The sequence below is a fragment of the Lissotriton helveticus genome, chromosome 2_1, assembly GCF_964261635.1.
Source record: "Lissotriton helveticus chromosome 2_1, aLisHel1.1, whole genome shotgun sequence".
NCBI lineage: Eukaryota > Metazoa > Chordata > Amphibia > Caudata > Salamandridae > Lissotriton > Lissotriton helveticus.
The window spans coordinates 1,544,090,434-1,544,667,149 of record NC_136059.1 but is presented as its reverse complement, the minus strand read 5'-3'; the positions used below and the strand labels follow the sequence as shown (position 1 = coordinate 1,544,667,149).

At 46.5% G+C, this 576,716-nt stretch overlaps 1 protein-coding gene across 2 annotated transcripts; it reads right to left on the bottom strand.

Annotated features, from left to right (window-relative positions):
• Positions 1 to 256,688: 256,688 nt before the first annotated feature.
• On the bottom strand, positions 256,689 to 534,863 carry SRP72 (signal recognition particle 72). 2 transcript variants are annotated; one of them, XM_078676511.1, is made up of 19 exons: positions 534,687 to 534,863; positions 487,798 to 487,918; positions 479,030 to 479,156; positions 466,823 to 466,966; positions 454,864 to 454,975; positions 454,649 to 454,680; positions 432,589 to 432,713; positions 432,438 to 432,495; positions 421,232 to 421,363; positions 393,720 to 393,848; positions 372,419 to 372,491; positions 330,682 to 330,746; positions 326,715 to 326,810; positions 319,061 to 319,164; positions 302,269 to 302,346; positions 300,075 to 300,212; positions 293,017 to 293,054; positions 266,183 to 266,342; positions 256,689 to 256,965 (listed from the first exon to the last, which is right to left on the bottom strand). In XM_078676511.1, the coding sequence occupies exons 1-19, from the start codon at positions 534,778 to 534,780 to the stop codon at positions 256,782 to 256,784; spliced, it is 2,010 nt and encodes a 669-aa protein (XP_078532637.1). In that variant the 5' UTR covers positions 534,781 to 534,863; the 3' UTR covers positions 256,689 to 256,781. The 2 variants fall into 2 exon arrangements, with proteins under 2 accessions (XP_078532637.1, XP_078532638.1); XM_078676512.1 differs by having other exon boundaries at positions 479,030 to 479,153.
• Positions 534,864 to 576,716: the final 41,853 nt, after the last annotated feature.

Below are 576,716 nucleotides of genomic sequence, written 5' to 3'. Positions count from 1 at the left end.
AGAGATTCACTCACCCAAACAACTGTTTCCACTTACAGTCTTAACCTCATATCCTACTAAATCAACTATTTACACATCTTTGGACAGTCACACACCTCTCACCCAATCACACAAACATTCACTATCCCATACAAATACTCACTTAACTAATTAATAACTAATATAGACTTTCACATAGCTAGTAAACAATTTATGAAGTATTTTACACAACAAGAGATAGAGTGATACAGATATTCATACAGTTTAATCACTATCATATATTTAGTGAGACACTTTAAATTAGTCACTTAGACAGTAAATCAACTGCTACTAAATCCTCCTCCATCCAGACACTTATACATCCACTCAGTCTTCAATGCAGATTGCTATATATATATATATATATATATATATATATATATATATATATATATACTTATTTAAATATCGAATCAAACCACATTCACTGGATGATGTCATCAGTGATGTGATTTGAGATATCATCAGTGATGTCACTGACCATGTCATGAATGATGTAATATGTGGCATCATCAGCATTGGATTGCGGGTGCACGAGTTATAGTTAGTACAACTAACTATAACAGAGGAATTTCAATGGTTTTGTACGAGTAAAATGTCCAGCTAACTAGAACACCCCTAAAACCTATGTTTTTTTCAGTGAATTTCTAAGGTTTTTTAAATGCTAATTCCTAACTATAACATGTCTGAAACCTATGGTTTTTTCAGTGTATATATATATATATTCACTGAAAAAACCATAGGTTATAGACCATATATAGTTAGGAATTAGCATTTAAAAAACCTTATTTTACTCACACAAAACCATTGAAATTCCATATATAGTTAGTTGCACTAACTATATATCGCGCACCCGCAATCCACTGCTGATCATGTCACATATTACATCATTCATGACATGGTCAGTGACATCACTGATGACATCACTGATGACATCTCAAATGACATCACTGATGACATCACTGATGACAACATCCAGTGACTGTATGTTTCTGTAAAGTTAAAATATGTCTTACATATTGAAGAATGAGTGGATGTATAAGTGTCTGGATGAAGAATTTAGTAGGTGCGTGACTGACTGTATGAGTGAGTGATTAAATGTGTCTCACTGAATGCATGGGTTAGTGACTAAACTGTCTTAATTTGTGAATCATTATGTCTGTTATTCTGTAAACTGCTGCATGTGTTGATCATTAGCTATACGAGAGGCTATATGTGTTATTAATTGGTTGCCCAAGTATTTCTATGGGAGATTGAGTTTGTGTGGGGGTGGCTGGAAGGTGTGTGACTCTGTGCATAGATGTGTGAGCAGTTTATTCACTAGGTGTATGAGTTCAAGAGTGCATGTGGAAACAGCTACATGGGCAGTTGACTGTGTGCATGAGTGTATTGATGAGTGAATGGATATCTCAATGCTACATGTCATAGTAAGTACATATGTAAAACACAGTACATGTGAGAGTTGGCATATATAAATAACTATGCATGAGAGCCACTGAATGAGTGAGTGGTTGTATCGATCATTGTGAACTTGTATCAGGGATTGTATAAGAGAGTAAATATGTGTTAGTATATGTTTCAATAAGTAAGGTGTGTTTAACTGTATAGTTGAAGAAATGGAGGTGAGATTGTTTCTTTGCATGACTGACTGGGTGTGTGAGTAACTCCATGGATGAGTGTCTGTATACACTGAGTGTATCTAAGGTTATATTAGAGTCTGAAGAGGTTTATCGTATTAGCACAAGAATGATGTCAAATGAGATGTCATCAGTGATGTCATCAGTGATGTCACTGACCATGTCATGAATGATGTAATATGTGACATGATCAGCAGTGGATTGCGGGTGCGCGATATATAGTTAGTGCAACTAACTATATATGGAATTTCAATGGTTTTGTGTGAGTAAAATAAGGTTTTTTAAATGCTAATTCCTAACTATATATGGTCTATAACCTATGGTTTTTTCAGTGAATTTCAATGGTTTTTTAATAGCAAATATCATAAGCTGTCGAATGTCAAGTACGTGGTAAGTAAAAACATTTTCGTGTTTATGCACACTGATCTGCTTTGAATGCTGCCCCCCACCCCTCATTTCTATTAGGAGTACTCTCTCTTTGCAGATAGTGAAGGGTAGTTAACGCAGGCCTTTGCCCCCGTTGTAATCCGTCGTGCCTGCTTCTCTCTCCATTTGATTGATTGTTCTCTTTGGTTCATTCTCTATTTACAAACAAGCACAGAGTCGCAATACTCTGTTTAGTCTTTGCAGATAGCTAAAAATCGTGTAAAAAAACAAAAGGAATCGAGCAAAATCAGTAGGCCACTAATGGGATCTCTTTTTGACCTCCCTAAAATAGAAACATTAGGAACAACCTGTTGATAATACCAATGTTTATGTACATAAGCGGCGTTCATTTGTGTTCACAGTACCCCTTGTTGATTGTTTGAATCCAGCATTGAATTGTTCGAAGTTGGTTCTCTTAAGAATCTTCTCTGCCTGCAAACGAGGAAGAATAGGAATATTCTCTCTCCCTTTGCAGATAGTGAAGGGTAGGTAACGCAAACCTTTAACACGTCATGCCTATTTCGTTCCTCATTGATTGATTGTTTCCCCAAACATTGACTGTTTGGGAATTGGTTCTTTTTGGAGGTATTCCCTGTTTGCAAATATACGTAGGAAAATCTTTGCAAATAGTGAAAGGGTACGTAATGCGGACCTTTCTCCCCCGTTGTAATCTGTCATGCCTATCTACTCCCCACTGATTGATGCACCTGTTTCACCCGGACCATTTACTAGAGATACGTCATCTGGCCCGACCAGAGAGCACCCCTAGTGAAAAGGACATATGCAATAATAACGAAGTGATCACTGTATCCTGTTAACAGAAACTTTAGCATGAAACAACCTGGAAAGAAAAGAATAGGAAAACGAAAATCAGTAGGCCACTGATGAACATGAACTTTTATTAAACAACGAACAAAGAAACGATAACATAACGTAATGATAAAACCTATAAATGTCCTAGAAACAAGAAAACGTTAAAATATGCCAGTGGTGAGAGACCAGAAAAACAGTAAGAGAAACCAAATCACCCCTCGCTGTCCCACCGCCTGCCACGCCCAAAAAATCGATAGACTAGGGAAAATGCAAGTCAGTAGAACATCCGCCCCCACTCTGGAAACTTCCAAGGTGGGGCAGGGTTGCGGCTACGCCCAGCCGGGAGCAGCCCATATAAGGCGGGTCCTGCTGCCACGCCTCGGCCAGGAGATCCTAACGTAGGGTGTAGCCGGAGGAGAGGCCGAGGCCAGCGGGACCCGGCCAGGGGATTGCCTTTACAACGCTGAAGAGTTGCAGGGGGGGAATGTCTCCTCGACCCTCCCCTCTCTCTCCCAGTCCGGCCGCGGTGGCCCTTGACAGTTTCAGGTAGTCCCGCCACATGCTCTTCCGGTCCGGCCACAAACGGTCGGGGGGCAGAGGCCGACGGGATCCGGCTGCAGCCGATAAACCAAGGAACCCGTTCATGGGGCCAGAGCCAGGGGCGTCCGGCCGACATCCACCGGAAGCCCGGCCCGAAGACGGACGGGACACTTCTTCTTTCTTGAATAATGGCTGCGACAACACTGGGGGGGGGATGTCTTGCACATGCCTCCGACCCCCTCGTCCTCATCGCCTGGTCCGGCCATAACAAATCTCAAGCGAGACGCCGTGGGGTGCACTGGGAGGGAGAGACGGTGCGAACAGGCCTCTCCCACCTCCCCAGGTGGAGGCTTCCCAGCTGCACCCTCAGCGCTCCAGGCGCCCGGAAAAGGGTTCTTCCACTGTGGCCATGCTGCAACGTCTCGCCCGGCAGGGTGGAGCCCGTCCGCTCATTTGACCCCGCGATCGCCAGTAGCTACCGAACTCTCAAAATGGCGGTCGACCTGGCAAGAGCAGGCCCAGCATAAAGAAATGGCCCGGTCACTGGTTGACTCCACCACCGTAGTCCACGACCTTGAAGATTCTAGAGGAGCCGCGGGAGTCTCCGACCCCCGATGGGGAATGACTGCCATGATCGCCCGTGGAGTGACGAAACTGTATCCGCGGGACGTCGCCGCTCCCATGCTGGCGCCAGCCTCACTTTGAATTACTAGAATCCTGCAGACCTCAGTTCCGGTGAAAGCACAGTGTGACCCGGTAGGAAAAATTGTTGCACCCCCTCCCCTTTTTGACTGATAGTTCAAACCACCGATCCTTTCCTTTGCCCTTTTAACGGAACTTTGGACTGCCTCCCCCTCTTTTACATTTTCTAGAGAAAACAAAACATTAACCACTACATTAGCATAGCAGTTGACACCAGAACTGTTTTCAAATTGAAAACCAACAACATCTTCAACAGAATCCTTTTTGTTTCTGCTGTGACCCTGCTACAGCACAGGCATTGTCCCCAGCAGTAATTCTGCAATGCCGGTAAGAATAGCTGTGGTGCCTACTGGACTCACTCACCCCCGCGGCGCCCCACGCCGTTATTTGCTGGGCGGCAACTTACTAGACATCACTTTCGTGCCATCTAGATTTCAGCGCGTTCTGCTGCCTTGGAACTATTCGCACAACAGACTGCTACTGACGACCCACCCCCAGGCAACATCTTCTGAATTTTCATAATTTGAAAGAACTAGTAACATGTCCTCATCAGGAATTCAAAAGAAATTGCCACGGTCTCTTCGTTGTTTAAATGTTTTTACTGTTTTTGTTTTGTTGTATATATTTATATGTTATTAAAGTTTTATATTCCTACTACTTTGTTGGAGTGCTATATATTTTTAATGTGACACATAATTGTAAAAACTTTGATGTACAAAGAGTCATTCCTGGAATCTTCCGCTTCAGGCTCGGTCCCCTCCCCAATCACAATACAGGATGGTTTTCAGATAGTAGGAACACGTGTGGTGTGACGGATCTCATCGGGTGTGGGCCTTGATCTACTATAACTCCTTTGAAGAGGGGTGATTCTTTACAGCTGGAGCCATAAACTACATCTGCAGGGCTAGCTGATAGCCTGGACAATCGGACACAGAGGAAGAGGAGTGTCAGAGGGTGCGGTAGTGAATAGGGCGAAAGGGAGGTGTCGGGCGGGCACAGAGTGTGATTCTCAGGGAAGAGCAGCGCAGATGGGGGGAGGTTTATTGCCCATGCATAAGACAGAGAGCGGGGGTGACCAGTGCCTGGGGAAGATGCTTGCGAGGGTGGGGAGCCATGCTACGAATCGACAGCGTGCAGAGAGTGGGTCTGGTCAAGGCATCTAAAATGGCTGCCGTGCACGACAAAAGTGTGGCATTTCAAAAAAGGCAAGATGGCGCAAACAATGTTTTTCAACACTTCCTCATTTCCTTCGAATCGAACGTTAACAGACGTTGGTGCATATTACCAAAGTTAAGCGATATTTATCGCTAACGATGCTTACCAACGAATTTTTTACCGCTAAGCATCGTCAGAAATTATCGAAGATAAACCTTGCTATTATCAAGGTTTATCGCAAATGCGATAATAAACGGCCGCAATGCATGAATATCGCTAAAAAGTCAGCGATATTCATGCATTACCGAGCTAATGCTCTTAGCCATTTTATCCACCTCCCATTGGATAACATGGCTAAGAACTGCTCAGGGCAGGTGTTACTTTTTGGAGATATTCGCGCTTAGCGCGAATATCTCCAAAAGTTGGTAATAGGAGATAGATATCTTGCATGTTGTAATGCAAATTATTGTGGTATATGGAACTCATACCATAATCTCTCAGGAAAGCAGAAACTGATCCTTTTGGGACCGCCTGAAAAGGCCTAGGGGGTGAGGGGTACTCTACTTTGCCCCCTTTTCACGTTCCGAACTATTTTATTTTACTCTCTTCTGTAATTACACAAAATAGCAGCGATAAGATGCATCGGAGACACAGTGAGAGAAAGGAGGCCGGAGATGAAGAAGAGATGTCAAATACACATTGGAGATAATATAGTGGCAGAAGGGAAGTAAATATGAGTAAACTTACCATGTAACATAAAAATGTTGCACTCTATACTATAAGTCTCATTTTATACTACAATCACTTCGCTACAACCTCATAAATTAAAAATAAAAATGAATAATGTCTCAAACAATTTTTGATTTCTAAATATAAATGTATTCTTCAGAATTTTCTAAATTTGAAAGAACTAGTAACATGTCCTCATCAGCAATTTCCTCATGAAAAGTCTGCAATGATGATTCTTGTAACTCTATGGTCTCCAAACATTCGATAAATTCGCCATCAACAGATTGATCAAAAAAATCATTCAAGTCATCTCCTCCTTGTGACAATATTTCATTATTGGTGCTGTCAATTTCAATCAATGTAGTGGAATCATTCAAGTCATCTCCTCCTTGTGACAATATTTCATTATTGGTGCTGTCAATTTCAATCAATGTAGTGGAATCATTCAAGTCATCTCCTCGTGACAATATTTCATTATTGGTGCTCTCAATTTCAATCAATGTAGTGGAATCATTCAAGTCATCTCCTCGTGACAATATTTCATTATTGGTGCTCTCAATTTCAATCAATGTAGTGGAATCATTGAAGTCATCTCCTCCTTGTGACAATATTTCATTATTGGTGCTGTCAATTTCAATCAATCTAATGAAATCATACACGTCATCTCCTCCTTGTGACAATATTTCATTATTGGTGCTCTCAATTTCAATCAATGTAGTGGACAATTCAAAAGAAATTGCCACGGTCTCTTCATTGTGAGCCATTTTATTTTGAAATTGCTTGCTGTAAATTGCAGAAAAAAATAATCACTTTCATTTATCGTTTTTAGTAATACATAATATAAAACTAACTTTATCAAGTATTTAGTATAACAGAAGGACTGCAAATAAATAACAGAAAACATTTTTCAAATTATCTTCAAGTGTACAACATAGTTCCCCTTACAAATTAACAACTCACCTTTTTAAAAGTAGGAGAAGTGTTAGTACTGTGTAAATCAAACACCAGAAATTCACCAACAAAAATTCCTCACAAATGTACCTCAGACAGTAGTATCACAAAATGGCTGTGGTTTCCTCTCATTTGACATATATACATAACCAATTAACTTTCATCACACACAAATACAAAACCAAAGTAACATTTTAATTGGTTCTAAATTTCAACACTTTCAAATGTGTTTTCCCCATGCAATTTTCCATAGGACATTTACATACGTCTACAGCCTGAATGGCTGAACGGAATTACACCAAACTTGGCAAAATGGTACATCAAACCTAAGAGGTCAGGAAGGATCTACTATGCCCCCTTATGGTCATTTGCCCCTTCGCTTTGGCCTCCTCTTGTCTCTCGATCCTACCGAGAGACAAGATGGCGGCCGCTACGGACTGTTTGGAATGTTGACAGACGCCGGAGAACCAATCAGCTTCGCAAAGCTCCGTAACGCGAAAAGTACGCGAAGCGGAGCGCTGTTACAGATATATATCTTTTTTTGAACGTTAATTTCTCAAAATCCGCTGGAGCACATATATTGAGACCTAGCAAAGGCACATCGGGCTACCAGTCCCTAATATTTTGCCAAGTTTCGTGCAAATCCATTCAGCCGTTCGATTATTGACATTTAGATACGTCTACAGCCTGAATGGCTGAACGGAATTACACCAAACTTGGCAAAATGGTACATCAAACCTAAGAGGTCAGGGAGGATCTACTATGCCCCCTTATGGTCATTTGCCCCTTCGCTTTCGCCTCCTCTTGTCTCTCGATCCTACCGAGAGACAAGATGGCGGCCGCTACGGACTGTTTGGAATGTTGACAGACGCCGGAGAACCAATCAGCTTCGCTTCACAAAGCTCCGTTGCGCGAAAAGTCCGCGAACCGGAGCGCTGCCCGGTCCGCTGTTACAGATATATATCTTTTTTTAAACGTTAATTTCTCAAAATCCACTGGAGCACATATATTGAGACCTACAAAAGGCACATCGGGCTACCAGTCCCTACAATTTTGCCAAGTTTCGTGCAAATCCATTCAGCCGTTCGGGCTAAAAGTGAGGCCAACCGCCCTATGGAAAACTCAATGTTAAAAACACGTTTTGGGACCCCCCTTTTTTCTCGACCCCCCCCTGGACGAACCCCCCCCCAATTTTCAGGGGCTGCTCAGAAACAAAATGTGCCATTTTCCTGAAAATTTCAGCCAATTCCGTCCACAAACGCCAAAGTTATTCGACATAGAATTTTCAAAAATCCCATAGAGAAAAAATCCTAACTATATATACCTACTGGCGACCGCCAGTAGGTAATATATATATATATATATATGCATACACACATTTTCTCAGTTTCCCTTGGCTTGAATATTTATTCAAAAGTACAAGGAAGAGGCGGCACAACAAGAAACTGGGTAAGCCATAAATTATTTATTCAATTTTCATTCCAGCCAGGAAAAAGTACAGTGTGGAAGAAGAATGCAGAAGCATTTTGACGATTTGCCTTCCACTAGACCAATAACTCCATTTCTCTGTACTCTCCGTTTGAAGTGGCATGCGCAAATAGTCCAGCTACCTCTTCGAAAATTAGCTAGAATGCAAAAGATTGATTTAAACAATCCATGCTGGCCACCATTTTCAAAATGTTAGATTCTTTCCTAGGAAAACTTTTTTGAATAAATCTTCTCAATATCAAACGAGTCCACAATATTTAATCATTTTGCCAAGTATTTGAGGAATCAAACCCAATACACAAACATTTAGAACCCCTTCAATTATTTGACATTGTTCACAACTCTAATCATCCTTAATAGTTCCCAAGGGTGGCATTATATCCCTAGCTCAATTGAAAAGTATAACACTGATCAGCAGGAAAAACGCTACTGTAAAGTACATGAATGAAACCCTTTCATTTTGGGAAGTATAGCGATTCATGCTAAATATTTTTTTTAATTCTTTTTATTATCCCATAAAACAACAATACAGACAGCACACTAAACAGTTTTAGATCACATTGATTATGTAGTGGGGCTTGAGGCAGACTTCGATAGATATTGTCTCTCTAGATTAGATCAATCTTTCTCGCTACGAATCTAAGTCGTCTTGGGACGCGTCTTTTAGCAAGCTGGGTGGAGTAGATATATTTCCTCTTTAATCATTCCGCTTGCTCCATATTTGTACCCACTTCTTCGGGCACCCCCTGGATACATGTACTGTCTTCTCCCGAAACATGCACCAATCCATGTTTTTTCCCCACTCCCGCATTGTTGGGGCCTCTCTTACTCCCCACTTCCTAGCTATACTCTTGACCACCATCTGACCCAACGACACCCATGTTATCTCTATGCCCACCGAATCCGTTGGTTCCCATATATTCAATAGATATCTTTTGGCCTCTGGTATTAATTTCGCCCCAGGACCTCCCCCATACATTTGAGAACTGTATTCCAATATCTACTCATGTGTGGGCACTCCCAGATAATGTGGAAGAAAGTACCTTCCTGGCCGCACTGCGTCCTGCAACTAGGGTCTTCCTTGTATCCCAGTCTAACCAACATTGGCCCGGTGACATATTCTATGCAATATTTTCAACTGCACTAGTCTGTTTCGAGAAAATCGCCACCTCTTTTGGTGAAGCCATTGCCTCCATCCAGTCCGCTTCCTCTAGTCCAGTCAAGTCCTTTTCCCATTTTGAAAGGATTTGTAATAAGGAGTCAGATGTATGATTAATTTGTTTCAGGTACGTCAGAGGGATTGCTTTTTTAGGCATATACCCATCCAAAAGCCTATCTTCGAAAGGAGAGGCCTCAGGAAGAGCCCCCCCTCCCCCCAGCACTGCCTGCAATGTAGGATGTATCTGTACGTACCTGAATCTTTCAGTCTCCGCCATCTTATATTATTGTTGTAACATTTCGAATGACACCACCTCTCCCTTTTTCCAGAGTAAGCCCACCCTAGTGATCCCGATAATATCCCACTTGTCGAACCCTTTAGGTTGCCATAATGAGCTGAGTTGCTCCGTTTCCCATAATGGAGTGGCTAATGTTATTTTGTGCGTCCAACCCATACTCTAGTGTGCCATATGCCACACCTGAATCGAATCGTTTGTGGAACCCGTCATGTTCATGTTTTTTGGGCTTCGAATAGGTTCACACTCATTATTGAATTGGTGCAGTGCCTGGCCCGAGTCGGGCCTGGCTCAGTATGGGCAGGGAGTTGGCATTTTATTGAGTCAATATTTGTGAAGATGGCTGTTAGTGACACAGTCACTAAGTGGATCTATCTTTAAGCTTTTTATCTTGACTTTGAACCCCATCTTCTCATGGACATACATTGGGATCCACTAATTTGCTTGCCTTATCAACTGGTTTAAATGTATCAATGTCCCTGTGTTAAATGGTTTACATTCCGCTTTTGATTTTGAACATCGGTAAAAATACTACCCTTAATTGGGTTTCGGTGGAGGAATATTTGCATTACGAAATGTCAATGGTTATTTGAGTAGTAATGTTTAATTGATCTGATACTGTTATAGTATTTTTCTATGTTCATTGAGGGTTTGTACTTATTTCAGGTGATGGTGGTGCTTGTCACCTTGATAAAAGCTTTATAGCCGAAATGGGTTGGAACTGACATCCCTCTGCTCAATAAAAGAATTGGCATTTTACGCCACCCTGGAGTGCCCTTATTTTTGTTGTGGATATAAATAAATCAAAAAATATACAGATATATTCTACACAAGGCAGCAGTGGCTGCTGAAACGCGTTGATGTTTATCCTCGTTTAATAAAAGCCCAAGTGTGTCCATAAATCTTGCCTGGAGTGCCGGATGATTATTTGTTGAAGCTGTTGCGGATAATCTTATATACGATATATATATATATATATTCGAAATAGGATTTCTTTTGTTGTATCAAAGAAGTCATCCGGCACTCGGACATGGAAATCTTCAAATTAGGCTTTTATTAATAATATTGTAACATACATCAACGCGTTTCGGGAGTCAAGCTCCCTTGATCACGATGTTTGTGCAGCCATTCAATGCTTTTCATAAATACACATGTAAGGTAATAAACATAGTAAAAGGACCACATAGAACTACACACGTTGCCTGTTAATAACGCGGCCATTTTAACACTTGCAAGTTAAAAGGAACTCTTGTGCAATTTTCAATGTATGATTAATATCTGTTTTGGCGCAAACCTTAAAAAACAGGGTATTAAATATAAATATTCCATCTTTAAAAATTGTAAGTACAATACTAACATCATTGACAGTTATTCAGGCAATAAAAATTCAATATTTTTCTCGGCCAGTGCCTTTAATCCATTGTAGCCTAAGCGATTTTTATAAAAGAGGAATATTTACCACTTTTTTGTCTTTTTACACAAACTGCGTTCTCTATTCATTGTCAAAATTTTGGCCTCAGACAACAAATTCTCTCGTCCATCATAGTTTTTTTTGTGGCTAGATTAAATAAATTCCATTGGAATGTAAAAACAGTTACTGCTAACGCTTTTCTATTAGAACCACCTCACTGATTCATCATACAGTGCAAGTGCTTGATTGCAGACAATAATAGTCCCTTATTACAAACGACTCTTCTATAGAATACATTTGGCCCACAATTATAGTGCTAGTGCTTAAGTATGTTAAAACCATAATAAACTTTCTTTTATATGTAAACAGTCCACTCTATATATATATATATATTCTCAGTTTCCCATAACTTGAATATACATTCAAGAGCAAAAGGAAGAGGCGGCACAACAAACTGGCTGAGCCATAAATTATTTATTCAATTTTTATTCTATCCAAGAAAAAGTACAGGGTGCAAGAAGGATGAAAAAGCATTACGGAAATTTGCCTACCACTGGACCAATGAATCCTCCTCTATAAATTCTCCATTTAAATTTGCATGTGCAGATTGTACTACTACCATTTCCAAAAGGAGCTAGAATGCAAAATATTGATTTAAGCCCATGCTGGCTGCCATTTAAGATTTTAGATTCTTTCCTAGGAAAAACATTTTTTGCATAAAGCTTTTCAATATTGAAAGAGTCCACAATATTCAATCATTTTACCAATTATTTGAGGAATCAAACCCAATACACAAACATTTAGCACCCCTTCAAGTATTTGACATCGTTCACATCTCTACTCATCCTCAACAGTACCCAAGGATGGCTATATACCCCTTGCTCAATTGAAATTTATAACATTGAGCATCAGGAAAAAACAGTTACTGTAAAATACATTGAATTAAACTGTTTAATTTCGGGAACGATAGCCACTTCCCTGGTGACTCCCATTCTACCTTCTCTAGTTAATATATTGATTTCCTCTATATTGTGGAAGTTCTATTCATTTGAAATGGAGCAAAGTGCTCTCTCTCAAGTAATGGCCCAGTATGGACAAAGACGCGGATAAAGCTTCAAATTTAGGTATGCCAATTCCTTCTTCCTTCAGTCCCAGTGAACCTAAATATATTAATCTAAACATCCTCTTATATCTTCTGTTAATAACAAATTGGAGACTAATGCTAATCAAGGGTACTCAATTTGTGAAGAATAAAATTGATCACAAATACCCTTAATATGGAAAAAGGGGAACTATGGGCCAGATGTACGACCTATTTTTGCATGCACAAAGGGGTTTGCAAACCTGTTTGCACGTGCAAAAACATATTGGGACATGTACATAGCCTATTTAGTGAGTTGCAATTTTTTGTGACACTCTATTTAGAAGGGGCATTCCCTTCCAATAGCGAGTTTCAAAACAATTTACTAATGTTTTGCAACCATAATTGCGGTCGTAAAACACTTGCAATTACCACCTACTTCAAGTAGGTGGTAATGCATTTGCAAATGGTGAGGGGTCCCCAGGGGACCTCTTGCCCTTTGCAAATGCATGAGAAATAATTTTGTAAGGAAAACTGTCTGCCTTTAAAAAATAAAAAATAAAGATGCATCATTAAAAAGCAGTCCCAGACATGGTGCTCTGCTGAGCCCAGCAGGCCTCCATCCCTGGGAGGGCTGGCATTCACAAAGGGCTTGCAAATTGTGAGAGGCTCATTAATATTAATGAGCAGCACAAATTGCGACCCTATTGGGAATCGCAAAACAGTGTAAACACACTGTTGTAAATTTCATTTAGTGCCTCGCAATTTGCGACTCGCAATGTGTGGCAAATTGCGAGGTGCTAAATGAAAGGGTTGTACTTATCCAGTATTGGGGTATCTTTCCTAGATTCACCTGCCTAAATCATCCCCCTTCGCCGAGGCGGGAGTCCCACTGTAATAAAATATACAAAAGCAGTGCCTTAGAATAAATTTGTAGTAGGCTGACAAGACTATAGGCCCTAAAAGGCCCAACACTTAGAAGCCTATCTACCTCATTATATGAAAAGAACTGAAAATAGTCTCAGCCAATCAGCTGACAGCACCCTCTAGAACCTTCCCATCAGAGGCAGTTCTCCTCAGATTTTCACCGCACATCGTGTGGAAGGGCGTCTCCCTGAGTGCCTACTCAGTTTTCAACCTTTTTCTTCAGAATGTCTGAGAAGAAAGCTCTTTTCAAGGCCTGCAGGACCTGTGATAAGAAGAGGGTCCATGTAGATGATCAGCACAAGGACTGCATCTACTGCCTGCATCCCTCTCACATTGTGAAGGATTGCAGGATTTGCCACACCTTCCCTGCCAAAACCATCAGGGACAGGGAGGCAAGGGTTCTACTTTGGCTCAAATCATCTTCCACAGATGATGAGGACAAAGCTTCATCATCCAGCAAAAGAGCCAGATCTAGAGATAGCTCTTCTCCTGAGAGGAAAAAACAATACAAATCCTCTCACGGAGTGTCTGAACCCTCAAGGAGGTTGTCCTCTCCTCCTATGGAATCTCCAGCTTCTCCAGGATCTTCATCTAAAACTGAGTAAAGCCCAGACTAAGACTGTCTCTCTGGTGTCTTCTCACACAGTCTCTGTGACTTCTGCCATTTCAAGCTCTTCTGTGACGATATCTACATCTGCCATTACCTCACCTATTGTTTCAGCTAAGATTTCCTCTAAGAAATCTTCAGGGGCTAAGGACGCAAAATCATCGACAACGACACCTTCGTCGACTAAGTCATCGACTATAAAAGCCCCGTCGACGTCAAAATCATCGTCGATGAAGAGCCCATCGACGACGAAGAGCCCGTCGCCGAAGAGCCCGTCGACGACGGCAGCGTCGACGACAGCCACGTCGACGACAGCCCCCTCGACGAAGACCCCATCGACGACGGCCTCGTCGACAAAGACCCCATCGACGACGGCCCCGTCGATGACGACCCCGTCGACGAAGAGTCCATCTACAGTACCACCGTCGACGACGACCCCATCGACGATCCCGTTGACGACAAGCTCGTCGCCGGCACTTCCACCAATAAGCCAGCCGTCTTCTGCGCAGCTTGTTAAAATGCCTAAATCCACAAGGAGTTCAGCTATCACCAAGACTCCGCCAACAAGACCCTGGCCTGTTCCACCTTAGGTGTCTCATGTCTCACCTGTGGCCTATACACATTTTCAGCTCAAGACCTATCATAGGCAGGACTACTCTAATATTTCCCCACTGCTACCATCGCAGATCTTAGAGTCATATGTGGAGGAAGAGGATTCTGAGGAGGGTGACAGAGATAATGAAGGTCCCTTTGGGATTGCTCGCCATCCATCCGAATTGCACATAAAATGCCAGGATGAAGAGGACGAAGAGGATATGCAAGAACATTACTACCAAGAGGAGTTGTCTACACCTTTCTATAGACAGCCATACAGACCTCCACGTTCGGAGGAGACAAGTCATCTCCCTTCTTCTTTGATACAGGATTTGCAAGCAATGTTGGCAGACTATCGCCAGAGGTTCCCACCGACACCATCCACGCCAAGTGTACCTCCGGTACCAGCGGACGTACCTGCACCTCCTCCACCGCAGCCTCCAGTGTCACCAAGACACACTACAGAACCCGCGCCACAAGAGGATCGGGATACTTCCTCTTCGGATGAAGATGGAAGAGAGGAAGGTGAGCTGCCTCAATACAACACACCTACGGATCCATGGGATGATTACGTAATACCCATGCCTTCCCCTCCTTTGCCACAGCCCTCTGATTCTCTGCCGGAGGACATTGGAGGCTTTCATTATATCATGCAAAGGGCTGCTACAAGGTTTGAACTGCCAGTTACCATTGAGCAGTCGGACTGCTTTTTACATGATTTTAAAGAGGGGTATAGGAGGCCAGGGCCATACCCATTATAGACTTTATTTGGCAGGAAGGTCTAAAGATTATGAAGACACCCGCGTCTATCCCTGCAGTGATTCCTCGTATTGAGAAAAAGTACAGAGCACCCCCAGAAACTCCATCCTATTTGGTGGGTCACCCTCGTCCGGACTCTGTGATATCTCAAGCCGCTCAACAGAGGTCCAAGAATCTGTTCACTCCAATCTTGATGCCGCCGGACAAAGAGGGCAGAAGATTGGACCTAATAGGCAAGAAGTTTTCCATCAATGCTGCATTATCTATCAAGGCAGCAAATTCTCTTGCGATTCTTACCCGCTACGACCGACAGATGTGGTCGGAGCTGTCTGAATTCCTTGAGTTGATACCGAAGGATTGTCAACAAGAGGCGCGTAAGATACTACTTGAAGGAGAAAGAGCAGCTTTAGAAATAATAGATTGTGCCCTGGACATTGCAAATACTAATTTCCGTCAGTTAGCGGGTGCTGTGGAGCTCAGACGCCAAGGCTGGCTCAGAGCAACCTCCTTCAGACCTGAGGTTCAAACAAAAATCCTTGATATGGCTTACGACGGGTACTCGCTCTCCGGTAAGCACATAGATGACGCCTTGCTTACCATCAAAACTGATACTGATACCGCAAAATCGCTTGGTACCCTACAATACAAGAGAGGTTCTTTTAGAGGAGCAAGAGGCTGTGGTTTTTCTTCTAGAGGAAATTACCATAACCAACAGAACAGGCAATACCAATCGCACTACAAGCAACCGTATTACCAGTCATCATACCGTCAGTCTACCTCCAGTAATTTCTCTCGTCAGGGAGGGAGACGGAGAGCAAACAATCAAGGACGAGATTCAAACAAGCCTCAATGAGTTTTGCCGGACGCCAGTCCAACATCCTTTCCTCCCTGTGGGCGCGAAGATCTCTGCATTTTACCATCAATGACGTAACATCACATCGGACCGGTGGGTCCTCGATTTAGTGGAAAAAGGACACACTCTGGAGTTCCTAAAGAAACCACCTACGACTCCCCCCAAGGGTCCCCCTTACCCTCATCTTCACTTACTGTTCAAGGAGGCCTTAACATGTTTCGCAAGAATGGGATAGAGAAGGTTCCAACCCCGCAGAAAGGAAGAGGTTTCTACTCTCGCTTCTTCCTAATAATGAAAAAATCGGGGGAGTGGAGCCCGATTCTGGATCTGCGCAAGCTCAACAAATTCTTGAAGAAATAGAGTTTTTGCATGGTGACATTGGCAGATATGCTCAATTGTCTGAACGAAGGCGATTTTATGGCTTCTCTGGACTTGCATATCCCTATATACCCCAAACATCGAAAATACCTTCGATTCACAGTGGCTGGCGTCCACTTTCAATTCAAGGTGCTTCCATTCGAGCTAAAGTCGGCACCAAGAATATTCACAAAATGCTTGGCCCCAGTTTCTGCAGCGTTGAGGTCCCAGGGGATACAGGTCTTCCCGTACCTCGACGATTGGCTGCTCAAAGGACCATCGAAACAGATCACAAGACAAGCGGTCAGAAGCACCCTTGGTCTATTCTCAAGTCTATTTACAACAAGGGGTGGTGATGGACAGAGTCTCTGAATTAAGCAGAGTACTCTCACCTAGTCAAGAGATCAGGGCTAGATCCAACACCGTTTTTTAGCTCATTGCACCATCCCAGTTTCAGAACCTGGCTGTATGCAAATTAGTCTGTCCCTGGCCCAGTGCATCATGGGAACAGGGCAGACCAGACTACAAAAGCCAATTCTTACACTGGGAAGGAAACAAGCTTCCGGGGACCGGTTTCTGCCATTTCAGGCGTCTTCGGCCCGGCTTGCTTGAATCCTGATGGTGCAATGAGCAAGGGACTCACATCTGAGTATACCCTTCCACGCTTAGGGTGGACAAAATTATTTACAACAAGGGGTGGTGATGGACAGAGTCTCTGAATTAAGCAGAGTACTCTCACCTAGTCAAGAGATCAGGGCTAGATCCAACACCGTTTTTTAGCTCATTGCACCATCCCAGTTTCAGAACCTGGCTGTATGCAAATTAGTCTGTCCCTGGCCCAGTGCATCATGGGAACAGGGCAGACCAGACTACAAAAGCCAATTCTTACACTGGGAAGGAAACAAGCTTCCGGGGACCGGTTTCTGCCATTTCAGGCGTCTTCGGCCCGGCTTGCTTGAATCCTGATGGTGCAATGAGCAAGGGACTCACATCTGAGTATACCCTTCCACGCTTAGGGTGGACAAAATTATTTACAACAAGGGGTGGTGATGGACAGAGTCTCTGAATTAAGCAGAGTACTCTCACCTAGTCAAGAGATCAGGGCTAGATCCAACACCGTTTTTTAGCTCATTGCACCATCCCAGTTTCAGAACCTGGCTGTATGCAAATTAGTCTGTCCCTGGCCCAGTGCATCATGGGAACAGGGCAGACCAGACTACAAAAGCCAATTCTTACACTGGGAAGGAAACAAGCTTCCGGGGACCGGTTTCTGCCATTTCAGGCGTCTTCGGCCCGGCTTGCTTGAATCCTGATGGTGCAATGAGCAAGGGACTCACATCTGAGTATACCCTTCCACGCTTAGGGTGGACAAAATTATTTACAACAAGGGGTGGTGATGGACAGAGTCTCTGAATTAAGCAGAGTACTCTCACCTAGTCAAGAGATCAGGGCTAGATCCAACACCGTTTTTTAGCTCATTGCACCATCCCAGTTTCAGAACCTGGCTGTATGCAAATTAGTCTGTCCCTGGCCCAGTGCATCATGGGAACAGGGCAGACCAGACTACAAAAGCCAATTCTTACACTGGGAAGGAAACAAGCTTCCGGGGACCGGTTTCTGCCATTTCAGGCGTCTTCGGCCCGGCTTGCTTGAATCCTGATGGTGCAATGAGCAAGGGACTCACATCTGAGTATACCCTTCCACGCTTAGGGTGGACAAAATTATTTACAACAAGGGGTGGTGATGGACAGAGTCTCTGAATTAAGCAGAGTACTCTCACCTAGTCAAGAGATCAGGGCTAGATCCAACACCGTTTTTTAGCTCATTGCACCATCCCAGTTTCAGAACCTGGCTGTATGCAAATTAGTCTGTCCCTGGCCCAGTGCATCATGGGAACAGGGCAGACCAGACTACAAAAGCCAATTCTTACACTGGGAAGGAAACAAGCTTCCGGGGACCGGTTTCTGCCATTTCAGGCGTCTTCGGCCCGGCTTGCTTGAATCCTGATGGTGCAATGAGCAAGGGACTCACATCTGAGTATACCCTTCCACGCTTAGGGTGGACAAAATTATTTACAACAAGGGGTGGTGATGGACAGAGTCTCTGAATTAAGCAGAGTACTCTCACCTAGTCAAGAGATCAGGGCTAGATCCAACACCGTTTTTTAGCTCATTGCACCATCCCAGTTTCAGAACCTGGCTGTATGCAAATTAGTCTGTCCCTGGCCCAGTGCATCATGGGAACAGGGCAGACCAGACTACAAAAGCCAATTCTTACACTGGGAAGGAAACAAGCTTCCGGGGACCGGTTTCTGCCATTTCAGGCGTCTTCGGCCCGGCTTGCTTGAATCCTGATGGTGCAATGAGCAAGGGACTCACATCTGAGTATACCCTTCCACGCTTAGGGTGGACAAAATTATTTACAACAAGGGGTGGTGATGGACAGAGTCTCTGAATTAAGCAGAGTACTCTCACCTAGTCAAGAGATCAGGGCTAGATCCAACACCGTTTTTTAGCTCATTGCACCATCCCAGTTTCAGAACCTGGCTGTATGCAAATTAGTCTGTCCCTGGCCCAGTGCATCATGGGAACAGGGCAGACCAGACTACAAAAGCCAATTCTTACACTGGGAAGGAAACAAGCTTCCGGGGACCGGTTTCTGCCATTTCAGGCGTCTTCGGCCCGGCTTGCTTGAATCCTGATGGTGCAATGAGCAAGGGACTCACATCTGAGTATACCCTTCCACGCTTAGGGTGGACAAAATTATTTACAACAAGGGGTGGTGATGGACAGAGTCTCTGAATTAAGCAGAGTACTCTCACCTAGTCAAGAGATCAGGGCTAGATCCAACACCGTTTTTTAGCTCATTGCACCATCCCAGTTTCAGAACCTGGCTGTATGCAAATTAGTCTGTCCCTGGCCCAGTGCATCATGGGAACAGGGCAGACCAGACTACAAAAGCCAATTCTTACACTGGGAAGGAAACAAGCTTCCGGGGACCGGTTTCTGCCATTTCAGGCGTCTTCGGCCCGGCTTGCTTGAATCCTGATGGTGCAATGAGCAAGGGACTCACATCTGAGTATACCCTTCCACGCTTAGGGTGGACAAGATTATTTACAACAAGGGGTGGTGATGGACAGAGTCTCTGAATTAAGCAGAGTACTCTCACCTAGTCAAGAGATCAGGGCTAGATCCAACACCGTTTTTTAGCTCATTGCACCATCCCAGTTTCAGAACCTGGCTGTATGCAAATTAGTCTGTCCCTGGCCCAGTGCATCATGGGAACAGGGCAGACCAGACTACAAAAGCCAATTCTTACACTGGGAAGGAAACAAGCTTCCGGGGACCGGTTTCTGCCATTTCAGGCGTCTTCGGCCCGGCTTGCTTGAATCCTGATGGTGCAATGAGCAAGGGACTCACATCTGAGTATACCCTTCCACGCTTAGGGTGGACAAAATTATTTACAACAAGGGGTGGTGATGGACAGAGTCTCTGAATTAAGCAGAGTACTCTCACCTAGTCAAGAGATCAGGGCTAGATCCAACACCGTTTTTTAGCTCATTGCACCATCCCAGTTTCAGAACCTGGCTGTATGCAAATTAGTCTGTCCCTGGCCCAGTGCATCATGGGAACAGGGCAGACCAGACTACAAAAGCCAATTCTTACACTGGGAAGGAAACAAGCTTCCGGGGACCGGTTTCTGCCATTTCAGGCGTCTTCGGCCCGGCTTGCTTGAATCCTGATGGTGCAATGAGCAAGGGACTCACATCTGAGTATACCCTTCCACGCTTAGGGTGGACAAAATTATTTACAACAAGGGGTGGTGATGGACAGAGTCTCTGAATTAAGCAGAGTACTCTCACCTAGTCAAGAGATCAGGGCTAGATCCAACACCGTTTTTTAGCTCATTGCACCATCCCAGTTTCAGAACCTGGCTGTATGCAAATTAGTCTGTCCCTGGCCCAGTGCATCATGGGAACAGGGCAGACCAGACTACAAAAGCCAATTCTTACACTGGGAAGGAAACAAGCTTCCGGGGACCGGTTTCTGCCATTTCAGGCGTCTTCGGCCCGGCTTGCTTGAATCCTGATGGTGCAATGAGCAAGGGACTCACATCTGAGTATACCCTTCCACGCTTAGGGTGGACAAAATTATTTACAACAAGGGGTGGTGATGGACAGAGTCTCTGAATTAAGCAGAGTACTCTCACCTAGTCAAGAGATCAGGGCTAGATCCAACACCGTTTTTTAGCTCATTGCACCATCCCAGTTTCAGAACCTGGCTGTATGCAAATTAGTCTGTCCCTGGCCCAGTGCATCATGGGAACAGGGCAGACCAGACTACAAAAGCCAATTCTTACACTGGGAAGGAAACAAGCTTCCGGGGACCGGTTTCTGCCATTTCAGGCGTCTTCGGCCCGGCTTGCTTGAATCCTGATGGTGCAATGAGCAAGGGACTCACATCTGAGTATACCCTTCCACGCTTAGGGTGGACAAAATTATTTACAACAAGGGGTGGTGATGGACAGAGTCTCTGAATTAAGCAGAGTACTCTCACCTAGTCAAGAGATCAGGGCTAGATCCAACACCGTTTTTTAGCTCATTGCACCATCCCAGTTTCAGAACCTGGCTGTATGCAAATTAGTCTGTCCCTGGCCCAGTGCATCATGGGAACAGGGCAGACCAGACTACAAATGCCAATTCTTACACTGGGAAGGAAACAAGCTTCCGGGGACCGGTTTCTGCCATTTCAGGCGTCTTCGGCCCGGCTTGCTTGAATCCTGATGGTGCAATGAGCAAGGGACTCACATCTGAGTATACCCTTCCACGCTTAGGGTGGACAAAATTATTTACAACAAGGGGTGGTGATGGACAGAGTCTCTGAATTAAGCAGAGTACTCTCACCTAGTCAAGAGATCAGGGCTAGATCCAACACCGTTTTTTAGCTCATTGCACCATCCCAGTTTCAGAACCTGGCTGTATGCAAATTAGTCTGTCCCTGGCCCAGTGCATCATGGGAACAGGGCAGACCAGACTACAAAAGCCAATTCTTACACTGGGAAGGAAACAAGCTTCCGGGGACCAGTTTCTGCCATTTCAGGCGTCTTCGGCCCGGCTTGCTTGAATCCTGATGGTGCAATGAGCAAGGGACTCACATCTGAGTATACCCTTCCACGCTTAGGGTGGACAAAATTATTTACAACAAGGGGTGGTGATGGACAGAGTCTCTGAATTAAGCAGAGTACTCTCACCTAGTCAAGAGATCAGGGCTAGATCCAACACCGTTTTTTAGCTCATTGCACCATCCCAGTTTCAGAACCTGGCTGTATGCAAATTAGTCTGTCCCTGGCCCAGTGCATCATGGGAACAGGGCAGACCAGACTACAAAAGCCAATTCTTACACTGGGAAGGAAACAAGCTTCCGGGGACCGGTTTCTGCCATTTCAGGCGTCTTCGGCCCGGCTTGCTTGAATCCTGATGGTGCAATGAGCAAGGGACTCACATCTGAGTATACCCTTCCACGCTTAGGGTGGACAAAATTATTTACAACAAGGGGTGGTGATGGACAGAGTCTCTGAATTAAGCAGAGTACTCTCACCTAGTCAAGAGATCAGGGCTAGATCCAACACCGTTTTTTAGCTCATTGCACCATCCCAGTTTCAGAACCTGGCTGTATGCAAATTAGTCTGTCCCTGGCCCAGTGCATCATGGGAACAGGGCAGACCAGACTACAAAAGCCAATTCTTACACTGGGAAGGAAACAAGCTTCCGGGGACCGGTTTCTGCCATTTCAGGCGTCTTCGGCCCGGCTTGCTTGAATCCTGATGGTGCAATGAGCAAGGGACTCACATCTGAGTATACCCTTCCACGCTTAGGGTGGACAAAATTATTTACAACAAGGGGTGGTGATGGACAGAGTCTCTGAATTAAGCAGAGTACTCTCACCTAGTCAAGAGATCAGGGCTAGATCCAACACCGTTTTTTAGCTCATTGCACCATCCCAGTTTCAGAACCTGGCTGTATGCAAATTAGTCTGTCCCTGGCCCAGTGCATCATGGGAACAGGGCAGACCAGACTACAAAAGCCAATTCTTACACTGGGAAGGAAACAAGCTTCCGGGGACCGGTTTCTGCCATTTCAGGCGTCTTCGGCCCGGCTTGCTTGAATCCTGATGGTGCAATGAGCAAGGGACTCACATCTGAGTATACCCTTCCACGCTTAGGGTGGACAAAATTATTTACAACAAGGGGTGGTGATGGACAGAGTCTCTGAATTAAGCAGAGTACTCTCACCTAGTCAAGAGATCAGGGCTAGATCCAACACCGTTTTTTAGCTCATTGCACCATCCCAGTTTCAGAACCTGGCTGTATGCAAATTAGTCTGTCCCTGGCCCAGTGCATCATGGGAACAGGGCAGACCAGACTACAAAAGCCAATTCTTACACTGGGAAGGAAACAAGCTTCCGGGGACCGGTTTCTGCCATTTCAGGCGTCTTCGGCCCGGCTTGCTTGAATCCTGATGGTGCAATGAGCAAGGGACTCACATCTGAGTATACCCTTCCACGCTTAGGGTGGACAAAATTATTTACAACAAGGGGTGGTGATGGACAGAGTCTCTGAATTAAGCAGAGTACTCTCACCTAGTCAAGAGATCAGGGCTAGATCCAACACCGTTTTTTAGCTCATTGCACCATCCCAGTTTCAGAACCTGGCTGTATGCAAATTAGTCTGTCCCTGGCCCAGTGCATCATGGGAACAGGGCAGACCAGACTACAAAAGCCAATTCTTACACTGGGAAGGAAACAAGCTTCCGGGGACCGGTTTCTGCCATTTCAGGCGTCTTCGGCCCGGCTTGCTTGAATCCTGATGGTGCAATGAGCAAGGGACTCACATCTGAGTATACCCTTCCACGCTTAGGGTGGACAAAATTATTTACAACAAGGGGTGGTGATGGACAGAGTCTCTGAATTAAGCAGAGTACTCTCACCTAGTCAAGAGATCAGGGCTAGATCCAACACCGTTTTTTAGCTCATTGCACCATCCCAGTTTCAGAACCTGGCTGTATGCAAATTAGTCTGTCCCTGGCCCAGTGCATCATGGGAACAGGGCAGACCAGACTACAAAAGCCAATTCTTACACTGGGAAGGAAACAAGCTTCCGGGGACCGGTTTCTGCCATTTCAGGCGTCTTCGGCCCGGCTTGCTTGAATCCTGATGGTGCAATGAGCAAGGGACTCACATCTGAGTATACCCTTCCACGCTTAGGGTGGACAAAATTATTTACAACAAGGGGTGGTGATGGACAGAGTCTCTGAATTAAGCAGAGTACTCTCACCTAGTCAAGAGATCAGGGCTAGATCCAACACCGTTTTTTAGCTCATTGCACCATCCCAGTTTCAGAACCTGGCTGTATGCAAATTAGTCTGTCCCTGGCCCAGTGCATCATGGGAACAGGGCAGACCAGACTACAAAAGCCAATTCTTACACTGGGAAGGAAACAAGCTTCCGGGGACCGGTTTCTGCCATTTCAGGCGTCTTCGGCCCGGCTTGCTTGAATCCTGATGGTGCAATGAGCAAGGGACTCACATCTGAGTATACCCTTCCACGCTTAGGGTGGACAAAATTATTTACAACAAGGGGTGGTGATGGACAGAGTCTCTGAATTAAGCAGAGTACTCTCACCTAGTCAAGAGATCAGGGCTAGATCCAACACCGTTTTTTAGCTCATTGCACCATCCCAGTTTCAGAACCTGGCTGTATGCAAATTAGTCTGTCCCTGGCCCAGTGCATCATGGGAACAGGGCAGACCAGACTACAAAAGCCAATTCTTACACTGGGAAGGAAACAAGCTTCCGGGGACCGGTTTCTGCCATTTCAGGCGTCTTCGGCCCGGCTTGCTTGAATCCTGATGGTGCAATGAGCAAGGGACTCACATCTGAGTATACCCTTCCACGCTTAGGGTGGACAAAATTATTTACAACAAGGGGTGGTGATGGACAGAGTCTCTGAATTAAGCAGAGTACTCTCACCTAGTCAAGAGATCAGGGCTAGATCCAACACCGTTTTTTAGCTCATTGCACCATCCCAGTTTCAGAACCTGGCTGTATGCAAATTAGTCTGTCCCTGGCCCAGTGCATCATGGGAACAGGGCAGACCAGACTACAAAAGCCAATTCTTACACTGGGAAGGAAACAAGCTTCCGGGGACCGGTTTCTGCCATTTCAGGCGTCTTTTCTGCTTAATTCAGAGACTCTGTCCATCACCACCCCTTGTTGTTAATTATTTTGTCCACCCTAAGCGTGGAAGGGTATGCTCAGACATGAGTCCCTTGCTCACTGCACCATCAGGATTCAAGCAAGCCGGGCCGAAGAGGCTGAAATGCCAGAAACCGGTCCTCGGTAGCTTGTTTCCTTTCCAGTGTAAGAATTGGCTTTGTAGTTTGGTTTGCTCTGTTCCCATCATGCACTGGGACAGGAACAGACTAATTTGCATACAGCCAGGTTCTGAAACTGGGATGATGCAGTGAGCTAAAAAACGGTGTTGGATCTAGCCCTGATCTCTTGACTGGGTGAGAGTTTTCTGCTTAATTCAGAGACTCTGTCCATCACCACCCCTTGTTGTTAATTATTTTGTCCACCCTAAGCGTGGAAGGGTATGCTCAGACATGAGTCCCTTGCTCACTGCACCATCAGGATTCAAGCAAGCCGGGCCGAAGAGGCTGAAATGCCAGAAACCGGTCCCCGGTAGCTTGTTTCCTTTCCAGTGTAAGAATTGGCTTTGTAGTTTGGTTTGCTCTGTTCCCATCATGCACTGGGACAGGAACAGACTAATTTGCATACAGCCAGGTTCTGAAACTGGGATGATGCAGTGAGCTAAAAAACGGTGTTGGATCTAGCCCTGATCTCTTGACTGGGTGAGAGTTTTCTGCTTAATTCAGAGACTCTGTCCATCACCACCCCTTGTTGTTAATTATTTTGTCCACCCTAAGCGTGGAAGGGTATGCTCAGACATGAGTCCCTTGCTCACTGCACCATCAGGATTCAAGCAAGCCGGGCCGAAGAGGCTGAAATGCCAGAAACCGGTCCCCGGTAGCTTGTTTCCTTTCCAGTGTAAGAATTGGCTTTGTAGTTTGGTTTGCTCTGTTCCCATCATGCACTGGGACAGGAACAGACTAATTTGCATACAGCCAGGTTCTGAAACTGGGATGATGCAGTGAGCTAAAAAACGGTGTTGGATCTAGCCCTGATCTCTTGACTGGGTGAGAGTTTTCTGCTTAATTCAGAGACTCTGTCCATCACCACCCCTTGTTGTTAATTATTTTGTCCACCCTAAGCGTGGAAGGGTATGCTCAGACATGAGTCCCTTGCTCACTGCACCATCAGGATTCAAGCAAGCCGGGCCGAAGAGGCTGAAATGCCAGAAACCGGTCCCCGGTAGCTTGTTTCCTTTCCAGTGTAAGAATTGGCTTTGTAGTTTGGTTTGCTCTGTTCCCATCATGCACTGGGACAGGAACAGACTAATTTGCATACAGCCAGGTTCTGAAACTGGGATGATGCAGTGAGCTAAAAAACGGTGTTGGATCTAGCCCTGATCTCTTGACTGGGTGAGAGTTTTCTGCTTAATTCAGAGACTCTGTCCATCACCACCCCTTGTTGTTAATTATTTTGTCCACCCTAAGCGTGGAAGGGTATGCTCAGACATGAGTCCCTTGCTCACTGCACCATCAGGATTCAAGCAAGCCGGGCCGAAGAGGCTGAAATGCCAGAAACCGGTCCCCGGTAGCTTGTTTCCTTTCCAGTGTAAGAATTGGCTTTGTAGTTTGGTTTGCTCTGTTCCCATCATGCACTGGGACAGGAACAGACTAATTTGCATACAGCCAGGTTCTGAAACTGGGATGATGCAGTGAGCTAAAAAACGGTGTTGGATCTAGCCCTGATCTCTTGACTGGGTGAGAGTTTTCTGCTTAATTCAGAGACTCTGTCCATCACCACCCCTTGTTGTTAATTATTTTGTCCACCCTAAGCGTGGAAGGGTATGCTCAGACATGAGTCCCTTGCTCACTGCACCATCAGGATTCAAGCAAGCCGGGCCGAAGAGGCTGAAATGCCAGAAACCGGTCCCCGGTAGCTTGTTTCCTTTCCAGTGTAAGAATTGGCTTTGTAGTTTGGTTTGCTCTGTTCCCATCATGCACTGGGACAGGAACAGACTAATTTGCATACAGCCAGGTTCTGAAACTGGGATGATGCAGTGAGCTAAAAAACGGTGTTGGATCTAGCCCTGATCTCTTGACTGGGTGAGAGTTTTCTGCTTAATTCAGAGACTCTGTCCATCACCACCCCTTGTTGTTAACTATTCTCAAGTCTAGGCCTCACTTTAAATGCTAAGAAGTCACAACTGCAGCCCCTACAGGTGTTAACCTTTCTGGGAGCCTTACTGGACATTCAATACAAAGGAGGGAACCAACTCTGGACAATATTTAGCGGGGTCCAGTGTACATGTCCAGTCAACCACATACAACAAAGGTACAAAGTTCCCCGGGGGATAGATAAGTAAGTATGAGTGTATAGGAAGGAGGAGAGCATAGGCAGGGAACAGGTTGTTCCCTTGTCGGAACTAGAAGGCCTCACACCCCCAGTGAGCCTTACTGGACACCCAAGAGTGCAAAGCATTCTTGTCTCAGGAACGTCAGGACAAACTCCGAAGACTAGCAAAACAAATTTCAGCAAAAAAGCCACTTTCTGCCCGGACATATGCGTCTCTTCTAGGGATGTGCTCTTCAGCGATCAACCTAGTGCCCTTTGCAAGACTCTGGATGAGGGCACTGCAAGAGGAATTGCAACAACAATGGCATCAAATAGGAGGATATTTCGACGATTGCATAAAGGTGACACCCAGGATGAGGCAAGCTCTTCAATGGTGGTCGAAAGAAAGCAATCTGTCTCCGGGCCTCACGTTTCTTCAAACTATCCCGGAATTCATTCGGACCACGGATGCATCAATGGAGGGATGAGGAGGCCATCTTCAGGATCTCCAGAGTCAAGGCCGATGGTCTCACCAGTATCGGCAGAAACACATCAACAGTCGCGAATTAAGAGCCATTTTCCTTTCTCTGCAAGCGTTCCTTCAGAGAATTGCAAATTCTTCAGTGCTGGTGCGTACGGACATTACCACTAGCATGTTTTACATCAACAAACAAGGGGGAACGAGATCTCTATCTTTATTGAAGGAAGCTCAAGAGATGTGGGAGTGGATTATAGAACACGGCATAACACTCAGAGCGGAGCATGTAAAGGGGGTTCAAAATTCTTTAGCCGACAACCTCAGCAGATCCCTCGCAGGTTGCCACGAATGGGAGCTGGAACAGGAACAGGTGAACAGGATCTTCCAAAGTTGGGGCACATCAAATCTGGATCTGTTTGCGACACAGCAGAACAGCAAATGCCTGTACTTCACCAGCAGATTTCTTCAACGGGGGTCAAGAGGGAATGCCCTGTCCATGAGATGGTCAGGAATCTATGCGTACGCTTTTCCCCCGATACCGTTAATACCATGGATTTCGCAGAAGATGAAGAGAGAACATTGCACTCTTCTCCTCGCTGGCTGAGGCAGTATTGGTTCCAGGAACTACTCCTGCTATCTCAACAACCTCCAATTCGTCTCGAACCTACACTTGCCATGCCGTCAAGGGAAGGAGGTCAGATTCTGCACCCGGACCCACATTCGCTGCACTTGCACGCCTGGCTCCTGACTTCTTAGAGATTAAAGATCTCCAAATCTCTGAGGACTGTAGAGCAATTCTGTCTCAAGCCCGTGCTCAGAGTACTATTCGAACGTATCGTTTTAAATGGAAACGTTTCTGTTGTTGGTGCGAGGCTAATAATATCCATCCTCTTAAAGCTCCACCTGAGGATATCCTACCTTACTTGCTCTCGCTGGCCAAGGCGGGTCTAGTATTCTCTTCTATAAAGGTACATCTTGCCGCCATATCCCGATTCAGGAGAAGTTCGAACAAACCTTCACTATGTTCCTCTTCACTAATAAAGCAATTTCTTAAGGGATTGTTTAGAGCCTTTCCTCCAATACGACTTCCACCTCCCGAATGGGATCTCAATATTGTGTTATTCCAATTAATGAGAAGACCTTTCGAGCCTATTCATAGAGCTAATTTGAAATTCCTAACCTGGAAAGTGGCTATTTTACTAGCTCTCACTTCAGCCCGGAGGGTTAGTGAAATTCAGGCTTTCACCATTTCAGAACCTTTCCTTCATTTCTCGAAAGACTATGTCACATTGAGAACAAATCCAAGATTCATTCCTAAAGTACCGTCTCAATTTCATTTAAATCAGCCGGTAAAATGAAAGACTTTTGTCCCGGATCCTGTCACACCGGCAGAAAAGGCCCTGCATTCCCTGGATGTGAAACGTTGTCTAAAGTTTTATCTACAGAAAACTAAGGACATAAGAAAGTCTAATCAGTTGTTTATTGCTTATGGCCAAGTTGCGCTGGGACACGCTGGGACGAAAGCATCGATAGCCAGGTGGTTATCTTCAGTAATACACGTCTGTCACGAAAAGGCTAACAAGCCTTTAACCAGAAAGGTAAAAACGCATTCTACCAGAATTATGTCGGCGTCGACAGCCTTTTTTGCTGGGGTCACGCTGGAAGAGATTTGCCGAGCTGCTACGTGAAGAGTGTCCATACCTTCACGAAGCATTATTGCTTGCAGTCGGCATCACAAGCTCATACAGCAGTGGGACAAGCGGTGCTGCAGCATCTTCTTCATTAAGGTTAGACTTTTAAGGTCTCTCGCATTAGATTCATAACATAAGAGTATGCATAAAATACTGCAATGTGTTGCTTGTCAAATGCTACTTTTTGATATGTAATGTGTTATGTGAATATAATTATTTCTTTTTAGAAGGTTTCTGCATTGATGTATATTTACATTTCTAGTGCTCTATAACCTTCCGGATGAGTAGGGGATATATGGAATTACGCTTTGCCTCCCACCTTCCGCAAACGACTGTTATAAGTTTACTGCTTGCTATTCTGATTCAGGCATGTGAATCTATGAAAGATACCCCAATACTGTATAAGAAAACAAGTTACTTACCTGAAACTATGGTTATCCAGTATTGGTATCTTTCATAGATTCACATGCACCCACCCTCCTCCCCAGCAGAACAGTTCTATATTAGGGATACGTACTTCTCACTTGTGCTGGGAAAATCTGAGGAGAACTACCTCTGCTGGGAAGGTTCTAGAGGGTGCTGTCAGCTGATTGGCTGAGACTATTTTCAGTTCTTTTCATATAATGAGGTAGATAGGCTTCTAAGTTTTGGGCCTTTTAGGGCCTATAGTCTTGTCAGCCTACTACAAATTTATTCTAAGGCACTGCTTTTGTATATTTTATTACCGTGGGACTCCCGCCTCGGCGACAGGGAATGATTCAGGCATGTGAATCTATGAAAGATACCAATACTGGATAACCATCGTTACAGGTAAGTAACTCGTTTTCATCTGGCCCATTACTCTTTAAAGGATCTTTTAGGAGCACTGTACCTGAAAAACTGGTCACCTATATGATGTCACAGTTTACAAAGCTCCAATTTTCATCACAGGGAGATGTTCTTTAGCAAAGTGCAACTGCAGGTAACTTCGAGATCGCCCATGAAAGTGCCTGTGCTAAAGAGTCTAAGCTGAAATTACTTGAATGCATTCTCACAACTGTAACAGTACCACTATCAAAAGTTCTTCAACCATAATCTTAAAGAGCCTGATCTTAAAGTGCATCAGTATTAACCTTCCACTTATTACTAACATACATTCATATAAAAACAGCATTTCTAAAATGATATTGCAGCAGTTATGTACATCAATCAATTTAATAATAACCTGCATAGGAATACGTTTCCTCAATTTTTTTTTTCGGTTGCCTCCCCTTTGATTTTGAATATGCTGAATTAAGTAGTATTTCAATTTATTTATGTTCCCCTCATGCTTCTCCTGGAAGTGTATATTGTAAATTTTGGGGTTGAACCCATATAGTCAGTGGGACCTGGGTAATTGCTCGGTATAGAAAGAAAGGGTCCCAGACAGTACACAACAATTTACTAAATTCAAAGTTTGATGCGTTGAATTATTTCAAAAAAGATCGAATCAAGGTGCAAAGTGTTTTAATTTTCACCACACCTGTCCTAAACATTCATTAGCTCATTACTCAAAACATGAATATATACACATTATACACAATTTCAATAAGCCCAAAGGGGAGAGGGGAAAGTGCAGGGGAGAGAAATATGCATTTCTTGATAGTTCAACATCACTATTCAAAAATTTCAATTGCGTATGACCATATTTTAGAATCACAAGAAAACATTACACAGATCCCCGGGCGTGGGGTCAACAACAGCGTGTGAACATCACCATCATATTTTTGTACAGAATCTCCTATTTAGCTATATACATTAAACTGTTCTGTAGGAGTTCAGGTTAGTAGAGAAAGTCTACGTTTCGACCCATAGAATGTAGGACAGTATATCCTTACTACGCGGGTCTTCGTCAGGACGTGAGGGAAGGGAGGGAGGGGCTGTTCCTAAAAGTAAGACAATAAGAAAAGACTTTAAAAAGGTCTCCAAACGGAGTCCCTAAAAGATAAGTCAAAACAGAAAAATTATAATAAATAAATACAGAAATTTCAAAAACGTAGTGACTGACAAGGAGGTATGTAAACCATGTTACCTGCTCAGGAGTCAGATAATGGCCTGGTAACAAATAGTTCTGGCCGTAGCCGAGCGGAATAGTAGAATTAGCTGTACCTAAGGGCCAATTAGTAAAAGGGCCAATCAATAAATGTGTTCGCCAAACACGTTTGTATTATAAGTATGGAAAACACTTAGCCAATAATCCTACCTCTACAGTGGTGCTGTGTAGGATCATGGAATGGGTGTCATTGTAGCAGTTTGTAAATTAGGTCCATACAGCGTCAAAGTTCATCAGTGAATCTGTGGGTTTATAGGGATTAGTGTTAGCGTCATAGCAGGTCAGGAAAAACGGGTTCTTTTTATTATTCTATTTCCTTTACCACAGGCGTCCAAACAAAGGTGCCACCTAATTTCAACTCACCCGGGATGAAATTGTATGAAGGAACAAGCGAGCCGGCGTCTATCACGGTCAAAGCACAGTCACAAAGTGCTGATAAAACGTGTAGAGATGCAGTATCTAAGGGCCAAATAGTGGAAGCGCCAATCAGTGGATATGAGCGCCAGACATACCGTTTGTACATTAAAAAAGACATTTAGCCCGATATCATACCTCTGTTTTAGTATGGAATCCTTCAATGCGCTGTCATTGTGGTCGGAGGGTTTTTTTAAACGTTAAATAGGTCCATGCTCCAACACTTAATCTGTAGATTGATATAGACCAGATTTAGTGAAAGCGTTAAACTAACGACTAAGCCACAAGAGAGAAAACAGTCAAAAAGCGCTGCTCGATTTAAAACAGACGCCGCGCAATTCTAAACTCACCCGAAGTAATTTCATGTAGGCGCGCGTGCGAGGCAGCGTCTAGCCCAAGCCCGGAAAACATCAGGAAGTGCTGCCTTGGAAACAGAGGGCAATTTGTAACCTCGCACGAAGCGAGACTGGTGTTACCAGGGTAACACAGGACACCAGCAAGCGTCAGGACGAGCGTCCATTTAATTAGATGGAGCGTATCCGAGGAACACGAAAGTTAAAAGAAGGCTAATGTTAATGATATTGCTGATGGGGCGGTTAGCTATTACGGTGGCAAAATTTCTTTCTTTATGACGACTTGTCTACAACAAAGTGGTTTACATAGATAATGCGCGGACCTGCCGTTAACATGGTAGTCAAGGCGCATATTTGAAGCACTGAAACAGTAGTGATCACAATATTCGCACAGATCATAAAATTGGTAAACACATCTCAAAACAGGGGACTAAACCCGGTTCCTGTATTGGGGCAGTTCACTATACATTCATCAAAGCAGCTTTTACCAAACCATGCTTTTACCCACGTAATACACGGGCACAAGCGTACATAGTGGTTCAAGACATTTTTTGTGACATTTTTTGTGCGGACCTACCGTGCAAGGTGGTCAAGGGCACAGTTTCTTAACACATTGGTATGTCCAATAGGGCACAGTTTCTTAACACATTAATCAATAGAGATTGACCAAATGGGATATAATTCTCAGTACTGGGCGTGAACCTACCTCATGGTGGTTAAGACGCACAATTGATTTATAGAGTGGCCATCTGAGAAAAACTGCTTTCTGATTCATTCAGACCCATGCGTACTGAATCAAAAAACCTGATCCATTTTATCTCTCTAATGTTGAGAATTGGCTCTAGACTACCACCCCTGAGGCCCAGTCTCACTTGTTCCAGGATGGTCCACTTAAGACTTTCGGGGGGGTGAGCAAGGTTTTTGCAATGGTCTACCAAAGGGGCTCCCTCAACCTTACACCTTACACGGCTGCAGTGTTGCAAGAAACGCACTTTTGCTCGTTGCTGAGTCTGGCCAATATATATTAAATTACAGGGGCACACTATGCAATAAACTACATTGGATGAGTTACAATTGGTATGTGACTTTAATGTCACTTGATGTTGTCCATGGGCAAAGACTTTGGTCTGGATTGTGGCTGGGCAGGCTTTACAAGAGCCACAGCGGTAGTGACCCACGATGGGAGGTAAACTCCACATCGATGTTAGGGATTGTTCCTTAGCGGTATTCAAAAAGGAGGACACCACGTGGTCTCGAATATTCTTCGCTTTTTTGAAAGCGTGAAGTGGTGGGTGGCTACAGTTGAGGTCCTCAGTGATCAAATGCCAGTACTTATTTATAGTTTTCTTTATCGCATTACTTTTTGTGGAGAAGGTGGTCACACAAATAATGCGTTGGTCATCGTTGTTCCGTTGGGGTCCCGGCTGGAGTAGAATTTCCCTTGCCCATGGACAACATCAAGTGACATTAAAGTCACATACCAATTGTAACTCATCCAATGTAGTTTATTGCATAGTGTGCCCCTGTAATTTAATATACATTGGCCAGACTCAGCAACGAGCAAAAGTGCGTTTCTTGCAACACTGCAGCCGTGTAAGGTGTAAGGTTGAGGGAGCCCCTTTGGTAGACCATTGCAAAAACCTTGCTCACCCCCCGGAAAGTCTTAAGTGGACCATCCTGGAACAAGTGAGACTGGGCCCCAGGGGTGGTAGTCTAGAGCCAATTCTCAACATTAGAGAGATAAAATGGATCAGGTTTTTTGATTCAGTACGCATGGGTCTGAATGAATCAGAAAGCAGTTTTTCTCAGATGGCCACTCTATAAATCAATTGTGCGTCTTAACCACCATGAGGTAGGTTCACGCCCAGTACTGAGAATTATATCCCATTTGGTCAATCTCTATTGATTAATGTGTTAAGAAACTGTGCCCTATTGGACATACCAATGTGTTAAGAAACTGTGCCCTTGACCACCTTGCACGGTAGGTCCGCACAAAAAATGTCACAAAAAATGTCTTGAACCACTATGTACGCTTGTGCCCGTGTATTACGTGGGTAAAAGCATGGTTTGGTAAAAGCTGCTTTGATGAATGTATAGTGAACTGCCCCAATACAGGAACCGGGTTTAGTCCCCTGTTTTGAGATGTGTTTACCAATTTTATGATCTGTGCGAATATTGTGATCACTACTGTTTCAGTGCTTCAAATATGCGCCTTGACTACCATGTTAACGGCAGGTCCGCGCATTATCTATGTAAACCACTTTGTTGTAGACAAGTCGTCATAAAGAAAGAAATTTTGCCACCGTAATAGCTAACCGCCCCATCAGCAATATCATTAACATTAGCCTTCTTTTAACTTTCGTGTTCCTCGGATACGCTCCATCTAATTAAATGGACGCTCGTCCTGACGCTTGCTGGCGTCCTGTGTTACCCTGGTAACACCAGTCTCGCTTCGTGCGAGGTTACAAATTGGCCTCTGTTTCCAAGGCAGCACTTCCTGAGGTTTTCCGGGCTTGGGCTAGACGCTGCCTCGCACGCGCGCCTACATGAAATTACTTCGGGTGAGTTTAGAATTGCGCGGCGTCTGTTTTAAATCGAGCAGCGCTTTTTGACTGTTTTCTCTCTTGTGGCTTAGTCGTTAGTTTAACGCTTTCACTAAATCTGGTCTATATCAATCTACAGATTAAGTGTTGGAGCATGGACCTATTTAACGTTTAAAAAAAACCTCCGACCACAATGACAGCGCATTGAAGGATTCCATACTAAAACAGAGGTATGATATCGGGCTAAATGTCTTTTTTAATGTACAAACGGTATGTCTGGCGCTCATATCCACTGATTGGCGCTTCCACTATTTGGCCCTTAGATACTGCATTTCTACACGTTTTATCAGCACTTTGTGACTGTGCTTTGACCGTGATAGACGCCAGCTCGCTTGTTCCTTCATACAATTTCATCCCGGGTGAGTTGAAATTAGGTGGCACCTTTGTTTGGACGCCTGTGGTAAAGGAAATAGAATAATAAAAAGAACCCGTTTTTCCTGACCTGCTATGACGCTAACACTAATCCCTATAAACCCACAGATTCACTGATGAACTTTGACGCTGTATGGACCTAATTTACAAACTGCTACAATGACACCCATTCCATGATCCTACACAGCACCACTGTAGAGGTAGGATTATTGGCTAAGTGTCTTCCATACTTATAATACAAACGTGTTTGGCGAACACATTTATTGATTGGCCCTTTTACTAATTGGCCCTTAGGTACAGCTAATTCTACTATTCCGCTCGGCTACGGCCAGAACTATTTGTTACCAGGCCATTATCTGACTCCTGAGCAGGTAACATGGTTTACATACCTCCTTGTCAGTCACTACGTTTTTGAAATTTCTGTATTTATTTATTATAATTTTTCTGTTTTGACTTATCTTTTAGGGACTCCGTTTGGAGACCTTTTTAAAGTCTTTTCTTATTGTCTTACTTTTAGGAACAGCCCCTCCCTCCCTTCCCTCACGTCCTGACGAAGACCCGCGTAGTAAGGATATACTGTCCTACATTCTATGGGTCGAAACGTAGACTTTCTCTACTAACCTGAACTCCTACAGAACAGTTTAATGTATATAGCTAAATAGGAGATTCTGTACAAAAATATGATGGTGATGTTCACACGCTGTTGTTGACCCCACGCCCGGGGATCTGTGTAATGTTTTCTTGTGATTCTAAAATATGGTCATACGCAATTGAAATTTTTGAATAGTGATGTTGAACTATCAAGAAATGCATATTTCTCTCCCCTGCACTTTCCCCTCTCCCCTTTGGGCTTATTGAAATTGTGTATAATGTGTATATATTCATGTTTTGAGTAATGAGCTAATGAATGTTTAGGACAGGTCTCCTGGAAGTGGTCAGCTATAGGGTATACCAAACCCTTAATTTTTATTGCACGTGTTAAAGAATCTAAAAGTTGTGCTCCCAACACAGATTTTTTTGCAAGCGCACTGTAGAACAGAAACAACATGATCTGTTTCACATGTGATGAATTCCTTTTTCTTTTTTTTATTATTATATAGTACATGGATATGTTCATTCCAAGTAAACAAGCTTTACACTTCAAGAACTTCCAAAAGCTTGACCTTTGTTTGTGGAGCCCACTTGATTTGATACATTTTTTGCTCCTTGTCAATAAATTCCCAAGGGAGTCCGTCCATGTTTCTATATGTAATTTGGGGAAAATCTTTTATACACCTTGTAGATGCTCATCTCAAACTCCCTCCCTTCCTCTCCGAACCCACAGAGATCAACTGCGGAGTACCCCAAGTATCATCGCTCAGCCCCACGCTCTTCAACATCTACATGACCCCCTTTCCGGCATCGTCAGACAACACGGGCTGAGCATAGTATCATATGCCGACGACACCCAGCTCATCCTATCCCTCATGAAGAACCCGAAGACACCAGACTCAGCTTCCAGGAAGGAATGAAAGACTTCACAGGGATGAGCAACAGCTGCCTAAAGCTTAACTCACAGAAGAAAGAGGTCCTCGTACCCTCCCTCACCGCTTGGGACAACACCTGGTGGCCCTCGGAAAGCCACCCACCTCGACTGACAACGCCAGGAACCTTGACATCATTCTCCTCCCTCACCATGACTCGCCTGACCAACATTGTCGCCTCCACCTTTTCCAACTCCCTCAGCAAGACCTTCAAGTGGATCCCCCCGAAGCCAGAAATACTGTCACCCACGCACTCATAACGAGCAGACTGGACTACAGAAACACCCTCTATGCTGGAATCAACAAATCCCTACTACACAAACTCCAGACCATCCAGAACTCCGCAGCCAGACTCATCCTTGGTACCCCATGACATGAGCACATGACCCAATATCTGCATGACCTCCACTGACACCCCGTCGAGAACAAAGTAACTTTCAAGCTACTCACCCATGCCTACAAATCCCTCCACAACACCGGACCCAAATACCTTAACGAAAGAGTCCCTTTCCACGCACCAAAAGAAACCTCTGCTCTGCCGACCTCGCCCTAGCAGAAACCCAGCACATCCGCAGAAACAGAGCAGGTGGAAGAGCCTTCACCTACATCCCTGCCAAGGCCTAGAACGAGCTCCCAGTTAACATCAGACGCTCCCCTACCCACCTTCAGGAAGAGACTCAAGACCTGGCTTTTCGGCTGACCTGGAGCCCCCACCCCCCACCCCCAGTGGCTTGAGACCATCACAGGTGAGTAGGGCGCTTTAGAAGGCCCCTGATTGAATCTTCCAGTTCTTTTTAGTAATTCTTTTGAGTTCGGCACGTAAGGTATTAAAATCCATTTTGAACCGGATCTCCATTTCAACATAATGGAAGAGAAAGATGTCAATAATTCTAGAAGTATTTTTCAGAAGGGAACCTATTGAGTTCACAATTGGATGTCCAGAGGGATTCTTTATGCTCTTTTCCATCTATTCAAACAATTTCAGATGGTATTTTGTGGTAACGTCCTTAATCTGTTTTCAATCTCACATAGTTTTCTTTCATTTGCAATTGTCTCTCAGCTTCCTGTATATATGACGTGTGGTTCTGGCTCACTCACTGCTACCACATTTATCGGAGGCTTTGACCGGTCCTGTTCCCTGTAGGTAGGAGGGCAAAAAGATGAGCATGGCTTACGTACACTTTGGCCAGCTTTGTCAGTGCAAGACCCATTGTCTCACAGATCTGCTAAACTGACTTAGCTTTAGAGGTTTCATCATCTGAATTCCCCATTGTATCTTTTTCCAAATATCGTAATTCTTTTAGTTTTTGTAAATCATTTGATGCCAAACTAGATGTTGATGTTCTATCCTTGAGCATTGAGCTTCTAGTGTGAGTAGCAAAGTATTTTCTTTTTATTTTAATTTCCTTGTGGATTTATAGAAATTAGTTCTAATATTGGCCAGTTATAAGTCTCCTGAGGGGCAGAAGGAAACATTCTTGTTGAGTACTTTGTACTGTGTTTCAGTGAGAATGTATGTGGAAATATTGTTGACTAATTTCCCATACTTCCAATATTCATTCTTATCAATCAAACAAAGCTTGTTTTCGATTGTGATATAACAATCATAAAAAGCACAGATAAAATACAAGAATTTTCATCAAACGAATTAGATACAATATCCAGATAAAAGTATTTTGTCTTAAAATATAATTCATGTATATTTACATAACTTAAAACTGGTAAGAATTAAAGGAGAATGCATCCAAAATGGGCCACCTCCTCAATCCTAGATAACAATACTCTTTCTCTGATAAAGATTTTTTTTTTTAAACATAGATATCCTCCAAGCTAAATGTTCGTTTTCTAAGAGCTGGAGCTTAATAAAAGCAGGGTGGCATTGACTCAGTCCCCATTTCTTTAAAATCAGAACTATCCAGATCTTTCTTAGGTCCGTATAAAATTTGCAAACTAAAACTGTGTGTAATGAGGCTTGTGTTGACGCGTTATCACATGGACATGATTGTAACTCACTTGCCCAGTCATTAATGTTGGGGAAAGAGACCAGTCTGTGTATTGTCCCCAATCTAAATCTTGTTAATAAAAACCTATCAAAGCCACCAGTTGCAAATATAAAATATGGCTGCAAACTAAAAGTTGTGAAAAATGTGTGGTGCTGCAGAACGCTAGGCTTATGATTTCCCCCGATAGTCTTAGGCTATCCAGGAACGAAAGGGCCTCTTTTCTAAGATTTTTCCTGGAAATCAGGGTGATACTGCTAGGGTTAGTAAAATATTCCAGGTTGCCCATGTCTTTAGTCAAATCTTGGATAAACTTAACCCATGGTATTTTTTGCGCACCATCCAGCCTGAGACTGTCCTGTAATAAGTCCCTGTTAAATTTAGTCTCGTCCCTTGACCAAATCCTGTGTCAAAGAAGAATTAGCTCCAATTTTATGAGGTCAGATATATATGGGAGACCCAACATGACAGACATAGGTGGAGGTACTAGAGGATGCTGACAAAATATATTTTAAAAAAGAATTCTCAACTAATTGAATTGAATTTGTGTTGGTGAAACCCCAAATGCCAGCTCCATAAATAACAGTTAAAACACATTTTGCTTTGTAAATTTTCAGAAGTTCCAATGGTGGTTTTCGTCCCAATTTTTTTGCAAACCTGGCAAGAGCAGTCATTGTTCTAATTAATGCCAGCTTTTTAGCTGCAACTGCTTGTGCCCAAGTGTTATTATGGCTAAACAATATGCCTAAATATGAAAAGCTGTTAGTCGGGGCTATTGAATGTATTACAAAAATATCCCTGCACTTCTGGTTCCCACGACCACATCTCATTATAAAGTTTTTGAGATATTAATTCTGAGATCCAGATCGTTCATAAAATTAAGAAAATAGTTTAGGGTCTTTTGTAGGCCAATCTGAGTATGAGACATAATCCCAGCATCGTCCACATATAGCAATGCTGGAATGGGACGGGAATGGGACGATTACCTATTTGCGGGAAATCTTGGGCATCTTTAAGGAGTGCCTGTACTAACCCATTAATATAAAGGTTAAAAAGGAAGGCGGCCTGGACACAACCTTGCCTAAACCCCCCCTCCTAATAGGGAAAGAGGCAGTGCACGATCCTCCCAAGCCAAATCGCACGCGTGATTTTGCTCCATTGTAAAGGCGGCGGATAAAATGTATAATATTTTTATCGACCCCCAGTGATTCTAAAATCTCCCAAAGCTTTGAGTGCCTCACACAATCAAAAGCAGCCGTGAGATCGACAAAAACTAGATACAAATTTCCCTTTTTGGCCCTAATATACTTCTCCATAGAAATCACTAGATTTTTGCTTTGCTCCACAGTCCCTAGTCCTTCACGAAAACCGTATTGGATATCAGATAAAATTTGTTTTTCCTCTGCCCAAAGCTGTAGGCGTTCCAAGATGATGCAACCCACAACCTTGGCCATGGAATCTAATAAAGAAATGGTCCTGTAGCAGGTGGAGTCCTGACGGTCCCCCGTTTTAAAGATGGGGACTATAATGGATTCCACCCAAGTTAGTGGGAAAGCAACCTCACAACTTGCATTGATTATTTCTGTAATTATGGGTACCCACAAGGTGACATTGGACTTGTACAAATCCACTAGAATCCTATCAGGACCTGAGGCTTTCCCGCCTGCACTTAGGGAGAGTGCCCTGCTTACTTCGTAAAAACTAAAGTATAAATCTAGTGACTGATTAATGATTCCGGGGTTGTCACTATCAAGGCCATTAGTGGTGCATTGATAATTATATATCCTGGAAAAATGTCCGATCCTTTGACCCTCTGTAATGGCTACTTCAATAGTTGGAACCCCACCCGAAGACAGAAATGGCGTTTTAACCGCTTTCCAGAAGGCGGCACTGTCTTTCGTTTGTGAGGCCGTAGTAAGCAGCTCCCAGGCTTCTTTTCTGATGGCATTCTTCCTTTCTAAAAGGGCCAATTTGTAGTTTTTTCTGGCCTGTCTGATTTTAGTGATATTGTGCAACTCATGTTTCAGGGAAGAATGTGCACTGGTGCAATTTAAATCAAACCACCGCTGGGGGACAAACTTTATTCCACCTTGTTTAAACATTACATCCCGTACCGCGACTACTACATCTTGAAATAAAGATAAGATACTCTCAGGGGATGCTAATTCATTCAGGCAAGTGTCAAAAGCCGATCTACACCTTGTAATTAGTTGTTTATTTACTGCGTCAGGATCCATCATGTTCCAACGAAGGATATACCCATTGACTTTGGCAAGTTTTAAATTAGCTAAGGCCTTGTCTACCGCCTATTCGTCTCTTCCATGTCTACTCACAGGGAGTGTAACCGTAATACTTAGAGGAAAATGATCACTCACTGAGTTCATATCGACTGAAAAGGTGAGCAGTCTAGAAGCAAACATGTTTGATAACAAAATATAATCTATAGTGGAACAAAGGCCTCTGCCATTAAAAGGCTGCAGCATCAAAACAGGTCTAATGCATAAATCATTGGCAAAACCTAGATCTAAGTTAAACACAAGTTTGTGGAAGGGTTCCCCTGGGCTTCAGTGCCGAAATTAATATTACTTATGCCTTCTTCCACATTAAAACCACATATCCTATCATCCTCATGGAGACACAGGGCACAGTTAAAATTCCCACACATAATGAGCATTTTCTCAGTACCATTTACATTACATATAGTTCTTAATTCATTACACAGTGTTTTCCCACCTTTTAGATGCTGCCAGGTGGAATATTATTATAAAAATTGACCAATATAGAGTGAGAAACAGCTAAATACAGAACTAGCAATTGGTAATAGGGAGACTCAAGGTGAGACTAAATCTTAACAAAATTTAACTTATTAGATACATATATACAAAGCCCACCTTTGGCTCTGCCATGAGAACCCTCTATCGCTTCAGTGTTAAATGTTCTACAGCCATTCATGTGAATTGAGTCCTTCAGCCATTTATTTATTTATTTATGAGATTTGTAGAGCGCGTGACTACCCTTGGGCATCTCAGCGCTAAGGGAGCAGTATAGCAGGAAAAAGGAGACTAGTCCTGTGGAAAGAGCCTGGTCTTGAGTTTTTTTCTGAACTGAGTTTCTTCTTGGATAGATCGGATGTTGGGATCTAGACTGTTCCGGATCATAGGTATTAGATGGGAAAAAGACCTCCCCCCATCTGGCTCTTTTGATTACAGTACTCTTCATAAGAAACTTTGAGCTGGACCGGAGTTGTCATTGAGGAGTGTAGTGGGTGACCAGGTTTTGAATGAGTGCCGGACCCCTTCCGTGCATAGCACGATGAGCCAGGTTGAGGGATTTGAATTATATTCTGGCTTGAACGGGGAGCCAGTGTAGTTTCTTCAGTCTGGGTTTAATTGATTGACGTCTGGGTATGTTTAATAGTAGCCGTGCTGCAGCGTTTTGGACGACTTGAAGACGGTTGACTACATATTTCGGGGAACCCAAAAAGAGGGAGTTACCGTAGTCCAGCCTTGAGACCACCAGGGCCTGGACCACTGTTTTCTTACCATCTTCTGGGAGTAGGGACATGATCTTTCTTAGCAGAGGTAGTATCCCAAAGCAGGTACAGGATAGCTTTTTGGCCTGTATCTCCATTGTGAGATTTTTATCAAGCCACATGCCAAGGTTTTTTATGGCCGGTTTGGGTGAGGGTGGTGATCCCCAGCTGGCAGGCCATGGGATGTCCATGTGGGGATTAGGGTTGTTACCCAGAATCATCAGCTCTGTTTTGTCACTGTTTAACTTAAGTTTACAGTCTGCCATCCAAGATCCGATTTTCTCGAGGCAGGGGACAAGCTGTCGGAGGTCAGAATTCATAGAGTCTGAGATTGAAAAAACTAGTTGTGTATCATCCGCGTATGACACAACAGAGATACCAAATTCTTGAATAATCAGGGCTAGTGGACTGAGGTAAATGTTAAAAAGGGTAGGGCTCAGGGATGAGCCCAGAGTCACTCCCCAAGGTGCTGGGAAGGGATCAGACTTGAACCCACCCTCAACACATTGGAAGGACCTATCGCTCAGAAAGGAGGCCACCCATTCTTTTTCTGTCCCTTTTATGCCCACCTCTTCCATTCTCTGTATTAACATTGTGTGGTCAACCGTATCAAATGCGGCGCTAAGATCGAGGAGCACCACAGCGGCCATTTTTCCCTGATCTAAGATGGCTTTAAGTTTTTCAGTGACCACTAGCAGTGCTGACTTGGTGCTATGCTTGGGTCTGAACCCCATTTGTGTTTGGTGGATGACTTTATTGTTTTCGAGGAAGGTGGAGATTGCAGAGTTCACGTGTTTTTCTGCCATTTTTCCCACTATTGGCAGGAGAGATATTGGATAATAATTAGATAGTTCAGCTGAGTCCAGATGTGGCTTTTTCAGCAGGGGTTTGATAATGGCGTGTTTCCATTCCTTTGGAACCACGCCCTGTTCAAACGAAAGATTGATAAGGTTCCTCAGTTGAGTAGTGACGGATTCCCCACCTTGGGCGAGAATGTTGGGAGGTGCTGGGTCTGAGGGAGTGCCTGATTTAATTTTTTTTAGTAGTGCGGATACCTGATCTGATTATTGGGGGGGATAGTCATGAGGACTGGTCCGTCCCACGGAACTAAGGTCTGAGATTCGGGTTAAAAAGGGGGTTGGTTTCCCAAAGGCCCTGGGGATTTGGGCTGGAAAGAATTATAAATAGTTTCAATTTTGTTTGTAAAGAAGGTTGCCAACCCATTGCACCTCTCTTTGGAGTGTTCTGGGCTGTTGGTCTCTTGAACTGAGCTAGTGAGGGTTTTTACAATCTTAAAAAGTTCCCTCGAAGAATTAGAGGGTTTGGCAATTCTTTCTTCATAGAAGGCGGCCTGTGCTTTCCGGACACTTGTTTGATAGCGCCGTATGGCGACCCTATAAGTTGTTTTTAGTTTGGGGTCATAGGACTTCCTCCAGTCTTGTTCTAGTTTTTTACAGTCCTTTTTCTGCTGAACTAGTGTAGGAGAGAACCAGGAGGATTGGTTGGTGTTTTTATGAGATAAGGGGCCTGGCTTCCTGAAGTTTCTGTTGATGGAGCTGTTTATCCATGTATGCCAGTTACTGTGTGCCTCATACAGAGCTTTGGTTTCGGGGGGTGTAGAGGATTCCAGATCACAGATCCAGGCCTCCGGTACACTTTTGGGCCATTTCCGTCCTATAACTATACGTGTTTTGTTTGGTACTGTAATGGGGATCTGGAGTTGAAATGGAATCAAGGCATGATCTGTCCATGGCATCCAGATTGGGTCTGATACTTTTAGTATTTGGTCATTTGAAAAAATGGGGTCTAAAAGGTGTCCTTTCTCATGTGTGGCGGAGGGAACCAATTGTGGGAGCTGTAAGGCTTCCGTATCGGTTAGGCACCTCTTAGCACAGGAGTCATGGAGATCATCCAAGTGGAGGTTGAAATCACCTAGCCGTTTTTCTCCATGAGCATACTGGCCAGTTGGTCTGGGGCTGAGTCCAGGAACCCAGTAGAGGGGCCCGGGGGCCTATAGATTAGCCCTCCCCTGAAGGAGCTTGTTGCATAGAAGGATAATCTGAAGCCGCAGGCTTCGGAGTTGTTGATATTAAGGGGGGATATTGTGCATTCCAGTTGTGCCTGGTGTATAATAGCCAGTCCTCCTCCCATCGCTCCTGCCCTGTCGAGGCGGGCAATTTTATAGCCCGGGGGTAATGCTTCTACAATATCTGGGGCTGAGCTATCTCTAAGCCAGCCAGCTTTCAGTAATGAAGAGAGCCTCTAGGCGCTCTTCTTCCAGTAGTAGCTTGATTTACAGCGCGTGTTTGGGTGGGAAGGCTGTGAGAATTTATAAAGTGGGCGGATTGTGAAGGGATTTTCCGACTGCAGAGGGCTCAGAGAACCAATAATGACAAATTGTTGGATGCGGCTAGGGCATGGGTAGCGATGGTGGACTTGCTCAAGAGTCCGATCGTCGACGACGACTGACCTTCTGAAGGGGAGAACCTATTTTCCCAATCTGGCACATTACCTTGTTAAGTAGGGGGCAGGGTAGGGTAAGGCTACCTTACTGACACAATGATTCCATTTGGATGGTAGGAGTCAATGCGGCGTGACATAGAAGACACGAAGGAGAGCGACATGTCTGACGGGGGAGGGGAGTTTCTGGGAAGAGACGAGGGAGGGGGGATTGTTAATTAGTTGTTGTATTGGATGTGGAGATGACACAGCCCGTGGTCCAGCATAGGGCAGCATAGGATCGACGCCCCAGATAGAATTGAAGGTAGCAACATCTCAGCAAAGTAAGCTGAGTGGACAATTCTGCTGAGGTAGTCGGTGAGGAAGAACTGGATGGGGTGGAAGAAAATCTGATCAGGGCATGAAGGTTAACTAATATGTTAAACAATGTATTCTTGAATGTACTATGCAAGATGACTGTTATCACATGAATGAATGAATGAATTTATTTATAAAGCGCTACGTTCACTCCAAGGAGCATCTTGGCGCTGTAAAACAAAGTATCGAAAACAAACAGGAATGAAAGTGGGCAAAGGAAGAGATTGGCCGAGAGCTCCTATCTAGTGTGATATAAGGGAAAACACGGTACTACTTGGGGCAGCGAACATCCAAGTTTTTAGGAGCTTCCTGAAGAGGGGTTCAGATTTTGCTAGTCTCAGATGTAATGGTAGACTGTTCCAGGCTCTTGTTCCTAGAACGGATAAGGTGTTGCCTCCTTTTGTTTTCAGTCTGTAGCTGGGAACAGCCAGATAGTTGCCCGATGAGGATCGCAGACAGCGTTGTGTTATGTATGGCCTGATTCTGGACCTGAGATAAGTCGGACCTAATAATTTTGGTGCTTTGTAAATGATCGTTAATACTTTAAACAGAATTATTTTATGAATCGGTAGCCAGTGTAATCTTTGGAGTGCTTTTCTAGCGGAAGATCCTCTTGGTAACCTAAGTACCAGCCTGGCCGCTGTGTTCTGTACTACCTGTAGCCTTTTTAACGTCTGTCTATTTGCTCCTGCATACAGGCTGTTGCAGTAGTCTAATCTTGAAAGAATTAAGGTGACTGCAACAGTTTTTCTGGCATTTAAGGGTAAGAGGTCCAGAAACTTCCTCAGGATTCTTATCGTATGGAAGCACATGCCAGCTACTGTTAGTGCTTGGCTGTGAAATGATAGGGAATGATCGAACTTAATCCCTAAGTTACATGCAGTGTCTGCAGTATTCGGCGGAGGGACCATGTTTTCAGGTCATAATGAGCTAGGCACAAAGAGGTTTGTTTTAAAAAAAAAAAAGCATGATTTTGGTTTTTTGGCTGTTACATTTTAGATGGTTAAGATTCATCCAATTCATGACAGCTGTCAAGCAGTGATAACATTTTTCTTCGGATGATGAGGAGTTTTTATCAAGGGTAAGGATGATCTGGGTGTCATCGACATAGTTAATAGCTTCGACCTGAAATTAATCAATCAGGCCGAGTAGTGGGGTCATGTAAAGATTAAAAAGCGTTGGGCTTAGAGAAGAGCCCTGGAGGACCCCTGATAGAAGTTGTTTTTCTATGGACTTATGTTGATCAAGGGTGACTATATTGCGTCTATTTAAAAAAAAAAAAAGAGGAAAACCAGGCTAACGCCTTATTGGTGACACCACTGGTAAGAAGTCTTTTAAGTAAGATGGCGTGAGAGATCGTGTTAAATGCGGCTGACAAATCCAACAGAACCACTACTGCATCCTTGCCCTGATCTAAGGCTAGCTGTACATGCAAATGGAAATATTGAATAAAGTCTGTTTAAAAAAAGTCAAATGGGGTAGTCAGTCAATATCGTCCAGCGTGTTAAAGATATCAAAATGATTGCTAATTGGGACTGTATATCTTGACTGGCTACCATGGGTGTACCCCTTCTTCCTAGACACATGCCTTGGATAAATAGATGGAGGATAGAAATACCCCAGGGGTAATATGGCTAGCTCATCTGATCTAACTGGCCCTTTTCCCGCCCTGTCCAATATTAAGTGGACAAAGTCCGGGGACCTAAATGATAAGACAATACAATCCCCTTTAAGTGACTTTCTGGATTGACCCACCCAACCAATTCTACGTGCCATCTTATATTCCGAGAATACAGAATTGATATTGATCCCAGTCCTAGCACTAAGAAAATGGAGAGATTTATTCTGCAGAGTTTACCAGTGCTTGTTATTACTAGTTGGCACCATAGGGACATTTGCTAACATCAGGGTATACAGGGTTACTTCTGGGGGTAGATGTAAGTTTGAAACTGGATTCTGGGTGACCACATGAACAGGAGACTTTCTCCTCGTCGGTGTCAGGTTTGAACCCTTTGCTGACCGCTCTTTGCTTGTATCTTCCATTTCCCCTTCCACCAACTGGACTCAGCTTGTTGCTACGTATCGCTTGCACAGAGCAGGCGTTTCCCTGTTGCCAGAGTAAGCTATGCCAGTTAGCGTTCTAGTGTTCATTTAGAACGCTGGCTCTGGTACTTGGAGCGCGAGCGTTTTTCAAACGCCGCACTTCAACTGAAGATTTTCCCGAGAGGCGAACGTTTCATTCGCGCTCTTCCTCAGTTAGCTATTTTCCTGATATTATTGTTGTAGTCAGTCAGGCTTCGACTTCCTTTCTGTTCCCTGCAGTAAGTTTAATTCCCGAGGCTCCGGCGGCAGTGCTCAGCCGCGTTAGTCTCCTCTGAGATTCCGCTTGCCTTACGGACAGTTTCCATTCTGTCCCTTTCCCGTTCATTTCTTTTCCCTTTCACGTCGGACACCAATATTTCTATTCCCAAGTACTTGTCTGACGAGAACGGAATATCTCTTCTACTCACTATCGGCTCCTCCTGGGTCACAGAGCGGCTGTAAGCGGCAGTCAGGGGCAGTCAGCGGCTCGCTTCTCAGCCAGCATTTCTTCAGCGGCTGCCAGCGGCAGTCAGAGGCAGTCAGCGGTTCACTTCACAGACAGCTCATCGACCTGTGGCAGAAACTACGAAGAAGTTGGTGAGCTCGAACCAGTTATCTTTGCATTGGAAAAAACTGTACTGTTGCTCATCCAAATAGTATATCCTCTGCCAGTAATTTACTTTAAACCTTTCACGTTTGGAACTGAACTTTTGGCAGTCCTCTGTTGGTGTAGTGAACTGGAACTTCTAAACTCCAAGCTTTGGTACAGAGAATTCATGTAGATAACAATATATATATATATATATTCTTGTGTACCACCAATACATCATTCTACGAACTTGTGTCAGCCCTGCTACAAGGTCAATCCTACACAGCTGATACTTTGAGACCTACTAGAGAGCAGCTAAACCTCACACATACACAGGTAATTGGGAAAAAAGGTTTTAGAGAGAGTAGTTTAGGAATTACCATCTTGTAGGCCTGAACTTAGTAATGTTGTTGTTGTGTTTTGCAGACTAAATCTTCACTATCCAAGAGCAGAAGAAGATGTCTGTGTGAGCAGTCTCTCTGTTTGTCTTATCCACTTCCCCTTTCCCCGTTGTCACTGTAGCAAGAGAAATCCGGCACAGTGGTAAAGGGGAATTGGGAGCTAGCTTCACCTTCGGTGTGGTACCCCCGCGGAGCTCTGAAACTTCAGGTACTTTCTGACAGATTGAAGTGCCCGCTGTTGCTATCCGCTTGGGTATCATGGCTGAAGGATTAGATTTAAAGGCCCTGGGATCCATCCTGGAAGGTTTACAAAAGCAATTGATAGAAACCAGAGAGGAGGTTAGGAAATCTAATCAGGAGACTAACTATCTTCGACAGAAGATAAATGAACTCACAACTAGCCCAAGTCTAGATTTCGGGGGTCAGAAGTCCCAAACTTTTAATCCATCTCCAGCCACCAGTGAGTTTTCCACCCAGGTAGTGCATGCTATGTCTCCCACAATTCCACTTGCCCCTCCCGAAAGATTTCTGGGTGATCCCAACAAGGCTCAGGTTTTTGTTACTCAGTGTTCGTTACATTTTCTTTGTAAACCAATTATTTTCAAGGAGGATCAATCCAAAGTGGCGTTCATGCTGTCGTACCTGAGTGGAGATGCCGCGTCTTGGTCTTTGCCTCTGGTGTCTACAAATGATCCAGTGCTGTACAACTTTCGGGAATTTAAGACAGAATTTTTACGAATTTTTGATCGGAGAGCAATCTCTCAAACCACCGACAATGAGCTTCTAGATCTAAAACAAGGAAATAGAGAGTTGGTGGCGTACTTAGCTCAGTACAACAAGCTTATAGTTGAGACTAATTGGCCAACAGAAAAAAGAGCAGCAATTTTCTACAGAGGTCTGCGAGATGAATTGAAGGATGGTCTTTCGCAGATTTCTAAGAGACCCACAGACGTTTCAGAACTCATCGACCTGGTTCTTCAAATTGATCAGAGACAATCTGAGAGGCGACAGGAGCGGCGAAAGGAAACTCGACCTATTCCTCCAAGATTTGACCGAATGCGTTCAGAGAGTATAAAGTCCAAGGAAGAAGCCTCAGTAGAAGAACCTATGCAAATAGGAACGGTCCGTGGACCTCTTAGTACAGAGGAACGAGAAAAGAGAAGACAAGGCAAATTGTGTATGTACTGTGGAGGCTCTGGACATTTTGTCAAGGAATGTCCTCGTAAACCTAAGACATCGTCATGGGTAAAAGACAAGCTCCACCAGTAAACGGAGTTGCTCTGGTGGAAGCCGATTCTAAGTCAACTCCATTAATTCAGTCTTTGTCAAACACCATGCAGTTTTCTGCTCCTCATCTCATACTTTCCTGTCAAATTATTTTTGGGAAAGATCTAAGCGCAAATGTGGCAATCATGATAGACTCTGGAGCTACAGGAAATTTTTGCGATATTTTATTTGCGAAAAGATTGGGAATAAACTTTGTGAGGAAGGACAAACCTGAGCCAGTTCGAGCTGTCGATGGAACTCCATTATCTTCCGGACCGATAGCCTTTGATACTGAGACAATCTCGGTGATCGGACCTGGAGAACATTATAGTTACCTTCAATTCAGCTTAATTGACGCTCCTCAATTCCAACTTATTTTGGGCCTACCTTGGTTAACTGAACACAATCCGAAGATCGATTGGGCAAGGAGAACTGTAGACTTGACATCAGAATTTTGTTTGGAACACTGTTTCCATCCTTCCTCACAGAAGACTGAGTCAAGAGAAACTTACTGTTTGGCTAATCAACCGCAAGTAATTTGTTTGGTGGAACTTCCGGAAATTCCTGCGCCGTATCAAGATTTGAAATCAGTTTTTGATGAGCAAGAGGCGCAAAGACTTCCCCCCCCATCGGGAATATGATTGTACTATTGAATTGGAACCTGGGGCCTCGCTGCCTTGTAGTCGTATATATGCTCTTTCAGAATCAGAAAATTTGCATTTAAAAGAATACCTTGACAGGCATTTGGCTAATGGATTTATCAGGCCTTCCCAGTCCCCAGTTTCCTCTCCTCTTTTTTTTGTTCCGAAGAAAGACAAAAGCCTGAGGACTTGCATTGACTACAGGGCCTTGAATTTGGTGACCAGAAAGAACCGTTACCCGTTGCCACTTATCTCTGAACTTTTGGACCAGGTGAAGGAGGCTCAGATCTACACCAAATTGGATCTAAGGGGTGCTTACCACTTGGTCCGGATGGCAGAAGGAGACGAGTGGAAAACGGCTTTTAGAACACGTTATGGTCTTTTTGAATATCAGGTCATGCCCTTTGGGTTGTGCAATGCTCCTGCGGCATTTCAACATTTTGTAAATGACATACTACGCGAATTTCTGGATCGTTTCGCAGTAGTATATATTGATGACATTCTTATTTTCTCCAAAAATACAGAGGAGCATATTCTGCATGTTCGAACCATTTTGGAATGTCTTTTGAAGAATCAACTTTTTGTGAAATTGGAGAAATGTGTATTTCACGCAACCAAGGTAGAGTTTTTGGGGTTCATACTGTCCCCCCAAGGAGTTTCCATGGATGAATCTAAACTCAAGGCAATCCGAGACTGGCCAGCTCCTTGCTCTGTAAAAGAAATCCAAAGTTTTTTAGGTTTCGCTAATTTTTATCGGCGATTCATTCAAAAATTTTCAGAAAAGGTGAGCCCCATTACTCGTTTGTTGCGGAAGAACGAAAAGTTTGTGTGGAGTTCTGAGGCTGAAGTCGCTTTTCAATTCCTCAAAGAATCCTTCGTCACAGCCCCCATCTTGCAACACCCGGATCCTTTGGAACCATTTTTTGTAGAGGCAGACGCTTCCAACCTAGCAATTGGAGGAGTTTTGTCCCAACGCCATAAGAAAACTGGACAACTTAACCCCGTTGCCTTTTATTCACGAAAACTTTCCCCAGCAGAAATAAACTATGCCATAGCGGACAAGGAGTTGCTGGCAGTCAAGGTAGCGTTCCTCGAATGGCGTCATTACTTGCTGGGAGCCCGACATGTGGTAACCGTGTTTACGGATCACAGAAATCTGCAATTCCTTAAGTCAGCACGAACTTTGACTCCACGACAGCTCAGGTGGTCATTATTCTTTGCGGATTATGATTTTGTTCTTGCGTATAAACCTGGAGTAACCAATGGAAAAGCTGATGCCCTCTCTCGATTAAATGTGGGGGAAAGTCCTGAAGCAAAGACAGAAGAATTTCTCATTCCCACGGAAAAAATTGTGGCTGTCACAGTAGTGGATGAGTTGGAAGAAAAAATTGTCTTGGAATTCAAAAGTAAGGATTACTCTAACTGGGAGAATGAAGGTCCTGATCGTTCCGTGGAAGATGGGAAACCTTATTTTCAAGAAAAGATGTTTGTTCCCGGAGAAAAACTTCAAGAGGAAACCATACGAAGGTTCCATGATCAGCCCTTGGCCGGCCACAAAGGAGTCTTGAAGACTTTGGAGTTGGTAAAGCGAAATTTTCTTTGGCCTGGTATGGAAGCTCAGGTTCGACAGTATGTTGCCACTTGTGAACAATGTTTAAAAGGAAAAAGTCTCAGACAGTCCCCACAAGGTCTTTTAATGCCCTTACCAGTACCACCTTATCCCTGGCACACTGTATCCATGGACTTTATTGTCGAGTTACCATCGAGTCAAGGAAAGTCAGTCATTTGGGTGGTGGTAGACCAATTTTCTAAAATGAGTCATTTTATTCCCCTCAAAAGCCTTCCAAATGCCACTGAGTTAGCCACCTTGTTTGTTCAGCACATAGTTAAATTGCATGGGATTCCGAAGGTGGTGATTTCAGATAGGGGTCCCCAGTTTGTATCCCGATTTTGGAGATCCTTTCTAAGAGGGCTGGGGGTGGACTCTCGTTTGTCCACCGGTTATCACCCCGAGACCGATGGACAGACTGAGAGGGTTAATCAAGATTTAGAGCAGTACTTGCGTTTGTATCTTATGGATCAGGAGGGAGATTGGCCATCTTTACTAGCTCCAGCTGAATTTGCTTATAATAACTCTGTGCATTCCGCCACTGGATTTTCTCCTTTCTTCTTGAATTCTGGCAGGCATCCCAACATGTTGGTGGGCAGAGTTGAAGGGGATGTCCCGGCTGCTGAGGAGATCATTCAAAAGTTACAGTTAGCATTTCAGTTAGCTACTGCAAATTTGGTTAAGGCAAAGGCTGCATTCAAGAAACAAGCTGACAAGGGTCGTAAGGCGAATCCTGTTTATCTTCCTGGGGATCAAGTTTGGGTTTCCACGCGCCATATGCGCTTGCGGGGAAATCGAAAGTTTCAACCCAGGTTTGTGGGACCTTATTCAGTGGACAGAATGATAAATCCTGTGAGTGTAAGACTTCAATTACCAAAAACCTTGAGAATCCACCCAACCTTTCATGTATCCTTGATTCGGAAAAACCCACCTAATCTTCGTAAAGTCCTTCCACCAGTTTCAGTGCAGGTAGATTCGGCGGAAGAATATGAAGTTAAAAGAATTCTGGATTCTAAGATCAGGAAGGGACAACTTTTCTATTTAGTGGACTGGAAGGGTTTCGGTCCAGAAGAACAATCTTGGGAACCCAGTTCTAATGTTCACGCTGCTAGATTGGTGAGGGAGTTTCACAAGACTTATCCACACAAACCTAGGAAGGGGGTTTTGGTGGGGGATACTGTCAGGTTTGAACCCTTTGCTGACCGCTCTTTGCTTGTATCTTCCATTTCCCCTTCCACCAACTGGACTCAGCTTGTTGCTACGTATCGCTTGCACAGAGCAGGCGTTTCCCTGTTGCCAGAGTAAGCTATGCCAGTTAGCGTTCTAGTGTTCATTTAGAACGCTGGCTCTGGTACTTGGAGCGCGAGCGTTTTTCAAACGCCGCACTTCAACTGAAGATTTTCCCGAGAGGCGAACGTTTCATTCGCGCTCTTCCTCAGTTAGCTATTTTCCTGATATTATTGTTGTAGTCAGTCAGGCTTCGACTTCCTTTCTGTTCCCTGCAGTAAGTTTAATTCCCGAGGCTCCGGCGGCAGTGCTCAGCCGCGTTAGTCTCCTCTGAGATTCCGCTTGCCTTACGGACAGTTTCCATTCTGTCCCTTTCCCGTTCATTTCTTTTCCCTTTCACGTCGGACACCAATATTTCTATTCCCAAGTACTTGTCTGACGAGAACGGAATATCTCTTCTACTCACTATCGGCTCCTCCTGGGTCACAGAGCGGCTGTAAGCGGCAGTCAGCGGCTCGCTTCTCAGCCAGCATTTCTTCAGCGGCTGCCAGCGGCAGTCAGAGGCAGTCAGCGGTTCACTTCACAGACAGCTCATCGACCTGTGGCAGAAACTACGAAGAAGTTGGTGAGCTCGAACCAGTTATCTTTGCATTGGAAAAAACTGTACTGTTGCTCATCCAAATAGTATATCCTCTGCCAGTAATTTACTTTAAACCTTTCACGTTTGGAACTGAACTTTTGGCAGTCCTCTGTTGGTGTAGTGAACTGGAACTTCTAAACTCCAAGCTTTGGTACAGAGAATTCATGTAGATAACAATATATATATTCTTGTGTACCACCAATACATCATTCTACGAACTTGTGTCAGCCCTGCTACAAGGTCAATCCTACACAGCTGATACTTTGAGACCTACTAGAGAGCAGCTAAACCTCACACATACACAGGTAATTGGGAAAAAAGGTTTTAGAGAGAGTAGTTTAGGAATTACCATCTTGTAGGCCTGAACTTAGTAATGTTGTTGTTGTGTTTTGCAGACTAAATCTTCACTATCCAAGAGCAGAAGAAGATGTCTGTGTGAGCAGTCTCTCTGTTTGTCTTATCCACTTCCCCTTTCCCCGTTGTCACTGTAGCAAGAGAAATCCGGCACAGTGGTAAAGGGGAATTGGGAGCTAGCTTCACCTTCGGTGTGGTACCTCCGCGGAGCTCTGAAACTTCAGGTACTTTCTGACAGTCGGGTCTAAGAGCAGGCCTCTCCCAGATTGAGTACAATTATCCCTGCTTACATTATCGCTAGATGGTTTCTGTAAGGATAAGACATGTCCCTGTGCTGCACCACCCATGGACGAAGAGGACACTGCACTTCCATTCTCCGTGTTACTAAGACCTATAACGGGACTATTGGGCCCAGAAGATCTGAGAGAGAAGCCTAGATTAGAAATTGGTTGGCCCTTATTGAATCCACTACTCCCTGGGTTCTCCAATGATAGTTGTGAGGGAGTCGATATAATTTGTTTGTGGCTAGCTAACCTGGCTTCAATATGGGTGAGTTTTTGGACTACGGGATCTAAAAGAACAGATAACATTAGTTCCTGCTTACATAGAAGATCCTCTTTCATCGGATTATGTGAGGATTCCACGCTGGCCCCCTCATTCAAAGTCGGTATTTTGCCTTGGGTCTGCTCACTATTGGATTGGCAGGGTTTCCGACCTGTGTGTTTCAGCGTGGACTGAGCTGGTTTATAACTACCCTGCCCTTTCCTTTTCTTGGGTGGGGCGCCAGAGTATGACCCTGCGCAGTCATTACCTTCTGACCCCCAGTTGTAACTGGAGACCTATGCATTGTCTCGCTGATTACCGGTACCGTCACAACCACTGGCCCGAGCCCATAACATCAAGTTCATTTGTGATGAGCGGAATCTCCTCAATTTCCTCCACACTGGATGATGTCAAAGTGGTGGGAAGGGCATTTTGCATGAGTGAGCACTGGGGATCAAGAGATATTCTCTTTTCAGTAAGTTCGATCTCATGAATTAGGACAGATTCAGCCCTTAAGAGGAAAGCATCCAGGGTCCCCGCAACCCCCTGCCCTGTTATTACCAGGCCTCAGGGCAACTCTTACAATAGTACCTTATCAATAGGACCCAGCAGTGAATCTCCAGTCACCTTGATCAATGGTGTAGCCCTGCCCATCCTCTTTCGGTCTTTGACGGCCTCAGACGCGTCCCGCGCTGCGGTATCCGCGGCCCCTTTTTATGCGCCCATGCGCGCAAGATTGTTATGAGTGCACCTCCTGATGCTTGGTCTGATGGGATTTGGAGTCCAGGAAGAAGAACAGTGAGCAATGTAACTGTGCTCACAGCTGAACCCTTGTTCGTGACAGTAAATGCAGCCTTGGCCCCCGGAAAAATGCTAGGTGCCTTGAAAGAGTTTCACAGACTGTTCTCCTGAACAGAAGCGCGTCAATATCTCTGACCTGATGGAAAAAGAGCAATGGAAAATGCTTCTCCTTTCCAGACTTGCAACATCCTGTCAAGCCTCCAGAGCCCGTGGTAAAGTAACTGCCTGATGCTCCAGGTGATGCGGTGAGCCAAGCAGCCAAACAGTGACCCACCGCCGATGGCTCCAGCCGTCCTCTATGTGGAGTCTACCTCCACATCCAGCCGACCAGCTCCTGTTATGGCTACGACGACCGAGCCAGCCGCCTCCTGAAACTGCGCTGAGCCCAGTGCCTCCGTGGCAGAAATCCTGAGCTGCTCTCCCCTCACCAGCGTGTCTGCCGCTGGAAACTAATGCCGTCAGCCACCCAGCCCGCCTCGCCTTCAGTCGCGCAGCATGACGGGAACTCCTGCGACTCCTTGCCTAGTCAATTGGTCAATTTTCTTAATTTTTCTTTCTTCGTCCTTGCTTTGTTTTACCAGTCTTCTCTTAGTCCTCTGCCATTTTTGGCATGCATCCTTTCGTCTTCTGTCTGGTACATATCTGGCTAAAACTCATTTACTTGGAAAAACCCAGATTCAAAGAGGAAGGTCCTTCGTCCCTAGAACTGATCTCAGAGCTCTCCTTAATGTCGGTCAATTTTCTTAATTTTTCTTAATTTTTCTTTCTTCTTCCTTTTCTTTGTTTTACCAGTCTTCTCTTACTCCTCTGCCTTTTTTGACATGCCTCCTCTCATCTTCTGTCTGGTACATATCTGGCTAAGACTCATTTACTTGGAAAAATCCAGATTCAAAGAGGAAGGTCCTTCGTCCCTAGAACTGACCTCAGAGCTCTCCTCAATGTCGGTCTCTTTCTACTCCAAAGCTTTATCCATAAACTCTCTAGTATGGATTTTCTGGAAATTGTGCAAATTCTTCCATGCCCGTAATCAAGGTAATCCCTATTGAAATTTTTTTGCCTTCCTTGTTTGAACCCGTTTCAGATTTCTTGATCTTCTCCATAGGCTCTAAGGCACTTATAATACTGTAATTCCTTTGTGCTTTTCCAATTCTTATCGAAATTCCCATATTTTCTTTACCACTGTTCAAATTTTCTTTCCACATGTTCAGTCAATGTTTGCATTAATTCAAGGGAGATTTCAGTTGTCTCCTTTTGCTAACTCTTCAATAAATTATCTAAATCATTCAATGTTGGCGTTATCAAATACGTAGTCCCCTAGTTATTCTTTTACTTTCAGTGTATTTTTGTAGAGTTGTCATTTCCCACCATCAGTTTGGAACCATAATGCTAACATTTTCTAACTCCTACTATTTTTGATGATTTTTTTGTTGTGATTCCACTCATTGATCATTTATAGCCTGATTCATCAAGCAGAAATCGGCTCGCAAAGGGCCAGATTCTGAGAATCTGGCCCTTTGCGAGCGCTATTTTTGCATTTGGGATTCATCATCCCAAATGCAAAAATCGGTAATAGCGATTTCGCTATTTTGCGAGGAATTACATTTAAGGAATCTCTATTTGAGATTCCTTAAATGCAATTCATCATCCATTTAAAAATTGCGAATTCGCAATTTCAGCCCGCTATTTACCGCGAGGTCAAACCTCGTGGTAAATAGCGAAAACTTAGAAAAATGCTTTTAAAAGCATTTTTCTAAGTTGCATGTTGCACACACACATGTCCTTTGGACATGTGTGTGCGCAACACCTGTTTCAATTTGCATTTAAGGGGTGCTACAGGGTGTCCTTTGGACACCCCTGGCACCCTTTAAATCGCTATCTTATTTGCGATTAGCTAATTGCTAATCGCAAATAAGGAATACTCTCCATTCATTCCTATGGGCCTTTTGGCCCATAGGAATGAATGGGGAGTTATTCCTTATTTGCGATTAGCAATTTGCTAATCGCAAATAAGGAATGTGTACGAATCGCATTTCTTTATGCTATTTCTACATGAATCCTGGTTTGCAAGTCCTTAATAGCGATTCCTAATGAATCGCTATTAGGGGCTCGCAAAACGGGAGATTGATGAATCAGGCTGTTAATCACCTAAATGTTTTTTTTTTATTTTATTTTTCTTCAAAACCTTTATTTGCTTGTACAAGTAATACACTGCTATTCAGCCAACAACCCGGAGGCAGGCAGCTTAACAAGGAGTATCTGGACCGCGATGTGCGATTACGCATTCACATACTTGTACATTGCTTTCGTATTTAAATTTGGGGATTAACTAAAGAACCAAACTAGAAGCGTTTCACATGACAAATTGGTTTATCCTGGGTCTGATGTGTACCTTTACGACAACACTGATGTCGTGAATTTCCTATCCCAGGGGTTCGGGATCCAGTCAACACCCACATTATTTACAGCACAATCAATCCTTTGCACCCAATCTCACGACTCATGCCCAGTCCCGCACACTTTTTCACTGCTCCGTCTCCACCCCGCCCACTTACCCCCCCCCCCAAATCAGGGTCTACATCCTGCACTACGTACAGTATATCCCAATTCATCCTTCCCACATATCCATGTCATCACATCCCCACCTCCGCCCCATTCAACCAGGTTGTCAATGGCTGCCAGATATCTGCCGGCCTGGATCGCTGCGGCATGAGTTCCCAATATGCTGTCAATTGGTCCCTACAGTACATGGCCGAATTTAACCATCCCTTAACCACCGTGGGGCCTTTTGCTTTCAGTGTAGTGCGATCTGTCTCTTTGCTAGCAGAAGTAGAAGGGCAACCAATTTCCTAGAAGCACACGGTATGTTCATGACGCAACCAAGGAGGGCCACAAGGGGGTCTGGTCCCATGTCCTCTCCCACTATCTGTCCTATCTTTGCAAAGACTTCCACCCAGTAGTTATTCACAGTTTCGCATTCCCACGTTAAGTGGTAAAAAGTAGCGTCTTTGGTTCCACACCTCCAGCAGTTATCATCGGCTAATAGGCCCATCCTAAATAATTGTGTAGGCGTTCGGTATGTTCTATGCAGGAAATTAAAATGGATTAATCTCAGCCTGTAGTTAGGCGACAGGTGTTCAAGCTGAGTACAGCAGAACGTCCATTGTTTTTCCGTTATGTTGATACCTGCCTCCGCCTCCCATTGCCATCTCGAATCAGGTTGTATCACAGGAGCCGTTTCCTGCGTGATTCTGTAGATTCGTGTAATCAGTTTGCTTGGTGAACTGTTCGCTAATATGTCTTCCAGCGCCGACAACGTCGGTGGCGCAGCAGGAAACATCGGGTATCTAGCCTTACATGCCGCTCTTAATTGATAATAAAGGAGTAGTTCAGATGCTGTAGGCACCTCAGACTCACACATTTCCCTTAGAGACACGAATTTGTCATCCGGGTAGAGATCACTCGCCTCCGACAATCCGTATTTGCTTGCCCTTTCCGATATCGATTTGTCCATTAATGGCTCCAAGAGCGGGTTACCACCCAGCGGCATGGATGGGTCGTATAACTCAGCCAGCCCTGCACGTTTCGCTATACTCAGCCAGGCCCACCGTACCGTTTCTACCATGTCTATGTCTGTCGGTGATCGTTTGTATTTGTGATATAGAGTAGTCGCTAATGGGGTGGGTGCTGACACGTCTTTCTCAATTGCCACATGTGGCTGATACGGTATCGGATGTTGCCAATAGTGTAAGTATTGGGCTTGTGCACTATATGCATATAGTTCAAAATCTGGGGCTGCGAGCCCACCCTGTCGGAAGGGAAGCTTCAGCAATTTCCAGGTCACTCTGGGTTGTTTTCCCGCCCAAACTAGCTCCAGGATCGCGGAGCGAATACGTCGGAAGAGGGAAAGGGTAAGCAGCAGAGGTATGGTCACGAAGAGGTACAGAAATTTCTGTAGTATTACCATTTTTGTGATGGCTATGCGACCCGTCAGGGACAGTGGTATGGTCTTCCATTTTTTTACTTTGTACTCAAGCCACTCCACCACCACTCCGTAGTTTGATAGCCATAAATCCTGTATTGAGCGACTAATTCTGACACCTAGATATTTAACCTCGTCCGTCACCCACTCTATAGGGAATTCGGTCTGGCATTTGGTTGTGCCATCAGTTAGAGGCAGCATAGTTGATTTGGACCAGTTTATGTTTATGCCGGTTAGGCCGCTATATCTCACTAGTTCGCGCATCAGAGGGTCAAAGTTCTCTGCCGGGTTTTGCATATATATTGTTATGCCGTCTGCGTACATGGACACAAGCAGCCCCCTCGACGTAAAGCCAATACTATGATGTGTATGATGTTGCGGCAGACGTGCTGCGAGCGGTTCTGTGGCAATGGCGACAGGGGACAACCTTGCCTGGTCCCCCTCGTAATTTTGATGGGATTTGAAATTTGTCCATTCTCCTTTACTCTCGCTGTCGGGCCATTATATAGGATGCTAATTTTCTGGGTAAATGACCGGCTGAAGCCCATGCGGGTGAATAGAGACAGTAGGACCTTCCATTCGAGGGAATCAAATGCCTTTGTGGCGTCTAACAGGGCAGCGGTGGCTTGTACCCTGGGGTCTAAATAGTGTAGTAGGCCAAATAGTGTTCGCAAGTTATGCGAAGTTGATCTCCCCGCTACAAATCCCGACTGATCCGACAGTGCTATCTGGGGCAACATCGGTTTTAGTCTGTCGGCCAGTAGCTTCGCATAGATCTTAGCGTCCAAATTTATTAGTGAAAGCGGACGGTATGAGTCCGGGCTGGTCGGGTCTTTATCGGGTTTGAGCAGTGTGATTATCATGGCTTCTCTGAGCGATGGCGGTAATGTCCCCGTCTCAATCGCTTCCGTATACATCTTGTGTAGTCTGGGCACGAGTAGGTCGGCATATTCCTTATAGAATGCCGCAGTGAGGCCATCCGGGCCCGGTGCTTTGCCCAATGGCAAGCCTGCTATGGCCACCTTTGTCTTCTGTCGTGATCGGCAGATCCATATACTCCCGTGCCCCATTATTGCACCATGCCAGAGCTATCGTGTCAAGATAATCAGTTATTGCCTGGTCCTCTGGCCTCACTTTGGAGGTGTACAATGTTTCATAATATTCTGTCATTGTATGCAATATGTCTGGTGGTGTTCTGACTAGGCTCCCAGTCTCGTGTCTCAGCTCCATGATATACTCCGTACCTCTAGGTTTACGTAGCATGTTGGCTAAAGTCCTTCCCGCGCGGTCTCCCTCTCCATATCGTCTAGCCTGAACATATTTATTAAGGAACTTCACTTCTCGGTCTGCTTCCTCCTGATATTGGGTGAGCCTCGTTCTGAAGTTGGCGCGGGCCCTGTCAGTGGGTGCCGTAGTTAGAGTGGCTTCTAAGGCTGCAAGCTCTTTTTCCAATCTATCTAGTGTGTTCCTAATAGATCGCAATACGCCCGTTTTGAGCGCCATGCAGTGACCTCTAGTGACTACCTTGCAGGCCTTCCAAAGTGTACCCGGCGATTCCACAGACCCTTCATTTAGCTCAAAGTATTCTGATATCTTGTCTCTTAACTCCTCTCTGAATACCTGATCTAGCAGTGCATGTGAGGGGAATCTCCAGCTGAACGGTTGTACATATTGTGTCGGGGTGGCAAGTGTCACCCCCACTGACGCATGGTCAGATATGGATCTCGGCAGGTGTGTTACCTCCAATACAGAGGTATGAAGGTCTCTAGACATCAACCAATAGTCCAGTCGTGACCAAGCGGCTCTATGTGCTGTAATACATGTGCCTGCGCGCGTCCCCGGGTGCAGTAGCCTCCAGGAGTCTACCAGTGCCGCTTCAGCAATAATGTCACCCAGTTTTTCAGCTGCCTTCGGGTGGTGTTCTCGGGCTGTACCCTGCCTGTCCAGAGTGTCAGAAAGAACCACATTGTAATCGCCCCCCCCCACAGTATCGCGGTTGAGCCAAGTGCCTGTATTTTGTGCCACAGCCCGCCGAAAAATTCAGGATTATCATCATTCGGACCGTATACATTTACCAGCAATACCTGCATTCCACACAACATCCCCAGAATCAATATATATCTCCCATCAGGATCTGTTATTTCCTTATGTGTTTTCCAATGTACCCCTCTCCGGATCAAGATCGCTACCCCTCTTGCATAGTTCGAGTAGGGAGCATGAACTATCTCCCCCCATCTAGTATGTTTGAGCAGTGATGCGCCTGTGTTAGTTAAATGAGTTTCCTGCAACAGGCAGATATCAACGTGCTTCCGTATCAGATAGGAGTGTATTAGTCTCGCTTTTCTTTTATCATTCATGCCTCTTACATTCCAAGATAAGCACTGTATAGATGTCATAGCTGCATCTGCGTGTATGTATGTCTGCTCACCCTTAGCATATTGCCATCCGGGAGCCCCTCTGGCATCACTCCAAGGTGATCGTGCAACACGTGGATCACTGGGCTGCACATTGTGTGTGACTGTTTGGGCAAGGCCTTCTTCATTCTAATCGTGAGTAGATCCTCCCCCAACCATCCCCAGAGCAGGGACCCCACATTTCGGTCGCACACAGTAACCATTGTAGTATTCTCATTCCAATCACGTAATAGTGACCAATTCAGCGAAACGCCTCTGCAAAGTAACATTGACAAACAAAAGACCCAGATCCCATTCCCTCCCCTCCCTCCCGCTCCAACCCCCCAATCAGGTTGTGCATATTCCCCCCCTCTTCCTTTCCAACCAACTCCAGTTAACATCAACAGTAGTCTAATTATCCAGGTTGTGGGACTCATCCCATGGGGTACGCAGGAAGGCACCATCCAACCCCGTACTTGTGACAGGGTGTTCGAGCGCTGGCCTGACAGTGCCTGCTCTAGGACCCCCCGCAACCCGTATCTGAATGGAGTAGCGTATGCATGTATTAAAGCTTGGGGAGATTAGTCACACTTAGTACGGACAGTAAAGTCCCAGGTCTTATTAGGAGCCATTGCCCATGCAATTTACCCAACTGTTACCAGTAGCACACAGTGTCATTAAACGTCCCTTAGCTGCTCAGTCGCATCCTGCTCTCCTGGTTCCGTCTGTCTTTTCTGCTCCTTGGCAAGTTGTTTGGCATACTTCAATGCCGCTTTCGCATCGACAAAAAAGGTGGGTCTGTCTGGACCCTGTACTCTTAGCTTTGCCGGGTATATTAAGGAGTATTTCGTGCCGGTCTGTTGGAACACCTTCTTTGCTGGTAGGAATTCACGTCGAGCTGCCTGTACCTGGAGGGTGAAATCAGGGTACATGGCGATCCGGTTCCCTTTATATTGCAAATCTTCCATGCTGCGTGCCATGTGCAAGATCGTGTTGCGATCTCTGTAATTGAAGATACGTGCCAATATGGGCCTCGGCGGTGCTCCTGGTTTGGGCTTGGGCCCCTGAGTTCTATGCGCTCTCTCCACGAGGAACATCGGCGAGAGTCCTTCCCCAAAAATTTCTTTCATCATTTGTTCAATGTAGCGTTCCATGTTCGCTATGTCTGTGGATTCCGCAACGCCCCTGATGCGGACGTTGTTTCGACGCGACCTGGCTTCCAAGTCCTCATTCTTCTGTTGAATCAGGGCTAGCACTTGATCCATGCCCCGTATTTTTTTGTCTAGGTCTGTTTGGCTTTCTTCCGTTTCGGTCACGTGTGTCTCCAGCACTCCAACTCTACCCTCCTGTTTGTCCATCCTCTGTGTCATGCTGTCCATACGCGCGGCCAGGGCATCCATTTTAGTATCTATTCCCTGCAGACTCGTTTTTAGATCCTGGAACATGGATCTGATGTCTTCCGCCAGTAATCTATTCTGATCCTCTCCCGATGGCTCCTGTTCCGGCTGGTCCGGGTTTGGCGTTTTCTGTTTCGATTTGTCGAATGTGATTTTAGGTTGCCTTGTGTCAGGTTTTCCCATGGCGATTCTCGGCCACGTTGCGTATGGGAAACCGTTTCACGCACCTGGTTCTCCGTGTGGGCGCTGCGTGACCAAGTGCCTTGAAGTCACTCTGCTCAGTAGTATTCCCAAGGACCTGATTCTACGTCCTCTCGTGTTATTATGTGCCAACAGTCCCTTGGGCAAGAAAGCAGAGCCCCCTCGTGTCTGTGTTTGTTTGGGACCGCAATGGACAGGGGCCCAGGATCCGCCAAATTGAAGGAGCACAGTTACGCTTTATATGAATGGTCTTCTTCGGTGTTATTTATGCGTTCAGATGGGGGTAGATTGGTGACAGTGTGGGCCTATGGCGCTGTCCGCATGTCTTCCGTTATCACGATCTTTCCGCTACCCCCAATCCCAATCCAAAATGGCGGTTCGTGCTTTTTTCTTTTCTTTTCTACTCTTTGTTGTTTTGTTTTGTTTTTTGTTTGTTTTTTATCTTCGTCGGTGCTCACCGCGGTTTATAATGTCTAACCCAGGCCGTCCTGGCAAAGTTTAGGGTCTTTATAGCGTTAACAGGGTCTTACTTTCATCACTCTATCAGAGGTGTAGCGACCACCTCGCGTCTGCTGTGTTTTGATGCCAGCGACCGACCGTCTCCTCACTCGCTCGCTGTTCTCCCAGTGGTTGCTCCGTTGAGAATTGGCAGTTGTGGAAACGTTGCCGCTTTGACACTCCAGGTGAGCTGTGTGGCGCCTCCGATAGTGTGTCCGCAGCCGTTCACTGACACAGAGAGCCACCACGTCCCGAGTCTGCTGCTTTCAATGTAGCTGATGCGCCTTTCCGGACGGCTCGTCCCAACTCGAGCTCCCGGCTTCCAGCAATGCACCAGGCCCCTTCGCGGCTGCAGACCCGGCCGTCGTGCACCTCAGAACGTCGGATGTTTTTTGTCACGAAGTTCACACAGGGCCAGGCGGGTGTTCTCCGCAGTCTTTAGGGTCCGTGGGGTCCGAGCCTCCGCGTCAGGTTAGACGGATAAATATCGGATTAATGTGCCCGATCGGCGGAGCTGCGGAGTCAGGCAGCCATTCCGCTCGGCAGCCAAGCCACGCCCCCTTAATCACCTAAATGTTAGCCCTTTACCACTGAATATTTCACTGGGAATCTGTATCCTCCTGAAATCCTCTTTCTACCATAATTATTGGATTCACACGTGCATAGAATTCATAATATACTGTTGGCCAACAAGTATTTCCCTATATTCTTCTATCACCTCAGTTACGTTTTATTTTTCATGCTGGAAATATAAGTTAAATTATAGTGCTTTCCTCCCTTTCATCGGCTCAGTACTCAGAGACCTCATGTACTTCAATAAATCAGGATTCAGAAATAATACAACAAAGCGTCAGGGATCAGATTGCCTATCTGTGATCCTAGTGCTCTTCCAGGGGAGTCTTCATCACAGTCCTAAGCATTGAATAGTTCTGCCCATGTGCGGGAACCTCCGAGCACATAATAAACACTATATATATATATATATATATATATATATATATAAAAACTCCTTCCTCCTTATCAAGAGAGAAGCCTGCACTCCATTCTTTTGGAAATTCCATTTTATTAAGAGACAGACTACAGCATAAAGAAACGGGTTTTGGCTGTATTCACAGCGTTTGTATGAGGAACCAATCTGGGAAGATGAACGTTGGAACACGTTCTTCTCTCTGCTGGACACGCAGAGGCAGCTGGACCCCAGCAATCCTTAGAAATCATCCGACGAACACTGAACCTGAGACACCAGTGCTCATCCAATAATCTCAAGGGAAGGGGGTTTGGGAACAAACAATAAACTAAAATAAATAATTAAAACAAAAAGTTAAAATAAAGAAAGAAACAACTGGTGCGCGTTCGTGCCGGTCGAGAAGCAAACTCTGGGTCACAGAACTATCTGGGACATCTGACCTAAAGCTAGGAATAAATATGGAGATCAGCTACTGCAGCAGTAGTAAAACACATCAATAAGAACACAAACAATCAATGACATATATCATGCATAAACTTCTGCATTGGCTCACGATAAAAGAGGTTTTTTAGAATGATTAGAATAAATCAGACCTGCCCTCAAACCATATGGCACCAAAGATAAATACACACTCACACAATATTGTGCCAAAGATAAATACACACTCGCACAATATTGCACCAACGAAGATTATACATAAGCACACCATACATTCTTATTTCAATGAGATAAGACATAATCTGTATTCTTCAGCTGGAGTATGTCCAAGGCTTGAGAGCGTTACCAAGACCTTCTTTCAGTGAGAAAAAAACACAGACATAACAGTATACCAATAAACACTGCAATAATAATATACACTGCTATTGGCAAGAACTATGCACAAATTACATAAATGATATGAGGAGGAAATTACCAAAATCCAGGCAAGTAGAGTAAAGTAAGCTAAGTGGGAACAAGAGGGAACTATGATATAGGAAACTAAGGGCCAGATGTAGGTAGCCAAATACCGGTCGGTAACGGCCGAAATTCGGTAATTTCGGCCGTTACCGACCGGTATTTGGAAATTGAGATGTAGGAGGCAAAAACATTCCGATTCGGTAAATATGAGTCAGTAATCTACCGATTCTTTATGTACCGAATCCCTATTTACAGAGTTCTTATTTACCGAATCAGTAAATAAGAAACGATAAAAAATGTCCATCGAGATGTAGGAAACTCAAAAAATACCGAATAACGAAATTTGGTATTTAAGAGTCGGTATTTACCATGGATTGAAAGCAGGTGGTAACCAGGTGCAGGCTATAAAAGAAGGTCCCAAAATGCAACAGTGCAACCAGAATGGCGGCATTCTACGTCATAGCAAGGCGGCTACAGGCAGCAGGAGAGAGGGTATGGAGAAGGAAGGAGCAGGTCTACAGGCAGAGGATAACACTCTTCCAACTGACTAGGCCAGAGATACTGCAGAGGTACAGGCTACACCCCAGAACCATCCTGGACTTGAATGGGGACCTCCACCCACACCTGGATAACCCAACACCAAGGGCGCACGCCATCCCACCCCATGTGCAGGTGCTGTGTAGCCTACACCTGCTTGCCTCTGGGAGCTACCAGAGTGTGATAGCTGTAGTTGGTGGTGTGTCCCACAGCTGCCTGTCCCGTTTTTTCAGGAAGTTCCTTGAGGCCATGATGCAAAGAATGCATCATTACATCCGGTTCCCTGACACACCTGCGGAACTTGCCAAGACCAAAACTGATTTTTATCAACTGGCACACTTCCCTCACGTGATAGGCTGAATAGATGGCACCCACATTCCACTCTGTCCACCTGCAGCCACTGAACACATATACAGGAACCGTAAGTCAACGCACTCCATCAATGTGCAGGTGATATGCAATGCTGGCAACATCATTACAGACATTGTGACTAAATTCCCTGGGAGAACCCACGACTCGTACATATTCCAGAACAGTGGGATATACACACGCCTTGTTGCTGGAGAGTTTGGGGACGGATACCTGCTAGGTAAATAACTGGGACACACCCTGATAGTCATAGCAGATTAATGTATCATGAGTATGTAACTAATGGACCTCTCATTGAAACCTAGGCGACAGTGCATATGCCCTGCGGTCCTTTGTGCTCACACCCTACCTCAATCCAACTACCAGGAGTGAGAGGCGTTATAATGTGGCTCACAGGTCTACTCGGAACGTAGTGGAGCGCACATTTGGACTCCTCAAGAGCAGGTTCCGCTGCCTCCACAAGAGTGGAGGTGCCCGCCAGTATACTCCCATCCTGTGCTGCAAGATGATAGCGACCTGTGCCATGTTGCACAATCTTGCCACCAAGGAAGGCACAGAGGTGGAGCTCACATATCACGAGGATATTGATGATGACCAAGAACAGGCAGAGCCCCATGCATCAGGAGCAGCAGCAACAGATGGGAGATTGAGACGGGCAGAGATCACACGTCGATATTTCTAAGTAACTAAGGAGACACAGACAGGCGTAGTATGTGAAGTATGTAGTTTAATTGTCACTACAGCATGTAAAAGATTCATCACCATGGTCCTACAATGTCTATGTCCATGTGTGGAAAAGTAAATTTTGCCATGTTCTGTGTCCCTACGCGTCCTCCATCATATGTTATCTGTGCATGATTAATATGCATTTGTATTCCCCATGTTCGATTAAAAGACGCAATTATAGTTGTGTCCATCTCTAGTATGCCAGTTTCCAGTTCTCGTGAATACTACGAATATCAGGCCTATTTAAAGTTACGTTGCCACGTTTCTCAGTGTGCACGTTATTCCATTGTAAAGTCCCCGTTTCTAGGCCTCAAAAGGGCCCGGACACCAGATTCAGCTCCTGTCTCCTGAAGCCCTCGCTGAGGAGCGATACAGCCCCCACCTGTGCCTGTGTTCCTGACCCTTCACTTACTTCCTGTCTCACAGTGCCCGGTTCAGCCTGGCTCTGCCTCTGAGTCTGCCAAGAGTATGTTATGATTCTAGTTATCAGTCCAGCCCTCCTTCTCTGCATTCCTAAGTTACTGAATCGCATCAATAGTTTCCGTCATAGTCTAGCCTTTACGTCTCCATGTAAGAGAAATACTGTATTTATGGTCATTTAATATTCTTCATCACGCACTACATGTAGAATAATGCATGCTCCAGTCTTAGAGTCTGTTAGCCTTTACCCCGATAACTTTTGGATTCTATCAACATGTTCTCTAAACATCAGATACTAGATACTGTTTAGGTACATGTCGCCCTGACTCTCCAGACTTCAGTCTCTGCTCCTAGCACAGAGTTCGTAGCCCCCAGCTTCTCCTAGTAACACGTCATTGCCAGCTTGCGCGCACCATCAGGTTAGAGGTCCCGGCTCCTTAGGTAGCCCCCTCCATGTTTCCGCCCCATTCATGACATATTCTGTTACGTTTGCATCACATGTCTATGTATACGCCCTGTTACACCCACTTTCACCCTTATCTTTCGCGACTGCTACGCGTCACGCCTACTGCTCCACCCACTGCTCCGCCTATCATATGTACTGTAATGCAACTGTTTTACTATATATGCTTGTGTATTGTTATTAAATGTTACGCCAGTCCTTTCCCCAGGCAGCTGCCATCCTATTCCCGTGCAGGTTGTTCTGTTCCTGTCCTTTATGCTGTAATAAACCTGCAAACTCCTACTACCTCGAATCTTGACTCTTATTTTATTGAGCTATCTGTTATTGCTATGCCTAGTCAAACCTAGATCCGGTATTATTTATTTATATACCACATAATGGCGCCCGAACAGGGACTTGCCCTTTCCCCACGCGTCGGTGAAGCCACGCCGGCCCCCCTGACCCTCTGCAGTCGTGACGGAACTCTTCTGCGCACCGGCAGATATTTCTGCTTCAAGTATCCCTCAGGCCCACGGAGGAGGCGGTCCAGCATCCAGACGAGACGGTGGAGGAACGCGGCGAGTCCCGACCAGAGCCCAAGCCGAGAGTCCAAGGTCCGAGGTATCCGGAGGCCCACCCGTAACAGAAGTCCGAAGTTCGTCGTCCGTCGTCGTAGCAGTCCAGTCCAGTTCGAGGCCTTCCGTTCTTGCTGCCCGGTGAGTACCATTACTGGGGTAGTATCTAGACAGGGTCAATCTAATTGACTCTGGTCCGTGGGTTGGTGGTACACAGACCCACAAAACGAAGTGTCCACTTCGGTGGATGCGGGTCCTGACGTGTCTCTTTATGAGACCGGTGAGTTTCGTACTGTTCCAGCAGTGCATCTAGTTTCTGTTCTAGTCAGTTCTGTTCTCGAGAAAATTCATGTATTCTGTTTTCCGTATTCCAGGTAGTATTCTGTTCGAACTGTTATTGTAAATGTTCTTCATGTATTTTAATGTCGTGGTATGAATGTGGAGTAATTATCGTGTTCATTGTGTATTGTAATTACGTATTGTGTCTAAGTTACAGTTCAGTCATGCCGTTATTATCTAAATTACGTCAGTTAAAAACCAGAAAAGGTCTGCTAGAAGCAGCAGTTCCTGTCCCGCCTAGGGACAGTCCAGGTCATTTTATGTATCAGAAGCATGGCATAAGCGCCATATTGTATCTAGATTTATGGGTAGAGTATACCAAACAGTTAGAGGAAAAGTATAGATGGCCCGTATCAGGTACGTGGGATGCCGAGTGCATCATGAGAGTAGAAGAAGCATTATGGAAAAAGAAAGCCAGACAGTCACAGAAAGATGCCATCGAGTTATGGCGCAAAGAATCTCATAAAAGAACCGAAAAAGAAATCAGAAAGTCAGAAATAAGTCGAGAATCCTTAGAACGAGCCCAGGAAAAGGAATTAATCGAGATAGGTGAACGAGTTAAAACCGAACAGTCAGACAGACAGAGGAATGCCCTCATTAAGGGTATGTACCCTCTTCTTGCCGAGGGCTTGCCAAAAGCGACCCCGGAGGCATCCAGTAACTTTCCGCCACCATTAGTTCCGACCAAGCTACGTCACAAACCGACCGCAGCTGATATTTTCATTTCGTCCTATTTGGACGACACAGTCCCGGAATATGCAAATCCCGCTCCGCCAGTCCCTGTAAATCAGGCACTTCCTGCTCCTCCAGACACCGGGGCACCCCTTGCAGTACCTGCTACGGTACCCCAGGTTCAGCCCGCCATACAAGTTCAGCCCGCATTTCAATTTCCCGCCGCGCTAGTACGAAGAGCATCAGTCGATGATTCCGGTTTAGGGGCCGCAGGAGGAGGTCCTCCTGGTACCCTGCCACCGCACCAACGTAAAACGTTGGCCGAGTTACATGAATGTGCGTCACAGCGTACGCCCAAATATCAGTCCGCTGCAGATATCCGACGAGTCCTTACAGAATGTCGCTATGACCCAGTCACAGGTGATGATAGTATGATTTTATATTCCATACGTGTAAGACGGGTGCTCGGGTTTTTAGACACCCTACCAGATATGAAAGAAGATCTAGACAGAATATATCGTTTCATCCGTACAGGGAATGATCCAGAAAGTATTAGTGACGCCATGTCTCAAAGGAAAGCTGAAATTCAGCTCATGATATTAAAGTTTCTGATTAATTGTCTAATAAGAGAACAAGATTATCCGACCAAAGATCAAGCCGAAATGAGAACCCTGACAAGGTGGAGTGATAATATAGCCGACGGTAAGCATAGAACTATCGGTAGTATAGAGAGTATGTACAAGAAAATTCGTAAGGAAATAATAAGGTTACATGATCAACGTAAGGCAGCACAAGTAAGCGAGAAAGAAAATGACTCTGCGGAAGAGGTAGAGGACGAGAATCCCGCCAGAATAGCGTATGTAGGAAAATCTAGATTTCCAGATCGCCATTTACGCCTAGAACACAAGTCAACTTTCCATCGTCCAACACCAGAACAAGGTTCTCTAGAACAAGTATTTCAAGCTACCGACCACATTCTGAAATCACGAATCGGTTATAGCGAGTTAAGTACTATGCATGAACAAGAACTAGTCCGATCAGCAGTCCGATGGATTACTGATTCTACCACTTTTCCAGACGAAATAGTGGCACAAATGTTTCTGAAATTGCCCCCAGCCGAGCAACGACTGGCGGGTATGTATATGATTCAACACCTCATTACTTTGTATGAGGGTCAACATTCTGATCCAGGTCCGTTACACGATGTCCTGAACGAGTTACTCCAGTATAAATGGAAAGGTTTAGGTACCGATTTAATTAGTGTTATTCTAGAACAGCGCCACAAATATAGTATGTTTCTGAACCCGCATTTTGTTCATGTCTCACCCCCAGAAAGTAAACCCTTTTACATAGACAGACAGAATCCGTTACGAGAAGTGCATCTAGTTAAGACAGAGGGTGGTGAAATGCAACGAGTGTTTGTTTACACCCCGATCACAAAGATGGAACTCTTAGAGATGAAAAAGTTAATTCCCTGTCATGATAAAGATCCAGCAGGGTTCCACCGAGAATTAAAAGACATGCTCCGTATGGGAGAATACACGTATCCAGATATTATTAAAATGCTAAAGGTTCTGTTGCCCGCAGGGGTATATGAGAAACTCAAGGAAAAAGATTGGGAGGGGGGAGAGAAAAAGATCGATTGGACAGTTCTAGAAGCTGAAGACAAGGCACGAGTACCAGGTACCGGTCTTGGAGACAAATGTAAAGAATTACCAGAATTATTAATACAAGTTTTGCCCAGATTATTAGCAACTAGAAAAGAAGACTGGGATGCAATCTCAGCCTGTAAACAGAAACAAGATGAAGATATTAGTGATTTTTATTCTAGATTTGAGAAATGTTTTAGCATCAACAGTGGCCTCAAGACAAGTAGCGAGTCATACCCTCACCTTTTTGTTACTAAATTAGTCGAGAATTCAAGTCCACCAATTAAGAATCGAGTTTTGAAAGTCGAAAGTACCTGGCAAGCTAATACCCCGTCCCAGATGTTACAGATGCTTCAATATCACCAGAATAGAATCAGAGAAGAGCAAGAGCACGAGAGAAAGCGTATGAAAGACACGAAAATGAAAGTGCTAGTTGCACAATCTGTTCCTCAAGACAGTCAGAAGAGGGGTCCGAATCAAGCCAGTCATCCCGCAGCTCCCGTTAAAGGAAACTGCAATTATTGTAAACAGCCAGGTCATTTTATAAACGAGTGTGCAGTTCTGAAACACAACATAGCTACCGGTAAGACTAAAGAAAGACCACGTCCGCCCAGACAAGAGCAAGTTTCACAGACTCCTCAGCCACAGAATGCACAACAGACAGTTACTGTACCGCAGCCCATCGCTGCAACACAGCATGTTACACAGCAGATGTACCAGTATGCTCAGTCAGAGTATCAACCGTATTCATGAAACAGCCTAGAGAGGGAGGTAGGCTTGCCTCTCATCGAGATACCTGTAGATCAAGAAGGTCCCTATGTTCACAGTCAAGTACTAGGGAAAGACAGAAAGTTTCTGATTGATACAGGGGCAAGTAGGACCACTATAAGTCACGCCGAAGTTCCAGGGGCTCCGCTCTCAGGCTCTAGAAATGTTTCCCTTGGATTTTCAGGAAAGCCTATTGTAAATGAAATATCAAAGCCAGTTACCCTAGAAGTAGGTCCACTGTCCCGCACTACTGATCTGTTACTTACGAAGTCGTGTCCAGAAAATTTATTAGGCATTAAAACACTGAAAGAATTAGGTGCAGTTATTTGCTGCTCCCCAGAGGGAATACGATTGTTCCTACGTGACTTCAAGGGTCACTATGTATTACGAGATTTTGATCCCAGATTGTCTAATGTTCCGCAGCATCTATGGGCGCGAGGTCCAACTGATGTTGGCTATATGCAAATCACACCCCATCGTGTGACTCTCAAGCCAGGTGTAGTGTTACCACGAATCAGACAGTACAGATTGCCACCTGAGGCTGTAGCAGCCTTATCCAAAATTATTGACGAGCTCATGGCTCAGGGAGTAATTGTAGAGACCGACTCCAATGTATGTAATTCTCCGATCATTCCAGTCATGAAACGTACTGATCCAAATGCACCTCCAGTATATCGATTAGTGATTGACCTTCGAGAACTCAATAAATGTATTATTCCCCAGTACCCAGTTGTCCCAGATATCTCTTCCCTATTGACGGCCATTGATTCCGAAGCTTCATTTTTTACAGTCATAGATCTCAAGAACGCGTTTTTCAGTGTCCCCATTCATCCAGACAGCCAGTTTCTTTTCGGATTTTGTTTAAATGGAAGGAGCTATATGTTCACACGCGCTCCTCAAGGTTTCACAGAAAGTCCTAGTATTTACAGTCAAGCACTTAAGAGACAACTAGACAACATTCACATGCCAACTGACACTGCCCTGCTCCAATATGTCGATGATCTACTGATCACAGCCCGTTCTGAACGTGCTTGCGAGCAAGCATCACTTACAGTCTTGTATTTCCTTGCCGAGATGGGGCACAAGGTGTCCCCTTCTAAGCTTCAATTCTGTGTCCAGCAAGTGATCTACTTAGGCCACTTGCTGTCCAAGAGGGGTAGGCAGTTGACACCTGACCGTATTCAGTTAATAGCGAGTCTTCCTCAGCCCAAGACCCAGAAGGAGGTACGTGCTTTTATCGGCCTTACTTCTTATTGTAGACAATGGATTCCTCAGTATGCATTTCTAGCTAAACCACTGATACAGTTAACGACACAGGAGGAAGCCGTATCGACTGTCCTCCCTTGGACATCTGAACATACACTTAGTTTCAATGAGTTAAAGAAAGCCCTATGTCAAGCTCCAGTTCTAGCTACACCGAACTACAGTAAGCCTTTTACACTTTTCGTCACTGAACGTGAAGGTACAGCATTATCTGTTCTCACACAAGATCAAGCAGGACAATACAAGCCCTGTGCTTATTTTTCGAGCACATTAGATCCTGTAGCCCAGGCTCTGCCTGCGTGTCTCAAGTCAGTTGCAGCCACAGCACTAGCTATCAGACAAAGTGATTCCATAGTATTAGGACACTCTCTGACAGTACAAGTTCCACACTCCGTGGAAGTTCTTTTAAACCGAACACAAACTCAGCACTTGACAATTGCACGTTTAACAGGTTATGAATTGACACTGTTCCAGCCACACATAGAAATCAGACGCTGCAACGTTCTAAATCCTGCTACACTGTTACCATCAGTTACTTTGAATCCTGCCACACACGACTGTGTGGAAGTAGTTAACATTATGACAAAGCCAAGACAAGATCTGACAGATATTCCATTACCAGATCCCGACCTGACACTTTATGTGGATGGTTCATGCATGAGAACAAGTACAGGTGAACTAGTAGCCGCGTATGCAGTGACTACTGACACTGAAGTTATTGAAACACACCGTATTGACACCCTGTCTGCTCAAGCAGCAGAGCTAGTTGCTCTCACTCAAGCCTGCATACACGCCAAGAACCTGAAAGTTAATATTTACACAGATTCACGTTACGCATTTGGAGTCGTACACGACTTTGGAGTGCTCTGGCAGGAGAGAGGTTTCATGACTTCTCATGGAACCAAGATTCAGCATGGTCTCCTTATCCAGGCTCTGTTAGATGCAATACATTTACCGACATCCATTGCTATCATGAAATGCAAAGCACATACGAAAGTTACTGACATTATTTCCCAGGGTAATGATCTAGCAGATCGCACAGCCAAGCTTACAGCTCAGACTCCAGACATTCCAGTTAATAAGACACCGACACACACTCCAGATCCGACTACATGTATGACAGTTAAGGACCCTACTCAAGATGTCATAGATATCCAGTTACATGCTACTCCCGATGAAATCAAGAAATGGTCCGAACAAGGAGGGGTCCAGACAGATCAAGGATGGTTAACGAAGGGTAGAGCCACATGGTTTCTCCCCGACTCTATGGTTCAAGTCATTGTTAATACCGCACATAGTCCAGCACATTTAGGAGAAAAAGCTATGTTAGATAGTATCCAGAACGTTTGGTTCAACAAGCATTTACGAGCTGCAGCCAAGCAGAAAGTCCGTACCTGTATGATATGTTGTCAGTTTAATCCAGGTAAAAGTGTCCCGGTGGAACAAGGTGGATTCCAGCCCCCTGACCACCCTTTTGAAGTCCTCCAGATGGATTACATTCAGATGGAGCGATGTCGAGGTTTCAAGTATGTCCTTGTAGTTGTATGCGCTTTGTCCAGGTGGACAGAGGCATATCCAGTCCCTGATTACACAGCCACGACCACTGCCAAGCAGTTGGTTCGTGAGTTCTTCCCCCGTTACGGACTCCCTAGAGTCGTATATTCTGATAACGGCCAGCCATTCTCATCTGAGTTGATGAAACACGTGTCCCTTTTGTTAGGGTACCAGTGGAAGTTCCATTGTGTACGCCATCCTGAAGCAGCTGGTCTCGTAGAGAGACATAATCAGACCCTGAAAATTCGAATTGCAAAAGTTTGTCAAGAGAAAGGTGTGGACTGGCCAATAGCTCTGCCAGTCGCCCTGTTCTATATGCGCATGGTCGCACATTCCAGATCAGGTCTGTCCCCGTATGAGGTCGTTTTCGGCCGCCCCCCTAACATGTGGGGTACTCCTAGACCTCGAAGTATTACCGATGTTTCAAGTAATATGCTGACAGATTACCTAGCTTCCTTGATGTCTGCCCTCAACTCTTGTCGTTCACAGGTTGCCGCCGCATTTCCAGACAATACCGAGGTGGCACCGCATGAAATCGTTCCCGGATCCATGGTCCTAGTGCGAAATTTTGATCGTTCAAGTCCGCTGGAGCCTCGCTGGAAGGAGCCCCGACAGGTCCTCCTGGCCACCCGTACAGCCGTGAAGTTGGAGGGACGCAAAGGCTGGGTGCATCTTTCGCATATCAAAAAGTTTTATGGATTGAAACCAGTTTCAAAGAACATTTCCGAGGATTTAAAGGACTGCCAAAGTATTATTCTTAAGGACTGTCCCGCAAAAGACACTGTTACTGAACCCTCCCTGTTAGAGAAAACTCCGCAACAGGAGTATAAATTAAAACTAAGGTCTAGTAAAATAAGTCAGCCAGTTTGATTGTCTAAGTCCTCCCCTAGGTGAAACGGTTAGACCGGTTTCTGACATGTATAAAATAGACCCCCATAGTGAGAGAGTTAGTCAAAACTCAATCCGATGTATCGTTTTTCTAAGTTTCATATTATTTCTCAGCATTATGATTTCCTGCACCAGTTATGCATTTTACTTGTATTTTTCAGTTTCTCATGTAAATAAGTCTTCTAATGTTACAGTAGAGCACACGTTTAGTGATCTGCCTCCTCATGAACTCTCTTACCGCCTCGTTATGCGTAACAATTCTTTTATCCGCATGTTACATTACTCACACCAGACCAGCAATGCCACTAATTGTTGGGTGTGTGGTCGACTCCCCCCTTTCCAGACACCGAAGGGAGTTCTGCCACTCTTTCCTTATCCATTTTCACATAATGGTTCGTGTGGAGCATGGTCCACGTTAACGTCATCCTCAACAGATATGTCTTTTCTTAACAGTACATGTTTTCCAGACAAGCAAGGTCTTCCCCACAGAACCGGGTTAGATCTAGAAAATGAAGTTTACAATTTAGGTAATTATTCTTCGAATTTCATGGTCCTGAATGTTCAGTCTGATTCCACTCCAGACTTACCTGCTATTTCCGTATTACCAGTCAAAGGCGAATTATGTGTCCGAAATAATGGTTCCGTACATGTAGGACATAGTGATTGTACTACTATTGTCAAGTATAGTGACAGTGGGAAATCTATTTTCAAAGCTTCACGTCATTCTTATTTTATTTGTGGTCAAACCGCATATGTTCGTCTGCCCCTCGATTGGGAGGGAACCTGTTACATTGCCTTCCTACTGCCACCAGTTTTTCTAGCCCCATCTGATTATCACAGAAATACACATCTAGTACACATTAGACATAAAAGGGAGATCGAGTCCCCAATTGTCGATTATACTGAAACTGCTCTAGAACAGTATACAGATTTCAATAGAGGTTTCTTCTTTTTTATAGGACCTATCCAGAATAGTAAGCTAATCCGTAGATTAACCAGAACCCTTGAAGCTGTAGTAAATGAGACTGCCTCTGCCCTAGGTAACTTAACCGAAGAGCAATCTGCTATGAGATTTGTCGTTTTGCAAAATCGTCTCGTCCTTGACGTCATACTGGCCGATAGGGGCGGGGCCTGTAGAGTCATCGGATCTAGTTGCTGCATTTTCATTCCTAATAACGCGCCGTCTGTTTATTCAGCTATAACCAGACTCCATAAAATTGCCCATCTGTTACACCAAGATCCAGGCACCTGGACATGGTCCGGTTGGTTCTGGAATATAATTTCCGCCTGGGGATGGAAAGTATTGTCCTTTCTAGGTATCGCAGTAGCGATCATATTCAGCTGCTGCCTCTGTATACAATGTGGCCCTGCGATTTGCGGCATTTGTGCTACCTCTTGTATTCCTAGTCCCAAGCCCCGTTCTAAATCCCGTTCCAAGAAAATTCGAGATGAGCAAATGATACTGTATGAAATGATAGATGGTATCATGAATATTGATGTTTCCTGATGGAAACGTAGTGACAAGGAGGGAATGTGGAAAAGTAAATTTTGCCATGTTCTGTGTCCCTACGCGTCCTCCATCATATGTTATCTGTGCATGATTAATATGCATTTGTATTCCCCATGTTCGATTAAAAGACGCAATTATAGTTGTGTCCATCTCTAGTATGCCAGTTTCCAGTTCTCGTGAATACTACGAATATCAGGCCTATTTAAAGTTACGTTGCCACGTTTCTCAGTGTGCACGTTATTCCATTGTAAAGTCCCCGTTTCTAGGCCTCAAAAGGGCCCGGACACCAGATTCAGCTCCTGTCTCCTGAAGCCCTCGCTGAGGAGCGATACAGCCCCCACCTGTGTTCCTGACCCTTCACTTACTTCCTGTCTCACAGTGCCCGGTTCAGCCTGGCTCTGCCTCTGAGTCTGCCAAGAGTATGTTATGATTCTAGTTATCAGTCCAGCCCTCCTTCTCTGCATTCCTAAGTTACTGAATCGCATCAATAGTTTCCGTCATAGTCTAGCCTTTACGTCTCCATGTAAGAGAAATACTGTATTTATGGTCATTTAATATTTTTCATCACGCACTACATGTAGAATAATGCATGCTCCAGTCTTAGAGTCTGTTAGCCTTTACCCCGATAACTTTTGGATTCTATCAACATGTTCTCTAAACATCAGATACTAGATACTGTTTAGGTACATGTCGCCCTGACTCTCCAGACTTCAGTCTCTGCTCCTAGCACAGAGTTCGTAGCCCCCAGCTTCTCCTAGTAACACGTCATTGCCAGCTTGCGCGCACCATCAGGTTAGAGGTCCCGGCTCCTTAGGTAGCCCCCTCCATGTTTCCGCCCCATTCATGACATATTCTGTTACGTTTGCATCACATGTCTATGTATACGCCCTGTTACACCCACTTTCACCCTTATCTTTCGCGACTGCTACGCGTCACGCCTACTGCTCCACCCACTGCTCCGCCTATCATATGTACTGTAATGCAACTGTTTTACTATATATGCTTGTGTATTGTTATTAAATGTTACGCCAGTCCTTTCCCCAGGCAGCTGCCATCCTATTCCCGTGCAGGTTGTCCTGTTCCTGTCCTTTATGCTGTAATAAACCTGCAAACTCCTACTACCTCGAATCTTGACTCTTATTTTATTGAGCTATCTGTTATTGCTATGCCTAGTCAAACCTAGATCCGGTATTATTTATTTATATACCACATGACTGGGTGGTCGCAGTTCTCCTCACTGTGACCTGTCCTGAGGGTCGAGGGCATTTTTAACGTTTGCGCCCACGCACTACAGTGCGGGATGTACGAGGCTGTGTCTCAACACTTTCGGTGGTGCCTGGTTCAGAAATTTGGCGTCTGCCGCTCCTACGCATCTCGGTGACAGGAGTGCTGTAGCCACTCCTGCTGGTGGACCCTTCAGTTTCATCGACACCTGTGTCTCCAGCAGTGCCTGCCTGGTTTGTGAGCATCTGCTCCATGGCAGAGGTGACTCTCCCCATACTCCTTGACAAATCTGTGCAGCAGTGCACAATTGCATCCTGCATGGCGATAGAACTCCGGCACAGCAGTGAGGTTGCTGTGGCAAAGCGGTTCAGGGCTTTTGACTGCTGCCCCATACACTGGCGCTCCCTGCGCCGCTCAGAGTGGTCTCTATCCAATTTGTCACAGAGAGCACTCGTGTACTGTGTGATGTCTGACATCCCCTTTGCAATTAACTGCATGCTCTCAGACATGTTGCCAATTCCATGGTCAGTGTTAGATATTTTGCAATTGATACTGCGCACCTGCCTGTGCACTGGCAACATTGCCTTTGCCTGCAGGCGCTGCACCTTTACCATGGTGGCCTCTAGTCCACAAAAGACCCCCTCTCCTTCCTGGCCTTCATCTCTCTCCCGTGCCCTTCAGCCAAGGACACTGGCCTGCACAGCGCCTGCAGTACTCTGCTGCCTAGACTTGTCAGCCACAGGTGGATTACTTTGCATTTCACCCTCCTCATCCTCCTCATCTCAGGTTTTCAGGATCCTCAGAGGGGGCACAGCATGCCTCCTTGCCCTTTCCTGCACAGATGACTGTGTTGTTGGTGTTGGGGAAAGTGCTGCTGGCTCCAACTCTTGTGTCCCAAACAACAGAGGTGACTGAGGCTGTGGTGTTGTGGGTCGCTCAGGTGTTGTGGCTTCCTACGTTGTGGTGTTGTCTTTCTCAACAGCAATGTGACCTGCTCTTTCTTTCTTCTTTTCTCTCCTCTGTTGTTGGAGCCCTCTCCTCCCTTTCTGGTGCTTGTCTGCGTGAGGACTCTCCTGTGGACAGATATGGACATTGGGTCAGTGGTGCCGTTCACCTGTGTGTTATGATTAAATTACATTTCTATCACACAATTGCCTAGTCTACATCAGCTTCTCAAAGTTGTGTGTGGCATGCCTTGCTGAATTCTATGGTGACTGCATTGAATGTATGTACCTATGACTACGTCTCCCATGATGCATTGCTGGACATCAGTGTAACCTGTTCAGGAGTGTTATGCTTACACACACAGTGGGGAAGGGGGACAGGGAAATGGTGGGGTTTACTGTTCATGCATCTTACCTTGCTTCTTTGCAGCTCTGGCAGAGCTATCCGCGTCGCCAATTCCATGGATGCTTTCTGGCTCCAGGGTGGATTCCACCAGCTCCTCGAGGTCTGTTAGTCTTGGTGCTCTGTTTTTTCCTCCACCAGTGGCTCCAGCTTCCTTTCTTTGTACAGCAAGTTTTTTCTTTGTGATGATACGTAGATCGTACCATCTTTTCTTGAGGTCATCAATCTCCCTGTGCGTCACCCCAATGGCATTGACCTTTGTCTGGATGTCAAGCCATGTATTACATTTCACAGACTCTGCAACATGCAGAGACTGTTTACCGAAAATTTGGGTGTGGTGCTTGACCACCTCTTCAACAAGCACCTGCAGTTCTGCTGGGCTGAATGCTATTTTCCTCCTGCACTCTGCTGCATCCTTCTGCCCATCCTGGGACTCCATTCTGGTGATCAGGTATGTTCAGGGAAGCCTGCTCCTCTCTGTTTCCTCCTGCTCTGCAAAAAGTTCAGTTGCTCTGCACCTGCATGGGTGTGGCCACTCCCAGGTACAGGGGAGGGGTGGTTGCATCTGATTGGTTGGATCCTCTGTAGTTTTGTTGTGGGGTGTGGTAGGTGTTCCTGATTGGTTCGCAGGCTCACATGGGTTCTTTTTCAAATTTCCGATTCGGTATTTACCGAATCGGTATTTAGCGAATCAGTAAATACCGATTCAGTAATTTCCATTCATTCCTATGGGCAAGGGGGTAATTTTTACAGATTTTTTTTTTTTACCTACATCCCGTTTTCCGAATTTTAAATACCGATTCATTATGAGTCGGTATTTATGAGTTGGTAATCAGGATTTACCTACATCTGGCCCTTAGTCAGGAAGTCTTTGACTGCGAAAAATTTTGTGCGCAGTTCCCCAAGATCTCCCCGATAACCAGAAATGTGCCGGGAGCCAAAACAATAGAATTCCACTCAGCACAAGAGTTAAATGTAGCCCAAAAAGGATTTAGACTTATCTGCAAGTAGCAGAAGCAAGGATGGAACAGAACTCGTCCGACCAGCACCTGTAGAGGAGAGCTGTCACACCGCAGGATCTTCAACAGGAAACTCAATGCGAAGCACTGAAGATGAGCGTGGGTGAGAGTTAAGTACCTTTTTCCAGGCTGATGAGTCATTCAGGTTGCTGAGTCATGGAGGCTTGTTGAGTCACGGAGGCTGCTGTGTCATGGAGGTTGGTGCCTCACGGAGGCTTCTGATTCACGGAGGCTGCTAAGTCATGGAGGCTGCTCAGTCATGGGGGTTGCTAAGTCAGGGGGGTTGCTGAGTCACGGAGGAGGCTGAGTCATGGAGGCTGCTGAGTCGATCTCTGGCGTGGCCTGGAAATAAAGATGAGGAAAACACCACCACATACCGGAGCAGAGAATTAAAGAAATGTAAGTCAGCTTTTCTTCCTCAGGGAACACGGGGAGTAAAAGAGGGGACGAGCCGAGGGCGAGAGGCATGTGTTGAGAACCTGCTAGGAGCCCCCACCCAACATGCAGTCTTCCTAGGTAGGATGTAAGTGAGTGAAATGCACCTATCACCCTGGTTCACCCTGAATAGTTCCTCCACTACTGCTGGAGTGCGGAAGGTGGTGGGCAGTCCGATGGATCCTGACACTTTGTCAGCCTAAGAAGTGTGCTATTTCCTTCTGTATTTAAACCTTCTCAACGGGTGCTTTCAATCATATAAACATAAAAAAGTTACAATTGTTTCAGTATCTCTTTTTAAGTTTTTTGTCATATTTACATTTCACTGTCATTGTTGAAATAAAATAAGTTTAAAAATATTTGTGCATAAGAAGGTTACTGCAGTTAATATACTGTCAATTTAAAAAGGTTCTTCGTTATCATTATCATGAGAGCATTCATCCTCTCTAGCTTCAATAATTGTTTATTATTGCATCCATGCAGTCTTTTACATATATATGCTTCCGATGGCTGACAGCATTATTGAATTACTCCTCACTGAATCTGTATCACTTCCCACTCCACATTCGTAAGTTCAACAGTTGCCATGTTTCTTAACCCCTTTACTGCGCCGAACGTTCTGCGCATGTGCGGAACGTTCTATTGTGCGGGCGGGGCCGTGAAGGCCAACGGACGTGCGCAGCACTCCAAAGGTAGTGCACGCGATGGCCGTTGGCCGTCGCCACCAGCAATGAGGTTAAAAGCACTGTAGTGAAATATGCCACAGCGCACACTTTGTTGATTACCTTTCATATAGTCAATTAAAATCCAGTTTCTTCATAACGTGTGCGCTGACCATTTCATAATATTATCCATACTATCACCGTCTTTTCAACCCTTCAGTTATAACTGTTTTCAAAGCTGGCAGCCTTTCCTGTATGTCCCATTAAAAAGAATATTGCTGTGCACTCCGTTATTTAATAATGCCACCCAGCACATTCATAGTCTTAGCATGAGAGGTCATAATAAATCTCTTCTATGAGATCACCTTGGATGCTAATGACAAGGGTAACTCGTCATGCACTGCCCATTCATTTCAATGGAAATTAGTGAATAAGAAGAATATTGCCTTAGCACTAAAGGGGTTAATCAGTCAATCTGTAACTGCAAAACTTTCACTTTCAGTATGCATTCGCTGGCCACTAATTCAATGGTCCTCCGGAGTTCACTGCCTGGCCAATGGCCTTCAACAGTGCCCGACTCTGAGCACTTTCATAAAACAAATGTCAGGGTTTTCTGCTAAGCACAAGTCGCCACAATGGCAGCTCTTCAACTCCTAGCACCGAAAACGTGCTGTAACTTCATTGTCCTCCATTTGCAGTTGCTCCGAGGAGGTGCTCGGGATATATATATATATATATATATATATATATATATATATATATATATATATATATACACCTCCTGGTATAGCGTGATGATTTGTTTCACAAAAAAACAGTACCGGAGCCCAAATAGTGCTCAATGCGATGTTTATTAGGCACACGAACAATACACCCTACGCGTTTCGAAGTAAAACTTCTTGCTCACGGGTAATTTTGCTTCTAGCGGCCATTCTAAATAAAGTGCTCAATTTTCAAAACAACTTGCTCGGGATCACTAGACACAGTAAAGTTACTATGTTGCAATGTCAGTCCAATTGCGGAAACATTAAAGTTACATTGAAGAAATGTGAACATAATTTTTTGTGAATAATTCAATAGCACATTACATTTGCCTTTAAGTATTATAAACCACATTATGGTAATCGAAGTTATCAAAGGCCCAAGTGGGCTAGTTCGTAATGCTGAACCAAATACTCATGCTATGTTCAGCTCTTTGTAAACACAAAAATGTCCAAATGCTTTTGATCACACATAAAGTCACAAGGACTAAATGGACTCGTCTTAGGCAAAAATCATGCTTTCACGGCGTGTTGCCCAAGTGGGCCTGGAGAATCCAACAACGGGACACATCTTCAAGATTAATCTGTAAATTAAAAGGACAACATGCAAAATATTTGTTGTTATAAATCAATGGATCACGGTCACCTTAAAAAACATTTGTAAAAGGATTCACAGAATGGAAATAAAATAGACAGCTTATAACTTGTATTAAATTTGCAAATGGACAGCTAACTCTTCCCCCAGATTGTGCCCTGCTGGGTATGTGGTGTTGGACCGTATGATGCAACGGGATTCTAATTTGCGTAGTTCCAACAACCTGTTACCACCTCTCTCTTTGTGGTCAACACAGTCAATCACTACGAATTTCAATAAATCAGGATTCTGATTATGTGATGCCGCAAAATGCCTAGCTACAGGGTATTGTGGGTTGACATTCTTAATTGCCCTCAAATGCTCCAACAGTCTTAGCTTGGCTTTTTTTGTAGTCATGCCAATGTAAAGTTTATCACATGGGCATTGTAGTGCGTACACTGCATACTCCGTGTTGCACCCCAGTTGCTTAGTTATTTTGTGCTCGGCTTGATCCTTCGAGATTTTTAGACTTTTACATTTGTGGCTATTTCTGCAAGCTTTGCATTTTGTGCACGGAAAAAATCCAACAATTTGATGGGTTTTGGGTCGTTCCTGTATCAGGGCATTACTTAGTGTATCTTTCAAAGATTTCGCCTTTCTGAAGGTCACTGAAGGATTATCACTAATCACCTCATTCAGATCCTCATCAAGTTTTAGAATGTCCTAGTATTTACCCAGGCTCCTTCTCAATTCCCAAGATTGACTGTCAAAATTGGTAATGAATCTGATTTGCTCAGAATTCACTCGGAGTTTAGGAACAAGGAGATCCCGCCTTTCCATTTGTTCCACTTTAGTTTCTGCTTGTTTAATTACCATGCCACTGTATCCCCTCTCACTGAACCTTTTGCACATGGTATTTTTTTCCGCAACATAGCTTGCCTGTGAGCTGCAATTCCGCTTCGCCCTGATTAGTTCCCCTAAGGGGATACTGCGTATTAAATTAGGCGGATGGCAGCTCCCTGCATGCAATAGGCTATTGCCCGCCGTGGGCTTGCGGAAAAGGGAACTAGTCAACACCCCATCATTTACTACTAGATTGACATCTAAGAATTCTAGTTGTTTCTGATTCATGTGACTAGTAAACTGTAAGTTTAATGAATTATCATTAAGGATGACCTCAAACTCTTGTGCTTCTTCCAGAGTACCTTTCCACACACAGAAGATGTCGTCAATGTAGCGGACCCAGAGAACTACGTGGTCAGTAAAGTGGGAGATGTTATTCACCACCTGCTCCTCCCACCAGCCCATGTAAAGACCTGCAAAACTGGGGGCGAAGCAACTGCCCATCAAAGTTCCCCGGGTCTGCTTGTACATTTGCTTATTGAAGATGAAGAAATTATTCCTCAAACAAATACCGATCATGTCTAATAACATGTGTGTGTGTAGTAAATGGGAGATAGATCTCTCTCTCAAAAAGTGCGTACATGCATTGATGCCCAGATCCTGTGGTATACTTGTATACAGGCTGGTAACATCGAAGCTAATGAGCCAATACTCTGCTTTCCATGCTAGTTCATTGATTACCCTCAAGAAGTCAGATGTATCCCTAATGTAAGATGGAAGAGCCCGAATTTAAAGTTGCAAAAAATGGTCAATATAAATCGAGGTATTCTCTAACAGACTCCCATTTGATGAAACAATAGGTCTGCCAGGAGGTACCTCTACGTTTTTATGCACTTTGGGGAGTAAATAAAGTGCAGGAATCTGTGGATGTCGACAAAGGAGATAATTGTACTCCTCATCTTCAATGATCCCTTTATCTCTCCAATCAACTAGTTTTTCAAAGTACATCTTTTTGGACTCATTGTATTCCTGTCTGTTGGAAATTCTGTAATTGTCATGGTTACTCAATTGCAATAAACCCTCTTTTAAATACATGTCCGATGGCCATATAACCACATTTCCCCCCTTATCGGAGTTCTTAATCACGACATCTGTCCATTCCTGAATCTCCTGTAAAGCCAAATGTTGTTTTTTATTCAAATTCAAATTCAGTTTGGGTTTACGCCTTTCAATGCTCCTCATTTCCTTAATCATGCCCAGCTCAAAACTTTCAATGTTACTGTTGTTGATCTGCGGCACAAAAAGAGATTTGGGCTTAAAACTGCTTTTACTGCTCGCCCCAATGTCAATGTCAGTATTCAAGAGATTGAGGAGTGGATCCTCTAAAACATTTTCACAACCCGCTAGTTCATGCACCACCTGCAGTGTCTCAGCATCATTAATGGATAAAGTGCTAGCCTTAGCTTTATCACAATCACCCTTGGGGCGTGATCTAGTAGCGAACCACTTCCTCAGTTTTAGTTTTCTCGTAAATCTAAATAAGTCATTTCGTGCATTGGTAAAATTGAATTTGGCTGTCGGACAGAAGGACAAACCTCGTGACAAAATTTCAAGTTGTTCAGATGTTAAAATGTGATTAGAAAGATTTACCACAGTTTTGTTGTCTTTTTCTTTCATTTCTGCGCCTTTTTGCTCCTTGTCAAAACTCCCACTGGGCTTGCTGATCTGGTTGTAGTGGATGATCCTCCTCTTGCTCCTTTGCCTCCTCTGCCGCCTCTTCCACGACCTCTTGGTGGAGTACTGGTTTGACGACCTCGGGCCAAAAGGACAACTTCGTTTAAAATTCGATCTTTTGCGTTTTGTGGTTCTACAATTTCAGATATATCACTTTCCGAACGTTCACCCTCTGATTGTGCCTGTGAGGCTGCCCCTTCACTTCCGGTCACATCCTGCACAACCTCTTTGTTACTTGTAATTTTCGTTTTTTTGGGTGTCATAGTAGAATCACGTAATGCTTGGAATTTTTTCGCAAAAGTGAGGATCTGGCCTTTTTTATAATCGACCTCGTCTGTAGAATTTCCTTTGTTTTTTAGCTTTTATTTCTTCTTCCACTTTCTCCAGCTTTTTTCCATTTTACTCATCTCCGCGGAAAAATCATTGTCAGTGTATTTCTCTTTTAATTTAGCTATGAGAGCTTCACTCTCTGCATTCAATTTGACACATTCATTATCCGCGTACTTGATGAGAATATGCAGCATGTTAATTGAACAAGCATGGTTGTTCGTCATCCATTCATTAATCAGTTCAGGGTCAGGTTCTTGAAATGTTGGAATGATGAAGATTCGGAGACCTCGTGGAATCCGACTACATTCTACATACACACAGCAAGGATTAGTCCTCACCTTCAGTCTCTTCAGCTGTAGTAGTAGTAGTTTCAATCCTTTTCAGTCTTCATCAATCCATTCCATTCCAATGTTAGGGGCTTCAGCTCTCATAGTTATTCCCCTAAATGTCTTTGAAGTCTTTGTGTTCAGGGGGCTCTGACCCCTGTCCATACCAGTTCCGGGTGTCTCCCTGCCAGTGATACCTTCTTCCTTTGATTAGTGGGGGTCTGAATCCTCAATTACTCAGCAGGAGACAGAGCCATTGTTTTATGGCGGCAGCCCAGGCCTCTTCACCTCCAGGGGCTACTCCTCCCCCCTATACTCCAGATGCAGGTCAGTCTGTTGCTGTCTCACCGCCTCCCCTGGATCAAGATATTCCCCAGATCCTATCCCAATTAAATCCAGGCTGTCAATCCACAACCAGGCAGAAACACACAGAAATGTTAGAACACAAAAAAACAGCCCCTTCTAAAAGTGTGGTCTCAAAACACACAATGCACGGGGAAGTTTAGTATGCTTGAACTCACAATTTAATAACACATCTTTTTGTGAAGGTGGTTTTTGCCCATACAGGGCCCAATTTTGTAAAATGAAACATGATCCATGACCGGATGTTTTGTCATAGAAACAAACGAATTACTGTGACATATTCTGATGTTTTTCGTATATTTAAAGTATAAATCATGCAAAGCCAAGCAATGTATCATAATATATTCAATGAGCATATTTAAAGATGGTGCCTCTGTTAAATTTATTATTTGCGGAGTAGTCCGCTCTCTATGTTAATGATTGATGCACCGGAAACACTACGAGTATACCGGATATAATGGCGTTTAATTTGTTATGCACTTTACACACAGCCGGAAAAAGGGCGCAAATGCGTCCTGTGTTTGCCTTAGTTGAAAAATAAATCACTGAGAAATGACCTTGTGAGTGCGGCCCATTCATTTCTTTGCCGAGAGATGAAGCTTGGAGCGTGAGATATATATCCCAAGCGCCGCTTAGAAAACTCGGATGCCAAAAGCTCTTCTTCAGCAATTATATATATATATATATGTATATTTACCACACCCAACTTGGCGTGCTTAAGCCTCTTGTGACGGCGGGCTCCCGGCAGAATCGCCACTTCCTCCAAATATACCTCTCCTGGTATACCGTGATGATTTGTTTCACAAAAAAACAGTACCGGGGCCCAAATAGTGCTCAATGCGATGTTTATTAGGCACAAGAACAATACACCCTTCGCGTTTCGAAGTAAAATTTCTTGCTCACGGGTAACTTTGCTTCTAGCGGCCATTCTATATAAAGTGCTCAATTTTCCAAACAACGTGCACATGATCAATAGACACAGTAAAGTTACTATGTTGCAATGTCAGTCCAATTGCGGAAACATTAAAGTTACATTGAAGAAATGTGAACACAATTTTTTGTGAATAATTCAATAGCACATTACATTTGCCTTTAAGTATTATAAACCACATTATGGTAATCGAAGTTATCAAAGGCCCAAGTGGGCTAGTTCGTAATGCTGAACCAAATACTCATGCTATGTTCAGCTCTTTGTAAACACAAAAATGTCCAAATGCTTTTGATCACACAAAGTCACAAGGACTAAATGGACTCGTCTTGAGACGAGTCCATTTAGTCCTTGTGACTTTGTGTGATCAAAAGCATTTGGACATTTTTAATGTTTCCGCAATTGGACTGACATTGCAACATAGTAACTTTACTGTGTCTATTGATCACGTGCACGTTGTTTTAAAAATTGAGCACTTTCTAGAGAATGGCCGCTAGAAGCAAAATTACCCGTGAGCAAGAAGTTTTACTTCAAAACGCGTAGGGTGTATTGTTCGTGTGCCTAATAAACATCGCATTGAGCACTATTTGGGCCCCGGTACAGTTTTTTTGTGAAACAAATCATCACGCTATACCAGGAGAGGTATATTTGGAGGAAGTGGCGATTCCGCCGGGAGCCCGCCGTCACAAGAGGCTTAAGCACGCCAAGTCGGGTGTGGTTTATTTTCAAGTAACGCTTTTGCCCGCCAGAAAACAACTGCATTCGATGAAGATACACGAAGGATTTCCGTGCGGGCACTGCAGTGGCAGGCCTGAGTTCTCTCTTTAAGGCTACTGGTACGGGTGGCACAATTAGTGCTGCAGGCCCACTAGTAGCATTTGCATTACCAGCCCTGGCACAGATAGTGCACTTTACTAGGGACTTTACTAGTAAGACAAATATACCAATTATGGACAACCAATTACCATTACACTTTATACAGAGAGCACTTGCACTTTGACACTGATCAGCAGTGGCATAGTGCCTAAAGTATCTAAGTTGGCAACACCGTGTCACAAAAAAAGGTCTAGGGGGAAGGCAAAAAGTTTAGGGAACTTTAGCTAAAATAGGCCAAGTCCAACACCCCCTATTGGAGTCCTGGGGGCTTCTGGCAGATTGCTGCCTCTTACGCCCTGTTGGGTCTTGAATAAGATTGAGCAGCATTGGATCTGAAAGTTTAGTTGTATGATTAGTAGGTATTCTGCAGATAATTACTGCCCCAGAACACTACTTTGAAAGGACTGAATGCGGCATTGTTGGAGACCGCCTAGTGACTTAACTGTGTCTGATTTTATGGACTGTACTATTTCGTCTATGTGCTTACCAAACAAGTACTCTCCATCAAACGGTATATCAAGTATCTTGACTTGTACTTCTGGACAGAAGGTAGTTGCACTCAGCCAACCCAGACGACATAGCACCGCTGCTCCTGCCATCTGGCAAAAAGAGGTAGATGACATTTCCATGGCAATCTCAATGAGCTCTGAAGATGCTCTTTTTCCATTCCGACAGATTGTCCTTAGCCTCCTTTTCGTCTTCCAGAAGATACTTCAACAGCCTCGAAATGTCCGACCACATCTGTTGGCCATATATACCTAAGATGGCCATAGCATTGGAGGCTCTAATGGAGGTGGCCGCCAGAGCCTCTTCCCTATGTTGTTGAGAAGGTATCTTTCCTTGTCAGGTGGAGCTATACATAAGGATGATGGATTTCTGGCTCTCCGCTGTGCTGCCTGCATGATGACCAAGTCCAGCCTAAAATGAGCAATGAGGCATGTGGGAGAGTTGGGAGGGGCCTTGTAATTTTTGTCCAGTTGTGGAATGACTGGTTTTACTGGAGGGTGTGAGGCCAACTGCCTCTGTAGACGCTCAAGGCAGTGTGGACAATTTTAGCATAACCCGGTCTATAGGCTGGCAGGGACAATTGAGACTCTCATGCTTCAGATGTGGACAGAATGGGCCTGGGACACTATATGTTAAAACTAGACCCTGCTTCACCGGTGGAATGAAAGCAGGTGTTTTCATGAGTTTCACGCCCTCTTGTCACAAAAAAATCCAGTATAGGGATTATTCTGATGGAACGCGGAGTGCATGGCTTAAAGTGATACAAAAAGTATTCAGTCTTGCTTAGCCGGCATTGGTAGATCGAAACACTTTTAGGCACGCTCTTAAAGATTGTGAAATCGACGGATATCTGCAGGTGGAGAATACGCAGAAAGCAGGATAGAAGATGGCCGCACCGGGGAGGAGAGCACTACTAGGTGATATCACGGAGGGCGCACCTTGATGCAGGTTTGACTACAGAGGCTTTCCCTTTATTCCCCCTCCCATGGAGCAATTAGATTGAAGTTCTTGGGGCGACAGAGCGCCCCCGGAAGTGGAGAGTGGCAAGGGTCACCCCGCCAAGTGGTTTTCTCACCACAGAATTTGGTAAGAACAGAGCCCTTTATAGTATAGGTCCTGATGAATGCCATGAATGCATGTACCATTTTAGGACACTTGGCAGAAACATGTTGACCCGATTGAATACGGTGAGGGGATAATACATTTACCCATAACACCGTCCACTGTTTTTTAATACCTTACTGTTACCTTCTCCATTAAAAATATAATTTGACAACTGTAATGGTTTTTCAATTTCACTTACTCACTTTGGGCCCCCACTTAGTTTAGAAGTGCATCCCTGTCGTCAGGTGAATGCCCACCCTCTACCAAACCAAGTTTTTAGAGGGCTAGGACGGCCAATGATGAAGCATGACACCAGCCAGTGCGTGAGGCCAGTCCTTGACTTTTTGTGAGATGTCCACATTCACACTCACAATTGAACCTTGAGCAATACCGGGAGCTGCCCCATTTGTGTTTAACAAGCTATATAATTATTCCATTCATCACGGACATCCACATCAGTATGAATCTCACCTTCTTCCATTTGTTGCAGATCCGCATTCTGGGTGTCCTCCTTGATGATTATCGGTGGAGGCAATACCCTTTCCCTGCTGGATTTAGGAGTACTTTGACCAGCCAGGAAAGAAGCCCCTTGAGGAGCCTACACTACCCACAGGTCTTGTGAGCCTGCACAGTCCTTTTTCAGGTCTGGCATCTTAAAAAGAAGGTGAGGCAAAGACCTAGTTCAGAAATATGTAGCAGAAGCTGTAAACTAGAGGTCAGAAGTCGAAGAGAGAACACTGTTACGGAGAAGAGCTCAGAAAGACTATCACATGATGTGCTGTAAGAAATCTGATGTATGGTAGCTCTGTAGGGGAATGGTACTCTGAGGTCGCTGCTGTGATTGGCTGAACTTTTGATATGAAATGAGGTTGAAAGCCTACTAAATTTGTGATTTCTTTTCTATGGAGGTCTATGGTAAAGTTTTTAGCACTGATTTTTTTACAGTTACCGTGGGACTCCCACCATGACAACAGGGAAGATTCAAGCACGTGAATCTATACTGGAGAAATTCAAAACCCTAGCTGTCAATCTCAGAGAGGGAAAGTAGAGATGGAAAATCTGTCCCTAAACTTGTACAGGAGATTCTGTCTGCATGACAACCTTTTGTGTGGCCTCTCCAGCAGGTAAACAAGTCAGTGAACCAACACTGGTGAGGCCATTCCAGTGCTATGAGGATCATTCTGGTCCTGGACTTGTACCATATGTTGATCAATGTTCGAATCAGCGGAGTTGGCAGAAACGCATAAAGAAATTACCCTCACCAACTTATCAGACCCTGGTTGGGCAAACTTGGATGAATAGTAAGCACATTTTTAGTGTTTTTTTTTTTGTAGAAACAATTTTTATTGGCTGTCAAGTTCGAAAATAGTTCAGTACAAATGGATAAAACGATGCAGTAATAACCAACATTCTAGGATAACAATGCATTTCTGACAAGATGACTTTTATATATAACAATCCTCCAAACCGTTCCCTCCTTGTGTCCCACCCCCCTTGTCAGTGTGCCGTTGTCCTCTCTCTCAAGCAGCTGTGAACCAACAGTAAGTCACCTCCCTGATGAGAACAATAGTAAAAGGTAAGTAGTGCGTATCAATGGGGGATCCGATCTCTCAGAACCTCTGTCTTTACTTGTTGTTATTGTGTGCCTCGTTGGAAGTGGGGTACCCCTTAAGATAATATCCCTACGGTGTCGCTACTCCCTCATCTTCGCTCAGTTCGCTCTCAGGCAACTGGAGCGCAATCACTAGGGCCTCCAATGCTCTAGCCACCTCTAAGGCCTTGTCATTGTCTAGGCGCCTGGCCTGTTGCAGCCGCAACGCGCTCTCCGCCTTTGCCCATCGCACCAGGGTGGTCCTCCAACGCAAGTAGCTGGGTCCCTGGCTAGATTTCCAGTGCATGGTGATCTCTCGTTTGGACAGTATCAAGCCCAAATCGTAAAACTTACTGGTAACGCGAGTACGGGGGGTGTGAGGGAACCATAACAATAAGTAAGCGCCCATATCCGCGTCTATCTGCCGGTCCGTGACAGCATTCAGGCAGGCCATCACCGCTTCCCAGTAACCAGTTAGCTCACAACAGGACCAAAACGTGTGCGAAGTCCGCTTCCGCTGTCCCGCATCTAGGACAGAGCGAAGATGCACCTTCAAAATATTGCGAGATCTTAACTGGCGTTAGGTACGCTCGGTGTAGAGTAAAACTGGATCAACTGGAACCTGGCATTCGTAGTGCCCTTCCACGCCCGCCGCATTAGCTGCGGCCACGTCGACTCAGGGATCGGTCGCCCGATATCACCTTCCCAATTGGCTCTCAGCCCATCCATGGGCTGCAGGGCTTCAGTCGACAGCCTCCGGTAAAGGCAGGTGACGGCCTTGTAAGTACCAGCTGCCATGACCACATATTGACAGCACACTGATGTCGGTGGTTCGGTGAGCCCTCTCTTCCAGTGTCTCCGAATACAGGCCACCAGCGAGGCGTGCAGCAGATAGTCACCTCTTGGGAGGTCGTAAGCGTCTCGCAGCTCTTGGAATGTGAGCAGCGATCCATCTTTGTAAAGATCACTGAGCATTTGCAAACCAAGCTCCTCCCAGGTCACCAGCGCAGACCAGTCGCCTCCGTGCGGAAAGGCCGTGCACATCCCTAGCGGGATCTCAGGGGCATATGGGCGAGTGGTGCCGGAGCGCCTATGGCAACGAAGCCAACAGCTACGAATGGTACATTCCTCCAGTGTGAGCTGGGTAAGGTCCAATTTCTGGCCTAGGATTATAAAGGAGATGACATGTCTTGGAAATAGCCTGCCCACTACCCCCTCAGGACCCCGGAATTCTAAAGCCACTGCCTGGGTAAGCCACTGCAGCTGCGCCGCCAAGTAATACCACTCGAAATCCGGGACCGCAAGTCCCCCGTCTGCCCTGGGGCGCATCAACGTGGCCAGCGCAATGCGCCGTCTGCCCGACCCCCAGATGAACCCGGAGAGTAGGGAGCGGAGTCTGTTAAAAACCGACGCCGGGATCCAGATCGGCAGAGTGCGAAACAGATATAATCAACGGGGAAGTGCCACCATTTTCAGTAACGCCACTCGTCCCGCGACCGATAGCGGCAGTGTCCGCCAGAATCCCATGCAGCTTCGCAGATTCCGGATCGCTCTGTCAAAGTTACCCTCCAGGAGGGCCAACGATGAATGATAGATGTGCGTACCTAGATAAGGGAGGCAATGGTATTCCCATCGCAGTTCGCCCTCCGGTTGGGAGTCATCCGTCCCTGGTGCCAGCGGGAAGAGGCAAGATTTCCCCCAGTTGACTCTCAGTCCTGAAAGGTGGCCAAAATCTGAGAGCAAGCGCTCAGCCCCATGCAGGGAATCGTCAGTGTCTGCTAAAAACAGCAAACAGTCGTCTGCATAGAGAGAGATGTAATGGGTGTCGCCTCTCAGTGGAAGGCCTTCATACGCTCGGCCCATACGGGCGTGAGCGGCCAGAGGCTCTATAGCGAGGGCGAATAGTAGAGGGGACAAGGAGCATCCCTGTCGAGTCCCCCGTCCAACCCTGTACGGGGCAGAGTTGGTGGCACCCGTCTTGACCCGGGCAGTGGCCGCGGCATAAAGCAAGGCAGTCCACTTCACAAATCGTTCCCCCAGTCCAAAGGCCCCCAGTACCCGGAGCAGGTATGGCCACTCAACGCTGTCAAATGCTTTCTCGATGTCAATCGAAAGGACAGCGGCACCTGGGAGGCCAGCAACATTGCCCCCCACGACCCGAAGCAGCCGACTCACACAGGTGGCGGTGGTGCGCTGGGGAATAAAGCCCGCCTGGTCTGAGTGCACCAAAGCGCGCATGTGGGCCAGAAGCCGCGTCGCGAGAACCTTGCTCAGAATCTTATAATCCGTCGTGAGCATGGATAGTGGGTGGTAGGCCGAAAGGGAGCCAGCATCACCGCCACGCTTCAGTAAGGGTACCACCAAAGCCTCGCGAGTAGTCGCAGGTAAGGCCCCGGCATCCCAGGCCTCCCGGTAGACCGCCCGTAATCGCGGTATCAGCACATCCGCGTAGGCTGCGTAAAATTCAATCGGTAGCCCATCTGTGCCAGGGGTCTTGCGGCGAGCCATGTGTTTAATGGCCACACGGATCTCTCCTTCGGAGATATCCCCGCCCAAGCGGTCCACGTGTTCCGGGTCGAGCCGGGGAAGCCGCGCCGCTAATAGGAACTCATCTAGCTCCACAGGCGCACTTGGCATCTCGCTCCTACAAAGGTGTGCATAATACATCAAGAATTGATCGTTGATCTCCGATTGAGTATAAACCATGCGTCCCTCTGGGGTAGCCAAAGCTACAATCGGAGTGCCTCGGGTCCCAGGATTGGCCAGCCAGGCCAGCAGCGAGCCCACCTTGTCTCGTTCAGCATGAGCTCTAACAAGAAACTCCTTATAGTCAAAGCAGCGTAGTTTCTCCATTGCTGACGCCAATTCCTCCCGCGCGGTCGAAACCGCTCCGTGAGCCTCAGGAGTCATGTGACTACGTCGTTCCTCCTCGCGTAAGCGATCCTCGCTTTGTTCGACATCCTGCAGGAGGGTCTTACGGACTCCCGCGGCAGCCAAAATACAGACGCCCCGAACCACCGCCTTAAAGGCGTCCCACTCTAGCGCCCTACTTGAAGCTGTGCCCACATTAGCATCGAAATAGCCTTCCACCCCAGTGCGTACCCCAGCCTTAAATGCCGCATCCTCCAGCGCCAATGGGTTCAACCGCCACGTCGGGATAGCATGGCGTTGCCGCGTCCATTGGACCACTACCAAGCAAGGGTTATGATCGGATATCGTTTTAGCCAGGTATTCGCTGTGGCGGACCAAGCATTGAGCGTCCGGCGAGCAGAGAATGCTGTCAAGGCGAACATGCAGAGCGTGTGGGGGGGGAGTAAAAGGAAAAATCCCTCTCCGTAGGGTGTTGAGTTCGCCATGCATCAACCAGGCCCCAGCTACTTTGCCACTCTCCCCTACTCTTCGCTAGCCTGTGAGCTGCCGCCTGCGCCAGTGGTGGGTGAGATCTATCTAATTCCACATCCAATACAGAGTTAAAATCCCCCCCTAGTAGGACCGTATTGGCTAGGACTGTCGCCAGTTTCCCGGACAATCGCGCAAAAAAGGCAGGCAGTTCCACATTTGGGGCGTAGACGCTGCAGAGCATCACGTCCCTCCCATCCAGGCGGCCCTGTACAGCCACAAACCTCCCCTCAGGGTCGACCACTGTCACCAAGGGTTGGAAGGGAACCCCCGCCCGCACCCAAATCAAAACTCCCCTTGCAAAGGCCGAGTATACAGTGTAAAACAGCTGTCCCCGCCACCTGCGCTGCAGAGCCTGCCCCTCTGTCTGTTCAATATGTGTTTCCTGCAGGAAGTCTACCTGAATCCCCCTACGAACAAGATAGGCATGCACCTTGTGACGTTTCAGCATGGAATTCAGTCCCCGCACATTCCAGGTCACACACTTCAGCTCAGGTAAGGTCCCCATTCACAATAGCAAGTACAGTTCTAAGTAAAGAAAAAATCCTAGCACACTGACAACACCCCAAAACCAGAACCCTAAGACCACCCAACAGTCCCGCATCCCACCCATCCCCAGAATAGGCCCCAAACTGTAGAAACCCATCCAAAAGTCAAAATCCCAAGAAAAACAGTCTCTGGTAACTACCAGAGTCTCACAATAGGTGTGAGATAGGGGGGGGGGGTGGCCTGTCGCTATTTCCAACAGACCGCGAGCTACATATGCCTCCCGACCGGCCCTCCCCAGTGTGTCCTAGGTGCCCCACATCCCCACCCCGTCGAAAGTGTGCAAGGCAGCCGCCCAACAACAGTTCCCTGCCCGCCCGGGTTACATGTCTCCACCCCAAACACAGATCAGGAACACAGCAGCATATACAATACCACTTCGGGGGGGGCATTAGGATCATTCATCTAGTAAGTCATCTGCAGTTCCAGGTGTGACATGGGGCGGCCCGGGGCCGCCCCCGCCCGAGTCCTCCGATGCCGCTTCCTCAGATCCCCCACGGGAGCCCGACTCCATCGCCGACGTCGATCCCACTGTCTTGGAAATGGTAGAGACCGCCCGGAGGGCCTCTTTGCGTTCCAGCTCAGTCTGTGAGACGGAGGGGGTCCGAGCATTCGGTGGTCGTCTCCTGGGCCTCCTGTTCCGCCTAGGTCTCGGTGCTGCCCTCCGCGGCTCCCCAGATGTCAGATGAGCATCCGCACCGGTCCTGTATAATTCCAGACAGTCCCATACCTCGTCAGGAGAATTGTAGAAGGAGGATTTACCTTCCATCATGATCCGCAGGCGGGCTGGGAACAAGACAGAGTAACGGATACCCTCCTCCCGAAGAGCCTTCTTGACTGCCAGGAAGGTTGAGCGCTGCCTCTGAACCTCAAGAGAATAGTCCGGGTAGATGGAAACTTGGGCATTGTCCACTTTATAGGGCCCCAGTGCCCGCGCCTTTTGCAGAATAAGATCTCGGTCCCTGTAGTGCAACAAGCGCGCCACCACCGGCCGAGGAGGCCGACCCTCAGCTGGGGGCCAGCCGGCACCCGGTGGGCGCGCTCCAAAGTGTAGAACGGCATCAGACCCTCCGGGACCACCACGTCACGCAGCCAGGCCTCCAGATAGCTCAACATGTCCGACCCTTCAATTTTTTCAGGCCGGCCAACCACGCGTACATTATTGCGGTGGTTGCGTCCCTCTGCATCCTCCGCCCTCTGTTCCAGCAGGTGCACCCGTTGTTGCAGCTCCCCCAGAGAAGCCTCAGATGCCTTGACCGTGGGTTCCAGTACGTCCATCCGAATCTCGGCCTGCTTGACCCGGTCTGCTAGTTTGCCATGGTCCGCCCGCAGGAGCCCCAAACCCGTGGATACCTGACCGATGTCGTGGTGCAAGGCCTCTCTGGTGTCGGCGATGGCCTTCAAGATCTGCTCCAGCTGGTCCTGCGGTAGGCCCGTCGTCGATCCATGGGCCATTGTGGAGTCCTGACTGCTCGCCGTTCCCCCCGCATCGTCCGGAGGAGGCTTCAGGCGCTTTCCCATGGTGGCAGCCGGTCTCTGTTCTCCCCGACAGCAGGTGTTGGGCGTCCCCCCAATCAGATCCGCCGAGAGTTCACGCTGCGCTGGCGGGCCAGCACACAAGCCTGCAATCCCAAGGGACACTCCCCGTGTTACGCATGTGTCGGCGCCGAGGGTTTCCAAGTCCAGCACCCCACTTCACTTCCAGCACCGGGCTGACGTGCCCTGCGGCCCAGGACAGATGCCGCGAGGAGGCCCCAAGGTTGAGCCGCCCCTCCGGCTCGAGGAGCAGGGCACCTGGTAGGTGGCAGTCAGTGCGTCCTCCGTGGTGTGGTGGTGTCAGTGGTGGGCGGCCCCGGTCCCAGCCATGGGAAGGTCGATGGTATGCACGCCAGGAGAGAGCCGCCCCCCGGGTTCAGGCCTCGCTATGTTCTTAGGCCCCCCGTCCGGGCCTCAGCTCCCCACGCCAGCAGCAACCGGTAGGGCACCACAGGATTAGGCCACTTCGGGGGCCCACAGTGCTGACCCTTCAGGCCTCCCGCCGTCGGCAGGGCACTCCAGCTCCGCAGGACAATTATCCAGTGCTAGCAAAGCACTCTCTGCGAGGCATTGCAGGATCGGGCCCGCCCCGATCCCGCGTCCAGCACCCAGCAGGCCCCCGCAGCGACAGGAGACTTCCAGCCCTCTCACCTGCGGGCGCTTCCGATCAAATCCCGCTGCTGCTCCACTTCGAGACGGCCCATCCACCGCCGCCGCTGACCGGCCGTGAATCCGCGGCTCCGACTCCCGTGGCGGACGGCCAGCCCCCACCGCAGGTCGGCCTCCTGCGTAATCGACGCCGGGGATGCAGCAGGGTGCACAGGCCGCAAAAAGATGGCCGGCGCTGTCCGCGAGATCTCGGGTGCGGCGCGGCTCCACACCGCCTTCGGGTCATCCTCTCCGCCCCCGATCAGGCCTCACTGTCCGCGGGTGGGGATGCGGTCAAATCCAGGTCAGTAGGGTCATCAGGATAAGGGATAGCAGGATAATCGGGGAAGGCCACCTCGGAGCTCAGAGCTCACGCGTCCATTTTCTTCGGCGGCCAAGCCACGCCCCCCGCACATTTTTAGTGTTAGCGTTTGTAAACAGGTCAATTTGTGGAAGCCCCTATTCTTGAAAAATGTCTTGCACATAGCCTTGTAGAATCCAGGCGTGGTTATTGCTGAAATTGCAACTGAGAGAATCTGCTTAAATGTGCTGAACTCCTGGCAAGTGAATGGCAGCTATTGTCAAATTCCTGGCTAGGAGTCACTTACAAATGCACTACGCCTCCAGGGACAGAGGACGAAAATGTGTTCCTCCTTGCTTGCTTAAGTAGTACATGGTGGTCGTGTTATTGGTTTGGACAAAAATAGAGCACGTTGTTATTGATGAGAAAAAAAGGTTTTAGGGCTAGATTAACTGCTTTGATTTCTAGCATGTTGATATGAAACTTCTCCTTGCCTGACCACACTCTCAGAATCTGAAGGGAACCCATGTGAGCACTCCATCCCTGGAGAGAGGCATCTGTGATCAGTGTCTGTGGAAGAATCCTGGTGAAAAGGAACTCCTACCAGTAAGTTCTTTCTCTAAGACCACAATAGCAGTTTGTGACAGGATCAGTTTGTCTTCCCAGTGATCCCAAAACTGAGTCCACTGATCCTCTAGACATTGTTGTAGTAGTCTTGTGCAATCTTGTGTGGGGGGACTATGAGAATGCAAGAGGCCGTGATCTTAGTAGAGATGCAATATGTCTGGGAGTTGGGTGAGCATGTGCAGGACATTGCGATATTTCAGACTGACCGAGGATAGTCACTTTTGCAGCTACTGTGTCTATAGTAGCCTCCCAAGTCATGAACGATTTGGACTGGACGCTGTATAGATTTTAAAAAATTGATCTGGAGACCTCAATACAAATTTGCTAATACTCTTATGCTTGGGACAGGGAGGAAGTTTTTATAAGCTAGTCATCTAAGTAGGGGTAGACAAATATTTTTTTCTCCTTAAGGGTGCTGCGGCCACAGCCATACATTTGGAAAATGTTAGAGGAGCTGATTTCAGGCCGGACGGTAGCACTTTGTACTGATAGGGTCTCGATGCTACTTTGAAGCGTAGGAACTTCCAGTGTTTTGAGGTAATCGGGATGTAGAAATATGCATCCTGGAGATCTATAGAGCACATCCAGCCCCCCTGATGTAGCTGTGGGTAGATCTGGGGAAGAGCTAGCATTCTGAACCTTTTCTTGTGTATACATTTTTCAGTACTCTCACGTCTAGAATGGGTCTCAATTCTTGTTCGGGCCTTTTTTCCTTACCAGGAAACAGTGAGAGTAAATTCCTAATCCCTTTGGGGATGAGGGGCTTCCTCTATTGCCTATTTTTGTAGCAAGCTGATGACTTCTTTTTGTAAGAGGCCTAGCTGATGACATGATGTTTTTTTAAGTGGGACAGCGGGAAGAGGAGATCTGAAACAAAGTGAGTAATCATTTTGAACAATATTTAAGACCCACTTGTCTCTTGTGATTGAGTCATTCTTCCAGGTGCTTGGTAATACTCCCCCCCCTCCCCCGGCTGGAGCGGGTAACAGAGAAGGGGAAAGTAAGGACTCAGTGCTTGGTAGGTGGTTTGGTAAAAGATGCAGGTTGACGTTGAGATCCTCTTCCTCTGGCTGGCCTGTGAGAATGGTTGGGACCGGGCTTGTTGTTAAGCCCAGTGTGGGGGTTGAACTCTCTGCTGATAAAACCCCCTGTCATAAGGCCTGTATCTCCTTCTGAATTCCTTTTTAGCCCCCAGACGCACAGCTTTGAGAGTGTCCAGTTCCGATTTCATCTTGCACATTTCCTTATCTGCATGAGTAACAAACAGTGAATTTCCCTTAAACGGAAAATGGACTTCCTCAAAATCTTGCCTGCCTTCCTTGGGTAGCTATTATGTGAATCTACTGAGAGAGCCCACAATGACTTCTCATATATTCCCAGTAAGGCAGAAACACTCACCACTTTCATGAAAGAAACAAATGTTCCACACATAATCTGGTCTATGGAGTCTACTTGCTTGCTGTACTTATCTGGAGGGACTGATGAAGAAGAGACCACAGAATGAGTCTTGCATGCAGCAGCATTTATGACTAAATCTGGCGGAAGAGCAGTCCTCTGGAACAAAGGGTCCTGTTCTCGAGCCTTATATTTTTTGACAACTTGCGATGGAGCTGCACTTAGAGACGCCAGAGTCAGACAAAGTTGCACTGCTGGCTCCAAAAGTTCTGGAATCAAAGGTTAAAGTGGTCTTGACATCGCTCTATGATGTAGAGTTTCGAAGATGACTGATGACGAGGTTGTAGGCTCAGGAATATCAATATTCAGTTTTGATGCGCATCTTATCAGAACTTCATTAAATGTTGTAATGCCATCAATCAAGGACACTCTTGCTGGTGGTGTGTCCATTAAGGCAGGAGAGAAATCCCTCACTGAGGGCCGTGCGATGGTGAATCATGAGGGTGTTCTACGTCTCCTGTGCTGCAGACTTTGACCTTGATCTACTCCTTTGAGGAGTCCTGGATCCTTGCGGGGACCTCAGCGCAGACACACTTGTTTGAGAGTCCGGTGAGAATGCAGGTAGAGGAGTATGTTTAGGTGATGGTGTATGCAAAGTAGCCGAGAATGGGGATTGCGTTTGTGAGTAGTACGGACTAAGAGGTTCAGGATCTCGCCATTTACACATGCTTTCCGGACAACGTGGAAATTCAGTGGTGTCTCGGGAGGAGCTGGTGAACAAGACCCTGGTTTTGCTGATTCAGAAGTTAATAGCTGTACCTCTGACGACGAAAGTCCTAGAAGTCGATGGTACTCGAGATGTAGATTGTACTTTGAACTTCAACAGATTTTCTAGCTGTTTCGATGTCGACCGGTGTGCCTTTTACGTCTATGACCTCCGTGTTTTAGACTGTGTAACATTCTTCGATGGCAATGTGGACATTTTAGCTGTTGAACGGTGATCTTGCAGCCGACTACCACTAAGAAGGCAATGTAGATTTTTTTTCAGAACAAGATTTTATTGTGTGTTGAAAAATTGCATGACAAGCACAGCGCCCCAGGAACCGGAGGAGCTGTGAGCATTAGAGTAATAATCACATTTAGGCAATTCAAACAACAGTTTAAGATAGAATAATTTTCCTACGTCCCCCCTCCCCTCTCCCTCCTACCCCCCCACCCGGAACCCCCCTCCCGCCCCCTGCACAGCGTCTAAGTAGTCTATAAACAAAAAGCATATCAAGAAACATTCAGTGTGTGTTCCTCATCTCCCGGGATCAGTGTCCCAATGACTTTCTTCAGGTTCATCATGTGCTGGCGGTTCCAGCCACAGTCCTCTATAATCTGCCCATCTCTTCCAAATCTTATAATGCTTCAGAGGGCAGCCCCTGGCTTCAAAGATCGGGCGCTCCAGTCCCATGTAGAAGTCCAGTCCCCTTTTCCACACTCCCACCAGGGGGGCCCTGGGGTCCTTCCAGGCTCGGGCCACATCTCTCTTGGCCACAGTGAGGCCCAACAGCAGCAAATGTCATTTATAGATATTTCCCCCCACTTGTTCCAGAACATGGAGAAGACCCAACTGTGGCGAACGGGGGAGCTCCCAGCCCAACACCTCAGACAGGCAGTCCCACACCCCTGACCAAAACCTCCGTAGCCCGTCACACGACCATACTGTATGTATAAAGGTGCCCACCTCTCTGCCTCATCTCAAACAATCAGGGGACGCAATCAAGCCTACCCTTCACAATCGTTCCCTTGTATAATAGGCTCTATGTAAATATTTGAACTGAATAAATCGTAGGCGTACCGCAATGGCCGCTCCTCTTGGGGCCTCAAGCGCTTCCCCACAGTCTTCCTCCTCAAATGCACCCACATCACTCTCCCATTTAGTCCGCAGACCGTCTAGGGGAGAGGAACAATATGTAACTAGCGTTTGGTAGATGGTAGATATCTTTTTACTTTCCAATTCCCCCATAGATACCATAGCCTCCAGTGGGCTAAACTCGGGCAATGAGTCCAGTCCTTTCAGGGTGGGTGCAATAGCATGTCGGAGCTGCAAATATCTAAAGAACTGGGTCTGGGGCATATCATACTCCCCACGTAGCTCCTGGAACAACTTGAGGGTCGTGCCCCTGACAACGTGGCCTAAGGCTGATATGCCAATCGCGTCCCAGCCACGGAACCCCTGTAGGGACGTCAGCGTCGGCAGTAGCCCATTCTGCCACAAAGGGGTTTCCCTCGTTAGCCTGTTCCACCACCCCATGCGGCGGAGTGCTCCGCGCCATATATAAAACACTATTTGAGTGACCACTGGGAGCCTCTTTCAGGCAATGTAGCTTTTGATGTTGAGTGGCTATGTAGCTTGAACGACAATAGAATCCTTGAGGGTAATGTGCACCTCGACGTCGAGTGGCCAGCATGTTCCGACACCACTTTTGACATCGACCAAACAGTTATTTTCTCAGATTTCGACGTCCTACCTCTCTTCGTCATTCAGGTTTGTCTGTAAGAGACATTAGTTAGTGATAGATACCTTACCTTAGAATATCCCCAGGCGTCAGACTGGTTCCGGAAAGTTTTGCTTAGCAGTACCCCTGCACGTCAGTGGGTGGCATCCTGTGGCTCCGCGTCCGTCACTGGCGTCATCAGCACCGAGATGACGTCAAGGAGGGTACTTAGGCACCACCTATGCACGCTGAAGTCAGTTGTGTACATGACTTTCCGCACCAGAAACGCAGAGCCATGCAAGATACTGACCATTGGTAATAGAGTAATAGAGTAATGTGTTTATTGTACAGTTAATTAAAACCTTTACAAAAGTTGGCTGTCTCTTATAAACAGTGAAACAACCATTTAAAAGGCTGATAGCCACAGTTAAGAACACACATTAAAATTACAGAAGAGATTCACTCCCCCGGCCTTGGTGATCCATAGTCCTGTTTCTTCATATTTGTTTGCGGAGATTAGCAGCAGTTCATGAGATAGAGTTACCCCCCTTGTCAGAGTCTTGGCTACAGAAGAGAGCAGGCAAATAGGTACAAGTTTAAAGTGCATGGTGCCGCATCAACATTAATTGCTTTGTACAAAAATGTCCGAAGGTTAGCCTGTTGATGCTTTTCCTTGAGGCCTGAGTGTGCAAAAATGCTTAATGCTTTCGGAAATCAGCAGCAGTTAAAATTTTTACCAGGCAGCAGCTTAGTTGAATATCTTCACCAGAGAAGCTTGCACGCACCGCTTGTCTGCACGACCATATTTGTTTCCTGTTAAATATAGGTCTAAGTAGTGACCGGTGCTCCTGCTTCAGTTCCCGGCATATGGTTATAATATGGACTATGTCCTCCTCTCCTTCCCCGCAAATATGGCAAATTGCTGGCTTTGGAGGGCGTAGCCATGGGGGAAGGTGGTATGCAGATGGTAATAAAACTAACCGGAGTTTCAGAAACTTCTCTTTGGTGGTTTTGGAGAAGTTGGAAAGGAGGTATGCTTGAGGAGTCGCTTTACTGTAGGATTGTACAGTGAGCCAGCCATGTGTGCGTTCTGTCAAGTCTTCTTTGTCTTGTAAGATAGATTCTTTTTTAACAATGTTATTTACAATTTTTTTGAAGCTTGCCATGGTCCCGGACAATGCCCAGAGTTGCCATAACCCCAGCTGGTCTAATGCAGTGTCCAAGAAATGCCTAGCTAGGCATGTTTCAGAGGCTTCTAGTTCCCTCTACAAGTCTGAATTTAAGGTTTCTGGCTGCCCTTTTTTGATTTTGTACCAGGTTTTTACGAAAGCTTCTTTTCGGGCTAGCTCTTGTCTTTGCATCCCAAATTCAAGCCTCATTTGCACCGGCGATGTATATCCAGGCAACCCATATATTATTCTCAGGGCTCTTGCAATGGTACCATTCAATGTTTCAATGTTTCCGCATCTCTCCCTCTCATGGCTTCACTTTCATAAGTGATTGATGGAATAAGTTTAGCCTTTATCACGCTGATCAGAGGGAAAAGGTGTAGTCCCGCTGTCATATTTTTCAGGTTTCTTAATGCCACAGCTGTCGTTAGTCCCCTCTTTTTTATTGCCTCGCATTGTGCTTTATAATTGCCTTTGTTGTCAATCATAACTCCCAGGTATTTGTAATCTTGTACAACTTCTGACCATTGGTGCATCGAACTAGGGCCCTAGTAAGCAGTTCACAGAACAGGGAGGATGGGTGGGGCAGTAAGGAATCTATCACTAACTAATGTCTCTTACAGATATATTGTTACACAAGTAGTAACTTGTGCATCTGAAAAAGACACGTTAGTGATAGATTCCTTACCTTAGAATAGATACCCCAGCAATGGTGGTGGGTCTGCGAACAAGATTACACCAGAAAGTCATGGAGGCAAGATGGCCGACGCGGGATTGCGGTGAGAAGTCGCATTCATCCCCTCTCCAGCCTTAAGGATTTTAGACGCATGATTTTGAGATGCTGAATACCCTTGAATGGCTCCTGAATGGACATTGAATGCTGGTTATAAGCTGCTAGGCCTAATTGGTGTAAGGACCCACGAATACGCCATAAATTATACTGAGAGGTGTTTGCTGTCTATAATTCGGTTCAAGAGAGGAGCTAGGGTCCTGATGAGTGCGTTTGGCTCAAGAAGAAACCGCAGGCACAAGTGATTAAAATGCCCGCACGGATCACGAAGCAAGAAAGGGAAAAGGAAAAAACGATGCCGGGAGTAGTGACTGCAGGCACTGAGGATACGAACAGACCCCCACGGAATCTTGGCGCTATTCCGAAGACGGGAGTCCCAGCAGGGGGAAAAAAGAAAACTGAGCAAAAGGCCAAAGCGGCCCCTAATGTGCAAGATACTCCCGCAGCATTACGGGCGGCGGTAACAAGTAAAGCGGGAAGAAACAGCGAGAAGCCGAAGGGAAAAGAGACGACATTGCGTCAGCCTACCGTAACAGAGGCTTTCTCGCCGAAATTAGTCCCACAGCACATCGAGGACACGGCAGGCAGCAGAGGCAGACGAGACAGCGGCATCAGCGGTGGTGGCAAAGACGGCGGAAACCAAGATCTCCGGGAGGGCGTCCTCGAGGACGCTGTGGACGCAGAGTCTGAGGTCGTTAGGCAACACCGCAGATCCGATCTGGAACATGAGAACGAGCCTGAGTCACCCGCGGAGGTCTCTGCTACAGGTCTGGCAGAACAGGCAAAACAGGCAGAACGGATAGAAGACAGGGAGCTCAATCCTACTTCCACGGTGAGATGCAGAGACAAAACTGGTGGGGGCTCGGGCCAAGTAGAATTTGAATTTGGGAATGCTGATATGATGGGAGCCTTAATGCTGGTAGAAGAGGAGATGAATTCAGCAAAGGGGGGGAAACCCCTAATACATGGGGTAGTACCCTTAGCCTCATAAGTAAGGACGGAGTGGGAGAAGGAGCGGAAAAGGCTGAAGGAGGGTCTGCTGAGGGAGATTGTTTCTATTCCCTTAACGAGGAATCTGAGCTAGAGCAAACAAGTGTGGGGAGCTCAGAGGGGACTTCCGGCTCTGAGGCTAGCACGGATAAAGACACTATCCAGAAAAGGAAATCACTAAAATTAACCAGACAGCTCTCTGGGGGAATGGAGGGGACTCAAAGAAGGTTAGTCTGGGACTACTCGGCAACCTCACAGTCGTACCGGGAAGAGGATGGCAACAACTCGGAAATACCGCCTGGGGGCTCAACGCAACAGATCCCTGTGGAGCTTTTGTTTAATACCCTTAAACAAATGCAAACGGAGGCTAGGGCTGAAAGCCGGAGAGCAAGGCAAGATGCCAAAAAGATCCAGAACACAATGAGGAAAATGAATAAACTATATGATGAACTGGCAGAAAGGGTAACTGAAGTGGAATAACGAACTGGCAAGCTAGAAGACGACGCGGGGAGCTTCAAGACCTTCAAGACCGACCAGGAAAAACTCTCAGAAGATTTCCAATGGAAACTGGAAGATTTTGAGAATCGGCAGCGAAGAAATAACATTAGACTCCTGGGTGTGGCAGAGGGGATTGAAGGGCAGGATACGAGACGATTTGTAGTGAATATGTTGAAGGGGGCATTTCCTGAGTCAGAATGGCAATGGGAGAAAGAGATTCAACGGGCACACAGATATCCATTCACAGTGAAGCAGGGGGCAAGAAAGGATGGGCAGGGCTCCTTTCCCAGAGCGATCCTAGTAAATGTGGGGAACTTCTTGCTAAGGGAGGAATTTATTGCCAAAGCAAGACCTGATAGTAAAAGAACATTTGAAGGTATTACATTCTTCGCTAGGCCTGATTTTTGTCATGTAACGGTAGAGAGAAGATGGAGGCTCAGGCAGCTGATCGCACCGTTACAGTCATTAGGGTCAGAAGCGTACCTACTCTTCCCTGCTAAACTAAAAGTGGTAACAAAAGGGAAAATAAGAATGTTTAATTCAGAAATTAAGGCTCAGCAGTTTCTCGAAGAACTTAGAAACAGGAAAGGGGGTTAAAATGTTGCACATGGTGGATTGAAACTCATGTGTAGAACTGTTTGATGTAAATGGTTGAGTTCAGGGAGTATTTCAGTTTGTGATTATGTAGGCTGAGGGGGGATGCGATTGGCGCAATTCATAAGCGGCCACACATAGGTCATTCTGACCTATTTGCCAGTAAGGGGGGGAGGGTGATGCTGGGAGGGGAGGGTAGGGAGTCGAGGGGGGGTGGGTGGGGGGGAAAAGGTACCAATCTATTCATTGTTTGATTCAGCACATTGTCACAGGGTGTAGGTTTAGGGATATATGGTACACAAAAACAGTCGGTTTTCACATAAGAAGTTTGTGGTATTATGATGACATGTAAAATTGCTTCTATTAATATTTGCGGGCTTAATGAGGTTAATAAGAGAGTGAGAGTTGCGGCATTGTTAAAATCTTTAAAGTTGGACTTGGTATGTCTACAAGAGACACATATAGAAGGAACAAGAGCATATCTATTGGAACAGCTGGGGTTTAAAGTTTTAGCTAATACTAGACAAGGGACAAAAACAAGAGGAGTTGCAGTATTGGGCAGAAATAGAGATATAGCAGTAAGAAGAAAGAAGGAGGATCAATGGGGTAGGTGGGTGATTCTTGAAATCTGCTTTAAAGGGGAAACTTTAACGGTGGTCACAATTTACGGCTCCACTGAGGATGATCCAGATGTCCTGCAATTCCTGGATGTTGAATTGGCCCAATGGCCAGAGCCTATTGTATGTTGTGGGGATTTAAATATCCATGTGCCGGATAGTTCTTTTTTGCAGCTGGGAGGAAAATACGTGGGGAGGAAAAAGAAAGTGTATAAGGCTCTGGTAGATTTGGTCTTTCACAACTCTTTGGTGGACCCATGGGTCAAGTTACACCCACAATTAGATGGCAGTACATTTTTTTCAGCCCCACATAAGACCCTTGTCAGGTTAGATTATTTTTTAATTTCTAATTCACTAATTCAGGGCTCGCAAATAGAGAAGCAACCTCGGATAGTGGCAGATCATAGCCCTTTGGTATTAACCTTGAAAATGGGACAGGTACAAAATAGTAGAACGCAGTGGACATTTGAAAGAGCTTTATTAAAAGATTCTACCTATAGGGGACATATGGAGGAGTGGATTAAATTTTTTGGGGAGATCAATAGAGAAACTGCACCACCAGGGGTAGTGTGGGATGCCTTTAAGGCTGGGATACGGGGGGAGACTATAAGCTTTGTTTTAGCAAGGCAGAAGAAAGAGAGAGCAAGGTTGGAGGAAGTAAGGTTGAAGTTGATAAAAGAGGAAGAAGAATTGACCTCTGCTATACTACAGAATCGCTCTTTAGAAACATACTTATTTAGAATTATAGCACTAAAAGCGGAAGCCATAGAAGGCATTGCCGGGAAAGCTGCAAAGAATTACCTGACTAAGAAAGAGAACGCGTATGAACTGAGCGAAAGGGTAGGGCATATTCTGGCTGTACGCACCAGACAGAGATTAGCTACATCAGACATCAAAGAGATTAAGGATTCACAGGGTAATTTAGTGGGAGAGGTCGATTTAGTTAGAGAAGTATTTAGGAATTACTACACTGTCTTGTATACTCCCGAAAAGGAAAGAAATAGTGAGGGTATTGCCAGCTACCTTAGGGAAATTCTCCCCCCAACCTTGTCTGACAAAGGAAGTGAAGTTTTAGAAGCAGCACTACAGATGGACGAACTTAATGATGCATTGAGCAGCTTATCATCGGGTAAGGCAGCGGGGCCGGATCAGATTCCTGCAGTTTTATAAAGTATTTAAAGGCTCACTGCTGGGGGATATGTTTAACATCATGGGTAAGGCACAAAAGGGGGAGTCGATCCCCGAGTCATGGGGGGGGCTGACATTATTGTAATTCTGAAAAAGGGGAAGGATCCAACAGTCCCGGGGTCATATAGGCCGATAACATTGATGAACGCCGATGTTAAATTATATTCTAAAATATTAGCTATGAGGTTGTCGGGGATTATTGAGAATTTGGTAAGTCCAGCACAACACGGATTTATTCCCGGTAAAGGGACAACACAGCATATTAGGACGGTGGTTACAATGTTCGATGCGGCAGGTGTCCTGGGAGACCCCATGGCAGCGCTTTTTCTAGATGCTGAAAAGGCGTTCGACAGGGTCTCCTGGGATTACCTATGGCAGACTACGAGGTGGTGTGGTATTGGTGAAGAATTTATTAGGGCTATACAGGCTTTATATAACGAACCTACGGCTAAAATTAGAGTTAACAGAGGGCATTCGGCAGTAGTTAAAATTGGGAGAGGGACGAGGCAAGGGTGACCCTCATCCCCATTGTTGTTTGCACTGTATTTAGAGCCTCTCCTACGTAGGTTCGAATCCAATCCACTTATTTCTCCTATGAGTGTAAATGGCTGTACGGTTAAAACACTTGCATACGCCGATGACGTGGCAATACTCACCCCAGCTCCTCTATTGACAATCAGAGAGGTGGAAGTCGAAGCTGAGATGTTTGGACAGGTTTCCGGATATAGTCTTAATAGATCTAAGACGCAGATTGTAGAAAATGCCTACTCTAGCTGCAATGACTTACGGGTGGTTACCTCTGCAGTTTATCTAGGGGTGGCAATCTCATCAGATTTAGATAAAGTTGTAGAAAATAAATAACATCTCCCCCCTAATATTTAGGGTAAAGTCCGATCTGGAAAGACTGAATAATCTACATCTGTCCTTGGTAGGCACCACTAATATTATTAAAATGTTAATCCTCCCCAAGTTTCTCTATCTTTTTAGATCTATCCCACTTTTCTTTGAAATTAAATGGTTTAACTCACTTGAGATTATTTTGAATAGATTTATCTGGGCTCAGGGTAAGACCAGGAGGGCTTATAGATTTATGTCTTTACCGAGAGAGAGAGGGGGGTGGGGGGTACCGGATTTTAGAATGTATTATTTTGCCGCTGCTATGCAATATATGCAGGGGTTAATAGGTGGGGGTGGTAATGAGCAAAAAGAGACAACTATGTCCACAGAAGTGTATGCAGCTGTTTTAGGAGAGGAAGCACAAAACTGCTTCTTAAACTGCACGGAGTATGGTTATTATAAGAGGACCAGATTTAAAACGCTTAATGCAGCAGTTAGGATTTGGAATGCATTTTTGAAAAAAACAGGACTTGGAAGATATAACAGATATACCAGGTTGTATAAGAATAGGTCATTCCCCGCGGCAGTCTTCGCTGATGGTACAATGGCCAGATGGGCCGAAAAGGGAATATTACAGATCGGCGATCTGAGGGATTTGGGAGGGATAGCACAGTTTACAGATCTTATGGTGAAATATGGCATTGATAGGAGGTCTTTTTTTAAATACCTGCAGATTAGGAGTTTCCTGAGTAACAAACAAGGAGGGCCTGCAGGGTATGATAGAAATGAAATTATGGAGAAAATACAGGTATGCGTGGATTGCACAACTAGATCTTTTTATGCATGTTTGATGAAGGGGAAAATAGATGATTTGGAGAGGTATGGTAATAAATGGGTAGAGAAGCTGGGCATTCCATCTGGAATATTTCAGGAATCACTTGAATTGGGTCGTACTGTATTGTGCTCTGCTCCCCTTCAATCCCAGCATTATAAAACCTTGTATGCATTATATTTTACCCCAGCGAGAATAGCTAAATGGGGAGGTACTACAGGTATTACCTGCCCGCGCTGTAACTCTCTTGAGGCAGATATTATACATGTATTTGCTACATGTCCCCAATTGCATACCCTGATTAGAAATATAGAAGGCTTTTTAGATAGGTCATTAGATATTCAAATAACTCTAACCCCCTCATGGCTATTGTTGGGGATAGGCCTAGATGGGGGAAATACACAGAGAGAATTTATTTTTATGGCTGTTGCAGTATATAGATTAACTATAGCCAGGGCATGGCTTGCTAGAAATCCACCAGCTATGCAAAATTGGTTGGCTAATTTATTAGCGGCTTATAATCTGGAGAAACCTATATATGCTCGGAAAGGTATGAGGGGTAAGATGCGAGGATTAAGAATCTGGGAACCTATAGCCAAGTGGAAAGACAATATGGGGCCACATTAAGACCTTGTTTTTTGTTTATATTAATGTATAGTTAAAAACTGTACTGTATATATATAATTTTTTTTTTAATGAATAATATGAAATGTCTAAATGTACAATGTGCACAATTTTGGAAAAATAAAAAGATATAAAAAAAAAAAGAAAGTCACGGAGCACAGAACGGCCAAACAAGCTGTCTCTCCGGACCTGACAGTCAAGGCAGTAGTGCTTGGTAAACGTGTGCAGCGAGGCCCACGTAGCTGCCTGACAAATGTCCTGCAAGTGAACGCCACGTCCCAAGGCAGTATTGGCCTCCGTAGCCCTGGTCGAATGGGCATGCAGTCCCACAGGAGGCCCCTTCTTGGCTAAGGAGTAACATGCTTTCCTGCACAGAACAACCCACCGGGAGATGGTCCGTTTGTGCATGGCCAGACCTTTTTTGGTGCCCACATAGCCAACAAAGAGCTGACCATCCACCCGGAACTGCTGTGTACGCTGCAGATAGAATGCGAGCGCACGTTTTGGGTCCAGACAGTGGAGCCTCTCCTCTTCCCTTGAAGGATGTGGAGGCGGAAAGAAGGTGGGCAAAGTTATGGTCCACCTAATGTGGAAGGGTGTGACAACCTTTGGCAGAAGGAAGGACGGGTCCTTAAAACCACCTTGTCCGGATGAACAGAGAGAAAGGAGGTTTGGAAGAAAGAGTCTGGAGCTCACTCACTCTTCTGGCAGAGGTGATAGCCACCAGGAAAGCAGTCTTTAAAGTGAGAAGACGAAAGGGACAGTTATGAAGGGGCTCAAAGGGAGCACACATCAGAAAAGTCAGGACAAGATTTATGTCCCACTGAGGCATTATGAAGGGTATGGGTGGAAATGTATGCGTAATGCCTTTAAGAAAACGTTTAACAACCAGGGACTTAAAAAGAGAAGGCTGATCTGTAAGCCGTAGAAAGGGGGAGATGGCCGAAAGATAACCTTTGAAAGTGCCCAGAGCAGAGCGCTGCTGTGCCAAAGAGGGAAGGAACAGAAGAACCTCAGATAGAGGGGCAGAAAGGGGATCCACAGCCTTTGCTGTGCACCATGCCACAAATTTGTTCCATTGGCAGGCGTATACCGTTTTGGTGGAGGGACGCCTGGCTGCCAGAATGACATCACAGACTTCGGTAGGAAGATCGAAAGGTGTCAACTGTCGCCGCTAAATCTCCACGCATGGAGGTGGAGACTGGACAGGTTCGGGTGGAGGATTGTTCCCTGCTGCTGCGACAGAAGATCCTCCCGAAGAGGCAGAAGGATCGGAGGGGTCAATGCTCATACTGAGTAGGTCGGGATACCAGACTCTCAGAGCCCAGTCCGTAGCCACATGAATGACTTGGGCCCGGTCGCGCCTGATCTTCTTCAGCACTCTGGGCGGAAGTGGTATAGGCGGAAAGGCGTACAACAGACCGCAACTCAAATCAAATCAAAACAAGCTTTATTCGATTTCAAGTAGTAAAATCATAAAAGCGTACATACAGAAAAAAAAAATTCATCATCAAGGTCACATTAAAAACAACTATAAATAACGATCCAATAAATTATACTAACAAATTCATAAAAGGAGGTTATAAACATATAATGTTCCTTAAAAGTTTTCAAGTGGGCTCTTCCCCAAATTCACGGATTAATAGCTTTTCTAGTCCTTATTACACTCTTTAGAAATCCCACCATTGAACCAATAGAGTAGGAACTATCCAACATCTGCAAGTAGATAAAAGCAGGACGACATTGCCTCCAACCTCCCTGTTTAAGTAACGGCTTTAACCATCTTGACCTTTCAATAGAATACAGCTTGCAGAATAAAATCACGTGTATCGTGCTTTGTTGTGATACGCCATCGCAAGGGCATTGGGGTAATACCCTTGACCAGTCGTTAATATTCGGGTACGAGGTTAAATGATGGAAAATCCCAAATCTAAATCTGGTCAGGAGAAATCTATCGTATCTATTCAGAACATAATGCAGGTAGGGTTGGATGTTACACGTAATTGTTATTATTTGGCGATGGATCATCGTAGGTTTATTCATGACAAGTCCTAATCTGATTTTTTCTAGGTGGTTCATAATAACTCCTTTAAACTCCTTACGTTTAATCGCATTCAGGTTGTCGGGGAAGTTAAAATATTCTGGATGACCAATGTCCTGCATAAAATGCTCCACATATTTCAGCCATTGGATTTTGCGGACATTATCTAGTTTCATGGCATCCCTCATTATGTCCCTATTAAGGGCAGCACTCTCAGTGGTCCAAATTCTGTGCAGGACTGGTTGGGCCCTGATCAAGTCTGAAATGTGTATGACTCCTAACTCAGAGTGGCAATTGAAAATTGATGTACTATTGGGAACACTTAAGAGGAACGTTAAGAAGACATTTCCCGTGCACTGAATTTTCGTACAATCTTGGAATCCCCAGATTCCCGCCCCAGATTCCCGCCCCATAAAGAGCTGTGCTTACGCATTATGCGCGGTATATCTTTAGCATGATTTCTAAAGGCCTCTTCCCCAATTTTTTAGAAAAGTTCAAAAGAGCCGGTATAGAGTTTAAAAATAATAGATACCTAGTCTTGACCGCTGGTGCCCAAGAACCTGTCCTATCAAAGAGCACACCCAAATAGCTGAATGAGTCAGTGGTTTCAACATTACTTCCCCCGCCTGAAAATATCTTATTTTATTTTTTGTTGACCCACAAGACATCACTAAGCTTTTTTTAGCATTCAATCCCAGACCAAGCCTATCCATAAAAATTGAATAAAAAGAAAGGGTCCTCTGTAGACCAACTAGAGTACGGGCCATAAGAACAGCATCATCGGCGTAGAGAAGTGATGCGATCGGGTGGGAATTAACATGAGGCGGATCCCTGGTGTGTGTCACCAACTCCTGTTCCAAGGCAGTTGTATATAAAGAGAACAGAAGTGGTGCCAACACACAGCCCTGCCTTACGCCTTGTTCTATTTTAAATGGGGCAGTGCACTCACCCTTGGTTCCATAACGGATCTTTGCAGTGGCCCCGGTATATAAATATCTTAAAAAGTGTATTAAAACGGGGTCAACTTTTAGTTCCTTCAGGACCCCCCATAGCTTTTCATGAACTACACAATCAAAGGACGGGGAGAGGTCCACAAAGGCCAAGTAAAACTGTCTTCGAATATTTACCAATTAAAATACTTAAATTTAAAATCTGCCCGTTTGTGCCTAAACCGGCCCTAAAACCGTATTGGACGTCACTTAAAACCCCATATTCTTCGGTCCATCCCTGCAATCGATCCAGGACAATTCTGCATGCCACCTTCATCAAAGAATCCAACAAGGATATCAGGCGATAGCAAGCAGGATTGTCCCGATCGCCCTTTTTGAAGATGGGGACAATGATAGATTCAGACCAAGTTTTAATGAATCCTGTCTCACAGCATCCCTGTAGAACCCTAGTTAAAATTGGACCCCACATCTCCAGGTTATACTTATATAGGTCGATTGGAATCCCATCAGGACCAGCCGCCTTTCCACACTTACTGGCAACGACTGCGGCATTTACTTCCTTTCGTGAAATATCTAAATTAATGGGAATAATATGTTTTTCAGAATTCGAAGATTCTTGCCTCCCCTGGGTACCCTCCTTGGGCTGCTGTATTGCATATACCCTGGAAAAAAAGTGAATCCAGGTCTCTTCACTTATTGCTACCTCGATGGCTGGTACAAAGGAAAGGTGCATTTACTGCTGCCCAGAATTTCGAACTATCGTTGGATTCAGCAGATACGCTAAGATCCTTCCAGGCCTTATCCTTCAGTTCAGAGATCCTATGTTTCCTTGCTTTGTTGTATGTTTTCCTGCATGCCCTTATCTTAGACACGTCTCTCCCCTCGCACTGCAAGGCAGTTTTTAAGTTTGTATAACTTTGTGTACATTTTTTATCAGACCAGCCTTTCTTAGCTTTAGGTGAGCCTTTAGATTCCTTAAAAAAAATATTTCTCACAGTTTTCGCTATACTATTAAAAGCAGTTAGAACCTCATTGTGCGAAGGGCTGTCGCCTAGACATATTAGAATGGGGTCTAATGCCTTTACAACGATGTCGGTGCTCAGTTTCTTAGGGTCCCTACTTCCCCAGCGAACAGCATAACCATTCTTCCTTCTCAATTCAATGTCCTGGAGCCATGGTAATTTATTACCATTTCTCTTTGAGCTCTCGCCTGGATCTATTAAGTTCACACTGAGCGCCAAGTGGGCACTCATAACGTTGGAATGAATATCATAGGCTTTCATGTGACTGGCAAAACGATTTGGGATGATGATAAAGTCGATGGTAGTATTAGCACCTCTCCCTATAAACGTGTGACCAAAATCCATTGGGGGCGTGCACAAACGATCTGAAAATCCCAGATCGAGCTTAAACATGACTTCATTGAGCAACTCACCCTTGATAGTATGTTGGAAGTGGGAGGATGGGTCATCCACATCCAAGGACAAGCCACACTTCCCAATTCCTACCGCTGGGCACAAGTTTGTATTAAAGTCCCCACCTCAGATAGTTAGAATTTCCAGGTTTGACCTTGCATCTAAGTAGGAAAAATCTCCACTTAGTTTGTCCAGTATAGTGCCCAGATGCCCAATTTCAATATTATTATAAAAATTAACAAGGAGCATTGCATGGTGACGATCCATCTGTATAAAAACCGTCTGGAAAAAGGTTTCTGAAGTAACCAAATTACGCTTATGTATAGTCAATAAATTTGAGATATACACACACAACCCTCCTGTGGGCCTGCCACTAGAAGATTGAATAGCAGGGGTATGAAATGTATTGAACCCATTTATGTGTATACTCTCTATCGCCCAAGTCTCTTGGAGACAGATAACATCTAAATCATTAATAAAAGACAACCAGGCTGGGTCATTGATCTTGTTCTTTAGACCTGCCACATTCCAAAAAATAATTCTATATGATCCTATTTGGTGTTCCATTTGGGTCATATTACCGTCTCCTAGGTTGTTAGAGTAGCTGGGAGGGTCCACAATGTTTTCCCTCGGTGCCTCTAGGGCTATTTGCTGCAGAGAAATAACGTGCACTGTATCCATGTTAGGGGTATTGTCATGCCCATTTTGACCCCTATCCATTGGATGTCAATCATTTTCGTCCAGAGAGGCAAGAGAGGCAAAACTATTTGACAAACCATTCCGTAACGTGGCCTGTCTTGTCTCCATCCTGGTTCCTCAAAGTACATTTGATTGTTAACAGTGTGTGGTTGGTAGAAAAACCCTAGCGGGCGTACTTGTATGCCAGAGTTTAATGCTTTTAAATTATGCATTCTTAATACAACTTCCCTAATAATGGTAAGCCCAATGAGAAAACTATACAATCTCCTTCGTAGGTTTTTATACCATTTCCCACCCATGCCACCCTCCTAACCATCTTGAATTCTTTGAAAAGATCATTTGTCAGACCAGTCTTGTTACCCAGCCAATTTATGGCCTTGTTTCTTAAGGTGGACCAATTTTACACGGTCACGGTGGAAAGTGGGGGGGCATCAACTAGGATAACTGTTTATGGTGTCGCCGCTGGGGGGAGATTTAAAATTTGTAGGTTATGCTTTCCCCCATGGTTATTAGGGACCCCCTTGTTGGTGTTTGTAAGAGCCCTTGGTTCCGTTCTAACCTTCTTATGCTCTTTGCCCAGTACGTTAGGCCTTAGATGTGCATCTCTCTGGTTACGGCTGTTTTAAAGGGGATTAACTGTGTTAAGGCGCTGTACCTGTCACTCATCCCGCCCACCTCTCATCTGGATTGTACTAATCGTTGCTGCAGTGGTTTCTATATTCGACCTGGCTAGGTACGTAGATCCATCTAAGGGATATAAAGTTTGTACGTCATTACATAAAGTGTTGATTGGATTTGCCCCCAGAAGTGTGCCTAGCTAGATTCTATTTTGTCTAGTCTGAGACCAAGGGTATTAATGGAAGTCGTCACAAACTCTTTTAACTCTCTAATGGCACTGGCAACCTCTGATAGTTCCCAATGCGTGTCAGTAACCGATTTCTTCTCCCCCAGATGGGACTGATCCCTATATGCTTTGCTCCTGTCCCGCTGTCCAGTCCCATTTGTTTTTTTTGTCTGTGTCCTGGAGGGTCTAGGGGTATGGGCAGGGGCCTGGTGGACTAATGCAGTGACTCCGGTGGAATTTCCAATTATCAGCGATTTTGGAGCACTGCAACTTATTTTCTGAGTGGGTATTTGATTACTTTCTGGGCAGTCGTTAAGAATACTATCATGAGTTGCCCGTACACAACCATTTTTAGGCTGTGCGCAGGCCAACTATTGATGCCTCTTTTCCTCCCGCTATTATACCATTATCATCACTATTCAAATTGATCCCTTGAACGCAACTCCACTCATGACAAAAAGCATCTCCGAGCGAGCACCGCCTTCGAAATGCCAACGCGCAGAACTGATGACATTGCGCTTTCTCTTCTATTGCGAACAGATCTAACCAAGGCTCTCCCCATTGCAGAAAGAGACCTTGCGCCACGTCCGAGTTCAGACGCCATCCTTGATCCATCATGCACCGGCAGCTGAGTTCATCCACCCTGGCATTCAGAGAACCTGCCAGGTGTTGAACCCCTAAGGTAATACTTTGAAGTTCCAGCCTCTTGACACAGGGTCCAGGACCCCACCCCGCCCTGCTTGTTGTAATACCACAAGGCAGTGGTGTTGTCCGTGAACACCTGCACTACACTGCCCCGGACAGATGGAAGGAATGCCTTCAGCGCAAGACAGATCGCCTGCAGTTCCAGGAGGTTGATATGTAGCCGGGACTCCGCCGGAGACCAGAGGCCTCTGATCTCCGCCTCTCCCAAGTGGCCTCCCCATCCCAGGAGAGACGCATCCGTCACCACTGTGTGCTCCGGTTGGGGAAGGGAGAGGGATCTGCCACTGACCCAATCGAGATTCGTGAGCCACCACTGCAACTGTCGTGCAGTGCCCTCCAAGATCTGAACATGGTTGGAGAGGTTGCCCTGATGTTGCACCCACTGGAACTTCAAGTCCCACTGCAGAGCCTGCATATGCCATCTGGCATGTGTCACCAGCAGGATGCAGGAGGCCATCAGGCCCAGAAGCCGGAGGGTCATCCTGATGAAACCGGGGTTAGAGGCTGAAAGATCGGAATCATAGCCTGAATATCCCGGACTCGCTGCTCGGGAGGATAAACCCAAAACAGCGTTGAATCCAGAACCGCTCCGATGAAGGGGAGCTTCTGAGAGGGACTCAGGTGCAACTTCGGCACATTGATGGAGACCCCCAGCAAATGCAGGAGGTCGACTGTGGTCTGGAGGTGATTGATAAATGCCTGGGGTGATCCCGCCTTCAACAGCCAGTCGTCGAGGTAGGGGAAGACTGTCACCCCTGACCTGTGCAGATGAGCCGCGACCACTGCCATCACCTTCGTGAACACACGAGGGGCACTGGTAAGGCTGAAGGGGAGCACGGCAAACTGAAAATGCTCCTGGCCTACCATGAACCACAGGTAGCACCGGTGGGCCAGCAGGACGGGGATGTGAAAATAAGCGCCCTGTAAGTCTAATGCCACCATCCAGTCTCCAGGGTCCAGGGCAGCCAGGACCTGAGCCAGAGTCAGCATCTTGAACTTCTCCTTCCGGAGGAAGCAATTGATGTCCCTGAGGTCCAAGAGGGGGCGCAGGCCCCCATTGTCCTTCTTGGAGACCAGATAGTAGTGGGAATAACAACCACTCCCTACTTCTTGACCGGGTACGCACTCGATGGCCCCCTTTCCCAAGAGGGGCCGCGACTTCCTGACGGAGAAGAGCCAAATGATCCCCCGACATGCGGTGGTACCGAGGTGGCATCGCTGGAGGGGAGGACAGAAAGGAGAGCAAGTAACCTTGGCAGATTATCTGCAGCACCCACTTGTCTGATGTGATATTGCGCCAGTGGTGGAGGTGGTGGCGGACCCTGCCACCCACCAGCGCTGGGTGCTCCCTGAGGCTCGGATTAGTAAGGCTTGGAGGCGGAAGCAGCGGGGGTGGAGGTGGACTGACCCGCACACTGGTTCCCAGACCCACCGCTGCGGAATCCACGGCAGAGCTGAGGCTGGTTCTGCATAGGCTTGTTGGACGAGCGTGCTTGGGTGCCCCTGCCCTGGTCACGAAAGGAACGAAACCCAGGAGTAGCAGAGTTTTTCGTAGAAAGACCCAAGGACTTGGCCGTGGCCCGAGAGATCTTAAAGTGCTCCAGGGCACTGTCTGCCTTGTCGCCAAAGAGGCGGGAGCCACCAAAGGGCATGTCCATGAGCAAGCCCTGGACATCGGGCAAGAACCCAGTCGAACACAACCAGGCATGGTGCCGCAATGCCACACTCATGGAAATCGCCCTGCCCAACGATTCAGCTGTGTCCAAACCACACCTGATGGCAAATTTAGCCACATCCACACCCTCTGCAATCACCTCCTCAGAACACTGAGGCAAGACCTCAGCATCGGAATCCCACACTGCGTGGAGTAACGGCCCAACAAGCAGGCGGTGTTGACCGATCGCAGCCGTAAGCTGGCCGATTAGAACAACCTTTTGCCATATTGTTCCAGCCTTTTCGAGTTCTTATCCGGCGGAGCCGTGGGAAAGGCACTCTACAACGTCGAGGCCTGAATGACCATGCTCTCAGGCGTAGGGTGAGTGGTCAGAAAGTCGGGCTCCCCTAATGCGCCGGGCGATGACGCCTGGTGACGTTTTTATCCACCGGCGCCCCGTGGCCGGCCGCAACCAAGTGCCCAAGAGGACTTCGGTAAGGGCTTCATTAAAAGGGAACAGCGGCTCCAATGATGCAGACGCTGTCTGGAACACCTCCGTAAGGAGGTTGATCTTGAGGGCCACTGTAGAGATGTTGAGATTGAGAGCCTCCGCAGCCCGACAGAGCACCACCGTGTAGGAAGCGCCCTCCTCCATAGTAGGCGGAGGAGAGGCAAACCCAGGGTCAGAAGAAACATCAAGTTCGCCTGCGTCTTCCAGGTTGTCCACCCAATCTTGCTCGGAGTCACATTGCCGGGCAAGGGGGGCCCTCCGACCCGTCCCAGTCGTCGTGTGCCTCCGGCTTAGAGGGGGCTGGTCGCGGCAGCAGAAGGACGGAGCCGAAAATGGCGCTGGCCGGGACCGCTTTCCAATTCGGATCCCAGGCCGGAACAAAATGGTCCGGGAACTGGGGCAAGGGTGGGTTAAACGGCACCCAGTGCAGCGCCGAGGTGGAGCAGGGTCTGGACACGGGGCCTGAAGGTGCGCCGGCGGGAGCGCGGGGCCTAAAAAGGTGGTCCATGGCAGCAAGAAATTCTTGCATCTGTTCGGGAGTTGCCAACAGACCCAGGTATAATGGGTAGGCCGCGGGACTCCCTGGCTCCAGAGGAGCCGCAGGGGTTGAGCCCCTCTCCCCCTCGTCCACCGACTGGGAGCAACGAGGGGACATTGGAAAGTGAACACGCTTCTTCGACTTCTTATGGTGTCGCTTACCGGAATCCGACGGTGAAGACTTGGAGCCCGAGGAGGGACAGCTCCGGTCCTGGGAGCGTTCTCGGGAACGGCCCCTAGACCTGGAGCAGTGGTGAGAGGAATGCAGAGACCTCCAGCAACTTCCAGCACCGCTCCTGCAAGGCCTTGGGGGCCATGGCTCGACAGTCTCGGGAGTCGTGGTCGGTCTCCAGGCAGTAGAGACTCACATCATGGGGGTCCGCCACCGACACTTTACGGCGGCACGACCCACAAGACTTAAAGCCGGGCATCCCTACGTGCACCAGGAGAAAAAAGGGGGAGATAAAAGTCCCAAAATAGTAGTCAAAAAGTGACTGAGGTACGTGCTCAAGCCGGATCTGCGCTTGCTGGCGCGGAAAAACAAAGAACTGACGTCAGCGTGCATGGGTGGCGCCTAAGTACCCTCCGTGACGTCATCTCGGCGCTGACGACGCCAGTGACAGATGCGGAGCTGCAGGACGCCGCCTACTGATGCGCAGGGGTACTGCTAAGCAAAACTTTCCAGATCCAGTCTGACTCCTGGGGATATTCTAAGGTAAGGAATCTATCACTAACGTGTCTCTTTCAGATTCTGTGGTCTCTTATGAGATCTCCCTCTGTGGGCTGTTTTCGGATGAGAGAAGTGCTCACTGGAGGAAAATTGAGACTCCCCAGCCCTCCTGAAGATCCTGTAATTCTTCTCTCCTGGAGTCCTTGCAGCCTTATTTACCCTTCATGGTTCTCCTGGACTGCTTATGGCAATGAGAACAAGAGTCTGGACGATGGGACTCTCAAAGACAAGTGATACAAACTGAGTGAGGATCAGTCTCTGCCTTCTTTTTTCGACAAGAGGGCACTTCAGAAAAAGTGAAGGCATGACTGACAGAAAAAATATATATTTCCTGTTAGAAAACAGTCCTCTGTACTCGAAGTACTGAGATCTTTGAGATAAAAATGAACACTGGAGTTTTTGAAGACATTTCTTTGACAACATGCGAAAAAATAGCAGAGCTCATTGCTCCAGGATCCTAACAGTAGGAGCTGGAAAATAGAACTGACCTTTCACCTGTGAGGCATGATGGGATACAGGGGGTCGGTGAGGTCTTAAAGGCATGATGCCAGTTTTTCTCTGTTATGTTCTGAATGCAGCCTATGGGCTAAGAATGTCTCATATTCCCTTTCATTTTCCTTTATAAATAAAGATTGTGAAATCATTTTATAGGCTTTTTTTCTGTTTAGGACAGCAATATCTTGGTAATTGTTGATGATTTAAATTGAAAACTCAATGTAATTTGGACATTTTAGCCTTTGTTATAGGTTGCAGATATACATACACATATATATATATATATGATGAAGAGATCCCAATGCCACGGTGGACACTCCGACGTAACACAAGGGCACAGACTCTAAAAGCTGGTGTGAAAGTGATGGAAGTTTATTCACACATCAAAAGGTCCAAGATGGCGCGTTTCGGCTGCCAAACATGCGCATCACACATGTATATATACACACACATATACTCACACACACACACACACATATATACACACATACGCACACACATATATACATACGCATATTACCTACTGGCGGTCGCCAGTAGGTATATATAGTTAGGATTTTTTCTCTATGGGATTTTTGAAAATTCTATGTCTAATAACTTTGGCGTTTGTGGACGGAATTGGCTGAAATTTTCAGGAAAATGGCACATTTTGTTTCTGAGCAGCCCCTGAAAATTTTGGGGGGGTTCGTCAAGGGGGGGCCGAGAAAAAAGGGGGGTCCCAAAACGCGTTTTTCCCATGTTAATTTCCATAGGGCGGTTGGCCTCACTTTTAGCCCGAACGGCTGAATGGATTTCCACGAAACTTGGCAAAATTGTAGGGACTGGTAGCCCGATGTGCCTTTTGTAGGTCTCAATATATGTGCTACAGTGGATTTTGAGAAATTAACGTTCAAAAAAAGATATATATCTAGAGCCGCGCCTGGAGCGCTCCCCGGTACGCGTACCGGGGAGCGCTCCAGGCGCGCCACGCGACTTGCGCACGGCAAGCTGATTGGTTCTCGGGTGTCTATAAACATTCGAAACAGTCCGCAGCGGCCGTCATCTTGTGTCTCGGTAGGATTGAGACACAAGAGGTGGCAAAAATCAAATGGGGAAATGAGCAAGAGGGGGCAGGGTACACACCCCCTGACCCCCTAGGTTTCATGTGGGGGCCATAAAAGGCTCCCGCGGGTGAAAAAAAAAATGTAAAAAAAATTCGATTTTCGCGGGGGTGAGCGCCCGGTACGCGCACCGGGGAGCGTACGGGGGAGCGTACCATGGAGATTAAAAATGACAGACTTTTAAAAAAATAAAGCTTCTTTTTAAAAATTGGAGGTAGTTCTGAAAAGAACTTTTTTTTTTCATTTTGTTGTTTTATATATATTTTTTTGTTTTTGTTGTTTTATATTTTTTTAGACTTTTTAAAACAATTTTATATTTTTTTTGGATTTTTTTCAAGGGAAAAACAAAAACAAGGATTCCAAAACTGCTCAACAGGAGCAAAAAAAATTGAAAATTTAGGGACTGGAAGAGCAGCGGTGTTGCTGTTTCTTTAGGGCAATCAGTTCAACACTCTGCTCCCCATAGCAGAGCAGTTCGTCACACTCTGCGCACAAAAATTTGATGCCCGCAAACACCGGCTGAATGTTATGGATCATTCTTCCACGAGGTGGTCCCGAAGGTGTTGCTCCACCAGTGGAGGTGCTGCCGCCATCTGTGGGTACATTCCGTGCCAGCTCTCTGACACTCTCCCTGGCAAAGTTGTTAGGGTGTCTTCTTTTCACATGCCGGATCAAATTAGCATTCCCAAAACTATATTTTTTCAGAGGATTGCCTCTGGATAAACTACTCCCACATATTTTGCATGTTACTTTGGGAGCGTTGACTTTTTTCTGTCCTTCTGGGATTTCGTAAAATTTCCAGATGAAATGGGTTTTTTTCTTTTGCTGAGGAGGGTCCTCATCTAAAAATCCCTCTGAATCACTGCTGGATGACTCTCTTGCAGCCATTGCTGGAGATCAGAAAAGTAGGAGATAGAGTAGACACAACAGCTCTTGCTCTCTCCAAGTACAAAGCAATAGTGAGAGAAATGGGTGGGTTTCACACAATTTGGAAAATAAAAAGTTCTGAACCAATGAAAAGTGTTATTTTAAAGTCACATGGTTTGACGCGCTTACGCTACGCGCCCCGGGGCGCGCCCCGGGCGTGTATCGTAAGCGCATCGGGGCGCTTACGTTGCGCGATCGTATGCGCTTCCGGGTGCGCTTACGCGGTGCGTCATAAGACGCATCTCGCGGCTACGCGATACGTGTCTTATGACGCAAGGCGTGGCGGCTACGCGATACGTCACGATGTTGTTTTCGTTCTCGGCAATAGCGCTTCCGGGACGCGCATTAGTACGCGCCCCGGGGCGCGCCGCAAGATTGCGCTTACCCGTGCGTTCACCTGTCCGCGCCCCGGGAGCGCACTAAAAATAATATTAAAAAAAAATAAAAAAATTATAAAATATAAAATTAGATTTAAAATGTATTATTTTTATAAAGATTTGCTATTAAAAAACCTATGAAATTCCCTGAAAAAACCATAGGTTATAGACCATATATAGTTAGGAATTAGCATTTACAAAACCTTGAAAATTCACTGAAAAAACCATAGGTTATAGACCATATATAGTTAGGAATTAGCATTTAAAAAACCTTATTTTACTCACACAAAACCATTGAAATTCCATATATAGTTAGTTGCACTAACTATATATCGCGCACCCGCAATCCACTGCTGATGATGTCACATATTACATCATTCATGACATGGTCAGTGACATCACTGATGACATCACTGATGACATCTCAAATGACATCACTGATGACATCACTGATGACATCTCAAATAACATCACTGATGACATCATGACACAGCAATACCAGTTACTACATACGCACTCACTGATTCCTACGTCTACACACACATTCACTCATTCACCCATACAATCACTCATACATACAGTCACTCATTATTACAACACTATCATATGCACTCATACACCTATGCAGACACTCACACACTGCCACTCATCCATGGAGTTACTCACACACCTAGTCAGTCCTGTAAAGAATCAATCACACTTCCATTTCCTCATCTATACAGTTAAACACAGAACACCATACTTCAGTGACATCACTGATGACATCACTGATGACATCTCAAATGACATCACTGATGACATCTCAAATGACATCACTGATGACATCATGACACACCAATACCAGTTACTACATACGCACTCACTGATTCCTACGTCTACACACACATTCACTCATTCACCCATACAATCACTCATTCACCCATACAATCACTCATTATTACAACACTATCATATGCACTCATACACCTAGTCAGTCCTGTGAAGAATCAATCACACTTCGATTTCCTCACAGAACACCATACTTTTCACACATATACTAACACATACTTACTCTCTTATACAATCACTGATACAAGTACACATTGATATGCACAGAGTCACACACCTCCCAGCCAGCCACACACACACTCAGTCTTCCATACATCCACTCATTCTTCAATATGTAAAACATATTTAAACTTTACAAAAACACACAGACACTAGATGATGTCATCAGTGATGTCATTTGAGATGTCATCAGTGATGTCATCAGTGATGTCATTTGAGATGTCATCAGTGATGTCACTGACCATGTCATGAATGATGTAATATGTGACATCATCAGCAGTGGATTGCGGGTGCGCGATATATAGTTAGTGCAACTAACTATATATGGAATTTCAATGGTTTTGTGTGAGTAAAATAAGGTTTTTTAAATGCTAATTCCTAACTATATATGGTCTATAACCTATGGTTTTTTCAGTGAATATACACATATATATACACACATATACACACATATATACACACAAATATACACACAAATATACACATACATATATATATACACACACACACACACATATATATATATATATACACACACATTCATATATAGATATACACACACACATATATAGATATACACACACACACACATATATATATATATATATATATATATATATATATATATACATACATATATACACACACACATAACACACACACACATATATATATATATATATATATATATATACATACCCACACATATATATACACACATACATACACACACACACACACACACACACACACACACATGTTAGAACTGGGGGGTCTCTAGTTGGCAGAGTTAGACACCTTTGACCAAATTGGGACTCTTGTTTCTAAGTCAGGGAAAGGGGATTACACTACTGGATAACCCCTGCTCACACCCTTGATAGCTTGGCACGAGCAGACAGGCTTGTCTCAGAGGCAGTGTGTTAAGCATTTGTGAACACATACAGTAATACTGTGAAAACACTACAGATGGGCACCACACAGGTGTTATAAAAATAAGAATTCTTTATATTGGCTTAACACAAGACCACAAATGACATAAATCCACAATACTGTACTCAAAATAAACTTAAAGATGGTAGAAGTCACTTAGTTTAAGTTGATGATAAATGCGACACAGTTCTCACAAAAGTATCTGGATGCGTAACGCAAAACAAACAAAAGGTTCGCAGGGATGGAGATGCGTTGGTTCCTTGCTACGGGGGAGACGATGTGTCGCGCCTCAATGCTTGCACAGAGTAGGGAATGCGTCTTGGTCCTTACCGGAGAAGAGGTGATGCGTTGATTCTCGTACTGCGTTCCGGATGCGATGGAACAATCCGGTGCGATGCAATAAGATGGTGCCCTTGATGCCCTGACGTGAAGACAATGCATGCACGCTCAGCGGCCGTGCGGCGACCTCTGTAACTTTAGAGCCATGACAGGCCCTGCAACACGCTTCTCCGGTTGTGCGTCGGGTAACAGCTTTAACTAAGGCAAGCTTCTCTGGTGATGCAGCGGAAACAGCTGTGACTGCGACACTCTTCTTCTCGTTCAGTCGCGCTTCTGCCTCCTAGCGACACGCAGGCTTCTGCAGACAGAATTCCCAGCAAGGAAATTCAGCGTGGAGCTGGTGGTGAAGTCTTTTGTCCCCAAGACTTCAGCAGGAGGCAAGCACAAGTTCAAGCCCTTGAAGTAATATTCTGCTAGATGATGAAAGTTCTTTAAAAGTTCCTTCTCCTCTCCTTGGCACTGAAGACACCACTGTAGGCCAACCCAGTAACACAGCACAATGGCAGGGGGGCAGTCCAACTCCTACTGCTTACTTGGTTCTTCTCCTTGGCAGAGGTTTGTCTTGTTGTTCCAGAAGTGATCTAAATTCTTGGGGTCTGGGTCCCCATATTTATACTGTAAAATCCTTTTGTCCTCTGAAGGCAGACGGTCCTGTACCTAGTCCAAACCAGTTCTGTGCAGTCCTGGAGCACTTTGTTTACATGACTCCTTCTTTCCTTTGGCAGGGTGGGCCAGGGTCATCAGACACACAACAGGAGGTGGAGCCAGCATTGTGGAAGGCAGGCACAGTCCTATTCAGGCCCAGGTGCTACTCCTCCCACCAATTTACATGCAGATGGATCCATTCAGCCCTGTGCTGACTCACCCTGTCTACTGGAATCCCCCAGCCCCTGTCACTCACAATACCAGACACACAATACACAAGCTAGCAGAGGCAGGCTGGATGGTTAGGTAAGAAAATACCTACTTTCTAAAAGAGTTCAGGCATACTAAACTCAAATTTCTACCATGTTCCCTGTGTCAGTTAGGATTAAAAGATGGTATAATCAAACTGCCCATTCTGGCCCATGGGGACAGGTAGCCTTGCAATAGTGAAAAACAAAAATGTCTGTAATTCACTATTAGGACATGCCATACACACCAGGCTATGTCCTACCTTATACTTACAATGCACCCTGCCATTGGGCCTACCTTAGGGGTGTCTGATATGTAGAAAAGGGAAGGTTTAGGGACTGGCAAGGGGTTGCACTTACCAAGTCGACATGGCAGTACTACACTGCTCATAGGTTCACTTTACAAGCTGCTTCTGTGGGTGGCACAACCAGTGCTGCAAGCCCACCAGCAGCATTTGCTTTACAAGCTCTGGGCACGCATGCTGCACTGTACTAGGGTCTGACAAGTAAATCAAATAACCCAATCATGAAGTCGCTAATCAATACATCAATTTAACACAGGGAGCACTTGCACTGTGGCACTAAATAGCAGTGGCACAGTGCCCAAAGCATCTAAACCAGCAAAACATATAAAAAACCGAGGAGGCAATCAGTAAAAATGGAAGGGAGATTCACGCTAATGATACCAGGTTTACACATGTCCCCTCCAGCTGAAATGTGGGGCGAACTACCCTCGCCCCTTGGGAGTTCTCTTCACCAAGGCGGAAAAATCTGGACTGACCATCAGCATTGGCGTGTTCTGTTCTGCACCAGGGCTGTGTTCCACTGTAAAGTACATCCCCTGTAGGGAAATGGACCACCTCAACAACTTTGGGTTCTCACCCCTCATCTGCATTAACCAACTGAGGGGCCTGTGTTGTGTCTGAACCCGGATGTAAGTCCCAAACAGGTATGGTCTCAACTTCTTCAGTGCCCATACCACAGCAAATGCCTCACGCTCAATTGCACTCTACCTCTGTTCCCGTGGAAGTAACCTCCTACTGATAAAGGCTACAGGTTGGTCTAGGCCTCCTCATTATTCTGTGAAAGAACAGGTCCCACACCATGCTCTGAAGCATCTGAATTCATTTGACAAGTTGGACGCCTGAAGCATGTGCACATGGCAGTCTTCAGGGCATCAAAAGCCTTCTGACAGGTGTCAGTTCACTTTCTTGGGCTGCTTCCTGGAAGTCAGCTCAGTCAAGGGTGCAACAATGTTGCCATATCCCTTGACAAACCTCCTGTAGTACCCCATGAGTCCTAAAAAGGCTCTCTCCTGCGTCTGATTCTTAGGGGGTTCCCATGCCAGGATGGTATCATTCTTGGGTTGTAGGGGCGCCACCTGGCGGCCCCCTACCTGGTGCCCCAAGTACACCATGGAACCCTGCCCGATCTGGCACTTACTTGCCTTGATCATGAGAACTGCCGTTCGCAGTGCCATCAACACTTCCCGGAGGTGGCGCAGATGTTCTTCCCAACTAGTGCTGAACACTGCAATGTCATCCAGGTAGGCGGCACTGAAATCCTCCAGTCCAGCCAACACCTGGTTGACCAGCCTCTGAAAGGTGGCAGGGGCATTCTTCATCCCAAAGGGCATAACCCAGAATTGGTAGTGCCTATTTGGTGTGGAGAATGCTGACCTCTCTTTGGCCCCATCAGTCAAGGCAATCTGCCAATACCCAGACGTCAAATCAAACGCGCTGAGGTACAGTGTTGCCCCTAACCGATCAATGAGCTCATCAGCCCTGGGGATGCCGTACGCGCCAGTCTTGGTGACTGAATTTAATCCTCGGTAGTCCACACAGAACCGGAGTTTAGGTGTGGCACCAGGCGCGGCAGCCTTTGGGACCAAAACCACTGGGCTCGCCCAAGGACTGTTAGAGGACTCAATCACCCTTAAGGCAAACATCTTGGAGACCTCCTCCTTGATGTAAGCTCTGACCCTGTCAATCACTCTGTAAGCCTTGTACTTCACAGGAGGACTGTCCCCAGTGTCCACATCATGGACGCACCACTCAGTGACACGAAGAACCAGGGAAAACAAATCAAGGAATTGTCCCAACAGGTGGCGACAATCTTGCTGCTGTTCAGGGGTCAGTGTGGTAGAGAGGTTGACACCATCAATTGACCCATCTTGCTCTGTTGCAGACAGGAGGCCAGGAAGAGGCTCAGTCTCCTCTTCTATTCCATCATCTGTCGCTAAGAGCATGCCCACTTCGGACCTTTCTAAGTGGGGCATCAGGCGGTTAAATACAAGACCCGGAAAGGGTTCCTAGGAGACCGCAAGTTCACCAAATAGGTGACATCACTCTTGCGCTCCACCCCCTCAAATGGTCCGTTCCACCTGTCCTGGAGCGCACAAGCCTGAACAGGGGCCATGACCCAAACTTTCTGTCCAGGTTGAAGCTCAATCAGAGTGGCAATATGATCGTACCACCGCTTCATTTTCTCCTAGCTGGCTTCCAGGTTCGCCTGAGCGAGTTGTCTGAATCGCCGACTCTGGTTCCTGAAGGCCAGCATGTAACTGTATACATCCTGGGGAGGTTTCCTGGGAGATTGCTCCCAGCCTTCCTTGACCAGACTCACAGGTCCTCTTACCGGGTGTCCATGCAGCAGTTCAAAGGGACTGAACCCTAGGGTCTTCTGTGGCACATCACGGTAAGCAAAAAGAAGGCATAGCAAGAGGATGTCGCACTTGTGCCTCATAGGTTCCTCAAGACCCATAATCATGCCATTAAGGGTCCGGTTGAATCTCTCAACCAGCCCATTACCTTGGGGGTGGTAAGGAGTGGTAAACTTGTACGTAACACCGCACTCCTGCCACAGGGACTTCATATAATTATATATGAAGTTGGTACCATGGTCTGACACCACCTCTCTGGGGAACCCCAAAAGGGAGAAAATCCCCATCAGTGCACATCCCATCACGACCGCCATCACTGTCTGGATAGGGGTGGCTTCGGGGTACCGGGTAGACTGGTCCACCAAGACCAGAATAAACCTGTTGCCCATGGCTGTCTTGGGGTCCAGTGGCCCCACAATGTCAATGTCCACCCCTTTAAAGGGGGTACTGACTACAGGGAAAGGTTGGAGAGGAGCCTTTTGCTTCCTTCCACTTTTCCCACTTGCCTGGCAAGCGTGACATGTCCAACAAGGAGTGTCTGAACTTGTCGCGTCTGGGGCCAATAAAAGTGGGTGATAAGCCTTTCAGAGGGCTTATCCTGCCCCAGATGTCCAGCTAAAGGCACATCATGAGCCAACCCCAGTAGGAAGGCTCTGAAGCACTGGGGTACCACCAGCACACAGGCTGACCCAGGCTCAGCAACCTTAGGCTCGCTATACAGGAGGTCGTTCCCCCAGTAGATCCAATGTGATCCAGACTGATCACCCTCTGCCCGTTTGTGGCCTGTTGCAGCAAACCCTTAAGAGAAGGGCACTTCCTCTGCTTTGCACAAAAGTCTTCCCTGGAGGGTCCTCCCTTCTTGCTGCCAATGGGTCAGCTCATTATAAAGAAACAATGGTCCTAGACCAATTATTCAAGGAAGAGTTAAATTAACAGAATGATCAACTTATTTGAGCTTACATTAATTAGCTCACAAACATCTGTAAATCGTGAAAAAAATTCAAACAAACAGATGTGCAGAAAAAGCACCAAGTATTATTACAATATATTTATTTAGTCATTTGAAGGAACAATCATTAGAGGGTCAAGAAGGTAGGAGAATGTTCTAGGGAACGTGTAAGAAAGAGTGCTCAAGTGTGTATATATAGGAGTCAAGAGAGCTCAAAGTGTGTAGAAAAGTAAAGGGCATATATTTACAAAACTGATATCCAATAGACAGTTAGATGTAACCTGGCCACATGCAAATGATTCATTTGAATTATATTTTCTAAAGTTGTAAGGAAAGTTTCCTTAAAGCTGTAAACAGGGGTAATAGGAAATTGGTTCAGGTGTGGTAGGGGCTAGCGTTGACGTTTCGATCCGGCTTATCAGCAACCCAGGGACTTTAATACCTCAGCCATGCTGATCTTCTTCAGGACAAGGGGACAGGTAAAGTGACCCTTCAGAATACAAGCATTTGCAATGCAATAGGTCTCGCATTAGGAAAGTGTGAGATATTGGTATTGTAAATGACACATTTTTTTAATATGTGATGGCTTTGAAAATATATACATTAATAGCATCGTTATTCACAAAGCCAATAGCTTACACTTCCCTAATGCGAGTCCTATCGGCTATGGCAATGCTTGTTGGTAGCAAGCAAGAACAGTGCTGTTGTGGTGCTGAGTGATGATGTGGTTCGGCTGAGTGATGTGGTGGTGTCCCCGAGTGATGTGGTGGTGTCCCCGAGTGATGGAGGGTGGAGTTGGAGGGTGGAGTTGGAGTGTGGAGTTGGAGGGTAGAGATGGAGTTGGAGGGTGGAGTTGGAGGGTGGAGTTGGAGGGTGGAGTTGGAGGGTGGAGTTGGAGGGTGGAGTTGGAGTTGGAGGGTGGAGCTGGAGTTGGAGGGTAGAGTTGGAGTTGGAGGGTAGAGTTGGAGGGTGGAGTTGGAGGGTGGAGTTGGAGTTGGAGGGTGGAGTTGGAGGTTGGAGTTGGAGGGTGGAGTTGGAGAGTGGAGTTGGAGGGTGGAGTTGGAGTTGGAGAGTGGAGTTGGAGTTGGAGGGTGGAGTTGGAGGGTGGAGTTGGAGTTGGAGGGTGGAGTTGGAGGGTGGAGTTGGAGGGTGGAGTTGGAGGGTGGAGTTGGAGGGTGGAGTTGGAGGGTGGAGTTGGAGGGTGGAGTTGGAGGGTGGAGTTGGAGGGTAAAGTTGGAGGGTGAAGTTGGAGGGTGAAGTTGGAGGGTAGAGTTGGAGGGTGGAGTTGGAGGGTGGAGTTGGAGGGTGGAGTTGGAGGGTGGAGTTGGAGGGTGGAGTTGGAGGGTGGAGTTGGAGTTGGAGGGTGGAGTTGGAGGGTGGAGTTGGAGGGTGGAGTTGGAGTTGGAGGGTGGAGTTGGAGTTGGAGGGTGGAGTTGGAGGGTGGAGTTGGAGTTGGAGGGTGGAGTTGGAGAGTGGAGTTGGAGTTGGAGGGTGGAGTTGGAGGGTGGAGTTGAAGGGTGGAGTTGGAGGGTGGAGTTGGAGGGTGGAGTGGGAGGGTGGAGTTGGAGGGTGGAGTGGGAGGGTGGAGTGGGAGGGTGGAGTGGGAATTGGAGGGTGGAGTTGGAGGGTGGAGGTGGAGTTGGAGGTGAATTTTTTAAAAAGATTTTCTCTGACATTTATAATATAATTTCGTATATTTTGGAGGGTGGAGGTGGAGTTGGAGGGGGAGGGTGGAGTTGGAGGGTGGAGTTGGAGGGTGGAGTTGGAGGGTGGAGTTGGAGGGTGGAGTTGGAGGGCAGAGTTGGAGTTGGAGCCAATAGCCAAAGCCAATAGCTTACACTTCCCTAATGCGAGTCCTATCGGCTATGGCAATGCTTGTTGGTAGCAAGCAAGAACAGTGCTGTTGTGGTGCTGAGTGATGATGTGGTTCGGCTGAGTGATGTGGTGGTGTCCCCGAGTGATGTGGTGGTGTCCCCGAGTGATGGAGGGTGGAGTTGGAGGGTGGAGTTGGAGTGTGGAGTTGGAGGGTGGAGATGGAGTTGGAGGGTGGAGTTGGAGGGTGGAGTTGGAGGGTGGAGTTGGAGGGTGGAGTTGAAGGGTGGAGTTGAAGGGTGGAGTTGAAGGGGGGAGTTGGAGGGGGGAGTTGGAGGGTGGAGTTGGAGTTGGAGGTGGAGGGTGGAGTTGGAGGTGGAGGGTGGAGTTGGAGGTGGAGGGTGGAGCTGGAGTTGGAGGGTAGAGTTGGAGGGTGGAGTTGGAGGGTAGAGTTGGAGGGTGGAGTTGGAGGGTAGAGTTGGAGGGTGGAGTTGGAGGGTGGAGTTGGAGGGTGGAGTTGGAGGGTGGAGTTGGAGTTGGAGGGTGGAGTTGGAGGGTGGAGTTGGAGTTGGAGGGTGGAGTTGGAGGGTGGAGTTGGAGTTGGAGGGTGGAGTTGGAGAGTGGAGTTGGAGTTGGAGGGTGGAGTTGGAGGGTGGAGTTGGAGGGTGGAGTTGGAGGGTGGAGTTGGAGGGTGGAGTTGGAGTGTGGAGTTGGAGGGTAAAGTTGGAGGGTAAAGTTGGAGGGTAAAGTTGGAGGGTGAAGTTGGAGGGTGAAGTTGGAGGGTGAAGTTGGAGGGTGGAGTTGGAGGGTGGAGTTGGAGGGTGCAGTTGGAGGGTGCAGTTGGAGGGTGGAGTTGGAGGGTGGAGTTGGAGGGTGGAGTTGGAGGGTGGAGTTGGAGGGTGGAGTGGGAATTGGAGGGTGGAGTTGGAGGGTGGAGGTGGAGTTGGAGGGTGGAGGTGAATTTTTTAAAAAGATTTTCTCTGACATTTATAATGTAATTTCGTATATTTTGGAGGGTGGAGGGGGAGGGTGGAGTTGGAGGGTGGAGTTGGAGTTGGAATTGGAGGGTGGAGTTGGAGGGTGGAGTTGGAGGGTGGAGTTGGAGGGTGGAGTTGGAGGGTGGAGTTGGAGGGCAGAGTTGGAGGGTGGAGTTGGAGGATGAAGTTGGAGGATGAAGTTGGAGGATGAAGTTGGAGGGTGGAGGTGGATTTGGAGTTGGAGGGTGCAGTTGGAGGGTGCAGTTGGAGGGTGGAGTTGGAGGGTGGAGGTGTAGTTGGAGGGTGGAGGTTAATTTTTTTTAAAGATTTTCTCTGACATTTATAATGTAATTTCGTATATTTTGGAGGGTGGAGGTGGAGTTGGAGGGGGAGGGTGGAGTTGGAGGGTGGAGTTGGAGTTGGAGGGTGGAGTTGGAGTTGGAGGGTGGAGTTGGAGGGTGGAGTTGGAGGGTGGAGTTGGAGGGTGGAGTTGGATTTGGAGGTTGGAGTTGGAGGTTGGAGTTGGAGGGTGGAGTTGGAGGGTGGAGTTGGAGGTTGGAGTTGGAGGTTGGAGGGTGGAGTTGGAGGGTGGAGTTGGAGGGCGGAGTTGGAGGGCAGAGTTGGAGTTGGAGGTTGGAGGGCAGAGTTGGAGTTGGAGGGCAGAGTTGGAGTTGGAGGGCGGAGGTGGAGTTGGAGGGTGGAGGTGGAGTTGGAGGGTGGAGGTGGAGGGTGGAGCTGGAGGGTGGAGTTGGAGGGTAAAGTTGGAGGGTGAAGTTGGAGGGTGGAGTTGGAGGGTGGAGGTAAAGTTGGAGGTAGAGGGTGGAGTTGGAGTTGGAAGGTGGAGTTGGAGGGTGCAGTTGGAGGGTGAAGTTGGAGGGTGCAGTTGGAGGGTGCAGTTGGAGGGTGGAGTTGGAGGGTGGAGTTGGAGGGTGGAGTTGGAGGGTGAAGTTGGAGTTGGAGGGTGGAGTTGGAGGGTGGAGGTGTAGTTGGAGGGTGGAGGTTAATTTTTTTAAAAGATTTTCTCTGACATTTATAATGTAATTTCGTATATTTTGGAGGGTGGAGGTGGAGTTGGAGGGGGAGGGTGGAGTTGGAGGGTGGAGTTGGAGTTGGAGGGTGGAGTAGGATGGTGGATTTGGAGTTGGAAGGTGGAGTTGGAGGGTGGAGTTGGAGGCTGGAGCAAGTCAGACAAGGCGCACTTTTTAAAAAAAAGGTGCGCATCCACTATTGTCCAACTCTGACGAAAACACTGGAGCCCACTCACTGATTGGAAGGGAGGGGGAGGGAGAGAAGAAAGGGAAATGGAGGTGCTGGGGCAATGCCACGACAACGAAAGCCAAACCAGCTCGTCTTGTGAAATAGGTGCAGCACTGTTAGAAAGAGTTTATAGTGCAGCTGTCTGCGGAGACCAGAGCAAGTCCATGGCCAATTAAGGGCAAAACTGAGCATTAATAAAAAAGCAACTAAGAAAAATAAGGCAGATCGGGACACGGTGCTCCGTGAGACCCGGAAGATGAGCAACCTCAAAGTGGGCAACAGCCACGTGATGTTTTTCCCGGACTACACGGCAACAGTCCAGAAGAGACGTGGCTCATACCTGGCAGTGAAGAAACAGCTGCGTGAACTGGAACTACTGTACTCGCTGTTTATTCCCATCCCACCTGCGGGTGGTCGCCAAAAGGGGCACTCGCTTTTTCAAGGAACCGTCGGAAGTCTGGGACTGGCTGGAAGAGACAGGGCAGTGGTCAGGGGCACGGCCAGTGGGCCCGGAGGAGGGTGGTTGGCACAAACAGCGTTCCAGAAGGTGGCGGAGGAAGAGGGGGACCTGGCGGGCCGCGGGCCCGGGACAAGCTGCGCCCAGCTCAGAGAAAATACAACAAGAACGACAGGAAGCACTCGAGGCGGTTGCGACGCTGGAGATGGAGAATGCTGGCGGCGGCCCAGGCTCCTGGCCGCAGAGCGAAATTGGCGCAAGCGGATCGTCCTCACCTTCCACCGTGATGTCGGACGACACTACTCTGCCTGCGGTGACACCCCAGACAGCTGACTTTATAGTGTGACCGGCGATGGCACTGTGATAGACTGATGTATCCTCTGTATGCAGCACACTGTTAGCTGTATCCTTTATGTGCCTGCTGCGGCGCGCTGTTAAGTTTTTGTGGCTAGCTCTAGCGCCTTGCGCGGACCAAGTATCAGGCACTGATGACGCAACGCAGACGCGCCACCGCGCCCTAGTTTGAGAGAGGTTGGGTGGTTGGCGCATGGGGGGGGCTTTCACGGGCGACCCACGCCAGCTCGGTGCACTTCATTGCTCAGTTATTTTTACACATCTCACGGAAGTCCTAAGGGCCCGAGGTAAGGGAGCGCCCTGATGTAACAGCTGGCTGCACGCTCCACCGCATACATTCGAGTTGCGGACACGTTACACTAAGAGGTAGATCTACCACCTAGTTTGGACGCATGCTCCGCTGGGAACTCGCCCATACAGTTACATAGTTAGTTATGGTTCACATGTTTCAGAAGCGGCACTTAGAAACCCTCGCCCGAGAGCTCGCCCTCTGGCCCACCATGGCACCCCCCCTGACCCCCAGGATGGGTACACTACGAATCAGACTATGGCGTGCACCAACATCATGACCTGGAACATCCGCGGCAAGCACACCTTGTCGCGCCGATACTCTGTCTTTGCCTACATGCAGCGGCACAAGATAGGGATAGCGCTCCTGCAGGAGACCCACATGTCCCCAGTGGAATTGGATCGTCTCCGTAGATGCTGGAGAGGGCAGGTGCATGGTTTGACTTACTCAGCGCACGCGCGTGGCACCTTGATCTGGATGAGGGCGGCCGTCCCATTTATATGTACTGAAACCCAGGTAGACCCGGAGGGAAGGTACTCCCTTGCAAGGGGGAGGCTCAATTGGCTGGAGATACTGCTAGGCACCATTTACGCCCCCAACACGGACCAACCTGCCTTCCTGGCGTCCTTAAATCATGTTCTTCAGCGGTATATGGGCCTCCCTTGGCTACTGGGTGGAGACTTCAACATGGTCCTTGACACACACTTAGACCGTACCTTCCTGCCCCTCCGTGCAGTTGCAGTGACTTTGACAGCAAAGGCTCTGTGGGACTGGTTATCACACTGGGACATACATGATCTCTGGCACGCGCAGCACCTACAGACAAAACATAATCATACTATTCGTCAGTGCAACCAGGTGATAGGAAGAGTAGGCGACCGTGACTCGTGACGAACAAGGTGGGAGAAGCTGCTGAGGAGCCATGCAGCATGGACTGCTCCGTGAGAGCTACGAACGCCGAGATCACCAAGAAAGGCAAGAAAGTCGAGAAGGGCGCAAGCCGACAAATCCCGCGGTGCACCAGCATCGGTTCCCGGTTGCAGCCTCTGCCCCGGCCCCCGGCTCGGCCCGCCAGCACACTGCCTCTGCCCCTACAGCAGCAGAGGGTAGAGGGACAGAGGGAAACAGGCAATCAGCGAAACGGACACGGCCACACCGCAGCACGCACGCGAGAAGCACGGGCCTGGCTTCAGGGGCCGCGTGGAGTGCAGCGTAGCGTGCAGACCAGAGTACCGGAGGAGCACCACCGGAGGCAGGCGCAGGGAAGAGTGGAGGTGTGGAGAAGGAGGAGCGGCTTTCCAGGGGTGTAGAGAGCTGAGAGCCGCTGGTGAGTGCGGGCGCGGGTGCGGGCATAGGCAGCTGTGGTAAGCCACTCTACCAGACCACCCACTACCACCGAGATCTTCCCCCCTCGCCCGCCGCCCGCTGCCCCCCCTATTTCATTCCACTACCTGCCACTACCTGCCACCGCTCATCTCCGCCCACCACCACCCACCACCGGTACATTAAGCACCAAGATCTCTGTGTTTACAAAATCAGAAGCGCCGAAAAAATAAGCGCTTGAGTGAAGCCCAAAGTTTAAAGACCAAAGCCCAAAGTCAGCCGTCACCTCACCCGGTCCTACGCGATCAAACCAGACGCTACTACTCGACCCCTTGCCTGGGGGTAAAAGCCTGACAAACACGGGAGGCTCAATGAAGAGCAGCAATTGATAAGCAATGAGCTGCGGGCCCCTTTCGGATAAATAGAAGAACAACAACAACTCCTCTGTTTGGCAGAAAGCAGTCACTAGGTACACAAACAACTGGGAAAAATAGCTCAAACTCAATCAAGCTCCCCAGTGTGCCACCAGCGCCGGACAGCGCTGGCATTGGTTACAGCGCCGCCGAACTAAAACCGCAACACCGGTCACCATACTTTGCGAACGCTGCCAAGACTGCCAGGGCCGTAAGGAAGGACTGAACAGTGCTGAATAGTTGAGTAACAGCAGCTGCCGCCGCCCTCGAGGCAGCCTTGCAGTCCGTTGGACGCTTCAACTCCAGCTTTAATTTAACCCCCTTTTACTGGCACATCCAGCGTATCCTTAACCATGAGGACTAGAAATTCAAATTTGATCCAACTTCAGGAGAAGCCCCGGCCTCACAAATCAGCAAGGAGACAAAAGGCAAAGTTATTTTACCCACCTGGAAGAGGGAGCTTCAATCTAGGGCCAGGGCCCAAGGATGGCGAACAAACGGGAGCAACCGGAGCCACACTGATATCACCAGAATCATCGCAAAAAACACAGTTGATGGACAGAATGTAGAACAATGTCATACATTCACCCCAGTACAAGGATCTGGGCTTAAATCCATCGTTTTTTTGCACTCCACACCACCCTGGGTTAGACACTGGCTATATGCAAATCAGCTCTGACCCTGTGCCTCATGGGAACAGTCCAGTCCGAACTACCAAGCCATGTCTTTCCCAGACCGGAATCAAGCATCCAAGGACTGGTTTCTGGCTATCAGCCTTCATCAGCCTGGATAGCTTGACTCCAGTGGTGTGGAGGGCCTGGGACTCACGTCTGAGCATACCCAGCCCACTCGGGGTGAAAATTGCAAAAAACACAGTTGATGGACAGAATGTAGAACAATGTCATACATTCACCCCAGTACAAGGATCTGGGCTTAAATCCATCGTTTTTTTGCACTCCACACCACCCTGGGTTAGACACTGGCTATATGCAAATCAGCTCTGACCCTGTGCCTCATGGGAACAGTCCAGTCCGAACTACCAAGCCATGTCTTTCCCAGACCGGAATCAAGCATCCAAGGACCGGTTTCTGGCTATCAGCCTTCAGTGGAGTGCAAAAAAGCGGTGGATTTAGGCCCAGATCCTTGTACTGGGGTGAATGTATGACATTGTTCTACATTCTGTCCATCAACTGTGTTTTTTGCAATTTCACCCCGAGTGGGCTGGGGATGCTCAGACGTGAGTCCCAGGCTCTCCACACCACTGGAGTCAAGCTATCCAGGCTGATGAAGGCTGATCACCAGAAACCGGTCCTTGGATGCTTGATTCCGGTCTGGGAAAGACATGGCTTTGTAGTTCGGACTGGACTGATCCCATGAGGCACAGGGTCAGAGCTGATTTGCATATAGCCAGTGTCTAACCCAGGGTGGTGTGGAGTGCAAAAAAACGGTGGATTTAGGCCCAGATCCTTGTACTGGGGTGAATGTATGACATTGTTCTACATTCTGTCCATCAACTGTGTTTTTTGCAATTTCACCCCGAGTGGGCTGGGGATGCTCAGACGTGAGTCCCAGGCTCTCCACACCACTGGAGTCAAGCTATCCAGGCTGATGAAGGCTGATAGCCAGAAACCGGTCCTTGGATGCTTGATTCCGGTCTGGGAAAGACATGGCTTGGTAGTTCGGACTGGACTGTTCCCATGAGGCACAGGGTCAGAGCTGATTTGCATATAGCCAGTGTCTAACCCAGGGTGGTGTGGAGTGCAAAAAAACGGTGGATTTAGGCCCAGATCCTTGTACTGGGGTGAATGTATGACATTGTTCTGCATTCTGTCCATCAACTGTGTTTTTTGCAATTTCACCCCGAGTGGGCTGGGGATGCTCAGACGTGAGTCCCAGGCTCTCCACACCACTGGAGTCAAGCTATCCAGGCTGATGAAGGCTGATAGCCAGAAACCGGTCCTTGGATGCTTGATTCCGGTCTGGGAAAGACATGGCTTGGTAGTTCGGACTGGACTGTTCCCATGAGGCACAGGGTCAGAGCTGATTTGCATATAGCCAGTGTCTAACCCAGGGTGGTGTGGAGTGCAAAAAAACGGTGGATTTAGGCCCAGATCCTTGTACTGGGGTGAATGTATGACATTGTTCTACATTCTGTCCATCAACTGTGTTTTTTGCAATTTCACCCCGAGTGGGCTGGGGATGCTCAGACGTGAGTCCCAGGCTCTCCACACCACTGGAGTCAAGCTATCCAGGCTGATGAAGGCTGATAGCCAGAAACCGGTCCTTGGATGCTTGATTCCGGTCTGGGAAAGACATGGCTTGGTAGTTCGGACTGGACTGTTCCCATGAGGCACAGGGTCAGAGCTGATTTGCATATAGCCAATGTCTAACCCAGGGTGGTGTGGAGTGCAAAAAAACGGTGGATTTAGGCCCAGATCCTTGTACTGGAGTGAATGTATGACATTGTTCTACATTCTGTCCATCAACTGTGTTTTTTGCAATCACCAGAATTATCGGCACCGGCATTAGTAGCTCCATTAGGGAAGATCTCCAGCCCACTCAATGCCATGGCCCATAAACTTAACCCCAGGGCTACAAAAACACCTTCCAGGACAGGCGGAAATAGAGATATAAGAGATTTTTTGTGCCCCAAAGCACCTACACCAACTGAACTTAGTGGGGCCTTGAACCCTCTATCCACCCCACGCTCGGGAAAACTTCCCGGTGCCATGGACACGGCAATGGAGAACGGGAAAATTCCAAGCCCCACAGTTCCTTGGCGGCCAGTCATTCCTCTTTCACCCAAAAGAATTACGCTCCAAGGGGGAAGACCGCCCGAACTCCTGATATCAAACATGGAGCCAACCAGACTTACTCACACAAGCTCATTTATTCTTACCCCTCAACAGCGGGAGGACCCTAATTTGAGTCTTATTACACATGGAATGACTATGGCCTATGAACCCAACAGGACTCATGAAGCTAACGGAGCCAAAACACCAACACTTCCCGTTATCTCACAAATCCAGGCCGCAAATTTGTCAAAACCCTGTGCCCAGGACCACGACAAAGAGGAGCAGCTGCCAAGCCCCGAGAGCAGAGGAGCGGATAAGGACAAGAAGCCCCATTGATTACAAACCACCTAACACTGATCCCTTATCTCAATGGCAAGTGCAGCAATAATGCATGCAGATAAGCTTGACGCTCAAATTAACATCTTCCAGGTAGTCGCGGGGCTGATCTCTGGGATAGACTCTAAACTGGATCACCTGAACTCATTAATACACAGAGCCCAGTTCAGCACAACCTTAATACCTAAGCCAGAGACATGCGGTTGTAGCCCTATATTGCTCAACTTAGAAAAATCACCAAACATAATGAATATATTAATTGAGGATCTCAAGAATGAAGTTAGTAAGTATCAGAATAACTTACCTGCACAGCAAAACGCCAACGTGCTGTCCAACACAAAAGATATAACAAACTCACAAATTGGCAGTACAGATTGCCCTGAAGAAGAGAAGAACTTGGGCACCGAGCCTCCGGCGATGGTCAACGTGACTGGAACAAAACCCAGCCACATCCGCGACAATAACCAAGAACTTCACCACACCCTCAAACTGGTTTCCCCAGAAACTCAAAATCTATCCAGAAAAAATAAGAAAAAACTAAGAAAACTTAACAAGCAGAAAAATAAATCTTATATTAACAGCTCAATCTGGCAATGGCTGCTGCCCCATAACCAGACGACCACCGGTCACACCGATACTCAAAAAGTGACTGGTCTGGTAGTCGCTACCAAAATTACAGGAAAAACCGCGGCAGCTTCAGAAGTCTCGCACATAACTAACGCTGCCATTAGCCTGAGTACAGTGGACCATCTTGTAGTCCCCCAGTTAGCCCCGGCATTGAATGAACAAAAACAAGCGCTGGACCCACAAGGTCAACATTTCGGGGAAGCAACGCAGGCCCTACCAAGAGATCGCGAACTCTGCCCCAAAAGCTATCAGCCCTGCGAAAATTCAAAGTTAATAATGAGCGGAATGACCCATGCGTCTCGATACCCTAAAAAATTCATTACCCCTCTCATAACGTCGGGACAAGCTTGAGCGCACCCCAAGGCATCCTCGAGCCTAACTTTGAGCTCATCAGGAATTGGGCTTTGAATCACAGGCCACCTAGCCCACCCTTACAGACGACATCACAGCAGACAACAGGCTTATTAAACCAGGGCCAAGTCCGCTTGACCAGCCCGGCTCAGGCAACCTTTATCTGCACGCAGCCCAAAGACTCGAAAGATGCACATCCCGCTTACAATTCAACCCACACAACTCTCCAGGACTGGAAAAAAATTCTGTATCCTGAATACGCCTCACAGGGCAAGTGGGACATTCTCAACCGCAGCAATCTCTTAACACTCTGCGCAAATATCCCTGGGCTGGAAGTGATAAAAACTACGGATATTGAGACTGTTTCTTTCCTTACTCCAGACCCTAAGGAGGTAAATGAGACCACAGAGCTAACTTTTACCAGCGCACTTATGGCAGAGGCCTTGAAGAGAAACGGTACGCTACTGGAAAGCTGGGGCATAAAAATAAAGACTCAGCCCCCACTAAAATACCCCTCAATTTTAAAAACATGCTACCCAATGATCGGCACGGATATCCAGGAACAGATCACTAGGAGGAACTTATGCATGAATGCTCCGCTTGACCGCGCTCCACATGCGGGGTCTATCCTTCAGGGGACTAAAGGTGGCGTGAGCATTGGCCTAACTAATGAAACCCCGATTAAAATAACAACAAATCTGGGTAAACGCTCTTGTTCAATCAGGGGGCCCGTGAGCAAATATTGGTCCTGGCTGCCGCAAGCTTTAAATCCACGCTCCTAACATTCATCCCCCCGAAAACAAGGACCAAATTCAGCACCGGTTGACAATCGTCCAAGAGAATCACACAAACCGAACCCCGATTACCAGCAGATTGAACATCATGACCTGGAATGTTGCAGGAATTACAAAGCTGTTCCAAAAACATGCCGTAGTGACATTCCTGGAAGAGGCGGATATAATCTGCATACAAGAAACTTGGGTGACAAAACCGATTTCAATAAGAGGATATGCAGAATACGGCAAACCAGCCACAAAGACCAATATATTCGGAAGACCCTCAGGTGGGATATCCATTTACATCAAGGATTCGCTGAATCTAGAATTCATGGAAATAAAAAACATATCAAATATGTTCTTGGCAGGCATTCTGAAAGGCCTTTATTCGACCAATGGGCCACTTTCAATTTTGGTAATCAACATTTACCACAATCCGCATGGGTCCACAGCTAAGGATAATTTGCCCTTGCTAACAAATCAGCTAGAAGCCTTGCTACTACAATATCTTCTACTGGACTGTATCATTCTTGGTGACCTCAACATACACAATATAGGGGTCACGGTCACACAAACCTACCACCCCGGGGCCAGCAACGCTTTGAACGCCTTAATAAAATCTTATAATCTGGCAACAGCTCACTCTGTCCATTTAAAGAACAAACCCGGGGCTTTCGTCGCCCCTACATACAATAATCAAACAGCGATTGACTACATCATTCTAAGTGACAAACTACAACCTTTGATGTCAGATTACACAGTGCGGTACAAAAGGGGGGTGGTGATGGACGGAGCATCTGAACCAATCAAACACTCACACCCAGTCAAAAGATCTGGGTTTGATCCATCACCGTTCTTTAGCCCACTCTGCCACCCCATTTCAGACATGGCTATATGCAAATCAGTCTGACCCTGTGCCTCATGGGAACAGTCCAGCCCGAACTGCCAAGCCATGCCTTCCCAGGACGGGAAACAAGCTTCCGACGACCGTTTTCTGGCATTCCAGCCGTCTTCAGCCCGGCTTGCTTGAATCCAGTGGCAAAGTGAGCAAGGGACTCACGTCTGAGCATACCCTGCCACGCTTATGGCAGCCAAAGCGGTTCAAAAGGGGGTGGTGATGGACGGAGCATCTGAACCAATCAAACACTCACACCCAGTCAAAAGATCTGGGTTTGATCCATCACCGTTCTTTAGCCCACTCTGCCACCCCAGTTCAGACATGGCTATATGCAAATCAGTCTGAGCCTGTGCCTCATGGGAACAGTCCAGCCCGAACTGCCAAGCCATGCCTTCCCTGGACCGGAAAGAAGCTTCCGAGGACTGGTTTCTGGCATTCCAGCCGTCTTCAGCCCGGCTTGCTGGAATCCCGTAATGAAGAGGGCCCGGGAAGATTGCCTGAATCGAAGAAGCTAACAGACTGACAATCCGAGCAATAGACCTCAACGATACACTCGGTTTGGATAAAACTAAACTCAACTCCCTCTTTGAGGTTCTGTGATTTTCGACTTCGCTTCATAGTCAGCCGCCATTTTGTGATAGCCGCCATTTTGTGTTGCCCTCACTCAGGCAACACGGCGAACATAGTGTTTTTGCCTTTTCAGCTGCTCGTCTCTCCTGTTAAAAAGTAACTCTTTGTCCTTGTTTATGAAACCGATGTCAGGGTCTGGCCGAGTTAGTTAATCCATGTCTAGACTGATTGATCCTTGTCTTAGTTGATTGTTTGGGTCCCACCATTCTTCCTTTACTTTATATTATTTGACTGGCCTTCACTATTCTCTCCGTGTACTCTCCTGTTACACAACTATCCTTTGAGGCTCGCAAATACGTCCTGCCACCTGCAAATTGAATTACATGCACTAGCATTGATTAACTTGAGGGGAGGGGAGAACACAGGGCCTGAAAGAAGGGCGTACACAAGATACTTGATAGCTTGTTTTCGAACTTTTCTCATTTTCAGTTTTGTATGTTTTGGGAGTAGGTATTGTAAATATGTATGGTATAAAAGACTGTGCGCCACGGAATGAAGTGGCAGTCTCCTAAGAATCTACTTTCTGTAACTTCTTGGACAACTGTGCTTAGCTGCAGCTAATAAACCTGATTTTCTACGCCTAACGGAGTGTCTCGTGTCTCTGTCTGATAAGGCAGGTGAACCCGGAGATTTTAGGCGTGCCCTGCGTCGCTCGGCCCATAAGGCCAAGTTCTCCAACTTGATGGATCTGATCTTCTGATTGGGCAAGAGGAGTTGGCAAGAGAGGGAATTGACTTGGAAACCCAGATATTCTGTCGACTGAGAGGGAAGGAAAACAGACTTCTGAGGGTTCACTAGAAAACCCAGAGATTGTAAAAGAGTGATGGACCATTCCAAGTGAGTCATCAACATTTGAGGGCAATGCGCCATGATTAGAATGTCGTCCAGATAGATGATAAGACGAACACCCCTGGCTCGCAAAGACTCTACAACAGGCCTCAGAAGTTTTGTAAGGCACCAAGGTGCCAATGAGAGGCAGAACTGGAGAACTTTGTACTTGAACCAACTCCCCTGCCACTGGAACTGCAGGAACCGACGATGAGGACCGTAAATGGGTATTGACAAATACGCATCCTTCAGATCGAGCCGGACCATCCAGTCCCCTTCCCGAAGAAGATCTCTCAGAAGATGTATGCCTTCCATCTTGAAGTGGGGATAGACCACCCCTCCGTTGAAACCCCTGAGATTGAGAACTAGCCGGGACCCGCCCCTTTTTTCTGGACCAGTAAAACGTTGCTTGCGAAACCCTGAGGATGGCGAGTAGTCCGTGCATGTCAGAAGCACCCCGTGTGGAAAAGCAATGCCGGCTCCCGCAGGAGGCGGGGGGCCGAGGCGACTATGGGGGAATAGGGGCTCCCTCCATAGTCCCCAACGGATAAGGCCAGCCCCGGGGGATGGGGTTCCCGGATCTAGAAGTGGCCCGGGAGGGGGGCCCCCTCCCCTTAAAAAAAACCAAGGCAAGGCCGGCCCTGGGGGATGGGGTCCCCGGGGCCAGGAGTGGCCTGGGAGGGGGCCTGTGGCCCCCTCCCTATTAAAACAAAAATACAAATAAATAAAAGGCAGGCCAGCCCGGGGGGGAATGAGGTCCCCGGAGCCATAATTGGCCTGAGGACAGGGGCCATGTGGCCCCCTCCCACAAATAAAGAAAAAAAGGATGGCCAGACCCCAGGGGATGGCGGCCCATGCAGCCCCCCTCCCCTAAATTGTTTTTAAAATTTGAATTAAAAAAGGAAAGGCCGGCCCCGGGGGATGGAGTTCCCGGGGCTATAAATGGCCTGAGGAGGGAGGCTATGCAGCTCCCCTCCGCATATAAAACAAAATAAAAATACTGGCCATGCCCCAGGGGATGGGGTCCCCGGGCCGAAATGGCCTCGGGAGGGGGGCCACGCGACCCCTCCTTCTGTTTTTTAATTAAAATTAAGAAAATAGGGGTCAGGCCCTGGGGGATGGGGCCCAGGGCCCAAAAAATAGGAAAGTAAGGGGGCCACACAGCCTCCATTCTAAAAAAATAAAAAAAGCCGGCATCGCGCTGGAGACCCTGCCCCCTCCCAGCAACACTATGCGTTTTAAGTTAGAGAATTAATTCCCCTTCAATCCTGAGTCTCCCTGGGGGTAAAAAGGGGTGGGCCTCGGACCACCTATCTGCAACGCAGCCCTGTGGCGCTAACTGGAGGTTCCTGGTGGGCTAGTCAGGATTCAAGGGGAATTCATCCCCCAACTTAAAACGCGCCACAGGGCGCGTTTGCACACTTGTCACATCAGGCCCGACCCCTCCCTGCACCACTGTGCAAACGCAGCCCGCTGTAAATTGGGGATTAAGTCCCCTTTAATCCTGAGGGTCCCTTGTGTCAACTAGCCCACCAGGTACCTCCAGTAAGCGCCCATGAGCTGCGTTGCAGGGAGGTGTAAAAAGGGCGAGCCTTGGACCACCTCTATGCAAAGCAGCTCTGTGCCGCATCCTGGAGGTACCTGGTTGGCTAGTTGGCCCCCAAGGACCCTCAGGATTCAAGGGGACTTAATACCCCAACTTACAACGTGCTAGGGGCATGTTTGCACAGTGGTACAGGGAGAAGGTGGGCCTGATCTAAGAAGTTAGCAATTCTGCTGTGTGGGACTTACTGGAGGTAATAAAAGGGATAGTTAGCCCCTGTTAGATCTGGGGGTCTCTAGTTGGCAATGGTTAGCACCTTTGTCCAAATAGGGACCCTTACTTCTAAGTCAGGATAATGGGATTACTCTCTTTAATAACCCCTGCTCACCCCCTTGGCAGCTTGGCACGAGCAGACAGGCTTATCTCAGAGGCAGTGTGTTAAGCATTTGTGAATATACACAGTAATACAGTGATAACACTACAGATGTACACAACACAGGTTTTATAAAAATAAGTATTCTTTATATAGACTTAAACACAAGACCACAAACGACAAAAATCCACAATACTATACTAAAGGTTACTTAAAAGATGATAAAAGTCTCTTAATTCAAGTTGATGGTAAATGCGACAAAGTTCTCAACAAAGTTCTTGGATGCGGCACGCAAAGTGAACAAAGGGCTCGTAAAAGGGGAGATGCGTCGGTTCCGTGACCCGGGGGAATGGTTGCATCCTTCCTTAATGCTTGCGCAGAATAGGGGACTCGTCTTGAGCCTTACCGGTCCGGAGCTGATGCGTAGATTCTCGACCTTTTGTGGTGCGCAAGATGCCGCCTTGATGCGATGATCCAGTTGCGATGCGAGAAGATGGTGCCCTTGATGCGGCGATGCGATGACGATGCGATGACGCCCTGGCAGCCTTGCGACGACTCTGTACTTTGGAGCCGCGACAGGCCCTGTGATGCGCTTCTCCGGCGATGCGATGACAGCTCTCTCGATGCGTCGCGCTTCTCCGGCGATGCGACAGCAGACAGCTTCGATGAACACACGCTTCCAGGGAGATGCGACAAACTCTTGCTTCTCCGGCATTGCGAGGATTTCAGCTGCGGCGGCGACACGCTTCTCTCGATGCATCGCGCTTCCAGCTCCCAGCGGCACGTAAGTGACTGGAGTCAGAATTCCCAGCAAGGAAATTCAGGAGGAAGCTGGAGGTGAAGTCTTTTGGCCCTGAGACTTCAGCAGGAGGCAAGCACAGTTCAAGCCCTTGGAGAATATTTCTGTAGATGAAAGTCCTTACAAAGTTCCTTCTCCTTTCCCTTGGCAATGAAGCAACCACTGCAGGCCAACCCAGCAAACAGCACACTGGCAGAGGGGCAGTCCAAACTCCTGCAGCTTCCTTGGTTCTTCTCCTTGGCAGAAAGGTTTCTTGTTCCAGAAGTGATCTAAAGTCTGTGGGACTGGGTCCCAATATTTATACCAAAAAATCCTTTGTTCTCTGAAGACAGAGGCCTCTGCCTAGTTTAAACCAGTTCCTGAGCACTGTGTTTACATGACTCTTCTCTTCCTTTCACTGTACAGTTCAGAAACATCAGACGCACCACAGGAGGTGGAGCCAGCACAGGGGAGGGAAGATGCAGCTCTGGAGTACTCTGTGGACAAGATTCCCCTTCTCCTTTCACTGTGCAGGGCAGAGACATCAGACAAGCCACAGGGGGTGGAGCCAGAATTGTGGAGGGAAGGCCTAGCCCTATTCAGGTCCCAGGTGCACTCTCCCCCTCCCATCTGGAGGTAAATCTCCCTAATCACCACTGGGCTGTCCCAGGCTGTCTCCTGGAATTTCCCCAGCCCTGTCACACACAAACCCAGACAAGAAATACACAAGTCAGCAGAGGCGGGCTCAAATGGTTAGGCAAGCAAATACCTACTTTCTAAAAGTGGTATTTGCAAACACAGAATATTAAAATAAACTTTACTAAAATATGTCTTTTATTATTCTGAGTTCAGGCATACTAAACTCGAATTTCCAGCATGTTCCCTGAGTCAGTTAGGATTGTAGGGATGTAACAATCTTCACTGCCCATTCTAATCTATGAGACCAGGTAGCCTTCAATAGTGAAAAACGAAAATGGCTGTGATTCACTACTAGAACATGCTACACACATCAGAGCATGTCCTACCTTATACTTGCAATGCACCCTGCCCTTAGGCCTACCATAGGGGTGTCTAATATGAAGCAAAGGGAAGGTTTAGGGACTGGCAAGTGGGTGCACATGGCCAAGTCGACATGGTAGTCACAGACTACACACAGGCCTTGCAATGGCAGGCCTGAGATACACTTTACAAGCTGCTTCTGTGGGTGGCACAACCAGTGCTGCAAGCCCACCAGCAGCATTTCCTCTACAAGCCCTGGGCACACATGGTGCACTGTACTAGGGGCTGACAGTAGATCAAATAAGCCAATCATGGAATCCAATCAGTTGTAATCCTGATGGCCTCGGGATCGGGTAACCTCACACCCTCTGGCACCCACTGATCAAGAACTGAGAACAGACAAAGCGGGGTAAGCGATCAGCTATTTATTATAGGTATAGTACTTAAGGGTACGGCAGATGTTCCAACCGTCCTCTGCACGAATGCCAGTCCTGGCACTCCCCAACAGAGGACACCGTGCTAAGTAATGGCCGACAAAGCCACTCGAGTATATACACAAGATGGTTGTTGTCGTCCTCCGCACTCGTGTCTGACCTGACACGCTCCAACGGAGGGCAAAACGAAATAAAGGATAACGAAAAAGCCAGAAGAGTTCCTTACCCTCGAGCGGGGACCGGCAAAGGCAGTCGTGGACTGGGTCCCACGCGCTCGATAACCCTCGAGCGGGGATAGGCCGCAATTGGTGGAATAGTGTCGTCCTCCGCACTCGTGTCAATCCTGACACGCTCCAACGGAGGGCAAAACGATATAAGGATAACGTAAAGCCAGGACAGTTCCTTCCACTCGATAACCCTCGAGCGGGGACTGGCAGAGTCTATGAAGGGATAAGTCTCAACCGTTCGAGAACCCTCGAGCGGGGACTGACAATGTCTTTGGAAGGGTTAAGTCTCAACCGCTCGAATACCCTCGAGCGGGGACTGACAATGTCTATGGAAGGGTTAAGTCTCAACCGCTCGAATACCCTCGAGCGGGGACTGACAATGTCTATGGAAGGGTTAAGTCTCAACCGCTCGATAACCCTCGAGCGGGGACTGACAGGTTAACGACTGTGGCTGAACACGAACCTACGTTGCTGACAGGGACGAGTTGCTCGCAAGCTCTCCTTTTCCCGCACCAGCGTCTCGCACTCGCGTAGACAACTCAAGGAATCACGGGGCTCACCTTCTCCGAAGCGTCGGCGTAGCGGTCTCGTTGCAAGGAATCAAAATATCCGACGCTGACTGCTGGCATCCCGACTGCCTTTATGGTGACGCCCTCCGCGAGTGTTCGCGCTAGGTCCTCTGGGTATTGTAGTTCGACTCGGATGGCCTCATGGAACTTGTGGTTCGTAGTCCGTGTTCGTCGTTACGGCTTTCAGTTGATTGTCTTAACAGTACATCCCCCCTCCGTCGGGCGCCACCAGCCGGACCGGGCTTAGCCGGGTATTTCCTGTGGTATGCCGCCACCATCCGCGGTGCACATACACCGCCAACAGGTTCTCAGGACTCCTCCTCAGGACCGTAGCCTTTCCAAGCCACGAGGTACCACAGCTTCCCCCGGCGCCAGCGCGAATCCCTGATACCCTTGATCTCATAGTCCCTCTCGCCGTTCACCCATACCGCCTTAGGTGCGGGGGGTCTGGGTGCCCCCGACGGTTTAAGCAGTGAAATGTGGAACACGGGGTGGATGCGCAGATTGCCTGGCAACTCAAGTCTCACGTTCACCGGACTGATGCACTCCTTTATTCGGTACGGCCCTATGAAACGAGGATAAAAAACGCTGTGTTTGCGGAACTTCAAGTTCTTGGCGGACACCCATACGTAATCCCCAGCCCAATATAGAGGGCCCTGCCTTCTTCTTTTATCCGCTGACACCTTGTATTGTCTCTTCGCCGCCTCCAAGCATCTTCTCGCGCTCACCGCCGCGTCCCGGATGTGAGCCACTCTTCTGGCGGTTTCAGGAATGCCCGATGTTGTCGCGGGGTGCGACAAGGGGAGGAACCTGGGGTGATGCCCGTAGTTGCCGTAAAACGGAGACACCTTCGTGGACGTATGCGTGGCGTTGTTGTAAGCGACTTCTGCAAGCCACAACTTATCCACCCACTCCTCCGTGCCTTGATCGACGAAGCAACGAAGGTATTGTTTCAACGTTTGGTTGAGGCGTTCCGTCTGGCCGTCAGTTTGCGGATGGTAGCTGGTGGATAACGCGGAGGTGACGTGCAGCGACGAACACCAGGTTTTCCAGAACCGCGCCGTGAATTGCGACCCCCGATCCGACACAATGACGCTGGGGAGGCCGTGAGCCCTCACCACCTCCTTCAGAAGCATGACCGCCAACTGTCCAGCTGTGGGCACACCCTTACAGGCTATAAAGCGACCCATCTTGGTCAAGTAGTCTATGACCACTAGTATGGCGGTGTACCCTTTATCCACTGGCAACCCAACCACGAAATCAAGGGAGATGCGATCCCATGGCCGTGCTGGAGTCGGAAGCGGTTGCAGTAGTCCCTGGGGGCGACTGTGATCCGATTTCATGGCGGCGCAGGTCGTGCATGCGGCTATCCAGCTCCTCACATCCGTCCTCACCGATGGCCACCAAAACTGTCGCAGTACATAATCCACCGTTTTCTCCAATCCAAAGTGTCCCGCACTGGGTGACTCATGACACCATATGAAGGCTTGTTTCTGTAGGCGTGGGGTAGGTACCAATACCCGACTACCCTTTACCGGGATGCCGTCCTTCATTCGCCAGTCCTCGTGCCTCTGTAACCATGTCAACCATCGAACGGTGTTGACACCCTTCTGTATGCCATGTAAGAATGCCCCCGGCTGGATAGCATTCACCACTGCACCCGGATTTATGATGGATTCAAAGGTAGGTAGAGGAGGTTCCTCCTCGGTGGTTTGCCTCGACAGCGCGTCCACTTTCCTGTTTTCTGTACCTGGCCTGTAGGTGATGGTGAAGTGGAACCCGGAGAAGAACAACATCCAGCGTAGTTGCCTAGGAGACAGTTGGCGGGCCGCCGTCATGAACTGTAGATTCCGATGATCTGTGTACACCAACACCACGTGTTTGGCCCCCATCAGCAGATGTCTCCACTCGGTGAAGGCGTCCTTGATGGCCAGTAGCTCCTTTTCGGCGACGTGATAGTTCCGTTCCGCCGTATTCAGCTTTCTGGACATAAACGCAACGGGATGCAGCGTTCCTGTCACAGGGTCTTTTTGTGACAGAATAGCCCCAACCGCCGAATCCGACGCGTCCGCCTCTACCAGATACTGCTGTTCCGGGTCCGGGTGTGCCAGGACAGGAGCTGACACAAAGGCTTGCTTCAACGCACGGAACGCGTTCTCGGCCCCTTCCGACCACAGAAAAGGAACAGATTTCTTCAATAGGTGCGTGATAGGAGTTACGAGCCTTGAGAACCCTTCTATGAACCGGCGGTAAAAGTTGGCAAAGCCAAGAAAGCTCTGAACTTCCTTTATGTTCTTAGGGGCTGGCCATTCCGCTACCGCCTTCACCTTTCTCTCCACCATGGTTTGTCCTTCAGGGCTTAACATGACTCCTAGGAATTCTACGGTGGTCACATGGAAGTTGCATTTACTGAGCTTGCAGTACAATGCGTTTTCCCGCAGAATCCGGAGTACCGAAGCCACATGCCCCACATGCTCTTCCGTGTTGTCCGAGTAGATCAAAATGTCATCGATGTATACGACAACGTATACATCCAATATGTCTCTAAACACGTCGTTCAGGAAGAACTGAAACGCTGCAGGGGCGTTGCACAGCCCAAACGGCATTACTCTGTATTCAAACAGGCCAAACCTTGTTTTGAATGCCGTCTTCCACTCGTCCCCGCAACGCATACGGACTAGATGGTAAGCCCCTTTCAAGTCGAGCTTGGTGTATACACGTGCTGTTTTCACTTGTTCTAGGAGCACGTTGATGAGCGGTAGTGGGTATCTGTTCTTGATTGTAATGGCGTTGAGCGCCCTAAAGTCCACACAGGCACGGAGTTCTCCATTGGCCTTAGGGATAAAAAACAGTGGCGAAGCCGCAGGAGAACGTGAAGGCCTGATAAACCCGAGTTGTAGCATCTTATCCAGGTAGGCGCGCAGGTGGATGTTTTCAGGTTCCGATAGCGCGTATAGCCGGCCGCCAGGTATCGTAGCCCCAGGGACCAGGTCGATTTGGCAATCATAGACCCGATGAGGTGGTTTGCCTCGACAGCGCGTCCGCTTTCCTGTTTTCTGTACCTGGCCTGTAGGTGATGGTGAAGTGGAACCCGGAGAAGAACAACATCCAGCGTAGTTGCCTAGGAGACAGTTGGCGGGCCGCCGTCATGAACTGTAGATTCCGATGATCTGTGTACACCAACACCACGTGTTTGGCCCCCATCAGCAGATGTCTCCACTCGGTGAAGGCGTCCTTGATGGCCAGTAGCTCCTTTTCGGCGACGTGATAGTTCCGTTCCGCCGTATTCAGCTTTCTGGACATAAACGCAACGGGATGCAGCGTTCCTGTCACAGGGTCTTTTTGTGACAGAATAGCCCCAACCGCCGAATCCGACGCGTCCGCCTCTACCAGATACTGCTGTTCCGGGTCCGGGTGTGCCAGGACAGGAGCTGACACAAAGGCTTGCTTCAACGCACGGAACGCGTTCTCGGCCCCTTCCGACCACAGAAAAGGAACAGATTTCTTCAATAGGTGCGTGATAGGAGTTACGAGCCTTGAGAACCCTTCTATGAACCGGCGGTAAAAGTTGGCAAAGCCAAGAAAGCTCTGAACTTCCTTTATGTTCTTAGGGGCTGGCCATTCCGCTACCGCCTTCACCTTTCTCTCCACCATGGTTTGTCCTTCAGGGCTTAACATGACTCCTAGGAATTCTACGGTGGTCACATGGAAGTTGCATTTACTGAGCTTGCAGTACAATGTGTTTTCCCGCAGAATCCGGAGTACCGAAGCCACATGCCCCACATGCTCTTCCGTGTTGTCCGAGTAGATCAAAATGTCATCGATGTATACGACAACGTATACATCCAATATGTCTCTAAACACGTCGTTCAGGAAGAACTGAAACGCTGCAGGGGCGTTGCACAGCCCAAACGGCATTACTCTGTATTCAAACAGGCCAAACCTTGTTTTGAATGCCGTCTTCCACTCGTCCCCGCAACGCATACGGACTAGATGGTAAGCCCCTTTCAAGTCGAGCTTGGTGTATACACGTGCTGTTTTCACTTGTTCTAGGAGCACGTTGATGAGCGGTAGTGGGTATCTGTTCTTGATTGTAATGGCGTTGAGCGCCCTAAAGTCCACACAGGCACAGAGTTCTCCATTGGCCTTAGGGATAAAAAACAGTGGCGAAGCCGCAGGAGAACGTGAAGGCCTGATAAACCCGAGTTGTAGCATCTTATCCAGGTAGGCGCGCAGGTGGATGTTTTCAGGTTCCGATAGCGCGTATAGCCGGCCGCCAGGTATCGTAGCCCCAGGGACCAGGTCGATTTGGCAATCATAGACCCGATGAGGTGGAAGTGTCTCTGCTTGGTCATCATCAAACACGTCCCTATAGGATGTATAGGCCTCAGGGAGGCACACCTCTTTTTCCGCAGCGGTGGCCACTACCCACCCTGTGTTCTCCACTTCCTTGCTTGATTCTCCCGACCACTGGCAGGACCGAGAACAGAAAGGGGAGTTCATGTGCAGTTCCTGTGTTTCCCAGTTGATTGCAGGGTTATGTTTTCTCAGCCACGGGAATCCCAATATAATCCCATACTGCGGAGCACAGATGATCTTGAAGTCCACCACCTCCTTGTGTTGTGTCCCGTACACCACTTCAATGTCCCCTGTGTGGTGACAGATGGGGCCAGACACCAGTCTACGTCCATCCACAGCGAAGACCTCCTCTGGGACCGTGCATCTCAGTAGGGACATACCTATACGTTTAGCCTCCTTCTCGTCCATAAACAGCCCTATGGCCCCTGAGTCGACCATAGCTGAGACTGAAATCCAGGTGTTCCTGACCCTCAGCTGTAACGGGATGTACAGGTGTCGGGTGCTCTCCGTTGTGTGCAGTTGGGCTGAAGGGATAAAGCCATGACTCCAGGAATCCCCTTCGTTGTTCCAGGAGCTCTTTAGTTTTCCGCCGTCTTGTCCACCGACGCCGTGGACAAACGACCAGGGCGCGGAGGTCCTGTCTTAGGCTTGACCGGACATTCACGGACGTAGTGTCCTTTCTTGCCGCAGTACAGGCATAGCCCTTGTTTTCTTCGGGCCTCTTTCTCGGTAGCCGTAAGGCTGGCTCGGACTGCCCCGATGTCCATGGAGTCAGTACGCGCAGCCGTTGTCGCTTCAGAAGCGGTTGTATGGCCCGCAGCAAGCGGGGTTTTCTCCTTTTTATGTACACCCCCACGCCTTTCGCTAAGGCGATGGTCTAGGCGAAGGGCCAGACTGATTAGGTCTTCGCAGTGCACCGGTTGAGGGTCTATTTGTGCGATCACGTCCTTCAAGTCCTCGCTCAATCCCTGATGAAAAAGCGCCGTTTGTTTGGCCGGGGGCCATTTGGATTCCGCTACCAATCTTCTGAAGGCGTTCAGGTAATGAACAAGACCTGTTGTGCCTTGTTTTAGTTCCAATAACTCCCTGTCCGCTGTGTATGAATCCGCCCTCCGATCGAACACCTTTATGAACTCCTCTTGGAATTGTTCCCAATCGTACAAAAGCGGATCGTCCCTGCTCACCAGCGGCACCGCCCACTGAGCGGCGTTCCCCGCCAAGTAGGAGATCATGAATGCGACTCTCGCCTGGTTGGTGGGAAATGACTTCGGTTTGCAGGAGAAGTGTAGAGCCACCTGTGTTATGAACACCTGGACCGTGGACGGATCCCCGCTGTACCTTTCCGGTGTGGCCAGTGGTATCGCTACAGGCATCTCTACTACCACTGCAGCCGGCGTTCCCGTGGGAGAAGCCCCTGCGTTGAACGGATTCCTCTGCTGGTTATCCACCCTTGCTCTTAAGTCCGCTGTTTCCAGGCGCGAGGCAGCCAGTTCGTTCTGTACGTCTAGCAATGCCGCCAAAACGTCTTCCATGGTGGCCATGACCTGTCACCCGACCAGGAGGCTGATTGTGATGTTCAGGTCGGATATTATGTAATCCTGATGGCCTCGGGATCGGGTAACCTCACACCCTCTGGCACCCACTGATCAAGAACTGAGAACAGACAAAGCGGGGTAAGCGATCAGCTATTATAGGTATAGTACTTAAGGGTACGGCAGATGTTCCAACCGTCCTCTGCACGAATGCCAGTCCTGGCACTCCCCAACAGAGGACACCGTGCTAAGTAATGGCCGACAAAGCCACTCGAGTATATACACAAGATGGTTGTTGTCGTCCTCCGCACTCGTGTCTGACCTGACACGCTCCAACGGAGGGCAAAACGAAATAAAGGATAACGAAAAAGCCAGAAGAGTTCCTTACTCTCGATAACCCTCGAGCGGGGACCGGCAAAGGCAGTCGTGGACTGGGTCCCACGCGCTCGATAACCCTCGAGCGGGGATAGGCCGCAATTGGTGGAATAGTGTCGTCCTCCGCACTTGTGTCAATCCTGACACGCTCCAACGGAGGGCAAAACGATATAAGGATAACGTAAAGCCAGGACAGTTCCTTCCACTCGATAACCCTCGAGCGGGGACTGGCAGAGTCTATGAAGGGATAAGTCTCAACCGTTCGAGAACCCTCGAGCGGGGACTGACAATGTCTATGGAAGGGTTAAGTCTCAACCGCTCGAATACCCTCGAGCGGGGACTGACAATGTCTATGGAAGGGTTAAGTCTCAACCGCTCGAATACCCTCGAGCGGGGACTGACAATGTCTATGGAAGGGTTAAGTCTCAACCGCTCGATAACCCTCGAGCGGGGACTGACAGGTTAACGACTGTGGCTGAACACGAACCCCCGTTGCTGACAGGGACGAGTTGCTCGCAAGCTCTCCTTTTCCCGCACCAGCGTCTCGCACTCGCGTAGACAACTCAAGGAATCACGGGGCTCACCTTCTCCGAAGCGTCGGCGTAGCGGTCTCGTTGCAAAGAATCAAAATATCCGACGCTGACTGCTGGCGTCCCGACTGCCTTTATGGTGACGCCCTCCGCGAGTGTTCGCGCTAGGTCCTCTGGGTATTGTAGTTCGACTCGGATGGCCTCATGGAACTTGTGGTTCGTAGTCCGTGTTCGTCGTTACGGCTTTCAGTTGATTGTCTTAACATCAGTATATCAATTTAACATAGGGAGCACTTGCACTGTGGCACTGCTTAGCAGTGGCACAGGGCCCAAAACAGACAACCAGCAAAAATATGTCAAAACAGAGGAGGCAATCTGTCAAAAATGGAAGGGAGACTCACGCCAATGATGTCAGGTCTAACACGTGTCCCCTCCAGTTGAAATGTCGGGAAAACTACCCTTCCCCTTGGGAGTTCTCTTCACTAAGGCAGACAGACCATCAGCGTTGGCGTGTTTTGTACCAGGGCGGTGTTCTACTGTAAAGTCCATACCCTGTAAGGAGATGGACCACCTCAACAACTTTGGGTTCTCACCCCTCATCTGCATCAGTCATCTGAGGGGCCTGTGGTCTGTCTGAACCCGGAAGTGAGTCCCAAACAAGTATGGTCTCAACTTCTTCAGTGCCCAAACCACAGCAAATGCCTCACGCTCAATTGCACTCTACCTCTGTTCCCGTGGAAGTAACCTCCTACTGATAAAGGCTACAGGTTGGTCAAAGCCCTCTTCAGTAATCTGTGATAGAACAGCCCCCACACCATGCTCTGAAGCGTCTGTCTGTACAATGAATTATTTTGAGAAGTTGGGTGCCTGAAGCACAGGTGCTGTGCACATGGCAGTCTTCAGGGCATCAAAAGCTTTCTGACAGGTGTCCGTCCAGTTCACTTTCTTGGGCTGCTTCCTGGAAGTCAGCTCAGTCAAAGGTGCAACAATGTTGCCATACCCTTAGACAAACCTCCTGTAGTACCCCGTGAGTCCTAAAAAGGCTCTCACCTGTGTCTGAGTCTTTGGGGGTTCCCATGCCAGGATGGTATCAATCTTGGGTTGTAGGGGCGCCACCTGGCCGCTCCCTACCTGGTGACCCAAGTACACAACGGAGCCCTGCCCGATCTGACACTTACTTGCCTTGATCGTGAGGCCTGCCTTGCGCAGTGTCATCAACACTTCCCAGAGGTGCTGCAAGTGTTCCTCCCAACTGGCGCTGAACACTGCAATGTCATCCAGGTAGGCGGCACGGAAATCCTCCAGTCCAGCCAACACCTGGTTGACCAACCTCTGAAAGGTGGCAGGGGCATTCTTCATCCCAAAGGGCATAACCCGAAATTGGTAGTGCCCATCTGGTGTGGAAAATGCTGATCTCTCCTTAACCCCATCGGTCGAGGTGATCTGCCAGTACCCAGACGTTAAATCAAACGTGCTGAGGTACCGTGCAGCTCCTAGCCGATGAATTAGCTCATCAGCTCTGGGGAAGGGGTGTGCGTCAGTCCTGGTGACTGAATTGAGCCCTCTGTAGTCCACACAGAACCGGAGTTCAGGTGTGGCACCCAGCGAGGCATCCTTTGGGACCAAGACCACTGCGCTGGCCCAAGGACTGTTGGAAGACTCAATGACCCCTAAAGCAAACATCTTGGAGACTTCCTCTTTAATGTAAGCCCTAACATTGTCAGTCACTCTGTAAGCCTTGTGCTTCACAGGAAGACTGTCACCAGTGTCCACATCATGGACGCACCAATCCGTGACACCATGAACGAAGGAAAATAGGTCAGAGAATTGCCCCAACAGTTGGCGACAATCTTGCTGCTGATCAGGGGTCAGTGTGGCAGAGAGGATGACACCATCCACTGACCCATCTTGCTCTGTTGCAGACAGGAGGTCAGGAAGAGGCTCGGTCTCCTCCTCCATTCCATCATCTGTCACTAGGAGCATGCCCACTTCGGACCTTTCTAAGTGGGGCTTCAGGCGGTTAACATGAAGGACCCTCAAAGGGTTCCTTGGAGACCGCAAGTTCACCAGATAGGTGACATCACTTTTGCGCTCCACCACCTCATAAGGACCAGTCCACCTGTCTTGGAGCGCCCAAGGCTCCACAGGGGCCATGACCCAAACTTTCTGTCCAGGTTGAAGCTCAATCAGAGTGGCATTCTGATTGTACCACCGCTTCATCTCTTCCTGGCTGGCTTCCAGATTCTCCTGAGCGAGATCCCTGAAATTCCTGGTTTGGTTTCTGAAGGCCAGCATGTAGCTATATACATCCTGGAGAGGTTTCCTGGGAGATTGCTCCCAGCCTTCCTTTACCAAACTCTTACCGGGTGACCATACAAAAGCTCAATGGGGCTGAACCCTAGAGACTTTTGTGGCACCTCTCGGTAGGCAAACAGAAGGCATGGCAAGAGGACGTCCCACTTAAGCCTCATTGGTTCTTCAAGACCCATGATCATGCCCTTAAGGGTCCGGTTAAATATTTCAACCAGCCCATTACCTTGTGGGTGGTAAGGAGTGGTGAACTTGTAGGTAACACCACACTCCTTCCACAGAGACTTCATATAATTGGAAATGAAGTTTGTACCCCGGTCAGACACAACCTCTCTGGGGAACCCCATACGGGAGAAAATCCCCATCAGTGCACATCCCACCACGCGGGCTGTCTCTGTCCTGAGTGGAATGGCTTCCGGGTACCGGGTAGCATGGTCCACCAAGACCAGGATAAACCTGTTGCCCATGGCTGTGTTGGGGTCCAGTGGCTCCACAATGTCAATGCCCACCCGTTCAAAGTGGGTACTGACTACGGGAAAAGCTTGGAGAGGGGCCTTGTGCCTCTTTCCACTTTTCCCACAATGAGTATCTGAACTCTTTCTCATCTGGTGAAGTACTGAAAAATAATTACAAACCCAATAGAGCTATACTTACAAATAGCCCCAACACCAATTACTAATAACCAGTCAGTTGGCAGTGTAGAAGGTCCAATCGTTTATTAAACAAACAAACTCTGCCAGAGGAGCCTCTCGCGACCTAACCCTTCGAAGTCCGCCGAGAAGACTGTTGGCACATTATCAACAGATCACATATATACTGTAACATTTCGAAACCGTTACCTAAGAAGGAAAAATACAAGTTGGAACAGGTTGGTGCAAAGGAAAGACCATATATGGAACACAAAGCGGTCTCAGGTTAGTTAAGCTCGTTATAGCAAGGTCGAGGGGGTAACTCCCTTCTGCCAGAGTTAGGAGTGTTCGCCCAGCACCTCCTGGAATGTGCTTATCCATTCTACCCCCACCTACAACCTTGACAGGCCTAACGTGCAGAAGCAACAGTTAGTTACATGTGTCAGCCTATTTCTCGAGGGAAAGACTTTTCTAAATGCTATGGTAGGTTTCCACTACTGACGCAAGCAAACTAGGCCACAAAATGGCGCAGGTCAAGTTACTTTATATTGCTCACGATAAGACAAAAGAACGAAATAAGGCATACATTAATCCCTCAACTTATATATGGGTGAGGTTACTAATACTCAAACTTCTTCATTAAAGTAATAGATTCATCACGCTAATATCTAATTGAATCACTACACTTTACTTGGCCTAATTCAGATTTCAGTTCCTCAAACCCTCCTTTTAGTGTGATGAAGCTAACTAAAAGAATTACTAATCTTCCAAGACGTCATCGTCAATGGCCATCATTTCACGGATCTATTTCGAAGGCTCGGGAGAAGGGACAATCATAGCTGTCAATTTGGTAGCACAATAAGAGCAACAAGCCGGACCACATTGCATGCAAAGGCAGCAAGTAAAGAGGACACCGGCTGCTCCAGCAACTATCATCAATAAATTCCAACCCCAGGTAGACAGGAGCCCCCAAAACCAGCTAGACAGTGACCAGGACCCATTGTCAGTGTGCATTTCGGCAGCAATACGGTGCAATTTCTGGATAGCTAAGTGGACCGTAGGGGCAGAGTCTGGAATGTAAACACAACAGGAGCTGCCGATCACCCGGCATGCTCCTCCTCGATTGGCCAAGATGACGTCAAGAACCATCCGGTTCTGAAGCGAAACGAGCCTTGTCGCCTGAAGCTCTTCAGTCATATTAGTCAATCTCAGTAGCGATATTTATGACATTTTCCACTATTCTGGACAATCGCCTTATCTCCCTACTATTGAAGATCGGTCCCCAGAATGGGACCAAGCCCTTAGTGAAATCTGTAAACTGTTGCAGGGAGATATCAGTCTGGTCAACTTCAGTCATTCCAAGCTGTCTTTGCTGCCTATTGGAAATTCCTTTCGAGCTATGGAGTTGATGTGTTTTATGGTAATCTGACGGTGCTATATATACAGGAGGGTATAGAAAAGACAGATAACATTGACCAGCCCACCCTTGCGGCAACCAGGTATAGGCATTTTCCCCCACATATGAAATACACATTCGGGGGCGTTGGCAATGGCGGGCTACTGAAAATCTTCATTCTATATGTATAATTGCAGATACTATTCCCAACCTGCACATGCCCAATCCCCTGCACGCAAAAGAGCGAGGAAGTGTTCAAAATAGGGATGGGCAAGACACGTTCACTGGTAACATTTCTGGTGATAAACTGCTGAAAATACTGAGAATAGTTAAAATTAGAAAAATCATAAACTTCATCCTTCAACCAAGTACTGTTCTCACTTTCTGTATATAAGTTCATACATGCCTCAGGATCTAGTGATCCCTCCCCCCCCGTTTCCTGCCGGATCAAACCCCTGATGCGTTTCAATATAAGCTAAAATCATAGTATAATCCTTCTCTGAGTATTGCTTTGGGTTTTCCACATAATGGTTGTACATGGCTGAAAACAGTTGGAACCAAGCCTTGCAACTACCTAAATATGATAAGGGCAGAGAGACGAACAGATTATGTTTATGCATAACTGATGGCAGGAGTCCACAAACCCAACAATCGGTCATATTGGTGGTGCTATGAGTTTGATGGAGCATTTCTACGAATACATTTTTAGCATATGTCTGACGATGTCTTCCCTTATGTGGGGCTAAGGTAAACATCAAATGCTCAGATGGGGCAACGGTTGTGGGTATCATCGCTTGCATCGGATACTTATGCTCTAACAACACAAATATACTCATAAAAATGGCTAATATAATCGCTATTACTAACACAAATGCTATTTTCACACGCATGGTCCAAGTAGAGAACATTGTCTCATAAAATGGCAAATATCGTGGTGCAAAAGGGCGTTCTTCTTCAGGTACAACACGACCAAAAGGGTGCATTCCTAACTAAAAGTCCAAAGCTAAACTCGGGCAAAGCAGTCCGCCCTGCCAGAGGGTTCTTCTCCCTGGGTCCGTCTAGAGTCTCACAGGCAGACTCCTATCGTTCATCTCAAGAAAACAAAACACAGTGGACAACCTGGCCTTTTACATGTAATAGTCTTTCTTTCTGAACAGAGCGTAATTCCAAAGTTCCAGCTCTCAACGAGTTCAGTCTAGTGTCTCGCTCAATACCTCAGCCGTAAATCTAGCAAACCCTGCTTATTCAAGTCTTTCCTTATCTCCTAGCTGTGTGGTCTGAGGTGCCGTGATGTTTTCTTGGCCGCAGGTTGTATCGCAAATGACCCGGAGCTTCCTGATCAGAAAATAGCACAGGGGAAGGTACGTTTCCTTTATCGGAGCCCCTGCTTACTGGAGTATCAGTGACAGGATGAGGAGCAATTGGGAATTCAACTGGGACCGGTTCGCCCGATCCCGTCACTCCTTCTTCTTGCCTTGGTTCTATTTCGCAAGCATCGGAAAAAGGAACAAATGCAGTGGCTCTTTCACTTTCCTGGGTCAAAATTCCATCCGGGTGCTGCTGATCATAAGGAAGCGGGAGTGGCAGCCGTTTAAGGTGAGAGACGTGGATCCAGTGCTTCTTCCCGTCCACCTTAACAGCCGTCCGTGTGGCGAGGAGGATTTGGAATGGCTTCGACCACCTTGGAGCCAAACTGGTGTCTCGTTCGTACTTCTTAACTAGCACCCACTGGCCGGGCTCCGATCGATGTCCGGGGCCCTCTGGCAGGGGCTGCAGTACAGATGCTACCTGCTGATCAATAGAACGGAGGTCTTTAGTCAGGGTATACAGATAATCAATCATCAGTAAAGGACCGTGGTCTAGGCACTCCCCCATATATTAGCAGGCGGCCCAAAGATCACCTCATAAGGAGAGAGACCAGAACGGGAGTGAGGGGTAACTCATAATGATAGAAGGGCCAGTGGTAAGGTGTCAGGCCTATTTAAACCAGTGCTTTCTTGGATCTTAGTCATTTTTAACTTTAATATCTCATTATACTTTTCCACCAGTCCTGCTGTTGGGGGGTGTCGAGCTGCGTGAAATTTCTGTCGTATATGTAGTCCATTACAAATATATTTGACAAGAGCCCCATGGAAGTGCCCCCCGTTGTCAGACCAAATCAAACAGGGCACTCCATATCTTGGGATAAACTCCTTGATAAGAGCTTTTGCTGTAGCCAATGCGGTGTTATCCTTAGTTGGATAAGCCTCTACCCATTTGCTAAAAGCACACACCACTACCAAAACATACTTTAAGTTGTTGACGCGCTCCATATGAATATAATCCATTTGAAGCACTTCAAACGGCAAAGTCAGAGGTGCAAAATTCCCACTCAACACTCTTTCCCCTTTTCCTGGATTATGTTGTAAACAAATCATACAATATTGGACCAAATGGACAGCCGTCCTTTGAATGTTAGGATTATTCCATACCGGGTCCAATAGGGCATAGATACCTTTTGCTCCAATATGAGCGGGACCGTGGGCCATAGTTACAAAAGCTTGTACCAAAGCATTGGGCAGCAACCATCTTTGTTTTTCCATTAAATCAACCCAACATTTATTTTCATCCAACCTTCCCACTTCCTGCTCCCACCGTGTCAATTCAGCTGGAGTGGCTTCCTTCTGTATTTCTATCACACTTTCCATAGTATTATTGAACAAATCAGATTCCTCCACCCATCTTGCCGAAGTTGTTACATACATAGTTGATAACATGGACTGAGCTGTCTGCTTAGCAGTCTGATCAGCAAAGGCATTCCCCTCGCCCACTTCATCCACCACCGCCCTATGGGCGCTACATTTTATTATGGCTAGTTTTTGGGCAAGGTGAGGGCATCAAGTAATTGCAATACCAAAGGACCATTCTGTATTTTCTGACCATGGGAAGTGAGGAAACCCTGTTCCCTCCACAGCCGCCCAAAGCTATGGGCCACGCCAAAGGCGTACTGGCTGTCTGTATATATTTTAACCTCGAGTCCCTCACTTAATTCACAGGCTCGCAACAATGCCACTAATTCCGCAGCCTGAGCTGATCGATAGGGAACTCGAGAAGTCTCAACTACCGTTTTCAGTGTGGTGATTGCATATGCAGCTGCTGTTGTGCCATCTGCTAACTTGAAACAAGACCCGTCCACATATAATTCCCCTTGGGGGTCAGATAGAGGAATGTCAGTGAGGTCAATCCTCCCCTTCGTTTCTTCTTCAGTCCGAGATATGCAATCATGTATATCATTTGTCGTTTCATTCGAGGGGGGAGGTAGCAATGTGGCAGGATTTAACGTGGCACATCGCATGATTGTAATATGTGGAGCAAACAATGTCAATTCATAGCCGGTAAGGCGTGCACTTTTAAGATGCTGCGTTTTTGTTTTATTCAGCAGCGCATCTACTGCGTGCGGTACCATCACTGTCAAATTAGAATTTAGAACGAGCCCCTCCGACTGTCGGATGGCCACCGCGACAGCTGCAGTGGCCCTCAGACAGCTAGGAAGCGCTTTGGCAACATTATCCAATGTAGCCGAGAAATAAGCACAAGGTCTTGGTTTACCACCAAATCCTTGCGTTAACACTGAAAGCAAGCAACCGTCGACCTCATACACATATAGTACAAAAGGTTTACGGTAGTCAGGAGTATCCAAGACGGGCGCAGAACAAAGAGCAGATTTCAAAGAGTCAAAAGAATGCTGACATTCGTCAGTCCAAGGAAGAGGTTCATGCACATCTTTAGTGGTTAGGTATAACAAGGGTTTAGCAAGAAGAGAAAAATTAGGTATCCATTGGCGACAGTAAGAAGTGATGCCAAGAAAAGCACAAACTTCACGCTGGGTGCAAGGGACAGACATGTTAGAAATAGTAGTAATTCGTTCAGGAGTCAAACGCCTACCCTCCTTCGACAGTAGATGACCTAGGTAGGTCACCTCCTGTCGACAATATTGAAATTTTGACAGGGACACCTTATTACCTTTTGCCGCCAGATGGTGCAATAACTTAACAGTGGCATCTTTGCAACCCTGCTCGGTGTCGGACGCTACCAACAAGTTGTCCACGTACTGCAGTAGTACGTTACCGTCAGGTAGAACTAAATCATCCAAAAGGGCCTTAAGGGCCTGACTATAGATGCTCGGTCTTTCAGTATAGACTTGGGGAGCACGACAGAATCTAAAGCTTCGGCCAGATAACGAGAAGCCGAAGATCTGCCTGCTATCTGGGTGAATCGGGATACGGAAGAAGGCATTCTTCAGATCAATGAGCGAAAAATATTTAGCAGTGGGGGGAATCATTGTGAGTATAGTAGTGATATCAGTCACCACGGGGTACTGAGGTACCACTATCTTATTAACCTCTCGCAGGTCTATTACAAAGCGATATGCATCAATATTCCCAGGAGATCCAGAATCAGAGTATTTCTTCAAGATCGGGAGACTAGGACTATTACAAATGTTAGCAGCAGTTTCTTCCACTACTCCGTTATCAATTAAATCTTGCATGATCGAAAGCAAAGCTCGCTCGCCAGCCGGCGAGATCTTGTATTGTGGTATACGTGGCAATTTCGCACCAGGTTTCAACGTAATGTGGACGGGAGGGATGTCTAGCTTGCCGACATCCGCATCCCCAGTTGCCCACAATGAGTTAGGGATTGCATCGAACTCAGGGGGAAGAGGTTAATTCTTAGTAAAGCACTGTTTCATATTCTCTGTATGGGGTTGTATCGTTAAGTAAATACCATCAGGGGAACAATATATTTTCGCATTTAATTTTTTTAACATATCCAAACCTAATCAATTCTCACCACAATCTGAAGTTAACAAAGGGGGAATCAATTGTAGCGGGGCCAATGGTGAATGGGAGGGGTTTAAATATGGGGCTCACCACCGGAACTCCTGCAAATCCCACAGATACATTATTTTGCCCAGACAGAGCCGCCCCTGGAACCAATGATCGAGCAACAGAACTATTCATTGCTCCTGTATCAATTAGAAAATTCTCGGAAGTCCCCATCAATTCCCCTTTCACATAGGGTCCTTGCTGATTGACTGGGATCGACACTTGGCCCCTACTCTGTCCCTGGCTGTCCTATGGATGAGTGAATCCGTCCGGATCACCAAATGTATAATCCTCATTAAAGTATTGCCTACCTTGAGGGTTATCAAAGTGATTTCGTTCAGACCTGCCCTGGGCAACTTCCTCTCTACGCATATCGCTCCGGTCCGGACCACTCCGACCACGTCCCCGTCCTCGGACAGCTCCGTTCTGGGCAAGCAGTAGCGGACACTGGGATTTTCAATGTCCTTCCTGTTTACAATAAGCACACTGATTTAGCCCTAACGACTGGGCCGGGCCTGAGCTTCTTCCTGTCCCCACCCCTCTGGACACGGGCCCTCGTACCCCTCTCCCTCCTCCTTGGCCTCAAATGACTTGCTGTAACAATACCAGAGTTTTAAGGTCCTTAGTCTTTTTCTCGACTTTATCCTTATTCTAATTTTCCCTGTGCTCATAATATTGGGCCATGCTCAGTATTACAGAGGGGGTGGAGGTCGTCCAGGTACTCTCTGTGGCTTGTAGTCGAGCAGAGACTTCAGGTATCAAATTAGTCACAAAACAATTTACAAACAACCGGACCCCGCCCTCCGTGGCCAGGTCCTGGCCGCTAAAATCAATGAAAGTGCCCTCAAAGCGAGTGTAAAAGTCAGAAACATTTTCATCTTTCTTTTGTTTACAAGCAGTCAATTTATCCCAGTCTACTTTGCGTGGGGGAATTAATGTGTGCATATAGGCAATTATTTTCGCGGGGAGAGTAGTAATCTCATCCCTGGGCTTGTCTCCAGGCTTGCGGTACTGGCCCAGTTTTTCAACTGAGTCCACGTTCCCCCTAACTCTGCATGATCGGAGTCATGAACCTGTCGCCATATATCTACCGGGACCAGCAGCCCGAAAAACAATTCAACATCAGCTAAAGTCATTACGGCCGAAGCTGCGGCTTCAGTTAACTCCTTATAGTAAGCAGTGGGATTTTTACGGGGGTCAGGCAACTGTGATTTTAGTGCGAGCACTTCACTTCATTTCCAAGGCGTATAGACCCCTGTTCCTGAAACCGCGCATCCACTCGGGCCCTTGTGACTTGATCAGTATTATCACGCAGTTCAGGTTTCTGAGGATGAAAAATGGGGTGCACTTCCCTCATGGGATGCTGAAAATTCCAATTGGGACATTTCACAAACATTCTACCTCGGTATCTCACTAGCGTTTCTACATTCTTGTATACCTCTATCGGACTGAGATCGAACTTATGAGCTTGGTCCCAGATATCATACAGTATTTGAGGGGCTGTTCTGTCTTGGAAACATTGTTCCCATGCGTCAATAAGGTATCGAGACATTTGGTGCAAAGCATGTTGTCGCATGACTGGTTCGAAATCTTTTATGGTACTCACATGTCGGCTACTGTGTAGACATCCTTCCACATCCACTTCACTGCTTGCTCTGTTATAGCCTCCTTCTCACTATAGCCCACTGAGGCTCTTGTAAATAATCGTCTAGCATTCATTCCGTCCAAATTCCCCAGGGGGGTACGATCCCTATCCTCAGGGGTCGTAATAGCTGATTGAGACGTCCATATGGGACTGGGGGTTGCTAAAACGACCCGGTAAGTACCCGAGGGCTGCTGTGCATCGGGAATAAGGGTAGCCGTGTCTCTCAATGAGGTAGTCGTGGCACGGATTGCACCCAAAGGGGTGATATACACGTCTGTCCCAGGAGCGGAGGCTAAAGGTGGCCTTAGCCGCATGTAGGGGTACAGCGGGATATATGCATTGCGGCGCATATGGTGGGGGAGGTCGAACATCCAATAACTTTTATCTTCCGCCTCATTTTGGGTCACATAACTCTTGTCCACCTGTAATCTAAACTGTCTGTCTAAACATTCAATATTTTTTTCAGTCTGATTCTTATCATGAGCAATGGCTTTCTGAGTTATGGTCTGTCCTTGCTTTATTTTCACTAATTTTTCTGCTCTGATATGTCTCCTCTTAGCTTCTTTCTGCAATTTGTTGAGGGTATCAAACATGGCCTGCCTGCTGCGTTTAGCAAACAGACGGTCCTGTAGATATTGGATCTTTTTCTCATCAAAAGAGCCTGTCAGCGGCCACTGTAATTCTACATTATCTTTAGTGTACTTATGCCATTGGGTGTTGAATACGATCGCAGCAATTCCATGCTTGCAATACATATCATGGCTGGGGCTCCCCTCCGGAGGGGCCGGCTGACTTTCATCCAGTCTCGTACCCCCGGCACATACAACCAAAGCATAACTTACTAAAACATGGCATTGCTCCGCTCTATATAGTTTAGGTGCCGCTTAGCTGAAAGGAAAAAAAGGTTTTTCACAGTACTCTCATACACATGGCCATGTCATACAATCAGTTTCAATCACACACAAATAGTGGACTAACAATACTCTTTACATCAACATAGATAATAAAACAACATTTTCCAAACAAGAAGGTGGAGCCCGTCGACTCCCACCTATGGAGAACTCTCATATTTTTCCAAATTCAAAAACAAATCAGAACCAAACAGTCTTGTCCTTAGACTGCCTAGAGATAGCCACACAGGTTTTGAACCACAGATCGACCTACAGACCATCCGGCAGCCTTCATGGTTCACCTCCCGAACTATTCTGGCTGAGCCCGCTTTTTCAAGCGCCGCTCCAGATCTGTCCCGGTGCTACCCAATCTCAGCTACCGGCGTTTCCGAGAGCAATCCGGCCAGGTGTATACTTCTTCCATAAGTTACACCAAGGCATCTGGTCACAGTCTCTATTGTTCTCCCAATTCCAAAACAGGGGCGTCTTCCCGTGCAGCCTCAATACTGCCCCGTCAGACCCCCTTCTGAGTTCTCCGTGGCATAAAACCACCAAATACATAATTCAGATCCAATGGATATCCAACACGGGACAAAACAAATCACTCACCTGGTGCACTCAGGTCTGATTGCAAGTTTCTCCACTGCCAACTCCTGCAGACTCAACGTGGTCTATTCTCGGGTTACATCCGTAGGACTCCGGCGTGGGGTCACTAGCAGCTTAGGCTCTCTCTCAATTGGGAGAGCGGAGCAACCCTCAAATTGTTCGGTCGGTCCTCCCCCCCTGAACAAGAGGACCCTTCCCAATGTCCCGTGCCTTTCTGATTACAGAGGGACGACCCCAACGAGGAGTGCTAGCGGAGTCGCCAACTGAAGTACCGAAAAATAATTACAAACCCAATAGAGCTATACTTACAAATAGCCCTAACACCAATTACTAATAACCAGTCAGTTGGCAGTGTAGAAGGTCCAATCGTTTATTAAACAAACAAACTCTGCCAGAGGAGCCTCTCGCGACCTAACCCTTTGAGGTCCGCCGAGAAGACTGTTGGCACATTATCAACAGATCACATATATACTGTAACATTTCGAAACCATTACCTAAGAAGGAAAAATACAAGTTGGTACAGGTTGGTGCAAAGGAAAGACCATATATGGAACACAAAGCGGTCTCAGTTTAGTTAAGCTCGTTATAGCAAGGTCGAGGGGGTGACTCCCTTCTGCCAGAGCTAGGAGTGTCCGCCCAGCACCTCCTGGAATGTGCTTATCCATTCTACCCCCACCTACAACCTTGACAGGCCTAACGTGCAGAAGCAACAGTTAGCTACATGTGTCAGCCTATTTCTCGAGGGAAAGACTTTTCTAAATGCTATGGTAGGTTTCCACTACTGACGCAAGCAAACTAGGCCACAAAATGGCGCAGGTCGAGTTACTTTATATTGCTCACGATAAGACAAAAGAACGAAATAAGGCATACATTAATCCCTCAACTTATATATGGGTGAGGTTACTAATACTCAAACTTCTTCATTAAAGTAATAGATTCATCACGCTAATATCTAATTGAATCACTACACTTTACTTGGCCTAATTCAGATTTCAGTTCCTCAAACCCTCCTTTTAGTTTGATGAAGCTAACTAAAAGAAATACTAATCTTCAAAGACGTCAATGGCCATCTTTTCACGGATCTATTTCGAAGGCTCGGGAGAAGGGACAATCATAGCTGTCAATTTGGTAGCACAATAAGAGCAACAAGCCGGACCACATTGCATGCAAAGGCAGCAAGTAAAGAGGACACCGGCTGCTCCAGCAACTATCATCAATAAATTCCAACCCCAGGTAGACAGGAGCCCCCAAAACCAGCTAGACAGTGACCAGGACCCATTGTCAGTGTGCATTTCGGCAGCAATACGGTGCAATTTCTGGATAGCTAAGTGGACCATAGGGGCAGAGTCTGGAATGTAAACACAACAGGAGCTGCCGATCACCCGGCATGCTCCTCCTCGATTGGCCAAGTTGACGTCAAGAACCATCCGGTTCTGAAGCGAAACGAGCCTTGTCGCCTGAAGCTCTTCAGTCATATTAGTCATAATCTCAGTAGTGATATTTATGACATTTTCCACTATTCTGGACAATCGCCTTATCTCCCTACTATTGAAGATCGGTCCCCAGAATGGGACCAAGCCCTTAGTGAAATCTGTAACCTGTTGCAGGGAGATATCAGTCTGGTCAACTTCAGTCATTCCAAGCTGTCTTCGCTGCCTATTGGAAATTCCTTTCGAGCTATGGAGTTGATGTGTTTTATGGTAATCTGACGGTGCTATATATACAGGAGGGTATAGAAAAGACAGATAACATTGACCAGCCCAACCTTGCGGCAACCAGGTATAGGAATTTTCCCCACATATGAAATACACATTCGGGGGCGTTGGCAATGGCGGGCTACTGAAAATCTTCATTCTATATGTATAATTGCAGATACTATTCCCAACCTGCACATTCCCAATCCCCTGCACGCAAAAGAGCGAGGAAGTGTTCAAAATAGGGATATGCAAGACACGTTCACTGGTAACATTTCTGGTGATACTGCTGAAAATACTGAGAATGGTTAAAATTAGAAAAATCATAAACGTCATCCTTCAACCAAGTACTGTTCTCACTTTCTGTATATAAGTTCATACATGCCTCAGGATCGGGTGATCCCTCCCCCCCGTTTCCTGCCGGATCAAACCCCTGATGCGTTTCAATATAAGCTAAAATCATAGTATAATCCTTCTCTGAGTATTGCTTTGGGTTTTCCACATAATGGTTATACATGGCTGAAAACAGTTGGATCAAGCCTTGCAACTACCTAAATATGATAAGGGCAGAGAAACGAACAGATTATGTTTATGCATAACTGATGGCAGGAGTCCACAAACCCAACAATCGGTCATATTAGTGGTGCTATGAGTTTGATGGAGCATTTCTACGAATACATTTTTAGCATATGTCTGACGATGTCTTCCCTTATGTGGGGCTAAGGTAAACATCAAATGCTCAGGTGGGGCAACGGTTGTGGGTATCATCGCTTGCATCGGATACTTATGCTCTAACAACACAAATATACTCATAAAAATGGCTAATATAATCGCTATTACTAACACAAATGCTATTTTCACACGCATGGTCCAAGTAGAGAACATTGGCTCATAAAATGGCAAATATCGTGGTGCAAAAGGGCGTTCTTCTTCAGGTACAACACGACCAAAAGGGTGCATTCCTAACTAAAAGTCCAAAGCTAAACTCGGGCAAAGCAGTCCGCCCTGCCAGAGGGTTCTTCTCCCTGTGTCCGTCTAGAGTCTCACAGGCAGACTCCTATCGTTTATCTCAAGAAAACAAAACACCGTCGTTGGACAACCTGGCCTTTTACATGTAATAGTCTTTCTTTCTGAACAGAGCGTAATTCCAAAGTTCCAGCTCTCAACGAGTTCAGTCCAGTGTCTCGCTCAATACCTCAGCCGTAAATCTAGCAAACCCTGCTTATTCAAGTCTTTCCTTATCTCCTAGCTGTGTGGTCTGAGGTGCCGTGATGTTTTCTTGGCCGCAGGTTGTATCGCAAATGACCCGGAGCTTCCTGATCAGAAAATAGCACAGGGGAAGGTACGTTTTCTTTATCGGAGCCCCTGCTTACTGGAGTATCAGTGACAGGATGAGGAGCAATTGGGAATTCAACTGGGACCGGTTCGCCCAATCCCGTCACTCCTTCTTCTTGCCTTGGTTCTATTTCGCAAGCATCGGAAAAAGGAACAAATGCAGTGGCTCTTTCACTTTCCTGGGTCAAAATTCCATCCGGGTGCTGCTGATCATAAGGAAGCGGAAGTGGCAGCCGTTTAAGGTGAGAGACGTGGATCCAGTGCTTCTTCCCGTCCACCTTAACAGCCGTCCGTGTGGCGAGGAGGATTTGGAATGGCTTTGACCACCTTGGAGCCAAACTGGTGTCTCGTTCGTACTTCTTAACTAGCACCCACTGGCCGGGCTCCGATCGATTTCCGGGGCCCTCTGGCAGGGACTGCAGTACAGATGCTACCTGCTGATGAATAGAACGGAGGTCTTTAGTCAGGGTATACAGATAATCAATCATCAGTAAAGGACCGTGGTCTAGGCACTCCCCCATATATTAGCAGGCCGCCCAAAGATCACCTCATAAGGAAAGAGACCAGAACGGGAGTGAGGGGTAACTCGTAATGATAGAAGGGCCAGTGGTAAGGTGTCAGGCCTATTTAAACCAGTGCTTTCTTGGATCTTAGCCATTTGTAACTTTAATATCTCATTATGCTTTTCCACCAGTCCTGCTGATTGGGGGTGTCGAGCTGCGTGAACTTTCTGTCGTATCTGTAGTCCATTACAAATATATTTGACAAGAGCCCCATGGAAGTGCCCCCCGTTGTCAGACCAAATCAAACAGGGCACTCCATATCTTGGGATAAACTCCTTGATAAGAGCTTTTGCTGTAGCCAATGCGGTGTTATCCTTAGTTGGATAAGCCTCTACCCATTTGCTAAAAGCACACACCACTACCAAAACATACTTTAAGTTGTTGACGCGCTCCATCTGAATATAGTCCATTTGAAGCACTTCAAACGGCAAAGTCAGAGGTGCAAAATTCTCACTCAACACTCTTTCCCCTTTTCCTGGATTATGTTGTAAACAAATCATACAATATTGGACCAAATGGACAGCCGTCCTTTGAATGTTGGGATTATTCCATACCGGGTCCAATAGGGCATAGCTACCTTTTGCTCCAATATGAGCGGGACCGTGGGCCATAGTTACAAAAGCTTGTACCAAAGCATTGGGCAGCAACCATCTTTGTTTTTCCGTTAAATCAACCCAACAGTTATTTTCATCCAACCTTCCCACTTCCTGCTCCCACCGTGTCAATTCAGCTGGAGTGGCTTCCTTCTGTATTTCTATCACACTTTCCATAGTATTATTGAACAAATCAGATTCCTCCACCCATCTTGCCGAAGTTGTTACATACATAGTTGATAACATGGACTGAGCTGTCTGCTTAGCAGTCTGATCAGCAAAGGCATTCCCCTCACCCACTTCATCCACCACCGCCTTATGGGCGCTACATTTTATTATGGCTAGTTTCTTGGGCAAGGTGAGGGCATCAAGTAATTGCAATACCAAAGGACCATTCTGTATTTTCTGACCATGGGAAGTGAGGAAACCCCGTTCCCTCCACAGCCGCCCAAAGCTATGGGCCACGCCAAAGGCGTACTGGCTGTCTGTATATATGTTAACCTCGAGTCCCTCACTTAATTCACAGGCTCGCAACAATGCCACTAATTCCACAGCCTGAGCTGATCGATAGGGAACTCGAGAAGTCTCAACTACAGTTTTCAGCGTGGTGATTGCATATGCAGCTGTTGTTGTGCCATCTGCTAACTTGAAACCAGACCCGTCCACATATAATTCCCCTTGGGGGTCAGATAGAGGAATGTCAGTGAGGTCAATCCTCCCCTTCGTTTCTTCTTCAGTCCGAAATATGCAATCATGTATATCATTTGTCGTTTCATTCGAGGGGGGAGGTAGCAATGTGGCAGGATTTAACGTGGCACATCGCATGATTGTAATATGTGGAGCAAACAATGTCAATTCATAGCCGGTAAGGCGTGCACTTTTAAGATGCTGCGTTTTTGTTTTATTCAGCAACGCATCTACTGCGTGCGGTACCATCACTGTCAAATTAGAATTTAGAACGAGCCCCTCCGACTGTCGGATGGCCACCGCGACAGCTGCAGTGGCCCTCAGACAGCTAGGAAGCGCTTTGGCAACATTATCCAATGTAGCCGAGAAATAAGCGCAAGGTCTTGGTTTACCACCAAATCCTTGCGTTAACACTGAAAGCAAGCAACCGTCGACCTCATACACATATAGTACAAAAGGTTTACGGTAGTCAGGCGTACCCAAGACGGGCGCAGAACAAAGAGCAGATTTCAAAGAGTCAAAAGAATGCTGACATTCGTCAGTCCAAGGAAGAGGTTCATGCACATCTTTAGTGGTTAGGTATAACAAGGGTTTAGCAAGAAGAGAAAAATTAGGTATCCATTGGCGACAGTAAGAAGTAATGCCAAGAAAAGCACAAACTTCACGCTGGGTGCAAGGGACAGACATGTTAGAAATAGTATTAATTCGTTCAGGAGTCAAACGCCTACCCTCCTTCGACAGTAGATGACCTAGGTAGGTCACCTCCTGTCGACAATATTGAAATTTTGACAGGGACACCTTATTACCTTTTGCCGCCAGATGGTGCAATAACTTAACAGTGGCATCTTTGCAACCCTGCTCGGTGTCGGACGCTACCAACAAGTCGTCCACGTACTGCAGTAGTACGTTACCGTCAGGTAGAACTAAATCATCCAAAAGGGCCTTAAGGGCCTGACTATAGATGCTCGGACTTTCAGTATAGCCTTGGGGAGCACGACAGAATCTAAAGCTTCGGCCAGATAACGAGAAGCTGAAGATCTGCCTGCTATCTGGATGAATCGGGATACGGAAGAAGGCATTCTTCAGATCAATGACCGAAAAATATTTAGCAGTGGGGGGAATCATTGTGAGTATAGTAGTGATATCAGTTACCATGGGGTACTGAGGTACCACTATCTTATTAACCTCTCGCAGGTCTATTACAAAGCAATATGCATCAATATTCCCAGGAGATCCAGAATCAGAGTATTTCTTCAAGATCGGGAGACTAGGACTATTACAAATGTTAGCAGCAGTTTCTTCCACTACTCCGTTATCAATTAAATCTTGCATGATCGAAAGCAAAGCTCGCTCGCCAGCCGGCAAGATCTTGTATTGTGGTATACGTGGCAATTTCGCACCAGGTTTCAACGTAATGTGGACGGGAGGGATGTCTAGCTTGCCGACATCCGCATCCCCAGTTGCCCACAATGAGTTAGGGATTGCATCGAACTCAAGGGGAAGAGGTTAATTCTTAGTAAAGCACTGTTTCATATTCTCTGTATGGGGTTGTATCGTTAAGTAAACACCATCAGGGGAACAATATATTTTCGCATTTAATTTTTTTAACATATCCAAACCTAATCAATTCTCACCACAATCTGAAGTTAACAAAAAGGGGGAATCAATTGTAGCGGGGCCAAGGGTGAATGGGAGGAGTTTAAATATGGGGCTCACCACCAGAACTCCTGCAAATCCCACAGATACATTATTTTGCCCGGACAGAGCCGCCCCTGGAACCAATGATCGAGCAACAGAACTATTCATTGCTCCTGTATCAATTAGAAACTTCTCGGAAGTCCCCATCAATTCCCCTTTCACATAGGGTCCTTGCTGATTGACTGGGATCGACACTTGGCCCCTACTCTGTCCCTGGCTGTCCTATGGATGAGTGAATCCGTCCGGATCACCAAATATATAATCCTCATTAAAGTATTGCCTACCTTGAGGGTTATCAAAGTGATTTCGTTCAGACCTGCCCAGGGCAACTTCCTCTCTACGCATATCGCTCCGGTCCGGACCACTCCGACCACGTCTCCGTCCTCGGACAGCTCCGTTCTGGGCAAGCAGTAGCGGACACTGGGATTTTCAATGTCCTTCCTGTTTACAATAAGCACCCTGATTTAGCCCTAACGACCGAGCCGGGCCTGAGCTTCTTTCTGTCCCCACCCCTCTGGACACGGGCCCTCGTACCACTCTCCCTCCTCCTTGGCCTCAAATGACTTGCTGTAACAATACCAGAGTTTTAAGGTCCTTAGTCTTTTTCTCGACTTTATCCTTATTCTAATTTTCCCTGTGCTCATAATATTGGGCCATGCTCAGTATTACAGAGGGGGTGGAGGTCGTGCAGGTACTCTCTGCGGCTTGTAGCCGAGCAGAGACTTCAGGTATCAAATTAGTCACAAAACAATTTACAAACAACCGGACCCCGCCCTCCGTGGCCAGGTCCTGGCCGCTAAAATCAATGAAAGTGCCCTCAAAGCGAGTGTAAAAGTCAGAAACATTTTCATCTTTCTTTTGTTTACAAGCAGTCAATTTATCCCAGTCTACTTTGCGTGGGGGAATTAATGTGTGCATATAGGCAATTATTTTCGCGGGGAGAGTAGTAATCTCATCCCTGGGCTTGTCTCCAGGCTTGCGCTACTGGCCCAGTCTTTCAACTGAGTCCACGTTCCCCCTAACTCTGCATGATCGGAGTCATGAACCTGTCGCCATATATCTACCGGGACCAGCAGCCCGAAAAACAATTCAACATCAGCTAAAGTCATTACGGCCGAAGCTGCGGCTTCAGTTAACTCCTTATAGTAAGCAGTGGGATTTTTACGGGGGTCAGGCAACTGTGATTTTAGTGCGAGCACTTCACTTCGTTTCCAAGGCGTATAGACCCACTGTTCCTGAAACCGCGCATCCACTCGGGCCCTTGTGACTTGATCAGTATTATCACGCAGTTCAGGTTTCTGAGGATGAAAAATGGGGTGCACTTCCCTCATGGGATGCTGAAAATTCCAATTGGGACATTTCACAAACATTCTACCTCGGTATCTCACTAGCGTTTCTACATTCTTGTATGCCTCTATCGGACTGAGATCGAACTTATGAGCTCGGTCCCAGATATCATACAGTATTTGAGGGGCTGTTCCGTCTTGGAAACATTGTTCCCATGCGTCAATAAGGTATCGAGACATTTGGTGCAAAGCATGTTGTTGCATGACTGGTTCGAAATCTTTTATGGTACTCACATGTCGGCTACTGTGTAGACATCCTTCCACATCCACTTCACTGCTTGCTCTGTTATAGCCTCCTTCTCACTATAGCCCAATGAGGCTCATGTAAATAATCGTCTAGCATTCATTCCATCCAAATTCCCCAGGGGGATACGATCCCTATCCTCAGGGGTCGTAATAGCTGATTGAGACGTCCATATGGGACTGGGGGTTGCTAAAACGACCCGGGAAGTACCCGAGGGCTGCTGTGCATCGGGAATAAGGGTAGCCGTGTCTCTCAATGAGGTAGTCGTGGCACGGGTTGCACCCAAAGGGGTGAGAGACACGTCTGTCCCAGGAGCGGAGGCTAAAGGTGGCCTTAGCCGCATGTAGGGGTACAGCGGGATATATGCATTGCGGCGCATATGGTGGGGGAGGTCGAACATCCAATAACTCTTCAATTTCATCTTCCGCCTCATTTCGGGTCACATAACTCTTGTCCACCTGTAATCTAAACTGTCTGTCTAAACATTCAATATTTTGTTCAGTCTGATTCTTATCATGAGCAATGACTTTCTGAGTTATGGTCTGTCCTTGCTTTATTTTCATAAATTTTTCTGCTCTGATATGTCTCCTCTTAGCTTCTTTCTGCCATTTGTTGAGGGTATCAAACATGGCCTGCCTGCTGCGTTTAGCAAACAGACGGTCCTGTAGATACTGAATCTTTTTCTCATCAAAAGAGACTGTCAGGGGCCACTGTAATTCTACATTATCTTTAGTGTACTTATGCCATAGCGTGTTGAATAAGATCGCAGCAATTCCATGCTTGCAATACATATCATGGCTGGGGCTCCCCTCCGGAGGGGCCGGCTGACTTTCATCCAGTCTCGTACCCCCGGCACATACAACCAAAGCATAACTTACTAAAACACGGCATTGCTCCTCTCTATATAGTTTAGGTGCCGCTTAGCTGAAAGGAAAAAAAGGTTTTTCACAGTACTCTCATACACATGGCCATGTCATACAATCAGTTTCAATCACACACAAATAGTGGACTAACAATACTCTTTACATCAACATAGATAATATAACAACATTTTCCAAACAAGAAGGTGGAGCCCGTCGACTCCCACCTATGGAGAACTCTCATATTTTTCCAAATCCAAAAACAAATCAGAACCAAACAGTCTTGTCCTTAGACTGCCTAGAGATAGCCACACAGGTTTTGAACCACAGATCGACCTACAGACCATCCGGCAGCCTTCATGGTTCACCTCCCGAACTATTCTGGCTGAGCCCGCTTTTTCAAGCGCCGCTCCAGATCTGTCCCGGTGCTACCCAATCTCAGCTACCGGCGTTTCCGAGAGCAATCCGGCCAGGTGTATACTTCTTCCATAAGTTACACCAAGGCATCTGGTCACAGTCTCTATTGTTCTCCCAATTCCAAAACAGGGGCGTCTTCCCGTGCAGCCTCAATACTGCCCCGTCAGACCCCCTTCTGAGTTCTCCGTGGCATAAAACCACCAAATACATAATTCAGATCCAATGGATATCCAACACGGGACAAAACAAATCACTCACCTGGTGCACTCAGGTCTGATTGCAAGTTTCTCCACTGCCAACTCCTGCAGACTCAACGTGGTCTATTCTCGGGTTACACCCGTAGGACTCCGGCGTGGGGTCACTAGCAGCTTAGGCTCTCTCTCAATTGGGAGAGCGGAGCAACCCTCGAATTGTTCGTCGGTCCTCCCCCCCCCCCGAACAAGAGGACCCTTCCCAATGTCCCGTTCCTTTCTAATTACAGAGGGACGACCCCAACGAGGAGTCCTGGCGGAGTCGCCAACTGAAGTACCGAAAAATAATTACAAACCCAATAGAGCTATACTTACAAATAGCCCTAACACCAATTACTAATAACCAGTCAGTTGGCAGTGTAGAAGGTCCAATCGTTTATTAAACAAACAAACTCTGCCAGAGGAGCCTCTCGCGACCTAACCCTTTGAGGTCCGCCGAGAAGACATTATCAACAGATCACATATATACTGTAACATTTCGAAACCATTACCTAAGAAGGAAAAATACAAGTTGGTACAGGTTGGTGCAAAGGAAAGACCATATATGGAACACAAAGCGGTCTCAGTTTAGTTAAGCTCGTTATAGCAAGGTCGAGGGGGTGACTCCCTTCTGCCAGAACTAGGAGTGTCCGCCCAGCACCTCCTGGAATGTGCTTATCCATTCTACCCCCACCTACAACCTTGACAGGCCTAACGTGCAGAAGCAACAGTTAGCTACATGTGTCAGCCTATTCTCGAGGGAAAGACTTTTCTAAATGCTATGGTAGGTTTCCACTACTGACGCAAGCAAACTAGGCCACAAAATGGCGCTGGTCGAGTTACTTTATATTGCTCACGATAAGACAAAAGAACGAAATAAGGCATACATTAATCCCTCAACTTATATATGGGTGAGGTTACTAATACTCAAACTTCTTCATTAAAGTAATAGATGCATCACACTAATATCTAATTGAATCACTACACTTTACTTGGCCTAATTCAGATTTCAGTTCCTCATTGGGGCCAATAAAAGTGGGAGACAAGCCTCTCAAAGGTCTTGTTCTGCCCCAGATGACCAGCTAAATGAACATCATGAGCCAACCCCAGTAGGAAGGCTCTGAAGTGCTGGGGTACCATCAGCACACGGGCTGACCCAGGCTCAGCAACCTTAGGCTCGCTATATAGGAGACCATTGACTGACTGAAATATTTTCAAAGCTCTCGATTGCCGCGGCGTCTTGGCGCTGTAGTACAGAAGAACAGGTGAGAGCAGGTTAGGGCAAGGAGAAGAGCAAGGTGTTCAATGCCTTCCTAAAGCTCATTTTGGATTTTTGTGAGTGAAGCGCGGGGGCAACGCGTTCCATAATTTGGAGGCTTGGTGGGAAAAAGATTTTCCACCCCATCGGGCTCTCCCTATTTTTGGGCTGACATACTAGGTCCTGGTTGGCTGACCTTAAGGTACGTATTGGCGTGTAACGAGGAAGGAGTTTGGCTAGATCGTCAGGACCCTTGCCATGCAAGGATTTGTGGACCAAGCAGAGGGGAGCCAGTGAAGTTTGCGTATGGCTTTGGAGGTTGGGTGACGCTTTGGCAGGTTCAACAGGACCCTAGCTGCGGCATTTTGAATTGCCTGTAGCTTGGTCAGCCGTTTTTCTCCCGTGCCCAGGTAGAGTGAATTGCAATAGTCCACTCGGGACATTACCAGGGCTCCCATCACCGTCTTTTTTTAACGTAGGCGGGATGTACGGTAAGATTTTTCTGAGAACTTTAATGGTGTAGAAGCAGGCGGAAGTCACCTGGTTGATTTGCGCTATACAGGACAGGTCTGTATCGAACAGAAAGCTAAGATTCCTGACCTTATCTGCTGGACTGGGGCAGGAGCCCGCCTCAGGAGGCCACCAAAGGTCGCTCCAGACGGATGGTTTCTGGCCGAACTCTATTACTTCGGTCTTATCCGTGTTTAATTTTAGGAAGTTATGGCTCATCCAGCTTTTTACACCCAGGAGGCAGTTCCTGAACCGTTGTGCTGTAGCTTCTACTGACTGGGAGATCGACACTACAATTTGAGTGTCATAGGCATACGACACTAATCGTAGGCCATGAGATTTAATTATGGCGGCTAAAGGTGTAACATATAAATTAAACAATGTAGGCGACACTGCTGAGCCCTGGGGAACCCTTCCTGGGAGAGAGAATTCGTCAGATTGAAGACCTCCCCAGTGTACCTGTTGAATTCGAGTATCCAGAAAAGATGTTAAAAGGGCCAGAGCAGTACCGGTAAAGCCTAAGGATTTTAGTCTATTTAACAGGACCGAATGGTTTACAGTGTCGAACGCCGCTGTAAGGTCTAATAAAATCAGGGCCGTTCTGCCACCTTCATCCATTGTCCTGCGTATGTCCTCCGTTGCCATGATTAGGGCAGACTCTGTTGAGTGACAGGGTCAGAATCCATGTTGTGAGGGGTCTAATAACTTATGGCTTTCTCCAGAATCTTGGCTGGTAAGGGCAGATAGGATATGGGCCGATAGTGCTTAGGTTCAGAAGGATCCAGGGTATCCTTCTTAAGAATGGGCCGGATACAGGCTTTCTTCCAGCTACTGGGGAATTCACCTAAGTTGATAGCCTTGTTTAACAGGGGTGTCAGGCAGTGGCGGCTGGTGGATTTTGCAAGTGGTGGGCGGGAAATTGTATCGTAGTACAATGACTGTGCGAGCGCTCGAAGCCCGACCTGCAATAGGAGGGTGCAGGGGGAATTCCCCCCGCAAGAAAATTTGGGAAAAAATGATTCAAATGGTGGCTTTTCACACCACATATTTACAGCAAATTGTTGCAAAAAGGGGATCTAAATATAGCATTTTAGTGTGAAGAAAACATTAGAAACAAATAAAAAATGTGCCCCATCTTCTAACTGGTATGCTTGCAAAATGACCCCCAAGCCAAGCACACACAACCAATGGAAACAGGGCCTCTAAGTGTTTTCTACCTGTAACACATCTCTGCCTCTTTACTGTATTGGTTGATGAAGTCAAGGCTCACGCCATTGGTAACACTGTACATGGCAAATACTTTAAAAATTAGATGGCGAAAGAGATATATCCCAGGATTGCTGTTCATCCTTGATTTTTTTTTAGTATTAGCCAGGCAAACAGAAATTATATTTCAGCAAACTGTGCGATTTATTTGATTATAACTCTCTCAACATGTACCTCAGCACACTAGCACAGGCACAGCGAGTGCATGTTTTCACAAAGGTCAGTGCCAAGAAAGGACGATCCAGCTGGGCCTCTTGACTCGAGGCAGTCCAGTCCGGCCCTGGTTACACGTATCTGTACAGGTTATCGCTCTGGGCTTAACTGTACAAGAATTGTGAAACTGTAGTTATGAAATCAATAAAGATATTTCATATGTTAATGTCATTGGTAGCTTCTTATTCAGTATAACCAGAGAACTGCTATGCTAACTCACTGGCCTGTTCACAAGAGCACAGTGCATCAAAGCGAAGTAGGTCCTCCTTAGATTGCCTTTTTCAAAGTTTACACTAGAGCAGAGTACAGCCCAAGGCAATGGGTTCAGCCCATCTAATCGGTTACCAGGCCCAGTGTTTGGTTTTTATGTCTTGACAAATGGATTGAATTGCATTGCTTGCATTTGGAAGCCCTTTGCTTTCATCAAAACAATTTACGTAGGCTGCAAGCCATTTGTCATTCCATAAACAAGCACAGCACACAGTTCTCAGGCCAGGCTGTAAACTGTGCTGGAGGAGAAAATCCTTGATGCTCAAACATAAGTCAGTCACAGCCCTAGTCCATTGGTAAATTTGAATTTGCTGTTTTAATACATATGTGAGCAGCAGAGGCTCAGGACAGCAACATCAACAAAGAAATCACAGCGCAATTTAGGTGAAAATCGAAAAATGGAGGCCCATTAGACTCGGAGAGTGTGTTCAATGGTGCTGGTGGTGTATACATGGTGTAGTTTACTATCCCTGCGTGTAAGTGCTTCAACACTTTGCACATGTATAGAAAGTGTTATTCAAATGGTCCAGTCTAACAATGTGCATGGGTTGTATTCCTTCATCCTCTCCTGTGCCCCATCACCCCATCTTTTGATTACTCCTTTCATGATGGAGGACTATTTCACTTTTGATTTGCAAGACGCTCTGGATGATTTTACTTTAACTGAGACTGAACCAGAAGTGTAAAGGCCAACACTAACCTTAATGAAGAAATCTACCAAAATAAGTGCACAGAAAGCTGGCAAAAATAAACATTTGTAATGCCACGTGTTATCTACCCCATCTCAAAGAGATAAATGGCCCTTCAAATACAAACTGTGTTTCTGCAACACATCACATTATAGAAACCAAGATGGATCGCACACCGCTAGCCTCTCCTCCGGTTCGCCCCTTAGCACTTTGGTACATGTAGTGCATGTAGATGGACGAGTGGAAACAAAGTTCGAAAGTAATTCACCACAGTTGGTGCGAGTAGTTACTTGTTATCCCCAAGATCTCTAGACCCGAGACATGGCCCGGGTTTCGGGATAATTTCCCTCATCAGTAGAGCAGTATCTGGGGTGGATGAGAAGGCCGCCAAGTAACCGTCACAGGCCCTGATGCCTCTCCGGCGCGCAGGTGCGTCTCCAAGAGCTCGTCAGCTCGAGGCTCATGGGAGCGCTATAAGTAGAAACCAAGATGGATCGCACACCGCTAGCCTCTCCCCCGGTTCGCCCCTTAGCACTTTGGTACATGTAGTGCATGTAGATGGACGAGTAGAAACAAAGTTCGAAAGTAGTTCACCACAGTTGGTGCGAGTAGTTACTCGTTATCCCTAAGATCTCTAGACCCGAGACATGGCCCGGGTTTCGGGATAATTTCCCTCATCAGTAGAGCAGTATCTGGGGTGGATGAGAAGGCCGCCAAGTAACCGTCACAGGCCCTGATGCCTCTCCGGCGCGCAGGTGCGTCTCCAAGAGTTCATCAGCTCGAGGCTCACGGGAGCGCTATAAGTAGAAACCAAGATGGATCGCACACCGCTAGCCTCTCCTCCGGTTCGCCCCTTAGCACTTTGGTACATGTAGTGCATGTAGATGGACGAGTGGAAACAAAGTTCGAAAGTAGTTCACCACAGTTGGTGCGAGTAGTTACTCGCTATCCCCAAGATCTCTAGACTCGAGACATGGCCCGGGTTTCGGGATAATTTCCCTCATCAGTAGAGCAGTATCTGGGGTGGATGAGAAGGCCGCCAAGTAACCGTCACAGGCCCAGATGCCTCTCCGGCACGCAGGTGCGTCTCCAAGAGCTCGTCAGCTCGAGGCTCACGGGAGCGCTATAAGTAGAAACCAAGATGGATCACACACCGCTAGCCTCTCCTTCGGTTCGCCCCTTAGCACTTTGATACATGTAGTGCATGTAGATGGACGAGTGGAAACAAAGTTCGAAAGTAGTTCACCATAGTTGGTGCGAGTAGTTACTCGTTATCCCCAAGATCTCTAGACCCGAGACATGGCCCGGGTTTCAGGATAATTTCCCTCATCAGTAGAGCAGTATCTGGGGTGGATGAGAAGGCGGCCAAGTAACCGTCACAGACCCTGATGCCTCTCCGGCGCGCAGGTGCGTCTCCAAGAGCTCGTCAGCTCGAGGCTCACGGGAGCGCTATAAGTAGAAACCAAGATGGATCGCACACCGCTAGCCTCTCCTCCGGTTCACCCCTTAGCACTTTGGTACATGTAGTGCATGTAGATGGACGAGTGGAAACAAAGTTCGAAAGTAGTTCACCACAGATGGTGCGAGTAGTTACTCGTTATCCCCAAGATCTCTAGACACGAGACATGTCCCGGGTTTCGGGATAATTTCCCTCATCAGTAGAGCAGTATCTGGGGTGGATGAGAAGGCCGCCAAGTAACCGTCACAGGCCCTGATGCCTCTCCGGCGCGCAGGTGCGTCTCCAAGAGCTCGTCAGCTCGAAGGCTCACGGGAGCGCTATAAGTAGAAACCAAGATGGATCGCACACCGCTAGCCTCTCCTCCGGTTCGCCCCTTAGCAGTTTGGTACATGTAGTACATGTAGATGGACGAGTGGAAACAAAGTTCGAAAGTAGTTCACCACAGTTGGTGCGAGTAGTTACCGTTATCCCCAAGATCTCTAGACCCGAGACATGGCCCGGGTTTCGGGATAATTTCCCTCATCAGTAGAGCAGTATCTGGGGTGGATGAGAAGGCCGCCAAGTAACCGTCACAGGCCCTGATGCCTCTCCGGCGCGCAGGTGCGTCTCCAAGAGCTCGTCAGCTCGAGGCCCACGGGAGCGCTATATGTAGAAACCAAGATGGATCGCATACCACTAGCCTCTCCTCCGGTTCGCCCCTTAGCACTTTGGTACAAGTAGTGCATGCATTGTAGATGGACGAGTGGAAACAAAGTTCGAAAGTAGTTCACCACAGTTGGTGCGAGTAGTTACTCGTTATCCCCAAGATCTCTAGACCCGAGACATGGCCCGGGTTTCGGATAATTTCCCTCATCAGTAGAGCAGTATCTGGGGTGGATGAGAAGACCGCCAAGTAACCGTCACAGGCCCTGATTCCTCTCCGGCGCGCAGGTGCGTCTCCAAGATCCGGAGGAGGGGCTAGCGGTGTGCGCTCCATTGATGACTAAACACAATATGGCTCCCTTGAGCTTTGGGCCGACGGGCTCTTGGACGACGCACCTGCGTGCCGGTTCTGGCATCGAGGCCTTTGACTGTTGTGTGGCGGCCTTCTCTTCCACCCCTAACTATCTTTCTCTACTGATGAGGGAAGTTATCCCGAAACCCAAGACATGTCTCGGGTGATATCCTAAAACCCGGGACATGTATCGGGTCTAGAGATTCATCAGTCCAACAAGTACCGACTAGTACCCACCTGGGTGATCCACTAAAGAACTACAAGTACCAGAGTCCCGAGGGGCGATCCGGAGGAGGGGCTAGTGGTGTGCGCTCCATTGATGACTAAACACAAGATGGCTCCCTTGAGCTTTGGGCCGACGGGCTCTTGGACGACGCACCTGCGTGCCGGTTCTGGCATCGAGGCCTTGGACTGTTGTGTGGCGGCCTTCTCTTCCACCCCTAACTATCTTTCTCTACTGATGAGGGAAGTTATCCCGAAACCCAAGACATGTCTCGGGTGATATCCTAAAACCCGGGACATGTATCGGGTCTAGAGATTCATCAGTCCAACAAGTACCGACTTGCACCCACCTGGGTGATCCACTAAAGAACTACAAGTACCAGAGTCCCGAGGGGCGATCCGGAGGAGGGGCTAGCAGTGTGCGCTCCATTGATGACTAAACACAATATGGCTCCCTTGAGCTTTGGGCCGACGGGCTCTTGGACGACGCACCTGCGTGCCGGTTCTGGCATCGAGGCCTTTGACTGTTGTGTGGCGGCCTTCTCTTCCACCCCTAACTATCTTTCTCTACTGATGAGGGAAGTTATCCCGAAACCCGAGACATGTCTCGGGTGATATCCTAAAACCCGGGACATGTATCGGGTTTAGAGATTCATCAGTCCAACAAGTACCGACTTGCACCCACCTGGGTGATCCACTAAAGAACTACAAGTACCAGAGTCCCGAGGGGCAATCCGGAGAAGGGGCTAGCGGTGTGCGCTCCATTGATGACTAAACACAATATGGCCCCCTTGAGCTTTGGGCCGACGGGCTCTTGGACGACGCACCTACGTGCCGGTTCTGGCATCGAGGCCTTTGACTGTTGTGTGGCGGCCTTTTCTTCCACCCCTAACTATCTTTCTCTACTGATGAGGGAAGTTATCCCGAAACCCGAGACATGTCTCGGGTGATATCCTAAAACCCGGGACATGTATCGGGTCTAGAGATTCATCAGTCCAACAAGTACGGACTTGCACCCACCTGGGTGATCCACTAAAGAACTACAAGTACCAGAGTCCCGAGGGGCAATCCGGAGGAGGGGCTAGCGGTGTGCGCTCCATTGATGACTAAACACATCACATTATGTCTGTAGAGCCCATGTATGTGACTATCGTACTCAAACCTTTACAAATATTCTCTTTGTAATAAAAGTCAGACAATGGGAACGTCCCACTCTAGAACACACATAAAAAGGAATATTTGCAAAGGTTTTAAAATGGCTGAGTCATTTATAGACTGATTTCATGCTTTCCACCTGTAACTCGCACAATGTGCTCTGGAGCAGTTGCTTTAAAACGCTGGCCTCCGATGACATATCTATTACTAACAACATGTGCTTTTAATAAAGGATTTGCACTAGCTGTCAATTTGGCAACTAAATGCTACAGTTGTTTATCACCCCTTAAGGTCGAGCAGAGAGAGCTATCATGCAGGATGGCGGGATTCCAATCCAGCCACAAACTAATAGGAGGGCATTAACACAGTTAAACACTAGTAATCGCTTTAATTGTTTGCTGAGAGATGAAACACGCACATGCATTTTAAACACTTTCCCGGAGGTGCTAGGCATTGCTGCCTAGTATTGATAAGCAAATGTTGCAGAGATCAACTGAACTGGACAGTACAGAGCCTGTAGACTCACCTGACTGCTGCTGGTAAACAAGTGCTTCAGCTTCTGTATGTACCAGCCTGAGCGCTTCACCACTTCAACTTGGTTTCGTCTTGGGGCTGAATTCTTCAGCTGGCTGTGGAGGGGGCCAAGGGGGCACGGGATACAACAGCAGGCCTCAGTTGAGGAGTGTGCCTGAAGCGACCTCGCCGGAGCTAAGCTGCAGCTGTCTTCACTCAGAAGTGCTGTATTTCTGGCTGGTAGCGGCACTTCTAATATTGCGTGCCATGCTCACAAGACAAATCTCTCCAGCCCGAGTAAGGTGGTTGCTCCCGGGCCAGGAAGCCTCCCCAGCGCCATGGCAGTAAACCTGTCATGGGCTGCTGCGTTCCTTTTCAGTGCGCCCCTCATTTACGTCTCTTCACTGCAAACGGGTAAACCCACTCACCATGAAGAAGCTCTCACTGCGTCTAATGCTAATGGCGGAAAGGAGCTCCAGTGTCAGGAATACTTCCCCTCACCGTCCCACGAGTATATGGCAAGGAGAGACACAGCAGATCTCTCTCTGGCGCGTTTCTTTGTCCTCAGCAGCGGCAGTAATTCAAACCACGGACCTCCTCCTGTGAGCTTACGTGGTTGGTGTACATAACAACAGTCTTGGAATCTGCATGGCGCCACTCTGAGGTGCGGGCCCGTCACAGCACAACTTTCACAGTGCACAGCCAGCAGCAATAACTTCAAATGCGCCCTGTCCCGCGCTCCCACAGGCAGTTGGAGGGAACTGACAGACACCGTAATTTGATTGATCACAGTAAGGGCAGGGTGGGGTTAGCATTACAGTGAGGCTTCCTCATCTTTGATTGATGTGTAGCCCTGGCTTTGTGGAGCTGAACCCGATAGCGCCCAGGGCTAGCTTTATTGGCGGGGGAGGTCCTTCAGCAAAGACTTCAATAGCTTTGCCGAGCTGGTGACGTCACAACCCTCAGGGCTGTGAGCTCCTCAGCCAGCAATTCTGTGTTTTGCATGCGCATGCTCAGAGAGCATGATTTGTGACTGCCAGGCTGTCTGATGACTTCAGGCTGCATTCGCAAGTCAGGTTTTGACTTGCGAACGCTGCCTGAAGTCATCAGACAGCCTGAGTCAGTTTACCGGCACTTTGGCACAAAGTTGTTTTGATTCGTACAGAGTTGTAATTGTACATTAAAATAAAAGCACAAATTAGGGGGCAGAAAATGAACGAGGGCGTAGCCCCTCCGCCCATATAAAAGAACCGCCACTGGTGTCAGGACTGCCGTTATAGCCACTGGGATCATATGCAGTACATAGGGAGGACAAGGGTCTAACGGAGACCCTGATTTCATCTGTGTGACTAGGTCACTAACCTGCGATTCCTCTAATGGAGGGAAGCAAGAATAGTTGGAAGCAGCCAGAATGGTATTCTCACTGTTGTCAGTAAGTATGTCTGCTGCTAGGGTGCTAGACCTTCTGTTGAAAGAAGGTGGCGATACTCATCACAAAGTTCTGGTTGGGACTGAAGACAGTATCACGGGGGCTCTTTGCCAGGTGGGTGATTGTTTTAAATAATTCCCTGGAAGTGTTAGAGGATTCTTGAATTCAATTTGTGAAATAGGCTGATTTGGCCTGGACTATCGCTGACTTATATTCATGCAGGACTTTGGTGTATTCTAGTTTATTTTGCTGACTGTAATCAGAGCGCCACATGCGCTCCAGTCACCGACATCTAAGTTTTATTGATTTCACCTCTGCAGAATACCACTGTGCAGTGGCGGAACGTCTTCTTGGCTTTTTTGTTACCATTGGGACTAGCTCATCGACTGCCTGGCTAATCCAATTATGGAATTTGATCGCTCCATTTTCAATGTTACAGGGTTCGAAAACTGGGGGATCCTTAGCAAGTGTTTTAGCTAAAAGGTTTGGGTCAAGCTTCTTCCAGGGGCGTATTTTTTCAGGGAGCATAAGACATCTACGACAATTTACGAGGTTATTTAATTGCAAATTGAAAAAGATAGCCTTGTGATCGGACCAAGGAACAGGTTGGACCGAGATGATTTTAATATGGTCATTATTTGTAAAGATCCCATCAATGGTATGTCCTGCTGAGTGCGTGGAATTCAAGATTAATTGATTCATGCCAAAGCTAAAAAAGTTATCAATTAATGTGGTTGAATCAGAGTCGTTATTTGCTTCAAGGTGAAAATTAAAGTCACCCAAAATTGTGTAGGTAGTGGAGTCTGAGGTAGTTTCTAGGTAGGTGTGTAGTGCTCTAGTAAAAGGGGCTCTAGGACCGGGTGGCGGTACAGCAGCAGGCTCGAGAATATCAAACAATTGTTGTCTTAAATTTTAAAGCTCATGGCTTCGGCCTCCAGGTCCAATTGCGGGAGAGCGAATACTTTTAGGTGGGATTTGTAGATTATCCCAATTCCACCACCCACTGCTCCTGATCTATTTACATGTTCTACAGAGTAGCCTTCAGGAACTGCAACATTCCAGTCCGGGCCTGAGGCATCAGATGCCCAAGTCTCTGTAAGGAACATTAAGTCAGCATTGTGGTCAGTAATCAATGCTTCAATTTCGTGTTTATGCTTAGACATTGATCTAGCATTTAGCAGAATACATTTCAGGATTCTTTTCCTGCTGATTAGACGCTCTGACACACGCTTATGGTTGTTGTTTGTCCGCTGAGGATTGTTTAGAGTGGTGCACTCATTCATAGCCAAAGTAGATCCAATTCTCCCAGTAGATCCAATGTGATCCAGACTGATCACCTGCTGCCTGGTTTGTGGCCTGTTGCCTCAAACCTACAAGAGAAGGGCACTTCTTTTGCTCTTCACAAAATTCCTCCCTGTAGGGACCCCCTTCTTTCTGCCAATGGGTAAGCTCACGTAGGTTCCCCAGTTCAGAAACTTGCTCACCAGAGAGTTCCAGGGCTTCCCCCTCAGGGTCTACCTCCTCCTGGACCGTGGGAACAATAGGGGCTGGTTTCCCACGCCCCTGACCTCTCCTCTTTAAGGCAGATCCCTGGGCCATACTTTCAGGCTCCAGGGTCTCCTGAACACCCTTAGCTGCCATAGACCGAGTGGTCACACATGCTCACTCAGGCAGACCCAACATCTCCAAATGTGCCTTCCTCTCCACCTTAGCCCAAGGGGAGCTTTCTAAATCATTGACTAAAAGACAATCAACAGGCATGGATGGCCCCACAGCTACTTGAAGAGTACCAGAGGCGACCCCCCACTCAAAGGGAACTTGAGCCACCTTGCAATGGATCTCTGTGTTGTCAGCGGCAACAACTGGGAAGAATGCACGAGGGACTACCTGCTCCTCAGAGACCAAGTGACACTTGACAGCTGTCACACTTGCTCCTGTGTCTCTGAGAGCCTCCACTCTATGGCCATTGATGGCCACCCACTGCCTGTATTTTTTAGTTTTATCAGGCAGCTGAGTTTTAGGGACCATCTCAAAATCTCCTAATGAGACAAGGGACATTTCTGCGGGACCCCACCCACCTTGGGCACCCATCTCCTCCCCACCCAGGGCAACACTGGCCATCTGACGGGTGGTGCACGGGGTGGCACATACTGTCCTTTCTGAGGACACTGGGGATCATACCAACGGTGTCCTACCTGCTTACACTGAAAGCAGGTAACAGGCCCCCTATGAACAGGTTTACCTGTTGGGGGTCCTGACTTCTTTTCAGGGGGAGGCTAGGAACCCTTACCCTGGTTCCCTTGGGAATTACTTTGGGGACCTTTTTGGAACTCCCACTGTTTACCCTTTTCCCCCCCACTCTTCTGCTGGGGACCCTGCCCACCTTTGGCGGAGTCTCCCACAAGACCCTTGTGGACCTTGGTACTGACCCAGCGGTCCGCCTCCTCAGCAAGCTTTCTAGGATTAGTAAACTTGCTATCAACAAGGTGCTGGCGTAGCTCTGGAAAACAATTAGCAGATAAGTGCTCCCTGGCGATCAAATTATAGAGAGCTGAAAAATTATCAACATTGCTACCCCTCACCCAACCATCCATGGCTCTGCAAAAGAAAGGCACATATTCTACCCAAGTGGTTCCCTCCAGTTTCTTACAATTCCTGAACCTCTGTCTATAGAGCTCTGGAGTTAACCCATACCTTGTCATCAGTGCTTCCTTCATGTGGTTAAAAGACATCCTATGCTCTTTGGGCAGGTCTAACAAAGTGTCCCTACCTTCAGTGACAAAGTGGCCCCACAACCCCGCTCCCCAATCCTTCTCAGGGACCCGGTGGGCCAACATTGCTATCTCATAAGCTGCAAACCACTGACCAATATCTTCACCTTTGTGAAAATCTTTGATGACAACCTTGGGAATATGTACTCTGCCTTCTGAAGGCACAGATGGTGCGTTGCCACCAGAGGAATTGATCTAAGCCCTTGGCCTTGATCTCTAACTCTCTCAACATTCTCTCATGCTCCAGTCTCATTCTCTCTCTTTCCAAAGACAACCTGTTATTCTCTGCTTCCCTCTGACCCTTCATCTTAAGCTTAGCCAACTCCAGCTTCAGTGCTCTATTTCTCTCCCTGTCTTCCAGTTGTCTAGGGGACAGGTCTTTCAAAGAGATGCTGCTGCCAGGTGGGGACGGTACCCCTCCCCTGGCTGGTAATTCTAGCCCATCAATTTGCCCATCTGCATCCCCAACAGAATCCACAACAAGATAAGGGACATTTCTGGCTTCTACCCAGGCCCTCAGCGCCTTTTGGTAGTCTTCCTTTTTAGAAATGCCTGGTGTAGCAACTTTCAATTTCCTGCAGAGATACTTGAGCTGTTTCACAGTGTAGGTTTCCACCCTCTCTTCCTCAAAATCAAGATCCATAGATGCAACAGATGCTGGTTTACTCATGGTAGTAAGAATTGGGAGTCTTTAGAAAAAGTAACAGTTCCAAGTAAAAAGGATTCTATCAAAAAAAGTATGTGGTCGCGTTTGGTCTGCACTCACTAGTAGTGTGCACCAATTACTGTATATGAAACACAAATGCAAAGTCCAAATCCTCACCGCTGACCAACAATGTTAGATCTGGGGGTCTCTAGTTGGCAAAGGTTAGCGCGTTTGTCCAAATAGGGACCCTTACTTCTAAGTCAGGATAAGGGGATTACTCTCTTTAATAACCCCTGCTCACCCCCTTGGTAGCTTGGCACGAGCAGACAGGCTTATCTCAGAGGCAGTGTGTTAAGCATTTGTGAATATACACAGTAATACAGTGATAACACTACAGATGGACACAACACAGGTTTTATAAAATTAGTATTCTTTATATAGACTTAAACACAAGACCACAAACGACAACAATCCACAATACTATACTAAAGGTTACTTAAAAGATGATAAAAGTCTCTTAATTCAAGTTGATGGTAAATGCGACAAAGTTCTCAACAAAGTTCTTGGATGCGGCACGCAAAGTGAACAAAAGGCTCGTAAAAGGGGAGATGCGTCGGTTCCGTGACACGGGGGAATGGTTGTGTCCTTCCTCAATGCCTGCGCAGAGTAGAGGACTCGTCGTGAGCCTTAACGGTGCGGAGGTGATGCGTAGATTCTTGACCTGTTGCGGTGCGCAAGATGGCACCTTGATGCGATGCGATGATCCAGTTGCGATGCGAGAAGATGGCGCCCTTGATGCGGCGATGCGATGACGATGCGATGACGATGCGATGACGCCCTGGCAGCCTTGCGACAACTCTGTACTTTGGAGCCGTGACAGGCCCTGCGATGCGCTTCACCGGCGATGCGATGACAGCTCTCTCGATGCGTCGCACTTCTCCGGCGATGCGACAGCAGACAGCTTCGATGAACACACGCTTCCAGGAAGATGCGACGAACTCTCGCTTCTCCGGCGTTGCGATGATTTCAGCTGTGGCGGCAACACGCTTCTCTCGATGCATCGCGCTTCCAGCTCCCAGCGGCACGCAAGTGACTGGAGTCAGAATTTCCAGCAAGGAAATTCAGGAGGGAGCTGGAGGTGAAGTCTTTTGGCCCTGAGACTTCAGCAGGAGGCAAGCGCAGTTCAAGCCCTTGAAGAATATTTCTGTAGATGAAAGTCCTTACAAAGTTCCTTCTCCTTTCCCTTGGCAATGAAGCAACCACTGCAGGACAACCCAGCAAACAGCACACTGGCAGTCCAAACTCCTGCAGCTTCCTTGGTTGTTCTCCTTGGCAGAAAGGTTTCTTGTTCCAGAAGTGCTCTAAAGTCTGTGGGACTGGGTCCCAATATTTATACCAAAAATCCTTTGTTCTCTGAAGGCAGAGAGGCCTCTGCCTAGTTTAAACCAGTTCCTGAACACTGTGTTGACATGACTCTTCTCTTCCTTTCACTGTGCAGGGCAGAAACATCAGACGCCCCACAGGAGGTGGAGCCAGCACAGGGGAGAGAAGATGCAGCTCTGGAGTACTCTGTTGACAAGATTCCCCTTCTCCTTTCACTGTGCAGGGCAGAGACATCAGACAAGCCACAGGGGGTGGAGCCAGCATTGTGGAGGGAAGGACTAGCCCTATTCAGGTCCCAGGTGCACTCTCCCCCTCCCATCTGGAGGTAAATCTCCCTAATCACCACTGGGGTGTCCCAGACTGTCTCCTGGAATTCCCCCAGCCCTGTCTCACACAAACCCAGTCAAGGAATACACAAGTCAGCAGAGGCGGGCTCAAATGGTTAGGCAAGCAAATACCTACTTTCTAAAAGTGGTATTTGCAAACACAGAATATTAAAATAAACTTTACTAAAAGATGTATTTTATTATTCTGAGTTCAGGCATACTAAACTCGAATTTCTAGCATGTTCCCTGAGTCAATTAGGATTGTAGGGATGTAACAATCTTCACTGCCCATTCTAATCTATGAGACCAGGTAGCCTTCAATAGTGAAAAACGAAAATGGCTGTGATTCACTACTAGAACATGCTACACACATCAGAGCATGTCCTACCTTATATTTACAATGCACCCTACTCCTAGGCCTACCATAGAGGTGTCTAATATGAAGCAAAGGGAAGGTTTAGGGACTGGCAAGTGGGTGCACTTGGCCAAGTCAACATGGTAGTCACAGACTACACACAGGCCTTGCAATGGCAGGCCTGAGACACACTTTACAAGCTGCTTCTGTGGGTGGCACAACCAGTGCTGCAAGCCCACCAGCAGCATTTGCTCTACAAGCCCTGGGCACACATGGTGCACTGTACTAGGGGCTGACAGTAGATCAAATAAGCCAATCATGGAATCCAATCAGTATATCAATTTAACATAGGGAGAGCTTGCACTGTGGCACTGATTAGCAGTGACACAGGGCCCAAAACATACAACCAGCAAAAATATGTCAAAACAGAGGAGGCAATCCGTCAAAAATGGAAGGGAGACTCACGCCAATGATGTCAGGTCTAACAGCCCCCAAGGTTGATGTTGGGGCTAACTACTCCTCTTGTTACCTCCAGTAAATCCCACACAGTGAGATTGCTAAGAGGTGTTTCGGGGGCCATGCTCACCTTTCTCCACCACTCTGGAAATGCAACTGGTATGTTATAATTAGAAATTAGCATTTAAAAAACCTTTGAACTTCACTGAAAAAAACATAGGTTTCAGGGACGTTCTATTATAGTTAGAAATTAGTATTTAAAAAACCTTAGAAATTCACTGAAAAAAACATAGGTTTCAGGGACGTTATAGTTAGTTGGACATTTCTCTTGTTAAAAAAACATAGAAATTCCCCTGTTATAGTTAGTTCAGTCAACTATAACTCGCGCACCCGCAATGCACTAGTGATGACGTCACATATGACATCAATCATGACATGGTCAGTGACATCACTGATGACATCATCCACGTGGAAATCTGATGCACCTCCTCACACTCTAATATAACCTTTGATACACCAACTGTAAAATACAGACTACCATTTTCGAAACCACAGACACACCAATACCAGTTACTACATACACACTCACTGATTCCTAGGTCTACACACACATCCACTCATTCACTCATACATGCAGTCACTCATTGTTACAACACTATCATATGCACTCACACACCTATACAGACACTCACACACCACCACTGATCCAAAGTTACTCACACACATAGTCAGTCATGCAAAGAATCAATCACACTCCCATGTACTCACCTATACAGTTATACACACACCACATCACTTATTCAAACAGAAACAAATGCATACTTACTCTCTTATAGAATTACTGATACAAGTACACACTCATCCATACAGCCACTCTCACAATAACTGACTCTCACGTATAGTCATTTATATACTTCAACTCTCACTTGCACTGCCGTTTACATATGTAGTTATTTGGACATGTACCATCGAGACATCTATTTACTCACCAACACACCCATACACACACTCACCCACCCATACAGCTGTTTCCATATGCACTCTTGAGCCCATAAACACAGTGAATCAACCACCCAAACATCTATGCACAGAGTCACATACCTCCCCACCCACCCACCCACACGCTCAGGCACCCATACAAATACTCAGGCAACCTATTGATAACCCATTTAAACACTCATGTACCTACTGACCAACCCATGCAGCAGCTTATACAACAACAGATAGACTAATACAGACATTCACACAGTTTAGTCATTAACCCATGCATTCAATAAGACATATGTAATCACTCACTTAGTCAGTCATGCACATACTAAATCCTACATCCAGACACTTATACACCCACTCGTTCTTCAATACACCTTGGCATATATATAATACATATTTAAACTTTAAAGAAACACATAGTCACTGGATGATGTCATCAGTGATGACATTTGAGTTGTCATCAGTGATGTCACGGACCATGTCATGATTGATGTAATATGTGACGTTATCAGCAGTGAATTGCAGGTGTGCCAGTTATACTTAGCTGAACTAACTATAACGGGGGAATTTCTATGGTTTTTTTTTAACAAGAGAAATGTCGAACTAACTATAACGTCCCTGAAACCTATGTTTTTTTCAGTGAATTTCTAAGGTTTTTTAAATGCTAATTTCTAACTATAACGTACCTGAAACCTATGTTTTTTTCAGTGAAAATATATATATGTGACCAAGATCTCGCCAGAGACCGAAACGCGTCGTTGTTGCTGAAAATAAACCTGCAATACTACCAATCTCAAAACCGTAGTCGCTCGCTTTTTCCTGCTAGGTTTGCAGGGATCATCATTTGTGTATGAATATATATATATATATATATTACCTACTGGCGGTCGCCAGTAGGTATATATAGTTAGGATTTTTTCTCTATGGGATTTTTGAAAATTCTATGTCTAATAACTTTGGCGTTTGTGGACGGAATTGGCTGAAATTTTCAGGAAAATGGCACATTTTGTTTCTGAGCAGCCCCTGAAAATTTTGGGGGGGTTCGTCAAGGGGGGGCCGAGAAAAAAGGGGGGTCCCAAAACGCGTTTTTCCCATGTTAATTTCCATAGGGCGGTTGGCCTCACTTTTAGCCAGAACGGCTGAATGGATTTGCACGAAACTTGGCAAAATTGTAGGGACTGGTAGCCCGATGTGCCTTTTGTAGGTCTCAATATATGTGCTCCAGTGGATTTTGAGAAATTAACGTTTAAAAAAAGATATATATCTGTAACAGCGGACCGGGCAGCGCTCCAGTACGTGTACTTTTCGCGCAACGGAGCTTTGTGAAGCGAAGCTGATTGGTTCTCCGGCGTCTGTAAACATTCCAAACAGTCTGTAGCGGCCGCCATCTTGTCTCTCGGTAGGATCGAGAGAGAAGAGGAGGCCAAAGCGAAGGGGCAAATGACCATAAGGGGGCATAGTAGATCGTCCCTGACCCCCTAGGTTTGATGTGGAGGCTTTGAAAGGGTCTCGCAGGGCAAAAAAAAAATATACAGTTTTTTTAGTTTTTTTGCGTGGAGTGCGCCCGGTTCGCGAACCGGAAAGCGTTCTGGGGAGCGTACTTTCTTGAAAATTAGTGAAAAAAGTTAGAGTAAAATAATAATTGTGAGTGATCAGATGTAGGGTAGCTCTGAGAAGAGCTTTTGGGTTTATGGTACATTTAGGTACTTATAAGTAGGTACCAATGCACAGTCTTAAATTCAAAATGAAAACTCTGTTGCCCTCATCTGAGAAGTGAACTCCATCTCCTCTGTAGATATCTTGCATGTAGTAACGCAAGTTATTGTTGTACAGGGAGCCCATTCCATGGTCTCTCATGTAAGCTGAAACAGATTTGTTTACATGCTTCCTCGATTTCTCAATTTGTGGACAAAATTGGTTCGACCACCTCCATTTCTGTCTTTGGCATATATTTGAATATACCAAGGCAGTCTGAGGAAAAAGTGCCATCAATTGCTCAAAGGTGTCCTTTAAAAGCATTTCCAGACCTACCCCAGTCAAAGTGCCCAAATCATTACCTCCACAGTGCACAATTAACAGGTCAGGTTTTGGCAAATGCATAAAGGTTTTCACCAATGGTATCAATTGGTGACATTTTAATCCTCTGTGGCCAAACCACTTAATTTCCACATCTTGTAAATTGAGGTTAGGTAAATTCCTGTTTTCAGCGTACCTTTGAGCCCAATAGATATAACTATGTCCAACAATCCAGACAGAAAACATGGCGAGAGAAGGTTCTCCTGCAGTCAGATGAAGTGTGGCAATGAAATGGCAGTTGAAAAAATGAGAGTGTAAAATGAAAAAAACTGAGGAGTTTCTGTGTTAATGAAGCAGTAAGAGTGATTGGTGGATTTTGATTGCTGAACACAGAAAGTTAGTGTGCATGGATGAGTTCGTTGAAAGATGTATTTTGAGTGGCGAAGAAAAAATCATTAAATGAAAGAATGCTCTGGATATGCAGGTGCACTGAGAGTTCAGAGTTCAATTGCAACATTGTTGTGTGAACTTGCAAACACCAGAGGTCTTGCAAGAGGTGGTTGCTATGCAGAAAAGGCATGAAATGGCAGAGGGGGGAAGGGTTTTCATTTGAAAAAAAGTGAGGGAAGAGTTTTGATTGGGTGACATGAGAGATATGTGTGAGGAATTACAGCATTTCTGTGCTTTTGATAGCTGCAGACTCTGGAGTGCATACCTTTTGCTCTGCTGAAGACAAATTGGTGTGTTTCTGAGACTGTTTTGAAACTCAAAGTATTTGCTAAGGTGAGAAAAGATTTCTTTAATTTAGATAGAAAATAGTGTGCTTTAAGGAGAAAATTATGAAGAAAGTTGTGTTTTTCAAATGTTGCTTTGTCTCAAGTGTTTTACAAATAGATTTTGTTTCTTTGAGAAATTGTAATTGGAGAAAATGTGAAGTATTAGTACTGACAGGGCTTTTATGTGCATAGGAGCTGTGGAGTGTTTTCAAATTATGACTTGTAAATCGTTTTTGAGAAAAAGCAATGGTTTTAATATTGATGAGAAGGACATAATGGTGTCTGCTTCTTTATAAGGTAATTGAGAGTCTCTGATGTTATTTTTCCCATTTCAATGTAAGAAGTTTGTCTGTGGAGCAAATTGCTTGTAAATATGCTCCCACCTGTGCATGGCAAATTTACATTTTGAATGTTTGCGTTACATAGGCATGTTAAAGGTGACTGAAACATGCTGCAAGGGCAATCAAAAAACGCTTTTATGTGTCTTAAGGACATTTTAAGTCATTTCCCCATGTGCAGTGTTTTCAAATTATGAGTTGAAAATCGTTTTTGAGGTAAAGGAATGTTTTCAAAATTTATGTGCGCCATATGCCCCCAAATTTCTTTTTCAGGGGTGCAGCAGGGTGTTCTTGAGACACCCCTGCACCCTCGGAAAAATTCGTAATTTGCGATGAGGTAATTGCTAATCGCAAATTGCACCTTCATTCCTATGGGCCTCCTGCTGCATGGAAATGAATGGGTAATTTGTAATTAGCAAATAGGTCATCGCAAACTAGGAATGGTAAAGAATCGCTATTTATTCCTTAAAGTTCGCTATTTAGGAAATGCAAAAAACTTTGATGATACATATGGCGGTTCATTTCTAACAAGATAAGAAGCATAGGGATAGATTTATGATGACTGGCGCATCACCAGGGATGTGTTAGTCATTCTGTGACGCTGTTCCGTCACCTATGGTGTGCTGCATTTACAATGCGGCGCATCATGGGGCAAAAACAGCACAGATGCGTGACGTATCTGTGCCGTAAAGGTGGCGCATTGCTGGAGTTGTATCGCAAGTGTGATGAAGCTCCAGCAAGTCTCAGGGGTGTCCCTGTCGCAGGGTTTCTGTTCTCAGACAGAACTGTGGACAGAGGATTGGAACCTCGGCGAATTAGGGTGTCCCAAAACTCACCTTAGTAATCAAAACCCCTTAGCAAGCTAGGTACAGTGTCACATTGGATATAACAAACTCAATGTTTAGACAATCCAGAATATGAACTTATAGTACCTCAGGATACGTGGAACTCATGAACAGTCGGTCGTTATATATTTCTTAGAAACCAGAACATGGAGTTAAGAAGAACACATGTGTATTTGAAATGTTTATTTACTAATGCCGTCTTCTCAGGCGTAGTATCTTAGATTATACAAGTACACATATTATCAGTAGCAAAATTACCAGCATAGTTAGTAGTACATAAAAAGCGAATGGTGACAGTATGTTAACATGCTGTAAATGAATAAGAGTTAGCAACACTTATAAGCAGCCGCGGGCCGTGGAGGGAGTTACGGTGGGGCAGGGAGGCGGGGAGGGGCAGGGTGGAGAGGGCTCCACCCTGCCCCTCCCCCTCCCCGCCTCCCTGCCCCACCGTAACTCCCTCCACGGCCCGCGGCTGCTTTTATCTCACCCTCCCTAATACACATAATATATTATTTGCTAAGAAGGTCTCTTTGTGTTGGTTTAGGGCGTGCCGATACTTTAGTGTCTTAGATTTGAAGGAATCACATCAGCATACACCAGCTCTCTCTTCATGTGAACCGCATCAAGTGTTGTGTATGTGTGTTCGGCAAAGCAATATAAAACCCGCCTCATGCCCAGAATTGGCAGAAGCTGCACTTATGTTATGAGTATGAAGTCGTGGAGATCAGACCTCATAACAATTCTGTATCGTGTTGTTCTTGAAACTTCAGCACTCGCTGTACAGATATAGTTTAACAAGTAAAGCAGATAGTAGAGCAATAACATATTATTGTCATGTAAATCACGATGAACTATTAGGTTGAAAGCTAAAGCAACAACTAAGTGTCGTGTGCAGAAGTTGCAAAAAAGGAAAAAATGGCGTTTAAACCGGTAATGAGTCCATGCTAACTTAACACGGTGTAAAGATATCCAGGACCTAGATGACACCTCCCCATGATCCGGAAACGAACTGAATAAGATAATAGAAGTGCCATCTCATGAGAGCAGATTGCAAGTTTATATGTGGACGGTCCGCAAGGTAAAACATTAAAAACTAGGAAAATTTAATGCTAAAGAAAAATAAAACAGCCAAGTACTTTATCGAGTCTTAAGCCAATAGGCAAGCTAAATAATAAAAACTTGACAAATAAGTGAATGAATTGTCAATGAAATGCTAGTACTCAGCATATCAAACATGAAAAAGGTCTATGACATAACTGTGTATGCAAAATAAGCTGCAACAGCCTCCAATAGGAAGTCACCGTCTTCATCCGAAAAGAGTTCAGCCATCCAATTTAAAAGCGGAAAAGAACATACGTGCTCTCCCAGCACCGGATCCTCTATCAACATCAGAGGACAGCTCGGTGGGTTTTCAAGAAAGCTCTGTTCCAAGAAAGACTGTGTTGCCGCCAGTAAATTCCAGGGACCAATTAGTCCATGCATCAATGCCACAGCCATAATCCTTTCGCCAGGACAAACCAACTCGTGAGTAATGATAGGAGTCATCAGCTGATTAAAGTCGACGTCAGGAGAAACCGGTCCGCAGAGACACAAATCAATGGCCCAATGGAAATCACAGGTCAGGCAGTGAAATACAGGCTGGACACAGGTGAAGTAGGAGAATCGAAAAGATAATCCATATGCCGTGCTTAATATCGCCAACGGCATTGTGCCATAATATTCTAGCATGCGATTGCGGAACAGTGTCAGCAGCTGCAGGGCGGGAGCTTGCACAGGAGGGACATCCATATTTAAAAATGTAAAAAAGCACAAGAGCGTCCGCTGGTAATGCAAGTAAAAATGGGAATCCACGAAGCAGAGTGGAAAAAATAGAATGAAAGAAAGTAGGGATGACTCCAAAGATTTTCTCAAATGAAGTCACGAGACCACTGGTAACAACTTTAAAAAAGTGCGCCAGGCCCTTTGTGGAGGACGCGTTAGAGATAGTCCGAACCATCTTGCTGAAATGGAAAGGCGAATCTGTATTTAAAAGGGTCTGCAACTCTGTACGGGTGTTCGCTATGTGAAGCACGAAAGTTTCACGGGCCGAAGTCAAGGCCACCTCTCTCTGAGACAAAAGAGCTCTTATTCTTGTCATGCCGTTGAAATGTGCTCCCAAGGTTGGTATTTGTGGCCAGATTGAAAACTCCGTATGTTCATGTGTGGGAGGAAATAGAACATTTCTGCAGCAAATAACCCGTTCATTTACTGTTACGATAAAATGAATACTTTTAATTAACCCATAACAATCTTCATTATTGAGCATCAAATAACTACCATTTTCCAAGAACTTGAACGTGGGGATGATAGCAGGAACTGGTGTGCCTTGCAACACGCAAGCCATATTTGGTCGGTGTTTGTTGCATGAACCGTGTAACTGTATGTGCCTACACATTAGTGAATGATCTGGCGTCTCAGTGCATTCCTCTCCATTCAGATAAACTTCTTGATCATCTTTGAAAATCTGTATGTGTATGGAAGCGACCAGACCTCATGAAGAAAACCACTACCTAAAGGTTAATAACGACCTATTGGTATATATTTCATACAATTTGAAAACTTATATAAAGCAAAAGGCAGCGTTATTAAACCGTGGATAAGGCACGTTGCCAAAGCAGTCAACCTTTTGGATTTATACTGGAAATGTTAAAGGAAGAATTACGGAGTAGGGCCTGTAAATCTTTAATGGACAACGAGTAAAATTACTCCAACTATCATATTCCTCTAACTCCGGGATAGTAGGGGTGTTTAATTTTTTAGAAGTAGCCAATCCAAAGCATTTGGTCTGGGAAATTGTTTCATTCACAAACAACATATGATTTGGGATGAGACATGCACGGTGGAAAGCCTTAGTGCCTTGTACCTGCCAGGTTCGTGAACCCCAAACTGATGTAGATCCTGGATATTTTTACTCTGTGTTAAGTTAGCATGGGCTCATTACTGGTTTAAACGTCATTTTTCCTTTTTTGTAACTTCTGCACACGACACTTAGTTGTTGCTTTAGCTTTCAGCCTACCTGCGTCAAGATCTATGCCTGCTTCAAGCAGGCGCAGGGTTTTGATGTAGCTTTGTCCTATCTGATTGTAAATGCGGCACACCGTGGGTGGCAGAGCAGCGGTGCACGTTAACTGGTGCATCCCTGGGGATGTGCTAGTTAATATAAATCTGCCCCTTTACATTTAATTATGTGCAGGGGACACAGAGTAGGTGAGGTTTATCCAAGGTTAAGAAGAGATGAGTCCTGTTCAGTGAAAAATTGGAGATAGGCTTCAGTATATTATATACTTAAGTAGTGTGTTAAGTTTTTGATGACGGTTATTAATTTACTGTTGGGTAATAGTGGTTAATAACATTTTTTATTATATTTTACCACAGATTCAACTGCAGATTATTTCAAGATTTTAGGATGCCAAGCAAAGAAAGAGTGAGAAAGGCTGCAAAACGTCAAAGACAGCAGGACCATGGAATAATGCAGCAGTCCTCTAACAAAAAGATTTGTCAAGTCACCAAGAAAGCACCGGGTAAGAGTCCAAAAACAGTCATAAGAAATATGTCTAGTAAAAAAAATATTACTACAGAAAATGTTTCAGTCCAGAAAAGGAGAAACAATTCAAATGGTAAGGAAAGGCCAATGAGAAATGTTACTGCTAGAGTAAGAGATAACTCTATGCATGAAAGTAGAAGGAAACAACAGTTTAGGGACATTCGTAAACGAATGTTCCGCAACAGGATAATTGGGAATTTGTTAAAAAATATTAAGAAAGGTCAACAGAAAGTGGTTTTTTATAAGAGAAAAAAAATAGTTGAGAAAGTTATTGATCAGGCATTTGAAATTAAACGTAAGTTATTTATTTTGACAATCAATAGAATTAGGAAGCTAAACAAGGCAATTTATGATTTCAAAAGAAATAGTAGATGGAAGAGAATAGTTAATCGTAGTAATTTTTGTGAAGTTTTTTCTGGAGAATGGATGCATAGTTCAAGCTCTGAGGCATTTTTTAATGAGGAGAGTTATTTCCAGGATAATGATTTGGTGCATGCAGTTGACACCAGTGGTCGAGCTTATGAAGTGAAAGATGGTTGTCCAGTTGAAAAAGAAAAACTTGTGAGAACAGAGATAGAAGAGGTGTTAGGTAAGGAGGTTTTAGGGAGACGTCCTAAGGGTCCTGTGTACACCTGGAAGTGTAGTAGTATTTGCAGTGTACGACAGGATTCCATCAATTTGCTTTGTGATTTTATACGGTCATTTAATAAGAAAAGTTTGAAGCAGAAAATGAAGTTGTTGCAAGAATTAGATCCTTGCAGAGTGAGAGAAGTGATAGGTTTGCATGGTCATTCACTGGCTTGTCTTTCCAGGAGAGTATGCCAGAGTGTTTTTCATCATTTCAGGATGCTAGCAGTGCATCATAATAAAGTGAGGAAATTAGTTAGAATGTTGTATTATGCTAAGAGTCCAGCAATTATGCTTAAACAATTATGCGCTGCTCTTTTGCATGGTTCTGAAATAGATGTGAAGAATATATGTGAAGAAATTGAGTTTTGTTACTTTGGAAGTAAAGAGGAGAATGTTGAAATTGACCAAGAAGAAGAGAGTAATGTGGAAGATAGTGTACAGGTTTCCAGTACAGATAATTTCCAGAGGGAAATTGCGACGTTTGAGGTGAAATCAAGTGAGAGGCCAAATTTCACTTGTGTGTGTTGTCGACGCACTTATTATAAGAATCAGACTAAGTTAGTGGATTTATATGGAAAAAGTGAAAGGGAAAATAATAGTGAATGGAAGGATTTTACAACATACTTGATGGTAGAAAATTGTTTTGATTTGGGATTGGATCAACGTGTGTGTGCTTATTGTTGTAACAAATTAAATCAAAACCAGATGCCTGCTAGAGCAGTTCATAATAATCTGGAATTGGTTGAGATTCCTTCTGAATTGAAGGATTTAAATACTTATGAATCTATTTTGATTCAAAGTATCCATCCCTTTCAGGCTATTGTAAGAATGGAGCCAAAGACAGGGAAATTGCCTCCATCAGATTTACAGAGAGGATTAAAGGGAAGAGTTGTTTATTTGCCTCTAGATTTGAAGAAAAACATTAACACAATTGGAGTAGAAAAAGTGGAAGAGGAACCTCTTGTTATCTTAGTTAATGGGGTTCCGACAAAGAATAAGAAAATATGGCAAGATTTAGTAGATGTTAGGAAAGTCAAAAGGGCAACATTGTATTTGAAAAAAAATAATAAATACTATAAAAATGTATATGTTGCAGAAGAGGAAGTAAGTGAGGAAGAGGATAGCGATTTGTGTGCTGGTCAAATTGAGAAAGTAGAACCCTGTACTAGTGAAGAAATATATGAACATTATAGTGTTCATCCTTTGCATTCCAAGGAAGTCATGGGGAATGCTATTGAGTTGTTTCAAATGAAACAAGCGAAAGGGAGTCCCATTAGTGTTTGGGAGGAAAGTTTGGAAGCTCGGTGTTTCCCACAGCTTTTTCCAACAGGTCAGGGAGGAAGATATGATGAGCGACCTCATCAAATTCCTGCTTCTGAATACCGGACTTTGCGATTGTATGCAGGAGATCCTAGGTTTCGACAATGCATTCCTTATTTGTTTCATCTCCTGTTTGAAAGCGATCTGTCTGGACTGTCATATGCAGTGAACCACATCTTGAAAAGTGGTATACACATGCAAAACATCTCGGCAAGTGACTTTATGGATAAAGTCAATGTCCAAGACAGTATTTTGGATTCTCACCTGATTAATCTCATGGCGTGTCAGCGTGGTACTAATGAGTACTGGTACCGTCGTCATGGTGATTTAAAATGTATGCTGAGGAACTTAGGAACTCCCACATGGTTCCTCACTTTGAGCTGTGCTGAGTATGGCTGGGAAGACTTACTTGAATTTCTACGAGAGGCAAATGCTAACGTAGAAAACATCGAATTCAAGACACCCGGAGAACTGTGCTCTTTGGATCCAGTCAATGTATGTAGGTACTTCAATCATAGATTTGAAGGTATGATGTCTTTCATCATGAATAAGAAGAATCCACCTCTTGGAGAGGTGTTGGATTTCTTCTGGAGGAAGGAGTACCAAGGAAGAGGTGCTCCTCATATACATATGTTGCTGTGGATCAAGGATGCACCTAAATTTGGAACGGATGCAGAAGACTCAGTGATGAGTTTCATAGAACAGTATTCTACGTGTGCTGTTCCAAACGCAAAGGAGAAAAAAAGCCTAAGAGAAAAAGTTCTACGTTTCCAAAGCCATCGATGTGGAAAGTACTGTCGTTGTAAATTCCGGAACAAAGACAAGTTCTACACCAAATGTCGTTTCGGCTTTCCACGATCGGTGATTTCTAAAGGAAGAGTGAACAGTTTGATGTCTTCGCTGCGACATAATGTGATGAAGAAATCACCTAAAAACACATACAATTTGAAGAGGAACGAAGAGTCTAAGTACATCAACGACTACAACCCGGTGATTTTGTCCATGTGGAATGCTAACATGGATATACAGTTTGTGGCTGATAACTGTATGGCTGTGGCTCGGTATGTGACATCTTACATCACCAAAAAAGAGAAGACAGAATTGAAGGATATGTGGGAGGACATTTCCCATGAAAAGAGCCTCAGCAAGAAGTTGTACAGTTTCAGTCTGAAGATGTTGTCGCATCGAGAAATCGGAGCTTACGAATGTTCTGACCGGTTGTCTTCAGCAAGTCTCTATGCCAAGTCCAGGAGTATCGTTTGGGCGAGTGTTGGTCTTGCTGCAACGCGTAATCGAGTTCTGAAACCTGTGCGGGAAATTGGGTATTTGGCGGAAAAGGAGCCAAACAGTACCGACATTTTGAAGAGCAACATGTTGGATACATATTATCCAAATCGAAGCAGTCACCTCGAGAATGTTTGTCTGTATGAGGTTCTGCAAAATTACATATTCAAGAGGAACATCAAAGAAGATACTGAGAAAGGAGTGTATGCTGTAATAGGAAGTGAGGGATGTCTGGTCAAGCAAAGAAAATGCCACTTGATAAACCATCGAAAATTGAGTGGCGAATCTCCTGAAAAAAAGGAGTTTTTCTATTTAGCACTTTTGCAACTTTTTAAGCCTTGGCGTGCAGAAGAGGAACTGCTTGGAGATTTCCTTTGTTACGAAGACTCATTCAATGCTGCCAAGGAGACCATAGAATGTCCTGCTTTTCCCAAATATGTAGAAATGTTGAATGTGGAAATTGAGCAGGAAGCAACGATTGCAGCCGAGATTGCCAGAGACAGTTCTCAGGACAGTCAGAGTTCTGCTTCATTGAGTCAGGATCCACTAGGAGGACCTCTTATCGAAAATGAAGCTGCCACTGCTATGAATGAAGTGGAAAGAGCCATGGCACATGCTCAGGAGGATGCGGTTAACTTAGAAGAGTTGGAAAGACAACTCAACGTTGAGCAGAGGAAAATATATGACAAACTTACCATGCAAATTGATCATGGATTAAGTCATGACAAGAAAGAGTGCTCATGTACGTCGTTGAAGCCTGTCCGACTGTACGTGAGTGGAGAAGCGGGAACTGGAAAAAGTTTCCTTATTAAAGCAATTTCATGTTATTTGCAGGAAAGGACAGAGTCATCGCTGTCTTGTGTTGTCACCGCTCCAACTGGACTGGCAGCACATAACATTAAAGGGATTACTTTACATCGTTTACTGATGCTGCCAGTGGAGCATGACAACAAATTAGAATATCACAAGCTATCTGGAGATGCTTGTTTTGAAGTTTCAAGAGTCTTGAGGAAAATGAAACTTCTTATCATTGACGAAGTAAGCATGGTTTCCAATGTCATGCTTGCCTTTGTGCATTTGAGAATGCAAGAAGTTCTCAAAACAGAGTATGATGTGTTATTTGGTGGCAAACACATCATTGTTTTCGGAGATCTTCTGCAGCTGACACCAGTGAAAGGGCAACCTGTGTTCAAAATGCTCACGCATGAAGATACCAGGAAGTGCTTAGGGAGCATTGGCAACGTCAATATATGGTTAAACTTCAATTATGCTGAACTGCATGAAAATATGCGTCAGGCAAAGGATGAAGTTTACAAGACTATTCTACAAGATGTTAGAATTGGAAAAGTGACCGAGCATGGGAAAGAAGCTTTACATGCACGATTACTGACAAATTTATATCCAGACGAAGATGTTGTGCCTGAGAATATTTTTCAGAAAGTTACTGAGAAAAAATCTGGAATATGTTTGATGCCAACTCTTGCAGAATGTGCCAAATTCAACAACAAAATGTTGCATTTAGAAAAGCAAGAGATTGTGAAACTGGAAGCTATTGACAGAGTAGAGCATATGGGATCAACAATTATTTTGTCTGAGAATCTGAAAACAAAATTGGATTCATTAGAGAAGAGTATATCTAAAACTGCGGGTTTTGAAAAGACTCTGAATGTGTGCTTGAACTGCCGTATAATTTTAAGAAGGAATTTACATGTTGAAAGAGGTCTGGTAAATGGATCAATGGGTAATGTTGTTGATTTTGTGAAATACAGAAATAGAGATGGAATTGAATTTTTAAAACTTAAATTTGATGGCATTGAGGAAGTACAGCTAATTGCTCGTTGTTCTGCTAGATTTTTGCTTTTAAAAGACTTATATGTTCGTCGTAAGCAGTTTCCTGTTTGCTTGGCATATGCGGTGACAATCCATAAATCGCAAGGTTTAAGTGTAGACTGTGCATTGGTGAATATTGGCAGTTCTGTGTTCAAGGAGGGTATGGCATATGTGGCATTGTCACGAGTTAGGACTTTATCGGGATTGTACTTGATTGAGTGTGATGTCACAAACATTTGTGCGGATCTAGATTGTGTTAAGGAATACAATAGGTTGAGAAGAGAGTATGCGCCACATTTGCCTCAGTATCCTTTGTTTGAGAAACGTGTGGTAGGCCGGAAACGAAGAAATGTGACCAATACTGGGGAGGTTGTAGCAAAAAGACGAAAAGTCGATGAACCTGAAATTATAAGCAGAAACAAAAAGGATTCTGTTGAAGATGTTGTTGGTTTTCAATTTGAAAACAGTTCTGGTGTCAACTGCTATGCTAATGTAGTGGTTAATGTTTTGTTTTCTCTAGAAAATGTAAAAGAAGAGATTGTGGTCAATTCTGATCAAAGATTTTGCAGTTTGTTAAATTCTGTGTTAGAGAAATGTAGCACTGATAGAACAAACATAGAAAGTGTGTCTGAAATTCGAAATCTGTTAGACAGATGTTCAGGCCAAACACAATTCTCTCAAAATAGTCAGCAAGATTGTCAGGAGTTTTTAATGTATATGCTTGATGTATTGCATGATGAAGGTGTAGATGTAGATCACCTGTTTGGGCTTTCTTATCAATGGCAGCATGACTGCGAGAACTGTAGGGTATCAAGTACTACTAGTGTAGACTCAGAAAGATTTATATATTTAACTTTGCCAGACAGTAAATCAGTCTCTTTTAATAAGCTAGTAAAAGCAGCTGATCACAACATGGAGTGTAGCCAATGTAAATCTGAAATGATGTCCACATTATTTATACGAACATATGGCCAGTATGTCATTTTAATGTTCCAACGATGTAGGCCTGATGGAACAAAATTGACAACTTTAATTAAAAATTTTGTGGCTTCACAGTTGTCAATATCAGGAAGGACTTTTGTAACTGTAGCAATTACATATCATGATGGTCCTTCAATAACATCAGGACATTATACAGCTTATTTAAAGTGTAGAAATGGCTGGTCATTCTGTAATGATTCTGTTTTAATTTTCACAAAAAAATTGCCATATGACCTTAAAAACTCTTACCTGGTGTTTTTAAAACCAAAATTTTAGGGAAAGAATCTCGGGATGTGCTCTGAGGAATTTCAAGAAGTTCTCATGGCTCCTACACTATTTGGCCTTGAGGATAAGTGTAGTACAGAGACATAACTTTTTACCATAACACTGGACGTCATTGAGAAATACGTGCACTTTGAATGAGTTCAGAAAAACTATTTCTTTTTATAAGCTAATTGAAGCAGCCAATCAAAACATGGAGTAGAGGGAATGTAAGTCTGCAATGCTGTCTACTGTTTTACATTGCTTTGTGATTAAAAGTGATGTAGAGAATTAAATAATTGTACTAGTCATAAAGGTAGTGTAAGTCTGCTTCATAGTAAGCAGTATCAGTGTGATAGGAAATGTAGAACATGATTGAGCAAGAAGGGGAAGATATTACTAGTCCAGGATTGTGTAAATAATCTTCAACATTTTAATTCTGAAAGTTGCGGAAATGCGAAAAGACGGGATTGGCTTACAAGAAATCCAAGAGTTATAAATGGGTCTGACAAGATTTGGCCTTGTGGAAACTTGTGGTAGAGAGCAAGAAGTCATTTATTGTATGTAACATGTTTTTGAAAACGATGGAGGTTTTCTTTCAGAAAGTGGCGGGTTGAAAGTAATAACAGCACAACAGAGTGTAAGCTGTTCATAGGACATCCTTGGCCGTCATGGAAAGTAAGTTAACTTTAAGGAGTTCTGAATTCTGATTTGTTATGTTGTATGGGTTTTTTAAACACAATCATTTTGATTGTGGTTTTTTTTCCCCGCTGTTATATGATGAATACCTTCAAGTCACTGTTTTTAGTGAAATTTGATACATTCTGAGAACAGCAAAAATAAACCATTTAACATGTATAATTAATTCTGTTCTGTTTGCATTTATGATGTACATGTAGAACTGTGTAGGAGGCATGGAGAAGGTGAGGCTTCTGTAAGTGTCAAAGTTGTTGCATACAGTGAACACATTCACACATCGGTTCACTCTTCCTTGGATGTGGTGGAGGTGGTGGGGAAGCACCAGCTGAAGCTACTAAAGAAGCCATTGCTCACTGGTAACAAAGGGTCTTTCTCTCACAATGATGAAAGTCAGAGTGAGGAAAGAAAGAGGGATTTTCATCATTTGGGAAAAACAATAGTTCTCAACCAATGAAAAGTGTTCATTTTAGATTATATGACCTAGTCTTACATCATTAGGAAACCAAAAGTGAAATGAACCAATGAAAAGTGTTATTACCAAGTCACATGACCTGCTGTGTTTACGTTACACGCTTTGCAGGGCCTTCCGGTTTGCTTCCAGAAACCTGTGCTTTGCTTTGCTTTGAGATGTCATCAGTGATGTCATCAGTGATGTCACTGACCATGTCATGAATGATGTAATATGTGACATCATCAGCAGTGGATTGCGGGTGCGCGATATATAGTTAGTGCAACTAACTATATATGGAATTTCAATGGTTTTGTGTGAGTAAAATAAGGTTTTTTAAATGCTAATTCCTAACTATATATGGTCTATAACCTATGGTTTTTTCAGTGAATTTTCAAGGTTTTGTAAATGCTAATTCCTAACTATATATAATCTATAACCTATGGTTTTTTCAGTGAATATATATATATATATATATATATATATATATATATATATTACCTACTGGCGGTCGCCAGTAGGTATATATAGTTAGGATTTTTTCTCTATGGGTTTTTTGAAAATTCTATGTCTAATAACTTTGGCGTTTGTGGACGGAATTGGCTGAAATTTTCAGGAAAATGGCACATTTTGTTTCTGAGCAGCCCTTGAAAATTTGGGGGGGGTTCGTCCAGTGGGGGCCGAGAAAAAAGGGGTGTCCCAAAACGTGTTTTTAACATTGAGTTTTCCATAGGGCGGTTGGCCTCACTTTTAGCCCGAACGGCTGAATGGATTTGCACGAAACTTGGCAAAATTGTAGGGACTGGTAGCCCGATGTGCCTTTTGTAGGTCTCAATATATGTGCTCCAGTGGATTTTGAGAAATTAACGTTTAAAAAAAGATATATATCTGTAACAGCGGACCGGGCAGCGCACTGGTTCGCGGACTTTTCGCGCAACGGAGCTTTGTGAAGCGAAGCTGATTGGTTCTCCGGCGTCTGTCAACATTCCAAACAGTCCGTAGCGGCCGCCATCTTGTCTCTCGGTAGGATCGAGAGACAAGAGGAGGTCAAAACAAAGGGGGAAATAACTATAAGGGGGCATAGTAGATCCTCGCTGACCCCCTAGGTTTGATGTGGAGGTTTTAAAAGGGCCCCGCGGGGCAAAAAAAAATAATAATAATAATAATTGAACGGCTGAATGGATTTGCACGAAACTTGGCAAAATATTAGGGACTGGTAGCCCGATGTGCCTTTGCTAGGTCTCAATATATGTGCTCCAGTGGATTTTGAGAAATTAACGTTCAAAAAAAGATATATATCTGTAACAGCGCTCCGCTTCGCGTAACGGAGGTTTGCGAAGCTGATTGGTCATTCTGTCACTGGGCTATAGTTGGGCTACATCTGGCTGATATTTGGGCTACATTTGTTTTTTTGTGTGTCTGGCGGCCATCTTTGGGCTACATTGGGCTACATTGGGCTTCATTGGGCTACATTCGGCTAATTAGCAAATAGCTCATCGCAAACTAGGAATGGTAAAGAATCGCTATTTATTCCTTAAAGTTCGCTATTTAGGAAATGCAAATAACTTTGATGATACATATGGCGGTTCATCTCTAACAAGATAAGAAGCATAGGGATACATTTATGATGACTGGCGCATCACCAGGGATGTGTTAGTCATTTTGTGCCGCTGTTCCGTCACCTATGGTGTGCTGCATTTACAATGCGGCGCATCATGGGGCAAAAACAGCACAGATGCGTGATGTATCTGTGCCGTAAAGGTGGCGCATTGCTGGAGTTGTATCGCAAGTGTGATGAAGCTCCAGCAAGGGTCGGGGGTGCCCCTGTCGCAGGGTTTCTGTTCTCACACAGAACTGTGGACAGAGGATTGGAACCTCGGCGAATTAGGGTGTCCCAAAACTCACGTTAGTAATCAAAAACTCCTTAGCAAGCTAGGTACAGTGTCACATTGGATATAACAAACTCTCAATGTTTAGACAATCCAGAATATGAACTTATAGTACCTCAGGATACGTGGAACTCATGAACAGTCGGTCGTTATAGATTTCTTAGAAACCAGAACATGGAGTTAAGAAGAACAGATGTGTATTTGAAATGTTTATTTACTAATGCCGTCTTCTCAGGCGTAGTACCTTAGATAATAAAAGTACACATATTATCAGTAGCAAAATTACCAGCATAGTTACTAGTACATAAAAAGTGAATGGTGATAGTATGTTAACATGCTGTAAATGAATAAGAGTTAGCAACACTTATAAGCAGCCGCGGGCCGTGGAGGGAGTTACGGTGAGGCAGGGAGGCGGGGAGGGGGAGAAGCAGGGTGGAGAATACAAGTACACATATTATCAGTAGCAAAATTACCAGCATAGTTACTAGTACATAAAAAGCGAATGGTGACAGTATGTTAACATGCTGTAAATGAATAAGAGTTAGCAACACTTATAAGCAGCCGCGGGCCGTGGAGGGAGTTACGGTGGGGCAGGGAGGCGGGGAGGGGGAGGGGCAAGGTAGAGATGGCTCCACCCTGCTTCTCCCCCTCCCCGCCTCCCTGCCCCATCGTAACTCCCTCCACGGCCCGCGGCTGCTTATATCTCACCCTCCCTAATACACATATTATATTATTTGCTAAGAAGGTCTCTTTGTGTTGGTTTAGGGCGTGCCCATACTTTAGTGTCTTAGATTTGAAGGAATCACATCAGCATACACCAGCTCTCTCTTCATGTGAACCGCATCAACTGTTGTGTATGTGTGTTCGGCAAAGCAATATAAAACCCGCCTCATGCCCAGAATTGGCAGAAGTTGCACTTATGTTATGAGTATGAAGTCGTGGAGATCAGACCTCATAACAATTCTGTATCGTGTTGTTCTTGAAACTTTAGCACTCGCTGTACAGATATAGTTTAACAAGTAAAGCAGATAGTAGACCAATAACATATTATTCTCATGTAAACCACGATGAACTACTAGGTGGAAAGCTAAAGCAACAACTAAGTGTCGTGTGCAGAAGTTGCAAAAAAGGAAAAATGGCGTTTAAACCGGTAATGAGCCCATGCTAACTTAACACGGTGTAAAGATATCCAGGACCTAGATGACACCTCCTCATGATCCGGAAACGAACTGAATAAGATAATAGAAGTGCCATCTCATGAGAGCAGATTGCAAGTTTATATGTGGACGGTCCGCAAGGTAAAGCATTAAAAACTAGGAAAATTTAATGCTAAAGAAAAATAAAACAGCCAAGTACTTTATCGAGTCTTAAGCCAATAGGCAAGGTAAATAATAAAAACTTGACAAATAAGTCAATGAATTGTCAATGAAATGCTAGTACTCAGCATATCAAACATGAAAAAGGTCTATGACATAACTGTGTATGCAAAATAAGCTGCAACAGCCTCCAATAGGAAGTCACCGTCTTCATCCGAAAACAGTTCAGCCATCCAATTTAAAAGCGGAAAAGAACATACGTGCTCTCCCAGCACCGGATCCTCTATCACCATCAGAGGACAGCTCGGTGGGTTTTCAAGAAAGCTCTGTTCCAAGAAAGACTGTGCTGCCGCCAGTAAATTCCAGGGACCAAGTAGTCCATGCATCAATGCCACAGCCATAATCCTTTCGCCAGGACAAACCAACTCGTGAGTAATGATAGGAGTCATCAGCTGATTAAAGTCGACGTCAGGAGAAACCGGTCCGCAGAGACACAAATCAATGGCCCAATCGAAATCACAGGTCAGGCAGTGAAATACAGGCTGGACACAGGTGAAGTAGGAGAACCGAAAAGATAATCCATATGCCGTGCTTAATATCGCCAACGGCATTGTGCCATAATATTCTAGCATGCGATTGCGGAACAGTGTCAGCAGCTGCAGGGTCGGAGGTTGCATAGGAGGGACATCCATATTTAAAAATGTAAAAAAGCACAAGAGCGTCCGCTGGTAATGCAAGTAAAAATGCCAATCTACGAACCAGAGTGCAGAAAATACAATGAAAGGAAGCAGGGATGACTCCAAAGATTTTCTCAAATGAAGTCACGAGACCACTGGTAACAACTTTAAAAAAGTGTGCCAGGGACTTTGTGGAGGATGCGTTAAAGATAGTCGGAAACATGTTGCTGAAATTGAAAGGCAAATCTTAATTGAAAAGGGTGTGCACCTCTGTATGGGTGTTCGCTATGTGAAGTACGAAAGTTTCACGGGCCGAACTCAAGGCCACCTCTCTCTGAGACAAAAGAGCTCTTATTCTTGCCATGCCGTTGAAACGTGTCCCAAGGTTGGTATTTGTGGCCAGATTGAAAACTCCCTATGTTCATGTGTGGGAGGAAATAGAACATTTCTGCAGCAAATAACCCGTTCACTTACTGTTACGATAAAAGGAATACTTTTAATTAACTCAGAACAATCTTCATTATTGAGCATCAAATAACTACCATTTTCCAACAACTTGAACGTGGGGATGATAGCAGGAACTGGCGTGCCTTGCAACACGCAAGCCATATTTGGTCGGTGTTTGTTGCATGAACCGTGTAACTGTATGTGCCTACACATTAGTGAATGATCTGGCGTCTCAGTGCATTCCTCTCCATTCAGATAAACTTCTTGATCATCTTTGAAACATCTGTATGTGTATGGAAGCGACCAGACCTCATGAAGAAAAGCACTACCTAAAGGTTCATAACGACCTATTGGTATATATTTCATACAATTTGAAAACTTATATAAAGCAAAAGGCAGCGTTATTAAACCGTGGATAAGGCATGTTGCCAAAAAACCCGCAATCCTCTGCTGATGATGTCACTGAGCATGTCATGAATGATGTAATATGTGACATCATCAGCAGTGGATTACGGGTAATGGTATCTCTAGTTTACTCCCTTATAGCTGTGTTTCTTTTAACATAAGTGTCTGTTTCCTTCCCTTATACTTACTGTTTTTGGTTCGCTTCCGGTTCGCGTACCAGCGAGCGAACTAGGAAGCGAACTAAGAGAAATAGAGGTTGGCACAATTCCAAATATTGTACCAATTTTTTAATAACGGGGAGGTAGTTCTGAAAAGAAATTTTTTTTTTATTTTTCTGAACTTTTTTTTACTGTTTTTGAATTTTTCGGAACAGTTTTATATTTTTTTGGGTTTTTCTTGGAGGGGGCAATGAAAACGATTCATTGTAAAGGGCTCAACAGGAGCAACAAAACAAAAAAAAGAAGTATTTATTATTTTGGGCGTTTCGGACAAACTTGCATATGATAGTCAATAGCTCTGTTGATCAGAGTGATGCTTTTTTCTCCGTAGGAAATGAATCCATCGCAAAATGCGCAGATGTGTTTTACATCACCAAATCTCATTTGTATATTTGGCACCATCTCCCTGCCCTCTGGTCCCGTTACTTCCGGTACAACAGATCTTCTGGCCATAATAGGGAGATTATCTAGGTCGTTCCGAAACTGTGCAGCACTGTAGTTGTTAGGATGCCACCTAGTCATATGGCGATGCATTGTGTAGTTTCCGAAACTGTATTTTTTGTCGGTCCCTCTGGACAGTCTATCTTGACATATAAGGCAAGTTACGTATCTTGCATTTACTTTTTTCTGACCTTTGGGAATTTTAAAAAATTGCCAAATGAAGTTTTCTTTCCGGTGAGACGTCCTGGGCTGCTCAGGCAAAAACTGCCTCTCTTCGTGCTCGTCCTCCTGTTCCTCTTCTTCTTCTTCTTGTTGAATTAGAACTTGAGCAGGTGGTCCACTCTTCCTTGGATGTGGTGGAGGGGGTGGGGAAGCACCAGCTGAAGCTACTAAAGAAGCCATTGCTCAGTGATCACAAAGGGTCTTTCTCTCACAATGATGAAAGTCAGAGTGAGGAAAGAAGGAGGGATTTTCATCATTTGGGAAAAACAAGAGTTCTCAACCAATCAAAAGTGTTCATTTTAGATTATATGACCTAGTCTTACATCATTAGGAAACCAAAAGTGAAATGAACCAATGAAAAGTGTTATTACCAAGTCACATGACTTGCTGTGTTTACGTTAAGCGCTTTGCAGGGCCTCCCGGTTTGCTTCCAGAAACCTGCGCTTTGCGACTCGCTTCGCGTACCAGTTCGCTAACGTAGCACGTCATATGACGTATCACGCGACAACGTGAAACGTCATGCGGACGGGAGGCGTCACGATGTTGTTTTCTAACGCGGCACTTGCGGTAAAGAAACGTTTACCGGCTCGCGGTCTATTTCGCGGCATCAAGGTCAGCTAACGGGAAGCTTCCCGGTTCGCGAAGCGGGAACGAAGAAAAAAAAATATTTTAAAAAAAAATTATTCATAAACATATAAAATATATTTTTGGATTTAAAGAAGAATACATTTTACAGCTACAGATATTAGCTGTTAAAAAACCAATGAAATTCACAGAAAAAACCATAGGTTATAGACCATATATAGTTAGGAATTAGCATTTACAAAACCTTGAAAATTCACTGAAAAAACCATAGGTTATAGACCATATATAGTTAGGAATTAGCATTTAGAAAACCTTATTTTACTCACACAAAACCATTGAAATTCCATATATAGTTAGTTGCACTAACTATATATTGCGCACCCGCAATCCACTGCTGATGATGTCACATATTACATCATTCATGACATGGTCAGTGACATCACTGATGACATCACTGATGACATCTCAAATGACATCACTGATGACATCACTGATGACGTCTCATTTGGCATCATTCTTGTGCTAATACGATAAACCTCTTCAGACTCTAATATAACCTTGGATACACTCAGTGTATACAGACACTCACACACTGCCACTCATCCATGGAGTTACTCACACACCCAGTCAGTCATGCAAAGAAACAATCTCACCTCCATTTCTTCAACTATACAGTTATACACACCTTACTTATTGAAACATATACTAACACATATTTACTCTCTTATACAATCCCTGATACAAGTTCACAATGATCGATACAACCACTCACTCAGTGGCTCTCATGCACAGTTATTTATATATGCCAACTCTCACATGTACTGTGTTTTACATATGTACTTACTATGACATGTAGCATTGAGATATCCATTCACTCATCAATACACTCATGCACACAGTCAACTGCCCATGTAGCTGTTTCCACATGCACTCTTGAACTCATACACCTAGTGAATAAACTGCTCACACATCTATGCACAGAGTCACACACCTTCCAGCCACCCCCACACAAACTCAATCTCCCATAGAAATACTTGGGCAACCAATTAATAACACATATAGCCTCTCGTATAGCTAATGATCAACACATGCAGCAGTTTACATCACAACAGACATAATGATGCACAAATTAAGACAGTTTAGTCACTAACCCATGCATTCAGTGAGACACATTTAATCACTCACTCATACAGTCAGTCACGCACCTACTAAATCCTTCATCCAGACACTTATACATCCACTCATTCTTCAATATCTAAGACATATTTTAACTTTACAGAAACATACAGTCACTGGATGTTGTCATCAGTGATGTCATTTGAGATGTCATCAGTGATGTCATCAGTGATGTCACTGACCATGTCATGAATGATGTAATATGTGACATCATCAGCAGTGGATTGCGGGTGCGCAATATATAGTTAGTGCAACTAACTATATATGGAATTTCAATGGTTTTGTGTGAGTAAAATAAGGTTTTCTAAATGCTAATTCCTAACTATATATGGTCTATAACCTATGGTTTTTTCAGTGAATTTTCAAGGTTTTGTAAATGCTAATTCCTAACTATATATGGTCTATAACCTATGGTTTTTTCTGTGAATATATATATATATATTACAACATATTAGTCCAAACCAAAGGGTGCACTGTTTCATGGTCGGTGTACTCGTCGGGAGTGGACTGCCCCCACAAATTAGTCGGCCACCAAAGAATAATGCTGCACTCGCCATACGATGTAGCTAGATACTTAATTGAGTCAGAGTAACTCAGCCCAACTCTCCCACCTACGCGTTTTGACCACACTGGTCTTGATCACAGTAAAGAGTTAGTCCATCATTACTTTCACCTTTTATCCCTCTTTCCCATCTGGTCCATTATGAGGCATTGTGGGAGTGTTACCACTGCCCATACTTATCTTCATGGCCCTCCCTGAGCAAGAATCCTAGAGCTAGGCCTGCTCCCCCTCTACCCCAAATCAATTACCGGCCGGGGAGAGAAGTGACTGCAGCCGTGAAGGAATGTGAGAGGTCCGGTGGTGTGATTCTACTATTGGGCGGGCATTTACATGTGGCATTTCTTCAAGGGTGAGATGCACCAGCCCCAGAAAGGGAAAGAGATAGCTTGTAGTGCGCCACAGTGCCTGTTATTGGTTGCATAGCAGCTGTGAGGGAGGTAGCCCCTCCACTCCTAAGAAAAACTCAGGCAGAGAGAGCGACGAGGCCTGCATAGTCAGGAAAGATGCCGGGACCTGAAGATAATGCGGCAGTGGCACCCATGGCCATAGGTGAATACTGCACCTGCTTCAGACAAACTTCCAGAGCAAGGGCGCCTAGCGCTGAAAAAGCTGCCTCATCTATAGCTGAGGTGGTGCCAGCACACACCAGTACGAGCTGCCAAGAAACAGGACTAAACACAGCCCAGGGGCATCACTGCAAAGAATGGCCAAGTGAGTTGCTCAATGTTTTGAAGGGGAGGGATTGCTAACCCTAACTAACAAAATAAGAGCCTTCAATAGCCAAAAGCAGTCCGTGTGTGTGAGTGAGCTGCAGAGTGTAGAGAGCGGAAACAGACAGTGCACCCCAAGAAAGGGAGATGAGAAAAGAATCCCACACCAGAAAGAATCCCACACCAGAAAAGATGCCAAGAGTATGGTGAACAACAAAAAAGGGAGCAGAGGAGAATGCCAAAAAGTGCACCACTTGACACCGGGGGATGGCTGTCCTTAGAAGGGAGAGAGACTATCCCAATGCAGGGAACCACAAGAAGCATAAGGCTGCCAGCCAAGGAACCTGTCAAGAGGCCAATGATGGCAAGAACTGCTAAGCAGCAAAGCCCCTGGCAGCAAGTCCACAGAGGACAGAAGAATGCGCACTGCATGCACAACCAAGTACGCCACTGCAAGAGGAAGAACTGGGTATGCAAGGCGCCATTAGAAGGTGCACCTAAAGTGAAGGACGGAGGGAGCAAAGTCAGAAGCATGCCGAAGACCTCACCAGAGAAGCTGACTGTACAAGCATGAGCCTGGGAGTGACAGCTCTGTGAGGAAGAGGGCCCATGTGGTTACAGGGTGTGTCTGACCCTGTGAAGCCTGCTGCCGTGGAGGCAGAAGAGAACACAACGGCATAGTCTTTAGGTGCAATCAGTGTGTCTTCAAGTGAAGAGAAGTGAAGAGAAGACCTGTGAGAGGTCGACAGATAGACCTGTGAGAGTTCAGTGAAGATAAAGCCTGTGGGAGTCCCAAGAAGAAGAGAGGTTGTGAAAAGAAGGTGGTCACGACGAGACGTCTGGTCAGTGGGCAAGGAGAAGGCTAAGCCATAGGGGTAGGACATGGTCATGGATACACTTGTGAAGTGCACGTCACAAGTGCACGTCACATGGCGTAATACAAGATGGCATCAAATTGCGTCATGAAGAGGATGAAGATAAAAGAAGAAGTGTGGCATGGGTCACAGCATTAGATTCCGAAGACAGAAGAAGAGAAGGGTGTGTAGGAGACATCTGGCACACCGCAAAGTGTAGAATAGGACTGAGTGTCCTCTCAATAAAGTGCATCCCCAAGAACATCTCAGGAGCTTTGGACATCTAGAGTGGAGCACCCTACCTATGAAACACCCAGAGGTCAGTGAGGTATCGTTGGTACCATGAGAGGCTGGCCGCTCAGAAATCTTCGGCTAGACTCAGCAAACCTGAAGCCTGTGGAAGAGAGCAAGCTGGACCATTTGTACTATCCCCTTTGGGGTTGCACGTGAGACTGGATTGTGGTCCTGTTCAGATGTCCTGAGTGACCTCTGTTGTGGGGCCTAAATAGGATCTGAGCAGTCCACACCGGTCCGTGGAAATCCAGGAGCAAAGGCCTCAGGGAGTACTGGTGAGAGGAATCCCGACACAAGAGATGCGTCTGCAGCTCCCCAGCAGGTACCAGGAAGCACGAAGATCTCGGTTGGAGTCTGGATACCCGAAAGACTGCCCTGCCAATGTCAGGATGACAGTAGTACCCTGACCTGGAAACACTTACCTGTGAGGCGGAGCATGCGACTTGAAGGTGGGACTCGTATTGATTCCTCCATGGGCCTATAGTATGGCATTAGAGTGACACGGCATAGTCCACACAGTCCTGTGGAAGCCCGGTGAATCGGACCTCAGGGAACTGCCGTGAGAGGGGGATCCTGGTGAGAGAAGGATGTCAGAAATTACTCCACCGTTGGGCAGCTGGATGCGCTGTGGCATCTGAGAAAGACTTGTCAACAATAACTAGAGTGTCATCAGTCTTTGGAGGCTTGCTGTACATGGAGCCAGGGCATCTTTCGAAATGCAGCCACAGACTTCACTATTGCTCCACATGCACCCCCACAGCAAGCAGTGTATATAGACTTCCATGTCTTGAGTCCAGGTGGAGCAGAGCCCACAGTGCCCAGCTGAACGGTGACAATTCGAACTGGTGAGCGAAAAATCCAGAATTCATCTATACTGCCATTCGTGGCCAGAGCAGTCTGGTTAAAAGGGCGGAGGTGTGCCGTGATGCCTGGCAGTCCCAGCTGCACTTGTCCACGTATCCTGTCCTGCCAGCAAATTGAATGAATTCAGTGGAATTGTTGTTTTGTTCTCTCCCACAGGTTGTACTTGTTGTCCCATTTTTTATAAAGGTTGTGAGGGATGTAGTGACGAGCTGGTCACATCCTAATGTTTCCTAATAATGGGTTTCCACCAGCCACTCCTAGAGGGCTGGCTTTCACACTCAACCCACACCCATCTATCATAAGTGTCAAAGGACAACTGACCCTGCCAATAAAAATGGCCTGACGCACGTGCCCTGGGCCAGTTCCAGCTACCCTGTCCCTGTATCTGTGTCCTTCCTGTATGTGTATGGGGGCCTAGGGTCCGGACACTCCGCAGATGTATGTAGTTTGGAGTGGAATTATGTGGGTTGGATTTGAATAGTTAGTTGTAGAATTGTGTGAGGTGGATTTGTGTGCTGTGGAGTGGATTTCTGCAGTGGAATAATGTGGCAGGGTGTGCATTGGAATCATGTAGATAGTAATTATTTGGTATTGAGTGTACTGAAATTATGTGGAGTGGGATTGTTTATTTTGGAGTGGTATGTAGTGGAGTTTACTTATGTTGTGTGTTGTTGAATTGTGTGCCATGATGTGGAATTTTGTGGTATGTTGTGTTATTGTGTTGCTGAGTCAATTATGAGGTTTGTTGTTGAATTATGTGGTGTGGAATGGAAATGTGTAGAGGTGAATTGTGTGGCATGAAAGAGTGGGGCATTGAGTGAAAATTATGTTGAGTGGTATTATGTGGCTTAGTGTGGAGCATATTTATGTGGAGTGTTGCCATGTGGCATAGACTGGATGTATGTAGAGTGTATTTATGTGTTATGGAGTAGAGAACAATTATGTGGAGTTGAAGTCTGTGGTGTTGAGTGTTATGTAAAGTGTAATTATGTTGTGTGGTGCTCAATTGTGGCATTGTGTGGAATTATGTGGCATGGTGGGGTGTGGAAGTGTGGAATGAATTACACGTGGCATGTTGCAGAGTTGTATTTTTTGGAGTGTAATTAAGTGTTGTGGAGTGTAAATATGTGACAGGAAGTGTAATTATATGAGTTGAAGTGTAATTATGTGTAGTTGAATTGTTTGGGGTTGAGTTTGTGTTGTGTGGAGTGTAATTATGTGGTAGGAGTGGTATTAAGTTGCATGGAGTGCTATTATGTGTGGTGGAATTATGAGATTTGAAGTGAATTGGCAATATGTGGTTTTTAATTTTTAGGATTGTAATTATGCGGCATGGAATGTTGTGGAGTGCAATTATTTATAGTTGGATTGTGTGGCATGGAATTATGAAATGTTTAAATGTGCTGTGTGTGGTAGAATTATGTGGTGAGAATTCGGACACGCTGTGCATGCTATGTCTTTTATGTCATGGGGTATAAAGTTGTCGATTGTCTCTATCTTTGTAAGATCAATCCGGGCTATTTATTAAACTTTATTATTAGGAATTTACTTTTGATCTGTGCTTGCAACGTTACACTATACTAGAGAGTGGTAAAAGAAAAGGTTATGGAGATCATATAGAAACAAATACGTTTCTGTTCGCTACATTCACAGGTTTTCAAAAGCTGAAGCTAAATAATATGTGGCACAACATTCCACACAAGTGTTTCTTTAGGGGCAGTGAGACCTTCAATAGACGTCTGATGGACCTAATGCATCCATTTCTTTCGATCAGGCACCCCAAATGCTTTTCTAGAGCAACAATGAAAGAAGTGAGTATTTTGAAGAGTACACTTCCTTTTACTTTCAGTTTTTCTGTTTAGAAGAAAAGTGTCCTAGGAAAGAAAGAAGGATAGGGGCCTTGGTTATTAAATCAGTGTTTTGCGTATGAGGTGTCTGTGGACAGATAATACACCACCAAGATGGCCGCGTGAGAGTCCGGCTCCGCCGGTCTCCCCTTCCAGCCATAACATCCTGGCCGTAATCCTGTGTTAAAGCCCCACTCCCGGACTTAACAGATAAAGTGACGTACCCGGCCGCTTTCACAGACCTCCTGCGGCGCCCGGTTCCGGAGCTACGCCACCGGAAGCTTTGCGGCCTTTCGCCGTCTAGCGCCGGGGGCTCGAGTGGTTGAGGAGCCCGCCGCCAAACACACAAACATCGGGGCCGCAAACCGGAAGTCACCGGTCCAGCCCCGCATTTCGATTGATGCACCCTCGAGACTGTGGCGAGTTCCCCTGAATTTGCGGGAGAGGCGGAGGGCCGGCGGAGAGACCCAGGAGCCGAGTGGTTCGTCTGGTCGGCCTTGTGGAGTTGGAGAGCAGACCTCCTGCGGCGCCCGGCTCTGGGTCTGCGTCGCCGGAGGATCAGCGGCCTTTCGCCATCTGGCGCCAGGTGCTTTTCCCTGGTGCACTCTGCTCTGTCGTGGTGAAGTCCACCTGTTAATGAGGGTGCAGCGTGGTAAGGATAATCAAGTGACGCTGCGTGTGGGCCCTCGGAGGACCCGGTCATCCTTCGTACTCACTGTGGGCATCAGGTGAGGAGGCCAGTGGCTGTGGGGAAGTGGATAACCTGGAACAGAAGGGATGGGCCTCTGTTGGGATTACTGTGCCTCGCGGCCGGACGGGTGATTTAAGCTACCCGCCTTATGGGCGGTGGGGTGGGCCCTAGGAATTTGCGCTTTATTCCCTGTGTGTTTGAACTACTGGTTGTTGTGGAGACCTCCCTGCTGCTGACCAGCTCGTAGATCCGTGTACTGACCGGCGGAGGTCCTTGGGGGCGCAGCACCGCAGCTATTGAATCTGTGTGTCCGTGAGGCACGCAGGAGTTCATACGACCCGGGGCCCTGTGCGGGATCCTCTGTCCGGTACCCGGCAGTGACGACTGAGGAGTCTAGATGGCGACCAAGCTAGACACTGAAAAATCCCTGCCAAGATCCTCCAAGGGATCCAGAAACGTCCAAACCAATAAGCTGGATCGATATGCCGTGCCCAGGGGGTCACCGGCGGAAATGAAGAAGAAACAGTCGGTGGGGGGGATGGAACAGGCGCTCCCACGGAACCAACCTTGATGGATCTCATGACAGCCATAAATTGGGTCCAGGCGTCCCTGGGCCAGAAAATGGAAGCCTTGGATAAAAAACTGGACACGGTTACGCTTGAGGTGGGATTGATATGGGCGGATCTCATGAAGGCGAGTGAGAAAGTGAAATCGCTTGAAATCAAGACGGCCAGTCTGATCGACGATGTGGCGTTGCCGTAGCAAGAGGTATGAGACCTAAAGACTTCACGAATCCTTACAGATCGCAAATTGGATGAATACGAGGGAAGGGCCAGGCGGAACAATATTCGCATTCTTGGGGTGCCGGAGAAATCAGAGTGCCTAACACTGGATCTGTTTGTCGAGGATGTTGTCCTCAACCACCTGAAGCCCAAGGGATTGAGCAATTATTTCACAATCGAGCGCTCACACAGAGTGCCAGGGGAAGACCCAGACACGGGGCCCCCACTCGCCGATGATTGCGAGGGTCCTCAATTTTCACGACAGGGATGTGATCTTGCAGGCGGCACGAACAGGGACCGCTTTGCGGTATGAAAACGTGACGCTTTCCTTTTTCCCGGACTTCACTCAAATGGTGCAGAAACAACGGCAGAGTTTCCTGCCGGTGAAGAAGAAACTTAGGGACAAGGGACTGAAATACGCTATGATGTTCCCAGCCCACCTGCGGGTAGAGCGCGGTGGGAGGGCCTGGTTCTTTGATAGCCCGGAGGTGGCGTCGGACTGGTTGGGGAGTGTGCAATTGGATTTTCCGGAGGACCGATATCGAGGAGAGGCTGATGAACAACAGGAATAGGCATACAGAAGGCCATGGGATTTAAAGTGTTGTATTGTGTGGTTAGGGGGTGGGGTGGCTCCACGGATAATATTTTGTCAAGATTCGGAGGAGTGTTTAGTGAGGCGGGGGGAGGGTTCTTTCTTTTTTGGCCCTCTGTCCCTTCTTCTACCTTTAGTTAGTTGTAGGTTAGTGTTTGGGCGACAGGCACACTGCTAGTTGGGGATGGGTGACAGCCATATGCAGGGGTGAGGGAGGGGGTGGGAGGTTGAGAGTGGGGGGGTTTCTTTTGGAGCATCAGGTGATCTAGACAGGAACTATCATTACAATGTCTTCTCGTAGACATGGGTTTGGGATATCCATGCTCAGTTAGAATGTAAATGGCCTTGGGGACAAGATCAAAAGGGGCATGGTGAGTCAGTTGATCAGGAGGCACTCCCCAGATGTGGTGTTACTACAAGAGACGCATCTGGTTGGTAATCGATGTATGGCTTTACACAAGGGAGGGTACAGACTAGTGGCGCATGAGGAACCCAGACGAAGTGCAATACACACACACTTCCGCTGCGCATCACTCCTTATCGAGAATAGACTATGTCCTGGTACCGGCATCGCAGGCACCAGGGGTTAGGGAGGCGCAACACATGGGTAGGGGGATCTCAGATCACTCTCCAGTCTGGCTCAAAGTGGAGGTGGGGCAACGAGATGTGGGGAGGATTGCCCCCATCAATGGATGTCATTTGAGGGACCCCGACACCAAAAAGGAGGTGGTGCGAGCCACAGAGAGATATTTCCAAGAAAACTTGGGAACAGTCGAGTCGGCACAGTCTCTGTGGGAGGCCTACAAGATGGTTATCAGAGGGGAGGTATTGTCACTGGTCTCGGGGAGGAAGAGGAAGTGCCGGGAAAAGGTGGATAAGATTGAGTCAGAATTGACGACAGTGGAGGGGGAGGTATCGAGAGACGCCACCCCGAGGGAATGCACTGGCTGCGACTCCTCCAAGATGAATATAAGAGTCTGACTAGAGACAGAGCCAAAGTGCGGCACGCATATACCCAGAGTAGGTTATATGAACATGGCGACAAGGCAGGAAAATTGATTGCGTGGTTGGAAAAAGGGGAGTGGGCATCGAGGTTGGTGCCAGAATTGAGTACAGGAGGGGGAGGCAGGGTGACAGACCCACAGGCGATAGTAGAAGAGTTTGCGGATTATTACCGTACAGTATATAAGTCCGCAAGCAACTATACGGAGGATAACAATGCAGCCATGATACATGATATCCAGTTGCCTACGCTGTCAGAGGACGATAGAAAATACTTAGATTCCCCCCTCACAAACAACGAAGTGGCGCAGGCCATTAGGGGATCCATTCCGGGTGGGCCTCGGGCCCGAACGGAATCCCCATTGAGCTCTATAAACTCAACGCGAACAAGGTAGCACCGTTTCTCCGTGCCATGTTTGAGGAGAGCAGGGGAAGGGGCCAACTTCCCTATGATCAGCGAGTGGCAAACATTATTGCCATCCATAAAGACGGTAAGCCCAGGACGCTATGCTCTTCCTACCGGCCTATTTCGCTATTAAATGCAGAACCCAAGGTGCTGGCAAAACTGCTGGCAACTAGGCTCGCTAAGGTCATTACCCATCTGATCCACCCAGATCAGTCGGGATTCATGCCGCGCCGAAACACGGCCCTGAACCTACGGAGGCTGCACGGGATCTTGGGAGGTGCATCAAAGATACATGAACCGGTGGCACTCTTATCGTTAGATGCAACCATGGCCTTTGATAGGGTCGAGTGGCCCTACTTATTTGCCGTCCTGGGGAAGTTTGGGCTTGGCCAGGACTTCATAGGATGGATCCGCCTCTTGTATGCCAGTCCCCTCACTAGAGTTGTGGTGAATAACCACAAATCAGTTGACTTCGTTCTTAGCAGAACCCTCATCATATTTTAAGGAAATAGAGTCCCTTCAAAGACAGCTTTTCTGGGAGGGCAGACCGCGCAGACTTTCCTGGTGTGACGGGGTGATCGGTTTGCCGGACCTCCAGAAGTACTACTGGGCCTCTCAGCTTGCAGCAATTAACCACGCTGTTTATGGGTCCCCATTGGACCCCGGATTTGCGATGGAGCGCGGTCAGATACCGTGGGGAGATCTCACTAGAGCATTGTATGCTAGGAATGGTCTGTTTCCTCTTGTTGGACCTCCGGCGCATGCCGTGCATGTGTGGCATGCTGCCAACCGGAACCTTCAGTGGGACGGTAAACTAACTTTGGCGACCCCGTTGTGGAATTCGGAGAGATTGGGTAACCCGTGGAAAACGTAGGACTTTGATAAATGGGACCTCATAGGGATCTCACAGATTAAGGATGTCTGGGGGAAAGATGGGATTCTTACATTCGACGCCCTACAGAAGAAATATCGGTTGCAGGCGAGTGAGCGTTACCGATACCTTCAAGTCAGGCATGCCTTACTAGCAAATATTCCCAGAGGTACCACGCCCCCGGAGGCTTCCCCTTTGGAGGACCGGGTACTAGATGGTCACCTCCCAGAAAAAACTATTTCACGGATATGCAAAAAACTTATTAACCACATGGGAGACCCATAGGTGACTCTTAGGGAGCAGTGGGGAGCAGACAGCCTGGTATTAGATGATGAGGATTAGAGGTAGGCGGTCTCCTCCCCGAAAGTAGTAGCCGTCCAAATGAGACTTAGGCTAGTCCAATTAGAGATCCTACACCGATCATACACTACGGGCCCGGCTGGTACGAATGGGTCTGGCGAATAGCGGGGAATGTCGGAGAGGGTGCGGGGAGGTCGGAACATTTATGCATATATTTTGGCACTGCCCTGAAATTCAGGACTATTGGGTCAAAACTCGAGAAAATCCGAGAAGTTATGGGGGTGGAGACCCGAAGATGTGTCCTGACTGTTTGGAAACCCGCGGACCTGAGCACTTCTCGGAAGCTGTGGGTTACCCTGGCATGCATGATTGCTAAACGTAACATTGAACAGTTGTGGGAAGCCAGTCAGGTGCCTCAGATTGGGAAGTGGATGGAGGATCTGGACTGGTGCATGTTCAGGGAAAGGTCCGTATATGTTGCTCGGGGCTGCCCACGGAAATGGGGGAAGGTCTGGGGTGCCTGGAATGGATTCAGAGGGGATATCTGCACACCTCCAGAGGTTAGTGAAGTGGAAGTAGCGTCAGAGTCCCAGTGATCCCTAAACGTTATCCTGTGAATCATTTTGAAATACGACAATGTATGTTGATTGATGTGATAGTATTGAATGTCGCCTGATGCCTTTTCTTTTTTGGAAATATGTTAATAAAAAGGTTTTATAAAAAAAAAATATCTAAGACGCATCAGGGGGTGGCGAGGAGTGACAGCAACAAAAACAAAATAAAATAGTGGGAAGCCAGTGAAAGTTTTAATAAATAATAACATCAGCACAAAGCTTGTGCAGGACGACTGAAGCGGAAGAACTGGTTAATGATTCTGCAGGGAAGCTTTCAGCCTGCCCAAAGTAAAGACAACACACACGCAGGCCAACAAAAAGAAAAGAGTGCACTCCAAGTGCCATAAATAACATGAAGAGTAACAGCACATGTAAAAGGGGCAGTCCTCATGGAAGGTTTCAAAAGCAGAAAAGGAGGGACTATTAAGCATGTCAACCAATAAAAAGTAGGGATTTAGGAAGGACAGCAAGAGAAACCAATGAAAAAGAGGGGCGTTTTTTCAAGCCCATATCCCAGATACAGCACGTCTCAAACAGACTGCACAAGCTCTGCATAAGTGAGATCTAAAAATGGCCTGTAAACATGCGACAGCGGGACTGTATGTTTGAGTGAAGGTTAATAGGAAGATTCACCTTGTATGGCAAATTGTATGCCTCCCTGTTTCTATTGTGATAGAAATAAAAATATATTTTAAAAAATACATTACAAGCGGGGCCTGACATTCCGCGGCCTCCCTTTTTTCTGGAAATGTCACACCAAACTCACATAATTTATGTATCTCATTATTGATGGATTCTTGAACGCTAAAAGGTAGGAGATAGATGTATCATTATTTCATGAAGCGCAGCAAGCCAGTCTTGAGACCCTTCCTTGAGATAAATGACAGGGTATCGAGGTTTCAGTATCTCTGTAAGCATCCTTTGAGAAGGCCATCCTATTACGTTATCTCTCTTACAAGATGCACATTCTTTCCACAGTAAAAAAATGCCTTTATATCTGTATGCATGCCCCAGAATAGCCCAGCATCTTGATTGAAGTTCTACCATATCCACCAAGTGTAGTATCCGTAAGTTTTAATTTAATTTTCCTCCAAAAAATCAACAAACTTTCTTTTTGATATATGAACACAATTCGAATTTCAATCTTAACACTCCATCAATCAAAATCAGTTGGATGGTGACTTTCCACTACCTTATCGTAAACGATCTTCACTTAACGTTTTCCTTTTGGTATTTTGATTTATATCAATTAATATAATTATCTTTTCCTAACACCCATTATACAGTGCATGCATGGCAGAGTATTCCTTTGAATTCACTCCATAGGCATTTTTTCCACACCGAAAACATTGGTCTTTATGAAACCTTCCTTCTTTGCCAATACATATCCACTCCTTTTTTGCCATCAACTTCTGTTTCACCACATACTCTAAATCACCCTCCAAACGCTGCTTTGCTTTCTTATTATGATCATATACAACTTCCCCAACTTATGTTCTCTTCTTTTAGTAACTGAAATGATTTCACCAAGTGGATGTTCATCTTTTATCCACAGTTCTGGGGCACCTTCCAGCACAAAAACAATCCAAAGGGGCATATTCCTCTTTCTACGTGTGCTGCAGAAAGCAGCACACATAGAAAGAGAAAGTAACGAGGAGAAATAAAGATATATGTCCTTGTTACACCTCCCACGAGAAGGCGTATCTTTTTGGCACATTCCCAGGTGTAGCACTTTCGGAAAATCTGGGAATTTGTCAAAAACCATGGGAGCTACGTGATAACATCCATGCAACGTCCATGGAATGTCTTCCCAGAGCTAAGTAGCTGCATTGCGTAACTCCAGATTTATGAATCCACTCAGAGCCATGTAAAGTGGCCTTGTGTGGCTTCATAAATCTCATTTTTGAGTTGCGTGTTGCAAGAGCGAAGCAACTGGGCTCATAAATATGGCCCTTCGTTTGTGCCACTTCCTACCATAGTTTGTGAATACATTCTCTAATTGCTCCATTTAATTGCTAGTTCACCTGGCAATGTCAAAAGAAAAGAATGGAGATGGAGTTACATTCTTCAATGCTACTATGAGGATGTAAGTTAAATATTTTAAAGGAAAATGGTGAGGAGAGAGTGTTCACACGTTTTAGTTTGTCTTACTTTTGTTCTATAACAAAAGGAACATCTTGACAGTCAACACACTTTTTTCTGTATTAATATGTTATATTATGTTAAAAGGACTTATATAGTGCTCAGCTGTCCAGGGAAGGGGCGTCCCGGCGCTTACAGCTACAGGTAAGGAATGCATAAAAGTCACACACAGAAGGGGATACCAGAAAAAACAGAGGTTAGGCTAACGGAAAGAGGAAGGTCTTAATAGTCTTTCTAAAGGTAAGTAGACAGTCTATGCCTCGGATCTGCTATCGTAGCACTTTCTCCTGAACTAGTTTGTTTCACTTTGTGTCCTATAATCTACTTCACTTTCTTTTTTGATGTGATCCCACCTAGATGTATCAACTGGGCAGGATTTTTTTTAACCTCCATGGACTAAATATACTTCTTCACTCAAAGCTATCCTGAAAGGGCATTCATAACAAGTTACCTCAAAGTCCACTTCCACATATGATTCTATGGCTGCCATCACAGGACTGTACTACAAAGTGTAGTGAGACACCTGGGTCATACATGGAGTCTAGATTATGTTGCATGCAGCCCTACGGCCGGGTGTAGTCAAGGGTTCAAATAAAGGGGTGGTTGACTGCTTGTTACCTTCAACCTGATCTATTCCGTTAGTATGGGTACTCTGGAAAGGGATTAAAGAGCAGAGGACCAGCATCTGTCCCAATGTTTCTGATACAGACATTTTACATCGGATTCCTCACCTCTTGAATACTTCACCAGGCGTCAGACTAGATCTGGGAATTTTTTCAGCAAGTACCCCTGTGCTTTGGCAGGTGGCACCGGCAGCTCCGTGTCAACATGGTTCCGTGCTGGATATGACAAGTATATACTACTATATAGGCACTGCCTATTAACATTGTAATTAGTTCATTTCTTTCTGCGCCCACAGATGGAGAGTGGATCTACCCCTCATCTCATCAAAACTTAAAATTGTCAAAATTCTTCAATGTGCAAGAGTATTATGCCACCTACCAAGTCTACAGGGTTAAACCCTCTGGGGAATAATGCAAACAAATGTCTGTAACTGGCCCACTTGTGGTTTGACTGTGGTGCCTAGGGTTGTATCATTACTTTAACCCCTTCCGTGCTCATGCTCATGACAGCCCCTGGCAGTCATGAGTCACGGTGGGCGTGTGCACACAACGGCCTAGGGCTGTCTGAGCCACGCCCGCGAATGGAATGTCAAGCACTGCGGTGGAATTCGCGCCACAGCCAAGGTGTTAAAGCCTGTAGGGATTGCGCAATAATGCACCCCAAGGCCATTTAAGATCGAGAAGCTAAGCTCTGTGATGAAGCGCCACAAGATCCCACACCGGGATTGGTTGAGGTCTAAAACTAGGTCCCGTTTCCAAAGTCGCCCCGATGACCAGTCTTCTTTGCACTCTGTCTCCTCAAGAAAGTCCAAAATGTTAAGAATTGTTGACAACAGAGAAGTTAATGTGGCAGCTCCACGATATAGCATACAAATTTGACGATCAATGGAATCCCTGGTTGAATACCTTGGATCAGCTGTGCTGGGCCTGGGGTGTCCAAGATCACAGCACACCCTCAGATTTACGGTTTAAGGGGGGTGCTGCTGGGGGGCTATGGAGTCATGATGACAATACCCTTTTTGGCCAAGGGATGGTGTAGTGGGGTGATGCATGGTTCTAAATGTCTGTTCACTTGCTTGTCTGATCACCATGTGATGTGCTATGCACTAGACCTGGTTGTGTTTGCATTGTCTTGTGATATTTCAATAAAATACAGTTGAATAATAAAAAAAAATAGGGCTCTGACAGATATTGCAGCCTGGCCAGTTGAGCTCGATCTTCAGCTCCCATATAATGAGGCTCTCACAGACACGCTCATGTGGCCAAACCATGCTCAGACCCACCTGTGCATCGCCAGACATTATCACCCTGGTCCAGGCAACCCTGATTTTCTCACTCAACAACCCACTACTGGAAGCTTTGTGGTGCAGGCTTCGGCCATCAGAGTGAACCCAAACTCATTTCCCACTACTCCCCGACAGGGAATCAACAAGCATTGAAAATGCAATAGGTCTCGCAGCATTAGAGTTAGTGCTTTTAGAATTGTTTATGGGTTTTTTTTGTAAATCTTTAGCATTTTTGTTTCCTGTAGCCAATGCTAAAGAATTTCAAAAAAAAAAAAGCCATAAACATTTTTAAAAGCTCTGAAATGCAGTCTGAAATGCTGGATATATATTCAGTACAGATACACTATATTGTTAATGAAGACATAGGATATAATATGTTGTACTGTATACACACAATTAGATGGGAACGTGCTGTGTGTGTCAGCGATTGAATGTGGAGGTGATGGTGGATGTGGTGGTGGATGTGGTGGTGGATTCGGTGGATGTGGTGGTGGTGGATGTGGTGGTGGATGTGGTGGTGGATGTGGTGGTGGATGTGGATGCGGTGGATGTGGTGGGATGTGGTGGTGGATGTGGTGGATGTGTTGGTGGTGGATGTGGTGGTGGATGTGGTGGTGGATGTGGTGGTGGATGCGGAGGTGGAGGATGTGGTGGATGTGGTGGTGGTGGATGCGGTGGATGTGGTGGTGGATGTGGTGGATATGGTGGTGGATGTGGTGGTGGTGGGTGTGGTTGATGTGGTGGTGGATGCGGTGGATGTGGTGGTGGTGGATGTGGTGGTGGATGCAGTGGTGGATGCGGTGGTGAATGTGGCGGTGGATGTCATGGTGGATGTGGAGGTGGTGGTGGATGTGGTGGTGGATGTGGTGGTGGATGTGGTGGTGATGGTGGATGTGGTGGTGGATGCGGTGGATGTGGTGGATGGGGTGGTGGTGGTGGATGGGGTGGTGGATGTAGTGGTGGTGGATGTGGTGGATGTGGCGGTGGATGTGGTGGTGGCGGTGGATGTGCCGTCCCAGAGTGATGTGGCGCCGTCCCAGAGTGATATGGTGGTGTTGTGCGGCGTGCAGCAGTGTGCGGGGTGCAGCAGTGTGAGGCGTGCAGCAGTGTGAGGCATGCAGCAGTGTGAGGCGTGCAGCAGTGTGAGGCGTGCAGGGGTGAGAGGCGTGCAGGGGTGAGAGGCGTGCAGGGGTGAGAGGCGTGCAGGGGTGAGAGGCGTGCAGGGGTGAGAGGCGTGCAGGGGTGAGGGAGGGTGAGGGTGTGTGAGGGTGTGTGAGGGTGTGTGAGGGTGTGTGAGGGTGTGTGAGGGTGTGTGAGGGTGAGGGGGTGTGAGGGTGAGGGGGTCTGAGGGGGTGTGGGGGTGTGAGGGTGAGGGGGTGTGAGGGTGTGAGGGTGAGGGGGTGTGAGTGAGGGGGTGTGTGGGTGAGGGGGTGTGAGGGTGAGGGGGTGTGTGGGTGAGGGGGTGTGTGGGTGAGGAGGTGTGTGGGTGAGGGGGTGTGTGGGTGAGGGGGTGGGAGGGGGAGGGTGTGTGAGGGTGAGGGGGTGTGAGGGTGAGGGGTGTGAGGGTGAGGGGGTGTGTGGGTGAGGGGGGTGAGGGTGAGGGGGAGTGAGGGTGAGGGGGAGTGAGAGTGAGGGGAGTGAGAGTGAGGGGGAGTGAGAGTGAGGGGGAGTGAGAGTGAGGGGGTGTGAGAGCGAGGGGGTGTGAGAGTGAGGGGGTGTGAGGGGGTGTGGCGGTGTGAGGGAGAGGGTGAGGAGTGTGAGGGTGAGGGGGAGGGAGGGGGTGTGTGAGGGTGAGGGGGTGTGCATTCTGAGGGTGTGTGGCGGTGTGAGGGGGTGAGGGCGTGTGAGGGTGAGGGGGTGTGCATTCTGAGGGTGTGTGGCGGTGTGAGGGGGTGAGGGCGTGTGAGGGTGTGTGTAAGGGTGAGAGGGTGGGTGTGTGTGAGGGTGAGAGGGTGGGTGAGAGGGTGGGTGAGGGTGAGGGGGTGAGTGAGGAGGTGAGGGAGGGGGTGAGTGAGGGGGTGAGTGAGGGTGAGGGGGTGAGTGAGGGGGTGAGAGTGAGTCAGGTGAGTGAGGGTGTGAGAGTGAGTGAGGGTGAGAGGGTTGTGAGAGTGAGTGAGGGTGAGAGGGTTGTGAGGGTGAGTGAGGGTGAGTGAGGGTGAGTGAGGGTGAGGGGTGAGTGAGTGAGGGTGAGTGAGAGTGAGGGCTCTGAGGGGGTGTGGCGGTGTGAGGGAGAGGGTGAGGGGGGTGAGGGGGAGTGAGGCGGTGGGTGAGGGGGTGTGCATTCTAAGGGAGTGTGGCGGTGTGAGTGGGTGAGGGCGTGTGAGGGTGAGGGGGTGTGCATTCTGAGTGGGGGGGTGGCGGTGTGAGGGGGTGAGGGCGTGTGAGGGGGTGGGTGAGAGGGTGGGTGAGAGGGTGGGTGAGAGGGTGAGTGAGGGTGAGGGGGTGAGTGAGGGGGTGAGGGGGTGAGGGGGGTGAGTGAGGGGGTGAGGGGGTGAGTGAGGGGGTGAGTGAAGGTGAGGGGGTGAGTGAGGGGTGAGAGTGAGTGAGGTGAGTGAGGGGGTGAGAGTGAGTGAGGGTGAGAGGGTTGTGAGAGTGAGTGAGGGTGAGAGGGTTGTGAGGGTGCCTGTAGATGGCAGACTCGTTCCCTACATTCTCTGGGTATGCAATAGGTCTGATAAAAACACATTTCCTGGGCTGCTGTTTCCTCCCAGTCCACCACTGCAACAGAAAAGAATACAGTGACATAGCCGAGTACCCAGTACCCTGGAAAAGAGTCAATCACTGCTAACTGACCTCTTTATATAGCAGGGATAACGAGTTCTCGTGGGTGCTTTTCCACACGAACACACCATCGTCACAAGATGTGTTGTTACTTCGAATTGGCTAGCGTTACATTCGCATCTGCTGCTCAGAGCCTGCTTGTTCAATAATGAATTCACAGTTCGGAACGTGTTAACATTAGGACATTTTGTCTGCTTGGAGAAATGCATTTTGTCAGATGCAAATGGGAGCGCCTCAAACCCCGAAGCACATTTTTAATTGTTTTACTCCTGCTAAAAATGACTGCATACCTGCAAGCATCTGTCAGATCGTTTATGAACTGAACAAAATGTCTGCACCCCCGCGTGCTCCTCCAAGGGTGTGCTCGGTCTATTGTTTATAGGCCCCTTCGAGCTATTCTGCAGCAGAACATAGCCTCGAATAGACTGTGGCACTGCAGCGACAAGGATGCATGTTTCACCCCAGCTGTAGAGCAATTCAGAGTAGGCTGAACCATGATACTAATTGATTGTGAAAGAACAAATAACAGTTTTGTCACTTTAAAGCACTGCTCGACTCATTTGAAAGAATATGCATTAACACCTCTTGATCTGTGTCAAAGTGAAAAAGAATGTTGAATATTAAAGGGATGAAGGCTTATTGCTGCATATATCAGCTTTGATCTTAATTGGCTCCTGCTATCGCTAGTTACACTTGGGTTGTTTGCCAGCTTTCCTATGAGAGCAGGCGCCCCTCCCCCACGCCAGAGCAGGCTGCCAGGGTGCTTGCAAGTGGCCAGGATGACTTCTAACGATGCAGATGCTAAGTAGATGATTGGCGGCACATCGAGGTCTGACGGCTCAAGGGACGGGAAATGTACCGCTCGTCAGGCTTTCAGCAGGAAATTAATTAAAAAATAAAAAACTAGGGGGAGGGGGCGGGAGGCGGAGAGTTGAGGCAGGAAGAATTAAGTGAGAGAAATGTGTGGAGAACAGATGAGCACGAAGAGAAGTGGGGGCGAGAGGGTAGAAAGAAAAGAGAAAGATGTGAGAGTAGGCGGGAGAAACGAGGAGCTAAGGAAACAGAGGTAAAGGGAGGCAAACGTGTGGGGAGACGAGGAAAGCAGACGTGGCAAATGTTGGAGAAAAGAAAGGAACAGGAGATGGGCATAGAAGGAGGTTCAGAGAGGGAATAGAAAGGAAGGGATAGAAGTAAGGGGCAAAGAGTGACAAGTGAGCAAGAAGAACAAGACGGAGGGAAGAGAGGGGAGGGGGGAGGAGAAATGCGACACGGCGGGAAGGGGCAGGCAGGATGACTCAGGGGAGGGGGCGGAGCGGGGCAGAGCGGCATGTGGGTGTGAACAAGCCGGGCCTTTGAAGTGAAGCTAAGCTTCACTTCAAAGGTGTCGGAGGAATGCGGGCGGCTGTGCACGCGCTTTTAAGCTCAATGCACATGCGCATTGAGCTTAAAAGTCACGGGCACTGCAAGGAATCGCCACGATTCCTTGCAAGTTAGATAAAGTCTGGATGAGCCCCTATAGTCTCGCTTGCTCGATGCGCATGCGCATCGACAGGCGAGACCTAAAAAGGATAGAGACTTTTTATAAAAGAGTTTTCTCCCCTACTAGTTTGGTTCTTTGTTCTGTTAAGGCCAGCTGCATTATAGGCCATTATTTTCACACCTTGTGGCACGTACCCTTCAATGGTTCCCAACTGTTGAAAATAAGGCCAACTCCGCTCTGGGACACTTCAGCGATAGCAGAGCCACAACACGTTCCCCAGTCCTTTCAGCTCTCCCCAGTCCTTTCAGCTCCCCCCATGCCAGACGCACCAGCAATTCTGCACCCTCTGGGGTCTTGGTTGATTTTCCCAATGCCACCACCAGGCCCACAATCTTCACAGCCCTTTTGTGGCCAAAAGCACTGTACCTATCATAGGGGGCAACTTGGGCTGCAGACAGCCCAGTTTTCCACCCCCCGCTGCCTCTGTAACCTGCCTTTGTCGGCACACAACCATCCTGTCGGATACTTTCTGCCAGGGTGGCAGGCTAACACTTTGGACAGGTGGATACTGCAAATTGTACAGCAGGGTTACGCTTTACCATTTCTTGGAAGCACACCGCACCTAATAAAACCCTCAGATGGGCTGACAAAGGACCATCTGCAGCAGGAGGCGTCCGTTGTTTTGGGCAAAGGAGCAATAGAGAGAGTGCTAGCGTGTAAGTTGATCATGGTGGTTATTCCTACTACTTCATGGTGCTGAAAAAGGGCGATGGGGCCTCTGTCCCATATTAGACCGTTACCCTCTCAATGCCTTTCTAAAAAAAAAGGAAACATTTTAAGATGCTCACCCTGGCACAGTTATTTGTCTGCCCTTAATCCTCAAGACTGGATGGTAGATTTGGACCAGAACACTTTTTTCCACATCACCGTCCTGCAGAAACCACAGGCATTAACTGTGGTTCACAGTAGGCCACAAGCATTGTCCGTTTGCGCTGCTCCCCTTTGGCCCTACCAGTCCCCATAGTGTGTTCACAAAAGTGATGGTGGTGGTTGCAGTACATCTTCAGAGGTCAGTGGTGCCAGTCTTCTCCTACCTCAACGACTGGCTGTTAAAGGAAGTCTCACCCCAGGCAGTTATTTCCCACCTCCAGACTACGGCGAACCTCGCAGCATCATTCTGGTTCACTATCACCGTGCCAAAAGACACACCTGACTCTTTCATAGATGCTCCCATTCATTGGAGCTATTCTGAACACTTCAGTTTTGATCTTCTCCCCTTGAAAAGAGTCCAGGATATTCGAGCTATGATTCTGATGTTTCAACCTCTGACGTCAGGGAGAATGACTCTAAGGCTGCAGTGACTGATTGCCTTCTACATCCTGCTGATCAAGCAGGTCAGATGGTGTATGTATGCTCTGCAGTGGGATATGAAGTCCCCATGGGCACAACGCCGGGGGATTTTTCTGATCTGGTCCAGATTTTGGAGGAGACTGCAAAATATCTGCAGTGGTGGATGTGGGACCACAATTGGGACTGCAACAGACCACTCTCCTTGCCCCACCCAGAGATCACAGCACTGACTGATGCATCACTTCCGAGTAAGGGAAGCCATCTGGAAAGGTAGAGATCAGAGGCATCTGGTCTCTGGCGAAGGCCCAGCTCTATATCAAACTTCTGGAGTTAAGAGCAATCTGCTTGGTATTGAAAGCTTTCCTGCCCTCCATCAAAGGGAAGCTAGTGCAGCTGCCCACGAACAGCACCACAACCATGTGCTATTGAAAAAAGCAGGGCGAGGTGAGGTCGTGGACCCGATGCCAGGAGGCTTTGTGTCTTTGGATGTGGCTAGATTGCCAAGGGATTTTTCTGGTGACACACCACTTGGTGAGTTCCTTGAATGAAAGTGGACAAATTAAGCATTTGATGCCTTGAGGATCAAGAATATCAGTTACATCCAGAGGTGGTGCAAGGTCTTTTCCACAAATTAGAAGAACACTCGCTCGATCTCTTTGTCACTGCTGAGAACGCACAATGTCATCCTGGTCGCGCCTTAGAGTTTCCAAGGCGTGTCTTGCTTGGAGACACATTCCGTGTACAATAGAACTCAGAACCTCTGTAAGCCTTTATGCCAATATCTCTCCTGCCCTCAGTTCGGAAGAAGAACTAAACCAACCAGGCCAAAGTCATCTCAGTGGCTCTGGATTGGACGCGGACAGGATGGTATCCCAAACTCTCGGGCATAAGCATCTGTCCTCCGATAAGGCTGCCTGTTCCACATGTTCTCCTGGTGCAAAAGGGCAGGGTCCTGCACCAGGGCCTGTGCAACCTCCGCCTCCATGCTTGGAGATTGAGCGTAGACAGCTGACTGCGTTCAACCTTCTTCCAGAAGTGATTCATGTCATCTTGGCAGCCAGGCATCCCTCGAACCAAATGTGTATAGTACTACCGTTCGGATACATTTGTGGCCTGGTGCGCTTCTAAACCGATCGACCCACTTCATACCATGCTGCCAAAGTTTTGTTGCCTATGTTCTCCCTAGCCTGGCAGGGCCCTGCTTTGGGCACTGTTAAATACATGTCAGCTCTTTTATCCTTTTTACTGTTGTTGGACTAGCCTTCGTTATTTGTCTCCTGTAATGCGGTTCTTCAGAGGGTTACAACATATTTTTCCTCCTTGTATCATATGCCTCAATGGTATTTAGATTCGGTCCTCCCATTCCCCATGTATACACCTTTTGATCCCCTCCCACGGTTGTCCTCTCACACACTTATAAAGCAAAGCAGGCTATAAGAAAATAATAAAGAAATATCATTAAATCAAAGAATGATATTATTATCCCTCTAAAACTGAGAAGGCATCACATTTCTCCGGGGAGATCTTTCAAATAGTTAAATCTCACAAACCCACCACCCTCCAACCTTCTCCCCTCACCCTCAGTAGCTTGTTGTAACTTCTTGGCTAAATCTTCCCTGGAATAGATTACCAAGATTTACACCACTTGATCCACAAGTAGGAGGGATCCCAAATGGCCCAACACCTCTTGACAAATTAAGTCCATTAAGGAACACCTCACATCTTTTCCACCTATTAGTGGAGAAGATCATATGTTATAAGGTAAAATCAGGTTCTCCACTCAACCTTTCCCTTTTGCATGTCCGGAAGCAAGGGATGAGTGAGATCTTTCCTATACTATTAGATCTGCTCAACCTATCTTCAAGAGGTGGGAGTGCACTGCCCCTATGGAAATGAAGTGGTAAAACCTGCATTGAAAAAATCCACATTTGACCTCCTGCAACTGGAAAATGATAGACCTATCCCCCTGCTACCCATTGCGGGTAAAATACTGGGAAAAACATGTGAATCAATAATCATGGTTCCTCGAAGCTAACAAGATCCTTTATTCCTCACAAATGGGCTTCAGACCCTAACATAGCACTTTTACTGCCCTTCTCGTAGTAGCAGAAGAATCAAAAAGGTTATTGGACCAAGGGGGTTTGGCTGCAGTCATACCACTGGACCCAAGTGCAGCATTAAGCAATATCGCATGGGGCTGGCTCTTCTCATTTTTAGAAGATAGGAGTTGTCAAGTGTGTGACAACCCTTGCTATTCAGAGGTTTTTCCTCTGAAATGTGGAGACCCCCAGGGCTCTTCCTTGAGCCCCACATTATTTAACTTTTATGTATGCCTACTGGCTGACATAGTCCAAACCTTTGGCCTCTGAATTGCCAGTTACGTGGAAGATACAAAACTTGTATTGTCCCTTACCCCAGACAAGATGGCAAAACGATCACAATTGGGACCCTGCGTAAAGGAAGTGGTCGACAATGGCACACTGCTGCCTTAACCTTGACAGCACCAAAGTTAAGGTGGTGGGTAACGATTTTAATACATGGTCTCTAGCAAGCTGGCCAGAATCCCTAGGAAGTGCACCCTCTTCCAAATCTTCCATAAAAAGCCTTGGCATATAGCTAGACAACTCACTTTTGACATTCCAGCCAGGAACATTGGAGCAAGCTATTATGGTATGATTAGGATGCTGAGGAAAATATTAGATCTCTTCCGTTTTCCACCAGAAGGCTTGTTGTACAAACACTTGTCCTCTCCCGACTTTTTTATGGAAACTCTCAGTTCATGGGTTCTCCACAATATGACTGCAGACAGTACAAAATGCTGCTTCGCGTTTACTACTAAAAGTCCCTCGGCACCAATTAGTTTCTAGCGCTTTGACCTCACTACATTGGCTGCCAATTGAGCAGAGAACACAATTCAAGGCCCTCTGCATTGCTCACAGGATCTACCAAAAAAGAGGCCCCCCTATTACAGCCATATACTCAAGCAGAGCGTTAAGGTCTGCCCATGTAATGCAATTTTTGATCCCTAGAAATCACAAAGAAAGGGAAGGCAGCAGGTCTTTTTCCCATCGTGCCCCAAAGTTATGGAACTCTCTCCCAGTTAGGATTCGCAATATCCAAAATTAAGTTAGTTTCACAAAGCACCTAAAGGCATGGCTGTTTGCAAAATAGACTACCTGGATTTAGCCGGATAGACAGTTCCACAGATTAATTGCTACTATTCAAGCTGGGAAACCCCCGGGTAAGCCATGCACTCTATAAGTGACCCATAATAGAGGAGACTCCTTAACCGCAAGACAATTTTACTTGTTGCTATAACATCAGCGTGGTGGGTGAGCAAGCTACAGGCCCTTTTGTTAACTTTCCTTATACTAATGTTCTCCCCCAACGAACCAGTCCTTCGGACACAAGCTTCCAAAGAAGGCAACTCCTTTTCATGTTGGTCAGACCAACACCTTTTGGGTGTTCTTTGCTCCACCTCTCCCCTGTAAGAAAGTGAAAATGCTTCACTGTTTGGATCTGGAAAGAGACATAAGCTTCTATATCGATCGGAACAGAGACCACTGGGTGGACAATCAGCTCTTTATAGGGTTCACAGGAGCAGAGAAAGGAAAAACTCTGAAGAAAAGGATCATCTTGCGCTAGATCATGCCCTGAATTAAGATCTGCTTTGCATTCGCCAAAAAGCAGCTGCCCGAGGACCAGAGCCAAGGCTGCTACCACTGAGTTGGGTCAAGGGGGGTGCCTATTCTAGATATTTGTGAAGCCACAAGGCACAATTGTCTAGACAGCCAGGTCTGTGGAGAAGGTCCTTCATGACTATCTGGTTTGGGCCCCTAGCAGGTGTTGCTTGGTATCTGTTGAAAAAGTGAGCAATCTGCAGTTAGAAATCTCTATGAGAAGAATAAGTTACTTCCCTTCAGTAACATTCTTTCTGAATCTTATCCCACCACAGACACCACGTGGAATCAGGCAGAAGTGTTGCCACCCAGAGACCCATCAGCATGACAGAGAAGACGAGGGCCCCCTGCAGTAATGTCCACTGAGAGAACCTACCTCAAGAGGCAATGTGGTGGTTCAACATGAAAAAGGCCTGCTGACCCTCTGCAAGCAATCCCATGTGAAGAACTTGCTGCTGTGCAGCAAGCATAACACTCCCTGAAGACAGACAGTGCACACCGTGCCAGTAATAAAGACTCAGGTGGAGACATGACAGGTTACTCACCTGGTATGTTAGATTGCCTCCTCCGTGTAAAAGGGGCATGCGTGGGACCCTTCCTGGTGCCCATAAGATGGAAAAAAAAAAAGAAAAACCAACAATACAGTGACCAGAGTATAAAGGAAGGGAACAAGAAAAAAGAAAAAAAATTAAAAACTAAAAAATGTTTTTTTAAAACCCAGTGGTCCACTGATTCGCTGCAAGTAAAACATAGGGTAGCCCACACCGCATAACTGAGCAATTCAAAAGAACAACCAAACAATCTAAAAAGAAAGAAAAGGAGTGGGATAATGTGCATAAGCCCTCCATAGAATGGCAGATAACCCTCAGGAAGCACCCCAAGGCATGCCTGCATGACTTCCCTTTTGCCACTCGGCAAGCTGGCTGACCGATTACAGCGCCACCCAAGTGAAAGACATGGGTGAATCGAATCAATAATTACTTTAGGGCTTGACCCATTGATCATAAAATAGGTTATGAAACAAGGTGGGTTGGGAATCAATTGTAATAGGCCAGAAGAAAAATATACGCTGTAGTCAATGGTGGGACGAAGTTAGACTTGTGTTTTCTCTCTGTGCTGTGTCTATGATTATACAATGCAAGCGGTTGCAAAAGAAACGTGATGCACAGATGGGTACCTATCTTTGAACATTGTAATTGAGTATCATGAAAAATCTGTGCAAAAAGAAGCTTAATAAAAAGATTGTACAAAAAGAAATTACGTTTGGGCTACATGAGACAGATGGTACTGTCAGGCGTTCCATATTACTCCAATTTGCAGGTGAGGAAATATGCAAACTATTCATTAACCTCCCTGACACAGGGGAGGATCCCGAATATGAAGCAGCACTCAATGCTGAACACGCATTTTGATCCACTAATAAACGTAGACTATGAGAGATTTAAGTTGCGCCAATAAGAGAATTGAACAATTTCATAAGCTATCTAGCATGTGCACCAGCAATCATCAGGCCAAGGAAGTGAGGGCACAAGTAATTTAAGCGTGCCGATCCACCATATCAAGGAATTAGTTTTGAGACAGTCGGCCACCAAGCTGGAAGATATCCTTTTTCTGGCACGGTCAGATGAACTGTCTTCTGGCAGGGCTGAGGACATGGAAATGACTCTGACCAAAGGCCAGATGCAGATGTGTGTCTCCTGCATGACAGGAAGAAACTGTGGAGGCTATACAGCGGGGTCCACAACGACCACTGGTAAGACGGTCAATATCTAACCTCTGACCAAATGTTGCAACAGTGGGTTAGACTTGCATCACTTGGACAGATGGTCTAAACTGTGCTAGGATTAACAACAAGGAGCCAAGAGGGAACAATAGTCATAGGTCACCCTCCACTCAATTATGTATTCACAAAACAAGACCCAGACCACAATGGCATCTAATCCTAAATCACTTAGTGATGTACCATCACATGCAAATCTTTTGCAAATCACTCCTCTCTTTTAGTAAATGAGGTAGGAGGTACATCCATGTTATGCCCTATTTAAAAACATATGCCCAATCCCCTGGAAAGAAACACAGTTGTGAGACAACAAACACACACCTTAGTGCCCAATTAAGGTAGGTAGAAAAAAGTGTGTGTGAGCGAGATGGCGCCTCACGGGCGAACCACCAACGGGAACCTGGCAGGTACTCACCAGGATTGCCCTGTTCTCATCATCGGCACCATCAAGCTCAAAAGAAAAACTTGTGTCCATAAAACAAACAAACAAAACAGTGTTTGTGGGGGAATGCAGTGCGTGGGAACAAACAAAAAACACGTAACTGTGTCAAACAATGATGATGAGAACAGTGAATACTAAACTGTGCTAGACCTGCTCAAAATTCAGCAAGATCAATCACTTTGTGAGGATCTGCGGGGGAGAGGGGCTTAAAGACCAACAGGATGCCAACAACACCTGATACGGAAGGAGAGCCAGCAAGGTGTAGTCCAGACAGCACTCACAAATAAGTGGATCAGCAGAATTAGATGAAGGAGATGTATTCCTCATCTCTTATGGCTATCACGATATTGGGGGGGGGGGGGATGTCAGCCCATGGGGCAAATCACAATGTTACCGGCACAGGAGCTTCACTGATTATGATGGATTTCAAACAATTTAAAGCAGTAGTGACAAAACCAAAGATCACTGCCATTAACACATGCCTCTGGCGGACACTTCCTGTGATCGTTGGCAGGAGTTAGTGACACCACCATTCAAAACTGGGACATTTCACATTGCCAACGTAAGAGAGGGAACACTCCTCAGCTGCCATTAAAAGAAAACTTGAATCTGGTGTTCTTTGCTTTGAGTGTCCAAGAGGAAAGTCCCACAACTCTTTACCAGTCTAGGCTGCCCGAAAAACTAAACTGTAAAGCTACACATAGACAAATTGGACAAAAATCAATCATGGCACTCAGACATCAGAGGGTGCCCTTCCACCTCTGATCTCTGGTGGAGGGAAAGCTCCAAAGCCTTGATCAAGTAGGGATAGTTGAAAAAGTATTCAGTCCTACCCCTTGGGTGTCACCAATGGTTGTAACAAGAAATAGCACAGAACAATTTGTCTCCATACAGACATGAGATGCCCCAACAAGGTCATATGGTCAATTCTGCAGCTTGCCTTCTCATGAATATCCCAAATTATCTTTGGTTTCTCAAACTATTTAGGAGCTACATTGGCTACCAGTCAGAAAAGGAGTAACCTTTAAGGTACTCCGCTTGGCACACAAAGCACTTGACGAATCTGGCCCACACTTTTTGAGAATGAAATTTCTCTGGTATATCCCTAGAAGAACTCTCTGCCCTGCTTCCATTAAATCAATGGCATTGCCCAAAATCAGGAAAGCTTCTTGGGGAGAAAGTAATTCTGCTGCCTTTTTACCCCAAAGCTTAGCCCATCCTTCTACATTTAAGGAAGCAACTCAAAATCTGGCTCTTCTCAGATTCTCTGTCCCTTTAGCATATCCTTTCATTATCTGCACAGGCCTGTTTTTCTGGCATCATCAAGGGGCGCTAGCACCTGACAGAGACTCGCTATGCACAGATCAAAAGGGAAGCACTAGCAATTAAACAAGGTCACCATTTTGACCTTTACTTATATGGATGTGGGTTTAGTATGGGAAGGGATCAAATTTGCTTCTTTCCTTGCATTCAGGCACGTCTCTACACTCCGCACCACAGGGACAAATGGGGGCTGTCCAGCTACAAAAATATTACTGTCATGGCCTACTGGCCAGAAACATACCTAACCCATCTGTAGACCACATTCATCCCTCTGACAGAGGACAGCAATAGAAACAGTCGACAGACCCACAAAATAAATTGTCCGGCTGATAGTGCAAGGGGTGTGCCCAAATACGGTGAACATTGATCTAAGTTAGGTCCAGGGAAGATGGCTGCATTCTCAAGACTGTTGAAGCCACAAGACACTGTAGATGGAAAGGTAGAGAAAATTACGAGGCATCACCTCTGGAGCGAGCAGGATGACCTGAGTGTGGCATTGGGTGGACTGCTGCTGAAAGGACAGAAAATTGTAGTGACATGGAAGCGGTGGGTGCAAATTATGGAAGGCATGGTGAAAACGAAAGCCTGACCTTAGAGAAAAAGTATGGCTTTGAGGGTTGAACAGTGGAAGAAGTGTTATATGCATGCTACACCTACCAGTGTGCCACATCTGCCTTCAAATGCATCAGAGGACATATGGGAAGACCCATGAACAAGCCAACAAGAGTGGCAGCTATCCAGGAAAAGGCAATCGATTAATTTCTCCCTGAGGAAGACCTTCAAAGTGACAGGCCCACCTAAGTCGAAACCCGTCGGCGGAATTTAAGGGCAGCCAGTATTTATAAAATTTGATTAAATCATCACAGAAAAGAATAAGAGGATTGTTATTTCTTCACTTAATGATTATTTGAACCACTGTTGTGTGCACCGATCCCATAGGACCACCCCTTTATTTTAGTACCTGACTGACCGTACAAAACAGGGCTATAAAATATATATACCCCCTGTGATATCAACAGATCAGTGTGACAGTAAAATTTCAATATATATGGCATACCTTAAATAGACGTTTCTAGTTTTGTTAATATTAGCACTCTGTATGTAGGACAATTATGTATGTTTTTATTGTTTTGTTTGAAAAACTTGCCAACAAATGTTAATGTATGTACAGACAAGTTATGTGAGACCTGGTATTGGTCTCGGTGGTCCTAAATTTATTTCTATGTGAAATGATGTCTTGCATTTTTGTATTATTGTAATTTGGGCTGCAAAACAGTCCACAGATAAATTGGCTTATGTATTTTTTAATGTATCACTTTCTTGTTTCCTTTCCGTTATAACGTTAATGTGTACATCTAATTTTATTTGGAATTCTGACACCTACATGTAAGTGAGTGTGATACACGAATAAGAAGATTTCTTTATGTTAAAATAGGAAGCAGAGTAATAGATTTAACCATTGGTGACATTGAGAGGTAAAGAACCATTATGTAGCCTCTTGGAAATAATGGTTTCATCTATGGTAGGAGAAGTCCCCTTGTTTAGTTGTTTATTTTTAATGATCCCGCCCCTCATTACCGTAAAAGGATCTCTTCCCCTTTTGGGATACAGAAGAACTGTTGCATGGCATCACAAAAGGCTGTGACATCGCCGACGGACCCAGAAATTTAAGGTACATTACACCAAGTTCAGGAGCTAAACTTAAAGGCACCCGATGCCATTGCACCTTCTCTAGAGTTTGAGAGTGCCAGGAAATCCTGCTTGGACTTCTTTGGTTCTTTTTAGGGGTAACCAATGATTTGGACTGTCACGAAGATCTGCAGCGGGGATGATTTCAGGAATGTGTTCTTCCTTTCAACAAGTCTTTCAGTATTTGCAACCAAATGTTTCACCATGCGGCTTTTGTGTTCATCCGGGCACAGTCGCCATGTTCCGATTCCTGGCGCTACAGGCATAACTCGTGGAAATTTGTCACAGACCTCTGTTTGCAACAGTCCCTACTAGGCTTTAACCCTGTCTTTTTGGGAGGTGACATCCTTTTCACACTGTTAAAAAGGTAAGATTTAAATTTGTCAAAAGACAAAGGAGTAGCTACAGATCCGCACACAGAGGCATGGAAAAAAGGTACCGACAACAGTGTGCCTAGGTGGTGTTTATATGTGGCTCCGCTTGCCACTGATAGAGTAGTCAACATTGGTGGGAAGCTTACAATTCCACTAACTGGTGCGGAGAAATACTGCTGTGAAGTTACAGGATCCAAACTGCCGCCTACAAAATATTCACAATGTGAGAAATCCGCAGTTAGAAGTATCCATTAGAAATGCCCTATGCTGCTCCCACTTGCACGAACCACGAAGGAGACAACCACATCACATACAAGTACTACGCACTAGGATGAAAATTAAATGCAGATCCAAAACAGCACAGTCAGGCCTCAGGTAGCAGTTTCATGCATAGAATTATGCAAGTCAGTATGCTTCTACTGACCTAGGAATAGAAGAAGTGACAAATGGCAAAGCCCTGCAGTCGCACATAACATATATGTACAATCTTATATATCTACCTCAGTGAAATAAAACATTGCCATCAACCTATCATGATGATTCCAGTCTGACAGGAACACTGAGAACCTGATGAAGGTACACATCCTAGAAAGCCACAGAACATGCAGCTATGCAAACAGTATGTTACATGAAAGATTAAAGCCTAACAAATCACACCACTGACCTGTGGACCCACCTGCTCTCCAGCTGAAGTCAGTCAGAGTTCCTGCACGTCAAAAGAGGCATTTCTCTCACTTTGTGTGCTTGCTAGTGGCTGAACAGTAATTTTGGGTACCATGAAGGGGTCCCTTAATTTCCCTACCTGACCCACTCATCTAGTCTAAGGGGGATATAATTGGGAAGACCCCTAAACCTGCTTGATGTTTTGCACAAACTGGAAAAGTGTTTATAGCAGCCCTTCCGCATGATGAAGAGTAAGAAATGAAGCTGGCATACTTAGATCTCAATATGTTCTGTTGTTCCCAAGATGTTGTTCAAAATGGATATTGGGGAGACTCTTGGTGTAGCTGTGCAGTGAGGGTATTCACGAATGTGACAACTGGGTCATTGATGGTTCGAGGCGTGCATATCTAGACTTACAAATGTGAATGGCTGGTGATGGAGTCTTTACAGTAAGATGCCTTTCAAATTACAACACAATGTTGTTTGAGAATGTCTGATCTATCAAAGTATCATGACGCACAGAGAGGAACCAGAACAGCGAGTCAAAGAACTTAGGGAGCATGCCATAAGCTACAGAATTCTATTAGGCGCATCGCAAAGTCCTGCTCAGAGTTTGAAGAAAGGATCAATGAAGCAAAGGCTTGAGTTTCAACTCTGGAAGATGAGCTTCCAGCTAGAGATCTATAATGGAGGCAATACGATCTCAGAAAGAAGATACGCAGTGGAAGTTCAATAACTTGGAAAATCGGCTACGGTGGAACAATCTCAGAGTCCTGGGTATACCAGAGGGCGTAGAAGGACAGGATGTCCGGAAATGTATTGCTGAACTATTTACAGAAGCCTTCCCTGAGCTCTCAAAGTGGAATTGGAACCAGGCAATCCAGAGAGCTTATCGATTTCCCTTTAAACAGCAGCATCGACCGGGACAAAATTCTCCCGGACCTAGTGCGATCCTAATCTGTCAAAATTAATTCCTGGCTCATCAAGCAGTGTCCGATTTGGCAAGACCAGATAAGAAGAGGGCAGGGAAGGGGAATAATTTCTTTGTGAGACCTGATTCCTGCCACATGACAGTAGAAAGACACGGGCAACTTTGGCAGTTAATTCCATTATTTCATGGCAAAGGGGCACACGTCTTTCTTCTTAATCCCACAAAATTGAAGATTATAAATAAAGAGCAAAGCTCATTTTTTCCTCTTCAGAGACACAAACCAAGAAATATTTACAGTCACTCTAAATTCACTACTGGTGTTCTTGTGTCTATTGCTGTTTAATATTAGTGCTGTGGCTGCATGGTAATCAATGTCAGGAAGGGGGTTGATCAGGGGGAATTGGGAGCTTCCAATCACATAGGACCTCAGGTCCTATTTCCTTGATTCGGGGGGAGCAGGGTGGGTTGTTAAGAGGGGTATGGGTCAAGTGAGGGGTTGTTGTGCAGTTGTGTGGGAAGGGGTCATGGGTGTGAGGAGTGGGGAGCACACAGGGGTGGGTTGGGGCGGGGGAGAGAACATCAATCCATATCATAACAAAGTTGGAGCAAGATGGGTGTATCCAGAGTTTGATACTCATCATGGTTAACTTACGGAATGTGAAGGACACGATTAGATGGGGGATAGGATGATGGCATCAGGAGTGCGTTTTTGTTATTTTTAATGTGTGTGGCTTGAATAACAATGTTAAAAGGCAGAGTCTTGATGCAGAGATAAGGGTACTACAACCCAATGTGGTTTGTATACAAGAAACTCATATCCCTTGGGGCAAGCGCAAGATGTTGGCAGAGCTGGGTTACACTCTGATAGCTTGTACACAACAGGATCCTACGACATGAGGGGTGGCCATTCTGACAAAATATGTGTATGTTGGGCAGAACACTGGTAGATAAATCCAGCCGTTGGGTCATTGTGAAATGTGCTGCAGATGCTACCAAGTTCATTATATGCTCTATATATGGATCCAATTTGGATGAGATACAGGTTCTCAACTTCCTCAATATAGAATTAGCGCCTTGGCTGACACCCCGGTACTATGTGACTATTTTAATATCCATATAGATTGCCTGAAGGTACAACCAGGCAAGGCTAGTTACGAGGGTAGAAAGACTAAAGTATTTAAGGCACTACAACTGCTTTTAGCCGATCATGGATTAGTCTACGGTTGGTCAACAAGGATGTATCCTGACCCCGGTTTTACATTCTATTCTTACCCACATAACAATCTTGTCAGGATAGACTACTTTTTAATCACTAGGATATTAACATTAAAAAATGCAATCTCGTCTGATCATGGTCCTTTATTGTTAGACATTCCGGCATTGTTCGACCACAAAGATCTTTTTCCTTTGATAGGAAACTCTTGCAGGATACCTTGTTTGTCAGCCACATTAAAAATTGATTGTACAAGTTCTTGAAATTAATCGTAACAGCTGCTTGCTCATTGGTATGGGACATTTTAAAGGTAGGGCTTAGGGGGAGATTTTGAGTTTCGGGCTCCATAAACAGCGGCAGGTCAAGCTTCTGATGCAGAGTTTATATGAGGACCTCAGAAGGGCCGAACAAAATCTCATACAATGTGTGCATGAAAATACTCCAACTATGTCAGCACAAACTGAAACTGCCCGCTGTAAGGCCAGGATCAATTCATACTGGACCAAAGCAATCAAATGTAAATATCAGGTGTATAGAAAAGATTGTTATGAATATGGGGAGGCCACAGGAAGATGTCTTGCAAAACGAGTCAGGGCTAGGGAAGTTGATCAAGGGATAGCAACTATGAAGGACTCAACAGGGAGGTTAGTAGTTACCCGCTGAGATTCTTACGGTTTTCAGAACTTTTTATGAGGACCTTTATACTGAAAGGGGCAGCACTGGAGACCTGGCAGGGGATGACCTGATGCAGGATGGATGTAGGGAGTGGTGACATTCCAGGGGGCACAGAAGGGGATGGTGGTGCCATCCTGGGATCTGGTGAATATTGTGGTTTAAAAAACAATTCTTTAAAAAGGTAGGCCACCTACCTTCCCGGGTTCAGATAGACCCATCTCCCTGTTGAATTGTGATGGAAAAATACCTGATAAGATCTTGGCTATCCGTCTAGCCAAGGTCATCGCCCCATAGGTATTAAACCGACAGCATGGCTTTATCCCAGTTAGAGGCACGGTTAACCAGATCAACAGGGTAGTGACTTTATTTGACTAAGCTAATGTACATAAGACTACAATGGACCTGGTACTATTGGATGCCGAAAAAGCATTTGACTGGGTCTCTTAGGAGTTTTTGTGGAGGGTTCTTCGACGGCTTGGGTTTGGGATGGGTTTATTCAATTCCATACGGGTTATGTATAGAACCCCCACAGCTTGAATTTGTATGATGGGTTTACAATCAGAGCAGGTTATCATTTCTAGCGGGACGAGGCCTGGTGCCTGTGCTCCCCTTTGCTATTTGCTCTATACATTAACCCATTTTTGACTATGCTGGAGGATAGTCTGATCATCAAATCCTTCGAATACAGGCAGGAAAGCTATTAGGTGTTTGCCTACGCGGACTACGTGGCCGTTGTCACTCCTGATCAATCCAACGCTATCCTGGGGATAGAGCGACTGGCATACTTATCTAGGCTGGCATCTGGATAAACTAAATACGACCAAGATGCAGAATATTTGTACAAATCAGGCCTGTGCTGGTGACACTTGGGTTACGGATAAAGTTTTAGATCTCGATATTAAAATCAGAACATGCCTGCATGAACTGGTAGAGGCTAATTGGGGCCCTATGCTAGTTGGGATTAAAAACAGTTGGACAGAATTGAATGTCTTCATCTTTCGCTGGTAGGAAAGTGTAATGTGCTTAAAATGAACATATTAACTAAAGTGCATTTTTACTCTAGATCAGTCCCACTAGAACTTACCTGCACCCTTCAGTCAATTTGCGGTAAATTTATGTGGGGCCAGGGGAAATCTCGTAGGGCAATGAAGATCATGACTCTACCCCAGAGGCGGGGAAAGGTAGGGGAGTTGCTACATTTTATTACTATGCCTGCCTCATGCAAAACATGGGGATATTACTTACTGGGGGAAGGCATTGGCAATGTTGCAGAGGCTCCATCCATATATCAAATGGTACTTGGTTCAGCAGGCTGACAGCTGTCTGTTCAAGATATTTGAACCAAGCTATTATAACAAAACTCACTTTAAGGTTCTGCTAGCAGTCTTTAAAGTTTGGAAACATGTCCATAGATATTTTAAGATAGATGGGGTCTGTTATTATACACTTACTGCCGCATCAACACTGCTGCCCTCTATCTTTTGGGATACTATAACAGCTAGATGGAGATACAAGGGGATAGTGATGGTAGAGGATTTTTTTCAATGAAGATGGTATTCTCCCATTTTCAGCACTGGCTGAAAAATATCTTCTCCCTAAAACTGAATTTGTTAAGTTTTTAAAGATCCGAGATTTCCTACAGAGGAAATGGAAACAGATGGTGGCAGTGCAAAATTCTCTGGTAGAGGCAATCAGACAGAGGGATCGGAAGCTTATATAATTGTCTGGTGGAGTCCCAACAGGATGATTTAGAGACTCAAAATCTTCAATGGTACAACCTGTTGGGTCAACATGGGGAAATTCTGGAGGAATCTATTGAGATGTCGAAGGAAATCTTGAACTCTGCCAGTTTAAAAGCACAATACTTTAAAACTATATTTAATCTGTACTATACTCCTGCTAAAATGTGTAAATGGGGGGGTATGAATGGCGATAAATGTTTCCGCTGCGGGCAGAACAGGTAGATATTCTTCATATGCATTTTACCTGTGTTCAATTAAGACAGCTACTGGGGCAAATGGAAGCTTTTCTAGCAGAGGTAACAGGTATAGAAATTAATATTACACATATAACAATGTTATTGGGCCTGGGTGACGGACTGACGACTTCCTGTGCCACTCAGCAATTCAGGTATCTGATATTTACAGCTATTGCAGTTACCAGACTCTGCATAACTTCCTCCTGGATGCAGAAGGAACCTCCTACTTTCGAGATGTGGAGAGTTAGATTTTATGCCATTTACAATCTCGAGCAGTCTGCATTCTCTCAAAGGACCACATAGACTGAAACTGGGCCTAAGGATCTCGGACCCAATGATCGAGCACATGAAAGAGTAAAGTAGCGTGTAAGCAGTTCTTTATTTATTGTGAATTTATGCTCTTACTATAATATCAATTATCTCTCTGCACCTTACGAACAGGATGAAACTGATTTTTAGTGTATTTTATTTTCATGCTGACGATATTTAGACTCCCACATGAATTGTAACTGGTTTAACTATGTCATGGATTGAAATAAAAACATAAAATTAAAAAAAAAGAGCATGTCAGTGACAGCTTTTCCCCAAACCTACAAGAGAGGCAGCTATCCAAGAAAAGGCATTTGATTAACTTCTCAACAGGTGGTTCGCGAGTGGTGGTTCCATAGGCTCTGCAGGCTCACTATCTCCTTGTCTTGCTAGTCCCTCCATGGTGACTGGGTGAAAGAGCAACTACCTCCACTTGCAGTTTTTCTGGAACCAGGGTTTAGTTACTGGTTCAACAGGGGGAGGGGATATCTGACCTACACCACATGCACCTTATCTGGTTCTCAGCTGTGATGTCTCAGTCATACAACTGGTTAGATCACTAATGATATGCTGTGCCCGCCCACCTCTTTCAGGTACCCATCTTGTATTGAATTTAATATTGATTACTTCACTTCGACATGTTGGAACCAAAGGCAATATTCTGGTACTAAAGTTGTAAATCATCAAGTTTGTGTAAGTGGGGCAGACAAAGGAAGGACACAAACAATATTGTACATGGGGTATAGCCAGATCGAGAAAGACGTGATCAAATCTTTCTGAAACTCTGAGATCATGAAGAATGGCCCGTGACAGAGTGGGCAAGCAGGCTAGTACCTGAACTTTGAGGGCAGGAGGGTACTTCCCTGACGGATCCGCAAGCAATTGCAGACTGCTTCGCGGACTACTACCAGGCGGTCTATACTTCGGCAGCCCCCTACTCCATAGAGGACTCCCACCAGGTGCTCACGGATATATCTTTGCCTAAGCTGTCGGTGGAAGATCATGACTTCATGAACAGTGCCATGTCCGACGACGAAATAGCGACAGCCATACGGTCGCTCAAGCCTGGTAAAGCCACTGGCCCTAACAGACTACCGATTGAGTTGTATAGCTCAAACCAGATAAATTAGCCTCATATCGGAGGGCCATGTATGAGGACGCGAGGCAAGTGGGAATCCTGCCCATAGCCGAATGTACTGCCACAATCGTTACTATTCACAAAGAAGGGAAACCCAAGACTGAATGTGGTTCCTAACGCACCATATCCGAGTTGAATGCAGAGCCCAAGATCTTGGCCAAGCTTCTTGCTACCCGACTCTTGACCGCGATGTGGTCTTTGGTCCACCCGGATCAGCATCGAATGGCCCTATCTTTGGGCGGTGTTGGAGAAATTTAGATTTGGTCCCAAATACATACAATGGGTGCAATTACTCTACGCCCACCCTGTGGCCCAGGTGGTGGTTAATAACAATAAGTCGGATGCCTTCGAACTGGGTAGAGGGACCCGTCAGGGCTGCCTCCTGTCTCCGTTGCTGTTTGCCCTAGCGTTGGAGCCGCTGGCAGCGTGGATACGTCAAGACCTGATAAGGGGTATGCGTTGGTCCTCAGACTGGGAAGACCGGATTTCTCTCTATGCGGATGACATCCTTTTATACTTGTCCTCCCCAAGGAGATCTCTGATAGTGGTCTTGGATATCTTCACGATCTTTGGACGGTTCTCAGGCCACTCCATAAACTGGAGCAAATCCCTTCTGTTCGTGGTGGCGGGTGAGCCCTCGATTCCGCCGCGTGGGATCCCACTACAAATTTGTATCGAAGGGTTTACATACCTGGGTATCTTCCTTTCTTTAGATCCCTCTCTTCGATTTTCCCGCAACCTCCAGGCTCACTGCTTCAGCTGTGCAAAGATATTGCCAGGTGGAAGGCGCTCCCCCTCTCTCTGCTAGGTAAGGCAGCTCTTTTTAAGATTATGTCCCTACCCAGATTCCTGTATGCCCTTCAGAATTCCATGGATCTGGTACCCACGTCCTATTTCCGAGAGGTCGAGAGCCACCAACGGGATCTGCTGTGGAACGGTAAACCTCGCATTGCTCTCGGCAAGCTTTCCCTCAATTGGTATGATGGAGGCATTAGCCTCCCAGACATACGATTGTACTATTGGGCGTCCCATCTGTCCTCCATCAACCATTGCACGTATGCCCAGCCTTGTGACCCGGGATATAACATGGATAGGTGGCTCCTCTCTGGGGGGACCTTTAGCAGAGCTCTTTATTCTAGGCTCCGGTGCCATCCACTCACGGGCCCCACTAAACATTAAGTACACATATGGCCTGCGGCCACCAATCGCCTAGGCTGGAGAGTGAAGTTGACGTTAGCGACACCGCTATGGGACTCCGAGCAACTGGGTGACCTATGGAAGAGTAAGGGATTTGACAAATGGGATCTCATAGGAATTGCGTGCATAAGGGACTTGTGGGACAAATCTGATATTAAGTATTTTGCAGCGTTACAGCAACAATATAGCTTGGCTGATTTAGAGCACTTCCGTTACGCACAGGTTCGACACGCACTTCGCACACACCTACAGCCCGGGATCATGCTGCCGGAATCATCTCCACTGGAAGATAGGGTGCTGGATGGTCCTCTCCCAGACAGTACCATTTCTTTGATATATAAAAAACTGGTCAACAATATCTCGTATCCTCTCCTGGCTCTCCGAGAGAAGCGGACCAGGGATGGCATAGAAATGGATGACGAGGATTGGCAGGAGGTAGTCTCTTCTCCCAGAGTTGTAGCGATACCCGCTTGTCTCTGCCTAGTCCAGTTAAAACTCCTCCACCATATCTATGTTACAGGGCCCCAATTGGTACGAATGGGAAGGGTGGTAGAGGGGGCCTGCCGGCGGGGCTGTGGCCAGTTGGGAACTCTTTTTCATATACTTTGGGAACGTCCACAAATTCAACCCTACTGGCGTCATATCCACGACATTATCAATACTGTTCTGTCTGCGTAGCTCCAGGTGGAGGCCAGTAGGTGTCTCCTAAATATCTGGGAACCGACTGACTTGAACGTATGCTTGACGCAGTGGGCGACTTTGGGGCCAATGCTGGCCAAGAGGAATATTGCCTAGCGATGGGGGGGGGGGGTTCCACCCACAGCACAGGAGTGGGGAAAAGACATGGACTGGGCAATATTTAGAGAAAAGACTGTATATGTGTCACGTGGATGTCCCAAAAAATGGTCTCGCTTGTGGAACTCTTATCGTGGAGATATTTGCCAACCCCCGCTAACACCTGCAAGCGATGATCCCCCGACGCCCTAGACCTTTCACAATGTATGATTGTATATTTTGATATTGCCTGCTGTACCACTGATGTCTACCGATCTGCTCCTTCTGTGTTGCCATGCTGTTTGTTTTTTCTTAATAAAAAATGTTTTATAAAAAATTAAAAAAAAGAATGGCCCTTGACACCTCTAGATAAACTTAAAACACCCAGGAACCAAAGATGCCATAGGCGACAAGGAATTAGAAAGTTCACAGACAGTGAAGGATCTCTCCACCATTTTAGCCCAGGAATTGAAAGGATGGACAAACAATACTTATTATTTTGGACCACCCATCAGTTTCATACAAGGGTTATGTGCATGTACAATGTGTGGTTTTAAAACAATTGCGAAGGAGTCCACTTACATCCTGCATTCAATATTGCACCCGCAAGCTATTGGCTTTTGAAACAATCACACAGATGTGCATCACAATCCATGCTGCTTGGAAGGTTATTTTCCAATTGAAAATAACTTATGCCTCCCACCTACCTCCTACAAATACCTGACAAATGTATGCAACAAAAGACAAACACAAGTTTTGTGAAAACAAAAACTGGCTCGCAGCTTGAACTTTAATTTACTTGGAGCAAAATAATGTTGCTTTTTTGGATGCCTTTAATTTGTCCATTTCACCAACCACCTTTTCCACCTTTCTTCTTCTTCTGTTGTACCTTCTTCTTTGTGCCCGCAGCCCCAACAGGTTTTTGGTGTCTTGGGGGTATTACATTACTTGCGGAGGACGATGGTGCATTTGCAGCAACACTGCCAGGCCTTGGAGATGTCGGAGGGCTTGTAGTGGTTTTACTGGCGTCCCTGGTGTAAAAAAAACCCCACATTATTGTATACAATTCAGATGCAATATGCATGTTAGTATTTACAAGAAAGCAGTTTAATAATTTGCAATGTGTTAATAACGGTCAGTTAATTATTATGTCCATATTTATTCATTTTAGATTAAGACACTGAGGCTGATCTCATGCATCTAGATCATTAATGCACTCTCAATATTAAACCTTCAATAATGCAATATTTATAATCAATGATAGTTCAGTCACTCAATACATAGAACATTCCTCAATCTAACTTTTTTTTTTGCTCACAGGAGAAAAATATCTTTTGAGCAGCATAAATCTAAATTAAATGGGAGGATATTTTAACAGATTGAATATAGGTTTTACTTTCGAAAACAGGTGAATACAATTTTTATTATGAGTTTGATCAAATCCATTTTCTTTCCAGCTGCGAAGCAGTCATCTTTGGAGATGTTGATCTGTGTTTTAGTCGTTGTGGGCCAGTCCAAATCAGAAGTCGTTCTCTCATCTAAGTGACCCTTGTGAGAAATTGTGCTCTCTCTCTTGCTCTCCTGGCATTGAACCTTGTGGAGATGCCACTTTAAATAATCAGGCAAGTCTGACATTTGAAAATGAATTTGTTACACAAACTTTGGAACCATTTGTTTGTAGCTTGTAGAGCTGTAGATTAACATATTCTACATACTCATGTCATCTAGTGTTGGGCATGGACGTTTGTAAGTTGTTATTCTTCAAAGCAGTTTCGGCCTCGAGAGGTCTTGTGACTCCTACCTAGGGCTACAATGCACCAGAACAAAGATTGTTTTTCCAAGGGGGTGACCAATATAAGTCGAGTATAAAGCAGCAAGACAGATGTGTATTGTGTACTGTGCCTAAACAATAATCAGCATCTTAGATTATTGCCCGCTTCCAGGAAGATGAAAGGGTGCATGTGAACCCAAAGCACTAGAAGTTACAAAAAGATAATTACAGGGTAACATTTTCCGTTTGTAGCACGTGATGGTGTAGATACACTTTCCCTGCATAGAGTGTAAAGCAATTACCCCCATGAGCGGTGGATAGCGAGCAGAAGAAGTAATGTTTGGAATAGAGTTCTTAAGACGGTTTGGTCAATTAAGGACTCCTTAAGAAGAACAATTGTTACTTACCTGTAAACAGGTGGTTCTCTGGTATTGGTGTCTTTCATAGATTCACATGCTTGAATATTCCCCGTCGTCGAAGTGGGAGTCCCACGGTACATAAAATAGCAATAAATGCTAAAAAATATATGTATGTGAGAACATAACATAAGAAGAAATAGAAGTAAATACATAACTGAAAACCTCTAAAACAATTCCTCCATAGGAATGCATGATAGAGAGAGAAAACACTTGTAACATATCACTGTCATTATGTTGATCTAAACTACAGCCAATCAGGCGTCAGCACCCTCTAGAACCTTCTCCTCAAAAGCTCAAGCCCTCATATTTTCGTAGCACCAAAGTGACCCAGAATGCATGAGGAGAAGATAGCCTCTGAGGGGAGGAGGGTGGGTCGCATATGAATCTATGAAAGACACCAATACTGGAGAACCACCTGTTTACAGGTAAGTGACAATTGCTCTTCTCCAGTATTAGGGGAGTCTTTCATAGATTCACATGCTTGAATAGAGTAGAGAGCAGTAACCTCCAATGAGATTGCAAAGCACAGCATGGAAAAGCTCGAAGACAGTAGTAATACAGTCATGGAAGCTTAAATAGCAATGATAGAAAAAATATAAAGGAGGAGGGAACAGAGGCTCACCTTATTTGAAAAGATGACGAAGTACTGCCTGTCCCACTGCGGTATCCGCCTTATTGATGGCGTCCAAGCAGTAATGCATGGTGAAGGTGTGCTTGCTGGACCATGTTGTTGCACGGCAGATCTGATGAAGTGGCACACCAGCAAACAGGGCGGTGGATGAAGACATAGCCCTTGTAGAATGTGCCCTCACCGAAGACTGCAAAGGCTTGCCAGCCTGTTGATGGCAGAAGGCAATGGCGGAAGAAATCCAACGGGCAATCGTTGGTTTGGTAACTGGATGCCCCTTACGCAGTCGTCCATAAGCAATGAAAAGTTGGTCGGACCGGCGGAAGGAGGCAGTTCTGCTAATGCAAAATTTAAGGCATCGTTTGATGTCCAAGGAATGCAATCGCTGCTCAGCCGGAGACTTTGGCTCAGCAAAGAAAGTTTTCAAGAACACAGGTTCATTTAGATGGAAGTCAGCAGGCACCTTAGGTAGGAAAGATGGGTTGGTGCGAAGCACCACGCCGTCAGGTCTGAATTGAAGATAAGGCGGTTTCATAGTAAAGGCGTGGAGGTCACTCACACGACGAGATGAGGTCAGAGCAAGAAGAAGAACAACCTTCTAGGTGAGGAACTTAATGTCCGCCCTATGGATGGGCTAAAATGGTGATTTCATAAGTTGCGACAAGACAACATTGAGATGCCACGGTTTAGGAGGGCGCCGAATAGGTGGGAACTTCCGGAAAAGCCCTTTGAAAAACTGGCGGATAATTCTGGACGAGCAGAGGGAGGAAGAGCCATCTTGCCGGAAGCAAGAGATTGCAGCTAGGAAAACTCTCAAGGTAGCATGCGAGAGTCCAGATTGAGCTAGACTCAAAAAGAACAGAAGAAGCTGCTCCAGAGTAAAATGGATTGGATGGACATTTGCTGCCATGCACCAATGACAAAATCTCTTCCACTTGAGTTTGTAAGTTTTGATGGTAGACAGAGCCCTCGCATGAGCGAGGATCTCTCTGCAGTCTTGCGAGATATTTAAGTTTGCGAACTCAAGGTGCTCAGGTTCCATGCCGACAATTGTAGAGTGGATGAATCCGGATGGTAAACCTGGCCCCGTCCATCGTCAGGAGGTCTGGACGAGGATGAAGAGGAATGGGCTCGCACTGGGACAGAAGGAGCAACTCTGAGAACCGCGCCTGTCTGGGCCATAGAGGAGCGATCAATAGGATGTGGCAGGGCTGCCTCTGCATCTTCCACAGCACCCGTGGCACTAACGGGATCGGCGGAAAGGCATAAGCGAATAGATCGCACCAATCGATCAAAAGGGCATTCCCGCACGATCCTGGGTGGGGATGCCAACTTGCGTAGGACGGGCATTTCCGATTCTCTGGTGTCGCAAAGAGGTCTAGAGATGGGCGACCCCATTGGTGAAACACAAAATCCAGAGTCAGTTGATGCAGCTCCCATTCGTGGGTCGACGATGTGGACCTGCTGAGGGAGTCTGCCAGGATGTTTGAAACGCCCGGCAGATGCACCGCCGTCAAGGTTATCTGATGACTGAGAGCCCAATCCCAAATCGACTAAGCCAGTCGAGAAAGCGTTGAGACTTGGTCCCTCCCTGTTTGTTCACATAGTGCATGCTGGTGGTATTGTCCGTTTGAATAAGCACTGACTCCCCTTGAACTACAGGAAGAAACGACTTGAGTGCCAGAAAGATCACCATCAACTCTAGCCTGTTGATATGCTAAGAGCGTTGGGGTGGAGAACATTTGCCCTTGATGGAGAGGCCTTGAAGATGAGCGCCCCAGCCGTCCAGAGAGGCGACCGTTGTGAGCGTGAGATCTGGCGCGTTGACGAGGAAGGATGTTCCAGTCGCCAGGTTGGTCGCCTGGGCCCACCAGCACAGACCCTTTCTCATGCGAGCTGTAATGGCCACCAGGTTGTTGAAAGATCCGGAGACCTGACACCACTGTACGTCCAGTTCCTCTTGAATGGGACGGGTCCGCAGTCTGCAATGTGGGATCAGTGCAATACAAAATGATGCCTTCCCCAGAAATTACTTTAATGTCCGGACAGAAACGGACTGCCTTGATCGAATGAGAGACACCAGGCGGAGGATTTTCTGTTGTCGTTCGTGTGAAACAAACGCCTTTGAAAGCATTGTGTCTAAGATCGCTCCCAAGAAATTCCTGGTTTGCGCTGGTGCAAACTGTGACTTGTCGACATTGATGGCCAAGCCGAGGGATTGAAACACATTTTGACAAAGACGAGTGTCTTGGCTCAGTTGATGGCGTGATTGAGACTTGAGGAGGCAATCGTCCAAGTAAGGAAAAATTTGGACGCCTCGAAGGCGTAGGTGAGCCACCACAGGAGCCAACACCTTCGTGAACACACGAGGGGCGGATCGGAGTCCGAAAGGCAACACCTTGAACTGATAATGTGTCTGCCCCACCCTGAAGCGCAGGTACTTTCGATGCTGTTGGAGAATTGGGACATGAAAGTATGCGTCCTGAAGGTCTATGGTGGTCATGAAATCCCCGCTGGCCAGAAGACACACGATCACCAGTAGTGTCAGCATGCGGAAACATTGGCTCTTTAGGTATCTGTTGCGAGCCCTCAAATCCTGAATTGGTCGCCAATCTCCCGTCTTCTTGAGTATGAGGAAGAAACGAGAGTAAAACCCCTCTCCTCTCTGAGACACTGGAACCACTTCGACTGCACCTTTTTGAACAAGAAGACGGACTTGATGGTAAAGCTCCTTGAGATGGGGAGGAGGCGGGCCAGACGGTGGAGTATGAGGAGGAATCTGGATGAACTCTAAGAAATGACCTTCCAGCACAATGTCCAAAACCCAGCGGTCCGAGGTGATGGAAGACCACTGAGAATAAAACAGAGAGATTCGACCTCCAACACTTTGGGGATCACAAAAGTCATTGGCGTTTGGGAGTGGATCCCCGATAGGATGACTTTCCCCTGTAGGGCCTTGAGGACTGTTGTCGATGTGACTGCTGTTGGTTGGAAGAGTAACGTTGGTTGCTCTGATTGTAGGAGCGATATTGAGATTGTCCTCCTCGAAAAGTGGAAGAAGTGCCGCGTCCGCGTGCACCTCGAAATGGCTGCTTCCGAAATTGCAAAGTGCCCAGTGATTTAGCCGTATCAGTGTCCTTTTTAATGGACTCTAGAGCTTCGTCAATGTGTGACCCAAACAGCGATTCACCATCATATGGCATATCAAGGATCTTGGATTGAACTTCCTGCCGGAAGGAGGTGGCCTTCAACCAACCCTGGCGTCATAAGGCAGCCGCACTAGCAAGCTGGCGGAAGCCAGTGCCCGCAATATCGACTGCGCAGTCAATCATCTCTTCAGATGCTCTTTGTCCGTCCTGGAGGATTTGCAGAGCGTCCGCTTTGGCAGCGTCAGGGATGAGGTAGACTAGGGTAGATATGTCCGACCACATCTGCCGGTCGTAGCGGCCCAAGATGGCTAAGGCATTCGCCGCCCGTACTGTAGTGGAAGCCATGGTGGAGCATTTTCTTCCAATGGCGTCTAGGCGCCGACCTTCTCTATCTTGAGGTGCGGTGATTGGAGACGCTTGATTACGGGCCCGACGCTGTGCTGCCTGAGTTACAACCGAATCTGGCTTAGGGTTAGAGACGAGGCATGCTGGTGAACCAGTTGGGGCCTTATATTTCTTTTCAAGGCGCGGTATTTGGGCAGGTAACGAATGCGGAGCCTGCATGAGCTTAACTCCCTCCTTCCAAATAAAATCGATTATTGGAATTGTGTGGACTTGTTTGAAAGGCTGATTCTTGAAATCGTAGAGGAAACAGTCCTCCTCTCTCTGTGTCCTTGTCAATTTAAAGCGCTGAGCCGCTCTATCCATCAACAGGTGAAAACTGGCAATATCTACTGGAGGGGGAATCCCCATATTCTCATGGCGGAGGGGAGGGCGTCTGCATTTGGTAGTCGTCCCACTCTGTCATGCTGGTTGCGGCATCATCATTATCCGTATCATCGTGGACCTCTCCGTCCTCTCGTTCTGGAATCGCCTCATCCTCCGCATCCTGTGGATACACAGTTGTGTGAATCTTGACCGACGTCGGTGGCAAAGTTGGCGGAAGAGAAGGCGGAGCTGTCGCAGTCGGTGATGGTGTGGGAGTACCTTGTGGCGTTGGTGGAAAACGCCAGTTGTAGTCGTCCAGCATATGCTGAAGATTTGAAATCAAATACAAAGGCAAAGTAGCCATTGGAACTTGGATGCACTGGTCCTCAGCTTGAGACTCCTGGTCGCCGCTGTCGTCGTCACTGCCGGAATCATGACATTTGATGATTAGATCAGACGGACTGTGGGCCGCCCCGAAAGTGTCATCCACATCATCACCAAAATCGGTGTCGTGCTCAGAGTTAGTGGCAAACATAGGTGAAGGAGGCTGCGGATCTGGAGCGGACAACTGGTGGCAAGGCGTTTGACGGCGACGGTGTGAAAGATCGGTGGCGACAGATGCAGAACCCGAAGAAGGTAAATGCACCAGAGGCAACGAGGCAAAGGAAGATGGTGCCACCGTCGACGGTGCCGTCGACGTTATCGTTGACGGTGCGGTGCTGAAAAGGCAGTCGATGAAAATGACTCCGATGAATCCATCGTAGACGGAAGGCTCGTCGACGGAAGTATTGTAGATGGCAAAGCCGCCGACGAAGTCGTCGACGCAGGAGACACCCCTGTAGACGGAGCCCTCGCTGGTTTCTTCGTCAACGAGGTGATAGGAATCGTCGACGAGAGTCTGAAAGGCCAATGAAACTCTCGTCGACGTAAAGGCCGTCGACGAGACCGACATCGATGAGGTGAAAGCCGACGTCGTCGTCCGTGTCGTCGACGATGTAGACACTGCAGATCTCGTCGTCGGAACGCTCGTAGACGCTCCCGTCGACGACGAAGCATGTTTAGGTGTGGAAACACGCTGAGAGGCAGCAGAAGACACCTGAGAGCCAGGTCTCGTGGGCTCAGCAGTAGTAGGAGCTGGTTGGGACACCACAGAGTCCAAAGGCAGGGCCAGTTTCTTCTTTTTTAGAAAAGGAGAAGGCATATCCTGCACACTACCACGCTTAGAGGCTGCAGTGGAGGGTCCAGATTGAAAACTCTCAGCATCAGACAGAGCTGAATCCTTGTCTTTAAGACTTTGGAGCCAATCGAGGAGACGGCCTTCTCTGTCCTTTAGAGTCTTGTTAGAAAAGGTTCTACAAAACTTGCAGTTGCCAACTTCATGCTCAGGGTAGAGACAATAAATACATTTCTTGTGGGGGTCTTCTTTAAAAAGACGCAACTTCCCACAAGAAGAGGAAGGTCGGAATAAAGACTTCTTACTTGACATGATGAAAGTTCAGGAAACAAGAAGCAGTTGAGGAAAAAACTGAGCAGAGCTCAGGGAGACTCCCTTCACACGACGTGCGGTAGAAAATCTGAGGGCTTGAGCTTCTGAGGAGAAGGTTCTAGAGGGTGCGGACGCCTGATTGGCTGTAGTTTGGACTAACATAATGACAGTGATATGTTACAAGTGTTTTCTCTCTCTATCATGCATTCCTATGGAGGAATTGTTTTAGAGGTTTTCAGTTATGTATTTACTTCTATTTCTTCTTATGTTATGTTCACACATACACATATTTTTTAGCATTTATTGCTATTTTATGTACCGTGGGACTCCCACTTCGACGACGGGGAATATTCAAGCATGTGAATCTATGAAAGACACCCCTAATACTGGAGAATATCACATAGTAGTGCTTAGTAAACTGTGGTGTTGACAATTTAGCTGATTTGAAGATATCTGCTATGGAGTGTCCTCTAAGAATTCTTTCTTTGTAGTGGAAAATGCTTAAAAAAACACTGGTGCTAGCGCTTCGGAGAGCAGTGACGGGGCTGCCATTGTCACACAGCTGTGAGGGGAACGGCCAACGTTGCTGAATTTACCCTGCCTGCCGTGAGGGGAACAGCTACCAAGAGCTCCAACTCTCAGCATTCCCCCGCCCGGACGGCTCCCGCGACGCCTGAAACGGCCTGGAGGCGCGATAAAATCTCGGCCGGCCTCTCGCAGCGTGGGACGGGACAAAGGCTGGGCCCGTCTGTGCCCATCAGTGACTGGGCTGGCTGGGCCAGACCTCTTGGCTGTTTTAGTTGGAAATCCGCATTTGTACTTGGGAGACAGACTTTGGATGGAAATCGGTCAATATATCATGGTACTTTTTAAATCATACTAGAAATCCGACCACCCAAGTACTCCACAGCGACTATAGAGACAGGGGGGTTCTAGTGGTTCAGCGCCCGAAATTGGCAAAAGGAAAACACTCACTACACAGTGGGGTGTTTAGGGGGGTGCATGGTGGGCAAAATTGATTCATTCTTGACTAAAGCTGCCCATGCAATCACGCAGGAGATAGCCTTGACTGAGCGAAGGCTATCCTTAGAGGCTGGAAAATGTAGTCAGACCACTCAGTATATCATCTTCAATCCTGATAAGCCACACCCTGTCCATTGCATAGGACCTCTGCAAAGTGGTATCTCAAGACTTCTCGAAGGCTTCGCATGTTCACATGAGCCATCTCCCACCAGGGATGCAAATAGCGTTCACGTAGGCAGGCCACATTTGTGGAGCAGAGGGAAGAGAAAGCCATCTTTCCCATCAATTCCTACACATCAGATAAAACATTCCTTGAGCCAAGTACCCCCGTTTTTCTAGCCGTCAAAACCCACTACTTCCTGTGGCTCTCAGCACACATGCAACTAGGACACTGTCATACTGACGATCAAGTGTAAAAAAAACAGAAAAAACTGCAACAGCCCATCTCTATGCACACAGGATCTGGAACGACATCCTTGTACCTATCGGGAACATCTTAACCCTGCCCCAATGAAAAAGATGCATCTCTTTACAGAACATTACATCATGACGAACAGGCCACCTTTGCTCTCAGAACCTAGCTTCCACTCCTATCACTCATTGGACTAAGTTTTGCAGTTGACACTGTAGAGGGCTCTGCTTCCTTTGTCTAGGTTTGCATTCCACAAATACAACATATATATACAGCGAGGCATATAGAGTATTGAGGTGTTCTACCTTCCCACTAATCAAAATATGACAGACTTTAAGATTATGTCTAGATGAATTATCAGTTAAAAGTAGATCAACAAATTTGCAAAAGAGAAAAGACCATTTAAGAAAGTAATAGGGAAGTCCTTTACAAGGTAACTTAGAACAAAAAGTGTAATGTTTACGAATCATAATTGCCCAGCTATCTCCTCCTCAAAGCCACATTCTTAAGCCAAAACAATGCATCTTGGCTCATTACTGTGTTAAGTATTTGGTTTGATCTCTTTAAAGTACTCTTTACAGAATTAAAATACATAATCAGAATTTCTAAATAAGTACAAAACATGACAACTGAAAACACTGTTCATACTTACAGTTCAGTTGATGCACCAGCCATAGCCCCTTGTGTTCCTTTTCCAACCTGTTCCTTCTTTTTTCCCTTCTTCCTGCCTCGGTAATATGAGCGTTCTCTCATTGGAAGCCATCGCTCAGGATCCGGGGACACTTTGGGATCATAATTCTTTGGAAGTTTTCCTAGCAATTAATAAACATAGGTTTACTTTTCTCAGAATATGCTTTTAGTGAGACAAGTTAAGACATTTATGAATGAATGACTAAACAAATGAGTTTCAAACTGCACAATAATTTACATATACAGATCATATGTTGTCCTTAACCGTCAGCCAACCAGAAATACCTCTGCATGTTCATGTTTCATGAAAAAGGTTTGAGGAGATTTTTTTAAGTGGACTTTTCTTGGTAATCGGTACGAAACAATGTCCTCGCCAGGGAGGGGGGTCTGAGCAATAGACTTGCATCAGAAAACCTTTCAGGATTGAGCGTGTGTCTGTGCTCTCTGCAGACTTGTGAATCGATACATACAGAAGAGTCTGTTGAAGGTTTGGTGGAGAGATGCTAATGTGGCTGCCTGCCAGATGTTCAGAACTGGAACAGCCCTAGATACTGAAATAGTAACTTTCTTTGCTCTAGTAGAAATAGGCCAAAGGCTCTCTGGAAGACATTTTGGCTACGTCATAATAGTCGGATGCCGAGGACAAGCCATTGGGACAACATCCCTTTTATCTTTTCTTTGCACAATTCAACCCAACAAACCGCTGATCATCCACCTGGTACTCTTTAATCCTATCAATGCAGAAACTAAAGATACGCTGTGGATCCAACCAGTGTAGCCCATCCTTCTCTTCAGATTTATTTGGCAGAGAAAAGAACGTAGCAAGAGTGATGGAATGCCCCACACGGAAAGATGACAACTTTCAGAAGGAATGATGCATGTATGACAGTGGGTGATCTGAATAATGAAGCCTGATCGGGCAAACAAAAGAGAGCATATAATCAACACTTGCATAGAGTAAAGCCTTGCCGGGCCAAAGAGGGTACAACTAAACAAGGTACTTACTTTGGGTAATGATCTCATTTTTTTTCTCCATTTTTTTTTTACATATTTTGATTTTGAAATTGAGACATACAGCATGACCTGATGGGTCCAAATGCAACAAAGAAATGTCAACATATACAAATACCTGCTCGTCTACCCACACAAAATTATAGAGACATAAAACAAGACCAATTGTTAGATTGTTTATCCCACTACCTCCCAACCCGCATATATCCTTGAATGTTCGGAATTCCTCATAAATCAGATGGTGTTGAGAGTGGACTGGTTCCAATGTATGGCCCGATAATCTGCTCATGCTGCCAAATCCTGTGGTGTTTTTGGGGAAATCCCCTCGCTTTGTGAACTGCCACTTCCATGCCCATACAGTGGTCCATCCCCTTTTCTACTTAGACAATGACCGGGAGTCGCAGCCTTCCACTCTCCAGCTATATCCTGTTTATCTAGTGTCAGGCCTATACACAACAAGCATTGGCATAGCCAATAGGTCTTGCCTTTTAAGTGTTTAGTTATCCAGCACAATATCCTTGGTGCAACAACATCAAGTGTTGCATGGCTAAACACTTATAAGGTCCCAAAGGCGAGACCTATTGGCTATGCCAATGTTTGTTTTACTTGAGGCTGTATCAGTGAGAAGATTAGGGGAAGTAGGATCCTTGACCCTGCTCCTCATGGAAACAGTCCAGCCCGAACTGCCATGCCAGGTCTTCCCTGGACAGGAAACTAGCATCCTGGCACTCGTTTGGGTGTAACACCCTTCATCAGCCAGGCTAGCTTGCATCTAGTGGCATGGTGAGCCCCGGACCCACGTCTAGGGATACCAGACACACTTAGGGCGAGAAAGCGAAAGACACACAGATGATGGACGGTATGCAGAGCAAATCAAACATTCACCCCCAGTGAAGAGATTATACTTGGAGCCTCCCAAGCAAACACTGAGACTTGAACCTTGGACTTACAGCCTCCAAGCAAACACTGAGACAAGAACCTTGGACATAGAACTCCCCCCCCAAACAATGAGTGGATAAGAAGGGAGGAAGCTGCTGAATGAATGACTATGAATGATGCCCGCGATTTGGTTTCTGTACGGCACTGGAGTGGGTAAACATCAAAGTGCTTAAGAATATATCCAGAAAGCAGAATTAAGAGATAGTTTTATAAGGATCAGGAACTGCCAAACTATAAATTTCAAACTGATTCAGACATGGCATTCTCAATCGGGTGTGCAAAATAAGGGCTTGCTTTAAAACCCTTACCTTCAGACAAGTTTTATCATTGACATATGGGTTTCAGAGTTTTGAAAGCTATGTTCGGGGTAATATGTCACAACAGAAAGGTCTGTATAACATTTTAGGACCCTATTGTAATTTTCCCCGATTCATGCCCTTATATAGGTATAAATCACCATATCCTTATATAGGCATAAGAATCATAACTATATTTAGATATAGCTCATGCAATCCAAATACGGCAGGGCTACTTCTACTAGTTCCGAAAATCTACAACGATTTCTTGGAAAACTCTGCTTCAGCAGCTAGCGACTCCATCGTTTTTCCACTCCACACCACCCTGGGTTAGACAATGGCGATATGCGTTCTGGGAAGGACATGGCTTTTGTAGTTCGGACTGGACTGTTCCCATGGGGCACAGGGTCAGCGCTGATTTGCATATCGCCATTGTCTAACCCAGGGTGGTGTGGAGTGGAAAAACGATGGATTTGGGCCCAGATCTTTGGACTGGGGTGAATGTGTGACATTGATCCACATTCTGTCCATCATTGTTGTGTTTTCAGTTACCGCTCTAAGTGTACTGGGGATGCTCAGACGTGAGTCCCAGGCACTCCACACCACTGGAATCAAGCTAGCCGGGTTGATGAGGTGTTACCTCGAAACCGGGCCGGTCCTCGGATGCTTGTTTCCGTTCTGGGAAGGACATGGCTTTTGTAGTTCGGACTGGACTGTTCCCATGGGGCACAGGGTCAGCGCTGATTTGCATATCGCCATTGTCTAACCCAGGGTGGTGTGGAGTGGAAAAACAATGGATTTGGGCCCAGATCTTTGGACTGGGGTGAATGTGTGACATTGATCCACATTCTGTCCATCATTGTTGTGTTTGCAGTTACCGCTCTAAGTGTACTGGGGATGCTCAGACGTGAGTCCCAGGCACTCCACACCACTGGAATCAAGCTAGCCGGGCTGATGAGAGGTGTTACCTCGAAACCGGGCCGGTCCTCGGATGCTTGTTTCCGTTCTGGGAAGGACATGGCTTTTGTAGTTCGGACTGGACTGTTCCCATGGGGCACAGGGTCAGCGCTGATTTGCATATCGCCATTGTCTAACCCAGGGTGGTGTGGAGTGGAAAAACGATGGATTTGGGCCCAGATCTTTGGACTGGGGTGAATGTGTGACATTGATCCACATTCTGTCCATCATTGTTGTGTTTGCACATTATTCTAAGAGGCTCAGTTAAACTTAATGTAGATCAGTACATGAATAGGAATGCTGGGAGCAGTAAAAGCAACCAGGTTTTTCGAGGATTATAGCTTTATCATTCATGATGCCAAAGCACGACTCCCATTAAAATGGTTGAAAACAACATGCTATTACATTTATCCAACGCAGAACTTAAGTAAGGCCTATTTAATACAGATAAAACCTTCTCATAGTTCAGTATTGTAGTGTCCGGATGTACACGTTCTAGTGTCTTAACAGGCACTAGTATACCAGCCACTCTCTTGAGGGCTGGCCCTACAGCCACCACATACCCATCCAGCACAGGTGTCATCGGTTAGGTGACCCGGTCAATAAAAAAGGTCAGAGCGCACGTGCTCGGGACCAGTTCTAGTACCACACACCCCGTGTCCGTCTTAACCTCTTACTAAGTATGTGGGTCGAGAGCACACAACTTTACAATGGCGAAAAGCGGTTCTGACCCGGCGTGTATGCTGCCTGACGCTTTGCACTGCCTAATGGGAGAAGCGTAGCCTGAGGCACCCACTGCTTGCATGGCAAAATCAGTGGCAGAACTGGGCAAGGTCAGAGCTTTAAGTGGGCTGGGGCCTGGCTTTCTGCAGGTGTAATGCTACTTGTTGAATTATATATATGGATGCAAAGAGAGAAAAAAGCAGCAACATACAAGTCGGGCGGCACATAATGCAAAACAGAGATTTCTAACTTGCGTGTTTCGAGCCACATCCTTAACTATATCGACCACGCTGCTTTGAGAGACTCTCTCTCCCCCCACCCCCCAGTTTTTTCATCACACTTAAAGCATTGGCAAGACTATGGCCTCCCTGTAAGCGAGAACAATGCTGCCTGAAAGCTGACATCCCTGCAGCTGCCCTCATGCTGGCAGACTACTTAGAGTTGTCTTGATGGTGAAAATGCATTGCACATAGCCCTGAGCGCAGTCCCTATCTCTAGAAAGGAGGCATGTGACAGAATTGCACCCTACGGAGAGGCCCTCAAGCGAGGAAGCCGGCCTCGAACACCCCCTGAAGGCAGGTTGCCAAACGTAGTGGGAGAATGCTCCCAAAAATTAGTGAGGTGAGGCTCTGAGCAACTCCGTGGTGACCCTCTTTCCACCCCATCATCTCTTAACTGGTCATAGGAGAGAGTTAGGTGGCACGGAGAAGTACTGTGGTCCAGCATATAACATCCTGCCAAGTGACCGTGCTGCCCGTGAGGTTGCACCTGTTTCTGCAGCACTTGTGAGGGCGAGAAGACTTTTTCCACGATACAGCAGCACAAGTGCCTGCAGGTGAGAGGAGCAGATATCACAACCCTGCAACAAGTCCAACAGAGCTAAGCAATGTAGCCTGCAGCTAGAAGAAAGATGCTGCGGCCTCCTGAGGTGGCAACAGTGTCAACTAGCAATTACTCGCTGCACTGCACCTTAGCAAATACCGGACTCGTGTGCAGTGATCCGCGCCAAAACTAGCTTTGCCCCCTACCTGCAATTCTATGCCCTGCATGGCCTGCAGTTCTTGAGAGACTGCAGCGGCGGGAAAGGAGTAGCTGCAGCACCGCTGTGAATACTACCTGCACCTGCATCGCCAGCCCAGGGCTAATTGAGAGACTGCCATATTAGGGAAAGAGCAGCGCCACCTAACAGCTGCTTTAGTATAGTGCACCCGATATACAGGGACTGTTGTGAAGCGGCTCCGACAGGTTTCCACAGTTTTATAACAAGACACGCTGCCCGGCATTAGGAACGAGCCAGCAATGCCCCCCCGAGACAACAAAGCTTTTGAGCATCATCACCGGTCTGAGTTAACAAGTGAGCAGCCTCACCTCCCTCCACGCAGGGGTAAGGAAGGACGTTCCAGCACAAGCCAGGGTGGGCGCAAGCAACAATACAGCACTGAAGAATATACCTCACCGAGGCCTGTGAAAACTGCTGTGAACAGCGTGTGAAGGGCCCTTCACAACGAAAATAACCTGTGTGGCCAGCACCCAACCAGTACCTACACCAACATCTCCAGGGCCAACAGCGCTACACAGTAGTAGCTCCTAGCACTACACAGACGTCCCAGAAGTCCCACGAGTCCCACAGCATCAAGAAAGTTGCTGGGGCCGGTGAACAGCGCCACCTTACGGTAACCTACTGCAGCACGCTAGGCCCCAGTAAGGTCTACGAAGTAAGGCGATCTCCAACAGCAGAAAAAACAAGCGTGCACGCCTCGCGCTGGAACAAGGGGGAGGGGACAGAGGAGGGGGCCTGCGCATGTTTCCCGTGCGGAAGCGAGCAGCAAGGCATGATAATTGATAACATATGGCGCTGCTGCTCGCTCCCGCCAGGGAATCGCCAAACGTGCACGCGTTACCAATGGAAGCAATGCAATGCATGCACGTTTTTGCATGCAAAAGTGTAGCGATGGCTAAACGCTTTTTCCTATGCAGCGCATGTGCGCTCCCGTAGGCGAGACCTAAAAATGGTTAATTTATATCTATCACCACCCATATTGTCAGTGAAGTATATTCCATCAAGATCAGCCAAGGCAAAACTCTGTTTAGACAGGCTGTCAACCCATTTCAGAATCGGATCAGTTTGCAGAAGCTCCACACTGTCGATAAACGTGCCATAAACGTGCCATCTCCTGTACCACATCTTAGACAGGAGAGGGAAGCGATCACTCTCATCCACTACAGTCTATGGTGAATAAGATATACTTTGTGTAGATATTTCAGCTGAATAAATCCTAGTCTGGCTGATATTGCAGCCATGCAAGCTGTCCCAAGTGCCTCTGTCCTGTCCTCGTTCTCAAAGGTCCCCAGATCGGCCACCCAGGCGGGCTGAAGGGCATCAAACACATCCGGCTGGTTGTAGAGAAGTGACTGATAAATCTTAGAGACTTTTTGATCACCTAGGTCACGCATGAGGAGTTTACCCTCCAGAACTACAGTGGAACGGATATTCCTCCTGCAGGATCTGGAACAATTTGAGGACTGTGCTGCATTGGACATCCCCAAATGTGGAAACTTCAATGAGGTCCCACTTCCGGAAACCTTCTAGGACTGCTACCTGCAAGAGCAGTTGGCCCTGCCAAAGTGACGTAACCTTTGTCAGCCTTCCCCACCACCCCAACAGTCGGAGAGACAAGCGTCCTATAAGGAGGACGGCTCACATTGCAGGAGGAAAGTCATCTCCTCTGCCCCCGCTAAAAATGGTATCAGACCAGTGGGGTATTTCCCATCGCCAATTTTTCAAAGGCACACGGAGGACCTCCCTCTAAGTCGTACAATCAATGATTTCTCATCAGAAGGTGAGATGCAAGGTAATAAGATTCAACATCTGCAGCGACTATTCCCCTGCAGTAAGTGGATTGAAAACATTTGCTGATTGCAATACAAGGGGTCACACCCCTGCAAAAGAAAGTAGTGAGAAAGGAATACAGTTTGAAGAACCAATGTCGTGGTATATCGCATGGGAAATTTTGCAAGTGGTAAAGAAACCGGAGTAAAACCAGCATCTTAAAATTGACAGACAGTCCAGTCAAGGACAGGGGGCGGAACAGACCAAATCTTAACATCATCCTTCAGGCAAGCCAGGACCGGCTCAAAGTTAGGCAACCACGCATTTGCCAGGTCTGGGGACATGGAAACACCCAGGTATTTGAAGACATTCTGAGAAATCCGTAGTTCGGATGCAAAACTGAGTTCCTGAGGACATGTGTCGACTGGGAAGACCACAGAATTCGACACATTAATGTGAAGGCCCGATGTTTCCCCCAAAATACAAATGATCTGGAGAATGCAGTATCCCGATTTGTCAGACACAGTAAGGAAGAAGAGGACATCATTAGCATACAGTGCTATTCGCTCGGAGAGTCCCTCCCCATTCAAAGCCCCACATCAAAGAGTCTATACTCCCCCCATGCCACCGACAGCTCCATGGTGAAAGCAAACAGTAGGGTGGACAAGGGACAACCTTGCCTCCTCCCCAAGTGTACAGGAATCGCACTCTGACCTAGCACCATCCACCCGCACAGATGCTGTTAAGTCAGTGTACAAAAAGAACAATTAATGGACAGAATGCAGAACAATGTCATACATTTAGCCCAGTACAGAGATCTGGGCCTAAATCCATCGTTTTTTTGCTCACCTTGCCATTCCAGTTTGGACCCAACCATATGCAAATCAGTCTTGACCCTGCGCCCTTAAGTCAGTGTACAGCAGCTGAATATAGGAAAGAAATTCAGTGCCAAATTCAGGTGTTGAAGGAGGATAAACAGGTATTCCCAGCTCATGCAGTCAAAGGCTTTGTCTATATCAGACAGAATAGCCGCCGGTCCTCCTAATCTATTTGCGAGAGCCAGTGCATTATAAAAGCACCTAATGTTATGATGGGTGGCACGGGATGGAATAAATCTCATCTGGGTGGGGTGGACCAAATCAGGGAAGAGGCGTATCAGCCTATTTGCAAGAGCCTTTGCTAAGCTCTTGACCTTGAGATTCAACAGAGGATGCGGGTGGTCTGAAGATTGTTCATCAGGCGGTCACCCGGGATTCGGAAAGACTGCAATATCCGCATGGCGCCTGTTGGGCGGCAACGTGGCATTGTTCGCTGCCAAGAGGATCACTCCTAGCATTTGTTTCCAAGGTTTGGACATATATGCTTCAAAGAACTCACAGGGGTACCAGTTTGGTGCTGGGGCCTTCCCAGTGTTTAAGCCAGTCACGCCCGCCGAGAGCTCATTCACTGTGAGGGCGCTGTTCAGTATTTCATGGTCGGTTGAAGTAGCAATCTTGAGAGCCTGAACAAAGTGTACTATCTGCTCATGCGACATTATCTCACTCCGGGTGTAGACACCCACTAAATGGGCAGCAAAACTGCTTGCTATCACTTTGGGGGTCAATGAGCAAAATCCTGGAGGAGTCCCTGACCAAAGGAAAAGAATGGGGTGTGCCCAGACATAGTTTGTGGAGCAACTTACTCAATTTGTCCCCTTTGGTATATACGACTCTGGACCGCTTGCCCAGGCCAAGTTGGCCTCATCCAGCAATGTCTGTTGGAATTGCTGCTGTAGGAGACTCAGCTGCCTACCAGAAACCTGGCAATTGTTCCCATGATCCTGCTCGTTCAGTACAGTCATTTGGGTTTCAAAATCCATCAAATCGAGTTTCCTGCCCTGCAGCTCCACAGTGCAGAAGCTAATGTATGGTCCTCGTAATGTGGGTATCAGAGCCTGCCACAGCGCTGCTGGGGACTCAACTGAGTTAGTATTGTGTGTGAAGTACTCCTCGATGGAGTGCTCCATGTGCAAACGATAATCCGGGTTCTGTAGATGCCAAGGTGATAGGTGCCAGTGGAAGACCGAGTGCTGATTGCCCACACGGAGCCAAAAGGCTACCGGGGAATGATGGTAGTGGTGGGTCTCATGAAGAAGAACATCAGTCACCACTCTCTTACATGTTTCAGGACGGCTCCTCTTTTAACCTCGTTAAACAAGCAGTGGACCTGTCTTTTGTGGGTCATGCATGACACTGTAGGACAAAATCGTTGACCTATGAGGTGTGTGTACCAATGGGTGCAGAACAAAACAATAATAAGCATGAAAAACATTCAGGCAATGAAATAACCATAACAATAATAGGAACTTGAATCCAATACCCCCCATACTCAGAAAACAGAAAATATCTGTTAGGGCCTAGCGATGGTCTGCCTTGCGACAGAGAGCCCCAGCCAGACCTGTCCCAACGGAAGTCCATACTTAAACACACAATTGGGGAGTTCCACTCGTATAGTCTTACGATCACAGGTAAAGCATTGCACATAGGGGTTGTAGGAGGCACCAGCTGGACTAGGTGTCCCCATCCGTGTCACTTCAGAGGTATGCTGGCCAACTTAATGAAAACCAGCAGCTCCACAGGCAGATAGTCCTGCTGACTGGCTGGGCTATTGTCCAAAAGTACCACAGTCCCAGCTCCAGGTGCCAGTGGGGAGTCTGCACTACTGGTGCTGTTCTTGTTCTATTGAAGGTCCCAAGTGCCCGCCGTCATCTCCTAGGCACCGCCGTCCTGGCTGCAGGTGCCAGTATGCCTGGACAGGCGAGTTCCTCCCGCATTATTTGAACTTCTGATGGTGCATGTGAGTCAGGCAGTCCCTCGCCCCCAGCTGGGATGTCTGCAGTCCATCTGGAGCTCCTCCATGATGACCAAGACCGGTTGCAATGCTTCAACAGAGTTTTTAGGGCCCTCCCAATCTGGCCCACTGGGAAGAGTCAGAATTCACGTGTGGGGGAGTGTGGGGCTTGACATGAACACTCTCATCCATCAATTTGGAAGACCTCTTCCAGCTCGTCAAAGAAGAGTGTCTGGGATTAATATAAGATGTTCAACTTTGCTGGATACAGGAGCATGTATATAATGTCGGGATCATGGAGGCATTTAGCTGCATGGAACGATTGTTCGATGCGGATGTGCCATTCTGGTGTAGTTATTTTGAGAATGGTAAAGAGTTTTGTCTCTGAGCTGAGCACACTTGGGGATGAAGTCTCAGTCTAGGTAGTTCAAATGTTTCACTATAGCAGGTCTGGGGGGGTGAGGGGGAAGAGGCACCAGGGCTCTATGGGCCTGCTCAATTACAAATCTGGAGGGAAGGGCCTCAGAAGGCATCAGCGTACAAAGCCACTGATCTAGGAAGCACTCTATCGAGAAACCTTCACACCCCTCCGGAAAACCAACAAATCGTAGGTTGCTGCAGTGAGCTCTGCCCTCTGCATCTTCCACACTCGTCACAAGTTCCTTGGTCACCGTGGTGAGTTTGAATTCGGTTTGCTGCAAAGATGTAAAGGAGTCATCCACTCCAGAGACCAAAGTCTCCGTCTTCGCAATCTGTTCCACAGTGTTTTGCAGGTCCTGCTGGAGCAGGATGACATCAGAGCCTCTCGCACCAATCTTGGCGCTGAGCAAGGCTCTTGACTGTGCGATGGCTGCTAGGAGGGCACCATTGTCACCAAGTGGATCGTTTGAAGGAGGGCCATTCCGGATGAGTATACTTGTGGAGAGTGCTTTTTCAGGCTCACAGATAAAAGGTGGTGTGCTCTTTGAAGCTCCCTGCCTTGACATGCTAATTTACTGGTAATCCTGTTTGGAGGAGGGGTAAACACCTCCTGCCAGAACAGGCATTGTTTTTGACTTCTGAGAGCGGGGCTCTCACCTCCTTGGGGTCAGAACCTTTTCTGTGGTGGCAGGCTAGACAGGACCAGGCAGCCATCACACTAGAGGATTAGTATGGTTCAGGGGGTACTTCTGAGGTTCTCTAGGTGCATGTATTAATAAATAAATCACGAAAATATGCCCTCACATGTGCTATAGTGCAACTTGCCTTATGGCTCCAAGGCCTGCTGTAAGGGTGACTTACATATAGCCCATGCAGTATCTTTGGCATGGCACACAGGAGTGTGCCATGATATCTTTTCAACCATGTCACACAGTCTGCAATGGTAGTCTGTGTGGAATTTGTTTGTGGGTTCTTAGGGTGACATAAGATGTGCTGCAGCCCTTAGGGACCCTATTGAGTACTCATGTCCTAGGTACCAGGGATATCATTTACCAGCGACCTACAGGGGTACTAAAGTCCTTTGCCAAGTGTAACACAATCAGTTATCACTTTGTTTTAAGGAAGGAGCACTGGCACGGAGGTCTGGTTAGCAGGCTTCAGTGCACTGTCGAGAGTCGAAAATAAGCATCTAGCAGCTAACATGCATTTGCAATGCAATAGGTCTCACATTTGTGAGAGTTAGAGCTATTGGTGTATATGACAATGTGTTTTACCCATGTGTTATGGTTTGGAGTGGATGTATATGGTGTGGAGTGGAGCGTGTTGGACTGGAATTGTTAGTTGTGGAATTGTGTGTGGTGGAATTGTGTGGTGTACAGCGTATTTGTGTAGTGGGATTATGTGGCATGGTGAGTAGACAGTGGTGAAAGGTGCACAGAATAGTTAGAAAGGAAGATAGAGCGGAATAGGTAGTTTGTGCATAAAGTGTTGAATGAACTCCCGATAGAGGAGCAGAAAGTGTGTGAGAAAGAAGGGGACAGCAGGCCACATACGCATAAAGAGAGAGCGCCTGTTTACGCAGTAGACACCCCAGGAAGAGGAGGAGAGGGTGGGTTTGAGGGAGGGAAAACTTGAAAAGCCATGGGAAATAAACTGTGCTCAAACACCTGAAGAGAACAACATGAGAGAGGCGGGAAGAGTGTGTTAGAGAGTGAGAGAGAGGGGTTAGGAGATGGTATATGAGAGAGGGGGATGACTGGGAAGGGCACCTGGGTCCGGGGAGAGACGGACCAGTGCTTAGCGAGAGAAGGTACAGGAAGGTAGCACTCGTCTTTAGTGTCCCACCATTTCTGCATTTGACATATCATGGCAGGCTGTAGGCAGCAGATTATTTACAGCCTATCACATTTCAGACACTCCGGACACACCGGCTATTAAGAAAAGAACAAAACTACGAGACAGGGAGGTAGCAAACTCCAAAAGAAGGTCCAAGCAGGCTATGTGGATTGCTTTGTTTTAAGTGGCAAGGGACTGTTATAGTGTTTGTCGCAATGGTTTAAGCTGAATATGCAAAGTCCAATCTCTTCACTGCACTGATGTACTGTGTGTTAATGGACACGGCAAACAGTATGAACATAGTTCTATTTAAAAGAGTAAAGTAAAAAGTAGTTCAGAAATCCAAACTTCTAAATAATAAAAAGAAATACCAAAGCTTGTAAGATGAGGCACAACCCTTGCACGATCAAAAGCATGTGCCGGCCATATATGCGGTACTACCAGGAGTTAACTATTGTGTAGGTCAGTGGGGGGGGGACACATTTTGCCAACATACAAAGTATTTAACATACAGCGAATAAGCTAATATTCCAAAAGAGTTTCCATTGGAGATGGAATTAAAGTTACTATGAACATCCCTGCTGTTAAAAAATAAAAATCAATCGCTTCATCTCCTCGCACCTAAAAGAAATATTGTGAACTTGTGTAATGTAACTGGTGCTCATGTAAAGCTCTCCAATACCTTCAGGTCGGGTCAAGATTATGCTATATAAAACTGCTAAAAAAAGAACTTGTACCTCAATCACAGCGCAAGCAGCACACTGCCACTAATGAAAATAAATCAATCTGTACTTGGTCCATGACCCGTACAAAGCACAAAAAAGTGTTTGAATCAGAAGGCATCAAAGAAGAGTGATAATGAGGCCAACAAATGGTAAGTAATGAGTGTGATAAAAGAACAACTTAGTTACCTTCGGTAACAATATATCTGTAAGAGACATATATTAGTCATAAATTCCTTACCTTAGAATTTCCCCCCAGTCGTCGGACTGGAAAAACTTTTCTCAGCAGTACCCTTGCGCATTGATAAGTGGAGTCGGTCAACTCCGCGTTCATCATGGTGATCGCCGGGATGACGTAGGGGTATCTACTTAGAAGCCGCCCCTGCGCACTGACGTCAGTTCTTTTAAACAACATTCCACGCCAGACGTGCAGAGCCATAAAAGGGAGTCCCTTATTTTGGAAGTCAGTTCGCAGAACAGGGAAGATGAGTGGGGTGGTAAGGTGTGTGTGTGTATATATATATATATATATATATATATATATATATATATATATATATATATATATATATATATATATATATATATATATATATATATATATATATATATATATATATATATATATATATATATATATATATATATATATATATATATATATATATATATATATATATATATATATATATATATATATATATATATATATATATATATATATATATATATATATATATATATATATATATATATATATATATATATATATATATATATATATATATATATATATATATATATATATATATATATATATATATATATATATATATATATATATATATATATATATATATATATATATATATATATATATATATATATATATATATATATATATATATATATATATATATATATATATATATATATATATATATATATATATATATATATATATATATATATATATATATATATATATATATATATATATTCACTGAAAAAACCATAGGTTATAGACCATATATAGTTAGGAATTAGCATTTAAAAAACCTTATTTTACTCACACAAAACCATTGAAATTCCATATATAGTTAGTTGCACTAACTATATATCGCGCACCCGCAATCCACTGCTGATCATGTCACATATTACATCATTCATGACATGGTCAGTGACATCACTGATGACATCACTGATGACATCTCAAATGACATCACTGATGACATCTCATTTGACATCATTCTTGTGCTAATACGATAAACCTCTTCAGACTCTAATATAACCTTAGATACACTCAGTGTATACAGACACTCACACACTGCCACTCATCCATGGAGTTACTCACTCCACACTCACACACTTCGGGGGCTGCTCAGAAACAAAATGTTCAATTTTCCTGAAAATTTCAGCCAATTCCGTCCACAAACGCCAAAGTTATTAGACATAGAATTTTCAAAAATCCCATAGAGAAAAAATCCTAACTATATATACCTACTGGCGACCGCCAGTAGGTAATGTATATGTATATGTATATATATATCCAAAAGAGATTTCCCATATGCAAGGAAACGTTACGACAACACTCCAGAAGTTGCTGTGCTTGAAAATTTATTGGCAGCAAAACAAACAGTTTGTTTTGCTGCCAATAAATTTTCAAGCACAGCAACTTCTGGAGTGTTGTCGTAACGTTTCCTTGCATATGGGAAATCTCTTTTGGATATTTGGGCCGCCGGGACCCTAACGACGACCCGCTCGCGAGCCGGTACTGGCCAGACACCGGAATTGTGGTTTGCAGAATGTGTATATATATATATATATATATATATATATATATATATGTATATGTATGCCTGAACGTGGATGAAGACCTTTATACTTGCTTGAGTTGACATGTAAATATTATGAACTGTTTTCTAAGCCTTGATAATTCCCGAACTGTATTTTAAGATTTTTTCATCGTTGATTTCTTTTAGATGAAAATTTCTTTGTGATTTTAATGGTCTTAATCTGAGCTTTTACCTTTTATATTTTCATGTGAAGAGGTGGTTTTTTGTCTTTTAAAGACGTTGGCTCAGGGATAATTTTATTGCAATGAAGTAATGCTGTTTTTGTCCTGTGATATGCACTGATACTTTGAATGATATTTGGGAATGTGCAATTTGAGTGAAATGTTTACATCAATGAAGTACTGTATTTGGAGTTAGAGCACTTGCACTTTTGTACTAGAATTAAGATATTCCCCAATTGTTCTATAGAAATATAACCGAAGGGGTTGATGCACAGTTTTTAAATACTGTGAAAAACATAGTAACATTAGCACTTTATGTGATATAATAAGTACTGCTCAAGCACTAGCACTTTCTATCTTTTTAGTGCAATATCCAGTCTAATTGTTTACAGTATATAATGGTCTATTGACTAAAGCACTTGCACTTTATGATTTTAATAAGGTTGAATTGATTGACAACATTACAACAAGCAATGTTCCCACGAGTACAAGGAGTGTATCTTGATTGTTAGAGCCAGGACATATTCGCTTGGAACCGCACTGTGCTGAAATTGAATACACCGTGATGTTTTGACAATATGAGGGGTTATAGATCAATTTTCCTCACTTCACAGATATGGTTTGGCTCTGATGTAATAGGCACTTGCCTTAGTCAAATTGTGTACTGTTGTACATTTGAGCTAATGTATTTTTCTGAAATGAAAATATGCACTTGCATTTTAAAAAAAATCTGAAACGGTCCTTTTGAGGGATAGTGTTTTAAATATCTCTCTTATTGAGAACGGTTTCAAATATTCCCTTATAAATGTTGTGTAAAGTGAGGATTTACAATGCTTTATACATCTAGTTATCTCTCTTAAATGTATTGGGAAAATGTCAAAATGGCCGCTGTATTTACACTAAGTGTGTTCCTTTGGGAGTCCCTCTTTGGTTTTTATCACCCTTCCCATGTTTGAAAAGAAATGCTCAGACACACGCAAAAACATCGTGATCAAGGGAGCTTGACTCCCGAAACGCGTAGATGGAATTGCTGAATAAATAAGCTTTGATATAACTCTGCTCGTGAGTGCCTGGATGCTTTCAGTGTGAAACTGAGATAACTGGAATCCTATCTCGAATATATATATATATTATATATATTATATATATATATATATATATATGTATATATGTATATATGTATTTATGTATTTATGTATATATGTATATATGTATATATATATATATATATATATATATATATATATATATATATATATATATATATATATATATATATATATATATATATTTCAAAAACAAAAAGGCACGCGGCACACTTCTTGGCAGGTAAATCTCAGTTTTAATCGCTCAGGTCTACAGCAAAACTCCTACGCGTTTCGAACAAACGTTCTTGGTCACGGCAGTGTTCTACAATTAGTCCTTCTTTCATTTCGCAATTTATACTTGCACCATGTGTTACATAATGGTGATGCATTCTGGGCTGTGTAGTTTTATTTACTGTTTAGTAACTTTTTTTCTTTTTTTACAACTTTATTTTCAGTTGAAATGTATAGGGCAGATATGTGGGGAAAGATCCAAGGATTCAGTCCCAGTTTATACGTATTGTTCCTTTAGTAGGATCTTTATTACGTATAATGATATAATTACATTTCTATATCGTTCACACTTTTTTATGTGGTACGATTACTGGGATATATTATCCTTGGATTCGGATGTTACTAGGGCTGAGTGCCCTTTGCCCCACATGTGTGCCACTATTCATATATGTTTCAGCCCATATAGTTCATTAATTAAGTACATTCATCAACTTTGGACGATCGTCTTGTAAGCAAAGCATACTGTATCACATTTTAAGTTTCACTACAATTGTTTTTACAGGTGAACGTGCATTTCTTCATCTGCATTCAAACCTCTCGGATACTTGGTTTTAAATTTAATTATCAATTTCGACTCCAGTCTTCTTAACTTTAAGAGTCTATCTCCCCCACGTTCTTGGTTTGGGATAGTTGCTAGTCCCAAATATTTTATGTCCTGCCATGTTTTTCCTTCATGTTGTTTCAAGTGTTTTGCCATGGCATAGGCATTGTCATCATTCTGTATCGCTCGGATATGCTCTAATATTCTTTTTTTCAAAGGGCATTTCGTGCTGCCTATATATTCTTTTCCGCAGCAACATCTCAGCATATATACCACAAATCAAAATTCTATCCTACTCTATATCCAGGAAAGAAGTCATTTCACAGTTAAAAAACCAACAGACTGGCTTCAGAAAAGGAGTAATGGATTCACAAAGTGCATGACCTGCAAGGCCTGTAAAATAGGTCAAAACACCACCACATTGAGAGACCCCACTGGTAAAGAATTTCTAATCAAAACAAAGATAACCTGCGAATCATCATTTGTGGTATATATGCTGAGATGTTGCTGCGGAAAAGAATATATAGGCAGCACGAAATGCCCTTTGAAAAAAAGAATATTAGAGCATATCCGAGCGATACAGAATGATGACAATGCCTATGCCATGGCAAAACACTTGAAACAACATGAAGGAAAAACATGGCAGGACATAAAATATTTGGGACTAGCAACTATCCCAAACCAAGAACGTGGGGGAGATAGACTCTTAAAGTTAAGAAGACTGGAGTCGAAATTGATAATTAAATTTAAAACCAAGTATCCGAGAGGTTTGAATGCAGATGAAGAAATGCACGTTCACCTGTAAAAACAATTGTAGTGAAACTTAAAATGTGATACAGTATGCTTTGCTTACAAGACGATCGTCCAAAGTTGATGAATGTACTTAATTAATGAACTATATGGGCTGAAACATATATGAATAGTGGCACACATGTGGGGCAAAGGGCACTCAGCCCTAGTAACATCCGAATCCAAGGATAATATATCCCAGTAATCGTACCACATAAAAAAGTGTGAACGATATAGAAATGTAATTATATCATTATACGTAATAAAGATCCTACTAAAGGAACAATACGTATAAACTGGGACTGAATCCTTGGATCTTTCCCCACATATCTGCCCTATACATTTCAACTGAAAATAAAGTTGTAAAAAAAGAAAAAAAGTTACTAAACAGTAAATAAAACTACACAGCCCAGAATGCATCACCATTATGTAACACATGGTGCAAGTATAAATTGCGAAATGAAAGAAGGACTAATTGTAGAACACTGCCGTGACCAAGAACGTTTGTTCGAAACGCGTAGGAGTTTTGCTGTAGACCTGAGCGATTAAAACTGAGATTTACCTGCCAAGAAGTGTGCCGCGTGCCTTTTTGTTTTTGAAATAAAATTGAGACACGCTCCCGGTCTCAAACGCGGGCACCAACAACAGCGTTCCCTCTGTGACGGGGACATTTGCGAGGATATATATATATATATATATATATTTGTAAAGCGCACTACTCACCCGTGAGGGTCTCAAGGCGCGGGGGGGGGGGGGTGTCTGCTACTGCTTGAATAGCCAGGTCTTGAGGAGTTTTCTGAAGTTAAGCAGGTCCTAACAGGTAACTTGTTCATCTGAAAGAGACTATTAGTTATAGATTCCTTACCTTAGAATAGATACCCCAGCAATACCAACCCCGGAGGTGGGTCTGCAAACCAAGTTTACACCAGAAAGTCATGGAGAACCGAACAGCCAAAGAAGCAGTCTCTCCGAACTGGAGTATCCAGTCGATAATGTTTGGTGAACGTGTGCAGTGATGCCCATGTGGCTGCCTGGCAGATGTCATTGAGGGGGACTCCTCTTCCCAAAGCAGTAGTGTCAGTCGTTGCCCTGGTGGAATGGGCGTGCAGTCCTACTGGAGGCTCCGTGCAGTCCTACTGGAGGCTCCTTTTTCGCCAAGGAATAACCGATCTTAATGCAAAGAACGACCCATCTAGAGATAGTCTGTTTTTGCATGGCCCGAACTTACTTGGCGCTCACATAGACAACAAAGAGTTGATCGTTCACCCAAATTATTTTTGTGTGGTCCAAATAAAAGGATAACACATGTTTTGGATCCAGACGGTGGAGTCTTTCCTCCTCATTGGAAGGATGTGGAGGTGGGAAGAAGGTGGGCAACGTGATGGTCTGTCCTATGTGGAAAGAGGTAACCTCTTTGGGGAGAAAAGAAGGTTGAGTTCGGAGGACAACCTTGTCCGGATGAACAGCAAGGAAAGGAGGCTTAGAAGAAAAGGAGCCTGAAGCTCAATCACCCTGCGAGCAGAAGTGAGAACTACCAGAACAGCAGTCTTCATGGTCAAGAGTCTGAGAGGACAATTATGTAGCAGCTCGAAAGGAGCACACATCAGGTAAGTCAAGACCAGATTCAAGTCCCACTGGGGCATTACGAAAGGAACAGGAGGAAAGAGATGAGTAATGCCCTTCAGCAATCCATTTATAATAGGGGACTTGAAAAGAGAAGGCTGATCAGGAAGGCAAAGGAAAGCCGAAATGACCTACAGATAGCCTTTAAGGGTACCCAGAGCAGATCCCTGCTGGGCCAAAGAAAGAAGAAGGAAGAGGAGCGAAGGAGAGTAGGGTCTGCTTCCTATGGTTACGCCCACTTTTTGCTGTGTTTCACTGGTTTTTCGACTTTAGTCTGGCTGTGGCCCTGCTAATCAGGACCACAGCCTAGCTGTTCTCTCTCTAAATTGATTCCATGTACATTAGGTACATACCAGATTCGCAGAGGCCTACCAGGGGCTGAAGCATGTATTATGCCACCCTGGGAAGCCTTCCAAAATGGCACCACAGGTCTGCACTTGCAGCCTGGGTAAAGTGGTGTAAGCACCCCTTACTGGGATAGAGTATACCTATATCCACCATTTAAAACAGACACACATTAACCTATAAGTCACTCCTATGGCAGGCCTGGCCAATCCTGAAGGCAGAGTGCTTGGTTTTGTGTGAGAGGGTGCCCTAGCATGAGCTGAGCCCTCTGCAGCTTTTGGAATCCCTTCCTTATAGATGTTCTGTGATATGGCCATACCATATACTCTTAAGTGCATTATAATCCTAGCAGTTAATGCTAACTTTGGTTTGGCTTTATCAACACATGTCGTGTTTGGTGTCAAACACTTTGGAATACTACCCACCACCCCGCCAGTTTTGGCGGCGGGGGTAGCATTCCACCCTTCTAGAGGGAGAAGACATGGACACACTGGTCTACCAGGTTAAAGTTTTACAGAGCCTCAGCATCACAAAATGGATGCTGCTGCCACAGACACGAGTCTGACCTCCAGTTGCTGAACAAAACTGCGGCAGGAAAGGCCTGGACAATAGGTTTCCTATCCAGGGAGGTGCCAGCACCTTCCCAGACAGGCTTTAGTGTATTGGGGCAGGGTGGGTTGCATTCAGTGAATGCTTTTGAGACACTGCCAGGGGCACACAAGGTGCTCCATGCATTTCCGAGTTCAAACCGGTTGCTTGGGCTCTCAGCCCCAGCTCTGGCGCGAAACTGGACAAAGGGGAAGGGGTGTAACCACCCCCTCCCCAGGTCCTCCCATAGGTGGGACCTTAGAGTTAGTCCATCCCCTAAACTTAGTATAAGTATAGGAACCCAGCCCCATGGACTTTAGATTACCCTGGACGAAACTCTGAAGATGAAATTCTGGACCTTCGACATTCCATATCGACTGGAAAACGGAAGAAATCTCTCTTGGGGTCAAGGAGTGACCCCCTGTTCAAACAGGCACCTAAGAGCATCTTGCCGGTCTGCATTGTCGAGGCTCCCGCCGGATCCCAAAGAATCTGCGACCCAGGACACGGACTTCCAGACTTCTCTGAGGCCGACACGAGATCCCAGCAAAGCGGAGACCCGCAGCCGAAACGAGAGACGTGGGACCGGAAATCCTGGACATCCTTCAACTTTGCAACTGCAACTACTTCCCGAAGTTGTGCATTGGGCTATTTGTTGCCCTTGCCCCGACCACCTTTTGCACCGAAGATGAGGCCTAAACTCGACGAGTGTTCCGTGAGTCCCCTTTCTTCACCGCAGCTTGAGGCTCCTTCGCGATCCCTGGTCCGTTGGCTAGTGGGTCTCCACGAAGGACAATCTTTTGTTTCTTGAGCTTTCCTGGTTGCTCCAGACATGCTATGACTCCCCTCCAAAGGGTGAGTACCCCAGACCTTGCTGGTCTGCACCAAAGCCAATCTTGTCATCTTGCGTGGGTTGCAGTTGCCAAGGCTTGTTGGGTCCAATCCGGATACTGACGCTGCAGCACTCTACATCCTTCGTGGGACAGCTCGAATCCAGCTCCTGGTCGTCATCGACGCCTCCTGGTCCTCGTGGCTGAAGAGTCAAGCTTCACCTACTTCACCTTAAAGCACCCGACATCAGCTGGCATCTTCCTGTCGCCATCCTGGTCACTGGCTAGTGACCCAGACTCTGTCCCCTCTGCTTTCAGGTTCTTCAGATCTCTGATCCACCCGGACACTTTTCCTCTGGTCGCCCGCAGCACTTCTTCGCAGCTCTCCATTGGCATCGACGATGAAACCCAACACCAAAAGACACCTATGCACCCGGCTTCCCATGGTGAACTAACACGAGTACTACAGTGCTCCCGTGGGTCTTGAATCTCGAAGTGTCTAAGTCTAAAGGGATTCCATCGTAGTTCACTCCGAAGTGTCCTTAATCTTTAAAATTGTAACTTGCTTTTCCTCCATAGAAGTCAATGGTGATTCGCGGCTGTGTTTAGACACTGCGCGCGTCGCCCGTGGGTCTCCTGCGTCCTTACCTTGGGTGGTTCCTGGTTGCCCAGCGGTTCTACAGGCCCTAGGCCTCACTTCTATCCCTCACAAGCCCGCCGAAGACAAAACTGGGGTCATAGGAGGCGGAGGCGTCGTTAGTGGAAGCGGTGCCAGGGTGGGTTTTGTGAGAATAGCCGGCACCGATCCGGATCGAGACCTGGATCTCCGGGGGCCCTGCGGCACCGGCGCCAGAGCCGTCGTCATTGAAGGCCTAGAATCTCCCCCAGCCGAGTCTGCAGCGCCCGAAGGCACGCCGGCGGAGTCGGGCTGCCCAAAAATGGAATGAAGGGCTTTGTAGAACGTACGAAGTTGGGCAGGGTTCACTTCGGCTCCCGGAAAGCTCGGAGCCAACCCAACAGGCTCCGCGGGCGGAGCCGAAGGACGACGACCTTTTGCATCTCGCTTCGGCCGACGGACAGGGAGAAGGCGAAGAGCGACAGTGCTTCTTCGCCTTCTTCAACTTCAACTTACCAAAAGACAAAGACTTCAAAGAGAAGCGGTGGTGGTGACTCTGCGACCGCTCCCGCGACCTCCCTCTCGTTCGGGACCTTGAGCGGCACAGAGCTGACTTTCGGGGGGCCTTCAGAAGCTTTCGGGAGCGCTCCCGCAAAGACTTCAGGTTCATGGCATGACAGTCTGAGCACAACTTCGGGTCGTGGTCGAGCTCCAGGCACCAAAGGCAATCAGGTGCGGGTCTGTAACCGACATCAGCCTGTGACAGGAGTCACAAGGTTTGAAGGCGGTTCATCAATGGGATATCCCTCCGTGCACCAGGAGTAGAAGGACTCAAAAAAGAGGTTGACAAAACGTTGAAAAAGAGTTAGTCCAAAAGTGAATAAGGGTACCGCTCTCTCTGGATCTGCGCTGGCTGGCGCGGAAAAAGAAAAAACTGACGTCAGCGCACAGGGGCGGCGTCTAAGTAGATACCGCGACATCATCCCGGCGATCACGACGCCGAACACTGAGTCGACTGGCGCCCCCTATCGACGCGCAAGGGTGCAGCTGAGAAAAAAATTCTCCAGATCCAGTCTGATGCCTAGGGGTAATTCTAAGGTAAGGAATCTATAACTAATAGTCCCTTTCAGATGCCAGTTTTTAGAGTTTTTTTAGACACATTAGGTCGCCAAGCGACAGCCCATGTGTGCTGCTTTCTGGCTCGACCTAAAAATGGACATTGAACCAAGGCCCGTGGGGCCCTCTACTTTGGTCACTCACCAGCTGAAAAGAAAATCCTACCTTCCTGCCCATGCTAGTGCTGCAATACAATGCCACCAGAAGTCTCTCTTGCAGCACAGGGACTAAATGATGTGCGGCTACTGTGTTTACCATTGTTGATCCAGGCCTTAAAGCATCATTGCATTCCAACTGAATAACAAATGTATTGCCACTTACTTAACATTAACTTGTTGAGTTGTTGTTATTGCTTTTGGCCCTCGATAAGTGTCATATAGAAACTGTTAAATGAAATATCCTTCCGATTTGGATTATGGTTTTCCCAATGAGGCCCCTTTTATGAATGTCTCAAACACAGGATGGTTTTTTCACATATATTATTTACATAGGCCATGCCTCCTGTGAAGTTTTTCAAGTCACACTCACTCCAGGGCCCTGCCAATTTTTCATACCACTTAAAACATTAAGGAGACCCATAGATACGCATTCTTGCCAGTGCTATCTAAAGTGTGCAAGATGCAAATGCACTGGGAAGGCTGTGAAAGACAGCTTGCAGGTAGCCTGCATGAATCTCACCTTAGTTGTTGCAGTAAAGTGGAGGCTAACATGACATCTTATGTTTGTTAGTGTGGATGTGATGTACAGTGCAGGCCTTAATCATGTGCCCTTAAAGTTGCTTGCACTTCAGACTTCGAAGCATTGATTGGCGGCTTCGCATTTTGAGTTTTAGGTTAGCCTGAAAGGGCATCAATGATAGACCAACTGGATATGCCAATTCATGCGCTGTCATCAATGGCCCATTCTAAAAGGCTCTCTGGTTGCTGCCGTAACTGCACACACGATGGCAGCGTCTGCCCACTGACCAAACCAGGCTGGTCCAAAATCCAAACTTGGAACCTTGTCCAAACAAATCCCACTGCGTTTGTTGATCCAGATAGATGTACAGTAAATGATAACATTATGTCCTGAAGTTATCTTTTTTTTTTTTACATCAAGAGTGCTGGCACAAGTCATAAGGATAACAATATTACTATTAATTCCTCCATGCCCACCGTGTCTGCTCACAATGTTCTCTCTCTCCTCGGCGGTTTATTTATAATATAGGTGAACTCTTCTGCAGTCCGACCCAAAGCAAACATACACTGGTGGAACTGAGGCTCTCAGTAGTATTGTCATTGTAGTAATGTCAGTAAATGACTAAACAGGGAATTACAATCAGGATCCGACTGGGGTAGAAAACACATCAGTGTATCAAACTAAAAGTGCTTCATAAGATTAGCAAAGCAGATCGTGAATAAATGTTCCACAGTTGCACATGTATCAGGCTTTTAGTGACAAACTCTTGCCTGCTGGGTGCTTGTTAGCTGCTGGTTGCCTGAATATAAAAAAAACGAGTAACCCAACTTGTCCTGAACCATAGGGCCTGATACAAATATTAACCCTACCCCAGAACCACTTATCAAGGGTATGTGCCTGCATACATGGCCAGTATTTAACATTCAGTGGTGTGCTGTGGGATGATGGGGTCATCGTGTTACGAGTAGCCTAGGCAACATCACCTGTGCATGGCTTGTTCCCAGTTTGACCAACCACAGACAACCCTCCAGAGCCGGACTTCCCAGCGCTATTGCGTGTTTTTCTGACCAATATCAGAATAAACGTTTGTTTGCACCTAATACCTGTGGTATAAGTGTGATGGGGAGAAAAGCATATGCCCATTTCCCTGATCAGTCTACTGATGGGGCATTCCCTGGTGGCTAATGGTGTGGCTACCTGAAAGCAACGTTTCAGCCTTTTAGGTTCTCCTGAGTTACAAAGATGTTTATCTGTGCTGTTCCCCATGTATGAAAAATTGCTTTCAATATTTGTTGTTTCACCCACCCATTCACAGGGGACGATTGCTTGCCTGCCTAGCATGTCTGCTTCTGTATACTGAATTTCTGGAAGGAATATGGGCACTAGCATTCTCTTTCTATGGATGGCCCATCTTCATATGCCCTGAGCTATCTGGGACAATGCATGTGACCTTGTTCCTTCCTGAGGTAAAACATAGTGGCTGTGTTGTCTGGTTGTGAGCTGTCTCTCTCCCCCACCCTCAAAGTGTTGTTTGGAAGGGTAAAGATTACATCTTCAGCTCCAACCTATTTATGTGTTTTACCACATCCTCAGGGTTCCATTGGCCCCTGAAGTTCCATTTAGCCATGTGGGCTCTCCATCCCCTGTGGGATGCATCTGTTGTGATGGTTACAGAGGAATTTGATTGAAAGGTTTGCCTACTCTGATGTTTTTTAGGTTTCACCTCTGGATTTCTTTTTGTACCCTGTCTGTGACAACCACTAAATCCTGGTAACTCCAAGATGCCTGTGACTATTGATGTTGTAGCCATCATTGAGTGGTTTAAAGTGTAGCCTGGCTTGTGATATTAGAGGTATGCAAGATACCATCATGTCCATTTCCCCACTGTCAGAGGTTGTCCCTTTTGCCAAAGATAAGTTTGCCCCATCAGTGCCAGGATCCTCTTTGTAACCGAGAATGCTTTGGCCTCTCTGGAGTTTATTCTAGTTCCCAGAAAGGTCTTCTCTCTCTGGTCCTGGGGATAATTTTTCTAGGTTTAGGGAAAACCCCAATATGTGGAGTGTCTCCATGACTGTATGTATTCTCTCCTGTCACTTTTTGAAAGAGTACTCCTTTATCAAACAGTCGTCTAAATAAGGGTAGAAGTGGATCTCCTCAAATGTGTTGCGACCTACCACAAGACACTTTGTGGAAATACTTGTCACAGACTTTATCCCAAGAGAAGGGGGGCACCCTGAACTGTAATGGACATTGTCCATGACAAACCTCAGGAACTTTGTGTCCTGTGTTCAAAATGTGCAGGTAGGCATAATTGAGGTCTATGGTGGTCATATAACCTTCTTTCCGAAGCTGCGGGATAACCTCTTGCAGATAGGACATTTTAAACGTTTGAGTCATTATTAACATAGCTCAAAGCACATAGGTCTAGATGGGTCCGAGTGTCTTACCTGGTTTTCTTGAAGTATTTCTTCCTTTTGGACTCTCTCGACTGCCTGTTTGCTTAGAGGGTATTTGACATTTTGTTGTTGACGCAGAATCTTTATTTCGGCCTGATGTTTGTGGGCTTTCATATTAGAACTATACAACAGCCAGGATATAATTATGTTTATTGTCCATACGTTAAATGGCTTTGTCCTCCGTTCCTGAAGGAATCCTTTGATTCTGCTCACTACCGATGTTGTGTAGGCGTGATTTCTCTGGCAAACGTCTTGTGGGGTTGATCCCAACCCCGCAGGTGGTACCCTCCCTCTGGCTCTTCCTCGAAAGGGCTCACTTTACATAACGGGGTACTGTAATTGCGCTGGGGCACTCTGAGCTAGTCTGTGGCATGAAGCTGGCATAAGGGGTGGGAATCTACCACCCTCCTTTTACAGGCAAGCTACTTCTTGTGCTGCTCCTCCGCGAAACGTGTCCCTGAACTGAAAAGAACCCATCACTTTTGCTGTCTCAGTGTCTTTCTTCGTTCACTCTCAGTCCAAAGAATTCTCGCCCGTTTGAAGCCGTAAGCCTCTTCTTAGGGTGATGCCTGCACACAACGGATAGCTATATTAGATGTATCAATTTCTGATTTTAGGCAAGCGTTAGAGTTGGTCATGCCCTCCTGGATTACTCCCTTTGACCTTTCTTGTTCTGCTCTGGGAGGTGCTGTATTAACTCTTCTTTGCCATTGTTGGTGTCCTCATCTGTTGAGAAGCTCTCTGGAGTGGTCAATAAGCCATTGCATGGTGGTTGAACTCTCCACATTTCATCGTACCATCTCCAGCCCCTTACTCTCCTTGCCCGGTAGAGGTCCTAAGGGAGTGGGCACTTTAGCAATCTTGAATGCCAAGGTGACTACAAACAGACAATTTTGAACCCAACACCTAGGATGGTGGAATTAGGCACAGGATGTGAACCCAGGAAAGATTCACACGGCAAAATCCCACATACAAATCAAGCTGGCCATTTCAGATTCCAATACACTAAAGTGGTGTGCATTTATGAAGCTTGGCAAAGTATCAACATAAGGAAACAAGGGTAAGGTTACAGGTAAAGAGCCAAAAAACCAATTATAAATACATTTCATGGCTACCACTTTAGGAATAAAAAGCATCAAAAGATGCACACAATCCATATTTTAAAAAAGCCCATAAAAAGAACCATATATGTTGTAGGTAATCTATGACAATTCTTTAAATAGGTTCGCAAATAAATTTACAACAGACAACCCACCTTTCTTTTTCTTTTTCTTCTTTTTCATATCCCCTTGCCTAAAAGAACAAGAGCTAGTCAATGTTATTATATGGTCAACTTTAAATTCTTAAAATAACCATTATAATATGAAGATTAGTGTGCAAATTCGGGTGGAGTCACAGCTATAGACAACTTGGCCATGCAGTAGCTTTCTTTGTGTGAGTATCTAATACCTAGTAAGATCCTCTTAACTGAAGGTCAACTGTACAACTAGAAATTGTAGCTGCAAACCCATTTGTTCTCCCTTAAACCAATAACCCACCATGCAACATTTCCTTGTCATAGCACCAGCACTGCCAGGCATACATTTGGATTGGCTTCAAGGAGGAGGTTATATGCTTGCATGCAGTTTTACCATTTCAAATACATTTAAAGTATGTAATACACACTAAATCTAGAAATAATAAGCCTGCATATGCCCTATTTTTAAGATCCAGGGGTCCCGGCTGCAGGATTTTTAAACACTTTAAGTAATCAGGGTTTGTGGAGAGGAACTAAGCACACTACTCATTCTCACCTGGGAGAGAGTGAAAAACTGATCAATACAGTCTGTTCCCCATTTGAGGTTAAAAACGAATAGTTTCTTACCTGTCGGTGTAGTTTTGCAGCTTGATGATCTTTCTGGATTCACTATGCTGTGCATTATTCCGCGGTCTTGTGGTTGGTTCCGGATTCGTAGTCTTTTCTTTCTTTTTTTTTTCGTAGCCCAGGTGGGCGTCGACGTCCCACCTTTTGGTGTATTTCCGGTGACGTCGGCACGCTTCCTGCGGAAGCTCCCACCCTTGGGCGCCATCTTCGCAATCTTTTTTCTCGTGTTCGTTTTGTTACCGAAGTTATGGCAATGTTCAACTAAAGTATTTTCACAGCTTTAACCTTTAAGGTTTCTTTTTCCAAGTATTGTCTTTGTTTCAACCACCTTTTCTCTCCAGCCTCATCTTTCTGGCAGAGGTGGGTGGGTTCGCTAGTGAATCCAGAAAGATCATCAAGCTGCAAAACTACACCGACAAGTAAGAAACTATTCGTTTTGCAGCGTGAATCTTTCTGGATTCACTATGCTGTGCATAGACTTTGTAGCGGTTTCTCATGTTTGTGGCGGTTGGGTGGAAGATGAGCGTTGGTTATTGAATATGTGTTGAAGCACCCTTTGTCCGACTTGTGCTTCCTTATTCATCTGTATATCCACACAGTAGTGCTTCGTGAACGTGTGCACTGAAGCCCATGTTGCCTCCAGGCATATGTCCTGAATTGGTGTGTTAGCTAGGAAGGCTATTGTAGCTCCTTTTTTCCTGGTAGAGTGGGCATGTGTCCCCTCTGTTAGTTCCTGCCCTGCCCGCTTGTGGCAGAACTGTATCGTTAGGGCGATCCATCGCGCAATTGTTCCTTTAGTTACTGGTTTCCCCATGAAACTGTTGGCGAAGGACACAAAGAACTGCTTTGTTTTCCTGTGTTCCTTCGTTCTCTCAATGTAGTGCATGACTGCCCTTCTGGCGTCCAGGGTGTGCAGTGCCCTTTCAGCTCTTGTTGCTGGGTTTTGGAAGAAACTCGGTATTTGTATAGTCTGGTTCAAGTGGAACCTTGACACCACCTTTGGCATGAAGTGTGGGTCAGTTCTCATCACTACCCTATCGCTGTGTATCTGTATGTAGGGTTCCTGTAGCGTTAGTGCCTGCAGTTCGCTCACTCTGCGCAGTGAAGTGATTGCTACCAGGAAAGCTGTTTTCATGGTCAGCATTTTTAGGGAGGCCTTGTGAATTGGTTCAAAAGGTTCCTTCATGAGTTCCGTTAGGACTAGGTTAAGGTTCCATGCAGGTGGTGGCACCCTCTTTGGCGGTACGACCCTCTTTGCTCCCTCCAGGAATCTCTTAACGACCTGTGATGTGAAGAAACTCTTGCACGTTTCTCCTCTCGTGTAAGTGACTATCGATGCCAAGTGAACCCTCAGAGAGGATGAGCTCAGATTTTTGTCGAGCAGGTGCGTGAGGTACTTTAGCACTGTCGAGTCCTTTTTCATCTTATTGTGTAGCTTTTCCCTCCTGCACCACAGTGTAAATCTCTTCCATTTTGCTACGTAGCACTTCCGTGTGCTGGGTCTTCGTGCCTCCCGAAGTACCCTTAGGGTGCTTTCTGGCAGTTTCAAATGCACAAACTCTATGTCCTCAGGAGCCACGCTACGAGGCTCAGGCTCCGGGTGCAGCACTTCTCCGTTTTGCATGAAGAGTAGGTCTTTTCTCCTCCCAAATCTGTGGGTTGTGCTCTGTGTCATCTCCATGATCTGCGAGTACCATGTCTGCCTGGCCCACTTCGGTGGGACCAGTATCAGGGTCATGTTGCTCGCTCTGCACTTGCTGAGTACCTTGTGTATCAGCGGTAGCGGGGGAAAAGCGTAAGCAAATGTCCTGGACCAGTCTATTCATAGGGAATTCCCCAGGGAGCCCTCCCCGGGCTGCCTGGATGCGAAGTTTTGGCATTTTGCTTTCTGGCATGTCGCAAATAGGTCTACAGACTGTGTCCCCCACCCGCTGAAGAGCCTCCTTGTCTCTTGTGCATTGAGTTCCCACTCGTGGGATGCCGATGTCTGTCTGCTGAGCCAGTCTGCTTCTAGATTGTCCTTCCCTGGCAGATGTATGGCTAGCAGGTCTATTTTGAGTGGTATGGCCCATCTCCATATCTACTGCGCAAGTTTTGAGAGCGGGGCTGATTGTGTCCCCCCCTGCTTGTTGATGTAAAACATCGCTGTTGTGTGGTCTGTCTGGATCAACACTCTCTGGTTGTACAGTTTTGTTTGGAAGGCCTTTAAGGCTAGGAAAACTGTCTTCAACTCCTGGTAATTGATGTGTCTGACCGCATCTGCTGGTGTCCACAGGCCTCTTACTTTGAGTTCCTCCATGTGAGCGCCCCATCCCTTCTGGGACGTGTCTGTGGTAATGGTCACGGTTGGCGTTGGTGGCGTCAGAGGCTTCCCCCTTGTTATGTTCCCCATGTTCCACCAGGTCATCTCTTTCTGCACTGCGTGCGTTACAACCACTAGATCCTCCCAACGACCTGTAGCTTGTGACCATTGCTCCTGTAGCCATTCCTGTAAAGGTCTCATGTGGAGCCGTACGTTTGGCATTAGGTGTATGCATGATGCCATCATGCCCATTATTTTGCTTGCTGTCCTCACTGTCCGAGCTTGCCCCTTCTGGTAGAGCTGCGTCTCCCTCAAGAGCGCTATTGTTCTCTTCTCGCTGGGGAACACCTTGCTCTGTAAGGTGTCGATCTGTGCTCCAAGGAAGATTTTTATTTGTTCTGGTTCCAGGGAGGATTTTCCCCAATGGATGGAGAATCCTAGATTCATCAGTGTGTTGGTCACTCTCTGCGCGTGCTGCTTGCACATTTTGTATGAGCTTGCTTTGATCAGCCAGCCGTCCAGGTAAGGGTACATGTGTATCCCTTCCCTTCGTAAGTGTGCTGCGACTGTTGCGAGGCACTTTGTGAAAACCCTTGGTGCCGATTTGAGCCCGAACGCCAGGGTTGTGAACTGGTAGTGGTCCTCTCCTATGATGAATCTGAGGAGGTGCTTGTGGCCCCTGTTCATTGGGATGTGCAGGTAGGCATCCTTTAGGTCTATGGTGACCATGAAGTCCCCGCCTTGCAATTGAGGGAGTACCTCTTGTAGGGAGGTCATCTTGAACTCTTGCGTTCTTACGAACTTGTTTAAGAATCTTAGGTCCAGGATGGGTCTCATAGTTTCGTCCACCTTTGGTACTAGGAAGTATGTGGAGTATATGCCCTTGTTCCTTTCCCTGTAAGCTACTGGTTCTATGGCTTGTTTTTGCAGGAGCTCCTTTGCTTCCTTCCGAAGGAGCTCTAGGTTTTTCTTGCTCGTGGCTTTCTTTTTGGTTTCCTGTCCGTTGGCTTTCCTTCCAACTCTATGCAGTACCCGTACTGTATGATGTTGAGTACCCATTTGTCTGATGTTATACTCTTCCACTCCCTGAAGTAGTGTTTCAGTCTTCCTCCCACTGGTCTTACATGTACGGAGGTGTCTAGTTTGTATAGCTCCTATCCGATGTGTTTGTGCTTCACCCTGGGAGTTTTTGCTCGGGTGGGCACATGGAGTTTTATTGAGTCACTTAGAGGCGGGTTGCTGTCCCCCTCTCTTATTCTGTCCACGTGATGTTCCTGGCTGGTTTCCTCCCCTCAGGTCTTCGTGAGGGGGTGCCCCTTTTAGTACCTCTGAACTGCAGTGCCCCCATGGATCTTGCAGTTTCATTATCCTTCTTCAGTTGACAGAGCTTCTCGTCAACTGGAGCCCCGAACAGCGTTTCTCCATTGAACGGTGTGTTGAGGATGCTGTGCTGCACCTCTGGCTTGAAGCCTGAAATTCTGAGCCAGGCTTGTCTTTTTTCCGTGATGGCCATCATCATGAGCCTCCTGGAGGTGTCTGTTCCATCCAGGGCAGTCTTGAGGCAAGAATTGGCTACATTCTTCCCCTCTTCGACAAGTTTCTCCGCTCTTTGCTTGAATTCCTGTGGCATGTTCTTTATTAACTGGCCCAGCTCTTTCAGGATCTGGTATTGATGTCTGTTGAGCAGTGCATTGGAATTCGCCATGCGCCAGTGCATTGCGGCATTCCGTTCAATTCTTCTCCCCACCAGGTCCATCCTCTTGCTTTCTTTGACTGGAGGTGGCCCAGAAGTGGTAAGCACATTGGCCCTCTTTCTTGCCGTGGCTGCGATGATGGAGTCTGCTGAGACCAATCCCTGAATGTAAGGTGGGTCTTTGGAGGAATGTTTATACTTTTTCTCCGTCCTGGGAATGACGGCTTTGCATGTGGCTGGTTCTTTGAAAGCCTCTTTTCCCTGTGCCATGACACTGTCGAGCATGGGCAGGAACTGGCTCCTTGTTTGTGTAGGGAGCAGTGTCTCTAGAAGGAAGTTTGCTTTCTGCTTCTCTTCGTCGAGTTTCACCTTGAAAACTGCAGCTACATTCCTGATGACTGTGTTGTAGACTCCGATGTCATCCGGCGGCGAGGGCCTCGAGGGATACGTGTCGATGGCTTCCTCTGGACTCTCGGTGTCGACGTCCTGCCAATCTGTATCCTGAGCTTCTGAGAATGCAGACCCGAGGAGTGTCCTGCGGTCGTCGTCTCCTTCCTCGTCGTAATAGGAGGCCTCCTCCTCCTCTTGGTCGCCGAAGGGCTCGACCATCGATTGTCCTTCGACGTCGTAGTCCTCCTCCTCTGTTTCCTCGACCACCTGTAGCCTAGGTTTCGTCGGGATTGTGTATTCCTTCATCCTGGCGTCGAAATCTTTTTCCCGCTGCAGGATGTTTTCCATCTCGGCCTCAAGCCGTTTTTTCTTTTTCTCCATTTCGGCCGCGTGATCTGCGTTGAATGGGTCGGCCGATCTTTTCGGCGCCGAGCCGACTTTCATCGTCGAAGGTTTCGGTGCCGAGCTGGCTCTCGGGTCCTTCGTTGGCGCTGGATTGCCCTTCGGGTCCTTTTCCCTCGGCGTCGAACGCTCCTTTTCGGGGGCGATTTTCGACGTCTTCTGCTGTTCTCCAGCTCTCGGCGCCTGGGAGTCCTTCTCAGAGGATCCGCTGTGCCTTGGTGTAGCCGCGGATGCCGAAGTTTTCGGCGTCGGCGCTTTTGAGGTTTTGCCCTCAATTTTTCGAGACTCGGGGTCTCTCGGTTCCTTAAGGGCCATAGAGTCTCCTACCTTCTTTGGAGTCTTCGTAATATCGGGCTCTACGACCGTGTAGCCGACGTGTTCTGCGGTGGCGTTGTCCTCCTCGTCTGATGATAGCCCCAGGTCTCGGAGGGACGGTGGCTGTCCCTTGCCCTGCATAGTGGCGTTGGCTATCCTTTGTCTTTTTCTCACTCGAAGAGTCTTCGGCGTGAAGACGGAGCAGGCGTTGCAGTCGTCGCTCTCGTGGTCGACCGGTAGGCAAAGGTTGCAGACCGGGTGCTGGTCCGTCTGCGCGTACTTGTGGTGGCAGTTACGGCAGAATTTGAATGGAGTGTTGTCCATCTCATGCATTCGGGGGGCCCCTGAGCTTGCATTCTCCGATGGACGTCGAAGTTCTTGATGTTCTCTAAGTTCTTCTTCTCCTTCGTCGTCCTCTTTGATGGTGTATTCTTTTGTAGTCTTCTCAATCTCTTTTCTTGCAAAAAGGTGCGTATTTTCTTCTTCTTTCTCCAACAATGTCTGGAGCCCTTTCGGGAACGATCCAGACACAACCGCGGAAAAAAGAATCTGAAGATGGAGCCCAAAGGTGGGAGCTTCCGCAGGAAGCGTGCCGACGTCACCGGAAATACATCAAAAGATGGGACGTCAACGCCCACCTGGGCTACGAAAAGAAAAAAAAAAAAAGAAAGAAAGAAAAGACTACGAATCCGGACCCAACCACAAGACCACGGAATAATGCACAGCATAGTGAATCCAGAAAGATTCACGCTGCAAAATATATGGTACCAATGGTGCTCGTGCAATCAGTTGTGGGCAGCAGGTACACACCACTAACAAATCAGACGTTCCATAGGCACTGCCATTTCTAGTGGCCTACATATTGCTTGTGTTCAATCCATAAATAACCCAGTAGACAACTGCAGAACTAGATGCTGGTGCTACCAAACCTTATGCAACACTCCTCATGCAAATGCTGAGGTCACGAAAACAGTTTCCACTGCAGTAGATAAGAGTGGTGACATTTAAGCTCTACAAGTTGCTAACTGCCTGCATTCCTTAATGAGTGGTAGGTTATTCCTAGCATTAGCATGCTGCTTTCCCCATGCTGTCCTTTGCTTGATGGGAAGCCTCGAGTAGGAAAACCTGAGGACTTATATGCCACTGTAAATAACGGTCGGAAAAAATATAACACCTACTTCACAACCACTACAGTTGGGATGGCTGGACAGGTTTATTGAATAGGTTCTGCTAAGAGCATATCTTAAAAACTGTTACAATCAATTATCACGGACAAACAATTAAACCCCACATTCCTCTGCATACATGTTATTGTACATCATAGATTAATATGTTAAAGGTCTTTACCCTTGTTCATTCTGTATGTTTTCGCCAGCAATTTTTCCTGCTTTCTTTCGGATGAAAGTGGCACCATGAGAATTTTCAAGAGCATCTACATCTACCTTCAGGGACATGGAGTCTGACGAAGGTAAATGTTTGCTGAGACTTTGGATTACATTAAAGTTAAGGAACATAGCAGCATAGCAAAACATGTACAGGCAAATGCAGTTTAATGTGTTATTGGCTTCTTTAACCAGGTGCCAGCTTTCCAATTTACACCTTGCTCAAGTCACATAGCAAAGATTTGATATCAATTAACAGAGCAACAGTACATAATGAGCTAGAAGGGCAAGTGATGCCCTTTTATATTCCCTACAATCAAGAGATCTATCAAAAAAGCTCCAACTCAGTTCTTACAATACAGTGCAGGGTTCAGAGGCAAGAGAGCCCACAGAGAACTAAATGGGAATAACAGCAGAGGAGATCAAGTAGTAATGAGCCGTATCACATTCCAGAAAGCTTGCAAGATATCCAGGAAAGGACACTGGAGTGAATGCAGTATACCCAGGTTTGACTGTCTTCACTTTACCCTGTAACCACAAGGCATGGCCCAACAGTGGGTATTTGTGGGCAGTACAGGGTAGTTTCCAGTAGTTTCACTGATAGATTACAATCATAGTGCAATATTATTCAACAGAGTTGGAATGGGACACATGACCAGACTGTGTGATGTAATGTGCACTGCCATTTACGGCATCCACCTTCAATGCCTTTAATCATCCATCTTTTAAGAGCAAGTATCATACCACACCAACCAGCCAACAAACACTAACGTGAAAATTAGCAGCAAGAACCTGGAAGACAGCGGATGGAGGATCTTAGGCCCAAATAGTTAGATCTACAGAGGATACTACTGCACCAGTATCTGCTGCCCTCTCCAATCCATTTCATCTGCTCTTGCCTTTCCTCTGATCTCTTTACATGTGTCCCTCCCTCACTTCTCTCATCTCCTACCTTCACTCACCCATCACCTCTTTTTCACTACCTCCATAAAATCTCCATACCCCTTTCACCATCACCTTTTTACCCATCTTCCCCACCCCATAACAGTCCAATCATGATCTGTTCACCTCCTATCCTTTTTATGGTCTCTAATCACATGTTCCTACCACCCTCACCATTCTCTTTTTAACCTACAACTTCTCCTTTTCACACCTCTAAAAGTCCTCATCTCTTACACAGCTATTTGCAAACCACCTCTCTCCTCCTTTACCCTCGCCTTCCTAGACTCATCACCATCTCGACTAAAAGCCCTTATAATATCTTTCCTTGCATCAGACAATCTCTCACTACCAAGGATTCTCTGTAATCTCACCACTAGTAGAGCACTTTATCCCTCTTCATTTCAACACCAGTGCGAAAGACAGATCTTTAAACAAACACCTCACATCCCACCAACCCAAAAGACTACATTTCATAACTCAACACCTTCTCTCTACTAAGAGAGACAGCATAGGGAAAAGAACATTCAAACAATGACTTCAGGATATCACTGTCTCAGGGATGTAATGCATCTCAAAATTTTAGGGCAAACAAAAAAAAGCACGTTGATAACTAATGGCACTAGGCGACATAGGCATACAATTTTATCCACCCGCAATACTAAATGTCTTTACTTGCACACTAAATCCACACCAAACTTATCAATCACACTGACAAGTTGCTAGATGGTCAAAAGACCTGGACACCTCACACTCTGAAGACACATGAACTGGGATAACCCACAAACTGCACACAACAAGAGCAGACAATTAATAGTATGTGTGGGTGAGAATATGTGGCCTTTACAATCACAGAGATAATAGGCACAAACAAAAAAAACAGAAAATGTTTACTGTCAAAGTCACATAATACCAAAATGGGAAACATACACATGGTGTGGTGGTGGATCACAATGGTACACCCCCTCCCAAACCCTGTCCTCCCACCTACCAGGAGAACCTTGCATAATGATAGCCATCCATCAGGAGACACCAAAAAGCACAAAGCAGAAAGGCAATTGCCATTTTATATCATATAACCCGTTTGGTTGTGCAGTGGGGCATTCTCAATTATTTATCTCCACAGGTCCATATCCCATGGCACATCTTACGTTGATTAGTGAGCAGTTTTTCTTCTCGCAGGCTGACAATTTATTATGTAAACCAAGTAAAAAGGATACACTTTTGCTCTGTCAGGATCTACTAAGGAGTAGGCAGAAATAAGTTGAGCCAAGGTGTGAATATCTTTAGGGTTTTGTCTAGGAAAACAGAAACAAGTGCACAGACCGTTTTAATAAAAACCTATGGACTCTTTGTTTTTTTTCTTTTGCCACAGAAAGAAAATGATAACTAAGTAAAACAATTGGCATTTTGACAATATCTTTCATGGGGTGGTGATGCCCACTAAATGAAATGGTTATTTACCAGAAAGAGTACTTATGCAACCTGAAGAGTTTTCTTGATTTACATGCAACACATCTATTCCACCCTTGAAGGGTCGCTCACCGCACCTGTTTGCTCTTATCCCCATCTCTGGGAGGCGGTTGGGTCGGCTCCCCAGAGAAGAAAAGGTTTCATGCTGCAAAACTTGCATGCCATTGAGATCATAGTAACAGGCACTATGTAATTTTTCAACCACAATACTGACTTTCAATGCTCTAATTAATATTTTTTTTAAATGCAAAATACACAAAACTTTGACTAATATGAAGATGGAACAATTACTTACCTGCAAACTGTATATCTCCACAAAAGATATCTTAATTACATTAATTAGCATTAGAACATGTCCATCTTAGCAGAAAAGGGATCTCCGGACACTTCACCCAGATACTGTCCCAAAAAAATACACTACTTATCTGGACACTCCACTTCCCTTCTTATAAATTCAAATGAGCTTAAAGCACAAACCGTTTTAGGCCTTTTGTAATTTCCTGTTACCTTAATATTGCTTATATTGTTCGGCAACTAAGTTATTTGGGCAAAACGCAGACTCTAAAACCAACGTTTTAGAGTCTGTGATCCCACACCAGCCGGCCTCCAATGCCAACATCCTCGACCCCACAGCACCTCCTTCCACTAACACACACCTCCTCCCTCCCCCCAGTACTCTACTCTATCACCCCCGACTACATACACTTCACACTCCCCAATCCCAGACGCGGATCTCCCCTCCGCCACCAACACCCCCGCCCCCACCCCCGTTACCCCCCTCCCACATAACCAGAGCCCCACACTTCCGACTAGCCTCTCAGAACAACCCACCTCACCTGACTGCACCCCACACAACATGACTCTCTCCCAACCCATCTCCCCCCCCACTCTTTGCACTCCCGCCATTCCTAGCCCTCTCTCGTCCCAACCTCCCCCCCCCCACTCTTTGCACTCCCGCCACTCCTAGCCCTCACTCTTTCCTCAACCTCTCCCCCCCCACTCTCACTCCCTTCTACCACACGGTCACCCCCGCAATGCCCAACCTCCACACGTCCCGCAATTGCCTCACCCCCCTATCAGTGACTCCTTGTCTAATAACACCAACACCATCACTAATCCTTTCACTCCCCCCCCCAACCTCCCTACCTACCCGACAATCACTAACACCTCCAACTCCAACCACTTCACCAACACCCTCACCCCTCTCCCCCCCATCTCCAGTAACCTAGACACTTGCTCTCCTTCAGTGCCCACCCCCCAACTCCTTACCCAACACCACGTTGGACATGATCATGTCCACCCTCCTTCAAGTGAGAGAAGAACTCCACACCCTCAAAGAGTTACTCCTCACACACCCCAGACACACCCCTCCCACCACAACCTCTCAACCTAACAACATATCCCCCTCACTTCCGACTCACCCCCTACATTGGACCTATATCCCCTCTCGCAATACCTCCAACCGCCCCCGACGCACTATCAAGACTCTTTCGGACATCGACATACACACCCTACTCCGCACATATGTCCCGGCTCGCCAAAACCTCTTAGCCACCACACACCTGTCCATTCCTACGATTCTCTCCAACCCTCTCAGACACCCCACGCATAACAACAGAGGCTCCGTCCCCAACCTCACAAAAGTCCCCCTCACTCTAGATCCCTCCTCCTCCCTCTGCACCCCCAGACTCAAATGCACACTTCTCAACTGTAGATCGGCCCAAAGACACTCCTCGGAGGTCGCTGATCTCATCATTTCCTTGAACCTTGACCTAACCATCCTTACTGAAACATGGTTAACTGAATCTTCTACTCCTATCATGGATATCCTAGTCCCCCCTAACTACTGCATCATTAGACTTGACAGGACCAGCAAGACAGGAATCGCATGCATTTACAAGTGCAACCTTTCAATTAATAAAGTCACCGCCCCCTCTCTTCCCACCTGTGAATACATCTTGCCTTGATGTCATCAGTGAAAACAAACCTGTATGTTCACTACACATCATCTACCACCCACCTGGGGACAACCTCACCTTCTCCCAACAACTCATGGACACAATCTTAATCAACTCTGGACGGCAAAACACACAAATTTACCTTGGTGATTAATATCTTCACTGGAATGATTGCAATGACGCAGTGGTTAATAGCCTCAAAAATGTCCTTAACGCTTCTGACCTCACCCAAATTTGCAACAGCCCGACCATGACAAAGGCTCCATCCTCGACCTTATCATCTCCAAAGAAGGCACTATTCAACTTGATTCAATCCAACTCTGTGACTGGTCAGATCACCATATTGTCACATTCTTCATCAATGAAAAAGTTAAACGTAACCCGGTCCAATCCTCCAGGCCCAAAGTTTGGAAAAGAGACCTGAAGAAACTCAATCCAAACTCTTTACCCCCTAACAGCTGCAATCTCCTACTCCCCCCTACCGGCGCTACTGACGTTCAGTGCTTAACTGACCACTACCTCAACGCTATGACCTCAATAATCAATGAGGCTGCACCGATGCAACTAAAAAGAGTCTCCACCAAGATCTCCAACCCTTGGTTCGACGGGAGTCTTAATGAAGACAGACGGGCCATGCGAATGGCAGAGCGCACCTGGAGATCTGTTCCCTCAGCACTGCACCTAAAAATTCTGAAGAAAAAGAGAAACGCATACTTCAGGAAAATAAGACGCTCAAAATCAGATTTCTTCAGACTCCAGCTCGACCAAGCAAAAAACCGTCCAAGAAAACTGTTCGAGCTAATCCGAGCACAATCCAAGTAACAACCCCAGGCAGTCGACATTATGGGCAATGCACCTACCTTCCTGTGAGGATTTCTCTGCTTTCTTTAACCAAAAAACAGACAACATAAGATGCGATCTCCTCATTGACGCAAGCCTTTACTCCAAACCCCACTGCATAACGCCCAATGAGCCGAAAAACAATGCGACATGGTCATCCTTTGGCACTTACTCTGAAGGAGAAATTGACATACTACTCAGCACCCTGAAACCATCCAATCACCTTACTGATCCTCTTCCTGCTAACGCGGTAAAAGACTTCATCCCTTTGCTCCTCCCACTCTGGACTAACATTATCAATAGCTCACTTCAACAAGGAACCATCCCTGACTCCCTCAAAGTTGGACAAGTTACACCTTTACTAAAGAAACCAACAGCCGACCCCACTGATCTAAACAACTACCGTCCTATTACCAACATTCCCACTCTCGCCAAACTGTTGGAAAAATGTGTGCAACTACAATTGACAAAGCACATAGAACAGTTTGATCTCCTCAACCCTCATCAATCAGGCTTCCGAGCAGGGCACAGTACCGAAATTGCTATGACTCACATAATTGACGACGCCCTCCAAATTCTAGATCAACATGATACCTGCCACCTCATCCTTCTTGATCTCTCGTCAGCATTCGACACTGTGAAACATGAGAACTTACTCGAACTCTTAAACACAAGAATGGGTCTTTCTGGGACTGTTCTTCAGTGGTTCACCTCCTTTCTACACAACAGGTCTCAGAAATTCAAGAGCAACAACTTGATGTCCTCTCCAGTTCCTGTATCGTTAGGTGTCCCCCAAGGATCCTGCCTTTCCCCAACTTTGTTCAACCTAGTCATGGAACCTCTCACCACCTTGCTACAAGCATCCAATGTAAACTTTCACATGTAAGCCGATGACACTCAACTATATCTCAAACTACAATCCCCCAATGACATTATGCGTCTGAACTCGACGATCAGAAGCACACAATCCTGGCTGGCTGATAACCACCTCAAACTCAATGCTATGAAAACTGAGTTCCTTCTGATCTTACCTCCTGCGAAAATCTCTACCACTCAAACCTGGCTTAAACACCTAACTGCACTTACTGTCCAACCGACCATCGTGGATTCAGCAAAATCCTTAGGCATAACACTTGACGCCAATCTCAACATGCAGCAGCATATCAGCAAGGCAACTAAGGGAGCAGACTTCCAAATAAATACCTTGAGGAAACTTAAACCCTTCCTCCCAGCCAAAGACTTCCAAAATGCAGTACAAGCACTTGTCATCCCTCGCATTGACTATGGCAGCATCGCCCTCTGCGGTCTCCCCCTAACCACCACTGCACCCCTAGGAGCTTCACTAAACGCAGCAGCGAGACTCATCACTGGATCTAAAAAACACTCACATCTCCCCTGACTTTAAATCCCTGAACTGGCTGCCTTTTGAAGCCAGAATACATCTGAAAATTGCCTGCATGACGCACAAGGCTATACACCTGGACTCACCCGGCTACCTAACTCAGAAGCTGACAATTTCCGGCGGATCCAGAACTACAAGCAGCACAAACAATCTTCTGTTGAAGCCTCGAAGATTCCGGAAGGAAAAAACGTACAAACGCTCCTTCTCAGGATTGGCGCCTAGGATTTGGAACTCACTCCCTCCTGAAACCAGGCTCATCTCCTCCACTCTTCGCTTTAAGAAAGAAGTTAAAGCTATCCTCATGCCTAAATACACTTGAACTGATACTTTTGATCCTTTAAGACTTTGCGTCGATTTATACTACCTGTCTGATCCCTTTGCACATGTGTTTTACTTGTATTATTGTCCTACCTGTTTGTTCATGCTACCTCTTATTTGTACTACTTGCATTGATGACCTACCTTCTTAACTATGCTCCCTCGTGTACCCACCCTACCACTCACTTAACCCTTGCCTTTGTAAAGCGCTCTGTTATCTGCAAAGATCTTGTTCGCGCTATATAAAACTTTCAAAATAAATAAAATAAACGTAGACTGGAGCCATAATGAATATTTTTTTTGAGTTTTTACTAAGTTTTTTCCCCATTAGGTCATCCCCTTTACAGGGGTATTAGTCATTTTAAAATTGAGGTTTTTTTCTATTTTTAAAATACCATTTTGTCTTTAACATCTTTAACTAGAAGTACCAATCTTGGAACAACAGATCCATCAAGAAAGGTTACAAAATCTTACACTCCTTTTGTCAACCTTTCCAGTGAAGTCCAGATGAACCACATGTAAATAGACTACTCTTTTTACTGACTCTTTACAAATATTAAGATCCAATGATAAAAAAGTATAACTTACTTACCTGTGAATTTAGTTCTCTATCACTGCTATTTTCATTACACTTCTAAACAACCCTCTTGCCTCAGCATAAACCGGGGTGGGTGGGTTTGCCAACAAGTCACTGCGCCTCAAAGTGAGAGTATAAAATACCACTTCAGTGAAGCCCATGGCCTTCAGTTTAAATCTCCTTTCTTTCTCGTATTTTTTGCAAGCAAGAAGAACACTACTACGTTAAGCGCAGACGTCAGCCAATGACCGACGCCTGAACTACATCTCCAGTGCTACTGTTACCCATTGGTCAATGAGAATGAATGAATGAATGAATGAATGAAAGAGCATTTATAGAGCGCACATCTACTCAGCTTAGCCGCCTGGATTACTGTAATGCAATGCTGCTGGAATCCAAGGTATCTGATATCGCGGCTCCAGAGTATCCAGGCGGCAGCAGCAAAGCTAGTCTTAAGGCAAAAGCACAGATCATCAACTGCCCAGGGATTAGCTGAGTTACACTGGCTCCCGGTGAGCCAAAGGATACTGTTCAAGTGGCTGTGTATCGCCTTTAAGGCGCTTCACGGTACCGGGCCCAAGCCACTTCAGGGTAGGTTTGGCTGGTATGCCCCTGCACGAAACTTGCGATCCTCAGCAGCTAGTCTGGCAAACCATCCCGAGGTTCAAGCGAACCACAATGGGTGGAAGAGCATTTGGATAGGCAGCTGCCCATTTGTGAAATAGTCTCCCCTTGGAATTGAGGCAAACACAGGCGCTGCTGTTGTTTCGGAAGAAAGTTAAGACCTGGCTTTTCCCCAGAGTGTAATCAGCAGTCAGCTTTTGCAGATGAGCCTAACTTTACTGTGTCTTAGCGCTAGGATGCCCGTAGGGTTGCAGTGCGCTCTATAAATGTGGAATACATACATACATACTCAGAAAGAGTGTCCCAGTGCTAAAAAGACATTCAGACCCTCTGCAACGCTAGAAGCGGGAGAGTAGGAATTAGTTATGGAAAAGCCAGGTTTTAAGCATTTTCCTGAAAACAGCTATGTCAGTCACCGTTCTAAGAGTCAGTGGGAGAAGGTTCCAGGCGTGGGCTCCATGGTACAGAATAGGCGCGGCGTATCCTGGTGCCGGATGCCAGGCTCAATGTGGAGTACCTCAGGGTTCTTGGCGGCACACAGTGCGTAACTCTCCTTCTGAGATACCCTGCACAGCTTCCATGTAGGGCCTTGAAGAATAGCACCAGAGCTTTAAAACTGATCCTCTTTTTTTACAGGGAGCCAGTGTAAAGCTTTGAGGTGCGGGGAGACATGAGTCCTGGGCTTAAGTAAAAGGACAGCTCTGGCGCTGCAGTCTGGACCACCTGTAAGCGCATGAGAAAAAACTCCGGGAGGCCCAGGTCCAGGAAATTGACCAGTCTGGAGGTGACCAATGCCTGGACTATGGTCTTCCTGTGTTCAAGAGGCAAGAGGGGGAGAAATTTCCTAAGCATCCACAGAAGCCTGAAACAGATGCCTGCTACAGACTGGACCAGTGTTTCCACTCGTCAGCGGGGAGCCAAAGAAGATAACTTCTGATTTCTCTGGGTTGCATTTTAACTGGTTCCTCCTCAACCACAAAAACACCTTTGAGAGGCAGGTACTGATTTTCTTACCCTCAAAGTCAGCTCGCTTGTCGCAGGTGAAAAGGAGCTGTATGTCGTCAGCGCAAGAAATTATTTTTGTGTGACAAGTCTCTGCCAGTGGTGCCAAGGGGGGGACATATATAGGTTGAAAAGAGTATGGCTTAATATAGAGCCCTGAGGAACTCCCACTTTCAGATTGGGGATGGGGCCGCGATGGGGGGGGTCCAGACTTCCTGGCTTCGGTCCTCTAGGAAGGAGGAGAACCGTTTCAGGATGGTGCCGCCTATACCACAGTTCTGTAGCCTGTCCAGGTGTCTAGCGTGAGGAACGGTATCATAGGCTGCGGAAAGGTCTAATAAAATCAGAATGGCTTTACCCCGCTCATCCAGCTTCTCCTTCATATTCTCCCCGACCTCTAGTATTGCGGTCTCTGTACTATAGTTGGCTCTGAAACCTGACTGGCTTGAGTGTAGGAGATTTTTTTTTCAATGTAGTCAGAGATCACAGAATTGACATATTTCCTTAGTGCCTTGGAGAAAAACTGCAATAGTGAGCTGGGTCTGTAGCTTGCTGATACTAAGGGGTCAGCAGAGGGCTTCTTAAGCAGCGGGAGAATTTTAGCACTTTTCCAAATACCAGGCACATGGCTCAACTCAAGCTGAGACTACCCAGGCGCAGAGCCCGCTAGAGGTGGGAACCTCTGAATGCCTAGATATAAATGACTATTGTACTAATCTACATCGCACTGTTACTAGCTACGTATGATGAAATGGCAAGTTACGCAACAACCAATAAAGTTTAAACAAAATAATGTTTGAAACACCTTTTCATGGGAAAATGAATTTTTGGAGTTTCCTAATAAGATTGGTGTTGTTTGCTGAATCTTCGCTAAATGTTCCCAAAAACAGTCTGATCCATCTCAGCTCCTTCCTGGAAAGTTTTGGGGTGATATATCAAACAAGCGTCAAGAAAAAAGGAGGATCCCACATCATGTTTTCCCCATGTAATTTTTCATAGGAAAATTAGACACAGCTACAGCCAAAACGGCTTAACAGAATTACATCAAATTTGGCAGAAACCTAGTTCTTGGCCCATAAAGTAAGCTTTTTGTGATTTGGTGTAAATCCGTTCAGTAGTGTTTGAGGAAATTAACATTTAAAATGTATGAATATTTCCCGCAGTTCAGGATCTGCAGACATGTCTCACAATAAGATGATCGGCTGCAACCACATCAACAAAGATGTGATGCCAGCCATTTTAGGTCTCGGGGACTCAGTCAACTGTCCTGTAAAAACATCTAGAGGAGCAAAGCAGGGATAACATTTCATTTCTGCAAATCTGCAGCACAGAGGAAAAATAAATAAAAGAATGCAGCCTCCTGCTCTTTTTAAATATAAGCCCTCAGGATGGGCCAGGGCCCGCGGGGTTACCACACTTATTTTTTTCAAAGGGGGTGGTGGGAGCGTGTGGCCCCTCCCTTCCCAAGTCTTATTGAGGAACTGAGAACCCCATCTCCCAGTGCCAATAATTATAATTAGGGGAGAGGGCATGCTCGCCATGCACTACTAATCACCTCCCATATTACATTACTCATGACATGTTCTGTGACATCATTGAGGCTATCACTGCAACATCTGAAATTACATCATTGATGACAACACAGTGCATGGCGAGGGCGCTAGTTATAGTTACTATGAGGATATGGGAGTATTAGATGGTGTGGTTGTGCAACCTCACCGCATACTACACTTAACACCTGTAAGTCCATTAGGTTTCAACTGTAAAACCCTCAGCTTAACCTTGAGTGGCTGTTGCACTGAAAAGCAAGCCTTCCACAGAGGAACATGTGTTAAGCATTTAAACAGCACCGAAACAATTGAAGAAATTGACACGACACTGAAGAACTCCAACACCAATTTATAAGAATAGACTATATTTTAATAAGAATAAAGGGCCAGATGTATCAAGATACACTTTTGCGATTCTCAAATAGCGATTCTTAAGGAATCGCTATTTGATTATTGCAAAATGGTATGTATGTAGAAATTCGCTATTTTTTAGCGATTTCTTAAAATTCCTTAATTGCGATTAGCAAATTGCTAATAGCAATTAAGGAATAATTACCCATTCATTTCTATGGGCCAGGAGGCTCATAGGAATGAATGTGAAATGATTCTTAATTTGCGATGCGCAATTTGCTAATCGCAAATTGAGAATAATTTCAAGGGTGCAGGGGTGTCCAAAGGACACCCTGTTGCACCCCTGAAATAAGCATGGGTGCACATGTAGTGTACATACATGGCACTTTGAAAAATGCAAAAATGGGCATTTTTGAAGAATTTTGCAAATTACCACCAACTTGAAGTTGGTGGTAATTTGCGATTCCTTAGGGACAATTAGCAATTTTTTTTGCTTCATACATTGCATTTAAGGAATCGCAAATTTTGCGATTCCTTAAATGCAATCGCAAAATAAGGAATCGCAAATTTGCGATTCCTTATTTTGCACTAAAAGTTGCTACATACATACCATTTTGCTCAAATGAGTTCGCAAACGCGAATTTCGGCGTTTGCGAAACCATTTGAGCTTCATACATCTGCCCCTTAGACACCAAAACGAAAAAGGTCACCAGAGGGTTCCAGAGACAGATTTTTAAAGCAATGATAAATTAAAGCAATTTCATTAAACTGTGAGCAAGCCTCGGCAAAGTCGATGAATTGGACACTTTTAAACTTTTCCAAGGAAAAGTTAGGTAAGTGTCAATGTGGTTTGTTTGAAGTACCGGGGTGAACCACTCCGGCAGGGAGCTACTCAGGGAGACCACCAAGGTCCTCAAGAGCAGTTACCTTCACAGAGGAAGCAGTCCTCCAGCAGTTCTAGGCACTTTATCCATGTTGCAATGGATTCCTATGATGCAAGGGCTGAAGGATGCTAAAGATGCTCTGGTCGGTGGGGGAGGCGGTCTACCTTCAGAGACTCCTTGGTCCATAAAATTGTTGCGGGGGGGGGGGGGGTTCTGGTTGCAGAGCTGATGTCCGACGTTCCCTCCGGTCTGCACCAAGTTCAGTCACCACTGGAAAACCTGTCGCCCGTTGTTGTCATCACAAGCCCATTCTTCCTGGAACGATAACCACCTTCTGAGGGTCCCAGCAACTCTCAGACAGAACTCCCGGGCTTAACAAATTTGGGTGCAACTCTGTGCATCAGATCTTGGTCCTGGGTGCCGCACAGCGGCAGTGCTAACAGCTTGAAGACTTTGGGCTATCAACATGCCCCAGCAGACTTCTTCAGTAGTTGTGCCCCTGTGTTGTGAACAGGAGGCCAATCAGCTGGCCATGTAGTTCTCTTAGCTTGACTGGGCTCTCCTTGAACAGGTAACCGCAGGTATAGGGGCAGTCTTTGTCAGTGCAGCCTCTCTTTACTGTTCCCTCGGTGCAGCAGGGCAGTCCTTCGGCCCTTCTTCCAAATCTGAGTTCTGGGTGCCAAGGTGCATGCTTTATGCCTTGAAAGTGTCATCTGGGCAGGATGCGGTAAGTAACCAGCAGACTACCAGGTGCCCTCCCACCTGTTGACCACTTCCCGTGGAGTATGGCATCTGGCTATCCCAGGATGCAAAATTCTGCCCACTCCCAAGATGGCAAGACCCCTCTCTTGGTGTTCAGACCCCCCCTAGCCTCCCTGGGGTGTGGCAACCTCAGGACTACAGTCCCCTGGGGAAAAAGGTTTGGCAACTGGTTTCTCATCTCTTCTGCCTGTGCCAGCCTGCCTACCTCAACAATGGGGCAAGCCCTTCCCCTGGTGTTCACCTTTGAAGTCTGCCTTTTGGGGATAACATCCAAGTGGCTTCCAGCATGAGGGAGGGGACACCTCCCTGGCCTGCGATCCCTCCTTGTTGTCCTTCCTAAGAGACGTTGGCATGTCTCTCCAGGGGGGCGGAAAGTTTTTTTGTGACGCAGGCTCCACCTGTGCCAGGGAAGGCACAGGAGTGTTAAAGAAAACAAAGAAGCAGCTTTGATAAAGCTGCAAACTGCAATAAGTTACATTAATTTCGACTTGAGATACAAGCCAGGCTTAAGAGGTCATCGTGTAACCCTGCTCTCGCAAATTGGGCAACTAAGCCTTCCCATAGTAAAACATGCAAAACTGCTGCTTTCACAATCAGGGCATGCAAAGTACATATCCCACCTGTGTCATATGTTGTACCCTGCCATTAGGGCTTGGTAGGCCTGCCAGAGGGGTGACATTCACATATGTCTTGAGGAAATGGTGGCTTTGCAATCGCTTTCAACGGCAAAGTCGACCTAGCAGTGCACGAGTGCTCAACCAGTGTGCAGTTGCAGAATGGGGTCTTCTATTACTTGGGGGACCTCCAGAGGGGCACAATCAATGCCGCAAGCCCTGGGGTACTCCTCTAACTTACATGCACTGGGTACCACGGAACCATTTACTAGGGACTTACGGGTAAGTTAGCCATTTCCAGTTGGGTACAGATAATTGTACATACACTTTAGGGCCAGGGCACCGAAGTCAGGTTAAAAGGCCTCAGTGCACTCTCAACGTCTGAAAACTAGCAGCATCAGTTGAAAACCTAGGGGGTGACAATACAAAAAGATGCATTAACTTACAGTTATTATAGGTCACAAATTATAGTTACTTGAGATAACTATATCTGATGAATTTTAGTGGTGGTGTTAGTTTAAAATGGTAGGTTTTAACTGACATTTTCACCAAACTATAAAGTCCCTTTAAGCTTTGTTTTTTCAGTGAAATTTTAAGATTTTTTTCTTTGTAAATATAAAGTAAGATATTACAATTGCCAACTATAACATCTTCTTAACCTTGTTTTTTTTCCAGAGAGAGAAATTACATTTGATAACTTTTTTGTAAAATTGGAGGCATCCTAACCAGGCCTACCAATAAAGTGTTGATGTAGGAGTATTTCACTCCGTACTTTTGAAAGCTCGAAGTGAAGATTTTGCGGAAGGTAAAAACTTAGCATATCTAATGTGAGAAGTTGGCCTTGCATATGCTGTCCACTATTCTAGTGGGCACCTTGCACCAGTCCAAACGACCCTTATTGATGGTAGGTTTAAAGACAACCTATATAGAAAGCTATCCTCTAGTGGTAGCTGTGGAAAGCAGCCTTCAGGCTAAGTCTTGAAGGAATGTAAAGCAGCTTGTTTTACCCGTCTATAACCTCGTGAATGACCAAATGAAAGGCGAATCACACCAGGTATATATATAAAATATATGGATTTATTCTAAACACATCCCTCTAGTCTCTTTATGAGGCTAGAAGAAAAAGTACATTCAGTAAACTTATTTAGCACACTGTAAATTAGCACAATATATGATTAGCCCTAGGGGCATCACAAACCATATACTAAGAAAGTGGTATAAGAACCACGATAGACATAGAGACAAGGCATAGGGCCTGTAGAACCACTGGGGCAACCAGGAACCACCCAAGGTAGTGACACAGGAGACCCACTGGGACGCGTGCAGTGTCTAAACACAGCCGCGAATCACCATTGACTTCTACGGAGAAAGTTGAGATTAGGATTCTAAAGATTAGGGACACTTAGAAGTGGACTTGGAGCAACCCCCTTTAGAACTAGGCAGTTCAAGAGTCAATACCCACGGTAGCACCAGAGTACTCGAGTAACCTCACCCAGGGAAGCCGGATGTGTAGGTGTCTTTTCGTGTTGGGTTTCGTCGTCGTTTTCAATGGCGAGCTGTGGAAAAGAGCTGCAGGCGACCAAGTGGAAAGTGTCCAGATGGATCCAAGGGTGGATCGGAGATCTGAAGAGCCTGAAAGCAGAGGGGACAGAGCCTGGGTCACTAGCCAGTGACCAGGAAGGCGATGAGCAGATGCCCACCGATGTCGGGTGATTTCAGGTGCAAAAGGTGAAGCTTGACTCTTCAGTCCTGAGGACCAGGGGGCGTCGATGACAACCAGGAGCTGGATTCGAGCTGTCCCACAAAGGATGTCAAGTGCTGTGGCGTTGGTATCCTGGATGCAACCCACGCAGAAAGCAGAGATTGGCATCGGAGCAGACCAGCAAGGTCTGAGGGACTCACCCTTTGGAGGGGAGTCAGGGCACGTTTGGAGCAACCAGGTAAGCCCAAGAAACAAAAGGAGTTACCTTCGAGGGGACCCACAAGTCGACAGACCAGGGATCACGAAGGGGCCTCGAGCAGAAATGCTAGAAGAGGGCTCAGAGAACACTCTTGAAGTGTAGCCTACAATCTTTGGTGCAAATGGTGCTCAGGGCTTGGACTACAAGTAGCCCAATGCACAACTTCGGGAAAGCTCGGGAAGTCGATGCACTTGCAAATGTGCACGGTGTCCAGGAGTTCCGGTCCCACGTCTCTCGTGAGGGCTGCAGGTCTCAGCTTTGCTGTGATCTCGTGTCGGCCTCTGAGAAGTCTGGAAGTCCATGTCCTGTGACGTAATGCCGGCCGGATCCGGCGGGAGCCTTGGAAATGCAAGACACTTCTTTGGTGCCTGTTTGAAAAGGGGAGTCACTCCTTGACCCCAAGGGAGATTCTTCAATCTTCTAGTCGAAATAGAATGTCGAAGTTCCAGGATATATGTTGCAGAGTTTCGTCCAGGTATAATCTAAAGTCCTAAGCACTGGGTTCCTATACTTATACTAAGTTTAGGGGTTGGACTTACTCTATGGTCCTACTTATGGGAGGACTCAGGGTGGGGGTGGTTACACCCCTTTCCCTTTGTCCAGTTTCAAGCCAGAGCAGGGGCTGAGTGCCCCTGCAACCGGTTTGAACTGGGGTATGCACAGGGACACCAAGTGTGCCCCCAGCACTGTCTGAAAAACATTCTATGAATGCACCCACCCAGCCCCAATACACTAAAGCCTATCTGGGAGGTGGTTACACCTCCCTGTTACAGGAAACCTATTGTCCAGGCCTCCAATGCCGGAGTTTTGTCCAGCAGCAGGAGGTCAGACTTGTGTCTGTGGCTGCAGCAACCATTATGTGATGCTGGGGCTCTTTTAAACTATTACCGGTCAGGTAAGTGTGTACATGTCTTCCACCCATACAGAGTGAAATTCTACCCCCCCCCCCACCCCGGCCAGGACTGGCGGGGGATAGGATTCCAAAGTGTCTGACACCAAACACGACATGTTTCCATGCGACCATTCCAAAGTTAGCATTTACAGCAAGGTTATAATGCACTTAAGAGTACATGGTCTGGCTGCATCACAGAACAGAATAGATTCCAAAAGCTGCAGAGGGGTCCTGCTCATGCATGGGCACCCTCTCGCACAAAACAAAGCACTCTGCCTTCAGGATTGATAAGGTCTGCCACAGGAGTGACTTATAGGTTTATAAGTGTCAGTGATTTAAAGGTTGATATAGGTAACCTATATCTTAGTACGGGGAGCATGCACCACCTTACCCAGGCTGCAGTAGCAGACCTGTGGTGCCATTTTGGAAGGCTTCCCAGGAGTGGCATAATACATGCTTCAGCCCCTGGTAGGCCTCTGGGTTACCTATGCCCTTGGTGCCTAAGGTACCATATACTAGGGACTCACAAAGGTAACCCAGTAACCAATCTGGAGTGTACCTAAAGTACATGTAATCAATTTAGAGAGGAAGCAGCTAGGCTGGGGTCCTGAATAGCAGGACCCCAACCAGACTAAAGTCATAAAACAGTTAAACATCAGCAAAAAGTGGGGATAACCATAGTAAGCAGATCCTAATCTCCAACATCTAAGAGTACTATTAAGCAATAATAATGACCGTATATTTAGAATTTTACTGGCTGTATTTCTATTATGTACGGCATGCTTTACATTTATCTGGAAATTTGCATGAATTAAAAAATATTTGGGCCACTTTTGAAATCAGGAACAAAGAACAGCAGAACCAAATATCTCTGTATGTAGCTCCTATTGTCAGTGTTTTGGGCACATTTTTGGAACGGGCAGAGGAAAGCTGTGTTAGAGTTCTGTGTCCACTAATCACTACTGGTTTTCAGATTTTACCGTAATACGTAAAAGGCAAATATGTCCCTCTTCACTAGTACCCTCACAAATGTGTCTCAAAGGCATCTATCTTATTTATGCAAAAATTAATAATTAAAGTCAAGTAGGTGTTCCATCAGTCAGTAAAACCAGGATATCCCTATTCCGTCACGGTCCCACACAAACAGTTTCATCTCATAATTATTAGGGGTGGTGGCTTCAATTGACTACAACTGGCTATGATGACCCATTTCCACAGGTCCAATCAAATGTAAAGATGGTATAAATACTTGCAAAACTATATTTGTATTAATAAGGTGCAGATTATGGCGTGAACATTTGTGGGTTTCAGCTTTGGTTCTTACACAAATAACGCTATTTTCAGAACAGTCATCTCCCTTTGCTTTAGAGGAATTAATTCATTGGCTTACATTTACTTGATCTCATGGTATGCAGGGCTGTACCAAAATGAATCTACCACTCGGTATATAAAACACATTTGTATTTCCTTGTGAGCTATATTTAATACCAGTTACTTCACTTCTTGTAATGAATGGCAGGACTACCAGACTCTAGCCCTAATCCAAGTGCCCCAGAGGGATCTGCACTATTTATAACACCCGGTAAAATCCAATATAGCATTTGTTTTTTACTGGGTGAAATGAATCTAGCCCATTAACCCCTTGCATGCTGATGACGGTCCCCAGCCGTCATGCACTACAGTGCTCGTGTGCTGATGACGGCTGGGGGCCGTCTTGACCGCACCCGCGCTGAAATCTTCAGGACGGGAGCGGAATCGGCCCAGCATGGAAGGGGTTAAGAGTTTGATCCTAAAACTGGTGTATAATGTGAGGGTTTTGATGCTTTCTAGAACTGTGGAAAATTGCAGGGGTGGAAGGTGTACTGCAATCATAATTACTAGGTGCAGTAAACTCTGTAAATTAATTCCAATCCCAAGTTTGCAACTGAATTAATCGGTTAACATCAAATCAGCATCTATCAGGCACATGCATCAAAGCTTTTTGCGATCGCAAACGGTGTGATTCGCAAAAAACGGCAGTTTGTGATCACAAAATTAGCTTTTACGGTGCATCAAGGGTCAAGGCCCACGCAATTTGAGAATTCACAATTAATTACAAGTTCTCAAATTGCAATTGCATTTAAGGAATCGCAAATTGAGATTCCTTAAATGCAATGCATTAAAGTAAAATAATTAGCGGTTTTGCTAATAGGGGGCGCAAATTACCATGAAGTTGAACTTCATGGCAATTTACTAAAACTTTGCAAAAATGCACTAAAGTGCATTTTTCAAAGTTCCATTTTGCACCCACACATGCCCTTGGGGCATGTGTGTTTGCAAGATGTACTCATATACAGATTTCAGGGGTGCAAAGGGGTGTCCTTTTCACACCCTGGCACCCTTGAAATTGCATTTTCAATTTGTGATTCTCTAATTGAGAATCGCAAATTGAGAATGTCTTCCTATTCATTCCTATGGGCCTCTAGGCCCCTAGGAATGAATGGGGAGTTATTCCTTAATTGCGACTCGCAATTAAGGAATGTTTAGAAATCGCAATTTTTTAAGGGATTTCTACATGCATAGGCTTTTGCGATTCCTAATTGCGATTCCTTAAAAATCGCAATTAAGAAATCGCAAAAGCCAACATTGATGCATGTGCCTGTATATCTTTCACGGAATTAAAAACACACCACTTTCTCTACAGGATCGTTGTAGTGAGATTTCCGATTTTCCCTCATAAACATACTCAAAAAACAAATCTTATGAACCATTCCACTTTGCTCCTCCTTAACCCCACCAAAATTACTCTCCACTTCAAGAACTTACTTCCATAGTTGTTCGAGATCACTTATTGCTTCTTTCTTTCTTCCATGCTTTAATTTGAAATTTGCAGCTTCGCGAATTAAGGACAAGTGAATTGGTGAGTTGGGCTAAAAAGGAGATAAACGATGTTAAGGAAATGAGAAGGCAGTAACCACTGTGTTGTTTATATTCACAAAAAAAGAGAAAACATGTTTACTACTTTAGACAGTAAACCACAGTTCTGCGATGCTTACATTGCTTACTGTTAGCCTTCATTGCTCTGGTCTAACTTTAGCACTATGTTCTTTATTCCAAATGCCCAGACTCATACAGTAGCTTGCTTTACATTCCAATTTGAAACTAGCATTTGCAATGCAATAGGTCTCGCCTTTACGAGAGTTAGAGCTATTGGCATTGTAAATGACAATGCCTTTTGTTTATGTGTTGTTTTGCTCTTTAACTTCATCCTGTTTCCCTAGCTCAACCTTTAACAAAATTCAATATTGTTTAGTGTCTTTGGGCTTGAAGAAGTACAAAAGTGTGTCATAAAATTGAAAATGTTGCTCTGAACAAGGGCCCCACGCTGTTCAAGTTTTTATATAGGGCCCAATGCCAATTACTGGACTTCCTGGCACTTTTGGACTCAAGAGTATCTTAGGCCTGCGGGTTTCCCACAGGGAAGGCGAATCTTTCATGGGGGTTTCTTCAACAAACCCAGGCCGAGAGGAGTGAGCGCTGGTTTGCGAAGTTCACTTTTTTCGCAAAGTTTTGTGAGGGCCTTGTAACTTTGTCGAGGTTGTGAACTTTTAGGCTGCGTCACATTCGCAGGAGTATCAGGAGGTTTGCAAAAAAATGACACAAAAGGCAAACCCGAATTGCAAAAATCTGCATACATTTTTCCTTATGCGTAGAAAATGATTCTCTATGACAGCCCTACAAATAAAGTCTGCCAACATTTCCGAACCCTGCTCACTCTGAATAGTGCGTGTAAGAGGCCCAGCCCCACAAGGGCGACTAGGACAACAACATGCACCAACTATTTGTATTTTTACAATTCACAAATTAAATACATTTTCTCATTTGCTTATTCAAAAGAAGTTTATCTTGTTCTTTGTATCAAGATTCATCAAGAACGTATACATAGAAATCCATTCAACAATAATTATACATTACAATACTTTTTCATGAGTTCAAACATATACATTTAAATGTTACACCCAATGCATTTCGAGACACTGGTCTCTTCTTCAGGGGTATGTCTGTAAAAGAAAATAAATAATGAGACCAAATCACTCTCATATAGTTGATTTACATATCTCGCTCGTAACCAACTCCAACTGATTAGTATCATAACCCAATCACCAACACATTTAGGAAAACAAAAGGAGTTCAAGTAAGTCATGGCAAGAAATAGTGTGACACAGAGGTGTTGGTGATTGGGTTATGATACTAATCAGTATTAGTATCATATGAGCGGGGCTCAGCCTCCCTGCTTTGAGGTGCTGTACATAATGGATGGCCCAACTATCTTGATGGCACTGGGTAAACTGATCTGGGAAAGATCAAATGTTGAGCCCATGTAAGTATATGATTAGGTGGGCTCCAAGCTAAGCAGAGCGACATATTTGAGTAAATAACACATACAAATGGAATAAAAATATTTGTAGCGTCAATTGCATGGATTGCCTTTGTCAGCTGGTCTCGGACCACCCGTTCTCCAGAAGACTCATTAACTCACTGAGCTAACTCACTGAGGAAACGCCGAGGGAGGGAAAGTGAAAGCGTGCCATGTGCTGTGTTGAAACGCCAGCCCTTCGCGGGAACAGGGGATGTCCAAACGTACGGAGTGCACATCTCCTGTCCCCCTTCGGCAGAGAAATCAACGACAGTAGATCTCGCCAAGCGAGCAATGCATGCGCTGCGTCGCTAGGCGAGACCTAAAAAACAAAGCTTGACTATTACTCTGAATGTTCTTCACTAAATGAGACAGTTCACTAGGAATGACTATTGTCAGGCAGGTCTAGGGGCACGGTTGTAATTATATAGACAGACTGGACTAATGCAAATTACTACAAATTCATCTAAACTTTATATTAGACTTCTGCTTGCCCTACTCTCTTTCCAAGGTTGAACTCTCTTGGTTGCAGAAGACCTTTACCATGTTCCATCTTGCTTCCCAACATGGAATCCTAGGTGGGGCCATTTTATCACTCCTCTGAAGCCTAGCAAACTGATTTTGCACAAAGCAGTTCATATGCACGTTCCAAAAGATCGCCACTTACTCAACTGACTTCCAGTCTAAGAGCCACTGTGTTTCGGCCATCCAACAGGAGGGTAAACGGAATCTGAGGCTTTATGGGCTAGAGTGTTTAAATCAGGGCCCCACAGTTTTATCGTCGTATTTTTTCACCCTAATCGATTAGATGAACATTTATCGTGAGAATAACAAGGCAACCAATCATGCAAAACTTCCCTTCAGCCATGGGTAGCTTTGATATACTGAAGTAACTCTTTCCAAGAAACATGCCGAGAAACAAATACATTCATTAAAATCTAATGTCCAATAAACTCTGTTACCTGCTTCTTAATGCAACTCACAGTAATTATGAGACACCTCCACCCGATGTCAAAGGCTACTCTAACTACCTCCCCATCTATGGCTCCCTCATTTATGCTATCTGGATCCAAAGTCCTTGTATAGTTAGCCACAAATGGTTGCCTTAGTCCTACTTGACCTCAGTGCCGCATTCGACACTGTGGCTCATCCAACCTTACTTCAGCGCCTTAGGAAAGGAGGTTTGGCGGACCGACCCATGGAATGGCTGGAGTCCTTTTTATAAGAGCGTAGTTTCCAGGTGTCTCAGGAACCCTACTATTCTAAAAGTATCAAGCTGAACAAAGGGGTCCCACAGGGCTCTACCCTCAGCCCCACCCTCTTTAATCTCTATATTACCCCTTTGGCAGAGATTATTGAAAAATGTGGGGTCAGTGTTGTGTCTTATGCTGATGACACACAATTGGTTGTGTCCCTAACACAAGATCATGAGAAGGCAGCGGGTGGGGAGATGTGATTGCACAGGTTCTTGCTGTTCACTTAAAACGTACATGGCTTTGTGTTTGACGATTCCTATATTGAGCCTTTTCTGTTTATACTTCCAATGATATTATTTGAGATCATGATCCTCGGCGTTATAACTTGCACAGAATGAAATACATATAATCTGTCTGTGACATGTGCAATGTAACTACTATAAAAAGAAAAGACTGCCTCTGTAAAATTCTATTACACTGTATACTGTAGTGTAGTGAGAAGGCTGCCATCAATTTTTCAACCTGTCTACAAGAACTGGCGTCCTGGATGGCTAACAACTCAACTGCCTTAAGCTTAATGGTAAAAAACTGAAGTTCTTGTGATAGGTAAAGCTCCCACGATCTGGTCATCAGCATAGTGGCCTCAGACACTGGGACCTTCCCCATCCCCTTGTGATCAGGTAAAGAATTTAGGGGTGTGGTTGGATTCTAAGCTTTCCTTTGATAACCACACTAGGCGAGTGGCGGCTAAATGTTTTGGGGTTCTGCGAAGCCTCCGGAAGACCCCGGATGTACTGCCAATCTCAGCCAGAAAAACTATGGTCCACACTCTGGTGATGTCACGCTTGGATTATGGGAACGCCCTTTATTTGGGAGCTTATTCCAAATGTGTGCAGAGACTTCAACGCATTCAGAACGCTGCGGCTAGTCTCATTTTAAGGTTACCCAGGAGATCCTCTTCCAACAGGGCCCTAGTTTCCCTTCACTGGCTCCAGGTAAGGGAACGTATTCTTTTCAAAGATGTGTGTGAGCCATCGCATTTTACAGAGAAAAGGACCCACGTATCTGCATGATTTTCTTACCCCATACTCTCAGACACGCTATCTGAGATCTAGCGGGACAGGGCAGGTTAGCATTCCGACCATTAGGAGAGCAAGGATGGGTGGCCGCTCCTTTAGTTTCCTAGCTGCCAAACAGTGGAATAAATTCCCCCCCGGGGCTCTGGCTGGTGCCTGTGGAGACAGTTTTTCAGAAAAAGCTAAAAACATGGCTTTTTCCCTCTTTGAGTTCTCTTGTTTACTCTCTTCCTCTTTCCCCTGCCCGGATTCTGATTAGTGCCGCAGTGCGGGGACACACTAGTAAGTGTAACTAAGCGCTTTATAAGCTTGTTATTATTATTATTTTTATTAAGAAACTATATGTTTGCATGCTCTAAACTTGCTAACCGAAGTAAGTTTCAAATCTTACACACTGTGTTAATTATATTGGGCATGAGAAAAATCCATGAATAGTATGGCAATAGGGAATCTAAAAACCATGGTGTGGGGAAGAGGCAGCACTGAGAATTCCATATGTTAGGAGATACTTCCAGGCATCTCATTTATACTATTTACAAGAGTGGAACATGTAGACACACAAAAGAAACCGTTTTAACCGAGCTATGGGAAGTAGCATGGTTGCCATCAAACAAGCAGTACTCATCTGTACATCCCTCCCATAGTTGGGTCACTTAAGATATGAGATGAAATTGGCACTAAAAGGACCTTGACATCATATCCATCACCTTTCACCCCTCTGTTTGGTACACGTGACTTTTCTCTAGCGTCGGAAAGTAAAGTGTTCTGGGCATGGACAGTGGTGGCAGAATAACAGTGAGAGACCTTTTTCACAACAGTCGCATCACGACATTTCAACAAATCAAGGGGGAGGAAGAGAGGTTTGGACATCTAGTAAGGCATTGGGTCCTGCATATGCAGATGAACAAACAGAGAACCCGATATTTGAAACCATTTGATAAACTAGTGAAAACACAGATCGCTAAGACCCAGGCCATTTCACTTACACATAAGCAACAACCCAAATACGTCAATCAGGGCCAGTGGGAACAAAAATTAGTAATTAGTCTAGTAAACGATCAATGGGAACACATTTTACAGTGACAAAACAACTTCACCAAACTCAAATAGAATATGCTATAGAAGGTCCTACATAGATGGCAATTCATACATGTCCAGCTACATACAATGGACAATAAGTGTCCAGAAATCTGCTGAAGGGGTGAGGGGGAGCCGTGCATACTCGCAGATCTTTTTATCATGCACACAACTACAAACATTGGAGCAACGTACTACATGGCATACACACAATTACGAGATCAGAGGTAATTAGATTCCCATCAAGGATCTAACTGGAAGCCCCTTCAAAACGGTCTAATCCGAACATGAAAATAAGGGGAAGATAATCTCTTTCATGCTTCCAGATACGAAACATACTAGCTTTACAACATGTGGTAAGGAAGCTTTTGTAACATGTGGTTACAAGAGATATGGTCACTTCTGAGCAAGGAGAAGCTGGCTTGCAAGATGGAGGACAAACAAAAACAATCAAGGGACTACATAAGCATAACATGCCAGAGGAGACTATTAGCCCTCTGGCTACCCTACCAGATGGGAAGGGTTGATGGCATGATACATTCAGTTCATCAGCAATAGTGAAGCTCTTATGGTGAAATGAGGTATAACGCAGACAGCCAGGTTTAGTCCAATTACTGCAGCAGTGAAGGAATTCTAATTGATTTGTTACCGTTATTACACAACGTAAAAGTGTAAATAAAACTACCATCTGATAACTTATACTACTCAGTAAGGAGAGTGGTCAAGGGTTTGAAATGAAACCATAGATCAACTAGCATCATTAATGCAGCAACACCTTGGTTTCCTATGTCTAAACTGGACAATTGGCCCTCTTATAAGACCATTTCTGTATCACGATTTGGAAGGTAATCTGAAAACCAATCTCCTAATTTTTTAAGAAGTGCCTTATCATGAATAGTGGCAGCTTTTCACAGAATTCTCAACAGCAATGGGATGCTGAAAAATAGGATAACAGTTAGTCAATGCCTATGTCAAGAGCTTCTTTTAAATTGTTGGCTTCCAAATCACTGTAAGCAACAGATCTTCTAGTGAGTATCTGTGCTTTCCAATGGTTCCTGTGGCAATTTTCAGTCTTATTTGATCAGTATTGTTAGTAATGTAGCCTTTCACCCTGTAGTTCAACATTATATAGTCTTGGTGTTAACAGATTTGCCAGATACTTCAGGGACATAACTCTTCCCTTGACATCCTAGCTTTTGTTCCTCCATTTCAGGTAAGGGTAAGTAAGCTTCAACTGGAAAGGTCAAGTGAGCAATATTTTTCAGTGCCAATACCGTGCATGTTGTGAAGTGCCTGGATAAGTGACCCACAGTACTGCACGGACAGAACCATTCAAATGAGTACACCAGACATTCGAATTCTGGACCCTTACACTTCAGGACCACAGCAACCCAGGATTGACTGTTCTAACGAGGAGACATTACAAAAAAAACACAACAAAATGTTTTGAACAGAGTGAAAATTAACAATTTACAGATGTGAATTGTTAGGTTATGCTTTAATTGTCCTTTGTGATACATCCTCTTGCGGCACAAGTTTAATCCAACTGGGACCTATTACAATAGTTTCACAGGATATCAGTTTTTGATTTCAAGAGCACTGACAAATTCCAATGATCAATAAACATGCTTGCTGATACAAGTATATGCAGGTTTATCAAAACAGACAATATAATGAAGAATAAGAAGCACTCAACAATTTTTTTCGTACAAGAGGATTGCAACACATTAGCAAACAGTCTGCAAAGAATCCGAAAGTGGTGAACCTTACTAAGTTATTACTAAGTTCATTAGGTTACTGAGAAACACTACTTATTAAAAGGGATGAGGTAAAACTTTACAGAAAAAAAAGGATTGACACCTACCTTGATAGGAAGGGACCTAACTTAATAGGAACGCTGGCAGCCTTTTGAAATCTTAACGGTGAAGTGTCAGAGAGGCACTCTGTCTGGGTACAAAGCCAGGTCAGAGGCTTAAATTTCCTTTAGCTAAGAAAAGTGGTGTTTTCCCAGAATATACTGTATGACAGATCTGGCTGCTTGGATGCATTAAAAAAAACCTTTGGAGAACGCTACCGCTTTCCAGGAATGTTTTCTATTATTTAATGGTTTATTCATATACACAACAATATTGTGAAAATATGCTCTTTTGGGTCCTAAGCAATCCTATGACTGAGAATTACAAGGTTTTTAACAAAAATGGAAATGCTCCTTTTATAATAATTGAATGAGTCTTGTGTGCTAAACTTAACCATGTCTCATCTTTCAATTCTCTATAAAACAAAGGTTCAGCAGATGGCATCCAGTTAGTGTTTCTTTCTATGAAAACACATTTTCACTCTAATGACCAACCCTCACTTGTCTGCATGGTTAATGTTCCCAGTGCAACACAAATCAGACTGGTTATTTTGAAACAAGGACCATGTAAGTAACCATTAAATGTAAGAGAGGGACACTTTCATTTAACAATTTTCACAGAATCTTAATGAGGATGCTCTTTTAAAAAGAAAAAGGGTGTGCATCCTACTGTTGAGATGGGATGAAAAAGCATAACATTATAAAAAACAAGACCGGATGTAATTTAGCTTGTAAGTGAGACTGATGAACAGGGAACAGATACCTACAGCAGTGCCCTTTCGGCAGTAAATATAGCATTTAAAAATATTTTTTCATGGAGAAATAGGGTGTGAAAAATAACTGAAATAAATGTACTTACCTGGTTTTCATGATACCACTGGATGGCTTGTGTAAAAACCTCAATAGCACTGTCAATGTCCTCTTCATGGCTGTACATCATAACCAGGGCTGACACCTACAAAACAAGCATTGCTACAATATCATTCCATGGTGTACATTTCTACATTTCAAGGTCTTTTTTCCCATACCCAACTATTGAATGACCCCAATACAAAGGACAAACCCATTGTAAAGCGAAAAGTCACAGGCAGTTATTCTTAACTTATTATGATCACTTACAGAAAAATACAGCATCTAGGGTGCCAGGTAGAATTCACGTGTGTAGTCCGATCACACCCTTGGTCATTCTAGTACAGTACGTCATCAGCAGACATACAACAAATCACTTCTATACTCTTAACATTCCCACTTACCAGTTTTGCCGTTAGCCCAACGTGGGTACCACTGTTTAGTGTGCTAAACCATGGATATGCTAGTCTAATGTAGGCAGTCATCATATACATCATAATTGACCATCATAAGTACACAATCTGTTATCATGCAGTATGATGCAAACCAGAGGGGTAACTTTGCAAACTGCCCATGATACCTTGCAGACGAGATGTAGCACACTGAGCAAGGTGAATGAATCAACTGTGTCACTATAGAAATCTGCGTCCGTTAAACCGTCTTGGTGTTTAGGTAGGGGACGCCGCAGTAAAGCCACTGCTACTCATAAGAGAAAGAAGTGGAGAATGTTCAATGTGTGTTTGTCTAATTTAGGCTATCATGTCGACCGCCCCGGTATACAAATATGGAACTCCTGACTGTGCCATGCTAGATGGAGGAAGTCAGTTAACGTGTATGGGCTTCTACACAGGCCATGCTTAAAGAAGGATCAAACCCGTGCAGGAGCGCTGGTGTAGAGTACCTCCTTGTCAAAAAATTTAAATATTTCAATTAACACCTAGAGGTCAATGATATGCTTTCAGTGTGTGAATAGTACGACTATCATAATTATCACAAGAAAAGCAGGGTTTGGAGGTTGAAACAAAGACACTTTCTATCATTTTTTGCAAATAAATGCAGATGCATTGTTTTTCCTAATGGATACAGGAATGATAACGTCAGCAAGAGTGTTACCAATGGTATCTTTAAGCAGGACCAACGGAAAAGATTAAGTCACACTTCAAGATGCGTACATCTCTGAAAGAGTAGTGAAAGATAAGCCACAGCACAAAGGATGTAGAATTTCCCTTGCCATTCTTTGAATGTCACCAGCAGAGGTTTATTCTGTTGTCGGTTTTGATTTTATATCTTCTGTTTATTTTACTGTGAAATGTGTAAAGTTACAGTGTAACCAGATGAGTACTTCAAATCCCTAGTAGGAGAGGGTTAAGTGATGGACAGGAAACCTGATCTACAATGGAATTCCTTTGCAAAGCCATGCGTTTGTTTTAACAGATGGATCTTTAAAATGTGTTAATGCTTCAGACAGCTATACTCTTGTGATTGTGATGTCACTACTTTGGAATCCCAGGAGTTCTCCGCTGTTCCCCTTTTGTTGCCAGGACCAAAGGTGTGCAAAAATAAAGGAATTAGGCAAATCAGGCAAACAATTAAAAAAATATTAAAAGCTGATATCCGATGGTGAAAAAACACATTCTGAAAAAATCTAATTTCAGCGAGAGAATATTACTTCTAAAACTATTTTTGACAGGAAACCTTGCCATCAGGCAACATTGAGCTAAGTACACAAACCCTTTTGTTTGCATACATATTTAGTTTACACAACTTAAGAGCCTTCTTTCAATAGGCACTGTTCGACAGAGGCAAGATGAGATGGAGGCAGTGAGAGGCTCTGTGAGTTCGAAGTATGACAGTGGAGGAAAATTTAATTTGTTTCTAAAATCAAGGTAAATGAATTACTCCCTTCAGAACACTCTAAATTAACATAGTTTCATAGGAAAACTCTTAATACTGACAAGACAAAAACTGAGGAATGGAACTGGTAAAAGTTTCAAAGAAAGTATTTACCAGTTGGTTGCATATGGTTTGGGCTCTCTTTTCAAGTACTCTGGTGCTCATTCTTACAAAAAAACAGTGGGTTAACCATGCAGTTTTAAAGAATACACTTTTATTATTCAATGTTATGCAGGCTCTTAACCTCTTTTTTGCTGGGGCTTCATTGCCCCCTTATTGTCACCCCCCAAGCCCCATCGCCCACTGCTGAACCCTTTTTTGGCTATTTGGGCTCCATAAATGTTCTTCCAACATCCTACGGATTCTACAGGTACTCTGGGTGTGTGGATTCTCCAAGAGAGTACCTAGAAAAAAGTAAACATTTTGCTAAAGTTGACTTTGGGGGGGGGGGGGGGGGGGGGGTTCGTACTAAGTGACAGTCTTTTTTGCTTGCTAAAAATGGCATCAACGAAAGGTTTGCTGTGATAAAGTCACCATCTTACCAGCTTTCAGGACTATTCAGAGCTGAACTAAAAAAACTATGGTTTTAATCATAGTTTGGCATTTTTTAAAGATGAAACCCATTTTGCTTATTTTGGAACACCTTACTCCCTTTCCCCTTGTAAGACAAACAATGGACCACCCTGTACAAAGACATTACCAAATATAAACGTTCCTTGTTTTTAATGGAAGCCACTACAAAATCATGTATGAATGGTACCTACAACCCCAGAAACTGCACATGATTTTCCCCGAACACTTCAGACAAATGTTGGCGGGGCTGCGGGTTGGTGGGAATCTTTCTCCAAATATGGTGGGATTGTCCCTCGATTCAACCTTTTTGGAAAGAAATTCTCTCCCATATTAAAATTATTTTGGGAAACCCAATTCCAAACACCTCGGGGCACACGCTCTTGGAAGTGAGAGACCGAATGCTAAAATATCAAACCCGGGGGGACCAATCCATGATGTGGTTGTGTCTGGGAGCAGCCAAGATGGCAACAGTTGCAGCTTGGAAAAAGCCAGAGGCCCCCTCCCTTACCCAGTGGCATGTTTAACTGTGGTGGGCTTTGTCCGGTGAGAGGATTACTGACATAGTGGAGAATTCGCGGAGGAGCTTCGATTATGTATGGACCCCCATGGTGAATTACCTCTCAGAGGGTTTGCTCTTATTTGCATGCGAGACAAGATTGCGAGCTCTCCACCTCTTTCAGAACTAACGGCTTGGGCTCCCCCCTTGATCCGCTCCGTGGATGACCTTGATCACATGGGGGCAGTCTTTGGAGGGATGCTATCCGAACATCCTGAAGATGTGGGAGAAGGACCCCGGAGGCTAATTGGCCAAGCAATGCAACCCGGTCCCGACTTATCCCCCAACCCATCTGGACCAATAATTCATATCACCATGGTATAGTTGTATTGTGGTTTGTTTTTGCTTTTAGTTTAAACAGAGTTTTTTCTTTATGTAAGCCGTGCATTATTTGGGGACCCCTGTGTGCAAGTGGAATGTTAAAAGCTGGAACATATAAACTTTATATTTAATTGTTGTAGGGGCAACACTACCATATCTAGGGGAACAAGTGAAGCTACACAAACACTTGTGAAAATGCTGTGTTTTCTCGTTAGATATCTGTAGCTCTTGGCATTTGAATTGTGCACGGGGGATTTACAATGTACTGTGAAACGTTTTAAAATCAATTAAAAGAAATGGACACACAAAAAGGGAATTTGAAAAGGTTATGTTGCACGTGGAACCAGTATCTTCCAAATGGATCATCATACATTTCCATAAATCATTTGGAAATGCGTTCATTAGAGCCAGGTTTAAATTAACGACAAGAGGAGCTTCAGGAAGCATCCGTATGCAGGAATAGGCTTGAACAGGAATTCTGGGCAGTAGGTGCAACACAACAGCTTTCTGGGTAAAATGGAGACAGCTGAATAGTAACAGATTCATCCATTTCAGAATAATAATGATAAAGGGGTGCAATATCAAGCAGCTCAACCGCTGAAAATATAAATCCGCATTTGACCGAGGTACTCACCATGCCTGGCTTATGCTGCAGCTCTTCTATACTCTGTAGGATCATGCATGCTTTGGTTACACTTCCTTGAAAAAAGAAACAAATAACATTCTCAGAAGCTGCACGATGAAAACATAAGGATCCGCTGTTCACAGTTCAGGACGTAAATTTGGAAGATAAAACCCTTGTCCGAATCAGCATGCATATCTTTTTCAAATAAGAAATTGCAGGTACTCCCAAAATCTCATTTTTGAAACCCTTTCATTTTCGACTGTGCTCGTATGGCAGCCACATTCACTCCGAACGAAGTGTTAAGGGATGCATCAGCATCATCATCAAGGAGTTTGCCCAACCCACCAGCGAGTATACCGACATCCCTCCCTCACAAGACCTCTGCGACAAACTCAGCACCTTTTTCCACCACAAAATCAAGAGCATCTACGACAACTTTGACGAAGACAACCAACACACTGAACCCTCACCAACCACCCCCGACACCCGGAAACCAGCGATTGATGACTGGACAGCCCTCACCACCGAAGACACACTGAAGACAATGAAGTTAATCCACTCAGGGGCCTCCACGGACCCCTGCCCCCACCACATCTTCAACAGAGCTGCCGACACCATCGCACCCATGCTCCGCCACACCATCAACCGCTCCCTGGCGACTGCCTCGTTCCCCGACGACTGGAAACACGCCGAGGTGAACCCCCTCCTAAAGAAACCCTCAGCGGACCCCACCGACCTCAAAAACTACAGACCCATCTCCCTGCTCCCGTTCCCAGCGAAAGTCATCGAGAAAGCCATCAATAGCCAACTCGCCACATTCATTGAAGAACACAACATCCTCGACTCCTCCCAATCCGGCTTCAGAAAAAACCACAGTACGGAAACCGCCCTCCTCGCCGCAACAGACTACATCCGCACCCTACTGGACAAAGGAGAAACAGTAGCCCTCATCCTCCTCGACCTATCAGCGGCGTTCGACACAGTCTCCCACCGCACCCTAATACGCAGACTCTATGACGCAGGAATCCAGGACAAGGCCCTCGACTGGATCTGCTCCTTCCTCTCCGGCAGGACGCAGCGGGTCAGACTCCCCCCTTTCCTCTCGGACCCCACACCTACCACCTGCGGAGTCCCCCAGGGCTCCTACCTCAGCCCGACGCTCTTCAACGTCTACATGGCTCCACTTGCCCCCATCGTCAGAACCTACCGACTCAACATCGTGTCATACGCAGACGACACCCAGCTCATCCTCTCCCTATCCAACGAGCCCAACACCGCCAGACACAACTTTCGAGAAGGCATGGAAGCCGTCGCCAAATGGATGAAAAACAGCTGCCTACAACTAAACACCAACAAAACAGAAGTACTCATCATGGGCCCAAACCCCGACGCCTGGAGCGATACCTGGTGGCCCACCGCCCTTGGAAACCCACCAACCCCCACAGACCACGCACGCAACCTGGGAATCATCCTGGACTCTGAGCTCAAAATGGACCACCAGATCAACTCTGTATCATCTTCCTGCTTCCACACCCTCCGCCTCCTTCATAAGACCTTCAAATGGATCCCCCTCGAACACCGAAAGACAGTCACTCACGCCCTGGTCACCAGCAGACTCGACTACGGCAACGCACTCTACGCCGGAATAAACAAAAACCTCATCCGCAAGCTACAGAACATCCAGAACGCCGCCGCAAGACTGGTCCTCAACCTGCCAAACACTGCCACATCTCCCAGCACCTGCACACACTCCACTGGCTCCCCATCGAGGCGAGAATCACCTTTAAGATGCTCACCCACGCACACAAGGCCCTCCACGGCACCGGATTAGCATACCTGAACAGCCGACTCAAATTCCACGCACCCCAAAGGACCCTACGATCAGCCCAGAAAGACGAGATCGGGAGGCCGCTCCTTCTCCTTCCTCGCTGCCAAAGCATGGAACGCCCTTCCGCTCCACCTCAGACAGACAACATCGCTCCCCATCTTCGCAAGAAACCTCAAAACCTGTCTCTTCGACAGACCCCCTCCTTGATGGAATGGAACCTGCACCCCCCCACCCCTAGCGCCTTGAGACCCTTACGGGTGAGTAGTCGCGCTTTAACAAACCCCTGATTGATTGATTGAGAAGTAAGAGGAAGACAAGTGAATGTGGTTAACAGCAGGACCCTGCCCTGGATGCTGCTCTAAGAACAAGATCATAAATTCAATTATTCTAACTTGTGAGAACAGATAAAAGACAAACATTGGCAAAGTCAATAAGTCTCACCTGTACAAGAGCTTACTGGCTTTGGCAGTGTGTTTTGCCATGTTGTACACCAATGTCGCTGCTGTTCAGATAAAAGTTAGTGGCGTGGAGTGTCCTAGTGTGGAGGGGGGTATAGGGGGAGTAGAGTGTCGTAGACTGGATTTGTTGGAGTAGAGTGGAGTAGACTTGAGTACAGTCAGTGGTTCATTGCCAGAGACTGTTGTAGAGTGTCAAGACTGCAGCGGTGTGGAGTGGAGTGGAGTAGAGTGGGGTAGGGTGGAATGAGGTGGGGTGGAATGAAGTGGAATGAGGTAGTGAGTTAAAGTGGATTGAGGTGGGGTGGAGTGGATTGGGGTAGAGTAGGTTGGATTGGAGTCTGGACTGAATGGGGTGGATTGGATAGGGGTGGGGTGGATTGGATTAGAGTAGAGTAGAGTAGGGTAGGGTAGGGTGGTTTGGAATGGCGTTGAGTGGAGGGGCGGATTGGACTGGAAGGTGGATTTATGTGGGGGTGAATTGGAGTTTGGTGGGGTGGATTGGAGTGGGGCAGATTGTGGTGTACTGGATTGGAGTGGGTTGGATTGGGGAAGGAGTGAGGTGGATTGGATTGAGGTGGACTGGAATGGGTGAGGTGGACTGGAATGGGTGAGGTGGACTGGAATGGGTGAGGTGGACTGGAATGGGTTAAATTGCAGTGGGGAAGATTGTTTTGGGACAGGAGCCGGGCAGACTGTCTTGGGACAGGAGCCGGGCAGACTGTCTTGGGACAGGAGCCGGGCAGACTGTCTTGGGACAGGAGCCGGGCAGACTGTCTTGGGACAGGAGCCGGGCAGACTGTCTTGGGACAGGAGCCGGGCAGACTGTCTTGGGACAGACTGTCTCGCAGACTGGAGCGGGGCAGACTGTCTCGCAGACTGGAGCGGGGCAGACTCTCAAAAACTGGAGCGGGGCAGACTCTCAAAAACTGGAGCGGGGCAGACTCTCTCAGACTGGAGCGGGGCAGACTCTCTCAGACTGGAGCGGGGCAGACTCTCTCAGACTGGAGCGGGGCAGACTCTCTCAGACTGGAGCGGGGCAGACTCTCTCAGACTGGAGCGGGGCAGACTCTCTCAGACTGGAGCGGGGAAGACTCTCTCAGACTGGAGCGGGGAAGACTCTCTCAGACTGGAGCGGGGAAGACTCTCTCAGACTGGAGCGGGGAAGACTCTCTCAGACTGGAGCGGGGAAGACTCTCTCAGACTGGAGCGGGGAAGACTCTCTCAGACTGGAGCGGGGAAGACTCTCTCAGACTGGAGCGGGGAAGACTCTCTCAGACTGGAGCGGGGAAGACTCTCTCAGACTGGAGCGGGGAAGACTCTCTCAGACTGGAGCGGGGAAGACTCTCTCAGACTGGAGCGGGGAAGACTCTCTCAGACTGGAGCGGGGAAGACTCTCTCAGACTGGAGCGGGGAAGACTCTCTCAGACTGGAGCGGGGAAGACTCTCTCAGACTGGAGCGGGGAAGACTCTCTCAGACTGGAACGGGGCAGACTCTCTCAGACTGGAGCGGGGCAGACTCTCTCAGACTGGAGCGGGGCAGACTCTCTCAGACTGGAGCAGGGCAGACTCTCTCTCAGACTGGAGCAGGGCAGACTCTTTCGGACTGGAGCAGGGCAGACTCTCTCGGACTGGAACGGGCCAGACTCTCTCGGACTGGAGCGGGGCAGACTCTCTCGGACTGGAGCGGGGCAGACTCTCTCGGACTGGAGCGGGGCAGACTCTCTCGGACTGGAGCGGGGCAGACTCTCGGACTGGAGCGGGGCAGACTCTCTCGGACTGGAGCGGGGCAGACTCTCTCGGACTGGAGCGGGGCAGACTCTCTCGGACTGGAGCGGGGCAGACTCTCTCGGACTGGAGCGGGGCAGACTCTCTCGGACTGGAGCGGGGCAGACTCTCTCGGACTGGAGCGGGGCAGACTCTCTCGGACTGGAGCGGGGCAGACTCTCTCGGACTGGAGCGGGGCAGACTCTCTCGGACTGGAGCGGGGCAGACTCTCTCGGACTGGAGCGGGGCAGACTCTCTCGGACTGGAGCGGGGCAGACTCTCTCGGACTGGAGCGGGGCAGACTCTCTCGGACTGGAGCGGGGCAGACTCTCTCGGACTGGAGCGGGGCAGACTCTCTCGGACTGGAGCGGGGCAGACTCTCTCGGACTGGAGCGGGGCAGACTCTCTCGGACTGGAGCGGGGCAGACTCTCTCGGACTGGAGCGGGGCAGACTCTCTCGGACTGGAGCGGGGCAGACTCTCTCGGACTGGAGCGGGGCAGACTCTCTCGGACTGGAGCGGGGCAGACTCTCTCGGACTGGAGCGGGGCAGACTCTCTCGGACTGGAGCGGGGCAGACTCTCTCGGACTGGAGCGGGGCAGACTCTCTCGGACTGGAGCGGGGCAGACTCTCTCGGACTGGAGCGGGGCAGACTCTCTCGGACTGGAGCGGGGCAGACTCTCTCGGACTGGAGCGGGGCAGACTCTCTCGGACTGGAGCGGGGCAGACTCTCTCGGACTGGAGCGGGGCAGACTCTCTCGGACTGGAGTGGGGCAGACTCTCTCGGACTGGAGCGGGGCAGGCTGTTTCGGACTGGAGCGGGGCAGGCTGTTTTTTTACTTGAGTGGGGCAGGCTGTTTTTAGGTCTCGCTGATCCAGCGTGCATGCCCTTTCAGCGAGACATTTAGTAAGCCTGCTTTTGGAAGTGCTTCCAAAGCGGCGACCAGCTTACTCTCAAGCGCACAAGCAGGCACGCGGCATGCACAACACAATTTTTTCGTTGCCAGTGTGCACAAATTGCGTTTAAAAAAAAAAAATTATTTCATTTCGCCAATGCTCGTTTTCCCTTCGCTTTCACGCGTCACTTTAGGGCCGCGATAACCCGCCCCCCCTCCTCTCACTCGCACAGCTCGCGTTTATTTTATTTTTAATTATTTCATTTTGCCAATGCTTGTTTCAAAGCCTCCCGAGACTTAGAGGTGGCCCTGCCTAGAGCTGGCCCTACCTCAGTGTTCTCACACTCGGACGCTGCCGAAGCCCTGCTCTGCCCCGGCGGCAGCCTCTCTTTCATCACTGGCCACCCGGGGGCCTCCCATTGTGCTTGTGCGGCCTCGACCAGCCCTGCACTTCCCACCTACCTTAGGTAAAGCAGCCGCCGGCAGCAGGCTCGCTTTGCAGGATGTCCTCCACTGACCCGCAGCTCTGCTCTCGTTCCAGTAACCCTAAGGACGGCAGGAGCCGATTCCTCAGGAGCGTCGGCCTCCACAGGTTGGGTGCAGGGTTGTTGCCCACAGAGGACCTTCAGGTGCGTGAGGGGGGTTCAGTTGGTGTCTGTGTGCCTCTCACGACTCGGGAGTACCGCTGACACTGTGGGAGCAGCGTGGGAGGCAGGCTAGTTTCCAATTCCTCTTCTCATGGGGAAACCGGATGTGCAGGCTGAGGGTGCTGGTGGAGGCTTCCCTTAATACAGATGCAGGCCGGTATTCGGCCACTATGCCGGGAAGGTGCTCTTCTTCCATACCCCTCCTTCTCTTACATTGGGGCCGTCACCTGCAGATTTCCCTGTGCTGCTTGCTGCTGGAGGGCACACCACAGACTGCCTCGCGCTGTGGACCATCCACTGTCAACAGGCCGCAGGCGGTGTCCCTCATGTTAGCTGCTGCAGAGACGATCCCCTACGTGCTCACCTGTGGCCAGTGCTCTCCCTCGCCCTGCTTGTCAGCAGCGTGCAGGTACCAGGGACAAAGTACGGACTGCCACACGTGCCTAGCTTCTTTGCCATGCCTGCGGTACATCAGTCTACCCAGGGCTCACCTCATGCCCAGCGGGTAACTGGTCACTGCTTACGACTGCTTGGAGGGGGTGCCCTCAATGCGGGCTTCACTCTCCCCCCTCGCAAACGTCAGGGCAGCTGCTGCACTCCGGTCCAACCCGCTTGTCGCCATTCTAAGGGTCAGAGCTCTAGGCCCTCATGCAGTTGCATTATTGACACAGACACATGGTTAAAATATCTGGAACTGGCCTAGGGCACGTGGACCGGCCCCTTTTATTAGCAGGGTCACACAGCCACTCACCTGGGCATTGCGAGGCGGACCGAGGGAGCGCCGAGGAGCGCCGCAGCTTTCCAGCTCGCCTGCCATCTGCCGTTTCTGCCGCCTGACATCGCGGCGGACCGGGGACTACATCCCCCAGCGGACCTTGCCAGCGGAAGTCGTGCACGCTCAGTCCCGCCCCGGAGGTGCTCTTGTACCAGCGAGAGCCCCGTGGGAGCGGGGGACACACAGCCACTCACCTGGGCATTGCGAGGGAGCGCCGCAGCTTTCCAGCTCGCCTGCCATCTGCCGTTTCTGCCGCCTGACATCCCGGCTGACCGTGGGCTACATCCCCCAGCGGACCTTGCCAACGGAAGTCGTGCACGCCCAGTCCCGCCCCCGGAGGTGCTCTTGTACCAGCGAGAGCCCCGGGGGAGCGGGGGACACACAGCCACTCACCTGGGCATTGCGAGGGAGACCGAGGGAGCGCCGAGGTGCGCCGCAGCTTTCCACCTCGCCTGCCATCTGCCGTTTCTGCCGCCTGACATCGCGGCGGACCGGGGACTACATCCCCCAGCGGACCTTGCCAGCGGAAGTCGTGCACGCCCAGTCCCGCCCCCGGAGGTGCTCTTGTACCAGCGAGAGCCCCGGGGGAGCGGGGGACACACAGCCACTCACCTGGGCATTGCGAGGCGGACCGAGGGAGCGCCGAGGAGCGCCGCAGCTTTCCAGCTCGCCTGCCATCTGCTGTTTCTGCCGCCTGACATCGCGGCGGACCGGGGACTACATCCCCCAGCGGACCTTGCCAGCGGAAGTCGTGCACGCCCAGTCCCGCCCCGGAGGTGCTCTTGTACCAGCGAGAGCCCCGGGGGAGTGGGGGACACACAGCCACTCACCTGGGCATTGCGAGGCGGACCGAGGGAGCGCCGAGGAGCGCCGCAGCTTTCCAGCTCGCCTGCCATCTGCCGTTTCTGCCGCCTGACATGGCGGCGGACCGGGGACTACATCCCCCAGCGGACCTTGCCAGCGGAAGTCGTGCATGCCCAGTCCCGCCCCCGGAGGTGCTCTTGTACCAGCGAGAGCCCGGGGGGAGCGGGGGACACACAGCCACTCACCTGGGCATTGCGAGGCGGACCGAGGGAGCGCCGAGGAGCGCCGCAGCTTTCCAGCTCGCCTGCCATCTGCCGTTTCTGCCGCCTGACATCGCGGCGGACCGGGGACTACATCCCCCAGCGGAAGTCGTGCACGCCCAGTCCCGCCCCCGGAGGTGCTCTTGTACCAGCGAGAGCCCCCGCGTCGCGGGACGCGCGCGGGACTGCGCCGGGCAAAGGGCGGGCCCTCTGTGGCCCTCAGAGGCCGGAAGAGACAGGGCAGGGCCACCCCACCTGTCTCTTGCCTGCTCACGACGGGATAAAGAAGGTACTGTTTTTTGCCATTATAGATCCCTAATAGAAATTGCCCTGAGTACCTTGGTCGACACTTAAGGATTATTAGGGTTGCTATCTAACACGTTGGTCCAGTGCCGGAGTCTTTTTATACTACATAAGCGAGCCATATCATGACTGGTAAAGAAGGTATAAAGAATGTTATCTCCCAGGGGGGCTCTCGGAAGGGGACTCTGGACAACTTTCTAATTAGGGTTACATCGGACATTGAATGCGAACTAGAGAGAGTTGAACAAAGTCCTTTAATAGAAGCCTTCGATATTTCCCAATCCTCTCTGGCGGTAGCAGACTGTTCCCAAAATCAAAATCTCACCCTACTGGATGAACTTAATCAGCTCTGTAAAACTGTATATGTCAATGTTGACGAGGAAAACAAACAAACGGGTGCCCCATCCATATCTAAAGCAAGTCACCCGGGAACCCCCCTTTTTTCTCCTGCAGAAGCCAGCACTCATTCAGCAACAAACCCTAAGACTCCCTCCACTAAAAGAAAGCGTAGAGATGCCAAACTAAGGGGCAGACTACCAAAAAAACAAAAATTGTATTCTAGTCCCCCCCAGTCAACAGTAACATCTCGAAATCACCCAGGACATGCGCAATTCAAAATTCCCCCTTACCTACCACATCATCTGTTCTTCTGGCCCAGATCGAACTTCTTGTCAATTCCCTATTATCCCCACTGGTAAAAAGAATCATGGTATTAGGGGATAAGATCAATAGTATAGAAGAGGCAACGAAGGAGAACCTGAAACTCGTAAAAAGATTAGCAGGATCAAAGCAGGGGGAATCTCTAGTCACTACTGAAGTTCCCAAGTTTCTGGCACAAAGCGTTACTGCTTCAGCCAACTTAGCTGCCCAAAAAACGCCAATAACATCAAATACCCGGTACCCGTTTCAAAACTTGGTAGTACCGCAGAGAACAGTTAGCACAGTAGGGCCGACAAATGCTCCCACGCCCTTAGAAGGGACTTTTCGCAAACATGGCTATATGCAAAGAAAGTCTACTCACATTGACCTACCGCCGGAGGCTGCCCCTTATGTGTGCATTCTCTCAGGCGTGCCCGAATTAACCAATGGAAAGATCGAAGGCCAAGTGGAACTGGCAAACAAGGTATCCTTCTGGCTAACCAAGAACATGCCCCTTCCACCAAACATCGAAGGGAAAATTGCAAACGTTAGAAGGGTGAAGTGGTTGGGACCTCTATCTAAAGACATAGTGGGTGACCTGATTATGGTAAACTTCAGGGACCCCCGCGTTCTCCAATATTTGCAAGGTTGGCAGCCACAAGTAGGAGACGGCCCCATCACTGTTAGAGCACTGAGAGACTTTTATCCTAGAATCACATACCTGCCCTCTGAAATGAACTATGGTAGAGGCTATAGAGGCCACATTTCCACCTACTCTAACATACCCACCCGCAATCTTTTTTTCGGATTGGCCTGTTAATGACTTATAGCCTGGGGTTAGCCTTCACTTGAATAAGCTCTTATGAAATTGGAATCCCGCATATTCTGAAGCCCATTTGTAATACTGTGATGAACTCTTTGCCCACACTAGGAGAACTGCGGAGGAAACAGCATTAGTGTGGAAAACCCATTATGAATAGATCATTCTCAGCAAAGAGACATTGAGGGCTGTTTCTTTTTTAACTTTATTGTTCCTTGATACAGTATTCTCTTTTATTATGTATCGTAATGAATGTATTTTTAACTTCTGTATTGTGCTTTTATGGTTGCTTTGTTTCAACCGAATAAAGCTTATTGAATTGAATTGAATTGAAATAGCAGGGTCACCTGACTGGTGACACCCGTGATGGATGGGTGTAGGGTGAATATGGAGGCCAGCCGTCTAGGAGTGGCTGGTGGAAATACATTACTTTACAAACACTAGACCGTGACCAGCCGGTCACTTTAGGTATGACATATATCAATCATCAGATTTCTTCTTTAACTCCAAGGCTTCAAACGGCTGGAATTACTCACATTTTTCGACACGTAATTTGTTTTATACCATATTATTTATTACGGAGTGTTTAAAAAGAACTCAAATTGTCGCCACAAATTAACGGAATTTCTTTGCCTACAAAAGCAACTCTGACTCACAAGTAATATGAAACTCAAGGCGTTTTGAAAAATGCTCCTTGCGGGGCCTGTCTGCGCCCGGGCTCCCATAAAGAGCTTCTACGGAGAGGCTGCTCCCAAGGGCACGGCACGAGGCAGTGTGTCTGCTGCAAAAAATGCTGCATTAAATGATTTCTTGGAAAGCCTCAAGAGTTTTATAGGCACAAAAAGAAAGGAATCTTAGGTTTGTGCTAATCTTTTGTAGAACATCCATTACAAGAAGGGGTTTCACTGAGTAATAGACCCCGCTCATTATTCTGTCAGTGGGACCAAAAACATATTTTAAAATGGGCCTCGTATTTATGCTTGAGCGCACCTCACAATTTAACTCCCCTTGATGATTGCTTTCACTCTATCAATCGCCCCTCACTCTATCAATCCATCTATCAATCGCCCCTCACTCTATCAATCCATCTATCAATCGCCCCTCACTCTATCAATCCATCTATCAATCGCCCCTCACTCTATCAATCCATCTATCAATCGCCCCTCACTCTATCAATCCATCTATCAATCGCCCCTCACTCTATCAATCCATCTATCAATCGCCCCTCACTCTATCGCCCCTCACTCTATCAATCCATCTATCTATCTATCGCCCCTCACTCTATCTATCGCCCCTCACTCTATCAATCCATCTATCTATCTATCGCCCCTCACTCTATCAATCGCCCCTCACTCTATCTATCGCCCCTCACTCTATCTATCGCCCCTCACTCTATCTATCGCCCCTCACTCTATCTATCGCCCCTCACTCTATCTATCGCCCCTCACTCTATCTATCGCCCCTCACTCTATCTATCGCCCCTCACTCTATCTATCGCCCCTCACTCTATCTATCGCCCCTCACTCTATCTATCGCCCCTCACTCTATCTATCGCCCCTCACTCTATCTATCGCCCCTCACTCTATCTATCGCCCCTCACTCTATCTATCGCCCCTCACTCTATCTATCGCCCCTCACTCTATCTATCGCCCCTCACTCTATCTATCGCCCCTCACTCTATCTATCGCCCCTCACTCTATCTATCGCCCCTCACTCTATCTATCGCCCCTCACTCTATCTATCGCCCCTCACTCTATCTATCGCCCCTCACTCTATCTATCGCCCCTCACTCTATCTATCGCCCCTCACTCTATCTATCGCCCCTCACTCTATCGCCCCTCACTCTATCGCCCCTCACTCTATCGCCCCTCACTCTATCGCCCCTCACTCTATCGCCCCTCACTCTATCGCCCCTCACTCTATCGCCCCTCACTCTATCGCCCCTCACTCTATCGCCCCTCACTCTATCGCACCACCACATCATCACTCGGCGCCACCACAGCATCACTCGGCGCCACCACAGCATCACTCGGCGCCACCACAGCATCACTCGGCGCCACCACAGCATCACTCGGCGCCACCACAGCATCACTCGGCGCCACCACAGCATCACTCGGCGCCACCACAGCATCACTCGGCGCCACCACAGCATCACTCGGCGCCACCACAGCATCACTCGGCGCCACCACAGCATCACTCGTCGCCACCACAGCATCACTCGTCGCCACCACAGCATCACTCGTCGCCACCACAGCATCACTCGTCGCCACCACAGCATCACTCGGCGCCACCACAGCATCACTCGGCGCCACCACAGCATCACTCGGCGCCACCACAGCATCACTCGGCGCCACCACAGCATCACTCGGCGCCACCACAGCATCACTCGGCGCCACCACAGCATCACTCGGCGCCACCACAGCATCACTCGGCGCCACCACAGCATCACTCGGCGCCACCACAGCATCACTCGGCGCCACCACAGCATCACTCGGCGCCACCACAGCATCACTCGGCGCCACCACAGCATCACTCGGCGCCACCACAGCATCACTCAGCGCCACCACAGCATCACTCAGCGCCACCACAGCATCACTCAGCGCCACCACAGCATCACTCAGCGCCACCACAGCATCACTCAGCGCCACCACAGCATCACTCAGCGCCACCACAGCATCACTCAGCGCCACCACAGCATCCACAGCATCACTCAGCGCCACCACAGCATCACTCAGCGCCACCACAGCATCACTCAGCGCCACCACAGCATCACTCAGCGCCACCACAGCATCACTCAGCGCCACCACAGCATCACTCAGCGCCACCACAGCATCACTCAGCGCCACCACAGCATCACTCAGCGCCACCACAGCATCACTCAGCGCCACCACAGCATCACTCAGCGCCACCACAGCATCACTCAGCGCCACCACAGCATCACTCAGCGCCACCACAGCATCACTCAGCGCCACCACAGCATCACTCAGCGCCACCACAGCATCAATCTGTGCAACCATTCAAACAACAACTGGTTCAAATATGTTCTCTCAATGTTTCAAGCTTTATTACAAATGTCACAAAAAGATGTTAATATTTCACTTCTGTTCTTGGATTTTCTTCACAATAAAATACACTGAACATAATCTTCACAAACGTTATTTACAAAAGTTTAAGCTATTGCCATTATAAATTACAATAACTTTTATTTAAGTATTAATTATTAAAGAAAATTAAAAGCCATTGATATTTGTAATATCAATACATCTAAGTGACGTAAATACAACACATATTGTTACAAATGCTATAGGTGTCACATTTGCGAAAGTTATAACTATTGGCAATGTAAATGACAAAGCTATTAATTCCGCTATTTTCAAAACCAACACATAAATAAAAAACTTGTCGTTTACTTGAGTGGGGCAGATTGGAATGGGACAGACTGTTTTGGACTTGAGTGGGGCAGATCGGAGTGGAGCAGCCTGTTTTAGATTGGACTGGAGTAGGGAAAACGGGAATTGGAGTGGAGTAGGTAAAACTGGAGTGGGGCAGATAGCAGTGGATTGGTCTGGCTTGGAGTATGATGGAGTGAAATGAGCAGGAATATTGGTGTGGGGTGAGGTGAATTGTCGTAGATTGGAGTGGGGTGGATTGGTAAGCAATAAGTAATATAATTTTATTGTTTTTAGGTATTTAAAACCATTACAATTTTAAGATAAAAACATCAAAATATCACAGGCTTCTTTAGTAAAATAGGACTTAAAACATTTCACCTAAAGTAATTCAATAATAAAAATAGTTCAATAAATGCTCATATTACGAGTGCATAAAGTGCATAGTACTGACTGAGGCGAGTACATTACAATTGCTTTAATTCACCCATCCTGTGCCCCAAACTACTTTTCAGGAACTGTTTAAAGTATTACGGGTCTATGCAAGGTGCAATATGCTCATATTACGGGTGCACAAACTGCATGGTACTAACTGGGACTATTGCGTTAAAAATGTACCATTAATTTACCCATTCAGTGCCCCAGACAACTTACCAAGAACTGTTTAAAGTTCAATAGATCTATGCAGTGGTGCAACACGCACATATTACAGGTGCACAAAGTGCATAGTACTGACTGGAGTTATCACATTAAACATTTACCATTGATTTACCCATCCTGTGTCCCAGACTATTTGCCAAGAAACTGTTTAAAGTGAAATTGATCTATGCAAGATGCTATGTGCCATCTGGGGAAAACAACAGTTGGGTGTTGGACTTTAGTGCAGTAAGGACAAAACTGCTTAAATCACAACCTGCTATGCATTTTAAATTCAAAACAGACAAAGCATTCTTATTCTCAACTTTATATGCGTCCTTCAGGAGTTTAAAAAATCTAGCAGTTAACTAGACATGGAACCCACTTAAGCATGTTTCTATCGCAATTTAACATTGCCTAATTCCTAATTGAGGAAATATTGGGACTAGCCAAGATTGTAAATCCTTCAGTTTGTTACAGGTACAAACTACATGAAGCAGCAATTCAAGTTTGTAATCACACAGTCTACAGTTCAAAGCCTCTGTCCCTTTCAGTTGAAAGGTCAAGCCTGTGTCCGCGCGTATGCACTGCTCAGGGAGACTGCTGTAGTGGAGTATGGAAGAGAAGCTCCGCCTACTCTCCGCCCATGTTTTTCATTGGCTTGTGTCAGTGTCCTTCCGAAATGCTGGCGCCTGATTCATAAAAGAGGCTTGTTAGTCCCTCCTTACTACCGCCTTGTCTTCATCTGTAACCTCCCATGGCGACTGGCCCCTTTACTTCGGTTGTTACACAGTACAAGTTCTTTAGTGTGTAAGCACTATTTTCTTTATTGAGTTTCTCTTGCTGCAGGCATGACGTGCTTTACTTACGTTCAGCGCGCCATGCCCGCTTTTTCTTTTGAATCAGCCAGGACAATGGCGGCTGCTTTTGCGAAATGAATTAGGTCTCGCATTTAAGCCGTTTGCTGCTTCAAACCTTCCGTGCTGGTGCGGAGCGTTCTATTAAGCGGGCGGGGCCATGTCAGCCAACGGACGTGCACAGCACTACGGAGTTAGTGCTTACGACAGCCGTTGGCCAACAAAGGCAGCGAACTGGTTAAATGCAAGACCTATTGCATTGCAAATAGTTATCTGTTCTATTTACTTACTTGATCGTAAAAACAAACGTTTTCTGTATCACACGGATCTGCCACTAGATGTCGGTCAAGTACTAAGTGTTCCTTAGGGAAAGCCTTGCAAATTCGTCAAACCACTAGCTCTTCCTTGAAATCTAGAAGGATGTTAACAGCTCTGCTAATTGCTTGAAGTATGTGTCACATTGTAGCCACTTTCTCCCCTCGGCCATCTAAATTCACTTTCGATACAAGTGGCAGAATATCTCCATAACTGTTTTCAGAGGATATATTCTGTAAATCGTTGAACAATTTAAAGAAAAGGGGCTGCAGTTTTCTACAGGATATAAGCTTAGGTCTGTGCCCACAGTCACTTTTGCTTCCGCAGAGTGGGTCCTGGAAACGCAAAACTTAGATTTTGCTAAACGATATTTAGATTATATTAAGAACAAGGAGGCGATGATTATAGTTTTAACCATACCTCTCAACCTTTAGTGACAACATGGCAGATGAGATTCTCAATTTTAAAGTGAAAATCCAGTTTCTTTCTCTCTTTTTTTTTAGAACAATAGGATGACATTTTACCTGTCAGTCCTCTATTTTATTCAGTCTATTTATATTGCTCTTGATAAACACTGATTAAATAAAGGATTGCTAATTTACATCACAGACTGTGCCTTGCTTCACTCTTCTCCAAGCTGTGATATTACGAGCATTGTGCTGGGAAATTGCAAAAAAAGATTAGTTCCTTAAAGAAAGTGTGGATCACAAATCATGAGTTTGAATCCTGCAAAAATCCAGTCAGCCTTCCATTCTCCGGAAGGTTGCATATTAAGAGCGCGTAAAACGCTGTGCAAAAGTTCACTTATTGAAGACATTTGCTGCCAACAGCAAGACGGGTTAAGAAACAAGGATGGCAGGTGAGAGCCTCCCAAGATGGGTGTCACCTGTCAAAGGTGGGTGAGTTGAGAGTTACAGTAACCATTGGCAAAACCGATAGACTTCGACTATGTGAGACCTACTGACGTGGTCAAGGTTTAAAAATAAAAAAATAAAATTTGCACAACTGCACAGGCTTAATGCAAATAAAGTGCTAAACCGGTGCAAGGGTTGGTCGCAACGCAGTGCTTTTTCCGTTTACTTTGAGTCATGTTGCACAGCAGCCTGTGTTGCAGTGCAACATCTTAAAAAAAAAATAAACATTTAAAAAGCCAAAGTTAATTGTTAGGCCAAGGTGGGCTTCAGCCCTCTGGTATACGGTGGAATTAAAAAAAGAAAGAGCTAGCTGCAGGTGTCTAGAAAGAAGGTGGCACTCAAATAAGACCAATGAAAACAAATCACTTTACAGACAGGCTCTAGCAAAATACAATCTCAATTTAAAAGGGGCCAGGCGTCAGTTTATTATTACTTATATTGATGCCAGTAATTCCTCAAAATCACTGTTTGGGATAGTGCGGGAATTCGTATACCCGAAAGTGTGCAGTTAAGGCCCGGTGGAATCACAGGAATTATGTAATTCGTTAGCACACTTCTTTTATAACAAAATCTTAAAAATCTATGAGAACTTTCCTCCACCAGCCCCATACGAAGTATTTGTATCTAGCATGCTAGAGAAGCAGAATGGAAATGTAGTGTGCTCACTGAGTAGCTTTACAACAATAACGACTGAGGAGGTCATGAAAGGTTTGGCAACGGCCAAATCAGGGTCACCCTCAGATCTCTGCCCGCCGAAGACGATGGCACTCCTAGCAACTAGTTGTGCCCCAATGATTAGAGACATTTTTATTCTGTCAATCCATACGGGTATTATTCCAGCGATATGGAAGGAGGCATTTGTGCGCCCCATCTTGAAAAAGCCCACGGCGGATCCTTTAATCATCGGTAATTACCGGCTTATTTCCTTGCTACCATTGTTGAGAAAAATCTTGGAAGGTATTATTAATCGACAACTTAGTACCTACCTGGAAGATAATCATCCCCTGGATCCGTCACAGACAGGGTTCAGGCCTGGCTTTAGTACTGAAACTGCAATCCTGGCAGTGACTAACTCGCTCAGACTAACTATTTATGCGGGGGACTCAGCAATCATGATCCTCCTAGATCTCTGCGCAGCCTTTGATACCATCTCGCCTTCTAGGCTGGCAGAGAGATTTGTTGCCTCGGGTATCAAGGGGGTGGCACTTAAGTGGCTTAACCACTTTTTGTCTAAGAGAACCCAAACGGTGATGATGGGACCTTACACCTCCGAAAAAAAGACATCTGGACAGGGGCGTCCCGCAGGGCTCTTGCTTAAGCCCAACTCTATTCAAATTGTATATGGCTCCATTGGCAAGGATTGTTGAGCAATTGGTTTTCGAGATCATCTCGTATGCAGATGATACGCAGCTTATTTTCACCATCGGTCCGAACCCAACATTCAACAAAGTCCGTTTTGCCACAGGTATGCTTGCAATCTCAGACTGGATGACAGCGAACTATCTCCAGTTGAACCCGGAGAAAATCGAGATGAGGTTTTTGGGAAAAGCTATGGATGTTTGGTCAGGAAACTGGTTGCCGACTCAGTTGGGACCTGCCCTATCGCCTAAATGGACAGTAAACAAGCATTTGCAATGCAATAGGTCTCGCATTTACTAGAGTTTGAGCTATTGGTATTGTAAATGACAATGCCTTTTATTTAGTTGTTGATTTTTAAAACATAAATAAAGTGCATTGTTATTTACAATGCCAATAGCTTAAACTCTCACAAATGCAAGACCTATTGCATTGCAAATGCTTGTTTTTTACTGGTACCAAAAAATAGGGCAGTACCATTTTCAGCATTGTTGAGGCCTCTGCATTACAGAATGGAACACACCGTTTTTTTCCTCCACAGGGGAATTTATGTACCAGGCACCAGTGAAACAAGTAAACTGAACAAGCAGAGACTTTAAAACCAAGAAAAGAGTTGCAAAATACACATGAATAAAACAAGCAAACTTTATGTACAACTGAACGACCCTAATAACAGAATTAACACACAAAAAATTGTTCTCGTTTTTTGTCCATGCAATGCTGGGAACTTTTCTCTGCCTCTTCTAATGCTAATTTCGTATCATATTTTTGTTATGGGGGAGGAGGGCATAAACAATGGGAGGGTGGAGGTTGGGAAATAATATCTCAATTACAATAGGAGTAGTGGAGTGAGCTTATGAAGAAATATGTGGGGCACTGGTGTTTATTCTTTTACAAATCCGAAGCAGAGGCCACAATGTAAACAAACTTGGAGCCGGCCGTATTTCTGATTTACGCAGCTTAAAATGGAAGTTGATATAATGCGGAAGGGCACAAAACAATGTAGAGTGGCCACATGCAGGGTCACATAAAAGGACGCCCCCACGCGGGGCAGCAAGGGCGGCCTATAAAGAACAAGGCACCGCAGCAAAGAGTAACTAACACGGCCTGTCAGACACTCATGCATGTAAAAGCATTTCTAAATCCCAAACAACAATAACACAATAGTAAACACAACCAACGCATGCGTGCATTCCGTAGCACACAATGCGTGCAGGCAGGGGGCAGCTGCTGGTGGATTAAAGAGGCTGGAGGTAGAAGCAAGACCAGGCACTTGTTATACGGCGCTCCACCCTTTGATAGCGCGGTCCCTGAGCTTATGAAGAAATCTGTGGGGCACTGGCGTTTATTCTTTTACAAATAGAGCAATGTACATGCAACCACACAAAGAACTCGCACTGCATACAAATACGCATTGTATGCAAACACACCGTACAAAACAGCTGACCTGTGTCACCCAAGCTCAAACCTCCAGTTAACCGAGCCAATATGGAGCATGAAAAAAATGAGGGTTTTCATTAGACACCGGTTAAAATTAAGCCCCTAAATGCTTATATGGGCGCTGCCAGGAATGCTGTTTTTTTTCTTTTAACCATTGTAAGGTGGCATTTTTTGGTTGTAATATGCTTCTACTTGCATAACAAAAGAGAACGAAAGCAGGCTCCCTGCGACAGTCGTATGTTGGCACCTGAGTTGACCTGTGTCACACAAGCGCAAATCTCCAGCTGGCAGCAACCGTGCACATCTATCAGCTTGAAAGGTGCCAAACCATATATGATGCCAGCTATGCTTTACCGCGCTGGCCTGCGGGCCAGAGCACTGGGTGGGGGCTGGAGATATTTCTTCGCAGCATATGGGAAATAGCGAGGTCCTGACCGGAAACAGTGGGAGTTGGGAGTGAACTTTGTGGGCTACTGAGGGAGATGGGGAGGGGGCTCTTGCTACAGAATGGGGCTTGATCCACATTGTGTGCACGTGTAAGGAGATGCGTGGCGGCGGCGCAGCACAACATGATGGGCCCTCTGTCCTCCAACAAAATGTGATGCGGGGCCACTGCGAATAACTCCTGTATCTCACAGATGTTCTAAGGCGTTAGGTCGAATAAGGAGCCTGAAAGGGGAGGGGGCCTGAGCCAGCCGCCCCTCCCACAATAACATAGCAGCCCCCACAGCTTGCACCATATGGGTGTGTATTAATGTACACAACATTTTTAATATTTAAGTAAGTGGCACTGGAATTATTTCCGGGCATGAATAATTAATCACACACACACTCTAGCAGAGAAAGCCAACATGTCACAAAAAATCGGATTAACAAAGGCACTTAATATTTGGAAGACATTTAGGTGAACGGGTCGCAAGTTACACCTGGACGGAAGCCTCTATTTGTTTAAAAGAATAAACAAGGTGCTTATGGAATTGCCACAAGTAGCAGGGATACCTGATCGGGTATTCCTGTCCCCCTGGGCACCGATTTGTGCTGAATTATTCAGCACAAATCGGTGCCCAGGAGGACAGGAATACCCGATCAGGTATCCCTGCTACTTGTGGATTATAGCCTTATCGCCCCAGACGGGGGACGTACCCTGGAGGCACTTAAAAAGCAGCTAAAATAAGATTACCAGCGGTGCACGATTCTAAACCTTAAAGCTTATGGAATTGCATTATATGAGCCTTCCCTATGCTCTCGCAGCCCATCTTTCCGAAGTGTTGTGCTCTTTTAGGTGTGCGCCAAGCAGTTTATTAGCTAGGATTGCTGACTATAGGTGGGCAGATGGCTGTGGTGTTTCCCAACAGCACATTGAACGGGCTGACTCTCCGGCGTTGGGGCTCAGCAGCTGAAAGCTCTGCACACTTGTGAAGAGGTTTAATTCAGAGGCAGAGTTTGCGTCTCGTGCGCCGGCGCTAAAGACCGTCATTATTGGCAGCGCTATTGTGCACCATTGGATACATGGCGCTGGTCTGTGCAGGAGAAAAGACGGGGAACACAATGCCTTCTAAAATGCTTTTGAAAGCTCAGAGGGAAAGGTGCGGAGTCTGTTGCTGGCTACAGTGGAGCGGGGGTTGGGGCACATTTTACCTGTATCAGCCTGTGTTCTGCTGAGAGGTGCCAGACACATGCACTGGAGTCCGTGAGAGCGCAAGAGGCAAGGGACGGAAAGAAGAGCCGCGTCGTGTCTTTTTATTTTTATGTAGTTAGAAGAATTCCCAAAAGGAGGTTTTACAACCAGATGGAGTAGAATGGATACATGGGACTCCCTTGTGTTGAAATGTTGGCAGCTTAGATAAGCATAAAGGCTGGTGCTCGAAAAAATACAGGGTTTGTGCGAGACAGTATATACACACACATCTAACAGAAAATAGATTAAAAGCTACAACTTCCAAACCCTACGTATGAAAAGTCCTATCATATGGTAGATATTTTACCGAATAGTAAAGAGGATCAAAAATAAAAATAAAAGTACACTGGGAGGGGGGAGGATGTTGAAAGAGACACGGCCTGGCGGCCGTGAAAGTGAAAGTACGGCCGTGGGCAGCAACAGCAGGGGTGAGTAATTAGGGGGGGGAGGAGAAATGCCTGAGGCCGAGCGCACGCCGGGGGAAGCTTTAGATGCCCATGGGAGGGAGGCTGACGGCTTTGATGTGGACGGGCTTTCCGCACGAGTGCACCACACGAACTGTATGAAATCCACGATGGTTTCAGACCTTGGTTTGGCCTCTATACTCTCGTCTATTATCCCTTGCGGGATTAATAGGCGAGACCTAAAAATTTGGGGCTAAATCTCGATCGAGTCCTGAACATGAAAGATCATGTTTCGGCCACGACAAGTTCACGTTATTATGCCCTTCGAGTCCTGAGGAAAACTTTAACTTATATTCCCGTCCCCCATCGGAGAACACTAGTACAAGCAATGGTAACTAGCCGTCTGGATTATGGGAACGCCCTATTGGCGGAAGTTGGAGAGACACTACTGGCCAAACTCCAAGTAGTGCAAAATACAGCAGCTAGAATGATCTTGAATCAACCGGCGGGCTCACCTTCAGCTCCCGTCCTGAAGGAACTGCATTGGCTGGCAGTAAAGAAAAGGTCTTTCTTTAAGATTTGCTGTCTAACGCATAAGGCGTTCAATGAAAGAGGCCCTCTGTACTTACGGAAAAAATTACAGAAATACTCTCCTTGTAGGAATCTTAGATCTAGTGCTCACGATCTTCTACAGATTCCCCGAATTCGGCTGCTCCGTACGGGAGGTAGAGCCTTTTCATTCCTGGCGCCAAGGTATTGGAACCAACTTCCGCAAGAACTACGAAAAATCACAAGTTATAATGTCTTTAGGAAACAGCTGAAAGCATATATGTTCTAGTTACTTGGCTGGACTATATCCATAGGTCTTCTCCAAAGGTGTACTTCTGCCTGGACAGCACTGTGATGCCCCAGGGTGATTTGAGCGCTCGATAAACTTTAACATAACATAACATAGGTCAAGCTGGGCAGTGCATGCGCTGCTCTGCGAAGCATGCTGTGTTCAGTTAGGGGCTCGAACCTCCGTTCACTCTGCCCCCAATTTTTCATTGGCTTATGTTATTGTCCACTGTAAACTGTGGCTGTTCATTGGTCAATAGGCTTAGTGCCTCCTTTGTACTGCCTAGTCTAATTTTGTAAACTCCCTTGCGACACCCCCCCCTGTTATGAGTGTTGTTACTTGGCAGACTTTAATTACAGCCTCCATGCCCTATTTTCTCAAATAGCACTAGGTCTGCCATTTGCAAGAGTTTAAGCTATTGGCTTTGGCAATGAAAATGCCTTTAATTTATGTTTTAAAAACAACACATAAATAAAAGACATTGTCATATACAATGCCAATGGCTCAAACTCTAGTAAATGCAAGACCTATTGCATTGCAAATGCGTGTCTGAATTTGTATGCTTTTAGCGGTATAACTCCGCATCTTAGCCTTACTAGATCTTTTTTTCATTTCTAGGCTTATAGGGTTAGATACAGGTCTACCCTCCCTTTGAACTGTAGGGAGTGACGCTCAATTTTGTGTGGGCCGTTGCTGAAAGCTCCTGTCGCTCATCGTCAGCGGATTTCAATCTTGCATTTTCAATAACTTAGCACAAAGTTTTAGTGGAAGCATCAAGTCAATAATGTCTCAAAACACCCATGGCATTGAATGAATTCATCGCATAAAATCTCTCCATGCAGGCTTACCATCTTTCATCCTTGACCATATTAACTGCCTCAACGAGCCAGTCGGGGCAGTCTTACGTTTAATATAATAATTCCAGAATCTTGTTAACTCCATGGTCATTTGCTTACTTAAGTTGAACTCTAGGCAAATTTGTGATAGCGGCTTGGCATCCGGCAACTGAAATAGTCTTCTGTAGCAACGGCACTGGGCCTTGTCCAGCCAAGAGCATAAACGGTCTTTAAAGATTTAAAAACCATATGACAGAGTTGAAATAAATCTGGCATCAATAACTTGGGAAACTGCACTAAGGTCAGGACCTGTAATTTGTTTGAGCATCTTTTGAAAGCGGAGGATCATTGCGACAGACATTCCCTTTCATCGCCTCAAGCTGCGAATGGTGGGAGCAACCCTGATTACAATGGACGCAAAGATATTTCAAGCTGGGTACCTGCTTAATGTGTGCCTGGTCTAAAGCAAATTTAGTTTTCTTGACCTTCTTTCTCCCAAACATTTGTGTTTGAGGGATTGATGGAGATCTTGTTTTTGTTGCAGTAGAGACACAAGGTGTTCAGACCAACAGCAGTGTGGTTGAAAACAATTGTGTTGTCTGCCAATTGTAGACACTGAAAATGAACACCTGCAAACTTAGGTGGACGTGTGTTCACTCCTGGGTGGATTAGGGTGTCCTGTATGTTTATGTGGATCTACATGGCTCTTCACTCAGTCCAATTTTGTTTAATGTCTATAGCAAGCCACTGATCTTGCTTATTAAAACCTATAAGGTCACAGTAATCAACTATGCAGATGATACTCAACTGATTCTATCATTTAACAATCAGTCTGACCCTATTAGCAATTTTCAGGCCTGCATAATAAACATCTCAAATTAGACAAGTGTAAATTCGCTGAAACTAAATGGGGGTAAAACAGAGCTCCTTTGTGTCTTCTCTGGTAAGGTTCCGGGCCCTTTGCCCATCTAATTTTCTAACAGCGACTCCTCTTGCTTCCTCACAGAAGGTTCGGAATCTAGGACTAACTTAGACGAACATCTTTCACTCGAAAAGCAAGTCAATGGAGCAATAGAGGGTCTGCTTAGCTCTTTTTCGGAGCTTTAGGAAGCTTTTTCCAATAACACCTGCTCAAGTCAAATCTCTAATTGCTAGGTGTGCAATGCTTAGTAGACTGGACTACTGTAATACCATTCTTCTGGGAGCTCTTAATTATCCCCAGAATTCTTCCGCCTTCAGCGCTCTTTGGGATCTTCATTGGCTATCCATTGAGCAGAGGATACTCTTTAAATCGCTTTGCATTGTATTCAAAGCTCTTCAGAATAAGGGCCCAAAGCCATTGCAGACCAGACTGAGTAAATACGCTCCAGGAAGGTCGCCACAGTTAATCTTGCCCAAGAACACAGATTCAATAGGGTGCGTCAAGGGGGGTGAGCTTTCTCTATCAAAGCTGCTCAGGTATGGAACAAGCTACCATAGCAGACCGACTAGATTAAATTTAGGAAAGCCTTTAAGACCATAGCTTTTCCCAAAATAACATTGATCAGGATGACCGCTGCCCCCCTACCTCACTCCTTATCATTTTTGTCCCATGTTTATTATCATGACTTAAGCATTCTTTGCGCAAGGATGCCAAATACACTATAGAAACAAAAATGTGTCAAAGCATCACTTTAGTAATTTCAATAAGAAAGAAAATGTTGCTTTGCAATAACATAATCCTATTTTTTTTTTTAGAACAGCACCTAGGAAGCAAAAAAAACAAGCATTTGCAATGCAATAGGTCTCGCATTATTAAAGTTTGAGCTATTGGCATTGCTAAATAATGCAACATCAATAGCTCAAACTTTAATAATGCGAGACTTATTGCATTGCAAATGCTTTTTTAATATGTTCACGTGTTATGTTCTCATCATGTATCAGTTCTGTTCCTAGTGTGAAGCGCTCTGACGCCTCGGGGTAAAGTCGGTAGTACATAAAAATGCATAAATAAATAAAGTAATTGGTAAACATGTGCATTCTCCCAGCTTGTATCTCACGCCTACCATTGTACTTCTCTGTATCGATAAAGACACACGCGTGCGCGCTACAGCAAGGCGTGTCATTTCTATTACTGTTCCTTAAAGCACGTCGTTCGACAATTTTTTTTTAAAACCCGTAATTGCGAAACACGCGCGCGCTACAGCAAGGCGTGTCGTTGCTCTCATGTATTTTGTTTACTCACAACTATCACTTTTACCTTATGTAAGTTAACGTCTGCTTTTGTAATATGTGCACGTGTTATGTTCTCCTCATGTATCAGTTCTGTTCCTAGTGTGAAGCGCTCTGACGCCTCGGGGTAAAGTCCGTAGTACATAAAAATGCATTAATATATAAATAAAGTAAGTGGTAAACATGCGCATTCTTCCAGCTTGTATCTCACTCCTACCATTATACTTCTAGCCCGTAATTGCGAAACACACGCGCGCGCGCTACAGAAAGGCGTCATTGCTCTCACGTATTTTGTTTACTCACAACTATCACTTTTACCTTATGTAAGTTAGCGTCTGCTTTTGTAATATGTTCATGTGTTATGTTCTCATGTATCAGTTCTGTTCCTAGTGTGACGCGCTCTGACGCCTCGGGGTAAAGTCCGTAGTACATAAAAATGCATAAAGAAATAAAGTAATTGGTAAACATGCGCATTCTACCAGCTTGTATCTCACTCTAACCATTGTACTTCTCTGTATCGATAAAGACACACGAGTGCGTGCTACAGCAAGGCGTGTAATTTCTATTACTGTTCCTTAAAGCACGCTGTTCAACAACAAAAAAAAAAGCCCGTAATTGCGAAACACACACGCGCGCTACAGCAAGGCGTGTCATTGCTTTCATGTATTTTGTTTACTCACAACTATCACTTTTACCTTATGTAAGTTAACGTCTGCTTTTGTAATATGTTCACGTGTTATGTTCTCCTCATGTATCAGTTCTGTTCCTAGTGTGAAGCGCTCTGACGCCTCCGTAAAGTCCGTAGTACATAAAAATGCATAAATAAATAAATAAAGTAATTGGTAAACATGCGCATTCTTCCAGCTTGTATCGCACTCCTACCATTGTACTTCTCTGTATTGATAAAGACACACGCGTGCGCGCTACAGCAAGGAGTGTCATTTTGAAGCCCGTAATTGCTAAACACATGCGCGCGCGCTACAGCAAGGCGTGTCATTTCTCTTACCATGCCCGTAGCTCTGTTGCTCCTCCTACGGCCTATTGGTGTCAGTTACGAGCTTCATGCGCGTAATAGACACCAATAGGCCATGAGAGGAGCAATGCTCGCGGAAGAAGCCAATAGATTTAAGTCTTTCATTATGGAAACAACGCCAAGGCCAATGAACAGTAAACAAAAAAAGGACACGCACGAGCATTTTACTGTGAAAAGTGGCTCTGAAAACCCCTTTTTTTGTTTACAAAATGCCTCGCGCTGCGCGGGGCACTGCTACGCAGTGCAACGCTAGGCGCGAGACCTAAAAAACAACTACTGTATGTGCTACCAAGCTTTGCTGTAGATATATCAGTAATTCTTCAAGTGCCTCTCTACAAACACACCTTAGAATCAATTGCTTACTTTGGCATAAAGTATAACCAGGTGGAATTCTGACCAAATCAAAATAATTATTTATTTTCTTCGTTAACCTATAGGAGTATTTCATTCAATTTAAATAGGATAATTTTGATAACTTATTGCCCTCAAAGCTTTTTAACCAATAAAAAAGTTTCAGACACTTTAATATTAGTAGATCCCAACTGCATAAGGGCAATTCTACTTTTGCCTCCTTCAACATAGACAACTTTGGGAGTAGGAGAACTAGCATTATATATACCGAATTTTACATTTTGACAAATCAAAATAATTATTTCTTTTCTTTGTTAACATATAGGAGAATTTCATTCAATTTAAATAGGATCATTTTGATAACTTATTGCCCTCAAAGCTTTTTAACCAATAAAAAAGTTTAGACACTTTAATATTAGTAGATCCCAACTGCATAAGGGTAATTCTACTTTTGCCTCCTTCAACATAGAAAACTTTGGGAGAAGGAGAACTCGCATTATTTATACCGAATTTTACATTTTGACAAAAAATAGATGTATATTCACAAACAACAAACTTTATGATTTGTATTTATAAAGTAAAAAATAAAATGAATACAGAAAACTATTACAAATATAAATATACACTACTGGATTACATTACCATTTCAGATCAACTAATTGTTGGACAGAAATGTATATAGCTCTGATAAAGAGGAGATTCTTCAAAACACGTGTTGGCTGTCTTTGGTGTTTTGAGAAGAATAATCAATAAAGATGTTTTTCCAATATTCTGGAGTTCAAGATGCCTATATCTTTTATATATTAATCAAATACTATTACGAAGAATTAATCTCAGTTGAATTTAGTGTAAAAAAACTACCCTCCTACCCAAACACTGGTCTGCCCCCCCCCCCCTGATTTTAATAGCATCATCTTTTCACAAACCTTTATTACAATTCCAACAATGATTTACCTTCATTTCATGCTACTGTGTAGGGCAGTACTGTTTGTGCTAGACCATTAAATTGGTTACTGTGCGGGGACAGTAAAGCTTCTTGCTGGGTGGGACCATTAAAGATCATCATTGCGAGGGGATATTAAAGATCATAAAAGAGAGAGGGCTTTAATGTATTTTACCCTGTGGTATGAACACACATTCATTGCCTACTGATGCATTTACTGCCTGGTGCCACTCAGATATATAATACACGGAGAAACTAATGCATATAATTTCTTGGGAAGAGGAATTCAACATGATTCACAAAAGCAGAATTCGTGTCAGATTTTCAGAATATCAATATAAAATGTATCTGTAAACAATGTAACTCAATGGACCTAATTTACATAGTCCGAGATTATCCTGAAATGGTAACATGCTACCAACATTCCTGAAACGAAGTTAAATAACTATGAACTTGGACCACTGATGCACATAGTGCTTGGGACCACTGATGAATGGTATTGCCTATCCTATACATGCATGGTGCTGTAAGAGGGCATGGACATATTACTCTCTTGGAAACCTGATGCATGTTACACTGTCTAGTCATGGGCACATTCTGCCTATTCGCCAACTCCTCTTGTCTTCACGTTCGGCTGAGAAGTGTACCGATTCAGAGAAGTGCAGCACTAACGTAGGTGAAGATACGTAATGCGTTTTCATTAATGCACTTGCTTAACAAACCCTCGCACTATAGTCAAAGAGAATACGTCTTTGATATGGCTAGTTTTTGGAGAGAGGGCTGGAGAAGGTTAAACATATTGCATTTGGATATGTTTGGAATTTTTTATTTTCCATAGATGCCACTATGGAAAAATAATAATAACAAGAAGCTTAAAATGAGAGTAGGGAAAGGAGCGGATGAGGAAAGAAATGCAATGGAAGGGGAGCGCGAATGCGACTACCAGCCAGGGGCACCTGCTTGTCACGGTCGTGTGGTACAAAATACGAGAAAAAAAACGCCATGATGAAATCAAATCACTCAGTCTGAACTAAGGTTTTTGCTTCAGCAAAATATGTAACAATCAATCAAAGCGTGAAAGTTTGTTATTTGGTTTTCACACTTTTTACCATTCAAATACGCTAAGGCGTTAACATGACAGGGAAAATACATACAGAATTGTATTATCAAAAGATTCCGTTAGTACGATTCACGGGCAGCAACTAAAATGCTGGATTGCTCCAATACAAACAATCATGCGGAAGCTTTAGGAGCAAGAAGTTAACAGCCAATTGGACAGCTACGCTCAATGACCAATGGGAAGCTTCGACGCATCACCGCATCGGGAAGTAAGTTTCATTTCTGCAACGGGGAGACGTTAGTTATTCATGGAGCCAGAATTACAAAATGATGGTTTCAAATTAGACAAAGCAGCTCCGCATCACATGAATAATTCTGAAGGTAAGCTTGGGCAATCCTGGCGCCCCTGTAGCTGCAGAAATAATTGCACGTTCCGGTTTGTAGTGCTTCCTTTACAGTGTTGTGAGTGCTTACGCTTCTACCGGTGAGTTGGGGGGGGGGGGGATGTGTGTGCGTGCGTCTGTCTGTGTGTGTGTGTTGTGTGTGCCTGCGTGTGTGCCTGCCTGTGCCTGCATGTGTGCCTGCGTGTGTGCCTGCCTGTGCCTGCCTGCGTGTGCATGTGTTGTGAACAGCCGGCCGGGATCGGAGCGCGTGACCTGATATGATTCCGGCCGGCTGCGTGCGCGTGACAGTCTGTTGTCTCCTCTGCCTAGTCCTTGAAAGGGAAAAGGACTGAAATGATTACAATAGATCGCTTTGCGACAGCAGGGGCTTTCGCCCCTGCAATCGCAGGCGCGACCTAAAAAAGAAAACATGAGTTGAAATTGAGAAAAGAAGGCTTGGCAATATAAAAGCATGTTAACTGTAGAAAATAAATCATTGCAATTTTGTTTGTCCTGCTTGGCACGTTTTTGCCAGTCACACGCCTTCTGTTTGAAGGGCATCAAAAGTTAAAGGGAACAAAATAGTACCTCAATCACGGCGGGAGCAGCAGACGGGCACTGATTAAGCTGAATCAATCAGTGCTTGGTCCCTGCTCTACAGAGAGGAGTGGACATGATGTCAGACTGGCTTTGATCAATTACAAAGCTGTAAAGAAGAGTGCCATGCAAGCGAACAAATGTTAAGCAACGGGCAGGCTCCAAGCCCTTTTTAGGTCGAGCTGGCGTTGGAGCGGGAAGCGCTCCCGCCAGCGAGACTATAGTCACCTTCCTCCCTGCCAAGGGAGTGAGAGCTGTGAACGAGCAGCTCCAGACCTGTGCACGAGCCGACTCAGGTCCGTGAACGCGCGGGAACGTCAACGTGCACGTTCACGCGCGTCACGCTCCTGACCTCCCGCGTCTCTGCCGAGGCGCGCTCCAGGCCGACTTGCGGTGTGCGTCACAGCGTTTCTGTGGCCGGAGGTAGGTAAGTGAGGGCAGCGGCGGGGGGGGCGGGATTTGTTTGCTTGTTTTTATGTACTTCTCCCCGCATCCCATCCTCTTTTACTGAGGACAATATGTCTGGGGACACAAACTGAGAATAAATAATGAAAGATGTGAAATGAAGCGAGGACTGTGTACACTGAATGGTGCAAACATTGAAAGGGGGAGGGGTTTGACAAGAGTACTTTTAACAGTCAGAATCAGCGTGTTGGGTACTTCATATAAGCAACACAAATTTAGCAAGTGTTTTGTTACTTTTTCCAAGACTAACTATTGCCATTTTTCGAGCTTGAAAGGAGTGCTGGATGTCTTGTGGTGAAGTGCTGCCTCCCGCACACAGATCGTGCAATTGCAGAGTCCATTTATAGGGTGCCTGTAGTGCTCCAGAGCCGCAGTGCTGTGGATGGCTGCGGGCATGGGTGCTGTAACTCCCCATTGCTTACCGTGGCATGCTGGGGCTCCCCACTGCTGCGCCAACTGGAGCGCCTTCACGGGGGGGGGGGGGGGGCTCCCTTTTCCTTCTTCGGGGGCGGGACCTCCAAACTGCTGTGACCGCCTAAGGCCCTTCTCCCTGCCGCGTCTGCTGGATTCCCCAGTTGCTGTGCTCCGAGGAACCCTCTTCTCCCCCGGGGGAAGCATACAGAGCAGCCGGGGGCGGAGAGTGGGCACCATGATGCTTTCGAGCACCCCGTGGCCGCGCTCCTGAGGATGGAGGACAACGAGCAGCTGGTGCTGCGCATCGATGGGGCGGTGCAGCCCTGTGGTCAGGAGGGGAGCAGCCTGCGGTGCGAGCTGAGCGGCGCCAAGCCCTCGGACAACAGTCAAGATGAGCTTACGGGGCAGTGCGGTGCCCGGGCGGTTGCGGGGCAGTACGTCTAGGGGTGCTGCGGAGCATCTGTGCGGGCCATTGGACTGGGGGCGGAGGTCCGTGCAGACCCTGGGTTGCAGAGGATGCTCCACGGAGCATTCTATCTGAGGATGCCACTGTCGGAGCGAAGGGGGCGGGGCACTGCTTGGGTCGTTAAAGGTGGGTATACACCTGGGGGAAATCTAACCCAAACGAAGGGACACCTCTGAGCACATGCGGGGTCTTTAACGGGGCACCACATGGCATCACAGCGGGCAGCTACCTAGTGCGACTATTGCTGCCCATTGCCACATTTGTGCTGGGCTCAGTGACGAGTTTAGCACCTCGAGAACTCCGTGTCATAGTAGTGTCAGGTTCTATAGTGCTGTGCACATGTGGCCTTTTCTGCATGTGACCGGCTTCCCCCACAAAGTTTCACCCTCGCCGCGCAGCACATGCCGCCCGTGTGCCGGAGGCGCCACTCCACCGAGGCGCAGGGGAGCTCTGTGGAGACGCCGTTTAGTGTACTGGGGCTGACGTCATTAAAAGCCTCCTCGTTAATCCTTCTTGGTGTTCTTGTGTATCCAGTTAGTGTTACACGCTCTGCAGACCTCGCACATATCGGAGGCTAAGCAGCTCTTGGTACCGGCGCACAGAGTATGTTTACTACCCGACCATGGATAGGGCACATGCATGTGTGTGATCTGTACAGAGGACCGTTAAAAAACAGGAGCAGAGAGTGGACAGCGCATGCACACTGGGCAGGTGCAGAACATAGACCGGGTATGTGGCAAGGCAACGTATAGTTGATTTGAAATACAGATTTACATGACTGGTTATGGACATGGATCGCACATGTATACAGGTCCGCTGCACAGACACACTACGCATAGGGATGAAGTGTAACACGGACAGCATGTGTACATTTAACCTGCCTTGGGTATGGAGCGAATTCGGATATCCCATTCGTACATGTATCAGACCCAGAACATGGATTAGCACCAGTGTAGGCGACGGTGCCAGAGCATGCATCTTCATGTAGACCGGAGAGGCCATGGAGAAAACATGGATAGCATCATAGCACATGTATGCAAGACAGGGACAGCAAACATGCACCTGATAAAAGGCAGAGCAAGGGCAATGCATGTACATAGAAGGCATGGACAGTGTCTGTACACAGAACAGGCTCTGGAAGGAGCAGGACATGGCAGCACATGTACACCTGATCAGAAGTGGACCGCATGTGTACACTAGGCAGGGATAGAAAAGACAGCACATGTACAAAGGACAGGGAACCGAAAGAGACAAAACAGGGTACAGCACAGGGGCTAGTTTAGAGGAACTAGATCGGACGAGACCAAGGGATGCATGGAAACCACGGGCAGAGCAGGTGAGAACACGCACACAGGGAAGGAACGGGGCACGGGAGGCGAGTGGTCGACTTGCATGCACAGAAGGCAGGTTATTGACCGGCACTTGGCATGCAGAAGGGCAATGAGCAGGGCAGGCGCACCGGACATGAAGAGTACACGTTCCAATGGCATGTACACCTGACTGGTAATGGTAAGGGCACCAGTGGCTGGAGAGGCGTAGGACGAAGGCCCAGAACACGGGGCACGACATTCGCAGGTCACGTGTACTGGCTCTGTTCTTGCTTGGAAATGCTCGGTATTGCCGGCCAGTTCACACTTACATTGTAGTGCAGTGCATGGGGGGTTTGCATGGAGAAGCGCTAAACGTGCAGCGCTGCAGAGCCGGCGAGCTGCAAGAGTCGCTAGGTTTGTGACTGGGCTCGGTCCACGAGGAGTCCCCCTGCCTTGAACGACGCGGTGACCGCGGGGCAGTTGTCACACTCCACAGAATGCGCCGCTCCGACCTTGCACGGGTTAACGGGGGCAAGCCGTTCAGCCTGAAATGCGTTATTTGAGAACACAAATTGCAGACTGGCAGACTGCACCCCCTCTTCTCCAGGAGTGATTGCACGAGCTGCTTGCAGAGCACAGGCGCTGTATTTCCTCTGCCTCCGTGCTGCTTGGGTCAGTGTCGCCGTTATCCAGAATGCTGATGTTCAAAATTCGATTTCCAAACCACCAGGCCCTCTTTTGGCCTTGTTGGGGCTAAACCTTGCATTCGTGTGCCGTATTAAGTACGTTTATCTTGTTAAGTTGAAGATTATTATCAGAAAACATTGCGAGTTGTATGGTGTGAAAACTGTCCGTTTTCGACTTGAATGTAGTAGGACCAGCAGCCAGTGGCCCCAGCTGCACCACAAAGGCCTGAAAGGCAGCCCTGTATTTGGGATGAACGTGGCCATGTCATAATTGTGATTAATGAGCGCTTTGTCCTGCACTCCAAGGCAGGGAGCTGGGGGCTGCTTCAGGTGGCATGTCATGTCCCTTTCTGGCTCCCTCGCTGCACTGGCCATCTCTTTGCAATGCAGCATGCATATTCCAGTGCAGGTTCAAAATATTACATTTTAGTTTGCTTTATACGCACCCACCTCCTAATAGGGGATTAATGGCACTGTTATAAGGAGTTTAAAGAATGCTTTTGAAAGAATTGCCCCTTGCAAAGTTGGTCTGTGTTTGGGAGGTAGGATTAACTCGCTATATATATTTCCTGAAAACAGAATTTGTGTATGTTAGATGACCACTAGAGAAATATTCTTTGTCCATCAAGTTCACATGAATGCCTCTGAAGGCCTGGTTTGAATTTGATAAATGTTGGTTTGATAATTTACAAAACTTAACACTATGACTTCATAGAGCTGGGCTCTCAGCTGATCTGCTATTTCTCACATCTGCCTTGGAGGCTTGGGTGTTTTTCAGAAGTAAATGATTTTGTATATGGGTTTCTTTTTGGGCCGGTTCTAGGTTCGCCTTGGGTGCCTCTGCTATTCTATGTTCAGTTTTTAGGGTTTGTTCTATTGTGTACACAGCCTGGAGACGAAGGCCTCACACCTCATTGTCTGTATACTAAGTGACCATTGGTTGCACCGTTGCATCTGACAGGACTCCGACTCACACGCAGGGCACTGATTGGTCCCTCTCTTTACTCACTGTGAGCAGAGATCCATTTGGGCCTCCATGAGGCAGCCGGTCAGAAGTAGGCTGCCACATATTTTATGATGTCTCAAACACAACCAGAGTGTTGCCAAGCGAAAGCAAACATTTGCAAAGTTCGAGATGAACTTATATTACCAGCTAGGCCATGTAATGGAAAATAAATGTGGGCCAATAACACGTTACTTAGAGCAAGTGTGCCAATAAACGCATATTCAGACATTTATTACCAGAGGGCAGCAAATGGGACATAAGAAAAACACTGTTTGCTGCTTCACGGAATTCCATGTTACAATGCCTTTATATAAGGAAGCTACTCCACCGGATCTCTTCAGCGTCATTTCACCAGGCTGTACTGTAATCGCGGGCAATCCTGGTTTTGGATAAATGTTTTGTTTTAAACAAATGCACATTCAAAATGGCATTAACAAATCCAATAGGTCTTGCCTTGTTACAGGGTGACGATATAGCAGCACTGCTGCAAGATTGGCCCCCACTAACAACAAGCATTTTCAATGCAATAGGTCTTGCATTTACACAAGTTTAAGCTATTGGCATTGTAAACGACAATGCATTTTATTTGTTTTAAAAACCAAAACAAAAATAAAAGGTATTGCCATTTACAATGCCAATAGCTCACATTCGCGTAAATGCGAGACCTATTGCATTGCAAATGCTTGTTGTTAACAAGTGTCTGCCATGCGAGACGCATGCACCAGCACTTCTCTCGCAGGCTCAAACCTAAAAAACAGCACATTTGTGCGAATGCATTTCTTGCAAATAAGGAAAGGATTAGTAAATCATTTTCTTTTTCACTAAACTGTAGCAAATACTTTAAATGTTTAGACAAGTGAGCTTTATTCTTCTCTTTTCTTGAGCACATTGCTCTAGCATGATGTCATTGCAGCACAAAGACTGTGCTAGTGATGTTGTGGGGAAAACATCCTTTTGCATTTATAGTATGATTAATTTGGAATATTCTTCTGTGCGTATCTGCAGTGTTCTGGACCGGGCTCTCAATGTCGGTTGAAAGGACGTGAAGACTTTTACTGGCAAATAAACATAATTTAAATGGGTAATATCTGTAGACATTAACTTATTGATCAAATAAAGGAAATCTCAAAGAGACTATTATCAATATAATTTTAAATAAAACCTATACTTTTGGAAAGGGATTTGCAAGTAATGATGTGTAATAAACGATACATAAATATATTCTGAGTATTGCCACCGTACTGTTAAACATTTTGGTGCACATCAAAGCCATTTATTATTACATTATTTCTCCATAACAGATCTATTAATAAATGATAATGCTGGCTTTGAAGTCCAAAGTGATCAATTGAAAGGGTCAGGCAACTATGAGAACACCTGAGGAATCGTATGAATACAAGTCAAACTTGCACTGATGCAGAAGATTAAACATGCAAAAAGGTACACATAAATAACCTAGTGTAGGGTTAACAAAAAATATCCAATCCAAAGCATAGATTATACGTGTTTATATCTCTTATATTTAGATGGGCTTCCAAAAAGTGAGGGAATAGAGCAACACTTGGTGCACTTGTTAAGGTCAGCATGCTTTCCATGTGCTGTAGAGTCCCATTTCAGTTGAAAGTAAATGCAATGAACTGACCATCCAATGACAATTCCTATTCAGTTCAGGGTATGGGAGATGAAATTACCGGCAGGAATGAATTACCAAAGAAATGATGTGTCACCTTCAAAAAATCCTAACTCCCACCAATGTAGTCTAGGGCACAACTTCCAAAGACATTCAACACGGCGGTGGTAGGCACCAATTGACAAATGGATATATATTCCAGGCAAACGGCTGCAGATTACATTTTACAGCTCAAGAAACAAGCATTTGCAATACAATAGGTCTCGCATTTGCGAAAGTTCAAGATATTTGCATTGTAAACGACAATGCCTTTTATTTATCTATTTTGCTAATTAACATAAATAAAAAGCATTGCCATTTATGATGCCAATAGATCAAACTCTTGTAAATGCGAGACCTATTTCAATTCAAAGAAGTGGGCAGACAAATTCAATAACAGTCTCAGGTCAGCATCAGAAAAGTTGTCTATAATACATGACTGAAGACAGAAGTTATTGCCCAAGAGAACTTAACAGCTGTATTAAATGTATTCTTTGAAACATAATAGGTTGAAACAGCTATGCTGCACAACACGCAATTACAGAGGAGCGAACTGATAGGTCTAGGCGAGTCAGTGGGGCTGTTGGCATAGATCCTGCTGTGGGATCTATTCAGTTGTTGTACTACCTCAGAATTTCCACCGAACACTGGAATCTGTGATGCAGTTTTTATAATAAATTGTCATCTTGAATGTGGTATGGGCTCTTTTTCCTGCATCAGACTGTTTACGAACACATTTTAATGCTATGCACTCCTCAGTCTTATTTATGACTTGTAACCGTCACAAGATTATTTAATAAAAAACATTCACCACCAGACAAAATTAAAAGAATGGGCAACCATTTTTTTCAAATGTAGAAACCCGATTTAACACCATTATCACTTAACTAGTTTTCTATTATAAAACTAAATATATTGCCAAGAAAAGAAATGTGATGGAATGGGGCTCTGTAATTACAATCTTTCATGTGAAAACAAATGACCTTTTGTTACAGAAATTGGATGAGTTTAATATGTACTGTAACAGTGCAGGCATACCCCTTCTGAACGTTAACATTGAGTCACCTCAGAGGAATTGGTGTCATGAAGAATGCGACCTGTGTATGAGTGCTCTACAGAATGCGACCTATTTGAAGGGGCCGTCAAGCTCGCAACCTGTGAATGACTGCCATGCAGAATACAACCTTTGTACGGGTAGCACACAGAAAGTTACCCATGTATTGGTGCCATGCAAAATGCAACATATGTGCGAGTGTCATGCAGAATGTCACATGTACTGGTGGCACGAGGAAGTTTGATGTGCAGTCTAACATTCCTGTAAGTAGTCAATGCAGCAGCAAGGTGCCAGTCGAGATAGTAGCACATATGCACAATTCAGGCATCTGACCAACTATAGAGTGCTGTGTTTTTAACAATACTCCGCTCAGCCCCTTCCTCCTCCTCCTGTCACCGAGAGCCTGGTGGAGAGGCCGCGAGGGCTGTGCCTGCGCATTGCAGAGTTTATGGAAACGCCAAAGTTGTAGGGCTCACAGCCTGGCCGGGGACAGTGGGCTACAGGCCGCACTGCCAGGGCACTACAGGGCAATTTGAAGACACCGGGGAGGGTGGGTCGCAGCAGGGAGGGAAGCAGCACCCACTCCATGGGCAGCCCTGCCCGGGTGCTCAGATGAGAGTGTCATACAAAGAGGAGGAGGGGGTGGAAACGACAATCAAAAAGAAACTGACATGGACGGAGAAATGACACCCAAAGAGATAACAGACATGCGGAGCAGCACTGACACCCAGAAGATGATTGACATTCATTGAGGAAACTTACATCCAAGGGTTGCTGACATACAAAGAGCAAGCTGAATACTAAGAGTGACTGACATAAAAGGGGAAAATGATATCCAAACCGAAAACAGACAGCCAATGTTGGTGAATAGTTTCGGAAGAGGAAAGAGACAGCCAAAGGATGGCTGACATGTAAGAGGAAACTGACATCCAGTGGGGAACGACACCTTAAGTGTGTCCGGCATTCAAAGAGAAACCTGACATGTATGAACCAATCACTTGAAATAAAATTTAAAGGAACAGGCAGCAAAAAATTAAAAAAAATAACCAAGGACGAGAACCAATGTCCATAAGTAAGACTGACGTCTAAAGAGGGACTGACATCCAAAAGTAGCACTGACGTCCACAGGGGTGGGTGACGACTTAAAGCAAGATTAGCATGTGAAGCAAGGCCTGCCATTCAAAAGTGAGACTGACTTCCAAGAGGGGAAATGCATCTGGACTTGAGAATGATGTGGAAAGTGTGACTGACATCCGCTAAAAGGACTGACATTCAAGTGGAAGATAGACATTCAAGTGGAGACTGAAGAAGGAGACAAGTGCCCAAAAATAATGTCAACGTCCAAAGGAAACCAGACTACCGACCCTAGAGGCGATTAGAACTCCAAAGCTGAAACTGACCATGAGGCGGAGCGGGGTGCCCCACACATGACAGTGAGCAGCGAGGGGCGGAGACGCATCACCATAGAAACGGTAGAATGAGCCTATGTGGGTACAAACTAGGTAAATGGAATTAGAGTGACAACGGACCAAGGTCTAGTTAGACAAAGAGACAGACACAGTTTAAATGTGGATACCCGGATGTAGTAAGAGACAGAGTGGTGTGGCCAGCAGAGAGGCCTTCAACTAGCCAGGGTTTATGAAAAAGTGAAACTAGCCAAATTAAAGAACAAGCACTGGCCGAGCGGCCGCGAAAGCGATGCAGCTGTGAAAGTGAAAGCGATTGCGCTAAGAAGCAGCAGCAATTTGCGTGTGTGCGTGCAGTCTGCTCTTTTTCAAAGCACATACTTGTGCTTGTGGTGCGCCCCTGCTCGCTCCCGCAAGGTGGATGCCACCACAAGCACGAGTATGTGCTTCGAAAAAGAGCAGAACGACGGCTAAAGGTCCTCCTAAGCAGCGCATTGGCGCTGCGTAGGCGAGACCTAAAAAGGGAACAAAGGAGGTGGCCCCAGTGATCTCGAGTGGGCTATGCACAAGTCAAACACAATGAACTAAAACAATCCACAGTCTGAAGATTTGCATAAGTAATCAAACAAGTATTTAGTTTTCTGACTGGTCTCTATATACAAACTTCATGCAGTTATGAGACAAGGGTGACACTCAGACAGGACTAGACTGCTGCTCCAAACTCTCTATTTGGGCTAAAGAGGTGGACATAATGTGTATTTTCATGGAACTCTAGCCCTGCTACTAAAATGAAACAGAGTGCTAAATAAGAAACCATTTTAAAATAAAGCCTGGGCAATATTGAAGTACCAAATATCAATATCAGCTAGAAGATGCATCAAACAAACCAACTTTCCTCACATAAAAACTTATTGTAACAAGCATTTACAATGCAATAGGTCTCGCATTATTAAAGTTTGAGCTATTGGCATTGTAAATGACAATGCCTTTTATTCATATGTTTTTAAAACCTGCAATCGGTGTATAAACACTCACTTTAAACGTACAGTCCTTGCTTACAATGAGCAAGGCTGGCAGTAAAAGAGACTGCCTGCCTTGCTTCTCATAAGCATGGAATATAAGTACAAACTGCTTGTTTACGCACCGATGCAAATGAATAAAAGGCATTGTCATTTACAATGCCAAAAGTTCAAACTTTAATAATGCAAGACCTATTGCATTGTAAATGCTTGTTTAAGAGGCGCGGTGGCACTAACATGGTAAGTGTGCCCTATGTGTAATAGGGCCCTGGAGGCGACTCAGTTCAAAGTATACACTATAGAAGAGTAACATGCCTTACGAAAAGAAATACAGAAAGACAACACCCTGGAAATAGCTTATTTAACCTTGCATTCCGAGTGTTAACAGTGCGAAATGTAACCAACTAAATCGCTGCCATGGATTTTCTTAATGATTTTTGCAATAACTGTTAGGAAATTGATCAGTGCCTTTGCTAGAAAGGTTAGGGGCATGAATATAGGGCCCGAATGGAATCGTTTCACTGTCCGTTTTTAATTACTACAGAGTCTGAGATCCAGAGGGACCCAGCCCACTGAAAGCCCGGCACTGGGTCCAGCCTGAGACCCGCTTTCGGCTCAAGAAACATCTGCTATAACCAGAATGTGGTTGGTTCGCACCCAATTACATCACTCACTCATTGTCTCAGTAAAAGTTATAGCTGCCTTGTCGGAAAGTGCTGAGACTTCCCTATCCGTCGGGAGTGGCAGGCAGCCCTCCTTTTGAAATGATTGTAGAGATACAGAGACGCGTTAACACAACTACAGTAACCCTGAGGTGAGGTGCCAGTATCTCCCCTTAAGAAGCCGAGCTCAGCCTGGTAGATAAAGGGTCTGCTTCCTTTAGTGCATAGGGGAGGCAGTGATTGGTGCTGTGTAGAGCAGCTCTGCTTCTGACTTTGAGCACTGGGCAGAGCAACAACAGCTGGTTCTGACGCTATCTGCTGAAAAAGTGTCACATTCACCTCTTAGGAAACCTGCAAGTCCACGTGCTCCAAACCTACCTAAAATTCAGGCAGAACAGGCATATGGGAATTATAACAAACATTGGCAAAACAACAAGTTCTGGCTTTAACGCGCTGCCGCATGTAAACACAGACAAATGAAGTTTGCATGAGTTGCATGCACAAATGCTGTTTAGGCAGTCAATGCTGGGAGGATGGGGGTGAGCGAGAAATACTCCTCAAGGTGGCGCGAAAGAAGACTGTTTGCATATTTTAAAGCATTATTAACAATAGGTTTTGCCGAGAACTGTGCTATCAAGCCTAACAGAATAAGGCTAAAACCTTTGATTAGTTCATGCCTGTTGAAAGTATCTATGACGCAATGTAAGACCTACTACATACATGTGTGAATCAACAGAAGTTGATGTCTTGGTTATTTTAGCAGAGCACCTACTTTTAAAATAATATATGCCTAGTCATATACGGGAAACTAGCTTAAATTTATTTTATGCTGACATATTTTGTTCATTCCTGCTGCTTACAGCCGCATGCATAGGAAAGTAATTTAAAATTCGCTACCAAATGCCCTGTTTTCCGTCTACCTTCGGCATCCCCCACTTTGTTGAGTTCTGTTTTTTTTCTTGTTAGTTTTATATATTGCGCAAACTCTGCCCAAGGTCGACACCAGTTGCTTTACAGACGGATACATTTATATTGTTAGGCAGAGGATGATTAAGTGATTTGCCGAGAGTCACCGGATGTGGAGCGTCCTTGCCGAGACTGGAACCCCCGCTTTGAGGTATGTTGTGAATTCTGCTGTGCGTGAGTCTGTGAGGGTGCCTGAAGTCTGTGTATAGTGTAGACTGCCTGCATGCACTCGAGGGGCTGAGATGATTCCATGTGGGGCTCCTCTGCTCCTGCGGGTGCGTGTCGCAAGTGACTTGCGTGTAACTTACAGTCATAAAGCAAGCAGGTACATGGATGTGCCTGTACCAGCAGACGTCTCGTTGCAGCACTGGGCAGGCGCACTGCGCATCGGAGCACGGACCACATATGCAGGTACACTCGGGCGGCCAGCACACCGAGGCTGGCATGTTCAGACACACATACAGCGCTGCGAGTACCCACACAACGCTGTAACTAGATGGTGTTATCACTCAATTAAAAGTGGCGTCTTTTTATCAGCTGCTGTATGATGAGAGGTTGACTCGACAGTGGATGCATTCAAATCTGTAACCTCAGATTGCACACAGGTCCCTGCAACCGATGCATTACCGCCAGGTCTATCTTAGATGCGCATGCTGAATAGGAAGTGCGAGGTGTGCTGCACTGGGCCGCTTGCAGCACAGAGGATGGTACCATTCTTGCCACGGTTTCAGAAGCGCTGTCGAGGGAGATTCATTGCCCTTCCCCAGTTTCACCCACCCTCCCCAACTCACCTCCAAACTTCACCGTTAGAAACATCCTGCCTCCTCCGGGGGCGAGCCTTGATCTCGAGCGGGGCCTGGCTGAGCTTCAGCCTTGAATGGCGCACTGTGCTTCTCGGCGGTGCGTGGCCCAGACCTCCCCTGCCTCCCATCAGGAGCAGGCCACAGGGCGGACCCGTTCCCCGCACCCGTTTCCACACCAACAGCCTGCAGCCTGTTTTCGTTCTCACCCGACGGGTTTTACCTCCAGAGAGATACGGAGCTGGCAAAGTCGCCCCGAAAAGGGCTGTAATTAGGCCCCGGGAGACAGGGGAGGGCGCTGTCCGAGCCGGCCTGCCTGTGTTTAACACATTCATTTCCCAGCAACAGGGAACGGATCACGAAGAATGCGCAGGGACTCCATGGAAGAGGCTAGACCTCTACGGTGGCAGCCATGGGGGAGCAGCCCCGGCTCGGGTTAGAAAGAGTCTGCAGGGCTGGTGTTGGCGTGGCAGGGCTTCATAGCACTGTACCGAAGAGGGGTGTGTAAACATCAAGTGGGAGGGAACAATGGGTTGAGTTCTGTGCATAGCAAAGCACGTGCCCCAGCCGCTGACGTTTTGCATATTCATGTACAGCGCTGAAATATACGGATTTGTGGCAACAACAAAAAACAAGCATCTTCATGGCAAGAAGACGCATTCGAGAGCACACTTTCGTTATTAAAAATAAAGAAGTCCCCGCCGGGCCGTCGCGGGCAGCCAGCCGGAAGCGGTTGGAAAGCCGGCCAATCCCAGCGCGGCCCCAACCGGAATTCCCGCCCCATCGCGGCGAGACACAGAGAGCGCTGCCCGAGGAGCCACCAAGGCTCCGCATTGAGTCCCGGTCCCGAGATGGGGGACCGGGTGAAGAGCGGCCGGGCGCATGGGGAAGGCGGGGCTCTCATGTGGTGAGAGAGCCCCGCAAAGCGCTACCGCCGCCCGAGATGCAGATCCGCCGCCGAGCCCCGCCAGAACAGGTGAGTGTGTTGAGTGAGAGGAGGGGTGAGTGGGGGTGGGGTGTATGCGCGTGTGTCTGTTTCAGTGTGTTTGTGCGTGCGTCTGTCTGTCTGTCTGTGTGCGCTGTGTGTCTGATTAAGGGGGGGGTGCGTGTGTGTATATGCAGTGTGTATGGCTTTCTTTGTGCGCATGCGTGAGTGACGACGTGCGCGCTCACGAGGTCGAATCTCGGCCTGCAAATGCGCGTGGCACTTTGCTGTCCTCATTCCCCGAAAAGTAACTACTATAGTTGTCTCGCATAGACAGCAAGCAAAAGCTTCGCTTTTGCTTACGTCTAGCGAGACCTAAAAACGGAACATACCATTCAGTTATCCTACTAGCACCTACTTTATACCATAATTTGACAGACATTCCAAAACTGTGAAAAGATGTACCTTGAGCAATTTTTAATTGTGCCATTGTAAGCTTTATTTCAGCTGCGTCGGCAGGATGCTGTTCGGCAAATTCCTGAAAGGTAGGCAAACACAAACGCAAATTAACATTATATGCATTTCAAACAAACACTAGCAAAGCCAATAGTCGTGGATATTTTCTGAGGGTGCTTTTATTGTAGGGAATACTACTGAATGAAACAACGAAACAGGACTGTTGAACACTTACAATATAGACAGTTTATAACTCAAGTAAACTTCGTTGGCTATTTTAATGCAAGGATGCTTGCAACAGCAGTGTAAAATACACCGTACAGTATAGTAGAACTTGTGACAGAATGAAAAGTAAAAACCATGATTGAGGATATAGCACTGATTGGAATGCACTGCTTAAGGGCTTTTCAACACTGCTGTGCCACTGTTCCCTCCATTAGAACATGGCGCTTTGCTGTCATTTGAAGTTACAATTTGTGAGCCCTCTCACCTTCAGTAGGGTGTGACGACTCAGCACAGAGGTCAATGACGTCATCACCACCATGAGCAGCATCTCAGCTTAAATCTATTAAGTGCCCCAGTGTCAATCAGCTTCAGTCACAGCACTGTGCATCCTGTGATATTCCAACAGAAACTTTAATCTACTACTGATGATTTAACAAGGAGTAACTTAAGCATCTGGTAAGAAACATGTAAGTTTGGCAGGTATGTTCACAATAGCATCGCTTCGTGATTTGCCACCCAGCTGCATGTCATCAGGATACCAGGTTTCCAGTCCTAGGCTTTTCATTTACAAATCACGGCTCTCGGTTCTATTAGTCCAACAGGGTTAATGGAGTTTATTCACGACAACCCCGATTACACTAAATTGTCCAAAAACAGACGAAAACTGGAAACATGCTATACTAGCAATATGAAGCCAAGAGACAACCATAATGCTTTTACCTTGTTGAGAGCAGGTATAACAGCTTCTCTGGAGCAGAGAAAGTTACTCATCGATAAATTGATAAGAGACTAGAGTGCTCACGAATTTTCCCTTTCCCTACATGAGTAGCTCATCCCTTCAGGCTCTACGTTCTGGTACTTGGAGTCCTATTTATCCCGTTTGACATTCAGAATTTGAAATACAAAAATGTAAAGCAAAACCTGCATTGGATATGCTACTCACAGCTGAAATGTATGAATTTGAGAGTTCTGGCAGAGCAGGGCTCTAATTCCCTGTGAACAGGAATACATTGATCAGTGTGCAGTACTTCAGCTACCCTGGAGCATGGATAACATTGAGCTATTTCTCGTAAAGCACTATTTACTTACCTTCGGTAACGATATATCTGTAAGAAACAGTAGTTAGTGTTAGATTCCTTACCTTAGAATATCCCCAGGCGTCAGACTGGTTCTGAAAAGTTTTGCATAGCAGTACCTCTGCGTGCCGGTAGGCATCGTCTGCGGCTCCGCGTCTGTGGTCTGCGTCGTTGGCGCCGGGATGACGTCGGAGTACTTAGATGCCGCCCTTGCGTACTGATGTCAGTTCTTATACACAACTTTTCAACGCCAGAAAAGCAGAGCCATGATAAAAACCGACACTGGTACCATGAAACTAGGGCCCTCAAAGGGAAGAACCTTAACCCCAGATATCGGTTCGGAGAACGGGGAGGATGGGTGGGGCGGTAAGGAATCTAACACTAACTACTGTTTCTTACAGATATATCATTACCGAAGGTAAGTAACTTGTGCATCTGAAAGAAACAGGTTAGTGTTAGATTCCTTACCTTAGAATAGATACCCCAACAATACCAACCCCGGTGGTGGGTCTGTGAACCAATGATCACACCAGAAAGTCCTGGAGAACAGAACCGCCGATAAAGCCATCTCTCCGGACTTGGCTCTCCAGGCAGTAGTGTCTAGCGAACGTGTGCAGCGAGGCCCATGTAGCTGCCTGATAGATGTCCTGCAAGGGGACTCCCCGACCCAGGGCAGTAGTAGCCGCCGTGGCCCGAGTGGAATGGGCCCTCAGCCCAACAGGAGGCTCCTTTTTAGCCAAAGAGTAGCATACCTTGATGCACAACACAACCCACCGAGAGATGGTCCGTTTGTGCACCGCTCGTCCTTTCTTAGCGCCCACGTAACCAACAAAGAGCTGGTCGTCCACCCGGAACTGGCGTGTGCGGTCCAGATAGAATGTTTTGGGTCCAGACGGTGGAGCCTCTCTTCCTCTTTCGAGGGATGCGAAGTCGGAAAGAAGGTGGGCAAGGTGATGGACTGCCCGATGTGGAAGGCTGTGACTACCTTGGGCAGGAAAGAGGGACTGGTTCTCAAGACAACTTTGTACGGATGGACAGAAAGGAAAGGAGGTTTGAAAGAAAGAGCCTGGAGCTCACTCACTCTCCTGGCAGAGGTGATGGCAACCAGGAAGGCAGTCTTAAGAGTGAGAAGACGAAGAGGGCAATTGTGAAGTGGCTCGAAAGGAGCGCACATCAAATAAGTAAGAACAAGGTTCAAGTCACACTGAGGCATCACAAAAGGAACAGGAGGAAACATGTGAGTGATGCCCTTCAAGAATCTATTCACAACCGGGGACTTGAAAAGAGAAGGCAGATCAGGTAGCCTTAAAAAGGCTGAAATGGCAGAGAGGTACCCCTTGATAGTGCCCAGAGCAGAGCCCTGCTGGGCAAGAGAACGAAGAAAGAGGAGAACCTCTGAAGGGGGGCAGAAAGGTGATCGACAGCCTTTGCTGTGTACCATGCCACACATTTTTTCCACCTGCAGGCGTATACCGATTTTGTGGAGGGAGGCCTGGCTGCCAGAATCACATCACAGACCTCAGGAGGCAAGTCAAATGGCCTCAACTGTGCGGCTCAATCTCCACGCATGGAGGTGGAGACTGGACAGGTTCGGGTGGAGGACCGTCCCCTGCTGCTGCGACAGAAGGTCCTCCTGAAGAGGCAGACGAATCGGGGGATCGACTGATATGCTGAGTAGCTCGGTATACCACTATCTTCGTGCCCAGTGCGGAGCCACAAGGATGACTTGGGCCCGGTCGCGCCTGATCTTCAGCACTCTGGGCAGCAGAGGTATAGGTAAAAAGGAGCACAAGAGACCGCAGCTCCACTCACGACGAAAAGTGTCTCCGAGCGAGTGCCGCCTTGGAAATTCCAACGTGCAGAACTGATGACATTGCGTGTTCTCTTCGGTGGCGAATAGATCTAACCAAGGCTCTCCCCATCGCTGAAAGAGGCCTTGCGCCACGTCCGAGTTCAGACGCCATTCGTGATCCATCATGCACCGGCGGCTGAGTTCGTCCGCCCTGGCGTTCAGGGAACCTGCCAGGTATTGAACCACCAGGGTGACGCCCTTGTGTTCCAGCCATTGCCAGAGGCGCAGAGCCTCCTGACAAAGGGTCATCGACCTCACCCCACCCTGTTTGTTGCAGTACCACATCACATGGCGGTGGTGTTGTCCGTGAACACCTGCACTAGACTTCCTCGGACAGAGGGAAAGAATGCCTTCAGTGCAAGTCAGATCGCCCGCAGCTCCAGAAGGTTGATATGGAGCCGGGGTTCCGCCGGAGACCTCTGATCTCCGCCTCTCCCATGTGGCCCCCCAACCCAGGAGGGACCCATCCGTCACTACTACGTGCTCCAGTTGGGGTAGGGAGAGGGATCTGCCGTTGACCCAATCGCAGTCCGTGAGCCACCACTGCAACTGCCTGACAGTGCCCTCCGTGATCAGGACGTGGTCGGACAGGTTGCCCTGATGCTGGGCCCACTGAAACTTCAGGTCCCACTGCAGAGCTCGCATCCGCCACCTGGCGTGATGCACCAGAAGGATGGAGGAGGCCATCCGCCGCAAAGCCGCAGCGTCAACCTGACCGAGACTCGGGATAAAGGCCAAAAGATCGGAATCACAGCTTGAATATCCCGAACCCCCTGTTCGGCAGGATAAACCCGAAACTGTGCCGTCCAGAACTGCTCCGATGAAGAGGAGCTTCTGAGAGGGACACAGGAGTGACTTCGGCACATTGATGGAGAACCCCATCAGGTGCGAGGGGTCGACCGTAGTCTGGAGGTGGCTGACGACTGTCTGGGGCGAGCTAGGGGAAGACGGACACCCCTAATCTGCACAGATGGGCTGCAACCACCGCCATCACTTTCGTGAACACCCGAGGGGAGCTGGTAAGGCCTAAGGGGAGCACGGTAAACTGAAAGTGCTCGCGGCCTACCGTGAACCGCAGTTAACGCCGGTGGGCCAGCAGGACAGGGATGTGAAAATATGCGTCCTGCAAGTCCAACGCTACCATTCAGTCTTCTGGGTCTAGGGCAGCTAAGACCTGAGCCAAAGTCAGCATCTTGAACTTCTCCTTCCGGGATAAACTGTTGACGTTCCGCAGGTCCAAGATAGGGCGTAGGCCCCCTTTGCCCTTCTTGGGAACCAGAAAGTAGTGGGAATAACAACCGCCCCCTACTTCTGGCCCAGGAACGAGCTTGATGGCCCCCTTGGCCAAGAGGGCCGTAACTTCCTCTTGCAAGTGATCCCCCGACACGCGTGGCATGGCTGGAGGGGTCGCCTCAAAGGGGAGGGAGTAGCCCCTTCGGACGATTTGCAGCACCCACCTGTGCGATGTGATGGAGCGCCAGTGGAGGAGGTGATGGCGAACCCTGCCTCCCACTGGCGTCGAATGGGCCTGAAAGCTTGGACTAGGAAGGCTTTGAGGCAGATGCTGCGGGGGTGGATGTCGACAGGCCTCGCCGCTATCCCCTGGCACCGCCACTGCGGTTACCACGTCCACCGCCGCGCTAGATGTTAGTCTGCGGCCCGTGGCTGGCAGGACGTGAGGGGGCGCCCCTTCCTTGGCCACGAAAGGAGCGAAAGGCAGAAGTTTGCTGGCGCTGGCCCGACAGGCCCAATTACTTGGCCGTAGCCCTGGAGTCCTTGAAACGCTCAAGCGCACTGTCTGCCTTGTCGCCAGAAAGGCTACGGCCATCAAACGGCATGTCCATGAGGGAATTCTGGACATCAGCCGAAAAGTTGGAGGATCTCAGCCAGGCGTGGCGGCGAACCACCACCGTTGTGGAAATCGCCTTGCCCAGTGAGTCCGTAGTATCCAGCCCACATCGGATAGAGTACAGTGCTGCATCCCGCCCTTCCGCAAGGGCCTGAGAGAGTTTGACCAGGGCCTCCTCCGGGCAAGCTGGCAGCACGTCCGTGACTGTGTCCCACAGAGAGTGGGTATAACGGCGTAAAAGGCAAACGGTATTGACCGACCGCAACCCCAGACTAAGTGAGGAGAACAGCTTCTTATCGAACTGCTCATACTTTTTGGATTCCCGATCAGGTGGTGCAGTCGGGAATGCGGTCTGGGAGTTAGAGGCCTTGATAACCAGGCTCTTGGGGGTGGGGTGGGTGGACAGGAAGCTAGGGTCTGGCCACGTTCCGATCTACAGGGGCACCTGTAGCAGGCCTGGACAAAGTGCCCAACAGAACGTCAGTAAGGGCCTCATTAAACAGCAGTAGAGGCCTTGAAGAGCTTGCCTGCGGTTTAAGGACCTCGGTGAGGAGGTTAGTCCTCACGGCTGCGACGGGGAGCTCAAGACCCAAGGCCTTAGCCGCCCTCGTCAGCACCACGCTGTAAGCAGCCCCCTCCTCCGTAGCCACGGTAGGGGGAGACAAAGCCAGTATCGGGCAAAGTGTCCAAACCACTGGCCTCCCCTAGATCAACTGCCCAGTCCTGAAACGAATGGCACTCTCGTGCCAGAGGGTCCTCTGACCCCTCCTAATCCCCCTCACCTCCCATATGCTGATAGTCAGGTTTAAAGGATGGGGCCGGATCATAGAAGAATTGCTCTTCTCTCGGCATTGGTCCGACGCTGGATCCGGACCAAGGGAGGGACCGGGGACGACGTCCTCCTGGGACGGCGTCGGGGGCAACACCCTGGGGGTCGGTGCCGGCGGAGGGGTCGTAAGGTCGACCAGTGGCGACCCGTATCCGGTGGGGCCCTGCGCCGAAGCACCCGGCCCGCTTGGGCTCCCAGTCGGGGCCGCGGGGCACGAAGGCGCCACAGCGGGACCCGATGGAGGAGAGAGCGACCTCATGGCCAAGAGCAAGGCATCGATCTCCTCCGGCGTCGCGTTCAGCCCAGGGACCGTCGGGTATTTAGCTGGCAGCGGCGCCTGCCGTTCCGGCGGAGCGGCGTGGGCGGTGTCACCCGAACATCCGGCCGCATCGCGCGAGCGTCGGGGGGAGTCGGAAGAGCGATGTAGTCTCTTCGACTTTTTGTTCCTCTTACCTGAGACTTGGAGCCCGACGAATGGTGTCGACTCGCCGAGCTTCAATGACTGTGGTCCCGCGACCGGTCCTTCGACCTCCTCCTCGGCCTGGACCGTGAACGGCGCGGGGCCGACTGCCGGAGCTCGAGGCGCTTACGGGACCGCTCCCGCCAAGCCTTCGACGTCAAGGCCCGGCAGTCGGGGCACGACTTGTCGTCATGGTCGGCCCAAAGGCAATACAGGCACGGCGATGGGGGTCGGTAACCGACATCAGTCTGTTGCAATCGGTACAGGGCTTGAACCCAGGCAGCCCTACCGGCACCGATAATCTTACGACTCGAAACAGGATCAAAAAGATCGAAAAAGTTAGTCAAAAAGTGACTAAGGAGTACTGCTTTTTCCGGATCTGCGCTTGCTGGCGCGGAAAAAAGAAGAAGAACTTATGTCAGCGCGCGAGGGCGGCGTTTAAGTACTCCGACGACGTCATCCCGGCGCCAACGCCACCGACGACAGACACGGAGCCGCAGACGACGCCTACCGATGCGCAGGGGTACTGCTACGCAAAACTTTCCGGATCCAGTCTGACACCTGGGGATATTCTAAGGTAAGGTATCTAACACTAACCTGTTTCTTTCAGATAACGAATATTTCATTTGGTGCTTAACATCATTTAAAGTTCATAACAATGAAATACAAGTACACCTCATTAGACATTTGTAGAATCCCAATATAACTTCTACTATACCTTTGCATCATGCACCAGCTCTTTCGGATTTGTACAAAACGTAAATGACTTCCTTTTCAAGCAGAGGACAAGCATTTAGTGGTTTGCATGGTGGGAAGGACACATTTTTAAAATGAGCTGAGCAGATCTTTTACGTGTTTCAGGCTGGAATACAAATGTATTGTTTAACGCCTGGTGTCAACAAATAAGGGTGGGGCAACAGTCAACAGAGCAGGTCGCTCAATTGGCCACCTCCACCTGGGGCTCCGCCTCATGAAGCACACACTGTGGCCTTTCCACAAAACATAAAATAGGGAAGGGGCGTCACTTGGGGACTGGCTGATGGGCAGGCTCTTATGGACTGGTGGAACGCTTATTGTGGCCATTGCAAGAACCCGCTCTGTGGGAAGACAGGCAATTGTTTCTTGTGGCTTGGAAGGCTACGAGAGGGAGAGCTTGTAACAACTGTAGTGTTGCTCTCAAGTGGGGCGCTGCAGGGAGGGGAATGGACAAACATATCCTGGGTCATCCAGCTCACTCACTTCCCCTTCAACTCAGGTCTAACCCTAATCTGTCCTCTTTTCGGAAGCAATTGAAGACTTTCCTTTTTAATGTCCACCACTAATTTCCCAGCGAAATACCTCTGTCAAGCAACCACACCTTCTAATCAGCGCTTGGACGCCTCAGGGCAGCAATCGCGCTTTACAAATATACGTTTCATTTCATTTCATATCCTGGGTCATCCGTCAGATATCAAGGAAAAATGATTTCATTGATAATTAAATATACACTAAATCCAGTGCAAGCTACGTAATAAAAAAAACGGTTACTTAACGTATCATGTAAATAGGTAGTGTAATAGTTTACACTTATCAGGCGGCCTTTTTTTACATACAAACGGAAAGAAAACGTGTCAAGCTTTAAAACAATGCCATTTCAATTGTCAAACTTAAAAAAAATGTTTGATATAGATGCACAGTCTTGTGTGTTTATTGCAAGAAGGGTTTTTATTCAAGATGGCTTCTGCTGATCACCAAACAGTGCCTGAAAGCTGCTGCTGCTCCTGAAAACAAAGTGCAATTGTATTGGCAAATGGGGATTGGGAACATAACATTTATGAATGGCAGCTCATCTGTCACTGGTTTCCAAAAACATTTATGGGAGGGTGGGGTACGTGGCCAAGCAACGTAGAGGATGGCTGATTAAGCAATCGGCTCCTCTCCCAGTACTCCTAATATCGTCAATCTCCAGTAATGGCCCACTTCAGTCTCGCAGTGACAAGATAATCCACAATTAGAACACTTGGTGATTGTCTGATGCCGTTTTGGTATTCTACACCCTATGGATTCACCTGCTCCACATTACGGCCTGTAAGATAGACCTGGATGGCAAATGCCGGCAATCCAACCCAGAGCGGCGCAGAACAGCACAGCAGATATTAAGCTCCTGTAGGTGCAGAATCGCACAGTCTTAACATAACCTCTATGCCCGATTCATGATTTAGAGTGCCTTTTTACTGCTCCAATCAGAATCCTGAACGGCATGGCCCTACCTGTGGGAGACTTGTGCAGGGCCTGAATCACTGGATCATAACGAGTTGAAGCAAACTGTGATACCTCCGATTTCACCATCACATCTTTAGCGGTCCCGCGTTAGTTCACTATATGAATGTTTTGCTGCCCAAATGTTCTACTTTGCTGCATCCCTGCTCGGAATGACCAGGGTTTTTATTGGTAAAAGCGCCAGCTCACCCTATACTTTACCAAGATAGCGGACACAAGACAGAATCAGTTAAAACAATCATTACTCCAGTAATGAACTATATGTTAATCACGATACCTATAATTTCTCAGAGGAGTTTTTAAATCAATAGATAAAAATTGATTAATAGATTCCAAATGAATGGGAAGAAACCATGTATTGCTTTAAAGAAATCAAGGCTTCCGTAAGATCTGGTTAGAGTTAATTTGATAGATTCCAGAAGATTCCAATTGTCTTTCTTATTTAATTGGGGTATACACTAGTTCCAAAAGGATGGGAAATATACACCCCAATCTACATTAATCTGGAGAAATTACTGGTCTAAAATAAATCTTTGATATCCATTCTATTAATAAAAACTACCCAATTCTTCAAAATCTGATTATTAATAGCACCAGACGAACAATTTTAAATATGGACGCTAAACCCTCAGATGTTAAAATTACGAACTCTAGCATAGCGTCCTTGAGGTACAAGCAGAAGATCAGAATGAAAGGAATTTCAAATTTAAATAAGACATGAAGTAAAAAGCAGTTCATTTAACTAGAGATCTGGGATCCTTTGATAATTTACAAGAAATGTATGGTCTGGGGAATGCACTTTTTCATTATTTCCTAAAATTGAAGGTAGCAATTTCCAAACAACATACCATTCCCCAGTGCGTCCCTTCAATCATGCCTTTAATTTATAAAACTAAGAATGGTGGCCATATGTCTCTAAAATCTACAAATGGCTGAAACCCTCATCATCCAGCTTACTGAAATCAAAACAATCAAAATGGGCAGCAGACTGGTGGAAAGCAAAGCATGCCACCCAAGAGAAGATGTGGTCAAATATTTGGACAGGAACTTTCCACAAAAAAATTACTCCCAACCCAGCTCAGACTAAATATCTCCCCCTTTAGAGTATTTCCAACCCCTGAAAGGTTTCATATGATGGGTTTAACAACCAATAAAAATTGCTGGGGTCGTAAAACAAATGTTGGTGACTTCTCACAAATGTTTTTGAGTGCCCACTGCTACGCCCTTTCTTGGATACGATATTCTTGCACACATACACTAGTTTTAATTTTACAACCCCTAGGAAATGTATTTCTACAGTCATAGGCCCCTCTCTCGACAACAAGGTAACTGGTATGAAGAAATAGGACTTCGTTTTAATAAATCAAATGCTTATGATAGAGCATAAAACCAGCTTAAGTAATTGGAGAAATTTCGGGAATGTTTCAAGCCATACACGGTGGGAATGTTTCAGATATATTAGAGGAGCAGAACATATTCTGCCTCAACAATACCCATGGATCTCGGCGAGCTATCACATATGGAACAAATTAGATGAATACCTCGGAAAAATCAAACCACCTCATCTTGCATTATATAGAATACTCACTTGAAATTGCTCTCTGCTGCTAAACTATATATATATATATATATATATATATATATATATATATGTATGTAACAGGCTTGTTCATTTCTTTTTCCCTGTTATGTTACATGTTCCATCTGTCATTTTTCAATATGTGATTTGTTTGTGGTTGTAATTTATAACTTGCACTTTGCACTTTATATAATTCTCTCTTTGCTGCTAACTGAAAACTGTAATATGAATTCAGATAAAACTTTTCCGGTTTCTCTCTTTTTTGCACTTTTATTCATTTAACGTCTGCTGCTCTTGTGCATATGTATTTCAGTTTGATGTAATCTATTATGAATTTAATGGGGATTGCATTTTGCACTTTTGAACATATTTATACGGTGTTTTGTCCTCTCTTTGCCACTATCATTAGTATTGGTAGAAACTTGATTTGTTAGTGCAGTGACATTTTGGCTTTAGGCTCGATAGTTCATGGGCACTTGCCCACTAGTAACATATTATCACCTTATTTTGTATTTGAGCTATTTGCAGTTTACAGCTATTAACAACATGGTTATAATATTGTTTTACACTTTGTAAAACTACCATTTGTAAATGAGAATATTTCGTTGTTTTTTTTTACATATATATTTTTGTCCGCGTTGCTCTATATATACAAAGTATATGCCCTATGTATATAATTGCACTACTATGCCGATTGTATCTGCAGGATGTTTTCTATATCCATGACTAAGTGGGTGGAGCATTGTATGAGAACGTAACAGTATTTAAACTTGTGTTTTTTTTAGCATGTCATGTGATCAAGACCAGGTTTCCCGGTCAAAATGCGCCATGCTGCTGTCTGTGAAGGAATAAAGCACTTTATTGCACCTATTTCATCTTGTGGTCCGTACCTGATTTTTGTGCATCCTGCCCGACTTCAGGATTGTGGAATTCATATATATATATATTTATTTCTAAATTTATTTTTAGCCTGGGAAATTGAATCAAAGGTAATTACCTTGAAAGGCAACAATATTGCAAATAACAAGTACGACGTGAATTTTACAAGCATTACTGTATTACTCTGAGAATTCAATAATTATTTCATGAGATTTTGTGTTGCCTAGAAACATTGTAGTATTTTTTCTATGTTTTTACATATAACAGTATAAAGATTGCTCACAAAATGGCACTCTCTAGGTGACAAAGGCTGCTGCACAGCCGAAATGCAGCCTGTCCGGTGAGGCCTGATGAAATAAACAGATGCTGATCCTTCTTCGCGCCAGAGTGCCATTTCTTTCATGAGTTAGAAAGATTGTTGGAGTATATACACACATATATACACACACACACACAATATATATATATATATATATATATATATATATATATATATATATATATATATATATATATATATATATATATATATATATATATATATAAATATAATCACTCAAAAAACCAAACGTTAAAGTAACAAATGTACTGTTTTAAACTAAATACTAAAACCAAAAAAGTTATAGTTATCTCAAGTAACTAACTCCAGGCCTATAACTTGCGCCCGCCATAGTTTTCTCATCAATTTCATTGCATGTTTCAGTGATATTATCAATGATGTCATAGAAGATGTCACCAGTGATGTGATATATGTGGGGAATTAGCAATGTATGGTGAGAACATGAGTTAGTTACGTTAGGGCACAAGCTTTAGTTACTTGAGATAAATACCTAGTGAATATGTGTTTTGTTTTTTTAAATGTTATGTTGTTACTGAACATTTCACCCAATTTTAAAGTTACTGCTAGAAATTGAGGTTTCTGGTTGGCAGAGTGTACACCCAGTCCAAGCAGGTCGCCACGATCCTAGTCAGGGTAAGTCAGATACACAACCTAAATGAACCTGTGCTCACCCTCTGGTAGCTTGGCACAGAACAGTCAAGCTTAACTTCAAAGGCAATATATAAAGTATTTGTGCAACACTTAAATTACAATAACACAATAAAAACACCACAAAAAGACTCCACATCAATTTAGAAAAATAGAGAATATTTATCGGAGTAAAATAAGACCACAACGACAAAAATCCAATAAGTAGAAGTCGAGATATGAATTTTTAATAATTAAATCCTAAAACAGTGCTTAGAAGTCAATAGCGCAAAAAGGTTACTTGAAGTCGCGCTAGACCAGGGTAAATCCAAAGTTCAGGCCAACCGGGATGGAGGGCAGGCCAGCTACAGGACCCACGCAGGGCCCGCTGAAAAAGTACCTAGTACGGAGCAAGCATCGAGGACTCACTGTGTTTCGATTCACGCAGTCAGGTTGATGTGTAGGAGTCGAGCCTCACAATGGATGTCGAAGGATCGGTGCTGCCCTGGAGTCGAGCCTTGCAGCAGCATCTTCGGATCTACGCTGTGTTGTCGGCGAATCTGGCAGTGGAGAACAGAGATGTCGAACTGGCACTGTGTTGGCGTCGAAAGACACTGCGTCCATTTTGATTGGTGAAAAGGGGTCACAGCTTAAATTTTTACAGAAAACCGCTGCAGAACCCACTTCTGAGGCCCAGGCATGGAGGGGGGGACTTCAGGCAAGGGTAGTGACTCACAGATGGCAGAGAACAGCAGCACCACCAGAGTTGCACAAAGTCTCTTGTGACCTTGAGACTTCAGAGAACAGGAGGCAAGCCAAAAAATCCTTGGAGAAACTTGAGGTTCAAGATGTACAAAGCAGGCCCAGTTCTTTTACTCCCAGGCAAGAAGCAGCAGGCCACCACATCAGAGCAAGTTGCAAAGTGGCAGTCTCTCCTACAGCACAGCAGCTCTTCTTCCAGATAGAATGTCTTTGGTTCCAGCAAAGTTCTGATTTGGTGATGTCAGGGGTCCAGTACTTCTTCCCAAATGTGTCTTTGAAGTGGGAAGGACATCAATGAGGAGTTTGAAGACCACAAGAACCGTTCCTTTTCCGCCCTCGCTCCAGACTCACTACAGGGGAGTATGCAGCTCTTTGTGCGGGGACAGGCACAGACCTACTCAGGTGCAGGTGTCAGCTCTTCCCTCCCAATCTACCTCCGGAAGGCCCATCAGCCTGGAGATGAACCATAAGGATGCAACTGTCACACACCTTCCAGAGACACCAAACCTCTATCTTTTCCCAAATGGAAATTACACAGAAGATAGGCAATGTTAACCTATGGGAGAGAAAGGCTTTGCAGTAGTGAAAAATGAACTTAGCAGTGTTTCACTACCAGGACATATAAAACGCAAAAGTATATGTCCTACCTTTTAAATACACTGCATCCTGCCAATAGGGCTGCCAAGGGCCTACCTTAGGGATGACGTATGTAATAAAAGGGAAGGTTTGGGGCTCGCAAATAGGTTCATTTGCCAGGTCGAAATGCCAGTTTAAAATGCTCAAACAGGCTCTGCAGTAGGAGACCTGAGCCATGTTTAAAGCGCTACTGAATGGGTGGCAAAATCAGTGCTGCAGGCCCACTAGTAGCATTTATTTCACAAGCCCTCGGCACATATAGTGCACTCTATTAGGGACTTAGAAGTACATTAAATATGCCAATTGTGGATAAGCCAATGTTACCCTGTTTTGAATACAGAGCATATGCACTTGAGCACTGGTTAGCAGGCCCTGTACATTCATGGGTAACTCAATTCTCTGACTTTATTGCATCTATCCTGGTAAACTCCAGTAATTTTTTAATTCTGGGTGACCTCAATATTCACCTTGAAGATCCTAAGTCTACTATAGGCAAAAGTTTCATCGATGACCTTGCGGCAATGAACATAACGCTGTGGAATGGGGGACCCACTCATAGCGGTGGTCATTTATTGGACACTATTTTGTCCAACCTTCCACATATTCACTGTTTTCCCGCTTTGCCTTTACACTAGTCAGACAATTTTCTATCGAAATTTAGTCTGTTCGCCCTTGTTGCCCGTACTCCTTTTGATGGGACATTGTGGACCTGTAAAAGGGAGTGGAAAAAGCTGTATATGAACCTTTTAAAGGATACCCTGGATTCGCAACCACCGTGCGAAGTTCTAGATTCGGACCACATGGAAACAGTGTCACTCAAGTTACACTCTTGGCTTACGGAGGCGATTGATACCTGTCTGCCTATGTCACAGAAAAAAGTCAATGTCCACAAACCCCCGGCGCTGTGGTTTAATGAATCACTAAAAGTAGAGAAATCCAAACGCAAACGGTTGGAACGCATTTGGAGGAAAGATTACTCCTCAGAAGCTGGGCTCACGTACAGGAATGAACTAAAGGAATACCATAAGGCCTGTACGACCACTAGAGCTGGTTATGTTGCCAGGACCATCTCTGAGGCAACAAATAAATCTAAAGTACTGTTTAATTTAGTTAAAGATCTTGCAGGCTCTCAAACGATTGCTAGACCACCACCTATGAGCAGTGATCAATGTGATGAACTTGCCCGATTCTTTACTAAGAAGATTGATACTATTTATTTGAACATATCAAATCGGCATCAGGCACCCAATGCCAATAATATCAATCAGGGCACAACTTCCCAACCATGTCTGATTTATGAGCCCCTTAACTCCTGGCCTGAGATTAATATGCAAGGCCTGAGAGATATCTTAAGCAAACTAAAATCTGGATCACCAGTTGATCCACTCCCAATCTCGGTGCTCAAACTCTTGGACATCCCTCAGCTCTCTGTTATCTGTAGTGCTCTTAATCGGTCGCTACAAAACGCCAATGTACCTGCCATGTGGAAACATGCCATGGTAACACCACTGCTGAAAAAACCTTTGGCTGACCCTAAGATTCTTGCCAATTTTCGACCGATTTCCCTCTTGCCCGCTTTCTCCAAAATTTTGGAGCGACATGTTCACTACCACCTCGCCCAGTTTACGGAAACGAATGCTATACTCCACCCTTCCCAATCAGGCTTCCGCCCAGGTTTCTCCACTGAGACAACATTGTTGGGCATCACAGAAAATCTACGCCACATGCTGGACAGAGGTGACACAGCTGCGCTGATACTTCTTGATCTCAGCACAGCATTTGACACCATTTCCCACACAATACTACTAAAGTCCCTCTCTGCAATAGGCATCAGGGGTCCAGCCCTGGACTGGATTGCATCCTTCTTAACTCTGCGAACTTTCCAAATCTTTTCCAATGCGGCCTCCTCTAACATTCATCCATCTCCGTATGGAGTACCTCAGGGATCGGTACTCAGCCCTTTGCTTTTCAATTTATATGTAGCTCTACTTGCACAGATTGCCGAACGAGAAGGTCTGACAATGTTCACGAATGCAGACGATTCTCAAATCACTTTTTCACTGTCAAGCATCTACTTCCCTCCTTCAATCGGTCTCAGGAAAGTCGCTAAAAGGATGAGTGATAATTGGCTTAAACTGAATGGTGGGAAAACAGAAGTCCTTATACTGGGTCCGAAACAAGACCTTTGGAGTCCCAGACATTGGGCATTTGAAATGGGAGCCCTCCCCATTCCATCTAACCAGGTGCGAAATTTAGGGGTGACCATTGACAGAGGCCTAACCATGCAGCCTCAGGTTAGGCAACACCCACTTGTTTCACCATCTTACGCTGGCTAAAGAAAACCATTTGGATGCTGCCAGAAGACACCCGTAAGTCAGTAATCAATGCCCTGATTACCTCAAGGTTAGATTATGGTAATGTTCTTTACTTGGGGGTGTCACAGGCGGTCATTAGACGCCTTCAGCTTGTCCAAAATACCGCTGCGAGGCTGCTATTTAAATGTCACAGAACGGAACATATGTCAGGACATCTCCGTTCATTACATTGTCTGAGGGTTGAAAGTAGAATCAAGTTTAAAACTCTCAGCTATATGCATAAAATAAAATGGAGTACTGCCCCAAGATACCTACAATATTTGGTGCATACGTATATTCCTGCGCGCTGTCTGCGTTCCTCTACTCATGGCCTTTTTAGCATGCCTAAGATCAGACTTTCCAGAATGGGAGGCAGGTCTTTCTCGTTATTGGGCCCGAAGCTGTGGAATTCTCTCCCTCTGACTATCCGAATGGAATCAAGCTATGTCCGCTTTCGCAAAGCCATCAAGACCTGGCTATTTGACCAATAATTCCCCCTGTTTTTGCAAAATAGTAATTCTTTAGCTTCTTTGCTCACTGTCTCGTTAGCGCCGGGAAACCCTTTTGGGTAGCTGTCGCGCTCTAAAAGCTTAATTAATAAATAAATAAATAAATAAACTGCCCAGAATCCTAAAGACAGCAAAAATGAAGTGAGCAAAACAGGAAGCCAGAAGCCAAAAAGTCAGGGGAAACCACGCCAAGGAGGCCAGGTTTAACAGTTACTTTAACCTTTGGTTTTTTCAGTGAATTTCTAGGTTTATTTTTTAAACAAAGTAATATTTTGTTACCATACATAAAGACAGCCCCCCTTCCCCCTCTGTGTACAGCCTTTGGTTGTGTGCCGGCAGGGGGTTGAAATGCAGGGCCTAGTCTGTGGCCAGGCCCTGTTACCAACCCAGAGTCAACTCCACACAGTGAGGCTGGCCCTGTGGCCAAAGGCAGGCAGCCAAACCCACGCTGCTCATGTACTTCGGCCACAGGCAGCTGGGCGTTGGCCACACCAATCTACCTGCAGGCAGCCAACCCCACAATGCGCAGGGCCTCTGGCAGGACCCTATGGCCAAACCACCTCACAGCGTTTTGGAAAAAGAAGGGCCCCTGAGCACAGACAAGGGAGTAGCGCACTGATTCAGTGAAAAGAAGAGAGGCCCTTGGGGTAGAACCTTTTCAAGAAACAACCTTAATATGCACACATCACACACTTCTCTCAAATGAGTCTCAAATTCATATCTCCTTTCATTTGACCATATATAATAGGGAAAGCACCATATGTTATGTTAATGTTAATTGGGCTCTTCTATAGCGCAACGGCTACTCACGATGGAGTGTCCCGGCGCTTTGGCGAAGAGGACCTTTATTGGAAAGGAAACATAACTGGGATTAAAAGACTTCACAATTCATAAGTAAAAAGCCAGGTTTTTAATGCCTTTCTGAAGGACATCAGACTAGGGGCCCCCCTTGTCGAGTGCGTTTGATGGATGGAACGAACATTTTGAGCAAGGAGGCAGAGCGAAGAGCTCTGCTCGGTTTGTAAAGAACAAGACGCTTTCTAATATACCTGGGGCCCAAGTCATGAAGAGCCTTATAGGTTAAAGTCAAGCTCTTGAACAGCACCCCTTTTGGCTATAGGGAGCCAGTGCAATTCCTTAAGCAGGTTAGAAGCACTCGCTCGTCTAGGAAGACCATAAATAGCCCACGCAGCTGAATTTTGCACAACCTGGAGTCTCCTTACCAGATATTTAGGAAGGCCTAAATAAAGGGCATTTACATAGTCCATGCGTGACCCTACCAGTGCTTGGACGATAACCCTGCGATGGTTCACGGAAATCAAAGGAAGGAATTTCCTGAGCATCCTCAGGATACCGAAACATTTCCCTGCAAGACTGGCTATTTGGGGTCCAAAAGTCAACTCATTGTCTACAATGATGCCAAGATTTTTAGCCTTGGTACTAGCATTGGTAGGAGGGAAAAGATCCTGGGGCCACCAACTTTTCCAGTTTGGTTCAGAGACACACCCGAAAAAAAGCAGCTCCGATTTATCGGAGTTGCATTTCAGGCCGTGTCTCTTGAACCAATCAAAGACTGCTTCTAAACAGCCTCTGATACGTGTCCCATCAAACATCTCATTCTTGTTCTGGGTGAACAAGAGCTGGGTGTCATCAGCGTAAGACACGATCTGAGCGCCAAACGACTCCGCAACCTCTGCAAGGGGGGCCATAAAGATGTTAAAAAGCAGGGGACTAAGAATAGACCCCTGAGGGACCCCCACTTCCAGGGCTGACATAGCTGCGGAGTGAGGTGGCGCCCAGATCGTTTGCCGACGGCTGGCTAGAAATGACTTAAGCCAGTTCCACACCGTCCCCCTAAGACCACAATCCCAGAGTCGAATTAGGAGAGTGTCGTGGGGAACGGTGTCAAACGCCGCCGACAAGTCTAACATGACCAACATGGCCTTACCTCCCGAGTCTAAGACCTCTCTAATGGCGGTGGTGACTTCCAGTAATGCGGTCTCTGTGCTGTAATTCGCACGAAACCCAGATTGAGTACTGTGCAACATGTTGTTATTCTCGATGAAATCTGAGATGGATCGGTGCACATGCCTTTCCGCCACCTTTGCCAGAGCGGGGAGGAGAGAAATAGGCCTATAGTTGGCGTGTATGATGGGATCCAGAGTTGGTTTTTTGATTAGTGGAAGAATAAGAGCACTCTTCCAAGCCTGTGGAACAATGCCAGAAGACAGTGAGGAATTTAGAATGGAGTTAATGGGACTATTTAGCGCAAAGGCTATTTTGTTAAGACAAGAGACCGGGCAGGGATCTAGAGGGGAGCCCGATTTCAAGCCTGTCAAGTAGTCTAATGAAGCGGCAAGGCTTAACTGCGGAAATTCCCAAAGAGTGGGGTTAACAGAAGAAAAAGCATCAGGATCAACAACCCGAGACTGTTTAGAATAAGTTGCAAGGTCGGCTTGAATGGTGATTATTTTATCAACAAAATAATGTGCTAGTTCATTCAGCCAAGATTTGGAATGACCCTGAACAGAAATGGCCAAAGAAGGAGAGGTGAAGTCTCTAACAATTTTAAAAATCTCCTTACAGGAATTATCCGAATCATCTATCCGACGTTCAAAATAGGATTTTTTTTCGCTCCGAATCATCTTATGGTAAGATCTAGTCAAATCTTTAAATTTTTCTCTCTCACGAGGGTTATAGTCTTTTCTCCAGATTCTTTCTGCTCTCTTGCAATTTTGACGGACTTCTTTAAGCTTAGATGAAAACCAAGGAGCAGAAGCACGTTTATTTCCAGGTTTGACAACTTTCTCAGGCACAAGATCCGCCAGTATAGTTGTGAGCCACTCCGTATAAAGGGGTAGGTCAGTTTCTACACTACCGGACAAAGTGCAAGGTGAACGTGCCAAAGCTTGAAGTAACGCATCACTAGATAACAGATGAAAAGGCCTGGACACTCGCTTAGCAGATGTCGCAGGGTTCAATCTGGCACGAGAAATACTAGAAAGACTAAAAGTGATTAGAAAATGGTCCGACCATAGTACAGGCTGAGGGACAAGTGCATTAATTGGAACCGTGGAGAAAACTTGGTCCAGAATATGGCCCTTATTGTGTGTAGAATCCTGAATGAATGGAGTGAATCCTAATGTTCCAGTAACCTCCATAAGTTTTATCGTGTCAGGATTAGCAACCTCGTCCATGTGTATATTTAAATCGCCCAAAAGTAGACAATGTTTAGATTTAAGACATGGAACCGATAGGGCAGCCTGTAACTCGTCCACAAAAGAACCTAAAGGACCAGGGGCACGATATGCCAGAATGCCAGTACAAGCATACTGAGGAGACAAATGCAGAGTGAAGCCCAGTGCCTCGGTATTCTGAATATTATCTACCGGAAAGGTAGTGCAGTGCAACTGGTTGTTGACTATAATAGCTACACCGCCCCCACGCCCAGATATTCTGTCTCTCCTAATGATGGTATAATTAGGTGGGATGGCGTTTGCTAAGTCTGGAGCAGAGGAATCACTCAGCCATGTCATATACACAAGTTATGTAAAAAAATATATCACATATGTTTATTGTTTGTTGATACACATATTATGATTAAAAAAAGACATTAATTAATACAATTCATAACCAAAGGCAATTAAAAAGGAGTAAGATAAAAAGCCTAAAAACTAATAGGCATGAAAACAACAAGAGTGAAACACTAATGGCTAGACAGAAAGGTTTAGTCTATACAATATACACCTCCGTCACAAAATAAAATGCAACACTGGGAATATGCCTTCAATGCTTTAGCCTTCATTCACCAGTATTTACAGACAAGATTGTGTATCAAAAACTTGTCATGGCCTTCTGCCGTGCATAGCAGGGGGTGGATAGGAATTTGCAACAATGAGCGGGCAAATTAGAGAATTAAAAAAAAAAACATTTTAGACCCTAGGCAGGATCCCTCTGGGACCCCACCATCAGGCATAGGTGACGAGGGTATCCTAATCTACAGAGGCGCCACATCCCTAGGCATTAAAGTTTTATGGGCATTCATTGTTCAAAAACTACTGAACGGATTTATGCCAAATCATAAAAAACACTTTCTGGACCAAGATCTAGCTTTCTGCTAAATTTGGTGTAAATCCGTTCAATGGTTTAGGCTGTAGTGCTGGTTACGTTTCTATGGGAAGATGAATGGGGAAAAAAGTGTTTTAGGAACCCTCTTTTTCTTGGCTCCCACTTTACGGATCACTCAAAACTTTCCATGCGCAAACTAGGCCAAAAGTAGCACTTTTCTGGGAATGTTTCATGGAGATTCGTCAAACGGTGCCAAAGTTATTAGCAATTCAAAACGGGTATTTCCAATGGAAACACGATCCTAACTAGAACTACATAGTGGTGACCGCCACTGGGATAGTATATATCAGTTGCAGGGTAGCAACATATTAGTTCAAAGTGAAATTGTTTTGCAAAATACATTGTTAAGTGCAATACATGCTGTAATCAATTAAAGTATTCTGGTTCTCTTCAGTATTCAATAGTCAGGTTCCTGATTTCATACTGTTTCTGGCACTCATCTGTATCTTGAGGGGTGAGAGGGCAGGGATAGAGATTCACAAAGGGCAAGCCATGGTGCTACCCTCGCGACTCTTAAATAACGTCCATGGAAAAATAACAACTCCATTATAAACGCATTCCATAATTTGAGCAGAGTATCAACTAAATCAGAAAATTATCCACTTCTTTGCGAATGGTACCAACACAGGACTTCCCTGACTAATATCGGCTTATCTAGAGCACCTACAAACAAAACTCACTGCAGGTTGAAGCAGGCACCATCACTCCAGGTCTGTTTTCAATTTCTAGCATTTTGCCTAAATTCCACAGGCTCATGGCATTGAAACATAACAGATAGGAGAATCTTTCTTCTTGGTGTAGAGCACTATTTCTTTCAGTGTAACAGATAACTTTACATATTGAATCACATGTCCAATATCTATAACAAAATTCGACTTTTACAGATAAATTATTCTCTCAAACTCCCCTTAAATGAGAAAAAATGTATTTTAAGAGAAATGCTTACCTGGAGGAGCTCAATAGCTTTTGAATGTTGCTTTTCCCGACACAACTGGGCAGCCTGGATCAGGACAGGCATCAGGTGCTCTGGACTTTGTGCCTGCAAAGTTGCAGAGAGTTTGCGGCACTGATCTGCCTAAATAACAAAAACCAGAACATCTATAATGAAATAAATAAAGTTTGCTATGATAGGAAAGATACATTGATGGATGTACATTCATCCCGCAGTGTTTAAGTATTTGGCCATAAACAAAAATACACCTCAAAACATTATTACTTTCCTTATAAACCATTTACCAATTTTGAGGAAAGAGGTGGTGTTTTTCAACCCACAGCCCATCTTCCCACAACCACCATCTCCAAAACCATGCTTTTTTTTTTTTTTACAAAATAAAGCAATTTCTATGGTATTATTCTGTTTACTGAGAATTAGCAAGAGAGTCACCTATGTATTTATAACATTTATGTATTTCTTAACATAGGTTTAATAAAAACGTTAGATGGTACATTAACTTGTTTGGTAATAGTAGTTGATGATGCAATATAATCGAACAGCAAGTGTGGAGGTAGATTCTGGAAAGCTGAGTTCCAAATATGCTAAAGCTGTGGGAGCCCTTGATAAAATGTAGTTTGCTTTTTTTTAAGCATGTTTTGCTTATCTTACATTTATAAACTAGAGTTCAGGTCTCTGTCCAGAAAGATCCGAGATGAAAATCCCACAAGGTAACCAAAAACCAACTTTACACTTGAACATACTGTGGTCCCCCATCCCCCGCACCCCCACCACGTCCCTTTCTTTCAAACCATTCTGATGTGTCCTCACACTAGTGTTTGAATTTGGGCTCAGTGCTACTGGCAATATGTGACCATCCCTGGTTCCAAAGCTCTTAATCAGTTCATCATTCCCTGTTCCTTTGCATTCCATCATCCACCCGACGGTTACCTTAACTAGCTTCAATCACGGTCCCAGCCGCCCCACGTATTCTCAAATTTACGTTGGCATCCCCTACCATTGTATACTAGTTTTTCCAGGGCACGGAATCTCCGAATTTCCTTCTCCCAGTCGCACACCTTTGGCCGTCTATGCTAGGAAGCTGGCTCAGTATATACTATACCAAAGTGAGGTATAGTGTGTACAGAGTCTAGTGGAAGCCAAAAGGTAGGCAGAGGTAAAGTAGATAGCATCTCACTCTCTATTTGTGGTAGTGTAGTCGAGCAGTAAGGAGTTATCAGAGGACAGTGTTAAGCATTTGTTGTACACACTCAGTCAGCAAATGAATTCACACCCTCAGACTGAACTTCAGACCAATTGTTTTTGTATCAAAATATCCTTTTAGTTATTTTATTTTCTAGAACCAAGCAAACCTGGCACAGGTACGCAATAATAACAGTAGTAATGCAGTTGTAATACAGTTTGAATTGAATTGTATATGCACTGTTTTGATTACAGTATTGTTACTGAAAAATGCAATGCTTTGGAAATACAGTGCATACACTTTGTATAATCTTTTTAGTAAAATGACCAGTAGATTACTTTGCAGATTACTTTCCTTACACAGTACAGTATACCTGGATACTGCACTGTGATATTTTCTCTAAACAGGTGAGTAAAAGCGTTTTTGTTATTTAGTACATTTTTATTTTTTTAAAGCTTTATGTTCATTTTCATTTTAACTTCCAACATTACAAGTGTATTCACTTCAGTCAGGAACGTTTCCAAAAGCAAGTAGACATCGTTTGTGATTCAATCAATAGGAAATACAATGAATGTGCACAAGCAAGCATTGTTCAATTTCAACAGGGTGGCATATGCTATACGTTAATCTTGTCATGTCCGACACACAAATCCATGAACCAGCTCCAAACATCTCACCTCAATCTACCATAATGTAGAATACACTGTGAAGTATAGAAAGTAAGTATGACAAGGAAATTATCCCACGCCCGTAGGGACAATCCCAGGAAGCTGTTGAGAAGTGGGGGCGGGGCTAGATTCCAATAAATAATTAAGTGGATCCCAAATATCCTTTGGGCGAGAGGCCGGGGGTTGCGTCCAGGCATAGAGTTCACTATTAATATTGAAACATGTGAGACTCAGGAACCAGTCTTTCACCCTCGGAGTGATCCAGCTACCCCATTTAAGAGCTATTTCCCTCTTGGCAAGCATGAGTGCGATGGCAATAAATTTACATAGCTTCTTTGGGAGCCCTCCCACATAACCCAGCAGGGCTACTTCGGGAGTGGGGTCTAACTCAAGATGTGTCATTTGCGTTGTAACCCCGAAAAAGGATCTCCAAAAGCTACCAATTTTAACAGTTCCACATCAGGTGGGAAAGTCAGTCTGTGGACCGCCACATTTAAGACAGGAGTGTGGCAGATTAGGGTCAATAGCATGAATTCTAGCTGGTGTCATGAAAACCCTCCATGAATATTTAAAATGTATCAGCCTGTGTCTGCTGTTCAAAGAGTAAGCTTTGGTTTGTGCGCAACAATAGGACCATGTGAGTCCTGAATGGGGAGCTCAAGAACATGCTCCCATGCCTCCCGTATATTAGAATCCCTGCTGGGGACTAGAGCAATACATGCTTTATATAACTTCGTTATCAGGTGGTCCCTACCGGAGCTGGTAATTAGCAGCATGGGAAAGGGGTCGGGTTCCAGTAGATAGCATGTGATCTTGGCTCTAAGCGCCCTTCGGACCCTACTGAAGACAAATTGATCCTTAAATGATGCATTGCTGAATTTCCCACCCTCCGTACTAGAAAAAACGTGTCTCCCTGAAAACAAAACCCCAAACTTATTCAAAGAGTATGCAGTGAGTGTGCACTGTACGAGTTTCTCCTCAGTGATGGGGAGCCAAGGGTTGTTAAGGATTGAAATCTCCGGTGAATATTGAGCACCCCCGCCCATCATTCTCGCCAACTTCCGACATGCCAAGCTAGTAGTGGTAACTGTCTGAATATCTATTGAATGCCTAAATATTTGGCAGACTCCTCGCACCACGCGAGTGGGAATGTACTCTCCCAATGCGTTGTTCCCAACGCGTTGTGCTCAGGGTCAATGGAAAGATCTCAGATTTAGTCCTATTTATACCCAACCCTGAAAACACACCAAACCGGATGACCTCGTGGATAAGCAGTTCCAGATTCTCGCAAGGGTTACGGACGTAGAAGGTAATGTCATCTGCATATAAGGAGATTAAAAGCGGACCGTTTTTAAATTGAAGGCCCCTGTGTAGGTGTCTCTCCTGGAAGTGGCGAACCAGGGGGTCTAATGTAAATATTAAAAGCAACGGGGAGAGCGGACAACCCTGTCTAGTGCCACGAGTGAGGGCAACGACACAGATAACGTGCCATTAAGGCGGAGTCTGGCTGTAGGCAGGGAATATAGTAATACTGTGAGATCAATGAAACCCTTGGAAATACCAAACTTCTCACCACAGCTAAGAAAAAGGGCCACTCCAGGGAGTCAAATGATTTCTCTGTGTCAAGTAGTACTGCAGCGGCAGGAATCTCAGGGGCAATTCTATGTATTACTGCAAATAACGTGCGCAAGTTTAATGCAGTTGACCTATGGGGGACAAATCCGGACTGTGCCGAGGAGATAATGTGATCTAATAACAGCGCAAGTCTCATCGCTATCATTTTGGCCAAGATTTTATAATCTAGGTTTAGCAGTGACAGTGGCCTATAAAAGCCACACATCAGCGGATTCTTCCCTGCTTTTGGAAGGGGAATTATTACGGCCTCTCGTAAGGTTGAAGGGAGCACCTCACGATCTAGCGCCTCCTTATACACCTCCAATAAATATGGGGACCGAATATCTTTGTAAGTTTTGTAGAATAGGCCTGTAAAACCTTTAAGTCCCGGGGCCCTCGAGCCGCTCATTGCGACAATGGCACTGCTAATTTCCTCAGAAGAGAAGGGCTCCACAAGGAATTGCTGCATAAACCTCTCGAGCCACACCATGGCAATCTCAGAGAGATAGTTGTTATGGTCTTCGCCGCTATGGGACACACCAGTGGCGTGCAAGGGTGAGTAATATGTTAAGAACTAATCTCGGATCTCAGAGGAGTTGTTTAGGGTCTGGCCTGTGGCGGAGCGTATGTCAGCAATATGTAACCGCGCAGCAGCCTCGCCAACGTGTGTCTGGGTCTATCTCCCTCCTCATATCGACTCGCAATGGCGTACTTACTTAAATAGCTACTTTGCCACTCCGCTGCCTCTCTGAACTCTGCCAAAAGTGATAATCGTCTGCTCTGTTGCGTGAGGGCGAGGTTTATGATCTAAGCACTATCTAGTGCTTCAAGTTGTTTCTCAATACGCGCAATAGTATTCCGCAAATCTTTAAGAATACATGAATGCTTAGAGATGCACACACCGTACATATAGGCCTTGAAGGCCTCCCAGAGTGTGGACCACGAGTCCACTGAACCTTTATTTAATGCAAAATATTCCACTATGGCCTCCCAAAGCTCAGACAGTGCTGCCCCTGGAAATCTCTGCACCCTCTCACAGCCCCAGGCCTAGGAATCCGTACCTGCAACACCACAGGGGCGTGGTCGGAATGCATACTTGGGAGATGTCGGGCTGCCCTATACCATGTTGCCATATTGAGGGAGGCCAGCCAAAAGTCCAACCTAGTCCATGTGCCATATTGTGCTGCATAATGAGTTTATGCGGTATCTGCAGGGTTGCGCTGACGCCACACATCAACAAGGCCCAATGATTCACAGATGTCTAACAAAACATTTTGTGCACTAGGCTTAGTGCCAGGAGTCTTGGAAGTGCTGTTGTGCGCTGGATCTAAGAGGAGATTAAAATCCCCGCCCAGACATATGTAGTCAGCATCCAATTAGAGAAGTTGTGTTTGGAGTCTTTGAAAGAACTCCGGGCTATCTACATTCAGCGCGTAGGCGCTAATGAATGCCACTCTATGCCCCATCAATCGTCCCTCTACCGCCGTGAACCCCCCCTCACTATCATTGAATGCTTTTTCAAATTGTGGATCATGACCACCGTGCCGGGCGCATATGTACTGAATCCCTCGAAATAGTGAGGAGGGCCCCAGTTCGCAGTTAAAGTGGTGTTAGTAGCTTTGGCGAGATGGGTCTCTTGAAGAAGCACAATGTCCGCCCCATGGTGCTGCAAGTAGTTAAGAACAGGTTTCCCTTTCCTGAGATTATTGAGACCATGGATATTCCAGGTGATCAATGTGAGGTCAGAAAATGGAGACAGCCTACCCTGTCCCCACCATCCCAACATTCCTGGGCATGGCTGAACTTGTGCATTTGATTTAAACCAGTTCCTGCTGCAGCGAAAGTGTGACTGAAAAGCTATGGAAAAACCAACAAGGCTAACGTACCCCCCCTCCTCCCCCCACCCATCCCTGCATATCTGTAGCAGGGACTATCCCAACTGAACCATTGTGTATTTGCACCCGGTAAACACCAGTACATACAAAGCAGAAGCAATGCTAAATACATTTCCCGTAAATGTAAACCACACACACTGATGCACACTTGGGGTGTGGCAACACCACGCCAGCTGCCCAACATTAAGGAACCGTGTAAAATACGTCATTGACCCATTAATAAAATGTTAAATAAGATCTTCAGTCACAATATGTCTAAAAGAGGCTGCAACAATTCACTCATTTGAAAACAAATCTACACTAGCCACCGAGCCACTAGGGGGCGCCTTGGGCAATTCGTCGTTTTTCTGTCCGCTGCTGCCCCCTCGCTAGTCCCTGCAAAATTCTTGCATCGCCGTGGGAGTGTCGAAGAAGCGAGGCCGGCCATCAATGTACACCTGGAGGCGAGCTGGGAACAACATTCCGTATCGTAGCCCCAAATTTCCCCAAGTTGCCTTAACTCCATTATACTTGCGACTGGCCTCCTGCACCATTGCACTAAAATCCAGGAACAGGGCTAATGTCAAACCCTGCCAGGACATAGATCCCTCTCTCTCAAAAGCCTTAGCACAGTGTCCCTGTCGCGGTAGTTCAAGAGTCGGTCAATGATGGGCCGTAGTGGAGTACCGGATTAGGGCGGGGGCCAAGTGAACGGTGCACTCTTCCTACGAGGAAGGTGGAGGTGAAAGCGTCCTTACCAAAAATAGCAGTAAGAAGGGTCTCCACAAATTGGTCCATACGCCCGTGTTGGCGGACTCACGGACGCCCAAAATGCAGACATTATTTCGTCTACTGCGCAACTCAATGTCTTTGTTGTTAATGGCAACTTCCTTAAGAATCCTTTCCATGCAGTCCAACCGCTTGGTGGATTGCGTTGCACCATCTTCAAGATCCGACACCCTGCCCTCTATGGTATCCAGGCGCTTGTTGTGTGTATCTAATTGGTCACCCATGCTGTCCAGACATTTCCCCAAGCTGTCAAATCGACCCCCAAGAAGCTCACTGAAACCCACCCTCATTTCCAGTAGTAATGTGGCCTGCACATCTATGGGCTCGCTAGGGCTTGCGTCCTCCAGAACACCCTCTGACATGGTGCCACTGGGTTCCGCCGACTGCTCAGTGGGCCTACCAAACTGCAATAAATGCTGCTTGGGGTCTTTGCGCCTCATTGCCTCCCAGCTCTGCAAAACGGGTTCCAGGCTGCTCTCGGGGCCCTCCCAGCGCAAACAGAGGTGCGCAGGCACACCCCTGTATGGCACAATTTACTGTACCTGACTTCAGTGCTTGCCACAAACGGTATTAGGAGCTCTATCCTGCTCCAATCAAACCAGAGCGTTCCACCTTACAGCAGCACAGGCCCCGGGCGTGAGCAGAGACAACAAAGGCAAATAGTCACTTTAGAATGGCGCTCTGCTGGGAACACTCCCATGCGGTACAAAAGGGGATGGTGATGGAAATGATGCAAATCAGTCTGACCCTGTGCCTCATGGGAACAGTCCAGCCCGAACTGCCAAACCATGCCTTCCCTGGACCGGACTCAGGCTTCCTAGGACCGGTTTCTGGCATTACAGCCGTCTTCAGCCAGGCTTGCTTGAATCCAGTGGCAAAGTGAGCAAGGGACTCACGTCTGAGCATACCCTGCCAACTTATGGCGAACAAAGCGGTACAAAAGGGGGTGGTGATGAACACTCCCATGGGCAATGCGGTGCAGAAACCCGCAAGCACTCGTCCCCGCTCACACCCCCCCCCCCGCCCCAGCCCGACAGCCGGATGGCTGGTCCCCAGGCTCGCCCTCGGAACCTCTCTCCAAGGGGCCTCCAGGGGCAAATCCGTCCGGACGCCAGCCACCTACATAATGAAATTGATGCTTATAAGGTGCACTGTGACCAGACAGGTATCCTGGCACTGAGAGACAGAGAACATGTGGCATAGAAAAAGATTAAAATGATACTCTAAGATAGAGCAAAGTCTTAATTTTCTTCGTGAACAGCAATAGGTCTTTCATCTGTCACAACTCTGTGGGTAGGCTATTCCAGAGCCTTGCTGCAGCCACACTGAAGGCTTGCCCCCCCTCCCCTCCCCCCCAGTTTAGCTCTTCTAACCATGGGTACTTTCACTCAGTTAGCCGAGGATGACCGTAGACAGCGAGTGGGGGCATACCAGCTGAATTTGTTCTGTAGCTTAGGCCTGGGGTGCGTGTATCAGTGAGAGGGGAGGGCCACGAGTAGAGAGAGCTCACCTGGTCTCATCTGGGGTAGTCCACTCCTCTCGACAGGGCGCATAGACACCGGAGAGCGCTTTGCACCGTCTTGGTCCTCACGTCCCGATCTCGGCCGTGTTAAGTGTGCTGCATCAGCGCCGTCCCCACTGCCTCCGTGGTCTCAGCTTGGGGTGGTCTTGGACGCTCAATCACCATAAATGGCTCCGATGCAATCGGGAGACATGCTGAAGCTTCACCGCACGATTCAGAAAAGGGGGTGGTGATGAACAGCGTGTCTGAATTAAGCAGACCACTCTTACCCAGTCCAAAGATCAGGGCTTGATCCATCACCGTTATTTAGCTCACTGCCCCATCCCAGCTCAGAACCTGGCTATATACAAATTAGTCTGTCCCTGGCCCAGTGCATCATTGGAACAGGGCAGACCAAACTACCAAGCCAATTCTTCACCAGAAAGGAGACAAGCTTCCGGGGACCGGTTTCTGGCATTACAGCCGTCGTTGGCCCGGCTTGCTTGAATCCTGATGGAGCAGTGAGCAAGGGACTCATGTCTGAGTATACCCTGCCACACCTATAGTGGCCAAAAACGATTCAGAAAAGGGGGTGGTGATGAACAGAGTGTCTGAATTAAGCAGACCACTCTTACCCAGTCCAAAGATCAGGGCTTGATCCATCACCGTTATTTAGCTCACTGCCCCATCCCAGCTCAGAACCTGGCTATATGCAAATTAGTCTGTCCCTGGCCCAGTGCATCATGGGAACAGGGCAGACCAAACTACCAAGCCAATTCTTCACCAGAAAGGAGACAAGCTTCCGGGGACCGGTTTCTGGCATTACAGCCGTCATCGGCCCGGCTTGCTTGAATCCTGATGGAGCTTCACCGCACATCACAATTACGATGCGGCCAGGATGTAAGGCGAACTGGGCAATGTTGTCAAGAATGCTGGCAGAGCCTCAACGCTGCGAGGCCATCTTGGTCAGCAGCTTGGCCACGCCCCTTATTTAGTACAATTTTAAAAGAATTTCTTAGGTTTACCAACTCCACACTTAAAAACTTTTCATAGAAAACAGTTAATGTTCTCCTATGGAGGAAAGTAGTGGTATCAGTTAACAGGGAAGTACTTTGTTGTGGGTGTTAGGATTCTGGGGTTAGACTCAGGGGTCCCCCAGGGTCAAGGGTGCACTAAGGTTACACCCTCAGTGGCACTAGGGCGACCGGGTGCAGACTGCTGAGGCCAAATGTTATCCAAAGGGGGACAGTGGGCCTCCGGTTGGTGGCTGCTGGCGAGCTGGAAGCTCCTGGACTTAAACTCAGGGCAAATGGGGGTTTAGGCCAGTATAAAAGGTGCACCCTCAGCGGCACTGGGGCGGCTGTGTGCAGAGTGCTGATTTGGCATCGGGTGCCCTGTAGCTTTCAATGGGGTGTCTCTGGTTTGCAGGCTTGGGGACGAAGGTCTTCTAGGTGCGACCATCACTTAGAATGGTAAGTTGGAATGTTGGGGGTTGGTTAGGCACCGTCGGTTGGGCAACTCAAGGCCGTGGGGCGTCAGGTGCAGGGGTGCCTTTTAGGGTCGGCTCTTCTTACCAGCTCCAGGTTGGTTTTTTTTCTGGTTTGAGACTGCAGGCGTCGGCTGGAGGCAGGTCAGAGATCACAGAATCTCGGGTCAGGATCGCCGGGGTGACCTTATCTTGGTGTTGGGCCACTCGAACTTGGCCCGTGGGCGTTAGGTGCAGAGTGGTGCAGACTTGCGGATCTTGCCAGAGCTAGTGTCTTTTTGTGAACGAATCCGGTGTTCAAGGGAGACATTCTTTTTTTTTTAGGGCAGGGCAGGTACTCTGGGTTCTTGAGGCTGCGGGACACACCAGAGTTTCGCTTCTGCAGGTTCGAGGTGGGGACAGGCCAGTAGGGCGGGGTCCAAGTCAGTAGGCATCCTCCTCTTGTTAGCTTCGGCACAGCTGTTCGGTCCTTCTTTTCTTCTTGTAGTTTCTGGTCTGCCTGCTTGGTTCAGGGTTGCCCCCTAAATACAGTATTTAGGGGGGGGGTGTTAGGGGTCTTTAGGTCAGTAGCCAATGGGCTACTGACCTTAGCGTGACTACACCCTTAGTGTGCTCAACCCACGTGGGGGAGTGAGTACAATCTCTAAACCTGATTGGGGAGTACCTGCCATCTGCAAGATGACGGGCACTGAAGAGTGGGCGTCACCTCGCCTCCCCAACCTGAGGTGTGGAGTTGGCAGAGGTGGGCACAGCTTCTGGGCTGGCTAATTTTTCCCGCCTGTCTTCCTGCCGAAAAGGAGGGGAGTCAGGAAGGGGGCCTGCTCCTGATAGCAGGAGAGGCTGGGGGTTGCAGGCCTTTGAAGCTCCCCTGCCACAGGTGTCTCTTCTTGGCCTGGGGAGGTGTGAACACCGTTGCCCAGGAAAGGCTTTGTTTCTGGGATCAGGGAGCGAAGGCTCCCACCCTAGGGTTCCAGAAACATGTCTCTTGGTGGCAGGCTGATGTGTACCAGTCAGGTAACCCACCAGAGGCTGGTAGTTTTTCAGGGGGCATCTCTAAGATGCCCTCCGAGTACATTTTCGTTTAGATCCCACACTGGCATCAGTGTGAGTTTAATGTGCTGAGAAGTTTGATACCAAACTTCTCAGTTTTCAGTGTAGCCATTATGGTGCTGTGGAGTTTGTAATGACAAACTCCCAGCACCATATACTCTTAATGGCAGCACTGCACTTACAATGTCCAAGAATGGACTTAAACATTGTAGGGGTACAGGGCTCATGCACCTGTAACCTCACCACTGGTATAGGGCACCGAGCTAGAGGGATGACTGATCTATGCCAGGGCAGTGGGATGTAGGAGTGGCACAGAGGGATGTGTGCCATGTCGACTCAAAGGCAGTGTGTGAGTGTAAAGGTACAGGACCTCTTAGGGTGGCACAATAAGTCCTGCAGCCCTTAGAGGCCTTCTCTGGTCACCGTGCCCTGGGTACCTGCGGTACCATTTACCAAGGGCTGACCTGTGCCAGACTGCCAATTGGGTGTACAAGGTACAGTTTTGGGGAAGGAACACAGGCCCTGGGAACCTGTAATCCCTGGCTGACCTCGGGATCGGGTTCTGGCCTGGAACCAAGACCTACAACATACGATATAGCAGTAAGGCACCAATTAGACCAGAAGTAGTTACAAGGCTTTATTGGATAACAATAATGCTCCGTTTAAAGCACTCCAAAGGTCATGAACTACTGAGAAATGGGTTCTAGTCACCCGATTAACCCACATGTCCTTACACCGTCCCCCGCATGAATGTCGGTCCTGGCACTCCCCAACGGAGGGCACTGTGCTAAGTAATGGCCGACAATGCCACTCGAGCTTTGTTTGTCTGTCAATGGTTGTGACCGGTAAGTACCTGGTCTGACCGTCCCCCGCAAGAATGCCGGTCCCAACACTCACCAACGAGGGGTACAGTGATACTTAGGAGCCTGTAATGCCACTCTAGTGCACGGTTCCTATCTCTTGGGGTGGAGCAAGTGTCCTTTGCTCCCCACCAATGTCTGGCTGTGTGACCTATGCAGTCACGTGGTTATCGGCATACAGGAACTCCACTGGAGGCTTCCTCATTAGACTGCCGTCAAGGGTTGCGGTAATGAAAGCACCCAGGTGGTTTTGCCCTTCTAACGGGATGCGCAGGAGCAGCCGCACGACTCGTGCTATAATCCAGTGAAGTCCGACAAATGGACTTACACTGCCCCAGCACAAGCAACAACAAAGTCCCCAGCGTACTCCCGCACAGTACAGGTCACCTAGAAGCAGCCGCTCTAATCGCGTGGATCACCCGCACTGCAGCACGCTCAGACGAGATGTAGAAAGGAACGCTGTTCCTTACCTCACGGTGATGCCCAGAAACGTCGGCTCCGGTACTGCAATATCCGACGCTGTTTCAGGCGGCCGCCATCATTTCATTCTCTTCCGAGCTTGCGCATGCACGGCACACGGCATCTCGGGATTTGTAGTTCATCCGCTGCCGCTGCTGGGGATTGTAGTTCGGGTTTCGACCGCGATCGCGGTACAGGTTGTTTGTCGTCCCGCTTGTTGCTCCGTACTCCTACGACCCTTGACAGTACGTGATTGGTAGGGACTCAGGGCACATCAAGTCAAAGTGCATCAGTAGTCTGGCAAAAAGTGGGGTGGGGTTACTGCAACAGAAACCCAGCTTCCTACACTTGGCTGGTATCCCAGATTCACCAGTCGTTTCTGGTAGGCTTTTAGATCTGAGGCACTCCATACACTCACCAACCCTATGATCGCCTGCCCTTCTATCCGTATTCCCACTGCGGCTTCCAGTCTAGTCCACACTCCTGTCCAAAACAGTCCCAGAGACTGTCAGTTGCCCTTCCTATTTAATATAGTAGCGTTCAAGTATAATATACTCTGTGTAGTATTTTAATTTGTATCAGATGGAAATGTGACTGTACTGCCACACCTCACGGGAATGTTATAGCTTCCCTCCAGTTGTCATCCACCTCTACCACATCTGCCTGCCAGTGTGCTCAAAGTTTGTTCAGCTCTCCCTCTGTTTGTTATGAGTATACTGTACGTTAGGGAAATGGCTTAAGTGGTCAAGTGTCCATCTATCAGTCGCCTTTCCAAGGGAGACTCTTCTATTGTTTCCTCCCTCGGGGGAATCTGGGCCAGTAGTGCAGGGCGCAGCTGAAGGAAGTGGAATAACTGTTTCGGTGACATGTCGTATTCCTTGCTCAGGTATGCGAAGGGCACCATGCCGTTCACTTCCCAAACCTTCCCAATGTAGAGAGGCCAATCAAGTCCTTTCCCCTGAACCCCTGCAGTGTGTTGACCTGACCCAGCTTAGTCCTGATCAACAGAGTAGTCTGTGGGTTAGTCTCTATGCCAGACAGAAAGCACAGCGGTGGACGCCGGACGGAAAGTATTTGTAGTCTATCTCCATAAAAAGCATGGAGGTGAGGTCACAGTATACATTTCATAGACAGGTAAAGAACATCATACCCTGAGCCTGTCTGCTCAATCAACACTAGAGAATCTGGAAAATCACCTACGGTGGAATATTCTTAGGGCCTTAGGGATACCAGAAGGCAATGACGTACACTTATACAAAGTCTGGTTATTCCCACAGGCTTTCCCTATTCTGGCGGACTGGGATGGTCACATTTAATGTGCACACAGGATCAGGATATCTAAGCCTCCTGGTACTGGAAGTAGACCTCATCCTATACTCATCTATGTGGGAAACTCAATTCTGTGACAGGCTATTTATTTCAAGGCTTGCCAGTCTGTTCCAATCTCTGTAGACTATACATTTCTTTTTTTATTGTCCTGGCTTTTGCAAACTAACTATGGATTGCAGATGGAGGCAAAGACAACTGACTGACCTACTTTAAGCCACTGACACTCCGGTTTACATGCAGGAAACGGCACGCCTTAAAATATTGTGTAGTGGGTAGACAAGGTTTTGTTTCACTGATAAAGAAGCCGTAGATGTTCTCCAGCAGAGGCAAAAACAGAAGGAAGGGGTTTGATTGGCTCGCTGCTAGGGTACCTGCTGATTGCTCGAGTGTCAATATAGTATAGGGGAATTTTTGTCTCTTGTTCCATTTGTAGACATTTTGGATAACTTCTTTTTCTGTATTTTATAGAGACACAGGTTGTGAGAATAGTCAGCAGGCGCACGTGAGGCACGGTCTTTCCTTCTAACAGATAAGGATGGGGTGATTTGTTCCCAGATGTTATATGGGTGGGTACTACGAACTGCATCTGATTCGCATGGAAGGTAGGTAATCTCCCAGATTGGGCTGGCTACTCAAGTTTATATTATCTGCGCTGTATATTGCCCCAATAAAGATGACCCAGTGCTTTTAGATATGCTGAAGTTTGAACTAGCACAATGGCACGGTGATACATTGGTTCTTTGCAACTTCAATTTTATCATGAGCTACAAGCAAGATACAACCAATAGATCTGCTACTCCACATATGACTTCAACTCAGCAGTCTATTAAGGAGATAGCAAGGGTGCATGGCTTAGTCAATCTCTGGAGGAGATATATATATATATATATATATATGCAAAAAAGAAGGAAAGAACTCTGGGTAGTTCTCAAGTTTAGGTATGTATGTATGTATGTATATATGTATGTATATATGTATGTATGTATGTATGTATGTTATTCTGGGCCTCAAGGTCATTATCTTAGGAGCGATATTGTTCGATTTGGGGGTCTCTAGTCGGCAGAGGGAGGTACCTTTGACCAAATAGGGACCCTTGCGTCTAGTCAGGGTAAAGGGGTACACTCCTAAAATAACCCCTGCTCACTCCCTTGGTAGCTTGGTACGAGCAGAAAGGCTTATTTCAGAGGCAGTGTGTAAAGCATTTGTGAACACATACAGTAACCCAGTGACAACACTACAGATGGACACCACACAAGTTGTAGTATAAAAATCAGTATTTTTATAGACTTAACACAAGACCACAAACGACAAAACTCCACAATACTGTACTTAAAAATGGTAAAAAATAGCTTAGTTCTCTTTAGATGTAAAATGCGGAACCGAGTTCAATGTACCTTTGGATGCATAACGCTATACAACGTATGTGTTGCAGGGAAGGTGATGGTTTGGTTCCTTATACACAAGTAAGGTGATGCGTCGGGTCCCTACTGCTGCATAGGGGATGCGTTGGTTCTTCTCCGTGTGGGGAGGTGATGCGTCTGTTTCTTACTGGGGTTCCGTGTCGATGCGACCAGCAGCGCCGTGATGCGATGAAGATCCGGTGCAATGAAATAAAATGGCATCTTCTCGATGCAACAACGAAGCATGCAAGCCCGACGGCCGTGCGGCGACTCAACGATTCTTCTGAGCCGCGACAGGCCCTGCTACACACTTCTCCGGTGATGCGATGGCGTCTGCTGCAACATTGACACTCTTCTCCGGTGATGCGAGGAGCTTCGGTAGATGCGACAGCGGTGGCCCTCTTCTCCAGTGATGCGACGGTGTCTGCTGCAACGGCGACACTTTTCTCCGGGGAAGCAACGACAACAGCTGCGGCGGCGACGCGCTTCTTCGTCTTGAGTCACCCTTCCAGCTCCCAGCAATACACAGTCTCTCAGAAGGCCCAGCTCAACAGCAGGCACTTCAATTCCCAATAAGGGAAGGCAGGGAAGCGGGTTGGTGAAGTCTGTTGTCCCGGAGACTTCAGCAGGAGGAAAGCTCTATCTCAAGCCCTTGGAGATCCTTTACAAGTTGATTTGAAAGTAGCACAAAGTCCTTTTTAGGTCGAGCGTAGCGAACGGACCTCGTGTATACTTTAGTATACTGTATATGGGGGGGTGCACGCGCTGGGACCGGGAGGTGCACGCGCTTTCAGTCTCCGATGTCGGATTTGACCTCGTGAGCGCGCATGTGTGCGAGCGCGACTCTGCCATGCGCCTTGGAAATCGAAACCTAAGAGCCGCGCAACGTGAGCTGTCTACGGTAGAAGCTCACGCGCGCGGCTCTTAGGTTTCGTTTTGACTTGTTTTCATGATCTACTAATCTCCCTCACTTCCGTGCACTCTGGGACCAGACCAGCCTCTCCGTATCACAGAATGGACGGAGCGAGCGTCTGCCTGTGACTACGCCCATGCGCCTTTTGAACAAACGTGCGCGATACCCGGTTTTCTAACGTGATCCATTAACTTCTGGTTTGTAAATTTGGAGGATGTTGGTTTTGCCTCGCGCTGTGAAGTCACACAGAGCCATATGTTCGCTCCGAGTGCTCTTATTAAACAATTTTTGTATTTGGGCCCTCCGGCCGGAAAGGAAAGATGCCGCATCGAGGTCTGTTAGAGGAAATGAGTCAGTAAGACGCCCGAAACCTGTCGAAATGAGCTAAACTCCGCGTTACCCCGGCTCCTCTCTGCGCTCATTAACCCAGTACAGATAATGCCCTGGCCATCACGAGAAAGGTGGCCGTAATCATCTCAAAAAGAGATCTGCATTCCAACCACAAACCCTCGGCCCCCCCCCACCCCGGTCAGTTCTGTATCTCCAGTGCCCAACTCGTCTACTTTATTGTGAGTACCCAGATTGGAATATGTTAATTCGCTTGAATGACGTCACAACAGTGTGAAACCAAAGCGATTATCCACTGCTGTGATGTCACACGAGGAAGCGTTTGCTCCTCCTTTGTTTATCCATAGCGACCCTAGCGTGGCACGGGAACGGCAGGAAGGTGCCTCTGCAAAGAGCCAAGTGCGGGACAAACGCAGGCATTGTGATGTGTCTGCTTCAGTCACCTACTCCCATACCCGAAACAGTCCCCATACTTATTGCCTCGTTCCCACATTCGAGGACCCCTCCCCACCCCCCGTGGCACTGATCAGAGTTCCCATACTTTGTTTTATGCACGTCAACTCTGCAGAACTGCGCTGCAAGGACAAAACCGTCCGTGCTGACAGGCTTTCCCCACCGCTGCTGTGAGTGCGCTTCCGACTCAAGCAGAGGCTCAGGAAAAGGACTGGGATGAGGTGGGGGTGGAGAAGGGTGGTCCGGAAAGGTGGCATTAGGCCTGGTATTTTTATTTAATATCTTGATTTGAGCAGTCACCTCGGGGTTCTCAGTGGCATCATAGACAACTCGAGATTCCCTCTCCTTGTCTCTGATGACATTCAGAAACATGCAGTGAAAAAGGTCCCTGTTATTCACAGTTACAATAACTACTTGTTTTATAGTGCATTCGTGCAAGACCGATCCCTAGAGGGCACGGTTTTCAGCAACATTTGCAGCATTTCAGCTGCTTTGGCAGAAACTCGCTTAAAAGTGCAGGCGCTGTACTCTATTTTATCAAGATCTCTTCGTAGCTTAAAAAACAGTGACCACGTGCCATGTCTAGTGAAGATTTCAGAAAAATTTATTAAACCTACAACCTGTCAACCATGAAAAGCCTGCCTTGTCAGAAAGGGGGTGCACATGTGGTCTCCAGTTCTGTGCCGGTCTCAACCTACATGATGGCTCTGCTTATGTTTGTAAGAGTTTGTTCAGCACATTGCTGCCTTCTGTCTGGCCCCATGCCGCCCTCAGAAATCCCGGAGAGCCTCTCCACACAGTATGGTTTGTCCAATGTAGTGCTTCGTGGTGGTGCAGTTAATAAATACAGGGACCCAAAGATATGTGGCATCGCAGAATAAGAACGGACGTGGTACAGGTAGGCTTTTTTATTTATTTATTAGTTTTCACTTTTATATAGCGCAAACTTTACCCGCAGGTATCAGAGCGCTTTAAATCGGCATGCTTATAACAAGCAAGACTAGCACTCTATCGGCCACATGCATCAACCTATTTAGGAAGTGCAAACGGTGCGAAGCGGTAAATTCGGCCGTTTGCGATTCCTAAATAAGTTTTTGGGATGCATCATTCCTTTTTGTGAAAATTGCTATTTTTAGCGATTTCCAAAAATGCGATTGCTTTTAAGGAATCGCAAATTTGCGATTCCTTAAAAGCAATGCATGATTGTTTTTCAAATTGCGAATTAGCAATTAGGGGGTGCAAATTACCACGAGGTTGAACCTCGTGGTAATTTGCGAAAAGTTATGAAAATGCTCAAAAATGCATTTTTTAAACTTTCATGTTACAGACACACATGTCCTTAGGACATGTGTGTGTGAAACATTCACTTTAAAATACATTTCAGGGGTGCAGGGGGGGGTCCTTTGGACCCCCCTCTGCACCTTTGGAATGCATTAACAAATTGCGAATCGCATTTTCAAATTCGCAATTTGTAAATGCCTTCCCATTGACTCCTATGGGCCAAAAGGCCCATAGGAATCAATGGGAATTGCGAAATCGCAATTTAGAATTCGCATAATCCTTGCGATTCGGTAAAAATTGCGATTTTCACCGAATCGCAAAAATTATGTGAATAAATTAATGCATCCCATTTTGCGATTCCTTATTTGCGATTCCCTATTTTTCGCAAATAAGGAATCGCAAAATGTCCCGATGATGCATGTGGCCGTATATTACTGCCAACTTTGCTTAGCATAAGCAACAGCTAACCATTCACAAACAATGTTTATATACCAATTGCAAATTTAAAAAAAATAATTAATGCAAAGCATTGTCATTTACAATGCCAGTAACTCAAACTGTAATGCTGCGAGACCTATTGCATTGTAAATGCTTGTTTCCTTTCTTTGGCAGTCAGACAACCACTGCCGGCCAATCCCCCAAACAGCACTCAGCTTAGGGATTGTCTCCTCCTCACTTTCTCTGGTTCCTCTCCTCAGCAAAGGTTCTTCTTGTTTCCCAAAAGTGATCTAATGTTCATGGGTCTGGGTCCCAAAATTTAAACTAGCAGATCCTTTGTCCTCTGAAGGCAGAGGGTCCTGTACCCAGCCCAAACCAGTTCTGTGCAGTCCTGGAGCACTTTGCTGACAAGACGACTCCTTTCCTTTGACAGTGTAGGCCAGGGACATCAGACGCACCACAGGAGGTGGAGCCACCATTGTGGAAGGCAGGCCCAGCCCTATTCAGGTCCCAGGTGCAACTCCTCTCACCCATCTACATGCAGCTAGCTCTATTCAGCCCTGTGCTGACTCACCCGGTCTTCTGGAATCCCTCAGCCCCCGTCACTCCAACTCCAGACAAGGAATACACAACCTAGCAGAGGCAGTCTTGGACAGTCAGGCAAGAAAATACATACTTTCAAAAAGTGGTATTTTCAAACACAGAATGTTAAAACCAACTTCACTAAAAGATGTATTTTATCATTCTGAGTTCAGGCCTACTAAACTCGAATTTCTGCCTAGTTCCCTGTGTCAGTTAAGATTATAATAGGTTATAAATCAAACTGCCCTTTTGGGCCTACGGGGGAACAGGTAGCCTTGCAATAGTAAAAAACGAAAATGGCTGTAATTCACTATTAGGACATGCCACACACACCAGGACATGTCATACCTTTTACCTACAATGCAGTCTGACAATATCACCAATTAATTCAGCTGCTAAAATATATGCAAAATTATTGGCTACAAGTGTAACCAAGACCTGGTACGTCCACAACAACATGGCTTTATCCTAGGAAGTGCCACTACTAATCATATCAATGCTGCTTAAGCGTTTTTTAAAGCAGCCAATACTTTGGGTAGCTGCGCCTGAATTATTTTATTAGATGTCGAGAAGGCATTCAATAGTGTTTCAGGTCTTATTTAAGGGCAACCCAGCGAAGTATAGGACTTGGGTAACTATTGTTAATTGCATTTCTCTGTGATGGGAGGGGAAAAGGTATGCTAATGAGAGTGATGATTGCCGGGGAGACAAACATTGCTTGCAAGTCTTTGTTACACTGATACAAGCTGTTGGAGTAGGGTAGGTTGGAGGGTGGTGTTCAATGAGAAGGCAGTTTATTGTATTGTTCTTTATATGACTTTATTCCGCGTTTTTATTCTGCGGTGTGGCAGCAAATAACAAATGAACTGTGCTATATTTGTTTTCTGGAAATGGGAAAATAACGTTTAGGCCTTGGTCATATTTGCAAACTGGGTGCAGTGCTTCTATTAGGACCCAATAGGTCACTTGGTTTTGATAGGACATTGTTCTTCAATCTTTAATATTTCACATGATACTCTGCAGGGCTGCTCACTATCCCCACCCTTGTTGACACTTTATTTGGAACCCTATCTACAGTATCTTATTAATAGTCTAAGGACAATACAGATACTTCTGAATGGAACTTCAGATCAGTGCTTACGTGGATGACCTAGCTGTGTACTCGTCAGAACCAATCCAAGCCATTCAACTAACTGCCAATGAGGCTGAGAGATTTGGGGTGGTTTCAAATTATCGGCCGCTGTCAACATTGTTCAAATGAATATTTTTCCTACATTCCTCCATCTACTCCGTGCTATTCCTCTCAAAGTACCGAATTCATTTTTTAGGAGCTATCTGTTGCTTTTTCTGGTGGTATAAGAGGGTTAGGCGGTCTTTTCAGCTCTTGGAATTACCAACCAATCAAGGGGGTGGCCACTCCCGGACTTTAAGATTTACTTCTGGGCAGCCTTTGGATCTCGTATAAAGTGCCTTCTCACAGATCAACAACCGGATTTTTATTCATTTGCATCTCAAATAGGGGCTAGGACAGACTGAACATTTTTATAGTGCAAACAATCTGACCCTAATTATTTTAAGCGGTAAGTTTTAAGGTAATTACCAATGCTCATTAAATATGGGGAGATATCTGTTCAGCCCTTCAAATTCCATCTTTATATTTGTACACCTCTTTGGGGAATCCATCCTTACCGTCTATTTTTCAGGATGCCGTTATATCTTGGTACTCTACCGTGGTGAAAGTGGCTAGGGAGCTATTCAATCATTAAGGCTTCAGCATTTTTGCCCCTCTTCAGCGAGAGTACAATCTTCCTCATAATAATTGTTTTAAATATCTCCACGTTCTGGACTATTTTCTACATAATGATTCTTGTAAGAACATTAGCGATGATCCGGAGTTCCTATCATATATGTATTCTGGTGACTGTAAAGCAACTATCTGGAGGCTTTATCTCTTAATGACTGAACCATAGGAAGATCTTAGTAGCCTTGTGCATAAATTAAGCCTTAAGATCAGTCTCCCTGTTCCGACGTTGGCTATTAACGGTTCCCTCTAAATCATTTATTCTTCAGTTGTCTCTGTCAATTTGAAGCTGCAGCAATTCAGAAATCTCTATGTTGTATTATACACCAGAGAAGATAAATAAATGGAATGAGAAAAGGTTTGGTAACAGGAGCAGTTGTCCAAGGTGTGGGCTATGAGCTGCAAACATAGTTCATATGTTTGCAAGCTGCTCACATTTAAAACAATACTGGAGTGATGTAGCTCAGCATCTCTCTCAGCTTCTATAGGCTGATGTGCAGCTAACAGTGAGAGATATTATGCTGGGCTGGAAAGAAGATGCAGCTCAATATATCTCCATAGCTATACCTATTACAATGATTACAGCTCGCTTATGTATTGCTAGGGAATGGAAGGCGTCTGTACCTCCTACGGTCTACCAATGGCGGGTATTACTTGGGAAGGTCTATGAGATGGCGGTTGCAAGTCTCCGTCTTTGGGGTAAAAAGAGTGCCAAATGTATAAATCAGATCTGGGAGCCTCTCTTTCGATGTTGGATACCAGAGATTTTTTCTTAGTTGTTGCCATTTACTGATATCCAGCCTTTGTTATGACTATGTGGCATGAAATATAAATATGAAATGATCAATGTGAAAGGTTTATATAATGTTTTTATTCTTTGCTACAATAAGCTTTTTTGTGTTCCTTTCTCTTTATTTTTTGAATGTACGTTTATGCATTTTTTATCACATCAAATTCCAATAACAAAAAATAAGGATTTAAACAAATTGCATACCTGAGATCTACCAAAGAGCTGGAAGAACAGCACCACCGTCTGCCAGCACAGATTGAGCATTTTGATGATTCAGCCTTCAGGAAATTGATTGCTCCACTAGATTCTCCAAGGAAAATATTTCCTGAATTTGTAAATGCCATAAGAGGGCTTCCATCAATAATAAATTTAATAAGGCCAAAACTGATATCACAGAAGGGGTCTTCAGTGGAAATGAGAGGTCATATTTATGAAAGCAATATTCCATTACACAAAGGAAACTAAACAGAATCTGTGTCCTCTAGACATACTGCCAGCTTTTGATGGGGTCTGCAGGGAATGGCTACATGGAAAAGATGAACAGATGCATACTGGTAAGTAGCATTTTCCGTTCGAGGCATATGAGCTGCAGATTACACACTATGCATAGATTGTATAGCAGTACCCACACCTAGCGGCGACCACCAGTATCTGTTGTAGTTGTTTGAAACAGTGTTTTTAGTACAACCTGGCCCACAGTGGATTGTTGTTTAGTTTGCACATCTACACAGTAATGCTTTGTGAATGTGCGCGGTGTAAGCCATGTAGCTGCTCTGCATATGTCATCTAAGGGAATGTTCCCTAAGTATGCCATTGAAGCCCCTATCTTTCTTGTTGAGTGGGCTTTTGGAGGAATTGTTAACGTACGTTTTGCTTTTTGGTAACTTATTTGTATGCATTTAACAATCCATCTGGCGATCCCTGATTTTGATATGAGGTTGCCTTTATGTGGTGGTGAAAAAGACACAAAAAGTTGTTTTGTTTTACGAAAAGTGTGTGTCCTTTGGATATAGTACAGTAGTGCTCTTTTGACATCTAAGGTGTGTAGAGCTCTTTCTGCGACTGTTTGAGGCTGCGAGAAAAATACGGCCAGCTCAACCGATTGATTTAGATGGAATGGTGAAATGACTTTAGGAAGGAATTTAGGATTAGTACGAAGAACTACTTTGTTATGATGCATTTGCAAAAGAGGTTCTTGAATAGTAAATGCTTGTAGTTCACTAACCCTTCTGAGAGAAGTAATTGCTACTTGGAAAGCTACTTTCCAGGTTAGGAACTGCAATTCACATTTATGTAATGGTTCGAAGGGCGTACCCATTAGCCTTGTAAGAAATGTTCAAGTTCCACACTGGTGCCGGTGGCGTTCTGGGAGGAATTATTCTTTTGAGTCCTTCCATGAAAGCTTTTATAGCTGGTACTCTAAAAAGAGATAGATGTGGTCTATTTTGTAAGTATGCTGCAATGGCAGCAAGGTGTAGTCTGATAGACGTATAGGCTAAATTACACTTTTGAAGGTGTAATAGATATCCTATGATGTGTTGAATAGACACGTCTAAGGGATTGATTTGGTTGTTTTGGCAGTATATGACAAAGCGTTTCCACTTAGCAGCATAACATGCTCTAGTAGTGGGACGTCTAGCTTCTTTAATGATGTTCATGCATTCTGGAGGAAGGTTGAGGTAACCAAACTCTATGACCTCAGGAGCCAGATCGCTAGGTTGAGCTGAGCTGGGTCCGGGTGTCTGATCTCTCCATGGTTCTGAGTTAATAGGTGTGGAGATAGGTTTAGTTTTGGTGTGGTACTACAGACATCTGCAACAGTGTGGTGTACCACGGTTGTCTGGCCCAAGTTGGAGCGACTAGAATGAGCGTCAGGGAATGTTGTAGTTTGCGTACCACTAACTGAAGTAGTGGGAAAGGAGGAAAAGCGTACACAAATAGTTTTGACCAGTTCATCCATATCGCATTGCCTTTGGACAATGGGTATGGGTATCTGGCGGCAAAGCTTGGGCATTTTGAGTTTTCATGGGTGGCAAAGAGGTCTATCTAAGGTGGTCCCCACATTTGAAATAATGGATGAACAACTTGCGGATGAAGTTCCCACTCGTGGATCTGCTGTGTTTGTCGACTTAGCAGATCTGTGATAGTGTTTTGTACTCCTGGGACATGTTGGGCTAAAAGGAAGATCTTTAGCGGGATAGCCCATCTCCATATCTGCTGTGCTAACAGAGAGCTGCAGAGAGTGTGTCCCCCCCCCTTGTTTGTTTATGTAGTACATAGCTGTCATATTGTCCGTGCGGACAGCTTTGCCGGACACTTGAGTTTGAAATGCTTTTAGGGCTAGAAACACAGCTAACAACTCTAAGTGGTTGATGTGGAGTAGCTTTTGTTGCGGTGTCCACCTGCCTTGCATGGTGTGATGCAGTAGATGAGCTCCCCAGCTGGAGAGCGATGCGTCCGCTGTCATGACTATTTGAGGAACTGGCTCTAGAAACGGTCGTCCTTTGGAAAGGTTTTTGGTGTTCCACCATTAAAGAGAACGATGAGTCCGACCGTCTACCAACACTAGGTCTGTTAATTGACCTTCAGCCTAGTTCCATTGGCGTGCTAGGCACTCTTGAAGTGGACGCATTTGCAATCTATCATGAGGTACTACAAATATGCAAGACGCCATCATCCCTATGAGCTGCATGAACACTCGAGCTGGTAGCGAGTGTTGCGGTTTCAATTTTGTTAGGAGAGTTTGTACACTTGTTATCCTGGCTGGAGAGGTATAAGCTAGTGTTAGTTGGGTGTTTATTATAGTGCCGAGATACTGTTGTATGTGCGAGGGTTGCAGATGCGATTTGGTGTGATTTACCATGAATCCCAAGTCGTAAAGCAGTTGAATAGTAGCGTGAGTGTGTTGCACACACTGGCTGTATGAGCTGGCTTTTATGAGCCAGTCATCCAGATATGGGAAGACATGAATATGTTGTCTTCCTAAGTGTGCTGCTACTACTGCTAGGCATTTGGTAAACACCCCTGGCGCTGTTGTGACTCCGAATGGGAGCACTTTGAACTGGTAGTGATGCAAGTCTAGCACAAATCTGAGATATTTTCTGTGCGCTGTGTGGATGGGAATATGGAAGTAGGCATCCTTGAGATCTAGAGTGACAAGGAAGTCATTTAGTACCAGCAATGGAAGGACTTGTTGGAGTGTGACCATATGAAAATGATCCGACTGTATGTAAATGTTTAGAGGTCTGAGGACTAGGATGGGTCTTAGAGATCCGTCCTTCTTTGGTATTAGAAAATATAGGGAGTATACTACTTTGTTTTTCTGATGCTCTGGAACTATTTCTATTGCATTTTTCTGCAGGAAGGATATTATCTCCTGTCTGAGCAATGTTAAATGTTCCTGTGACATTGGACGCTGCATGGGTGGTATGTTTGGGGGGTAGATGTTAGTTCCAGACAATAACCTGATTGAATTATTTGGAGCACCCACCTGTCTGATGTGATGTTTTCCCAGGCTGGCAGGTATTGTTGGAATCTTTCCATGACAGGAGTTGAATGGGACGGGGGAAGGGGAAGAGAGTCATTGGGCGGGGGTAGAGGCAGAGCGTGAGTTGTTATTTTTACCTCTGCCTTTGTTATTGTTACCCCTGTAACCACCCCTTTGGTAGCCTTTACTGTAAGTGGACTGTGTAGGGGCTTTGTACGAGGTAGAAGCTGTGTCTGAAGTATATCCCCTGGTGGCACCTCGATAGGATGAGTGACGAAATAAACATCTTTAACCTTTAATATATGATGGGTCTGAGGGGGCAGCTTTATATTTTTTCTCTATACGAGGGTTAATGACTCGAGTTCTGACTGGGTCCTTGAAGACTTCAGGAGCATGCTTGATCACTCCTTTAAGCATCGGTAAAATGGAGGAGGACCTTTGTGCGTTATCAAATGTATCCATCAGGAAGTCTTCCTCAACAGGGTCTGTATGTATGTCTACCCCATGATATTGTGCAGCCCTGTGAATTAATTCATTACACCCTATAGTGTCTTCTGGTGGGGAAGGCCTTGAGGGGTATATGTCATCCTAAAGGAAGATTTGGGACATCTGGGGTGGTATAATCATCCCATGGGTCGGGGATCCTGTAGGCGTGGCTGGATCAGGTATGTTACCCCCCCATATCATCAGAGCTATCATCCCTGTCTGATATGATAGAGGATGCTGGGGAATGCTGTGGTATGGGAGGCTGTGGTGATGGTACAGGTGAAAGAGAAGGGGAAGGCAGTCTTAAGGGAGAGGTAGCCATGTCCTTCTTTGAATGCGGAGCTGGAGCTGGTGTGTCCAGTGGTCGCTTTTTTTTAAGCCAAAATTAAGTGTCCAGTAATTGGATCCTTAGCTAGAGTCTTTTGAGCAGGGTCTAGATAGGGTAAATCTTCTGCAGGAGGTTGATCTTTTGGTGCGGAGGAAGGCTTGGGCACCGAAATGGCTTGTTTTGGTTTCTTGACAATGTCTTTCACTGGGGAGGCCGCAGTCTTTTTCGGCTCTGAAGCTTTTTTCGGTTCCGAGGATTTTTTCGGTTCCGGTATGGCTTTTGGATCCGATGGTTTTTTCGGTTCTGGTGTTTTTTTGGAATCCGAAGCGGGTTTGCTTGGTTCCGGCCTGGGTTTCGGTGCCGAAGGAGAAATAGTATGTTTCGGCGCCGATGGTTTGGATGTAGGTGTAGTCGGTGCCGTTGTCTTTTTTGCTGCCGGTATATGTGCGCCGGCACCGTGTGAAGGCCGACTCGAGCCAGAGTCGCCTGAAGGCTTAATTGGCTTCTTAGCCGGGCCGAAGGTGGGGCAGTAGAAGCAGAGTGACGGTGTGCACCCAAGCCCAAGGGCGAGGGTGTGACCGGGGCCTTCTGTGTCGAGGAAGGGTCGGGGTCGACGGTCTTACTTACGACCCGCTGCGCTGGAGTGATGTCCTCGACATCGGAATCTTCTTCCTCGGAGTTGCTGTCGACGTCGTGCTGTTCTGGAACGTTCACGCCTTCTTCAAAGATGTCGTCCGGAATCGGAGCTGAATATCTTTGAGCCATTGTTCTTCTCGCTCTTCGGTCCCGGATAGTCTTTTTGGAGCAGAAAGAGGCACAAGCTGAACAGCCTTTCGCCTCGTGCTCCGGAGGGAGGCAGAGGTTGCACACTTCATGAAGGTCGGTGTGGGGAAACTTCGACCCACATTGAGGACACTTTTTAAATGGCGTCCTTTCCATGAGCTGGAGTAGAGGCCTAGCTAGGCCCGAAGGCCGTCGACCGGAATCGAGATCCTCGATGTTTAAGAGTAGCTTTGACTGGAAAGCGTTCGAAACTAAGTTTTGTAAGTTGGTGAGGATTGCGCGCCGAAGGAAATCGGTTCCAACACGGAGCGCTGGAAACACATCCGAGCCCGGTGGCGGAAAAAAACAATCTGGGGATGGAGCTGATGCCCATGCGCAGTATCATCCAAAGGAGGAGTCACCTATCCCGTGACTTCCAAAGACTTTTCTACAACAAAACAAACTGCAAACATCCGGGCCCAACACTAGGTGGCCATCTATGCATAGTGTGTAATCTGCAGCTCATATGCCTCAAACATTATGTTTTCCACCAAGATACCAATCCTTTTCTGTTTAATGTATTTCTTGCAGACAAGCTGGCATATGTAATGTCTACAGAGTACTTGGCTCAAAGGCTGCAGGGAAAAAGACTGCTGTACTATTACTCCCTGATAATATTGTGTTTTTCTCTAAAATACTTACAAGCTTCAATTGATTAATATATTTAATGTGTGCTCATGGAATTCAATGATCTTACCTTAAATTCCAAAACAAAATAAAAAATTATGAAATACACTCGTCGCTAGATGAAAGCTAGTAGGACGAAGCATTCTAGTTCAACTAGCTGGACTCCTTTGAATGTTGGCTAGTTCGTGCCTATTAAAAGACTATGCTGGAGACCATCAACTGGACAGCTACCGGTGTCAAAGTTTTATCATATACATAGCAATGTTTCTCTACAACCCAAAATGAAATTCTAACTGGATTAAGTGTTGATGATTGCATTATAAGGGCCAGAGGTATGAGTGATGCTCCAAGGTGGTGGGTTAAGTGTGAGCAAGAACTAGATAAACTGGAAGGGGTGTGTGAGAAAAGTATGTCAGTTTGATAGTGCTGAATTTATTGGGTAGCTTGCACGAAATTAATGTGGTTAAGCAAAATTAATTTTGGGTGTAAATAAATAAGCTAATATTGCGTTTGTGCAGGTGATTTAGTGAACATTTTTATTATTTGAAGACCAGTTCCTGACAATAGTGAAATTAAACTGCACAGCATTTCTTTATGCCCACAACAGCACTAAATTGTATATTTTAAATCTGCTCCAAAACACAAGCTACATTTAATTAAGTAGCACATAAATGCGCTGTGGACATAAACACACAGCATCACAACATTTCAGGCTCCCTTCAATAACCTCCCTGAGCACAACGGAGAAGGCTGGCAGAAAACAATGCTTGGGGACTGTGCATTCTGTTGCAACTCAAATAAACTTGGGCAGGGACAAGGCAGGATAGAGAAGAAAATCAACACCGCCCCCCCCCCCCCCCCAAATAAAAATTCAAAATACGTAAAAGACTGCTCTGACATCATTGAGACTGAGTGGCAATGCACTTTCATACAGTACCTGGTTTGTGTACATGGCGAGTAAAGCTTTATTGAACTCGATAGCTTGAAGTTGCTTCTTGGAAAGCTTATGTTCCACACCATCTGCATTAGTTAGTTTGACCTTTTTCTTGGAATCAAAGACATTTTGGTCCTTGGAAAAAGAAAAATGACAAAGCAATTTTCAGAATATGTTCACTTGATGAATAAATGTTGCCACCCTAAAATTACTGTCTGTAAATCAATGCACATGTTTCTCTTGTACTTCTGTTTGAAGTGGTGTGCAGACGCCCACTCTGTTTTTGAGCATCTTACAGCAAATCCCTCCCCAAGAAACATATTACAGGATCAAAACGCACCTCATGTGACATACACATTTGCTATTTGCATTTAACATCCACACTTTGGCTACAAGCTCATTGATCAACTTGCACCTTGGCTCAGAAACTATACAAAAATCCAATTTTAGGAGTGAAGAGATTAGCTATTGACATATACAGACTATTAATGAGACTGATGGAAATAATTCTGGATAGTTATCCTCAAAAAGAGTAGAATAAAATTATTTTGTTTTTATTCACACTTCTGTTAAATTTACAAACTCATTAAGGTCACTGAGCTGCAAACCAATGAAGACAACCAGTTGCATACGTTTGCATGACGAGCAAATGAGGGTGGCTCAGGGAAGAAAAAAAGGGGGAGGAGGCCAAAAGTCTGGCCACAAGCCGAAATTTATTTTTAATGTTTTAACATAGCTGCTATAGGAATAACTTTGTTTTCTAACCCACACGTTTGCAAGAGTGGCTCAATTATTTGACCAGGCATGACCAGTAGCAATTAGGTAGCAGGGTTAACAATGTCCTACTAGTAGTATACTCCCTGTCATTTGTCATTCTGGTGTCATTACAAACAAAAGTCTAGACAAAGAACAAGCATTGGAAATGCAATAGGTCTCGCATTAGAAAAGTTGGAGCTTTGGTTTTGTAAATGACAACTTTTTTTTATGTGTTGGTCTTGAAAATAGCAAAATTAATTGCTTTGTCATTTACAATGCCAATACTTTTAACTTTTTCAAATGTGACACCTATAGCATTTGTAATGCCACATGTTTTGTATGTACGTGACTTACATGTATTCATATAACAAATACAAATGGCTTTTAATTTTTTTAAATAATTCATAGTTAAATAAAAGTTCTTGTAATTTATAATAGCAATAGCTTAAACTATGGTAAATAACTTTTGTGAAGAATATGTGCAGTGTATTTTATTGTGACGAAAATTCAGCCACGTCAAAACATGCAAAGAAGTCCCCTAAAAAAACAAGGATGGAGGGGAAACAGTGGCATTGGGGTGAAGTACGGATGAAAAAGAACATACAAAAAAGAAAAAACAAGGTATTGCAGTAGTTAACAATAAAGCCTTGAGACTAGCTCCTGTTCTGCACTCGTCAATAAAAGTCACTCATAACCAAAGTCTTAACCAATGTGTTGGCCGATTTAATGTTAATGAATAACCATTGAATAGCAACATACATTTCCGATACATGATAATGGTCCCCATCATACAGCTAGCTGTGTGTCATGCTAGGCATGTGGATTATGCATGGCAGGAAAATAAACAAAATTAGTCAACTGGTCAGCTTCTAACTTGCATGTCTCCAGGCATCGGAAACAAACTAAAAGATAGATTAAAAAAAATATTTCTTTAATGCTTGTTGCGTGTTTCCAGCTTTTGCCGAGATTCCAGAGCTTAGAAATTCTCTAGCAGTCACTCGGCACAGGGGAGGCAGGGGCGGGTGCAGGCGCCATAGGCTAAAAGGGTAGGGCAGTTGGATGTTAAGCGCCAAATGGCAGAGAATGAAGAAGAAAGAGAAAAACAAGCAAGTCTTCATTTTCAGCCACGCTGCGATAATATGAGTAACTGTATTGGTCAACCATTTTTTTTAATGCATTTTGCGGAACTGTTGCAACACTGAATTGATAGTACACGAGTGCAGCCTGATTTGCAAGAAATGTATCTGCAAATACCTACCCTGCTTAAGAATTGGTATAGTTTTAGATGACAGTTTGCACAGTTCTGCGTGGCTTTCAATGGGATGTGTAAGTTGAGATGCAATATCGAAGCAATGGCACTTTAACACCGCTTATTTACAAGCATTGGCAATTCAAGAATAGGTTGGAAATACACATGTGTCTCTGCCGGGCTACTGTAGTCATGACATACGGACAGCAGCATTTCTCAGCTGTTTAACAATACTGATCCTATGTGAGAGCAGGCATGTCTCACCCGAGTTGTAATACTGATTAATGATTCACCATGTTGCCAGAAATAAAAGAGAAAAGTCACAAGCAGAGAGAGATTACTCCGTAGATGAGCAGCCTCGAGGCTGGGCTGCCCTCCTGCAGGGAAGAGTTATAGAGTCAGGAAGGCACAATTAACAGGTTAAGAAGGAATTTGAAAAGATAGAAAAAGGGAAAAATGCGTCCGTCTTGGCGCAGGGAGAGCCTCCTGTGTCTTCGACCGTGGGAGTGCCGTGAATCGATCTCGGAGCGGGGTGGGGAGACCTAAAACAAGCATTGGCGGCCTAAAAAAATTAATCGGCCGCGAAATGAAGACAAGTTTAAAAAAAAAAAAAACACTGGGAGGGGGGGAGGAGAAACACGAGAGACGGCCTGCGGCCGTCAAAGTGAAAGTACGAGGAGAAATGCGACACGGCGGGCAGGGGAGGGGGCGGAGCGGGGAGAGCGGCATGAGGGTGTGAAGCAGCAGGGGCCTGAGACGCGGCCGCCTTTGATGTGGTAATGCGAGGCAGGCAGGCAGGCGGCTGGTGGCATTGTGCACGCGCTTTCACATGCACTGCAACAAATCGCCAGTGGAATCGCCAGTTAGGTAAACTCTCGATAAGCCCCTATATATCGAGCTCCCGCTCAATGCGCATGCGCATTGAGGTAGGTCGCTCGACCTAAAAAAGAAAGACTAGTGCTCACTTGAAATTAGAAGAGGACAATAGAGCACTGAAGAATCCCACTATATGGTTCACCAGCTTCATAGAACAAATGCACTAATAGTCTCTATTGTGTTTGAAGGGGAGGATGCACAAGAAAGCGGTCAGCTGTCCTGAGATTCTCCCTATTACACATACAACAGACACACTGACGTATGAAGTGGTCCTGCTGTGTACATCATAGTTTGTTAGGTCTATTAAGTTATAATTCTATAAATCCTGTTTCATAGACATAGCGCACTAAACTTTTATTGGTATGCTTGGACTTTCACTAGAGACTTAATACTGCATCGTTTAGGTCTATGAGGTGATGGTTGAGGGACTTGAACACTGTATTGCCCTGACTGGTCAACCAAAGAACCAGACATTTAAATAAGTCACTGACAGCAGCAAGACGGTTGAAAGCACACAGGAACTATTAATGAGGATACTATTTCCAGGTCTGAGCTTGTAAGAATGGTGGTTTAAACTCTGCAGCAGCTGAACGAATAAATCAGTGTGGATGAATGACTGAGAAAGGTATGATTAGATGAGCCCCCCACACTCAAGGGTCCTTGACCCTTGGTCATCAAAGTTACATACAAGAAACCCTTAGAGAAGTGTCTGGTAGCATGAAGTTAACATTCAAGGTGAAGTTACCGGAGTCTGCCAAATACTGGTATGGACACAGAAAACTTTGCAATAAATTTATTGCATACATATTTCCACTGCCACCCAGCAAAGAGGTATGGAAAGGATTCACTTTTGCTGGAGTTTGTAAAACATGAACAATTTGGCAGGGTACATAACAACTAGTTTTAGCTTTATGGCAAGAACTGGTGAAGACAGTCTGCACAGGTAGATCACTTGTGTCTAAGATCACAGACATCCAATGGTTGAGAGCCCGGATAATGAAATACTATAAGAAGGCTCCAGTACAGAAAACATCAAGAGAAAACTATTTCAATCGTTGCAAAGCTCTTCCTATTTGGATTAATGATCAGTGTTTAATTCTGTTGGGAAGAAAATTGCACTGGGATCTCCCTCACCCAAGGCTTGATTGTGAAATAATGTGGATTCAACCACGTAATGCTCCAAATCTTCAAGACTTCAGTTGAACATGAATAAGGACCACATGCTTCAATGAAGGAAAAGTCCCTTCTAAAGATGAAATTACATAGTTACTGTTGCCTCGATAAGAGACCTGCAAGAAAGACTTGACCAATTTGACAGAGGTTTGGGAGACTTCAAAGAGCAAATACAGCCACATCTGATCAGTCAATATTTCAGATGCAAACCCCAAAGACTAGGAAATGAAAAACCACAAATTAAAAGGCAATATTTAGCCCAATTCCCAAAGTTCTATACTCCAGTAAAATAAACCAGTAGGTGTAAAATGGCAGAAATAGTGTTGCTTTAGAGTCAAGGTTTCATTACACCAAAATGCATTAAGCGGAATTATTTTACTGACGGACGCAGTGATCTGAGCCCTTGCAAAGAATGCAGCACACAAACAAATCAATTTAATTTAAAAAAAAACAAGACCAAAACATCAAAAATTGGTTAAAGTTATCAAAAGAAATGTCTTTGTTTTAAGTACAAAGTCGAAAAGCTCCTTCTAGTCCTTTCAGTCCTTGGGAACACCAGCTGTTCTAAACCTTGAGAAGTATTTCCAGTACCTATCTATCTACAAGGACTAAGCAGGCTAAACCTCGGTACTCTCCCTCATACAGATGCAATCAGAAGGCCCATCCTTCTCTGGCGTTCTTCAAGTACACCTGAGGTAATGGAAGAGAAGTCTTTCTTATAGTGGTTTCAAGTCAGCAAGTAGTTCTAGTTGCCAGTTAAAACTTGGCGAGCCCCATATCCCGTATCTTAGATATGCTGAGATGGCAAAGCATCAGAGAGAGCCTGATCTCTCCTGAGGACTTATCTGGTTGGGTCCAACGGGCCATCATCATCCTGGAGAACACAAATTGAACTCTCTCTACAGAGAAGTGCCATTTGCTCTTCATCAAAAATGTTCCTAAGCTGGTGGACCTAGCCACCTCTAAGGCAGGCCTCATTGCCCAAGGGTGGTTGTTCGGGGGCCATTCATACAGGAACTGGGTAAATTTGTCTTGACCTTTAATTCCCTAGATAAGGCACAAGCATCCATTAAGGTCATCTTCAAGCCTCTGGTTTTCACGGGGCTGGCTGAGGTAGGGGCGTTCAGCCAGCCGCGCTCAGCATCCAGCCTTCACCAGAAGACAAGACGACAGGAGAGGGCATTAGCAGGACGCCTCCAAGTTTGGAAATGTTTACCCCACCAGAGGGCAACCCCGCAATCGAGGTGCGAGAGAAGGACGACTTGGAGACAATACCCCGGGAACCAGTTCAGGTGAGCGTACAGACCTTCCCTCAGCTGCGTCTGGGAGGCAGACTTGGGTGTTTCTTCCACAACTGGCAGGCCCTCACAGCCAATGTCCGTGTCCTTCAAACTGTACGGGGGGTCCATCGAGTTCTTTGGCTCCCCTTACCAAGAAAAAAACTCTAATCCCCCAGGTCTTCTCTCCCGCTCACGCTGCTCTAGTGGACATGGAGGTATCAGATCTTCTACAGAAAGGGGAAATAGCAAGGACATCCCTTTTAAGCAATCTCTTTCTGGTAGATAAGAGGGATTATGGTCAGAGACCGGTAATCAACTTGAAAGAATTCAACAAATGGTTGGTTTACTGGCATTTCAAGATGGAGGTCATCCATCTGCTCTGGGATCTTCTCCTTCCCAATGATTAGATAGCACGTCTGGGACTTAAGGACGCCAATCTAACGGTCCCGGTTTTCCCTCCTCCCAGCCGCTACCTCCAGTTTCAATGGCAGGAGAAGACTTTCTAATTCACCACCCTCCCTTTCGGTCTGTTATTCGCTCCTTGGTGCTTCACTAAGGGGATGCTTCCAGTAGTAGAGTTCCTCAATGCTCAGGGCGTTAGGCTCATTATCTACCTCAACATCATTCGCCAGATTGACCATTGCTTGCGAAGCGTCTCGCGACATCTACAAATTGCGGTCTCGCTTCTGGAGTCACTCAGGTTCAATATAAACCAGCAGAAGTCGGCTCTTACCCACTCTCAGTCGCTAGTGCTCTTGTGTTTTGTCGTGAACTCGGTTTGGCCCTCCCTCATCCTTCCTTCGCGGAAAATGACCAAGATCGGACATAATCTGCGTCGCCTGGCTACCCGGCACTCCACCTCCTTATGCCAGATAGCAAGAGTTGCGAGTCTCCTGTCATCCTCGATCCAGGCTCTATTCCCAAGCCTCTTTCATCATTGGGCCCTCCAAAGATGAAAGGCCGCTCATTTCGGGAAGGGACTGACTTACTCTCAAGTGGTCCCCTATTGATAGACACCAGTGAAGAGAGATCTAATGGTGGCTGGATCACATGAAGGCCTGGTATGGCTGAGCGATTTTCCGCTCCCTTCCGGACCTAGTCATAGAGTCCGACGTCAGTGGCATGGGCTGGGGGCGAGATGTGGAGATTTCTCCACAGGCGGAAGATCCATGCACATCAATTGCCTCGAACTTCTAACTGGCTTCACGGTAAGCTGCTGGAACAAGGATCGAGCGCAGTCTTGTATCCTCCTCAAGATGGACCACGTGGCAGCAGTCCAATACATAGATCATACTGGGGCACTCTCTCCAAGAACCTTTCAGATCTCGCCCGCAACATTTTGGACTACTGCCTGCAGAATCAGGTCTCTGGAATGGCAGAATATCTTCAGGGAGCAGCCATCCAGAAAGCAGATTGGCACTCACGTCACCTCCAAGACATGAGCCTCTGGCGTCTATATCCACCGTATTCCAAATCCTATGTGAATGGTGGGACCGCTCTCGGTGGACCTCTTTGAATCCCACCTGGACCGCCAGCTCCTGAGATACTTCAGTTGGCGCCCAGATCCGGAGCCAGCGGCCATGGACTAGTTTCTCCAAAATTGGCAACCTTCCCTTTATTCGTGATGATCATGTGCCTCTCAGCTCTGGTCAAGAGGAGGACATCGTCCTAGCGAACTTGACATGGAGCTCGCAAACTTGGTATCCAGTTTTCCTGTAACTTTCTTGGGATTCTCCAATCCCTCTACCCCTGTTTCTAGGTGTCTTCTGAGATCAGGAGGAGAATCCCCCCATCCTCTGGTCCTGGAGGAGTCGTTTATGGCTTGGAAGATTACAGGGAACACTAGAAATTAAAAGGCCTTTTACGGCAGGCTGTGTCCCCCCCTTTCCAGGGGCAGGGGCAGACAGCACAGTCCAGCTTATCAATTGTGTGGACTAGATGGATGGGCTGGTGTCATACACGACATCTGGATCCCTTGGGGATAGAGATTGTGCAGATCCTGAACTTCCTCGCCTCCTTGCCTTCTGAGGGCATGGCTTATAGAACTATTAACACTTTCAGATTGGCGATCTCGACTGGCAATTCGCCGGTGTGCGATTACCCGGTAGGTGAGCACCCATTGGTGGGCAAGCTCTTGAGAGGCATTAGCCTTTCTCTCCCTCCGGAACCAAGGTACTCTGTTCTGTGGGACATTTACAAGGTTCTCAACTTATTGTTGTCTTGGTCATCAAATAGATACCTGTTGTGGAAAGAATTTTCAGCTAAATTATTCACTCTCCTCTGCCTAATCTCTTGCCCGTGTGTCTCGGATGTCAGAGCTCTTGTCATAACAGGCAGGATTTTTACTCTTGTTTGGTTAATTACCCTTCTTTTCCAGATTCCCCAAAACTATGTGTTGAAAGATGTATACGGGCTTTTGAGGCCATGACGGCAGACGCCCGTCCCCATGGAGAGAGGCAACTGCTAATAGCCCTACGCAAACCGTTCAGAGCAGTCTTTTCTCCTAAAATTGCCAGATGGGTCGGGTGGGCCATGCAGGAAGCTGGCATTTATACCAAAATGTTTGGGCACATTCTGCCAGAGGGGCGATGGCTTCCAAGATGTCCTCCTTCCGGGCCCGCCTGGAAGATATTCTCAAATGGTGCAGACTAGTCATTCTACTCCACTTTTAAAAGGTTTTACTTTAAACCAACCTCTTATATTGCTTAGCTGGTTGTGGATAAGCTTTGAATTAACGCAATCCTTGCCTCTGGTCCAGCCATAGAATGAAAAATTCCTAGCTATCGTAATGGTAAGTTTCATTTCTATTAAGGACACGGAGGCGAGGGTAACCCAATCGCACGGCTTCTCTCCCTTGAGTGCGATATGCTTACGTTAAGGTGAGCATGTAAAATTCCTTCACTCACATGTTCATAGTGTTCACTGACCGAAACTATTTTGTGCATGACCATTGGTTTGTATACTCAGATTTTCTAGATTCATGCATATTTGTTCAATTGCTCCTAGGATCAGAGTGGTCAAAACTGGATTAAGGATGCTACTCTACATCTGCAGGCACCGGAAGAAAGAGTAGGAAACAACAGCGACGTGGTACCTTGGAGGGGTCTGGCATCATCTGATAGGATGTGGATATTTTGTTGAACTGTGGCTGGTTTCCTTGGGTTTATGGGAAATTAAGTCTTTTAATGTTTTAAGTAATGACGGCTGTATTAATAAAACAGCGTAATCCTCACCTCCGTGTCCTTCACTGAATTGAAACTAGGACCTTTTTCATTCTTGGCCTCAGCCTTCTTCCAAGTAGATGCAGGTTCTTCGGACTGAGCTCTTCATTAAAGGCTATTTATGTTCTATGGGGGCAGTGGAGGGGAAGGGAATCTTTCTTTGGTGGCTGGTAGCTAGCGACAGTTGAGAACTCCTAACCTAAATCCAATAGAGTTCACAAAGTAAAACCATCCATTTTTTTACAACATTTTGCTCTCTGTTGGAGTGCAGATACTCATTCTGGCGATCTTCAAAAATGCTAGGATCCAAGAGCCATGATGTAGAGTTCATTGCCTCACTGGGGGGCTGACCTAAGGAAATTGAATACTCCCCCTTTGCCCCAGCCACAAACCCACTTAATTTGGGTCCTAGCACAGGATGGATGCCCCCTGCAGTTAGGGCAGACTATTTGGCTAGGAGCAGGAGAGCAGGCCACTACCAGAGGCAAACCGGACACCAGATCTCTGGATACCATAAACACATGTTGTTCTTTACAGAACTCATCGGCTCTTCGTGATCATAATCCTCCCCCACATTCCACGATACATCGAGGTGGATGGCCTACATGCCAATGATCTGATGGTTGATAATGACCCTTTATACTCCCACTGGGGTCATAAAATACCTAATCAGCAGAGCTAGGGAGTCAACTACTGAAAAGGCAAGCCTGGCAGAACGGTTTAACCCACTGTCCAGGTCCTGAGGCACAAATTAACAGTTTTCAATATAATCATCCTTGGATTATATGCAACAAAAAAAGCAACATCAACAATGAATTAGACTTTCGATAAATATTACAACTGTGTGAGGATGGTTTTTTAAGTTGCTCCATAAACTAACCTATGAGAAAAATTATTTTTATTCACAAACAGGCTTTTTCCATTAGTGAAACAACAGTTAATGTGGCTACTAAAGGAACATGTCAGTATCACTATATGGCATGTCACATTTCTAAATATCATGCACCAGGCCCTGTGGCATTCAGGCATCACTTTGGATGACTAATCCATGTCAAAAGGGCTTACTTAGACAGTGGCCTTGTGCAAATGTGTCTACTGCAATTCAGGCTGAATTGACAGGACAGGCACGATGCTTTTAAAGCGAACCATGGCAAAGCCAATAATAAGTCTGCGCATTATTGAGCTACTGGCTTTGCCAATGTCAGCAGCAGCAAAAGGGAGAAAAAAAATAATTTGGATGTTGCCAATCCTGAAGCTTGCGTCATTATCTAGATGTGTGTGTATGTGACAAAGTATGTGAGCTGACATCACACATGCATACACCTAGGGAATGACGCAGGAGCCATCTTTTTTTATTTACCGTCAAAGATGGCAAACGCCACTTGGATCAGTAAATAAAAGAAATGTAATTTTAATGGCAGGAAAGCACTTTTAGTATTAAATAGCAACCCTTGCGACAATTGGTGGGCACTCCAAAATAAAAATAATAAACAATATGAACCGCAAGGGATTCAAGGAACAATGAGGGGGAAGTAATGGACAGTGGGTGAGTGGCTGAGAGAGCAAAGGACACAATCCATGAGAGTGTACGTATTTTCAAGCTCTCTCCCTTGTCTGTTGCTTTTAAGAAAGCCAGGGAGGTGCTGGGAAAGCAATGAACAAGCTTGGGGAGTGCAATGAGAGAAACGTGGAAATGGGTGGGCGGAGCACTTTAGATGGTAAGCAGTGCACAAGAGAAAGGTTGAAAATGCATGCACTCTCATGGAGTGCTCAAAGAAAAATAAAATTCCTGAATGGAAGCAGTGGAAGGATACAAGTCAGTCACAAATAAAGGAAAATGGACTCTGCGCCAGGTGAACGAAAAACACAAGTAGGGGGAGGAAAGCCAATGAATAAGAAGAAAGCAAATGAGAGTAACAAGAAAGCCAACCAGTGGTAAGGGATGTAAAACCTGTTTTTTAGTGCGGACTACAAGAGGCTTTCGCCTACAGACAGCTAACAGCTGTCGGGTAGGTGAGACCTAAAAAGTAAATACATCAAAAATACCAGGAGCCCCTAAAAGTCATCTAGCTATGGAAAGGGTTTTCCATGTAAATGTCAGTGCTTACGACTCTAGAGAGGAAATCTCATGGCAGGATTTCTCAGCTTCGGAAAGGGCCTGTGTGACAGAAAGGAGGCTGCCTCTGAAGGCTCAGAGTGCTTAAGGTAGAATCTGGGTTATGAATTTATCCTGGCACAGTCCTCCTCCAGAACAGACATTGCTTCTCTCTCAGCTGTGAGGCCAGGATATCTCAATGTTTCAAGTGTTGTAGAAAGCAATAAATGAATTCACAGAAAGAATATTCCATATAATACAACAAGGGAAACTGGAAAGTTTCTTTAGCAAGTTATAAATCCTAGTAAAAATATATACATCTACATGGGCACAGATCTGGGTATTACCTAGCATACGTTATTGTTAACTAACTAATCTGAAGGTAATGAGGCAGCAGTGAGCATCACAAGCTTCAACGGCGCACAGATGGAGAGCTGATGGCTCAAACTATCACCCACTGCAAACGTGGCAGGACAGAGTACCTATCTATTCCTTGCAGATAAACACACCATTCAATACTTAAATTTTGACTGCACAGCAAGTTAATAAAAGTATTTACCTTGTTAATTGTGATGATGTTATTAGCAATAACAGCAAGCAACCCCACATCTGTTGGTCTGCAAAAGCAAAAAAATGAACATCAAAACCCATCAGTTTCATAAGAACAGTTCACAATATGATGGGAGAGACTGACTTTAAAGTTTCCGTACTTCAACTTGATTATCTGATTATACAGTTGCAATGCGTCTTCCGTCCGACCCTGCAGCTGCATGATATATGCCATCTGTCCATGGATTATGGCCAGCTCAGCTGCGATATCCTCCTCTGTCACATCCTGCAAAGAAACAAAATATGAAAATTACATTGTTAGTTGCCAGCAAGTTAACCTCTGGTTTCTTTAAGGAGATATTAAACATTTTGTCTGAAACCAAGAACATGTTTAATACTTTACTGAAAATTAAAAGTGTATTATCACATTTCAGGAGCTTTTCTTTTAACAGTGATTCACGTTTCTACCCTATCACAGTAAAATGCAAAGGTGACAGATAAAGTTTCATGCATTGTAAAAGAAATGCATTTTCAAAATGTTTGAGGCAGATTACTTCAAAGACTACTTTATAACTAGTAATGGGCAGGCTGAAAATCATGTTAGAATTTGTAGATCATGCTTTGCTGTCCTTCGTAACTTGACTATGGTAATGATCAATTAACTTGCAGAACTTTCATGTAAAGACGACAGCCAACCCATTACAGCAATCAAGCAGCCAACTTGTCGATCCCCTCAACCAGCAGCCGGTTCTTTTTCAGCTGCATGTCTAACTTTTATCTAAAAAGCTTTACCTTTTAGTGACTTGATTTTATAAATTATTGGCTAAACATGCAGTTTTACAAAGAGTAGTAACTGTGAATTACTGCACATTTTTTAAATGTTTTTGTATGAAATGGTTTTTAATGACTGTGCACCTATTAAGATCTCTATACTAAAAGAAAAATTAACTTACAGGTAGGTTTCAGAAAGAATGAATTGCAAAGCTTTCTCCTTCAAACAATAAAAAACAACCACATTGGGCTGAAGAATGGTCTCTTTGGTAAACCATGATGTGAAACTGGTCTCTAGTTACTTCAATTTTTTTCATGGCTTCAGAGATTCTTACATAAGTGGGTGGGGATAAGTATTTGCTGAAAGTTAAATAGGTTCTTCATAATGTATCTCTAATAATTGGGTTTGGCAATGAAGGTAAGTTGACCAGCCCATTTACTGACCATCAACGGTTCAGGAAGTATGTCATGAACCCTCTGCTTTTTAAAATATATGCAAATGAGTTCAACAAAGTTCTGTGTGGAGTTGGTCAAGAGATCCTCCTAGTGTTAGTGGCTTTGGTCTACCCATGTCATTTGCCAATAATACAGTGCTACTCGCCAAAACTCCACAAGGTATGAGCTTTGGACCCATATGTTGTGGGAGAACCCCAGACGGAGCAGAAAACAGGGAGATACAGTCTATTTATTGAAAATGTCACTAGCAGGTTACAGATGCTTGCTTTTCTACATTGCAGAGCTACTGGACTGCCACTTTCATGTTTACTGGCTCCCATTAGTTCTAAAAACAACGATATAGCAGGGCCTATCATTAGAGGAGAGAATTAACATGCAAAATAGGGCACTCTTCCCACTCTCCTGTCTGCTAGAAAATAGACTGGGAAAGAATGGACGTTAAACTGTTTTGAGAAACTAAGTAACTATTGTAACACAAGGGACAGATTGTGACCTTCTGTAGCTCAGTTCATGATTTTTTTTCTGGGGGGTGGGGTGCTTACCTGTAAGGCATATGTCACCTATATCCCTGCAAGTAGGAGAAGGGTCTTTCTTACCAGGTTATTAAAAGAGCACCACCTTACTACAGTTTCATTATTTTAAAATAGTCTTAGGGGGCTTTATGTAATTTTGAGATACGACATACAGAGGATGCAAGAGTGGTCTTTGTTTTTATTGTCTATTTAAAATATTCATTTTAGTGGCGATTTCTAAACATCACTGTCATGGTGTGCATCACGTTTCTCTCAAATATACTCTGATGTTTAATGCACGGATATTTTTTCTAACGCTGCAAAAATAAGACCAGATTATATAAAAAGCAGCACATGTAGATTACATTTACACATGAAGTCAAGAAAAAGAGGATTAGGGTTATACTTTCAACAAAAGAAAATAATCCAACAAGCATTTTTCAAAATGCAATTGCAAAAATTTGAACAGTTACATAATGATAGTCACAGATCATAACAACATGAGTCAAGTGAAACACTGAAGGCACCTTCTCTCTTGTGTAGGTGACATGTTTCCATGACAAAGGAAAAACCTTGACGCTTATTCACGCAGGGAGAGGCAGAAAACAATCCAATGGATAATAGAGGTCTCATTATTGGGGACTTGTTACATCTTACGTAAGGAAAAGTCAGCAGTGCTGTGCACTCACTCATGCAGAAAGTCTAAATATTTTTGTGCCAGCAGTGCATACAGTTCATGTAAATGATAACTGGTCCTAGAAGCAAGATGCTTGGAATGGGAGATGAGAAGGGAGATATGTGTAAGATCTAGAATTCTACAATCTTATAAAGAAAGGAATGGTAAACGCAGAACAATCCTTATCGCCATAAAATACTGTAAGAATCTGAAGCAAAAAAAAAGTCTTCAAAATGCATAAGCTAAAGTGATGGCCTTCAAATCAAATAATTAAATTGACACAAAGCAGTGATATCCAAGAGAGACTTGGTATGAGAGGGCCACAGAGGTGTATTGGGCAGCAGCAAGGCTTAAGTCCCCTGACTGTGCACGCATTTAGTAGGCAAACAATGAGCAACCGGGAGACTACAGTAGTCAGGTCAGCAGCAAGTGCTGCACGAAGATGGGCCATGATGTGTGTCCTTTCAGGATACCATCAAAAACTGTAGCTGTAAAATCAGTGCAGCAGTGGTCAACAGTACAGAGATTGAACAGTACAGAGATTGAACAGACAGAAGGGTAAGCAGCATGATCCAGGCAAGGCCTTGACCCAGATACCCAAAAGAGGATCTCTTGTGTGAGCCAGAGGAGGAGAACCACTGTTCAAAGTGAGGTAAGGCGCTTTTGTAGTCAAGGGGCTCTGGCTTGTCTGCATCTACAGGGTGCTGGTAGTCGGTGACACTCTCGAGCATGAGAACGGAGTCAAATGTTAAGGCTGGGCGTAAGGCCCAGGTAGATCTTCAATTTGCTTCCCTCTTTGCTGCATCTACATTGACACTTTTGCCCAATTTACTTTATTTAACTCTCCTGTATTTAGACGTTTTATTGTACTACATCTACACACTACAGTTAGGCTTATCATCTACTTTTGCTGCCAATTTCCCAGCTGTTTCCCAATGAAGTTGCAGGTAGCATTATAGTTAACTTTTACCACTTTATAGGTAACACCTCTCTTTCACCCTAAAGTGTTGATCAATCCAATCATAAATAGCGTTACTACAAGCTTTATGGAACTGAATTACATAGTTCTCTCCGGAGGCAGCATCTTCATAATACAGTCATTCTCAAATCAACCACCTTTGGGCAGGATTTCATTGGGAACAAAATTGATTTAAATTTATGAGTGATTACTCTGGCATTTCACCGGTTTCCAGCTATATTATCAAACCTGGGGTTGATCTAGGTACCCCAAATGCTCTATTCTCATGGATTCCGGCCTCCTGACACATCTTTCTCCAGGGCAACATACAAGATGAACTCTTTTTTTTAATCAAGGTACTAGAAGTGTTCTCAAATAAGTGAGGTCTAAATGAGTCTTCTGTGCCCCAACAAAGGTCTAGCCAGTAGGACTCTATTGTCTGGTGTAGAGTCCACAGTTGAATATTATACACAAAATCGTACCTCAGTAAAGGAAATTAAAGTATATTCCTCAACCAATTAGTCCAATGGGCGTAGGCATCATCACCTCCCTCTCATCTATTCTCGGATTAACTAACCCTTCCTTTCTTTAGTTTTTGTATAATCAATACCATTTAGCAGACTGACCTGTTTGGCAAAGTATATTTTTTATTTGAAAAAGTTGCCTCCTTTTTATCTTCCCTTCAGCCATCTCTATTTTGTATTTCCTTCATCATTTGTTTACTTTGAAATAAACAAGATTTCCACATGCATTTCCTCTATCATTCTTATTCCATATATCCAACTTCACTCATAGTTGCCAAAGATACTGCTAGAAATGTGGCTTCTTTGCAAATAAAGTCATCACTTTCCTCACATGGTTTTTTGCTTTTCCCATAGAACAAGCTTGGAAAATATACCATGTGAGAGCGGTATATGATGGGGGGCTGGCACTCCCTGATGACAGATTATATTACTGGGCCTCGCAGCTCCAGGTAGTTAATGAATGTGTATATACAGACAGCACCGAACCGGCCTACAGAGTAGACAGCATGGTAATGCCAGAGGGTAACAGCGAGCACTTGGTTTATGCCCGGAGGCCGCGAACGAGTGGCCTGCACACACAATAGTGGTAGTTCAATGTTGGAGGGAGGCGAACAAAATCCTGAGGTGGAGGGATAAACTGACTGGTAGAACCCCCTTATGGCTCGGAGATCAACTGAGAGAGGTGACGCGTTTGACCGGCTTCAGGGGGTGGAAGTGATTGGCATTGAATACTTGGGTGACATTTGGAAGGGATCTGCCCCCGTTCCTTAGCGTACCTCAAGAAGGAATATGACCTTCACGACTAACAACAATACCATTACATACGCCTCATACACGCCCTACGTTCACACATTAGTAGAGATTCTTCTATCCCGGAATACTCCCCCTTGGAAGATAGATTACTGCTGGACCCCATATTGGAAAAGCCCACATCCACCATTTACCGAAAGCTCAAACAATATGCCAGAACCCTTGGTGACGCTCCGGGCGGCGTGGGCCCAGGATATTGGTACCCTAGATGACTATGATTGGCAAGACGCCATACAGAGTCCACGTGAAATAGCAATCCATCCCGAGTTTAGGTTGGTCCAACTGAAAATCCTACATCGCATATACTACCCTCGCACACATCTATACACTTTGGGCAGGAGTCAACCGGCCCTTTGTGTGAGGGGTTGCCAGGGGGAAGGCACCTTCTACCACATATTATAGGAGTGCCCCAAGATAGTTCCTTTCTGGACCAAGGTCACGGACATGATTTCCGCAGGTGTGGGTGACAAGGTTTGGATGGAGCCAAAGTGGCTGGTATTGATGATTAGGGGTGACGCAGACTGGTCGAGCCGTGAGCTCCCCCGCTTCTACAACTATCCTGCCAGTTATCCTTACTGTAGATGTGCCCTCCGAACCTCAGACCATTGGCTCTCTGCTCCGGACCAACTGGGGCTGATACCAGGCGAGTTTCGTCCCCCCACGCTGCGGGAGGGCTCTGCTCTGATCGGCTTGGCAGCGCGTCGAGCTGTGGTGCGGCCTGAGCACCGAGGGTCGAGATGCTGCTGCCCCCTCGGGTGTCGCGGCACTGGTGGCGCTCCGGGCCGCATGTGGAGAGTGACGCTGGGGACCCGAGACACCTGAGCACGCTCGACGGCCTCCGCAGACAGGGAGGAGGTGAGCGGGGAGCCGTGAGGAGGGCGATGCACCGCCCGTAGCTTCTGCCGCGGCTACGACAAACTAACTGCCTTTGGGCCTATCGACTTCCGGAGAGGCCCTGAGCTCGGCGCGGCTGGTCCAGGTGCGTGGCCCGGGTCTCTTGGTGCCCCCCTGGTGTCCTCCGTGTGCTGGGGGGCTCGCGACCGCTTCCTGGGCGTTAAGTAGAGAAGACGGAGCACACCGGCCCTGGACCTCGAGACAGGCCCCCCCTCCCCACTAGAAGTGAGATACGGGGCTAGACTAGCCCACTTAGGGAGCGATACGGGTCACTATCCTTCTGGGAGCGATTCGCGGACCCCCCCACCTAGCCCCGGCGCTTGTGGCTCAGACTACGATAGCGCCTGCTTGTGGGCTGAAAGCTGCGCTGTGGGGAACCTAAGCGCTTGGTTGGGACATCGATATTGGTGTGACGCGGGGGCAACCCATAGAGGGGGCATTCATATACTGGAGAGACGAGTGGCCCCTTGCTGTGGAGCACGAGGATTTGAACCAGATGTGCTGCCCACTGGGATGGAGTGTGGAGTGGGGCTTACTCACTCGAGACTGTTGCCACCCAGCCCTGCAGCCCTGTATTGACCTAGCGCTGAGTGCGGATTGAGGAGGTTCGGGGCTCCTAAGCTTCCCGGAGCGGACGACTGGTGGTGTTGCTCTAAGGGCCTGGCCCGGGCCACCGGCTGCCTCGGACCCCCAATCTGCCGTCTGAGCTGAGTGTCAGGCTGGAGAGGACAACGCGCGGCTTCTGGCATCGGAGGGGCCCCAACAAATCTGGGATCTCGACCTAGAGGATATAGAAGGAAGGTGTGCCGCCATGGGACGCCCAGACAGGTCGCAGCCTAAACTAACATTTGACAGTAGGAGGTCCAAGTCCAGCGACCCCCCGCCGGGGGCAGAGAAGGACGGTGCGAGGTCCGCGGAGGGAGGAGACGCGACGGAACCGGACATCCGCTGCATCTTACTTGCCACGGAAAAGAATCTACAAGACGGTATCGCCTCCCTAGGGACGAAGATGGACGCCCTCACATACCGTATGGACTGGATGGCGGAGCGGCTCGGCAAACACGCCGAACGCCTTGATATGTCGGAGCGCCGAATTGGTGAGGTGGAGGAGGCGCAAACAACTTTGGACTCGGAACATAAACAGCTTGGCAAGGGGATTCAAATCTTACAGGACAAGGCGGAGGACTTAGAGGCGCGGTCTCGTAGATGTAACATACGAATTACGGGCCTGCCAGAAAGTACACAGACAGGCAACATGGAACTGTTCGTTGAGGCCCTTTTGAGAAAACTGCTGGGAGAAACGGCCTTCTTGGGGATGTTTGTGGTTGAAAGGGCGCACCGCACCTTGGGCCTGAGACCTAAACCTGGGGCCCCCCCACGTCCTATTGTGGCCAAGCTGCTTAATTATAGGGACCGAGACACGGCGTTGAAGCTTGCCCGAGAGAAATAACCGCTAACATATGAGGGCTCCACACTCTCTCTCTTCCCGGACTTTACGGCAAGGGTGCAGGAGGTGAGGCACCAGTTTGTACCAATAAAGCGCCAACTTTGTGAACTTGGGGTTGATTATGCTATGCTGTACCCTGCCAAGCTGAGAGTCAACAGGCAGGGGACATCCACGATATTCACGGACCCGAGGGCGCTTCAGACGGCCATGAAAGACTGGCGCAGGGACGCGCGACAGTCATCGGAGAACGGCTGACCCGGCGACTCTGCAGAAGGCTCCCTGGACGACCAGGATTGAAATCATGGACTGCGACTGGTCGAAGTACTCCAATGGCCCTGGGCAACTGTAAACTTGGGTGACCCCACCTATGACTTTTGATATCGATATTGTTGGCCTGGGCTGCTGTCCTAGTTGCGCCCTATACCCTGGGCATTGATGCCACTATGGGCCAATAACTGCACAGGATGTGTGTGTGCGGGGGGGGGGGCGAGGGGTGTTCTTATAAAATGACACGTCATTAATGCCACTTTCTTTGCCCATAAACCCTCCACTATATTGTACATACAGCGCTTGGGAGTGAGTAGATACCCTCTGGCCTCCTACTAGTGCACTGGATACAAGGGACATGATTGATGTTCGGGACTGCTGTTCCTGAGGTAGGGTGGTATAGACTTGGTCACGGTCTACTCCTTCTAGAGATTATCATTGGTGCTTTGTGGAGTCATTTTCACGTAAATCTTTAAGCATTCATATCTCTGGTTCAATTTAATGGATTTTTGTTGTTTGGATCTTATTTTACTCATAACATTTTCTCTTTATTTTAAAACTGGTTGTGGAATTTTACTGTGTTTTTAGTGACTTTGTCTAGTGAGTATTCACTATGTAAATACTTCAAACACTGTTTTAAGACTGACTGTTTTGTCATGTTACCAGAGATTGAGCATAGTTTTTATTTAATCTGTGACACATTGTAACGGGGGAGCGGGAGGAGGGCTGTATCAGGGGGATTGGTGGTGTCCGCGCCCCGCTGACCCTGCAACCCCTTATCCATTACAGACTGACCCGTGGAGAAGCAAGCAAGACGATATCGATGCACACGACGACAGCAGCGGCCCCTTTAACTGGGCCTACGCTTCCGAAGAGGAAGCCACGCCCCCTAATGACGTCAACCCGGCCGGAATGGCCAAAAGCCAGGAAGTAATGTACGGAGGGTGTGTTTACACCCCGGGAGAGCGGAAGGAGGAAGAGGAGGCGGCGAAGAGCGGAGAAAAGGACGGAGAAGAAGAGGAGAACCCGAAAGGATATCGAGGAGAGGTCGGGAAAGAAGGAGAGCCAGGAGGCCAACGACCCCGTGACCCGCCGTGCCACACTCCCGAGGGAGGAGTGTGGCTGTCACAGGTACGGCGGCGTTGGGCAGCCTGGGTGGGGAGCCGGAGGGCTCACGTGTAAATAGGTGTAAAAGCCCTTGTTTGTTGCCTACCCGTTGTGCGACCTTCCCCCCCCTCCATTTCCCCTTTCCAACCCTGTCCCTCACCTCCTATCCCAACCTACGCTCACCGTGCACTGAGTTAATAGCACAGAGTCGAAAGCACTATACACAAGGGTTTTACCTCACTACCCCGGCCCTCCAGGTGCAGCTCTGGGATAGAACCTGACCTAACGACATCCTTTTTCTGGTTTCTTACATGTGGCTGAGCTGGCCTGGGTTCCCCTACGCTCCCCCAAGACCGAACAGAATCCAGTTAAAGACAAGATCACCGCCACGGATCGCGGAGCACCATCCCGTGACCGCCTGACACAGAGAAGGAGAAAGACTTTTGTTTATAAAAGCACTTTAAAAATAAAACCTGCATTGCCCTCTACACCTGGTGCCTTGGTCGTCCCTTCACCCCCGCCTACACACATCTAGCAGGTGGTGGCCTAATCCTTTGAAGTGAACACCTGTCCATCCCATCGCCCTCGTTTACCCTGCCAGTACGGATGTTGTGTTTGAATGCCAATCGATTTTAAGGGGGCTGGTGGATGCCTTTAGTTCCGCTTTTGGATAGTGCAGGGTATAATAAGGCACATAACCTGACGAGCGCCTGACTCTGGTGAATGCCTGAATAGCCATAATGTGAGTAGTCAGAAGCTCATGAAGGGATGGTCTGACTAGATCACAGCATACACAGACATCTGACCTTTGGTCATTCGTCTTAAAAAACTAAACGCCCAACTGGAACTTTTTGTGTAAAAGCTGAGAGAAGGTCCAAGGCCTGTTTATTTCGATGAGATTGTTGTCTACACTAATCATTAACAATCCCATTCAATTATTTTGCCGCTGCCACAGCAAAATACTTGGCGTGAAGAAATAAACCCCCGCCGTGAGCCCACGGAAGCGGGACATTACGCTTTCACATGTAAGATTTCCCGAGCATATAATAAGTACTCTCTTTTCCATACTATGGTGGCTGCACCTTTTCGGGATGCGGCAAATACTCGACAGGGTATTTAGGAGCACACACTGTTTGGACCACATGAAACTAGTAGGTAGGCCCAAAACTTTAAGGAGCACTGCACTAGCAATCACTATAATTAGTGCCCCTTTGAATGCATGCTCAATCAAGAACCTGTACATGCTACACAACGCATTTGCGCAGCATTGCGCCACTATTAATTTCAATAATTTGAATTCACTCTTGCCACAAAATAGCACATTGTGGTTTTGCCTATGGTGGAGGATGGTTGAGCGACAACCCACAATAGTTTGAGTAAGTGTGTGGCTGCATTTACCACGTGGGAAGCAATAGATTAATTTTGATGTTGCTGTACGCCGCATTGTCCATTTCTTTTCTTCACAGGGTATTGGACGCTGGGGAAATTCCAGGACGGTCCACGAAACCGTGAGTCTGGTTCATTGACAAATCATACCCTGAGGTTAGGATATACCTTAGCGCGTATATACCGCCCGGGGTACTTACTGTTCCTGATGAAAGCTTGGCTGACCTAGCCAAATAGAGCAGAAACATGTCGACCAACACTTTTTCACATTAAGGACACTATTGGTTCAAATTTACAACCTTTTGGCGTCCGCTACACTGTTTTTAACTAATGAAATCTGGTCCCTCAATAAAAAAAACAATTTAGACACAGACTGCTTTCTTTTAACACCACTGAAATCTTTCTTGCACTATTCACAAACACAAAAACCAGCTCCGCTGTAACATCAAGCACAGCGGGCAGACATTCGGTCTACCCAGTGGGAACCCTATGATGAAGCATGTCACCGACCAGGTCGGTGAGTGAGGGTTCGTCATACCAAACAAGAATTTGTCCCCTCACTAACCCATCCCCACCTCTTTTGTTGTCTTCTGTTGTTTAACTTTTTTGGGGAGTATAACCTATATTTTGGTTTGAATGCACACCCTTGATCACTCTTTTGTTGTTTGAATACATCCCAAATAATAATCCACTTTCCTGCAGGATCTTAATGTGCTAGTGAGATATCATTTAATCTGACATGCAAGTGTCATGAAGGATGCAAATTAACTAGTAATGATTCAGAAATCACTCAGCAGATTGTCATTTTTTTTACTGGAACAGTAGTATAGTCCAGTTTCTTATTTAATTTTGCCTATTATTGTACAATAGGAGGTATTCTAATTCTTCTACTAAGGTTAAGATAGCTCGTAGGAGATATAATTTTCAGACTCCTCAGTTGTCTTGGCCGAAGATAGGATGAACATTTTTGCTCACTAGTGAATTTTGGCATCTTTTTGCTAGTAAGATTCTATGGTTCCTCATGTACTGGAGGAGCGGCAGAGTGATTCAGTTGGGGAAAAGACAGGTCTTCCCCCATCCTCCTAATTTTCAGGTGGTTATCGGTGGCTCATATTATACCTGGAAGTGAGTTCCATATCTTCACTGCTAAAACGGAAAAGGATGCACCATCTAGGCTTTACTTTTTGTAAAGTTATAAGATTAGATGGGAAGCTGTAATACAATTAGTACAATGGTGACCACCGACTCCATTTTGCGTGCACAACTTTATTTTGACATCTTTCTTGCAGCTACAGGGTGGGAATGTTTTCATTCTTCACAACACAAGCACAAGCATGAGAGAGGAATGTAGTGCTCAGTCTCGGAGCAAACACTGGAGCCTGGCCAGCTCCTGTGAGTGACCTCGGCACACACTGGTATGGCCTGCTAGCTATGACTGCATAACAAAAGGAAGGAGGGGAGGTTCTAGAAGTCTCTCATGGAGTTGAGTAAAGGTATTAAAGACAGGAGCTCGCCTGTGGAATGGATGTGTTGCCCACGGACTTTTTGAGATCCTGATCAAGACGTCTGCCAGAGTGTGAGCGCTCCCCAGTCATCCTGGCCAGAATGTTGAAAGATACTCTATCGGAGATGTATTTCAAGTCCTGATTACTTGCTTTGTTTACATATTCTATAAGTTTAGTCTGACATTTGGGAAAGGTCCTTAATAAGTACATTTTGTCTTTCTCGTAAGAGTGCTGCATTAATAAAAGCATTTTTCAATTTGAATGTGCCGTGATGAATTCATCTGCCTCATTGAGAGTGCAGAGTTACTTTTTAAAAAATGTTTTAAGCGTGTCCTATTGGTTTAAGCCTGAAGTAACACAGGAGGTAATCTGGAACAGAGTCCTTTTCTAAGAGTTCTACTTAAGCTTCATTTGTAAGAAAGCACTCCTTTTTTTTTATCTGTGTGAGCAAATGTGGAATATTTTGAAAGCAGCTGTATTAGCATCAGGGAGCCAATGATGGGCCTTAAAGACCAGGGAAATGCAGGTCTCATAAATTTACATGTAGTAGTTTTGCAGCAGTATTCTGTATTCTTAGGAGGCACCTCAGAACTGATAGTGACACTCCGTGGTATAAAACACAAAAAGATGATGGCCGGAACGCTGAACACTGTCAAACATTCACTCCCCAGTCCCAGACCTTGGTTAAATCCATTATTTTTTTGCTCACCATGCCATCCCAGTTTGGACCCAGCCATATGCAAATCAGTCTTGACTCTTCTCCCCATCCAGTCCGTACTGCCAGGCAAGATACTCCCTGGACCAGAAAACAAGCATCCTCTGACCGGTTATGGGGTATCATCCCTAATCAGCCAGGCTAGTTTGAATCCAGTTGCATAGTGAACACGGGACCCACGTCTGGTCATACCCTTACCACTTAGCGAGACTATAGCAACACTAAAAGATAATGGACGGAATTCTAAATATTGTCAAACATGCACCCCCAGTCACAGATCTGGGTTAAATCCATTGTTTATTTACTCACCACGCCACCCCAGCTTGGACCCATCCATATGCAAATCAGCCCGGACAGTGCTCCCCATGAGAAAAGTCCATCCCAAACTGCCAAGCCAGGTCTTCTCTTATCTGGAAAACAAGCATTGTGGGACCAGTTTCACAGTATCGCCCCTCTATGCAACGCTAGCTTGAATCCGGTTGCACAGCGAGCACAAGACCCACGTCTGGGCACACCCTTTCCACTAATGGTGGACCATAGCAACTGAAAAAGATGATGGACGGAATGCTGAACCTTGTCAAAAGTGGGTTCTGGGCTCGCTATGCCACCGGATTCAAGCTAGCCTGGCTGATCAGGGGGCGATAACCCGAAACCGGTCCCAGGATGCTTGCTTGGAGAACCTGGCCTGGTTGTTGGGGCTGGAGTACTGTTAGAAAACTCGTCTTCACTGACATGGGCATCAACGTTGTCAACTTGCTCTTAATTTGCCTGGGGTCTATCAAACTCAGCAAGCAATGCTGGATATGTCCTTTGGTTGGCCTAGACCCAGTTGTAATTTTGTTGTAATTTTGCAAGCCTTACAGAGGTCCTTTAGCTGCTTCAAACTAAGATGCAGGCAAGGGGTCAGGTTGAATTCCTCAACTCTATCCTGAGGTTCACAGGTTACTGTAGTAGGGAGCTTTTTAGAAAGTAGAAAACATTCTGTAAAACGGGGCCAGGGACGGGAGGCGGTGAATCAGTAAAGTCCGACTGGTGGCATGTGGAATTGATGTCCCCTCCCTCTCGTCCACATTCCCAGCCTGATTGGACCTCCGAAGAGGATGAAGAAGTAGATGACTACAGCTTTAACTGGCAAAGCCGCGAGAACGCGACTCCGCCCACCGATGACGAAGGCGGACCGCCATTGGGTAAATACCAGGAAGAAGAGGTATTAGCGTGTGATGTCACCGAAGGAGGTTGGAGAGCCGAGGAGACGCGCGGAGATTCGGGACCGGGAGCGAGAGCCGGAGAAGAAGTGTACGGAAGTAGTAAGCCAGGAGGCCAACGGTTTCACGAGTCGCCGTGCCACACTCCCGAGGGAGGAGTGTGTCTGCATCAGGTACTGAGGCGTTTGGCGGGATGGATTGGAAGACGGGGTTCTTCTGCTAACTAGTGCTTGTCAGTTAAACCCCTAGCCTCTGCCCCCCCCAGTGTAAATAACCCTTCTCACGTCCCGCACCTCGAGTCACTGCAAATACCGGATTGTGTCACTTGAGCACTGGTGCCCTTCACTCCCCCCGGGTTCCCAAAGGGAAACATAGACCCGAGGCCCCAGTACTGACCGGTTGCCTTTGTTTCTTTTCTCCCTACCGACGGAGACCGAGAAGAAGTCCTCCCCCCAGAAGAGAAAAGCTGGCCAAGAACGGTTACCTGTGGGGAACCTGTCTCGAACCGAGCAAGATCACACCACAACGCCATCACGGATCACAGGGACTTTCAAAGAGAGAGACTTACAACCCGATATAAAAAACCTTGACGAAAATAAAACCGTATATACCCAGACCCAGTCTACGCTCCTTTTCTGAACCCACGCAACACATTCTAAACAATTTTTAAGGCCTAACTACTAGTTTCCTTTTTTTAAATCCTAATACAGTCATCTTACAAGCCATCCTTGACTCCACTACAGCACTGGAGACAAAAATAGGGGAGGTGGGAGAGGATGTTACCCTGCTCCGCCAAGACCTCTGCTAAACGGTGGAAAGGGTCACAGAAGTAGAAGGGAAAATCTCAACATTAGAGGACACTGTCAAACATCTCTCCTCAGAGGAGACTCGCCTCTCTCTTGAGACGCGAAGGCCCTTCAAGACCGTGAGGAGGATGCTGAAAATAGGGCCCGGCGTAACAATCTCTGCTTCATTGGCATCCCCGAGGGGGCGAGGGCCAATCTCCAGAAACTTTCCTTGAGCAATGGATCCGGTCCTGGCTAGAGTCAATGAGCCTTTCCCCTTGTTTTGTCAGTGAACTGGTCCACTGCTCCCTTGCCCAGAAACCCCTTCCCAGGCCCCTGATAGCAAGTGTCTAAAACTATAAAGATTCCAAAGCACGTCTAAATGGCGCCTTGCTTAAAAAAAGACTTGATGCTCCAATCGGGATGCATGCTAATTTCCTGGATTATACCCACATGGTTCAAACACAAGGCAAGTCTGAAGATCAGTTAACAGTTAAAATGCGGCTATGCAAATCACCTATATGCTCATCTACTCCACCAAATTATGATTATTTTATCACCGCAAGACACTCTACTTTGACTCTCCAAAGGAAGCCCGGACATGGCTTACTGAACAGCGTCCATTTGTCACCAACCCACCCTCCTCCCAGACACTCTACTAATCCTGGCCATGTGCCTGATCAGGGTCCTCAGAAGACCAGTGCCAAGCATCAGAGGAAGAGCCCGCAATGGCGGCATACGAGACTTCCAGAGGCAGATGTCACCATGGACTTCCAAGGGAGAAAAGGGACACCAGTTGGGGGAAGCGGACCCTGTACCTCAGCCAAAGCCTGATCCACCTGCATGCTTGAACTCTGGATGTTTCCTATCGCTGCATATCGGATACACCAGCACCACTTTAGCCTGAGATGGTATTATTAAATTCAGTTCTGGGGAGGTGGAGGGTGGGTGACCTCTTTGCCCCCCTCACAGGGTACATCAACCCCTCAGTTTAATAGTTAGTTCTTTGTATTAGTTGGGGATAGATAACAGATGCTTCCACGGGATGGGAGTTGGGTGGCTAGGACACGGTTTTGTTTGATTGTTTTCAGTTTGTATTGCTCTGCTTTGCTTTATATCCAATACTGAGGAGTATGCTGCTCACTGCCTTCCCTAGCAGGATCCCGGACGGTTGCCCCCACAGGCAGCATCCCTGTCGGCTATGCCCGAACTACGAAGACTTGGTAGCCTTGCACGCTACACTGTAGGCAAAGAGGGAGGTCACCTAGAAACAGGCTGCAGAGGGGGACTTGGGGACAATGCCCTGAGCTCCCAACAGGAGGCCTGGTTTGCGAGGATACTGTGAGCATGGGGAGCACAGCCGGTTGTCATGAACCCAGATCTGGAAACTCGGGTGCAGGGGATTTTGGTCTGCTGGTTCCGTGTGTCAAAGGCACTCTCGGTTCTCAGCTAGACCTGCAAGGAGGGGGGGGGGGCGACAAATCAGGACAGCTGGGCCCCTCGTGGTGCTGGCCTCTGCAATGCGGACGTTCCTCGTCACATGGCAGTCGTTTCAGTGTTGGAGTCCGGATTGGACTCAAAGAAGCTTTGGTTGCTGGAAGGGGTCCGGAACCCTGGATACTGGTGCAGGGGGTGCTCCAATTGGTTCTGGCATCTTCACACAAGGTGGGGAGATGCATCTGACCTCCAGGAGCACTGTAACCTCCTCCTGGGCAGCTGCTGTGTCAGTGGTCCCGGTGAACAGAGAACGGTGAATCGGACGTTATGGTTGGTGCCTGCAGGTAAGTTGCTCCTCCACTTCAAGTGAGATGCTGACGACTTGGCAAAGTGCTGGAGGCCAACCAAGGCTTTTTGAAGATGCACAGCTGCAGGACGAGTCGGGTTGTTGCAATTGTTGGGACAGGAGCAGCTAGGCAGGCAGGGTCTGGCACCTACGTCCACCAGTAGCCCACAGTCACTAATTCAGCTCCTCTTTGTCCTCTTCTTTCTTCAGTCAGACAAATTTAAGTTCCTAGTATCAGGGGGCCACCTAAATACTGAATTTAGGGGCGTTCAGAGGAGTGAAGTGTAATTACCAATGGGCTACTTACCCTAGGTATCACTATGCCCCCTATATGACCACTTCCTGTGGGGAGTGGCCCTAAACATGTCCCAGAGTTCCTAATTCCACCAAAATCAAGATGGTGGAATCCCCCTTTCGTGGGCACATCAGGCAGCCCACCTTAAGGGTGTGACTGGCCTGGTAGTGCACCAAGCCTCCTAGCATAGCTAATTTCCCACATGACCCGTACCAAATGGGCCTCAGGGCAGGGGGTAGCATCTCCCAGGTCTGGGGAAAGCTGGGATCGCATTTTAAAGGCAGCAGGGGCATTGAAGTCCATGGCCTTAGTATGCAGATTGACTAGCCATCCTGCTGGATTAAGTGTGAACACATTCCTTTGGGCAGGCATTGCTTCTGGCCTCAGAGAGCGCATGCTTTCACCTGCAGGGGGTCAGAAACATGTCTGTGGTGGAAGTGTGGACGATGACAGTCAGCCAGCACACTAAGAGGCTGGTAGCTTTTCGGGGGTACCTCTAAGGTGCCCCCTGGGTGCATGTTTTAATAAATCCACTACTGGCATCAGTATGGATTTATTAAGACAAGGTATTTGAGGCCAAATACCATAGGTTTCAGTGAGGCAATCATTTAGATGGGGAACTTGTAATGACAATTGCCCAGTGCATGTACTTAAGATGGCTTCCCTATTCAGTTGTACTATCTAGCAATTGAACTAGACAGCACAGGGGCATAACTGCTCATGCAGATATGTCCTCACATGTAATATAAAGCATCTTGCCTTAGGGCTGTAAGGTCTGTTGCAGGGGTGACTTACACATATTTTATGCAGTGTCTGCGGGCATGGCACACAGAGTGGTGCCATGTCGTGTTTTCACATTTGCTTGCACCATTTCATGCATCCAGCAATGGCAGCCTGCATGAGTTTGGTGAGGGGTCCCGGCGGGTGGAACAATACATGCTGCAGGCCTTAGGGGCCTTGTCAGGACCCATGCCCTAGGTACCAGAGGTACCATATACTCGGGACTTACAGAGATGCTAAAGGTCATGGCAATTGGGGCACATTTGAACAGTTAAATTGTTTCAGGTAAACAGCAATGGCAGGAACCCAGTGCACTTCAGTAAAAATTGTATCAAATACCAGGCAAAAAGTGGGGGTGACCATGTCAAAAGGGGCACTTTCCTACAGTACTTCTTCACTTACCTGTAACAAGCACTGGAACACTCCTTGTGGAGCAGCTGTTTGCGCTTTATAAACTCCTTTCATTCATTTATTTAAAAAGGTTTTCCAGTCTCATAATTTTTCTTGGGTTGGTTGAAGTTGGGGCTGATTCACCAGCGGTTTACAGTATCCAGGCTCCTGCTCTCGAATCCAGAGCAGACGAAGCACTCTCGAGTTGAAATGACTGGCAGAGAGGAACCCCCTTGTATCCTACCTGGGCACAAGGTTTCCAAAGATGATTTCACCATGGGAACGCCGGTGTATCAGCTTCCAACATCTCTTTCCAATATGAGTCTTCACCATTCTTCCCATGTAGAACTAGGGGGCCGGATTTGCCTATGGCTACAATACTGGATCTCCATGACCCACGATGTGTGGGTTCTTCAGACCATTCAAGGTTTTCCAATGTAGTTCTACGATATTCCAGTTCAGAAGATCAATCTTTCCCAAATCTACTTTCAATCCCACAAGAGTCACTTCATAGATCAAGAGTTGTCTTCTCTCTTGCAAAAACAAGTCATACCTCATGCCTACTTCATCCTGCGCGATTTCGCAGCAACATCTTCCTAGTAGACAAAAAAAGACCTTCGTCTAGTCATCAACCTCAAGAGTTCAACTCTTGCATCCTTTACCGTCATTTCAAAATGGAAGGGATTCATTTTCTACGAGATCTGCTGAGAGAGGCAGACTACATGGCCCACTTGGACCTGAAGGATGCCTATCTATCATTCCTAAATTTCTCTCCTCACCATAATTGTTTGCAGTGTTAATTGCAGGAGACTATCTAGGAGTTTTTGGCAATGCCCTTTGGGCTACCGTCAGCCCCTTGATGTTTTACCAAACTGCTCAAGCCGGTGGTAGCATTCTTGAGGGAGGGAGGAATCTGGTTGATGGTTACCTAGACAACTTCCTCCTGATGTATCACGATCCCAGTTTGCTTACAAAACAATTAAATCTCAGAATTGCTCTGTTAGTCTCTCTAGGTTTTGCATCCAAAACGACAAGTCAGACCTGCTTCCTGCACAATAAATGACTTTTCTGTGACTCTCCATGGATTCGGTCTTGGCCATCCTCACTCTTCCACCCCAGAAGATCAGAACAATAGAAAAGGAGATTCGCAAATCTCTCTCCTGACCAACGATCACTCTTCATTGGTTAACACGACTTGTGGATCTCTTGGAGCCATTCATTCATCCCATCTTTCCGGGCCACCTCCATTATTGTGCCCTTTAAGGCCTGAAGATGGGTCATCTGTGCAAGGGCCTGCCCTATTCAGGCCAGATTGCTCTCACTCAGGAGGTAAATTAAGAGCTGCAGTGGTGGCACGACAACATTGATGCCTGGAATAGGAAGGCCATTTCTGGTCTCATTCTAAACATGGTGGTCGAGTCCCACACCAGCCGTTGGGGTTCTCTCTGCAGCGACAGCTCAACAGGGGGATATTGGTCCAAAGCGGAGCTCTTGTTACACATCAATTGTCTTAAGTGGCTGGCCGGTTCTTTTGCAATTTGCTCCTTTTCACCACATCACGCACATTGCTGTATCCTCCTGAAAATGGACTGCATGTCTGCAGTCCAATACTTCAAACGATTGGGGGGATATGGGACACATTTGCACGCTCTTGTGGTACTGCTAAAAGACTTTGGGCATTAGTGCCTACAAAATCAGATATTGGTCATAGCTATGCCCCTCCAGGCCTCTCAGAATTCAGTGCTAATTGGAACTCGCAGTACCACAGTGATGCCGGCGAGTGACAGTTGGATCCAAAACAGTTCTCCAAGATCATACAGAGATGAGGTCCATGCCAGATGGACCCGTTTGTATCTCGCCTAACATTCCAATTACCATCCTTTTACAGTGGGAGACCGGACCGCTAGCCTTTCAACAGATGCATTCTTGCAAACTTGGACTGAACTATACTTTTCCCTCCTTTTCTATGCTGTTGAGAGTGAGCCTTCAGATCAGATGTCAGACTGCTGAGGTGATCCTGATCTGGGCCCTTTGAAGAACTCAGAATTGGTTTCTGACTTTGCTGGAACTGTCTTGCGAATGCCCTCCACTACTCCCTTGGTTCCCACTCTCCCACTCTCCCCCTGGACCCTCTCTGGTGGCAGCAGATGTCATTCACATCAACAATTTTCTGGCCTCGCTAGTGTTGAACAACCTTTCTTATCATACCACCCATCTGACAGAGAGGCAATTTCTGCGGGCCACCTGCCGGTTCTCAATAAACCAGAAGGACAACACCCGCTTGTATCCAAACTTCTCAGAGGAATACGTTTTTCTGCTCCTCTTCCACTAAAGTATTACTCTCTTTGGAATGTTTCCATTGTCCTTAGATTTCTTCAGTCTTGGCCCAATAATGCTCTCAGGTCCAGGAAATCACTATTGGTGAAATTGACACTCTAGTAGTTCCTAGTCTCCTGCAAACGGGTCTCTGATGTTCGAGCACTGGATCTCGCAGGTAGGTCCTTTACCCATGAAGGGGTTTCCTACCTGGTTTCCAAGTGAACCAAATCTGCAACTAGACAGTTGGTAATTCCTGATCTTCCAGTGGACAGGAAACTCTGTGTGGTTCAGTGCTTGAAGGAGCATGAGAGAGTTACTGCCCCTTGAAGAAGCTCTCCTTCTATCCACTTTTAATTTCTTTGTTACAACCTAAAGCCCCAGTGGCTTGCCCCATTTCAGAGTTCTGGGTGAGATGGCTCCTTTCTAAAGCGGGAAAAGACACTTCTATCTTTGGTGCTCACTTAGCCAGAGAAGCCATGGCATCAAAGTCGTTTGCAGTTGGAGCTCGGTTGGAAGAAATTATCCCCATGGCCGACTGGTCGTCTGATTCGATGTTTAAAGAATTCTATCATAACCAGTAAGTAATCATTTTTTAAAGGGGGTTGATATGCTTTAAACTTGCATAGTCTGAAGCCTCCGGTTTGACATAGAATCAAAAATTGTCTATCATTTGTGAGCAATAATTTTCAATTCTATTAAGGACACGGAGGAGAAGATTATCCAACCGGTTATGCGAATTCTGGAAAACTTATGATGAGGTTAGGCTTGCTGCTGGTATTATCTAATGTTGTTCTCAGAAATGTGTGGTAAATTGCCCACCCGCTTATTGTACAGATTTTAAGCTTTCTTTTTTAGTTTCAGATCAAAAGCAGGAATGATATTAGGAGTTTCATTATCGCAGAACAGTTTTCCTCACAGCAGAAGAGGATTACTTAACATGGTTCATACAGTTTATACACTGATGTCACCGCTTATTGGATATGGGGCATTCTATTTTGACATACGAGGTTGTTGGACCTCTGTGAGTCATATTTTTTTATTGCCTCACTATGTTTTCGGTGTGTTCTATGGCTGCTGTAAAACAAAGCAAAGAGTAGAATGCATAATCCATCTTGTTCACAAATGCTATAAAATTGGATTCGCGATCAGTGCTCTGTAGGTGGTGACCATGAACTTGATAACAAAGGTGAAACTGTGACAGATGAGCCTCCTTCCAACAACTTAAAAGGTCTCAATATCAAAAGATGCCTCAAAGCCACGTCACAATATTCAACAATAAATCATAGGGGCAAAGATTTTTAGAGTGCTAGATTCCATGTGAAAGCAAGTGTTACTTCAATCCTTGAAGGATACCAGTTCAAATACCTGAACAATAATTGCAAAGTAACTAGGCCTTTAATTCTAGAAATGGAAGACAGTGAAGAAGAATCATTCTATCCAACAGAAGAGATGTTATTCCTGGCCGCAGACGGTGGAGAGAAAATGCACAAAACATTCCCATCTATTCCAGGATGAAGTCTCTAAGGGAGCCATGCCTCCTTGACCAACCAGATTGTAAATGGCTGCTATTGGGAGCCCTGTACTCTTCGGCCAAATAACACCAATACCCACCTTCATCCCCCTAGCTCTTCATCCCATTGCTACCAACACCCATTCTTCCAATACGCACTTTGTAAGCTGTTCTTTTTTTCATAATGCACACCAAAGTGGAAATCAGCTTGGGGATGGAGCAATCATCATAAAACTCTCTTTCTTACTTAGAGTAAAATGGGGTAAATCTAATGCTGATCAGAGCAACACAACTGTTCACTAAAAGAATGAAAGGAAGAACGTCTAGGCCAGAAATGTGACCAACACTGTACAGATAAGGCCATCATTTTTAAGCATTTCTGCCATGACACCAAAAACTCACAGGAGTTTTGTGGACTGAAAATCCTATTTCTATTACATGTGAGAGGACAAATGGGTCTGCATCTACATTTTGTAAAGTCAGACAAGTGGAACTACACTTATTAGGACCATATCTCCTCTAAGGTCTTTCAAGCTGCACAATTGAGTTGTACTGCGGAAGTCTTGCAATGAAACACAACCTCCTATGTTAGCTTGAACTAATATTAAAATGGGAGGCCTAGCCCAAGTTGGAGACCAAGAGGCTCTTTAATGGAAATAAATCTGGGGGGAACATTTAGAGCAAGTTTAGCTTGTAAGGATATACAGATTGTGGAGGAAACTCAAAACAATCTGAAGGCTTTTAATCACCAACTACTGCCATGATTTTAACCATATATACATGCGTGGGTGAAACATGGATCTTCAGGAGAACTGCATATTTAAAAAACTCTTTAAAAAAAACTTTGTTGACAATTTTACCTGAGTATATGAGAAATGTTAAAAAGAAAAGATTTAGGCCAAAAAGGAAGGGGGAAGACAGGTTCCTAACAGCACATACCATGGGAGACAGAATGCTGAAATTGAAGGCTAGTGAAAAATAAACAACAGCAACTTTACAAAAGCTATGCGCTCAGAAAATTAGAGGATTTTGTTCTAGCTCTGCATTTAAATTGCCCCTTTAATACACACATAACAAAACACAAAAAGGCATTCATACAACCCATGCCCGCATTGATATAACTTACTGCATCTTCTGACAGGGACTGGCGGCAGAGCTCTGAAAATAAAAATAAAGAAATAAATAACCTGGTGTTATTAAGCAGTAGCTTTCTTACATGAGAAAATATATATTTGGGATATCAAACTTCATAACTTTGCTCCCAAACAAATGCTTTACATGAAAGCACGCTGACAAATCCCACCATGCAGAGCAAAATGTCAGTTTAATAAGGTGCCAAACCTTCTGCCTGCTGCAGTTTTTTCATTGCATCGTCAAGCCTTCCTTGTCCAATCATTGTGCAGGCTGCATTATAACAAAGCTCATAGGTGAGATCTTGAAGTCCCAGGTCATCCTGTTAGGAAGCAGTAAAATTGATGGGATTAATTTGTGAAAATTAAATAAACTGTTAAATATATCAAACAAGTGCATTTGTTAAAAAATATAAACAGTGACAATACAGCATTAAAGTTGTTACCCAATAAAAATATAATACTTCTCCTTAGAGCAACACCTCTTACATTTATAGATGCCACCAGTGATTCTACAAAAACTCAGACCTAGGATAATAAATAACAAATGTTTATATGCAAAAAAACTTGCAATACTATAAGATAGTGTTGTATACAATAAAAGTTAGCCGGACCTCATGTTAGAAGGGTAGATTGGAACGTTGTTCCAGAGAAGAGTTCATAATTGTGTTGGCCAAATGTCTCAAACTTTTCAAAGACCATGTATACCATGTTTAAAATTACAAATTACATTTAGAAAAATCATTTAGCACACTTTGCAGAGTCAGAGTTTATCAGTTTTCTTTTTCCACCGGATAAAAAGATACCACCAGACAAAAACCTATACAGAAGTAACTATGCTCATCAGAAAAGGTGTGCCAAGAAAACAAAACTGGTAAGGACGGAGACCCAATAAGAGGAAGGATGAAAGAATCTTTGGAGAATGCAGAGTCTAAGGAGACGAGTGGACATTTCAATGAGTAACAAACTTGGTAAGAGTTACATCTATTATTTAGAATGCTTAAAAATGATAGTCGCATTGTATTAGAAACTACATAAAATGCAAGTTATTATTTTAGTTCGGATTCTGAATGATGTGTGGCATGTAACGTACTGTCGGAGAATGGAAACATTTGTGGATTCTTTCAATGTGCTATGGTTTTAACATCCTTCGTTGATAACGAGGGCAGGCTGATGCACAGAAGTCCTGGGAATTCACCTGACTATTTTGAGGGGGAACGGTTATTTTTCTCACCAGCTTCTGCTCTGAAATTTACCATAGAAAGGAACATGTGACATAATTATTCATCACCAACAAGGCTGCAAGTCAATTGCATTATATGACTTCGCGGTCAACACTGGCTCACTCTAGGGGCATGGCTAGCGAGCCAAACATGGCGGACGGAGATTGCTAAAGCTCCGGTGCCGCCGGGAGCAAAACGATCCTGTGTGCCGTTTCCGGGGGTAGCCCTGTGCCATCGAGGACTGGATCCTGCTCCTTCGGTGCCCTGCTCGCCTCGACGGAGTTTTCCCGGTCCTGGGAGTCACGAGCGCCGAGCAAACCGACGAGGAGAGGTGCAGCCTGGTCCTGCGCTGGGAGCCGGGGGCTCGGGTACGGCCTGCGCCCGAGACGCGAGGCCGCCGCCAGCCGAGCCGCCGACGGACTGCGTGGCCTTAACTGCCTGGGGAGCGACCTCGCTGCTGGTGAGCTAGGGGGTGAGTGCGCATCTTCCGCGGCGCCCCCCCCCCCTTCGGCGGCCACCGACGGCACGATCAGGAGACCTGGGGGAGCTGCGCTGGTGCGCGTGGAGTTGCCCTGACTGCGAGGCCCCGGCCCTGCGCGGCACCGAAGACCCAGAGGGAAGCCAAGGGGACTGCCATCACGGGAAGCGGGCACAAGCGCTCTGAGGACGGCGCCGCATTGAACCTATCTGCCTTCCCCCTGATCTCTCCTCCCCCCCTCTTCCTCCGAGGCCTTTACAGTCGCCGAGGGGCCGGACCAGGGACACACTGCTGGCGTCACTGAGACAGGGGGCACGACGCTGGACCTGCCGCCATTACCCCGGGTGAGGAGTGGGGCCTGGACGAGGGGGCTTGGTCGGCCCGGACCTGCGCCTGCGGGGGCTGCGGTGGCGGCAGACTGGTGCCGAGGGGAGTGGGGAAGCGAGGGTAGACCCCCCCCCCCTACAGGCGTGAAAGGGCCCACCGTCTTCCCCGCTGCGACGAGATCCTCTCTGGTACTTGTGAAGCGGCGGCCCTGCCTGGCCGACACGTCCGCTGGCCCCCTGCCGCCAACACAGTGAGGGACGGACTCGACTGCGGCCTGCGTCTCCACGTCCAGCGGTCCCGTACTGACGAACTCGGTGAAGCTGTCCGTCTGCTGCGATCTGGAGTAGCTGAGGGACGTGACGGACGCCCGAGGGGACGTGTCTTGAGTAGAGGTTGGGATCTGCCCTGCAATACTCACCATGGGGCGCAGAGGCGCGAAGGCGACAGAGGGCCAGGACGGAACAACGACGGGACCTATCCCTGATGCGACTCTGGATGGCTCCACGCCCCTGGCATTGAATTCTACCCCTGCGGAAGTCCACCAGGGAAACAAACTGGACCTGATCCTTAAAGAAATTAGAGACTCTAGGGCTGCGATAGAGGCGCAAATGGGCACCCTTACTACTAACCTCTCCCTGCTTAAAGCCGATCATGCCAAACTGTCGGAAAAAGTCAAAGACCAGGGAATGACGCTGGCGGACCTTGCCCCAACGGTGGCGGAACATACGGACTCCATCCAACAAATCCAACACCAGGTACAAACTCTTATAGACAGATTAGAGGATGCGGAAGGACGCAATAGACGCAACAACATACGCGTCATTGGCCTGCCGGAACGCTGTGAGGGGCCCCACGCAACGGACTTTATGGAGCACTGGTTCCGAGATAATGTTGCTGCAGAAGGATTGTCCCCGTACTTCTGTGTGGAGAGAGCTCATAGGATCCCTACGGGTCAGCCGAGCCCGGGCCGACCACCACAACCCCTGATTGTGAGGACCCTCAACTATCGGGACAGGGACACACTGCTTAGACAAGCCCGGCTGAAATCCGTTATAGAATACGAAAACAAACGCATATCCCTCTACCCGGACTACACCAATTTAGTGCAGAAACAGAGATCTTCCTACTACGAGGTTAAAAAGAAGCTCCAAAAAGCCAAACTCCGATACGCTCTGTTGTTTCCTGCATGACTCAAAGTGATCCACGATAACAAAACCCACTTCTTCGATAGCCCCACGGATGCGGAAGAGTGGCTGGAAGTGATGGACATTGAGAAGGACCTGGACCCGACTCAGGGCTCGACGACCAGCGGATCGAAGGATGGAACGGAGAGTGCAAAGAGTGGATCAAGAGCCCGAAGTGTGGAACCGAAGAGACGTGGGCCTCCTGTCCACGAACAGAAAAAAGGGCAAGACGACGCTGTTGCAGTGGCGGGCTCCTTCAGGGAAGACCGAGGGCAAGTAAATACGGACACCGAGGATAGCACTATACATTCGGACTCAGAAAACAGTATGGTGCTGTTCCCGACTGTGACGCCCAGAGCAGCGGATGAACTCCTAGACACCGCCCTGGAATAAGGACTGTTGCTGATATGATCTGTATCGTCAAGTCAAACTGGTATCCTTTTTCTTTATTGTAACCTGGCTGCACGACCGAGGGGTGGGGAGGGAATAGACCCTATGGACAAAGTGCGCAAATGTGTTTATGCACTACCTGTTAGCTCCTGAGGTGAACTATCCTTGTCCACTGTGTGCGGTCCCAGGCATGCGGCCCGTGTGCGACCCACACTCTACCCATTCCGGGTCTACACCTCTGACTGTGCGGGGATACAGGCCCCCTCCCCCCAAGTGGCGGACAGTGACAATGATTGGTTGAAAGATACCCCTCCCGGCGGCGCCGTTGAGCAGGCAGCGCAGACTGGCATGGTCCATCAGATATGGCTCAAGCCTAGCAGACCCCCCAAGAGCGTATGCACTGTTACATGTTTGCTTTTGTTTTACAGTTTCATGTTCGGCACAGCAAGGTTCCGAGGCTGCGCCTCCAGAGTTGGGGTTTGGGATAGGGAGGGAATCGTCTCTGGGCTGACTAGGCCGAGGTCCATAATGCACTGCATTCTGTTGTCCCCTTGGACGTCTGTATTTGGATATGGCTGAAGAGAGAGGGAAGTATAGGCTGGTTACGTGGAATGTGAGGGGGTTGGGGGCGATACAGAAGCGACATAGGGTACACGCCTTCTTGATTCGCCAGAGGGCGCATATTGTATTCCTCCAGGAATCCCACCTGACACAGCCTGAGGTGCACACTTTACGGAAAAAATGGAGGGGAGCTGTGCTTTTCACAACATACTCTGCCTTTTCCAGGGGAGCCACGATATGGATACGATATGGGGTCCCCTTCGTGGAGCTGGAGAGGAAAACAGACGACCAAGGGTGTTACCTTCTGGTAAGGGGCACACTAGACGGTATAATGGTAGTCCTGGGCTGTATTTATGCCCCAAACTACGACCAGGACAGATTCCTTTCAATGGTTGGTAGGGCCCTGGCAGGCTGGGCGGACATCCCGTGGATTTTGGGAGGTGACTGGAACATGGTCCTAGATGTACGTCTAGATAGATCACACCCTCCCCTTCAGGCGGCGGGAGTTCATAAAATGTCCGACTCGTTTGGCACATGGCTTCAGGGATGGGGGTTAACTGATGTGTGGCGCACACTGTATCCGACACTTAAAGAAGATTCGTACTACTCCCCACTACATAACCTACACACCCACCTGGACAGATTCGCTTGCTCCAACTCCCTAACGGCACAGTGTGTATCGGCAGCCTACCTTGCCAAAACGTTCTCGGACCATAGACCGCTAACGCTTGATTTACAGTGGCGCAGGATTCCCTCACCGGTACCCACCTGGAGGCTCAACCCCTCATTACTTGAAGATGGCCCGTTCCGTGCCCACCTTGAGGACACGCTAACCGGCTACTTCAGAGAAAACTGGGACTCTGCGTCCTCAAACCTGGTAGTGTGGGATGCAATGAAGGCTGTGGTGAGGGGAGCTGCGATTGGCCGGCTGGTGGGCGCCAGACAGGAGGTTCATGATAAACTTTGTACGGTGGAGAGCCGTCTGAAAGAGCTAGAGACCGCGGTGGGAACGGACCCAGGTCGCAGAGATGACCTACAACTGTGTAATGTTGAGCATGCGGAACTCCTAGAAACCTTATGGGTTATTGACTATAGGGAATATCTGAGGCGACAGCAGGCGGAGGCGGACAGGTCGGGGGCACTGCTGGCTCGTCTGATCAGGGATACCCCTGAGACCCCAGCGATTACGAGCATCCGGGACGACACATGCAGACAGGTAAACACGCAGTTGGAGATTAACAATGTGTTCAGGACCCACCTGGAGAGGTTGTATGCCCCTCCCCCTAATAATAATCGAGATACCATGGTGGACTTCCTGGATGGGTTGGTAATCCCAACCCTGCCCCGGGAGATCCAGACGGCCCTCGCCGAACCCATATCGCAAAAGGAAATTAAAACTGCCATCCACACCTTAAATCGGGGCAAGACCCCGGGTATGCATGGTCTGCCCGGGGAGTTTTTTCAAACTTACTCCGATACGCTGGTGCCTATCCTGGAAAAAATATACAACACTGCTTATGAGGTCGGCCATCTGCCGGCCTCGACTATGCAGGCCTTGGTCATTTCCATCCCGAAACGCGGCAGAGACGCCCTGGATGTGGGTAATTATAGGCCTCTGTCTATGCTCCCTTCGGAGTATAAAATCCTTAGCAAGGCTATCGCCATGAGAATACAAGCCCACCTCCCTGGCCTGAAACACACTGATCAATGAGGTTTCCTACTAGAGAGAAGCACTTCCCAGAACACGAGGCGACTACACGCCCTTATGTCCACCACCCCCCCCGGAATTCCCGAGAGCTGGCTGCATAACCCTTGACCTACGTCAAGCGTTTGACTCACTGGCATGGGACTTCATGTTTGAAACCTTACACCGTTTCGGCTTCCCGGATGCCCTGATAAAATGGATTCGTCTATTGTACACGCATCCAACGGCTAGGGCACGCACCGGCAGACATACTTCGGACAGCTATGACGTGCACAGGGGCACCCGACAGGGATGCCCACTGTCACCGCTGTTGTTCGTGCTCACATTAGAACCCCTGGCGATTGCACTCCGGACTAGAGCAGCGGAGGCGGCCATTATGGTTGGAGATACTCATAACCTGCTCTCCATATACGCTGACGACATACTACTGTTCCTTCGAGATCTACGGGGTGACCACACACATCTAGCGACGATCTTTACTCAATTCGAAAGAATCTCTGGCCTGGCTGTGAACCCCCGAATATCACTGGGTTTCTTTTTCCGAGACGTCAACAGCCTACCCAAATACAATTTGGCGCTCACGAGATCCAGGTGGCTCCAACTACATTTAAATACCTTGGTATTAACGTATACCGGTACCCTGAAGACCAGATTGAGGGCAATGTGCGAAGAGCGATCAATGGCCTTCGAAGTAGCGTGTCCTTCTGGGCGTCCTTGCCCCTATCAGTAATGGGCCGGGTGGCAATTTCAAAGATGGTCCATCTTCCCCGAATACTGTACTACTTTGTGAATTTACCCGTCCTCCTCCCACAACACATTCACCACACTAAACTCGTTGCTAATTAACTTAATTTGGGGCTCGGGTAGACGGCGGATGAGTCTCAAGAAGTTACAGCTGTCCACCAGACAAGGAGGCCTGGGGGCACCGGATCTGCGAAGCTACTACTATGCTAGCCAGCTCCAGTGGCTGGCAAGATGGGTGGCGGGCAGACACCTCCACGAGATCGCATTCACGGCAGCCAAACTGGCGCGCGGAGACCTCCATTCCCTCCTACTGCCTATGGCCCGGATTCCCAGAGATTGTCACCCCCTACTACTCGTGGCACTGAAATGTTGGCGGAAAGCGCTAAAGTACACGGCAGGAACCCCTCCCTATGCAGACAACATCCCCCTAATCGGCCTCCCGACTCCACAGGGGACTCTGTCCAGACATAGATTACGACCCTGGACAGATGCTGGGGTAGACAGGGTGGGAGACTTATTTGGGGATGAAACCCTATTAGATCATGCTACCTTCACACAATCCACAGGGGCCCCGCAACGACTGTACTTGTTGCACGCCTCGGTGACCCACTATGTTAGACGCACCTGGGCTCCACAACGCACTAAGCCGGACCAACACGAACTGGTCCATCTCCTCCACTACATGGGGACGGGCGGACACTTAGTGAAGTGGCTCTACGTAGGCATCAGAGAACACGCAGCTTTGCCCCTCACCGCACTTAGGGAGGCCTGGACTACAGACACAGGGGAGGAGATCACAGACGGCGATTGGAAGACCATCCTTGGTCACCCTAGGAGAGTGTCCAGGAACGTTAAATTCAAATTTATACAGGCCATGGTCTTGCACAGGGCATATCTCACTCCCCAGAGACTACATAGGATGTTTCCTAACACCCCCCACAACTGCCCTAGGTGTCGGGAAGATGATGCTCATATTATTCACATGTTATGGACATGCCCGAGAATACGTAATTACTGGGTGACAATTAGAAATACACTGTTCACTATAACTGTTCTGCAGATCCCTGAGGGTGCATTGCCCTGCCTGATAGGTAACAGGAAGAGACCCAAGGTCTGTAAGGCACAATTGAAATTTATAGACTTGGCTCTCTTGTTGGCACTCCGCACCCTCACCATGAGATGGAAGTCACCTAGGCCCCCGGATGTAGAGGTATGGAGGTCCGACATGCTGAAATGGGGAAAGGCAGAGGCTGCGGAGCTGCGCAGAGAGGAAGAGAAGGGCCACCGTAAATACCCCATTGCACAGGACTGGGACCGTATGTAATAGAACTGGAGGACGATAACCCAGAAATGTGACTGACACATATTGTATGACCACACGCTTGGTATGAGGAGTGCCTATATGCGCGGCTACCTAGCCCGATTACACCAATAACCATGCCTATCCAATGTAGTATTCATTCCTGCAGACATAAAACTGGTATATCCATCTTATGGACGATGTACACGGGGACTGCCAGGAGACGGGAAGAGGGAGGGGGGAGTTGGGAGGGATGGGACTTGAAGAGGCAATGCAGTATTCTACGGACGCGGAATACAAGTTATATTAAAATGTTTTCTGGGAATGTTACGAGGCACGACAAATAAATGGATGGTAGGAATAATATGCCAAAGTTAAGTTAAAGAAATCGGAAAAGACTGATAATATGTAAGATGATTAACTGTGCATTGTAATGCTTGTTACAGTCATGAATAAAGAGTTTAAAAAAAAAAAAAAAAAAACACTGGCTCACTCTGGTGCAATGCCTCGGGTCAAATGATCTTGCCACAGTTAGACAATAGTCCCTTGTTGCTAAGAACACTTTTTTTTAAATTGGGTGCCTCTTATCAAGTACCACAAAGCCTAAATAAGAGTATACACAGGAAGGGCCAAGCATTCCAATTCATTCATAGCTTCTATTTCTCAACCTGCTTGCAGGATATTATCAGTTCCTCTTATGGTTTGGACATCTGGTTTCTGCTCTGAAACTATCTCAATGGCATGTGATGTTACACAAAAAATCTCAGTTTGAAAAAATAATGCAGTTAAATTACATTATGCATAAGAGCACTCCTATTCTTTGTCTCCTTTTCATAAACTTCACATAAGATGAACAACTTAGATTTGTGTTAGTAAGAATTTTAGAATTTGCTTCACTAGAAATTAGTGATGGGCGGAATCCACGGTTTACCATAAAAACTCTGCAAGATTCCACAGAGTTCCTCCAACAAGCTGAAAATATGCACATTGCGCTGCAATTAATGCCAGTAGCATGAGCAGGGCTGAAAAATCTGCACAAACTGCACCATGCGGTGCACATGAGCGCGACCATTCAAGCTGATTTTCCTGCTGCTCGAGTAGAAAATCTACTCCAGCATCAGCAAATCTACTCAAGAAGCAGTTCTGACCGCCTGCGTTAGAAAATTGCACTAGGAGACCCCACATCTTGCTCACTAGCTCGCGTTTCTGGAACCTTGCAGGGGAAAAAATTCCACCATGTGATGACTGGAATTACGGGAAGAATGAACATTCCACTGACAGCTACTTGAAATGCAGTCGGTGGTTACATAAAAGGATATAAGCAGCAAGACTTTTTTGTTTTTAATTCTGGCTTGACAGTGTAGCAGTGTGCAAAATTGTTACCAAGTATTCAAAACCTACAAAGAGTGGGCTTTGGCGCTTTAAAAAGATGCATAGTCTCAAACGTCATGCTACTGGCTGTTTAGTACATAATTCCACTTCCTTTGAAATGCCTAATGAGGAGATTCATTACAAAATCTTGAAATCTGGCAGTTATGTTCCTCTTTCATTGAGAAAAACACAAGAATATCGTCATGGAAGAAACTGACTTTCTTTAGAGACAAGTCAATCTATTCATCATGAGCTGGAAGATGCTTGATGCGGACGACAAGCCAGGATACTTCTTTTGTAGTGATGCAAGCAGTGAGGAAATTAGAATCGGGGTGTCACTTGATCAGATATGCCAATTCTTGATCTACTGAAATATTTGCCATTATTGAGTAGCAAAAACATATCAAACATATTTGGCCATGCCTCTTATTGTGATTAGCCCTCCTCCAGATTATGGACCAAGTGCATGTGTTCATCCACTGCTCTCATTTTAGGAACTACTTTTTCTTTGTGTTTGGGCACGAGTGCTCCTGTTTTTACAAGCTCTGTCCCACCTGCCCCAACACTGCTGCTTCTTTTCCTTCACACACCGGCTTTATTATTCACCTTCTCATGCATTTCTGTTTAATTATGTAACTTGCTTATAGTGTTTCATTATTTTAAAAAATAATAATAATTATATACAGACATTCCACTTCAAAAGCTTGGTTTGGTCTCAGAGCTTTTTCCCAGCCCAACCTCCTCCTTGAGGTCATCGGTTATGTCAGGACCTCTGGAGATGCATCACACGTAAGGTGTGCTGTGATAAGTTGAACTAACCTGCTTGTCCACCAACTGCCCCCCACCCAACACTTCAAAACTGGAAGCATCTGTCGCCCTAAAATCAAACCTTTCCATTGTATACAGTAATACAAAATGTACCAATCACCGAAGTATAATGTAGCTGGGGTACAACGCCATGCCAGCCGCTCTTTTTAGGGTTCTGGTGATCGTCTGGGGCCTGTATAATTGGAGCTCCCATAATAGTCCACCAGACTTGTCCCAGTAAACTTCCAGAACCAGACTGTCAGGCATTGGAGCTCCCTGATGAGGAGCTACCCTATAGCCTCATGCCATCGGGCTTCAGCTCTTGCCGGTCTTGTCTCAGTATACTGCGTTGTCTATGGTTCTGTCTCTCCTCGGGCGATCTGATCGCCCTTCTCCACCTCCCTGAGACGTCATCAGCTCTGCTGTCGAACTTTGGCAGTGGTTTCCTCTTTGTCATCCAGTCTCTCATGCCTGCTCAGGGCTCTTGAAGAATATGGATCTCCCTTGATACAGGGACAGCAATGGAAAAGATGCAGTACAATGAATCTATATAAAAAATAAAAATAAATGACTATTCGTAGAGGGTGCCCCAAGAAGTGGGACCATAAATAAATGGGGGAAATGGAACAAATACAGAGGTGATATCTGTATATACCCTTCCATAGAACTGCAACGTGAAAGAGGGTTATTGCTAGATCAAACAGTGAATGATGTGGAGCCCACGTCCTCACTTCCGTAGTTACTGTCCACTTGTACGACCCCACCTGCTTTACATGCTATTGGTGTATTCATGTCCCCTAGCTCTTACTGTTTACAAATCAGACGAGTGGTTTGCACCCTGGCTCATCTCTGGGACAGATATGGTGATTGTTTCATCTCTGTATTGTACACTGTCATTTTAATGTGGTAATGTGGACCTGCCTACTGATTTGTCATTGCCTTGTACTTTTTCTTTCTTTTGTTTAATAAGAATTGTTACCCAAAAAAAAAATGACTATTGATTAGGTTTATACCTTGGTCGGCAACACCTGACTTCCTATCCCAGCAGCAAATGGAATCAAAGGGGTATAATGCATGAGGAGGGTGTCACATGTTGGTGTTAAACTTCTTAATGTATGGTTGGAAATCACAATAAGAAGAATTTAATGTTTTAAAAAAGGAAAAAAAAAAAAAAAGAAGATTCAGCAACATAGAAGGAGCTCCCTTGACTGGTCACGAGTAACTGCCACTACAGAATCATATAAGCCAGTTACAGAATTCAGAACCCTTGTCACTATAGCAATGTAATAACTGAGATGATGTGACACTGGAAAGGAGAAAAAAGGAGAGCAGTACGAAAATGTATTATAACACCTTCAGTACAATGCAGGGGCACTGTTTTAGATCTAAAAAAAAAGCATTCTAAACCATGACACATTATTAAATTCTTTATCTTGCAGGTGTTTTTTTTTTTTTAAGCAAATTCAATACACCAGTTTTTAATGGTTGTCCGGACTCAAAATGCAAGCCAGACATATTGGCTTTGCCAATGCATATTAAATCTAGCTTACTAAAATTTTAAAAACAGCATACAAGTTATGGAATGAAACACCTGAATCAATCTGAACATGGTAATTACCCAGCGTACATTTCTGGCCACAGCTGTTTGCCTCATGTCTGCCACTGCAGTCAGAAATCAACCATACACAAAATATTCTTGGCCCAGTCATACACAAAACTTTTTAGTTCAGTCTCAAAAGTGAACAGTTCTGTCAGAAGTCCTGGACTAGGTCTCTTTTAAAAATGCAAACTAAGCAAATCAAAACAAATGTTGGCCTTTTTTAACCCAACTGGTCAAGCGCAGCTCAAGTGCCTATGGCATAACATGCACAAGACCAGAGTCTTGGCATAAACCAAGCTACTTTTGATAACACAAGACAGTCTTCTGGCTTAGATTCTACTGTTTGGAGCAGGAATCTGCCTGCAATGGAACAAACGATAATAAAAGAGTGGAATGTCCAAAAGCAATTAATTATGCATGCTTCATACTAAATTCAAATATTTGAATCAATTACTTTAATGTTCAAATCTGCACACTTACTGGTGTCACTTTGTCCCACGTGCTCATCGCAGCCACCACTGCTGAAAGATTCGTTTTTCGTTCCTCTTCATAGTCATCCTGTGAGTTCCTTATCAGATCCCTGTAGACTGCTACGCATTCATCATAGCGCTCCAGCCTGTAGAGCTGAAAAAAATGAAAAGAATATTAAAAATCACCATACTGGTCCAGTCAACAGACTTCCAAGCATTTAAAACTCTTGGGATTTAGGAATGAATGGCTCCAAATCATACTCAATTCCTTTTGGTTGATTAACAAGAAGCAACAGGAAGGGGAAAGCATATGTTAGAAGTCCTTAAAACAAGGCTAGGGAGTTTTAAACCTTTGACAGATTTCTATTAAAAATAAGCATTTTAATGTTATTTAAATTCATTATATGATCATTTATCATATGTAGATATCCAGAAAGTCGGTCTGGATTTGCTTGAACCTGTGCTTCAATATTGAGGGCCCTATACAGGGGTGAGGGCGATGTCAGGGTCAGAGTATAGACAACTCGGGTGCCGTGCCTCTCCCAGAGAGGTTCATCTCCTCCACGAGCCTGGGCTCTTCCTGCTGAGTGGGCGTCTGTGGTCCTGCGCCAGAGATGGGTAGGAACAGTGCCCCTAAGACATCCGTTCTGCAAACTCAGACTAAGATGGGCCAATACACCACCACGGACCGCTACCCAATGGACGGGACGCCGAGAGGCTCCTCCCTCCCTGGGACTGACCTCTCGACCATCCTACAGGCTATCGGCACCTGCCAGTCTTAGGTATAGAGCAAGATCGGAGAGGTCCGGGTGGACATGGCCATTATACACCTGGACCTTCGTAACGCCACGGCCCGAATCTCAAAGGCAGAGTCCCATCTCTCCGCGGTCGAGGACGAACTTGGGTAGCTGAAGACCCAGGTATCCCGCCTACAGGATGCCGAAAACCGCTCGCGGCGAAACAACCTGCGCCTGGTGGGGTTTCCGGAGGGGGTCGAGCAGGGCCATGCAGACACCTTCATAGAGACATGGCTGAAATCCTGGATGCCCAAAGATGCCCTGTCGGTCTGGTTTGCGATCTATCGCGACCACTGTTCTTTGGCGCCTAAAGCTCCTCCCAGTGCCCCACACCGTCCCATCATAGTGAGGATCCTCAACTTCTGGTCAGAGATGCCATCCTCAGTGCGGCCCGGGCCCAGGGCCCCCTGAAGTACCACAATAACACCATGCTCTTCCCGGACTGCACGAGGGAGGTGCAAGCCCAGCGCCGTTCCTATGCGGACGTTAAACAGAAGCTCTGTAATCTAGGGCTTAGATAGGGCTGCCTCTTCCCAGCTCGCCTCAGAGTTATCTTTCAGGGCAAAACAATCTTTTTCGACACCTCGCAGGATGCCTGGACCTGGCTCACTGAGAATCAGCGTTTGCGAACTCGGCCTGCTTCCCCCCCCAGCCCTCTCTGAACCTCAGCAAAAAAGTCTGTCATCTCCCAAGCAACAACGGAGACGCACCCAGTCTCCTAGGAGGGGGGTTGGCATCATGGTCGCCGGGCCTCAGGACCCAGTTGTTGGCCACTGGAGGGGCTCCCCTCGCTCTTCAGGACCAGAGCCGTGCCAGCTCCATGGACAACCTGAGCAAAGATCCAGACCTTCCGGGGCCCCGCGGTCTGCCTTGTCAGACTCAGACCTTTCTAGAAGCCCAGCACTTCTGGACATCGGTGGGGATGCGGCAGTCTGATCTGTGAAAGGCCAGTATCGGTGTAGATCCCCCATGAACACTATCCACTTTGACATAGGGTGATGATCGTCCACATCTGTCACAATGGAGGGGTCCACTGTTGCAACAAACTGCCCTACTATGTGTTTTAGCTTGGCTGCCTGTTATTGTTTCCTTTTCAGTGCGACAGATCATTCAGTTCTGGAAGTATAGGGTGGGGGGGGGGGTGCTTTCGGGAGGGGGACCATTTTTAACCCGGCTCCGTTCGAGCCTCTGCCTTCTGTTGTTTATAGCATCTTAACACCTATACATCACAGCACCATCAACCGACAGCACACCACATTGCGTTTGCCACACCTCTCCGCCCTAATGGCAAAGCACTGCTCCCCCTGGGATCCGGTCCCTGCCGGTCCGTTCCACCCATTCACCACCTGCGACCCAGATGTCTACCAGCAGTAGGTCCCTCCGCGTTCTATCATAGAACGTGAACGGATTGCTGGACCGCATCAAACGTTCTGCGGTCCTTAAATACGCACAGTGCAATGTACCAGACGTTCTCCTACTCCAGGAGACACACCTTCTGGGAACTCACCACCCTTTCCTAGCACGGTATGGGTTTGGCGGGGTGTAGCACTCCGGTTTTATACAGGGATCCCGGGGGTTGCCAAACTGGTCCAGAGGGGCCTCCCCTTCACCCCTGAACAAGTGACGACTGACATAGGGCAGTTATATGTTCATGTAGGGTAGGCTTGAAGGACCATCTCTAAACCTAACTTCAACTTAAGTCCCACCCGCGACACTTCCCTCAACTCTACATCGCCTCACGGTCTTAGTCTCTGCCTTGCCCCTGGGTCAGACTATCATCGGGGGAGATTTCAATGCGGTCATGCAGCCGTCACTGGACGCGAACGGAACGTCATCCCCGGTACGATTAGCCCACGCCAAGAAACTGTCGGACTGGTCCGCGGCTCTAGGCCTATGCGACGCCAGGAGGGTTAGGAACCCCGGGAAAAACCATGTACCCACACCTTGGCAGCCCACCACACTCGCTCTCGCATGGACTTGCTCTTCCTACCTGCCACCGATTGTCAACACATTTCCAATATCTCGATTCTCCCTGAACGCGTGGTTTTTACAAGACGAAGAGGTCAAAGACGCGAATGAGGTGGAACTGCGGCACTATTTTCTTACTAATCAGGGTACGGTCCCCTCCCCGGGTACATTCTGGGAGGCTGGTAAGGCCACTACTCGCGGCGTGGCCAGGGTCCTGGTGCATGCGAAGCGTACGGCCCAGACCGCTCACCTGACTCTGCTTGAGGCACAAGCCACACGGCTGGAAATGACCCTCTCGGACAGTGCCGACGACCAACTCCGTTAGGCAACTGGCAACAATTTGTGACGAAATCTGACAGATATCCTTCGACTCTGCCAAGATGCTGTGGTGCTCCTCTGTGGCCCGTATCTACGGCTCGGGAGACAAAAATGGAAAGTTGCTGCACAACTTGGTTTCATTCCCCAGAGCCAACAGAATTATCCCTGAAATCTGGGACGCCGCTGGAATTCACCACCACACCTCTGGGGCCATTGCACAGGCCTTTGTGGGTTACTGTGCTCAGCTGTATTCTGCCTGCCCCCCCATCCTGAGGACGCCCTGGAGCCTCTGATGGGACCTGCGAATGTCCAGCTCTCCTGCCTCACCCGGGTGGAGACGACGGATCTGGATCTCCCCTTTACCTCGGAGGTGATACAGAGGGCCATCCCCTTGCTGAATCCAGGGAAGACGCCAGGGCAGGACAGCTTCCCACAGAAGTACTAAATGACCTACAGAGACTTGCTGGTGCCACAAGTTGTAGAGCTTTTCCAGCATGTGGCTGAGTTAAGCCCGTTGGAGGCACAAGTCATGATGGGCAACCGTGTCACGGTTATACCGTTCCCTGGTGAACAATGGCCCAACCTCTTTGGATTCGCTGCGAGCCCGCTGGGAGGGATGGTCGGGCCTCCTAGAAGATGCGGACTGGCGCGATGCCCTTATGGCCCCCAAAACCCTTACGACCTCCTCTAAACTCCGCCTCATTCAACTCTATGATCTCCATGTGGCCTATCTTACTCCCGAGCGCCTACACAGGGCGGGGCTGCGCTCATCCCCGGACTGCACAAGATGCGGCCGAGCTCCGGCTGACTTCTACCACATGGACTGGCTTTGCCCAGGTCTTCACCCATTCTGGCCGGGGTGGAATCTGAGCTCACACAGACCGTGGGTTGGCAAGTTACATATGATCCCTTACGTCTTCTCCTGGGATTATTTGATGGTTTGGACGGCTCTAGAACAGACAAGCATTTTCTGGGAACTACGGTCGCTGTGGCTAAACGAGATATTGCAGCGGTCTGGGCTCAGCACAACCCCCCCCCTACCCGGCGAAAGTGGCTCCAGGGGGTGGATTGGTGCGCAGCCCAGGAGGAGCCCCTCTTTGAGGCACGTGTTTGTCCCGTGAAGTTCCATAGGGTTAGGGGCAAATGGCTAAACCTACTGTTTTAAATTGTCTGCTTTGGCTCCCCCATGTAGCGGGGTGCTTTATTCCAGCTTGGGGGGCATGCATAAATACTCCTACCCTAACAGTGGGGGGGGGGGGGTTCTGCCAGTTGTAGATGGAAGTGGCTTTACTGAGTAAGGTGGATGCTGTAATTTTGTTTGCTTGGTTTTTTCAAACTGAAAATAAAAAATTGATTATAAAAAAAAAAAAAGATATCCAGAAAGTCTGTCATAGATACAGCCTTACCAGCCACATGCTGGGAACCCCTACATAAGACCAATATAAGCCTTCAAGAAACCAGTTTCTTTTCTCTGGAGGAGGAGCCTAGCTCGCGACCGAGATGGCCGCGCTTTAGCTCGGCTCCGTTCGCCTGCCTGTATTTTCACATTTATCCTGCTGTTATCCTGCCCCGGGAAGCCCTCTTTGCTGTGTGGTAGTGCTACGACGCCCTGCAGGCACTTACCTCTTGTTCCGGTTGTCCTGGCTGCTGTGGATCCGGAGCGGTGCCCCCCGATTGTTTTGTGGCGTCGGAGGCGGACTGGCCTGGATCTTCTTGCTGGCTCCCGGGCCGGACGGAGCCTGCGGTGCTGCCCTTCGGGGCGCGGTGGAGGTGGTCGGAAGGCTGTTGTTCGTGTAGGCCGGAGGTCCTTCCTGGCTGATTCCTGTGGGGAGGAGGCCTTTGGTGGAGGCGCTGCCTTCCATTGCCGGAGCTCCTCGTGTATCCGGCTTGCTCCCCCTTTGTTCTCCGGTCCGGCCATTTTGATTTTGCCGCCCGGACTCGGAGAACGGAACCGGCGGCGTTGGGTGGCCGGTGAGGTCCCTTTCTTCTGGTGGCCCCCCTTCCTGCCCGGGGCGCTCTGCCGCTGGTCGGCGCGACTATACTTGCCTTTCCGTCGCCCCGGCGGAGGTTGGCGGCCGCGCGGCCTTGTTGGGCTCTCAAATGGCGACCGACCCCAATTGTCTCGGCCGGGCCTGGACGAGCGCTGGAGGCCCGCCACATGGCCCGGGTGCCGAATACTGTAAAGGTTTTCCTACACTTAAGGAGGTCCTGGATGCCCTGCTCTCCTGGCGACTCTTGGTGGCCACGCCTGTCATTACTTCGGAGATGGTTCCTCGCTACGGGCCTCCCGGGCCCCCACGACCGGATGTGGCTTTGCCGTTGCGGGGTACGGCTGGAATTATCCTGGCAGAATTGGCCCCGGCTACGACCGCGTCCGTGGGTGTGCGGACCTTGATGATGCCTCCTCCTCCGGCTCTGCCTCCTTTACCTCTGGCCCGGGAGCTGGATTTTGCTCGGCCTGACTTTCATGACTCTCCCGGTTCCTTTTTGCCGCCGCTGCCCGGCGATCTCTCCTGTGCTGGCCCAGATGGGTCGGTTTCTTTGGACATATCCTTGGACCTGTGCCTGCATCGTTTGCTACACTTCGTGACTTTCCTGGATCTTCCGTGTTGTACTTCACGTGTATTTTCTGGACTGCCGTTGTATTTTCCTGCTGTCTGCCTTCTGTTCTTCGTGGCCTGGTCCTCGCTGGACCGGACTGTTCTCACTTTGGACAAACAGGGACAGGGCTGATGTGCACTGGCATCTGCGTGCGGTAGTCTTGTACTGATTTGGATGGTCAATGTGTCCTGGTATGGTTATGTGTGATTGTTTGGTGCTCTTGGACTTTAACCTGATAATCTCTGGCTTCCCGGGGTCTTGGAGCTTCGATTCAGGCGGGTGGCCGGGTGCGTTTCCTCCTGTTTCCCGGCCCTCCCCCGTGTATGTGTATGTATGTGTCTCCCATCCCGTGTTCCCTTCCCCTGCCCCTCCCGTTTTTGTCTTCTGTTTCCGACTTAACTTTACTCCGCTATATTTCGGGTTCTAATTAGGGCGACAGGCACGCTGCGGGGGGGTAGGCCGTAGCCTTCTGCAGGGGTGCAGGGTGGGCTTAGGGGTGGGTGGGTGGGGTCTGTCTCTATTGGGGGGTCTTTTTCCCCCCTCATTTCTTCCTTTTTTTTGTTCTATGGCTCTTGTGTATTCACCTTTTCGGGACTCTGTCTCCTCATGTGTCCCCCTGTGGAGTTTCTGTGGCGTTCGTATTCCGGTGTGTGTCTGATTGTGGCCCGCTGGTTCTTTTGGTATCGACTTTTTGGTATATCACTTGCCGGGTCATGTTGTTCTGGTTTGTCTCCTGGGGGTGCGTGATTTGGTGGGAGTCCCTCTTTTGTCCCCTTTTTCCCTCTTCCCCTTCCTCCTTTATGGGGGTCTCTTTCTTTCCGTTGGGGTGCGTATCGTATTGTATTTTGCAATGGGGGCCTTTTTGGTTCTGTCTCTACAATTTGGGTGGGGGCGGTGAAGGGTGAGCGCGGTTTGACTGATGCCATTGTAGCTTCTTTGTACGCCGATTATGTGTATATTCTTTGGTAGCTATGTTTGTATGGCTTTTTGTTTCATCCTGTGTTCATAAAATGGCGGCTTGCCGCGGCCCCTCCCCTGTTGTTCCTTCCACGGCCCGTTATTCTTCTGTTCCCCCGCCCCGTATTAGAAAATTAACCTTTTGTTATCCTGTTTTTGCTGATTGCTCGATGGCCTTTGTTGTTTCTCCTGTGCTCCTGGTGTCATATCCTGTGAGGAACTTATTCTCCTTTGCTACGTTTTTTACCGTGTGGTGGCCAGCCCGTGGGGTTGTAGGCCCGTATTTGTGAGCTTTCTTTGTACAATAAAGGTTTAAAAAAAAAAAAAAAAAAAAAAAGAAACCAGTTTCTAAAGCTAGCCTGGCCAACACAATCCCCTTTACTGTAGTAGGCAACCAGAGAGTAATTCTTACAGACTACAAGGTCGAGTAGTCCGAAAGGCCACACTACAGACCTAACTCACAATGGACAGTTTATGTAAAGTTAAAGGTGCTATCTCAAAGTAGAATGTTTTAACATGTTTCCATTGGGGACGTACGATTGCTCCAAACTTGAGGAATGCGCATCGCTATCCAGCAAGAAAGCGTGGTAAAGGTAGTTTGCCTACTGGGACAATAGCCACAAAAGGCAAGTGATGCAGGAAACGGTTTACACTGCATTTTAGGTTCAATGCAGATGTTTAAAGTTCCCTCTGTAATCTGCAACTAATGGACTCTTCGGCAAGTTTCAACCAGGGCCAACTAACGAAGGCTAGGATAATTATCTCCAGGTTAACCTGTAGATCAACTACTATTAAAATCAAGATCAGTAATAAAAATGGAAGGACCACCCAGTACAGAGAAACATTCATGTTTCAAACGTAGGTGCTGTCCGGGATTCAATAGTACACATGGCAAAGAGGGCCTCGCTAGGCAAGATCTTTCATAGTCTAAATATTAGTTGTCCAGTAGACCATGGGCAACATTAAGTCTCAGGTGCCATTGTGGATGTAACCCCCTATTGTGGCGAATCAGATGTAAGATGTCAAAATTGCCTGGAGCAATCAAAGATAAATCATCTGTAGTGTTCCATTTATTAATTTACAGAGGCATTTTTTAAGTATGCTTGCCGCATAGGTGGAACAAAGCTGTTCAAATAATGGCGGTATTACATTAATGCACCAAGGAACACTCAAACTAGATACAGCATCTAGGGAGAAAAAAAGGGCAAGAATGAGGTAAAAGGAGCAGGAAGGATAGAGTGAGAGCTTATTAATTTGGCTTCATATCTCTTGAAAAGTATATCTCCAGAACCTTAAGGAAGACGCAAAGGGACAGATTAATATACAGGGAAATTATTCTGTGATATCCAAGAGAGCGCAATTTAATCCAAGGAGTATCAAATCGTGTTGAAAAAATGCTGGTCATTTTCCTCTAGAATTTTTCTAGCCCCACTTTTACCCTCTACCGTCTCGATAATTTTTGGACACCTTGCAAGTGCTCAGAAGCAGATGCTTAGGCATGCACAGCTAATAAAGCAAAAAATAAATAATTGTCAACAGATAAAGCGGAGCCATTTATTAGGATGCAACATTGTATAATGTTGAGAACTGCTATGATTGTCAGTGGTGATGAATGCCCTTTGGTACTACACAAGACCTGATTGGAGATTTGGGTGGGGACTGTTTGGGATTCGCACTGCCTCTTCTTGTTGAATTGTCAGTTGAGGACAACAGGAACTCTGCAATCCTGGAGGGCAGGCAGTTCTGAATCCGCTTTGCAGGGAGGGGGGTATGTTTCAGAGTTTTATTTGTTTTGTATGGTTGGGTTGGGGGAGGGATTATGTTGTGGGGCACTGACACCGATGATTGCCTTATGCTCCCAGTTATAGGTTTGTTGCCCTTTCGCAGAGTGGCTTGCATTGCTATGTGGGGTGAGTGGTTGGGTGTGTAGGAAGAAAACACCCCCCTCCCACCCCCAATGGCTAATTCTTCTACCACTTCAGCCTTAAAATTCCTTTCCTGGAAGGTGATTGCGCATGGAGACAAATTTAAAAGATTGATAGTACTGCAATACATTAAACGCCTGGGTTCGGACATTGTCCACCTTCAGGAGACTCATGCACTGGGTAACACGTATCGGGCTTTGGTTAGATGGGGTTACAAGATGTTGGCCCATGTGGGGTACACTGCAGGCTCTAGAGGGGTGGGTATCTTAATAAAGAAGTTGTTCCTACTCACTATTCACCATATCTGGCAAGATACCCATGGGTGTTACTTAGCCCTCACTGGGAAGGGGAAACAGTCAATCTTTGTTCGGTGTACGTTCCTCCTTGCCTACACGACTCTACACTCCCCGAACTGGGTGCCCTGCTCCTTCAGATGCCGGAGGGTACATTACTTCTAGGAGGGGACTTCAATATGACGCTCAGTGAGCAGACACGCACTGGTGGACTTTCTCTTAGTCCTTGTTTTATCAGATATATGGTATGCCCACAACCCTGGGGAACACCAGTACACTTTCCTCTCTGGAGCTTATGGCAGTCTCTCCCATATTAGATTACCTTCTTACCCTCACACAACAGCTTCAGCATTTTCTGGAAATCTGCCACCTAGCTAGGGGTATCACAGATCACTCTCCAATCTGGGCAGTGATGGGTCTGAATTGGAGTTCTGAGCAGCGTAACATCACAGTTAACCCCTGGTACCTTAAAGAGCCCAACATTAGAGAGTCTCTTAGAAGTGACCGAACAATATTTTTCTGAAAACAAGGTTTCGGTAGACTCCGCACAAACCTTGTGGGAGGCAAGTTAGACCGTGATCAAAGGACAGGGTCTGTCCCTCATCGTGGGTAACACTAAAAATAAGAGAGCCAAGCATGAGCGTCTAGAACAGGAGTTCCAGCAACCAGAAAGAGGGTTGAACGGGATAATACAGGTGCCAATCATTTTGTCTGGCTAAAACAGCAGGAATATAGAGATGTAGCCTAAGATGCCGCAAAATTGAGTCATAGAGCCACGCAACACCGCCTCCAGGAAGTGGGTGATAAAGTAAGTAAGCTACTAGGCTGGTTAGAGAAGAGAGAACAGACTGCCCACTTGGTGCTAGAGGTTAAAACTGCCTCTTGTACCCTGGTGTGAGATAAACAACATGTGGCAAATGCCATATGCAGATTACTATGCCCTGATCTACTCCCTAGCAGTAGCCACCAAAGTGGAAGATTCCTGGCCGATATTAGTCTTCCACCATCTCACAGACTCAAATAGAGCACTTCTTGAAGACGAGATTACAGAAGAAAATATTGTGTGAGAAATCAGAGATCTGAACAAAGCAATCGGTCTTAATGGCTTAACTATTGAACTATACACAATTTCGACCGACAGCTGGCTCCTCATATATTATATATGTTTAAAGAGTAGATGAAAGATCACTCGCTAGGGACTAAAGGCTAGCTTCTATTGTGGTCATTCACAAGACTGGAAAGCCGCTGGATGACTGTCTCCTAAAGGCCAATATCACTTCTAAATGTTGAGGTCAAAATCCTGGCTAAAATCCTGGCCTCCCACCTGAATAAAGTGATCACAACTCTAGTCCACCCCAATCAGTCGAACTCCATGCCTTGTAAAAGCACCACTCACAATCTGAGGCACCTCTATGGCACCCAAAGCCAAACGGGCAACTTACAGGATAGCACCCTGGTGTTCTAACTAGACACCAAAATGGCATTCGATACGCTGGTGTGGGACTACATGTTTGAGGTACTAGATATATAAACCTCGGCACTCTTGTTCAATTTAATATTAATTCATACAGTTGTTTAAACAAGTCAATTTAAAGTACCAGCAGGACATAAATTTAGTTCTTGCCGTATCAATTTAATATGAATTTATAACACAGTCTTGAATCACAAATTTAAAAAGCAGTGACATTATTATCCAGGAGTAGACAGCTTGATGTAACAATCCTCCTTTTAAGTGTTGAACCGGCAGCCAACACGCGTTTCATTTCATAGAAACTTTTTCAAGGCTTTGATCATTGATAAAGTAGGCGGCCAAAAAGTTGTATAGAAATGTCCAAGTCTTGTATTGGGGAATCGGCTGTCCCTAAATATATTCTAGCTCTTTGTCAGAACAGAAGACTGCGTCACGTATTTTTTTTTGTATAAATCCACTGGTTGTTTTATAGTTTTAGCAGTCACAAACACTAGGGCTATGATATGCCCCCGTATTATACTTGGAACGACTGCGCAGTGAGGGAGACTTTCATACTACAGGGGCATATCATAGCACTAGTTTCTGTAACTACTAAAACTGAATTTTAATGTCACTGCTTTTTAAATATGTGATTCAAGACTTTGTTGTATATTCATATTAAATTGATACGGCAAGAACTAAATTTATGTCCTGCTGGTACTTTAAATTGACTGGTCTAAAGAACTGTATGAATTAATATTAAATTGAACAATAGTGGCGAGGTTTATATATCTGTTTAACGTTTTCACTGGGTCCAATTGGGCCTCGTGATTTGGCACCTTAGGTAGTGAGGTGCAGTCTTCTTAACCTTGAGGGGCACCAATACTTGGATATTTACATTTAATGCACAAAGAGAATACATGTGCTACCAATTAGACCTCCACTGCCATCTGTAAATATTGTCATGTTTGAGGTAATGGCTAGATTGGGTTATGGGCCACGCTTCCTGCATTGGGTGGGACTCTTGTACACTAAACTGTTGGCTCAAGTATCTGTAAACAGAGGAGCATCTCACGTATTTGGGCCCCACCGCCACCAGGCAGGGCTGCCCGTTATCCCCACTCTTTTTTGCTTTGATACTGGAGCCCCTCGCAGCCTGGATCAGGCAGGACCCACTGGTTTCTGGTATGCACTGGACTGACACTGGGAGGACAAAATATTGCTTTATGCACACAAAATTCTGCTCAATGTGACAAACCCTCTTTTATACGCTAGGTAGATTGATGAACATACTCACTTTATTTGGTTGATACACAAATATACATCCGGCTGGGGCCACAGCCTCGACTGCCCGAAACTGCGAAGCACAAATGGTCATAGAGGGTTTCCGCTATCTAGGTATTTACATAATGACTGACCCAACCTGTTTTTTTTGGCAACACTCTATCACCACTGCTGAACGGACTAAGGAGGGAGGTCTGCCATTGTAGATCCCTACCACTGTCACCTCTTCGTAGGGTGGCTTTATTTAAAATGATGCTCCTACCCATTTTCTATAAGTTTTACAAAAAGCGCCCTACACACTTCATTTCTCCTATTTTAAAGCCATTGATGGCAATATCAAGACACTACTGTGGGATGGGGGCCCATGTACGAATACCACTACACAAGCTTACATGGGGGTGGTACAAAGGTGTGACTGCCCTCCCTGATATTCAGAAACACTAATGGGTGGCTCAATTAACCGCTATCAATAGTTGGATCTTTTTCTTCGCGGATGAACCCGCATTTTTGCTTGGACATATAGAGAAATACAACGTGTTAAGCTAAACAACTTCTACTTTTGTGTGGCAACTGTCTGCCTACACTTTATTTTTAAACAAGAACGATCAACAGCTGCCAACTTACCACTTGGCCATAGAGCTCTTTGAGTTTGTCAGTTTGTTCACTGGTGTTTTCTATCGTTTTTAGTGCATTTTCAATTCGATTTAACCTGTACTCGCAGTAAGCCTTTTCAAAGGCGATCACATCACTGCTGAAACAAGAAAACAAAAATAATTTATCTGCAACCATGACAGCATATGATTCCAAAATAAATGTTTACAGCGAGTCTTAAAAGAAAACTTTTTACTTCATTATTTAAAAATTACAACACCAGTAGGAAAATATCCAACTACGATCTATAATTTACTTTTAGTTTGCATAAACGATATAACGAATAGTTTTCTTACCTGTCGGTGTAGTTTTGCAGCTTGAAGATCTTTCTGGATTCACTATGCTGTGCATTATTCCGCGGTCTTGTGGTTGGGTCCGGATTCGTAGTCTTTTTTTTTTTTTTTTTTGTAGCCCAGGTGGGCGTCGGCGTCACACCCCTCTGGGTGTATTTCCGGTGACGTCGGCATGCTTCCTGCGGAAGCTCCCACTCTTGGGCGCCATCTTCGGGTTCTTTTTTTCCGTGTTTCTTTCGTTTCCGAAGTAATGACAATGTTCTATTCAGGTGATATGTTACCGCTTTGTACCTTCAAAGTATTTTCCACTTATTCTATTTCCACCTCTTCTCTCTCCAGCCTCATCTTTCTGGCGGAGGTGGGTGGGTTCGCTAGTGAATCCAGAAAGATCTTCAAGCTGCAAAACTACACCGACAGGTAAGAAAACTATTCGTTTTGCAGCGTGAATCTTTCTGGATTCACTATGCGGAGCATTGATTTTGTAGCGGTTTCTCATCTCTGTGGCGGTTGGGTGGAAGATGATCGTTGGGTATTGAATATGTGCTGTAGCACCTTCTGTCCAACTTGAGCTTCCTTGTTCATTTGTATGTCCACACAGTAGTGCTTCGTGAACGTGTGCACCAAAGCCCATGTTGCCGCCAGGCATATGTCTTGTATGGGTGTGTTAGCCAGGAAGGCTATTGTAGCACCCTTTTTCCTAGTGGAGTGGGCACGTGTCCCCTCTGCTAGCTCTTGTCCTGCACGCTTGTGGCAGAATTGAATTGTCTGTGCGATCCATCGTGCAATGGTCTTTTTGGTTACTGCTTTTCCCATGTAACTGTTGGCGAATGACACAAAGAACTGTTTTGTTTTCCTGTGTCCCTTCGTCCTCTCAATGTAGTACATGACTGCCCTTCTGGCGTCCAGGGTGTGCAGAGCTCGCTCTGCGGCAGTTGTTGGTTTTTGGAAAAAACTCGGTATCTGTATAGACTGGTTCATGTGAAATTTAGATACCACCTTCGGCATGAAGTGTGGGTCAGTCCTCATCACAACCCTATCATTGTGTATTTGTATGTAGGGTTCTTGTAGTGTCAGGGCCTGAAGCTCGCTTACTCTGCGTAAGGACGTTATTGCAACCAGGAAAGCTGTTTTCATAGTTAGCATCTTTAAGGACGCCTTGTGGAGCGGTTCAAAGGGCTCCTTCATGAGTTCCGTTAGGACTATGTTCAAGTTCCATGCAGGTGGCGGCACCCGCTTGGGTGGTGCGATCCTTTTCGCACCTTCTAGGAATCTCTTCACCACCTGTGATGTGAAGAAACTCCTGCAAGTTTCTCCCCTTGTGTAGGCGACTATCGCTGCCAAGTGAACTCTCAAAGAGGATGAGCTAAGGTTCTTCTCTAGCAAGTGCGTCAGGTACTTTAGCACTGTGGAGTCCTTCATTTTATTGTGAAGTCTTTCTTGTCTGCACCATATTGTGAACCTTTTCCATTTCGCAACATAGCACTTCCGAGTGCTAGGCCTTCTTGCCTCCCGCAGGACCTTCAGGGTACTTTCTGGCAATCTTAAATGTGCGAACTCTATGTCCTCAGGAGCCACGCTACTAGGCTCATGCTCTCTGGCTCTGGGTGTAGCACCTCTCCGTTCTGCATGGAGAGTAGGTCTTTCCTCCTGCTGAATCTGTGGGGTGCACACTGTGTCATCTCCATGATCTGCGAGTACCATGTCTGCCTCGCCCACTGTGGTGCGACCAGTATCAGTGTCATGTTGCTCGCTCTGCACTTGCTCAGTACTCTGTGCATCAGTGGTATCGGGGGGGGAAGGCGTAGGCAAATGTCCTTGACCAATCTATCCATAGGGCATTCCCTAGTGACCCTTCTCGGGCTGCCTGGATGCGAAGTTTTGGCATTTTGCATTCTGGCGTGTGGCAAACAGGTCCACCGATGGAGTTCCCCATCTGTCGAATAGGCGCCTTGTCTCCTGAGCATTGAGCTCCCACTCGTGGGATGCCGATGTCTGCCTGCTGAGCCAATCTGCTTGTATGTTGTCCTTCCCTGGCAGGTGTATGGCTAGCAGGTCTATCTTGAGAGGGATGGCCCATCTCCATATCTCCTGCGCCAGCATTGAAAGCGGGGCTGACTGTGTGCCCCCCTGCTTGTTGATGTAGAACATCGCAGTGGTATTGTCTGTTTGTATCAACACCTTGTGTTTGTACAGTCTTGTTTGAAAAGCTTTCAGTGCAAGGAAGATTGTCTTCAATTCTAAGTAATTGATGTGCTTTGTCGCATCTGTTGGTGTCCACAGTCCCCTCACCTTGAGCTCCTCCATGTGGGCGCCCCATCCCTTCAAGGATGCGTCTGTGGTGATGGTCACTGTTGGCGTTGGGGGCGTTAGAGGCTTTCCCCTTGCTATGTTCTCCATGGTCCACCATGTCATCTCCTTCTGCACTGCGTGCGTTACAACCACTAGATCCTCCCAACTGCCTGTAGCTTGTGACCATTGCTCCTGTAGCCATTCTTGAATGGGTCTCATGTGGAGTCGTACATTCGGTACCAGGTGGATGCATGATGCCATCATCCCCATGATCTTGCTCGCAGTCCTCACTGTCCGAGCTTGTCCCTTCCGGTAGAGGCGAGTTTCCTTCACCAGCGCCCTCGCCCTCTTCTCGCTGGGGAACACCTTGCCCTGTAAGGTGTTGATCTGTGCCCCCAGGAAGATCTTCACTTGTTCTGGCTCCATTGATGATTTCTTCCAATGGATGGAGAACCCCAGGTTTATGAGCGTGCTTGTCACTGTATGTGCGTGCAGCTTGCATTTCTGGTATGAGTTTGCTTTCACCAGCCAGTCGTCCAGGTAAGGGTATAAGTGTATTCCTTGCCTTCGTAGGTGCGCTGCGACTGCTGCGAGGCACTTTGTGAAGACCCTTGGTGCTGACTTTAGTCCGAAGGCCAGTGTCGTGAACTGGTAGTGGCTTTCTCCGATGGTGAACCTGAGCATGTGCTTGTGCTTTCTGTTCATTGGAATGTGCAGGTATGCGTCTTTGAGGTCTATTGTGACCATGAAGTCCCCGATCTGCAATTGTGGGAGCACCTCTTGCAGGGAGGTCATTTTGAATTTTTGCGTTCTTATGAATTTGTTCATGAACCGTAAGTCGAGAATGGGTCTCATTGTCTCGTCTACTTTTGGTACCAGGAAGTACGTTGAGTATACTCCTGTGTTTCTTTCCTTGAAGGGTACCCGTTCTATGGCCTCCTTCCGCAGGAGTTCCTTTGCCTCCTCCTGCAGACACTGCAGCTGCTTGCCTGCTAGTGGCCTTCTTTTTGGTTTTCTGCTTGTTGGTCTCCCCTCCAACTCTATGCAGTATCCGAATTGGATAATGTTGAGGATCCATTTGTCTGATGTGATTTCTCTCCACTCTCGGAGGTGAAATCTTAATCTTCCTCCCACTGGTGTCATGTGGTCGTAGGTGTCTAGTTTGTCTTGACCCATCTGTACGTGCTGCCCCCTGGGATCTTTTTTGTGGGCGGGCACACAGAGTTTTTTTTTTTTTGAAGTCACTTAGAGGTGGGCTGCTGCCCCCCTCTTCTATTTTGTTCCCGTCCATTTCTCCCTCGAAAGGACTGGCCTCTTTGTTGGTACTGCCAGGACTGCTTCTGCTGACCATGCTGCGAGTCTGCCTGGTGCGTTTGCTGGAAAACCTGGTGTGATGTACCTGGCTGGTTTCCGCCTCTCCCGCCGGGCCTCCGTGACGGGGTGCCCCTCTTGTTCCCTCTGAACTGCAATGCTTCCATGGATCTTGCTGTTTCGTTATCTTTTTTCAGTTGACTGAGCGTTTCATCAACTGTTGTTCCGAAAAGCGTGTTGCCGTTGAACGGTGTGTTCAGGATGCTGTGTTGCACCTTCGGTTTGAAACCGGATATCCTGAGCCAGGCGTGCCTCCTTTCCGTGACGCCCATCATCATGAGCCTGCTGGCGGTGTCTGCCCCATCCAGGGCCGTCTTAAGGCAAGAATTTGCCGCGTTTTTTCCCTCTTCAACCAGCTTTTCGGCCTTCTGCCTGGCATCCTGGGGCAAGTCCTTCACCAACTGCCCCAGCCCCTCCATGATTTGGTACATGTGCCTGTTTATCAGGGCGTTGGAATTAGCCATGCGCCAGTGGGTCGCGGCATTCCGTTCGATCCTTCTGCCCACCAGATCCATCCTTTTGCTCTCCTTATCCGGTGGTGGGCCCGAGGTAGTGGGTACGTTAGCCCTTCTCCTTGCTGTGGCCGTGATAATGGAGTCTGCGGAGACCGTGCCCTGAATGTAGGCCGGGTCCTTTGTGGAATGCTTGTACTTCTTCTCAGTTCTGGGAGTTACTGCCTTGCATGTTGCGAGCTCCCTGAAAGCTTCCTTCCCCTGAGCCAAGACGCTCTCGAGCATTGGAAGGAACTGGCTCCTCGTTTGTGTTGGGAGCAATGTTTCTAGAAGGAAGTCTGCTTCTCTTCGTCGAGCTTGAGCTTGAAAGCTGCTGCGGCAGCTTGTATCACCGAGTTGTAGGCCCCGATGTCGTCCGGCGGCGAGGGCCTCGAGGGGTAAGTGTCGACCACCTCCTCCGGGCTGTCGGTGTCGACATCTATGTAATCTACCTCCTGTAGGTCAGAGGGTGTCGAGTCTGCGTCCGTCCTGCTTTCCTCTTCCTCCCCATAGTTGTAACTATCGTAGGGATTCTCGTACTCCTCCTGGTCGTCGATCACCTCGACGTCCTGGTCTTGTTCCTCGACGACTTCGGCGATCTCTTCCTCCTCCTCGACTGCTTCCACCACCGGTGGCTTGGTCTTGTGAGGGATCGTGAAGGCCTTCATCTTTGCATCGAAATCTTTCTTCCGCTGCATGATGTTCTCCATTTCAGCCTCGAGGCGCCTTCTCTTCTTCTCCATCTCTGCCGCGTGTTCCGCGTCGGATGGGTCGGCCGTTCTTTTCGGCGGATGTTTCGTCGCCGTACCTTTCGGCGTCGAAGTTTTCGACGTCGGACCGGATCTTGGGTCTCTGGTCGTCGTGGCCAGTTTTGGGTCTTTCTCCCTCGGCGTCGATCGATCCTTTTCCGGGACGATTTTCGATGTTTTCTGCTGATCAGCAGCCCTCGGCGCCGGGGACTCCTTCTCGGAGGATCCGCTGGGCCTGGGAGTAGTCGCGGATGCCGCCTTTTTTGGCGTCGGCGCTTTCGGGGTCTTGCCCTCGATTTTTCTAGATTCAGAGTCTCTCGGGTTCTTGGGGGCCGAAGAGTCTCCTACCTTGTCAGAAGTCTTCGTGTAATCGGTCTCTACGACCGTGTAGCTGTCGTCTTCGGTGGCAGCGTTGTCTTCTTCCTCGGAGGACATCCCCAGCTCGTAGAGGGACGGAGTCGGGGCCTTCCCCTGCAGGGTGGCGTGTGCTACCCTCTGCCTCTCTCTCACACGAAGGGTCTTCGGGGCGAAGGCGGAACAGGCGTTGCAGTCTCCGCTTTCGTGGTTCACCGGTAGGCAAAGGTTGCATACCGGGTGCTGGTCCTTCTGCGCGTACTTGTGGTGGCAGTTACGGCAGAACTTGAACGGCGTGTTGTCCATCATCGAGCGTCCAGGGCCTCTCTGGTCGCGTGTTCGTCGACGGTCGTCGATAATCTCGATGAAAAAACGCCTTCTCCTTGACGGCTTTTCGTAGATGAAGTCCCCTGCAGTCTTCAGATGACTTCTCCTCGTCTTTTCTGTATTTTCTTTCTTCTTTCTCCAAAAATGTCTGGAGCCCAAACGGGAACGATCCAGACCCGACCGCGGAAAAAAAGAATCTGAAGATGGCGCCCAAGAGTGGGAGCTTCCGCAGGAAGCATGCCGACGTCACCGGAAATACACCCAGAGGGGTGTGACGCCGACGCCCACCTGGGCTACAAAAAAACAAAAAAAACAAAGAAAAGACTACGAATCCGGACCCAACCACAAGACCGCGGAATAATGCACAGCATAGTGAATCCAGAAAGATTCACGCTGCAAAACTCATCTTACGAGGCAGATGGAGGAATAGTGGAAAACAGATTAAACTCTTGGGAAGTAATAACCATTTCCCTCCATGTTGCAGAGTTAAAAAAACAGCAGAAGATGGATGAAGTACACTTATCAGCAACTATCCACACCACAATCAAATCAGACTACACCACCCACCCACAGCATGATCTTTAACACTTATGACACAAATACCTCAACAGAGCTATGGAGATTAATTCGTTTGAAAACTTTCAATGTCAGATAAGAGACAAGTGATTTAACTGGCCAGACCGTACAGAAAACATTTCATAGCAAGGTCACAGTATTTCCATCTTACAACTGGGGAATGAAGTAAAGACATTGTGGCTGGAGTAAAAAGGGCTAAGAGGAATAGATGACAAATTTAAATAAACTTCAGCACTGTTTTGGCGGTGTACAGTGAAATTTTTCCAAGACAACAGGGTTTCTCACCACTAGTTCAAAAAGCGATACAGAATATTCATAACAGACCAACATATCAGTGATTTTGGAGAGCTAGTGACAAGTGACACAGAGCAAAAAACAGCTAAAACGGCGCAACAAAAATGTATGTATAAACACTGTGATGGTTAGTAATTTGCAAAAAGTTCAAATGCAATTAATATGGACATGCAGAGTCAATAAGTTAAAGAACGAAAAGTGCGCCAAAAGTTGTGCTGGGTGGTCTACGACATTTTGACCTGTGATCAATTCAGTCATCTTTAGGACCAAGTTACAACATTTTTCAGTGCTGTAGTGGGGCAGGTCAAAATTCCATGCATAGGTCCTCCCAGGTATATACCCTAGGTGAGGTATGTAATTAATCCAAGGAGGTACATCCAGATTGGTGTGTCAGGAGAATCCAATAGAATAATCAGAGCTGACGTACACGTCCAGGCATCCAAGGACCGTGTAATACTCGAATGGGGAAGAGGAAAAATGATCATATCGGGACCGGCGTCAAGGTGCGGACATCCGGTTAAGGAACTGTAATTCGTAGGGGGGCAGTGTCCTGATCGAATATGGTGGTTCTCCAAGTCCACAAAGCAACTTCTGGGTTTCAAGACATTGGCGTGAGTCCAAGTCAAGGGGGTTTTTCGCAGTTTTTTGCTCTGCTTCACTTGTCACTTGTGCCGCCCACACAATTGCACGAGCACTATTGAGCACAAGTCTTTATGGGTTACTTCCACATTCAATCTATATAGTGCTAATATTGTTTTTGCACTGTATTCTTAAATTTAGACTGCCTCTTAAATTTCTTAAATAACCATTGATGTTTCCCTGATTCTTCCTTTTGGCAATTTTTATGCATGCTCTGTATAATTGCCTATGAATATTACTTGTTGCGACGTGGTTGTAGGTTACAAATAAAAAAGGCAAAAACATTGTTTTAACTATATATAAAAATGTAATTAAGCATAAGAAAGGTGGTTTAAATACAAGTGCTTGTAAAAAACTCAATCCCAAACAATTTAACAAAAAGGAAGGCAACTTAACTGTTCTATGTTAAACACATGAAAAAGGATTGCTTGCAATAAGTCAAGCTACTGTTATTCTTTCAGCGTAGCATTCCAAACCATTGTTCTTTTACCCACAATGCCACCTCAGTTTGGACCCAGCCATATGCAAATTAGTCTTTACCCTGCTCCAATATGAACAGTCCAGTCCAAACTACCAAGTCAGGTCCTCCCTGAACAGGACCTCAAGCAACCCAATACCAGTTTCAACAGGATTAGGACTCAACAGTCGGGTCTACCATGATTTCAGTAGCACAGTTATCACAGGAAGCAAGCTACAACCAATCAAACAGTTTAAATCAGAGTGAAAACAGCCTCTGGTTGCTTGTATTCCAATATACAGAGAACCTTGCATCACAGTGTGTGCTGGACTGTTTCAAATGGAGCAGGACCAAGACTGATTTGCATACAGCGGGGGTCTAATCGGAGATGGCATGGAGGGCATAATAACGATGGGTTGCAATGCTACCCCGAGATATTGCCTATGGTCAAACTTATTGCAACCGTTCCTCTCATCACATTTTGTGTGTGTGATCATTACACTACAGACATCAATGGCAACCACAGAACTCTATACCACGTTTTATAGTCCGCTCCCACATGAACGGAATGATAAAGGTTTCTTACAGATCTGGCTTTAGGTAAACCACAAATAAACATTGGTGCATTTGAAGAAAACATCGTAAAGAGGTGATCACAGTTATGAAAACACTGCACACAGCAACCTATCATTAATTAACTAATGCCTAATGGTCAACTTAATTTACAATGCAATCTGGAAGAGCACACCTGATCAATATCCTGCAAACGGTGAACACGTAATAGTGATAATTAAAATGAAAATAACACCAAATGTTTCAACCAACCGATCGAAAAACCTGCAACGTATAAACATCTTGGCACTGTTTATGCAGTCCCGCAACGCACACTGTGGATGCTCACCTGGTCAACACTTTGGTATGACTATGGATAACATTCATAGCTTCCTTGAAGCTGCCGCTCTGAAGCAGGCACACCACCTTGCAATGGAGTGCCGTGACATCGTCTTTAGTGATCTGCAGTACTAAAAAGGAGATAAGATAGTTTGTCAAAACCGATAATTAGATGCTGTACAATAATTCTTTAAAACATTGAAAGAACCTAAACTTCTAGCTTCATTAGTTTTAATGTATTTTAAAATACCATCTCAGTATTAGAGGCATCTAAATCCCTTATATAACAGCATAATACTAGAAACATAATACCAGCTGAATAACTAAATCTACAATAACACCACAACAGCGTAAAGCCAAAGTCTAGGAAAAACAAGTGGGGAGAACTTTAGCATGGACCCGGAAACCAAAATAATTTGGTCCGCCTAGGATCCACTGGGCAGGAACTGCATCTCACTCGCAGCGCACTTGAAATAAATTGATTCGCCATTGCTTTCATTAATGCACTTGAAAGAATTAGTTTGAGCATCTTACCTTCTACCTACTGTACCCTAGAAAGTCAAAGATAACTACAAGGAAAGAGATGGTCATGCAGAACTTGAGAAAACTGCTAATGTCACCTTATATTAGATCTAGAACCTCACAGGTAGCCAGTGCACTTAGATGATAGCATGTGGTGAACGAGTTAAAAAATCAGAGGAGTCCTGTTCCCCACAAACTTGACTCTCCTATCTGCCCAAGTGGTAGTAGGCCTTTGCACAGAGCAGTTTCAGTTTGTACAAGTTACAATAAGACTGTGGAATTACACACTAATATCTCAAAGCAAATATAACTATTGAGGACTTGTGTTCCTCAAAGAAACGTAGCTAACCATACTTTATTATTCCATCATCACAGCAGTGATCTATCAGTTTCAAAATGACAATCTCATCTTGCTCAATTAATACTGGAGGTGGGCAAATGTATTTATGGATGATCGGTCAACAAGTCTGTCACATTCCGTTGGTGGGGATGGGACGAGGTGGGGGGGGGTGGACAGGACAGACAGGGGCTACTGGTTGCCAATTGTGCTGGTTGATGTCGTATGCCATTAGTGACCTGGAGTCCACCCTACTATGGCTCTACAAACTAGGCTAAGTAACCCTTTCCAGAGTAGCGAGGGCAAGCAGACACTGGCTTCTCAGGAAAACAGTGTTGTGGGCAAGAGCCCAGAACTTAACAATCCAACTAAAGATCAATAAAGTATTGTCCAGCCAAGTGGTTGTTTAGGTCTCGCCTGAACCAGCGCATGTGCTGCTCTGCAAGACATTTAGTTAGTGGGTTTTTAAAGTGCTACCAGAGGCTTTTGCTGGCCTCAAGCTTGCGGTAACGCACGCACTGCCATCTGCCTTTCTTTCATGGCTCATTAAGCCTTACAGCATGCTCCTCCACCCCCTTGCTCTCTGCTCTCACTACCCCCTCCCACGCAGCCTGCACACACACACACACACACATAAGGCCACTCACTGCCTATCAGCCTCCTCGCAGCCAGGTAGCGCGATCAGTTTAACTTTCACAGCGGCGTCACTTTCACGGCCGCGTTCGCCCTGTAAGTGTTTGTCTTAAAACATATTTACATAGAGTCTGTTGCATGATTTACTTGGACATTATTTTTAATGGCTTGCATCGTGCTGTGGCTTCTCAAACTCTTCTAGAACTTATGTGCTACTGGATGCAGTAAAGACAACAGCGTGCTTAAAGTGCCGTTTAAATCCGATCAGTCAACTTAGCGCAGAAACACCAGTACAATTTACAACTGCGTCGAGAAATCGAAATATTTTAGAACCTTAATTATAGAGAGGTGGAGGCAAACTGCAATCGTGACTGTTTTATTCAAGTGACCTTTATTCCCTGCTTTGTGCATGCAGTTACCATGAGCTAAAATATGTAAAGTGCAGGAGTAAATAACTTACATTTCCACACAGATCTTAAAAGGTGCCTGTGAGAACGTAATGCACAATTAACGTATGCGCCTGTTTTGGCGCTGCTGTATGATTCTAAATTAATCTGCGGGGTCTCGGTCTGGAGTGCCTACTGTGCGTTGATCTCCCTTTGCTGATCCTTATGCTGAACTATAGCAGGGATGGTGCCAAATTCAGGCATGTCTGCATATATTGGGTGCAGTCAGAGCGGTCACTTTCTTAGAGCAAAGAGGAAAGCATTTGTGGTTGAAAAGTTATTAAACAGCCTAACAGAGGAGGAGGAGCTACGCTAGCAACCAAGATGGCCGCATAAGCTCCCAGCTCCGCCGACCTCCGCCGGATGCTCATGAACCCTGACTCCCATCCTGATTTCCCACCGGACTCCCGTGCAGCTGAAGTGCGCCTGACTCTAAAGGTGCAATCGCGGAATTTCTAGCTGCTCGTATGATGAAGATAGGCCGTGCGCCATTCTCGGCCTAACCCGGAGTTGAAGCCGGGGCCTCGAGTTCTAACCCGGCCGGGTTTGAGTTGAACAACATTGGCCGCGGGACGTTGGTGGTTCCGGTCTCCCGAAGTGGCGTCTTTCTTTTCCGTTTTGGATGGTGATCTGGTGGCAGCTTTATCTCGCAACTACGGCGGCTTACCGTATCGACTGTTTTGGTCGGGGATCCGCTGCCCGGAAGCCCCGTTGAGCTCCCGGGGTTGATGGGCTTGGTTCCTCGCTGGCGGCGACGGTGCTCAGATCGTGCTTTGGAAGTGCCCGCAGTTGTTATCTGTATTGCGTCTGCCTGGTGCCCCGGAGAAGTCGACCTCCAGGGTTCAGATACCCGCCCGGTCGCTCACTGAGGGGCGATGGAGCGGGCTGAAACTACACCGTCGCTGCGCACTATAATGGCCGCCATTGGGGAGCTCCACAAACGAGTCACCGCCACCTTCCAGAGGATGATCACATCTGCCGTAGACCGGACTTCGACCCTTTGTTGGTTGTGCGTCAAGATGCCTTACCCGCGGGAGCAAGCTCCGATTGCTACCGAGGACCCTGTGCGGAAGTCGGACTTGAAAATTTCTTGCGACCCTAAGATGGCGGCGAGCAAGCCCGAAAGTACTGGCTGTGTGTTTTGCCCTATGTCGATACCGCCCGAGATGGATGTGCCTATTTCTGTACTTCAGTGTGACTTCTCCAATGACTGTCGGATTAATACCTCGCCTCTTTTCTCTCAGAGTGATCGAAAACACTTTGCTGACTTATCGCTGGTGGGCAGTGGACTTGGTTTGACTTTTAGACTTTGTCAACGTCTATCCTGGTATCACTCCTTTCGTGTTGACTTTGAAACTCTTCTATTTCTGGATATTCTTGCTGTGATGGCGGTTCGAATGGACAGGGCTTGCATGAAGAATCGTAGCGGCCTGGTTGTACTGTATGGGGTCTGTGTAATGGATCGTGAGGGCCATGGCTGAATTTGACTTGCATTCGGTGCAATGCTTTCCTTTGGCTTTGCCGGGTTGTGTCTGTGGGAGCGAGGGCCAGATGGGATTCTGATTGTCTGGGTTTTGTGTGACTGCTGTGCTCGAAACGGGATTTGCTGCCTCTGTGGTGCCGGGTGGGACGGTCCTTTCTCTGTCTGTGGCTCCCCTACTGATTTGTTTATTGGTCTGTTATAACTTGCTTAATACTACGGATGGGGATGTCTGCTTTTGGCGTGGGGAAGGGAGTCTGGGAGCCCGTATCGTTTTGTAACATATCTCCTCCTCCAGCTTTTCCCTTCCTTGGGGTGTAGTTTAGTGGGCGACAGGCACACTGCTAGTGGGGTTAGGTCGTAGCCATCTGCAAGGGTGCAGGGTGTTTTTTTTTTTTCCTTTATTTTGTTCTATGACCTTTCTATTTCCCTTTCTTCACAAGAGATGTGGCATATTCTCCTGATCTTTTTGTTCTCATATCTGGGTGTCGCATGTTCAATTCGTATATCCTGTATTCCTGGTGGGCGGGTACTGATAGGGTTTGCTTATGGTCATCTGTATCATATTGTTTTGCCTCAGCTCTAAGCTGGTATTGATATTTTTCAGATACATATGATTGTAATGTATTTCTTCAATTCGTTTGCCCGTCCGCAGCTGTAATATGTTTCACCAAATGACACCCGATATGTACATTTTCACTCGTGTTATAATCAATAAAAATATATTTTAAAAAAAAAAACAGCCTAACAGAGCCGTAACTGGGTCTTCGTTAAGACCAGCAGACAATTCAGAACTGTTCGGCGATCTTTCTGGGATGGTGCGTTCTAAAAAAATATATATATATATAATAATAAGGCATAATTATTACATCTCCCAACTCCAACACTCCAAAGTTAGGCTACCTTAGGAAAAGTCCTCTAAAAATACTGCTTCTACGAAGTATGAAGTAGGGAACACTGGTTAGCTACTACTGGCCCTCTTTTGTTGAACCCTCATCCTACACCTCTTAAAATGCATCGAGGAAAATTCCTTACATCAACACACAGAGGAAAGGGTTCTGCCTAATTACAGCCTTTATCAAGTGGTACTCTTTTCTGGGCCCCTGCCAACTTGATGGCTCATACTGGCAAAATGCCCTAAAGCAGCATTTGACAGGGTGGAGCAGTGTAAAAAAGTCCAACCAGGCATACTTTTGAGTTCAGGCACTTCAAGGAAGTAATATGGGCAGTAAATAGGGCAGGGCTCTCTTGGAAGAGTGGGACTCTAAATGTTGCTTCATAATTCTGTACTGAGCACTTGCGAACAACGTGTTTCTTGTTCAAACTTTGAACCTACTGCCTTTTTCACCATTACTGACACAGCTTATTTTCTTGTTGGCTCATAAACTGCACCTTTTTCTTGGGGATTCGCATCACCTACAATAGGCCTATTGCAATCAGTTGGAGGAAAGAAAACACTACTGCTAACAAAACCAATAGGCCTGGAGCTAGCTGCCAGTCTTTTGGGTTAGTCAATGCTTGTTTTGTTTTACAATGGATTTACTAAACCTTTCTTGTTGAAGCAAATATATATTAGCAAGAATCAAAATGCGGTTTAGTCTCGAAAAGCACTTAGCTGTCGTAGCAGCTGGAACTGAAGGCAGCTACTTTGTATTTAAATGTGCTCCTTGTGAGAGCAGCATACCATTGACTGAGGGTGAATGTTTGAATCATTCAGCATTCCGTCCATCATTTGTTTTTTAGAATTAATGCACAAATTCATTGTAGTGCAATCTATGGTACCCTTATCATATTTGAGTTTGAAACGTGTCCAATGAGATTGTATGAAGTTAAACATCATACAACTGTATAGACAACAAGTCCGATGCTACTTCTTTAAAAATTCAATTAAATAATGCAACGATTGTCTGATCCAGCCTCTCTGCCCTGCCGTTTGCCTCTGTCTGCTACAGCTCCCCATCTGGGTGGCAAGATGGTGTACCACCTCAATTTCAGACCCACAATGTTGTCCTACCCTGTAGTTCGATCCTAGTCTTCGGGTTCACTACAAATTCGGATTTGCATTATTTCGGATGGTTAAAAAACAGATAGATAAGTATATATGTATGGTATTAAGTTTAGAGTTTTAATAGTTAGGAGATAAGCTGTAGCTTCAATATTAGTCTCTCTGAATAACACGCTTGGCGTTGGCATTCTGAAATACAAATTAGTGAGAGCTAATGAATACTGTTAAGATGAGAGATGCCATCAAGGCTTCAAGATGTTAGAACAACGATAAGTTGAGCATGAGCAGGGCGCTGTTTGCAGGGCACAACCACTGAAGTTCTGACCCCAGACTACTTGGGGGCAACAAGAGGAGATTACAGCACCTGGCATTTGTTAGGGCTTAAATCGCTCCTGTTATCCAGTGGCACGGGACACGCCCGAGCCAAGGGTGGGTCCATCCATGTCTATTAGAGACCAGAGAAGGCAGGGCTTGGCCCACAGACTGACATTTCATAAAGCCAACAAGCATTGGCATAGCCAATATGTCTCGCCTTTGGGACTTTATAAGGGTTTAGCCATGCAACAGTTGATGTTGCACCAATGATATTGTGCTGCATAATTAAATGCTTATAAGGTCCCAAATGCGAGACATATTGGCTATGCCAATGCTTGTTTTGAGTGAAGTTATTTAATCACACATTACTTAATACTAAAAAGCACAATTAAAGGTATGCAATAAAGGGTTAAAAGCCTCCTTTCGATTCTAGGTGCTACACACTTTAGTCCCCAATTCCACCAATGGAGATCCTCAGTGCCCGTGACACATGAACTCTAATCGGGAACACAGCACTGGTTAGGCCCAGGTGCAGAAACTCCATCACCTCAAAAGTATCTATGTGTGCAGCTGTTCAGTTGGCTTTGCCCTTAGTGTAATATTGCTACAGGAAAAGTCTTAGTTTATGTAACATGCTTCAGGTCTCTTCACAGTCTCTAGTTCACATTTAGTTCTTATGTCTTGGGGTTAACTGCTTTTTGCATATGGTGCCTTGGCAGGTGGAGATATGGACACATAAGGCACTCCCTCTCCTGCAGTGGCGGCTTCAGAGCTGTCAGAGCTTTGGTGGCAGAGACTCTGGGAACCTGAAGTGCACTCTCCTCCAGTAGCTTCCCATCATCAGCAGTTACAGCCTCCCTAGGTCTGGTGCAGAAAGGGAACAGGCTCATCAGGTGTGGCCTTCAGAAAAATCTTGACACCGCCCGAGAACTTTGGCATTTGTGACCTCGAATCGGATCACAGTGCACAGTTCAATGCTGCTGGAGCACACAGTCTCCAGTGTTGGCAGCGGAATACACTTTTAGGAGCCCTTGTAATTTGATGATTGCTCCATGCAGAACTCTTGACATGGTTCAAGCTTATAACCATTTAGGGAGACCAGGGAACCATTTTCCACACTTGGGTCGCTCTTGGCTTTCCTCGGGCAGTCTCTCACTCTCTCTTGCTATTCCCCACACAGGGAACATGCTGGGATTCTCCTCCTTCACAGTCTCTCCTCCAGTAGGCCCATGCTCACTCCTTCTCTTTATCAGCAGGTAGGCAGACCGGCGTATAGGCTCTGAACAGACCATCAGCTTCAAGGCATAAAGTGCAGAATCCAAGTGATGTCCTCTCACCTCTGAGAGACTTGCTGTCACACAGACACCAGTCCTGATCATAGTGCAGTCCTTCCAGAAGTCTGTCACTCACTTCCATGGTCGTCATGAACTAGAAACTGGAAGGATCCAAATTTTACAGATAGGTAATGTGGACCCTCTGATCAAGGTTTCAGAACCGATCCGGTTTCAATTGCGATCTTCAGGCTCCGCTCTAGGCGCAGCCTTTGTGCAAAATTACCACCCTCACAGCAGGAGCAATTGGGACTTTCTCCAAGAAGGAGTAATCAAACCTTGGGCACAATGAAGTGTGAACTCTGCACCTTGCTGCCATCACCTTCATGAAGCAGTAATCAGACAGACAAAAGGGCAGGCCCTGTCTAGAAATGTTGGAAGAATTAATCATCAGTCCTGCTAACATGAAAGGTCTAAAGACGGCCTTATCTCCATCCTCCTCACTTCAGTGTCTGGGTTTCCACCTTTAGCCACCGGAAGGCGGGCAAAACGCTTCCATTGTCTGATGAAGCTATTCTCAACCTTCATCTTATGCCGCGCTAACCAGGGGCATTCAAAATGGATTCCACTGCCCGCAATTCTGACACGTCACACAAGAGTCCTATAAGCATCATATGCTGAAAACACACTACATACATATAGAATGTCAGCACTAAGTTCAAAGTTTCACACTAATAATTCACAAAACAAGGTATGCTGCCACCATCACTTTACATGATGTACCTAGGACAGGGACAGGTGGCTACTCACTATGACAATATTCTTGGTGTGACCAGTCAGGACACAGGACAAGTGCTAAACCTCGCAGTGCCAAGGACATGGCCAGGCCTCTAGGTACAAGGTAGGTTACAAGGGTCAAGAATAAAAAGCCAGGATACTAGTTTTCACATGTAGTCAGGCAAGAAGGCATGGGGTACATGGCGCTTTACTGTGCAAGCAATATACCGGTCTAAACACGGTGCCGCTCGAGATAGGAGAGAGAACCTGTGACTTTTGCCCTTGAATGCAAAGAGCGCGTGGAGGTCCCTGCCCTTCCAGGACCCCGTTTCTTGCTGCCAGATTGACCGGACTGACGTGGCCACAGAGGTGAGAGGCGCGGAGACCGGGACTGCGAGCACCAGCATTCCGGGAAACATCTACAGCTGGTTCCTCTTCCCGGCCGAGCCGCGCCCCCTCCCAGTGCCGCGCCCCCTGCTCACTGCTTCATTACCTCTCGCGGCCCCCGCTTCGCGGGAGCCGCTCGAGATAGGAGAGAGAACCTGTGACTTTTGCCCTTGAATGCGAGGAGCGCGTGGAGGTCCCTGCCCTTCCAGGACCCCGTTTCTTGCTGCCAGATTGACCGGACTGACGTGGCCACAGAGGTGAGAGGCGCGGAGACCGGAACTGCGAGGACCAGCATTCCGGGAAACATCTACAGCTGGTTCCTCTTCCCGGCCGAGCCGCGCCCCCTCCTAGTGCCACGCCCCCCTATATATCAAAGGTAGACCTGCAAACGCGCATCGCGGGAAGCGCGCGGGACGTAGCCCGGGGCTAAGCCCGGGCAAAGGGCGGGCCCGTTTGAGGCCGTTAGAGACCGGACCGGGCCTCTCCCCTTGGTTCTACCATCGTTTGCTTAACCCTCGCTTTTGTTTGTTTCCTACTTGCTATACTTTAAGTATAGGCATAATGTCTGTGCGCGAGTGTCGAAACAGGGCAGCTAAAGGGAAGAAGCTGAATGGGACTCTTGATGACTTTATAACTAGAACCAACACTGCCATTGATGTGGAAATTAATAAAATGCAGCAGAGAGTCTCTATGGACCTTGATGTAGCTAGACGAATATCTCAGGAACTGACTTTAGTGAGGAAGTCATCCTTAGGTCATCTTGCCTTAGCCAAAACTCCTGAACGTCGGGTAGGCATTGCCCCTACCATGACGCATGCAAATGTTCACCAGATACCGGTTTCCCCACTTCCCGCTCCTATGGGGGGGGCTATCATTTTCACCAACCCCCAATCTCACCCCCTCTATGGGTGTGATGGAGCTGGCAAAGGGATCCCCTACAGACACATCATCTAACCCCAAGGGGGAGGGAGGGAGGAATCCTTTCACAATCAAAGAGGGTACTGTCCAAAAACGCAAACGCCAAACTACATCTGCCTACTCGAGGAAGAAGGCGAAGGTAGCAAAGGCCCAGATCCTCATGAGTGCTAATCCTATAGCAGATGGGGTGTCCACTATACCGCCCCACCTTCCTCCACAATCCTCACCACCTACGGCCCATAACTCCTCAATTATTGCAGAAACTAGTCGGGCGGGTATAGAAGGGGAGCAGGATCTAGTAATAGAGGGCAAAAATGAGGGGGTCCCTGTGTGTGTGATAGGGGGGAGAGATGTGGAATTCTTAACGATTGTCTGGGAAACACTAAAGAAACTTCTAACCCCCCTGGAAGTTAGACTATCGCGTATAGAAAATCAACTGCTAGAGACGGAAAAGAGCATACTAACTTTAGCAACTCTTAGCATAACTGAGCATAAACCGACTAGCACATCTGGCCCAATCCATCATACACCAACATCTACAGTCCCTACCCCTGTGGTCCCTGTAACCAAACCCATTCCTAAACCCCGTTTTAAGGCTGTTATAAGTAATAATATAAATGGCACAAAGGAGTTACCAAAACAATCGCTTGTACAACCTGCACCAGTTACAAAGGCCACAGTACCCACAAGGGCTAAAGAACAAAAGTCTTATTATCCAAAGACACAGGGAGTGAAACATAAGGAGAAACTTCGTGGGGGCTATATCGACCTCCCCCCGGATGCTAGACCTTATGTTGTGGTGCTAACAGGTGTCCCGGAGATTGTATACCACCAGCAGGAAAATTTTGGGTCACTAAGAAACAAAGTAACACACTGGCTAAACGAAAACAGGCCGTTACCCGCCCACCTGAGAAGTAAAATTCTCATGGTGCGTAGGGTACCATGGATAGGCACCTCCTTTAAATCAATTCCAGGTGACTGTATAATTGTTTCTTTTGATGACCCCAATACAGCACACTACATATGCACATGGAATGATTGCGGGGGAAATTCGTCCATAGTAGCTAGACCCCTAACCTATTTTTATCCCCCGCCCTCACGTCCTAAAAATGGGGGGAATTGGCCTTTGTCTAGAAATCATGCATGGGGTGATACAGTAGATTGCTGGCAGGGCACACAAGGGAGGTGGGATGGGGCACCCACCTACAATAGATTTGGTTGTCTCGAAGATGTCGATTGACTCACTAACAACGTGCCTTGTCCAGTTTTTTCTGAAGACTTACCTCCCTCCCCACAGCTTCCTACTGTTATGCAATATCGATGCATCCCTGTAAAATACAATGTGCCAAAAAAATAGGGTCATGCTTAATGAGGGTAGACTTGCCGAATCTCGGCTCGCGGATATAATCCCTGAGCCCCTTAACAACAAACTAAGCCTGGTAGCTCCACCTCATGATAATGCTAAGGGTTACCTCCTCCCCGGGGTGCTGTTTGTAACAGGCAGGCCACAGCTGGAGGGATTTATTCCCCCAGAACTTCCCCCATTTGAACTGGCCGCTAGTAGTGGAGGATCTCAGCCCAGTGGCAGTCTTATTCCACCATCGCTGCCGACCACGGGGGGAGAGCTACTTCCCTCTCGGGCGGCGATGCCTGGAATTGAGACTGTCGTACTGACCTTAGTTGAGTCCTCTAGTACTGTTCCTAGCATAACCCCTAGCATAACCCCTAGTATTGTTTTGGTTCAAACCGTAAATGACCAGGCGCAGGGTCCAAAGAGATCCGAGGGAGAGGTTCTTAAAGTACTTAGTTGGAATATAGCAGGCCTGGCCCGGAATATAGATCTACCTGATTGGAATTCTTTTATCGAAGATTTCGGGTTGTGCCTATTCCAGGAAACCTGGTGTCTGGAACCACATCATAAGGTGGGTTTTACCACCTATTTTGTTCCCGCAACACAGTCACAGGGAGGGAAAGGCCGTCCTTCTGGCGGCCTTCTTATTTGGGCAAATATCTCGTTGGGTCTTTCTATTAGGCAGTCTGCTAATAAATCACCGGATCTACAGAGAATTTCTGTCAGAAGGCCACAGGGGGGGAACAGGCTCGAAGTTTTTAACATTTATGTTAGGGGAGCACGGGGGGGGGGAACATCAAAACTGTCATCTACGGGTATTGAAGAGGGTCTTAGTTCCTGTGCGCCCGATGCATTAGTGATACTTGCAGGGAATTTCAACTGCACATTCGAACCCCTGGCCAGTGAAGACATATTGGGCACCTGGGAGGATGACGCCAGGAGAGGTATTCCACCCCTCTCACTGGCCCCTCTCACTGGCCCCTATCAGAAGCTGGTCTCAAAATGCTATCGATCTTAACACACTCTGCCTGGAACATGGCCTAAGGGCCACCAATGGCAGAACTAAATCAGACCAGTCAGGAGCTCACACGTACAATAGAGTGGGTCATTCCTCGCGTATTGACTTCATTCTATTGAATTACAGCCTTTGGGCACACTTAACTGATATGGAAGTTGTGCAGTCTCCGGTCAGTGACCACAATCCCCTATCCCTGTCCTTGTCCTCCCTTATTATGGGTGCTCCCTCAGCCCTAACCACTCACGTCTGGAAAACAACACAAGAAGTAATTCCTTCTAATTGTGCCAGACGGCTAAAATGGAATACCTTTGTGGCAAATGATGCTAAGATCGGGGAGGCCAAATCTATAATGTCTAACATCGCATCGCGGTTAGACCTATTGGGACCCATTGATCATGATCTTGAGGGTCCCAAATTGTTTCTTGAAGCATCCACTGCGCTGGGGGAACTTTTTGTGGCTCACCCCCTAGGCTCAAGGCGCACCGCAAACGGTAGACCGATGCGCTGCACGGGCTGGTTCTCGCACGCCTGTAGTGTCGCCAAAAAAGAACTGATCAGGGCGGTAAAAGCCAAGGATGGGGCCCAGATCAGCTCTGCTAGGCGTCACTACAGAAAGATTCTAGCAAAGGCAAAGGCTGACCATGAGAACTTGTTTTGGCAGGATCTTTTGGCAGCTAGCCTTAGAAAGGATTCCAAAGGCTTTTGGAAATTAATAAGAGATAAGGACAAACCTACGGACTCGCTCATAACGTGTAACATAACTGAGGGAGCATGGCTTGACCACTTTTCTAAGCTTTACGCAGTGAGCGAGGCCCACGAGCTTACCGAGGTGGGTCAGTATGCCTTGTACAAACCGGAGCCCACTGAGGACTCCCACTTCACATGCAAAGAAGTAGAATGGGCGATTAAGTGCCAGGTCCCGAATAAGGCGGCAGGCCCGGATGGCCTACCATGGGATCTACTCCGTGTCAATTTGGTCGAGTGGGGGAGACTTATTGCTTCCGTCATGAATGCTGGTTTGGCTGGTGCGGCCCTACCAGACTCTTGGAGGGGAGCAGAGGTCGTCCCTGTCTTTAAGAAAGGAGACAGGGACGACCCTGGCAATTATCGCCCCATAAGCCTCCTTGATAGTTCGCAGAAGGTGGCAGGCAAGGTTGTCTTAGCAAGAATCACGCAATGGGTTGAAGAGAACAACATCTTGTCAGATTTCGAAGCCGGTTTTAGAACCGGCACGGGGACGATCGAACAAGCACTCCGGCTGCTGATGCTATACTGGAAAGTGGTTGTACTGGGCAAAGGCAGCCTGTTCCTGGCATTTATAGATCTAAGGACTGCCTTTGACCTGGTCCCACGTGAGCAGCTCTGGAGTGTTCGACGCATTGGGCATTCCCCCTTACCTGTTGGATGTGCTGATAAAGTTCCACGTAGACAATTTTGCCCAGATCAGGTGGGGCGTCCAGGGACAAAAAACATCACGAATCCCTGTAAATAGAGGTGTCCGCCAGGGTTGTGTTTTGGCCCCCACTCTGTTTTCACTATATGTCAACGGAGTGGTGGAATACCTGCTACAACATCCAGCAGATGCCCCTTCCCTGGCGGGTAAGAAAATACCCACCCTCTTATTTGCAGATGACACCCTCCTGATCTCTAAGACACCAGTGGGGCTACAGAGCCTGCTAAACTGTTTTAAGACCTTCTGCGATTTGAGAGGTCTGGTCATAAACACGGGGAAGACGAAGTTCCTGGTCTTAAATCCCCCCAAGAAAACAGTTATACCACCTACACTTGATCAAGTCCCACTCGAGAGGGTCAAAGAGTTCGACTATCTTGGTATCCGTCTCTGCGATTCCACGAGTTGGAAAAATCACCTCCAAAAGATGTTGCTGTCTCATAAAAGAGTGACAGGTGCCCTTCTTAAGAAACATCGTGGCTCCTCCTACAAACCAATAGCACAGGCCCTGGACATCTATAGGGCGCGGGGTGTTAGTGCAGCTCTCTATGGTGCTGAATTATGGGGTGTACAGAACGTCGACCAGCTGGCCCGCTCCGAAAATAAATTTCTTAAAGATCTAATGGCCCTTCCCCATAGTACCCCAACTCTCCCTCTTCTACTAGATATGGGCATTTGTTTGATTAGTGATCAAGCGAGGTTGCGCCCGCTTCTCCTATGGGCCCGTATCTGGAGAGTCCCTGAATTGTCCAGCTATGCAGATGGTTTAAAAGAGATCCTTGCATCGCCCAGCTGGGCTAAGATCCAGTGGCTAAGGGAAGTTAAACATCTCCTAATTAATTTGGGCCTGCAGGACGATTGGGATAATAGATCTGCCCCGCCAAAGCTAATACTAAAAAAGTTATTCTGGTCCTGGGTGGCTGAGGGCAGAAAAAATGATGCTAACTTGTGTAGGTCATCGACTGAATTTCTTTTAGTTAAAGAAGTACACTTTCGGGAGCCATATCTGGACTCCATCACAGTTCCTTGGGACAGGGCCCTCTATTATAAATTCAGGGTAGGTGTCCTCCCAGTGGGTACTGTGACTGCCAACTGGAAGGTCCCGGCACAGACCTCCCCTATTTGCCCTTGCTGTTCATACAGATTAGAGACAGTTCCCCATCTGCTGTTTGAATGCTTGGCCTATGCAGCCCCCCGTAGTAGATGGCTGAAGCCCCTTTGTAGAGTCCTTGGGACTAGGTCGCATAGGGAGGCCTTAAGGATTCTAAAAACGGACCCTCGTCACCTATTCGCTATTGCAATAGCTAAGTTTCTGGGCTGGGCATGGCGTATTAGACTCAATAGATTATCCTACCTTAGTTGAGTACATTTTATACTTTTTTTTTAGCTAAATATGTAAAGTGCTGTACATAATTATGTATTCTCTATGTCCACTTTTTTAACTGTTTTAATGTATATGCAATGCTTTTATGATATTAATTATATCGAATAAAGCTATATTTCATTCAGTCAAATCTAAATAGATGATTTAAAGGGTTCCTCATTCAACCATTGGAGGGCTGGCACCCAGAGTGGCAGAAACCAGTGTGCTTATTTGTATCTAATCACAATATGAATGGAAAGGTGGGCACTACCCAGGCAGCAGCCCCATTTAAATGTATTTTATAAGTCCCATGGGTGAGGGCTGGCTCCAGCAAGGCAGAACCACACAAAGCATAAACACAGAGAAATGACAATTCCTGGAATACTGTTTGTCAGAAGTAGAATTGATGCCAAAAGAACTTACTAGAGCTACTGAGCAGGTTTCCTCAACAATACGAAAGGGTAATATTGTTTTCAAGAAGCATACCAAGACGCAGATGCTGCATTTATTGTACGTGATACGAGTGTTGGCAGAACAACATGTTTGCTCCATACTATTTTCTTGAGTAAGCTTGGGCTGTTCAACTACCCTGGCAATTGAAAGTGAAGGCCTAAAAAGGATGTAGGCATGTACCTGTGTATGTGTATAGCACAAACCGAACCCAAACGCAGCCTAGCATTGAACAGGGTCAAAAGCAAGCATACAATTAATGAGTTATGGCAGAGGACTGGGTTGTAGAAGAAGCACGCTTTTACAGCATAGTCATGTGGTCATCTTAAAAAAGGCAAGTCTGTTTCCTACATTGGAGCAGCATTGGGGTAGTCCTAATAGAAGGATGTTTTTCCAGACTCTTCCACAAAGCACTCCGACACTGCCTTTGTTGATAGACCTTGGTCGTAAAGCGCTGGTTGATCTTGCCAGGTTGCGCCCAATTTTGTATTGGCGCAGAATCTGGAGGACACCACAAATACTACCATATGCTGAAGGCCTTAGGGATATAATTAAGGCAGACACTTTTCATAAGATTCGCTGGCTTTGTGAAATCAGAGCATTATTGATAAACATAGGCATGAAAGATTTATGTAAAACCCATGAACAATCCCATTCCATCTATAGGAATTGTAAAAGAAAGATCTGGAATATGCTCCTTTATAATACCTACAATAGATGTGATAGCTCCACGCAATCAGGGCTTTTCTTAATAGTGAAACACCGACCTAAATTGGAGATGTAATGGGATATTCTATCCAAACCTTATGATCAGGAGTTGTACTTCCAGTAGAGTGGGGACTTTGCCTTTGCAAACCTTCACGGCAAGTAAATGACCTTTTTGCGATAAGTGTGAAGATTCTTACGCTCATGTTCTCTTTGTGTGCCCAGCATACACAGCTCCGCGCAAAGCGTGGTTGGCTCCATTATGCAGATTGCTGTCTACCAGAATATGTAGGACTGCAATGAGGATATTGCAAAATGACACTCTCCCATATATTGCAACAGCTGTAGCCAAGTATCTGAGCTAGATGTGGGCTATTAGGTCAAAATCTCTTTTAACCAATTGATTAATCGATGTCTGGCAATTATGTCTGCAGCTTATCCTTTTTAATCAGTGTGTATGCTTAATTATCTATTGTCATTTTAATTAGGACAACCCAATTTTTATCTAATGCTTTTTTCTAGATGTTTAATACGATTTTTAATCATTGTAATATTGATGTGTATTTATTAAATTATATTTTAAAAATTATTTGCACTGACACTTTTTGTAACAAAAATTAGTTTTATTAGATGTTTTTCGCTTTAATGGCATTTATTTGTCGAATAAAGCATTTTGGGTTGGATATTGTTCCAGATTCTGGGTGCATAGCTGCAAAAGGACTGCTGCCTTTTTTTTCTTTTTTAACCTCATTTCCAGTCTGATGGTGTCCTGCTTGCGGGTGTGACAAGATGATAACATGGTCTTCAAGATAAGCAGGGGAGCTGGTTGTAATAGCTTTGTAAATAGTACAGCAGAGTTTGTAGATGTGTGGGTCGACAAAGGGAGCCAATAGTGGTCCAACAGGTTGTGAGTGATGTGATCATACTTTTTCAGTAGATCCTGATGTACGAGGGCTTTATAACAGAATAGCTGCTTTTAGGAAAATGTGTTCATTTTCTTTAGAAGAGAGTGTGGTACCAGGCTACCTTTGATTTTTTGGCAATGCGATCCCTGAGGGCGAGGGCGGTGTCCAGGGTTAAAACAAGTTACTTGTCATGCTATGAATTTTGGAGAACGAAGTAGTCAAGGTTCATGTCAATGAGCCATTTCTTTCTTGTTATTTTTGGCAAATAACAGGAACTCCGTCTTGGCGCAATTGAGGTTCAGCTAGGTGCTGGACATCTTAGTCTTGATGAGGTGCAGACAGTGTTTGAGGTGTTGGATATCTGCAGTGGTGGAGACGTTCAGTACAGTTTTCCATCATTGGCATATTGGTGAATTTTGATGCTTTTATTTGTGAGAAGAGTCCCAAGGGGTTTTATGTAGCAAATGAGGACAGACCACCTTATGGAATACTAGGTAACAGGTTAATGGGGTCTTTTGGGATCTGGAGGTGCCTGTTGAGCAAACTGAGTCTGTTGCAATGGTAAAAGGAGAACCAGTGAAGAATATTGCTAGCAGATTGTATTCAAGACTCCAGGGTGTGGATGAGGGTGGCATAATCAACTGTGTCTAAGACAGCTGAGCGGTCCAACAATATCAGGAGGCAGGGGTCTTCTTCATTGATGGTCAGGGAGGCGTCTACATTGTGTACAGTAGTGGTCTTCATTCTTCAGCATGATCTGAAGCCATACTGGTAGTCGTGCAGGAGATGGTAAGCCGTGATGTGATCTTACAGTTGAGAATAGACTGCTTTTTGATGATCTTGATGATAAAGGGTCAGAGAGTGATGAGCCGGTAGCAGGAGAGGTCATCAGGATCTAGTGCAGGCTTCCTTTGGAGTTGGAGGATCTGGCCTGCCTTGAGAAGTTCTGGGAAGATGAACTGAATGTGGGAGGGGGGCGTGGCTAAGCACGCAATGGCGGAGGTCGCACTAGGGTAGAGCTCCGTGCTGAGCTCCCCTTCCCTGGGCCGATTCTCCGCCACAATTAACAGCAGCCGCCCGAAATTGCAGGCGGACCTTCTCGGAGCAGTCTCCGGCATTCTGACAGACTTTGCAGTCGGAGAACCGGCGCGGTCCGCACCAGCCTTTCCTGCGGCCCTCCTGCGGCCCTCCTGCGGGGCTTGTGGCTTCCCGACCGGCGAAGAGGTCACGGGAGGACGCGACTTGGGCCTAGCGCACAGGCCCCAACCTGCGACATCCACCATAGCGGGCGCAGCCTCCCTGACGGCTGCCGCCGAGCAGCGGAGGCTACCTGGCTGCCCGGGACCCTCTCCACCACACTGCTAGACGCCTGGAGGGGCCCGGCTTGGGGACAGAGCGGACACCCGGCCCCATTCCCACGGCTGCCATGCTGCTGATGGCCCAGACGTGAGGCGCACCTGCTTGGCTCCCCGGCGACACCCTTGGTGACGACGCGACTCCGGATTTTGCAGTCGGAGACCCGGCGCGGTCCACACCGACCTTTCCTGCGGCCCTCCTGCGGGACCTGCGGCTTCCCCTGCCGGCGGGGAGGTCACGAGAGAGCGCGGCTCGGGCCTAGCACACAGGCCCCAACCTGCGACACCCGCCCTAGCAGGCGAGGCCTCCCTGACAGCCGCCACCGAACCACGGACACTCCTTGGCTGCCCGGAACCCTCAGCACCACGCTGCAGGACACCTGCGGGAGACCTGACTTGGGAGAAGAATGTGCGCCCGGCCCCATTCCCGCGGCTGACACGCTGCTGATGGCCCAGACGTGAGGAGCGCCTGCTTGGCCTCCTGACGACACGTTTGGTGACGCTGCGACTCCGGAGATACTACCGGCGACATACCGGGCTGGTGGGACCAGCCGACGGGCCCCCCTCCGAGCATTGCCAGGAGACCAGACCCACCCGGTAACACCCCTCCGCACCTACTCGCGTTGCCACAGCGAATGCTGCAGAGGACCTGTGGCGGACCCCGGGGCCCGCACGAAGGAACCACCGAGCGGCCGCTGGTGCTGCCCGAGCACTGAGAGCTCCTCACTCTGCTTCCGACGATGCTGCCCGACCCCACATGCTGACTGACGCGCAGCCACGTTTGGCGTACTAGCCGATTCTTGTGTCAAGGGCCCACATCGGCACGCTCTGCATGGAGCTCTCACACGGACCTATTGCGGGACTAACTGCCGCCCGATCGGCAAGGCACACACCGAACGGCCGCGGCTTGGGCCTGAGCCTCCACGTGCGGCCTACGGAAGGGCTTGCTCTGCCTCCGCGCCCTTTCCGACGCGGACCCAGGGAGTCCGCACACCGCCCAGGCCCCGGTTCCTCATTGCACCTAGAACGACGCGGTGGCCCTGCGTCGGAGGGAGGCGAGGTCCTGACTGAAAGCCCTCGACCGGCACACCGCCGGAGGATATTACCGCTCTAACTCACTCAACGACCTGGTACACACGGTGCGTGGGGCGCCGACTGGCCACTCGCGTGGGATCGGACGCACCCGGAGGCCGCGCTACACATCGCGGACGTTGCCTGAAACGCACACCAACCGGAGGGTTACTCCTCTGCCGCACGGTCTGTACCACTGGCCGGGCGGCTCTGCACATGTCCGGAGGAGTGAGGACCCGTACTGGGACAGGAGGAGCCCCGCCGAAGGGAAAAACAGGCAAGTCACTGAGCAAGATGGCCGCCGATCAAGTGGCCACGAGGCTAGACAGCGTGCTAGCTGCTATGGAGCGCATGGAACAGTCGCTTCAACTAACCAGAACCTCCCTGGAGTCCAAAATTGACAGTGTCGCCATCGATCTCACCCACCTACGAGACGACCACAGGAAACTAACTGATCGGACTAAGACCCTGGAGGGAGCGGTGAAAGAACTCGAACCCAAGGTCACCCAGACGGACAAGCAAGTGCAGGACCTCCTCAACAGGGTAGACTTCCTGGAAGACCGTGCTGAGGACGCGGAAGGGAGGGCGAGACGCAATAACATTAGACTTGTGGGGGGCCCGGAAAAATGGGAAGGAAATCGACCTGCCCAACGCGTGGAAGACTGGCTCAGAGACCTGCTACCTGAAGGCACGCTTTCGCCGTACTTCGTGGTGGAGAGGGCACACCGGGTTCCAACGAGGCCCCACATCACGGGCGCCAACCCGAGGCCGCTCCTTTTCGGGATTCTGAACTATAGAGACAGAGATACGGTGCTGCGGGAAACCAGATGGCTCGGAGAAATCCGTATAGACAATGCCACTATAATGTTTTTCCCGGACTACACTGTACAAGTGCAACGTCAAAGGCACTATTTCTTGGAGGCAAAACAGCAACTCCGCGCTGCAGGCCTGAAGTACTCCCTACTCTTTCCTGCAAAATTGAGAGTGGTGGCGCGGGACAAGACCTACATTTTTAACACCCCGGAGGAGGTCGGCGAGTGGCTGGACAGCGGTACGGACACGGCGCCAAGACAGGCGCAGGGCAATGAAGCGAGGCCGCGCTCACGCGGGCCGCGGAAACAGAGGCCAGCCGGCCCAACGCCTGGAGGAAGTATCACGCCACTCCCCGCCAGCAGACCAAATGATTCAGGAACAACAGGATGCGCTCCGGAGAGTCTCCCAATTGAGCAATTTGCCCTCATCGGAAGCTATCCTGGACGACGGCCCACAGACGATCCCCAGCGATGATGAGGCCATTTACGGGATACCGGACTCCCAGGTGTCCGTGGAACTGCCAGACGTCACACCGCAGACGGCGGACATGCTCCACTGAGGACAACTAGACACTGATTACGGACCCTGTCGGAGTGACGGGGATGGAGCCGTGAACGGGATGACCGCTAGACACTTTAAATACTGGTCATCAGACGGAACGACTCCAACAGCCCCGGCAGTGGATGGAACGACCTTCATACTGTGGGTATTCCTCCCTGACACATAGACATTGAGAAGGTAAGATGGTGGTGGCAACGTACTGCAGTTTTTTTTTTCCCCTTCTCTCCTCCACGTTTGCAGTCCCTCCCATCTTGAGACTTTCTCCCACTGAAGTGTTGGGGAGTGAGAACTGCTTGCGCTCCCCTTGCATTATTAACTAAACGGGAGTCCACGCAGCACGGGGCGGCGATGCTCCCCGGTTACGGACATTGAACACATAACTCAATCGCCATAGGGCCCAGGGAAGGGCCATTGATCCCCCTCCCCTCTTTTGACTGTATAACCCTCCGACCCTGTGATTGGCGCATGATACCCCCTTGATTTGAATACTGACTTATTGCCTCTTTGGTGTGTTTGGACGGCGACATGTTCCGTAGCCGACCTTATGGTATTTGTTATTGTTTTACATTGTTTGACTATTCTGCTTCTTCCCCTACCCTTGCCCCCGGGGGATTACCCACCCTATTTCTTCATGAGCAGGAGCCTGTGTTTGGACTGAGCGGGGGGGGGGGCTGGAGGGCCTGGGGAGGCTCACACCGAGGGGGCGGAGGGTGGATGGGGCGGGCACTCCTTGCCAACACTGTGAATATGGATGAAGTCATGATCTGCACTTGGAACGTCAGGGGCATGCACACACCATTGAGACGCTACCAAATCTATTCCTACTTAAAACGTCATAAATTTCATGTAGCATTATTGCAGGAAACGCATTTGAATAAGGCAGAAGTACTCACACTGCGCCGCAGATGGCGCGGGCAACTTTACGCCACCGAGTATTCCTCCTTTGCTCGTGGGGCGCTCATATGGATCCGACCGGGCACCCCGTGGGCGGTCATGGACACGCAGATTGACTCAGAGGGTAGATACGTGATTGCCCGAGGCAGATTTGATGGACGCCCTGTGGTGATCGCATCTATTTACTCCCCTAACATTGACCAGGGTAAATTCCTTGATGGCCTCTCCACAAAACTGGCGCCTTGGCATGGGATCCCATGGATACTTGGGGGCGACTACAACTGCATCCTAGATGTTAAACTCGACAGATCATCCGCACCCACGGCCAATGCCCAGACACACACCACCGCGAAATCGCTTTACAATTGGGCCATGCAATGGGACCTCCGGGATGCATGGAGGACTCACAACCCCTCTACACGGACGTACTCCTACTGGTCGGGGGCACATGCACTACATGTTAGATTAGACAGGTACATGATTTCTACTGAACTTCTCCCGCTGGCCAAAGACACGCAATATCTGGGTCGTACGCACTCAGACCATAACCCACATACACTAGTGATTGCTTGGGAGAACCCACACCCGCCTGTTCCCACCTGGTGACTCCAACCTGACCTCTTGCTAGATGCGACCTTCCGTGACTCCCTGCTCACGCAGACAGCCCAATTCTTTGAACTCAATGCTGACACGGCGTCCTCCCCCCAGATCGAGTGGGACGCCTTCAAGGTGGTGACCCGGGGACTCTGCTTGGGTACACAGGGGCACATTAAACGACAACTGAAAATCGACCTGACGCGACTGGAAACTGAGCTGCTGACCCTCGAGCGCGTTACGGAGGGAGATGCGAACGCTCGGCTGACGGAGGCCACGGCAGAACATGGTCGCCTTCTAGAGCGTTTACGCTCCATTAACTTTGCGGCACACACTGCCCGCATGCATCGCCAGGGTGACAGGCCTGGCAAGCTGCTCACCTGGCTGATTGCGCAAGAGACTCGTTAGTCTTCCATTTCAGCGATTCGGGAGGCTGGAGGTGATTTACTATATACCCAACGCCAAATACACAAGGCGTTCACCAGTCACTACTCGGGGCTGTATCGTTCCCGTTTACGCACTTCGATGTCTGACATAACCCAATACCTCCTGCCCATACCTCTACCCACATTAACGGCTGAGCAGCAGGCTGACCTTGGGACACCCCTAGATCCCGAAGAGCTCAGCGACACTATATCTAACCTTTCGAACGGCAAATCTCCGGAACCGGATGGCTTGCCCGCCGAATTTTACAAGGCCGCCTCTGATATCCTTATTCCCCAACTGGTGAAGATGTACGCGGCAGCGACGGATGATTTTTGCTTACCCCCGACGCTTAATGAGGCTACCCTAGTGTCCCTGCTCAAACCCGACAAAGACAGCGAGCAGATGGGCTCCTACCGCCCCCTAGCTCTCCTTAACACCGATTATAAGATACTTGCCTCCTCGCTTGCCCGTAGACTGGCCCCTATGGTTCCCGCACTGGTACATAATGACCAGAACGGGTTCGTACCGACGCGCCACACTTCCCATAATATCCGCTGCCTCTTCCGAATTCAGGAATATGCCACACGGCAATGGCCGCGCGCTGGATGCCTGGTACTGGATCTGGAGAAGGCGTTCGATTCCGTAGAATGGCCCTACCTGCGGGCGGTTATGGACAAATTTGAGCTGGGAGACGACTATATGACCATGGTTGGCCTCTTGTACCGCAGACCTACAGTCCGCGTCCGCACTGGTGCTCTACTATCTGACCCTATACCTGTACAAAGAGGCACCAGACAGGGCTGCCCCCTGTCCCCCCCTGTTGTTCTCCTTAGCAGTGGAACCCCTGGCCACGACACTTCGGTCCCGAGGGGCGGAGTGGGGCATACCGATAGCAGATGGCCTACACGCAGTGTCCTTGTATGCTGACGATCTCCTCCTATATGTGAAAGACCTCAGTGATGTTCCGGAGTCCCTCACTGACATTTTCGGCACTTTTGAGGATATGTCCGGTTTGAGGGTCAACTGGGCCAAATCGGGAGCTACTCCTTTCACCCTAATACTCCTGAGAGTGAGATACGCATCAGTGGTGTGAGACTGCAGTGGTATCCCACGACATTCAGATATCTAGGGATACATATCTACTGGGAACCTGCAGATATACTAAACTGAAATCTACTGCGGGCGATTGCATCCATCCGATCGCAGGTTGGGTTTTGGAAGACGCTGCCACTGAACGCTCCTAGTCGTGTAGCCCTGACGAAAATGATCGTCCTGCCACGGCTCCTATATTACTTTGCTAATATTCCACCGTATGTCCCCAACAGGGTGTTTTGGGACCTCAAAGCCCTATTACGTGACCTGCTCTGGAACAAGGGCCGGCCACGCATCGCTCTGGCGAAATTATATATGCCAACTGAAGCGGGAGGACTAGCTGTTCCCAATCTGGAATTATACTATTTGGCAGCGCAAATGCAATGGGTGTCAGGTTGGCTCGGCGGAAGGAACTTAGGAGACACAGCCACGGAGGTTGACATCTGGACGCAGTTGCAGGTCCAGGTGTTGTTTCACCCGCTGACCCGGACCCCGCACCCATCGCAACTGCATCTTGCGGTGGCGCGCAGATGCTTCCTCCGCTGCCTACGCCCAACGCGGGCGATACAGCCATACGCCCCGATTCTCCCCATATTGGGTACCCCGACTGCGACAGGGATGCTAGTGGCTGTACAACTTGACAGCTGGACCGCAGCGGGAGTGGAGACGTTGGGAGACTTATACTCTGACGGCGCCCTCCTCCCCTTCGCCACCCTCGTGGATGACACGTCACTACCAGCCGGACAGTTCCTCTTGCATGCGTCCCTCACCCGCACGTTGACTGCCGCCTGGGGCGACATAACTGCCGAATTGCCCACCCATCTCTTCCTGCAATACCTTCACGTCATGTGTAATGGCACACACATAATCCACTGGCTAGCGCAAGCTCTCCTTCTCCATACTCACCCTACCACAGCGCAACTGAGGGAGAAATGGGCGCCTGACAGACGGGATTGGACGGATAAGGAATGGGCAATGATTCTAACTGGCCCGGTTAATGTCCCTCGCAACCCTCGTTTTAAAATTATACAACTCTACATACTACACCGCGCATACCTTACTCCGGACAAAATAAACAGATATTTCTCGGTCGTGGATACGGCCTGCAATCGCTGTTCCCAGATAGGAGCGGATCTCCTACACATGCTCTGGCACTGTCCTACCCTTCAACAATACTGGGATGGGGTGACCATGTTACTGACACATTGCACTAACGAACAAGTGCCACCAACTTGGGAGGCGTGCATACTGGGATTATACAAACGTACACCGCTAAATAAGGTCCAGGCCCGATACTGGGATCTCGGGCTTATCACGGCCAAACGCCTGCTCACAAAGCGGTGGAAGGCCGACACACCTCCACACATCCGACACTGGAGCCTATCGGTAATAAATTGGGCGCGGGCAGAAAGTGCTGCCTTGCGACGAGAGGAAACAGCGGGCCATAGAAAATTCCCGATTGCACATTCCTGGGACCTATCCTCCAATCCTTTCAACAGAAATGTGTAGAGCAGGGGATCACGTGATGAGATGTAGACTACCCCCACTCCCCCACACAGCGATTGACACCGCACAACGTGCTACACCTGACGGATCTCTCCCTTATTCCGTTTCCCCCTTTCTCCGGTCCTGCTACGATATTAGAACATAGCCTATGCTGCACTACTTACTGCCTTCATGACTCCCAGGTCTTCGCTATTGTATGCCACGTATACGACTGTCTTGTGGTGACGGATGTGCTGCCTCTCCCGCACCCAGGTTCCCATATATTTTACTATGGTCAGGGGTCCTGCCACCGACCGCATTAAGATCAATACTATCCTGTCGACTCTACAGTGCCTTTACGCTGGGAACCCTCCCTTATGAGCCTGACACACTGACGGGCCCCCTACTGCGCCCCCAGGGCTACCCCACCCGCTGAATAGCTACTGGCATATTGACAACACACCACTCCCCCTTACACATGGCTACCTCTTTCCCACTCCCCCCCTCCCCTTCATTTGTATCTCCCAAGTTACAGTTATACAAGTTATTGACCTACTGGTCCCCCCTTCCACTGGACCACGCCCTTTAATACTGTTTCTCATACACGCTACACCATGGGGATTTTGAGGGTACCTGCCAGGGCCGAGGAGATCCTACCCGGATTCGACTACGGACACCGGACACTTCCATCAGGTCCACTTTGCAGTATACCCACCCGATGACCAACACACATGCGGAGCTATACAGCCTCATCCCTCGTTACTGCTATCCCACGCCCTTCTAGAGAGTGAGCTAGCCTGTTATCCTTTATGTGCCCTACGAGAGTTACGGCGGGCCATGGCTCACTAAACGACGTCGATGAGCGCTGACATAGCACTGTGTTTATGAGTTTGTACATGAAGAAAAAGAGAAAACAAACGACCTACGGACCTACACTTATTATTTAACGTGTTATTTTATTGAATTGCTGAATGTTCGCATGATTATTAAATTTAGAATCAATCATTTAAACGCCGCCGGACCCGAGGGTTGTCGGCCTTGTGGCTGTGTTCATCCAACACATGTGATATGACTAAGATAACACGCGGCTGGCCCGGACGGGTTGTAAGCTGAACGCTGTGTACTGTACGATTCCAACAATAAAGGTCTTAAAATATTTTTTTTTTTTTAAAATGAACTGAATGTGGGAGGTGTTGTCAACAGTTAACTAAAGTGAGAGAGCAGCCCTGAAGAGATCTATGAAGAAGGACGAGGGTAAGACATCATCCTCAAAGTGGCTTAGAGAGAGAGAGTAGAGTATGTTGGTGGGATCTGTAAGAGATGACTTTGAAGGATGACTATTGCGGTATTATATGAGGAGGGGTGGGTGCAACTGAGGAAGCAGACGGGTGTTGTCATGATGCTGTCAGATATCTATATTTTTCATTTAAGAAGAGGTTTCCAGCTATACACTAGCCTGGAGTAAGGGAGCAAAACCTCTATAATTATCTAAACCCCAATCATAATAATTTGGCTCAAGAGTCTCCAGTTGATGGCCCCCGGTGGCTACGCACGCAATGGCGGTGGACGTGCCCGGGTAGAGCTCCGTGCAAAGCTCTCCGACCACAGGCTGTTTATCCGCTACAGCTACCGAGTTCTGGCTCAAACCATCGGCGAGGTTGCCTGAGACGATCCCCGACCCCCCTGACCAATTTGGGGCCGATCGGGACTTCCGACTCGCTCTGAGACCGACGGAGACTATGTGCCCCTCCAACAGACTCCCCCGGTCGCCGTGAACATCTACGCGAGACTGGGGTTGAGCCACGCCCGCAAGGCCTTGCCGCTGCGGGTTGCGGCGTGGAGTCTCCAGGCTTTGGCGGTGGTGACGTCGTCCTGCCCGCTGTTGCGGACCAACCGAGGCGAGCGCTGCGGCCCCGCGACACATGGGGCACGGCGGAGGTGGCTGACCATCCTGGGAGTGACGACATTGCCTGAATTCACTGCCGACCCCCCCACCCCGACTGGCGTGGAGGCTAGTGCACGGCCGGGATTGTGGCGACTAAGGGTACCGGCACTGAGACATTTACTGGCTCAAAACACCAGCGAGGCTGCCTGGGGCGGTCCCCGGCCCCCCTGTGGAATTTGGGACCGATTAGGACTTCCTGCACGCTCTGGAGACGACGCTGCCCAGGTGTCCCTCCAGCAGGCTCCCCCGGCCGGCGTGAGTGTCTACGCGAGGCCAGGGTTGAGCCGTGTCCACGGGGCCTAACCGCTGCGGGGAGCGACGTGGGAGCTCCGGTCCTCGGATGCGGGGCCATTGACTAGCCTGTCGCTGCGGTCACAACAACGCAAGTCTTGAGCCCCCACAGCTCATGGGACACGACGAAGGCTGCTGACTACCATGGAGGCGGCGAAATTGATTAAATCACTGCTGTCCCTCCTCAGCTGATGCGGTGACTGGGACGCGCCCGAGGTTGTACCACGATTGCAGGGCCCGGCAACGGAACGTTGGCTGCGTGAGTCCCGGTGGCTTTGCTGAACAGCTACGAGGTTTGCCTCTCCAGACGACGACGCTCCTGAGGGCGGCCTTTGCGGTCGGGAGCCCCCGACGCGCATCGAGACGTTAGTTGGCTGCCTGGATCGGGACGGGACGCACTCCTCATCACCGCTTCTGACTGCCTGGTATATCTGCACGAAGTTGGAAACGTGCGCCCCCCCCCCGGGGGCCCCACCACTGACGCTCTTGTTCGTGGACCCTTTGGCCTGGGCGCTGGAGCGTAAACCTGCGGAATGTCCACGTAGCGGCCGGCTCCCCCCCTGGTCTGGAAGGAAACCGTCCCTATTCACGGATTGGACATACCCCTTGTTGATGTAGAGTTGGGCTCCCATGTAACCGCCGGTCGCCACCAATGGGCGACATTTGAAGTGAGTGAAGCAACACTACTACACATCTCACTGGGACTCTGGCCCCAACTGCCCCACCACTAAGAGAGACATTTCTCCCCTAGAGAGACCGGCGAGGATGGTGTGAGGCGGGGAGAAGCAGTATAGCAGTTGCTGTCTGCATTGGTGTGCACGCTAAGAAGTTCTGCCCCATCCACACAGACAGCTGCCTTAGGGAGACCGCCGTTGACGGACTGTGGCTCCTGCTCTGGGCCCCCGCGGCAGAGGACCGCCTGTCACCTGGGCGCACCAACAGGCGTTGACCGCAGACAGGGTGAGAGCGATTCGCCCCCTCTCTGCGCCTCTTTGGATGTGACCGATAGTCCTAGCGCATAACGGAGCCACCCGCGCGAGCTGACGGAGCGGTTGGCCTACGTCCCTTTGGGGTTGGACTCTTTTGCCCTTGCAGCGTGCTGGACTCCCTTTGGGACCTTGGGGGAACTCCACGGACGTATTGTCATTTAATCGCACCACGACGCCCATGTCTGGGGGACCCAAGACGAGAGCTGGTGCAAGCGGCGCACAGGTGAAGGGGAAGATGGCGAAGTCGGCCGAACTCGACTGCCTCCAAACTGGATACGATGCTGGCAGCAATGGAGCGACTGGAGGAGTCGATGCAATTGACCCGCACATCCCTGGAAACGAAAATAGATCGTGTGGCCATAGACCTGACGCACCTCCGAGCTGCCATAAAAAATTAGCAGAAAGCACGACTACCCTAGAAGCCGCCATGACCGATATCACACCTAAGATTACGTAGATGGATAGACATGTCCAAGATCTCCTCAACAGAGTGGAATTCCTGGAGGATCGTGCGGAGGATGCGGAGGGCAGGTCAAGGAGAAACAACGTCCGTATAGTAGGTCTGCCGGAACGCTGGGAGGGCAGGGAACCGGCGGTGCATATGGAGCGATGGCTCATGGACTTACTACCAGAAGGCACCCTCTCTCAGCACTTTGTAGTGGAGCGGGCCCACCGGGTACCTGCACGACCTCCTCCTAGGGGCTCCAACCCAAGACCCATGCTTATTCGCGTCTTGAACTATCGCGACGCCATACTGCGTGAAACCAGGAAGTTGTCGGACATCAGAGTCGAGAATATTAAGATCATGTTATTCCCTGATTACACTATACAAGTCCAACGCCAGCAACACGCTTTCCTAGCAGTAAAACAACGACTCCGCCGCCTAGCCCTGAAATACTCCCTTCTCTTTCCGGCCCGCCTACGTGTGGTGGCCCAGGATAAGACTAATTTCTTCAATACCCCTGAGGCAGTTACGGCCTGGCTTGACTCAGGAGTTGATACGGAGCCCCGTGAGATACCATCGACAATTCGTCGCGTTCGAGGACCCCGACGACGGCGGCGGAGACCCTCGCCGGCAAAATCAACACACGCAGAAGCAGAAGTGGGCCCCACGCCCGAACTCATGCATTGCGAGCAGAGAGATGCCCTTCGGATGGTGGCGGAAATCAGCGGATCGTTGGAAGCGGACCCCGACCTGGAGGCCAGCTCCCATGCCATCACAAGTGACGACGAGCACATTTATGGACGGATCTGGGACACTTGGCCCCTCTTGCTTGACACTGGGAACTCTTGTTGCCACCTTGACTTTGTTTCCATGGAACAATACTGAGCTACTGGCGAGACAGCCCGGTTTGCAAGGCGGAGCCAGGACCCGGCTAACGTGCCATCGTGAGTTTGGCTTAGACGATCCAGGTCTTTACCGAGCACAGGCTTCGTCGGTGAGCCGTGTGGCAACATTGGGGGGGTGGACGGACCCCGAAGGTGAGTGCCAGACTGGGACCCTTCCTGGGACACTGCCGGGCAGTTGAGCTCTTGACCCAGGGGACTCGGGGCCCTACACACCAGGAACTCTCACTGGAACTGGGCCGAATGATGAAGACTACCTGTGGAGGGGAGGCACCCTCAACCTGATCACATGATGCTCCTGTAAAGACTGAGCCAAGTGCTTAGCAAACCCCCCTTGAACTCACACATTCTTTAGCTCGTTGGAGTGTTTGGATGACAACATGTTCTGCTGTCGACCTTTTGGTATTGTGTTATTATTTACCTTGTTTACAGGGCTAGTTGACTCTTTCTTACCCCTTCATATTTTCTTTAGGAAGTGCGGGTGTATGCGTAGATATTTGGATGAAGCACTGGGGTATTTGTCCTGTGGTGCAGTGATACTGGCTGCTGGAGGTGGAGAGTCGAGGGGTGAGATGTGGTACCAGGTGTGTAATGGCTACAATAAAATTTTGCACCTGGAACGTGCGTGGTATGCATACACCTTCACGCCGTTACCAGATCTATTCGTATCTCAAACGACACCATGTAAACGTAGCATTACTGCAAGAGACCCATTTGACCGGCCCAGAGACGCTCGCGTTACACCGCAGATGGAGGGGACAGTTGTATGCTACAGGGTTTTCGGCATATGCGCGTGGGGCACTGAATTGGATACGCCCTGGGGTCCCCTTTGCACTATCCCACTGTAGAGTAGACACGGAGGGCAGGTATGTGGTACTCCATGGTAAATTAGATGGACAGCTCATTGTCCTTGCCTCCATCTATGCCCCTAATATTGAGCAGGGCCGCTTCCTTACACAGTTGTCATCGGTATTAGCTCCATGGCCTGGCGTTCCACTTTTGCTTGGGGAAGACTACAACTCTGTCTTAGATATCACCCTGGACCGATCACTTCCCCCCTTGGCCAGTGCAACAGTAAATGGGGCAAGGAGGGTGCTCACAGACTGGGCGGCGTAGTGGGACTTGCATGATGCCTGGCGTAGCCGCAACCCTAGCGCGAAAGTGTATTCATACTATTCAGGAGCCCACACGTTAGGCTAGATAGGTATATGCTGACGAGCGACCTACTCCCCCATGTCACAGACGCCTGTTACCTAGGCCGCACCCACTCTGACCACAATCCTCACACCTTGGACCTTACTTGGGAACGCCCCCATCCACCAGTGCCCACTTGGTGACTCCAACCGGACGTATTGCTGGATGCCCCTTATTGGGAAGCGCTTTCGGTCCACCTCTTGCAGTATTTTGATAACAGTGATACTGCTTCCACCCCACAATTGGAATGGGACGCGTTTAAAGTCGTCACAAGGGGCCACTGTTTGGGTATGCAGGCAGGAATGCGGAAACAGATAGAGACGGAATTGACACAGACTGAATCCGACTTGTTGATCGGGGAGCGAGAGGCGGCTGAGGGAGATGATAGTACGCTGTTGACGGCCAGAGAGCACCATTCACAACTACTAGACAGGCTGAAGAACTTAAACAACGCTGCCCATTCGGCGCGCACGCACCATCTTGGAGACAAGCCCGGTGAACTATTATCATGGTTGATCAGGCGGGATACCCAGACTGCGCCGGTAATGTCTATCCGCACTGCTCAAGACGTTACTGTCTATACACAGAGGGCTATTCATGAGGCCTTCACAACGCACTAGGAGGGCCTTTATTGCTCTCGTTTGTGAGTCTCTACTGACGATATCTCAACATATTGATCGACCTTGCCCCTGCCAGTGATCAGCAATGCGCAGCGTGGTGACTTGGGGACACAGCTCACACCGGAGGAACTCCACACAGTCATCTTTTCCCTTTCTAATGGCAAAACCCCGGGCCCTGACGGACTACCCGCGGAGTTCTACAAAGCCTACTCTATTATCCTTATTCCCGAACTGCTGCGTATGTTTAAGGCGGCAATTGCAGACTCTACCCTCCCACCCACACTGAACGAGGCAAACTTAATATCTCTCCTGAAGCCGGGCAGGGACGAGCTCAGCATGGGCTCGTACAGGCCACCAGCCCTCCTCAACACAGATTATAAGATCCTGGCATCCACATTGGCCCAACGCCTAGCTCCTCTGGTGCCTGCTTTAGTACACACGGACCAGAACGGTTTTGTGCCAACTCGCAGTACGTCTTATAACATCAGACGCCTGTTTAGAATACAGAGTCTGGCTACACCACGATGGCCTTACTCAGGGTGCCTGATAATCGATCTTGAGAAGGCGTTTGACTCTGTGGAGTGGCCCTACCTGATGTTAGTGCTGGAGAAATTTGACTTAGGAGACGCCTTTCTCCAAAAGGTGGAACTCCTGTATCGGGAACCAGTAGTGGGCGTTCGCACGGGCAGGTTGCTTTCGGACCCGATTTGAGTACGCAGAGGTACTAGACAGGGATGCCCCCTCTCCCCCTTAATCTTCGCTCTTATGATGGAACCCTTGGCGACACAGCTACGTGCCTCTGGCGCAGACTGGGGTATCCCTCTGGCTGACGGGATGCACACTGTGTCACTGTATGCAGATGACCTGCTGATTTACGTTAGGGACCTGACGTGTTTCCCAAGGGTGATTACCGACATATTCCGCGCCTTCGGTGAGGTGTCGGGGCTTAAAGTTAATTGGGCGAAATCGGGTGTATATTTTTTTGATGCCAATACGCCAGAGACTGACATAGTAGTCCTGGGCAACTGACTCGTTTGGTATCCAACCACTTTTCGCTACCTGGGAATATATATATACCGAGACCCCACTGACTTGTTAGAGGGAAATATGATACGGGCGATCTCATCACTCACGGCTCAGGTAGCCTTCTGGAACTCCCCCCCACTCAATGTCCCAAGCCGCATTACGCTGACGAAAATGGTAGCGTTGCCCAAATTGCTATATTTCTATGCCAACCTTCCTGTTTATGTCCCAACCCGAATATTCCTGAGTTGGAAGCCCTGGCCAGACGGCCGATATGGAATACGGGGCGACCCAGGGTTGCACTGAAGACATTATATGCTTCAGTGGTAAATGGGCGGCTGGCTGTTCCTAATCAGGAGCTCTATTACTTAGCGGCGCAGCTGCAGTGGGTAGCCTACTGGCTGAGTGGGAAGAACTTAGGAGACACTGCCACGGACGACACTGTTCTGACAACTGCGCAAGTCCATGCTTTATTTCATCCATTAGCTAAGGCTCGCTGCCCCGGGCAACTGCACCTCGCGGTGGCGCGCAGGTGCTACGTGAGGAGTCTGAAGCTTACGAATTCCACCAGACCGTACGCTCCGAACTTACCATTGCTAGGGACGCCCTGGGAAGGCGGCGCGCTCACGGAAGCAGCACTGCATAGCTGGACACAGGCTGAATTAGAGGGGCTAGGGGACTTGTTCGCTGAGGGCACTTTACTTCCATTTGAGACGCTAGCAGCCAACACGGGGCTGCCTGTCGGTCAGTTCCTAACGCAAGCAACGCTCATACATTCACTGACACAGGCCTGGGGAGATCTTGCGGAAGAACTGCCAACCCACTTGTTGATACAGTATTTGTATGTGATGGGAAATGGCTCTCACATAGTACATTGGCTAGCATACGCACATTCAATTTTCCTCGCAGCGCTTACGAGACAAATGGACTGAAGACAGGGGACGGGACTGGTCCGATAAAGAATGGGCAATGGTGCTGGCTGGAGTGCTGAATATCCCGCGCAACTCCTGCTTCAAAATTATCCAATACTATATTATACACCGTGCGTACTTATCCCCAGATAAAATAAACCGCTATTTTGGTCTTGACACAACGGCATGCCCCAGGTGCGGATTAGTGGATGCGGGCTTTTTACATATACTCTGGTCGTGCCTTCTTCTGTGCAACTACTGGAAGGCAGTATCGACCTCTCTAGAGGCAGGAACAGGAAGCAAGCCACCGCACACGTGGGAAGTTTGTCTATTGGGCCTATATAAGCGGACTAAGCAAACGAAAGTCCCGATTCGATTTTGGGACCTTGGCCTAATAACGGCGAAACGACTCATTACCAAGCGCTGGAAGAACAGTGAACCTCCCCAGGCGATAAGCTGGCGTAACTAATTGGGCAAGGGAGGAAAGTGTAGCCTTACACAGGGAAGAAACAGCGGGACTCTGCATGTATCCCATAGCTCAGGCCTGGGACGACACTCTAGTTGCTTTTCATCAAGCGTGCCTGCAGGGAGGTATCATTTAGATATTTTCTCCTTTGACCACTATTCCGGCCCCCCCTCTTCCCCTCTACCAACGCGCGCTTCTCCCCTGCCCCCCTCTGGGTTGGGACCCTTGCTGAACCACCCCCCCTCGGCGACCATCGCACACCTCACCGGGCGACCCCCACTGAAGACGCAGCACCGCATATACCCGCCCTTACCCGTACCCCATCCGCTTTAATTTACTTCAATTTTCAGTCCCTAATTTAGTAAGTTTTCGTTAAATGTTTATCGTTATGGGCGAAAGGTCTTGAATATTGATTACTTTGCAGATCTATCTGAGCTTTACTCGGTAGCCGCGAAGGCGACCTAGAGTGTACGATCACGACGATCCCTAGGGACAGGAGCGTTTCTTTTGGGACTGAAACAGGAGACACGCCCTAGAATTGGGAAACATTGACAACTGATACTCACGTCCTCACATGCTGTAGCCCCTAGAATGTCCTGTTTACCCCCTTCACAATGCTCCTTTCAACTGGGATATCACCCGCTAGCCGCGATGTACCAAACCTGGCCTGCTGGACGTATTCTTATCAGCCTCCTGGCGCGTCCACTTCCTCCTGGTTTGACAGTATTATTGCTATGGGTACCCCAATCTAGACGTTTGTTTTGCAGGACAGGAGCGGCAGTATCTGTTATCTTAACGAACTGTTGCTGTACATGTGTATTATGGTGCAGCTATGTCTAACATCCTAGTCATGTCATGCTTTTTCCTCCCTATTTTCTTTTATTATCATATATGGAAAACAGATGTGGTATGACATGTTTCTTCTGTAGCACCGATGTGCCACCTTTCGTTCACGTACTTTCATAAAAGAAATGCAATAAAATATATTAAAAAAAATGAGTCTCCAGTTGATCTAGCGGTTACTTACTACAGTCCTTATGAGGAAACCACAAGTTAGCAGGGTTTAACTAAAAAAAATATTAGACGCTTAAAGGACTGAGTTCAACATCGAACATAAGCTAAAAGGGCATTTATTACAGAATAATAAAAATGCAGTACAGAGAAAGAAATGCATGGATCACCAAGAAGGCCCGAGTTACAGAAGTACAGAAAAATTAAAAAAATCATAAAACTATATAATCCCCAGTTAATCATAGTCTAAGCAAAAAGTCAAAGTATTATCTCAAAGATAACTGACAGCATGTCAAGTCGCTTTCAAGGAAAATGGTAAAAGAACCCAATGAAATACAAAATCCCACAGGTATTATAGACAAGCATTTGCAATGCAATAGGTCTCGCATTTGCGAGAGTTCAAGCTATCGGCATTGTAAATGACAAAGCGTTTTATGTATCTGTTTTTTCTAATTAATACATATATAAAAGGAATTTTCATTTACAATGCCAATAGCTCAAACTCTTGTAAATGCGAGACCTATTCAAAGAAGCGGCCGCCATTCTCCCGGCTGCTCGGCAAATGAAAGCAAGCATGGCCCGCTGAATATTGCAGGAAAGCATGTTGTGCCTGCAGTAGGAGAAACTCATTAAAGAAAATAGTGCTTACAGACTAAAAAAGACGTACCGTGCAACAACCAAAGTAAAAGGGCCAGTCCTCTAGGGAGGTTACAATGAAGACAAGGCGGTACTAAGGAGTGACTAACAAGCCTATTAATGAATCAGAAACCAGCATTTACGAAGGACAATGACACAAGCCAATGACAAATATGGGCGGAGTGTCTATTCCGTACTCCAATATAGCATGCTGCAGACCAGCGCATGCACTGCCAGGCTTGACATACAAACCGGCCCAGAAGACCATAAAACAGGCCCCCAAACAGCTCAAACAAACGGCCCATACAATGACCAGCGTCTCGGACACTGGCTGATTGTTATGTAAGCCAGGCCGACCTTGAATCACACCTTGCCCCGCAGTCAACAGTTCACCTGGGGGAAAAATATATGAGATAAGACAAAGATATGCTTGGCTATTACTTTATAAGCTGCATAAAGATAAACAGTGCTCTGACAATAGTTTTGATCTTCTCTAGCTCTTTATCTGCAAAGGACATGCTGGTTTATCTGTGTCCTGTAGGAATGCCAAGTATGTCTGTGTGAATTACCCCAATGGAGATCATTAACCTTTTTTAACGATGATTAACTTGTAACCTGCAGGTTACACAAAGATCTCTGCCAACAAAGTATGAACCCCCCCAAGGTATCGTACATAGAATGTAGTGTGTTTATCTAGGTACCTGAATCGATATTCCTATCCTTTGCCCTTGTGTGGTTATAAATCAATAATATCCCTACAACGGCATAGAAACCCTTTTCATAATTCAGTCATAGCGCATGCTGTCACATTAAGCAAGCCTATTCCTCCAGCCCCCAAGAAAGCACACCGAGTTCTTAAACAAATCCAAGCCTCCAGCAACCTGGGAAATCCCCGCTGCCGTTGTTTTGATTTCGCCTAAGAACTCATGTAAAACACTGTAAGAACGGCCAGTTCTTAGTGACATCTTTATTGACGTCTTATGTCCAGCCTTACGTCAAACCCGGCACCTTTCAGGTATAAATATACCAACGTTGCCTTAAGCAAACACACGGTGGTGATGAATCTGGAGCAGCTACTACTTGCCCGAGAGCCCAGCTGATGCGAGAGCCCACGGACGCTGCCCCTCCCTTTTTGACGCGCTGAGAAAGACGCTGTCTTTTCTCTTGCCGAGAAATCCAGCCTCCGGCGTTTCCAGCTTACCCTTGCGGGTGACTGGGATAACGAGTCCTGAGAGAGAGATACCAGCCCTCCTGCCTTCTAATACCCAGGTACTGAACTGACTAAACCCTTACAGAGAATTCTTGAGTCAGATTCTTGGCAAAACAAACTTAACTTAAACTGCTACTTACTTACTCCCTCCCACGTATTAGGCTTAGGTCAGGTACACCGGGGTAGGCGTAGTTAGAAGCACCAGTTGAGTATGATTAGTCAATGTATATATGTATGTATCTATTTTATCCATTTTAAAGTATCATATGGCTAAGAAACCATATCAATGCTTTTACAGTATTATTTCATAAGCCTGCTTTTACTGTATGCACTTTACTTAACTATAAGTATTGCAATTGTAGCAATTCATTTCTCTTGTATGAGGAAAGAGACTGCTCAATAAATAACACCTTTTATTGAAAACGCCCGTCTCTCTTTTTCTCTACAATCTGGTGAAACTAAGTACGCACTTATTGACTGAGTGAAATAGCTGTCTTTTGTTTTCACACGACTCTAGAGATATACTCTTATTCAGGGAGAGCAAAGTTGTCATGTTTTATGGTTGTCAGAAACTAAATCCTTTGTCTATCCAGGGAGGTTAAACTCCTCCTCGCTTATTCGAGAAAGTTTCTAGTGAACTCTGAGCTAGCTGGCAAAAAACTTAAGTCTAATATAGTCAGTAGAGACCTAGATAACCTCAGTCCTACGTCTACACTACTGAAGATATTATTCCAATGCGCAGAGCCTATTGGGACTATAGGAACTACACTACAAGAATTTGTATCTTTGACTTACATGTTCTATAGATTGCTCTCTAGCATATATATTAACCGGCTAAACTATTTTACCTGTATTGCACTCCGAGACTTACCCGAAACAACAACATCCTCTCGAGGAAGTGCTTAACCCATTAAGATGCAGTCTGTTGGTGATCCTTATGCACATTTTTACCAAGAAGGTTTACTTTTTGTCAATCTTAGTTGCACATTTCACCGATTCGTATTCTCTTGACTCTGTCCCTTACTGCACAACCTAATCCCAAATTGATTGTTCTCTGCTTTCATTCTCTCCGTTTCCTGCACCGTTCCCTGACAATTGAACAAATGACAATCAAACTAAACAAGCAAGGACAGTGCTGTTGTGGTGCTGACTGATGATGTAGTTGCGCTGAGTGATGTGGTGGTGTCCCCGAGTAATGTGGTGGTGTCCCCGAGTAATGTGGTGGTGTCCCCGAGTAATGTGGTGGTGTCCCCGAGTAATGTGGTGGTGTCCCCGAGTAATGTGGTGGTGTCCCCGAGTAATGTGGTGGTGTATTATAGTGATGTGATGGTGTCCCCGAGTGATGTGGTGGTGTTCCCATGGTGGTGTGCCCGAGTAATTTGGTGGTGTCCCCGAGGGACGTGGTGGTGTCCTCAGAGTGATGTGGTGGTGTCCCCTTGTAGGTTCCAGGTCCCTGGCACAGTAATCATGTGCAGTCTCGATTTTAATTTAAATCATTCTCACTGAATAAGCAGGTTTTCCTGCTCAGAAAACTTGTGTCACAGGTCACATGGAGTTGATCTACTGTGATTTTGTATGTTACACACCAGCAGAGTATGCCGCTCTGCTGGTAGAGGGGACAATAGAATGTCTATTATATTTCAAAATGGGTGACTGTTGTCCCCTGTCCAGGCCATGGCCCAACTTGTGGCAGACTAATACGGTTACAGGGTGTATGCCTTTTTACCACTGGGTAGGTTTCCTGGTGAAATGCTGGACATCTGTCAGATCATTCACACTATCCATCCTCCAGTGCGAGATGCATTTAGTAGCCAGTTGGAAGTACATGAAAGGATGAGTTACTGCTGCAGAGGGGAAGGTGCAGCTCTGGGTGTTGACAGGACAGCGGGATGTCACTGAAAACCACCGTAGACCTTGCTGGTAACAATCTACCATTTCTCCTCTCGCATTTCTTGGAGGTCATCTCGACCCTGTGCAACTCACTTTCTAACGTGTCTGCTTTGGATCTTCAAAGCCACAGTGGAGGAGAGAGTTCACCTTTGGGTTTACTGCAAATTGTTTAAGTAAGACCCAGAAGATTAAACTTGAACGTAGAGTGAAAAGGCATACCCATTTGCCCTCACCTGAAGCAATGAATGTGATCAGTGCCAATCCACTGTATCTTGTAACTGGCTAAGGCCCATCTGAAGTGATTTAACATCAACTGCAGGAATTATGAGGTATCCTTCATCACCAAGTCTCAAAACACTGTATATATTATGGGAGGACATGTCATTATGGGACTTGACTGTACACAATGTGGTTAGCTCTCTCTAATTGTTCAAGTGCTGCTCAACATTGGAGTGGCTAGATGGCCTGACTTTAACTCACCACTTTGTGGTAAGCAATGTGGCAATTGAAACTATAATAGGAGTTCACCTTTGACTTCTTGGTGGTTCCTTGCACCAACACAAAGGAAGGTCTTATCCAAAGTAAGGCTGTCCTTATCCCATTAAAGTCAAGTTTTAAGTCTATGCTGTGTTATGCTTGCCACCCCACAAAGTCTAAAGAGCATCGTAAAGCAGTGCCTTTGTTGCAGGTTGCACAAGATGCTCTTCCTCCTCTGTTGCCCAATTGTCCATTTGAATCTTTGCCTGTGTGGTCCTCATGGGCTTTTTGGTGGTTCCAGCACTGATAATTCTCCAAACAGTAAAACTACAAAGCAAACTTCACATTGCCCCAGACCTGGTACAAAATAGGTTCTCTCCTCTTCCCTATTGGTGCAGCAGTATACCATCTTGTTATGCCTTCCTGCTGGCACCAACAACCCTTGTTTAGACAACCAACTTGATTGCAGCATTCTCCTATCTGACACAAAGGCACAAGTCCTGACACTCATGACTCAACCCACATTGTACAAAAACTGGAGCTGAAAAAGACACACACCCATCAAACAGGTAAGACTTAACTGAGATATTGTGCAATCAGTCCTACCCAACCACACATGCAGTGCCTAGCCACATTAAAAGTATGATCCACATAGGTATTCCACTTTTTTCTGAAATTAGCTCTTATCTGCTAAAGTCAGTTTGTCCCCTTTGGATGAAAACCATGTTCATTGTGAGGCACCACCCATTTTTGAACTATTAAATACTATGTAAATTAGGCCTTACGTCTTTTAATGGGGTAATAGCAATTGCTGGACATTCAAGTTAATGAAATGATGTGATAAATGTATTGGACTTCCTAAATATACATCACCCTCCAAGAGTAAGCCTTGCCCGCTTGGCCTTGGAGTGACTCGAAGTCCAAAAAAGCAGGTTCTTGTCATTCCAGTGAGTTAACAGTTAGTACCCTGGAATTCAGAAATAGGCAATACTCGCGCCAAGGATTGCATAGTTGCTCTCATTCCTTGGGTCCTACAGAAAGGATGGGACATTCCTTTACATTGCATACTACTTGGAATATATTTCATCCCTCATCTCCGGTTCCTGACAGACCATTTTTGGGGAGCCAAAACATTTTTGCTGCTTTTTTTTTTATTATTCTGGCAGGTAAAGTTGCAAGGTATTATGCCAATACCAAGAAACTCACCAGGTAAACATTCACTATACAAACTATGCACATGCATACTGATGGAAGGACAGATTGGTTAAACACTGAGAATGTGACTTTGGTTAGGGTAAGATTTGTACATTTAAACAAGCATTGGAAATGCAATAGGTCTCGCAATAGAATAGTTAGACATTTTTCTTTTTGCAAATGGAAGAGTGGCGTTGCGTGGATGAGTGGCGTTTCTGTGGATGAGTGGCGTTGCGTGGATGAGTGGCGTGTGTGAGTGGCGTTGCGTATGTGAGTGGCGTAGCGTGTGTGAGTGGCGTTGCGTGTGTGAGTGGCGTTGCGTGTGTGAGTGGCGTTGCGTGTGTGAGTGGCGTTGCGTGTGTGAAGGATTGGTAGTAAGACTGCAGAAGGAACAACCGAGACAATAAGAGAATAATGAATTCTGTATATGGAGAGAGCGGACAAGAAAAAGAACAGAAGTAGAGAACGGGTAATAGGAGCAAATATGGGCGGACAATGCAGGAAACAGTGAAAAGAGAGGAGGGTGGATGAGAAGAAAGAATAAAAGATGGAGGAGAGGAAAAAAGGTCGGCAAAGACAGAGATAAAACAGAACATAGAAAGAACGAAGCTGGGAGGTCTGTGGATGGTGATTGCTGGTGATTGCTGGGAGGTCTGTGGATGGTGATGGCTGGGAGGGTCTGTGGATGGTGATGGCTGGGAGGGTCTGTGGATGGTGATGGCTGGGAGGGTCTGTGGATGGTGATGGCTGGGAGGGTCTGTGGATGGTGATGGCTGGGAGGGTCTGTGGATGGTGATGGCTGGGAGGGTCTGTGGATGGTGATGGCTGGGAGGGTCTGTGGATGGTGATGGCTGGGAGGGTCTGTGGATGGTGATGGCTGGGAGGGTCTGTGGATGGTGATGGCTGGGCGGTCTGTGGATGGTGATGGCTGGGCGGTCTGTGGATGGCGATGGCTGGGAGGGTCTGTGGATGGCGATGGCTGGGAGGGTCTGTGGATGGCGATGGCTGGAAGGGTCTGTGGATGGTGATGGCTGGAAGGGTCTGTGGATGGTGATGGCTGGGAGGGTCTGTGGATGGTGATGGCTGGGGAGGTCTGTGGATGGTGATTGCTGGGAGGTCTGTGGATGCTGATACAGGAGCCCCCCGCTGTGGGGTGGTCCAGCTCGTCTGACTCCAGCTGCGTGCACTCTCCCCTGTCCCTGCCCTTGAGTCTGTGCTGCAGCCTCGGCTCCTGTCTGTCTCACCGAGGGGTGTTAACGAGAGCCGGAGGCGGCTCTCGCTGTGTGTTCTGGAGGGGCACGGAGCTCATCAAAGCAGTAATTACAGCAGTGCGGGAGGGGGGGGTCTGAAGAGCGGGGGGGTGGGGGGGGGGTCCGGGGAGTTGAGGAGGGGTGAGGGAGCCAGGGAATTGAGGGAAAGAGTGAGTGTACTGTATACACTGAAATAGAGCACACTGCTTCCCCTCGCGGCGCTATACTTAGGAGCAGACAGAGCATGAAACGGGGAGGAACTTTAAAGCAACGAAAGATGGGTTGAGATAAGGAAAGACTGCAGAAGGAACAACCGAGACAATAAGAGAATAATTAATTCTGTATATGGAGAGAGCGGACAAGAAAAAGAACAGAAGTAGAGAACGGGTAATAGGAGCAAATATGGGCGGACAATGCAGGAAACAGTGAAAAGAGAGGAGGGTGGATGAGAAGAAAGAATAAAAGATGGAGGAGAGGAAAAAAGGTCGGCAAAGAGAGATAAAACAGAACATAGAAAGAACGCACGAAAAACAAGCAGCAATATCGAGAGGTGGTGGGGGCAGGGTTAAGGGTAGGGAGAGAAGGCACAGGCTGGACAGGAGAAGTATGGAGAGTGGTGCAGGCGGGGGGCGTGGAGCAAAGCCTTTGAAGAGCGTTTGGCTGCCAGGGGGGCGGAGAAGCAGATTGCCTTCAAGGCAGGAGGCAGGCAGAAGGCTCGGCCAAAGCTATTAAGCTGTTCTTCGGCAGTTTTACAAAGGCAGGAAGCGCCCCAGTTAATTGGAAAGCTGACTGGGGGTAAGGTCTAGCGCAAAAAAGGAGTGCCGGTAGCTCCATCAGAAACCACCGGCTCAAATTAGGCACTGGTCTAATGAATCAATGTACTTTTGTACCTGCAAATGCGTTTACTTTGAGACAATATGTGACTTGTTGGACATAATTGAGCTTCCTGAGGTGGCATAAGAGACTCGCTTACTGGCGCTGGGTTGGGTGTGTGGACACTCGTGCTTTGCTCAGCTGTGAGATCCATTTACACACCCGAGTAAGAGACCCAGTGAGCTCGTCGGCCTCCTGCAGAATGGGGACAAACATCTGATTAGGCACATGGGGCTGAGTGACTTCTGTTTACCATTAAGGAGTCTGCTGGTGCTTCACAAAAAGGGCACGAGTTAAGCTAGCCCAAACTTTGCCAACAATTGGCTAAGAGCACCGATTCCATTAAAAACAACAACATAGACACAAATCATAGTGGCGTTTAAATAAAACATTTGCAGAAAAAAGTGTGACATTTCCAAATTGGAACCTAATCGAAGGCACGAACCCCAGGCGCTTGACAGGCAAAGCCCCGAGCCTGCGCTTGGCGTGTTGGCAGTACAGAAATGAGAGCAGAGCAGAGAATCATGCGGATGTGGAGCTGGGTAAAGCTGAATGGTAAAAACACTACAGAGAGGTGGGGAAAGAACAAAGGACTGGAGGAACACGGGGAAAAGGAAAACAAAACCACAGGGCAAAGGCAGGAGGAGGCAGTACCCGCTCAGAGCATGAGAGTCTGCAATATATATTTATGAGTGAAGATCAGGAGACGGAGGGCATTGCTGTGGGGAGGGGGTGTAGGAGAAATGCACAAGGCGGGCAGGGGAGGGGGCGGAGCGGGGAGAGCGGCATGTGGGTGTTAAGAAGCCGGGCCTTTGAAGTGAAGCTAAGCTTCACTTCAAAAGGTGTCGGAGGAATGCGGCTGACGGCGATTGCGGCTGTGCACGCGCTTTTAAGCTCAATGCACATGCGCATTGAGCTTAAAAGTCACGGGCACTGCAAGGAATCGCCACGATTCCTTGCTTCTTAGTTAAAAGTTGTTTAAGCCGCAATAGGCTCGCAAGCTCGATGCGCATGCGCATCGACAGGCGAGACCTAAAAATGGCTTACCTGCCACTGGACCCAAGCTGTGACCCAGTTTTAGGTCGGGCTTCACAGTGCAGCTGCCACCAAACGTAATGTAATCAACCTAAAACAGAGGTTTCAGGAGTACTACAGAGGGTCTTGGACTCCACCCACATGTTGATAGACAGAACTACACGTTTTGGATGGGCAGAACTTAGGAGCTTCCCCCACAACTCAGCCGTAGTTATTTTATTTATTGATTCAACTACCTGAGCCAGCAGCAGTATTGCTGCCCAAGTTTCAACTTTCAGGGCACACGCATGACACTGTAGGGCTGTTAAAGTGCCTTACATAACTAGATAGTGAAGGTGTTTCTCTCAGGCACCAGATCAAAAGGGAGGAGGGCAGTCATAAGTAATGTATTACAGTCTCAGCACACTCCCTTTCCATCATTAACTTTAGGCTTCAGGGTGTAATTGTGCGTTTGAGCACAACATGGGATACCCAGGGCTACACCAATCTAAATGGATTTGTATATCTGGCTTGACAGTTCAACTGTGGCATGACCTTTTTGTGATCAAAAAAAAAAACTTTCAGAGTACTATAGAGAGAGGGTCTTAGTTTCCAACCACATGTACGTTCCCCTGAATAAAGGATTTGATTGGGTTGAATTTGGGGGACTCAGTTAAAAAGACTGTTTGCGTTGCACCTATGCTCACTCAACACAGTAGGAATGAGTAGGGTATAGTGGCAAGCCAATGATCATAGCTATAGGCCTGATCTATTTATTATTAAGTGTTATGAAAAAAGCACTATGCTTGACGTATTTATTGTGAAAAACATTTAAGAACATCTATAGGTTTTTACATGTGGATAGTTATTGTTCCATATTAAAGCCTAAAGATAGGTATTTTGTTGCTTGGAATTTTAAAAATTTCTGTAGTATATAATGGTTTTGGTGTTGGCCACCCTGTGTGAGAGACCATTGATAAAGAAGGTTTGCTCTGAGAATCATTGTTATCCTTTTTAGGAGAGTTACTATTTTCCTAAGCAAAACTTTAAAATGTGGGTACCTTTCTAATTTTATGACTGTGTGTCTGATGGTTGCAAAGTGGAAAAGCTTAAACACAAAATTGAAAACCTGTGTTGGTTATGGTGACGATATATCAACCTGACCGGTACATTGGAAACATTATGTTCGATACCATAGGTCTGGTCTGCTTATTATGAAGTGTTAAGACAAAGGAAGTTGGTTTAGGTTATTTATTGTGAAAGCATTCATTAAAGCCATTAAACTTTTAACAGTGGTTATCATATTGTGTTACAGGCTATAGAAAGGCATTCGGTTACATGTAATCTCACAGATTACTGTAGTAGAAAGTGTTTTGTTGTTGGGCCACCCACTCTGACAAACCTTGTGAGGTGTTCCTGTAAAGACTCTTGTTAGGCCTTGTTGAGAGGGGTTGTTATATATTATGTTGCAAGCTGCATTTATGTACATATTTATATATGTAACTGTATGCTTGATGGTCGGCAGTTTATGTGCACCTCAATAGGCTAGAGTTGGGTATGGTGTAAAGCCAACTGTAAGACATCATTGTAAATTGATACTTGTATAGCGCACTACTCACCCTCAAGGGTCTCAAGGCGCTTGTACGAATACCGCTGTGGAACCCATCCTGGCTTTCCCTGTGAGGTGTCCACTCCTGGGCACCCCCAAGGTGGAGTCAGGCATCCTTAGCGTTGTGGGGGCCATTGTGGAGATTAAGCAAGCTATTGCCCAGAGTTGCAGAGTGGGACTCAATGATTGGAATAGGCACCAAGGTGAGAATTATCACGTCCGTGGAATTTTGAGCCCAAGACCCACCGAGGCTGGGAATTGAACCCTGGTACCGGGCCAGACCTCTGCATCAGGGTCTGCCGCTCTAACCATTGAGCCACACTTCCCCACATTCTCCTCATTGGTTCATTTGGAAAAATAATTTCACATTTCATAGGTTTGATTTGCTTACTATGAAATATAAAAGACACAAAGATGATGGACAGAATGCAGAGCAAATCAAACATTCACCCCTAGTCAATAGATCTGGGTTAAATCCATCGTTCTTTTCCTCACCATGCCTCCCCATTTTAGACCCAGCCATATGCAAATCAGTCTTGACCCTGTGCCACATGGGAACAGGGTCAAGACGGATTAGCATATGGCTGGATCTGAACTGGGTGGGAAAGTGAGCTAAAGAACAATGATGGATTCAGCCCATATCTGTGACTGGGGCTGAGGGTCTGAAAGGTGTCAGCGCTCCCTCCATCAGCCGTTTGCTTTGTTCGCCCTACGATGACAGGGTATGCCCAGACGTGGGTACCTAGCTCGCTTTGCCACTGGATTCAAGCTAGCCTGGCTCCTGAGGGGTCTTACCCTGAAATCGTTCCAGGGATGCTTGCTTCCGGTCCAAGAAAGACCTGGACCGGCAGTTCGGGCTGGACTGTTCCCATGAGGAAAAGGGCCAGGACTGATTTGCATATAGCTGTGTCTGAACTGTGGTAGCAAAATGAGCTAAAGAACGATGAAGGCTTCAACCCAGATCTATGACTGGGGTTGAGTGTCTGAAAAGTTTCAGCGCTCTGTTCATCGCCTTGTGTTTACTATGAAATATGGCATGACTTTTCCAAATGACAAAGTCAGTAGGCCTAAGCTACTTACTTGTTGTAAAAAGCATGTACTAAAGATAATGCACTCTTAAGGATAGATTGTTATTACACTGTGCTAAAACCTGTAGACATGTATTTTATGACATGGAATTTCAAAGATTAACATAGGCAAGAGTTTTGGTGACTCACAAAAACACATTAATTCTAAATGTGGAGGCCATGCTAAAACGTTAAAACAATGATAGACTATTTACAATGCCTCTGCAAGACTGACACCCGCTGCTATCTTTCGTTTCGTTATTGCAAGCAGGTTTTCTTTTTTCCGCTTGTATTCTTTTAACATATGTTGCTGGATGTGTGTAGTTGTTGTGTCAGAGAGTAAATGCAAGAATGAGTAAGTGGATGTAAGAATAGATGGATGAGTGACAGGGTGAAGGTATAATGATTTATTGAGTGCCTAAACCCATTAATGACAAACAAGACACTTTCATTCATAAGCCAGACATGTTGGCATTGCCAATGATGGTTCAGAATGCACAGGAAGCTTCAAGCTAGAAACTCCAGTCAGTCAAACTAGCATGCATTCAGCACTGGTAGCTTCACCGCTAGCATCTCGAGCCGAGTAATTATTTATGGGATGCTCTCCTCCACGACTGTCCCTTTAATACCCTCACCTACTGCCCACGGGCAAATCCAACAAAGTGATGCATCCACTTTTGGCAGTTATTTATAAATATTCCCTTCTTTCATGCACAAGGGCTTCACTTCTTGCGTCCCCCTCCATTTAACCCCAAGCCTCACACCGTACCCTGTGCTGAGACACTATATACACTTCCTCTACCATCACTCCTCTGCAGGTACTAAGCCTACTCAACAACGCAGTGCCGCTGTCTCCTGCTGAAACTTTACATGCAAGTAAAACGTGTTTCTCGGTGACTGCATGATAGATATTGACTATTAGTCTGTAACTCGATGTTATTCTAAACCGAGCAAACAACAATTGCAAAATGAGCATACATGAACAAACACTTTTAGAAAGATACGTCCAAAACCGAAGCGCTATGCTGTATTAAGAACTGTTCATCTAATTGGGCATTCGAAATCATTCTAATAAGTAAATATGCTCTTAATTCACGCACACAATGACCAATGTCTAAGGGTGGTTCGTATAAGGATTTCCATATATGATGGGTGCAAACGGTGCTAATCCTCCTAAGAGTATGAGACTCACTGCAGGGACACGTCGCTTTAAGGAGGGAGGGTGCGCGGAAGGAGACTGGACAGCTGTTGCTCTTACTTTTGTTTATGGATTTCAATGCCCGCGTGTAGTCGCCGCTCTGTCCGGCTCGGTTGACTTCGCTCCATATAGAGGCCACTCCGGCCGCCGCCATCCCGAAAGCTCAGCGCGAGTGGGTCTGAGCACCGAACCCGGCAGCCCCGCCGCCGACACAGAGAAAGGACTTACTCGCCGCCCGGTGCTCCGCCCCCACGCCGGCAGCCAGCCAGGAAGGGGGTCACCAAGAGGATCGACTTGGTAGCCGCTGGTTAGTGGCTCTACGCGGAAGTATCACACATACGCTTGTGCCGTATTTCAGTGGAAATTAGTGTTGTGATTGCTCTATTTTTGCCGGTAATCAGTCGCCCAGGTTCTTCGTAATTGCTGCGTTATATAGTAACGTTATTATAAGAGAGCTGGGTAAGAGAATCATTTAAAATGAAATTATTTATATTCCCAAATGCAAAATAAGAAGTTAGATGTTCTTCGTGCGCTGAGCAAGTTATTTTAAAAACAATGTCAGGCTACTCGCGTTTGGTGAAGGCCACTGCTTCGCTTCAGACAAGACCGCCATCTTAAGGTGGTTTCAATAAGTATTCAATACATAGGCGGATAATTTGGAAGAGAAAATAAATCATAATTACTCTTTACATTGTCATGTGGCAGCTGGAGAGCTTTCCGTTGTGGTTGATCGTCCGTAAGAACAGTACGTATACTGTTGTAGCAAACTTGTTAATGCATGTGTTTGATGCTAATAACGCTGTTAGTTTTTTGACCCAGTAATGTTGTATGGGGGAATTGGAGCCTTGCCAGTTGGTGGCTGCAGTCACTTAATGATTCTGCTCGGTTAAGCAGTAAACTTAGAACGTTCTCTCTCGCAACCCTTCATTTATGTTAGTTGCATGGAATTTCAAGTATATGCCTACCCCATTGACCTCTTGCGCCCCCCCTCCCGTGAACAGCAGCACTAGGTGCTGTTTAGTTGCTGGGCACTAATATTCAGAAAAATGTTAAATAAATGGGCAAGCATTTATTAACTTATAAATAAATGTTTGCCCGTTTATTTAACATGTTTTTAGACGTCCTTACACAATCCCTGACCCACCCAGACCCCCTACTGCCACCCTGCTGGCATCAGTGCGGCCCTCAGTCACACCGCAGACTGTACTTTGTAGTCCCTAGTCAAGTGTTTGTGATTATCCATGGTGTAGAAGATACTATGTTGTGTAGAAAGATCCTGTTCTTTAAAGACACCAAGCCACAAATCTACTACTTTACTTTCCAAAATCAAGGAGTACATGAAATTCCAAGGAAAAATAGTAATGTGATAAGAGTGAAAAACGTTCAGCTCTCGCAGCAGATTCTTGCTTTCTTGTGTTAATAGCGTGACTATCAATTATCATAGCCTTAGAGGGCTCTACTGCCCATTAAAGGCAAGCTCCAGCGTTAAAGGCCCGAGCCTAATGCTCTTTCTTAGAACATTGGAATGTTGGGAGCTGCATTGAAAACAATGGAGTGCTCCAGGCTTCTAATGGTCAGTAGAAGCCCGAGCTACAACATTACATCACGGTCATTGTTGACAAGTCTTCCTCGGATGAGGCACTGCTTCTAGCTGCATGCTGGTGGAGTAAACTACAACATCCTTCTCTCACCAGGATTCCCCTCTCTAACCAGGATTTCCCTCTCACAGGAGTCCCCTGAGGTCCTCTTCACCAGGCTTCCACGGGACTGTGTGGACTTCGCTGTGTCAATCCAATGCCATACTATAGGCTCATTGAGGAATCGCTACGAGTCCCACCTTCAAGTCACTCGCTCTGCCTAGATGGTAGTTGTTTCCAGGTCGGTGTACTCCAGCCCTCCTGACTCTGAGGCACCGGTATTGAAAGGATAGTTATTGGGGTAACCAGCTTCCGACAAGAGATCTTCGTGATTCCTGGGACCTGCGGGGGAGCTGCTGCAGACACATCTCTTGTGTCGGGATTCCGCTCTCACCGGTGATACTTGAGGCCCTTGCCTCCGGATCGCCATGGCCTGGTGTGAATTGGTTAGTTATTCTAGACCCCACAACAAGGTCACTCAGGACGTCCGAGCAGGACCACAATCCAGTCTCACGTGCAAATCCAAAGGTGGATGGTACAAATGGTCCAGCTTGCTCTCTTCTGCACGCATCAGGTTTGCTTGGTGTAACCAAAGACTTCTGGACAGCCAGCCTCTCATGGTGCCACAGATGCTTTACTGACCTCTGAGTGTTACATAAGTGCAGTACTTCACTCAAGATGTCCAACAGCTCCCGAGTTGTTCTTGGAGATGCACTTGAACTGAACAACACTCACAGTATGTGATGTGCCAGGTGTCTACTCTACACCATTCTCTTCTTCTTTATTTCTTCAATTCTTCCTCTGATATAAACTTGTGGCCTCGTGCCAATTCTACACTTTATCTTCTTCCTCTTTACAACGCGGTCTGGTCCTGTCTTGCCTTACTCTTTTTTGCTGACCAGGCCTCTCTATGTGACATGCGCTTCACATGGGTCTCCCTGGCCATGTCCTACCCCTAGAACTATGCTTTCTCCTCGTTCAGTGACCAGAACTCTCGTTGTGGCCTACTTCATTTCATGACCTCTCTTAGGTCTTCTTCCTTTAACTTCAGGCAAATCTTCTCCCCGACCTCTCACAGGTCATCTTCTCCGACCTCTCGGCAGGTCATCTTCTCAGACCTCTCGGCAGGTCATCTTCTCCGACCTCTTGCAGGTCATCTCCGACCTCTTGCAGGTCATCTTATCCGACCTCTCGCATCTTCTCCGACCTTTCACAAGTCTCTTCTCTGACCTCTCTCAGGTCTTCTCTTCAACCTCTCGCAGGTTTCTTCTCTTGAGGATGCACTCCTTGCTCCTCAAGGCTACAACGACATGGCACTGTCTTCAGCCACCACTAAGGCAGGCATTGCAGGGTCTATCACACCCTGTAGCGACATGGGCACTCTTCCTTGCAGGGCTTTCACTTCTGATTTGTGAGCCCTCTGCCCTTCAAATCTGGGACAGTCTGTCTCTGCCATTGACCTTCTTTTGCGCAGGCATACTACTATGGGCACTTGGCGTCACCAACTCAGCTGTCATTTCCCTTGCCGTTGCTGCCTTGGGTCCACTCACATTCCTTTCCTTGTCCTCTTGGCAGCCTTCTTTGCTGGGCTTCTTTGAGAATCTCTCAATCCGGAGGTTCCCAGACTGTCCTCTTTCCAACATTTGGCAGTCCACTAGGGTCACGTGACATTCTCTGGCCAGTCACTTTCCTTGTTCGTGCCCCAGAGCACTGTCACTTATGCACTTCTGGGCCTCAGCACCCCTCTTTGCGCTGCAGGCTCTTTCTTTCTGTCACTAAAAATAAATAAATAACATTTTAAGTACAACACTTGAAAACCAGAATTCATCTTTAATCTACTTATACTTACTTCCTTTATGCATCTATATACCTTGCATGTACTTGGATCTATATATTTATTACTTTCCTCCCCCCAAAAAAAGAAAAGCATATTCAATGTACTACCCTGTTTCTCACCCTATACCTCTCTCAATATATCTTCTACCGCAACTCCCGGACTCATCTCAAACCTCTTTCTACTAATATTTCCAATGCACTATCCTAAATCTCACCCTATACCTCTATCAATATATCCTCCACATCCACTCTAACATTCATATCAAACCCCATACCACTACTATGATCCCCAATAATAGACCTTTCTAGACTCTCCCCTACTCTACCCCTCCTTGTATCATCTGGCACCTCTTTTACTATAGAGATCCCCCCAAACAAGCCTTTCTAAACTCTTCCCTCTGACTCTTCCTCTCCACATCCCTTTTTAATCATCCAAAGCCCCCCACTACTGCTATGACCTCCCCCCCAAAAAAGTCTAAATCCTTCACTCTTCTATCCCTCCACTATCCTTTTCAATCAAAATAACAGACTAACATGTTCACTACTCAAATTTCATATTTCACTATACTAATTCACCACAAATTTTATGGGTTCCAGAGTAGCATGCTACTCGCAGAAAAAAACGCTTGATCACCTTATTAGGGGTAGCAAGCACTATATAAATGCAAACCTTTTTTCCCTCTTCTATCCCTTTGCTATCCTTCTCAATCCAAATAACTGACTAGTATCCACCACTCAAATTACTTTCATATTTCACAACACTAATTCACCACTAATCCTTTGTGAGTTCTGGAGAAGCGTGCTACTCGTCGGAAACTGCTTCAACACCCCATCAGGAGTAACAAGCACTATATTTACATGCAAACCTCTGTCCCCCTTCTATCCCTCTCAGTCGAAATAACTGACTAACATATCCACCACTCAAATTACTTTCATATTCCACTATACTAATTTACCACTAATCCTTTAATGGGTTCCGGATTAGCATGCTACTCGCCAAAAAGCGCTTCAACACCCCATCGGGGATAACAAGCGCTATATAAATGCAAACCCTTTTTCTCTCTTCTATCCCTCCGCTATCCTTCTGAAGCCAAATAACTGTCTAACCTATCCACAACTCAAATTACTTTCATATTTCACTATACTAATTCAACACTAATCCTTTATGGGTTCCGTAGTTGTGCTACTTGCCGAAAAAGCGCTTTAACGACTCGTCAGGGGTAGTAAGTGCTATATAAATGCAATTACAATACAATACATGAAGTCTTTAAGTGCTGCAGTGACTATACATGGCCGCTAGGTGTCACTGCAGCCCTCCTCATAAGCCCTAGCAGCTAGGCTTGCTCCTCAAGGTTTCCTTGCACTGCTTCTCCTACACTGTGGGCCATCAGCTTTTCCTATGCTGCAGTCCAATTCTCCATGCATTGTTCTTTTTATCTTTTCTATTTCCTTAGGTAGCGCTGCTACTCCACCGCTGCAGCCGCCTCTCTGTCTACAGGAGGTGCGGGGGTGGAGTCCTACTACATGTGCCTCTGCTCACAGCACTTCTTCGCCACAACAAAGTGGCAGGCATCAGGCAAACACCTCCGCAGGCATATAGCAAAACACCACTCGCGCTCGACCATGCCTGCTCGCCGTTCCATGGGCAGCTACACAGCAGGACTTTATTCTTCTTATGCAGCCTCTAGGTGGCGCTGCCATTGCTCTTCACTCTCTTACAACAGGCCAGTGCCTCCGCCTAACTGGGCCTGTCATCAAAGTGCTTTTCTTTTTCAGCGGCTGCACTCTTCCTTCACATGTTGCACATGGCCCTTTCTCCATACCGGTGCGGCCCCCGGGCACCACTCCTTTCTCTGCATGCGGGGCGCTCTGCCACCGCGAGCAGTCCCCATACACCATGGAGTGCCTCACCATCTCGCGCACCGCATGGCCCACACCAGCACAGCAGGCAAGTGAGGCATTGTCCCTGTGCCGCGGTTGTGGTGCAGGGTTGCAGGAAATGCCCAGTCTCATTTTCTTTCTCCAGCTGGAATGTACTTTGACCAGGATAGGGCAGCAGGGCAGTTGGACGCCTGGAGGCTCTTCAGCCACCTTTGTGTCAACACCGTTTCTTCTCTGTCCCTTCTTCTCTGGGATGACACGACATAAGGGGCTGCGGAAGCTGGTCTGCCCGCGCTTCACCAACAGTGCTCTTCTCCTGGTACTGCTTTTTTTTCCTTTTGTGGGGTGTGGTCCGCTCGGAGTTGGCTCACCAGGCCCAGCGGCAGCTTTACTCAGCAGTGGACCCTGGGACTCTCCAGCAGGCACTGTCCTTATCGCTGCAGGGAGGGGTTCACTTATACCGGACACAACAGTATTTCAGTGTTCCCCTCACCTGCAAACACTGTGCCTCTTCAGTACTGCCATCTTTTCACCCATTTTGCCACCAGAGTGCAGAATGACCTAACAAATAAAACTAAGGCCTAAGGGAGCCCGAGGAGGATTGAAATCCCCTGGATCCCCTCTGTAGTGACCGGCTGGTCACTGTTCTAGTGTTTCTTGTACCAGCCACCCCATGAGGGCTGTCTTACATTACCACCCCACACCCATCCATCACAGGTGTCACAAGACACGTGACCCTACAAAAAAAAGGGGGGGGGGGGAGGGGCGCAAGTGGCCTAGGCCAGTTCTACCATGTAAGCAGAAAGTTTTCATGGGCAGAGTGCGGACTCCAATGTAAGTAGAAGAAAAGGGCTTCCGCTGCATCAAATAATTTGGTAGCAGAGCTATGGTTTAGTCTAGTAAAGTGAGGTATTGAGTGGTAGGATAGATATCCCTGTCCAAGTCCAAAAAGTCTAAAAGTTTATGGTTCAGCAAAGGTGAGTGATGGAGTACTGGTGGGATCGTGACGACAAGTAGCAGCAAAGGAGTGTGAGTATTAATAGGGATGCATGTTGCAATTGCTTTTAGCTGAAAGAATGAGTTTTTTTTAAATGGCTGTGTGTTGTTTAGCGAAGTGAGAAATGTTTAAAGTCCATATGGTTAAATTCCATGTATGATTGTGGCACTTGATGCAAATAATTTGAAGTACTAAACATGTCTGTTGTGGCCAAAGATCTCAAGATATTTGCCTCTGTGGTATTCTCAGTGTAGACAACATGGAGTATGTTGTTTTTAGGTTTCGGCTAGCGTAGGCTGCGCACATGCGCAGTCTCGCTGGCGAGATTTAATGATTTGGAGTAGCGAGGTTAAGCCCCGCCCCTCTTCTCCATTGGCTGGCCTCCTAAACGGTGGCCAGCCATTGGAGAAGAGGTCCCAGTGACGTTCTTCTTTGGATCTAAGCCCCGTCCTTTTTGGTTGGGGGGCGTGTTTTTGACTTTCTTTCTCCCCTATTCTCCATTGGCTGGCCTCCTAAACGGTGGCCGGCCATTGGAGAAGATGTAAACAACAGTCAAAAACACGCCCCCCCCAGTGTGAAAAGGACGGGGCTTAGAGATGGCGAGCGCTTGTCTTGAATGGTGCGGGTTCTGAACTCTATGGACTTAACAGGATGAGTAGCGCACGTATTCCGTCAGGAGCGTAGTCCCAAAAGAGGTGAATCTCACGTTGACTGGCTTTGCAATGAAAAAGTCCTGAGTTAGTTAGTGTCTGGCAAAATACTTAGAGACCAGTATTTCCAGGTAAACTTTTTGTTTGAAGTGTAATCTCAAGTTTTTGTGAACTCCCTGTGTCGATGTAAATTTGGTGAGTGGCATCGGGAATGCAATCATCCTGCATGTCTTCAGTATCTAGATAGCCTTGCCAGGTCGGCGGGAGTTTCCTGCGGATAATGTTATAAGGTTCCCTGATTTCCCCCTAGAGGGAGAAACTCCGTGATTTGGTATATGGCATGGGGGTACACAATACTCTTATTTTGGGCCTCACATCAATCCTCCCATGGGAAGAGCCGCCGGGTCCACACCCTTCTAGTCCCGCCTACTCGTGGCCTACATCCCCTCCGGGCCCCGCCCCATCGGTACCTCCTTACACTCCCTTGCACCGGAAGCGTGCCCCCAGCCCCGCCTCCCCCCTTGCGCCCGCCGAAGCTACTTACCGCTCATGACGACACTTTTGCCTCATACCCCCTAACACCCTCACCCACGCTCACTCACCCTCACACCCCCTCACCCTCACACACCCTCTCACCCTCACACACCCTCTCACCCTCACACACCCTCTCACCCTCACACACATTTGCTCACCCTCACACCCCCTCACTCTCACAAACCTCTCACCCTCACACCCCCTCCCTCAAACCACCTCACCCTCACACACCCTCTCACCTTCACACACCCTCTCATCCACCCTCACCCTCACACCCCCTCACCCTCACACACCCTATCTCACTCTCACACCCCCTCACAACCCTCTCACCCTCACACACCCTCACTCATTCTCACACCCCCTCGCCCTCACCCTCACACACCCCCTCACCCTCACACAGCCTCTCATCCTCACACACCCTCACAACCCTCTCACCCTCACACACACTCACTCATCCTCACACCCCCTCACCCTCACACACACCCTCACCCTCTCACCCTCACACAACCTCACTCACCCTCACACCCCCTCACCCTCACACACCCTCACAACCCTCTCACCCTCACAACCCTCTCACCCTCACACCCCCTCACCCTCATGCCCCCTCACCCTTACACACCCTCACCCACCCTCCCAACCCCTCACCCACACACCCCCTCACCCTCACAACCCCTCACCCTTACACACCCTCACCCACCCGCACAACCCCTCACCCCCTCACCCTCACACCCCTTCACCCTCACACCTCCTCACCCTCACACCTCCTCACCCACACACCCTCACCCACACACCCCCTCATCCACACCCCCTTACCCTCACCCTCACACACCCTCACTCACCCTCACACACCCTCACTCACCCTCAACCTCACACACCCTCTCACCCTCACACACACACACTCACCCTCACCCCCTCACACTCCCTACCCGCACACACCCTCACCCCCTCACCTTCACACCCTCACAACCCTCTCACCCTCACACAACCTCACCCTCACAGACCCCCTGACTCACCCTCACACACACTCTCACCCTCACACCCCTCACCCTCACACCCACTCACCCTCTCACCCTCACACACCCTCACTCACACCCTCACCCTCACCCTTACACCTCCTCACCCTCACATCCCCTCACCCATACACCCCCTCACCCACACACCCGCTCACCCTCACCCACCCTCACACCCCCTAACACACCCTCACCCACCCACACTCACCCTCACACACACCCTCACACACCTCCGCTCACCCTCACAACCCTCTCACCCTCACACACCCTCCCTCACACCCCCTCACACACCCTCTCACCCTCACACACCCTCACACACCCTCTCACCCTCACTCACCCTCTCACCCTCACTCACCCTCTCACCCTCACTCACCCTCTCACCCTCACTCACCCTCACTCACCCTCTCACCCTCACACACCCTCACTCACCCTCACACCCTCACCTACCCTCACCCTCACATCCCCTCACCCTCACACCCGGCACTCTGTGTGTGTGTGTGTCGCTGTGTGTGTGTGTGTGTCGCTGTGTGTGTGTATGTGGCGCTGTGTGTGTGTGGCGCTCTGTGTGTGTGTGGCTGGCTCTGTATGTGTGTGGCTGGCTCTGTATGTGTGTGTGGCTCTGTGTGTGTGTGTGTGTGTGGCTCTGTGTGTGTGTGTGGCTGTATGTGTGTGTGTGTGTGTGTGTGTGTGTGTGTGAGTGTGACGCTCTGTGTGTGAGTGTGTGGTGCTCTGTGTGTGAGTGTGTGGCACTCTGTGTGTGTGTGTGTGTGTGTGTGTGTGTGTGTGTGTGTGTGTGGCGCTCTGTGTCTGTGTGTGCGCTCTGTGTCTGTGTGTGCGCAGCTCTGTGTGTGTGTGTGGCTCTGTGTGTGTGTGCCTCTGTTTGTGTGTGTGTGGGGGGGTGCAAATGCAATAGGTCTCGCATTTGCGAGAGATTAAGCTATTGGCATTGTAAATGACAATGCCATTTATTTATCTGTTTTCAAAACCAGCACATAAATAACAATTTTGTCATTTACAATGCCAATAGCTCTAACTTTTGCAAAGGCGAAACCGTAGCATTGTAAATGCTTGTTTGTTTGTGTTGTTTGTCGGCTGACATAGTTTACTACATTTTATGATACAGGGTTCTCTGATGTGTGTTAGTGGCAAACGGTTAGTATAGTTGATATCAAGTGCACAGGGAAATAACTGTATCAATTTGGGGGAAATCCTGATAGTCGAGATTTTATTCAGAGTGAATGATTATAGAAAATGTTTTAGTTACCTTGTGAGAGTAAATTTCCTTTTGTGGAGCAGACAGGTGTAATTGCTTCTTGCAATGTTTTGTTTATTCGCTTAGAGAAAACGTGCCTTAGAAAATTGTGGGTTGCACTGTGATTGGTCGGTTGGTGTAAAGCCGTGCTGAGATTGGTTGACAACGTCATAAAAGGTCACACTATTGTTGAGATTTCTGAACTAAAGAATTGTGGGATATATTTAATTCCTGGATTTTACAGTTCATTTGTGAAATATGAAATTGAAATAAAAATTTAAAGTTTCAAGGCTTTCCCAAAATTAATCAAGGGAGATGAGCCAATACCTGCTAGGGTAGGAGTATAAGCACCACCTGAGGGTATCCAGGATACATTGTAATGATGGACAAAAGATTACATCCTTGTCTTGAATATTGGCATAAGCAAACAGAAGACGTGGCACTACAATTTCCTCGTTATGGGACATTTAATTTGAGAATCATTGAGAACTCGAGGAGGAAATTAAGTGATGTGAGACCACCTTCTAGAGCTGCCCAATTTGAGTCTTTAAATACTTGGGAACAAATTGCACATCAAAAGGAGAAAGAAAAATACCAGGAGAGATATAAAAAAACACTAGATCATTATGCGGAAGCTAGACGAGACGCATAACAGAAAACATGGAGAGCAGATCTTATACAGTGAGCTAGATTATACACAATGTTGCCAGTTGAAGGAGATGTTAATGGAGAATGAAAAGAGAAAAGGAATCACAAAGAAACAGAAAAGAGTAATCGTGGAAAGGAAGAAGAGAGTTACATAGATGATGAACTTTTAAATGATTTGTTAATGAATCATCCGCCACCATATAACGAATCCCAGAATGCGGATATGTCAAGTAGTACTACTGCTAGAATTCCAAATGCTCAAGTAATGCCTGAAATTCCAAGCGAGACAATACGGGTTTCTCATTTAAAAGGGAGAACAGAAATAACGGCTCCAACTGATTGAGCCAAATACTCTATATGCCTTGACGGTTCCTGTTACTATTGGGCCTTGTAGGAAGTGGGTTTCTACACTATCTGCCAGATGTCTGATGCATTGTGACTGAGTGCGTTCAATGTCCCTACCAAACAGCTTCCCAGTGTCTGTGTTCTTTCCCCCAAACTGTACCTTTTGTTTTCACAATTGGCGCACCTCTGGCTCACCTGTAAGTCCCTTGTAAAAAGTATCAGTGGTACCAAGGGCTTTGTGACTAGAGAGGGTCTCTAAGGGATGCAGCACGTATTGTGCCACCCTCAGAGGCCCCTCACCACACACATACATGCTGCTATTGCAGACTGTGTGTGTGGTGCAGACAAAACATAAAAGTCGACATGGCACACTTTCCTGTGTGCTATGCCCACCAACCTCTTCCTGTGGCAAAGGTAAGTCACCCCTCTAGCAGGCCTCACATTCTAAGGCAAGGTGCACTATACCACACGTAAGGGCATAGCTGCAGGAGCACTATGCTCCTACAGTGTTTGTGCCATTCACAGACATTGTCAGTGCTGTGGAGCCATATTGGGCTGGGAGTTTGTAATTATGAGCTCCATGATGGTCTTACTGGATGTTAAGGAGTTTGGTATCAAACTCTCAGCATAATAAACCCATTATTATAAAATGCACTCAGAGGGCATCTTAGAGATGCCCCCTGTGAGAAGTTAGCCTGGCATATGATGTCCACTATTCTAGTGGGCACCTTGCACCAGTCTAAACAACCCTTATTGATGGTGGTTGTAAAGTCAACCTTATAGACAAGCTATCCTAGTGGTAGCATGGACCAGCAGTCTTAGGCTAAAACTTCAGAGAGCATGTGAAGCCAGCTGTTTTACCATATATAATCCCTTGAATACCAAATGAAAGGACACCACACAAGGTATATATCAAATATATATGTATTTATTACTAACACAACCCCTCTGCACTCTTTATGAGGTCAGAGTTCGTTACAAGTTACTCATTAAGCATACTATAAGTTGCACAAATACAATTCTGCCCTAGGGGCCTCACAAACCATATACTAAGTAAGTGGTATAAGGACCACTTCAGGAATGGTGAATAGGCCTAGGGAAGCGCTGGGGCTACACTACAGAACCAAAGGTTAGGAAGTAGAGACCCACGGGAGACGCGTGCAGTGTGGGAACACAGTCGCGAGTTACCATTGACTTACAATGGAGAACGAAGAAGTCACAAAGTTACTGATTATGGACACTTCCGGGTGGACTACAGTGAAACCCCTTTAAACTAGGACACTTGGGTAGTCAATACTCACGGGAGCACCGGAATACTCGAGTTACCTTACCCAGGGAAGCCGGGTGCATAGGTGTCTTTTCGTGTCTGGTTTCGTCGATGCTTTCAATGGAGACCTGCAAAAGAAGTGCTGCAGGCGGCCGAAGGAAGAGTGTCCGGGTGGATCCAAGGGTGGATCGAAGAACTGAAGAACCTGAAAGCAGAGGAAACAGAGTCTGGGTCTCTAGCCAGTGACCAGGAAGGAACCAGGATGGAACCAGGTGATGTCGCGATGCAAACAGGTAAAGAGGTGAAGCTTGTCTCTGCAGCCACGAGGACCAGGAGGCGTCGACGATGACCAGGAGCTGGATTCGAGCTGTCCCACGAAGGATCTAGTTGACTGCGGTGTCGGTATCCGGATTGGACCCAACAAGCCTTGGCAACCGCAACCCACGCAGGAAGTAAAGATTAGCTTCAGGTCAGACCAGCAAGGTCTGAGGGGCTTCTCCTTTGCAGGGAAGCTGGAGCAAGCCTGGAGCAACCAGGAAAGCAAGATGATTTCAAAGGTTCGCCTTCAGGGGGCTCACTAGCCAACGGGCTAGCAACTGGGAAGACGCGTCGAGCTGAAATGCAGGAGCGGGCCCCACGTGGCACTCGTGGAGTGTGGAGGGCTGAGCTTCGGTGCAAATGGCGCTCGGGTCTGGGGCTTCTCGTACCCCAATGCACAACTGCGAGTTACCTCAGGAGTCAATGCAGTTAGCAATTTGCAGGATGTCCAGGGAGTCTGGTCCCACGTCTCTCGTGTCCGCCACGGGTCTCAGCTTTGCTGTGGAAGTGGGTCGGAGTCCAAGAAGTCTGGAAGTCCAGTCCTGAGTAGCTGAGTCTTCGGGTTCCGTCGGGAGCGTTGACAAAGCAAACCGGCAAGTTACTGGTGGTGCCTGTTTGAACAGGGTGGTCACTCCTTGACCACAAGGGAGATGTCTTCCATCTTGTAGTCGATATAGAAAGTCGAAGGTCCAAGAGTTCGTTTCAGAGTTTCAGTCCAGGATAATCTAATGTCTCTAGACACAGCACCTATCTTTATACTAATCTAAGGGGCTGGATTACCTGCTAGGCCCCTCCTATGGGTGGACCCTGAGAAGGGGGTGGTTACACCCCTTTCTCTTTGTCCAGTTTCGCGCCAGAGCGGGGCTGGAGTGCCCCAGCAACTGATTTGAACTGGGCTATGCATGGAGCACCTTGTGTGCCCCAGGCAGTGTCTCATTTTGCAGCCCTCCCTGCCCCAATACACTAAAAGCCTGTCTGGGGAGGTGCTAGCACCTCCCAAGGCAGGAAACCTATTGACCAGGCCTCCCCTGCCGGAGTTTCGTCCAGCAGCAGGAGGTCAGACTCGTGTCTGGGGCAGCAGCATCCATTTTGCGATGCAGAGGCTCTGTTTAATTTTAACCGGGTAAAGCAGTAACCAACATGTCTTCTCCCTCTAGAAGGGTGGAATGCTACCCCCACTGCCAGAATTGGTGGGGGGGGGGGGTAGTATTCCAAAGTGTTTGACACCTTACGCGACATGTTTTGATAAAGCCAAACCAAAGTTAGCATTAACCGCAAGGATTATAATGCACTTAAGAGAATATGGTATGGCTATATCATAGAACAGCTATAAGGACATGGTTCCGAAAGCTGCAGAGGGGCTCAGCTCATGCTAGGGCACCCCCTCACATAAAACCAAGCACTCTGCCTCCAGGATTGTTAAGGCCTGCCATAGGAGTGACTTATAGGTTACTATGTGTCTATATATAAGGTAGATATAGATATACTATATCTAAGTAAGGGGTGATTACACCACCTTACCCAAGCTGAGTGATCAGCCTGTGGTGTCAGTTTGGATGGCCAGCCAAGGGTGGTATAATACATGCTGCAGCCCCTGGTAGGCCTTGGATGCACCTATGCCCTGGGTACCTATGGTACACTATCCAGGGGCTCACAAAGGTGACCCAATACCCAATCAGGTATGTACTTAAAGTACATGGTATCAATTTAGACCCAATCAGGTTAGGGGGATGGCCCTGCCTCTAAGGGAGGGAACATTCGAAGGGTGTAGTCACCCTAAAGGCAAGTAGCCCATTGATTACCATAGGCCAGTATTTGTAAGGCCCCTAAATTCAGTATTTAGGGGCACTCCTGACTCTTGAACCTCGGTTTCGACGAACCAAGGAAGAAGACAGACGAGAACCACTGCCGGACCAGGAACTGAACCACTGCAGGCAGAACTCGGCAAGAACCCCGCCACCTGCAACTGACTCGAGCACTAGACCTGCTGACCTTCCAGAAACCCTGCAGGGCCTCAGAGACCCCCAGAGACGTTTTAGCCTTCACCAAATCATCAAGAACCACACTTTGGGCTAGAGACTCTAGTCCCCGGTATCCGCCGGTACAGAAACCACGCCAGTTGAGGACCAACACTTATGTTGACACGACTCACTGCTGCGAAAAAACCCCAAGACTGCAATGGTAGAGGCCCGACACTTGTGTCTACGTGACTCTACCCTGCAAGAATAAATCACTGCAGCTTGATGGCTTCCACGGCCTTAAGGGATCCTCTCGGCCCAATGACCCAAGCTGTTCATAGCTTCGGCCCGATAGCCCGTACCCTCATGCAAGTTGCCCTGTCTGCCTCCTTCTGTACTACCTGCATGACTGCTGCCCCTCTGTGGCAGTTGCATGAAGGCGGAACTTCTCCATCACCAGCGCATCTCCATCCCCTCAACTGCGACTGCCTCCATTTGATCTACAGTAACTTGCTAACGGCGACCGCAATGGTAACAATGTTGGCAATCTACCGAATCCTATTCATCCACATTGCTCTCCGTTGACCGTGAGAGTAAATATGATTGCCGGTATTGGCCGCTGCGGCGTAGATACTGAATCCTGCACCTCTTCTGGTACCCCCAGTCTCTATTGACTAACTTTGGGCTTAGTGACCTCTGCACCCAGCCGCCGCAGTGCTGCTGGTGATGCCGTACCTACCTTAACCTGAACCCTACCCTATGTTGGTCTAAACCATCGAAGACTGGAAGAGTAAGTTTTGCACTTACCCGTTAATGCATAACCCTGTTTTCCTCCCCTGGAACTGCATTACATTCCTCATCCTATAACGAAGTTCGACTGTTCTAAACTGATATCCCTAAAGTATTTTGATTACTGCAAAGCTTTTCTACTGCCTTGCAAAACTATTTCTTCTACAATTTGAAAAGTATTACTACTTTGAAAACTGTTACTTACCTGCAACTCAGTACTTCTTGATTCTAGAAATAAAATAACAAAAACATTTTTTATACCCAGAGGTGACGTGCTCAATGCTGCGGGCCTGGCGGGCCACACTGTGACACACCAAATGGAAACATAAACTGACCCAATGCACAACCCTGTGACAAGGGACCTGGCTTAAGGAGGTTTCTGGGCTGCAAGGTTTCCGATCCTGGGACCTTATAGGAATCTTGCAACTGGGTGACGTGTGGGTGGGGGATCACATGCGCTCCTTCAAAGACCTTCAAACCCGACACTCCCTACATCCGTCGCAGTTCTATAAATACCTACAACTGCCACATGCTCTTCAAGCAACACCTCACAACAGGCACACATCTTCCTGACCATTTCCCGCCTGAGGCTCAGATTATGCTGGGGGACCTGGGGAGGGGTGGCATCTCTCACATCTACCGTACGCTGATCAATAATACCCCTACTTCCCTAGATCAATTATGTGCTCAGTGGGAGGAATGAGTAAGCACGCTGGAGGAAGAAGACTGGCGTGACGCCCTTTCGGCCCCCAGGACGGTCACCGCCTCCGCAAGGCTGCGTATGGTACAATTCTACTATTTGCACGCAGCTTACCTCAGCCCTGTACGCCTTCATCGAGCAGGATTTAGCCCAACCTCCGCTTGTACTAGATGTGGTCACGACCCAGCTGATTTTCTCCATATGGTATTGGCCTGTCTTCGCTTATCGCGGTTCCTGGGGGGACATTGAGGAGGAACTCGCTGAAATACTGGGGTGGGAAGTCCCGCATGACGCGAAAAACACAATCCTGGGCATCACTGACGGCCTGGATGGGTCCAGGAATGACAAGTTGTTTTTTACTACAGCAATGATGGTGGCTAAAAGGGACATAGCGGCCTCATGGAAATGCCCTGACTCCCCCATGTGTCAGAAGCTGGCGGACCGGGGTCGACTGGTGTGCCACGCAAGAAAAAACTATCTATGAAGCACGTGGGTGTCCTAAGAAGTATCGTAAGATTTGGGGGAAGTGGTTGGGGGGGAATGGTTCGGTCTCAAGGGGAATGTTCTAACATATGCTGTTTTATATTCATTCGTATCCATACAATGGGTTGCGCAGATCCTTGATTGTACTCCTGGTCTTCATTGTGTCGTAATGTATGGCTGGTGTCTTTTTGTCAAATCAATAAAAATATGTTTATCCAAAAAAAAAACTTTTTATACATAACAATTGGTCTGGATTCAGTTTTTGAGTCTGTGCAATGATTTCTTGCCTGAGTGTGTACAATAAATGAATAACACTGCCATCTGATAAGCCTAACTGCTCAACTACACTACCACAAAAAGAGCTATTATCTACTTTAGCCTCTGGAAATCTCTAGGGCTCTACTGGACTGTGTGCACACTATACCTTACTTTGGTATAGTATGTACAGAGCCAGCTTTCTACAGACCTGTTGTACCTCTTTATAAATATGGGTTACTGGTAAATACGGTACAAAATCTTACTATACCTGCTGGAATAAATACTGCACATAGTAATCCACTAGAACTGACAATGAGATCTGTGCTTCAGACTCTTATGGTCCAGACTTGAAGTGCTACTACTGGTACTAAGAGCACAAGTTCCACTCCGAATTAGATACAATCTGACCCGACAAAAGGAATGACTGGGAGGTTTCCACCCTTTTATCCCCATGGGGAGAGATACTTACCACGCCGACACTGCCAGGAGTCCACAGAGCAGCCAGGACATCAAGCCGCCACCGCCGAGAGTCACGTAGCCTCCAAGCATCGCGCCGCCGCTCCGGGGGACTACAACACCCGGCAGGCCTCGCGGCGGCGCGCAACTGACGCTGCGAACGCAGCGAGAGAGCGCCAGCAGGCGGGATAAATCTGCAGACAACCCGGCAGAGCGGGGGAGAGATACTTACCACGCCGACACTGCCAGGAGTCCACAGAGCAGCCAGGACATCAAGCCGCCACCGCCGAGAGTCACATAGCCTCCAAGCATTGCGCCGCCGCTCCGGGGGACTACAACACCCGGCAGGCCTCGCGGCGGCGCGCAACTGACGCTGCGAACGCGGCGAGAGAGCGCCAGCAGGCGGGATAAATCTGCAGACACCCCCGCGTCGCGGGACGCCCGGGGCTAAGCCCGGGCAAAGGGCGGGCCCTCTACGGCCCTCAGCGGCAGGAAGCGACAGGGCCAGGGCTAGAAACGCTGTTGGATGCTCGAGGTAAACTGGAATAACCAAGTAAGCCATTGTTGTGTTTATATCTACACATAAGATTGTGGGACTGTTCCCTGGCATCAGGGGCAGGATGCCAAAAAGAGGCGCGGTTACTGCTACAAACACTATGGAAAACTATTTGGTCCAAACTGTGCAAAAAATAAATATACAGAGAAGAGAATCTTTGGGGTTGAGTCAATCTCCAGACCTACAATGCTTGACCCCTAGTATACTTCTTCCCACTGAGGATATCATATCCTTGGAAACTGACCCTGAGTTTCGTTCGGCTCTTTCTATTAACCAGGGCAGCTGCAATCTAACTGAGAATACAGTGCCAGCCCCCGAGGTACTTATTGCGGACCCGGTGAACAATATAGACAGTGACTTGGATCAGGAGATACAGTCTTGTCCCTCAGATGAAGATCAGTCCTTATCTGGCCATGCCCCTCGGACAGTATGTTCTGGTGTTAAAACTCAGCCAAAACGGGCAGGGCTAAGGTCGGGGACAAGGAGGAAGAGGGCAAATATTCCAAAGGATAAATCAAAGGAAAATGGAGAGGGGAGAGCAAAACCTAATGTTGATGATGACTTGTTTGTAAAAATTGCTGAGCTGATTGAAAGTAAAATTAAAGCTATTATTAAACCTCTAGTAGCAAAGATAGATAAACTACAAACTGAGGTTAAAAAGTTAGGAGGGCAGCAGAATAAGTTAATGGAGGGAGTTGAAAATATTACCACGCTGGTTGTTAACATGGGCAATAACATTGGTGAGCACGCAGATGTTGACGGTGAAGGAATAGATGATCTGCCGCCTAATAATTCCCCAACACAGTTATCGCTACTAAATGCTAACGAAACAGCTGGTAAAGGGGATGGTCCATTAACAGTTGAAATCCCCCTAGTACAAGCTCAAACAACGGACCCTTTACAATTTATAGTTGAAGCTTCACCTGTTGTACTAGTACTAGCCAATGTTCCCCCCTTAGAAGCAGGCATAGTAGAATCTTCCACTTCTTTGTCAAATAAGGCATTGCAATGGTTTACAAATAATGTGAGGCTAGCCCGGGGGGGAGGTCAGCAATTAGCTCAAGAGATTAAGACCGCAAAAAGGGTTTCCTGGCTAGGAAATCGCCCCAAAAAATTTAAAGGGGATTGTGTGGCAGTGAGTTTTTCACATGCAGGCGTCCTACCAAATATCCTCACTAACCTACTTCCGCCCCAACGCAGGCAGGGTACTGTTGTCCCATTAACTTTAAAATTTTTCTATGGAGAACAACAGAATGTCACCTACCCCAGGACTCCTGCATTCGGGTGGGACAACAATAGGGACATAAATAATAGATGGGGCCAAGATCATCATCGAAATACTGAATACCACCCACCTCATCCAGTTTATCATAATTCTTTTGCACAACCCCTTTTGCTGTCTAACCGTTATGCTCCTCTATCCTTTTTGGATCAAAATGATTGACTTTCGCCTGCACATATATGCCATGAGGAGAAACAAGTACAAGTATTTAGTATGCTTACCTGGAATATTGCAGGAATTAAGTCTAAAGTAGGAAACGTGGCATGGACAGATTTCATGACAAGGTTTGACATAATTGCTTTGCAGGAAACATGGGATATAAATAATAGTTTTTCCTTAGATGGCTATAGTCATTTTTGTATCCCTGCAGTGCCTAGCGCTGCAGGAAGAGCCAAGGGAGGCTTGTTAAGCCTTTTCAAAATAGATATTAATGGTCGACTAAAGAAATGTGATTCTGGCTCCGAACAATGTCTAATAGTTGAACTTTTGTCGGCAGAATCTCCCAATATTTTATTTGTAAATTTTTATAACTCCAACGCATCTGACTGTACTTTATATAGCCTAGATAGATTGGACTAGTTTCTGTCAGTCTACAGTGAAAATGTTAATTCTTTTGAAATCATTTTCTTGGGTGATTTTAATATACACCCGTGTTCATTAATGTGTGTTTGCGATGAAGTAGAATCCCCCCCGAATTGTTCACCTATCCATCTTCAACATAACAAACGGGGAATGTTTAGAGAATTTTTTAGCAAGATGGAACTCATATGAGTCTGGGAGCGGGGAAGGGGGGGTTAGGCTCCCTACATTTAAGGGAACAGACAATGGCTCTATTATTGATTACATATTTATTTCATTGTATTTTTTAGATAAGGTTTTAATGTATAAAACTGTGGTTTCTGTTTTTAGTGATCACAATCCTGTCTCCTTGGACCTAGTAACTACTGGTCTCATAGGGCGTAAACATGATCCCTGTAATGGTAAACAAGCATTTAAACTTAAAGACCAGGGACGTAGATTAAAATGGGATAGTATAATCCCTGAACCCTTTGTACAAGAGGTACTCGCTGATGCTGAGGACGAGGTTGGTGTGTGCCTATCTAGTGAGGCTGAAAACAGGGAAGTGATACTTGCCTTTGGTAGCATTTGTAGTAAGATTAACCACAGACTGTCTACTGGCTCTAAACCTAAGACAGTGCCCATCAAAAGATGGTTTGATCATAAATGTTCAAAAACACATTCTACACTACTAAACGCTTTAAAGGCTGTCCCAAAAGATCGCGATCTTATCACTATCTGCAGAGCTCAGTATAAAAAAGCTATAGCAGCCAGGAAAAAAGAGATTAAAGATGAAGCCTGGAACAAGCTCTTAGATCCAGCAATTTTGAAAAACAGTGGAGAATTCTGGAAGATTGTCAACCAACCCCTATTTACAGGGGAGGAGAATTCCCCCCTTGAAACAAACATATCTGACGAAGGTTGGATTAAACATTTTAGTGACATATATTCCAGTCATACCAGTGGTGATCCTGGGGCTCAGGAGGATGATATTAAAGCCATTGGGACTCAATTGCACTTTGAGATATCGGAAGTTTTACATGCAATAAACTGTACACTAAAGAAAAAGGCGCCAGGACCCGACGGTGTACCTGCGGACGCCTTTAAATGCTTCCCTAATTTTTGGTCTAGACTACTTTGCAGGGTATTTAATGCATTAAGCCATGATAATATACCTACATCATGGAAAACATCTATAATTATCCCCGTGTTTAAAAAGGGAAACAGGCAGGATCCTGCATGTTATAGACCAATCTCATTGATTGACTCATCAGTTAAGATCCTAGGAAGAGTCATCTTAGTGAAATTAAATGAGTGGGCTACTGAGAACAGTATCCTCACAAATGTGCAATATGGTTTTAGATCACAAAGAAGTACCCAGGACCAATGTCTTAATCTCCACTTGTTGATAGAGAAATACACCAGGGCTAAGGAGGGGTCCATGTACCTTGGTTTCATGGACCTCTCCTCTGCCTTTGACCTGGTTAATAGATCGAAGCTCTGGGTAAAATTGCTGGAAATGGGTCTGGATAGGACCATAGTCAACCTACTGGCTGACCTGCACTCGGGCCTTACTGCCAAAATCAGAGTTACCTCGAGAGGCAGGTGTACTGACGTCTTGGCTTCTGAAAAAGGGGTTAGACAGGGGTGCATTTTGGCACCCCTGTTGTTCACTCTATATGTGAATGCCTTGGAGCCTGCTCTTAGGGACGTGACCCCTGATATCCCGCGTGCAGGGGAACAGGGGATTCCTGTCCTCCTCTACGCGGATGACGCGGTCCTTCTTGCGCGTACTGGGGTGGGCCTCCAACGCCTTCTGGATGCCTTTGAAATCTTCATGGCCTCACTAGATTTGAAAATAAATACAAAGAAATCTCAAGTTATGCTCATGGGCAGAGTAGCAAGAAAAAGTTGTCACAAAACTTTTGTTTGCGGGCAGGAGAAGCTTGCCCGAGTAACTGCCTTCCCTTACTTAGGAATTACATTTGATGAGAAGGGAAATTGGGGCCCCCATGTCAAGAATAGAGTAACTGCTCTAGCAAGAACTTCTGCAGCCCTTCAGGGGTTCTCTAAAAAACTTGGGGCTAGGCCAATCATAGCCATATTGAAAATCTATAAGGCTAAATGCATTTCGGTGGCAACCTATGGAAGTTCTATTTGGGGATATAGGGTACTGGATTCTCTACAAATCATGGAAAACAAATTTTTTAGATCTGTCCTTGGTGTTCCACAATCGACCCCGTCCTACACTGTACATATGGAATTAGGGGAAGGCTACATCACAGACCTGATAAAAACAGCACCTTTAGTAGCTTGGCTGAGGTTGTGGCTTAACAAAGAAATCCCCTTAAACCATATCATTATGAAAGATTGTTTGTGTTTGGACAAAGCTAATAATATTAAATGGTTGACTTACATCAAGGAAAATTTTTCCAGGATGGGGAGGCCAGAACTTTATTCTGAAATAGATTCTATAACACCTAAAGACATTGCGCTCACAAAAAGCGCAATGAGAGAGCTTCTATCTCTGGAGAGAGAAGAGCGCGAGTTAAAAAAATCAAGTGTTAGGGCTAGTCTAATATTATCTATACCTGACGGCCCAGAAAACTACTTGAACATTGTGACTCACCCTTACCACAGGTTTATTTTAACTCGTTTTCGCTTTAACTTGATACATTTTAATCTTGGTTTTTATCCTGTTTGGAGCACCCCAGAAAAGGCATTACCGTGCTCTTGTGATCATTTCTCCGATCAAAATACAATGCACCTTGTGATGTTTTGTAGTCACTACAGTGATGCTAGGAGAAAGTTCCTTGTGCCAATTCTTAAGGAGGAGGGATTTATCCAAGTTAAACCTGCTCTTATCTTTCTACAGCTTCTACAGACTCCCAGGATTATGTTTCATGTGGCTAGTTTCCTGGTGAGTGCTATTAGGAGCAGGAACATTAGACTAAAAAATGTGGCTACCTCCTTAAGTAATACAGACTATCTACCTTAAAAAGGCTCTTTGTATTTATATCATGGCTTGTAATTAGGGCATATTTGGGCCCCGTTATGTCTGTCCTGCTGGGGTTTTCCTTTTTAGTATTTGTTTTTAGCTTTTTAGCATTTTGCACTTTGTATTCCATACCGATACGAATTGTAATATGTAGTGTGGTTTTTAGTCTCATTGTATTTTAATTGTTTTTAAGTATGAACTTTTCGTATATGTATTTTGATCAATTTGTACATTGCCATTGTCTTTATATGATATTAAGTTATCCCAATAAAGTATTTTGACTGACTGACTGACTGAGTAGAACTCCTGAGATGAGTTATCATCTTCCTGAAATGATTGTACCAATGGGAAGTACAGCTCTTGACATATGCACATTCAGTGGGCAACCTGGAACTGTTAGAAATGTGAACAATGGAAATATGAATTGAAATATTTCTAGAGAAAGGATTTACCCTGAAGAATTTTATGAATGGCTTAAAGGATATAGTACCCCAAAGAATAATCGAAGTGCAAAAGTCTTTGCAGTTTCAGTTACAAATTCGACTCCAGGTCCTGCTTCAGTTACAGTACCAGGTTCAGCTCCAGTTACAATTCCAAGAAGGGGAAACGTATTACACGTAGATAGGCTGATGGTAAAATTCTGAGTCCATCACGATAAGATACTTACCAGGAGAAGGAACTATTGTTTCTCTGTAAAGATATTACTGGACGAGCTAGATTGATACATGAAAGATTGATCAAATTGGCTCAGAAATAAGAAATTGACATTCAGAAATCTAAAAGTTTACAAAGAAATTACAGATTAAACTTTAAGGACCAAGATTTTCCAAAAATGATGCCAACTGGAAAGAAATTGCAAATTAAGGAATTGACACTGATTAACAAATGGAATGAGAGAGAGAAATGAGAAGGAAGATGGTCAAAGAAGAAGGAAGTAAAAAAAGTTTGAATGCAGACACCTTCAGTGGTGTTTGATGGAGGGAGTGGAGAAATACAGATGCTTCCTATGAGAGAAGTACCAGGTGGAGGTTATGTACATGTACCTTGGACAAAACCTAATATTTTGTCATTTACAAACGAATTTCCGAAATTGAGAGAATATCCAGTGACGTGGTATAGGCAGATGGAGGATTTGTGAAAATGTCAAAGGTTTTGTGGATTGACTTGTATACCTTGTTTGACATAATGGTTCCTAGAGATTTCTGGGCCGCATGTAAGATTTCTGTGGATTGGCCTGAAACAGAACTAGAAAGAGATCCTAGAACAGGTTCCAGGTGCACCATCTCCAGTGGTGTTAAAGAATTACCAACAGGTGATAAATCATTTGAAATCGAAAGATTCTCCTAAAGAGATTGATTGGCAGCAAAAAGACAGAACAACCCAAGAGCGTATAGAACCAATTCATGCCTAATATGAGAGATTGGTACAGGCTTTTAAACAATACAGTGGAATGGAAAATGTGGCTGACAAAGATGTGGGACATTTTGTTTTCAGATGTGTGAATGATTTGAGACCAGAGATTGTGTCTGTGATTAGTCAACAATTTTTTAGCAAAGCAAGTCGCTTGAGGCAAGTTTACGTTACGGCAAATACTGTGGGACGAGATTGACATGAAACAGAAGACGTTGAAAGAAAAGTTAATGGTTGCTCAAATGAGAGCGATGCAGTAAAGTGAATCAGCAAGGTTTTGACAATGCAGTTATGGTACAGGGAGATCATAGTCAAGCTCCAATGAAGCAAGGCATAAATGGTTTTCAAACAGCAGAATTTTCAGTCTCAAGGTAGAGGTCGAAGAGTTCTAGTAGATCTTAGAACAGGGATTGATATATCAGCTTTGAAAAAAGCAAACCCATGTCATGTGTGCAGAAATTTGGGCATTGGAAACGTGAGTGTAGATTTAATCCTGCAAATCAGATACCAAATGGAGGAAATGCACCGGTTCAGGGAGATACCATGGTTCAGACACAGCAGACTCAGAATCCTAATACATCTCAATCGATACAACAAACCCCGATGCCACCGCAGAATTTTCCAAGTACAGTGATACAACACAAATCAGAATCAGCAAATGAATAGAAATTTTCAAAATCAGAATGCAACTCAACAGTACTTAAGACCGATGATTGTGATCCAGATTCGTTGGCATGATGGTGCACGTGAGGGGAGAAGGACTGCGTGCTTGGCGCAGCCTTAGAGGTAAACCAGAGTGGTCCTTATGTGGACGGAGAAGTGCATGGAAATCCTGTTTTATTCCTTGTTGACACTGGTGCTACCCACTCTACTGTAAGAAGAGAAGAGGTTCCTAACATACTCCTCTCGGGAGAAAGTATTCAAGTTGTAGGAGTTACAAATAAAAAGTTGTCCACACTAATTTCTGAACCAGTTTCTGTTAAAATTGGAAATTGGGTCCTTTGAGGATTGACATTGATTTGTGGTATGTGACTCTCAAGTCCAGTGAATCTGCTTGGATGTGCCTTGTTATGTACACTAAATTGTTCTATCTATTTCACACCAAGCGGAATTGTATTTCATACAAATGATGAGGATGTTGTTTTCAAATTGTCCTTAAAAAGAATCTTGAGTCTTTGATAAGGCCATTCCATTCAGTGTTAGAGCATTATATTGACGGCCTACTGGTGGTGTCAAATACTAAGAAGGCTTGCAGGATTGATACTATTGATCTTTTGAACCATCTTGCAGAGAATGGACATAAAGTTTTCCATTACAAAGATACCTTTTTGCCAAACTGTAGTCCTGTACTTAGGACATCACATTGAGAAAGGAGCAAGGAAAGTGTCACAGGAAAGAATTGCAGTGATTCTTAACATGAATCCACCTGCAACCCAAAAACAAGTCTGCATGTTCTTAGGAATGGTGGGCTATTGCCACCAGTGGATCCTGATATTTTTTACTAACAGCAAAACCTCTTCAGAGGTTGACACACAAAGACGTGTCTGATCCGTTACCTTGAGATGACAGTTTTATGGCTGCCTTCACTAAGCTGCGAGAATGCCTTTGCAGGGCACCAGCTCTGGGAATGCCTGATTACAAGTTCTTTGTGTTATTCTGCAGTGAAAGAGAAGGCTGTGCTCTTTCAGTGTTAACACGAGTGCATGGAAGTAGTCACAGGCCCATAGCCTATTTTTCAGCAACCCGTGATCCTGCAGTGGCAGCATTACTAGAATGTTTGAAATCGGTTGCTTCTGCATGTGTGAGTCTTGAGCAGTGTGAAATTATAGTAAAGTGACATCCATTAACGTTATTTGTACCACATTCATTGGAGATACTATTAACTCGTACTCGAACACAGTATCTGGCGAACAGTCATCTTACGAAGATGGGTGCAGAGAACGTGACTCTTAAAAGATGCACGGTTTTAAATCCATCTACTCTGTTGCCATTGCCTAGAAATGAAACTGTGCTTGATGAAGCTGACCATGATTGTTTGGATGTGGCTAAATTATGTACTAAGCACAGTCCTGACATCCAGGATGAACCACTACCTGAATCTGATCATGTGTTGTTTGATGATGGTTCTTGCTTGAGAGACAATGAAGGAAATCTGAGAGCTGCATAGGCTGGTTGCACAGTTGTTGGTGTTGTGGAAGCATCATGGTTGCAGGGAGTGTTCTCTGCTCAAGAGGCTGAAATCATTGCACTTCCACGTGCTACATCTCAGAACAGCTTAGGGTCACAATATTCACAGATAGTCAGTACGGCTTTGGAGTCATTCATGACTTTGGGCGGCTGTGGTCACAAAGTGGGTTCATGACTTCCTCTAGATAGCCAATCCGAAATGGGGAAAGCGTAAGGAACTTATTGCGGTCCCTACAATTGTTTGCCAAAATTGTAGTTGTCAAGTGTGTAGCTCATAGGCAAGTTACGGACTACATGACTGTTGGCAATAAATATGACAATGAGATTGCAAAGTATTGTGCATTTAAATGCGCATACTTTTAATGAGGATTTATTAAATGAAACATCAGACGTCACAAATTATAATATGTTTTTATCAGCAATTGACACTTGGGATGAGGTCAGGAAGAGGCGACAGAGGCAGAACAGCAAGGTTGGGTGCGAGCGAGTTGTACAAAAAGAAAAGATGAAATTTGGGATTATACTGATGAAACACCTGTATTACATGACAGTTTGTCACCTATGGCCTAACATTACCATGGTCCTGCACATGTGGTAAGAGATTGTGGGAGGGATGGGCGGAGATAGAAGATAGGAGTCTTGATTGGTTTATTAATGATTAGGGTTTATTATAGTTCTTGTCGCAAAAACAGACGTCTGAGCGTGAATCTGGTTGTTAGTCATTGTCCCCCTAGTTATTCTTTCCCTGTTCTTGTTTGGTTGACTAGCCAGCTGCCCCCCAGGAAGCTAAAAAAATAGAGAGGATGGTAAGTAGTCCACACAGAGTATTGGCTAACTGTGACAATATTTATGAGAGGACCACCACCACACCAGGTGTGAAAAGAAGGTTTGAAAAATATGCAATAACCGTGATATGGCCCGTCTTTATTAGACTAATGGCCCGAGTGCTTAATCTCAATAACCTGTTTCTTTACAGGAATTGTTGGCCCAGAGAAAGATATGCACATCCCAATAAAGAGAGAGAGATGAGGGAAGTGTACTGAGACTACGATACAGTGGCGGAAATGAGTGAAAGCCAATACCCGTAGCAATCCTGCTCCCAGGTTTCACCCACAAGTGCGGTTAGAGAGGCTCCCGCTACCCCACTCCCTTTTCACCCGCCCCACTCCCTCTGACTCCCTCCCAGTTCCCGAAACTTCTCCTCCCTAGCCCCGGCTCATGTACGGTGTCACTCACCATCCAAGCTGCAACTCTCCAGAGTTGCGGCAGCGATCTCGTCCACCACTCTTCGGTCCACTCCTCGTCTTTTTCATCCTCGTATCCAGATCTTCTCCAGCCTCCGTGTCCTTTCGCAGCTTCTCCTCTGGTCCTTCTTCCTCTGCGTTCCTCAACTCCTCCGAGTTCTGCCTTCCAGCCTGCGCATGACTCCTTCCTCCTTTCTGTTCCGCCTTTTCTTTCACCTGCGGGCTGTCCGATTGGTTATCTTCTTCCGGACCGCCACCGCTTGCCTGCAGGGAAGATTTCCTGGACCATGTATTTGCCTGCATGCCTCCTGAGCGGTTCTTGCTTTTTACAGCTGCCATTTCCATCCAAGGTAGGAGGGGTATTTTGGGGGGTACATCATCAGGACCCACCCAACAGAGGTGCAATGATGCGTCTCTTTCAACAGATGTGGTATTATCCCAGATTCAGAGTGTCTGCTGAAACATTGTGTCACCGTTGTGTGATATGTCAACAACAGAACGCAGGGAGAAAAACACAAGTTGTCATAAGCCATGTAGGAGAGTAGGATCTGCATACTATGGTTACCCCCACTTTTTGCTGTGTTTCACTGATTTATCGGCTTTAGTCTGGTTGGGGCCTTGCTAACCAGGACCCCAGCCTAGCTGCTTCCTCTCTAAACCGATTTCATGTACATTAGGTACACCCCAGATTGGTTACTGGGTTACCCTTGTGATTCCCTAGTATATGGTACCTTAGGTACCAAGGGCATAGGTACCCCAGAGACCTATCAGGGGCTGAAGCATGTATTATGCCACCCCTGAGAAGGCTTCCAAAATGGCACCACAGGTCTGCTCCTGCAGCCTGGGTAAGGTGGTGTAAGCACCCCTTACTAAGATATAGTATACCTATTTCTACCTTTAAAAACAGACACATATAAACCTATGTCACTCTTATGGCAGGCCTTGACAATCCTGAAGGAAGAGTGCTTGGTTTTGTGTGAGAGGGTGCCCAAGCATGAGCTGAGCCCCTCTGCAGCTTTCGGAAGCCCTTCCATATAGCTGTTCTGTGATACAGCCATACCATATACTCTTACGTGCATTATAACCTTGCGGTTAATAACAATTTTGGAATGGCTGCATCAAAACATGTCGTGTTTGGTGTCAAACACTTTGGAATACTATCCCCCCGCCAGTCCTGGTGGCGGGGGTAGAATTCCACCCTTCTAGAGTGAGAAGACATGTACAACTTTACTTACCCGGTAATAGTTTAAAAGAGCCCCAGCATCACAAAATAGATGCTGCTGCCACAGACACAACTGGATGAAACTCCAGCAGGGGAGGCCTGGACAATAGGTTTCCTGTCTAGGGAGGTGTAACCACCTCCCCAGACATACTTTAGTGTATTGGGGCAGGGTGAGTGCATTCAGTGAATGCTTTTCAGACAGTGCCTGGGGCATTTCCTAGTTCAAATCGGTTGCTGGGGCTCTCAGCCCCAGCTCTGGCGTGAAACTGGACAAAGGGAGAAGGGGTGTAACCACCCGCTCCCCAGGTCCTCCCATAGGTGGGACCTTAGAGTTAGTCCATCCCCTAAACTAAGTATAAGTATAGGAACCCAGTCCCTAGGACTTTAGATTACCCTGGACGAAACTCTGAAACATATATCCTGGAACTTCGACATTCTATTTCGACTAGAAGACGGAAGGATCTCCCTTGGGGTCAAGGAGTAACCCCCTGTTCAAACAGGCACCAAAGAAGCATCTTGCCAGTCTGCATTTTTGAGGCTCCCGCCGGATCCCGAAGAATCTGCGACACAGGACATGAACTTTCAGACATCTCTGAGGCCAACATGCGATCCCAGCAAAGCTGAGCCCCACAGCCGTCAAGAGAGACGTGGGACTGGAACTCCTGGACACCGTGCATATTTGCAAGTGCACCTACTTCCCAAGCTTTCCTGAAGTTGTGCATTGGGCTACTTGTAGTCTAAGCCCTGAGCACCATCTGCACCGAAGATTGTGGGCCTACACTCCACCAGTGTTCCGTGGGCCCGCTTCTAGCAATCCTGTTCAAGGCTCCTTCACGATCCCTGGTCAGTCAACTGGTGGGTCCCCACAAAGGCATCTCTTTTGTTTCTTGAGCTTTCCTGGTTGCTCCAGATGTGCCCTGACTCAACTCCAAAGGGTGATTCCCTCAGACCTTGCTGGTCTGTACCGAAGCCAATCTTTGCATTCTGCGTGGGTTGCTGTTGCCAAGGCTTGTTGGGTCCAATCCGGATAACGACGCAGCAGCACTCGACATCCGACGTGGGACAGCTCTAATCCAGCTCCTGGTTGTCGTCGACGCCTCCTGGTCCTCGTGGCTGAAGAGTCAAGCTTCACCTCCTGCTCCTGAAATCACCCATCGGCTGGCATCTTCTTGTTGCCTCCCTGGTCACTGGCAAGTGACCCAGACTCTGTCCCCTCTGCTTTCAGGTTCTTCAGATCTTCGATCGACCCTTGGATCCATCCGGACACTTTTCATCTGGTCGCCTGCAGCACTTCTTTGCAGCTCTTCATAGGAAACAACGACGAAACCCACCACGAAGATACCTATGCACCCGGCTTCCCTGGGTGAGGTAACATGAATACTATGGTGCTCCTGTGGTTATTGACTCTCAAACTGTCCAGTATTGAAGGGGTTTGTTCCTAGTCCACTCCTAAGTGTCCGTAATCTTTAAAAATCAAACCGCAACTTTCTCCATAGAAGTCAATGGTGATTCGCGGCTGTGTTTAGACACTGCACGCGTCCCCGTCGGTCTCCTGCATCCCTACCTTTGGTGGTTTCTGGTTGCCCAAGCGGTTCTACAGGCCCTAGGCCTTGTCTCTATGTCCCTCGTGGTTCTTATACCACTTTCTTAGTATATGATTTGTGAGGCCCCTAGGGCAAAACGTATACTGTGCTAATTTACTGTGTGCTACTTAAGTTTAACTTGTGTACTTTTACCTCTAGCCTCATAAAGAGACTAGAGGGGTGTGTTTAGATTAAATACATATATATTTTCTATATACATGGTGTGGTTCTCCTTTCATTTGATCATTCAAGAGGTTATAGACTGGTAAAACAAGCTGCTTTACATTCCTTCAAGACTTAGCCTGAAGGCTGCTGTCCACAGCTACCACTAGGATAGCTTTCTATGAAGGTTGTGTTTAAACCTACCATCAATAAGGGTTGTTTGGACTGGTGCAAGGTGCCCACTAGAAAAGTGGACAGCATATGCCAGGTCAACTTCTCACAAGCCATATAGGGAAAGCTGCAGGTCCATTAAACCAGATGCAAATGGATTTCATAGAGATACCCCTCTGCAGCGGTCTGAGATATGGTTATTGTATTCATTTTTTTCAAACTAGGTTGAAGCATATCCAACAAGGTGAACCACCAGTTTAACTGTAGCAAAATTATTGTTAAGAGAGTTAATTCCATGTTTAAGATTACCGACTTCTCAAGTCAGACCGAGGAACTCGTTTTAACAATGAAGTTCTGAAATTGTTATGTGCAGCACTATCGGTTGAGCAGAAGCTCCATTGCAGTAACTGACCAGAGGCTTCTGGTATGGTTGAGCAAGTTAACAGTACATTGAAGTACAGATAGGCAAAGGCGTGCACTTCAATGTCTTTGAAGTGGCCTGATGCATTGCCTCGTGTTGATGCATTTGAGAGGTAAATCAGACAGGAGGGCAGGATTGTCGCCCCATGAAGTGGTAATGGGACGAGTGATGAGACAAACAGCTGTTCTTGCAAATGTCTTCCCCAACATAACAGATGATTTAATATTGGACTACTGTAAATGTCTGGCTGATGTGGTACGTTCTGTATCCCAACAGGTTGGGGAAGCTGCCCATGCGACTCAATAGGAGTAGTGGCATGATCTTGGTCTTGGTGACTGGGCATAGGTGAAGAAGCACGTGCAAAAATCGTGTTTGGAACCCTGTTGGAGAGGCCCATACCAGGGATTTCTGGTTATTAACAGTGCTGTGAAGTGGAAAGGTCTCCCAACCATAGATACTCACAGAGTCCCAAGTCCCCTTGATGATACAAAAGCACTTGTTCCTGATGTGCCGGTGGTTTCAGTGAGACAGAGGGATCATGTTAGTCAAGCTGCTGGGGACCAGCAAACTGCTCTCATTTGGCCTGAGGGGGGTCTGAGCGAATCAACTATTGTTGTTACCAAAGGGTCTCAAGTAATAGAGTTGACTACGAGAGAAATAGATCCTAGCAAAGGGTCTAGCGCATCAAGAAAGCAAGTTGTACCTGGAGACCGTTGGCCTCGAAGAGGTGAGATACTAAGAAGCTGTTTGAGAAGAGGATGAGTTCCACCAACTATTCCTGAGAGTTCTGAACAATCTGACCAGAGCAACATTGATGATGAACGAACAGATGTAAGGAGATCAAAACGAACTAGCGTACCCAGTCAAAAGTACTCGACTCCTGAATGGCCTTTTCTGCCTGCAAATGAATGGGAGTAGGAGTTCATCAATTTTTGCTTTACCAGTACAAATCCATCTGAACCACTTTGTTCTGAATCTAAATTTCAACCTTGGTGTACTGTCTGAAGGACTGACACAATTTATCCTGAATGTGCTCATCAACTAAGCAGATCTGCATAGTTCCCCTATTGAGCGAAACTATTGAGTTGTGCCTTGATAGTTTCTGCATTGAGCATTACCGAGTTGCTCAAACTACCTGCTGCTATTTTCTATTATTAGTTACTGATTGGTTAGCGGTCTGATAACTTATGAGTCCTAACGTTGAAATCTCTTCTGGATACAAATGTGTATATACTGGAATTTTTTCTATTACTGTGTTAATATTATTTACATTACTTATTGTTCTGAATTTACCACATAATGCACCAAAAGAAGATTCCAAGCTTACAATTTCTTCTAAAAATGCAAACATTAACAGCGCTGATTTACATGTTTCAAATGAAAATCCTTTACATCATGACTTATCTAATGTTGATAATTCACTTAACACTTATACTGATATGTTGAATTAATATGTAAATACTATTGATGTTGGTGATTGCTACGTATGTATGCAAATACCTACATCTGTTGCTGAGGGCCTAACCTATCATAATCAGCCATTGACGTATGCAGTTTCTTGCAGTGTGCTAATTAGCTTGTTTTATGGTACTGAACAATTATTGTATTATTATTCCAATAAAGTTCCGTTCTTTTCTGAACTTCCTGTGCTTAAAAGCTTCAATCTACATCATGAAGCTTTGCAAATTGAAACAATGGGCTATCTGTTTAGGCCAACACAATCTTTAGGCATGGCTTATCCTCAAAGAAATAGCCTGACAAGTAAAATATGGAGTGCTGAATAGAAATCATATAGTCAGTGGAGAGTAGACAAAATAATACAAAAATTCATAACACAAAAATAAAACAAATTCCTTGGAAATTATCGCAAGAAGAAAATAACCCAATATAGGGAATAGCTGCATTAACTTAGATTGGCAACATAAGGGAAAACGTTGTATATACGGAAAAAGGTCAAATGCTAACATAAATCATTTAGGACTTAGTACATGTGAACATACCTTTGAAATATATGATAACGGGGGAAGCTATTTAAGTGGGGTTGAACCCATCTTTCCTGGAGTGTACTAGATTTGTGGAAAGAAAGCTTAATAAAAGCTACCGAAAGGATGGTATGAAAGTTGTTATCTGGGAATTGTTTTTCCGAAAATAGATCACGTGAAGAATTCTGAAAAATAAATTATTGTAAAACTAAGAGAAGTGCGAGTGAAAGTGAAATAGCGTGAGATATTTTCAGGGTTTTAATACCTTCTGTAGGAGTAGCACTACATTCTCAGAAAATTAGAAGGTTGTCTACTACAGTTGATTACTTAGCTACTAGTACAACTGGAGGATATTCTGTCGTAGATGAAGAAATAATTTCGATAAGCTCAATGGCGATACAAAATCGACTTGCCCGTGATATCCTTTTCGCGCAGGAGGGCAGAGTATATTGGTTGTTAAAGGTTCAACATTGTTTGTCACTACATAACAGACAAGAACAAAGACTTAGAATGTTACATAAACAATTTACTGACTTAAACAAAGATCTGAAAGATTTAAAAGCAGCTAGTGTCTGGGAAGTGATAGGTAAATGACTTGCAATTGTTATCAATTGGCTAGGTAACTTAGATAATGGATTAGTGATTTCTATTTTAAGGCCACTAGTGGCAATCTCTCTGAGCATAATGCCGATTATATTAGCAATTACATTTTGAAGGTTTAAAAAAGACAATTGAGTGAAAAGAATGAGAACTGATCTTAAAATGGAAGGCGAACAATGTAAGTATGGGTCTGGTGCTGGCCTGTACGTTCGCATTTCCTTGCAAGGACGGGGGTGGGTGGCTGCGGGCAGAGATTTGCCTCGGCAGATGCGCATTATTGCGCATCTCCTTTTAGGGCATCCCAAGCAGGGTCATCTCCTGCTGGGTGCCCCCGTGCCGGTCCGAGACATTTGACTGTGGCAGGCTGTCCAGGGCCGCGGCAGTGACTTGGTCCTGATACAGCCCATGAGCCCAAGAGGAGCTAAGCGTTTGGGGACAAGGAATCCAGCCCCTCCCCTAAATCCTCAGCAGCTGCAAAGAAGAAACCACCTAAAGAAAAGTTAGTGCAAGAAGCACAAGCAAGGAAGGGGGGCTTGTAGGAGTAAGTCAGCCTAACAGATATACCCTAAGGAATAAAAAAAATCAGTCTAGGGGAATCTTTTCCACTCCCCCAAGGCCCTATTTTGAAGAAAATTGTGTGTAGACAAAGTGGCAGAGATTTAGGAGGGTCGCGTACAGCAAGTGCAAATACCATAGCCTCGCCTACACCAGCCCCGGCACCAGCAAAAGATGCGTTATCCTCCAGTTTACCTAATATAAACATAGAACAAGTTTAGATAACCCCCTCACTGCAAACCTTTTTTAAAGTTCAGGCCAAGGTACCGACAAAAGGGCCCAATACAACAAAAGTCCTCCCCCCCACTATTGATAAAGAAAATAAATCCGACAAGGGGGTAGGTGCAATTAGTATGGAGCCCGGCAGACAAGGTGAGGAAGTTAAATTTTTGGACCTTGAGACTACTAACAGATATCAGGTGCTGGGCAATAGTGAAGACAATTTCATCGAGGGGGGGCATAGGATAATCACCCCTCAGCTACACCACTTCCAGGACAAATGAAGGTAGTGAAAACCAGCCCGACCTGACAGAGATGTTTGATATTTTAACCACAGAAATCAGAAATAAGTTTGGGATATGAGAGAAACAGAGTCAAAATGTAAGAGGTGTGCGAGACTCTAGAACCGAGAATGTCGTCCATAACTGACAATCTCCACAATGGAATCCTCTTTAGAGGCTCTGAATGAAGTCATGGAGGTTAACCAGGTTGAGATCCAAGGATTAAAAAATGGGGAGAAGGGTATGCTTGGCAAAATAGAGTAATCCGAAAAAAATGCTAGACACAACAATATTAGAGTACATGATGTTCCAGAGTGCCTTGAATGGGATAACATTAAAGGCTTTGCTATAAACTTACTTAAGGAATGTATCCCCTCTACTGACATTTTGGAGCATGTGGGTGACTTTCAGAGGATTCATCGAGATCCATTTAAAAAAAATCCAAATAGGAAGAACCCAAGGCAAATCCTGATTAACTTCAAGTCTTACACTTACAATGGGAACTGGGGAAAGTTAGCCCAGAGTTTAAATCATTAGGAGCTGCCGCCCAAGTATGATTCCCAGCCCTAATGAAAGTTACGTGGAATAACAAGATGTATAATTTTAAGGGTCCTAAGAAGGCAGGAATTTCCGTTGAACAGATTAGGGTGCAGATGAAGAGTTAAGGACAAACCAACAGAGGATGCTGAGGGCTCGATTGGGTAAAGTCTAAACATACCCAGCGTATTTTTTTGAGATATCAAGTTTAGAATTTCACTGGGTGGGGTGCAGCTGGGAGAAAATGAAAAAAATGAAAACAGTCTTCATTTATAGGAACTCTGATTCAGGCGTTGGAGGTTTGAATTGTGTGGAAGGCTGGTTTAAAAAAAAAAATGTTATGTCTAGGATCCCGGGCCTTTTAGATGTTGTCTCTCTTAACATTTTAATCTGTAATGTAAATGGGCTCAGAGTAGCCAGCAGAAGGAGAATCTTCCAATACTTGAAACAGGCTAATTATGACATTATAATGTTACAAGAAACACAATGAATGCAGGATGAATGGATGGCTATCCCGGCTAAACAAAATTGGATCGCAGAGTCAATCCATACAAACCAGCCATGTTGTACAAAGGGAGTGGCCCTTCTTATTAAAAAATCTATCAAAGCTACTTTGGGGGAGTACAGGGTAAATGTTGGAGGGCGCTGGATCATCGCCGATAATAAAATACAGAATGTGTGGTGTGCCCTTGCAGGGTATCATGGGCTAAATACAGATGATACCATGCCTTTGAGCTCCCTATACAATCAGCTTTTGGAGATCTAAGTCTCAATACTTTTCGGAGGTGATTTTAGCGTTCTATTAAGTCCAAGTCTTGATAAATCCACTAAACGGAAATTCCCACGCTCGCCAAAATTGAGGAGGTTTATTTAGACTATAATGGAAGATATAGGGCTAATAGATATATGGAGGGCCCAGTCTAAGAGAGTAAGTGGTTTCAAAACTTCACTTTCTGTGACAGAAGCATTGGACATGCCTCCAGGATTGATTTTTGTTTTTTGGTTGATTCTAGATGGGTTGGTAGAGAAGTTGGAATATATCCCAGAGCATTTGTCGAACCATTCCGCGGTCCACATAGAGTTACAATTAGGGAAGGACTTAGCCCCTGGCAGGTGGACACTTGACAGAACTCTGCTACTTGATCCAGCAGTAATTGCACAGCTAAAAAGTGATACGCAGGTATATTTTGAAGCAAATAATTCTTTAGCCCAGTCATATAATATGGGATGCTTACAAGGCCTTTATTAGGGGGAAGGGTACTTAGTCTTGTAGCAGAAGAACATAAGGAGAAGAAAAATAGGATTAAAGAATTGGAAGGTGACAGTCTAAGGGCCCTGAGGGAGAGTGATCGGTACCAAGTGGACCAGGGCCGGGTCAAGAATGAGAATGAAATGAATTGTGAAAGACAGGCTTTAGCAGATTATCTAGATGGTGTATTAAGAAAAAAGTGGGAGGCAAGTAAGTTAGCTCACCATGAATATGGGGAGGGGCGTGGGAATCTTGTTGCTTGGAAGTCAAGAACCAACAGTGTTAGGAACATGATCAAAGAGATAGTATCCAAAAATACTGGGATCTGCAGCTCGGAGAGCACTGAAATAGAAAAAACATTTACAAGCTTTTTTGAAGAGCTGTACACAGACAACCTCAGTTTTGGAGACACAGTTAAAAGATTACATTAACAGGGTAGCTTTCCCTCTGCTTGATAACGATCTTGCACAGCCGCTTAATCGGGACATCACCTTAGAGGAGGTTAATGCAGAAGTTAAAACACTCAAAAGAGGTAGTGCCACAGGCTGGAAGGTATAACAAATGAATTTTTTTAAGTCCTCTCCGAAGAACTCTTGCCCGTCTTGGTGAAGTTGGGTGATTTATTTTCGAAGAACCTGCTGAGTCCAACATCATGGGACAAAGCTGCGGTTACTCTAAACTTGAAACCAAACAAGGACCCTAAAAAATGTGAGTCCTACAGGCCAATCTCATTGCTAAATTGCGACTATAAAATCTGTGCACAAATTTTAGCAGTGAAGTTGGAGTGAGTAATCGGATCCCTTGCCCAAGAAGATCAGAAGGACTTTATCAGGGGCCGACAGCTCCACGACTTGATAGGGGAAATTGATCTTGCAACCCTGTAAAATCTGCCTCTCTCCGTCCTCACATTCACCACTGTAAAGGCCTTCAACAAAGTAAGCTGGCCCTTTCTATCACAATTGATTCACTTATTTGGTCTGGTGAGCAATTTGTTAAAGCCATCAGCACCATATGTAAGAAGCCTTTGTAACTCGTTGCACAGTATTTCGGCGGAGCTCTGATTAACAACAAAATAAATTTTAAAAAACTTTGATTCCCAACAGTGAAAAAATTACATCTCAGATAGAGTCTAAATCCATGTGCAGTGGGGTTTCCGGGAACGTGGTCACAAGTCATTCTAGGCACACCCAAAATCGAAACCAAAAGACTTTCAGGAAAAATATGCTATATGCCGAACCAAACAGACTGCATGGGAAGGCAAAGCATATGTATCTACAACACACATGCTGCAAACAAGAGAAGCTTATGAAAAAGGATACTTACCTGTAATCCTAGTTCTCTGCCAGGGGTATACTTATCAAAGTCATAAGCCCTGAATAGTCCAGTCCTTGCAGGGGGATCCCGCCGGAGCATATACAGAAATACATATATATATTAATTAATTATTAATTAATTTAGCATTATAAATTTAGCATGTTCGCATCCAGGACTGCCCACTGACAACAACTGTGATTTCATTCTTGTCCGGCTATAATGTACCCTGTGATTTTAAATTGATGAATGATTATTGGCCTATTTGCACATTATTTGCACAACTCATTAATTAGCTGCTATGTTTAAGGCAAGGTTTACACAACACCTTGTATTATTGCACAACAGCAGGCGCAACAGGAGGTAGCTGCCGCAGGGGGCATCTGGAATGCAGTATCTACAATTACCCACTGGGGTGTTATCTTTTAGCATTGCTGCGTCCATGATTGCCCGCTGATATCAAATGGGATTTTATTCTTGTCCTGCCACTTTGTTCCCCGTGTATTTTGAATGAATGATTATTGGCGTATTTGCTTATTTGACCAATTCATTAATATGCTGCTATGTTCAAGACAATGTTTACACAATACATAGAGTTGTATAATATCTCTACTATGTCTATTGGCATCATATCAAATGGTGTTGCACTGTCACTTTAAAAATGTGGGTCACTCCTCATGGCGTCATGTGATCAAGGCCTCCCGAGGGCCGAAACGCGTCATGGCGGTAGTGCTGGGTGTATCAATTAATAAAATACCTTGCATGAAGCGGATTCGAACCCTACATACCCACCACACACAAACAACTAAACTCCACTTGTTAAAGGCATCTTTAGAAGGACAATCCCACCAACATGTAAAGTCTGAAAGCTGACTGCGCCGTTAATTAAATAAGTGAATATGTGCGACCGCTATAGTTAAAGCAGACCGTGCATAGTAATTTAAAATAAATACAGTAGTAGGCGTGCTGGATGTCATGTGTGGAATAGGGGAAGAGCATTAAGGAAAATAGTGCTCACCAACTTATAAAGCAGAGTATGTAACACCACCAGTAAAAGGTCCAGTCCTTATGGGCAGTAACTAAAGGAGACAAGGCGGTACAGAGGAAGGACTAACAAGTCTCACAATGAATCGGAAGCCAGCGTTCACGAAGGACAATGGCACAAGGCAATTAAAAATATGGGCAGAGTGGGTGGGGCTTCTAGTGCATACCCTAATACAGCATGCCTCGCAGAGCGAACAGTGCATGCGCGCTGCCACTAGGCTCGACCTAAAAAACAAACCTGTGTAGGCGATTTTCTATATGTTGTAATGGCTACTTAATGCACTTTTATAGAAGTGAACTGAAGATCTGATTTAGCCAAATACAATAGATAGGGTTGAATAACCTGCTCCTGTCCAAGGTTGAGAATATGGCCATAGGTAGAAGTGCTTCCATTTGAAAGTGTTTGACCTCCGCATAGAAGGGCTTCGCGCTTCTTTCAGAATATCCATACAGACTGACGAGAGACCTAGATGTCCAACTGAACCATTGCTAGCAGGGGCTGGTAGTGCTTACTCGCTTTCATGCTTGGACGCCCAGGATTGACTCCTATCTGCACCTGGTATAACCTTATACTCTCCTGGGGTATTAAATGGTGTGATTTTACCTGGGGACGTAGTACCACCTGTTGATTTCCCCTTGAATTTAACCAATACTATTCCTCCAGATGAATACCAGGCAGATTATGTTAGTGACAGAGATGATCCAAAGGTGAGGGATATTATTAAGGAGGTGACTCGTCCTATGCAAACTTTGGAAATTCTCTCATGGAACGTGGCAGGTATTCAATCCAAACTAAAAGATTTGGACTGGTGCATCTTCATGGAGAAATTCCACATACGTATTCTACAGGAAACTTGGGCAGTGGAAAAAGTTTATAGAAAAGGTTATACTACTTATAGCGTGGAGGCTAAAAAGGGAGTGCTAGGTCGAGCTGCTGGTGGTCTTTTGATATGGGTTAAGAACTCCTTGGTTGGCAGATTTCAGGTTCTTGACCTTATATCAGATGAATTATTAGGCCTGGAAGTGCGTTTCCCTAATGGGAAAACTCCTTTGAAGATCTTTAACATTTATAATCGTTTTAGCAGCCCCCATAGACCCTCAAATACAATAACAACACTGTTAGATCACTTAGATGCTTCCACAGGGGATTACTATCTGATGGTCACAGGTGATTTTAATATTTCTTTTGAACCGGTAAACTATATAAGGATCTGACAGCATCTGAAGATGAAGCAAGAGGGATAGCGAGACTAAATATTCCCTGTCTAAAAAAAAGCTCTAAGGCTGTAGAACAGATTTCATCAGTTACCATTAATTATGGGTTGCGTGCATGCAATGGCAGAACAAAATCAGATAGAGAGGCATCCCACACCTTTAAGAAAGGGCTATTTAAATCTAGACTGGATTATATTATGGTAGATCTAGATCTCTGGGCAAATGTTAAAGATATGAAAGTCCTAGAAAGAAGCGACAGCGATCACAACGCACTAGCTCTTTCTATGTGTGACATGATTGATTGGCTTGGCCCCTCTAAGTATAAATGCCCCCCCCCCCATAATACTAAGTGAGGATGGAAGAAGAGTTAAGTGGGCAGAAATTCTGGCTGAACAGAATGTGCTAGCCCTGATCTATACAAAGATGTCGGATGTTATCATTAACTTAGACCCAAAAAAGGGTAATAAAAATGACCCCTTAAGGGTCTTTGAGAACTTGAAAAACGATATTAAGGGGTATTTTTTTAAGCCGCTTAGCAATTCACATTTGAATAGATTTTCAGCCCCATGGTTTAACAATACCTGCAAAATGTCCAGGACAACCCTGATTAAAGCAGTTAAGGGAAACTCTTCCTCTACCATAAGAGAGTGTAGGAAAAGCTATCAAAAAATTCAAAAGGAGGCCAAGAAAGATTGGGAAATTTAAAAATGGAGGCTCCTGGTAGAGGCCTCCCATCAAAAGAACAGTAAAGCTTTTTGGCACCTTTTAGCTAGAGACATATCTGGGGAGGTGACGCAATCTGACTCCCACCCACAGCCCCAGGTATGGGAAGACTATTATGGACAGCTTTTTGCAAACTCTGATGGAACAATAGGCCCCACTTTACGCCCATCGACCACCGAAGACTCTGAAAAGGATCTTTATGAGATCAACGTTGGTGAAACTATCATGGCTTTAAAGTTCTAAAGAAGGAGAAGGCCCCTGCCCTTGATAGACTCCCAGGTGACCTTTTCAGTTCGGAGCCGGTTGTATGGGGCCTGGTTCTGACTGTAGTCTTCAATGCTATCCTCAAGGGAGGCATGCTGCCGCCCACATGGTTGGGACCAGAAATTATTCCTATCCACAAGAAGGGGGACAAAGGGTTACCAGAGAATTATAGGCCAATCAGTCTAATTGACGTCCCCCCAAATTGTTTTGGCAAACTAATTCTAAACCGAATACAGGATTGGATGGATGAAGCAAATATTCTGTCGGACCTCCAAGCAGGATTTAGGGAATCCACGAGCACAACAGACCAGGTCCTCAGGTTCATAATGGTGACCTGGAAAGAGGTCACCATCAACATGGGTCACCTGTATGTTGTGTTCGTGGAATTGAAGACCGCTTTTGATTCTATAAATCGGGAACAGCTGTGGGCCACCCTGAGGGAGATGGGGATGCCGCTTTACTTGGTTTACATCTTGATCCGTATGCACTATGAAACCTATGCAAAGGTGAGATAGAGCAGTGAGGCTGCCCTTTCTGGGAAAATATCTATACAGAAAGGAGTACGCCAGGGGTGTGTCCTGGCACCCACTCTTTTTACCCTTTTCATAAATGGCATTATAGGGGAGCTTTTTAATTGTGGTGGGGACCCTCCAAAACTGTCTGGTCAACAAATCCCCTGTTTATTATTTGCTGATGACACGCTACTTATTGCAAAAACTCCTAGTGGCATCCAAAATTTGTTAAATAGATTTGAAAAGGCTTGCCAGAGTAGAGGATTAATGATAAACTGTGGTAAAACAAAATACATGGTTTTCAACCCTTATAAGAAAAGCACAAGGCCCTTGTTTCTGGACTCCCAGGCTCTAGAGAAGGTTAAAGTCTTTTATTATTTGGGAATCAGGATAAGTGAAGATGTATCCTGGTCAAATCAGATTAGAAAGAGTAGTTTGACCCTTCAACATGTTGATAGAGCGCTATTGTGCAAGATTAGAACTTCCCCCTATAGACCATTAGCACCTATATTAGAAATTCACAAGGTAAAAGGGTTAGGAGCGGCCCTCTATGGGGCAGAGTTGTGGGGTCTGGACAATGTAAAAGAATTGACCAGGCCCGAAAATAAGTTTGCAAGGGCAATTGTGAAACTCCCAGGGTGCACACCCTTAATACCCCTCAGATCTGATTTAGGGTTAAGATGCATAGGCCATTATGCTATCTTAAGGGCAATCACCTTCTGGTTAAGAATTTGGGTGAGCAGCACTAAGGTACCACTAAGGTGTGCTATGGGCGAACTTCTTGA

What these genes read in the sequence shown, in the direction of transcription:
- SRP72 (XM_078676511.1), bottom strand. Translation starts at nt 534,780, where the DNA reads ATGGCGGCGGCCGGAGTGGCCTCTATATGGAGCGAAGTCAACCGAGCC. An exon ending in AAGCTATTGAGCTCCTCCAG is followed by an intron (nt 372,492 to 393,719) that starts GTAAGCATTTCT and finishes CCTACCTTTCAG; the next exon opens with GAATTTGCCGAACAGCATCC. An exon ending in AACATACAGAATGAACAAGG is followed by an intron (nt 293,055 to 300,074) that starts GTAAAGACCTTT and finishes TTGTTCTTTTAG; the next exon opens with GCAAGGGGATATGAAAAAGA.